The 576,716-nt window shown below is 43.2% G+C and overlaps 5 protein-coding genes across 33 annotated transcripts in view; 2 read left to right on the plus strand and 3 right to left on the minus strand.

Annotated features, from left to right (window-relative positions):
* Positions 1 to 29,405: 29,405 nt before the first annotated feature.
* On the plus strand, positions 29,406 to 362,806 carry KIAA1217 (KIAA1217 ortholog). Of its 27 annotated transcripts, none has more exons than XM_035129887.2 (21): positions 29,406 to 29,528; positions 183,822 to 184,099; positions 259,519 to 259,599; positions 272,785 to 272,977; positions 283,705 to 283,903; positions 285,793 to 285,886; positions 323,445 to 324,259; positions 329,780 to 329,884; positions 330,719 to 330,768; positions 334,494 to 334,657; positions 341,890 to 342,065; positions 347,879 to 348,009; positions 348,229 to 348,376; positions 349,493 to 349,991; positions 350,285 to 350,465; positions 351,419 to 351,570; positions 352,223 to 352,366; positions 353,803 to 353,922; positions 358,215 to 359,762; positions 360,281 to 360,406; positions 361,138 to 362,806. In XM_035129887.2, the coding sequence occupies exons 1-21, from the start codon at positions 29,447 to 29,449 to the stop codon at positions 361,657 to 361,659; spliced, it is 5,808 nt and encodes a 1,935-aa protein (XP_034985778.2). In that variant the 5' UTR covers positions 29,406 to 29,446; the 3' UTR covers positions 361,660 to 362,806. The 27 variants fall into 27 exon arrangements, with proteins under 27 accessions (XP_034985778.2, XP_060136814.1, XP_060136816.1 ...); XM_060280831.1 differs by having other exon boundaries at positions 361,444 to 362,806; XM_060280833.1 differs by having other exon boundaries at positions 349,493 to 349,631.
* ARHGAP21 (Rho GTPase activating protein 21) lies at positions 359,944 to 472,059 on the minus strand. Of its 3 annotated transcripts, XM_035129876.2 has the most exons (26): positions 471,340 to 472,059; positions 422,706 to 422,888; positions 421,139 to 421,163; positions 410,194 to 410,286; positions 409,388 to 409,466; positions 407,110 to 407,164; positions 399,856 to 399,885; positions 398,217 to 398,373; positions 396,414 to 397,328; positions 386,474 to 386,629; positions 386,268 to 386,367; positions 385,890 to 385,926; positions 384,551 to 384,676; positions 383,076 to 383,360; positions 380,767 to 380,831; positions 380,533 to 380,681; positions 376,930 to 377,063; positions 376,623 to 376,778; positions 376,457 to 376,535; positions 374,276 to 374,349; positions 374,097 to 374,186; positions 373,834 to 373,959; positions 373,601 to 373,642; positions 373,106 to 373,211; positions 371,216 to 371,247; positions 359,944 to 370,143 (listed from the first exon to the last, which is right to left on the minus strand). In XM_035129876.2, the coding sequence occupies exons 1-26, from the start codon at positions 471,418 to 471,420 to the stop codon at positions 368,410 to 368,412; spliced, it is 5,109 nt and encodes a 1,702-aa protein (XP_034985767.1). In that variant the 5' UTR covers positions 471,421 to 472,059; the 3' UTR covers positions 359,944 to 368,409. The 3 variants fall into 3 exon arrangements, with proteins under 3 accessions (XP_034985767.1, XP_034985764.1, XP_034985766.1); XM_035129873.2 differs by having other exon boundaries at positions 396,414 to 398,373; XM_035129875.2 differs by lacking the exon at positions 399,856 to 399,885 and having other exon boundaries at positions 396,414 to 398,373.
* A 30,031-nt stretch (positions 472,060 to 502,090) lies between these two features.
* On the minus strand, positions 502,091 to 553,863 carry PRTFDC1 (phosphoribosyl transferase domain containing 1). The gene is made up of 9 exons (XM_035129182.2): positions 553,767 to 553,863; positions 549,394 to 549,500; positions 544,833 to 545,016; positions 524,433 to 524,498; positions 508,560 to 508,577; positions 507,391 to 507,473; positions 506,482 to 506,528; positions 505,489 to 505,565; positions 502,091 to 505,036 (listed from the first exon to the last, which is right to left on the minus strand). The coding sequence occupies exons 1-9, from the start codon at positions 553,830 to 553,832 to the stop codon at positions 504,989 to 504,991; spliced, it is 696 nt and encodes a 231-aa protein (XP_034985073.1). The 5' UTR covers positions 553,833 to 553,863; the 3' UTR covers positions 502,091 to 504,988.
* A 9,839-nt stretch (positions 553,864 to 563,702) lies between these two features.
* On the minus strand, positions 563,703 to 572,976 carry ENKUR (enkurin, TRPC channel interacting protein). Its single transcript, XM_035129626.2, has 6 exons — positions 572,821 to 572,976; positions 571,199 to 571,350; positions 569,599 to 569,744; positions 567,142 to 567,371; positions 565,338 to 565,484; positions 563,703 to 564,219 (listed from the first exon to the last, which is right to left on the minus strand). Exons 2-6 carry the CDS (start codon positions 571,273 to 571,275, stop codon positions 564,046 to 564,048), a joined length of 774 nt encoding a protein of 257 aa, XP_034985517.1. The 5' UTR covers positions 571,276 to 571,350; positions 572,821 to 572,976; the 3' UTR covers positions 563,703 to 564,045.
* A 137-nt stretch (positions 572,977 to 573,113) lies between these two features.
* Positions 573,114 to 576,716, plus strand: part of THNSL1 (threonine synthase like 1) — a 7,561-nt gene continuing 3,958 nt past the window's right edge. The window contains exon 1 of the mRNA XM_035129482.2: positions 573,114 to 573,171. The gene's annotated coding sequence lies outside the window, so the exon portion shown is untranslated. The remainder of the gene's footprint in view (positions 573,172 to 576,716) is intronic.

The raw sequence follows: 576,716 nt of genomic DNA on the forward strand, positions 1-576,716 counted from the left end.
TCCAATCCCAACAGGAAATATTGGGAGGCAGGACAGGAAAGGGGAGAATTCACAGCTGGCTTGCATTAGGAGTCTGGACACCTTCTCCTCCCAGTCTGCTCCCTCTTCTCCCTCTGACCATGCATCGTTGTCCCACCACCAATCCCCTGGCTCTGAGCCTTCTACCCTTGGGGGTTCCTCAGCTGGTGCCTCCCACCACTCCTCTGCGTCCAACCAGTCCATGACAAGTGGTATATAAATTTAATAAATAAAGTTTAGTTGTTCTAAAAAGAAGGAACCCCTTTGGAAAAGGATGAAGAGAGATGCGGAAGCCTGCACCTTAGTGGGTAGAACACATGCTTTGCATGCAGACGGTTATGGTTCCATCTCCAGGAGTGACTGGGAGAGACTGCTGTCTGAAATCCTGGGGGGCTGCTGCCAGTCAGTGCAGAAAGTACTGAGCTAGTATAAGCCCATTACCTTGGAAGCCTACATATTTCATTTGTGTGGATGCCCTTTCATACTATGCAGAATCAAATAAAGATTTGCCACTGGGCACACAATCTCCAGGGGGCCGCAGCCATTCACAATTCCCTGATGTAGAGCCGGTTCCAGGGTGGTTTTTTTTAAGGGGGGACAGGCAAGATTCCTTGAGTGTGCCCCTAAACTGAGTGAACCCACCTCTTTCTCAGTTATATCTCTATTGTCCCTTCCCTTGCCCCTCCCTCTGTGCTTGGAGGAAGAAGGCAAGGCAGGTGAAAGGTGCTTCTCTCTCTCTCTCATTCCTGCTTCCATGCTCAGAGGGAGACAGTTGAACAGGCAGTGACAGCACAGCAAGGAGGAGGAGGAGGAGCAGAGCCTGGAGACTCTGGGGGTTGACAGTGCAGGGCTGCGGCTAGTGTCCAACAATGCTGACGCAGGCCCTGCGTATATGATAACGTGTGTTTGCAAACGTGCCGTTTCATGCCATATATTTCCTCAAGTTATAATATTGGAAAGCCCCCTTGAAAGATGCAAAGTGAAGTGTTGGGCACGAAGGATCTTCCCTTAAACAGCGGGCTAAATTAGGCAAAGACAGCGAAAGGTTCGTGGGCAGTCTGGTCTTCTGTTACTCAGCCTGCGTTGCCTTGTGCTGCCCCCCTGTGGTGGTGACTCACCTGAGAATGTGAAAACCTTTGGAGAGAGAGCGAGCCTGGTGCCTGCTAACTGTAGTGCCTTTTTTCAACATCGCCATCATCATTATAGAACTCTGTGATAACGTTTTACTGTTTGACATCTGCTTCCTTCCACTTTTAGATGTAGCGTGTGGAACAAAGGCCTCTGTGACTGCCCACATAGCTCTTCCTTGCACACACTGTTTGAAGCACCGCAGCAGAAATGACTGCAGACAGTTGCTCATTATCGGTTTAATTTTCCTCAAGCAGCATATAAGGCACTAATTTCTACATGTCGGCAATGTCTGAGTGACGAGCGAGACAGGGTATTTTCGACCATTTATACCTAAGAAGCAGCTGCCACTAACGCCAGCCAGAGTCTTGCTTGAAGAAGAGAAAGACCAAGAAGCCTTTGTATGTGATTGCAGAAAACAACTCCCCTACTTGTAACTGACAGATGTAACTGACAGCTTCTCTTTCCCCCTGATTGAAGGAAGGGCAGCCTCAGCATCTACCCCAAGTGGAGAGCAGAATGGCTTCCAGCACATAAAAAAGGCAGCAGTGGAACAAATGGAAACAGACTTTAGAGGACGGACCCTAACTTTGTCGGAGGGCAGGTGCTTGGCATACACAAGGTCCCATGCCCAATTCCTGACATCTCCAGTTAAAAAGACCAGGTGGCAGGTGATGAGGGAGACCAGTGCAGCAAAGCAAATGCCTTTTGGGGTAGACCAGGGATGGCAAAGTTCAGCCGCTGGGGCCAAATATGACTCTCCCTGGTCTGTCTGCTTAGCCCTCAGGACTCTCCCCAGACGATACCTTCCTTGAGTGTTTTCTCCCAGCTGGAACGTGTCCTTGAACTGTGAGAATGCCTCTTGCTTGCCTGGAAGGAGGATCTGGTGTGTTTGTTTGTCAGCCCCACTCACCTCACAGATTGTTTGTTGTGGGGGAGGAAGGGAAAGGAGAATGTTAGCCGCTTTGAGATTCTTTTGGGTAGTGATAAAGGGGGATATCAAATCCAAACTCCTCCTCCTCCTCCTCTTCTTCTTCTTGCATGTGGAATGGCCACTTTTGGTTTTTGCATGCTGGGTGTGAGCTCCTCCTGCACAAAACTGAAGAGTCCCACACACTGTTCTGCTCGCTTTTGCATCTGGCCCTGCCTGCTCCTTGGTATGGGGCCTCTGGAAAGCTGCCCCATGTGGGAATGTGGCCCTTGGGGTAGACAACACTGGGCTAGGTGGGCAGTCTGACCTGAGATAAAGCAGCTCTCTGTGACATGAGATTCCCCAAGTTTATAAATCCTCTTAGAATTAAATGTGCTGGAGTTCCAAACTTGGGAACTGAAGTGTGGGAGCACAGTGCAGTCAGATGCAAAGACCCTCTTCAGTTTCTGCAACAGTTTATTCCTGCAGCTTATTTGCAGCTGAACACATGGCTGTACAAGTCTTGTAACCAGTGTTATTCCCACCCACCAGATTTAGATGAACTTTTCTTCAAGTAAAACTCAAATCAGTTCACAACATGAAAACGTACTATGCAGTCAGCAATACCAATTCCCCCCCCCAAAAAAATGTGGGTTCCCTTGCCCTAGCCACCTTTGCCACACCCCAGTTTTATGACATGCTCTGAAGGAGTGCATTTGATGGCCACTGGATCTGGGCCTAAATCAAACTTCAATCTGGAGAAAACAGAGTTTTCCCCACGGGAAGCAGAGGGACAAGGGAAAGAGCGAATAAGCCCTGAGTGGCCAATGAAAGCAGCTGGATTTGGTGGACTAGTGATTGAAGGATGTCTGGCTATGATTCAACCTGGGAAACAGATCCCTGCTATGTCCAAAAAGTTTCTGCCTCTTGTAAAATATTCTAAATTATATTTGTTTACTGGGCTCAACAACCAGGAGACCTTTTCATGTTGATCACCAGCAGAAAGTCTGGTCAGTGGAACATAGGAAACTGCCTTATACTGAGTCAAGTAATTGGTACAGCCAGCTCAGTATTGCCCACACTAACTGGCAGCTGCTCTTCAGGGATTCCAAGAAGGATTGTGGACATCCAACAATGTGGGATGTTGGGAGATTCAAGACTGATAAAAGGCAGTCCTTCAGGCAGTGCATAAACTCAGGAGGAAGCAATGGCAACCAACCTAAAGGTAAAGGTATCCCTGACCATTAAGTCCAGTTGTGGATGACTCTGGGGTTGCGGCGCTCATCTTGCTCTATGGGCCAAGGGAGCCGGTGTTTGTCCACAGACAGCTTCTGGGTCATGTGGCAAGCATGACTAAGCCGCTTCTGGCGAACCAGAGCAGCACACAGAAATGCCGTTTACCTTCCCACGTTCCCGCTGGAGCGGTACCTATTTATCTGCTTGCACTTTGATGTGCTTTCGAACTGCTAGGTGGGCAGGAGCAGGGACCGAACAACGGGAGCTCACCCCGTCGTGGGGATTTGAACTGCCAACCTTCTGATCAGCAAGCCCTAGGCTCTGTGGTTTAGACCACAGCGCCACCCGTGTCCCTTATGGCAACCAACTTAGATGGCATTAAAAGAGGATGAGACAAATTCATGGAGGAGATGGGTTACTACTACTTGAAGGCTCTGCTCTGCTTCTACAGTTGGAGGGCAGCAGTGCAGTTGCTGGAAAGCACAGGACCACTCTTGTGCTCGAATCCTGCCTGCAAGTTTCCCACTGTCTGGCCACTGTGAAAACAGGCCTACATGGGCCAATTTGCCTAATCCAAGGAGCCTCTTCTTAGGTTCTTAGGTCTCTCCCAACCTTAGAACGCGCGACCTTCTTCTTGCAAAGCAGATGCTCTTCCATTGCGTGATGGTCCTGAAGCATCTCTAGGAATAAGGACAGTGGACTAGTTGGATCGCTTCCCCAACATGGTGCCTTCCAGCAGCCCTTATTGAACTACAACTCCCGACAGCCCCCTGCCAGCATAACCAGGGGCTGATGGGTGTTGTAAGTCCAGCAAGGAGGTCAGGAGGTGAAGGCTCCATCCCGCGGGCCACTCCCTCGCGCTACGAATGTCCTCCACCATTACCAGCCGGCTAAGCTCCCTTCTTCTGAACTTGAAGCCAGAAGACCCCCTTCCTCCCAGAGAGGCCGGCTCCCGGGCCACCAGGCGTCGGGATTGGGCGCCGCCCGCCTTCCCCCGGGGCCGCTCTCTCGCCCTCGGAAAGGGGTGGGGGGTTGGCGCGGGGATGGAGGTGACGCAATGCCTGCAATCCCGCGGAGAGCTGCGCAGCGGCGGCCTGAGCAGAGGGCGCGCTCCGAAGGCGAAAGGGAGGCGCCGCTGGGGCTTGTGGCGCGCGTGCGGCTCCGCCCCTGCCGGCCGGCCGAGCTGAGGCGAGGGGGCTGAGGCGCCTCCTATCAGCAGAGCTCTGCGCCGCTGCTCCAGCCCGCGCGGCTGCTTGCAGGTGAATTGAAAGTCGTTGGCGGGGAGGGAAGGACACAGCCGCCGCCGCCTCCTCCACCTCTGCTTCCTCTTGCCTCTGCTGTTGCGGTCCTGGTGGGGCAGCTGAAGCGCGTGAAACCCGCAACCCCAGCCGAGCCCGGCGGCGTTTCTCCTCCTGCCGCTGCAGGGCAGCTGCTGCGCTGTGCCGGTGCCCGCCTCAGGGGAGGCACCGGCCGGCCAGGCATGTCTGCGCCGAGGGGCTCCCCGCTCGCCAGAGACCTCGACGGAGCGGGAAGGACAGGCAGCCTCAAGCGCGCAAGTAAGTGTCCCCGAAAGTTTAGCCTTCGTAGCCGGGGGTGGGGTGGGGGTGGCCGTATGATTTGCTATGAGATAATCTGCTCACCTCATAGTTTCTGGGTTACGATGACTCGGCGGCAGTCTTCACATGTTCAGAGGCGCGCTTCTCTTTATTGCTTCACCTTTCCCGCGCATTAGAAATAGATCCCTTTCCAATACACTATAAATGGTGCCCCGGTTAGTACCAGCTGCGGAGGAACCGGGCATTCGGCGTGAGCCCGCGTCTCGCAACCTTCCTGCGGGGCTAAGAATGGCTCGAGGCTCTCTTGTCTTTCGTTTCGAAGGACTTCGCTTGCACCTATGGAGAATGAGAAGCCGTCTCATGTTTTCATGTCCCCTAAGCTTTGGGGAAGACTGGCTAGAGTGGGTGTGGGGAACATGTCACCCGTGGGTGTGTGGAAGGGGATTTCTCGGAGCAGGAGGGAGACTCTTCCAAATCCGGTTAAGGAGACTTTGAGGCTGTAGTCTTTTGTGCACTTAAAAGTGGGAGTACATCCCATGGGACACACTGGGATTTGCTTCCATTTAAACGTGATGTAGGATTGAGGTGTGTGTGGTTCAGTGGGTGATACCCACACAAATGGGGGTGGGGGGTGGGGTTAAGGGGACTGGTCACTCTTTTGTGCCACTTCCCTTGCTCTCCCCAAACCAGCCATCCCCTTGCGAGAGCATTCTTGGTTGTGGGATAACAAGAGACTTTGACATACAGTATTAACTGTGTGGGGCATGTGTGGTGAGGACTGTTTCTGTTCTGTTCAAAGACACTTTTTTTTGCATGGCAAACTTTACTAGCACTTTGGAAGGGCAGAATTCTAAGGGTTGGAGAATGCCGTATGTGTGGGTCCTGCCACCCAGGAATCAACCAGGTTTCAGATTTGGGTTTTGCACCCCTGCATTTCCATTGCTCATCCCTGTCCATCCATGATATGGTCATGGCCATCCAGCGTGATGCTGATTTTGCTGACCTTATCTTGGGATCATTCACCGTTTCTTTTTTTCTCCCTATCTTCCCTCTTCACCTCTGCACCCATCCATCATCTGCAAGGAGGCTAATTTGGGAGCCAGTGGTGACCTTGGAGCATTCTTCCTAGCCAGTAGACCCATAGAACATGCACCTTCTTTCTGCGATGCAGTCTTCGGCTTTGGGCAGGGTTCTGGCAACCTTGGACTCTGGATTCTATATGGATTATTTGTATGTGTATGTATATATAATCTTTCCCTGGGACCAAGTTCTTCGCTTCAGTGCTTATTCCGCTGTGCGCTTGGCTCGCGTTGCCCTTGAGCAAGGGATTTGGATTAAGTTGCCCAAACTTCTTTCTCCTGGGACCTGGGCAAACTTCACCGCTTGTGCTCTGTAGTTGGTGGCTGGCTCCGACTGCAGCGAGTTAAATGCTGCTGCTTCTTACCCCGTGGATATATGCTGAGCTCTGCAGAAGGAGCTGCTACAGCAGCAGTTTGCATTGGCAGATAATCTTCTGGACTTGTTCCTTGTCTGATGCAGGGGAGCAGTTGCCTGAATGATGGGAATTATAACCTTTGGTTCTAGGCAGCCTTTTGGGAAGGAGAGGTAATTTAGGTACCTTTTGAGATTAACACTGTTTTAATTAACTCCAGCAGGCTAATCTCTGGGCACAGGATTGGTTCAGGCTGTTACCTGAAAATGAGAAAAAGGGATGCTAAGAATAGTGAAATAATACTGTGTCCTTTTAATTGGGTTCCTTTTTATACTCCATTGTCTTCCTGCCTATAATTTGAGACCCCTTTTTAGCCTCTAATAAATAGTAGCTACCTTGAGAGATTGTTTGCATCTATACACCACGGTTGGAAGGCTCTGTAATCATAAATACTTTATTGTGCAAAAATACCCTTCTTATTATAAGATGCATGAGGAGTTGCTGCTGCTGCCACCTCGCCTTCAGTGTCAAAGGTACCAGCAGAATAGAGACCAGTGTTTCCTTAGGTAAATTTGGGAGGAGATCCATGTCTACATGGCTATATATACCCTTTACATGCAGTACTTTCTAGCATACCAGGTATTTTGCAATCATTGACTTGCATCCTAGGGGAAGGTAACATAAAAATAAACTCAAAAGGAAAGTTTCTCCTCCTCACTGCAATACAAAAAAATGATAACATGTGCAGAACGCAGCCATAGAAGCCGAGATTAAATCACAGGGGTGATGAGCCTTTCTTTATTTTTTCAAGGCGTCATCAGGTGCTAAAAAGATAACAAATGCAGGGTCAGGCAAACTTCCCCAAGGAGAGAGTTACAAAGCCATAATGCAGACCCTATTTCTGGCTACCACCTACCTAATGTCCATAGCTGCCAAGTTATCCCTTTTTTAAAGGGATTTTCCCTTATGCTGAATAGGCTTCCTCATGAGAAAAGGGAAAACTTGGCAGCTATGCTAATGTCTGGGGAACACAGAAAAGAGCCTCTGAGGCAGATTGCAAAGCAGGGCTTAAAAAAAAGGGAAAATGTAGAACTGCCCAGTGGTATGTGGTTACAATTTGCATGCAAAACACACACTGCTATGACACACCTGTGTGTTTTCCTAGTCTGTGCGTACGTGGATTCTTGCCACCACATTTAGAAACCTACATAGAGTAGGATAAAATCCTTGGACCTGGAATTTGACAACACTAATACAGAAGAGTGTATTAAAAAAGGTAAAGGTAAAGCACCCCTGACAGTTAAGTCCAGTCGCGAACGACTCTGGGGTTATGGTGCTCCTCTCGCTTTACTGGCCGAGGGATACCTAGACACAAATGTTTCATGTAGCTTTAACCCAGGCATCCCCAAACTTCGGCCCTCCAGATGTTTTGGACTACAATTCCCATCTTCCCCGACCACTGGTCCTGTTAGCTAGGGATCATGGGAGTTGTAGGCCAAAACATCTGGAGGGCTGCAGTTTGGGGATGCCTGCTTTAACCCCAAAAGGTCTTTCTTAGGAATGCCGTATTGGATATTATTGGAATCATTGCTCTTATAATAATAACATTGACGATTTCGCATGGCTTATCAGGAAAGGTGGTCTCTGTGTTCTAGAATTATTTCCTTGAGATAAGAAATATTGGTGAATATTCTGTCAAGCAGCCTTTCTCAGCCTTGGGTCCCTAGATGTTGTTGGACCACAACTCCTATGATTCCTAGCTAGTATGGTCAGTGGTCAGGGATGGTGGGAGTTGTAGTTCAAGAACATATGGGGGACCCAAGCTTGAGAAAGGCTGCTGTAGAGGGTAGCAATGGAGTCTGTCAGGAGTGTTTTTGGCAGGGGGAGGTGAAATGGGCATGCTTGATCAGGGGCTGGAAGTCTAAGGGAGCTTGGGCTTCTTAATTTACTTTTCAAATTGATCTCATACACCTTTTACATTGTCTAACTAACATAACACAGCTTGCATTTTAAAATACAGTGCTATCTCGGGTTGAGTACTCGATCCGTTCTGGGGTGCCGTTCGCACCCTGAAAAGTACTCAACCTGAGCGGCAATAGCACACGTGCACGAAGCACCGTTAGAGCGCTTCTGCGCATGCGCGAAGCACGCAGAACACTTCTGCGCATGTGCGTGCTGCGGAACCCGGAAGTAAACACTTTCAGGTCCGTCGAGTACGCAGCTTGAAAGTACGCAACCCACAGTGTACTTAGCCTGTGGTATGACTGTATTCTTATTCAAATGTTCTTATTCAACTGCTCATTTTGTGTATGGCTGCCCTTTAAACAAGGGCTTGGGCTTGCTTATGTGTAAGAAGGTATTTATAGATTGTATAGAGCAGGCATCCTCAAACTTTGGCCCTCCAGATGTTTTGGACTACAATTCCCATCTTCCCCGACCACTGGTCCTATTAGCTAGGGATCATGGGAGTCGTAGGCCAAAACATCTGGAGGGCCGCAGTTTGGGGATGCCTGGTATAGAGCTTTAATGTATGTGTGAACTGAAATAAAAAAAACTGAACTGCTTTCTGTCACATAAGCGGTTTACAATACTATTTTCAAAATGCAATAAAACTTTATAATAAAGTAACACAAAAGCGTACCTGTACCAGTGGCTAGATAATACCCAGGTTAACATAATCATACTAAAGTCAGAATGATCTAACACAATTGATAAAAGCCATAGTAAAAAATTGGATATTTAAACCTATATACAAACCTCAAGTAAACTGTTGCATCCCATAGCTGTGAGGCCACGAACAAAAAGGCCCTGTTACCACCCTTTCAGATTGTACCCAGAAATGAACCAAGGTCTGTTCTAAAAAACTGGCTTGATGCCTTCTATTTTTCCTGCTCCTAGTCAGTAATGCGTATGTTGTATTTTGAACTATTTCTGTTCAAAGGCTGCCCCATGCTTGATAAACTGCAGAATGAAGGAGCATTTCTGCCAAGAGGCGGGTGGTAGACCAAACAGGAAAGTGGGTGGGATTCAGACTGTGTGGAGTGTGGGCAGAGGGATTGTTATGCTCATGTTGGCTCACCTACTTCATTTATTTATCACCAGCTGTATAACAACGAAGGGCTGTAGCTCAGTGGTAGAGCAGGTTCCCAGGTTCAATTCCTGGCATTTCTAGGCAGGGCTGGGAAGGACTTCCTGTCAGAAATCTGATTGTTTGTCAATATACAACAGCTGTGTGAAGTAAGGCAGCACAACTGTTACTCCTCTGCTTTTCATAGGCCTACCAAATGTCACCAAACAGTGTGCAAGCTTTCAAGTTCTCCAGAATGCTTTATTAGGCTATATGGCATATTAATTCATGGAGCGGAGAGAGGGAATAAGTTGACTGATGGTGAAGCCGTAGGAACTTTTGTCATATTTTTATTGGCCTAGTAAAGATATTGCTCTAAAATGGATTTTTCTTCTTTTTAATGGGCTAGAATGGCTACCCTTACTTCTTGTTCCCCCATTTCAGCCATCTTCAGCTGAACTCAGTGCTCTATTTCTCTCTGTTGCTAAATTCAGCACTACTTAGCAGAACACTCCCCTGAATGACTGTGCCCCGAGCTACCTTACCCTGAATGGCAGGAATATAAGCCAACCATCCTGGAGGGTTAGCAGGAAATCGGTTTAACATAGGATAGCCACCCAGCAGCTGTGACAATAGATTTTTCTATCAGCAGAACTTTTTATTCTTTAAATATCCACTTAGTTTCAGGTCTGTTGGGCTTTGAACCTCACTTGTGATGCATTCTATTCACAGACAGCAACCATTTTGCAAGTGCCCAGTTGATGTGCGACCACTGACATGTACATTGTTTTCAGACCTGGAAGGGGGTGGAACAGGGCAGGGCGGGGGTGGAACAGGCTTGCATGTGACCACTGACACACACCATGACCCAAAAACGCAACCCCTGCACAAACAGGGAGTTGCTCTGTCTTTGTTTTATACATCCCACTGCTTCTACTTGGTCTCTGGGCGACTTACAAAAAGTCAAAATGACAATAGGTAAAGGAAAAGGTACCCCTGACCATTAGGTCCAGTTGTGGACGACTCTGGGGTTGCGGCGCTGTCCACAGACAGCTTCCGGGTCATATGGCCAGCATGGCTAAGCCGCTTCTGGTGAACCAGAGCAGTGCATGGAAACGCAGTTTACCTTCCCACCGGGGTGGTACCTATTTATCTACTTGCACTTTGATGGGCTTTCGAACTGCTAGGTGGGCAGGAGCTGGGACTGAACAAAGGGAGCTCACCCCGTCTCGGGGATTCAAACCGCCGACCTTCTGATCGGCAAGCCCTAGGCCACATTAAAAGCTAGAACATTTAAACACCACCATTAAAGGGCACATTAAAAGCTAGAACATTAAACCACATTAAAAGCTAGAACATTAAAACACCACCATTAAAGGGCAATGTAAGGAAAGGAGTCGGTGGAACTAAAACGAAAAATCCAATGCAAAGTGGCATAAAAGCAATGTAAAGAGATTTAAGAAACCTAAGATAATAAAAGCCTTTGTTTGGCTTTGAAACAGTATCTAGGTAGGCACTAGGCAAATCTCCCCAAGGAGGACATTCTTCAATCAGGGTGCCACCACTGAGCAGGTCTTTCCTTCTGCAGATACATGCCACATTTCAAATGGCAGGGACATTTGATTTAAAAATAATAATAATGAGTAATTCGGTTTTTTTAAAATGTTGGTGCAGAGAGGTGGTGTTCTTAGGTCAGGATCTTGTAGATACATCCAAATGTTCATGTATACAAATACGCCGGGTCTTCCACAACTTTGTAATCACAGCTCCTTGCAGTTCATTGGGTGCTGCTTCCGATAATCTCAACCCTGGAGTGGATCTTTTCGGGTGTAGGAAGGGGGAGACCTGACAGCCCTCTCTGATCAAGTGTTTGAGGTCTTCGCTTCAGTGCGTGTTCACTTTTCCTAATTGAAAGTACTTCTCTGTCCCAAAGGCTGCATTTCTGAACAATCCAAAGCTTCCCTCACTCATGTCTTTCTAAACAAGTCTCTCTCTCTCTTTCTCGTTTTTATAAAGGAAGTAATCTCATCGCATGTAGCCCAAAGGTTTTGCTAAAAGGGTAAACACAGTGGATGTTTATAGAAGTAAGAATGGACAAACTAATAATGTGGTGATGGCTGCTGTGTTAGACAGCTTTTGAATGGGTTGGGGGAGAAAACCATGAAGGCAGGCCTACTGTCAAAACCTTACATCCTTTGGCAGCTGCTGAAGGCCCCACAGGTGCTTAACCCCTGCTCTGAGTTGCCATGCTTAGCCTGTTTGTCTTTCCCAGACTGCTTTTTGACAGTTTAAATGGTAGGCGGCTTGCAGCCACCTGCTACAGACTGTACAGTTGCTGCCTAATATTGCCACTGGAAATCCTACCAAGTTGGATTTTGCCTGTGCCTCCTTTAGCCTGGCACCAGCCCTGAATGAAAGAGTACATATCCACTGCTATGGTCCAGAATAGCTAAAAATGGAACTTCCACCTACAAAGGCAAGTATGGGGAGCCCTTGGTTCTGCTGATGTTGTTGAACTACAACTCCCATCATCCCTGGCCACTGGCCATGCAAGCTTGGACTGATGGGAATTGTAGTCCAGCAACCTCTGGAGGGGCCAAAGGTTACCAAAACGTGACCTAAAACAAAGTGAATTGGTTTTTAGTTGCCCCAACATAGCCACTGCCTTAAAAGTATTTCCAAAAGATTGAATTACTGAATTGACAGGACTCTTTGGAGAACCTGGTGGGGAAAGAGTTGACAAGTGTGCTGAGTCACCAATCTGGCAGCTCAATGTCTATACCCACCTAACTCCCTCAAGGGAGAAGCCCAAGGCAGGAGGTAAGAGGAAGTAAGATTGGAATATGACTGTCTATGTTTAATTAAAGAAGTAGACTTATTAAGAACATGAAGGATGCAACGCTGCAAGCCATCTTGGGACTGACGGTGATGAGAAGTGTGGGATTGATTTTTTTTTAAAAAAATGAATTTCAATCACTTAAACAATTTGTACAATTTGACTAATAATAATAATAATAAATTATTATTTGTACCCCGCCCATCTGGCTGGGTTTCCCCAGCCACTCTGGGCGGCTTCCAACAGAAATTTAAAATACATTAAAATGTCACACATTAAAAACTCCCCTGAACAGGGCTGCCTTCAGATGTCTTCTAAATGTCAGGTTATTTATCTCTGACATCGGATGGGAGGGCGTTCCACAGGGTGGGTGCCACTACCGAGAAGGCCTGCTGCCTGGTTCCCTGTAGCTTTGCTTCTCGCAGTGAGGGAACTTCCAGAAGGCCCTCGGCGCTGGACCTCAGTGTCCGGGCAGAACGATGGGGGTGGAGATGCTCCTTCAGGTATACTGGGTCGAGGCTGTTTATAAACTTGTACAAGCTACTAGCATGAGCATGTAGATCATGTGCTGTAGTGGATCACTTTTTTTTTTTTGATAGCAACCATCATCACCATGCAGGCCAATGAACATAGTGGTCAGTTTAATGCAAATTGGAGGTTGTATACTGTAAATTGTAACAAACAGATGACGTTATCTAGAGGCATGCAATGGCCACAGACCTGATTTGTTCCCCAATTTGGTACCTTTGTAAAGGCTCCCCCCCTTGTTGAGTATCATATGGGCTGTGAAATTAGTTCAAGTCTTCTCCATTTCTTCCCCCATTGACTACCAGGAAGTAAAAGAATGGCTATAACTTCATTTCCTTTTAACAGAAGAAGGTGAAATGTGCAGATATACTAACTCTTCCAAAATGTATAAAGCCTGCCAAACTAAATGCAAATATGTCCAGGTGCTTTTGTGCTGAGCACCCTTAAAAAATTCTTTTCTTTTTCTTTTAAAAAAATATAGCTTTTTAATTTTGGTCAGAATTGGATGAAAATCACAACCATTGTCGCCCACCCTAAGGGAATGAACCCTGCCAAGTTTCAGAAGGATGACTACAGCATTTTTCCTGCAAAGGCAGCAATTGCAGTCTGAGGATATGTGTGTGTGTGTGTGGAATAAACTAACCTGTTCCTCGTGTTTTGTGGACAATTGTTCTGCAAATTGCAAGCATGAAAGGGGTGCCCTGGCGAGAAACCTGCCGAATTACAGGCAACTAGGTCCAGGGGCATTTGTGCTAGGAACTTTGTAAAAGTTGATTTGTAGGTGGGAAGAAATAAAAAGGGATTGTTTTCCAGGCAAAACCATTCCCTTTGATTACAAGCTTGGCCAGTTGGCCTGAAAAGCTTTTCCCTTTGCCCTCTCCCCACTATGGGGCTTGCTCTCATTTCACCTATCATCTCCCCTTGGCATTGTTAGGTTTCTTTTTATTTCAGTAGATACTTGTCAGCAGATTCCCCCCCCCCAAAAAAATGTTAGGATTGCTAAAGCATCACAAAGCACTTCAGAAGATCCAAGACACCCTACTGTGGCGGGTAACAGATTGAGGTTGAATCCTGACAAGGCAGAAGTACTGTTTGTGGGGGACAGGAGGCGGGCAGGTGTGGGGGACTCCCTGGTCCTGAATGGGGTAACTGTGCCCCTGAAGGACCAGGTGCGCAGCCTGGGAGTCATTTTGGAATCACAGCTGTCCATGGAGGCGCAGGTTAATTCTGTGTCCAGGGCAGCTGTCTATCAGCTCCATCTGGTATGCAGGCTGAGACCCTACCTGCCCGCGGACTGTCTCGCCAGAGTGGTGCATGCTCTAGTTATCTCCTGCTTGGACTACTGCAATGCGCTCTATGTGGGGCTACCTTTGAAGGTGACCCGGAAACTACAACTAATCCAGAATGCGGCAGCTAGACTGGTGACTGGGAGCGGTCGCCGAGACCACATAACACCAGTCTTGAAAGATCTACATTGGCTCCCAGTACGTTTCCAAGCACAATTCAAAGTGTTGGTGCTGACCTTTAAAGCCCTAAATGGCCTCGGTCCAGTATACCTGAAGAAGCGTCTCCACCCCCATCATTCTGCCCGGACACTGAGGTCCAGTACCGAGGGCCTTTTGGTGGTTCCCTTGTTGCGAGAAGCCAAGTTGCAGGGAACCAGGCAGAGGGCCTTCTTGGTAGTGGCGCGCACCCTGTGGAATGCCCTCCCATCAGATGTCAAAGAGAAAAACAGCTACCAGACTTTTAGAGGACATCTGAAGGCAGCCCTGTTTAGAGAGGCTTTTAATGTTTAATAGATTATTTTATTTCATTTTTCTGTTGGAAGCCGCCCAGAGTGGCTGGGGAAACCCAGCCAGATGGGCGGGATATAAATAATATATTATTATTATTATTATTATTATTACTACTACTACTACTACTACTACTACGGTACTACTTTGTCTCAGAATTCATGGGCATCTGATACATTCCTCTGCCAGGCTCTTCATAGGAACTTCACTGTGAAATGGACACAGTGGCAAGACTCACTGCAGGCTGCTAGGCAGGTGAAACAGAGGTCAATTTGTATCACTGCCTTTTCAGCAAGCAACTTCGGGGTCTGTGTTTAAACAAAGATAAAATTTATATGCATTTCCTGTGACTGATTCATGCCCAACTTCCTAATTCTTTGTGGCAACATATTAATATATTTTCTTTCTTTAGTTTCCATTTTACCATAGAATGTCGAATATGCAATTCTGTGGTTTGGTGCATTTGGTCTCAAAACACCGCCTCCCCCCACCCCCAAACCATATTTGGTAAAGCAAACATGAAGTGAAACACTTAATCCTGCTCCAAGGTCACCTCTTGACAGTTCATCACTCGTAGTCCTTGGAACAGTTATATAATTATACGCTCAATATGAGTATATTTCAATTCTTAGTGTAAAACGGAGATCAAGGCATTCTCCTAACTCCTAAAACTTCTGCTACAACAAAAATGAGGCATTAGGGTAGCTCAGTGGTTCTCAAACATTTTTTCCTGGGCCACACTTTCAGAATAAAAAATTGCTCATGCCACACTGAATTTTTTATTGATAAGAAATACATTGGCAGAAGGAAACAACTCCTAGCAGTGCTCGATTTATAACATAGAACACAACTGCTTTATAATATGATCCTGGAACATCCAGAAAGGATAAAACAATGCAGCTACATAGGAACATGAATCATTCCCCAAATATAATTATAAATGAGGCTCTTACATATGTACCTTAAGTATGTATATAAACTCATTGAGGTGTGTGAGTTTCCTTTTGCTGGGCAATCTCATTTATATCAGTTCTAGTTTGTGACCGACAAACTCTCATCTTCTCATCAACACAAAGAAGCCTTTCTCTTTTTTGATCTTTCATATTTGTCAGAGTTGATAATTGCTGTTCACAAGTATGTTATGGAAAACTGTGGGAGAATAGCCAATGCTATTCTCCAGCACCTTTTTTCAGTCAACAATTCTGGATCTCATCTAGGATTGTTCTCAGTATAACTTGATGCTCTTGCTCTCGTTTTGAATATCTATATTCTGCAAATAATTTTTTTTGATACTGTACTATACTACACTGAATTGTTTAAATGTTTCTTTGATTGGCCTTGAATATTTCTGTCACGCTTGCCATCCTCTCCTTCCGCACCAGTATGGCGTGCTACACCCTTTAAGAACCACTGAAGTAGCTGTATTTTTAAAATTATCTAATTTTCAACCGACTATTTAGAAGAAATTAGCTGTCATATTTCAGAACCAGCCTACTGTGGTATGTCTTAACATTGCAGTGCCTACAAAAGAAAATAGTCTCCTTTTATCTTTGCAGATGTGTGTACTAAATTGTTCTTCTAATTTGCTTTACTTCTAATTGACTGCCTTTTCTACAGACTGCTTTTGAAATGAGATGCAGTCATTTGAAGATGAAAAAAATTGCACTTGGCTGCTGTGTTTTAGGAGACCTGCCACACACACACACACATACAGAGTGTTAAATTGACATTTTCTCTCCGGTAGGAAGTATTTGTGACTAAAGAGTACATATGCCATTGCTGTATGTTACTTGGCTGAAAATCCCATACGTATTTTTGCTATTGTTGATGGCATTTAATTGAAATATTCGTCCTGTTAGGATCGTGGCTGTAACTTCAGGACAAAGCGGCAGGAAAAGATGTCTGCGTCAAATGTGGCATTGTGAGGTGTTAGGAGAAACTGCCAAGGCTGTTTGTGATGATGTCGGGATTTTGTGAACTCCCTCTTGACTGTCAAGTAGCATGCTTGTCATCTGCCGAGTTGCTAAGGTCACCTCTAGATGCGAGAAGGGATAGTTCAATATCACACAAGATTGCATGAAGTAGGAGGTGTAGTAATAGTAGGCTTGGGACCCCAGCATGCAAAATATGTCCACTCAAGTAAAACCGTATTCACCATCAGCAAGTCGGCAGACTCTCTGAGCCACATTGGAGCTGACAGTGGAATTCAGAACCAATAATTCTTTAGTTGTACTTTCGTTTTCTGATTCTGCTCTTGACCTCTGGTCAATCACGCTATCTCCTCATTTCAGACTCTCCATGCCTGCCTACATGAGTGAGGAACCTCAGGTCTAGGCTCAATGTGGCCCTCTACACCTTTCTATCTGGCCCTTGGGAAGGTTATCATGCCATGTTTCCCCCAGGGAACACCCATTAGTTTCCTTGTTTTATGCCCTCTTCGCATGCTTTTATTTTATGAAATGTGCTCTTGAACTGTGGTAGGCTTGAGGTGTGTATTTGTAGGAATCTCATGGCTTTCGCATGGTTGCCAATGTAGTCTACAAAGAATCACATCCTTGGCTCTGCCCACTGTTGGCTTTGTGGCCCCTGAAAGGTTGCTCAGTAAAGAATGTGGCCCCTCGGGCTGGAATATTCCCCACCCCTGCTCCATTAACTTTCTTCTGGAAGCTATATTTCCAACAAGCAGCCCTCTGGCCCTTCCAGTTTTTGTCTCTTGCTCAGGGCCTTTCTTTGGAGCTTCCCTGCCTCTCCTTCCGGCTGTAGCCTTTGCCCAGGAGGGGCTCCCGTGGGGCTTTTGTCTCTTCACAGCATGGTCCCTAAGGATTAAGTGGCTCAGAAGATGAACATAACAAGAAATGGCATTAATCAGGATGTAACAATAGAGGATCTGAGAGAGAGAGAGAGAGAGAGAGAGAGAAGTAGATTGATAAATCGAAGGAAGAAGTTATGTACTGTTAAATGAGAAAAGTGGATTTAATTGTTTTGTAGACTTGCAAGATAATTTTTACAGTGTTCTCCCTGCTGAAGAGTTAGTTTATAAGGATGCTGTGGAAATCTGAAGAAGTCTGATCCAGTGCCATGAAACAATGATTTTCTCCAAGTATTCTGTTTTATACAATACTATGAAGGTTTTGGCACATGTTGCAAAGTGTGCTAGTTAAAGGGGAGTGTTTTATATTGTAGGTTCTGCAATAGAGAATCTGCAATAGAGGTGCTTTATTTGCTCCACTGTTTGCTGCCAAATGGCTATAGAATGGAGAGAAAGAATGTTGTTGTTTTTTGGTCTATTGACATGAAATACTCTCTGGCTCAGGGAACTGAGACTAGGATGCACGCCTTCTTAAACGGAACCATTTCAAAGAGATGCAGGCAGCATTAGAAAACTGCTTGTTCCTTTACGTTGTTCTGATAACACATTGATACAAAAATTATTAACTTTCATGGATGCATGCACACTTTAAATTGACTGTGATGATGACCCAGAACGACTATGGGTCTAAACCACTGAGCCTCTTGGGCTTGCCGATCGGAAGGTTGGCGGTTCGAATCCCTGCAGCGGAGTGAGCTCCCGTTGCTCTGTCCCAGTTCCTGCCAACCTAGCAGTTCGAAATCACGCCAGTGCAAGTAGATAAATAGGTACTGCTGCGGCGGGAAGGTAAATGGCGTTTCCGCGTGCTCTGGTTTCCATCACGGTGTTCCATTGTTCCAGAAGCGGTTTAGTCATGCTGACCACATGACCCGGAAAGACAAACACAGGCTCCGTCGGCCTGGAAGCGAGATGAATGCCATAACCCCATTGTCAACTTTAACTGGACTTAACTGTCCAGAGGTCCTTTACTTTTACCTTTACCATGGGATATAGAGAGAAATTTGGGGAAAACATGTTGCAATCGAGTTGCGGGGTGGGTGGGGAGAGACAAAATGGTGTTGGGAATTATATTGAAGAGGGTGGAAACAGCAGGCAGTTTTAATACCACTCTGTATCTGTTGTGCCCGTCTCTTAAATGAGGCTGTGGATCTGTGGATAAGTAATAGAAAAGGACAGCTGAAATATCAAGGAACTGGAGCATCATCCCATTGATGACTAAACCTTCTCCAACCTGGTGCCTCCCAGAAGTTTTGGACCACAACTCCTATGAGCCCCAGCCAGCATGCCTCTGCTTGTTGGTGCTGAAGGGAATCATAGTCCAAAACATCTGGCTGTAACCATAAAGCAACTGAGGCATGCTCATTTAATCATCCAAAATACTATTAAGAACAGGGCACAAGAGATTTATAATTATAAATCACCATTATAAAACTATTAAAGGATTCAACAGATTGGGATGAGAGAAAAATGGTTTCTCTCTGTGTACGTAGAAGAAGTAAAGAGGCATTCAATGAAAATGGTTTCTGGTAGTTGCAGGACAGATGAAGTCCTGCTTCCGCATAATGATTTATTTGGGGGCGTCTTATCAACTGAATGTGTTAGTGTGTGGGGCGGGGCGGGGGCGGCTATAACCAGTAACTGAACTGGGGATAAAAATGGGTTTCTGAACCTGTTTAAAATGGCAGACTTGGATTAACATTTAGTTTCAATGTTTTCATTAATGCCATTCGAGAGAGGGTGGCAAATAGGTGGACTTTCCCCCTGAGAGGGGAACAGTTTTGCAAGTAGGGGGAAAACAGTGGCAAGCCATCCCTGGATTCTTTTACCACAGTTAAAAGGAGAGTGGTGCTGTGTCTTCAACATCCCAATGTGACGTAACTTGCCTCTTCTCTCATCTGTCTTATTGACACTAGATCTCTAGGTAGCAGAGTAATTTACCTCCATCTAATGGATGGGGGTTTAGAGCCTGAAATGTATCAAAAGCCTTGGGTAATAGTCTAATCCAGATGTTTGTTGAACTACAGTGCCCATCATCCCTGATCATTGGCCATACTGGTTGTGACTAATAAGTCCAATAACATCTGGAGGACACTGTGTTGACAACCCCAGCTAATACTGTGTTGACAACCCCAGCTAATAAGCCTCTTCTCCTTGTACCTAAATAACTCCCCTCTCTCATTCTGACAAAGCTGAAACATGTGTCACTTTTATCCTCCCTTGACATGCTCAAGTAGTTCTCATAAACCTTGGGGCTCCGTGGGAAGAAGCAGCATGTTTCTTGTTTAGAGCAAATAACCCACCTTGGGTATCTTTAGTTAATAGCTAGTTCTGGAAATAGTAGAAACTCTGTATTGAAGCAAGTTGAGTGACTACAAATAAAATTCTTTGGAGTTGTACTGTTGCATAATTGAGGACTAATGTGAAGGATGGTAAGAATGGGTCTTTATTAATACCAGGGCATTTATTAATTGCTTTAGGAAATACTGTATGGTACAGAGCATCTAGATGTAAGAAACTTCTACGTGCATTGTAAGATGTATCAGAGAGTGAATTCAGTAGCTACTTGAATGGCGTAAAAGCTTTTGACAGCATCCTGCACAAAGTAGAACACTTGCCTGAAGAAACACTTGAGTTATTGGACTGAAATAGAAGGTACAAAAAGCCATCAACCTTACTTTTCAAAGGCTCATGGATACAACAGCATAAACTACTTTGCAGTTCTTGCATTTATAAATGCAAGGACTGCAAAGTAGTTTATGCTGTTATGCTGTTGTGATGCAATCACTCTGACTTTTCCCTTGGTTTGCTTCACTTCACTTGCCAATTAGAGAAAAACTATTTAGGAGGCCCAACTACCAGAAGTTGTGATCTAGATGTCTGGAAGGTTGTGCTTTCAATGTGCAGAATGTGTTTGATCTTTCCAGACAAACTGCTTTTTACTTGGCAAATACTTAGGAGAGAAAAATGCTGTTCAACTTGGTTGTATGATTAAAGGTAAAGGTAAAGGGACCCCTGACCGTTAGGTCCAGTTGCGGATGACTGTGGGGTCACTTTACTGGCCAAGGGGGCTGGCATACAGCTTCCAGGTCATGTGGCCAGTATGACTAAGCTGCTTCTGGTGAACCAGAGCAGTGCATGGAAATGCTGTTTACCTCCCCGCTGGAGCGGTACCTATTTATCTACTTGCACTTCGTGCTTTCGAACTGCTAGGTTGGCAGGAGCAGGGACCGAGCAACGGGAGCTCACCCTGTTGCGGGGATTCAAACCACCAACCTTCTGATCGGCAAGTCCTAGGCTCTGTGGTTTAACCCACAGTGCCACCTGCGTCCCATTGTTGTATGATTACCTTTTGAGAAATAGCTATTGCATAGTACAGCAGTAGCTAATCTCAGTGAAGGCAATTAGACTGCCCTTGTACTTTATGTAATAGCTTGCTGCACATAAATTCTAACACCTAAACTTTCATTTTCTTCCTTATTGGCACACAATATTTATTAACACAGAACTGAGATGAAAGTGTGCCTAGTTCTTACACATGAGTCAGTTTGGTATAGTGGTTAGAATGTCAGAATAGGACCTGGGAAACCAGGGTTCAAATCCTCACTTAGCCATGAAGCTCACCGGGTGATCTTGGGCCAATCACTGCCTCTCAGCCTAACCTACTTCATTTGGTTAACTTAGATCCATTCATTTTAATGTGTCTACTTTGACTAGAACTTAGTTGGATACAACCCACTTTCTTGCACAATGTCACATAGAAGTTTCTTCTTGCTCTTGTGCTGCAGTTTACTGCCAGAACTTCTTCCACTAGTGCCTCTTGGCACCCAACCAACCATTAGCTGTGATTCCTGCATTGCAGGGTGTTGGAGTAGATTCCTTGCAATTCTGCAGATCTATTATTCTATAACCCTACATGTTTAAAACTGCAATCAACCTTACTGCATAGTTCCCAGCTGGGATGATTGATCAAAATGGAGTAAAATATAGACATTTGTGTGTCACGGAAAAACATTCATTTGCATCACTTTTAGGTTTATAAAAGAAGTTGAGATGAGTAATGTCCTTAAGCAGACAAAATTTAGTAGGCTTATTCTGAATGGGAAAGGTCGAAAAGGAGCTGCGTTGCATTGTAAGTCTCACATTTGCCAATTACCTGGGGATTTCTGGTGACACTTAAAAGTCAGGGTGATAAAATTAGGGAAGACATGGGTATGGTGAAGGGCCTGCAATGTTTTCACTGGCCTGCTTCACGTATCATGCTAAAAACCACTCTCCCCTGACCTTGGGTTCCGAGCATTATTGGACTACGATCCAGGGGTGATGGGATTTGTAGATAAGAACATAAGAAGAGCCCTACTGGATTGGACCAGGGTTTAATCTAGTACACCATCCTCTTCTCACAGTGACCAACCAGATGCTTATGGGAACACTGCAAGCTGGGCCTAAATGCAGCAGCACACTCTCCACTTGATTCCCAACAATTGGTACACAGAGGCATATGGCTTCCAGCAGTGGCAGAAGGACATAGCTGTCATGGCTAGTCGCCATCGATAACCCTGTGCTTAATGACACTGGACTAGTTCACAAGTCACTGTAAAGCGCAATTGAGTTTAACAACACACTGAACAGGGCTAAATTTTCAGGTGCCTTGCTGCTACCCTGCTTCTCATGCTACTGCGTTGCTGTGAGCTAAGGCATGGGTTTTGCTTAGTGTTGTGTCTGAATCCTGGCTTGTGCTTTGTTTTCCCTAAGAAGCTATTTTGATAAGCCAAGAACCACCCTTGGGTTACAGCTTGTGGTGTCTTTGGACAGAACTAAACTTGTATCATCTGAATCCGACAAACTGTTGTTAATGTGAACTATGGTTGGTTTTAATCAGGCATCCCCAAACTTCAGCCCTCCAGATGTTTTGGACTACAATTCCCATCACCCCTGACCACTGGTCCTATTAGCTAGGGATCATGGGAGTTGTAGGCCAAAACATCTGGAGGGCCGCAGTTTGGGGATGCCTGGTTTTAATCAAGTCAACTTCATACCATTGGTTATAAATCTGTCTTGTTTAAACAAATCGTAGTTAACATTAACCAAGTGTTTGGTCTAGGATGTCATGCTAAACTGTGGTCAGTTGAAAGTGGAACCTTCCACTTAGGATCACACTGGAGAAGGAGAGGGGTCGTGCAAGCCCAAGGTTTAGCATGGCTTCTGAATGTTGTCACTGTCACCCTATGTAAGGGACATTGACAAATAGCACTGTTTCAAATACTCCGTACTCAGTTGTGGTATTTTTCACTGAGCAAAGGTCACATCCATATGGCAATCTATGTATATAGTTCTGTGTTTGTTTGTTTTTTCTACAGAGGCTTAATTTTGCAAATGCATGCTTGTTTCTTAACGTCCTCTTGGCATCCTCTTCCATGGTTGGAGTCTGGCAGATTTCTTTGGAGATGCAGAAAGCAGAGAGATTCCCCCCCCAGAAGTGTGTGTTGAGGGTCACAGCACAGTGTGAGCTGCCAAGGTAAAGAGTGTGAGGCTGCTGTGAGAGGAGGTAAGAGTTGTTTGAGTCATTTTAAAAACTCTGTGGTGCTTAAGCAGGGGAATCTCTATATTAGAGCTGTGTGTTTGGAGTTTACAATGTGCTTGGTATTACTTCACATACCGGTAGTATTACTTCACGCTACAAGATGCTACAGACCTCTTGAGACTAATAACTAAGCCTAGGAGTGAGGTGGAGAAGTCCTGTCCCCAATCTTGCTATTAGGCAAAGTTTCTATAAGTATTCAGTGAGTTACTCACAGTTCTTCTGCTGGGTTTTTACCCTCGACCACCAGGGTCAGTTGCAATTTGCTTTGTTTCTGTTTAAACTGAAAATAAATAAAACTTAATAGCAAATGAAAAGTATATGGTTTTTAAAGGCAATTGTGCTAAATCTTCCCTGAGCAGCATGACATATCTGACAATAATTCATCTAATAATAGGTGGTCAGTTGCATGCCAATCCTATTTCCCCCCCTGTCTTCTGGGAGTGTTTGGCAAGAGGGCTAGGTTGAGTATGAAAGGGAAGGAATATGAAGATAGGTCTCAGTTGAACTTTTATAAAGTTTTTATATCGCCCTTCAATTCAGAATTCCTAGGGTGGCTTACAGAAAGAGCAAACATAGATTTATTTATTTTTCACATGATTCAGCTAAGCTTTATTTATAGTAATGCTTAAAAGTGGCTCTGTGATATCCTTCAGTTCTTAGGAGAACAGATTATATATCTTAATTGGGCTTTTGCAGCAAGAGAAATGGGCTAAGGTTGCAATCCTAACCTCAGTTACCTGGGAGTAAACCCCCATTTGAATACAGTAGGACTGACTTCTGAGTAGACATTGTTAGGATTGCACTGTGAGTGGTGAAGGGAAACTGCTGAGCAATTTTGCACCTTTTGCTGCAATATTGAGAATTTTGCTTTTTGGCAAAGCCCTTGCCAGGAGATGTGGGTGGGGATTGCACTTGACATATTACAAGAAAGTTCCTTCTGGTTGCCTCTTTTAAGTAGCTGCTGCAATCTGCAGCAACATGAGGAACCCAGAAAATGGGTCCCTTGGCAAATGCTTTGCCAAAAGCAGGGATGGCAACGTGATTCTTTGGCAAAAACTGATCTGAGCACTGTTTTTTAGATAACATTTTACGGAATGCTTTCTGAAATGTCACTTTTTGCTGCAAAATACAAACCCCCATACATATTGATGCTAGTATACATCTTAACAATGGGTTTGGGGCAAATCAGCCTCATGGTTATCTCTTTGCCTTTTCCAGTTGCTTTGTCTGTTGTTGCTGCCTTGTAACATCAAGCATTCTGTCACTTTTAGTTTTATTAATAGTATTATTATTACAAAAAAACACTTGTTCTTCCTGAGATGGAATAATAGAATCATAGAATTGTAAGGGACACAAACTGTCATCTAGTCCAACCCCCTGCAATGCAGGAATCCAAACTAGATCATACATGGCAGATGACCATCCAACCTCTGCTTAAAAACCTCCAAGGAAGGAGAGCCCACCACCTCTGTTCCACTGTCAAAAAGCTCTTTCTGCCAGAAGGTTCTTCCCGATATTTAGTCGGAGATGTAGAAATGCACCCTAAAGGTAGCATTCGGGATATTGCTGCTACTTCATAGTTCTTGCTCTTGTATGTGTTGGTTTCAGTGGTCACCTAGAAGTTACTTGGAGCACATGTCTATTGCAAGACCCAGGGAGTTCAAATTAGACTTACTCCCAGGTAACTATGGATGGGACTGAAGCCTTGACAATAAGGTTGGGTCTACTGTGGGGGAGGGATATGTGGCCCTCCAGATGTTGCTGAACTACAACTCCCATCATCACCTGCCAACATCCCCAATGGCCAGGGATGAAGGAAGTTCTGGTCCAGCAACCTCTGAAGGGCCACAAGTTCCCCACCCCTGCATCCAATGGAGTTGATTAAGGAATTCCCAATGACTTTTATTGCATTGTCCCAAATCCTCCTTCTATTACACCCCCAAGACACTAGTGTCAGCACTATGTTGTCTTAGCTGCTTTCTAAATAGCAATTTGTACATCACCTTTGGATATGTGTGTGGAAGATGTCCAACAAACCAACAAACTGTTCCCTTTTCCTAGCGCTCAGGCAGAGGAGAATCAGAGTACTGTAGTTGTTAAGAGTGTTAGATTACAGCCAGTGGGGCCCAGACTAAAATCTGCAGCATTAATTACTCTGGTTGACCTTGGCTAGTCTCTATCACTCCATCTACAAAGCAGAACCTTGAATGCCACCGGGGGCCCTGTACAGAGGGAAGTGTTGGATATAAATGTGGTTAATGATGATAGCTGGGTGTAACTCCTAACCCAGCCCAACCCACTCCTAGCCCAACTCCTAACCCATGATACAAACACTCCTTTGTGTGTGTGTGTATCATGACATTCTACTCAAGATGCAAAGTTTGGCTTTTAGTCCGTAAACATGTAGCCTTCCTGCTTGTGTTTATATTGCCCAATGCTGTAGAATCAGTGTTGTTTTCCATATGCAAAGCAATTTTAAAGGTTACTGGGGTGAGTTCTGCCACTGTCTACGAGCACAAATAAAGCCTATAAAAACATTGCTGGCAACATTTTTGGACCAAATCTCAATCAATCAATCAATCAATCTCTCCCCACCCCCTTTGGGTTGGTGATGGGAAGGTTTTGCGTCAATATTTTATGTGTTTGCCTGATGTACTTAATAATTCTGAGGGGATATTTGTCAAGGGCATTAAATAAGGTTAAGCTTGATTGAGTGTATATCAGATGTACAAGTGTGATGCTGTAAAATATTAAAGCAGAGCTGCATTTTATCTTTTTCTCCCTCATTGGTTTTGATAACTTCTATATTAAGTAGGAATAATCCTGAATGAAATATTTGATGCATATCTCATCAGAATGGAAAAGTAGATCATAAGGTTGTTTTAAAACTTTTGCAGCAACTTAATTTCTATAAACAAGCAGGGAAGATAAAATATTAATTACTTGATGATGAGTTGTGGCTTTTAAAACCCTCCTCCCCTTGACTATGATGATTATTGAAGGGATGCTCTGAGGAATGCAAGGGAGGTAACATTTTAAAATAATGAAAGGGAATGTCTGTTACAGAACCAATATTCAATGGAAGGGCATCTCTTTAGCTACACCTGCACCATAGATTTAAGGTACTCTTATACCATTTTGACTGTCAAGGCAAACACTCGTGGGAACTGTAGCACGCGTGCGGGGTAGAGTCATGACTGTTGAAGAGTGCCCTAAATGTGTTGTGTAGATGTGACCTTAACCAGGTGCAATCCTGCAGTCTTGCTCCTGATCTCTTAAACATGACTGAATGCAGACATAACATAATCCTGATCTAGTTCCTTCCTAGTCCATTCATAGCTGCCAAGTTTTCCCTTTTCTCGCGAGGAAGCCTATTCAGCATGCGGGAAAATCCCTTAAAAAAGGGATAACTTGGCAGCTATGAGTCCATTTAGCTGCTCCTGCGATGGGCGGAGAGAAGTGGGGCTGATAAGTTATTAAAGTGAATACAGTCATTGTAGACACTGCTCCCAATAGGTAGACCAGTGGTGTGGCTTGGAGCTCTTATCTCAAAGAGACATGCAAAATTCTGAGAACTGTTTTAGACATTGCAAAGGAGCAGCAAGAGAGGAGGCTTCAATGGCTAAGAAAATCTGAAGAGACTCTGAGATTCAGAGAATTTCCTCTGCGTTGTATATGTCTTGGTAACTGAGAATTCCTTGGAGGCTGCAAAATATTCCTTTGCCATTTCTCATCTTCTGCATTTTGAGATTAAAGGTCTTCATAAATCCCAGTGTATCCATCTTAAAAGTTGGATACACTTAATTAAATGCATAATATCCTGCTTTAAAGTTCAAACCAAGTTCATTGTTCTTGCACAAACCTTGTATCTAAAATGAGGAGCATTAGGAATAGAAATGTGTCGGGCTAGTGTTCTAGCAGAATGCCAAATGTTGTGTTTTCACTTTGTCATATTAATCAGTGATATCGGTGGGCTGCACTAGTTGCCTTTGTATGTGTGTGTGTGTGTGTGTGTGTGTGTGTGAAAACTAAGTATATTCATTCTTTGAACTTTTGACGTACTGGAAGCAGAACATCAAGGGCACATGGTTACATTTAGCATTAGGAGATTTTTGCCTTTCCAAGAGTAGTATGCAACTCAAATCATAAGCAGCTGTTTGCTAATCTGACCACAGATAACCTTTCACCTTGGGGAGGAAACTGATATAAATGCCCACCTGTAAGGAATGTGCATTTCACAAGGACTACGGATAATCTTTTCCAGTTTTAATGTGCTAACTACTGGAAAGGAATGCTGCTGACATGGGGAATGTAGTACGACTTCCTTTTTATGTTAACTTTATGTCAAGCACTTTTAAACATGGCCCTTTGCCCATTATCCATCATGTAATGCTGCTTATAGAGCCTAAGATCAATTTATCTTTTAATCTTCAGTTCCCCTTTGACTCGGGTACTTTTCTCTCCATTCCTTTCTACTTCCTGCAAGCATCTGTAAGTTTCTAAAATCACATTTGGTTAATATCACTTTATGGTTGCATTAGCAGATAATGATAAGCCAAGCACCCTTGGTTCATATAGCACACCATTCACATAGCCTGACCTGCTTTCTCCTTTATGTGAGTGAATAAACAAACCCAGGCAGCCAATAGCTTAGTGATGCATCTGGACCAGAGGTTATTGTTTGTTTGTCTGTTTGTTTGTTCCTAACAAGCCAGGATCACAAGCAGCTGTGAACCAAGGTTTATTGTTGGCATATGAATATTGGCTTGTTAAATGCCATGAGCCCAGGTTCAGACATAGCAATAAGTTGTCCCCTTCCTGTGTGGTTTACCTGCTTGTGCAAATGTGGTGGGATGAAGCATAAGCAGTTAGCATTTGGTATGGTTTATTAAGCCAAGGTTCTTGGCTTACCTTCTTATGTCCAAACGCAGCCTTCTTATTTTTCTTATCATCAGTGGCTTCACTGAATCAAAATGAGCTCTAAAAGGATATGATGATTCTGCCACAATGACGTTTCTTCCATGTTTTAAAATCATAAACAATGTTGTTTAAAAAGCGCTAGTGCTTTTATTCTTTAAACAAACATATCCAGGTGTTACCATCTAGTTTAGATATTTTTGTATATGCGATATATTTATATGTGATCTGTATTGGTCTTGTTTTCTGTTTTGTTTTGTTAAAGAAAATGGTCTGTGATTAACTAACTTTAATGGCTCCATGATATGGACAGGGCACAGTGGTAAAAACACCGAAAGTCAGTATATTAAGAGATGCCCTCTAATATTGATGGGCATCTGCCTCAAAATACTTTTAGTGTAAGGTGCTCTATAATTATAACCTATAATTTTTCAAGTGGAGAAGTACAGTTTAGGCAAGAGATGAGGAACCTATTGATCTCCAGATGTTGTTAGACAACAGTTCCCATCATCCCTGACCAGTGCTGGTGGGACCTGGAGTCCAACTTCATCTAGAGGGCCTCAGATTTCCCATTTCTGCTGTAAACAATCTCTAAAATGTTGACTTCATACTTTCATTTTTTCTCTTGAGTGAAGTTGTGAATGACCAGGAGACCAGCTTGATCATTCAGCTTTGTCAGTAGGCATATTCACAGAATGCTTATTGTCTGTGTTCAAAATTTATTGTTTGTTGTATAGAGAGATGTTGTTGAATTTTACTATCTTGGTTTGTTCTGTTCCTGAGGGTAATACTTCCATATATATTATTTTAAATGTGAATATATAACCATCACATTTACTTTGAAGCTTGTTGATGATCCTTACAAACTATGCTTTATTCATTCGTGTCTCTATAGAAGGAGTATTCTTTCAGTTTCTAGCTCTAGTCAGTAACTACATCTTGACAGTTTAATGAGACAGGTTTTTCCATGTAATCCAATGCTATAACAAGAAAGCTCGCTGAAATAGAATATCCGATTATCACCTCCATGTGTTTGCAGCACCTATTTCCTGTTGTTGAATTGAAAACTAAACTAGCTAAGAAGTGCATTAAACAGAATAGGATCTGGAAATTTGGATGGGAAATAATATCCTAATTCTGCTGATGCTCTCAGTAATCACACCATATTTTTCTCCTACAGTTTCCTAAGTGGTGGAATACTGTGATTTTAATTGATGCTTTGGCAAGAAACCCAAATAGTTTCTAACTACAGTTTCAAGTGATTTATTATTTATTTTATTTGTTTTATGTCTACTTTTTAATTTCAAGGTGATTCTGGTGGTTTAAATTGAGTGGTATTTTGATTTTACAGCCCCCCTCATGCAAGTGAGAATACATGTGCCCCTTGTTTTGTATGTAATGCGAGAACTTGGCTTTCTTATAGGTCAGTTGCATAATTTTTGAAATGGAACAATCTTACAACTGTAATTGGAATGACCTATTACAAAAGAACCATTATACACATTGACTGCAATCTCACTTCCCCCCGTTTTAGGTCTCCCAAAATCACAGCTAGCACGATGCTACTCTGTTGCGATGCCCCATCATGCATCATGCCTTGATGTCAGAGTTACCAGGCAACCTGGGTGGAGTGCAGAGTTCCCTTATGGGAAGTTAGGTAAGTGTAAACATGTGCCATGTGTATGAAAAATATAATTAACCAAATCTTTTTGAAGGCTAGTGATCTTCATTTGGGCTGCTACGGAAAAGTGGATCTTGGCTGGAATAGACACAATGAATACAAAGTGTTTCGGGCTTTCTACCTCTTTAGGCGGGACGCTGGTGGCGCTGTGGTCTAAACCACTGAGCCTCTTGGACTTGCCGATCAGAAGGTTGGCGGTTCGAATCCCCACGACAGGGTGAGCTCCCATTGCTCGGTCCCTGCTCCTGCTAACCTAGCAGTTTGAAAGCATGCCAAAAAAGTGCAAGTAGATAAATAGGTACCGCTCCGGCGGGAAGGCAAATGGTGTTTCCGTGTGCTTCTCTGGTTTTGGTGTTCATTGCGCCAGAAGCGGCTTAGTCATGCTGGCCACATGACCTGGAAAAACTGTCTGAGGACAAACGCCGGCTCCCTTGGCTAGTAAAGCGAGATGCGCGCCGCAACCCCAGAGTCGTCTGCGACTGGACTTAACTGTCGGGGTCCTTTACCTTTACTTTTTACCTCTTTAGGCAGGTAGGAGTTAGAGTTGGATTGGTATCATTTTGTCGGAGTCTTGACAGGACTATAAGGTTTCTGCTGATGTCGTGTTGCAGCTTTTGTACTTCCTGTTTGGTGATGTAGTGCTAAATCAGAAGTGCAAGATGTGTACTGAAAAGACTGAGCTTCAAAAAGGTGCAGACTGGTATTGTGACAATGCAAAACTGATGTCTTAGATTGTTTGTGAGCAGCTAGGCCTTCCCTGGCTTAAGATCAGTGCAGGCCAAAGAAACGGTGACATGTTTTCTTCACTGTCAGTGTGAGTCTCAAACTGAGTCTTTTGAGAAACTAAGAAGAAATAAGTAATTTTACTTTTTTTAAAATAAATAATTTGGTGCAACGGCAACAACAAAAAAACCATAGATACAAATTTACACACAAGGATAACAATAAATACAAAATTTTCTTACCAAACAATAAGACAACAAAACATAAATAGGTCTTAACACTATAGACCTGACCTCCTGTCTATTCCTTATTTCAATTTCATACTACTCATTGCCAATGCACACTTTTATCATAGTTTAACATTTTCTTCCTTAAAGCTTCTGACTAAAATAACCCTCCATACCAGAGAATTGGAAGGTAACCACTGTAATGCCAACTTAAAAAAATGTTGAACAATGCAGGAAATTACAGCCTTTTGGCCTGAACAGTCTTTGGTAAATTGGTAGAAAGTATTGCCTCAATTTTAGAATTGTTAAACATGAGAAGAGCAAGCCTTTTTGAGAACGAATTGACATTACTCTGCAAAGAGGAAGTCCTTTATAATAATATTTTCAGAATTTCTTGAGCCTGCCAGTAAACATGTATGTTGGTTATATACTTGGGACTCAAAAGCTTTTGACAAAAAGCTGGTGCCGTGCTATTTTTATTCTAAACATCTGTATGTTTTAAACAAATCTTTATATATATTTAAAGTGCCTTCCATATTAATGTTGTTTTTAATTCTTTCTTTCCACCCCTTTGTTTTTGACTGTTCTTTTATCTGTAAGGTGCCTTGAGTCCCTGTTAGGGGAAAAGGCAACATATAAATACATGTAATAATAATAATAATCCTTCATGTGTTGTCCGTGTGAATGGGCTTCATGCATTGGAGAGCTGGCAGGGACATGCTTCTGCCCCTCAGCCCCTGCTATTGCATAGCTTTCTGCCCCTCAGCCTCTGTGTGTTGTGCCATAGCTCAGTGGTAGAACTTACGCTTTGCATCCAGATGGTCCTAAATTCAATCCCTGGCATCTCCAGGTAAGGCTGAAAAAAAAACACCTCCTTTTTGAAACCCAAGAGGGCCACTGCCAGTTATTTCTGAGCTACATGGACCAGTGGTCTGACTTTGTAAAAGGTAGCTTCCCTAAGATGCAATGAAAAGAAAGCTTAAGCCCGTAGGTTTCACATGATCTGGAATCTGGTATCTGAAGAAGTGTGCATGCACACGAAAGCTCATACCAAAATAAAAACTTAGTTGGTCTTTAAGGTGCTACTGAAGGAATTTTTTTATTTTACTTCGATCCAGACCAACACGGCTACCTACCTGTAACTGGAATCTGAGTGTTTTAGCTGTTCTGGGATCAGCTGGTAATTTACTAAAGAACAGAAAATGAAATGTAGGCGTAGGTGGACAGTTTCTATAACAAAGAAGTGAGCAATTTTTAGATATTTGGTTAGTAAACAGATTCAAATTAGAACTGGCTCCTAACTAGTAGCCAGTTGTCGTGATTGCTGTAGCATGAAATATTCTGTATTCGTGCATGTCCTTTATCTGAAGGAAAGCGAGGAAGAGAGTTAAGCTTGCCATGACATATACTGAGCTGCATTTTGACATCTTAAGATTGCAGGTTAGGCTGAATGGTGCTGTGTGTGGGGTGCACATACTTAGCCCCCTCCTCTAGCCATCTGCAATTTTCATCATGCAACTACATGCCCAGATAAATGGATCCAGTATCTTGTGCCTAAATAATTATGGGCCTTAGAATAATGGACAAACGAGGAGGAAAAGTGTTGTCCTCTATTCTTTAACTGCTTCCAAGAGACAAGAAAGTGCTGGTGATATACCACCACTGTGCTCTTGTAACTTTCAAGGAATTTCAGGACCTCTTGTTTTGCATCATACTACGTATTTTGCTTTTTTGTCTCAGCAATTCTGTGTTCTTGACATTTGTGCTTAAGTTTGCTCTCGGAGCCATGCCGTCATGCATATCTGTACTGACCAACTCATTCAGGTTGCTGAATGATAGTTGAAGCATCTTTCTACAAGATTAAAAGAACTGTTACTTAGGCTACTTTAGTCAGACAGCAATGACCATATAATGGTAAACCATAGTTTGGTTTTACATCTGCAAAGATCAAGCTTCTCCTTCTCTGGCTCAGCCACATGGAGAAGATTGAAAGCATTTGGTGTCCCTCCCCCCCACTATTCATGGTTTCTTGATATTACTGAACCTTGACAAAGTGTGGTTTATTGAAACAGGCTGACTTCAAATCGTAGTCCAGAAACTTGACTTGTTAAAATAAACTATGGTTAACACCAGCCTTACTTCTTAATTCAAACATAGCTGAGAATGGAAGTAGCCAATTCCAGTCATCTTGGCTGCCAGGCTGGAAGGAGAGAGGGGAGTGTATGGGCCCATATACTAAACATAAACCCTTAATTCTGTTTTAGCATTATAGACAGAATCAGTGACAAGAGGAAATCTAACAAAAATGCTGAATAGTGAGTGCATCTGTGTGCAGTTTTCCTCGGAAAATGAGAAACGAAAACAGCTAGTCCATCAAAACAATGTGAACACTATGCTATTTGGGTTTCCTCCTCATTGCCCTCTACCTCCCCATTTCATTGAAACAGTAACTTCATTGAAATTGACACTTGGGTATACAAAGAATTCATAGTGAATGAAGAACAGCGGCTAAATGTTCCTTAAATAGGCTCCAGTACACAGGGGTGAAATTCTTGCTGTAGTCCATCTTGCTTCTTCTTTGATCACAAACTTGCCCAGGCAATGCTGGCTGAGTGCGCAAACAAGTCATATAGAACATTCCAGAAAAATTCTATTGCTGATGGATGTTGGGTGAGATACTGGCCATGGTGGCTAGGGCTGACAAAAGTCGTAGTCCAAAACATCTGGAGAACACCACATTGTTTTCATCAGTAATCTTTCAAAGTGAAGGTTAAATCTCTGGTTCCTTGATCTTTGATGCAGTGTTGTCTGATAAACGTATCAACCTGGTACCTCATAAGCCAACTGGTGAGTCCAATAATTTGGAATTGGTTTCTCCACATCCCTCTTGGAATGGATTGGATGTGTTTATAATAATCTCTGAGCCTATATACATTCCGGAGAAATGATGTTTCGTTTATTTGTCTATCTTTTGAGTGAAATTCCGGGTAGCCCTATATGGGTATCAACGGGGAAATTCTTGGCATCGTTTGCTTCCTTTCTAGGTTTCCTCTTTTATCTCATTTCTTATGTAAGTACTAGTCGCTACAGTTGCCTTGATCAAGTCTTCCATCTGTGCTCCATTGTTGTGCTCCACTGTCTGGTACCATTCTCTCCCCCCCCCCCCCGTTATGCTTGAGTCATAGGATCACTTCCTTCCCCCACAGCTTGTAAGATAAGATATCTTTATTGTCATTGTCCCTTTGCGAGAACAACAAAATTACTTGGTTGCTACATCCACTCAGATAAAGCATTCCACATAATCCAAAATTACAAAACCTAATTAAAAACAGTAAATATAATACAAATAACAAGTAAAATAAGATGACTTCAAAGTCCAGGCTTTCCATTTAAGGCCAAAATTGCTCTAGAGAAGAAACTGTTCCTGAGACGGCTCGTTCTTGCCTGCATAGTTCTATATCTCCGTCCCGATGGCAGGAGCTGAAAGAAATGGTGACCAGGGTGCGTTGGATCTCTTGATATGTCTAGTGCTTTTCTATGGCACCTGGTGGTATAGATTTGTTCTAAGGTGGAGAGTGAGCAGCCAATAATGCTCTCTGCTGTTTTAATAATTCTACACAGTCCTGCTCTGTCCTGAGAAGTACAGTTTCCGTACCACACACATAAACCATATGTGAGCATGCTCTCTGTATGGCACAGTGATAGAAGGCAAGCAGCAGCTTTTGTGGAAGATGGTTTTTCCTTAAAATTCTCAAAAAATACAGTCTCTGCTGTGCCTTCTTCACAAGCCCCCTTGTATTAACACTCCAGGACAGATCCTCCTGTAACTCAATGACTAGAAATCTAAACATTGTTACCCTCTCCACACAAATTCCGTCAATCAAAAGTGGCTGGACCTCGTTCTTCTGTCTCCTAAAGTCCACCACAAGCTCCTTTGTTTTCTTTGTATTTATGAGCAAGTTATTAACTCTGCACCACTGTCAGCCGCTCCACCTCATCTCTATAGTCCGTTTCACCCTCCTTATCAGAGATGAGCCCGATCACGGTTGTGTCATCTGCAAATTTGACAACCCTATTTCTAGGGTGGGCAGCGACACAATCATACGTATAAAGAGCACACATCCTTGTGGTGTTCCTGTGTTAGTCCTAAGGATGTTACACATATAAGGTCCCTCCACGTTGAATACCACAATCCCTCTCACCTTGTGAGAGGTGTTCAGGTTTTTTTTAGTTCAGCCTGTTTGTTCCAAGTATCATATTCTGGGGGATTATTTGTGGCAGTCCCAGTTCATCTGCTGTGGAGGCTTTGGGAGCAGTTTCCTGGATTCTGTGTTGCTGTCCTATTGGCACCCAGGCTCTGCCTTTTCACTTGATATACAGTACAGTGGTACCTCGGGTTACAGACGCTTCAGGTTACAGACTCTGCTAACCCAGAAATAATACCTCAGGTTAAGAACTTTGCTTCAGGATGAGAAGAGAAATTGTGCGGCGGTGGCAGCGGCAGTGGGAGACACCATTAGCTAAAGTGGTACCTCAGGTTAAGAACAGCTTCAGGTTAAGAATGGACCTCCAGAACGAATTAAGTTCTTAACCCGAGGTACCACTGTACTAATGTTTTTACAGTGGTACCTTGGTTCCCAAACTCAATCCATTCTGGAAGTCCATTCAACTTCCAAAACGTTCGCAAACCAAGGCGCAACTTCTGATTGTCTGATTGGTTCCGGAAACGATGCCGATAGCCAAAACAGATGTTCAGCTTCCCAAAAACATTTGGAAACCAGAACACTTACTTCTGGGTTTGCGGTGTTCGGGAGCCGATTTGTTTGGGAGCCAAGCCGTTCGGGAATGAAGGTACCACTGTATTTGTTTGTTTCTTTTAATTGTATAGATATGTAGATTGCCTTGGGATTTCCTTGATGAAAGGCAGGTTAAAAATTATATCTATGAATAAAAAAAGGTACTAAATTGAGATATATGTTATTTGAGAAGCCATCTTTCATCCCAAATGGAAAGGTTAATTCCACCCCTTCCCTTCTTGTTGTTCTTAGGAGAAAAAAAATCTGCTTTTATACCTGGGTGGTGCCCATTTCCCCCTGTGGTTCCCCATCAATCAGTTAGCAGCCGTCACTCTGGCAAACAGTCCTCCATCAGCTAACAAACTTCTAGACACTTTGAGACAGTCAATGATTGCTTTATTGCTTTCCATCCTCCTCTTCGCAGCCTCTGGCAGTTTAAAGAAGTTTAAATAAATCTATTTTGGGATGGGGGAAGGAGACCTCTTCCTTCATCTGTGCTAACTCAAGTTGTCATCCTGGACATAGGAGCAAAGTTCTAAGATATTAAACAAAGAAAACTGTTTTGAGACTGTCAGATTTAATTTTCCTAATCCCTAACAGTTATAGTGACAATCTCTTGTATTGCTCAGGATTTTGCCTTCCCTGGTGCCATGATGAAAGGATTGCCAAATAAAAAACAAACAAACAGTTTTGGAGAGAGATGCTGGATGGAAACAAAATAAATACATAAAAAGTAGGAAGTCTGTTGTGGGCCTCTGAAATAGTAGCATACGGTGCTGGCGTATTAAATTTCATGGAAGCGGTTGCTTGATATGCCTTTGAAATAAAATTTCATTGATTCGGAAGCTCTTAGAATATTTAATACCACCCTTTTGGTACATGCAAACAAAACCCCAACTCCTTCTTAGTATGGAATCAACAAAAGAGGTGTTCACACATGACATTCAATGAGTGTGCAACCTGTGTACACAAATAGCTAAGCTGTAAACTTGCACAGTTATTCACATGTAACACTCAGTGAGCAACCAATTTGGGTACCCAGTAGTTGTTCAAAACCAGTGTACTGTACAGTCTTTCACACAGACATATGCACATGGGTAGAGACAGTTTGTACATGGGTTCAGGGTAACAAGCCTAAGTAGTCCAATGAAACTGCTTTAGTGACCTTTGGTTCCTTCAAAGCTTATGCTGCAATTAAAAGGAGGAATCTTAACCAGAGCCATGTTCAAGCCTTTTGGGGAAAGATGGTTTAGTATTGGGGAAGGACCCCCTTTTCTCACCCCCCCTTTTGAGACATGCCTGTGCTGTGTTACGGTATATAGCACTACAGCAGGGTGGGGAATCACTGGCCCTCCAGATGTTCTTGGACTCAGATACCAATCGTCCAGCATCAAGGATGTGGGTGTTGTAGACCAGCAACATCTGGAGGTCCAACATCTGGATTCCTAGCTCTGCTAGAAGGTTCAGGTTTGGAATACTTTTATTGCTATATACGGTAGCTGGGTGGTGGTTCAGTTTTGTAGAGTGCAGAAGGAAAACATTTTTCTTCTTCTTGAAGCAGTTTTACAATTTTCTCACAATTTTCCAGAACAATTACTGTAAGCTCTTCAGGGTTTCAGCAAGTCAGTCTGTTACCACCCCCTTCTGTACATACGGCACATCTTTGCAAGGTTGTTTTGGTGGTTGCATATTTTATTTTGCACACCCATATAATCAGGGAGTCCCACAAGAATGTAGAAATAATTTGGATGATCCTTCTTTGCTTCTATATTAATAGGGTCTTGATATCAAAGTTCATTGTTGAAGGAAATGACTGTTTAGGGGCTGATACAGAAAACCATTTGGAAAGGTAGTCCATTCCTATGCTCTTGTTTCAATATGAAAAGACACTGGACTCCTCTTTCATTTTAAAAAAACTTTATTATTTGTAAACTTTTTTTTACGCCCTGTGCCTATATAGCACAGTATAAAAGTGGATGGTAACAAAAATTAATATATAAGCAGACAACAAAATCTACAGCGCAGAAAATAAAACTAGTGTGAGGCATATAAACAAAGCAAGCTATAGATTATAAAGCAAGCTATATAAATAAGGCATGGGAGTAAACTACAGCTGAAATTACAGCTACGTCAGGAGCTGCTGATCTATCAAGATCCCTCAGTTTATAGACTGCCAGTGAGTAGAAATGTCTTTTAAAAGGATACAGAAGGATATTTATTGCTGCCCTTGAAAGATTCCAGATTCAGTGCAATTAGTCTAAACAATATCAGAAATGTACATCACCTTTTTATGAAGTGCTTGCTGGACTATGTCCTATTTGGGAGGTCTGTGTTTATTGCAAGGTAATGAAAGCAGCGCCAAAATCAAGTTTTTTTTTCCTTTTCAGCATTCTGTTATTGTTACATTAAAAATAAATGCATAGGTTAATATTTTAAAAGGACATTGAATCAAGGTAATAAATCACCTTTATTTCTTCAGTGAACTCTCTCCCTGAACTGTTTGGTTCAAAAATCTGACTCCAGGAAGTACTTGAGAATGTTTGTCTGACTTCAGAACCATTGGGCATGATTTCTAGTTGCTAGATGCATTTGTAGAATGTGTTATCTTGCTGTTGCCCAGAACAATCCCAGTTTAGTTGGGCTCAATACTAGGCTAGCCCATGGAGTTGTCCTTTGCAAATGGAATGACCAAAATTGGTGCAAAGTGGAAGCTGAAGTTGATTAGCTATGCAAATCTGAAGCTTGTGTGCTTGCTTGCTTGCTGGGAGTGGTCTGCCTTACTTTTCTTGCAGCTAGTGTGGTGTACTGGTTAAAGTAATGGACTAGGACCTTGGAGGAGAGCTCAAATCACCACTTGCATGAAGCTCACTGGTTGACCTGGGGCCAGTCACTGGCTCTAAGCCTAACCTACCTCACAAGGTTGTTGTCGGGATTAAATGAGGGAGAGAACCATGTACATTACCTTCAGCTCCACAGAGAAGAAGGTGGAAAATATTGAGAGAAGCAATAGTACTGCTCTATTCTGCCTTGGTCGGACCACACCTGTGCCCAGTTCTGGGCACCACAATTTAAAAGGGATATTGACAAGCTGGAACATGTGCAGAAAAGGGTGACCAAGATGATCAGGGGTATGGAAACCAAGCCTTATGAGGAATGGTTGAGGGGCGTGGGTATGTTTAGCCTGGAAAAGAGGAGTCTGGGAAGATATATGATAGTCTTCTTCAAATATCTAAAGGGCTGTCACGTGGAAAATGGAGCAAGCTTGTTTTCTTCTTTTCCAGTGGGTAAGACCCAAACCAATGGATTTAAGTTACAAGAAAGGAGATTCCAACTAAACACCAGGATGAACTCCCCATCACATATTTAAGGCAAGGGTGGGGGAACCTCAGTCACAGAGGCCAAATGTGGACCTCCATGCCCCATGTAGCCCTTGGGGTTCCGTCCCATTCACACCCACCACCAGTGCCCACACTCATACCGTCTTTGAGTGTGTTTGCCTGGTTTTTGCCTCTGATTGGCATGTGGCCCTCAGAAGGTTGTCCAGATGGGAATGTGGCCCCTGGCCTTAAAAATGTCCCTTTCCCTTGCTTTAAAGCCTGACAATTTTATTATCCTGCAAAGTGGTGAGGAAGGTTTCCCCACACGCTAAGTACAGATGTTTGTTGAGATTATTGCCTTGCCTTTATCTCCTAATTCCAACTATAAAAGCTGTTGCTTGTCCTTGCAGAATAAGAACATTTTTCTTCATTATAATGAGATGTTATGTTCTATCCTATTCTGGACGTCGCATCTTCCACACTTAATTCTAATTCCCTCTGTCACGTCTCTGTTGTGTATGCTAACATCTATAACCATAAAATGTAATTTATCTGCAAGATATGGCTAATATTGTGAGAGCAATTCTGGAGTGAAATGATTCTTATTTAGGCCGGTGAAAGATTTGGATGGTTTCTCTTCAAATTAAAGGACAGGTCATGCTCAGAAACAAATTAAATATTAAACGGAGGAATTACATTGGAGCAGTGCCCAGATTCTAAAACCAGGCTGCCAATAAGCCTATAACCTCTCCTTCTCTTCAGCAAGTTTTAATTCAAATCATACAGTGGAGATATAAAGGAGTAATAGTAGTCACTCAGGATCAAGAGTCCGATTTTCTCCAGCTCCCCATAAGAAATATACAAGCCCTGGTGTTGCGTAGCAACAGGTTAATGTATGGCACTATTTGCACTTAACAATATTCCCTGCTTTGGGAAGAATTAGGCTGCTGATGGGACTGGTACAAGGGAAAATGATGCCCCTTTGCACGCATTTTGCTGTTTTCTATTCAGTCCACAATGATAGTAAGTGAAGGGCGTCTGTTCAACTTGTTCAGAGTCACAAAATGAATCATTGGTCTCTTTCCAGTTTCTGCTGGTTAGGTGCCCATGTTACTTTACTTTCCCAATAAAGACTGACCCTTTTTGGGGACACTCTCCATGCTTTTCATAGATGTAAATTAGGAGACTTCAGTGACTACAGTGGGCTGCGGGAGAAGCCATTCTGCCATCGCTGTATTGAATGAGTCTGTTGCCACTAAACTAGGTTGGGAAGGGAAGAATGACCATTCATTAGTCTTGCAAACCTTCAGAGCTGTCATCTAGATGTTCCTGAGTTTCATGAGTAATGGATAATATTTTATATTGGAGATGCTTATAGAGAGCATAACATGTATTTCACTCCCATACATAAAACAAAGACTGGCTACAGTCACACACATAGTGGTGAGCGCGTAAGCGCTTTGGTTGAGATTCCTGCATTGCAGGGGATTGGACTATATGACTCTCAGAATCCCTTCCAATTTTACAATTCTATTATTCTATAGAATAGTAATAGTGGCAATAATAATAATAATAATAATAATAATAATAATAATAATAATAATAATTTATTTATACCCCACCCATCTGGCTGGGTTTCCCCTGCCACTCTGGGTGGCTTACAGCAAAATATTAAAATACAATAATTCATCAAATATTAAAAGCTTCCCTAAACAGGGCTGCCTTCAGATGTCTTCTAAAAGTCCGATAGTTGTTTATTTCCTTGACATCTGATGGGAGGGCCTTCCACAGGGTGGGCGCCACTACTGAGAAGATCTTCTGTCTGGTTCCCTGTGACTTCACTTCTCGCAGTGAGGGAACCGCCAGAAGGCCCTCAGCACTGGATATCAGTGTCCAGGCTGAACAACGAGGGTGGAGACGCTCCTTCAGGTATACTGGGCTGGGGCTGTTTAGGGCTTTGGAGGTCAGCACCACCATTCTGTGACTTTAACAAATGTTAGGGAATTAAGGTATCCCATCTGTCTTGTCTTTTAGGCTCTTTTAAGGTTAGTGGAGGCCCTCTGCATGCAACTTGCTCTTTTCAGCATTGTGGATGACTTGTACATTCCTTATTTCAAGTAAGGGCAATTTTAATATTTGGTATGGTCTTACAATGTAGAAGCGAGGCCTAGTTGCATGTTTAGACCTTTAAACCTCCCCCCTTAAATAAATTCAAACAAGACTCAAATTTTGGTTTGGTTTTTGGCAGAATTTAGGCCACAACTTTATTGATTACATCAGGTGAGTTGTTGCATAGGCTCTGGTTTGACTAGCTCCCTGCACCCTTGCTGGTAGCGCTGACCCAGGGCACCAGCATAGGTCAGCCTAGGGTGAACACCTGGAATGGCAGAAAGCTGGGGGCATGCTATGTCCACCACCCAGATGTCCCCTGGACTCAGGCACGGGCACAACCCCTCTCAGGGTTGACCAAACCATTGAGTCCCTGGATTCCTTTAACGGAATACCCTTCACATAGGGATGGCGAGAGCGTTCCCCCATCCCTATCACCTGAACCAGAGACTATCCACAACCTTACAAGTTGTGATGATTTGCTACGCGGCAGGCAAAACCCAAGTGGCACCAGCCAATCAGCCAAGTGGGGGAAATTCCTGCCGTGCCCCTGTCCCAACGACAGATTACATATGATGGCATAGCAAGGTCAAGCGTGCATGCCCTAAAAATAGGGAGAGGTGGGCGGGTGTTCCGATTCACTGACCAAAAGAGGAAGCTCTGAGTCACGTGCATATATGGGTCCCTTGATCTGTTTGGCTAGCGTCCCATTGGCCTGATTCAACCCAGCATCAAGGGACCTTCCAATAGGGTGTTGTGGCTATCCAGTCGTACCCACCCAAAACACAGGGTTCGGTTGCCAGGTCGCACTGCAACACGTTGCCCTCTTTGAGGGAGGACACGATTTTAAGCCTAGTTTATGCCTAGGCCTAGTGTGAAGTATGGGCCACACAGTAGGCCTAGGGGCACAAGAACAAAACCAATACTGGATAGAAATATTATGGATTCAATTGAACACCTGCATTCATATTCTACTCTTTGAGAAATGTGGACAGCTCATATGTGTCGCAACATTCCCTCTTCCTAAAGGATAGACCCAACATTTGCACATCACGCTAACTTAGACTGAGTTTTGGCATCAATAGAAGGAAATGCCCTTCATCCTCAATGTGTGTGATTTTTAGGGCACTTGGTCAGAAAAAAAACCTGCATCCAGAAATCAGCGGTGGTGTAGGCTATGGCAGTTTGGATTTGAATCTGGGATTTGGTTTCAAATAAATGCTCGTTTATTTTATTCTTAAAAAAAAATGGTAGACAAAAAATGTAAAAAAGGACAACCATTCTTATTTCCTCAGTTCCAATGTCACTTAAAATAATAACCTAGTGTCTTATTGTCTTTGTCCATGGAGTTTTGTCTTTGTCCATGGAGTCCATGGCGCTCATTTCATACGCTAGCAAGGTTATGCTTAAAATTCTACAAGGCAGGCTTAAGCAGTATGTGGACCGAGAACTCCCAGAAGTACAAGCTGGATTTCAAAGGGGCAGAGGAACTAGAGACCAAATTGCAAACATGCGCTGGATTATGGAGAAAGCTAGAGAGTTCCAGAAAAACATCTACTTCTGCTTCATTGACTATGCAAAAGCATTTGACTGTGTCAACCACAGCAAACTATGGCAAGCTCTTAAAGAAATGGGAGTGCCTGATCACCTCATCTGTCTCCTGAGAAATCTCTATGTGGGACAAGAAGCTACAGTTTGAACTGGATATGGAACAACTGACTGGTACAAAATTGGGAAAGGAGTACGACAAGGCTGTATATTGTCTCCCTGCTTATTTAAAAGAGGAGAGCGCAAAATATGGTCTGAAGCTCAACATCAAAAAAACCAAGATCATGGCCACTGGTCCCATCATCTCCTGGCAAATAGAGGGGGAAGAAATGGAGGCAGTGAGAGATTTTACTTTCTTGGGTTCCATGATCACTGCAGATGGTGACAGCAGTCACGAAATTAAAAGAGGCCTGCTTCTTGGGAGAAAAGCAGTGACAAACCTAGACAGCATCTTAAAAAGCAGAGACATCACCTTGCCAACAAAGGTCCATTTAAGTAAAGCTATGGTTTCCCCAGTAGTGATGTATGGAAGTGAGAGCTGGACCATAAAGAAAGCTGATCGCCGAAGAATTGATGCTTTTGAATTATGGTGCCGGAGGAGACTCTGGAGAGTCCCATGGACTGCTAGAAGATCAAACCTATCCATTCTTAAGGAAATCAGCCCTGAGTGCTCCCTGGAAGGACAGATCGTGAAGCTGAGGCTCCAATACTTTGGCCACCTCATGAGAAGAGAAGAATCCTTGGAAAAGACCCTGATGTTGGGAAAGATGGAGGGCACTAGGAGAAGGGGACGACAGAGGACAAGATGGTTGGACAGTGTTCTTGAAGGTACCAACATGAGTCTGACCAAACTGCGGGAGGCAGTGGAAGACAGGAGTGCCTGGCGTGCTCTGGTCCATGGGGTCACGAAGAGTCGGACACGACTAAACAACAGTGTCTTATTATAAGTTGCTAGCAAATCATACAACTTGGTTAGTCTGAGGGACTTGAAAAAGTAAGAAGAGCCCTGCTGAACCCAGGTCAAAGGCATGTCTGATTCAGCATCCTGTCCTCACAGCGGCCAATCAGATGCCTGCGGGATGCCTACAAGCAGGACACAAGCACTGCAGCACTCTACCCGCTTTCGATTCCCAGCAGCTGGTATTCAGAGGCATCGAGCCTTGTCCTCGATGAATTTGTCTAATCTTATTTTAAAGCCATCCAATTTGCTGGCCATCACCGCCTTCTGTGGGAACAAGTTCCATAGTTTAACCATGTGCTGACTTCTCACTACATGGGCGCACATAGATAGTTGGTTGTACGACAGTGTTGCAGAAAGTTTCTTTTGCTAGATTGAGTTTACTCGTTACCCTGTCTTATCAAGTGAAGGATATCAACTCCCACCCAGAAACCTGTGTCCCCACTGTGGAAGGACATGTGGATCCAGAATTGGCCTCCTCTGTCACTTACAGACTCATTGTTAAGATTGTGTTCATGAAAGACAATCTCACTCGGGTACGAGTGGTTGCCAAAGAAGAAGATAGCATACAGTCAACTGAAGGTCTTATAGAATTCAGTAGAGTTGGCTTGTTGACTTGTGCTTTTCCTGATGGCTGAATAGTGGCTTCAGGTTTTTAAGCCAATAATAATTTTTTTTGAAGTTTACCAGATTCTGCTCACTTGACATGAATGTAAGGGTTGGTGGAGATGGGAAGAGGTAGATACTCTGGATGCTGATAATGGAATGGAAAGCTCTTTAGTTTCTTGTACAAGACTGACCGTGGATGAAAGCCATCATCCAGTTCAGCAGGCTATTTAGAATGAGATGTGGGCTTTGGCTCATGATACTAGTAGTGAACGGTTGCGTGACTAAGACTTAATGCAATTGGAAATAATTAGGATCCTTGTCAGTTGTCTTGGCAGCCAAGCCAGGGATGGAATGAGTTCAGGGAAACTGGTCTCTAAGAGGCTAGTCTATCCAAGTCAGGATTGAGGCATAATGACAGCTACTTCTAAGAATCTTCTCTGCCTTGAAATAGAATTCTTCTGTAACTAAACTGGGTTTTTGAAGAGATGTTGTCCAGGATTATTTAAAATTATTTAAGATGATGGAATTAACATATAATCCACAATGTTCATCTGGGACTAAATATTCAAACTCATAGTGGTGGTTAATATTGCTTTCAATTGTCAGGTACACTTTCTATGCACTCCAGTAAGTAGATAAATCTAGATATACACCTCTAGATTTGGTTGGCTTTATAATTTTTCAGTAATTTGTTCATACACTTGCTTGTGTGCATAGTAATTAAATCTCTTGCAATGTCTGAGGATGGGCAGATTGCTTGCTTCAGTTTTATAGGTTGTTGGGTTTTTTTTAAAAAAAGAATGTCTTGTCTTAAAGAAATAGGTCTCATTGACAGATTATAAAGTCATAGCAGTTGTGTCTAAGGGAGAATATTTTTCTGTTTGTCATCCCTAACTCCTGGCTCTGATCTAACACTGTGTATAAGCCCCAGGTCAGATGTTTTGTGATTAGTTAGTTTTCTTGGGGTGGGGGAAGAGATTGAACAAATCCCAAATTAGAAATATTTCCATAGGAAATAATGGAAATTGTGGAATCGTTGTGTGAACACTTGCCTAATGAACTATTTCCATAAGCGGGAACTGTGTGTATATGCAATCTACAAGTGACAGCACTGTCTGCACATAAGAAGGATGTATTGGTAGCCTTATGGGTACCCCATAGATTAGACAGATAAAAAGAAAGTTAAGGAAAAGTTATCGGTGGGAGAAGGAAAACCCCAAACAACATCATGGCTTGGGCAGAAAGTGGAAAACAAGAGGAGGGGATTTGGAATGGCATGTCCTGGAAGAGGGCCTGACTGCCTGGCTGAAACCCTGAATAGGAGCACTCCACACATGGGTGGTGCTGTGGTCTAAACTGCAGAGTCTAGGGCTTGCCAATCAGTAGGTCGGTGGTTCGAATCCCAGTGACGGGGTGAGGTCCCGTTGCTCGGTTCCTGCTCCTGCCAACCTAGCAATTCAAAAGCACGCCCAAAAGGTGCAAGTAGATAAATAGGTACTGCTCTGGCGGGATGGTAAACGGCATTTCCATGCGCTGCTCTGGTTCGCCAGCTCCCTCGGCCAGTAAAGCGAGATGAGCGCCACAAACCCAGAGTCGTCCACGACTGGACCTAATGGTCAGGGGTCCCTTTGCCGTTACCTTTATATTGCCTTGTTGAAGCACTTCTCCTGATGTTACTTCAACACTGGTATTCAACAATATGACACAGTCCTTCTCCCTAGTTAGTCGCTCTTTCTTTGGCAATAGCTTATCACACTTTCCTTCTCCTGACTGCAAGCCGAGTTCTACAATGTCTGCGAATGTAGAAAACACATTTTGGTGAAATGAATGTTAAATCCATAATTGCTTGACAAGATGATAAATTGAACACTAAATTTTCCTGACTATGGCTTTTTCATTATCTACCATGGACTGGCTGTTTGCTGTAGCATAACGTTTAGTGATGTGTTCATGAAAACTGATACGTTATTATTATTCCCCCCCCCCTTTTTTTAAAAAACAGAACAAATTTATTTTTCCTTTTGTTTTCATTTGTGTTTTTATAGATCAAGAAAGAAATGTAGCATCCTAAATTTGGCCAAAAATAGGACTATGCCTTGTTGCCTGCAATGTTCTGGTGGGACTGAGCTATAAAACCAGTTTTGGATGGTGTTTTCAAGACAATTAAAGCTTATTTTTCCCCCAGCTGCTCCTGAAATATACATGTACACTCTTCATGAGGCCTAAAAACAGAAGTCGGTTTCTAGCTATATGGAAGAATCTGCGTTTTAATGAATATCTTGTACGGAACACCGGTTGGCATAAGGGAAAACACAGTTGTGTGCATATATTATATGATATTTCCTATTTCCAGTTAGGAATCTGTTTCTTCTTGAACGTCAGACTTGCTTAACTACAGCCAGTTACTTAATGGACTTGCTTTGCCCATTACAGTGTTTCACCTATACTTAAGTGCAGTGCTTTTTTTCTAAAACAAAATATTTAGGGGTACACTCATTTTCCCACTCATATTAAAATACTGCTCCTAAATAAGGCCAAACTTAGATTCATAAAATGTTTAGGGGTATGCATACCCCTGCGTCCCCCCGAGAAAAAAGCACTGCTTAAGTGAGTGTGACATAATAGCTAAAATATTTGGAACAAATATTGGCATGGGAATTCTGAAACTGAGCCTCAACATAGTTCAGTGTGTGCTTGTTTTCATGACTGTGTCAACGACCACTGCAGTCGTAATACTGACTGCCTCTTGCAGAAGAGGGCTGAAGGGTTGTTTATCTGTTTGCACATACCTATTTTTCCGTGTATAAGACGCTCCCATGTATAAGACGCCCCCTATTTTTGGGGACTCCAAATTAAGGAAACACCCCTCAGCACTACCCGTGTATAAGATGAGCCCAAATTTTAAACCTTCTTTTTGTTTAAAAACCTAGTCTTATACATGGAAAAATACGGTAAATTTCCCCTGCTTGCTGCCAATGACCTCAACCAGGGTTAACCATGTCTGCATATAAATGAACCATGTCCAATGCCAATCCCAGTTTGCTCCTAGCCAGGATTTTTAACTAGCTAAGAATCCTGGAGTCAGCATGACTTGGTATTAATTATGGTTAACATTTGTGCTACCACGGTTATAAATAAGATGGGCTGGTGGTACGGTAAGTTCCATAACTATGTGAGTGATGGCATTGCTCCATTGCCATTGGTCCCCACCCCCGTCCCCCAAGAGTACTTCTGCAGCACCTTAAAGAATCATATATGGGATGATACTCTTTGAAGTATCTGACTCGGTTTGTAGGCACAATGAAATTAATGGACACAACTAACTTCAGTCCATTCATTTCAGTGGGTCTACTCTGGGTAGGGCATGATACAGGATTCCATTTGCCTCCTGAATCATATTTTATGTCCTTTTCGTAAGAAGCAAAGTTCACTGGTGTGCAGTCAAGGCTTACGTTCTTCTTAAATTGAAAGAAGCTGGATAATGTTTGACTTAAGATGTATTGTGGTGATAACACAGTCTAAACCTAATTTAAGCAAATTGAAATGTTCTGAGGCTTTTCAAGTAATGCATAGTTTGCTTCTATATCCTGTTGTTGCGCACTGACATCTAAAGGAGGACTGTGGTATTGACACACCGAGGTCAGCTCTTCCCCGTTACAGTGTAGATATTTATAAGTTTTGTAGGCTGGAACAGTGCTTCCCAAACTGAGGGTCTTGCTGGATCACTTAATGATTTTTCTATCTATTGCAGCAATTGCAATGCACTGTGCTAGATGCTGTATGGTTTTTGAATTGCGTTTTCATTACTGCTTTTATTTCTCATATAATTTTTAAATATCTGTAATCAGATGAGAAATCATCCAACAGGATTCTGCATTCATTGACAGGCATCTTCAGTTGAATATTTCAGAATGTTCTAAAATCATAATTTAATTTGGGCAGCAACCTGTGTTCCTTGTTATACTCCATAAAAGAAATCAAGCTGATTAGGAATTTGCCTTGCTGACCCTCACTTTAAATTGGGGGTGAAGGACCTGTGGCTTCCAGATGTTATGAGGCTGCAACTCCCATCAGCCTCAACTTTGCATGTGCAATAGTCAGGGATGATTGAAAGTCTTAGGCCAGTAACATCTGGAGGGCCTCAGTTTCCCCATCATTGCCTTAAATCTTACATAGTGTATTAATTTAGACAGAGAAGACACCTTTCTTACCTATTTCTAATTGTCATATTATTGGTATTGTCAGTAAACTCGATTTTCCTGTATAAAGAGTCGTTGCAGCTGCAACAGGATAAGGAACTGGATTATTGGGATTTTTTAAAAAATCATCCTATCTGAATTTGCAGGCTATCTCATACGGGCAGCCGTTTCAGCAATAAGACGGTTCCTAAGGCAGCCTTGGTCCCAGATAGGGTTGCTATGCAGATGACCCTCAGACCCATAGGCACCCCCAACCACCTTCAGAGATGTGTGAAGTCCTTTCTTCTGCTTTAATTGCTAATGCAGATATCAAAGATAATTGGTTTAAGGAGTGGGAAGATCATGGAGGAGTCTAAAAGCTCTGCTTGATGCACAGTCCCTGATCACAGGAAATGGCGTGCAATTAGTTTATGAAGAACAACAGTATCGTTTTATTGCTATAATCTCTCTCTCTCTCTCTCTCTTAACATAAGCAGCTTTTGAAAATTAGTTTGAAAAAGTTGTGTATAAATAATTAATATCCGAAGAGTTTAGAGCTCCTTCATTAGAAGAACCTTTCTGAGCAAAGGCTTTCTTAAGTCATCGGAAGAGAGTGCTTTCACTTGCCCTCTCTCTCTCTTCAGCAAGTGTAACTTAGTGAAACCCCAGCATGTCTGCAGGTGCAAAGAGCATCTATGGGGAAAAGTCAATATCAACCCGGTGAAACAAGCAGCCCTGATTCTATAGTTACCCCAATCAGCCTCATGGAACGTAAGTGTGAATAATTGACAGCCCTGGTATGTTCTGTACTGCAGAATCAGATGGGATGAATGTGTAGCATTAAGCTATCAATTATGATTTCGTAAGCAAGATTGTGAATGGAATGCACAGTATACTAGTTTACAAATTTTTATTGTACCATGGTGTCTGAACCTGTGATTGTGGTTTGTTTTGTCCTAGCAACTCTATGACTGCTGGACCAACAAGAAGTCACGGTTTAGGGTTCAGATGTCACAGTAAACTAAATCCTTTGTGGTTCTGCACCTACTCACATGAATGGAGGAGCAAAGTGGGAGCAGACAGCTCTTGCATAGTGCAGCTTATGAAACTTCGTATTTCCCTCTTCTCTTTGTTTGTCTCCTCTCTTTTTTTCTTCTTTCTTTTTTTCTTCCTTTTCCTTTTTTATTTGCTGACTTTATTTATGTCTATGACAATTACCAACATTAGTATTAATATAATTACTATTATTATTATTATTATTATTATTCCTTCTTTTTTCCTTTTTCCTTTCTCCATGGCTTCTCTCCTTTTTGACGCAACTGCCAAGTACTAGCTCTTTTGGGATTTTAACTTTAGGAAAAGGTTAATAGGAAAAATAAAGATATAGATTTGTTTGCATTATGTAAATGATGGATGTGCAGGAATGTAAGTGTATTATTATTTTTTTGACTATTTTCTGTTATTCTCTGTTATATAAATAATAATAATAATAATAATAATAATAAATAATTTTTTAAAAAAAGAAACTTCGTTTTATAGACTAGCGTTGCATGTGACATGGCCAGTGTGTCTTGCTTGCACCACAATAACATTCTTGCTGTAGGTGTGTGCTTCTGCAGATTCTCAGCCTATATTTTTGTGTGCATCTTCCTTCTGTGATAATTTTCAGTAAAACCTTCTGCTGGAAAACACACACAGGACACCTGCCAGTTAAGAAGGAAGTTCTGTTGGCTGATGGGGACTGTTTAAAAGAGTCAGAGCAGCCATTGAAGCTTTAGCATGTGAACGCAGCTGGAGATGGTGCCCCTCCTTTCAAGCTACTAAATCTTGGCAAGTCTTTAAGTCAGGGGTCAGCAAACTTTTTCAGCAGGGTTCCGGTCCACTGTCCCTCAGACCTTGTGGGGGGCCGGACTATATTTTGAAAAAAAATATGAACAAATTCCGATGCCCCACAAATAACCCAGAGATGCATTTTAAATAAAAGGACACATTCTACTCATGTAAAAACATGCTGATTCCTGGACTGTCCGGGGGCTGGATTTAGAAGGCAATTGGGGCGCATCCGGCCCCCGGGCCTTAGTTTGGGGACCCCTGCTTTAAGTAATGGAAATGCATGTATGAATTGTCCTGTTGTACCAGCATGCATGTGTTTAGGATGAGGGCTTGTCAATAAGTACAACACTGCAGAACACCAAGTTATGCAGGTTTCCTATAGTGTTCCATCAGGGTCTTGGGCAGACTTACTAATGCCAATTTCATTTTTAAAAAATGACTTTTGATAAGATGACACTTATATTAGTGTCCTGCTTGTGGATATTTCATAAGCAACTGGTTGGCTACTGCGAGGACAGGATGAGCCTTTGGCCCATCCATTAGAGCAGCTATTAATGTTCGTAAAATGCTGTGCTGGAAAGCTTCAATCTGAAATTCTTCTTGCTGCTAAATTTTTGGGGTTACAAAAATGGTCGATTATTCAACTGTTCAGCTGTGCACAACAGTGCCCCCTCAGTATGTGCTCTCATTAAAGGAGATTGCACTCTCCTTTATTCATTTGTTTTCCAAGTTGATAATTAGGTTATGAGAGAGCGCCAGCAGTTTTGTTAGCTTGGTTGACATTTAAGCAAATAATGCCCTGGATTGTTAAAATTGAATGTAGGCCAGAAAGGAAGGACAGAAGAGGAGAGGACACAGGTCATTGGCAATATTCTCTAGCACATGTTGTAGACATGGAGGGCTGGCAGGATGTGAATGGTGATATTTGGATGTGTTTTTAGTAGTAGCTAAATCTCCTAGCTGGCAATTATTGCCCAGTCTTTTTGTAAGCAACTGTCTGAATGTCACCTTTGTGTTTTGTGCCCATTCCAGAGCTTAGAAGTGGTGATAGTTTTCCTGCCATGGCAATGGAGTTTTACTGACCCACCACCCTCTTCCCAGATTTGGTACTTACTTTTCTAAGGTAAAAGCATCATTTCTCCCTCTGGCATGGCACCATGGTTAGAAGGACTTAGAGAGAGGTGTGGGAAACAAAAAAGGAGGACTCCTTTTTCTTCTCTCTCCCTTCTCTAACCATGGCACCATGCCAGAGGGAGAAATGGTACTTTACAGAGCTAAGAAGTCCATTTTGAATTACGTTTTTGCTCTCTCCTATCTACCAATGGCCCATCTAGTCCAACATCCTGGTGCCATGTTGGCTACTGAGATAACCGGTGGGAAACTCCTGAGCACAAGAGCCCTCTCCCCTCCTATGATTTCCATCAACTGGTACTCAGAAGCATTGCTGCCTCAAATGGTGGAGGCAGAGCATAGCCATTGTGGCAAGTAGCCATTAGCACCCTTATCCTCCATGAATTAACTGAACTGGCATGGGTGTTGTCAGAAGGTTGTCCTTCATTGCTTTTGTCCTGTTATTAAAAGTAACATGGTTACACTTGTGTCATCCATGTGACTTCTATCCCATGGATAGGCATCTTTGTCCCCCACCCCCTTCCTGGCATGCTTCTTGTAAAACCTAATAGATAATGATTTGCTTCACTGGGTGCAGACTGCAGAGGAGTCCCCGGAGGTTATGAGTGAGTGATGGAATGAAGTATTATCTTAATGCATTCAACAGTTGGCCATTACAAGCCAGTGGGATGTAGTGGTTAGAATGTCAGACCTGGGAGACCAAGGTTCAAATCCCCACTCAGCCATAAACCTCACTGGGTGACCTGAGCTAGTCACCACCTCTCAGCCTAACCTACCTCACAGGGTTGTTGTGGGGCTTAATTTGGGGGGGCAAAGAACCATGTATACCACCTGCAGCTTCTTGAAGAAAAAGGTGGACTATAAATACAATAAATAAATAAATACAAGTAATCATTAAAAATTCAAGTTAGTTGCACAATTAGTCCATGTGCAGCAGAAGGATTAGGACATATACAATAGAACATCTTATTCTTTGGACCCTGCATATTAAAGTTTTGTGTTTATTAAAATGTTTTTAATAAAAGATCAAAAAAACCCTCCTTGCTGAATACTGTAGAACTAAGAGTTTCTTAGCCCAATGTGCTGAAAATGTATTTTGCTAACTGTTTCAAGGATGGATAACTTTGAAAGCAATAGCATCCACTGTGGACAGTTCACTGGTGCCCAAAGTAGTTTACTGAATTGCTGGTGGCAAGAAGTAAAACATTCCATCATCAGTTCAATTGTTCCAGCTTCTGTCTTTCCATTCTGAAGCTGCTCAGTCTGAACAGGAGCACCAAGTAAGGTTAAAACATTTATTGCTTTACTAGGTAAACCTATTTATAGATACAGGAAGTGATGCTCTGAGGCCTGTTCATATTACATTCCTTGTTGGATAACTGACTCTGCAAAAGCGAATTGTTTGGAGGTCATGATGAATGAGCACAATTAACTACACATAAATATACGTTTTTGCATTGGTATTTTTTTAAATGTGAACATCTTGCTTCATACCTAGTGATTTGGTTTAAGGTCGCATTGCACTATGTGATTGATGAAGCACCTACCCCACTACTTTTTTACTTTCTCCGCGGGAGAAAAAAAGATGCAAATAGATTTCTTAAACTTGCTGCACAACAACCTTCCATAACCTGGATAACACCGTTTGCCTGATGAAATAAAATTCCCTGCTAGGAATCGGCCCTTCTTTACTTGTAACAATAAGCTTTGTTGGGGAATGGGGAATTTATTAGTCTTCAAAACTTGCACCAACAACTATTAATACTTATAGCAAGCTATGTGCGTTGCAATTGTTGTTGTTATGTTGCTAAAATTCACTGTTTTCCGTCCTGCTGCAAATATACTATGGTAAAGGTAAAGGGTAAAGGGACTCTTTAGGTCCAGTCGCGGACGACTCTAGGGTTGCGGTGCTCATCTCGCTTTACTGGCCGAGGGAGCCGGTGTACAGCTTCCGGGTCATGTGGCCAGCATGACTAAGCCGCTTCTGGCAAACCAGAGCAATGCCATTTACCTTCCCGCTGGAATATACCTACCGTATATTCCGGCGTATAAGACGACTGGGCGTATAAGACAACTGGGCGTATAAGACGACCCCCAACTTTTCCAGTTAAAATATAGAGTTTGGGATATACTCGCCATAAAAGAAATACGACCCGGCGTATAAGACGACCCCTGACTTTTAAGAAGATTTTCCTGGGTTAAAATGTAGTTTTATACGCAGGAATATACAGTATTTTTCTACTTGCACTTTGTCGTGCTTTTGAACTGCTAGGTTGGCAGGAGTAGGGACCAAACAACGGGAACTCACCCCATTGCGAGGATTCGAACCGCCGACCTTCTGATTGGCAAGCCCTAGGCTCTGTGGTTTAACCCACAGCGCCACCTGGTTGCTGTGGTAGGTGCCCATATAATATTTTATTGAAAATTTTCTCTCCACCAACTCACAAACATGGGGGACCCTCCCAATAAGACTTTTTATCATGCTTTCTCTTGACTGTCTTTGTTGCATTTTTTTAACAGATAGGTCACACCCACACCATACATCTGAAGTACATTTAAAACACATCACTTTCCCCCAAAGAATCCTGGGAGCTGTAGTTTATCCCTCACAGAGCTACAGTTCCCAAAATCTTTAACAAACAATGGTTCTCAGTATTCTTTGGGGGCTTTAAACATACTGTATGGTGTGGATGTCACATGCAGTGGCGAACGGATCCGCTTGGCCACCCAGGGCGGCAAACCCGAAGGCACCCCCAGGGGCGGGTTTGTCCGCAGCGCGCATGCGCCGTGACACACGATGTCATGACGCATGCACACTACGGACACCCCCCCAACAAAACTTTCCGTGCAGGGAGGAGGGAGGCACAGCAGCCCCATGCGTCCCTTCTCCCTGCATGGAAAGAAAGCGGCAGCTTTTGGGGCTCCCTTCTCCCTGCATGGAAATAAAGTGGCAGCTTTTGGGGCTCCCTTCTCCCTGCATGGAAAGAAAGCGGCAGCTGCTTACACGCTCTGCTTCTTCCTGCTCGGGTGGAGGAGACGAGGGGCGGGCCAGGGGCGCTGCCCCTGCCAGAGTGGAGCATGGGGCGGCCCGCCCCCTATGCCCCTCCCTTGCTACGCGCCTGGTCACATGATTTATTGTCTAGTATTTATTCTGTTAGTACCGTACTAATCAAGTTGAGAAAGTATAAGCTTCCCCCCCACCAACACTTCCCTGGTTCACTTCATTCTTAACTGTTGCTCATTCAGTTTTTCCATGTTTTCCCTTCCTTCACTAGCTTCTGTTTTTGTTATCAAATCCATTTATTTGTAGGAGATGTGCTCTGTATGCGTGTAATTTTTTTTTGCAGTGTCCACGTGACATCGTCGGCATCAAAATTCCAGTCTGTATTTCTTACTCGTCTAAACAGTTTTTTTAAAAATCTGTTTGCAATATGAAGTCCCCAGATGAAGACAACTTTAGATTTCCTTACTCTTTGGCTCCCTCTTCTCTTCGACTTCAGCTCTGCTACAGCTTTCTTTTTCCTTTGTCATCCCCCCCCTTTTTTTTTGAAAAAAAGGGTCTCCCTCCAGACCTCCATAACCTCTCTCTTGTAGTTGCTTGATAGGTTTTCAAGTTCCATTTAACCTCTGCTTCTTCCCCTTCTACCTGTCCTTATGGTGTTTTGCCTTTTACATGGTAACCTTGCTGGAAGGTTTCCTTCCCTTTCATATAATTGCTCTAGAGTTTCTACCACTGCTTGAAGTTGGGTGGGGGTTCAAATGAGAATTGCTGTGATGACAGTGCTGGCGGCTACTATTCTGGCTAGGTCAAATATTTGTTAACCCGTCAGGTGCAACTCCAGGTCTGAGCTGAATTGTGTCAAGGGAATAGAGCCAGCCTCACTGGGCATTTCTGACAGGGTGGCAGGTGGCTCCTTGAGTTGTTTATGCCCTGGAGTTGCCTTAGAGACCACGTGTAGAGAGACCAGATGCAGAACTCTGAACATTTAAATAAGTAAATGTGTGTATGCCGACCTTATAAATAAGCCCTCAAAAGTTACTAAACCTGCCTATTATTATTATTATTATTATTATTATTATTACTCTGCTTTTTACTCACGAGAGTGTTGCAGACAAAGCATTCAGTCCCTCATCTACCAGCTCTTCTAGTGAGGAAAAAGCAGGCTAGCAAAGTCAGGCACATTCGCACCATACACTTAAAGCACTATGATACTTCCCCCAGTCATGGCTTCCCGCAAAGAGTCCTAGGAGCTGTAGTTTGTTAAGGGGCTGATTCACTGTGATAGACCCCTTTCCCCCCTCACAGAATTACATATCCCAGAGTTCTCTGTGATGAGGGATTGACTTGTCAAACCACTCTTGGAACTGTAGCTCTCTGAGGGGGGCATAGGGACCTCCCAACTCTCAGCACCTTTAGCAAAACTACAGCTCCCATGATTCCTTGGGGGGGGAGCCATTACTGTTTAAAGTGGTACCACAGTGCTTTAAATGCATTCTGTGAATGTGACCTCTATGCTGAGCCCAGAGGATGTATCTTCCTCTTCTCCATGCCTAGCATAGCAATGCAGGGGGCTTCCGCAGGGGAGGGGTCAGAGTGCCACATCCCTCCTTCTTGATTTCAATGCTGGGTGTCGAGGAAGCAAAGTTTCCTCCTCCGTGTGCTGCAGGAAGACCCAGGGGATCTCCTGGAGGGAGGGACGGAGGGAGGCAGCACTCCATCCCCGAGTGCTCTATGGTAGCTGGTGGCCTATTCATTTTTCATATAATTCTATGTCACCTATGAAACTAGTTTTCAACTTTATCAGACCCGCCTTTAATGCAAACATACGTTTGGGGACCCATTTCTTTTTCTCTTTTATTTGCATGGTGGTCGTGCTGCTGTTGCAACCCATATTGGATCAGGCTGAGACCCCAAAGTGTGTCCCAGCCAATTGATGACGAGGCAGGTGATTAAATGCAAGGCTAATGTACCTGCAGCAGTTTATTTCGTGTGCATATGACTGTTGCATCATTCAAATTATTTTTAATAGGCCATGCTGGAGAATATTTAGGAAACCAAATAATTAAGAACATCTCTCTCTCTGCTTTTTTAAAAAGTGTTAGTTTAGGGGGGGGCATTTATGGGCAAGAGAAGATTTTAAAAACAATACTAATTAAACTGCAGCACAAAATGGCACAGAGCTATATTTATAGCCAATGTGTACTTCATGTTCTTGTGATTCCTTTTAATTTGCTGTGAATTTTCCTAGGAAAATGCATTAAAGTGAAAGTCCTGAGACAGTTATACTTGACCAAACATGGGCACAGCAGAAGAATTTACTTTAATTTGTCTCAAAACAGAAATCTTGGCAAAGCGTGCTTAAACCAAGCATAATTCTAGCAGAGTTGGGCTTTTAAAAAACTTATTCGAGTCTGTTACTCTTTGATAAAGTTGGATTAAATTACTGTTTCATTTACTGTGGCTGACAGCAAAAATATTACATACCAGTGTCTGGTTCCTTGCCTAATGCCGCATTCTGAAGCAGAAGTACGTCTGTTTTGAAATTAGTATGACTTCAGTAAACAGTATTTAGGCTAACTGTACAGGTAGGTGCAAATGCTCCCTCTTGCCATATTTTGATGAGTTTTGTCTTTCAGAGTAAATACCACCTCTGATACTTGGGAGTATGCTGCAGCCCTAACCCTGCTTACTTGGGAGTAAATCCTATTAAATTAAGGCTGTGTAATCACTGTACATTTAAAGCACACCTTGCCCCACAAAGAAACCTGGGAACCATTGCTGGGAACTGTAGTTATCAAATGCCTTCCTAAAAGATGTTTGGCAGGTGCCTACAATGTACAGTAATCTCATGCTCGCTTCAGCAGCACATAATACTAAATACACTGTAATCTCTTTGGTGCCAAGCAGAAGTAATTTCATTTACACAGGTATTTTACCTTGTAGATTTCAGGTGTTTTATTGGTGGTTCTGTTATTTGTATTGATGCAGAAATAGTTGTATACCACCTTGGAATCATAACAGAACCAAGGAGGGAGCATATAAATATATTCACTTGTTTATTTTTTTTAAACTTTCCCCTATGTAACAAAGCTCCCTGCAAAGAGAAAGCTGGGATAGAGAGCTTCTAACATGCTAGTGTTCTTCTTGCAGTAAGTTGCTTATGTGAAGGAGCATTCATGGTAGGATCCCTAGTCTGAAAACAGCATATACTCCATGCTGCCAACTCCTTTTGCTGTGTATGTGGAGTCCCACCAAGTGGCTATTGACGAGCCTGCAACACAGTAACATAACGTTTCCTCTTCACTGCTGCACATCTATTTATTCTTGAGACAATTATTTGGAAATTTTAACTAGGCAGATGGTTTTAGGCAAGTTTTTTTTTATATAAAAAAAGTTACTTCATCCATGAATGTCTCTGAAGCATGTTTAAAATGGAACATTTGGAAACCAGAGGAAAATCAACATTTATATTTTATTCTGGTTTTCCTGCCATTGGTTTGCTATAAAATAAACCACAGGCTCTTGTGGCTATTATTTCTTCAGTTGCAAGGAATTTCACTGCATGATTATGAAGGTTACATGGCTTTTAAAAATACAACTAAGCCATCCTTGTGCATAATTTCTTTTCCCCTTTTTCTTTTTCTTTTTAAGAAAGAGGGTTTTATTACAGACTCCTTAGAAAAACAGTATTTGGGGGCATGAAGTTTGGTTTGTATTCAGGAACCATCTTGCCCTGAGGGTAGGTGGGTTCTAGGTTTCAAAAAGCTTTTCCCCTGGTGGCCAGTCTTATTACTGTATATAGTTTTAAATTGCTGCTTATTGTTTTAATATATTCTTCTTCAGCCTCATGCCATCCAAATGTTTTGTACCAAAATTCCCAACACCCCTGAGCATTCATCTCGCTGAAGGGGGCTGATGGAATTTGGAGTTCGGTGCCCAGTTAGGGAAGAATGTTCTAATTTTTTTTTTTAATGTAAACTGCTTTGTGAGGTTTGCCTGAGAGGTTGAAGTGGCATACAAATATCTAAAGTCAGTACTAAGAGATTTCCTGGAATCCACTTTTGTATTTTGTAGAGCAGTTCTGTTTATGTGTCTTCCAGAAAACGTTCTGGACTAAACCGAGAGATAAATAAAATATGAAGATAATGGACTTTCTCTCTGTGTGTGTATTTGTGTGTAAAACATGGATGCTTTTTTGTCATCTTTTCAGAACTTTATTTATTTTTCTTTAAAAAACATACACAAAAAAGAAAAGACATGAACATAATCAACACAACTTAACAAAAAATTCAACGTAACAAAAATCTCAAACATAGATGCTTAATAGCTTTAAGGAAGGCAAGCAGTATATGATTACCTTCGGGGGAAGAAACATTTTTGTATGGTAGCTTAGCATATGGAATGAATTACCTAGGATAACAGAAGAGTTATGGTGTATATTGATTTATAGCGGAAGTTAGGAATGTATTTTATAAGCAGAAGTTATGGGATTATTAGTAGCGGGCAGAGTGCAAACATGTTAATACGTTTCCAGTGCATTAACTAAATTAAGGTATTTATTCAAAGGAAATTAATCCCTGCATTTGAATTTATACTCAAGATAATAAATTTAGTGAGTGAAAAGCTGGAAATAAGTTATTGTGCTCTGTTAATCTCTGCATAGCTTTGTAGTTTCACAGCTCACTTCAGTGTGGTCTTTACGCAGCATTAAGTGCTGCTGGATTTACATGGGGCTTGTGAGCAGGTAAGTGTGTACAGGTAGGATTGCTTCTAAATGTAGTGATGGATCTTATCTCTGGTCAGGATATCAGCATTGCATTCTCTGCGTGAAATGTTCTGATACACAAAGTACTTGTTTATGTACAAGAACATTCTTAATAAGTTTTTTTGTTTCTGCTGTATAAAATTTAACAGACTAAAATGATCCACACTCACCGATTCTCAGAAAACAAAGGCGTACAGAGAATATAATGAACTTTGATGTTGCAGTTCATTTAGAACTTGCTGTAATTCATCAAAGTGTAAAAAGTAATTTACTTAAGTGAAATACTAGTGTGCTAAATCTTCCTGCTGTTGCAGCTTTGCCTGTGAATACTCACCTCCGAATCTGTTTGCCTGTCGCATACCCTTTCATAAAGGTTAGAAACATTTTGACTACTTGTGATGTTCTCCCTTCTCACCAAGATATATGTGGAAAAGGCAAAGGGCAGGAAAGATAGCAGTTCGCAAAGGATGTGTGAATTTGCTCTCTTGCAGAATTCCATGGGGAACCTGTTTTAAAGGTGCTGTACACTGATTCTGTACTTTGTTCTGACAGTCTTCTTTGTTCTGTCTATGCTTCTCAGAAGTCTATGCTAGAATCTGCCATAGGGATGGACAGCCTGTGGTTATACAGGACTACAACTGCTATCATTCCTGACTGTTGGCCATGCTAGCTGCGTCTGATGGAAGTTATAATCCAACAACATATGGAGGGCAGCGCTTTGGCTTCTCTTGGATAGACTATGGAAGTGAGCAAGTTCCTATTTCTAGTTGGATTCACTCTTTTCGTTTCTGCTCTTTGACCATAAGTGATCTCTCATCTCTTCCTCCACAATCTTATTTTAACTTTATAGTAAGAAATAACGTGGGTCAACAAAGTGGGTGCTTGCAAAGCTGCACTTCTTGGCCTTCTTTTTGACTAGCATGGAATTGCTGTGCAAATATTTAACTTACACATAAAGTTAATCACTTTAAACAGATTTCTAAACAGTTTCTGAAGGTACTTGTTAAGGAACTGAAGAAGTGTTTTCCCCCCCAACACCCCCCCCCCCAATTCCTAGCAAGTATACATTGCTTTTAAAAAACAGACCATTCAGATGTCAATTTTCCGCTTGAACAAAAACCGAATGAAGATTAAGCATTGCTGTAGGCAATATTGTCATTACAGCGGGATATTTTTTAAAATATTTTTAACTCTAATGAAAATGTCCCTAAAACCATGCAATTTCATTATTTTGAAAAAGTAAATAAACTTGTCTATTTCTTAATAGTCTAAATTTTAAAGACACTGTAATAAAAACGGATGTGTCATGCATATGAAACGATTATTTCCTAGAGAAATGTTTTTTTTTAATAACTTGGTGGTGCTGACTAATTAACTTCAGATTAGGAAGGAAATTGGCTAGGAGTAAGCTGCCTGTAGAAAGATAACAGCAGGTTTCTAAATTCTATTTGTGTGTAACCAGCTCTTTCTCTATACTCTATAGATGAGTGATCTTCATTAAATTGTTACATTCTTGATTCTAATTTGTACTCAGTTGGGTTTTTTCCTGGTAGTTTCCTGGTAAATTTATATACAGTGGTACCTCTAGTTACGAACTGAATCCGTTCCAGAGGTCCGTTCGTAACTGGAAACGGTTCTTATCCTGGGGTGCGCTTTCGCTAATGGCGCCTCCCACCACGCGCAATTTCCGTTTGCATCCCTGGGCAAAGTTCGCAACCAGGAGCAGCTACTTCCGGGTTAGCGGAGCTCGTAACCCAAAGCGTGCGTAACCAGAAGTGTTCATAACCAGAGGTACCACTGTACCACCCTTCATCCGAAGATCCCAGGGTGGTTCACACAGTGTTCTTCAAGGTAAGTTGGCTAAGGCTGATGGGAGCTGAAGTGCAACAACTTCTGGAGACCCAATGTTGGGAAACCCTGATGTAGCTGGGTGAACCCGTCCACCCAGAGCTAGAGCGAAGCTGCCATGCCTGTTGGTAGTCACATTTGTACTGACACATTTGGGTTCAAATTGCACTTTGACTCCACATGTTTGGTTATATTACTGCTGCTGCTGCTGCTGCTGCTGCTGCTCCTCCTCCTCCTCCTCTGCCATTTATGCCATTTCTTGCTTGTGCATTTCTTTCTATCTTTTTTAAAAACTTTACTGATTTTTTTTTTTTTGCTCTCGAGATAAATGATAATGAATGTCACAAGGGGGCCGTTAAAAATGAATGGGAAAGATCAATCTTGCCCAGCACTTTGCCTACAAGGTCTCCCCACAATGTAGAAGTGTACATTTAACTTTGCAGAACTGTGGAAACATTTGATTCCTCACTTGTTTGTACCAAAATGAGATCCCTGAAATGGCATGATGAAAACAGCCATCCAGGACTGCAGTGCCAGCAATCGGCGTGTGACATTTGAAGTATTAATCCTAAGTGCATTTCCCATTATGTTACAGCTCCTTTTCATAATGTGCAGAGGTGTCTCTGTCTTTTGAAATGTCACAATGCTGGTCGGAGAAAATTAGATGGTGGTTTCCTTTTAAATGCCAGGCAGCAGATTTTATCTGTTTTGCAGCATATCCTGAAGTACCACAAACTCATTACACAATAACAGGGGCTAGTAGTTGTGAGTCACCACAAGGCAGGTTGCTTTAAAGTGTTTCATGCAGCAAAGCATTTCTGAACTGTTGCTTGCTACACAAACCTGGTGACAGAAATCAAAGCTTTGCAAAGGAGTGGTAAAGAACTTTCCCAAACTGTGAGATGAGCCACAGAACATTTTGTGGCCTACCCTATGCAACAGGGAACAAGTTGAAGTGACTAGACTATGACTTCTCTATGCACTGGACCAGGGATCACAAACTTTTGGGTCAATTCAGAATTGTGAGAGAAAGTGTTGTGGGTGTCAGTCACAAAATGGCTGCTGTGGTGGTGTGGCATTATGCAAAATGGCTGCTTTGGGGGCACGGAGGCAAGACTGAGACAACGCAGAAAGGAACTGAGCAGGAAGAACATTCTCTTATGCAGTGTGGTTTTTTTGACTGGATATTTACTGAAACCTTTTGCACATGGGGAGGTCAATTCAGTGCTGCTAACTCAACAGTCTTACTTCACCCCTGGAGGCGCACTCCATTGCTTCTCAAGACAGACGGATGCCAACAGCTACTGAGCACAGCAGCATCTGTGGGCATTGTGTTGATGATATGTGCCAGATCCTATACATTGTGCATATAGGAATAGAGTGTTTGTGTTGCGTCTATCCTGTTCGTACTAGGGCTAGTGAACTTGTAACTTCTGAACCCTTTCCTCAGCAGTGGAATTAAGTGTTTTGTTCAGAATTTTCTTGTTTGACTTGGGTCGTCATTTAGTCCTGGCATATGTGTAAGAGGAGCAGGACCATGGGTGCTGGCCTCAGCCCCTGACATAATTTTAAAAATAAAATAAATTAAAAATATTTAAACACAGTACTGCTGTGTAAATGATATTTGTGTGCATATGGCTTTTTCCTATAACTAGGGAGCCCTGACTGCCCCTGGAGTTTGTAATTGCCTTATAAAGCTTTACATGGGTAGACTGATCAAATGCCAAATGTGTCAGCATTATAGGTGTGGTCTGTTTTCTCTGAGTGTGTGCATGTGAGCATGAATGGTTTTATTGCGATGCAATAAGCAAAACTCCTCAAATTACCTTTCCTACTCAAGCCACTTGGGGTTTATTAGCTTCATTCAAAGGGTCTACAGAAACTTGTGGAAATAGTTGGGCATATCACCGTCAACCTTGAATTTGATTTATTTCCCCCGATAGTGGAGATTGAACCTATTTTGACCGGGGCCAGATGATCAAACAGGTTAAAAAGGTTATGTCTTGGGAGCCTGTGATTTTCACAATACAGTGCTGGTGTAGTCTACTAATTGCCCCCCCCCCACCATCTCCCAATTAAAGGGGCCCTTCTCAGTAGGCTGCGCCTAGGGCACGTGAACTTTCATAAGATGAAAAGCATTGGTTTCAAAGACAATCAAATGTATTAAGTGGTCTGCTGAGACCTACAGCAATGTTCAAGTGGTTTGCAACGAGAAAGTCCGAGAACTGCCATTCTGCCTTGATTAGTCACTTGTCCGTTTTTCCTGTGCATGTTCTTCAGTCCGTCACTGAGATACTAGGTGGCAGGAAGAGTCCCTAAAGCTATTTCCTAAGCGTACTATGGATTGTAGCCCTGCAGGTAGAAGTTATTTCTTTCATATAGCTGCTGTACAGCACTGCAGTAGAGGTAGGAACAAAGCCACTGTGGCTTATAGCCATTGATAGCCCTGTCCATGAATTTGTCTAATCTTCTTTTAAAGCCATCCTGCCTGAGTTAGGGCTTGTATACCTTGAATTTTATGGCTGTTTGGCCTCACTCTGCACCTGTTGTATGTGCATAAGGTTACTTGCTATGTGAGGATAACCCATCACAAAGCTTCTCTTTTATTGTTTGCTTTTTTAAAAAAATTAATCCTTAATATAAAAAAGTGAGAAAGCTAACGCCCCTGTAGCCGATTCCTGCACAAAGCAAACATCTATTTGACAGATGCTGAGTACATATCTAATGGATTTTTTCGCCATCATTAGCATGGTCTCATCCATTTTTCTAATGGTATGTTTAGTTAGAAGTCATGATTATGTTCCACATGAACCCTGATGTTGTGTTTATATTTTGCATTATTAACTATATTAGGGAGATGTGTATGGAGATGAAAATGAGTTATGGGAGATCTGAGACAGAACAAGGATTCTGATGAGCTGGTGAGGATATTATCCAGATGAGGGAATCTGGCAGGCATTAGCTGCATTTTAACCATCTGTCTAATCTTTGCAGCAAAAATGCAACCATGGGCAGCTCTCCAGAGTGCACTAGCACTGCATATCAGAATGTGCCCTGAATATATATATATATATATATATATATATATATATATATCACAAACAGGGTGAATTTTAATTTTGCTTTAGAAATCAAAGCGTTGAGATGAGATGCAAAGCTCTGCAAGCCTCCAGTGCTCATTTGTAGCTCTGCGTGAGCCACCCCACCTTCATTTCTGAGCTAGGACGTCCACTACCAGCAGAGCTTTCCTCCCCATTGAAACAAATAGTGAGAACCCTTCCTGTTTGTCCCCAGATGACCCCTCTCAGGAGCATACTGCTGCTCTTAGATGGCTTTATTGAGTACCTAAGATACATGTATTTGTTAATGTTGGAGGCAGAAGATAGTTTTAGGGAGCACCTGGGGGTAGCCAAGCTATTCCAGCAGGCTGTGTTGGAGGAAAAGAAGGGAACCAGGGCTCATTCCATCAGCTCTGCTGAACGTCCATCTCCATCTGCCACCTCCTCCTGCCTCTGAACTGCTTCCATTCCAGCTGGTCATTTACCGGTATAAAAAATATTAAAGAACCAGATCCTGGTTTCCCTGCCCCCCTCTTCTTTCCATGTTCTCCCCCCCACCTTTTGTGCCATGTCTTTTGATGGTAGGCTGTGCAGACAGTGACATTCCTGTTTCAATTGATTGGATGAAAACCACTCCGAGAGCCATTTTGGCTGAAGTGTGAGGAGCAAATATTATATATATATATAAGAAGAAGTAAAGAAAATGGCAAGATCCCCTTGACGGTGCTGGTAGCGCTTTGCACCATCTAGAGGGCCAAAGATTCCCCACGACTGCGCTAGAATTAGAAATACATGCGAAATCAGAGCTTCATAAATTTGATGCACTTTAAAAGGCATATTTGGAGAGAAAATACACTCTGGCAAGTTCACCAGCCATGGCCCATTTTGAACAAGTATGACCTTGCTGCTGTACTCCATGCTCTCGTAACTTCCAGATTGGATTATTGCAATGCACTCTATGAAGGTAGGGCTGCCCTGCGTAGATGAATGGGAAACTTTAATTGGTCCAAAATGTAGTGGCCAGGTTACTTGCTGGGTTTCTGTTTAGATTTCATATAACCTCTATTTCAGAACAGCTGCACTGGTTGCCGGTTCTTTTCTGGGCCCAATCCAAGCTGCTCACATTAGATTTTACCTGTACCTTAAAAATGGCACCTTCTGCCCCACCTCCACTGCCCTCCCAACCTGAATCTCCTGCGATATGGAATGTGGGACTCATGGTGGACAAGAAAGTCCTTCTGCACACATTATAGCAAAGGCAGGGAAGAAGGTTAAGCCATTCAGGCTTCTCCTTCCCCTGCTTCAGTGCTCACACTAATACTGCTGTGCCTTTAATCCATTTTGATTATATTGTTGCGCTTCAAATTCTTCTATTATTGAAAGAGATTTAACTACTAGCTATTTAGATCTAGCAGCATGGTTATAGTGCTAAGAAGGTTTTTAAAGTGTACTGTGGATTTAAAGGTTGGTTGTTGCTGTTTTTTAAAAAAGGATGTATAAGCCTCTAGCTGAAGTTTAAAAAAAAGTATAAAAGCCTAATTTTTTAAGCGTTTAGTTTGCTCACTAGAGTGCAGCAGAGAAAGCACAAATCAGGGTTAGGTGTGCTTTTAGTAATAATGACCAACTAGATTATGAATCAACCAAGTGCATTTGCAGACACTTTGAGCAAGCTTGAGGGCAGAATCATAGCAACAAATATATCCCTGCAGTTATTTTTATGCCAGTAGATATTAAGCATGATTTCCACTGCAACAAGCTGGAATCGAGGTGACAGTAGCACAATAATTAGTTCAATTTGGCATTTCACTTCTTTTGATCAAGTGTGCAGTTTTGGGTGCTGTTGGATCCATTCCTGTCCATGGAGACACAAGGAGCCTCTGTAGTGCTGAGTGCTTTCTACTAGCTCCAGCTGTTGGCATGGCTCTGACCCTCTTTGGATGGAGATAACTGGGCTTCAGTGATCTATGCTCCAGTTACCACTATACATTGGACTACTGCAATGCATTGTATGTTTGGCTGCCTTTGGAGATGATTCAGACATGAGGTAGTGCAGCATTGAGTGCCCAGATTATTGACAGACCTGGAGGTCCAAGCGTATGGCACGAATTCTTCGCCAGCTGCACAGGTTGCCTATTTATTTCTGAGCTCAATTCAAATTGCTGGTTTAAACTTATGAAGCAGGGGTTGGGAACCTCCAGTCTGCAAACTAATCTTGGCCCACTAGATAGTCCAGTTTGGCCAGTTTCCTCAGACAGAAGTGCATGAAGCATCTTAAAGCGCTTGGCAAAAGGGCTCTTTGAATCAGCCTCCTACATCCTTTAAACGTTGCTCAAGAGATGTTAAAAGGAGAGAGGTGCGGCTTCAATAGTGCTTTTGCAAAGGGCTTTCAGAGAACCCGCTCCTTCCATTTGAAGCTCTGGAGGCTCAGATAGGGGCTATCTGAAAGCCTTTTGCAAGCAGTAAAGGGGCTTTGAAGCCATTGTTGGTTCCCAAGCACCCGGCAGCCAAATGGCTGTCCAGCGTTTGGAAACCCCCACACAATGGATTTTGACAGGTTGGTGAGGTTAATTATGTGCCATTCACCTGCCAATTGTGTAATGTCACAATCATGTCATGTGACTGAGAGGTGAGCAACCTGTTCACTTGTCAAATTTGGCTTGCAAGGCTGATTGTGATAAGAACCTTACCTTCCAAGTTCCGGACTGCAAAATCCGGGACCGGCAGCCATTTGACACCGGAAGTTGCGTCAGGGACCCAGGTGGCGCTGTGGTTAAACCACTGAGCCTAGGGCTTGCTGATCAGAAGGTCGGCGGTTCGAATCCCTGTGACGGGGTGAGCTCCCGTTGCTTGGTCCCAGCTCCTGCCAACCTAGCAGTTCGAAAGCACGTCAAAATGCAAGTAGATAAATAGGAACCGCTACAGCGGGAAGGTAAACGGCGTTTCCATGTGCTGCTCTGGTTTGCCAGAAGCGGCTTTGTCATGCTGGCCACATGACCTGGAAGCTATACGCCGGCTCCCTCGGCCAATAATGCGAGATGAGCACGCAACCCCAGAGTCGGTCACGACTGGACCTAATGGTCAGGGGTCCCTTTACCCTTTACCTTTAAGAAAGGATTCTGTGGCCTTCATTGCTGATGAGGATCTGTGTAGCTTGTGCGGTCAAGATTCTCTAGGAAGACAGTTGACTTCCCATTTATCTCATTAGGACCTACCTGCTGGACTGTGTGAGTTTGTCTTTGGGGTAACAGTTAGTGTGCCACTGAGTGACGGCAGCAGGAGAAGGCTCCTGTGCTCATGCCCTGTGTTGGGTTTCCCATAGCCACCTAGTTGGCTTTTGTAGGAATAGAACGCAGAGAGTTTTGATCTATCCAGCAGCACTGCTCTTATGTCCTCCTGCTTTTATGGCTAGTAGGAGATGTGAGAAGAGCAACTCCATTTGCTTTTCCTCACTTGTAGGAGTGATCATGGGATGGAAGTGCCAGGCTACATACAAGTTGTTAGTTTCTTAGTCAGAACTCCACATTTCCTGATTGCCAACTCAGTTCATTCTTCTTTCTTTGGTGATCACTCGTAGACAAGTAAGATTGTCTTCCATAAACCCGGTTTTAACAATGAGCCTGTAAGTGACTGTGGAGGCCAGTTCTGGATCCACACAGCCTTCCACAGTGGGGACATTGGTTTCCGGGTGGGAGTTGATCACAGTGTGGATTTGCCAAGCGTGCCTTCCTCTTAGCACGTTTCTCCCTTGCATCCTGAGTTTGAGTGTCTTCAAAGCCCATGACACCTTTGGTAAAGGCTGTTCTCCAATTGGAGCGCTCACAGGCAAGTGTTTCCCAATTGTTGGTGTTTATACTACATTTTAAAAAATTTGCTTTGAGACAATCTTTAAACCTCTTTTGTTGACCACCAGCATTACACTTTCCATTTTAAAGTTCGGAATAGAGTAGTTGCTTTGGAAGACGATAATCAGGCATCCGCACAACATGACCACTCAACAAAGTTGAAGTTGAAGAATCATTGCTTCAACTCTGGTGATCCTTGCTTCTTCCAGTACACTGGTATTAGTTTGCCTGTCGGAGACACGGTTGATGGAATCTTTCGAGGAGCTGCAGATGGCGTTTATAAGTGGTCCATGTTTCACAAGCGTACAGTAAAGATGGTAGTACAGCAGCTTTGTAAACAAGCATTTTTGTTTCCCTATGAATGTCCCAGTCCTCAAACACTCTGCACTTCATTCGGGAGAAAGCAGAGCTCAGGCAATGCTGGATTTCGGCATCAATGTCGGCCCTTGTGGAAAGATAACTGCCCAGGTAGGAGAAGATGGCATTGCGCTGGCATGGTAGTTACTGTGCTTCATCCTTATTTGGGATCAGAGGCATATATACCCTTAGGATCAAGCTCTCTATGAAACCAAAATGCTTAACTGCAGTATTATTGACCTAAGAAGCTGCCTTTGGTTTTGCCCTAGAACCATGAAGCTAAAGCTAAGTGCACAACAATGGCTTAGAAACAGGGGCTGACATACACTTAGAACTGAAGAGACAGGACTTAGCTCAGGACTTTGTTTTTAGTACCGGAACTGAGCTTGTATTGTATTTAGTACCGGAACTGAGCTTGTATCTACTCCTGTATTCCTCCAAAGCTTTCATCATTTTGTGAGCCATTTTTGGGGGGAGAAGTCAAACATCCATGGTGATCTGCTGCATATCACCTAGAGGCCTACCAGTGTAGCTCCATCTTCCTTCTGCCCACCACTGATCCAGCCTGCTGTGACTAGCCTCTCTAGGGCAGGCATCCCCAAACTTCAGCCCTCCAGATGTTTTGGACTACAATTCCCATCTTCCCTGACCACTGGTCCTGTTAGCTAGGGATCATGGGAGTTGTAGGCCAAAACATCTGGAGGACCGCAGTTTGGGGATGCCTACTCTGTGGTTAAACCACTGAGCCTAGGGCTTGCTGATCAGAAGGTCAGCGGTTCGAATCCCTGTGACAGGGTGAGCTCCCGTTGCTTGGTCCCAGCTCCTGCCAACCTAGCAGTTCGAAAGCACGTCAAAATGCAAGTAGATAAATAGGTACCGCTACAGCGGGAAGGTAAACGGCGTTTCCATGTGCTGCTCTGGTTTGCCAGAAGCGGCTTTGTCATGCTGGCCACATGACCTGGAAGCTATACGCCGGCTCCCTCGGCCAATAATGCGAGATGAGCGCGCAACCCCAGAGTCGGTCACGACTGGACCTAATGGTCAGGGGTCCCTTTACCTTTACCTTTACTCTAGGGTCTCAGGCAGAGATTTTCCCCTATCACTTCTTCCCAGAGCCATGAATTGAACCTTGGAATAGTTGTATGTGAAACAGATGCTCTTTCTGGGACCACAAGAGTACACTTCAGAAGTCTCACGTAGTGTCTCATGTAACAAGCACGAAAGTACTAGTCCAGTCTCTGACTTTAGATTTCTGAAATAAAGAGTTATTGGTTGTCTTCTTGTATTCTGGAGGGAGAACATTATTCAGGGTGATGGAGCGTAACATGCAACAGATAGTTTATAGCTCTTCTCTCAAATAAAATAGATATATAGAAAGCAATTTTAAAATATGAAAATGAAACTCGTTCGTAATAGGCATTCCTCAAGGACTCTGTAGCAAAAGAAAAAGTAACACATATTCTGGTACAGTTTAATAGTGAGCTGTTCATGATAGAAAAAAAGCTGTGGGTTTATTGTCCACCTATGTGCTTTGGAAAGTTCAATGTAGCCTTTGGAGGATCGTATTCTTTGGAAAGGGAGAGTATGAGAACCTTTTACTATGACCTGTTTTACTTGCACACTTACAGGTTGTGATGGGGAACATACAAGTGTGCAGGGCCAAGTGTGGTTTGAGTTTCTAATTTCAAAGCCACAGCTGCCCAGCCCTCCTTCCAAATCCAACTAACGCAGGGCACGATGGAGCTGTTTCTGCCAGCATCTCCAAATAGCTGGAGGCCCTGCTATGATTCTTAGATGGTTGGGCGGAATTTCAAAATGGCTTCATTATTGACAAGGCTTCAAGGCAATACCACCGTGTTGCTTGCCAAGCCACTACAAATTTGTGTGTGCATGTGTGCGTGCTGAAGTTTATTAAAGGTATTACAATGTAATGCAGTTCTAAACTAACTATTAATACAAAGGGTGATGAGACAGACCCTCTTGGGTGATAAGATTGGCAGAGGGTCCCCTCTTGTTTGTTCCACCACCCTCAGAAGTTCAGAAGTGGTGGAACTCCCTCCCTGCAGAGGCATCTTCATTATACAGCTTTTTAGAGAGTGCTGAAGAAGCACCTGTTCACCCTGGTTTTTGACTCCTGAGAGGTATATTTTTAGGACCCACCTTATTTTTGTAATTTTCGTATTGTGTAATGCTGTGCTTATGTTGTGCTTTAATGGTTGTTACTCACCTTAGGCTAACAAACTGTAATAATAAGAATAAAGGAAGGTGCCTTATACCATTGGTTCATCTCTGGCAGTGGCTCTTCAGTGTCTTGCAGGCAGGACACTTTCCCAGCCCTGCCCGGAAACACCTGAGATTGAGCTGGAGACCCTTTTCAAGCAAATCAGTTGCTCATCCTAAGAAGAGCAGGGATCGGAAGAAGAAGAAGAAGCACATCAAGGCTCAGTCTCAATTGTTCGGAGTAACATCTGAACACAGCCCCTGTAGCAAAGGCAACAGCATTGCACATGTACATATGTAGTTCTGCCCAAACATTTCACTTACATTTCTTGTGCCTGCCTTACGACATAGATTTTTTTAAAAACATCACAGATAGGGCCCCACGAATGTTGTCTTGGTTTACTAGGCAGATTAATTGATGGCTGCCACCAGCCTCTCCCTACCCCCTGGCAACCTGTAGCATGGTCAGAGGGCTTGTGGGAAACGAGCAGGGTCTTCTCTCGCTTCTGCAACATGTGGAGGCAGCAAGAAGCAGAAGGAATGCCTTTCCACTGCTCAGAAAATAATCCTTGGATGAGACCTCTGAGGTAGGAATCGGTATGATTCTGGGTGCCTTGCTCACCAGAGGGTTGGGAACTCTTACTGCTTAATTTATGGGTGTCTGTTTATTGAGCATATTGCTTGGTATTATTTCCCTCCCTCTTTGTCTTTAAGATTATATATACCAGTACTTGTCTTATACTGTTGCTTGCTGCCAGCCCATCTGGAAATATGTCAAGGAATGCAATGGCATTCCAGATGGGCTATGCAAAGTAATGTTGTTTTTAACTTGTATGTTCCCTGTCCTGTCTCCTGGAAATAACTTTTCATGGATCTGGTAGAGCATATGGGGGAACTTTTTTGTGTGTGTGTGAAATAAATATGTTCCACTGGTATAAATACTCATGCTGAGTTATTCCCAGTAAATATTGGCAGACAGGGTGGGTGTGAATTTTAAATGTGTGTGTTTACTTACTGGCATCAATCCATTGTAAGACTGGGCGTAACACAATATTCCTATTTCAAAACCAAATACTGTAGTGTGGTTTTTTTTAAAGCAAAAAACAATCAGACAGACAGACAAACTGGTGGCTGTCAAAACTCATCTGAGGTTATAGAAAACTAGTTGGATAATGCTAGACAAGGTTTGTTCTAAAATACTGGAATGTAAGAATGCATTCTTGTTGAGATTCTTACCACATTTTTTTCCCTTCATGGTACTTCTTGCACTTCGCAAAATGAACACAAGGAATTACCTGCATTTGGAAAATGTATGCATTATTTGACATAATGTAGCAAATCTTCAGTGGCTTTATGGATGAACACACAGTAAGAGGTTTATTTATTTGTTAAGATACGTTCCCACCACCTTTTGGCCTTTGTGTGTTTCCATGACAGTGTACAATCTTCTAAAACAGCAACAGTATAGCAAGGCAATAATAAAAACAGCTAAAAAATGAGTGCTTGCTAGTAAATACTCAACAGCAGAAGTGGAGCAAAAATTCAAACACTTGGCAAATCAAAAGAATTATTGGAATAACCGGGTCAACCACCTGTTGAAACCTTTCAGTATGCAGAATGAACAACATTTAGTGAATCTTGTTTACAGAGCAGACTTTGCTTGTTGCGAACACACACACACACACACACACACACACACACACACACACACAAACAAACTCTAGTTCTAGTCTAATTCATTTAGAGAAGAACAAGGCAGCCATACTTGCTCCTAAGGTCATTTAAGATGACCTCTCATCTTGAGGTCTGAGAGAGGAGGAGGAGGAAGTTGTAAACAGGATGTAACATGGATGCTGGTGGCTGCCAGAACCTCAGTTGCCCCCAAATGGAAAAAAAAAACCTTACAGGACTTGTGAAATTATCTTTGGTAAAAAATATGTGGAGCTTGGCATTAGCTGAATGCCCCCCATCATAAATTACATGTTGTCAAAGGCTTTGAGGACACTGAAACATTCTATGCTGTTTTGGCCTCGGTCCAGTATACCTGAAGGAGCGTCTCCACCCCCATCGTTCTGCCCGGACACTGAGGTCCAGCGCCGAGGGCCTTCTGGCGGTTCCCTCGCTACGAGAAGCCAAATTATAGGGAACCAGGCAGAGGGCCTTCTCGGTAGTGGCACCCGCCCTGTGGAATGCCCTCCCACCAGAGGTCAAAGAGAATAACAATTACCAGACCTTTAGAAAGCATCTCAAGGCAGCCCTGTTTAGGGAAGCTTTTAATGTTTGATGGATTTCTGTATTTTAATATTCTGTTGGAAGCCGCCCAGAGTGGCTGGGGGAACCCGGCCAGATGGGCGGGGTATAAATAATAAATTATTATTATTTTACCTTACAGACAACAAATACAGACACACAGGACCCCCTCTCAGCAGTATGTTAACTTTGGCTTTCTTAATAGTCTTAAGTACTCTTCTTACCTGATATTAAGTGTCTCCCAGATATACTGCACTGCTTTTCAAATTTATATTTATGCTTCCATTGTTTTTAATGTATTGCTTTGTTTGATTTACTGCAGGGTGGGTTGTTTTTTTAAGATGGAGAGCATAATGAGTGGGTTAGCCTGTGGCAGGAGGGAGTATTTTTTAAATAAACGGGTCCTGAACTCCTGAGTATTGTGGTGTTTTACTGGCATTTGTATAATGATAAATTAATGCACAGCCTGCCAGTGCCAGCCTTCTGTACATTCCTCAGGGCAAGCAAGAAATGGTTGCTTATATTTTATGGCATGAGATGCTCATCAATTCCATTTCTAAGCATAGGATCAGTTGTTTTATTGTAGCTTTGAATCCCTTTGCTTGTAATTGGGATTTCAGGACCAACAAACAGCATGCTTGCCTAACTCTTCTGAAGAGCACACTTCTATTCATGTGGTATAAATCTTTGGGATGGTGTTTGAGATGTAAGGGACTGACACCCACAGAAAACAATTTGTTCCGCAGGCAAACTGTTTCACTTCTAGGTAAAGTAAGACCATATTATATTCAGCAACCTGCATAATCCTGATGTGATTTTATAGCTGTCATCACTACTTGCTAATCCCAGTTCCACATTCCATCATGCCAAGGGCAGGTTTTATTAACACTCAGATCCAGTTTCTATGTTGCCTCTCTGATTGTGCCATTTTAGCAATGAAAATATTTTAACCGCGTGATTAGGATAGATCACGTAATTATATGTCATACTAGCAGTGCCTTGCCCCATGTGCCAACATGCATGCCGTTATCTTTTTATATCACTGTTTGTTTCCCCCATGCTTTCAAAGGCTTCCTCTACTGAGAGATCTGAGAACCAGGAACTGTTGATACCATTTGCTCAGGTGAGAAACCCTGGTCCTCTTTGGAAGTGTGTTTCCCAAGGGCTTGTGCTTAGCAGCACACTTCTAAGGTGTGGGGGAGATGAGCCATTTCTTCTTGGTTGCTGTGGGGACCCATTAGGGCAACAATACCTGCAAGAGGACTGGGGGAAAGGGCTTTTAACATCACTCTTCACCCAGTGTTTCCACCACCAGGCTCGATTGGGAGGTCTGAAATTCAGGAGCTGCTCATGCTGTCTGCACAGTGAAGCCTTCCAGACCCAAGGAAAAGTAAACATGGAACTTTAGAGGGGATATTATAGAATTAAGATGTGCTAGAAATGTTTTGATTCTATATTGCTATGTAAAGCTCTTTGCCAACTTGGTGGTTGAAAAGTGGTATAGAATTATTCTAAATAAAAGAGATGGGGAAAAAATCTTGCTATTGCTGCAAGGCAAAGTGCTGACACTTGGACTTTGAGACTAGCAGGCTGGTACCTGAACTATGCCACTCCAGCTAATGCCTAAACTAGAGCTAAGAGTTTTATCCTCAGTGGAGAGACTGACCTCTTTATCATATACAGTGGTACCTCTAGTTAATTCGTCTCAGAGGTCTGTTCTTAACCTGAAACTGTTTTTAACTAGAGGCGTGCTTTCGCTAATGGGGCCTCTTGCTGCTGCTGCGCCGCCTGCACATGATTTCCGTTCTCATCCTGGGGCAAAGTTCTCAACTCGAGGTAACTCTTCCAGGTTAGCGGAGTTTGTAACCTGAAGCGTTTGTAACCTGAGACATTTGTAACTCGAGGTACCACTGTATAGAAAGCAGAAGTTGGCAGATGGTAGCATGCATATTCTTAGAAGATGTGAACCTAACGTTGAAGTGATGTTATTGGATCTTGTATTCTTGTTACCCGAATAGACATGGGGATAGAGCTAGCTGGGAATGCCATTGCACATGTGGATTGTCAATCCATGCTTAAAAGTAGTGAAGGCAGAAGCCCCAAATCAATATTTTGTGGGGAAAACTCTTACTTGGTAAAATGGTATTTATGCTCCCAGCTATGTTGCTAGCGCAGTTCTGGCATTTCTGGCAGACTTTATATCAGACAGATGGTTTCTTATAGAGTAATGTTCAGCATTTCTTGAGTTCAGCTTCTGTCTATGTCAAGAAAAGTCTTACAACTTAAGTGCTCAACAGAACAGAACGTTTTGGAAATGGCAATCTTTCCTTGTATTAATTTTCTAGATTATTTTCTTGAGTCCCTGTCAAGAAAAAAGGTGGAATGTAATAATAGGAATAGTAATATACAGCCTAGGACCCTCGTACTTATGGGACCGCCTCTCCTGGTATGCTCCGCAGAGGACCTTACGGTCCACAAATAATATCTTGGAGGTTCCGGGCCTCAAGGAGGTTAAACTAGCCTCAACCAGAGCCAGGGCCTTTTTGGCTGGCCCTGATGAGTACATGAGGTTCCCGACCCCTATGGTTGTAATTCATGGGCAGTCATTTAATTTTATCCTGATTTTATCCTAATTTTTAAGCTGTGTTTTAATCAATTGTTTGATTGTGTTTTAATGTATTTGATATTTGATAAAAAATTTACTTACTTACTAATAATAGTAATAGTAATACTGTACATTATCATGAATGTGCATACTCTGGATATGACTAACTTTGGATGCAATCTGTTGTTACGTCACACTCAGCCTTGAATGACTTGGGTCCAATAAATTTTCAGAAGTGCCTAAGCCCATGCTTGCTGAGTTCTCCAGTGGATGTTGCACTGCATCCCACGTTTTTCGTGTGATTACATTGGTAGGGCTGTGAGTTTTCTGTTGTGTTTCTCCCATTCACTCATGTCAAGTTTTTGGCAGCCCCTGAAGGCTTTTCTTTTCAAGTTGCTGTTGGAGCTGTAAGATTTCTGATTTCGCTTGTTCTTCTGCAGGTGATGTTTTTACTTGGTTTCATTCATTTGTATTGATTTTCCTGCTTCACTGTAAGCTGCAATGGGCTGATCTGCTTGTTTTATCGCCTGCTTTCTTTCTATTTATATTTGTGCTGCTCATTGGGGACTTCACTGTTCATGTGTTCCCTAATTTGCTTTATTTTTTATTTTATTTTTTTAAAAAACATCTATTATTGTGAGCTGCCATGAGAGCCAATACAGTGGGGAAATATCTGAAAAACATGAAATAAACCTGCATTCCTGTGCGCACTTACCTGAGAGTAGGCCTATTGAGTATCATGGGATTTACATAAGTTTAAAATAAACATGCATAGGAGTCTGATATAGATGAAAGCTACCTAAGACAAAGGGTTACTTGCAGGGGCAAATTATTTTATTGAATAGCAGAAGAAATGTAGGAGTCTGGAGTTATAAAATAATAATTACTTTCTGTAGGAAAACTCGAATGTACTAAATTTCAGGTTCAGTAAAAATGGCTTCCTGAAATTCCCCATCCTATATGCAAGTGGCAGAAGGGGGTGGAAATTATGAAGAAAGGCAAACCCAGTTGATACTTGTTTCATATACTGTATGCTTCCTCTTGCACTACTGCTGTAATCTACTCTGGCTGGAGATAAGATGGTTAGAAATCTTAATAATAATAAACAGGAGCAGAGAAGAATATACTCCATGCTTCAACTCTAACGTAAGCCAGCTGTGGCTGACCTCTTAAGTATCTTTGCTTTTTTCAATCAATACATAGTGAAAATGCTAAGACTTTTATGTCTAACATCTTCCCAAGTCCTTGAGTATTAACCTGTGCCTGCAGTGTGTCCAGCTTTGTGCTTGGCACCTCTTTTAATATTCTTTATTCCAAAAGGAATAAGCAGGTGTATTTTGCTCTACTGTGTATAAGACAGGTGATGACTCATTTATCACAGTCATTGCTGCATCTAACATCTAGTGGCTTTGAGTAAATGGATTACCTGTGGTTTCGATTTTCAAAGCAGCTGAATGCTTTTGAAGCCCAGGGTGATCTAATAATAATAATTAGCATTTATATTGTGCTTAGAGTGCACAGAGCTATTTGCACATATTTGTCTTGTTGCATTGCTCACAACAGCCTGGTTAGGCAAGCCAGTATTTTTTTATCTCCAGACTGCAGAAGAAGGGTTTGTGTGTAAACTGAGGCTGAGTGAAGGGATAGCGTAAAATATGTTTTAAAATTCTAAAAATATCCAGAAGACCACAGTGCTCTACAAATTGCATAACAGGGAGCATCAGACATCAGAGAGAAAAGAAGACAAGAGGATATTGATCTACATAAATGTTGCATATGCTTATTCATATGTATTTATTTATTTTATAAAATTTATACACTGCTTGATTGTGAAAAGCCCTCAAATTTCATTTATAATATTTCTTACCTGCCCTTTGCCATAAGGTCTCAGGGAGAGTTATAATAATATAAGGTACGATTATCAAAACAGATAATGTAGTTCTAGCCATAACAGAAGAGTGTAAATTCAGCAAAGGAGGTGGGTCCTACAAAACAAAATTTCATCTTCAGCATTCAGTGATAGCTATGCAAAAAAGGTGCTAGATGCTCCTCTGTAGAGAGGGAGCTCCATGATCTAGGGCAGGCATCCCCAAACTGCAGCCCTCCAGATGTTTTGGCCTACAACTCCCATGATCCCTAGCTAACAGGACCAGTGGTCGGGGAAGATGGGAATTGTAGTCCCAAACATCTGGCAGGCCGAAGTTTGGGGATGCCTGATCTAGGGGCTTCCACAGAGGACGTCCTCTCCTGGGGTGCCATTACCTTCACTTCTTGTCAGGGACTGGCAGGATCCTGACATGTGTGCACCCGAGGAAGGGGTGATGGAGTCTGACTTGGGAGATGGGGCCATTGATTTGTGGGAAACTGTACCAGTAAGCTTCAGTGCTGGAAGGTGGAGCACAGGATGGGTTGGAAGAAGAGGAAGAGGTAGATCAGGCAAGTGAAGGGCCAGGTGCTTCCCCACCCTCTCCTGTACCACTGTCTCCCAGAACTAGGAGGGGATTGAAGAGGGATGAGCAGAGGAAGCTTCCATGTAGGCATAGCTTCCAGCTGTGTGCGTGCAGCTCATTGGAGGAAGGTACCTGTCCAAGGGTCGTCGTGGCTACTCTAGAGTAACTCCACCTGAGTACAGTTTGTCTTCAAAGAAGTTTATTGTGCTATCTATTTACAGTGTAGAGAAAGCTTAAAACATGACCTCTCATCCCAAATCAGAATCCGGCACTGGCGTACGTCTGTTCCTACGCCAGCAAAGTAGTCTGGGCACCCCAAAACGCTGCTCCCTTGACCTGCGTTGCGGTGCTCTCCTCATTTCTGGTGCCAGAAGGAGCGATGCCCTTTCAGTTTCCTTCCTCAGCAGTCGGTTCCCTGGCTCTGCAGTATCCCCAAGCGTCTACCTGCATCCCTCCGAGCTTTCCCATTGTTCCTCACTCTGATTTCTCTCCCCCCTTGGAGTCTCTTCCTCCCCCTCTGGCTGCTTCAGAACCACCGGTGCTCTCTGTACTTGATGAGGTGGATGTTAGGGTGATGGGGGCTGGCTCCCTTAGGGAGTCCCCCTTACAGTACCCGATCTGGTGGAAGAAGAGTGGTCCCTTGTTGCTGCAACTGCTCAATAAAACGCAGACCTGGGAATAGTTTCTTAGATGCTAGATTTGGTGTGTGTAGCTAACCAGAGCTGTAAAAGCAACTGTGTTATCTTTGACAATAAAGAGTGTGTGCATCCCTTTGGCTGGGAAGTGCCCTTGACACTTCTTAGGGTGGCAGAGCTACCTAAAAGGATATCTAAAAAGAGGCTCAAATTAGCACTGTGTTTTGTGCAGCTTTATGTGATAGGAGAAGTGGGTGTTTCAAAAGCCGCTGAATTCTGGAAACGGCAGTGGAGGACCCCAAGGAGCCCAATCCTTTAAAAGTCTTAGGCTTTTTAGGAGCAGGCAAAGAGGGGAAAGAACAACAGCAAGCAGGTGTTATCAAGCTAGCAACGAAAAGGGTATTCCTCCTCTGGTTTGCTTCTATCAGTTTTGTAGCTATGCATATAGTATTCAACTCAGTTATACTCAGAGCAGATCCACTGAAATTAGTTGGTCATGTCCCAATAGTTTTAATTTATCTAAATGTTGGCTACCACGCAATGTGTCTGGATTTTCTTTTTAAAACTGAAAAGCGCAATATGTCAGGTTATTTGACTTCGTATTTCTGATGGAGTTTCAGTCCAGCATCCACTTCACCCCAAGATGAAAGCAAATTGAGCCTCTTCCTCCTTGCCTCTGCCCAAACCACCAATGGCCGTGTATTTGATGAAGGGAGCAGGAGTAATGGCCTAGAATCTCACCTTCTCTCCTTCCTGATCGCATAACTTGGGTATATGCACAGCAGCCGCATAAGGGAATTCGCTTAGCAGACAGTGGTGCACACACAGCCCCAGATACATATTTTAAAGAGCACCCAGCCCTGTGTTTGCTTATAAATTACTAAATTTCTACTTGGAAAAATACTAATAGGTCAATAGTTCTTTATCATAGGCAGATGGAATACTGTTTTATCTGAATTTTGTGTAGCCAAGCCAAAATAGGCAAAAGACCTTGTTGTGATGACCTGTTGCTGCAGAAACTTGCAGTAAATCTGTATCTATAATAATATTGCTTCCATTTATTTGGGTAAGCATGAACCAGAAATGCTGTGTTTTGGACTAAAAGCTACTATTCACTATTTGCTTGCTCTTTGGTCTGTGTCTTCTGTCAAATGTGATGCACTTTCAAAAGAGGCTCTGAATGAAAATGAGTTGTCTTTAGCATCCCCCCCCCTCCCCGCCTTGCAACTTTCCTGTGGTCATCAGTTATTCTGTTTTGCACTAACTGCTGTGACTCTGGCCCTTTCTTTGCAGGAGGTGTCAGCAAATAGTTTAATTTCAAAGGACAGTTGTTCTATGAATATAAATTTGGGCTTCAGCTTGAGGTGCTTACCCAAGCAAAGGCAAAATCACTTTCCAGGATCAGAGCCAGTTTCTTCCCTCAGCAATTTGTAGGATTGAGAGGGGCTGAGAGTAACATTTTGATTGCCAAATGCTGGCAGCTTCAGAGTACGGAGCATTAAAAGTATGTTTTCTCCCCACAGTGTGTAGCTTTGTTAATGTAATTGAATCCTTTAAAAAAAGATTAAAAATCAATCTTTCAGTTGCTCAGTTCACACATAACACTGCCAAACCATGGCTTGGTGTGAAGAGATCTCGCTTCCTTCCTTCCTAAGTCCTTCAGTTATAATCTTTCTGTGAGTCAAGCTATGGTTTGACTTAGTCTAAACCCTCGCTTGTGGTTTGTCTCCTCCAGACAGACTATGTGCAGTACGGTAAGTCATCAGACTTTGGCTACAGCTCATAGTCTGTCTGTAGTGAGACAAGCCCAGGTTCACACCACACAACCAAGCCATGCATTGGCTTGCAGCAGCAGGGACAAAGGATAATCAAAGCAGCCATGATATTCTGGGGAGCCTGTGCATTTGCACTAAGCTGTAGTTTGGCTTAGTTTTACATCCAAACCAGATATCCTTTCACTCACTTGGGGTGTTGCCATAGTTGATCCAGTAAAGATATAACGCTGGTTCCTTGCAAAAACACAATTTGCAAATTGAGAGCTAACCTCAGGAGCACACATTAAGTCCTTTCCCCCTCTCCAGAGTTATTTTGCTATCCTTTTTCTTATTTATCTTAATCATGGACTAGTTCAGGGATCACCAGCCATGAAGCTGTCAGGAGTCCCTCATTGTTAAGCTATGACTGTGTGGCCTGCTTGGAGCTTTGGATTTCAATTTGTTTCATTTAAAGCAGTTTTATCCTGTTGCAAGTTTCGCAGTCTAAAAGCCATGGCACAAAAGGTAAGAAGGAAGGGGGGGGGAGAGGAAAATGAACAACCCCAGGCATCAGTTCTTAAAGTCTATAATTCTATATTTTCTAATAGAAAGCTTGTATCATACCTGCACAGAAGTATAGAAATGTTGCTCAACTTCGATTTTTAAAGTTTTTTTAAAGGTACATTTGTTTTAACCGAGAATCTGTTTTCCTTAATATAAGTTCACTTTCTTTAACAAAGAAGAAGCACACTGACCAAATCCTTTGATGCGCCATTCTTTTAATGTGGGTCTCTTCTGTTGAAAGACTGTATTGTTTGGGGCATGAGTTACACATGATGAAAAGTTTGTTGGCTGACATTCTGAAGTGGTTATTTTTCTGAGTTTTACACGGTGGAAAAGTTAGCTTATTATGAGGAAAACCAGTTTGTGGAAGCAACATTGTTTATAGCCTGTGATAAGAGGTCAAAGCAGAGAAGGGCTATTATGGCAAAAAAACATTGTTGGTGCTAGAAGGTTATTTTGTGATAGTTAAACAAAGGAGACATCTAAACAGCACGTACTATCTCAACATTTAGAGTGTGAATAAAATGTAACCTCTGTTGCTTAAGAACCCATGCAAGTGATTACTCAGAGTGAAAATTAGTAGCTGGTAACTTTTCGGTTTAATGTAAAGTTGCAATAAAAGCTGTGGTGTTTCCTTCAACTTCCCAACTTTGTCTTGCAAACGTTGGTGTCTAATTCACAAGGGAGTGTTATGGTAGTGTCACCAGTGTTATAAACTGAGATATGAAAGCTAGGAGCCAAATGGCACCTTAAACCTACCATAGGTTATGGGCGCAACAACAGAATGTCTAGGCACACTTTCTTATAACAAGAATACAAAGCTGAAAATGAATGAACTGCAGCAGCTAAAATATTATATTCATTTTTCACATGGTCTAGTCCTTCCCCTGCCCACCCACCTAGTGTTCCTAAGAGGGTCTCTTCTCCAGTCTTCAGAGAGTAGCTGGAAGTGGGGAGGCAGAAAAAGGTCCCCCTTTCCTCCCACTCTGCAGTTTTAATTGGAAATCTTAGGTGCAGAGCTCAGAAACTGCTTACGTTAATGAAATTCCCTGTTGCAAAATGCACCTCGATCAATGGGAGTTTCGAACACTGAGTGTCGCACGCTTCTAAGGCTTGTACGTTCAAAGAACACTCATTCCGCCCAGAGTGGCTGGGGGAACCCAGAGTGGCTCAGAGTGGCTGGGGGAACCCGGCCAGATGGGCGGGGTATAAATAATAAATTATTATTATTATTATTATTCCAAAATGGTAGTGAAGGTGTCCATGCCATGTTTTGTGAAGTCATCGCAAATGAATGACTACCTTAAAGAATTTGAGCAATGAATCTTATTTATGGTAATACATCCGTCGGATACCTACAGTAACTTAGAGCATTTTAGACACTTAATAAAAATGCAAGTGGATGTTCTTGGTTTTCCCAACAGGTCTTTTGAGTATACATTGCGTTTTGAATTCCTACCGACTTACTTTAATGAGTAGATGGAAACACAGAAGGCTTTATTGTAACCTTAGGTCTTCTCTTCAAATTTTTTTGGATTGTTTCATTGTGTTTGGATGCATCGTATGAGTGGGTGGGGGAGTGTGTTAGCCAAGATGCTTACAGAATTGGAGATGTTCCCAATCTGATGAGAAATTGGAGCTCACTACTGAGCTGTTGGCAATCTATAAAAGACCTTGTAGGTCGGGGATGAGGAACCTGTGGCTCTCCATATGTTGGATTACAATGCTCATCATGACTGACCCAAGGCCATACTGGCTGGGGCTGATGGGAGTTGGAGTCTGACAAAAGCTACAGGTTCCTCATCCCTGCTGCAGATATTTAAGTGTTTTACTTAAGAAATTACTCCATGCCATGCAGTCTTACTTATTTATTTACGAAATGATGTGTACCTCACCTTTCGGTCCTTTAACAAAAATGTATATAAACAGAACAAGCATAAAGGAGAGAACCTTGAAACAGAACCATAAGAGCATTATCAAACAGGAGAGAACTCATATTTCAATGTCTGGCAGAATGAAAACGTTTTTGCTGCTAATCTAATGGCCATAAGAGGGGGAAGCCTCTCTACAGAGTTAGGCCCTGTATTGCACTCTTTCCGTCTGTACCTCCAGGATGCATGGTGCGGCTTCTGATGAGGAATTCAGGCAAGCTAAGGCATGAAAAGTTGATCTTTTGAACATCCTGTTTCCAAACTATTCTGCTCTCCTCCCTCTTGGCCAGGCACCCCCAAACTGTGGCCCTCTAGATGTTTTGGCCTACAACTCCCATGATCCCTAGCTAACAGGACCAGTGGTCAGGGATGATGGGAATTGTAGTCCAAAACATCTGGAGGGCCGAAGTTTGGGGGTGCCTGCTCTTGGCTCAGTTGCAAATGGAGTACTGATTCCCATGAAATTGGTGCCAAGTCTTGTGTATGGCAGTTCACTGGCCACAAGAAGGCATATCATATAAGGCAGGGCCAGCTGGTGCATCAGCTTCTCATTCATAGTGTGTGCCAGCTGCAGAGATAAACCCCACAGGCTGGAATAAACTGGCAGGGTGGCACTGCTGGAGGAGAAGCTCGACCAGACAGAGGAGAATGGCAGGGGAGGCATCAACTTTAGAAGGGGTTCCAAACAAGGAGGGAATAAGGACAGGGAAGGAGTAGCAGAAACCGAAAAGAGTAAAGAGTTGGGCTGTGGGCAAGCCTTGCCACAATGACTTGGGATACAGTGTGGGGGGGAGGACAAAAAGGCAGAGTTTCTGAGTCAAGGAGAGAAAGGGTTAACTTGCAGACCTGATGAAAGAGCAATTAATGGGGAATCAAGACAAAAGCACAAGTCTCTGAAGGGCTCTGAGGACAAGAACTTGGTTGAGTAAAGCGCTCACCCAGGCGGTTTCTGAAGGAAAGAGAATCCCTGGAGTCTGAAGACCCATGGGATACATAGTGGGAGTTCCTGCACACCTCTTTTAGATTAGAAAAGCCACCTTTGAAATTGCACTGAAAAGCTGCAATTCCTTATATGGCAGGTGGTAAAACCAGGTGCAAAACCAGCTGGCCACAATCTGGACTATACAAGATTTTACGTGAATACTGTAATGGTAATGGGGCATTCTTAACTGGCTGATGTTCCAAAGGGAGACGCAGTAAAACCTGGGTGCATTTCGTGAAAAAAGAAAGAAAGCTATTTCTTTCTCTCTGTCTGTCTGTCTCTCTGGTAACTGCAGCACATTTTGAACGTTCAGTAATCAAAATGACAAACCTGTAAAATTGACGTAGTAGAATTATCCCCATTTTGCAGGAGTGTTGAAGCCGAGAGTTGCCCAATGGGTTGGTTCAAATCCAACAAACAATTATGGTTTGTAATACTGGTTTGTACTATGGAGTTTCCTGGTTTGGACATTTGGACAAGCAGAGGGTAATGAACTCAATAAATTCTTGTATGGGGAAAACGACACACACACACACACACACACACACACACACACACACACACACACACACACTGAGTGTCTTAAACTTCATAAACCTTTATTTGGTATGAGTCTTCCCTCATTATGCTTTGCTGTTTGGGGGGTGGGTGGGTGAGCTATAGAAAGCAAATTAAATTGTTGGTGGGAATGTAATTTGCCTTCCTGCTAAAACACCCACACAGAGAGAAAACGAACAAATTAACAAACCCTCTCTGCCCTCCAGCACAAAGGAAGGGAGCTCATGAAGGTTTTTCATGTACTGCTTCCTGCCTGCAGACACCAAACTCAACATCAAAGAGAAAAAGAATGGAATATATCTACCTCCCTGTTTTGTCCAAGAGGCAGTGCTAGATTTAGTATGAAAATTTCAAAATTACTTAAATTGTGGTTAGGATTTTTTTTTATTTCTTTAAAAAACACTTTTCATGCTTATAATACATTATTTGAAATGAAAGTTTTATTATTAAAATATATGCAGTGCCCTGATTCCCTTGTTATGGCCTGATGATAATCAGCTTATAGTAGTACAAAGGTGGGCCTTTTCACCAGTGGCACCAGTGTTATGGAATGCCCTCCCAGCTGGAATCATAGAAATACAAGAGGCTCCATCTGTGACACTCCTAGCCAAGCACACTTCCTATGAGGAACAGGGGTAGGGAACCTCTACCCTGTGTGCCAAATGCACACACACACACACACACACACCCGGTCACTCTGTCTATTCCTCAGGATGCTCCTAGTGCCACGCCCCTCGTCAGCCTAGCTCTGTAGTCTCAATTGCTTTTGCCTGGTTGGAAAGCTTCCTTGAACTATGATGCTTCTTGCTCAAGTGGACTGCAAGATGGGAAGGGAGCATAGAAACCTCTGGCTTTTGCACAGCTGGAATGGAGCCCATACTACAATGCTAAGAGCCATATTTGTTGCTTCACTTGCCTGTGTCACTGACCCTTCCCAGCACTGGCATGCAGCCCCGGGCATGTTCCCTACAGGGGAATGCAGCCTTTGTGCTGGATGAATTCCGGTTTATGCACCAGTTTATGATGCCCCCATTATAAGTACTGATGAAGAGTGGGCTGTAACACACACACACACACCCCGGTAATAAACATGGTCAAACCACTGTTGAGGCACACCCACAATTGTGAGCTCTAAAGAGAAGACGATGCCTCCCCAGCTGTGAACTTGGCTTGAGAGCAAATTGGCAGCCCAGGCAGTTCCTTCATCACAGAGGTTAGGTGTGCAATGAGGTGCCCTACTTGGCAATCTAGCTGTTGTGTTTTGCACCAGCTACAACTTCTGAACCACCCCAAAGAGCAGCCCCACATAGGGGGAAGGGGTGCTGCAGTAATCCAAATTTCTAAGGTTACCAATACATGGTGGTTGTGGCTAAGCGAAAATGTCCACTCCTCTGCTCCTCCGGTGACAATGGTGGATTAAGGAGCACTCCCCAAACTGTGTTACCTTTTCCTTAAGAGGAAGTGCAACCCCACCCAGAGCAGGTAGAATCATAGAATTCTAGAGTTGGAAGGGATCTTGAGGGTCATCCAAGTCCAGCCACCTGCAATGCAGGAATTCTGCCTACATCCATCTTTGGGTAGGCTCAAAACACCAGCCTTCTGGTTAACAGACAGATGCACCGACCCATTGCGCCACAGAAGAGATAAACCCAAGTCTTGGACCCAAGAACCACCCACTCACAGTACCTTCATCTTCTTAGGATTCAGCTTATTGTCCCTCATCCAGCCCACAGTTGCATCCAGGCATCTGTCCAGGTCCTACTTGTTTTGGATGTAACAGAGCTGGGTAGCATCAGCATACTGAAAACACCATCCTTCATCTTCTCCATTGGGAAAGGAATAGGATCTGTGAGCTTACTTTGAACTTTATTGTGGGACTTGAATCTGTGTGCCTGAATCTGTGCATGCCTATTCCAAAGTAAGAGTTGAGAAGATTTACTGTGGTTCCCCCCACTTATTAATATTTTTTAAAATAATTTAACCATAACTAGAGGCAATCATGCTCTCAGAGCAAAGCTCCTGCCCTTTCTTTTTTCTTTTTGTACTTTCTCTTTTGCCTTCTTCAAGTTAGGACCATTTAGAATTTCATTTTTTAAATGTACACTTCCTAAGACATGGTTCTTAATATTTGCACACATGCACATGAGTTACTTTTGCTGAAGGCACTTCCATATGTGTCTTATTTCATTTCCGACACGTAGGTTTGGCTGCCTGACTTCTGGGTATTAAACTTCCAGAAGTCAATATTGCCTTCCTTTGCTGTTATTGTTTTTATTTGAAAGTGATATTTTATCCAGCCATGACTAATAACTGTAATCTGACTTGGTAGGGTGTGCAGTAAATAGGCTGGTTGGTGCCACTGTGTTGTCTACAGCACAGCGCAAGAGGAGAAAAGCCTGTAAACCAAACAGCTGGATCAAATCTATTACTGTAAAGTCTGCATGTCAACTTGAGGTCAACTCCAGATTAACATCTGGACCTAGCCTAGCTAGACAAGGACTAGTGTTAATATAATGTATACCATATGCTTTGTGCTTTGCATGTCATAAAAATTATTTAGTTTCGATGGGGGGTATTGCTCTAGGAGAGCTGCCTGGTTAGACAGGAAGGTTTTTCTGGGAGATGGTGGATGAGGACACAGAAGGAAGAAGGTAACTTCTAATCCCACAGATCTGAAGACCACTGTTAATCTTCTCATAAAACTGGTTGTGTATGTCACCCCAGGAAATGATCTCTCTCTCTTTCTCTCTCGCTACTTTCAGACATGTAAATAATATCTGATTTTTTATTAACCCTACCTCACAGGATAAAATTGGGTTCAGGGAGACTGGATATACTACCGCAAGCTCATTTGAAGAAGGGCAGCATACAAATACAGCTAAATGAGCAAATAAGCAAAATTGTGGGTTGGGAACATGATATTGAAAGCCTTAGTTGAACTGAAACTTGCATATTATGAGCGGCTTTGGCACACAATCATCTCATGGTGGGCAGAGAGAGTGAAAATGAGTGTGTGCTACATTTTCTCAATCAAATGACATGCTGGCACACACTAGACCTAGATCAAGCACATTTTGGCAAGGCCCAACGTTACAGCAGACACTGTGCCCAGAGACCTTGGCTGCTTACACAACCATACATTTAAAGCACATTGCTTTTCCTAAATAATCCCGGGGACTATACTTTAACCCCCACAGAGCTACAGTTTCCAGCACCCTCAACAAACTACAATTCCCATGATTCTTTGGAGGAAGCAATGTGCTTTAAATGTATGGTGTGTACACAGCATTTATCTTCACCCCTAAAGCTCGGGCATATAAGTTAACCTTTCCGATAATGCCATTTTGCTTTATGTTTTTGCCCATTTCACTCCCTCTTTACAATTGGAATGTTTCTTGTTTATATTACCTCCCCTTTCTCTTTGAATGGAATATTTGATTTTTAAAATGCCAGTAATGTAGGTCCAGATTGTCTTTGACATTACAATGATTATTTCTTTAAGATTAAGCATGGTGCTAATAAGAATGAATGAAGGAAAACCACCAAAGCAAATGAATAGCAACAGCAACATTATGCACTTGGAGCAGGCTGTTCTATTCTAAGGTGTGTGTGTGGTGTTGTGTTTCTTTTTTACAGGTTTTATTAAATGATAGGCATGTTGACAAGTGGCTGAGGGGCTAACATGGATTATGTCACAGAAATGACAAATTTCAAGAGTCAAAGCAACTTGCAAGGGCACAATATTCTCCTTTAGAGCTAAACACTCAGTATGCCTTTAGGTAAATAAGAAAAATGATGTCTGCATGCAATTTTTTTTAAAAAGAATTAGAGTAGGTATTTGCATGAAGGTAGCTAAATCTGGTCAATTAAATACAGTATAGGGAAAAATAAGTACATTTTTTTTAATTCTCTTGTGTCTATAGAAATGTATACAGTATGTAATAATTGCCTACCTATTGCGGTAGGAAAGCAGATCCATACTTGCAGTAATTCTTATGCTATTGAACTGCATACCGTAGGAGAATACTGGTATGGACACAGTGCTTTCTTGCTACACTCATGGCAATGGGACTTATATCCCCTCATCTGTGAGTAAACCCCATTGATCTCAGTGGGACCTATACGTCTGCCATGTATCGGATTGCCTTGTGAGTGTATGTAATGGGAACTCTCAAAAGTCCATTGCAAGGTGACACAGGAACCTGCTAATCAAAGGGCAGGAGTAAATATTCCCACTGGCAGGTCTAATTCTTTGGATTAGCCAAAATGAGATTTTTAAATCAGGTGTAGCTATCTTTGTGTCCCCCAAGATGTTTTGGAGTTTGACTCCCACCAGCCCCAATCAGTATGGCCAATGATTAGTTGTAGCATACATCTGAAGTGTGCAACATTGGCTACCCCTGGCTTTTGATTGCTGCTGTTAATTGCATGCTTCATGTAACCCAGAGTGTTCTCACAAACAGTGCAGAGTAGGATCTTGCGTATACATTGGTACCTCGGTTTGCGACCGCAATCCATTCCGTGGAGGCGGTCGCTTGCCGAAGGCATGCTTCTGCGCGTGTGTGCGAAGCGCCGATAGAGCGCTTCTGCGCATGCACGCGCTGCACAGATTGCTTCTGCGCATCCAAGTGCTGCAGAACCTGGATGTAAGCACTCCTGGGTCCGTGGTGGTCAGAAACTGAAGCGGTCGCTCCCCGAGGCGGTCGCAAACCGAGGTTTGACTGTACAGTCATACCTCAGGATAAATCCGCTTCATGTTGCGTCTTTTCAGGTTACGGACACGCTGAACCCGGAAGTCCCGGAACGGGTTACTTGCAGGTTTGGTGTGTCCGTGACCTGTGCACATGTGCAGAAGCACCACATTGCATCATGTGCGTGCGCAGATGCGGCACTTCATGTTGCGGCCCTTTCATGTTGCGAACGGGCCGCTGGAACAGATCCTGTTCGTAACATGAGGTGCCACTGTAATGTAAATGGAAACATAAGCAAGTTGCAATCAGATTTAATGAATCTGATTGCAACTTGCTTATGTTTCCATTTAGATTATATATATGCTTTTAAAGCTCTGTGAAGATTCTGGCAATCTGCAGAATCAGAGTCATACGTCTTAATAAAGCTAAATAAAAGGATTAATGCATTTTGCTTAGCAAGCCTATTTTTGATTGTTGAAAAACTTTTATTTTTGTTGTCCCTTTTGAATGTTCCAAGTGTGGCTACCCAGTGTGGAACACAACTCTTATTATTGGCCACGCTAGCTAGGGCATATGGGAGCTGGAAGACACTGTGTGGATAAGACCTCTGCCATAAAGCCTAATTTAAAGTATGTTAATTTTTAGATAATATGAATTTTTGAATGTACATCATCTGCAATGATATAGTTCACCTCTCATAATGTATTGCAGAAAGTGGGTGGTTTATAGTTTATTTAAATCATACTTTCCTTTTTGTTTATTGAGGTGTTTTCAATTAAGGTTCTGCAGCATGAAAATATACTTTGATTTTAAACCACATCTTCTCGAGAAATTGAGAAGTTAAGTCTAGAGATAAGGAGATAAAATTCTTGGTTTGCTGTGATTAGACACACAAAAAACCCATTTCTTTTGATGTGTTGGAAGGGAAATATGTCATTTGGCTGCACAGATATGATACTGCTCCGAATTGCAGTTATACAGTGGTACCTCTGGTTAAGAACTTAATTAGTTCCGGAACCTAAAACAGTTCTTAACCTGAGGTACCACTTTAGCATATTGGGGCCTCCTGCTACCATGTGATTTCTGTTCTCATCCTGAAGTAAAGTTCTTAACCCGAGGTATTATTTCTGGGTTAGCGGAGTCTGTAACCTGAAGTGCCTGCAACCTGAGGTACCACTGTATTTCTTTTTATTCATACGTGCAATCTATATGCTCAGCTTATTAGGTTTGGGGAATGGACCTCCAGCCCACAGGCTGAATGTGGTCCTCCAGACCTTGTTATTATTATTATTATTATTATCATCATTGTTATAATCATTATTTATTAAATTTCTATACCTCTCTTCACCCAAAGATCACAGGGCTGTTTACAATATAAAAACACAGAAATGCACATCATAATAACAAACCAAAACAATGCCCCGTTTAAAAGGTCATAGATAGGCTAATTAGCCAAATACCTATCTGGCCCTTGGGACATTCTCTAGTTCAGTGGTTCCCAACAGGTGGTCCGCGGACCCCCAGGGGTCCGCGAGCTATGCCAGAGGGGTCCGCAAGATGCTAAAATATATATTAAATATATTTCGTATGATAACAGATTTTTTGTTTTGGCCGCTTCCTGCATGAGCAGAGTCTAGCGCAAAACTAGAATTAGATAGAGGCAGTAGTTCTGCTGTATGCCATTAGGTGGCGCTTTACAAACACTACTGTTTTGCAAAGAGGCAGTGCACGCATTCTAAACGCTCACCTCCCCAAGATGCTTTGCGCACGCCGGCTTTATTTGTGCGCTACTGCGCAGGTACCCTGTCTTCTCCATTCCCCTCCCTCCTCCCTGGCGCGTGCTGCCTCTTTGCATAACAGTAGTGTTTGTAAACAAAGCGTTGTTTTTTGCGGAAGCTACAGTTCACGTAGTTAAAAATGGACCGTTGGTTAAAAAGTGGTTCATCTCATTAAGAACTGAAAATTAAAACTAACTGTATACTGATGGAGTACTCTGTTGTAACTGTAAAAAACGTATAAATATAAAATATAAAAAGACTCTTAATTTGGCTCTCACTTTTTAATTTTAGGATTAGGAATTAATGGGGGTCCTTGTCACAATAGTGGCTTGATGAGGGGTCCTCTAGAAAATTTTGTTGGGAACCCCTGCTCTAGTTCAAAGCCCTCACTGGCCCCTCTCCACAACCTGTTGCTTTGCTGGAATTTATCCTTGAACTTTTGCTTGCCTGGATAGAAAATGGAGTGGGTGTATGTGTAGAAGTCTTTGGCATTTGCAGGGCTGGAGTGTAGCCTACTCCTCTTAGATAAGAGTCTTACCCATTGCTCTGCTCCCGTTGGCTTCACATCCAACCCATCGTTGGCTCCTGGAAGGCTGCCCATGTGAGAATGGGCTCCACAGGCAGAAAAAGTTCCTCAACGCCTGTGTTAGGTGGGAGGTGATGCATTTTTGTGCCTCATTTGCCAGGTAATAAAGCTGTGGCATGATCTGTCTAGTGATTTTCTATATCACATGAAAGTGGTAGCAAGCTTGGGGATTTTATTGAGGAGCAGGGTTTCAGTCTCTGAAATTTCAAGGGGATAACTCCCACTGATTTTGACAGGACTTGTAACATCCGAAGCTGCGTTATATGAAGTCAAGATGTATCTCCACCTAACCCAATTTGGGATACAACCTATAGAAGACAATGCTAGTTCTACTCAGGGTAGACCCATTGGAATTAATGGGCATGATTAACGTATTTTCAAAAATAGTCTCCAGGGATCCCATTGGCTCTCAGTTTCTGTAACTAGTCTTTTTGGTTGACTGTTTCAGAATAGTTTCCCTTGGAACAATCCATTTTAAGAAAGTGAACTATAGGAGAATGAAAGATTCAAGACAATGTAGATGTCTTAAGGGCCTGGTCTGTAACAGATGGCAAATGCAGAACAGCACAGATTAAAATGGAATAAATAATGAACTGAAGAGAAAATGATAAAGGAGGGAAACATCTGCTAATTCAAAAGGTGATGCATCATTATGACCAGCAAAGAAGAATCTTTGCTCCTATGGAAATTTTATTACAAAAGTCTGAAGAAAAACAAGGTATGAAGGAGACAAATTCCATGCAGAATCATTTTGCCACAATAGAATAATTTTGAATTATTCACAACCCTGTGCCTAAGGGTGTGTAATTCCTAGAGAAAAAGGTGTTTAATACAGAATTAAAATACCTTTCAACATAGCTCAGAGGAAGAATACATTATTTATTTGCATGTAGGAAGTGCCAAGTTCAGTCTTTGGCATTTCTGATTAAATGTAGGAGAGGAGGAGACCTGATCTTCTTTGATGAATGGAGGTAAGTAAATATAGTAATTAAAAAAAATATCAATCTATTCCCCAAACTTTTCCCCGCCCTCAAATTAATGTTTGTGAAGCTCAGTGGTTGTGTGGAATGCTGGAAATGATCATTTGCACACAAAGTCTGGGAGCAGCCACTAGAGCCATATTGTGGCTGAGACTGCTTTGTAAAGAGAGAACAGTGCAAGTTTCTGCTTCTGTTTTTTATTTCTGGAATAGGCTGCCACTACCCAGAGCAATGGCCTTACTGATATAATGGATAGTAAACTGTGAACACGTCTACATAAGGATTAAAATTACTCAAAGTTAGAAGAAAGATGGCAAAGGTCATCTGGGTATGGGGGAAGTAAAAGCTGACTTTTGAATCTACATTTAAGTAGCTAAAATACTTTAAGTAATACATATTTAATAGTCCTGTAGTAAAACTGCAGACTGTTAGAATGTACAGGACCTAAGTGGTCCATTGGAGAATAAGGAATTTTCATAAGAGGCCAATCTTTGAAATGCCTTCAAATATGTTGAAGGGAGGGATTTTTATGGGTCACTACAGACCTCAGCAGAAACTCATAAAACTGTAATTTTTATACCGTACTAGGGTGTGTGTATGTGTGTTTAAAGCTGTATATCTTTGAGGCTTTTGGCAGCCCTAACCTAATAATTATGATATCAGAGCATTTATAGTGGTAGCCAGATGTAAATTTCAACCCTTTATGTGTGTTATGGCCATTTTCATTATGTTTTCAGCCAAAATTAGGAAGAAAAATACTTTACATTAAAAGGCTATTTTGGATTGGAATAGGTACCGTAGGGTGGATTTAAGAAAGGGAAACGAAAGTTCTAAATAATAGTATTGCATCGTATTAGCAAGTTGTTTTTTAGATCCGCATTGTACACACAATTCCATAATCTGTTTAATGCAGTCCCAAATGCTTCTAAAGTATGTGGATTTGCAATATTAAAGTATAATATGACTTTGCTGAATGCTCATCAATTTCAGTATTTAGGTGGTGCGAAGCCTACCTTCTCCAAAGATCATTTAAATATCTGGAGTGTTCACTTTCCATTCTCTTTGCTGCCATGTATCCTCTCTAGGTGTTGCTTTCCCTTCTCTTTAGGGCTACTTTCTCCTTACTATAACGATTCTAGCCAATCAGGACCCTGTAATGTACATGATGATATCAGGACACAGAGTGGACAATTGGATTTGGCTGTGTGCTGCTGAAACTAAGAGCAAGCCAAGCTAGTTTAACATGAAAGCAGTGTTTTCAGTTGATCCTAGCTGATCAGTGATCGCATAGTGAATGTGATGGAGCCACTGTGGGCTAATGAAAGCCATTTAGGGAAATGCTTCCCCGGTAGAAGAACACTTTTGTGCTCTTTCAAAGAAGTCCTTGTCCCCAGTCATTGATGAAATCGTGGGTGGCGTTCATCCCCTCTCCTTTTATTTGCTAAGCCCTAAAACATATGTAGTCATTTGTATGTGACTGCATATTCTTCACTATATCTAGAGATTCTTTTAGATCTGTACCTTTGCCTATTCATAAGGCCAAAGGATGCATTATACAGGGCTGGGGAATCTTCAGCCCTGAGATGTGTTGGACTCCAATTCCCATCAGCCCCAGTCAATGCAGCCAAAAGCTAGGGATGATAGAAGTTGTAGTCCAGCAACATCTGGAGGGCCAAAGCTTTTCCAGCATCACATTATATGCTCTTAGCTATGCAGAATGTTAACTCTAAACTCCAAAGCTTCCTTGGAAGGAGGTGATTTGTAGCAGAGATGAAATGTTTAATCCTTTGAGGAAGTTGTCGTCCTGCCAGTTCCCCCAGAATTTTACCCTTCCAACTTTTTCTAGTGACATTTTACAGCCCCATGTTTTTGATGTAGCCATGGTTCTGGAACTCCGATAGGCAAAAGTGAGTAGTGGCAGGATGTTCGGGGGGGGGGGAGTGGAATGACACGAGCCTCAAATATTTAATGGCACTGTTAATATGACCTTTACTTATCCCTGGATATTAAATTGCCACCCAAATACTAATAACAATAAAGATCTTGCGACATCTCCAGAAGATGATTGAACTGCTGAGCACATGTTTTCCATGCAAAAGGTTCTAGGTTCAACTCCTGGTATTTCCTAGGTAAGCCTAGGAAGGTTCCTTATCCAATAACTTGGATTGTCACTGTAGGATGCAATAGACAGTATTGGAGTAGATGGACCAATGGCCTGAAAGGCAGCTTCCTGTGATCAAAAGGAGAAGATTGTTTGTTGTCTGCCACATTTGAAATTGGTAGTTTTCATTTAAATGCAATAGTCTCTGGTTTGTCCCCCCCCCCCATACTGGGAAATCTCAAGAGAGAATTGCCCTTATTTTGCTAGCTGGCTTTCATTAAGAAGGGAGGAAAGTGCCAAGAACAATATAGAAGAATGATACTGCATGAATATAGTTTGATAGTTTTATAACTATATAGTGTGCGCATGCATGGTGTATTTTTAGCTTTAGAGAAGCATACAGAAAACAAAAGTTTCTTAAATCCTTATTATAGAGGCTGTAAACCAGTGGATGTGTCATTCATGACACTAAGATTACCTGGAATTACTACTGGACTCAGCTGTGTGACTTTACATTAGTGTTGTTCATAACCTCTTTTCACTACAGTTGTACCTCGGGTTACAGATGCTTCAGGTTACAGACTCCGCTAACCCAGAAATAGTACCTCAGGTTAAGAACTTTGCTTCAGGATGAGAACAGAAACCACGCGGCAGCGGGACGCCCCATTAGCTAAAGTGGTACCTCACGTTAAGAACAGTTTCAGGTTAAGAACGGACCTCCAGAACGAATTAAGTTCTTAACCCGAGGTACCACTGTAATTCTCTCTGCTATAAATCAGGCTGTCCCTGACTAGTGAATGCGACAGTTATTTGATCCCTCTGCTTCTTAAGGGAAGAGAAGAGCTTCATCCTGCCCGTTTGAACAATGAACCTGAACATTATTGCATATCGGAATATGGTGGAAACTGTGGGTGATGACAGATGTAATGTAAAAGGGTGCATCACAGCAGGCTTTCTTTGCACATTTTGTGCCTGACCTCTGCATGCTCTCACAATTTGCATCATAGGTGCATATACCAGTGTATCAGATATGATTGATCTGCTAGTCTTTTCGCTCTTTCCATGCTTCAGTCAGGCTTGCCTGTGGTTTTTGAAAAATATAAATTTCAAACTACTACCTGTAGTTTATGCATTTATTTGTTTGTCCTAATCCTGTTTAAAACAAACACACACACACACACTGCTGCAAATATTTTTGAGTGTTGCAAATCTGTTCTAGGAACTGGGGAAGGTAGGTTTGTAAACACACACGTTAGCTAATAGGCACCATCCAGTCCAACTCAAGCCTGTAGAACCAGTCAAAAAAACACACCAAAAGAACTTGCATCATAGTGGGAAAACTACATGTTTTAAAAGAGCAACAAAACTGCCTCTTCCAGTTTCAATTTAATGTGTTCCTATGCAGCCTAAGAAGTAGCACTTGGGCAGGGAGTCTTGCCACTTACTCTTCTAAAATTGTGTGCTTTTTTTGAGCGAACAGAGGGACAAGTAGTGCAACTGATGTTTGATGCTCTCTGACAGGAAATTTGATGCTCTCTGACAGGTATGATATCTTCTTGAGGTTTCTACCTGATGGAAGACAGATTAGAAAGTTCTTGCAATTTGTTAGGGCACTGTTTTCAACCAGTTTGCCATGGCACCCTTGGGGTGCCTTGAATGATGGTCAGGGTGCCGCGGGCAATAATAATAATAATAATAATAATAATAATAATAATAATAATATATTTATTTATATCCCGCCCATCTGGCTGGGTTTCCCCAGCCACTCTGGGCGGCTTCCAACAGAAAAATGAAATAAAATAATCTATTAAACATTAAAAGCCTCCCTAAACACTCTGATGCCCTCTTGCGCCTGTGCCTCCATAAGGTGTGCACAGCTGTTTGTGACAGCAGGTCTAGATAGAAGCTCCCCAGGCGAATGGTGCCTCTGGAGTTGGCCAATGGGTGCTTCCCAGTGCCCTGTGGGGCAGTTTGAGGCAGCACCTCTCTTTGGGGGGGGGGCAGCTTAGAAACCAGGGGCGGCAAGGAGAGTGGAGCAGAGAGGAGGCTGAGGGAACACTCCACAAGGGAGGGTGTTTGCAAAGGGGTGAGTTGCTGCCAGCTCTGCAGGCAAGAGATGACAAAACTGGGCTCCTGTGCCCGGCAGGGGTGCCGCAGAAAGATTGTAGTTGGTCAAGGGAGCCATGGGCTCAAAAAGATTGAAAACCTCTGTGTTAGGGGAATTAGCTTGCATTGAATTATAGTCATATGGAGACAGCTTTTTTATTTTATAAAAAGAAACCCAATTGTGTATTTTACTTAATCTTGTATTTATTTGAACTACGTATGTTTATTGTAGCCCATGCTGATGTTGTTTACAACGAATCGCAGGATTTAAATTTCATACATAAATGCTTTTTGAGATTTCATTTTAGAAATGATTTGCTGATCCCCCTTGTCTCTGCTCAATTTACCTGTGCTTTGAATAACCACAGATGTTTCCAATTGCTCCTTGTTCTTCAGGCTGCTACTGGTTAAATAAACAACCCCCCCAATAAAAACTAAATAGTAAATAGAAAGAAATTAAAATGTAAATATTAAATTTGCCCCATTAAAAATGTATTTGAATGTGCCGGGCAGCTCCATATTTTGCTAGCAGCAAGTTTTAAAATGTACAGTGGTACCTTGGGTTACAGATGCTTCGGGTTACAACCTCTGCTAACCAGGAAGAGGTTGCTCCAGGTTAAGAACTTTGCCCCAGGATAAGAACGGAAATGGCATGCCAGCAGCGCAGCGGCAGCAGGAGGCCACATTAGCGAAAGCACGCCTCAGGTTAAGAACCGTTTCAGGTTAAGAATGGACCTCCAGAACGAATTAAGTTCATAACCCGAGGTACCACTGTATATTTATATTGCTAAACTTCACATCTTAGGTCATGACTTTTTAAAAAAACAACACCCTAGCTCGCTTTACAGTGGTACCTCGTTTTACAGACGGGATCCGTTCCAGAGGCCCGCCCATAACATGAAATGCCCGCAGCTTGAAGAGCTGCATCTGATCAGGCGTATGACGCGATTTGGCGCTTCTGTGCATGTGTGACTGGCGAAACCCAGAAGTAACCCATTCCGGTACTTCTGGGTTGCTGCGGGATGTAATGTGAAAGGACGCAACATGAAGCGGACGCAACATGAGGTATGACTGTATCTCTGGTACTGTGGTCACATTGCAGATTATTTAACTTCTCCCAGGCTTCTTCAGGCTTCTGTTGGGTCCTGGTTCATACTCATCCCTCGCTGCAAGCCAGGTGCTGAGACCTGCATTGATAGAGGCTTCCTCCAGAAAGTGCTAAGGGTTAGAGGGAATGGCTTGCATAAATTCAGGCTTACAAAACATGGACCCTATTGCACTAAGGGAAAGTAATTGAAGTATTCCAATGTCCTGTCATTGCATCAGCCTTATTCATTCCTAGGCCAAAAGGGGTTCTTCCTTGCTTACAAATGAAATAAAATCAGACCAAACAGGTATGAAAGTGTCCCTTTTTCTTTGGTCCCTAAGGACTCTCAGTTTATTAGTTTTTCAACACTCCATTTTGCAGAATTTTATATAACATTTTAAAAATAATAATAGTCAGGATTGGACAAATTCAAGGAGGTTAAGGCTAGCAAAGACTGTGAGGCAAAATGAATATGTTTTGCTTCCTTGGATGGAGTAATGCTTCTGAATATCAGTTGCTGGAAGCCGTAGGAGGGGAGAATGCTGGTTGGTCACTGTGAGAACAGGATACTGGACTAAGTGGCTTAATCCTGCAGGCTCTTCTTACATTCTTAATGTGTGAGGCAGTCCTTTGTCTGGGAAATGGGAGTCGAGTCAACTAGCTCTGCCATGTTTTCTCGGAAGCTCATATTGTCATGTGTCTAGACTTGCACCCTTGATTGCTTTTGACTTCATTACATGTTTTGTCTCTCACTGCCTGGCACTAATCTTTGTGTGTTTCCCGTACAGGTTGTTTTCTCCTCCTGGGATTTGCATTGAATTTTGTGACTCACCCAGGCATCTGTTTGAATTGGTGTTGGAAAGGAAACTTTGTGGTCAACAAAGGCAAATAGTGTCTTGTCTTTTCAAGGGAGAGAAGGGTTTAAAACCACTTCAGCAATAGGGTGTTGAAGTATATGTATAAAATGTGTACTTTACCGTACTGTGATTTTAAAAATTATTTTCTGATAATATGTCTCATGGTTCAAACTTCTTGAGTCAAAAATAGGAAGCCTGTATTACTTATTGTGCTCATCTTGTATAGTTCATACCCCATTAAGATTCTGATGGACATAAAGAAATTATTCAGAACTAACCAAGACTACCAGTCCCTCAAGAAAACTACTGTATGTCTAAATGCAGGTTTTCATAATGGAGCCTAGGACAGCCCTTGGGAACCTGCTGCCATCCAGATGTTTTGGATTACAACTCCCATTCTCCAACTAGGTTGGATAAATCTGCCTTGGCGTTACATTCATTATTCTGGGATAGCTTGTATCTATCAGATCACACCCTAGGTATGTTGCTAGTAGATGGAAGGAAAATTCCATGTGGAACTGCTCTTTATAGGTACTGATTGTTTTGAAAAAGAAAAGCATGGGGTGTGGGTGAAATGTTTTCTCTCAGATCACCACAGGTGTCCAGCAATTGAGAAGTGGGCTAAGATACTTGCCTGCCCTCTTCTTCTCACAATGGCAATGATTTGGAGACCCCTGTTCATTTTTTTTTTGATTTTTAAAAAAGTTTTAAACCTCTTTCTTAACTTCATTATATAACAAGCAATCCCCACATACACCCCCCCCCCCAGAAACATTCCATGCACATACAGTGTAAATAATATTCATCATCATCACTTTTAATTTGTATACCGCCTTTCTATCATACAATACTCAAAGCGGTTTACAAGCTGAAGAAACAGAATCTAACGAAATACAAAACAACCTTATAACAATCTAATGCAATACAAAAATATGATAATAAAACATAGCTTTAAAATAAGCAATCAAATAATGTAACGTTCAACAATCATTACAATAGTATAGAATATACTATAAATATAATAATATTGTCAAACATTATGAATAGTTTAGAGTGGGTGGCTTGAATTAGGTGTCTTCTACTCTCTGCCTTAGCAGATTGTCCCAGAGTGAGCCATGGGTAGCTGGGGGATGACGACATCACGGTCCTTTTCAGTGTGCAGAGGCAGGCAACCAATATTATCAAGGGCCTGGAAACCAAGCCTTACGAGGAGCGTTTGAAGGAGAGCTGGGTATGCTTAGCCTGGAAAAGAGGAGACTGAGAGGAGATTTGATAGCCGTCTTCAAATATTTTAAGGGCTGTCACGTGGAGGAGGGAACAAGCTTGTTTTCTTGTGCTCTAGAGGGTAGGACTCAAACCAGTGGCTTCAAATTACAAGAAAGTAGATTCCAACTAAACTTTCTGACAGCAAGAGCTGCTCGACAGTGAAACAGTCTCCCTAGGGAGGTTGTGGACTCTCCTTACTTGGAGGTTTCTAAGCAGAGGTTGGATGGCCATCTGTCATGGATGCTTTAGCTGTGCATTGCAGCGGGTTGGACAAGATTACCCCTGGAGTCCCTTCCAACCCTTATGATTCTATACTGCCTGTGGTGGGACTCACTATATGACAGCATCTCATACCGTATCTTAGAGCAGGTGTGAGGAACTTGGTATCCTATAATTTCTTTTATGCTAAGACTACAACTTCCATCACCCTTGAATGTACTGGCTGTGGTTGACTGGAGTCTGACAACATTTGGAGAACCACAGGTCTTCCTACCAAGCCAAGCTGGAAAATAGGGTGATGGAATTGCTTTTTCAGCCCCCACAAACAGCAGCTCCTGTAAGAGGCTCAGAAGAAAAGGGTAATTTCATATTCATGAAAAGGGCAATGAAGAAGCGCGATCCCTGTTCTAGGAACATTCCAACATACTTGGGTTTATTATTTGTAGACGCTGCCCCCCAGCACCCTTTTCCTTTCTCTGCTTCTCATGGATCCAAACCAATATATCCTCCAGTTGAGAAAGTGTGGCACAATGGCCCTTAAATCCTTTCTTTATGAAAAGAGGGAGAAGTGGTTTTTTTCCCTTTTAATCCCAGTGCAGTCCATATTTTTTTTTCTTTGGGAAGGTAGCATGTGTTTTATGAGCAGTCTATAAATAGCAGGAACAACAGTAATAAAAAAGAAAGAAAGTAGAATGACTCCTAGAGAAGAATTGTCTTCCAGAAAATACCAATTTAAGTTCTTCTGTAGAGAGGGGGCTGATGAATGTCAGTCTCGGGGTGCTAAAACTGAACATTGGATTGCAACTTTAGGCAAGGCCAGCCCAAAACATTTTGCTGCCTGAAACATAAATATAAAAAGATGTTCCCGCATCCCACATGTATAAACTGATCATTATGGCACTTTTAAACTTATTTCAACACTAGTGACAAGGGGGACAAGGCAGTGTCCTCCTGAGGGTAGGAGGGTTAGGCCACACAGCCTACAGAGTTGTGGCTTCCCCCCGGTCTGTGCTGCCTCACTCTGCCTAACAGTAGGGCTGGCTGTGGCTTGTAGGGCCAAACTACATGTTATGAAAAACTGAAGCAACCTGAAGGCCAAATAGCCACTAGGAATGTGGTGTGGTGCCCCAGTCTGGATTGTAATCACATTCTGGATTGCAGCCCTGAAGCTGGGTGTCTCCCCACCCCCAGTTTTTCCTTCAAAATAAAAGTGGCCAGTTTAAGCATACAGTACTTTGTTTTTAAAGGTTGTTTTACTTTACACTGTAGCTTGGCTTTCAGAGCTGCTTTGCACAGTGTATTTCTTGGATGTCCAAGGAGGAATCCTGACCTCCCCCAACAATGTGCCCAGGTGGGAAAATGCAATGTGTGTTGTTGATAGATCGCAGCTGTGATCAGTGGTCAGGGACGATGGGCATTGTAGTCCCAAAACAGCTGGAGGGCCAAGTTCAACCATGCCTGCCCTAAGGTGTTGTTGAAAAAAAAGCTTAAAACAATTGACAATCACAAAAATAAGGCAGGTCCTATCTATCTATATCTATCTATCTATCTATCTATCTATCTATCTATCTATCTATCATCTATCTATCATCTAGATCTATCTATCTACAGTGGTGCCTCACAAGACGAAAGTAATTCGTTCCGCAAGTCGCTTCGTCTTGCGATAATTTCGTCTTGCGAAGCACGATCCGCCGCAGCAAAAAAAAAACCCAAAACAAGACAAAACAAAACAAAAAACCGCCGAAAAACTTCGTCCTGCGAAGCGTGGTGTCACAGATGGGGTGTTGGCTACTCCCGAGTAAGCACTCCACACATCCTCTGGATTTTCATAGTTTTATTGTGCATGCTATATACAGTGGTGAGATGTCTCAAATCATGTCTGCTCTGCATGGGGCAGAAGCCCACAATGGCGTCTCGTGGGCTCTGACCCCCCTTTTAAGACTGGGCATCCACACGCCCCTCCTCCTTGCTCTATGGGTCCTCCGTGGTCCCAAAACAGGCTCCTGAGGTGCCCTTCTACTTACTCCCTCCTTTCCAGCCCCTGCTGAAGCTAGCTCCTCCCCTGCTTCCCTGCTACCAACCTGGAGCTGAGCCACCAGGACTCTGCAGAGCCCTGGACCCGTCTTAACCCTTCCTGTTCCTGATTTAAACTCCCAGACTTGCTGCTGCTCTCCCATCTGATGGAAGTAAGCAGAGTGGGCTGCTCTCTGCAAGCCCTCTCTCTTACACGTGGCCATAGAAAACTTCGTCTTGCGAGTCACCAAAAACATCACAAAACGCGATGACCATGTCCACAAGCCAAGACTGTCGCAAGAAATGAACAAGCCCTTAAGCATGCATGCTGGTGCAATTTTATTTATTTATTTATTTTGCAAGAGGCCATTGTTTCATGTAATGGAAAATGGCAACACTGCATCTTTGGGAGGAAAAAAGTTACTGTCTTGTTCAAGGGGGAACAATCACATTTGCACTGCAGGCAGCAGCTGTACTGGTTTCCATTTATGAAAGTCAACATGCACCTTTCTCTCGGTAATGTCCCACTGTATCACACTCAGAGTAGAACAGCCAAAATCAATGGGCTTAAGTCTGCTGGTTTCAGTGGGTCTGCTCGGAGATACATTGAATATTCGTATTAGCAAGAAACAGATGTGCTCAAGAAACATGATGAATGTCTTTGCCCCAGGAGTCTTAAAGAAGAACTTGAATTGCAAATAAGCAAATGTCTCTGATTCCCACACTAGGTGTCTTCAAAAGCAGTTTGAAGATTTTATGTTCCTCACCACACTTGCAGTAGCTGAAACTCTTTAAAAGGAATTGTTAAGGTGTCTGAGGGAAAACAAACATTTGGTATGTCTTAAGGCTGTGGTCCTATAGGCATTTACCTGGGAATAAGTTTCACTTTGCTCAAGGGACCTTACCTACACATAAAAGGTTGTGCGAATCTTCCGTCTCACATGTGTATTGGCTTGCCAGACAGAACTGTCCTAGCTCACTTCGGGGGGGGGGGGGCTGTCCCTGTAATGAGCCAATTTCAGGGTGTGTGTGGGGAGAACAAGGGAGGGAAACCTCCATGGTGCTAGCAGAAATCTTTGCATTGGTGGGGTTTGTTAGGTGAATCTTTGTGTATAACACAGTCTTGAATACAGCCAACTGGATTCATCTGGGTCAGGGGCAGTACCTGCTGCTTCAGAGTAACCCTGTATAACGTCAGAAACTGTTTAATGTGAAGGCCAGATCAGTGTTCGGATTCTAGGGTGTGTTCATATCATTCTCACTGTTCTTGCTGCTTGGATCTCTGTACAGTGGTACCTCTACTTACGAATTTAATGCGTTCTGAACGCACATTTGTAAGTCGAAATTTTTTGTCGAAAATTTTTGTAAGTCGAATCCCATAGGAATGCATTGGGAGAAAAAATTCGTAAGTAGAAGCAACCCTATCTAAAAATTCGTAAGTAGAAAAAATCCTATCTAAACCGCATCCAAGATGGTGGACGGAGCTCCATTCGTAAGTAGAAACATTCGTAAGTAGAGTTATTCGTAAGTAGAGGTACCACTGTATACTCTTCCGGCTCCCTGAATTGGACTTGCAGGCACAGTGAGGCAGCCTTTGAAGTTTGCAGGAAGTGGTGGCAAACAGAGCTGGGTAAATCATGCAGCCTGCCCTTTGCCCCCTGAGGGGCAATCCTACCCCATTGCCAGTGCTAATGCACTAGTCTTGCACACAGAATGGTGGGGTGCCATCTTGTAATTTGCTCTTGTAATTTGCTCTCTCTGTGTGTCTGCGTTTTATAAAAAAAAAACACCTGGTAACACTGATGTCCATACCACTTGTGTCTGCCATCTGACATATGTTTAGAAGTTTTTGCCTTGGAATGTAACAAACAGAGATCTGGACATGTGTCAGACCATTTACCACAGCAGTTCCATATAGCACTGAAAAACTCGCATCAGTTTGTGTTCGCTCCAGGATGCTTTTAAGAAAAAGAAAGGGGGGGGAATCTGCCCCTAAAAGATATTTTAACAGTATCAACGTATAAATGTACAATACCACAAGAATTGCAGGTTGTATGCATTTTTTTTGCTACGGGGTAAATGCGATACTTCAAAATGCTGCTTAGGAGCTTGATTCTGTTGAGTGCTTGTTGATCTCCAGAAATGCTCGGTGCATTGTGAAATCAAGTTTGGTGCCTTCTGCTTTAAAAGCACCATAAAAGAATTAATTAACTTTTTAACTTGCACTGAATGCAAGGTACATATTTCCCAAAGGTTTTTCTAGGATTGAAAGCTGTGGTCTATTGTGCAGTTGGAAGAAAAGGGAGGAGGGATCAAATTCCTTTGAACTGATCCCACCCCACCTTACCTAGATGTATGAATGAACTCAGTGTTCTGCTTGGTAGCTTTGCTCAAACTGTGCATTACCTATTTATTTAACTACTCCCTGTTCATTGTGTAATGTCATGAACCAATTAATTGGCGGTCAGCTCAGGTATGTATCTTTATTTTTAAGTCTAAGGAAATGGTGGTTCATAAGATTGATGATACTGTCTGCACTTTCAGTTTTCAGTGTGATTGAAGTCAGATGTTAACAACAAGAAGTAATCACTGCAACAGATTCCTAGTGCTCAGTCCAACCTTGGACATACTTGAGACAATATAGGTCTGAAGGCACTATTAAGTTCCTGTTTATTTCTTAGGTTGCTTAGCGGTAGAGCATCTGCTTCGCATGCCAGAGTTCTCTGTTTCAATCCCCAGCATTTCCAGGTATGGCTGAGAATGCCCTCTCCCTGTCTGAAATGCTGGAGAGACCCTGCAGGTCAGACAGGCTATATTGTAACCTGAGAATTGTATTTTTGAAGTGACACCAAGAACCTTTGTTAGCAATTCTCTGCTGAATAATAATAATAATGATAATAATAATACTTTTATTATTTATACCCCGCCCATCTGGCTGGGTTTCCCCAGCCACTCTGGGCAGCTCCCAACAGAACACTAAAAACAGAATAAAACTTCAAACATTACAAGCTTCCCTAAACAGGGCTGCCTTCAGATGTCTTCTAAAAGTTGGATAGTTGTTTATTTCCTTGACATCTGATGGGAGGGTGTTCCACAGGGTGGGCACCACTACCGAGAGGCCCTCTGCCTGTTTCCCTGCAACCTCACTTCTCGCAATGAGGGAACCACCAGAAGGCCCTTGGAGCTGGACCTTAGTGATGGGGATGGAGATGCTCCTTCAGGTATACTGGGCCAAGGCCATTTAGGGCTTTAAAGGTCAGCACCAACACTTTGAATTGTGCTCAGAAACATACTGGGAATTCCCCTGAGCAGGCCTTTTATTTTAGAACACTCTGGAGCAGCAGGGAGGGATTGACAGTCACACCAGATCAGTGGCAGAGCTTCATGCTTTGGCACTCGGGGGCGGAGAGCAGGCGTGGGCGTGGCTGGCTCTCGTCCCGGGGGCGTGGCGCACTGCCCGTAGGGGTGTGGCTCGCATCCTGGGGGTGTGGCATGCTGCTTGTGGGGGCATCGCGGGGGAACAGCCACGATGGTACCCCACCGGGATCGCGCTGCCGGGGGCGGTGCGCTCCCCCCGCACTCCTCTTCCTCCGCCAGTGCACCAGATGAAGTATGTACAGGGAACCCCTGTTTTGTGAATGTTCAAAGAATCCAGAAGTGGCAGGAAAAGGGGGCGATGACCCGGAATAGATCCCCTGTGCAAATTGGGGGTTGCCTGTATTATAGACATGACTCCCTAAATGAGGAACCCTTGAATTGAGAGACTCCTTCCTAATATCAGGATCCAAATTCAGGTTATGGTTTCTGTTTCCATCTGTTTTTAGTTCCCACCCTTCCCCATCTATTAATGTACATCCCCACAGGGGGAAAGTGCAACTCTGTACTAGACTGTAATTATTTGCTTGCTGGTTCGTGAGCAGACCCTGTTGAAATCAGCAGGAGTCATTCCCCAGTAAGGATTGCCACAAGCTGTAATTATAGAATACATGAGTTCTCACCCAGAAGCTGGCTAGTAGAAAAACAACAACACAATGCTATTTTTCATTGAACAATAAAATCATCTAATAGGCCAAAATGATTTTATCAGAGACAGATCTGATAAAGTGAAACACTAGGGTCTGAAGTAGTAGTTTCCCTTTAAATTTTAAACTTTTGATGCCTAAGGCAGGCAATATATTTGTTGAAAGATTCTCCTCTCTAAAAACAAAAAACACAACTGGCCAAAATTCTTTATTGGTTTCATATCAATAGCTGGGGGTAAAGCTAACATTCCACATATTAAAATGAAAACAACCATGCATTCATTTTAGCAATTGGCTGTTGGATTTGGATTTTTGTGCTAGAAGGGGAGCGACCTGCTCCGAAGATCCAATTTATTTCACACACAATTCCTGCCATTTGCTTTGCTCTACATGGATAAGAATCTTACTTCAGTTCTGGAGACAGGGAAGCATCTACATCACATCTGGGAGCATCAAACTAGCTTAGAGCTCTCAGAGGGAATGGAGGATGTTGTTGGCCTACCCCAAAGAATCTTCCACTTGAGGCAGCTGCCTCACTCTGCCTAATGGTAGGGCTATGCAATCATGTATGGATCATGGATACACTCACCAGCCATTTCTCTGGTTGTGTGAACTGCTCATGGGGGCCAGAGATGCCAGACATTTCTTGCTGAGTGTGTTGACAATATTTTCAACCCTTTCAGGAACCCTCAAGGATTTCATGGCCAATGATTCTTTTTTAGGTCACCAACTTCCCTGTAAATTGTGTATAGCAGAGGTAGCCCTCCAGTACTTGTTGGACTACAGCTGCCATTATCCATAACCATCAGCTATTCTGGTTGGGGCTGATGGGACTTAGAGTTCAACAACATCCGGAGGGCCAAAAGTTAACGACTCCTGCTCTAGATCTTCCATACAGTTTGTTTGTTTGTTTGTGTTTGTTTGTTCTGGTAACAAATAGGTAGGACCTAGTTTAGAACTGGAATGTCTCAAATAATTTCTTCTGTTAACCCATAACACAATAGCAGAAGCTGCACCATAATAGCTTAAGAGCTATGGCACAGACAGACAAAGCACTTAGCAAAGATTCACCAATGCTCCCAGACTTTGGAACTCCCTCCCTAGAGAAGTTGGACTGGTTCCTTCCTTGTTGTCTTTCCACCAACAGGGGAAGACCTTGTTTCAACAGGCTTTTGGGAACTTACTGCTTTTAATGAGGATACTGGTGCCGTGCTGTTTTTGTTGTGATTCTCTGTATGTTTTTAATAGATTATCTATCTGTCTATATGTATTTCTATTAATGTTTAATTGATTTTTTTTAATGATTCTCCCCATCCCCATGTTTTTAGCTGTTTTTATTTCATCTGTAAGTCACCGTGAGTCCCTGTCAGAGAGGAAGGTGGGGGTATAAATAAATATATAATAATAAAACATCTCTTTTTAAATTAACTTTCTCTTAAGTGAGCCAGTTGTAATTAAGCAGCTGAAAAACTTTCTGTGTTGCCAAAATGCTGAATTGTAAATAGGAATGGGCAAATCAAAATATATTGATCTGCTATCTTAATCCTAAGGGTGATGGAGCAAAAATAGTCGAAATTGGTTTTCCTGCCAATTAATAAATGACTCTTGTACATGCCTTTAATCAACCGTAAGTGGCAATGCTCTCATAGTGGAAGCTCCTTTTAAGTTCTGAAGATGCAGTTTAAGCGACACAAATTAGTTTAACTAGCACATTCAAACAACCATTATAATTAGTAAGAAGACACATTTGCTGAGTGATTCAAATGCCATCAGTGCCACTGTCAGACTTTTTATTAAAAGTCTGAGAACGCTTAGTCATCTTCATGCAATGCAAGTTAAGTGCAAATCAAAGCACAACAGTTCTGCAAAAAATAGATTAAAAATCCAGTTCAAGCCATGAGGAACACCGAGTTCAGGAGTCCAAGACCAGTTATAGTATTGGAAAACAAAACCCAGGGTAACAGCTGAAGGGAGGATTCCCAAGTGAACAAATGGGAAGACCATAATACTGCATGCGCTTTTCTGAATAGTCACGTACTTGACTTAGGATGGGTGTGCTTTGGTGCTGGTTGGAAAGTTGCATAAAAGTGAAGGGCTCTCCCTGGTCAATTAATAATCGATAAAGCATTATCCTCCAAGAGCTCATTTGCTTGAAGCAAAGAGTACCTGAATGTTTCCTTGTCCATGTCGATAACGATTGGTGACTGATCCAACACATCATGTCCTGGATAGGCTGCTGCTGCTGGTTAACCTTTATAGGCAACATAGAATGTGGGCAGTAAATAGAGTTGACATACCAATATTATGGAAGACCAGTTGTTGTTGTTGTTTAGTCGTTTAGTTGTGTCCGACTCTTCGTGACCCCATGGACCATAGCACGCCAGGCACTCCTGTCTTCCACTGCCTCCCGCAGTTTGGTCAGACTCATGTTGGTACCTTCAAGAACACTGTCCAACCATCTCGTCCTCTGTCATCCCCTTCTCCTAGTGCCCTCAATCTTTCCCAACACCAGGGTCTTTTCCAGGGAGTCTTCTCTTCTCATGAGGTGGCCAAAGTATTGGCGCCTCAGCTTCAGGATCTGTCCTTCCAGTGAGCACTCAGGGCTGATTTCCTTCAGAATGGATAGGTTTGATCTTCTTGCAGTCCATGGGACTCTCAAGAGTCTCCTCCAGCACCATAATTCAAAAGCATCAATTCTTCGGCGATCAGCCTTCTTTATGGTCCAGCTCTCACTTCCATACATCACTACTGGGAAAACCATAGCTTTAACTATACGGACCTTTGTCAGCAAGGTGATGTCTCTGCTTTTTAAGATGCTGTCTAGGTTTGTCATTGCTTTTCTCCCAAGAAGCAGGCGTCTTTTAATTTCGTGACTGCTGTCACCATCTGCAGTGATCAAGGAACCCAAGAAAGTAAAATCTCTCACTGCCTCCATGCCTCCATGCCTCCAACTGGAAGACCAGTTGAGATACCACAACTGTAATCATGAGGCTATAAGAACATAAAAAGAGCCTGCTAGATCAGGCCAATGACTCTTGTCCAGCATTCTGTTCTCACAGTAACCATCCAGATGCTTGTGGAAAACGTTCAAGCAAGACCTGAGCATAAGAGCACTTTCTCCTCCTGTGGTTTTCAGCAACTGTTATTCAGAAGCCTCTGATTGTGGATGCAGAGCATAGCCATCTTGGCTAGTAGCCACTTATAGATTTACCCTCCATGAATTTCTCCAGGCTTCTTTTGTAAAGCTATCCAAATTGGTGTCCATCACTGCCTCCTGTGGGAGTGAGTTCCATAGATCACAGATATATCTCTAGCATGTGCTCCATGCTGGCCCCTGTGTCCATTTTGCTTAGCTGGGTGTCCTTTTGATCATTATTGTGTTCTACTACAGCGGTAGACACTTGGTCTCCTTCTGACCCTACAGTGTTCTGATTCCAAACCACACACTATTTCTTAGCTGCATAGCCTTCAGATCCACCGATGGAAAACAGAGCACTTCTTCTTCTTTTGTATTTTAATGTGGGTTTTCAGTTTGCTGAAGACAGTAAAAAGTGATGTGTAATAAAATTGCTGAAGCAGCACAAATGTGATAATAAATGTAGACAGTCAAATTGAGTAGGCAAGAGAGATGCATCCAGTCTGGAGCTGTGAAGAAATATCAGAAAACTGTAGGAGCCTTTGATTGACCACAGCGAGCCCATGTCAAATTGTTGGGGTGAATTGAGAATGTTCTTGGGGAACCTGGTCAGGCTGCTGAAGAGAATGAGGTTTGGGATCTCTGGCCAGTCCTTTCAATGGGAGTGCTGTGTTGGAGTTGAATGTGTGGCCGTGTGCTGCAAACAGTTGGAACGGGCAATTTCTTACTTTCTCTGCAGAAGCAGGTTTATCTCATAATGGAGACCATCCCTCCAGCTGAGAGCAAAGCAAAGGGCATGGGTTGGAATGCTGAGCAGTGAGTGGGAGCTCCGTTGCCTCCGGGCAGGTCTGGGTTTGAGCAGCCATGTCTCTCCACTTGGTGCTAGAAATACATGACTGTGCATGCAGAATGGAAACATGCTCTGGTGCTGTGGGGAGCAATACAAAACATGCTCTAGTGCTGATTTATTGAAATGTGGATATCCCAGTTCAAATCCTCGTTTAGCCATAAAACACCCATTCTATACCTTTTAAATTAACCTATCTCAGAGGGTTGTTGTGATGGCAAAATGGTGTTGGAATGCTGCATTGAGATCCTTGAAAGAGAGGTGAACCGTTTTGAGGGCTTTGTTTTGCTTTTTTACAATCAAGCGGTGTATAAGTTTTATGAAATTAAAATAAATTAAAAATGTAATAATAATAGTAACAATAATAGAAGCCCGTCCCTATGTGATATTGCTCTCTAACTTGCACGCTTACTGGACACTCTGCTTCTTTACTTTTTTCTTTGTTTCTTTCCAAGGCATGCTCACACTCTAAACATGCAAATTTTCCTTTAAGCTATTGTAGCGGCGACTGCCTTGCATCATGATGGTAAGCATCTGCTTATCACTCATATATTAATTGCCTTTTTACACCATTCTGCCTTGGGAGCCTCCATGTAAGGCTGAGTTTCTTTTCAGTGCTTGTGAATCATGAAAGCACCTTTGCACTCTCCTTTTGTTAAAAAACAAAACAAAACCTTTGCTAGTTGCTGCAAAGTTTTGCCAAGTCACATTATTTTTGTATGAAACTGCCTCTTAGTTCACATGACTGCCTGTCTCAGTGGTTCCATGTTAGAACTCTTGCCAAATATTTTGGGTTAAATTAAGGAACTGTCATTAACAATAAGATGGGGAAAGAACTATGGGAAGCTTCAACCACACTAAAAGTCCATCTTGGGAAGCTTAACATTTCTTTTTTCTTACATCACGTCTGTGCATCTATTTTTAGATACTTCCTTTCCCTAGCCTTCTTTGGTTCTGAACAGACGACAAAGAGCCCAGTTCACTTGTGTGCTGTGTTACGTAGTTATAAAGAAGGGCGTGTTTGTGTCTTAGCTGATCTATCCTTTTGAAATGGGGTTGAGAAGAAGGTGAGTTGGGATGTGCTTGTAGATCTCTGAGTGATCAGCTTGGATCCCTGACTCCCAATTGTTTCATAATGGCAGTAACAATATGACTCTCCTGGAAATGAGGAAAGCTGGTGGGGTGGGTCAAGGAGTGCAGAGGAAATAGCAAGGAGTGGGTTTTGTGTGTGCTCAGTTCAGTTCTGACACGCAAAACAAGTTCCTGAACTCAGAACTTCCTTTCAATTCAGTGTTTATGCCTTGATCCAGTTGGTGGACCTTGGAGTGCTAGTAAAAGAAGAAGGAAGATACCACAAGTCTAACTTACCTTGCTTTAGAATACAACAAGTCTGTGAGTGTAGGAAATGATCCAGTTCTTGCTTGAAGGAGCGGATAGGAAATAAAACAAATGTGAGCCTTTCACAGCTATTATACCTGAGTATTCTCTTTTCATTCATCTGACCAGAGTACAAAAGTGTTAGGTGATGAGGTTATCAGTGATTGAGACTATGCAATTGGTTACATAAATGACTCTAATTGGAGCTGGGACCAGGGATAGACAAATTTTCTCATTAAATTGGGTTCTACACATTTTCACATACATTTGCAACTGAAGTAAAGCTAAACTAGTCATCATGGAAATTCCTCGACATTTCAGTACAAATTTCTCTTCCGATACACATTTTTGTATGGAATTTTTCCTAATATAATGTTTTTGTATGTTGTTTTCACTAACAACATATGCACAATTTCATATGCACACTTTATTCAAGTATGGGCGTTTTTGTACATAATTATTGACTGAAATTTGTAGTGCTCTGAATTTTGCAATGGCTATGTTTAATTTTGTGTATTGTTTCTAAAAGTGTGAATTTGGAAAGTCTGCCTTTTGAATGCGAACTGAACTGATCCCCCCCCCCCCCGGACACTTTGAACCTTCTAAAACTGTAGTATTAACCATGCTTTGACAAATCTGTACTCTCTCCCTTCTTAAAATGTTATCTTTTAATATTCATGTGGCAAATCTGGAGGATCCATGTACTGTAGTGACTAGGGTAGTTGGACTGAGAGTGGGGCGACTTGGGTTCGAATGCTTACTAAGCTCTCACACTTGCGTACCTCACAAGATTGTTCTAAATCATAGATTATAGCAGTTGGGAGATTCTTGGAAGAAAAAGTAAGCATATAAATTTAAGCACATTTCCCTTGACGTCATCATTCTGCCTGCTGTATTTGAAATCAAGATTCTGCAAAGTAACCGAGCCTTGCAAAGATAATGCATTTAATTTAATTTTTTTAAAAGAAAGAAAGAAAGAAAGAGTTTTACATCCCATTAACTGGAGCAGCCCTAACTGTTCAGGCACTGCTACATTTGATTAATAAGATTTTGGCAGACCATTAACTTTTTAGACAGGCTGCTTACCAGGCAAATTCACTTAATCCCGGTTATTAGAGGAAAGGGAAACCTTCCTGCTGATTGTATCTCGGGGAATCTTTCTCTCCATCAGCTACAGCAGCAGTCTTAAGAAAGTAAGAAGAGCCCCGCTGGATCAGGCCAAAGGCCTATCTAGTCTAATACAGTGGTACCTCGGTTTACGAACTTAATCTCGGTTTATGAACGTAATCCGTTCCAGAAGTCCGTTCTTAAACCGAAACCGTTCTTAAACTGAGGCACACTTTTCCTAATGAGGCCTCCCGCCGCCGGTGCCCTTCCACTATTTGGCTTCCATTCTTAGATTGAGGTAAAGTTCGCAAACCGGGACACTACTTCTAGTTTTGCAGAGTTCGTAAACCGAAGAGTTCATAAACAGGGCTGTTCTTAAACTGTATCCTCTCTCTCACAGTGACCCATCTGGTGCCTCTAGGAAATGAACAAGCAGGACATGGGCAAATCTTCTGCTCATGATCCACTGCAACTGGAATGCAGAGGCATGCTGCCTTTAATCCCAGGGGTAGTATCTTGCTTGCTCACGCTGCAAGGAGAGGAGCAAAGCAGCTGCTCGCACTGGCAAAAGACTTGTTTATGTCTTGCCAGCATATGATCGTCTGAACATAAGGGTCAGTATTACCCTTATATTGGAATGGGGGCTTGCTTTCTACTTCCTACTGAGTTTGTAGCTGGAGTACATCTACACAAGGGACTTCATAGTTCACTCTTCAAACCACACTTTAAGAATGAAGTGGGTCAGTGATCCATTCCTGGTTTTCTGTGATACATGCATCCAGTTGGCACTAGGGCCTTGTTTTCACACCACAGTAAGCCATAGCGTGAATTAAACTATGTGAACAAGCAGTGCGCTCCTCCTTCGCTGGGCCAGGGAATAAATCACAGAGTGGCTGGCTTAGTGTTAAGTGCAAACCAATGTCCATAGTTTGTTTCTCCCAAACAAACCATGGGTGAGTCAAGAATAAACCTTGGGTAAGCCAAGAACAAACTTCATGGTTTGTTTGGAAAGAAATAAACCATGAGTGTCGGTTTGTATACAATGTAAAGGCAGTCCTTCCAAACAAAGGAGACATAATTGAGTAGCTTGCATCAGTACACTGCACATTCCTGGTAAACCATACTATGGCTTGCTTTGACTTGCAAACTTCTACTGCAGTTAGTGTTTTTACATTATTTTCATGCAAACTTTCCAGGTCTCTTGGGCCATCATACAATTTTTGGTACATGAAGGAGTCGTGCCCATGGCTTCTGCTCCCTACTCATAGTCATAGCTGCCAAGTTATCCCTTTTTTAAAGGGATTTTCCCTTATGCTGAATAGGCTTCCTCGCGAGAAAAGGGAAAACTTGGCAGCTATGCTCATAGTTCTTGTGGGTGCAGCTATCAAGAAATATCCCATTGCTCTCTTTCCCATAGCAGGTCCAAATTGAGAAGGAGGTTGTTGTAAATGTTACTTTCTCTAACACTAGATGGCAGTGTTTGGGGGGCCTGCTAGTTCTTTAATGTCTGTGCTGCTACCACCACGTTTTTCCTCCCAAGACTTCATGGTAACTGGACTTAGGTTACATCATGCCACCCATTGTATAGCATTTGAGATAGAATTTTACACTTCTGGCCACTGCTACATATGGTATGTTATTTTATTTTTTAAATGCAACAGCACAAATGCTGGGTTCAGGATGAAGTGTGCAAAAATAAATTAGTTTATTAAACATAAGCACATTTGCATGGTTTCTGAGGGCTTAGTTTATTTTGAGGACAGAACCTTTGAAGACAGAATTTTTTTTATTCATTAAATGAGTGATAAATAAAGCAAATCTTTTTTTAATGACTCTGCTCCTGTTAGGGATGTAAGGTGGCGTCTTTCCCCATCCCATCTTAATTACAGCAGCAGGTGGGTTTATTTAGTCCTCTATGGCAGTGGTCCTCAACCTTGGGCCTCCAGATGTTTTTGGCCTACAACTCCCATGATCCCTAGCTAGCAGGACCAGTGGTCAGGGATGATGGGAACTGTAGTCTCAAAACATCTGGAGGCCCAAGGTTGAGGACCACTGCTCTATGGGATGCTGCACTCAGCCCACCCACCCCCTTTTCGGTCCACTATGTATACCTACGTAACTTTCTTTAATAAGCACATACCGACTGCAAAATTTTCTGCAGTGTTTCTCAATTTGGCCACTAGGTGGTGCATATGTTTCTCATTGTTGATGTCATAGACCAAGATCATAGAGAAGTCTCTCTAACATTGTAGAGAAGACCCTTTAAGCCTCTTCTTCCTTTCCCCCATGTGTCCTCATTTCCTTTACAATCTTTTGATACAGTTTCAAAATAGGTTTACTCATGTGTTAATCCCATGGAGTACAATGGGAGGGAGATACTTCTGTGTGTAAGTGTGTATCGGTTTGGAATGTTACCTAGCAATCCTGTTGGACATAGTGGGCTTTGCTTCTAAATATACATGAGCAGAATTATGTAGGATTTCTCAGCAAGTCATGACTGGGAGATTACTTGCAGGGATTACTGATTTTTGTTTTTGTTTTAAATGTGTTCCTAGAGATTTGGCTGAAGAAGCTGTAACAATCCTATAGTATTCACTCTAAAGCAAAACTCATGGCATTCCTATACACACATATATCTACAAATAAAGTCCTATCCATGAACCTAGGGACGATTGGGCTATAAAGTTGCCACACTCCTACCAGGGCACATCTACCTGGGTGTAAAGTTCCATAACTGAATATTGGTGGGTCTGCTCAGACAATTGACCGAAAGTGGTAGCAGTACAACTCCTATGCAGAAATTTTGACCTGGGAGTAAAGGAAGGAAGAAAATCCCTATCATGGCTGAACCCAAGAAGTCTTACTGCCCAAGCAGACTGCAAGGAATCTGGGCATGTAGCTGCAGCAGTGAAAAGCCTCTACGTGCTCGTACCTGGGGGCTGGGGTGAGGAGAGATATTACAACCCCCAAGGGGACTACACTCACAGTATAGTATACTCACAACCCCTCCACGTCTGTTATGTTAAGCACAGGTTGCCATTAATTTCAACTGGGATTGCCTTCTGCTTTCTATTCCCAGTCAAGTTTGGTTCACTAGAATAGCCTCACTTTCTAGAAATGGAGGCACCTGGAAGGCTACAAAAGCATCTGGCTGTAAAGCATGCCATATAATCCATTTACCTGGGGGGAAAGGAAGAAAAGCCCTACCATGGCTTAACCCAGGAAGTTTTACACTATGTAAACCGCACAGCTGAAGCAATGGGAATGGCACAAATGGGAACTCTACTCATTTTCCTAATTGGGGGGCAAGCAGAGAGCTCTTAACAACTCCCCACCCCCCATGGGACCTGAGGTAGACTTCAGAAAAAAAATAGTTTATATATCTTTGTCTGTTAGGTTTAACTGGGAGTTTTTCACATCCTCCTTCCCTCTTTCCAACCCTTCAATTCAAAGTACGCTGACACCTAGTGGCAGACTAGGCAGGGAGTGAACTGCATACAAAATGTAGAACAACCATGAGTTCTTAAATTAACTTTGCCAAAATAAATCCTGGGCTGCAGAAAGGAATGTACAAATTCTGGTCCTACATTGATCGCAAGAATGCAGAATGGGGAAGGAAGAAAAAAAACATACACACATGTGTAAACATACACCACTCGTGTAAACCCCCCCCCCATCTCCAGCATCAGTAATAGTATTTATTTGCCCCCCCCCAGTGATTTTGAATGAAATCACCCAAATTTGTATAATATTTTTCTTGATTTTTTCTTTCTTCATCCAATGATATTGTTTTTTTCTTTGCATTACTGATTTATATGCTCCTGATTAAATAAACATATTTTTTAAAGTAAGTGATTTAGCTGGCTTAATTATATTTCCAAAGCATGATAGGTTTAACAGGACCTAGTTGCAATGAGCTACTCTGGCAAAGGCCAAGTAGCCCAGTGGGAATTGGCTCCCCACCACTTTGAAAAGCTAGAACCAGTTTCGGAAGTAGTTTGATAGGGAGCATGGCGGTTGTGCTGTTTGTAGAAAACTGACCTAAAGCCCACTTGGATCCTGCTGTTTGGATATTGGCTTATAGCTGTAAACCTGTGCTGGGTTACATGGAATAAGCCTTATTGAACTGAAAGGGAGTAAACTTGATTAGAATCGGGCTGCAAAAACAGCTCTGAGGTTTCCTAACAATAAATATTGTGAAATAAAAAAATAATTTTTTTGTATTCATTTCAAGAGTTCGTCTGCTAAAAATAGGAATGTCATCATTGTGGCAAGATGGTATAATGACTGTACTGTAGGGTGTCTTGTGGTTGGGAAGTTTATTTTCCCTCCAGGCTGTAATGCGTGGGAGTATGATAATATCTTGTATATTATTATGTATAATAGGCAGCCCATTCAACACCATACGTGTAGTCAAACGAAAGCTTCAACAGCTGCAAAATTAGTTTGTCCATAGTTTTACATGCTTCAGCTGGCAGAAAATGTACCTTCCTGGAAGAATTACCCCCGCCCCCTGCATTACACACACACACACACACACACACACACACACACTCACTCACTCACTTGTGATTTGCATCTGAAATTCATTTCTTCTTCTCTTCTGAATATATGTATAGTAAAATAATATGCCATCTGGTTGACTATTCAGTTCTGTGAAAAGATGGCATCCTTTTTCCAGGGGGGTTGGGATCATGAGAGATGATAAGCCTTTGCAGCATGCACTGATTTTCAGCAGGAACAATGCTTCTTCATTTGTGATTTCTTAATGCTTACTTTTGACATGGCTTGGAAGACTTTGAAGCCTAGTACAGTGGTACCTTGTTTCCCAAATAGCTTAGTTGCCGAACAAATTGGCTCCCAGATGCCGCAAACCCAGAAGTAAGTGTTCCGGTTTGCAAACGTTTTTTGGAAGCTGAATGTCCAACGTGGCTTCCGCAGCTTCTGGTTGAGTGTAGGAAGCTTCTGCAGCTGATCAGAAGAAGCCGCGCCTTAGTTTTTGAATGGTTCCGGGAGTCCAACGGACTCGCAGAATGGATTAAGTCCAACAACCAAGGTTGGGTGTTGTCAGGCACAACATGACAAAGTTCACATAGGACTCTTTACCAGTGAGCCATGGCTGTTCCTCAAATCTTGTGAGGTTGGAATGGGTGGAAAGAAATAACATTCATACCATCCTAAACTGTGATAAAATGCAATAAAGAAATAAAATTATCCAAAGACCTCCATTACCCTATTTGTACAACATCCATATTGTCATGTTTCGTGAGTAGCCTATTCCCTTATTCCCTTTCCTAGAAAAAGAACTCTGGAAGGAAAAGGTTGCGGTTTATGAAAAGGTATAATGTATTTTTTTTTAAAAAAAAATATTGCTTGTTTTCATGCATTTGGTTACTGGATAGAAATGGTTGCATTGCTGAGGTTCCCCTGCCGTCACCCACAATTCCAATTTTGTTCTTCAGAATAAAGCGCTGCCAGAACTTGTTCACTGACCTAAAGCAGCTGAGGCTTCCCATAATACTTCTGACAAACTGAAGTATTTTGCTGCTTCATGGGATGCTACATCAATATGATGTTTACTTCATATCAAGCACGGTTAGAACTTGGAGGTTTAGTGGAGTCTGGGGAGACATACACACACACACACACACACACACACACATCATGGCTTTAGAAATCTCAAAAGCGGATGAAAGGGGGGCGGATGCTCAGGGGGTGGCGGGGAGAGACCTGTAGTGGCAAAGAAGTCAGGAGCAGAATGTGTATGGCAGGGTCAGGGAGGAACATTAATCTCCTAAGGGAAATTAATCACAAAATGAGACAAGGCTTCAGAAGCAGTGAATGAAAAACAAAACAACACAAACCCCAGCAACTACAGGGTCCAGAAACTGACTTGTCAGCTGCCCTTGGCCTTTTTGACCCATTAATGAGAGGATGGAGCCATACAGCAGATTTTGCCAAGTTAGACAGCTTGAAATAGAGCTTTAACTATTTTAAGTTACAAAGTGTGTGTGTGAGAGAGAGTGAGAGAGAGAGAGTATACTAGGTTCATATTTCAGAAAGAAGGAAGCTGGAGGTTGCGTTTATGAAATGACCTCCTTCCACAGCCGTCTTTGCCAGTCTGGTGCCATCTCGATGTCTTGGGCTGCAACATCCCTTGGCATCAGCCTGCATGGCCAATTTGTTTATTAGCCCCAGGCAGCACAGGGGTAGTCGGCACCTCTCCTAGTGGGTGAAAAGAAGGCAAATATATTTTTAAGATTCACAAAAGGCCTGGCTGTTGCATGGTTTAGAAATATGTACTACTCAGCCCATCAGAGGCTTCTTGTTTCTGGTGGAACGGCAATTAAACTAATAGTTTGGAACATGGTCATATTGGGCCTTCTGGTTTAGCACTGCAGTGAAATCACATCTAACCTTAGAGGACAACTTGGCATTATGACTATGCAGTAAACTGCGAGTGAGAGAGAACACAGCAAATCAAGAAGAGAATAAGAATTGTGTTGCTCGGTCAGACCAAACGCCCGTCTAGTCTATCACTTGGATTCTTACAACTAGATGGCCAAAGAATCTCACAAACAAGCTGATGAAGGCAGTCCTCTAACCACAACATCTGCTAACGATGGGTACTCCATTTAGCTATTATGGCTAGTGTTTGCTCTCCGTCGTGAAGGTATCTTAATTCTTTTGAAAGCCATCTGCGCTAGTGATGATCACAGCATCTTGTGTCTAGACCAGTTCCTGGTGCTCTTCAGATGTTTGAGACCACAACTCCCTTGACCCCATAGCCAGCATGCCCAGTGATCAGGAGTTGTTGTAGGAGTTGTGGTTCAATACTTGCCTGCTTGGTTGCTGCTACTTCTGCAGCTTCCTCTTCTGGTTAGGAAACAAAGTGCCCTATAGCTGGGTGCTGGGTGCCTGAACATTTCGCTGACCTGGGCTCCTGGTTGTAGGATGCTTTGCTTCTCATAACACCAAGGCTGCTGGTTCGATCCCTGTATATCCCTGCCTTGCAGGGGGCTGGACTAGATGATCCTCAGGGCATCTTCCAACTCTGTGATTCTATGATACTCGCATCTGCCTCCTGCCCCATCTGTTTGTCTCTTAGGAGCAGCCAAGCAAAATGGGGCAGAGGACTGACATAGCAGCATTCCATTTGCTGGCTTGCTCAAGACAGGCATTAGTACAAAATGAGAGCTCATAGCAAATTCACAGTAATTTGAACTCCCTTTTAAATTATTAGGTCAGTCTTCAGCCTAATGCTTCAGATCTCAGTTCTGCAAATGTTTGTGGTGGCAACAGCGAGAGCCGCTTTCTCAGATTGGAAGAACAGGTTTATTGACTCATGAATTTTCAGAAAGTATGCAATAACTAATATTAATCTCAATAGAGTTCTGCACCTGGCTGACTTAAATATTTTTTCCCCAGTCAAAACACTGCCATTTATGCTGTCAGTCAGAACTGAGCACCCGACATAATATACCCTTTATTTGAGGGGAACAACAGAAAAGAAGCCTGTGAAAACACATCAGGAGTATTTAATAAACATTATTGGAAAGTAAACAGCTGGAACTAATAAAAGTATTCTGTTTAATTCTGTTTTTCCACATTCGGCACTTGTGACAAAAGAAGACTTTATCCTTTTAGTTCTTATGCCTTGTATCTTCCCTTTTTGAAGGAGTGCATAGTAGCATTTTACTCTTACAACAACCCTGTGATGTAGGTTGTGCTGAAAGCTGGAGGCTTTCCAAAAGCCACCTAGGATCATAGCACCTGTTTCAGTGTGTGTGTGTGTGGGGGGGGGGTGTGTGTTTCCAAACCTGAATCCTGCAATCAATGGGACTGAACGGCCTATGGATAATTGATTTTTTAATTTAATTTTCCTACATGCCTTTCTTCTGTCACGGAAATCAAACGTGTGGATATATGGCTCCTAGGTGAGACCCATACTTGCTTAGCTTCAGCAAGAGTGACTGCATTGTAGTGGATTGGACTAGATGGCCTTTGGTGTCCCATAGAACTACAGTTCTATGATTCTGTGACTAATACTGTGCCACTGTCAATGAGTCTGAATAATTCCACTGCTTTCATATTGATGTCAGTGGTGGAGTTTACAATAGGCTAAACCAGTGATTCCCAGATTTTTTCCTGCATGTACCACTTGAAAATTTGGAGGGTCTTAGCAGACCAGTTAATGGGTTCTCTTGCTTGTTGACATACTTGCAATGTGCTGTGCTAGATGCTGTAAGGTTTCTAATTGCATTTTATTGCATTGCAATTTGAATTTTGTTGTCCCTACTGTTCTTCACAAACCAATTGAGGACCACCCAAATGAAACTCCCAGACAACTGTTTGGGAAGCCCTAGCCTAAAACATTTATCCGAACCTGTGACCCGTAGTGGCGGATCAGCATCAAAGGAAGAACTTCCCGACAGTAAGAGCTGTTCGGCAGTGGAATTTGCTACCAAGGAGTGTGGTGGAGTCTCCTTCTTTGGAGGTCTTTAAGCAGAGGCTTGACAGGCATATGTCAAGAATGCTTTGGTGGTGTTTCCTGCTTGGCAGGGGGTTGGACTGGATGGCCCTTGTGGTCTCTTCCAACTCTATGATTCTATGAAAGCAGAAGCAGTTAAAAGCAAAAAGAAGCAGCAATTTTAAGCAATAGAATAATTGAAGCCATGGGATTGCACCCCTATTCCCCTCCCTTGGCTTTCGTTTCCCCTGCCAGCCTTAACCAGGGTTTCCTCTTACATTTAAGCAGGAACCTTATTTGTGGTAACTGTGGTTGCCATTTGTGAACCACAGGGGTTTGGAGATTCTCTTCTGAGAGATGGGAGGAACGGGACGGGCTGCCTCTGGTTGTCCTAGCATGTGGATCAAAACTACTGCCACTGCAGAATCTCCTCTTATGGCTTTTCCAGAGTTGCCATTCTTCTGTTCCATCACCTTTGCCATGCTGATGAACAGAGGATTTTCTCATCCGTCTCTCAGTAGACATCACAACTGAATGGAACCCCAGCATGGGTGCAGCCAGGATTCTTGTTAGGCGGAGCAGAACCTCAGCTAGCTATGTATCTTTATTGATTTAGGGGGGCAGCTGCCCCCCAGCAGCGCCCATGAACCACAGTGTTTGTAGTATACCTCTGAACAGCAGGTCCTGAGGATGACAAAAAGGGAATGCTCATTTTGGAGTTTGCAGAGACATCTGACTAGCTATTGTTGACAGGGCCGTCTTAAGCACCCCTGGCGCCATGGTGCGCCGGATCTCTCCGGCGCCCTTCCGCCCCGTTTCCCAGTACGGTGGGCGGGTGGGCGCGGCGGGCGGGCAGGCAGGCACAGCGCGATCTCTCCGGCGCCCTCCTGCCCCGTTTCCCAGCGCGGTGGGCAGGTGGGCGCCGCGCGCAGCTGCGCGGCGGACCGGCTGGCCAGCGGGCGGGCGCAGCTCACGGCGCCCTCCTGGCAGGCCGGCGCCATGGTGCCCTGCGCCACCGGGGGTCTACGTAGAGCCGGCCCTGATTGTTGAAAGCTGGCTCTTAGACTACCTTGGCCTTCCTTTGATATAGTATGGCAATTCTTCCATTAACAAGTTAGCTACAACATCAAACAATATTTTGAATCTCCATATAAAAGGATCTCAGGTAACAAGGCTGAGAGATCTCATTGCATGAAACCCAGCAAGCTATTGTCACTCAAGATACTGAGCTAAATGGATTGCTTGTCTCCTGCATATGCCAAGGTTAGCTCTTTTTATCCTTAAAATATAGGAAACAAGATCAAGTTATAAAGGTGGGGCTGTGGGCCGGGATGAAATCTATTATCAATTCCAGTGCCTGGTGGGTTTTTTTTAATGACCTCATGGCTTCATTCATTTAGAGCAAATAATGTGCTTAGCTGTAGGCTCGAGCAAATGTTACAGGCTCCAGGAAAATGCCAGGGAACAGGGCAACCAACTTTAGGGGCATGATAAGGAAATACGCTAAAGTAAGTATGCATTTGTTTGAAATGGACACCTGGAAATTCAATGTAGCAACAATGATCCCTTTGCTCAGATGTAAACTGCACACCTGGATTGTGATTTCCACTATTTTACCTTGCTAGGTGAGGCAGGCTTATTGCACTGTATGCCCAGCGGCAAGTCTTTACATGCCAGAAGATGCTCCCCCCCACTTAACTGTTGCTGATAGAGCATCTGTTTCTCGCTATTGGTTTGAAATTCCACCAGTGAAGAACAGTTGTCTGTTTTTGTATCGTAACATCCATTTACATTCTACAGGTCTGGTAAATCTTACTCTCTGCCACCCAGTGACTTTTATTTAGAGCATATTCCATCAACAGCACTGCAGTTTAAATGCAGCTGCACGGCACAGTTTCTTCACGGTGGTGAAGTCTGCTGGAAAAGGAAGAAAGATTTTGGATTGGTTTTTTGTTTTGCTGTTATTAAAGGAAAACAGCATATTTGCCCTGTGCATCGTCAGGTAGCATCCCTGCATATTCACGATGTCCAAACCTTCTCGCTTAGCCAGACCGCTGTCTACTAACGCAGCATCTAGACTGCCTTTGTCTAGGAAAGAAGACTTTAGTGGCAAAATGAGGAAAATTAGTTTAGGTGAAAAGATTTTGAGAGCTGGCAGTGAAGGGAACCTGATTAAGCAACAGCAGCAGCAGGTGCAAACCACAGAAAGACTTCTTTTGCGGAGGGCTCCAATTCTGAAAGGTAAAGCTCTGTTTTTCTCTCTTAAATGAAGAGCCCGGCAGATTAGAGTTTTTTTGGGAATGCACCTTTAATAGTGCAGCCACAATTACAGTGTAAAGAAAACCGGGGCGGTAAAAGATTGATGTTGTGTTGGCAGTGCACTAACTGTGCTTAATAAGATCTTGTAATAGCAAAGGTATTTTTTCTGTGGTTTAAACCAAGACTTGCAGGCTGAAAAAGTTAATGATCCACAAGGGTTAGTAATGCATGTATCCTTCTTCACAGCTTTATTTATTTTTTAATGAACTCTTTACTTACACATTGTACAACTTCAAGGGTTATGAATAAATGGATGCTGAAAATGGGATGTGAAATTGTGAAATAATGTGGAAAGGATGGAAGGTAATAAGTACATGGCGTTCTCTACTGGACTGTCTCATTCTGCACAGTGGAGCAAAAACTGTAGCTCCCGAATCCAGCAAAGCAGCTCTGAAAAGAAATACCACAGGCAGGAGCATTTTGAAAGGTGCAGACCTGCAGAGAATGAGCAAAGATGCTTGGCGAAGTGGAGGAGAAGTAGTGGAATAATGACTACTCTTACACATCTCCTGAACGAGATACTTGAGAAACTGTAGTGTGATAGGCAGCGTTTCCCCCCTGCAATTTATAACCAGTGGGAAGTGGAGACTTCAGTTGTATTATGAATCCTAAGGCTGGATTTGCAGGGCATTATGAAATAAGAGCATCAGTCTCCTAAATGATTTCCCCCTCATCTTTTAGTGACCTGGGGATGGGGGTGGAAAGGAACCCTTTCCTTTCATAAATGGCAGCCAACTGCGCTTTCCATTACAAGCAGTTATATCACAGACTTTGTAGTTAAATCACAGACTTTGTAACTTGAAACTGTAGATGTTCACTTTATGCACCAACACACACACACACATGGAACATCAAAGTGGGATGTTTTTCAATGGTGGTTCCCCGCCCTCCCCCCCCACTTGCCTGTTGTGTGATTTGTGTTAGTAAGAAGAAGGGAGGTGATGACACTTTATATTACCTAGTGAGATGGACAGTGTATTTGTACCAAAGGCGCTCTGGGACACATAAAAGACAGACAGAGAGGCAAATGGCAAAACACTGCTTTTTGCGGGGAACTTAAAATGTCTGATCTTGCTTGTAGCGAAATGTGCATATTTGGCAGCTGACATGGACACTTCCCTTTGAAGATGAGAAAGAGGCTAAAAATCTTTGTTTTGAGAAATAGCAAGGTAAAAATAAATTCTCATTAGTAGCAGTACCCGTCCATCTCTCCATCTGCCCACCAGGCGGACTTGTAATTTGACTGTGGGATAGAAGGTAATGTTGAAATTTACTGAGGTTTAAAACGTGGAGGGATCCCCCCCCTTCCTTATCTGTGTTGTGTTTTCTACCATTTTTCTTAAGCTACACAGATAATGCCTTAAAAAATTGCCTCCTCTTGCAGCTCCTTGAATGTTGCCTTATGATCAGAAAGTTGCAGGCCTTTCCCCAATGCTGAATTTTACAGAATATTAAGTGATGCTTTTAGGGAACATGACTTTTATGAAGCTCCTGAGGCGTGCTTCTACCTGTTGCAGCTCAAGTGTTTTTAGTGCTACATAATATTATATGATGAACAGCAATGGCTAGTACAGACTGGTGTTTTAAATTTGCTCTTAAAGCTCCTGCAGAAAGAAAAAACAACAACAACAACAACAACAACAACAACAACAACAACACACACACACACACACACACACACAGTGGCTAAAAGTCAAACAGTGTGTGTGTGTGTACGTGTGTGTGTGTGTGTGTGTACGCGTGTGCTTTTGGCATTCAGAGTACTGTGTTTGTTTTTTAGAGCATGAATTGATTCCTGTTTTGCATTGCATTTATGAATTTCAATCACATGTATGTACACATAAGGCAAAGCATTTAAGAAAATTACTTTGGGGAAGAAAGTTAGTTAGAAAATGCCTGTTGTGCTTAGTGTCAGGAGCCTTATATGAAATATAGGCCCGGGGGGGGGGTATTTCTAAATAAACATGCACAGGATTGTGATATGGTTCTTGGTTACAGTGACCTGGGAGTTGGAGAGACATGTTGATGAGGTTGGTGACATACCACTATGCACTGAGCACCAAGGTCTCATGTGACTGTAGCAGGTTTTGCATGTCCATAGTTATCAGCGGACATTCAGGTGAAATCTACACACATATTTAAAAAAAACTGTGAAAATGCCTGCATAGCTGAGTCCCCAATCTCTGATAGGGATGTCAGAGTGTCCTTCCTGGAAGGATAAGTGATCAGTGGCTGTGCTGGAGTTTCAAAGATGGTGGTTTGCATGCAAAATGGCTTGAGATGTTGGTCTCACCTGGATCTAAGTGACAGTATCATGGAGCTAAATGTAAAATGGCCTCAGATCTTAGATTTAATGCTGACCTGAAACAATTGCCTTCTACCCACCCAATGCTTTCCTGCTGAACCTGTTGCCATTAAGAGTCCCACATTCACTAGAAGCACATAGACAGATGTTTCTTGTTGGGCTGGAGGCTTCAATATGGAGAAAACTCTTAAAAGCTTAAGAGTAGTAAAACTGGCATGGTGTTTGTTTGTTTCTAGGCAACCCTGGCTAGAGCACAGAATTTCTGATCCTACCTCTGCGCAGGGCAGTCTCGAGCAGGTTGGGCACCCTGGCGCTGAGGGGTGGAGATCGCTCTGCCGCCCCCGCAGGGTGCAGCATGGTTTCCGCGCGGCTTTGCCACACAGTGCCCAGCCTACCGGCCCGACGCCCTGGCACACCGCACCACCGGGAGTCTACCTAGAGCTGGCCCTGCCTCTGCGTACACTACTGGGGAAAACCATAGCTTTAACTATACGGACCTTTGTCGGCAAGATGATGTCTCTGCTTTAACTCCACTAGCCAGTCTAATAGTTGGTGGAATCTGTAAAAGGGGAGAGTGCTCTTGTGCTGAGGCCCTGCTTGTAAGTTTCTCACGGGCAGCTGGTTGGCCACTGTGAGAACAGGATGCTGGACTAGATAGGCCATTGGCCTGATCCAGCGGTCTATTCTTATGTTCTCTCAATTTCCTTCCCCAGAAAGGATTTGTGACCAGGAAATAGTTGTTACACTCCATTGTGACTGGGGCTTGAGATAGGATTTGAGACACACACGGGATAGTGCTATAAGTTTGGCTGGAATTCTGGATCATGCTCCAATGTTTGTATAAAAGAATAAGGGACAGAATATTTTGGTTTACCCAGTGGTACTTTTGCCTCTAGGGCACTATGTAAAGATAATCCTATAATGAGCAAAACCATCATGCAACAGAATTCAAACCTAATCCACTTTTATTGTTACTACATATGTTCAATTTTATTAATATATTCTTGTCCTAAATTTTGTTACTGAAACTTTATGATACAGGATGTTGTAGTTTATTTATTTTATAAAGCCATGGACAGGTTAAAGCTTGTATATTCTAGAAGTAAACATGATTTCTGCTTTAAACATGAGATATTTTACTCTTGGGACACATTTGCAGAGTTATGCTTATGGTTTATGTCATAAAAATGGACACGAGGGACATGCTTTGATATTTTATGACTTAAAACATAGGCAGTTTAAAATATTTTGTAGCTAGCTGACCAGAGAAGGGTTTTAGTAAAATTTTGTTGGATGGCTGCAGTCAGACAGTTAAAATAATTATCAACAAATCTTTTTAAATGTTAAAGGTGCTCTCTCTCTCCCCTTAAATCTTAAGAATATCAATAATATATATCAGATTAAGCTGCAGATCCGGGTAACCTGCTGGGTCCCAAATTTACCATGCTATTATGCGTCCTTTCAAATCAAGCGATTAATTCCTGTAGTGCATAATGACAATGAAGTTGACAATCCCCAGTATAACAGAGCGCTTCCTTTTTTGAAGTTGAAAAATGAAAACAATTGGGTCATATTACTAATTCTTTGTTGTTGACCATGATGAATGTGTGGAAAACATGGCCGCATTTCTTAGCTCTATCTGAATCCCCACTAACAGCTTTCCTATGCCAACCTCTCTTTTATGAAGAATTCAATGTTCAGTCAAATGCTCATTTGGCTGCTAAGAGTGTTTATCATGTCTGGGCTCTGTTTAACAAGGGCTGAGCACAGGAACTGGACGTACCCAGGCAAAAATCGAGTTATGTTTGAACCACTTGGTTTCAATTATGAAATCCATTCATTCTGTAAAGCTTACCTTTGAAGGGTGAGGGAATTGAGATCTCTTACCTTTTTTTATCAATTGTGTGTGAAGTCTTCTGGTAATCTGAATGGGGTGGTTTCCATATTGTATAAAATACTTAGCTCCATGTCTGTGTCTGCTGAAGAAGCAGTGGGGAATGGGGGATCCTTCCACATGTGGTGGGAGTGTCCAGTTGTACAAGAGTTCTGGATGAGAGTGTTGCAGGAAATCTCTGCCATTGTGCAACGAAGTATTCCAAAAGCCCCTAATTTAGCTTTATTGTCAATGTTTCCTAATACAGTCCAAAGTATTGTGTCCCCCCACCCTTTTTGCTTATGGCTGCTCATATAGAGATTGCGGAACATGGGAGACTTCACATACACTTTACGTTCCAGGCCTGATGGAATAGAGTTTGAACTTTGGTTATGCTGGGGAAAGTGATTGAGCCTATTAGACTGGCTAGAGGAGTTAAAGCAGAGACATCATCTCACCGACAAAGGTCCGTATAGTTAAAGCTATGGTTTCCCCCAGTAGTGATATATGGAAGTGAGAGCTGGACCATCAAGAAGGCTGATTGCCGAAAAATTGATGCTTTTGATTTTTGGTGCTGGAGGAGACTCTTGAGAGTCCCATGGACTGCAAGAAGATCAAACGTATCCATTCTGAAGGAAATCAGCCCTGAGTGCTCACTGGAAGGACAGATCCTGAAGCTGAGGCTCAAATACTTTGGCCACCTCATGAGAAGAGAAGACTCCCTGGAAAAGACCCTGATGTTGGGAAAGATGGATGGCACAAGGAGAAGGGGACGACAGAGGATGAGATGGTTGGACAGTGTTCTTGAAGCCACCAACATGAGTCTGACCAAACTGCGGGAGGCGGTGGAAGACAGGAGTGCCTGGCGTGCTCTGGTCCATGGGGTCACGAAGAGTCGGACATGACTAAATGACTAAACAACAACAACAAGAGGAGTTAAATATATATATTTTTCCAGTTACCTGATACCCTTTTGTTGTATATGCAACTTGACAGCAGGATGGGGTTCTTCTTTGAGAGTCTCAGTGACCGCCGTGCTCTGACATAATTCCAAAGCATTTTTGGCCTTTTGCTTGATACTCCTGTGGATTTCCTCTGGCCTTTTTTTAAGGGGCAAGTCACAGAACTCAGTTCTGGCACCTCTCAGGTGGATGCCATTGCCATTATATGAGGAAGAGGGAGGCTTTCATTTGCCAGTTCTGGCACCTCTTTTTCTAGAAAACTAGCACTGGATTCCCTTATCTCATTTGCCTATTATTCACCTCTGTGTTTTACTGTCTATCCCATATCATTCCTGTACCATTGTTTTGTAATACTGGTTTGTGTCCTATGGTTTATTTTGTTTCCCATCACAAAAAATTCAGTAAAAAATAATTTGTAAAAAATGAAAGTACAGTATGCACAAAGAGAAACCAAGCAGCCTTGATATTAACAATGTGGGCAATTCATTTTAACTGGTGTGCTAGGTAAAAAAGTGGTCCTGTTGCGTATATACTTTGCTGATCCCTGCATTTTAGTTAAGTCCACCTTGCTGCCTCAGCTCAGCATATGGCACAGTCTAAAGGAGACTGTCCTCTGGGAATTGTCAGGTTCCTGTGTACCCATATGTCCTAGTGAGGGAGAAAAAATGCTACAACCCAAAAATATGTTGTATCAAAAGCACCTTATGAAACCAGCCCGTCTGCAGTGTGTAATGCAGAACCGGAATGCTCCCTCACCCTTGCTACCCTGTTCACAGTATACAAAATTAGGAGGTATCCTGGAGGTGGGGCATGAACAAGGCTGGATTGTGTGATGCACTGACCAGAAACTGCAACCACATTCCTATTTGTTGGTAGGTGCCATTGATTTTTTACTTACACAGCTCCAGAACCCGCAGTAGTATAATATTTCTGGACTGTCTTCAGGGGCAACTCTAAGCCAAGCAGGATGTATTGGTTGTAATAGTTTAAATTACTCTTGATGACAATGAGTCTTGTGGGTAATAAATAAATAAATAAACAAACGGCATCCATCAGAAGCCACGACTCATGGGAGTTTGATGACTGTCACCCCAATGATGAAACACAGGAAGCTGGAATAAAATACATGAAACCCTACGGGCCCCTTCTGGAACCCTCACTTTGGTATATAAAAAGTTTCTGCAAATAATGTATGGCTGAGCTGCAGCCAAACAACCCTGAGTGCTTGTTTTATCTTTTGTATTCGAAAGCATGTCAAAAATGCAAGTAGATAAATAGGAACCGCTACAGCGGGAAGGTAAACGGCGTTTACAGCGGGAAGGTAAGCTGCTTTGTCATGCTGGCCACATGACCTGGAAGCTATACGCCGGCTCCCTCAGCCAATAATGCAAGATGAGCGCACAACCCCAGAGTCGGTCACGACTGGACCTAATGGTCAGGGGTCCCTTTACCTTTACCTTTATGAAGAAGAAGAAGAAGAGTTTGGATTTGATATCCTGCTTTATCACTACCCGAAGGAGTCTCAAAGCGGCTAACAATCTCCTTTCCCCTCCTCCCCCACAACAGACACCCTGTGAGGTGGGTGGGGCTGAGAGACTTCAGAGAAGTGTGACTAGCCCAAGGTCACCCAGCAGCTGCATGTGGAGGAGCGGAGACACGAACCCGGTTCCCCATCAAAGTAGGAAAGGCATGTTAGCAGACTCAGTGTGCAAAAGAGAGAGAGAGAGAGAGAGAGAGCGCAACAGGAAGTATGGATTATAACCCACTTCTGAAAGGATGACAGAGAGGAACCCCCTCAGAGAGGAATCCTACAGGAGGGCATTCCAAAGTTCAGGGGCTACAACAGGAATGGCCCACATAAATTAGCCCCCACATAAAGAGGTGTTTTTAGCTCATCTGTTGTAGGGTCTCAGAAATGTGGAGGTCACATGGGAGGAGGCATTAACCTTCCCCAACCTAAGTTCCCCAGTTGTTGTTGGACTGCAATTCCCCTAATTTCCAGCCAGAATGGCCACTGTTCAGGGATGGTTGGACCTAGTCTTAATCAGGATATGCACCACTACTTCATGATGCAATCCTATACCCACTTACCTGGGAGTAGGCCCCATTGAACCTTTCAGGACTTGCTTATAAGTAGCTACATACAGAATTGCACTGTGTGAGATCAAAACCAGTACATTGGGTTAAGCTCGGGAGCAGACTGGTAGCAGCAAGTGTTGCAAGCAGTAGGTAGAATGTGAATATTTCAATTTGTATCTGTTAACAGCTGAGCTTCAGCATTCTGCACTAGCAGCCATTTCTGGACTGCCTTCAAGGGCAGCTCCAAATCAAGCATTTTAGAATAATATGTCCCATTTCCTAACAGCTGTCTTGAGTGCTCTGATGGGTTCCAAGAGTGAAAACCGGGCAAACATTCAATGACTGAAACCTGTCAAGTTTCTCTGTAGACTATTCTCTTTTCTCCTCCTCCTCCTCCTCCTCCTCCTCTTCTTTTTGCAAGAATAAACTTGAATTTGTTCATGCTAGTGTGCATTTGGCTACTAAAGCAGAATGTTTTAGATCAGGCATCCCCAAACTGCGGCCCTCCAGATGTTTTGGCCTACAACTCCCATGATCCCTAGCTAACAGGAACAGTGGTTGGGGAAGATGGGAATTGTAGTCCAAAACATCTGGAGGGCCGAAGTTTGGGGATGCCTGTTTTAGATTATACATAAACTCTTGGTTAAAGTGTCCCTGTGCTCTACTTGACATTCCAAAATCTATCATTGTTATTCTCCCCAGATTTCTCATTCAGTCAGAGCACTGGAGAAGTTTTTATTTCCCCTTTTGTATGCTTGTAAACTTGCTTCATTCTTGCAAGATCAACCAAGCAGACTTTCACCTCACATTTTTGGAAGTCTAGTCAAGAATGACATTTTTGGAAGTCTAGTCGAGAATGACTTATTACCTTTCAGAACCACACCTGCAAAACGTTGTGTATTCTGAGCATTGCTAAGATAAAGATAAATGCTACAATTACCCCTCACCCCACCCCAAAAAACCAATCCTTTCTTCTCTCCTTCCTATCTATCCCAGCTGGTAGGGATGAGGTAGAAATATGATTCAATTCCCATTTAAAGGCAAATCTACCTAACTTGCACTTTCTGAAACATGTGAACACTGAAGCACAGGCCTCTATGAAATTTGCGTTTCCCTGAATTTTGCAATGCAGTTTCCCGCCCAAGTAGCGTATACAAAAATGCACGTTAGGATAAAATGTACATAAAATGCAAATATTGGCCAAAAATATATACAAAAATGCATTATTTTAGGGATTGTGGTTTTGAAAACAAAAAGTGTAATTAGGCAAAATTGCATAGAAAAACGTGTCTGTTAGGAACTTTTCTTTTAATATAAAAAGTGCAAACTAATGTTGAAATGCGAACAAAGGAACTTAAGATAGAAAATAAGAGAAACCAAAAATGGCAGATTCACCAATCCCTATCTGTTGGTGAAGATAATTTGAAATGGATAATGGTTTGTAAAGCCACTTGGAAAAGCAAGCAATATTATGGGAGGAATAATTACCAAAAGTCTTCAGATGAAGATTTTGATTTCCCCCCCCTCTCTTCCAGTTGGAAGCCTTCCCCCTCACTACCAACCTGCATCTGGCATTCTGATAATTTTCACATAAAATCCGGATGCTTGCCAAATGCGACTCTACTGTACTGTATGTTTATAACAGTAATTACTTTTATGGTAGCTATCTGGAGCAAAATGTATTTTCTAGCAACTTATGGGCCACATAAACTTTACTGCTGTCCTATTAGTATAGTGAACAGAAATGTAAAGCACGAGAATAGCTTTCTGTATTTATTTCTTTTTTAATGATTCTTATGAGTAGCTGGGCTGATTATTTTTATGGCATGGTTTGAAAAACAACATCTAGATTTAGAGCTATCCTACATAATGCAAACCCCCAAACCCCCACTTTGATGGCAGCAATGCATAGCTGAAATGAGAATGAAAGGGGTCTGTTAGAAGTGACTTTTCAGTCTAGCTTGCACCCTATTTTGCATTCTCGCTTTGGTTCTGCGAGAGTGCGTGGGTGTTTGTTTCTGTGAACTATTTTTAAAATCCTACTAAGATTTTAAATAAATCACTAAATAAAATGGCTTAAATCAGGGACATTGCTGGGTCATTAAAGGGCTCAGAATGCAGGGCTATGACAAAAAAGTTGCATAAAATTTCCTTGTGTGCATGTGTGTGCGTGCCCCTGAGAAATTAAGAAATTAAGGTGATTGTTGGCTGGGATTTCACCAGCATTGTGCTCCAGTGCACTCCTAGGGGCCAACTCCTAGGGGCCAAGGTCCCTTTGCCTTCCCCAATGAAATATTTGAGGGGGCTGTCCCCCCCAAGTTAAAATGCATTGCCATTCAAATGGTGTGTGTGTGCACTGTGTCATGTGATTGATTGTACGGCACAGGGCTTACCCCCCCCCCAATACTTTATTCAAGTTGGCACCCCTGAGTGCACCCAGTTCCCCCATAATTATTTGGCTTCAGGACTCCTGTGAAAAACATTAGGTTGTTACAAGACATTAAATGAAGAGATGATTAAAACACTGTAGATAGGGGGAAGTCCTTGATGGAAGGTTCGTTACATTCACGATCTAAAGTAGCATATTCCTCTTTCGAGATGTGATTCCATTTCAACAGCAGGAACCTGGAATATCTTTACCTTCTCACAGAGTAGACCTTCACTCTTGAAACTTGAAACTTTATAGTCAAGCTTGATCCAGACCAAGTGATACATGGCGGGGGCCAGGGGAGAGCATTCTAGTCCTCTTCAGGCATTCAGAAATAATGTGGATGAAAAAGAGGTATGCCCATTCCATCCCCAGCCTTCCTGTGTTGAGCAGGAAGATCTGAAGGGGCTTCTACGTGTGTATAGCTGAACATGCAAAGTTTCTAAGAATATTCAACCGAATGTTCAGACCTTGTGAATAAATTTGTGAAGGACAGTGGTAGAGTGGATGTATCTGTTGTGCATTTTAATATTAGGCCTGTGTTGTGCCGTTTGCAGTGTTTATAATGATAGCTTTATTCTGAAGTGCCTTGAGCATCTAGCAGAGGCAGAATATGCACATTACAAAAAGTAAATCACAGAATGTGATTTATACTAAAATCCCGCTATTATTTCATCTGCAAAACTAGTCCAGGTGGCTGAAAGTTACTTTCATTCTCTAAAATGTTCCTTGGTGCCAAAGCAACTGGTATCATTAGTTTACCAAATAATAAAAATGTAGAGCCATGAAGCAGAAATGTATTGTGACACTTACCCATAATACACTTATTTCAATAAATAATTTTCCAGGTGCTGGTTTCATGCGTGTGACTGACCTGAAGTGGATTAAGAGAGAAGAGGCTAGGTCAGCTGAGACAGTAGTTGTTTTGGCATTTGTATCTTCACCTATGTATTAGTTTCTCTTGGTCTGCAGTGGTATTCCAAAAACAGCATTCCACTACTTGGTAACAGAAGGCAAAGGAGCCCTGCCTGCTCCGCTGGGTTGTTGAGTTGCTCCTATGAGCTGAGGATTATTTAGGGGAATGGGAGATGTATTAGAGGGCTATCTTGAAGAGCAGCAGCAACGAATTCATCCGTTCATTGCTCAGATGCATACTGTTGATGCAAATGAAGAGAAAGCTTTGACAAGTAGTTTCCACACACCCTTGAATTTGTGCCTCTGCTGGGAACTCTCAGCAGGAAATCCTCCACATGTTTTCCTTTAACGCACAACAACTTAAGAGAACTGTCTCATTTTGATTCAAATATCTGCATGTAGCAGTAACATAACCTAAGCAGGGTGATGATAAATGTCACTGCCGATAAAAGGAGCACGGTGATTCGACTGGAGTGAATATTCAGCCATATAATACTGAAAAGAAGAAATCTTAACAATCAACACTCAAGGGCCCTTTAAAAAGAGTAAGTGTGGCTACATTTTTGGTATGTTGAAAAAGGAAACGATTCCTCTACATCCCCAAGGAGCAGAGCAAGGCAGTTACTGGATGCTTTACATTGCTCTGCTAATTCTGGCTTATTTTAACGGGAACACAAAAAAAATCTGGCTTACTTCAACAACAAAATTGTAAGTAAGTTTTAAAAATATACAGTTTTTACTTTGGCACAAAATTATGTGGCTAGGATTTTTGCATGCAGAAAAAGTGTTTTTTGCACTCTGAACGTTTTGTGCCATTTCTGACCTTAATTAAAGTTTTGGTTTGTTACCCGTAACTATATTTGAATTCCAAATTACCATTTCCTGCTTACAAATATGTATACAAACAGTCACGTTTTAATAATTAAGATGGTTGCTTATTGCTTTGAGATTCTAAAGACTACTGGTTCAAATGTCATGAAAAAATGAAAAACCAGTTTGCGGTGTTTTGCTTAATGTATGAAATAAGTCAAAACAATTATCCTACAAATGGTTTAAAACATTAGAAAACACAGCCTTTGAACGTAATGCATTGAACATGGTACTTGTGTTACCACGTTTTGTTTTGTTTGCCTGTAGTTTCTTTCTCAGAACTGGAAAGGGTAAAGAAAAAGAAAACAGAGGATGCAAGAAAACCATTTTCATATTTTTATATACAGTTTCAAAGAAGGGGCTCACAAAAATGAGGTTTTGAAACAGTATTTGTTGCATACACACCCCAGCTCCAGCATTGATGATTTTAAAGTTCTGGCTGAAATGGGCTATGGAACCAGTTGATTCATGCCTGTATTTTTGAGACAGTAAAGTCTCCCAAAAGTGATGATGGGTAAAGTGGGTAAAATTGTGAAAAGTAACTGAAAAGTTACTGCCTCTGATGAAACACACTAAAATAAATCATACATTGATTGTTTTAATCTAATAAAGTATTCATTTCAGCACTTGGTGTGCCACTAAAATAATGAAAGGCAGTGTCAATAAGACTAGCTATTTAAAAGGGTATCCAAGAAAGGTAGGTGTGATTTGGGTGGGAGTGGGCAGCTGGGCGGATGACAACTGAAAATTAAGAAAATATGCACTCTTACATAAAGCACATGGTTTTTAGAGCTTATAATAATGGCCACCTTAAATTTATTAATTTTTTTTAATGACTTGGCAGTGAAAGGAAGTTGCCGAGTATGATTTCATATGAATGCCTTCAGGAATAGATTCCTGCCAAAGCCAGGGCATAGACCTGAAAAGGACACTAAGCTGGTACCGTAGTAAATCCTTGCCCCCTAACCCCAAGCAGAGCACTTCCTACTTCTCTAATATTAAAGAAGGCAGCCTACCCCCAAAGCAATGAAACAATCCCTCCCTCCGTATTTCTAGGGCAGTTGTCCCTTCTGTCAGGGTTCAGTCATGCATGGAAAGTATCTGTTTCCTCTTTAACAATAGCAACTGGAGGTGGGCAGCTGGACTGAAACCATGGAATACGTGGAGTTTATCCCATTACTCCCTAAACTAGGCACCCCCAAACTGCGGCCCTCCAGATGTTTTGGCCTACAACTCCCATGATCCCTAGCTAACAGGACCAGTGGTCGGGGAAGATGGGAATTGTAGTCCAAAACATCTGGAGGGATGAAGTTTGGGGGTGCCTGCCCTATACTGTCAGACATTGGACACCCCACCCCGAAAGTGCCCTTTGTGTTGGAAGGGGAAGGTTTCATTGGTCCCAGCCGATGTCACTAACCAAAGACTGTACTGATAGGAGCCAGAATTTGCTTTGCAGTACAGGGAAAATTCCTTAACACCTTAGCATGTAATTGGCTGAGTGTATGGCATGTTTAGGCTAGTGGTAGACAACATGGTATTTTCCAGATGTTGCTGGACTCATAAACTCCCATAATCCCTGTCCCTTTCACATTCTGCCTGGGGCTGGCAGGAATCTTTTGTCCAGCAACTTCTTGGGTGGTGGTGTTCCCTTGGTTTAAGCCAGGCATCCCCAAACTGTGGCCCTCCAGATGCTTTGGACTACAATTCCTATCTTCCCCGACCACTGGTCCTGTTAGCTAGGGATCATGGGAGTTGTAGGCCAAAACATCTGGAGGGCCGCAGTTTGGGGATGCCTGGCTTAAGCCTTTTCCGAGCAAAATAGCCAAAATAATCAAAAGGCCCTTTAGCTTCTTTCTCATGTGGTTTCTGCAACCTGTGACTGTTGTTAACAAAGGACAGAATGTCAAAGGGAACTGAGATGAAACACACAGCCATACCAATGTCGGCTTTACATATGCATTGAAGACCAGTAAAAGAAAAAACTGATTTGAGCCCTTTGTGCTTACCGAATAGAAGGAGTCTTCGAGTAAGAAAGCTTTGAAAAAAGTGAAAAATTGGAAAGGTGAAACGGCACATTATAAGGATGTACATTGGGCCAGACAGCCTTCTATTCTGGTGGGGGCACTGGTTTGCAGGCAGAAGCTATAGCTCCCATGATAAGGTTTAGCTGAGCCAAGGCACATAAGCCCTGTCTGTATAAAACAGCTGTGGTACACAAATATGAGGAGATGTAGCCTTTATTACTAATCCACACTGTTCAGTCAAGCTCGAAGATATTCTTCCTGCTTCTATAAAATATCTGATGCGTTTTGGGTCTTATGGCCCTTTCCCAAGGGTGAATAACGTAACTTTGGAAAGCTCTATTCAGTGCTTGCTTGAACTCGCAGGATAAACTGGAGGATTGAGAGATATTAATGAGGAATTTCTCGCCAATTGTGCCCTGCTGAAGCTAAAAGATGTGTAATCCATACTTCTGCATGGAACGCCATTTACATTAACTTGCATAGGTGGAGACATCCCAGTACTGTATTGAAGTGAACTGGGTAGCATCCACATGCAGGAGGTGCACGTAAGTTTCTGTTCTTTGGCTGCTATTTTTATTTTATGCATTCTTGCTAGAACAGCTTTCCCCACCCTGGTGTTCTCCAGTTGTTTTGGACTGCAATGCACACCATCCCCAGCCCGCATGCCCACTGATTGAAGCTGGAATTCAGAACAGCCAGCAAAAGTTAGGCAGGATTCAGGAGGGATGGGGCAAGGGAAACAGCGCTGGGAGCCACGCGCCTTGCTGCCCCTGTAAAACCAGAAGCAATACACCATGAGGGGGGGGGGAAACGACCCAGCGGTTCAAATGGAAAGTGGCTGCAGAGCAAGCCATGGATTGTGTGCCCCCTGGAGGCCTGCCCCTTTGCTCACGCGTGATTCGCTAATTCAGCAAGCGGGCAGGATCTATTTCCCAGGCAGTAAGCTCAGCACACAGGCTTTGTTTGCTGCGTAGGAAAGCATATGCAGGGCAGATTCTTCAACGTAGGGAGGAAAAAGAGGTGGCAGTAGAGCATACCGCCACGTAACGGATGAAACAAAGCCCTGTTCCCAGTCAGTGTGCCAGTGAGTGGTCAAGGGTAATTATAGTAGTAGTTCTCAGCAACTGGAAGGCGCCACAACTTTCAGCTACTCCTGGGCAAGTGTGCTAGCTGGGGCTGTGCGGTGAAGTCTCAGAGTCCTCTCTGGGTGCAGGCAGGAATGAAGTGTGCAGGCACTGTGATGTTTCTGAACTGTGGCCAGGTTGGATGCAAAGGAGGCCTTGCCTGGTCAGCAGAGCAACATTTTCCACTCCCTGCTTTTGAGGCTCCATTGTCCACTTCCTGCTTTTGAGGCTCCATTGTCCAACTCTTCCAGCCCAAATTTTCAGTTGGAACATTTTCTAAAGCCACAGAAAGAGATATAAGTTAGGATATTTATTGTACTTGTGGACAGTAAACATAGCTAAAAGCTTAGAAGCTGCCAATCTTCTCTAATATTTAATTGCAGTTGTCATCCATGTATTGCTGCTATTTATTTTATTTATTGCATTATGTCCCATCTTTTTCTCCAGCAAGCTTCAGATGGCATACATAGTTCTCCTCCTACTCATTATCCCCACAACAACTCTGTGAGGCAGGTTGGGCTGAGAGGCAGTGACTGGCTCAGCCAGGGAGCTTCCCAGCTACTAGTCTGACACTAATCACTACACCACTCTGGCTCTCAATGAACACATTTTCCAGGTCTAGATTTGGGTACAACTGCCCACAGCGATGGCCGACCCTACAGGCAGCTTAACCACCAACAATGAAATATTACGACTCAGCTTAATGTATCCATATTAGAGATGTGCAAGTTCTCTTTGGATTGGCTTGTTAATTTCCTGCAGCTCCCAGAAGAAGAAAACCCCCAGAAGAAATTCCCAAGTCAATCTGTGTATTTGGGAACATCAGCCCATCAAGAATACTTTCTTTCCTTACCTTGAAGGTATGTGTGTGAGGGAGAGAAAGAAGAGCCTCTCCCATTTTCCCTGATGACTTGGCATGCTGTTTGTTGACTAGCACAATAGGCAATGGATAGGAGGTTTGGTAGAATGGCTTGCAGGGGTGGGAGGAAGGCTGAGGGGAGAAGGATGCTGAAACAGATGTTGCTCAATTACAGCTGCCATCAGCCCTAGCAAGCAAGGCCAATGGCTAGGGATGATCAAAATCTGGTTCAGCAAAATCTGAAGGGTCAAAGGTTCCCCACACTTGCCCTAAAGTTTTCTTCCAAACCTGAGTTAAGAGAACTTGACCAGCATCTTTAAGAGTGATGTGGGCTGTTGTTGTTGTTTTTAAATTGAATTGGAAAAGTTTCAGTTTGTATTGTTAAAATTGGAGTGAGTAATTTAGCATGCTTATTTTCACCAAAGCTAAAAACTTCTAAACTGCCAACCTTGCCTAATACTAATTTGCAATTGGCATCCATTCATTGTTACCAGTTGAACTCATGAAACAGAAAATTTTCCACAGAAAAACAAAGCCCTGGAAAATTTTTCCATCCACATTTCTGATCTCTAGCCCATTAAACGTCTGCTTTCCCTTCTGTTTAAGCCCTGCAGCAACAGTTTACCCTCTTGTGCGCAATTTCTCCATGCATTCACCACAAGGCAATTTTCATGATTTGTTATTATATGTGTCACAAGTGGAATATGTTAGAGAATAATATTTCAGTAATGCAGAATATGTGCCAAAGCATTGCCATTATACTGCACTTGATTTGCAGAAATGAATATTTAAGTTGAAAGGTGGGCATTATTGCTTGCGGTTAAGTTTTGTGGCGGCACTAGCTCAATCTGGGAATTGGAAGCAGTAATGAAATCTTTTTGGAAGCAACAGGTTAACAGTTGAGAAATGCTGAAAGAATGCTAAGAGGGTCCTTGGACATAAACATGTATCTACAGTATATGTATACGTATATGAATATTCATGCTACTATAGTGTCTGGGCATTTTATCTCTAATAAGAACCCATTGCATTAAAGAAATTGCATGTCTGGGTGTTTTTGGATTGCACTGGGTGTTTTTGGATTGAGATGGAGTCAGTTGGCTTCACGATCAGAGCACAGACGCGGAATCCTATTATTTTCTTAATTAAGAATTACTGTTAGGAACACTTGACAGTGGCTTATAATGCCAATAATCCAATGCAAAATAGTTGTTGTTTTAGCTCAAAAGCAGTCTGTTGTGGCATTAACCCCAACTTCACCTTTGTCAGCTGGGGTAGTTGTTGGACAATCAGAAATGTTTGTTTCTTGGGAGGTCATTTTAAAGTTGCAGTTTGTTTGCATGTGTGAATGTACCGTATATATTATCCCTATCTCTTTTTCACTTTAAGATTACTGTTGGAGAGAAATGCAAGATCTTTTAATTGATAGCGGTCAGAATTTAAAAGAGTTGTGCTGACTGAAAAAAAATCATTCACTTCTTTTGTTGATCTTGCACACTGATGCACACGACCTCCTAATGTGATTCTTGGCGTCCCATACAAAGTCACTCATCCGTGCTGGACGTGAAAGCAGCTTCCTGGTCCGTACATGTGCTGTGTCGCATTCCTCTGGTTTTCTAACAAAGCTTTTAATTGGTATGCTGTGACTAATGAGCATGAAGTCCCAGAGGAAATGGAGCAGAATTTTCTATTATCCACCAGGATGAACTTAGCACATAGATTATCAGGGCTTCAACTCTGGGATATATCAGGGTCAAAGTCTCCAAATACAGTGCAATAATAATTGAAGGTTTCTTTCATAAAATTACACTAATCAATTTTAGCTGAACTGTGTCATGCATGGACTACCCTGAGCAGCGTCGTGTGGTGACCTTTTCAGCAAGAAAGAAATGTTTTACTATAGTTAATAGCAGTGACTTTGTGCTGAAAATATTGTCTTCTTCTTCTTCTTCTTCTTCTTCTTCTTCTTCTTCTTCTTCTTCTTCTTCTTCTTCTTCTTCTTCTCCTCCTCCTCCTTCTCCTCCTCCTCCTCCTCCTCCTCCTCCTCCTCCTCCTCCTCCTCCTCCTCCTCCTCCTCCTCCTCCTTCTCCTCCTCCTCCTTCCCATTTCTTGCCTGCCCACTGAAGTCACTCCTCAATATTACCAAAGCAGAATTGATTATCCTTTTCAGAGAAAAAGGGTTGCAGGCTTTAACCACTTGGAGTTTGATGGGAAGTAAAGCTGCAAATCACAGAATCCAGGGAAAACCCTCAGGTGAACTTGTGTCACTAATGACAGCCTTTCACCACAGGGTGCACTGTTCATTGCTGCCTTTCTGGATTATGACCAAAGTCTACTTTTCTTCTAGTCCAGAGTTTCCCAAACTTGAGTCTCTACTCCAAGTAATGTCACATGATGAAATGGGCATATTTGCACTTAATGAGCGAATCAACTTAAATACTGTGTTATACAATTATAAGCATAATTATGTTTAGTAAGTGTATATACACTATACATTAGTATAGGTGCTGCACACCATGCTTATGTGATTTGATGAGACAAAAATTGGGGTGTACTGTGTTTATCCAGCTTTTGGTGTTAGTGGTACAGTTCTCAGCACAGTTCTTGCACATTTCCCACTCCTTTTCCAATATAGACTCTTAGTCTTACAACATCCCTCCGGAAATTCAGATGGATATATTGTTGTTTGGTATATGGGGTAGACAGGAGGCAAACACCAGAGCAAATAAAGCTATGAATTGAATATTTGTGGAGCCCAGAAGGTGTGTAACTTCATTTTGTACAGTATTAAAAACTCAAAAGAGATTTGAGAATCCTTGCGGAGGTTCATGTGACTGCGCTCCTGAAACCTCAATTTGTGCCTTCAGTTTGTTTACAACAGACATTCACGCTACCAGCACAAACCAGTCAGCCCCATAAATTATGCTAACTCTTGAGTTATTTATTTATCCTAATTATTAATTCAATAGTGTCCAGTAATGTATCTCCATTAGCACCTTGTAAACTGAAGTCGATTGATCTGATAGCTTGTGGCTGTTGGAAGATTCCCAGCTTCAAAACCATTTTTGCCCGTTTTCCTTGGCAAACTCTTATGAATGGCATTCTTCCAGTGAGTTACCTAACTGGTCATAAATAGGTGTGACTAGAGGAGTGTCAGTTCAGAAAGTAAAGTGGGTGCTCACAGGAAGTTGCGTTTTCAGTGCTTTGGATCTTGCAGTGTATTTTTAAGCTTTTCAGTTAAAATCCTTGACGTAGATTTTGTTTAAAAAAGAGAGTAAATAAATGCAATTTTTTAACTGGATTCAAAGTGCTGGGGGAAAATTCTTGCATGTTAATAGGGGCAAGTACCTAAATGATCCAGGGACACGGGTGGCGTTGTGGTCTAAAATACTGAGCCTAGGGCTTGCCAATCAGAAGGTTGGCGGTTCGAGTCCCTGTGACGGGGTGAGCTCCCGTTGCTCGGTCCCTGCTCCTGCCAACCTAGCAGTTCGAAAGCACGTCAAAGTGCAAGTAGATAAATAGGTACCGCTCCAGCGGGAAGGTAAACGGTGTTTCCGTGTGCTGCTCTGGTTCGCCAGAAGCGGCTTTGTCACGCTGGCCACATGACCTGGAAGCTGTACGTCGGCTCCCTCGGCCAATAACGTGAGATGAGCGCCACAACCCCAGTGTCGGTCATGAGTGGACCTAAAGTTCAGAGGTCCCTAAATGATCAAGGTCCATTTGTTTTGTTTTTTATAAAGTGTTGAAGGTCGGGACTCGTGATCTAAATTATGATGAGAAGGCAAAAGAAAGCTAGTGGCGGTCTCGTGGCATTGGTGCCTCTATTTAGTGTGACTGATGTTCTCTGGCACAGGTTATTGCACTCCTTGGTCCAGTTTGAGACATTAATGCTCACCAGAGGTCTCATCGTGACCAGGGTTTGCAAAACCTGGTTCATAGTTAGCATGCATTATGGTTACAATAAGTACAGCTGTAACTCATAACCAAGGCTGTGGGGAAGGGCTGCAGCTCAGTACTTCAGTACATACTTTGCAAGTCCAGGTTAAAACCTCGGCATCTCCTGGTATGACTGGGAAGAGGTCTGTCGGAAATCCTGGAGAGCCTGTGCCAGTCAGGGACCAATGAACTGTCTGCTGGAGAGCAGTAGACTCGTAATCTGGTGAACCGGGTTCGCATCTCTGCTTCTCCACATGCAGCTGCTGGGTCACCTTGGGCTAGTCACACTTCTCTGAAGTCTCTCAGCCCCACTCACCTCAGAGGGTGTCTGTTGTGGGGGAGGAAGGGAAAGGAGATTGTTAGCTGTTTTGAGACTCTTTGGGTAGTGATAAAGCGGGATATCAAATCCAAACTCTTCCTCCTCCTCTTCTTCCACATAAGGCAGTTTCTTCTGTCCCTCCCCATGTTGATGTTGTCTGTGTTCAGATGTAACACTAAACTGGGGTTTAACATTTCATGAACAAGCCTTGGGCCCACAACTGTTCCCCCCCCCTACAATTCCAGTATAGCTGTGAGGAGAAGGGCAAAAATTTTGGTTTCCATTTCCAAGTAGCTGCTTTTTGTCATTACTGTATGTTCAAACCAGGACAAACTTCAGATTTTGAGTTTTGGTGTTGGCCTGTTTCCCTAAGCCATTGTTACGATTAGGGGTCAGCAACCTTTTTCAGCCATGGGCCGGTCCACTGTCCTTCAGACCATGTGGTGGGCCGGACTATTTTTTTGGGGGTGTGTGTGAACAAATTCCTATGCCCCACAAATAACCCAGAGATGCATTTTAAATACAGTGGTACCTCTACTTACAAATAACTCTACTTACGAATTTTTCTACTTACAAATGGAGCTCCGTCCGCCATCTTGGATGCGGTTTAGATAGGGTTGCTTCGACTTACGAATTTTTTCTCCCAATGCATTCCTATGGGATTCGACTTACAAATGTGTGTTCGGAACGCATTAATTCGTAAGTAGAGGTAAAAGCACACATTCTACTCAAGTAAAAACACTAGGCAGGCCCTACAATTCCTATGCCCCACAAATAACCCAGAGATGCATTTTAAATAAAAGGACACATTCTCCTCATGTAAAAACACACTGCTTCCCGGATCGCCCGCGGGCTGGATTGAGAAGGCAATTGGGCTGTATCCGGACCACAGGCCTTGGTTGCCTACCCCTGGTTAAGATCAACCACAGTTCCAGGTCCATCACATAACAACAAACTATGGTCAATTGAAAATGAAATATTTCCTCCTCACTGCACTGTCCCATGGTGAAGTGGGGCAGGAACTTCCAAACCCCATTATTGCTAAGGAGATGGTGGTGGCAATTACCACATGGGAAAGGAGGGGCTGAGAGTAGAAACAGCAGGCCCTGGTGTAAATCACTGCTATTCAGTGTGTGATGAAAATCCAACCAACACACTTCATTGTAAAGCAGAAAAGAACATGATTACCATAGGTCTTAAATGAGCACGCAGCTAATCTAATGGAGATGCAATGACCTAAAATTAGAAATAAAAACATTTTTAAGTAGGTGCAAATATTTGTAATATAAATGTGTAGCTGACGTATGCTGTTTTTAAAAAATGATTTCACAGCTGGCTTCAACATTCCCACGTGCAATGCTATTGATTCAGGGCTGCAATCTTGGCATATTCATGCAGAGAGCGGCAATTCAACATGCGAATGACCTTGCTCAGTTTTAAAAGGAACAAATGCTATGGAAGGGCTTGTAGTGTGTGGCAGGATGTTTAATCAGTTTCTTTGCTTTAAGGAACAGTAGGAAGGAAATGGTGTGTTAAAGATTGTAACTCCTTATGCTTCTTAACTGGCTACACCAGGATCTTAGGACAATGGGAGATCCATCCCCCCCCCAAGGAACTTCCTATAGCTCCCTCTATTTTTAGATACTTAATGGCACTGTCCCTTCTGTGCTAACTGTTTTTCTTCTCTGCTTCCTGCCCCCCCCCAACCTGCTTTCTGTATTCTGGTTGCCCTTTTAAGATATCGCCCATGCATTTATATCCAGGATAAATTACTTACATCACCAATTAGGTGCACATTTTCACAAGGGAAAAAAGATAAATCCACAATCTATCAGGATGTATCTTTAAAGTGCTACATTGGCTACACTTAATTATTAATAATTACGTTATTAGATGTACCATTACCCTGTTGGAAGTAGTCTACACTTTCTATATTCTTAGTGATGGAACCATCATTTGAAACTATCTAGTGGGGATACCACTAGAAAGAGATTAGGAATAGATTGTTCATTTCTGAACATAACACAGGCTGTCATGCTACATAGTATTTCAGAATCATTTCAGAATGCCATGGTTTTGATATTGTGAGTAGGCATCTCGTTTTGATAGAAACAACTTTCCAGTTAGCTTGGACAAACAGTGCATACGTAACTCCGAATCAAGTTCTACTGAGTTCAGTCGAATGCGAAAATGCAATAAAATGCATGAAATTCGCACTAAAACGCTGGTGAATTTTATGGGGACCCCTAAAAAGGAAAAAGAAAACTGATGTGGCAAACCAAAGTCAAGATTGGAAAAATGAAAAACCAAAATGGACATATTCACTCATCCCTACCCCTGAGGCATAAGAGAACAAGTCTTTGCTCTTTTCTATGTGGCAGCCCTTGAATTGTTTGTTGACTGGCTTTGCTTGTGTCAATCATTTAGTGCAGTCCTCTTCACCCTGTGAAATAGGCTTGGAAGCCCATTTCAGGAGGAACATTGGAGAGGGAAAAGTTGGGTTGAAGCATTGGGTGGGTGAGGGGAATTTTTATTGTGTCTAGATATTGGATAAAGAGCTCTGTTTGAAATAAAACTGTCCAGCTGAGTTACAATGTTTGTGCTTTTCTTTATGTTACATTCAAGTGTAATATCAGGCCAAATGGTTTTTTTAATAAAAAAGCAACAACATTTAAATAGTGTTAAAGGGAACATCAGCTTCCCAGTATAGAAATAAACTTGAGGAGTTGCTTTTGTGTGTGACATAATCATAATCATCAATAAAGGGAGCCTTTGTGAGTTGTTTTAAGTAAAACCCGGTTATAGTAAAACCCGGTCATGCTTATCAGAACTCAAGACCTCAATACGTTAATAAATGTTTATGTATTGCATGCATTTGGTGGTAGTATTTATTATTAATTATGTGGCAGGTTGCCACCTTTTATCCTGGTGGTTGCTGCTCTTTCTTTCATTTCTCCCCAAAGGCAGATCAGTTTTATATCCTTTTTAATGACTTTCTTATTTTACTTTGCCAAATATTTGGTGGGGGGGGGGGGGTCTTTTCAATATTCCTTCCTGCCCTTCCCAGTGGAGTGGAAAATATCTCTAATGTCATGCTGATTACAGAGCTGTGCTTTCTGGGGTTTCCTGTACTTCATTTGCTTCCAAGTTTCTTCTTCTTTACAACTCTCTATTTCTTCATGTGGTTTGCACTTAGCTATTCCCTGCCTTTGCTTCTCAAGTTTCTAGGGACCCCAAGAAGAGCTGTGATCCATGGACCTTATATTCCCTTGTTCTGTTCTCTCTCGTGTCTAAACTAAATCCCCTTTCCACCTTCCGTGAGGCCTCTTTGAGAAGTAATACTAAACTATGGTTGAGTGTCCTTCTCAAGCCTCCTGTCCATCCTTTCTCCACCCTGCCCAATTATGGAGATGCTAACTAGGCTCCGAGTGGTTTTTTGTTTTTTTTGCTGCCACTGCAAAATTCATAGGGAGAGCTGTTTGCATTGGTGATTCAATAGATTAGATTAGATTTATTCTATTTATGCATTGCTTCTCTCAAAAGGGAGTTCTGAAGCAATTTACAGGGACTGCATAAAATTTACAACAAAATCCATTAAAACAAAACAACTACCCTAAAAGCATTCATCCACAAAATTCACCCAGGGGCATAAAAATAACCATCCCAGCAATGTAAGGATAAACACCAAAAATAAATGAGCAAACCCCTGATCATTAGCAATGTCCAAATGTCTAGGAGAATTAAAAAATAAAATAAAATTGTTTGATGCTGGAAGCATTACAAAGTTTGTACCAGGTGAACTTTCCCAGGGAAGGGCATTCTGAAATTGTGTGGCCACCACAGAAAATTCCTGTTCTCTCATTGCCACCTTCCAAATGTCCCTTGGACATACAGAGAAAGACCTCAGATGTTGCATTGAGGAATGAAAATGCAGTGTAGTGAAATTAGGGGGATTTGTGTGATGAGCATTTACACACTAATGGCTTACAATGCAAAAGAGTTTCTTTGCAGTTGTACTTCAGGGTCACCACCCTATGCTTACTTATTGGAATAGATCAGTCTTAAGCTGCAGGGCAAGGCATTTGGATTGATTACTGATTGATGGGTGCTTGGCCCTTTATTGCACAGCCGAGACAGTGGTTTCCATGCACAGAAAGTTCTACTTGATTTTTCAGATGTACCAGCCATAAAATCGAAACTAGAATTAAAAGTTACTGATCCATTCCCGCACTGCTGTCATCGCAAATCCTGGTTTCAAGAAACAGCTGCATGGAAAATGGTTGTACCCATTCCAGGGTCCACATCTAATTCCCTAAGCTAAGGTATTGACAAATGATACGGGCATGGTGCTCCTGTAGAAAACTTTGGAATTAAAGCAGAAGGACAATGGAAAATTTCTAATACATTAGTTTTTACTTTGGAAAGAAGACCAAGTAATTCAGGACTCTCAACACCTGCTGAGGAATTCAGGTGAGGGGAGAATTTTAGAATCATCTGTAAAGTATAAAGGAGTATAAGGAGTAACATACCTTCTCTAGTCAGGAGCATGTAGCATACACAAACCAGCCAATTATGACTGTCCTTTTCTTGAATGTTCAGACATAAGCCTGGAAAGTCTTCTGCCTTATTGTGTTTTGTCACATGGGGGACACCGTTTGGATGTTCTGCCTCAGGCACCATATTTATTTAGATATTGGTGAGTTGGATGTTGTTTAGATGTGGGTGGCACTGTGGTCTAAACCACTGAGCCTCTTGGGCTTGCCAACCAGAAGATCGGCGGTTCGAATCCCTGCGACAGGGTGAGCTCCTGTTGCTCTGTCCCAGCTCCTACCAACCTAGCAGTTCGAAAGCACACCAGTGCAAGTAGAAAAATAGGTACTGCTGTGGCAGGAAGGTAAATGGCGTTTCCATGTCTTCTGGTTTCTGTCACGGTGTTCTGTTGCGCCAGAAACGGTTTAGTCATGCCAGCCACTTGGCCCGGAAAGCTGTCTGTGGACAAACGCCGGCTCCCTCGGCTTGAAAGCGAGATGAGTGCTGCAACCTCATAGTTGCCTTTGGCTGGACGTGACCATCCGGGGGTCCTTTACCTTTACCTTTAGAACTGTCTTACACAGGTGAGCAATTCCAGTGGCCTTCCTGCATCTTTGTGCTATTCTCAGAAGTCTGGCATAAATTACTGTCCCTGCCTCTACATCTACTTTCCTGCTATTCCATTTTCTTCTTCCTTCTTTTTCTTTTTGGGCCAGTTATACCTCAACTTTGTGTGTATATTTTATGTTCCAGATTTGCCAGCGTATTTTGATTGTCAGGCTTACAGCATCCTAAGTCTGTTTATGCAGAAGTAAGCCCCCTGTGTCTAATGTCGTCTATTCCCTTGTAAAGTGTTTGCAGACATAATCTCTAGTAAATGATTGTAGATCAGGGATGGGATAGGACATAGTCTAAAACTTTGTATATTGAAAAGTATCAACATACTTTTAAATAAAAATGAGGTTTTAGTATGTAGCTTTAGGCTATATTCTCTCTCTCTCTCTCTCTCTCTCTATATATATATTTATTTATTTATTTCTGGAGGAAAGGAAATGGCAAATACAGCATTCAGTGATCTGCCAGTAAGAGATTATTGTGTGTTAACCCTAGCACTGAACATCAGATATCACACCAGGCTCACTAAGCAACTGCCTCAGACAATTGGAATGTGTTTCATTATCTAGAAACCAGGATGAAAGGCAACTGGCAATTTTGCTAGTCTGAACATTGTGATAGCCACCACTGTCTCAAATTTTTTGAATTCTTTTTGGGTGCTTTGGCAAGTCAAATGGTTCTGTTCATAGGTCTGTTACTGTAGCATGAATGGCACACACTCTCAAGGTTGTGGTAACCCAGATAAAGGCCTTGTGAAGCATAGGTTTTGTTTATCTTAGCAGATCATAATTAAACTAAGTGATTCAGAGACATAATGTCAATGATCTTTACAACAAGGTTTAAAGGCAAACACTTAAACATTTCAGTGTAGTGTAGTATCAAAATACTGTTTTTTATTTGTGGAATGTGAATAGATACTTTTCAAAATGAGACCAAAAGCAGAAGACAATCCTAGTTGTCATCCAGAATCGCCAATCAAACAGAGTGCAGGAGAAGTCTCGTTTATAATTATATTTTGGGAATGATTCATGTTCCTATGTAGCTGCAGTGATTTATATTTTCTGGGTGTTCCATGATCATATGATAGAGTAGCTGTGTTCTATGTTATAAATCAAGCTCTGCTAGGAGTTTTCTCTTTTTGTTTTCCAACCTATTTCTTATCAGTAAAAAATTCAGTGTGGCATGAGCAAATTTTTATTATAAAAGCATGGCCCAGAGAAAAAAGTTTGGCTTACACTGTGCACAACACTACCATACAGTCATACCTCATGTTACGTCTGCTGTGGGTTATGTCCTTTCGGGTTGCGCTCCGTGCCGAACCCGGAAGTACCGGAACGGGTTACTTTTGTGTTCGGTGCACGCGCATGCGCAGAAGCACTAAATCACGCTTTACGCATGCGCAGAAGCATCGAATCAGAACCCGCGTGTGCGCAGATGTGCAGGCGTGGATTGCAAACGCTGTGGGTTGTGAACGTGCAACCCGAGCATCCACTGTACTTCCTTCAACTCTCTCAGAAACTACTTTCTGTCTCCCACAGAGTTGGACTGAAGCTGGGCGCTACCTTTCAAAGCCATGCAAATCCTAACAGATGGATAGCGGACATAGATGACAGCAATGCAAGGGCATTTGAGAGCATAATATGTGCTGTTTTAGGACCTAAATATATATTTTTATCCAAAGAAATCAATATATTATTTTTTTCCACTGACTGAATTTTACAAGAATGATCTTTAATCTGAAATTTAAGGAGGTAGCATTGCCTACCATCTGGATATAAATTTGGCTGCCCAGACATTCGGGTCTCGAGGGTTTTCTGTTTGTTTGTTTGTTTGTTTGTTTGTTTAAGATTACATTGTGTGCTCTAAACATGTTGTGAGCTGCCTTAAGAGTTCTAAGCAGGAAAGGACAGAACACTTTTAATTAAGAATGCACTGGAGGCTGTTCAAAAGAGCCTTTTGCATTCTGGGGAGATGTTTTTGGGAGGCAAAATGATAAGAAGCTGGGATGGATGCAGAATAATCCCTGGTACGTGTTTAGAAGCTGCATCAATAGACTTTTATGTCCTTGTTTTAATAAATAACCTTGTCCAACAAGAGCTCTTTGCTTTGTTTGAGATTATCTTGCGCCTGGAAATGTGTACAGATATTATGTATTTGGGGAACAAACATTCAGAAATAATGCAAACATAACATTTTAGCATTTCATATTGATGTAGAAATGAGGCTGAATGGACTTATGAAGAAACCATGTGAAAACTGACATGGACTTGAAATAGACTGATCATTTCATTTCTGTTCATAGCAAGCCTCTTAAATTACGAAATTAGTTTGTAAAGTAACCAGAGTTTGTTGTTAACCAGAATTCTTGGTTTGAATGTAATACTAAATTGCAGTTCGGTAAAAGGAGAACTAAACTGTTCCAATCCAAACCGTTCCTCCTAGCTGTGCAGTGCAAGGAGATTGGAGTGGGAGAACATGCTATCCAAATACTTTACCTGAGCTCAATTCAGGCTTGTCCACATAGCTCGTAAAAATGCAAATGTGGCCCTAGCCAATACTATCATGTACCATGTATCAGGACAGTCAGCTTCAAACTCTACCCTATAAGAGGCTCTGTCCTTTCAGATGAGCTGCCGCATGAGTAAGCCTGGAGATCCTTCCCAGTGGCCAATTCTAGGAGCTTGTCATTGGCCTAGTATTTAGCCCTTGGCATAATTGGTTGCATCTAACGCATTGGATTGGTTCAGAAGGAACACAAACACATGGCTTGTTTTGCTTAACTATACAGTGGTACCTCTTGGTTAATAACTTAATTCGTTCTGGAGGTCCGTTCTTAACCTGAAACTGTTATTAACCTGAGGGACCACTTTAGCTAATGGGGCCTCCTGCTGTTGCTGTGCTGCCGCTGCATGATTTCTGTTCTCATCCTGAGGTAAAGTTCTTAACCCGAGGTACTACTTCCAGGTTACTGCAGTCTAACCTGAAGTGTTTGTAACCCGAAGCATTTGTAACCCGAGGTACCACTGTAGTTGGTTTGTACATGCAAACCCAATTTGGGCAGCCAACAATAGTTTACTTGGGGGCATCAAACTAGGATCTGAAACCACAGTGTGAGTTTGTTCTCATCATTATTTCCTTCCCCTATTAACTTGGACAGCGTCATAATTCTCCTGTACCTTCAGCTTCATGATTGTGACTTTTGCTTCCTGGTTCATCTTTGGACACTCACCCTATTTTGCGGTCTGGTGCTGCTCTTATGTCTCTTAGTTTAACTACTTTCACTTTTCTTCCCTTCCAGCCTAAGCTAAATGTTTAAAAGTTAAAGAGGAAGACTGGTCCCTGCAATCACATATTTGCTGCTGTTCTTGGTCATTCCAGATGCTGTTTCTGGGGTCTTCCGGAGATCACTAACACCTTAGTACCGACACTGGTATTTAGGAATTGCTATTTGAAATTAACAAATCAATCATTTTTCATGTACAGTGGTATCTCTACTTACGAATTTAATGCATTCTGAATGCACATTCGTAAGTATAAAAAAAAATTGTAAGTCGAATCCCATAGGAATGCATTGGGAGAAAAAATTCGTAAGTCGAAGCAACCCTATCTAAAAATTCGTAAGTAGAAAAAAATCCTATCTAAACCGCATCCAAGATGGTGGGCGGAGCTCCATTCGTATGTAGAAACATTCGTAAGTAGAGTTATTCGTAAGTAGAGGTACCACTGTACCTTATGTCAGATATTTTGTCCAGCTAGATCTACCTTTGTTGGCTATAATGTGGTAGAACTTAGCTGGAGAAAATAGATGATAGCACTGGAGATATATAACAAGCCTCTTTGTTATTTGTTTTCACTGATTTTTCAACTATATAAGAATAGATTCCTGCCACTTAGTGCTCTTAGTGCTTTGATTGGTACGACACAACCAGCTCCCCTTTCTGCCTTCAGGTGCCACAACTATTTTGTGTTTTTAAAAGATTCATAGGATTTTCCCAGATGGAAAGAATTCTATTTTTGTCAGTTCCATTTATGCCTTGTAGAAATCCCAATTAAAGAGAGGATTTATAAAAGATGACCGCCGTCATGAACCATTTATTATGGAGTGATTTTGCTAAATTTGTCTGTCTCTCTCCTTTGCTCCTTGTTACTGCCTAAAATTCTGAACTGCTGATCTACTAGGCTCTATTTGATTTGTAGTTAATGAGTAGTTTATGTTAATATGCGGATGAAAAATAACTGTAATTTTATTCCCCGTCTATGGCTAAGTCTGGAAAATACTCTTATGGGGGAAAACCGCGTAAACAGAGTGGTCCGGATGGTTTGTTTTGCTAAAGTGGTACCATATGTTTGTTGATTAACAAGTTGTCAGGATATTAGAAGTTCTTGGCTGCTTCTGTGGAGAAGCATCTGTTTTCTACATTCTTTTACCCTAATTTGTATGAAGACTTTGCCAGATTGAAGGCTTTCCTGCATATCAGCCATACATTCCATGGATCTTTTTTGTCATTCCGTAGGCAGCTCCTGTTGTGTGTCACTAGGATGGATATGTAGCCACATATCTCAGAAGCAAATGAAGAAAGATTGGAAAGGAGCATGGAGCAATGAGGACAAACTCATTGCCAATCAAAATTGCTCTTGCATAATGTCATATCAGCTCTTATGTTGTATGTTTTCAATGTCAGCCAGCACAGAACCACAGTAACTAGCAAAGGAAGACACTGAATGCAAGCACTTATGTTAGCTCCTTGGCTTAGACAACAGAATAGACCAACCAGACTTTAAAATGAATGATATGTGTGCAATATCAATTAAAGGGCAAAAACACATAAAAAGGATATGTGACAATGCTTCCCTTTCCCTTAAAGTTTCTAAGGCTTGTAGCCTGAGTAGTGAGAAGGTGACTCAGTTTGGTGTAGACACCTGCCTAACCATTTATGGCCATGTCCCCTATGATTTGGCAGGGTCCAAATATGGATCAGAGGACTGGCTTCTGCCCATAATAGTCATGTTCCACTTCCACTATCAGAGGCCTCTGAATTCTAGTTGCTGGGAATCCCAAGTAGGATGAATGTTGTTATACTCAGGTCTTTCTTTCAGATGTCCCATAGGCATCTGGTTGGACACTGTGAGAACAAACAGGATCTGGGCTACAAACACTTCCCCCTCTTCATCAGCTAATATCAGGGAGAATTCTATCAAATTCATCCACAGGTGGTTTTAAAGCCCAGTCAAAATGGCACACATTCAGGAAATGGGCGATAGGCTTAGCTTGCAGAATTGTGGCCCCATTGGGACAGATGAGTATCTTTGGTGGTCCTTCCCAGTAGCTCATCCCTTGTGGTCTGTAGTAGTTTCTGAAATTAACGTTATTTTTTTTGTAAGATTGCACATGTGGACCTTGCCTTGTCTTTGTTGTCTATTTTTAAAGGGGCCAACCCTTTGTGTTGAAACCTCTGGCTATTTACTCGTGGGTGACTGCCTAACTTGAAACTTCTAAGAATTGGAACAATGTATTGAATGTCACAGTGGACAGTTAGCTTAAGAAAATATTACAAATTGTTATTCTGGAAAAGCTCACCCACCACTTGAAAATATTAAGTGGAAACTTAGAATCTGAGGATTTTGCAGCTGTTGGGTGGACTGTTATGACAAATATGAACAATTGTTCACATTTGAACCCTGTACTTGCCAGTTATTGGAACTTTTTATTACATCTACGTATGTACAAATAGCTTTTCAATCCCATTGTGTTTTTGGGTCTTATGATTGAAAACCTCTTGCCACCCATGTCCTGATGCCCCCATTTCTTCCTGCTTTTTCTTCGCCTCTTTCCACCCTTTCCTCACGTGTCAATGAAAGAGCCAGCAGTTTGCATACTTTATGCTGTTGTTCTCATGTCTCAGTGGTTTGGGCTTAGTTAGGTTTGAGTTTGGAACTGTGCCTGTAGCTGAGCTTGATGGCTACCATGAAATGATAACCAGTATAGGCTCTGCCTGAGGTTTAAGGGACCATACTCTGGGATTCTCTTGATGGCGGCTAGCTTTTTTGAAAGACCTGCATTAGGTCAAGCCTTAATCCCTGAGGGGATTGTCTCCCTCCTCTCGCCCAGTTCTCCATAGCAGCAGCTGAGCTGGATATCAGGCAATATGTGAGTCCTTACTGTTGAAACGAAACTAGAGCTTGCTGACCTTTAGAGGGAAGTTCATGGAGACTTTTTGAATATACAAGCGGGGAAAGGTCTTATTTATTAAAAAATAAAGTCAAATGAAGAAGATGCAGTTTGCTACCTTTTTGGTTTTTATTACTTTTGCAGTTATATTACTTCTACCCCCACACCCTTGGGGGGTTTTTTGGACTGCATGTTCAATATAAAATGTCAACTCACTGAGGCAAGCTAGCAGAGTCCTTTTTACAAGGATAGACACTGTTGTGCCCACGGGACACTGCCTGTCACTGCTTGCTGTGTCCCTGAACTTCCCTACTTTAAAGCTGGAGTGGTCCCTCTTCCTCGCCGCTTTTGATAGAGTACCTAGCCTTATGTGACCGAAATTCTGGGAGTGGGTCATTACACTAAGTAACCCAGTCAGGGGAAACAACAGATTGGAACGAGCGGGGACTTAACTTTTATAAAATGCTATGAGACAGCTTGGTGGCGTCTTGGTTAACAGAGAGGGTAAAGGGAATTTCTTATGTATTCTGAAAGTTGGGAAGTTGGGATCTGCTCCCAGTCCCTATCAGACATTGAAGGAGAACAGGCATCAGTCCAATAGAGGGCAGTAGCAGACAGGTTCATAAATCATTTCATTAAACATAACACTGAATTACTGTGGTATTGCAGGTTGATGCACTTCTGAGCACATTTTTCTCTGTAGCCTGCAAGGAAAATGGAGGGTAATTAAGTTGTGCAAAGCTCTACCTTTGCAGCTGGAATGTCTGTTGGCGTCTTTGAATTCTGGGAAAGTATTCCCCAAAACAAAAAAACAAAACAAAACAAAAAAGCCTTCCTGTTGAAACAAATGTGGGTTGCGTTTGTTTGTTATTACATGGGCTAAAAGAGAAGTGTCTTTGTTCAGCTGATTTTCCCCTACTTTCATTAGCAAGTTATTAGAAACACTGGAGGATGTTTCAATGCAGATAGCAGTTGACTAATAGTTTTTAAAGTTGTGATTATGCAGGCTTGGGGCGGGTTGGTCTCTTTTGTAAAAGAAGTGCATTAAAGTATCCTGCAGCTGCTTCCTCGTAAAGAGCAATATATGTAGAGTGAAATAAAGCAAGGTACTGTATGCCTGTATTACTAGCTACCCCTCCTAGTTTAATGTCATCTGCAGGTTTGATAAGCATCCCTTCTAGTCCTTCATCCAAGTTACATATTGAACATATACAATGTTGAACCAGGACAGAACCCAGTGGCACCCCACTTGTCACTTTTCTCCAGGATGAAAAGGAACAGTGAGCACACTGAGCTTGGTCAGTGAACCAGTTACGAATCCATCTAGCAGTAACATAGTCTAACCTACATTTTACCAGTTTCTCCACAAGGATATCATGGGGAACTTTGTGGAAAGCCTCACTGAAATCAAGATACATTATGCTACATCCACAGCATTCCCCTGATCCACCAAGCTTGTAACTCTTTGATGAACACATGGTAGTTAGGGATAGGGCCAGGGGTCATTATCCTATCCTACCTTCTATGCATCAGTTATTTCCAGTTCAGTTCTCTACACAGGGCACCTCTTTCTTTGTGATTTTTCTGTGGACATGACTCACACAAAGTGCAGTCCATTCGAGCTCTTTTGATTTCAGTGGGAGAGACTTTAAGTGTATGCATTGATATTAAATGGGAGATCATGTGCTTATCTTCCTCTTGCTTAAATCAGTGAGACTTAAAGTGCTGAACTTTGCTGGGATTGTGTCCTGTGTTTCCAGTGGAGTATCATCCTGATACAATATATACCTATCTGCAGTTACTTTTCCTGGCTTTCATCTCACTTCAACCTTCAAATGACCCACTGAGTGTGAAAACAAATCAAAGCCTGAACAAAGTTAAGCTGTTATCTCGAGATAACTGGCTTTATAAACAAGACCTGTGGGATGAATTAATGAAGGAACTTTTCTATAGTAGAATACCATCTATAATGGTTGGTGAGCCCATATTTCGTAAGACACTTGGGTCTCTAGCTTAAGTTTATTTCATTAAAAAAACCCCAAATGTATATTTTAGGGATGCCTGATTACATAAAGTGTTTTCCCTATTTCTGTGGGTTCTTGTCTAGAAGACAAGATTCTGACGTTCACATATCCTGTAACACTTCTTTGCGGAAAAGTTTTAAACTTTTATTTCTTTTAAATCTTCCATTGTACTAAGACAAAGGTTTTGTCAAGGCAAGCAACACACATTGTTTTATGTGCATTCTTTCCCACCTGCTGCCTTATTAAAAACCCAGTAACATGGCAACCGGTGTCTCTGATCCTTTGAAAAGGCAAGAAGATTTTGAGTAAGCCTGTTCTGATCAAGCCAATCAAAATATTCTTCCAATAAGAGGGGGTGGCGAAACCTGTTTACTTTGTGTGGGTGTCAGATGACGGGCTCGTTCTGTTACCTTGAAAACTCTCCAGATGTACACAAACAGCTTTCCGGATTATTTGGGAAAGAAGGCCAGGAGCGGGTTATTAATACTGGGCGTGGAGGAACTCTTATGTGTAGCATTAAATTTGGGAGAGATTTACCCTCCCCTTTTTTAAAGTGTTCATGCTGAAAATGATACATGTACAATACCTTTGGTGTGTATGGGTGGGTGGGGGGTTCAAAGAGAAAGTGTAAGCCGTCATGCAATGTAACACTTTTCCAGAGCATCCTTTCACTTAGTTACTTGGCTTTGTCTATAGCTTTGCAAAGACTAGAGACCCACTGCAAATATTTGATAGGTTTTTGCTACCCAGGTATCAGTTTGGGCACCTTTTCCTATTTAGATCAGTCTGGGCTCTGAGATCGGTGGGGGTGCTGACCCATTGGTGAGCATGGTTCGCTGTGCAGTGACGCAAGACATGGACTTCTATGTAGTAGCACCCTGCCTATGGAATTCAATCCCCCTGGGGATGCGAACGGCTACACCATTATTAAGCTTCTGATGCCTTATTAAAACACACTTGTTATCTCTGGCACTTGGAGAAATTTAGTTGCAGTATTTCAAACTGAGACCTTATGCCAGTCTGTCTGACTTGCTGACATTTCTGTTTCAATACTTTCACACTGGATTTTATCTTATTGGCAAGGGTTTGTTTCCTTTGTACTGTGATTTTGGATAGCATGTTGTAAGCGACCTTGGGACCTTGTAACAAAGGACAAGGTGGTCTATAAATTTGGTTACTCTGTTAATTAAACAAACAAACAAACAAACAAACCTGCATGCGTGCGTGCATGCATGTGGAACAGGTACAGTGGTACCTTAGTTCTCAAAGGGCTTGGCTCCTGAACAAATCGGCTCCTGAATGCTGCAAACCCAAAAGTGAGTGTTTTGGTTTACGAACATTTTTTGGAAGCTGAACTTCTGATGCGGCTTCTGCTTGACTGCAGGAAGCTCCTGCAGCCAATCAGAAGTCACACCTTGGTTTTCGAACAGTTCTGGGAGTTGAATGATCAAGTTCTACACGCAAGGTACCACTGTACTGTACTGAGCACAGAGCTGTTGGGGTCCCTCCCTCTCTCCCTCCCTCCCTCCCAATGTGGATTTCTCAATTGGGATTGCCTCAGGTCTCCTATCTTCCCATATAATGAAAATGGGATATTTAAGTTTGGTACACAAAATAAGGAGAGAAGTGTGTGTCTTCTATTTTTCCTTTGGTTTCCCCCATTGAGCAGCTTGTTCCAAAGAGAGGCAAAACAGCATTAAGGGTTTTGCTGCTTGCAAGCTTGATGGCCTGTTTCACACTGTGGCTCTCCTTCTGTATTATTTAGCCTTTGCTGACAATGACATTTTGGCCTAACATGCATCTGTTCACCTGCAGTGTACAAATGGCCCTTTGAGAACCGAGAGATTCTGCTTTCTGGGTTCACTAAAGGTAAAAGGATCATTGACCATTAAGTCCAGTTGCGGACGACTCTGGGGTAGTGGCGCTCATCTCGCTTTACTGGCCGAGGGAGCTGGCATTTGTCCAGACAGCTTCTGGGTCATGTGGCCAGCATGACTAAGCCGCTTCTGACGAAACCAGATTAGTGCACAGAAACGCCGTTTACCTTCCCGCCGGAGTGGTATCTATTTATCTACTTGCACTTTGACGTGCTTTTGAACTGCTAGGTTGGCAGGAGCTGGGACCGAGCAACGGGAGCTCACCCTGTCGCAGGGATTCGAACCGCCGACCTTCTGGTTGGCAAGCCCAAGAGGCTCAGTGGTTTAGACCACAGTGCCACCCACATCTAAACAACATCCAACTCACCAAGATCTAAATAAATATGGTGCCTGAGACGTCGTGGGGATTTGAACCGCCAACCTTCTGATTGGCAAGCCCTAGGCTCTGTGGTTTAGACTACAGCGCCAGTAGCCAGTATTTAAATGTCACTTTTAGCTCCTTTGGAAGTGGCGGGGGAGGAGCTGTGGCTCACAGGGCTTTTGCAGGGAAATTTGTGACTTTCTGAAAGCCGTGACTTTTTACCAGAAATTTATTGTAAGCGCTAGCTGCAATTTTCTAAAGCATTTCATTTCGTTACTCCATTTTCATTAAACATGGCTGTGTTTCAGTTCTTAATATTGCTCTATGTGTTCAATACTGTTTGCCTTAATATTGCATGTTGCCTTGAGATAGTTGCTAGAAGGCCTCCAGGAAATCAAATAAAAATGATCATGATGATAATTTGAAACAATTAATTGAAGAGGTTACGTTTGTTTTAAATACAGTGATACATAAATAAAACCTTAAAAGTGCCACTAGCTGAGCAGAAGCTGCAAGGCAGGGAATGCTTACTAGGAAGTAACTCCCACTGAAATAAGTAGAACTTTCTTCTGAGTAAATATACTTAAATTTGGATCCTAAGTTGAAGCAGCAGCATAATGCTTAGCAGGCGAAGGAGTCAGGAGAGAAGATAAGAAAATGAATGTCAAGCTCTCTAAACCTTGAATTTCAATCCCCATATACTGCATACTTTAAAGAGAATAGATTAGGAGCAAAGAATTCTTAAACTGCATAAAGGAACTTGCATTTATGACTCTGGTTTATTGAGCTGCCACCTCCCCCTAAATTAATTCATATTTTCTCATCACATCATGTGCAAAGCAGCCTGATTTTTATCGCTCCTGACAACACCTCTGAGATTAAGTGGAAATTGGTCTGAACCTAAGTAAAAATCTATGGGAAGTTTGCACTGCCGAGGCCTACAAAGGGACTAAAAATACACTCATTTGCAACAATGGAATATTTGACTCCATTCCAATGAATCTTTGGCTCGTCATAGATATTCCACTCACACATAACTGTGGAAAAGCTATTCTAAAAAGTAGTAGTGGCAAATAACGTTTCCGGTCGTATTGCCATGAGCTGGATCTCAAGTGGATGCTGCACACCTTATTACCCCAGTAAATTGTCTAGTCTGCCCTTTTAACATTTCCTTGTAATGTGCTAGTAGGATCAATCACTTCATATGACCACCATGTATCAGAATGAGCCCTTAAACTCAGGTGCAAAATACCGTATTGGCTCGAATATAAGACTCACACCTTTATCAAGCCGCACCTTTAAAATTGAAGGAGGGAAAAGAAAAAAAGGCAATACCCAGGCTGCTTCCTGGGGGGGGGGGGAGCTGCACTGCTTTGCTGGCGGCCTTCCCCTCTTCCCCCTTCTTTCCAGTGGCTCGGGGGAGGCTTGGGAGCGAGCTGTGTGCCGTTGCCCCGCCCTTCTGAGCTGTTGGGGGGGAGCCATGCTGCTTTACTGGTGGCCTTCCATTTCCCATGAAGGCTCCGGGGAGGCTTGGGAGTGGCAAGCAGGCTGCACACTGTTTCCCCCCACGTTGGGGGAAAGGGAAGGTCATGTATATGAGCCGCACTTTAACTGTTCGGTGTCAGAATTTGGAGTGAAAAGTACGGCTTATATTCGGGCCAATACGGTAGGCTCTGAGCAATCCACAGAGACTTTCTACAGAGAAGCCAGCAATTAGCTGCATTAATTTACTAAACAATTTTGCAACTCTCTAGTTGTATTGCGCCTGGGTTTCCCCTCGATGCAACGATTAAGAAGTGCTATTGATGAGTCACATCATGCCTCCATTTCCGTAGTTGTGCAGCACTCATCAAACACCTGCAAGTAGGCCACAAAAAGCTGGACTGTATTGTCCTTCTGACTTTGTGGGTTTTGAACGGGAAGTGTCTGAAAAGCATCCTCTAAGATAATTAGTATGTAATGGTCAGGGTTTGGTAACTTTATAGCTCCTTGGGTCTTCTGATGCTGCCTCCTGCTAGCATTACAGAATGGGATTTATTCAGGATTGAATTTATGAACTACAATTCATCAAGGAACAAGACATACCATTCTGTATCTTGGTTTAGCTATAATATAATTTTTCACTGGGAAATGGGCATCTTCTCTAGACAAATTGGTGTATCTGTTTTATTGCTTGCGCCTACTGTAGTGTCATGCACTTGCGGAATAGGTGCTGTTAAATAGATACATCTATATTCAGGATATCCTCACTGTTTATAGAGAGGAGTCTAAAAATACTTTCATTTCCCCTGCTCAGTGGGATGTTCTGCTTCAGGTGCTATAGAATGATGGGATTTAAATAGTTTTATGGCACTTCTCTGTGTTACACATGGGGTGAAAGGGAGAATACCATGTATAATAGATGAACACTTCTGAATGCATTTAAACCATAGCAGGATTGGGAATGATTTCAAAGTCTGATTTTTCAAAGTTCTTGTCTATTTCATTTCTACTTCCATTTAAACCTCTGTGCCCTACAGTAATGCCTGGGGGTTCAATATATCTTTTCCACTTGCTTTTTAATGGAATACGCACTTTACATCCAATGGAAACAGATGTGCATTGTAACTCCTTCCAAAGGCCATGCATAGGAGCTCAATGGCAACCCATATAGATGATTTGGGTATTACGCAGAAAGACAGACTACAAAACAACAAGTGACATATTCCTGTTTCTTTGTAACATGGAACACAGCCAGGAGGCTTTCTTTCAGCCCTTAAATATTTTTTTATGTGAGGGAACCTGCAGCTCTGCAAAGCACAAATACTATTCTTTGTTTTATTTGTATCCCACCTTCCTTCCAAGAAGCTTAAGACTCCCTGCCCCATTTTATTCCACTCAACAGTCCTATGAAGGAGGTTAGGTTGAGATATAGCGACTGACCCAAGACTGACCCATTTGGTTTCCTGGCAGAATTGGGATTTGAAGCTGTGTCTCCCCAGTCCTAGCTTGACACACTAACTAGGGCTGGGCAATATATCGATATATCGTCCAAAACCGGTTTGAAGTCTACTGTATATCAGTTGCATCGTTTTTGACCTGGCAATATATTGTGAATCATGATGTGTGTGAGAGTGTGTTATGCAAAAATCACAATGTGAAGAAAACCGCGAAGCCAGCCAGTGCCTCTACATAGCGCCACCCTTATTTAACACTTTGTGATATATCAGTATATTGTGATGTTTAGCTGATGATATATCGCCTTAACACTAACCACCACAACGTGCTTCTCATCATGTTAGCTGTCAGTGTTCCTGTGAAGGGTATAGAATAATAATAATAATAATAATAATAATAATAATAATAATAATAATAATAATTTATTATTTATACCCCGCCCATCTGGCCGGGTTCCCCCAGCCACTCTGGGCGGCTTCCAACAAAACATTAAAATACAGAAATCAAACATTAAAAGCTTCCCTAAACAGGGCTGCATTGAGATGCCTTCTAAAGGTCTGGTAATTGTTGTTCTCTTTGACCTCTGGTGGGAGGGCATTCCACAGGGTGGGTGCCACTACCGAGAAGGCCCTCTGCCTGGTTCCCTGTAACTTGGCTTCTCGTAGCGAGGGAACTGCCAGAAGACCCTCGGCGCTGGACCTCAGTGTCCGGGCAGAACGATGGGGGTGGAGACGCTCCTTCAGGTATACTGGACCGAGGCCGTTTAGGGCTTTAAAGGTCAGCACCAACACTTTGAATTGTGCTAAGAAACGTACTGGGAGCCAATGTAGGTCTTTCAGGACCGGTGTTATGTGGTCTCGGCGGCCGCTCCCATCACCAGTCTAGCTGCCGCATTCTGGGTTAGTTGTAGTTTCCGGGTCACCTTCTGCCCCACGTAGAGCGCATTGCAGTAGTCCAAGCGAGAGATAACTAGAGCATGCACCACTCTGGCGAGACAGTCCGTGGGCAGGTAGGGACTCAGCCTGCGTACCAGATGGAGCTGAAGGATTGTGACACAACCTGAACAATAAAAGCCCTGTAGAGATGACAGAGTCTGCGTGTTAATACTGGATAGGAGCAGAACAGAATGAATTCCAAGGACTAGCATTGTCCTAAAAGCCAAGACTGTTTGGTTACAACAGGTACAAGTTCGTGATTGAAAAGCAAGAGGCGATGTAAATTTGAACAGGATATGAGTACATTCATTGTAATCTGTGGTTGCTTTCTCCCTAATCAGACAGTTTAATTATGGCATCAGTACAGTGTGGGGAGGATCAAAGAGTCATTCTTTTTCCTTTTTCTTTTGGAAGTTTACCAAAAGGTATGGAGTGTGGGAGAAATCATGAAGTTTGTGTGTTTACAAGTGGGTGGAAGGTCAACAATGCCGTAGTCTTTGAGTAGGTGGAGTTCATGCAGGCTGAGGAATGAGAAACAATGCTTCCCAAACAGAAGCCAGTTTGACTTTCCAGTCAGGAATTTGACTGCTTCGCTAACTAGAAGGATGTAGTCTGAAACTGTTTTCCTCTTAAAAATTCATAGTTGTTACTTATTTCCACTACGGTGTCCTTTGGATTGCTTCACCCAAGTGATTGATGTACTCAGAGGTCTGGAACTCTTAGAAAGAAGAACTGGGACTCAGGCGATGCTTAGTAGATAACAAGGTTTATTTGGCTGTTCCCTACATGCAGACTTGTGGGCTTCCTTCCAGAATCCCCTGTCTGCCTACAACAGTTTCTCTCTAGTTTGCAGATCTGCCCATGGGCCTCTGAAGAAAGATTGACAGCCCAGTGCTTCAAAATGTGAATACCGTAGGAAAGAATTGCACCACTGGTTGGATTTTAAAATGAATTTCCATTCCTGCATGTGAGATTTCTTAGCCGATAGTTGAAGCAATGGGAAAATGCTGGCGGTCCTAGCCTGAGCATCCTCCTCCATACTTGTTTTCCACCTGGGAAGAGCTTTTTTTCATTGGCTTCAGCTTTCTGCTTTCTTTAGTTGCCAAGAGTAAAAGGATGTGCTATGCAGCAAAAGGTCACTCCCCGGCCCCACCAAATCCCTACGGTGTGCAATGATTAAGTTCATGTCTGGCAAAAGCAGAACTTAGCATAGCTTTGGCCCGTGTAATTGTAAAACATTCTCAGCCATCTGCTGGCCCATGATCGGCGCTAAATGCAAGCAGAAATGTAGCACACCAAACAGGTGAATGGAACAGAATAATGTGCTGCTTTGTTAAATGCTGGGAGTTTGAAGGGGGGGGGGGAAATGAGGGGCGTTCAAAAATAGTGTGCACACCCCACCTGCAGTCTGAATTGGGACATTCCGGTCTAACATCTCAGGAGTCTGGCATCTCATTCTGCAGCTGCCTGTGTAGGCCAGGCCACTGTCACATCCTATGATGGGGAGTTCCACGGTCACAGAAACTATCCTTCTGTTTGACGTAAACATGTCTTGTTAGTTCAGATATTCTGGCATATATTAAGGCTGCTGGGCAATCAAATTAACCTGGTACAATTTAAAGAGCATTTAATTCCAAATGTGGCAACTGCAATGTGAAAAGGGCTTAATTAATGAGAGTACGACTGTGTATACACCACACATTTAAAGCACCCCCCCCAAAAGAATCCTGGGAACTGGAGTTTGCTAAGGGAGCTTGGAATTGTAGCTCTGCGAGGGGTGAATTACAGTTCCCAGGATTCTTTTGAGGGTGAAATGTGCTTTTAAGTGTGCTTTCAATGTACAGCCGTGTACACACAGCCTAGCTCTTATAATTCCATGACTCGGTTGTCCAGAAAACTACAGTGTAAACTATGTTATTGTCTTAATATGGATGGCCTGATCATGGCACATTTATCAGCAATGTTAACAACACTGAGACAATTTAGCAGTAGTCTCCAAAATGCACGTAAGTTGCAGGTAGCTATGCTGATGTGTTAGGGGGAAAATGAAGAAGTATTAGACCAACTAAAACATCGCTGCTTTTAACATTTTACTTGGTGCTAATAAAGGTATTACCGTATTCTAGTGTTAACTGTGGTAGCTGTTTTAACATGGGTGGTAATACCAAGATGCCTTGTTTTATTTGTCTTCATTTATATCAAGTATCGACCACCATTGATCATAAAATTGCATTAATTAATTGCCACCTTTATAGTTCCTATCAAAATGCTTGCCCTACTTGATCATTAATTGTAGATACCATTAAAGGTGATTTAAAAACAACAAAACTAGCAAATGACCTAATTAGAACAGCCCATTTGGTTTTAATGTTGATAATAACAGATTTAATTACAATGACCCAAGGAATTGCTTTTTTTCTTTTGGTCTCAGAAATGAGGTGTTCTGCTCTGGAATCCCAGGCCTATTTCACTTCTTGACTGATGATCAACCACAGTGCTTGTCCATTTATTTTAAGCTATCAGACAAAGGAATACCAAGATATGTCAAAACAGGCCAAGTCTTGGCTGCAAGATCACAGTTGCTGTCGCATTGTTTTTATCAGCTGCTGTTTCTGACAAAGTGCCTGCGTATTTTCTGCTTTCATTTTCTCAAGGAATTCTGCACGCAGTGCTTTTGAGTGGAACCGAAGAAACGAAGTAATGCTATATGATGTGTGTTGAAAATTGATTAGTCAAAAGTCCAGAATTTATATCACTGGTGACATTTTTCTGCTTTGATGGCAGAGAGGGCAGAAAGTTCACATTCACCTCTCACTCTAACCTTTTGGAAAGCTTGTGCCAAATTTCAAACATAAATTAGGAGGTTTATGATTTTCAACAGAAAAAACACAAACTGAAATGTGTTTTCTGCTTGCTGTTTCAATTCAGATATCACACCAAACCATGATTTGCACATACCATCATTTTGAACCTTAGCTATTATGCAGACAACTGCTTGTTCTACATTTTTCTGTGGTGCAGCAGCACCCAGGGATGAAAACATTAACCCTAATTATGATTTCTCAGTGGAGGCATCATTCCTAACCATTGTTAGCATGAACCATAGCTTGCAAACCAAACGATGGTTTCCGATTCCGGTTTGGCAACTGGTCACCATCAAAGAGTTCTCCGTTCAAATAGTGCACCATCCAGATGTCTAAATTGAGCTGTTATTTCCATTTGAGAAGCAATGATGCCTGTTAAGATCATCACCCCATGAGTTGAGTCAAAAGAAGATCTAAATTACTGGGCATGCTCACACCAAAGTAAGCAATCCTTCAAATCTGGGATGGGGAACCTGCTCCTCCAGATGTTGCTGGACTACAACTTCCATCATCCCTGATGAGTGGCCATGCTGACTGAGGTTGATGGGAGTCCAGAAAGTTTAATATTTTATCCACCCATCCTTCCTTATAAACAGGTGGTAGCAAAACTTCCTGTTGAAAATAGCAATAAAGCAAATGCTGTGCCACACTAATGCCATGTGAGCACTTTGACCGTTGGAATTAGCATCTAATGAAGCAGCTAATGTAAGATGGAGCCCCATTGGAGAATATCAAATGCCTATCTAGTCCAACGTCCTGTTTTCCATAATGGCCAACGAAATGCCTATGGGAAGTCCTCAAACAGGACAGGCAGGCAGCAGCCCTCCACAGTGTTTTCTCTCCAGCAACTTGTATGTAGAGACCTGCTGTCTCCAATACAGTGGTACCTCGGTTTATGAACACAATTGGTTCCGGAAGTCTGTTCATAAACTGAAGCGTTCATAAACTGAAGCGAACTTTCCCATTGAAAGTAATGGAAAGTGGATTAATCCGTTCCAGACGGGTCCGCGGAGTACTTAAACTGAAGCGTTCATAAACTGAAGCATGGGTGTAATTGGTTCCGGAAGTCTGTTCATAAACTGAAGCGTTCATAAACTGAAGCGAACTTTCCCATTGAAAGTAATGGAAAATGAATTAATCCGTTCCAGATGGGTCCATTGTGTTCATAAACCGAAAATTCATAAACCGAGGTTCCACTGTACTGGACTTCGTATGTCGCCATCATGGCTATTCATCATCAATAGCATTACAGTGGTTGTTGTTGTTGTTTAGTCGTTTAGTCGTGTCCGACTCTTCGTGACCCCATGGACCATAGCACGCCAGGCACTCCTGTCTTGCACTGCCTCCCGCAGTTTGGTCAAACTCATGTTCGTAGCTTCGAGAACACTGTCCAACCATCTTGTCCTCTGACGTCCCCTTCTCCTAGTGCCCTCAATCTTTCCCAACATCAGGGTCTTTTCCAAGGATTCTTCTCTTCTCATGAGGTGGCCAAAGTATTGGAGCCTCAGCTTCACGATCTGTCCTTCCAGGGAGCACTCAGGGCTGATTTCCTTAAGAATGGATAGGTTTGATCTTCTTGCAGTCCATGGGACTCTCAAGAGTCTCCTCCAGCACCACAATTCAAAAGCATCAATTCTTCAGCGATCAGCCTTCTTTATGGCATTACAGTGGTACCTCAGTTTAAGTACACAATTGGTTCCGGAAGTCTGTACTTAACCTGAAGCGTACTTAAACTGAAGCGAACTTTCCCATTGAAAGTAATGGAAAGTGGATTAATCCGTTCCAGATGGTCCACGGAGTACTTAAACTGAAGCGTACTTAACCTGAAGCAAACTTTCCCATTGGAAGTAATGGAAAGTGGGTTAATCTGTTCCAGACGGTCCACGGAGTACTTAACCTGAAGCGTACTTAACCTGAAGCGAACTTTCCCATTGAAAGTAATGGAAAGTGGCTTCATCCGTTCCAGACGGGTCTGCGGAGTACTCAACCTGAAGTGTACTTAACCCGAAGTATGAGTGTAATTGGTTCTGGAAGTCCATACTTAACCTGAAGCGAACTTTCCCGTTGAAAGTAATGGAAAGTGGATTAATCCGTTCCAGACGGGTACGCGGAGTACTTAAACTGAAAGTACTCAAACCGAAGCGTACTTAAACCGAGGTATGACTGTACTCATCGCCATCCATTGTATTGTAAAGTATAGAATGTTGGACTCTAGGGTTTGAATGACCATTCGGCCACAAAGTTCACTGGCTTACCTTGGGCCAATGACTTACTGTACTTCACAGGGGAATGGAAAACTGTGTATATCACCTTGAGGAAAGGCAGCATATAAAATGTAATAAATTAAAATAATAATTAATTTGTCTAATTTCCCCTTTAAAGATATGCACATGGTCTTGGCCTTCACCACACCTTGTGAAAGCTGATTCCATAGTTCACTATGCACTGTGTGTGAAGAAATACAGTTGTACCTTGGTAGTTGAATGTCTTAGTTGTCAAATAAATCGGCCCCCAGACATCGCAAACCCAGAAGTGAGTGTTCCGGTTTGCGAACCTTTTTTTGAAGCCGAATGTCTGACGTGGCTTCTGCGGCTTCCGATTGGCTGCAGGAAGCTCCTGCAGCCAACTGGAAGCCGCGCCTTGGTTTTTGAACCGTTTCGAGAATCGAACGGACTCCTGGAATGGATTAAATGCGAGAACCAAGGTACGACTGTACAGTACTTCATTTCATTGGTGTTGCCTTTCCCAGCTTTCAACTTCATTGGATAACCCCAGGTTATGAGGGAAGGAGAGAAGCTTCTCTCTATTTACTTTATAAACCTCTAGCACCCCCTCTCTTATTAGCCTATTTTAAAAAAAGAAACTAAAAAGGTCCAGTTGTCACTGCTTGCAGTAATTTTGTCACCTATAATATGTGTACGAATAACAGGTTGTATATATGAGATCTTGAGACTGACTGACTGAGTGAGTAAGTAAGTAAGTGGTTAAATTAAGCAATCAGACATAACGATGGAATCCATTGCTTTGCTGGCTCGGGGCTGTCATGAGTTCATAAGTGTTAGCAGTGAGTTAGAAATGAAAACCAACCCATCAGCAGACTTGCCTGTGATGCCTAGGAATTGTTTTGTTTCACCAAAGCTCTGCGGGTAGCATTCTGCCAGTGGAAATGCAGCTGTTCCCAGTTTCAGATGCTACGCTGTGAAAATGCTTTCAGGCCGTTGCTATAAACGAGGAGCTGATTTTTATGATATCTAAAATGCACTTGATATATGCACATCCTATGCTTAGACTGTCCCATTTGCCCTACACAACTGGAGAAAGACTGGTTTCAAAACAGGAACACTGGAAGCTGTTAAAGAAAGAGGAAAACACAAGCAGATGCTCCGAGTCAGCTAAATCTCTGGCACCTTTTGAGCTTTGGCTGATTATTGTTTAGAAGATGGCTGCTACCTTCCTTCTGGTGTTAAAATGTTATTTTGAATTAGCGCAAATCTGTAAAACATGGAAGGACCCTCAGGTGATTATATTCATGCAAATTGGAGCTGGTGCAAATTCCTCCTCCTAAATATCTCGGTTTTGCTGGAGCATCTTGCCCACCGCTGGTTCCAGCTACTCAAAGTGCTTATTTGCACACACAGATGGTGCACCCAAATAAACCAAAGTAGCCAGGAGTAGCCTGGTCATCTGTGTCACCTCACCCAATGCTGATAGCAAGGCCCGGATGTGTAGCAAGGTCCCTTGTCTGGGTTCTCAGTTGCCATGATGCCCAGCAGTGGGCTGACTGGTGATGTGATGAGTCATTATTACACATTTGCATGATAAGGATTCCGGACTTGCCACGTACAAAAAAAGGATGAAGAATGGGAAATAATAGGTATTTGCATCAAGGGTTCATTAGAAGAAAACAGGTACATGACCACAACACACCTTTTGGAAGGGGAGAAAATGCATGGGAGAAATATGGGAGCACTGGAAGCGCATCTCTTTGCTCCACCCCTGGAAAAAAGCCACAGGACATTATTTTTTAAATATAGGAAATAAGTGCTACTAACTATTATATCTCAAATTCTGGGGTGTTTTTTTTAAACAATAAAATTGTGCTCTCTGCCTCTCATCATGCAACAAAGGAAGAAGGTGTTTCTTGTGAGACAACCTCTGGAAAGCTGAAGAGAAGCCAAAGATGGAGGGGGTGGAAGGGAGAGATGAGAACAGGATTATTTTACATCTCTTATGACTCAGTCAGATGACTCTTGCTGGCATCAAGGAGAACAAGAGAAGCCGGCTCAATGAAAGAGAGCAAATTATTTTGTCCTTCCAAGACCACAGGATTCAGACAATGGGAGTAGAACTCAAAGTGAAAAATTGCCAGTGCTACAGGCACAATGGTACTACAGGGCCTGCCTGTTGAGATGCCAGGTCTCCTCTCTCTCAGTTTGGCACTTACACAGAAAATCAGAAGAGCATGAAAAGCACTTTTCAGTGTACCGTCACCACAGAGGAGCCCTGCGGACTAGACTTCAGGGTGCTTTACCAAATCTGGGGAAGGGGCAGATTTTTCTCATTGCTGCCAGGGCCAACCCAAGACATGCATGAGGCAAAGGACAAGATGACACACACACACACACATGCCCCTTTAGGCTGATTCGACTGGTAGTTGAATATTGCTTCAACACTGGCAAACAGGATAATGCCCTCCCACCACACCTGCGGGAGAAAGCAGGCTGGCTCAGGTGGCTCAGGGCACCCCATAGGGCACTGCTCTCCCCATCATCCTAGCAGCTGCCACCTAAGATGGCTGCTTCACCCTGCCTAATGGTAGGGCCGGTATTTCTTTCTTGCTCTTCTTGCCGACTTGTTCCATTTACCTTTGATTTCAGAATGTGTGCTATGCCAAAAAAGGAAAAGAGGCCAAATCTTTTACTTATTCTTCAGGATTCTTTAAGTGAAGGTTAAAAAGAATCAGGAGTGTTTTGTGGCACCTTAAAAGCTAACAACATTTATTATGGCATAAGGCAAGCTGTCATGAATAACGTTTCATGCATCTGGTAAAGTAGACTCTGAAAACATATACCAAGGGTAGGGAACCTGTGGCCCTCCAGATGCTGTTGGACTCAACCCTAGTCCACCCTAGCAAGCATGGCCAATGATCAGGGATTATGGGAGTTGTAGTCCAACAGCATTTTTACCAACACTGACTTATACCATAATAAATTTGCTGGTTTTTTAAGGTGCCACAAAAGGTGCCTTTGTTTTGCTGCAACAGACTAGCCTAGCTGCTTCTCTGGAAATTAAAGTGTTATGCAGTGAAACTTATCTTGTTCCTGCACCTTGTCTTTGATATCATGGGGCTTCTCTTCATATATTAGGTATTTTAGCTGCATTAAGTGAATACCTAAAATGTGCGATGTGAATGTAACATAGGCATGGTTCGCATATACTGGTAAGCCAAAGTATGACTTACTAGGACCACGCAAACATTCTGGCTCCCTGATAGCAGCTCACACTTGCTTTGCTCCTCCTTGGTCTTTTTAGCTCATTATGGCACGACAGCAAAGCCAAGGTTTGGCTTAGCATGTCGTCCCAATTTGGGCTTAATATTTGAGCTCTCTCCTCCTTAGCCATAATCTGTACCCAAGAACAAACCTCCCTGCGTTCTCCCCAGGAGCCAGTAGGTTCGCACATTCATGCTATGCCACAATTTGGAGTAGTGCTACGTGTGAATGTGGCCAAAAACATGGAGTGTCTTCCATATGGGCATAATTTGTCTCAGGATTGGTTAAAGCACTCTGCTTGAGCGTACACTTAGTAGCAAAGAACAAAAAAATGGTTTGTTGCTATGTAATGTGTGTGGTGACCCTCCATAATTCTTCTTCCTTCAGCAGGAAAGGATGATTCCAAAGCTTTGCTTTTTGGCAACTCAAGTCAACTACCTACAATTGCAACACTTTTTGTTGTTGCTGCTTTAGCTCATCCTTTTCCAGCTTCACCAATGTTCAATTTGGACTCCTGCCAGGTGCTTTCTGCTTCTCTGCTTTCGTAGAACTATAGCATTTTGCCCCCCCCCCAAACATCCCCACTAGCTTTGAATAAGAGTTTACCAGCCCATCATGCCCAGGAGTATTCTCAGCAGAGCTCCCTGACCCTGAAATTCTTCCTATTGTTTGGAATGAAAATTGAGATTATTACAAGTTTATGTGCCAATATTGTGCCTGTGTGGTCTGAATTAATCAGCCTAGGTGCTCAGAGCCTGCAGTTACTGTTGGTGGGTGTTCAGAAGTTGATTACTTTAACCTCTTAACTCCTGATGAAACTGGGGTCGATTGATGAAATACTCCCCCCCCCATAGTAAATATGGAGCAACAGCCGATCATGGGGTGGGGCATCACCACACACAACATACCAGGAAGAATAGGGAGCATTTGATGGTGTGTGTGCCCCCCCCCACATCCACACTCCACAGTTCTCAAGCAGCAACGTGAGAAAGTGTTTTGCATCCCAGAAAGGAAGTGTGCATGTGCTAAAATGTACAAGCAAATAAAATAATTTTTTTGAAAAACCCAGTCTTTTGAATGGACATTTCTTTGATGGTACTTATCATTGTTGAGCCGCTTCTGAGCTGAGCTGAGAACTTTCCCATCACTGTCACTTCAGAACAGGTGGAAGTCAAAGACCCCTTTCAAACTTGAAAAGTAGAGGAGGGCAGCAGTACTACTGTGCCAAGTTGCTCAGATATTATTCAGTTAACATTTTTTTTTCGCTGCAATTCTGGATTGCCCCGGACTCTCCCTCCCTGCATTGCAGTTCCATGTACATTTACCTGGGAATCAGCTCCACTGGACAAGTGACTTAGCTCCTCAGTGAATTGCTCTGTTGCCAAAACTCTTCCTTTCTCCGGTTTATGATCCGGCAAGCCTGCCAAGATTGTAGCAGTAGTGCACTCATTTATCTATTTTTGTCTATTTTAGTTTCCAATTCGTATCTCAGCCTAGCTAATTTTCTCCAAGCTTATTGCTTGGCATGCTTTTTAGTGTCTTCTTTTATAGATTTCACAAAGGCTGCAATTATGAACCTTAATTTAATTCTGCTTGGGATTTGCCAGATGCTTTTCCTGCACAAGGCTCCCTTTCCTTAAGAATGCACAAACAAGGAGAGTTTCCAAGAGATAGCCTTCCTTGGTTTCGAAGTGGTGGGTGGAAGCACCTGTAAAAGGTCTTTGTGGGGCACAGCTGCAAAATGTACCTGCGTAACTTAGAAATGGGCATCCCGTGTTTTCTACTGCTTAACTGTTTGAACAGGTGATAACATTCCACAGACAAATGGGCTCTTGGAAGAGTTACATAATACGTTTGACTTTGAAAGTGTCTAGCCTTCTCCAACCCATGCCCCTCCAGATGTTTTTGGACTCCAGCTCCCATCACCGAGTCATTTATTGGGTAAGGCTTTCTTAAAATATAATGGAACATGATTCTGGGGGATGTTAGTGTTTATAAAGGTGCTATACAAAATTTATAGAGGTGCTGGAGGAGACTCTTGAGAGTCCCATGGACTGCAAGAAGATCAAACCTATCCATTCTGAAGGAAATCAGCCCCGAGTGCTCACTGGAAGGACAGATCCTGAAGAAGAGGCTCCAATACTTTGGCCACCTCATGAGAAGAGAAGACTCCCTGGAAAAGACCCTGATGTTGGGAAAGATTGAGGGCACTAAGAGAAGGGGACGACAGAGGATGAGATGGTTGGACAGTGTTCTCGAAGCTACCAACTTGAGTCTGACCAAACTGCAGGAGTGCCTGGCGTGCTCTGGTCCATGGGGTCACGAAGAGTCGGACACGACTAAACGACTAAACAACAACAATACAAAAACCAAGAACTCTCTCCTGATAGTGGTGGAGAAAGCTGCTTGGGCGCCTGGGGTGGCGCGCCCAGGGGTGGGGCGGGGTGAGCCGCCTATAGGAGCAGGGTGCACTGCGGGGCCTCCAGAGTCTGCCTGCTTCCTCCCACTCAGCTGCCCTACAGCTGGGGGGGGGGAGGCAGCAGGTGAACTGTTTGGGCAGCGCAGAGCCTGCGCACACTCAAGCCACCGCGTCTCTCCCAGGAGAGACACGTGGCTCGGGTGCCCTGCAGGCCCCGTGGTGAGTGCCTCCTGGCATTTTGTCACCCCCCTCAGTGGTGACACCCCCTTTCCTCCGCCTCTGTCTCCTGAGCAGCTTTGCAATACTTTCTGCTCAACAGGTGCCAATGTACCTTTGAGTAGATTAGTGAATGGTGGGCCTGTGCGGTTTGATGCAGGGATACCGAAGAAGGATGTCTAAAATGCCAGAATGGCCAGTTCCTTTGCTAAAGAAAGGGGCAAACGTACAACACAACCTGTAAAACCCCACTGCTGTTACAGACGCAGGTCAGACACTGCAGCAGTGAGAGGTTGTCTTAACCAGGAAAACATTCATTCATTCATACAAAAGACAGCATATGTGAGTTTGGCAAAAACCTCCTGTCAGTCCACCTGCCGATGAGGGCACAGGGGGCAGGCATCCAAGTCTCATGGCTAACTCCCCTGCCTAGGCCATGAACCAAGTTTCCCAAGCCCACAGATAAGTACAACATTAAAGCAAGCCAATTAGCATATATCAAAGCAAGTGTGAATAAACTCATTGAGCTCATCCTTGCTCATTTCCCAGCAAATCTACACATTTTATCCTGCAAGTTTGACTTACTCAACTGTAGTAGAGTTGCCAACATTTTTATCGGCACCTGTTTCTGTGTCTCTCTCTTACTGCAGTGTGATCTGATTAGTGGACAGTAATGCTTATTAGTTGTCATCATGCAATGGGCATTTTCACCAGTAGATTTTCTGTATAGCAAGCTGCTATGCATAGGGGAAGGACAGAGCGTTTCTTAACTGGTCACGTGGCAAGCAACCCTAAAAGTCAGGTGGCATTTGCACAAAACAATAAGCCAAAGTTCTTGACTTAATAAGCCATATTAGCCTCATTTTCATGTCACAGTAAACCATACTATGGATTACTGGGAGTGCACAGCACAGCAGCAAAGCCAAGATTTAGGTTAGTGTGCCATTCCAGCTGGGAACTGCAGTTAAGGTCAGTCCTCCTTAACCATGACCTGTAACCATAAGACAAACCATAAGGCAGATCACGGTGTGAAAGAAGAAGCGATCTCAACCACAATCCTGGTTTCTGACAGCATGCTAAATTTAGCTGCTCTGCTGCACTGTGCTAAAAGGCCAGGAAAGAGCAAAGCAAGTGTGAGCTTATCTCTGGGCATCAACCCGTTTGTGAGGACCCAGTAAGCCATGGCTTGTGCTTCCTCTGGCAAGAACAGATACTGTAAATAAACCAGGAAAGGGATAGGTTTTCATTACTGGTATATCTAAACCAGGCATGTCAAACAGGTAGATCGTGATCTACTGGTAGATCACTGGACATCTGCAGTAGATCACTGGTAAATCATTGGCTCCCCCCAAAGAAGCTGAACAACTGTGGCTCCCCTAAAAAAAGCTCAACATTTTACCTTCTCCCTGAAAAAAAACTCAACAACTTTGACCCGAACCCCCCAAAAACAGGCCTGCCTCCTTCCTAAAAAAAAGATCACTGCTGGTTTTTTTATTCTGTGAGTAGATCGCAGTCTCTTGGGAGTTGGCCACCCCTGATCTAAACAATGGCTCATGCTGTATTTTACCTAGCAAACCACAATTGCTAGCTAGCCTTAAACCGTGTTTTGCTGTTGGCTTGCTGAACATGGTTTGTTAGGGTGAAACAAGCAATGATCCTGAGTTCAGTTGTAATGCTAATTTATTCCCTTCCTAGTTTGTCTGGCTTTTTCTGCCAGAGAGGAGCAAAGTGGGATCAATTCAGAATGCTTTTTATGACTCAAAGCCACCAGTGATATGGGGCTCCAGGTGTTGTTGGACTCCAATTCCCATTAGCCTCAGCTAGCACAGCCAGTGGGTAGGGATTATGGGAGCTGTAGTCTAGCCTTAAGAACTGTCTGCACCCATTTCAGAGACCCTGTTAAAATGTCTACCTTTAAAAGCCATTAGATCAGTGAGCCTTTTCAGTGGTGGCCCCACAATTATGCAATCCATTTCCAAGTAAAGTCAGGTGAGCTTTTTTCCTTTGCCAGCTTTAAATGAGCCCTTAAAGACCCATCTTTTCGTTGTGACCGTTGTGGGGCTAATCCAGGTTATCAGATAGATGGGTTGTTTTGCTGGCATGCTATCTTGTATGTTCCTGGGAAGTGCTTAGCTTTATTATTATTATTATTATTATTATTATTATTATTATTATTATTAGTAGTAGTAGTAGTAGTAGTAGTATTTTACTGGTTTTACTGTTGGATTTTAAAGGCTTGTATTCGTGCATGGTTGCAAACAGCTTTGAGAGGTGATTTTGCCTTTTTTCTTTTTTTAAAAAAGGTCCAAAAGCCTTTTAATCAAATAATTAAATAAACGTGGCTGAGAAACCTGAGCTACTTATTTGCATACAGATATTGTCCGGAAAGAGCTTTGACTCAGAACTCAGGATTTCTGTAGGCTAGAATTACTGTCCTCCCAGGACTTGTAATCACTATCAGTAATGCTGCCTGGTGGAAGAGCAGCTTCATGGCATTGGATGGAAAAGAACTAGGTTTGACTCTCATCCCCAGGCAAACCCATCACCTGTTGGGGGCCTCAGAGGAGAGAGAGAGAGAGAGAGAGAGAGAGAGAGAGAGAGAGAGAGAGAGAGAGAGAGAGAGAGAGAGAGAGAAGCTTAGGGGGCTATTTCAGCAACAGCCGCTGAAGCCGACAGCCGCTTTTGAAAATACTGCCCACTAGTCTGCTGAAAACTTTCTGTCTGTTTCATGCAGACTCTCCCTGCCCTCCTGGAATGTAGTTCGCTTTTGAAAGGAACTTTGTAGTGTCAAGGAGGAGGATAGATTTTCCTTTACGGGGGGTGGGGTGGGGTGGGGTGGCGGGGAGGCTGCTGTTTTTTTTTTTCCCCTGGTAGTTTTCTAAGCTGCATGTTTTTTGGCTTTTGAATCAAAAGTTTGTGCAGTTTTGAAAGTAGGGAGGGACAATGGAGGAAGCTGAGAGCCAGAAACCTGAGCCGCTCCTGGCTTGTCCGAGAGACAGCAGACAGATGAAGGGTGAGTAACAGAATCATGCGTAGATGGAGTTGCATTCAGCCTGTCCCTCATTGCTGCTTTTTATATCTCCATGACAGATTATATGGAGCAGATACTTTATATATTATGCTGCGGCTGACTGTTTTTTCTCTGTTTCTTACATCTGACTTTCTCTTGGGAAATACTTTTCTTGCAGAAAGGAAGTGAAGGGTTCAAGAGGTTTTGTTTTTTGTTTTTTGTTTTGATGCAAACATTTTACGAAACACAAAGCAATCTATGAAAAGGGAGGGTGTTATCCCCCACAGTGAAGGGAGGCCATCCTTCTAATATTATGTTTTCCAAAAATGCAATAAAAGTAAGCTTCCTCCTCGTTTAGTTCAAGTGAGGGTTTCATTTTTGAGCTCAAGTTTTAAAACTCAGCAAACCGCTCGGAGTTTAGTGCTATTCCACGGGAAAAAAATATGAGTGTGTCTTGGAGTGCATCCAGAAATTATGGACACATAATTCATGTCAGGGCATATTTGGTGTCCTGCATACCAGTTTCACTCTGTTTTGTCTTGGATATGGTGCAAACTACATTCTTTATAAGAACAAACATTTTGGATTGGGCAGCAAGATATTCCTAATTTGAATCTGAAGTAGAAATTTTGTGTGTGTGTGTGTGTGTGTGTGTGTGTGTGTGTGTGAGAGAGAGAGAGAGAGAGAGAGAGAGAGAGAGAGAGAGTCTTGTTATTGTCAGAGCTAATCCCTGATGACTTGGCAGGGAAGACAGACCAGAAACGGTTTATTCATTCATTCATTTATTTTACAGCTTTTGTGTACCACTTTCTGTCACTGGTAGCCTAAAAGTGATGGAGCATCAATACAAATCATAAAATGCAATTAGTAAGGCAAATTTGGGCTTGGGTCCTGATGAAGTAGCAAAACTGAGCAAACTCTGGTGCATTGGTCTTCTGCTGTGGTGGGTCAGGGGACTAACTCCCAGGTCACAGGCAAATCTGTGGTGGGTTGCAACAGCTACTCTGCCAGCATGGAAATATATGGCTAAAACAAATAAGAAATGGTCCCCCCAATTCATGTTTGGGTTAAAGGGGGTGGGGGTGGAGGCTGCTCTAATAGTTGACCAGAGCTGTGGTCAAGACTAACCGTGGTGCCTTTACAATGGGTGACATTGGACTATGCTCTGGCTGTGTGATGTGATATATAAATATAATAAATTAACTTTCTCTGGCCTATTGGTGTTAAGAGCTTTCCTTGTTGTGGCTGGCCTCCTTGCATTTTCCTGCTTTGGGCAAAGCTGGGTGACAGTGACACACACTGGTGATTGCCAATTCTGCAGACCCACTACGAGCGCGAAATATGCCCCTTATATACCTGGCTCTTCTCCCTCGCGTTTCCAGTAGAGATAGCAAGTCAGATCATTTATAATGCCTCAAGTCAGCCTAGCATATTTGATTTGAACTATATGTCAGCAATTGGGAACCTCTGGCCTGTGGGCCTCATTGGGTGCCATTTGGCCCGGGAGGTTGTTTTGAACAAGCAACACCCAACTGCCCCACACCTTTGCATCATACGTGACATCAAGCATGGGGCAGGTGAAAGTGTGGCTCTTGCAGGTTGCCGGCACTTGCAAAAAGGCAGAGTGCTTTGGAAGTGCTGCTGGTGATCGTTGCCCGCAAAGCTTGGTTCCTTTTGCCACAGTGCTTTGCTATTTCATCCAAATGCTCAATGCTGGGTTACCCAGTAAAACCCAATTTTATGGAACTCCTTTCCTGCTGAGCCCAGACAGGTCCCCTCCCTACTGAATTTCCTGTGCCTACTGAATATTTTGTTGCCCCAGCAGGCATTTTAATAGAAGTTCTTTTCCTTTTTGAATTGTAAACTGCTTAGAGACTATTGTAAAGCGGTAAATAAATTGTTTAAATAAAAGTATTATGGCAGGGGAATCCCACGGGGCCAGATCTAGTTCTCTCTTTCTGCTCTATGCAGACTTATTTACAGTATCTATAGCTGACTCTTCACTGAATATCTTCAGTAACAAAGCAAGGAGTTTCGTGTATATTAATGCAACACTTTCCAGAGCTCAAATAGTGGAATATTTGGACACATAATGTGGGAAGTCCTCACATTCTCACTGCCATTCTTAGCCAAGTAGATTCAGCTTGATTGATTGCTTACTGTTGTTTTTACATTTTCTGAGAGAACAACTGTTATTTTTATGTGTGGGATGGAAAGAGTTTCCAACTGCTTAAAGCAAAATAAAGAGATCACATTGTAAGCTTCGTAAAGGCAGTTTCACAACTTCTACTCGTTTCATGGATGTGTAGTAAACAAACATATGCATAAATCTAAACATTCCTGAGCCTGGGAACGAACTAAACTTGGTGCAGTGGAATGTCAAAGAGGCTGCAGTGTAATAACAGGGAGCATCTCTGGTCTTGGAAGCTATACTGTATATGAAATTCTTACTTGATGGCGCCGAGTGCCTTCCATCAACTTCAGGTGGTGGTCCAGCTGCGCCCCGTCTGGAAAGGGATAGCCTAACTTCTGCCGCCTATGCTCTGATAACCTCTAGATTAGATAGCTGCAATGTATTATATGTGGAGCTGCTTCTGAAGATGGTTCAGAAACCTTTCAGCTGGTGCAGAATTTGGTGGCAAGGGTGCTCACCAGGGCAAGATGGTTTGAGCATATAACGCTGATCCTGGCCCGACTAAACATCAGGAATAATGTTCTGACTCCCACAAGAGGTGGTGGGCTCTCTTTCCTAGGAGGTTTTTAAGCAGAGGTTGGATGGCCATCTGTCATGCATTCAGGGCTTTTTTTTTTTACAGCGGGATACTCAGTTCCAGCACCTCTCAGGTGGGTGCCGTTGCTATTCTAAGAGAACAAGGGAGGTGTTCATGGTGAGTTCCGGCACCTCTTTTTCTAGAAAAAGAGCACTTCATGTGTATGATATCGGGTGTGGGGCTGGTGGACATGGTTTGTGGGAACAGGCCACACTGGGACCTATGTCAGCAGTCATTAGGCCCAGGGGCCCACCAGTGCATTAATATCACCAGGCATTGATCCAACACAGCTTCATCTGAGTCAGATGATTAAGGAGATGCCTAACCAGGCCAAGGGAAGGAAAATCCAAAGGGATTTCTCCCCTGTATAGAAACATTAACTGTGCAGAGAAAAGGTCAAGTCTGAAGCAGCCTTTGTAGATTTTGATTAGGTGTTTCTGAGTTGCTGTGCAGACAAAAGCCACAGAATTAGCTGTCAATGTGAGCCTTCAATGTGAGCTTTAGATCAGGAGTGGAGAACTGGATACAGCTCGTCAGCTGGATCCTTCATTTCCCCATCTTGCGTGGGCCAACATTGAGGGGCACACACCATTGTGACATCAGGCGGCAGCTTAAAAGGGGCTCACTTTTGAAGTCCATTTTAGACACTTTCATCACAAACCGCTTGCAAACGGACTTCAGAGCGGTCACAACCATGTTCTTACCTGACGTCAGGGATGGGGCAAGTGGTTTGGAGGAAATGACTTCAAGGGCAAAATTAGAGGGTGCTGCATAATTAGGCCCACAATCTGGAGGTTCCCAACCCCTGCTGTAGTTACCTGGGAGCCCCAGGAAGTGTCCATAATGAACTTGTTGGCATAACATGCCATTGGCTTTGTGATCTTTAAAACAAGGAAAGGTGAACTAGATATTTGAATGACTGCAGTGCCAGCAAGCCAACAAGCCTTTTGATTTGACACCATAAGCTCAGCTGACAAAGAAGAAAAACATTCCCACATTTAAAGTGTACCACATTAAAGCATTAACTCTAAGCTTTTTTTTTCTTTGGTGATCTACCATGGAGCTTGGCAGTCTCCAGGAGCACTGCAGCCTGGGACTCTTATCTTAGCAGCATGCTATGGTAGAATTCTCTCCCTCCCTTGACTTTTCAGGCAGGATTGTCCTCAAATTATTGAGATTGGATGTTTTTGTAATTATGCTACACATGGAAAATATTTCATCCTCCAACAGCCCCTCAGCATGTGTGGCAGCGGCTGTACTCTAAACCCCCCTAACTATATAACAATTTAATATAAAGTGCTCAGGAATGCTGACTGGCTTTTAAAGTGTTTAGCAGATCCAAATCTCTCTGCCCTTGAATCTCGTCTTTGAGCCTATTGAGAAATAAAACACCTAGGGTTGAATTCATTGGTACCCCTCTATTCCCAGAAACACTTTTGAGCCAGTGGACTCCTTTGCTAGCAGAAAAGGAGGGGAGCCCTCCATAGCCCTCTGAGGCTCCTAAAACTCTGCCCCAGTGGGTTGGTGGATTCTCCAGAGCAGTGTGGAAGGTTGATGGAGGCCTGCAGGACAAAGGGGGAGCTGGCATCTTAGTTATTTTCATGGGTCTATTTCTTTATTATATTTCTGTTGAGTCCTTCCTCCCAAAGGAGCCCCAGGTAGCAAACAACAAAGCAGCAAAACAATGCAATTTATTTAAACAAACAAGCAAGCAAACAAACAAACAAACAAACAGGAATGCATGAAAATATTTAAAAGGCACATGTCCTCATAGCTAATGATTTCCTGGTTGGCAGGACCAGTATCTTCCAGCCACTAAGTCTTTGATTGAACAGGAATGCTTTTAATTTTTTCTTGAGTGTTAATGAAGGAGACAGGCACATTTCACTGTGGTGGGCATTCTGCAGACCTGGGATCTGCCACCAAGAAGACCATGCCATAGGTCAGCATCTACCAGGCAGCCTCCAGCAGGGGCTCTTCTACTACTAAGGACTCCCTTGCTGAGTGTGGAGCCCAAGATGGTTGATATTGGCGTGGGGGGAGGGGAGGGAGGTGCCCTCAGTGAAATAATGTGCTTTGAGGTCAAAAGCAGGAGCGTTATGGGATGTGAAGGAATAACTGACACGGTTGAACTCTACAAGTTCTCTGCCGTTAGTGCAGGAAGCTGCCCTGTAGATTTGTCGATTGATGTAAATATTGGCTGGAGAAGTCAAGGAGTGTGCTAAAACTGCCAAATATGGCAAAAGCAAAGGAAAATATTTCGTAGGGGGACATTATGGAAGTGGTGTTAATTAAGAGAAAACAGTTTCTATAATAGTAGGATGTGCAGGTGAATCATTTGAAAGAAGTGCTGGTGTCACCGGTAAGAGCCTGGGAGATAAATCAGAAAGTCTCTGCTGCTAATCTCTCCTCTGCCTTGAACTCATTAGGTAGCCTTTAGGCAAGACACTCTCTCAGCTTCAGCCCCAGCACCTACAATATAGGGGATGATACGGTAGTGCCAACTTATCTTAATGGGTTGTCGTAAAGATTGCATGGCATATTGAAAGTACTATGCAAATGTTAAGAATGGTGGTGGTGGTGGATGTAGCTTTTAAGGTAGTGTGGTGTAGCCAGTGTGGTGTAGTGGTTAAGAGCGGCAGACTCGTAATCTGGGGAACCGGGTTCGCGTCTCTGCTCCTCCACATGCAGCTGCTGGGTGACCTTGGGCTAGTCACACTTCTTTGAAGTCTCACAGCCCCACCCACCTCACAGGGTGTCTGTTGTGGGGGAGGAGGGGAAAGGAGATTGTTAGCCGCTTTGAGACTCCTTCGGGTAGTGATAAAGCGGGATATCGAACCCAAACTCTTCCTCTTCTTCTTCTATTTGATGTGCATTCAGATGGGAGTGAGACTTGCTTCCAAATATGCGGAGAGTCAGGCTGCATGATTCCCATCCTAAGCATACTTATAAGAACATAAGAAGAGCCCTTCTGGATCAGACCAAAGGCTCAACTGGCCCAGCATCCTGCTCTCGCATTAGCCAACCAGCAGTGTCCAACTCTGCAACTCAGCCATGAAGCTCGCTGGGTTACCTTGAACCTGTCGCTGTCTCTCAGCCTAACTTCCCTTGCAGGCTTGTTGTGAAGATGACATGGGGGGTTGGGAGAACCATGTACACCACCTTGAGCTCCGGAGGAAAGGTGGGATATAAGTTTAAATGAATAAATGCCGAAGAGAAGCCCATGAACAGGACTTGTGTGAAAGAATATACCATTGAAGCCAATGGTACTTAATTCTGGGGTTGGGGAATCCCTGGGTAGGATAGTGTAGCAAAACAACAGTTGGATGCTCAATTATTGTTATTATTATTATTATTATTATTATTATTAATAAATTTATATCCCACCCATCTGGCTGGGTTTCCCTAGCCACTCTGGGCAGCTTCCAACAGAAGTATTAAAATACAATAATTTATTAAACATTAAAAGCTTCCCTAAACAGGGCTGCCTTCAGATGTCCTCTAAAAGTCTGGTAGTTGTTTTTCTCTTTGACATCAGGTGGGAGGGTGTTCCACAGGGCGGGTGCCACTACTGAGAAGGCCCTCTGCCTGGTTCCCTGTAACTTGGCTTCTCGAAGAGAGGGAACTGCCAGAAGGCCCTCAGCACTGGACCTCAGTGTCCGGGCAGAACGATGGAGGTGGAGACGCTCCTTCCTTAGTTTGCTTAAATCTAATTGAGCTCATTTGGATTTGCATTTTAACACCAATGCCTGCAGTCCTATGCACATTTATTCCCCATCGAAGTCTTGAGTCAGCTTGCACAAGATCAGAGTGCAAAAAATAATTGTTAATTTTGGGGAGAGCCATGACTGTCTGTTAATAGCAGGTAAGGTTACAGATAGACTTGGAAAGCATCTTAAGTGGTTATGTTTCTCATTTTGCTCTCCACGAGCCTATTTCCCTCCCCCTCTCCTATTAGGTATTAGATAACATACCTTCAACCTGCATTTTTCTTTAGGGCCCTGAGGGGGGTTTGTATTCTTCTGTTACCTGCAGATAAGTTAGCTGTAAGATCCATGCTATGCCTGTGTTCATTCCACAAAGCTACCAGTAATAGGCAGACCTCAAAGTAGATTTTAAAGTTGTAAGAGTTATCTGACTCCCCCCCCCCACGGCATCCAGTTATTCTTTCTCTCCCCCTCCCCATTGCATAGACTTGCTTTTATTTCATTTCTCAAAAGAATGGTTTATTGAAAAAGTGACACTATATTTTCCAGTCTGCTGTCTCAGAGAGGCATAAAATCCAAGTGAGATCCATGAAATTTAAAACCATGGCTATGGTCTGAAAACGGGGGTGGGGTGGGGGGACAGGGAGCAAAGAAAAGAGAAGTGCTTTTTTCTTATTATTTCACAGACGTTTCGGAACATTTTGAAAACACACTGAAAAAAGATTAAGTATTCAAACTCTACTGTATGAAAATAATTTTATCATTTGCAATCACCAAAGGAAGGCTCATTGCAATCCCATTAAAAAGTACTGGAGTGTTATGATTTTTTTTAAATAAAAAAAGTCTTAAAGATTTTAAAGTTTAAGGAAGAAAGGGATCTACCACTAATTCCCCCTCCCTATTTCAGTACAGAGAACTTCATAGCAAGGACATGGTTTGCTTATTGATCCGTTTTCCATCCAGCATTTCACATTGTTTTATATAGCTTATGCAAACTACTATTTTAGTTCTAGTTACAGGTAGGTAGCCGTGTTGGTCTGAGTCGAAGCAAAATAAAAAAATTCCTTCAGTAGCACCTTAAAGACCAACTAAGTTTTTATTTTGGTATGAGCTTTCGTGTGCATGCACACTTCTTCAGATACTTCTTCAGATACTGTGTATCTGAAGAAGTGTGCATGCACACGAAAGCTCATACCAAAATAAAAACTTAGTTGGTCTTTAAGGTGCTACTGAAGGAATTTTTTTATTTTACTATTTTAGTGGTCGTCTTAGTTAAGCCCAATCACATCACTCCTCATTAAACGGTGCAGAACCATATCCTTCTATGCTATTTTTAAAAAGCCATGTACATTCACACTGAAAAATAAACTTTCTTCTTCTTCTGGCTTGACTGCTGAGATTCTGTTTTGATCATATCTCACCTTTTTGATTTGCAGACCAGAAAAGCAATTTGCATGCAACCTCGTTAGACGATGCAGAATACCTGTGGCCTAAGGAACTTGGTGCTTCTGGAAACAGCCAGGCTTCTGCAAAGGCAGGCCGCAACATTCCTCGGAGACACACCGTAGGTGGCCCTCGAAGTTCCAGAGAAATTCTGGGAATGCAGGCATCAGATATGGACAAGAAGAGAGAAGCTTTCCTAGAGCATCTGAAGCAGAAATATCCCCACCATGCCACTGCAATCATGGGGCACCAAGAAAGACTGAGAGATCAGGTAGGGGAGACAAAGCAAATGTTTACAAATGTGGATTTGGTTCTGATGCTAAAACCCTTGTGCATATTTATTCACACATGGAATTCTCATGCAAGTGGGCTTTGCTGCTGAATGGGAACGAATTCATGGAGCTCGTGCTGATACTGAAGCCAGTCGGGGAGCCCTTACGCTTGCAAGGAATCAATATGGAGCTTACGTACATGTAAGAAGCTGCCATATCAGACTGATAAAATACAGGAATTGCTCGGTCTTAGAGAATCATACAGTGCAGCTACATTTCAGAGTGCAAGCAGGAGAGAGTTTGTCTGCAGGAAGTTTTTTTGTATGAGGGAGCATGCACGTAGAAAACTAACCTGTCTGGGAAAAGTATTCTAATCTAGCATGTTTAAATGGTTTGTTTCTTTGTTTTGTTTTGTTTTGGTAATTTTAGGGTTTATAAATACTAAGCACCCAAATATTCAGTCCTGCCGCTTCTGCGGTCTGAAATGGTATAGTCTAGCAAGAGTTGCTCCACTGCCACCACATGACCCACCTGATTGTGTGTTTTCTATTGGCTGAAATTCTTTAGGACAAAATTACAGACCACCTGACTCTCTTGAGTCAGGGGTAGCCAGTGTGGTGCTCTCTGGATGTCGTTGAAAGAAAGCTTACAAACCATGAAGGTGTGTGTGATACTTGAACTGACATATCATTGTTATAAGGCTGTTGATCCACCTCTGCTTCTCAAGGAAGGAGTGATGAACAGAAAGGTATTTCTAAGCCATGGGTAGCTAACATGGTGTCCCCCAGATAATAAACTACAACTCCCATCACCCCATGCCATTTGCTATGCTGGAATGACTGCAGTTGCAGCCCATAACATCCAAAGGTCATCATATTTGTAAGCTCAGCACAGGGTTTGGGTTCCAAATCATAGGGTCATATTCGTAACGTTTGCATAGAGTCAACCCATTGGTTCATTCATTTCAGTGGGTCTGCTCTGAGTAAAACCAGTTGGATGCAATCCATGAGTTGGTTGTGAGCTTTGAATCTGAGCCTTTATCAACCTGCTGTGACAGAAGTATTTTAACAGGCTCTGAGGCACCAGTTTTGCTCGACTAAACACAGTTATAGGACATGGGCATGAAAGCACAACCTGCTTCTTTGTCAGAGCTAAGCCATAGGCGGCTGTTGAGAGGGATGCAGGAGCCGGGGACAAGCTGGGAGCTGGAGCCCAAGGGCTGGAACCAAAGTTGGGATTATTATTCGACTCTGGGTTTTCAAGACAAATTTGTACCTTGCTGAAATGGGCATATGGGGAATATTCAGTGACTTTTAAGAAAGGGCAAAATTCTCAGAACTTTTTCAGGGGTGCCACCTTAATGAGGCATGCCAGAGGTGGGACAGGGCAGACCCCTGTTCCAAATTCCTTTCTTCTTGATCATATTACCTAGCAAAAGTTACACTGGCAAAAAGGGTGGTCCAAGTCAAATTATGTTTTAAAAGCTTGGTTTCTCTCTGCCAGGCTTTGGTTAGCTTAGCTGAAAGGAGTTTAGAATATGGGAAAGTTACACCAGTATAAATTATACTTGGCTTCCTATAGTTTTGATTGTTCTGTTAGATTGGCCCCCAGAAATTGATCAATGAAAGCTTAAGATGACTGGTGTGATAATTAAAACTAGCAGCCCTACTATCAATTTGGGCGGGCTTTTACTGGCTGTGGCTAAGCAGCCTGAGGTGGTGACCGGAATGTGGAAATTAAATTTAGTACTGAGATCCTTGGTCAGCCCGCATTATGTCATTACAAAGTCTTCAAAATGATTTTAAGATTGAGGGCGGATTCCATTTTCCTACCCCACCTTTTCAAAAGCATGCAAAGTCAAATAAAACATCCACAGCTGACTCTGACAATTCCTCTGTGTCTGGAATGTGTCACTTGTTAGTGACGTTACTGAGGGAGAGGAAGCGGAAGACAGATTGTGAAAATAGCTACTATCTAATCAAAGAGCCATTTTCTGAATGACACAACTTAAATTATAGACTGAGAAAATGCAAAACCCAGATGCTCTGTTTCTGGTGAAAATGGTCATAAAGAAGCTGTTTCTGTTCACATTCACAACTAAATGCACCTAATATAGTTTATACAAAGAGACATTACAATCAACATTTAAAGCAAAGCTATAATAATAATAATAATTTATTATTTATACCCCGCCCATCTGGCTGGGTTTCCCCAGCCACTCTGGGCAGCTTCCAACAGAAATATTAAAATACACTAATTTCTTAAAGATTTAAAGCTTCCCTAAACAGGGCTGCCTTCAGATGTCCTCTAAAAGTCTGGTAGTTTCTTTTTGACATCTGATGGGAGGGCGTTCCACAGGGTGGGTGCCACTACCGAGAAGGCCCTCTGCCTGGTTCCCTGTAACTTGGCTTCTCGCAGCGAGGGAACCGCCAGAAGGCCCTCGGCACTGGACCTCAGTGTCCGGGCAGAGCGATGGAGGTGGAGACGCTCCTTCAGATATACTGGACCGAGGCCGTTTAGGGCTTTAAAGGTCAGCACCAACACTTTGAATTGTGCTCGGAAACGTACTGGGAGCCAATGCAGGCTTTCAAGACCGGTGTTATAACACAAAGCTATAACACAAATGGGCAGAACAGGAGCAACTTAATAAAGGGTGGGTGAGAAGAGGTGTTGGGGTCATAGCAAAAGCTATTTGCATTTAAGCCAGCTTGGGAGGGGTTAATATGCCAGTTTCTGTCTGTGTTTCTTTTGCACCAGCCAAAAACATTTCTTTTCCGCCAGGCTTTTGGCTTTTATCTGTGGCCTCCTTCAGTGGGTGGGAAGTTTTAGTCCTGCCTTTACAAAAATATGAATTGGGTTTTAGATTTTTCTCTGCCTTGTTTTTATGGTGGTTTTAATGTGATTTACTTTTGCAAAAGAAGCGACTAATAAATTTTAATCACCATCAACTTCATAATAGCACACTTTGTACGCTCGCATGTTCTCATGTAGCGCTTTCTTGTTCTGCATTCCCCAGAGACACATACCTTGGTGCTTTAAAGTTATCTCTATTCTCTAGTGTGATGTACGCATGTACGTGTTGTGCTTGCAGGGAACTCTGGTACAACACTGGTGTTTCCTGCAGCAGCTCATAAGATGTTGGAGCTTCTCTCAGAGCTCTGATTTCCTGCCAAGTGCTATAAATCTCTGAGTACTGCTTGTGCCTCCCCTCTTTCCCCCTCTGACTTTGAAATCTTGAAGCTCTTCCCTGACTGATTCATTGATTGTGCTTGTTATCTTTGTAATGAACTATAGTATCTGTGTGGAGAATGCACTGTGGTAGTTAAAGATAATGCACAAATTGGCTTTTTTTCTTTTTCTTTTTTCTTTTTAAAAAAGAGATGTGAGATTAGATCTTTCCTGAGTCATGTAAATATTTTGTTCCACTGGCGAAGATACTTGCAAGCCAAGTTTGAACAGACTATTGCAGAGACAACCCTACGCATTTTGCAACTTGATCTCCCTCCGAAGCCAATAAATTACAGAACGAATAATGCAGTAACTGCATTTGCTGCTTGTTTAAAATGTGCCATACTTGCTAATTTATATTAAGACTGCAATCCTAAGGGAGTGACGTTTTCTCAGGAGTAAGCAAGGTTGAATTCAGTAGGACCTACTTCTGAGTAGCTATGGTTAAGATTGTGCTGCTCTGTTGAATTCAGTGGGACTTACTTCTGAGTAAAACATGCATGCGTCAAAGGAATATCTCCTGTTTATACATTTTATAAATGTATCAGGTATGATAATAAGTGCATAACCTTTAAAGCAACATCATTCCTCAGAGGGTGAGAACATGTTGCCTTTGTCTAGAATCATTCCCTCGCCAGGTTCATGATCAAAGTAGAGATGCGTTTAAAGATAGCATACACAACAAGCTGTTCATCTTAAAACTATTTCATGGAAACCTGTCATACAATTAGCGAAGCCTGCTTCTTCATCGGCCGTAAAGACCTGTGACAGACAATCCCTGGCTAATTGGTAATGTGTGTATGTGTGGTCTGCCCTTCTTCAAAGGTTAAAGTGCCACAGGATTGCAGGAAAGGCTGGCTGCCCCATAAGCTTCTGCATGGGTGGAGGCTAAAAAACAAAGAGGACCTAATAAGAAAATTGGCTCCAAGTCTGTGAAGGCCCGTCTGAGACTTCTCCTCCTCTCTATTGCCTATTGGTAGGCCCTTGGGTGGTTTACATGGTAGTGGTGATAGCTAGTAACAGGTAACAGCACTCCGAAAATTGCCAGGTCGTTGAGGGCTGCCATTTTAATTTCCCACAGTGCCCCAGAGTAGTGAGTTAGTTCAGTTCGCATTTTAATGTGAAATGCCCCAATTCCTATGTCCTGAAATCAAATTGAAATGCAGCTACCCTTCAAAATACTCTCTTTTTCCAAAGGTGCCCAACCAGATGAAGTGTACAGAAATGTCTACATTGTGGCAATGTGGGAATTAATTAAAGAAATAAAAGTAAAATTATTGCCAAATAATGAAAATGAGGAGAATCTGAGTTTGCAGACAGCCACAGCCAAACATCAGCTTTACCATTGTTCCCAATGACTCAGTTGGGTGCTTTATCCATGCCATCTGTGTACTTTGCTGTCTTTGTGTGGGTGCCCCCCCCAAGGAGCTCAGCATTCGGGAAGCCACCCCTTTTTCCTTCTATTGGGACACAATCACATCTATTGTTTTACTGCTGGGAAGCAGCCAGGTAGAATGACAGAAATGATCTGTTGATGTGTTTCAACTTCTCTTCCACCTTATGAACCCTTTGCTGCCTAATGGGTTTTGGACAGCATCCAAAGAACCCATAAGCACACAAATGACCTTCTCTGTGGTCACTGGGACTTCCTCCACTGTCAGGTCATCAGTTTGCATCAGAGGCTGTTCCCAGAGATCCTCTACGTTTTTGTGAGTAGTCAGGTGGAGGGATCCCCGTAAACCTTGCTGCGTCCAGGGAAGCTCCATCTAGATATCAACCTAGCATGAAGAAGAAAAGTGCTTCTAATAGGCATGTCGGCACCCAGTGGAAGAAACTTTATCTAAACATCAACCCCCAGGCACTGTTATGATACAGACAATGCACTCTGACAGGTGTGGCTCTTATTGCAAAACAATTCCCCCGGAAACTAAGGCAGAACTTCTCAGAAGTTCTTTCTGAAAGGAATAGTAGGAAGGTTGTCACAAATCCAGAAGCTGGTGCCGGACTGGATTGGAGGAAGGTGTTGTGTGTCTCTCCACTCCACCCCCCACCCCCGCGCCGCTGGTGAGATGGAAAATGAAACTTTCAGCATGCTTTGATCAGGGAAGCCCGGAGTTTACTGAAAAGAAGGAAGAGAGAGATAAAGAAAAGGTGGTGTGTGTGTGTGTAATTCCTGAAGGTCTCGGAAGTTCTGGAGGGGCAGCTTCTGAACGTGGTGTGCCAAGTTCCCTGCATTGCAGGTAGGTCCACAGAACTGCACCGCTCTTTCTCCTTGTTCTCTGTCCTTCGAGAGCCATGGCGGTTAGCAAGGGGGCAGTGCAGGAGGAAAAGCAGCCGAGGCGGAGGAGGAGGTTCTGCTGTGAGATTCAAATAATGCACGCAGCAGCGGTGGAAGGCTGTTAAAAAATAGCTGAATTCCTGCCAAATAAAATGGGGGGTGGGGAGAGAGAGAGAAAGTCTCCAGGAGAAACCAGTTTTACAGGTTGTGCTGCCCAAAGGGCATTATGGGTTCTTTTAAAAAAGAAAAGAGAATTGTTGCAAAGGGAAACAATGAACCTGCAGAAGCTGTTTTAGCAAAACCTTAGGAGGCCTGGGTCTTCAGCACAACAGTTTTTCGGGTGTGTGCACCCTTGCAGGTTGTTGTTGTTGTTGTTGTTGTTGTTGTTGTTGTTGTTGTTGTTTTGCACTGTTGGGCAGGTCACATTTTTCGCTCCACAGTTATTAGAAAAGACCTGTCATATACTCCCACAGTTTGTTCGCCTCCAAAAGCCAAATAAACATGTGTTCTATATTTTTATAAACCTGCTTTGTAGTAGATCAGCACCATGCCAAGGAGTAGACTGTTAAACATTTACTCGGAAGGAAACAGTTCAGTTGCATTGTGCGGCCTCAATCTGACAGGTTAACTCTACTGTGTAGGCAGGTGGGGTTTAAGTAACCATGGAGATCTGTGATGTCATGCTTGGAAAAGCATGTTAAGGCAGCTAAGGGTACATGTAGCCGTTCAAAGTCCCATAGGCTGGAAGTTGCTTTTATGCAAATGAGAAAGTTTCACTTGGAGGGTGTGTGTGAAAGGGGGCTAAATAAATTGCAGTGGAGACACGTGGGAGGCGTTTTACCTGCCTGGGATTGTAAGAGAGTTTGTTCGGAACTAAAGATTTGGGTGACTACTCAAATCTTGGGAACTGTTCTCGAGTGTATTTCCTGGCTTGCCTCCAGAATCCTGCAATTAGGTAAACAAAAATGTCCTCCTTCGCTTTGCGACGACTATAATAGGGTTGTTTGAAATCTACTTGGCTGTGTTATTTTCTTGAGAGTAGAACTGAATCAATAAACGGAGTTTTCTGGTATGATGTACTCTCTCTCTCTCTCCCTCTCCCTCCCCCTCTCCCTCCCCACCCCAGCTCTTGATTTGAATGATCAGCAGATTTTTGAATGCTGTGAAATAAGGAGGAAGTTAGGTGACTCATGCTTAATACGAGTGTGGTATTAGAGACGAGAAACCAGAAAATGAAAATGGATTTATTCTATTGGTAGAACCTTTCTTACTAACAGTTTCTGCTTTCACTGTTAAGAATCAAATGTAATGTCACAAGTTGTTGGTTTTTGTGTGTGGATAAAACAGCCTTTTCAAAATGCAAACTGCAGAGGTCCTTATTATTTATTATTATAACATTATTTGTGGAAGGGCAACTTTGGAATGGGTGCTACATTCTTATAACAAGTTACATTATATGATTGAAAATGTTTGGAGGGGAAGAGCACAATCAATTCTTTCCCATCGACCAAAAAGCTACATGGATAGAAGTAGATTTCTTTTTTTCTTTTTTGTTGCTGCAATAAAATGAGCGGCTTCTTACAGTTTGACAGTCAAAGGGACTGGTTTGGGTAGCCAGGGTTAAAGTATGAGTAACTGGTGTCCTGGCAAATAGTTGTTTGTAACATGAAAGGCCACAGATTCAATTTAAAGACACCTGTGAAATGTAAATGAAGGATAGAGGCATAGCAGAATACCTGGGGAAGGTTCAAAACAAGTTTCTATGCTTCTAGCCCAAACCATATAAAATCCTGAGTTGTATAAAGAGCTCTCATCATTTGCTGTTCATATACAGAAGTAAATTTAGCAGTTGAAAACACTAACAAAATAATTGAAAACAAATGAAAATTCATTTTAAGCTCTTTTTAAACCCCATTTGTTTTTGTCTAGTGCATTGCAGATCTATTTGACTTGACAGTCATGGATAAATTGCCACTATTAGTTATTAATGGGAATTTATAGACTTAATTCCAAGCCTGCTTTGTGTGTGTGTGTGTGTGTGATGTGTGTTGGGAAAGGATCTGAATCGTTATATGTTTAATATTGAAATATGTCATATTGAACAATGTGTCAAATAAACCAGCATATTTGCATTAATTATGCTGATTGTGGTTGATGAAGTGGAAGACTAGAAGGGGGGATATGAAGAAAAACGAGTCAATGTTAATATTATGTGAATAAATTTGTGGCTGGTAACCATATGTAGGAAAATGGCATTTGATTGCAGCAAGAATATCTTATGTGTTCTGAATTGATACATATTTAACTAGTGAGTACCTATCATTATGATTGTGGATAGTGGCATTGTAGGGAACCTCTAGGGATGGAGCACATTTCTATGCACAGAAAAATGCATTTCATGTTCCACTGGAATGGCTGGAAGTGCAGTTCAGGTCTTGCAGTGGTATATTTGTCCCCAGACGAAGCACTTCCCAAGTGCACCTTCTAGCTGAGTCAGTTGCCTCACTTTGCCTAATGCAAGGGCCGGCTCCCTAAGCAACCTGCAGGTCAGGGCCTATTTGTTCAGCACCATCAAAATCAAGGGGGTGGGACCACTAAGAACCGGGCCTCCTCCTATCTTCCTAGTCCTACTCTAGTTTTCATGCTGTTTTCTTGCTGGACTGCCCTAAAGAGATGAAACGGAACTAGAATTAGGTTTGCGGTTGTTAACGGTTTCCTATTTTTTAAAGTATATTTAAACAATTTATATACCCCTTATCTATAATAGTCTCTAAGCTGTTTACAAAAATACAATGCAAAGAACAACAATAAATTAAAATGATAAAGGTAGGTAGCCGTGTTGGTCTGACGTAGTCGAAACAAAAAATAAAAATAAAAATTCCTTCCAGTAGCACCTTAGAGACCAACTAAGTTTGTCATTGGTATGAGCTTTCGTGTGCATGCAGACTCATACCAATGACAAACTTATTTGGTCCCGTAAGGTGCTACTGGAAGGAATTTATTTATTTATTTTAAATGATAAAATCAGACTTCAGCTGAAATGCCTGCTGGAATAATAATAAAAATGTCTTCAGTAGGTGCTGGAAGTTCAGTAGGGAAGTGACCTATCTGGCCTCAGCTGGAAAGGAGTTCCATAAAACACATTACTAAACAGTTCCTGGTGGATAGGAGAGCCATGCATCTGAGCCATGGAGGACCACTAACAGTCACTCCCCCCAAGGCATCAGTGATCAGGCAGGGATATACAGTAAAGGATTGGTTCAGTTTGCCAAGCTCAGGTCCTTATCAAGGTGAAGGCAGTTCACTGCTTTGATTTTTTAGTGCTGTCTGTTCTTTCTCTCTGAATGGTTGCTTTGCAATTTTAGAACCATGAGCAATCAGGCCAAAGAGCCTCTTTAGACATACACAGTCACTTCTGCATGCCAGGCATGGCCTCTTGCTTGAACTGTTCCTGATCACAGACCCTTGCCCTGCCCCAGAGTCTGTTTCCAAAGTTCTCCTTTCTGAAGGGGAGGCATCCGAAATGAGCTGTTTCAGAGCAGCCTCTTGGCATTCACTCATATCTGTGTGTAAGACTTTACCTGGCCATGTTGCAATCCTTGACTGGGCTTTGTTCAGTTGCCTCTGATAGCAGCAGCAGCTACTCCTCTGTATTTGTTTTCTTGCAGCATTGTCTGAGGCAAGTCATCTACAAGTCCTGGACTGAGAAACCATGGAGTCACTGCCAAGAGCTTATCTAAGCATGTTTTAATATCAAGGAGAAAGGTGCAAGAAAAGTGCAAAGGAAAATGGATGTGGCTCATTTGTTCTGCTTTTGCACCAGCAGGTTGGGTGTGTTTTCATTGGGGTCACGATGCTTCAAAAACACTGCAGTTGTCATGGGACATTGTCCACCACATTCTAGTCTGCTTCTTGGTCTCACCAAACCCAGTACTGAATTTGTTCTCAATCTGTGTTTTGTCCTCTTCTGCCTGATCAGAGATGCAAGTCTCCTTTTTTATGATTCTTGGTGTTCAGTTGGGGGGGGGGGACTACTGCCAAAACAAAGCTGACACTTGCTGTGGAGTGTTTTCAGAGAGCCATACTGATGTGATGGTCACTATAAGCCTCATTCGTTTTTTACGCCGAAAACATAGGTGGGGAACCTGTGGCTCTCCATATCAGGCTTTACCAGCTTTGGGTCTCCAGATGTTGCTGGACTACAGCTTCCACTATCCTTGACCGTTGGCCATGCTGTCTGGGGGAGATGGGAATTGGCATCCAAGATTGGGAAAGGCTGCTTTAGATGTTGTTGGGCTACAATCCCCATCATTCCTGATCGTGAGCCACACTGGCTGAGGTTGATGGGAATTGTAGTCCAACGGCATCTGGAGGACCACAGATTCCTTTAACCCTGCCTTCATGCTACGGTGGTTTTCCTTCGGGGGGGGGAGGGTGCCATATCTGTGTGGTAGAACAGCGTTTCTCAACCACTGTTCCGCGGCACACTAGTGTGCCGTGAGACGCTGGCTGGTGTGCCGCGACATGCAGTGACGGGAAGGGCGATTTGCATTGTCACGTGCCTGGCGGCCGCCAATAACCAAGACTGACCCACCCGGAAAGCAATATTTCTCCTCCTCTTTCCCAAAGCTCAGTGCAAACGAGCCTGGTGGCCGCCAATACACAGCGCTAACCCACCGGAAAGCAATATTTGGCAAGTGTTTCTTACAGTCATAATTATAATATAGGGCGGCACAGAGTTAAATTTTTTAACTTTTTTAATGGTGGTGTGCCTCGTGATTTTTTTCACAGAACAAGTGTGTCGTGGCCCAAAAAAGGTTGAGAAACACTGTGGTAGAACACATGCTTCAAATGTAGAAGGTCCCAGGTTCATTGGTTTGGAGGAGGTACCCTGGGTTGAGCACATGCTTTTCATACAGAACGTTCAAGGCCTGGTATCTCTCAGGTTAAAAGACCTCTTCCAGAGACTATGTAGAGCAGGCACCCCCAAACTTCGGCCCTCCAGATGTTTTGGACTACAATCCCCATCATCCCTGACCACTGGTCCTGTTAGCTAGGGATCATGGGAGTTGTAGGCCAAAACATCTGGAGGGCCGAAGTTTGGGGATGCCTGATGTAGAGCCACTGGTAGTGCAGGACTAGATGGAGTAATAGTCTGAACTGGTGTAGAGCAACTTCCTGTGTTTTCAGAACATTCAGTAGTTTCCTCAGAAGCTTATCAAGGTTTGTTTGTTTTACAAGAAGACATTTGGAAATGAGCTTTTCAGAAGGTAAGCTTGCCCACTATTATTAGTCTCCCCCTACAGTGTGTAGGCATCACAGGAGCATGTTCTAGGCATCATTGGTATTGTTTGTGAACTGATGGTAGAATGAGCCACAGAAATCCCTGTGAGGTACATGGACAAGGTTCCTTGGGGCAGGGCGGGTTAAACACTGACTTCTAAGAGTACCTGGCAAGGACAACAGAAAGTGACCTCGGAACATGCCCATCTGAAAAACAGATATTGAAGCAAGCTTTGATCTCAAATACAGGGTGGGCAGGCCTGTAATCTTTGTTAATAGGAACCTTTAAAAGGAGAGAAGCCCATAAATAAGATTTTGTTCCTTGAAGCAGGCTGCCCCTCCTAAGTGATCGCTTCTGCACCTGCAAAGATACTGTGGCGGCAGAAAATCATTTGCCCTCCCTGAACCTCACACGCAGCATGTTTGTTTAAGAGTTGGTGCAGGCAGGACTTCCCCTGGGCTTAGAATGGGGAATTTCAGTAATGGATGATGTCTTTACATTGATAATGCCCAATGCAAACAGAGTTGTGTGTAATTCTCTGACCAGTGAGTGTATTGGGGCATTTTTAATGCATGTGCCTTTCTGAACAAAAGCTGGCTGAGCCGGACACACCTGGTCAGTTAGTTCCATCTAATTTTAATCCTTGAGGTTTAAACCTCCTTTGCAGAGATCTGTTTAGGGGATCAAAAGTAAATAACACAGGCAAATCTCTAGCTGAAAGCGTTTTCTGTTTCTTTTGTCTTTGGTGAATGCATTTGCTGAAACAGCACAACAGATTAGGGAAGAAGACCCTGCCGTCATTGCCTGTGAGCGCAGCACTGTTTTGTAGTGTAGATCCTCTTGGCTCCTATATCCTCAGCCTACACTTCCTCGTGAAATTGCACCAATTTAGCAAAATCCATGATGACTAGGGCATTTTGCGTCTCGGTGCATCAAACAACAAGGGGCTGTTTTCTTTGATGTGACTCCATTTATTTGCATCTGGGAGAGAGGTGCTGTTTACAATTTGTGTGTGGTCTTTCTTTGGTTCATTCCTCTTCATTGGCAATCCAACTCACCAGTAATTTGTAAAAAACAACAACCCCAAAACCACCCCACTTTAGCCCTGCTTCCTCCTACCTAGAAACCTACTGTCACATTGGGTTTTAGTAGCTACCGCTGTGTTATCAAAGCAAGGCATACGTCAGCTTTTGAGCAAACCATTTTGCCTACAAAGGGGATGTGTGCTTTTGTCACCATGCATAGCTAATACACAAGCAGGCCCATTTAATTCTTTGTAACTCTAGCTGTTGATTGGGTGTGTTCTGAATATCATATCTTGGCTTTATGTGATTGCGCTTCACCCCCCTGAATGCAACCTCATTGTGTAAGCTGGCAAATGAACCCGGAAGTCCTCAGTTAACTTCGTGTCCCATTACAACTGAACTGGAAACTGCGACGAATGGCTTCAGAACAAGCCCTGCTTTAAAATTGGCTTCATATCCTGCCTTGATTTGAAGTCATTCACCATAGCTTCCCAGTGTGGACAAAATGGGAGACCGTAGTTAACAGAAGAATTCCTGGTTTGCTTGCTCAAAGGGGAGAAGAAAGTGTGCAAAGGGGAGAAGAAAGTGGCTCTGTGTGGCAGAATGAGGTTTGAACATACTTTGGCTTATCTTATTATACGGATACTATTTTAAAATATGGGACGCGGGTGGCGCTGTGGGTCAAACCACAGAGCCTAGGAATTGCTGATCAGAAGGTCGGCGGTTCGAATCCCTGCGATGGGGTGCGCTCCCATTGCTCAGGCCCAGCTCCTGCCAACCTAGCAGTTTGAAAGCACGTAAAAACGCAAGTAGCTACAGCGGGAAGGTAAACAGCTTTTCCGTGCACTGCTCTGGTTCACCAGAAGCGGCTTTGTCATGCTGGCCACATGACCTGGAAGCTGTACGCCGGCTCCCTCGGCCAATAACACGAGATGAGTGCGCAACCCCAGAGTCGGTCACGACTGGACCTAATGGTCAGGGATCCCTTTACCTTTACTATTTTAAAAGACAGCTGTACTAGTAAGCTAAACAGGTTTTTTTTTTTTATCCCACCCATTCTCTAAGAAGCGCAGGATGGCATGCAAGGCTCCCCTTTTCAACAGCCCTGGGAGGTAGGTCAGGCAGGGAGATAATAATGACTGGGTCAAGATCACCCATCATAGCTGCCAAGTTATCCCCTTTTTAAAGGGATTTTCCCTTATGCTGAATAGGCTTCCTCGTGAGAAAAGGGAAAACTTGGCAGCTATGTCACCCATTGAACTTTGTGGTCGAGAGGGGATTTGAACTTTGGTCCCAGTCCAACACTCTGACCTTCATACCAGAGGTGGGCAACCTGTGGGCCTCCACCCTTATGTTCTGTGGCCCTCCGGACACTGTGGGCCCACTCTTGCCCTCCAGACCACCCCTTGGGATTTGCTTTCTTTTCCATTGGAAGGGAAATGGAAGCTGCTACATGGTGAGTTCAGGGTTTTAAAAACCCTGCAATGAGCAGGGCCGGTCCTATTATTAGGCAAAGTGAGTTGACAGCTCGGATGTAGTGGCAGCACCTCACTGTGGGCAAGATTCAACTGTTCTTCTTCTTAGGTGATCACTCTTAGCCGAGTAAGATTGTCTTCCATAAACACGATTCTGTGCATGGAAGTCACCCTTTCATATTTTGCCTCAGGTGGCAGAAGGTCTTGGACCGGCCCTCACAGTGAACTACTAGATGTGGGGAGGCTGTCAGGTCAGCAGCCAGATTCCACCTCAGGGCTATATGCTGGATCTAGCAACTTGTAAGCTCACGTTAAATTCTCACAGAGGTTTGCAAACATTATCCTTCAACTTTATTTATTTTAGAGCAGTGCTATTTTTATCGCCTGCTAATGTCATCTACCCATCTGTTGTAATTAGTAATAAATTACTCACAGAAGGAACAAATATTTGACTCTGATTACAATGAGTTAGAATAAGCATTGCTTTTTTAAAAAGGGGTTACATAAATAGCTATGTTAATGTCATTAACTGACTTATTTCAGCAGCGCTGAGCTGGTAATGCAATAAGAAAAGGAAAGATGTGCCTTAGCTTCTGCGTCGATAAAAGCTGTATTTTTAACATAAAAAAAACCCTTAAACATCTGATTGTGATATAGTGGGGTATAAATGCAGTTATTTGACAATTGCAGCTCACTGTACAGCTTTAAAATACATGTTAGAAACATCTCTGCATATTTGAGCAAATACCCCCATTACTGCTCTTTTGAAAGAATCTTTAAATAACACACAGCTGCTTGATGTGAGTCTGTCCTTTATGCTTTTGCTGTGCATTCTTTTCTGACAGGGGGTTTCTGTCACACTAAATAATTTTTAAAGAGCTTCCCTAGTTGTTGCAACCCTATCTCAGTGTTGCTTGCCATGGTCTTTTTTTCAAAAGAAACAAATAAAAAGGCAACATGTGTTAACAGCTGTTGATTGGGGTTGAGATGCCTGTCTGCTAGGGCCAGGAAGCATCCGCATCTGCCCTCTAATATAGAAACGGCTGTCAACAAAACTGCATTTAGTGGTGTGACTGTGGTTGTTTTATTGGACTTCAAGTTGTGCCTGCAATTCAACATTGTTTAATACATCATGGGGTGTGGGGAACTTTTCAGATGAAGCAAATGACATTATTGCAACCATCCTGGTGGGTTATATGAATATTTAACAAGATTTATATAGTGCATAATAATCAACAACAAAAGCCCATTAAAAACAAATGTTAAAAAGAAGTTGACATAAAATTGATCAAAATAGAAATAAAGCCAGCAGCTTTAAAGCAAATATACACAATGCACACATTGTGCACAATGCACAATACACAAATATACACATATTAACGTGACACGTCTGGGTAAAAAAGGTAAAGGACCCCTGACAGTTAAGTCCAGTCACGAATGTCTCTCGGGTTGCGGCGCTCATCTCGCTTTACTGGCCGAGGGAGCTGACGTTTCTCTGCAGGCCATTTTCCCGGATCATGTGGCCAGCATGACTAAGCTGCTTCTGGCGAAACCAGAACAGTGCACGGAAATGCCATTTACCTTCCCGCCGGAGTGGTACCTATTTATCTACTTGCACTTTGACGTGCTTTCGAACTGCTAGGTTGGCAGGAGCAGGGACCAAGCAACGGGAGCTCACCCCATCGCAGGGATTTGAACGGCCGACTTCCCAATCGGCAAACCCTAGGCTCAGTGGTTTAGACCACAGAAGGTTCCTGTATAATATTAATGGGCCGGGAGTTCCAGAGAGTAGGTTCAGTTCCTTGCAAATGTGGAATTAAAATTATGTGGCCCTTACAAAGATACATCTCCTGCTATCTGGAATCCCAGCTCTGAGCATTGGAGAGATTTAAGCTGCACTCAGATATGGAGTTTATTGCAATAGTTCTAGCACTGCTGATCCAATTTCTAACTTAAAAAAAACAAAAACTGTGTAGGACCCACATGCTGCAGGCTAGCCATTCCTGCAGTAGGAAATCTTTGTCCAACTTGCAAGGCTCCTGTTTGATCCTTGCATCACCTGCCACCTGCTGATTCATTTCATCACATTATTTTGCCTTAGGGATCTGGTGTATTTGCAAAGGGACCTATTCACAACCCTTCTGAGTTGTGTAGCACTGTGGGGTGCTGCACTAGTGCCCCTAGCAAACCCTGTGCCATACCTCCAGTTAAGTGACTGTTTGTCTAAACAATCATGCATCGATCAGTGACTTCTCTATGTATGGTGGGGAGAGGATTCCCAGAAGCTTTTGTTGAGCAGCAATGAGCCTGCAGTTCCTTGTCCTCAAGTTGAGAGCTGTTGCAACTCCCTTACAATATGCTGTATGCTAGCAGGTGTGTCTCTAATTTACCTGTCTATTTGTCCACACTTGCAGAGCCAGGGGGAGGTTGTTGTGCCAGTGCTATGGTCCTGAGTTGAATTGCCAGGCTCCCCAATGTTTGGATCTTTAATCATAACTAGTAGACAAATCAGAATTAAAGGATTTTGAGGCCGCTTCAATATGACACTGTTGATTTCTTTAGCCTTGCAGGGGAATATAAGCCCAGGGTTGCCTTTTAGCAGTCTGTTGGGTTCCAGGAAAAAGCACAGCTTTCACTTCTTTGAAAGTGAGTTTCTAGCCCTCAGGATTCTGATGAGAAGACTGACAGCACCACCAGAATGCATACACCTGACAAAGTGAACTATAGCTCACTGCAGGGGATGTCACAATAAATCTCTTAGTGTTTTGCAGTGCCACAAGATGCTTTGTTATTCGTGCTGCCACAGACTAACCTATCCCTCTGGGAGGCTTTTGAAAGGTTCAGCTACCAGAAAGCAAATTGATATCATGGGACTGGTTCTTCATTTTTTGCAGCTGTTGAGATGGGACTTCAAGGCCAACTTGTTCATGTAAATTATGTTAATGATCTGCAAACAGAATATGCAAATCAGCTGCCAATCTTTGACTCCTATTATGTTTGTATCATGCTGTACAAATTGCCTGCTTCTGCAGCAGAGCGTAAGAGGAAAAAACTCACTGAGCACAGTTTGATAATATGGGTCCAATGGTTAAAGCCCCTTTGGTAAAATTGAAAAACAGGGCATGTGTAGTGAACAAACCAATATGCTTTACTGCAGTGTGATAGCACAAGTGCTTGCAACTAGGTATTTTTAGAACCTGGACTTAATTGTCATATGGTTGGGGGCGTGCTAGAACACCATTTCATTACTTCACATCTCTCTTCTTCCACCACCATTGTTGGGTGCTTTACAGCTTCTTCTGCATTCCTGATATGTTAGAGCAGGGGTCAGCAAGGTTTATCTTGCCTGGCCCAGATCGGTCCTGCAGAGATCCCTCCGTGAGCCGGATTGCACACGTGCCTGTGATTTTCTGCATCTGCGCATGCACAGACATGATTTTTGGTGCCGCAGAAGCAAGTCCCCACACCACGTTGCACCAGTTTAGCACTGTGCACAAGCAGTCAACTTGGTTTGTGGGTGGCTCGTGGGCCAGTCAAATGACCTCCATGGGCCACTTCCGGCCCATGGGCCTTAGGTTGCTGACCCCTGTGTTAGAGCAAAGAACGGTTTGGCAGACCCTCCTCCTGGTAAGGGAAGGGGGAATACCCCAGCACAGGTTGACTGGCTGATGAGAGTTGTGGTCTAAAACAAGGGTCAGCAAACTTTTTCCTCAGGGAGCCGATCCACTTTCCCTCAGACCTTTTTTTGGGGGGGGCAGACCCCACCTCCAACCGACTCTCCCCTTCCTTCTCCACAGCACCGGATGAGCCCCAGTGGCTGCTTACCTGTGCCTTGCAGTGGCTGGCAGTGGCAGTGGAGGAACGATGAGTGGCGCAAAAGGTCTGGCTTTGGAGAGGGGCTGCTTAAAATGGCACTCAGCCAACCGCAGCTCAATAAAGCCCAGAACACTTCCTCCTCTAGGCAGGGCGGGGAGAAGCCAGGAGGAGGGAGGGAGGAGGTGTTGCCGTGGTGCGTGTGGGGGAGGGGGAATGGCGCAGCCTGAACAATTGGATCCATGCGGCGATTTCTGGACCGTCCACGGTACTGCCTCAGCCTCTTTTTAAAGCTGCCTTTATATATTATATTTGAATTGGTCGCTTTAATGTGATTTGTTGTTTTCTATTATATTCTAGGAATGCAGCTTTTTTTATTTTGTTGTAAATTTCTGACTTTGTCTGCAGAAGACTGAGATAGAAATAATAAATGGCTTCCTCTCCCCAGCAAAGGACTGGACAGCAACCTAGTTAATCTTACACTAACCCTATATTCTTCTTCATAGGCTTTCCTTTCAGTGAGGATTTTAAAGAAGCTAGTGCATTTGACTGAGATGAAAGCGTTTTAATGGATATAAAAATCATTGTTTTGCCCCTAAGGGACAATTTCACAAACTGTTGACACTGATATAGTCCCGCTGAAGTCAATTAGAGGCTGAAGAGCAGTTATCAGCTCCTTACATTATCAGCTATTGCTCTGTTGGCACCTCTTAGAGACACTGCACCTGATCCCTGCTTCAGACATTTTGTGATGTTAATTGCATGACTAGATCTGTGGGAAACTGAAGGTTAATTGGCACTACTATGGGGCAGAAACATGGTACTGGCCACAATGGCTGGTAGGGAGGCATGATGCCCCTGAAGCTCAGCTGCTGGGAATCACAAGTTGGGAGAATACTGTTGTGCTCAGATCCTGCTTTCATGTCTTCTGTGCCCATCTAGTCATCCATTGTGAGATGAGCCATTGGCCAGATCCAGCAGGGCTCTTGCTGTGCTTTGATAGAGTAGATGATCTTTGGAGTATCTTCCAAATCAGAGTTGAAAGCGGCCTTGAAAACAATCTAGTCCAATTTCAGGCTTGATGCGAGGAATCCAGAACAAGGCAACAGATGGCTGTTGCCCATTTCACAACTGAATGGTGCACAAATTGCTTGCATGGTTCATCTCTGTCATATAAGAAATTTGTGTGCATGGATCTGATCACACTCATTTACTCTAAGTAGGACTAGCATCGGATACAACCCAAAGCATTAATGGCTGGAATCATAGCTGCCAAGTTATCCCTTTTTTTAAGGGATTTTCCCTTATGCTGAACAGGCTTCCTCACGAGAAAAGGGAAAACTTGGCAGCTATGCTGGAATCCAATTGGTGCTCTTGCTCTGACAGTGGCGTCCACTAATGGAAGAGGAGGGGAGACAATCTTTGCTGATTTCCCCCTCCCTCCTCCCCCCGCAGACTCCAGCAGCCCCTGAAAAATTATTCTTCATGAGCATTGAAAATCTCCTCCTCTTCTGCTAGCCTTTCTCTAGATGAAAAGCCCTTGTGAGTGTGGAAGGGCAGTTACTAGATACAACCCCAGAAGTCTCTTGTTTCTCTATAGGAACATAGGAAGCGACCTTATCCTGAGTCAGATAGGACAGCAGTGCAGCTAGCTCAGTTTTTTCTCCACGGTCTGGCAGCAACACTTCATGGTTTCAGAAAAGGGAGTCTTTCCCAGCCCAAACCTGGAGATGTTGGGGGTTGAATATAGTACCTCCTGCATGGTCCTTTTCTCATCCAAAGGAAGCCAGGACATCATCACACCTTCTATGTGATAAGTGTTCAGTTCATTGGGAATGCCCCTGAGTAGTGCTCTCCTTCCCACCCTGTGTGCCAACTTTAACAGTTATTCCAATTCAATCTTTCATAATCTGTGTCTGGGCCATGTCCTATCAAAAAAGAGAAGCGGGTAGAAATGGACATATCTTCCTTGTGAGATGCATCTCTTTTTGTCCCTATCGGCCAGCACAAAAGCCTTTCTTATTAACTTCCCATTTTTCAGAGGTGCCCAACCACACAAGAAGGGTTTGCTTGTTTTGGAGGATTTTTTATTTGTTTCTTGACCGAGGTGAGGAAGGAGTCCTCCTTGTGATTAGAGGCAGCTTGTCTTTCACAGAGTTCAATGCGTACACCTGCGTTCATTTCACTTCAGCCACACCCAAAGACTGCTATGCAAGCCAAGCCATGAAAAACCGGTATTTTCTATTTGTGAATCATATCTACACCCCAATGTGCAAGAACGTTTGCTCACAGCTCCGTCTCAATGCGCATTCCCTATGTACCTGGTGCAAGGGATATCTTTGGAGATCTAGGATGCCGCGCTGAGGTGGTTTCCTCAAAGGTTTGAGAAATTGCCGACACCAAGAATATGGAATCAGATGTTGGTCACTCCTCTAGTTCTCTGCCAAAAGGTCCACAAAGAAAAAGGAGCTTCTCATCTCTCTGCTGTTCCTGTGGTGTGTACAAAATTAACCAGGTACAAGAGAAGTTAAAACTGTGGCTTTGTTTTGTAGGTTCCAGGTGTTGTACACTGATTATGCAGGAAAAGTTAAATTCTTCAAACATATGTGACTGGAAAGGGGAATGTTCTTACTAATGTTTGAGATCGCGCTTGAGATCTGTGGATGTTTTATCAAATCTTCTTTCAAAGATTAAGCATCGAAATACTACCTAGCTTTTACGTAAGGCGTGTGAGAGTTCTGATTTAATATACTCTCTCAACACTGAACATCAAATCGCTTTGTGTTCCAAAACCAAATGCATTTCTTAAAAAGTTATATTAAATGCCCTCATTAAAAGTGTAATTAAGTTACTGTATATTTTTAATGAGCTGTAATGTAACTAGTAGACTGTAGGCTTCTTTTGAACGTGGTCCATCGTGGAATCGACCGTATAGTATAGAGCATGTACTTTTAAGTTATGGAGATTACTGAGATGTTTCCCGTTTGTTGCTTCTGTTGTGTTGATTCTAACAGTCGTCTGTTGTTCTGCAAGCATGTTTTGCATTCTCTTTCCCCCTTTCCCCCCCCCCCCCCAAAAGCAGGTGGAGTGTGATGGTAGGATTTGGTATGAATGCAAGCTTAGCCTTACAGCTGGTTTTCAGTAACAAGTCCCAGGTCTTAAGTATATAAAATAACAAGAAAGAAGAGAGTTTGAGCATTGCTGGAGTCCTCCCTCCCTTATTGCTGTAGGGTCCACAAATAGGTTAGAGAAGCAGCGGTTCAGATCAGATGGAAGTGCTTTCATTTTAAAATTCAGCGTGTTCAGTCTTGATTCTACATAAGCCTGCTACAATGGAGTGGATAGGGTTCCCATAAACAATAGTGAATAATATATATAGTTTGTTTACTGGGGCACAATGCTTTACAAGATTCTGTTCATCCAGCCAGCCATTCATCAGGGTGTATTATTATTATTATGCCTACTGTATAGATGGGTCTGAAGCAGAGTTTGTATGAGTTACCCAGGACACGTCTTTCAAGCCCCCAAACTGTGTTCTGGCCATTGGTACATATTGTATGTGAGCATAAAAGAATTGCCTGGTTGGCACCTAACAACATCCGTCTCAATCATTCTGTCCTCAGTAGCAGCTCATAAGCTGGGTCAGACAGCAGTAGCCACCCTCTGCCCTTTGTCAGCACAGAAACAAAAGAATACTGATTCCGAACACTGGTCCACCTATTATTGTTGACGCTGACTGCCAGTGGCTGCCTAAGGTTTTAGACTGGAGTTATTTTGCAGCTCTGCATGGAGTTGTCAGAAATTGTCATTAGCATGCAAAGCAGCGGGGAGATGCTGCAGCTCAGACATAGAGGACAGCCTTGACATTGCAAAGGGTTCTGGGTTCAATCCCTGCCATTTCTTGGTAGAGCTGGGACAGGGCCCCTGCCTGTCTGAGAGCTGTTGCCAGTACTAAGCCAGATGAACCAATGGTGGTATGGACACCTGTGATAATGGTTTCTGAATACTGCTGCATCTGAACACAGAGGTTGCATTCGTAGCTGCTATTGTAATAGTAGTTGCCGATAGGCCTACCATTTATTCAATTGCTGGATAGCCCATCTAATCTTCATAAAAGGGTATTTCTTCTTTTTCACTGTAGCTCTTGGCTCAGTTCGAAATCTACATAGCACCTAGTGGGGGCTAATCTAATTATTTCTGCACAAGTCCTCCTTTATTCCATCTTAAGACTGGTACGTATTTGGGGGCTTTTAGACCATATCTGCCTTTTTCTACCCACCACTTTCTTTTGTTTTAATTTCCAGCCTGAAGTAGAATTGTGCAGAGCTAAAAAAAAAAAAAGAACTTGCTCATGACCTTGTGGCCTCTTTGTTATCCCTAATAAAGGTGGACCAGTAATTACCCCACTGTGGCTTTTAGATTAATCCAGCCCAGTAGATAGGCTTTACTGGAAATGTGATTGCAGTGCTTTTAGCACCCAGAATAAAATTCAGGAAAAGCCTCGTAGCTAACCAATTAAGATGAAAAGTCTTCAGCTATGCTGAAGAACAACTACTAATGAAGGAAACAAATGTTGAATTCCTTATATAATTTATTGTAATGATGAAATATTGCAGGGGACAGTGCGTCTTTTGAAATCCCTTTTTAATTGGCGTAATGAGGAATGGTCTTTTGAAAGGAAAGAGGGATGTCTGCTGTGATTCATGTAAAAGGAAAATGTGTTGAAGACACTGGATATCAGATTCATTAGGTGGCTGTGGACAAGTTACTTTCCCTAGTTCTCTGTTGATACTGTAGTTATATTAACTTTATACTTCAATGAGTTACTGAGGATTAAAGAAACATGGGAGGTGTTTGAGTGCTAAGCAACATGTCATTACTTTTTAGTGTTTTTATCAGAAGATGGAAGTTTAGGCTTTGCTTTCAGGTCTGTCAGAGGTGATGCTACTTTTAGGAAATGCAAACCCCTCACCTGCATTATAGATTATCTTTCTCTTTTCGCAGAAAGCTTCACACTCTGTCCACATAATAGAGTGAGTAAATGCACACACCCTTTTCTTCCTTTGCTTCCAGGTATGACCTGCCAGGTTTTCTTATGAATAATAAAGGGTCCCCCCCCCCAAAAAAAGTTTGCATTTTGGTGTCAGACTCAGGCAAGAGAAGTTCAATGAGTTCTGTTTAAGGCAACAACCACTGCTTCTTTAAAACTCATTGCAACATGGGAATTCAAATTGTATCTTAGTATCCAAGCCACAGTCCAGACTAGGATTTCCATAACAACTTCATTTTTAAAAATAATAACAATCTGATAGCATGTGACAATTTATTCTTTTCTTGCCTTACAACCTGTCCTACAAATATGTATCAGATCTGCAGCATTTTATCCTAGGTTAGTGGAGAGAGGAGAGGAATTTCAAATTTCAACAGTTTCATGATAAATCTTAATTTGAGAGGTGATAAACAATGTGAATTATTGAGGCTCCCCCCTCCCCCCCCCCTACACACACAGGAATGTTTGGGAAGAAGATGGCAAGAGAAAAGGGAAACATTCTAGTTCAGTCTAGGAATTGAGAAGTGAGCTTCTGCTGGGATGGGCTGTCCTTGTGTACTAACTCATCAATTAGGAACAATAAGCAGCAAGAGGAACAATATTATTCAGATTCACCTTTTCTAAATACTAATGGGTGCCTGTGCAAATTAGATGTGTAATATATGTGCATGTGACAAGTTTGAATCCTCATTTAATATTGTGACCTAATTTTCTTTTAAACAGAGGTGTGTGTATATTGAATAGATGCAACTTTAATGTGTGGCAATAGGGTATTGTGGGGTTCACAATTTCCTGGTTCAGTCAAGGCATATTTACAAATAGGAAGCAGGCAAGGAATAACATCAACTGATCGCACCTTGGATTTTGAGAATGGAAGAAATAGTTCAAAGAAGATCCCCTGTTAACTTGCTCCTGACGTGAACTCTGCTTCTCATACTGGTGATTAGAAGAAGTCACACCACTCTGAAGTAATTTTAAGTGTGACAGTCACACTGAGTCACCTGGAGCAATTTCTGGACCTGGAATATGCCATGATTAGTTTGGTGGCATGTTGGGAGGTTTGTGAGATGTATGGACATAGGGGGCTGGATCAAAAGGTTCCCTTTCTCCAACCTAAGAAGTCCTTACGTGTCTTTGTGTCTCTCTGTGTTTTTAAGAGTGGTCAACCTGCATACTATCTGCATCTAGATATGTTTGTTTCCACTACTATATGAGGTTCTTAGAAAGGAAGCTGCATGACAGTCTGTTCGCCTGACATTAAACGAACACATGTCTGCATTCATTGATTGGAAAGGGACTAACATGCTTGGCTTCCTTCATCCAAACTTCCTTTTATACTGCACTTTCCAGGTACAGGTCTGTGCTCTAAAGCTCCATGTCAGAACATGTGTTTTACCACTGAATCAGAGCAAATTGCAACCAATGGAAAACCTGGTTGCAGTTTGCTCCAGTTCCACAGTGAAATGCAGGTTTCCTGGGAAAAGTGCCAGGACACACACACACACACACACACCAAAAAAACCCCTACTCAAGCGCAGAGCTTTACAGCCCGGACCTGTGCCTATAAATGCAGCCCAAAAGGAAGTCTGAATGAGCCCTTCATCTGACAAATTATTATGGCTTTCGACCCTCATTCCTTTGTTTTCAGTTTGTAGTTGGAGTTTGTAATTTTTTCCCAGGGTGAAGGAATACTTTAAAAAGAAAACACCACAGTTGTAACTATAAACACTCTTCTTAAGTGATGACTATTTGCTTTCTCGATCTGATTAACCTAGAAGGGAAACCCCCTAGGCCAGAGGTTTTCAACCTTTTTGAATCCACAGTTCCCTTGACCAACTAGATTCTTTCTGCGGCACCCTAGTGGGGCTCAGGAGCCCATGTTCACCTGTAGCTGGTATTCAGAGGCATTCTACTTCTAATACTGGCACATTCCTCTAATACAGGCATCCCCAAACTTCGGCCCTCCTGATGTTTTGGACTACAACTCTCATCATCCCTAGCTAACAGGACCAGTGGGCCAGGGATGATGGGAATTGTAGTCCCAAAACAGTTGGAGGGCCAAGTTTGGTCACCACTGATCTAACTGGTAGAAGATAATGACAAATCCTTTCTTTAACTGCAGCAAAGTTTGTGTAAAATGTCAGAAACACCAATAGGGTTGCCAGACTCAATAGAGGACAGGACTTCTGTGCCTTTAATTGCCCTGCTCTCTTTTGAGTCGGGAAACCTTAAAGAGAAACCAGCAGACCCTTTGCTTGGAAATTAAACAAAGGGTCTGCTGGTTTCTCTTTAAGGTTTCCAGACTCAAAAGAGAGCAGGGCAATTAAAGGCACAGAAGTCCTGTCCTCTATTGAGTCTGGCAACCCTAAACACCAATATAGTTCTTTCTTCGGCAACATCTATTTTCTGCTTCCCTGAGTGATGCTCATGTTCAATGTTCCATATGATAACTTCTGGACCCTGAATCCCAAGCAGAGATGCGAGTGTCGGTGTTACATTTTTATATACTGTACAGGAATACTTTTTCTTTCTTTTTTTTTAAGGATAGACAAATACACAACTGAAGTAGATTTCAAAAGGTAAGGCAAGCAGCGAAACTAGCACAACCAGTTTTGAAAAACAAAATAAAACAAACGAACCCATATAAAGTGGATAACCAGGAGCATGCCAAAAATCATTTCACTGTTCAAAATTATAGGTTTCTCCTTTTGAAACTACCCATCATTTTTTCATCATCTCTGCCCTTAATGCATTATTTATTATTTTATCCGAAAATAGCTTGAAATTACAGGTTCGGTTCCCTGCAAGGATGGTTTGACAGTACATGGGCCCCATATGAGTCCACCCACAGTCTTAAGCTTCATTTCAGTGACTTTTCAATTACTTTGTGCTCATAATGGCACCCATAGTTCAAAGCCTTGTCTAGCAGCTCCTGGTTACAGGTAAGCTGTTATACCTGGCTTGATTGTCCTAGTCAAACAGGGCTAATTGCCTGGTCCATTTGCCTCTCTGCAGTTCTGTGCCATCCTGCCCTGAGCCTGGGATGATTAAGGTTCCCTAGGAAGTGCCTTCATTCAGAACCATTAATCAGTAGCTGATTCTTTCTGTAACAATTGAATCATACCCAAGGGTTGCTTAATTCACTGAAAAATTACGATAACTGTAACGCAGCAACCACAGAATTAATGCTACTGTTACAGTCAACAAGAGACAAGTCTCTTCTTTTTTTGCTTCTAATGTCAGAAGAACCCTGTATGGAGGAATCTAAATTTGCAAGGAAAGTTTATATTAGCAATCAAGGCATTTCATGGAGGGAATGCTTGAAGACCGAATACGTTTTAGATCGATGGTCTGCTGATTAGGCATTCTGGGATGAGAATGGCTATAGCAGCTCACTGGCCATGCTTGCTAGGAATGGTGGGGGTTGTAGTGCCACATCATCTAGGGGCCCAAGGTTGAAAAAGGCTGGGCTAGAGGAAAGGGGTGGGAAATAGCAGAGGGACTCTACTCATACGGTCTGAGGAGAAGTGACTTAGCATGTAGCACTGAAAAAGTAGTGAGTAACCTGAAAGGTCTGTCTATCTTGTAAATGAGGAGGCGATCTCACTGAGGGGCACCTCACTTTGCAAACAAGGGTGTTTAAAAATAATTGCATGGCTGTACTTTAAGATCCAGGGGATGGGGTACCATGAGTGGCAATAAACCAAAAGTAGACTCTTTGAAATGAATGAACATGACCATTAAAGGAGGCCTGCTCTGATTGAAACGTAGTTGAGTACCGCCCATTAATTTCGGAATAGAGCACCCTACTATATCGGAGAATTGCACTGTTCTGACGAGAGCAGAGCCAAGCATTGCTGCCAGTCATTGAAGGGAGAGATCTTCCTTCCTTCACAAAACTGTTTCACAAATGCTCCGCAAGCTGTAGCCATTCAATGAGTTGCTAACTGTTACGTTTAGGGCTAGTATGCTGAGTTGCTAACCTTTGAGAGGTCACAGGTATAGAGCTACTATTGAAGCCAATGTGGTCCATGAACGCAGCATTGTGAGCAGGACAGCATCTCAAAATTGTGACATCCCCATGGGATGCAGGAGGTACACAGAGAGCTGCCTTGAACCAGCTCATGTTATTTGTCCAAGCCTGAAGCTTTCTAGTATGCTAGGCATGTGCTCTGCCACCTAGGTGTGATCATTCTTCCTTTGGCGGGACCATACTTCTTTCTCCTCCTCCGGTTAAATTTTTACCCACTAATAGAGCTGAGAATTGGTGACATTTGGGAAAGCAGAGGCCTCTAGCTGTGCATGTACTACCTCCCCTTCCCTTGGCACAAAACTCTGCACTGCGGAACAATAATTTATCATAGAGTACAATGCACAGTTAATAAAACGTGATACATCCACACCATGGGTGTGTGAGATTTTAAAATAATGAAGACATTGCTCCCTTTCAGGTGCTATTCTTGGTGGAGTAAAGGCAGCAGGGACAATCATGATAGCTGTGCACCTTCCATCATTGTTCCCTTTGCTCTCCCCACATCGGAGCGCGAACCACTGAAGTAGGGAGCCTTGTGTACACGTGGAGTCTCTGTTTTGGAGTGCTTGGAAAAGCAGGGTTCTAAAATGCCTGAGGAGGCTCTGCAAGTTCATGAGGCTCCCCACCTCCAGAGCTTGCCCTCCACATTGGAGGCCCATGGGAGCGGCATTGTGGGGTGGAGAATAATGCACCTCCACATGTTTCCTTTATGTGTAAGTATTATGCCTAAAGGTGGCTATTCTAACATTAAAAAGAAAATTCTATAACATTATTCGAATGCATACTGATTTTCATTATATTTCATTTGTTAGCATGTCACAGTTTTTATTGTGCAAGGAAGGCAAGTAAAGCGATAGCACTCGTCACCCTTGTCTGTCAAACGGTAATATGATTCAAGGTCATGCCAGGACTGCAGCGAGTGGCTGGTGCATTCCTAAGCCATGCTGTTTCTGATGACCTGTTGGATAAATTATCATACTTACGAACAGGTAAACTAACAAACAAATGGAGAGCCTTCACAAATCTGATTGTAAGCAGAAGTGATAAAACACTGTGTCATGACTTGTCTGTTTTTATATTGCGAGAGGGCTGCGACAGTAGTTTGAAAACAAGTTGAACAAGGAAACAAAATATGGTTTGGGTAACTCAAACAGGAGGGTACATAAAACTTGACACAGGACATAAAATTAAATAGGAGCTGGGAACGGTGCCAGGAAAACCTCAGGTTTCAGTTCCACAAAGCCTTTAGTTACCCTTTTCTTTCCTCCTGGTGGTTAAATGTCATTTCTCCCTTGCAGCCTTCTCTTCAGGGACTGCTTATGTGGCTGTTTATTAGTAAACAGCTGTTTGCAATCAGAAGGCAAGCTCTTTATAGTTAAGAGTGGTTTCCGTTTGCCTTGATTGGTGTTGATGGGAGTCTAACCATGCTTCTGTATTTTAACAGGGCCCAGAGAGAGGCTTGTGAACCTGCTTTATGAAAACTGTGAATAATTACTTTTATAAAAAATACTGAACACAACAATATTCACACACACACACACACCACACACACATATTGCAGCTGCGATCCTAAGTGTCCTTAATTAGGAACAGTCTCATTTAACACTGCAGGAATTACCTCAGAAAGAGAGAGAGGGGGGAACACAGGATCAGTTCTGGAACGATAGGCCTTTAATGAATGCAACCCCATGGAGTTTCTTTGCACATAAACTGCTTTCTGTAGTTGAGAACCATGTCCAAGATAGATGATGCCCTTGTTGCTTCTTCCATCTTGTGGGAAATGAAATTGCCAGCGAGGCAATTGAGGAATTTGTTGGACCTTACATTTATGTTCTAATGAATACGTTCCCATATGAAAAACTCCTATCGCAAAGGTGGCATGCCAGGGAGAAGCTTACTCTTCTGCCTGTGATGCATTTGAAAGTAGAATTTAATGCAGAATCTTATTTACACATACAGTCCTCAACATGCATCCCGGGGCAATACAGTCCACTATACAACTGCGCTTCCTAAGCAACCAAAGTCTTGTTCTCACTGAGATCGTATCTTTATACAGGGTGTCCCACTCTAGATTGTAGCTGGGAATTTGTATGATTGAAATTTTCCCCAGACAACAACAACAACACCCTGTACATAGAAAACCCTGAATAACTAGTAAAAAATTCCTCACCTAGCTTTCTCCCTTGACATGCTACTGTTCTGCATGTGGGGGTTCTATTAATTTTTTTCTGGAGAAGCATTCAGACCTGAGAGCTGCCACCGCATTATAAAGTAATGAATGGACATTAAACAGGTTTACTGTCTCAATGAGAGCTAGGCCTAAATCTCTGTCTGTTGCTCAAAAGAAGGAATTTGCCATTGTTAAATAAAATCCGGCAGTTGAAGGTTATGACTGCACTGAATGAATATAGACATAGAATATAGACTATAGACATAGGATAGATCCTATGGAGTGTTTGAATAAGTAACTTAAATCTAAATTTGAAATAGTGCTGTTAAATAATGACACCAATATTATCACAAGGATGTACCGACTCCTCCTTGACAGGGAAGTCAAGGAGGAGGAGGTGAAGATGGTCTTGATTAGATGGGCGCAGGATATCGGACGTCCCATTATGATGAGAGAATGGGAATAACTCTGGAAAATTAACATGAACTTTACTGCATGTTACATCATATTTTCTTTGATGGTGTAACATTCTAAGTTAAACTACCCTGTTTCTCCTATTTTAAGAGGTAGCCATAAAATAAGCCATAGCAGGATTTTTAAGCATTCAAGGAATATAAGACATCCCCTGAAAATAAGCCATAGTGGGTGTTTTTTTGAGGAAAAATAAATATAAGACGGTGTCTTATAATATGAGAAACATGGTAATTTAAGAATATATATATATATATATATATATATATACACACACACACACACACACACACACACACACACACACACACATATATATATACACACACATATATATATATATATTGTATGTGTATGTGTGAAGTGAAATCTGTAATGGTATTAATGAATTTCAATAAAGAACGTTTTTCATTCATTCATTCATTCAATAAATAAATAAATAAATAACTTACTGTAAATCCATGCCTGAGTACTACAGGCAATTAGGTCCCTAACACCCCCAAAGGGCAAGCACATATGATCCAATCACTCCTTGGCTCAAGTCTCAGTTTGTTGCCCTCAGTGGTACTTACTTCTGAGTACAGATGCATAGGCTTGATCTGTAAGTTACCAATCTGTAAAATGGGTATTGAGAGGATACATCTTGCAAGATAAGGGCAGATGAGATGAAATGTGTATATGAGTTGCAAATCAAATCAATGTGAATAGTAGCAAATCAAATTAATGGAGTGCTAAACCAGCAAGTTATAATAATAATAATAAAACAACAGTTGTTTATGAGTAGAACTAATGAATCTGTGCACAAATTATATTTGTGAGTCCTTGTGTGACTGCAGAGGATGAATTTGTACGTGTAGAATGCATGGATGTAAAAAGGAAAGTTAAAGAGATGTAGATGAGATGAGCAAACATTTCTAAAGGGTGATGCACACATTTCTGTGGTTACGCTGATGCCAGTGTTTTATTGCATTTCCTGCAACCGGGCTCTAAAATACATATTACAGAATTGGAATAAAAAACGATGCAAAGCACAACACAGAGGCAAGTCAGGGCTCTGCCCAAGAGGGATGACGAGTGCAGGTATCACACATAATCAGACAGATTTATCAGAGCAGAGGTCAGGTCTGTTCCAGCTAATAAGTAGAGTATATCTCTTAATCTTTGATGGGAGGTAGTGGGGCAGCCTGCGTGCCTCTATGAATGACTGTGAAGGCTTTGATTTCTGCTTGAGGATGTGCCAAGCTTACAGATTCTTAAAAAATAGGAAGCAGAATGGCATGTGGAGGGAGGCTGCCTTACTTTCTTCCCTACCACCTTTCACTTGCCATTCAGTGACAGCAGCTAGGGAGGGAGGCCAGCCTTCACCATCAGCCACTATTCCTGATGGACAAGCATAGGGTGAGGTGGAGGGAAGATTAAGCTGGGCTAGCCTTCCTCATATGTGCAGAACTAGGGAGAGACAAGCACAGACATGCCTAAGAATAACAATTTTATTGTTTATACCCTCACTCATCTGGCTGGGTTTCCCCAGCCACTCTGGGCAGCTTCCTGAAAAATAGAAGAATAATAATAAAATGTCAGACATGGAAAAACTTCCCTGAACAGGGCTGCCTTCAGATGTTTTCTAAAAGTTGTGCAATTCTTTATCTCCCTGACATCTGCTGGGAGGGCGTTCCACAGGGAGGGTGCCACTGCCAAGAAGGCCCTCTGCCTGGTTCCCTGTAACTTTACTTCTCGCAGTGAAGGAACCGCCAGCAGACCCTCGGAAGTGGACCTTAGTGTCCGGGCTGAATGATGGAGGTGGAGACACTCCTTCATGTATACTGGGCCAAGGTTGTTTAGGGCTTTAAAGGTCAGAACCAACACTTTGAATTGTGCTCGGAAAAATGCTGGGAGCCAGTGAAGATCCTTTAGGACTGGTGTTATGTGGTCTCGGCGACAACTCCCAGTCACCAGTCTAGCTGCTGCATTTTGGATTAGTTGTAGTTTCCTAGTCGCCTTCAAAGGTAGCCCCATGTAATTCAAGTAATTCAAGTGGGAGATAACCAGAGCACATGGCACTCTGGCGAGGCAGTCTGCAGGCAGGTAGGGACCACCCGAATCCGTCTCACCTCCTTGTGGAGGGGCAGGGTTGCAGAGAAGTCTAGTTGCACCAGAAAGTGATCTGACCATGGCACATCTATTGATGCTACATTTCTCAATGCAGTATGGAACCCTTTCCAAGCATAGAACCTCCACATAAAGGAGGGATGGGGAGCTTGTAGCCCTCCAGATGTTGATGGACTATGGTTCCCATCAGCCCTGACCATTTCTAGAAACAACATGTGGAGGATCATTGTTTTTCCTCCCTGCTATAAAGCAGGTTTAGACATGTGAAAAGCAGTGGTAACAATTACTCCAAGAGGAGCCAGTGAACTCCTTGGCTGAGTAGGGATTTATACACTGATCTCCTTGGTCCTAGGCAGATGCTTTGTCTAACCACTATCCCAGGATATGCTCCTTCAATCTTAGGTATGGGAGAAGAAAGATCCATAGCCTACTCATTTATCTTTTCATTCTGTGCTTGTTTTTTTCCAAGATCTCCGTTACTGGAGTCTATGAAAGTCTTCCTGGATCTGCCTTCTCGGGGTTGAAAATAGGTGTTGTCACAAATGCAACAACCTTTGTTGCGCGTAGGTTTTTTTTGGTAAAGATTTATTAAAGCAGGAAAAGCCATTTATGTAGTCATTTAAAAAAATCACGTCAAACAGCAGAGTAAGGGCTATACTCATCACTAATCCTGTACATCACCGGCTTGTTTCTAACATGACATAAATAACAAGCTTTCAAACGGAAGCCCCTTGAGACTTATGGCAGCACTTGCAAACTAACATGATCCCTTTATGGCCACTTCATCTTGATGGCCTGCACTTTGTAAACCATAAGCACCAAGATGCATTACCTGGTTCTGTACCAAAGACTTGGGATGATTTACGTGCAGCACCACAGTGGAGAATTGATCCTGTGGTGGAATCTACACACATATAAAAACCGTTCTGAAAATGCTTTTGTTTTTTTGAAATGCATTGAATTTTCCATAAGGCTCACCATCACCATCTAGTGTCACATTGTATATTGCACTTAAAACACACTTGAAACATTTTATTTATAGCTGAGTCCTGCAATTTGATTGTTGAAAACCACAAGCACCTAGCTAGTCTTCTGGACTCTCTAGATTCCCACCACCACCACGTTACAAAGGGAAAGGTTTTTTTTTGTACAGGCAAACACACACACACCCCATTTGCAGGGGGGTTATGTTCTCAGTGAACTCGCATAGATTTGAAACACCATTGAAAAATCCTGCAAACACCCCATTCCACCCCTTTTGTGATGTTTCTGGGTCAGTTCAGGGTTTGGCACAATGCACATGTGCATGGTTGTGTGCATATTCAGTTCCACCTTAAGCATTATACCTTAAGGGTTAGACATGTTGCTGAGATAGTGTGTCACATGTCTAGGCTTTTCCAATATATGCTGAGTTTGCTGTATGAGTTAGTTGTTATCTGATCTGTATCTATCGCTGTGCTGTGTAATGGTTGCTGTACTCAGTCTGTTGCTGTTGCTGTAGGAGTATAGGAGAGGAGCACTGCTCACTCTCTCTTCTAAGAGTTCTAAGATGCTGTAAATAAACTGCTTATGAAAATACAAGATGCCTCTCATCTGCCTTGTCCTCTCTGCTAACACTGCTGATCCTGCGTGGATAAGCTCTGCTAATTGCGTGCCCAGGCTACTGCGGTCCCTGGGTCGTGTTCCGTTTGAGACACCAGCTCCTGGAGGGAGAGAAGAAGGGGGCTGTTGGCTTCCCAGTTTCGGTGAATGTCTCAACACATAAATGAGGGGGGGGGGGTTGCTTGTATAGGAAGCCATGGCCTTGTCTCCATTCTCCTGCCCAGCCCTTATTCCAGCTGTCCTGTGTTGGCTGCTATAGGAAAGGCTATTCTTCTTGGGAGCTGTAGTCAGGAGCCCTTTAGAGTCAGATAAGGGCTATTCCCAGGACCCAGTGTGGGGAAAGATCTAGTCAGCCTACCAAATGGCAGCTAATGCCATATGATTCATTTTAAAGCAGCTTCCTTATGGTGGCCATAAAATGCAGATCAACCTCAGTAAAGAAGGTATTCCTTCCTTTAGTGGCCCCAATTTGCACTGGCTCAGTCCTCTAGTGCAGCAATGTATTCAAAATAATCACTCTATCTATATGCTTGCTGTTCTGGGGAAGCTACATGCAGCATGTTCCTTTTGGCAGATCAGGGGGTATATGTAGTAGCCTGGAATCTTGTTCAAGCCCAGAATTCATCTTCCCTACCTCCAAACTGCTTTCAAAAAATATTGGAGGCTGCGCATTCCCCTTGGTCAAAAGCCAAGCTCAAGGATGTCCTCCATCAGCAAATTACTAATGTGTTTGTTTGTTTGTTTGTTTAACTATATATTAATAGTTAATATAGACACAGGTGGCGCTGTGGGTTAAACCACTGAGCCTAGGGCTTGCTGATCAGAAGGTCGGCGGTTCGAATCCCTGTGATGGGGTGAGCTCCCGTTGCTTGGTCCCAGCTCCTGCCAACCTAGCAGTTCGAAAGCACATCAAAATGCAAGTAGATAAATAGGAACCGCTACAGCGGGAAGGTAAACGGCGTTTCCATGTGCTGCTCTGGTTTGCCAGAAGCGGCTTTGTCATGCTGGCCACATGACCTGGAAGCTATATGCCGGCTCCCTCGGCCTATAATGCGAGATGAGCGTGCAACCCCAGAGTCGGTCACGACTGGACCTAATGGTCAGGGGTCCCTTTACCTTTACCTTTAATGTTTGTAGGCTTTTTTAAGGGCCTGCAGAGGACCTCGAAGCAGCATGCGGCAAAACCAATAAATGCAATAAATGCCAGTTTAATGTCTGATGTGCCATTGGTAGGGCTGGAGTGTTTCATTGATTTAATCAAACTGAACTCAGCTGACTCCTGGAGCAAAGTGAGCCAGGTTGGGGGGATCTGGGTGTTGCTCAAGTTGGGTTGAGACAACCCTGGTTCAGTTCTCCGTATTGTGTCAGAAGGTACACATTAGGCTTGCGAGTCTACAGATTTCTTTGGGTGTGCGCCCTTCAAAAAATAATTAGGGCCTTCCAGGCAACCTGATACATAAATCATTTCCCCCCTTTTTATTCATTTGTTCAGAATCATGTCTATTAAGATTTATACAAATTGGGATTCGTGAATTGATCTAATCAACCAAAGCTCATGCATTTCGCCAAGATTAACTGGTTTGTTGCAGCTTGGTTTTGATTTAGCAGTAGTGCTTGGCTGTATCTGATGTTTTTCACTACTTATTGTACATTGCTCAGATGTGTAGGCATATGGTGGCTAACAAATTTAATTAATAATAACATATAATCAGATTTGGTTTGGCAATAGCTCTAGCCCTTGGAAGCAAATGTCTTCAGGAGCCAGATGGGTAAGAACAGTAACAGCTCCTAGATAATGCTAACTATGTCATCATATATGCCTTACGGTTCTGGTGGGTGAGAGTGCAAGTCAAGGAAAGGAGCACACTATTTGGGGGCTGTTCAGGGTTCCTCCTGAAGAAGCAACAATGATTCAGCCATTGCATGTCAATGGGCTGGATATGCTGATCTAGTTTATCTTGCATTCTTCATCCTCCCAAAGCTCACACACGATTGAAGAAGAGCATTGTTAAAACTTGCCCAGTGCTAAAACCTTCACTTCTGAAAGAAAGGCTTTTTGGCCTGGTGGCAGACGTCTCCCCCATGCCCTGTGCGAGATCGCGCCTATTCTTCCTCCTCTGAAGTAGCTGCCAGAATCGTGGGACCATCCCGGAATGCTCCATTCCCAGAATAGCCTCATACCCTTGAGAGTTAAGACTGCATGTTGCAAATAGGAATTATCTGATGAAGACAGAAAGGTAGGTGGGTGGGAAAGCAGTGTGTTGGAGCTGGAATAGTGCTCCTGGGTGTCCTTGGTCTCACGACACTGAATGCCTGCTGTGAAAAACTCCCATGTGGGTGTTGTTTTGAAATACTGCGTGCATTCATGCCTAGGCATTTGTGTTACTCTTATCCTTGGTATCAGAATGCTTGTGGGATGGCTGCAAGCCTGGCAGAGCAGCCCACCCCCTTGCGTTTCATACCGCAGGGCCAAGAAAAAAACGTTTATGGTTTGACTTTACAAAATATGTAATGCTCTCTACAGGATTATATTCTGTTTGTGAGTTCCCACGGTAGAGATCTTGGCATCTGCCCAGAAGTATGCTATAAGACAAGTTCCCTCTGTAGCGAACTTGAAGCCTCTGGTGATATGCACATCACAAATTCATTGCGACTTACTTCTGCCTACCCCAGGCACTGAAGGATTCCATGGACAAAGAGCTTTGTTGATCCTCTCTGGGCTGAGATGGTCCATGGAAGACGGGCATGGAATCAAAGATTGTGCAAACAGATACAGTACCAGCATTTCACCTTCCTCTCCTCACCCCTTACAGCCCCCTGCATCGTCCAGAAACCTTCTCTGAAGTGTCTTCCAAATCTCAGGAGCAGGTTTTGTGGGTGCATGCATATAATGCTAGATACAACCCCAGATTCATATGAATGTATATGAATGCATATTCACTGTAAAGAGAGGTGCATTTCTAACGTTCATTTTCTTATACTGAGACTCACTGTGTACAGCCTCCTGCCTGCTGTATGCTATACCAGTTTTATTCTGCTGTGGACAGTCTGGGGAAGGCCACCATTGTGCCAGTGGATTTTACCCATGAGGCCATTTGAAGCAAATTATATTCCCACCTTTCCTATATCTGGCAATATATGCTAGCAGCTGCAGGAAAGTTAGAGCTGCGGTTGCAAATGAATAATCAGGCATGCCCTCAGGCATTCACACTATACATTTTATAATGGCCCTTTTAAACAGTCATGGCTTCCCCCAAAGAATTCTGCGAGCTGTAGTGGCGAGAACTGTTAGGAAGCTCCCTATTTCCCCACACAGAGCTATGATTCCCAGACTGTGAAGAGGGATTGATTGCAAAGCCACCCTGTGGGTGGGAATAAGGGTCAGCCACTTTCCATTCTGAAGGAAATCAGCCCCGAGTGCTCACTGGAAGGACAGATCGTGAAGCTGAGGCTCCAATACTTTGGCCACCTCATGAGAAGAGAAGACTCCCTGGAAAAGACCCTAATGTTGGGAAAGATGGAGGGCACAAGGAGAAGGGGACGACAGAGGACGAGATGGTTGGACAGTGTTCTCGAAGCTACGAACATGAGTTTGACCAAACTGCGGGAGGCAGTGGAAGACAGGAGTGCCTGGCGTGCTATGGTCCATGGGGTCACGAAGAGTCGGACACGACTAAACGACTAAACAACAACAACAGGACAGCTCAGTTGGTTAGAGTGTGATGTTGATATAACAATTGCAGGTTTGATCCCCATATGGGACGGTTGCATATTCCTGCATTGCAAGGGGTTGGACTAGATGGTTCTTAGGGACCTTTCCAGCTCTCAGTGCCCTTAACAAACTACTGCTCCTGAGATTCTTTGGGGGAAGCCATGACTGTCTAAAGTGGCATTATGCCATGTATGGTCTAAGTGTGCTTCTGGTTCTTCTTTGCAGCTTTTGCTTGGGAAGCACCAGGCATGATATGATGCCCCTGGTGTTGGGTGATCTCAGGTGACTGACAGAGAGGAGGGCCCTAAGTGCCAATGTAAGTACGTAATTGCAGAGCAATGCGGAAATGAGATTGAGCTAACTAATGAATAAATCACATGTGAAATTCAAATGTGCTGGAAATATATTCATCTGTCCATCCCTAGTGAGTATGCTTCCCCCTTGCCTTTCACAACTGGCCTCTGGGTGTTTAACAAGCTTCTGGCAGGCCCAGAAGGTAATTTACATTGGGTGTGATTTTTTTCCATTATTCCAGAAGGGGACACAAATTTGCATAAAATTTACATGCACTGATTTATATGCATGGATGCAACTTTAGAGATAATTGCTATAATTTAAACAAATGCATATCCTCATAGTCGAAAAGTTAATGTGACTTGTCCTCGCTCCATCGCCTGTCTGGGCACTAAGTTCTTTAACGTTTAAACTGGACTCAGACAGCCTTTCAAATTGAATATGCCTTCAAACAGGACTGTCCTGTAACAGGCTTTCAAACAGAGGACTGCAAAAAAAGGACAGATGGTGGCCCTCTCATACCTTCCAATGTGTTGAGTCTCAAAACTGGTATGCAAATCTTCCCGGCCATGCTTTCACAAGATCACAGAGTCCAAAAGACATGGTTGGGGTTTTTTTTGGAAAGGGGGCTGTACTCTCACAGCACCCAAAAATGTATGTTTCTGGGTGCCACACTATTTTCAGTGCAAGATCATGGTGAACAATCATGTGAGATCACAGTGCCCAAAACGACCATTGTGCTCTCAAAGGAAAAATTGGGATGTCTTGGTTTTTCTAGGACACACCTAAGCATTGTCTAAATTTGAAAAGTATAATAAAAAAAAATTCCTTCAGTAGCACCTTAAAGACCAACTAAATTTTTATTTTGGTATGAGCTTTCGTGTGCATGCACACTTCTTCAGATATTGCATGCACACGAAAGCTCATACCAAAATAAAAACTTAGTTGGTCTTTAAGGTGCTACTGAAGGAATTTTTTTTATTTTACTTCGATCCAGACCAACACGGCTACCTACCTGTAATTTGAAAAGTATGTTCATAGCTGCAGTGCTATTTTTCTAGAAAAAGAGGTGCCAGAACTCACCATGAATGCCTCTCCTGTTCTCTTACAATGGCAATGGCGCTTATCTGAGAGGTGCCCGAACTGAGTTCCGGTGAGTTCCAGCTAAAAAATGTATGGTTGAACATTTTAATGTATGAAATATTCAGTTTTACTGACTTGCCCAGGATTCTGAGTTGGGAGTTGACCTCGGTTAATGCAGTCTGCCCCTTGACCAAGGTTTACGCCCCGCCATTGTGGCTCAAATTACAAACTTACAGTGCACACATTTTGAAACATTTTCATTTGTTCATTTGTTTCGCTTTCTGATGCTAACAATAAGAATATTACCGGTATGTTCCCCCATGTATCCACTGTGACTGAGGCTTGCATTTAAATTAATTTAAAAGCGACTTGCTAACCTTTTTTGGCTGTGTCTAATGAGGCTCATGAGGCTACTTTTGCCATTATCTAGGTAATTGATTAATAGGTCACTTCTGTACGTTTGTTTAGTGCTAATGATTGTGTACATTTTCAGCATCCCACGGTCTACATTTCTTTACAAATGGAAAATCAAACTGGTATCTTAAACCTTGGTATTTAAGTCCTGCTGTCTCTATCAATGGAACACAGGGGAAGAAGGGCAGAAGTCTGGATAGGCTGTGCATATTGGCCAGAATGCTGTAGAGCAGGCACCCCCAAATGTTGGCCCTCCAGATGTTTTGGACTACAATTCCCATCATCCCTGACCACTGGTCCTGTTAGCTAGGGATCATGGGAGTTGTAGGCCAAAACATCTGGAGGGCTACAGTTTGGGGGTGCCTGCTGTAGAGCAAGTGCACCTGTGTACTTGGTAGGGGGGCTCACATCTTGTCACTTCACACACGTATCATGATTTACGGCAGATATGACAGTCGTTCTTCTCTTTAGCCATTATTCATGTTTGACAATTAGATTTGAAAATCCATTTAAATGCTGACCAAGGCAGAACTTTTTAAAAGTGTGTTCCTTATGCTTTGCTTTTTTATATATATAAGAAAACTGAAAAGTCTCCAGTTCTACAACATGTTTCCTTTATCTCTGTCTCCTTATAGACCCAGAAGTTATATCTAGGCTGCAATCCTATGCCCATTTATGAATGTTCCATTGAACTTGAGTTAGGCCTACTTCTGAGCAGACCTAGGATTGTATGGTTAGTCTTTCTTTCTCTCGTAGCACTTGAGTCACAGATAATGGCAGCTGAAAACATCCAACATAATAAGAATCAAACATGTGTGCGCATGTGTATGTTCTTGAATGGCAGCCTGGCTATTACCCACTTTCCTTTGCGCGTGCATATGTATAAAGTGGAGAGAAACACTTTATGTTGCAGAACTTCCTGTTGCACAACCTTTGATGCCTTGGGGGGGGGAACCCTCATTTGACTATCCCCAGTCTCCCTTTTCATTAATGCAGGCGTTAATTGCACGAATGCAATTTAATGTGCATGTTTTGTGTTCTGTAAATAGCTAGCTGAAGCTTGGGCAGGCTCTCTCATTATCTCTTCCAGTAGTTCTGGTTTGCTGTTCAAGGGATGCTGCCATTAGTGTCACTAGAGGCAGGACGAGGGAAGGGCCCATTGCTGATATCTCCCCTGGCTCACCCTGCCTTTATTTCCTGGCCACTCTGGCTCATCCCTAATTGAGACTTCCCTTGACATGCAAAAAGTGGATTCCAAGGGTCTTATTTTTGTTGGAACTATGGTGGAGAAGAGAGAGAGAGAGAGTTAAACTGGAGGGTCCCAGGGCTGCCCAGGCTTCCCCAAAGCTGCTAATTGCATTCATGTAACTTAATGTTAATTGTATGATACCTGCATTCACATAACGAACCTTATGTCTGCTTCGGTCTCAAGCCTTGGAATGAATCAGTGTCCAATTCTGAACCTGTGTATGTTTATGATGGTCTTATTAGCATGACTGTATTGAGTCACTGAAAACAGATGCCTGCAAGTCAATAAAAATTACTTGCTAATAAATTCAGGCTTCCCGTGCAATCAAATAGTCTTTGAAAGCCACAGGTGCCAACTGAGCTACTTGCAGGAGTGTTATTTGTTTAAAATGTACAATATAGATCATTTGTAAAACTGTGGGATCATTGCCTGTTTGTTCTGGAGAGTTTTGGGGGTTGTGAAACTGCCTGTGCTGGCTTGCATATAAACCCTAAACACGCACAATGTGGGCCATGGGAGCAAAGCCCTGAGTTGATGTGCTCTCATTCCACAGTGTACGGAATCTTTAATATGAACTGGAATTTAGGCATGTGCATCAGAAGTGCCAGTTAAAGCCATCCAGGGCCAGCATTCCTCTCGGATCCAACTGGCTTTCTATTCACCAGCTTGTAGCATACCTGCCAAGTCTCCCGCTGAAAAATGCGGGATCAGCAGCGGTGCGGCACCGGAAGTCACTTCTACGCAACTTCCGGACATGCATAGAAGCGGCTTCTGGTGCCGCTCAGCCCATGGCTGGGCACCGAAAATCGGGCAGAGCGGCACCGGAAGTCGCTTCAACGCATGTCTGGGAGTTGCATAGAAGCAACTTCCGGTGCCGCTCTACCCGATTTCCGGTGCCCAGGCATGGGCGGAGCGGCACCGGAAGTCGCTTCTACGCATTTCCGGTCATGCGTAGAAGCGACTTCCGGTGCTGCGCTACCCATGTCTGGGCACTGGAAATCAGGCGGCGTCAGCACCCAAAATGGAGCCTCCCTGGCAGGTAGAAAATCCATGGGATTTCCGGGATTTTTTTCAATTCAGGAGACCAGCGGGAAACGGATTAAAATCCGGGGGTTTCCCACGAAAAATGGGAGACTTGGCAGCTATGGCTTGCAGTGGCTGCCACCCACTATTTTAATTCTCACACTCCTGGGAAATTGGTCTGCAGTGATGCTATGCCCAGGGGCATTGTGGGTAAATTAAAATGGCAGGTGCAAACAGCAGTGCTTTCTAGCCAGACTGTTATTTTTGCTACTGCTGTGCCTGCAAATTGCCATCAACAGAAAACACACAGGGTGTTACATACCTCAGATGCAATGAAGATAACCAGGGCAGCATGACCCACCTGTGGGACTCACCAAGGGCCCTGGAAAATCTGGTGCAAGCCCTGAATTAATAGTCCCCCCCCCCTTGTTTCCATGCCTTTTAATGCATCTAGTATTTTCTCTTTGCCTGTTTACACACAGACCTTCAGCAAACCATCTTAATGATGGGTCCATAATGCTGACTGGTGAAGCAGTCCTGCTTCTCAATTTCCTATCTAAGTGCATTAAAGAGATTAAGACACTTTGCAAATTAAAAGCATTTTATAAATGATCAGTGGTGGCATGTTACTCGGCTTCTGTGTCAATCTCTGCTTACGTGCAGTCGTAAAATACCACACTTCCATGCAAAACTGTCTTGTAAAAATAATATTTACTAGGGTTTTTATGTAGAATTTTCCCTTAAAAAGATTGATGGTGATGAGAATAATTGATCTTCTGCACTTAATATGCATTGAGGTCATAGTTTACTCCATGGATCCATTTCTGTTAATGACAGCCAAAAGAGGAGCTATTTTCAGAATCCAAAAATAGACACCTTAATGTTTGGGACTTGAAATAACAAACAGCTGCTAATTATTTCATGGAAGCATGTGGGTTTTAAAATAGGAGCTAATGGCCTAAGCAATATACCTGAATACGAAGCTTCTGTATTTATTTTTGTTTGTCTGCTTAGAACATTTGTTGATCAGCCAATCAACAAAGTCTCTTGGGCAGTTCAGCACAAAATTCAAATGACATATAGTTAAAATGTTAAAACACCAAACATTAATTAAAACATTGAAAACATTTTTTTAAAAGTCAGCCAAAATCCTGCTGTAGGGTGAAGTATGCCCAGTAATTTGGAATTCAGCTGGCTGTATATTTCATCTATCTCACTGTGATACCCCCTCCCCAAATGCTATTCAAAAGGGCACTTTCTTTATGCCATTTAAACCACTGATCCTTAACCCCTAAGGCACACTCTTCCATTAACTCCCAAGTTAATGGAGAAGAGAAGGTTAAGGGGTGATATGATAACCATGTTCAAATATATAAAAGGATGTCATATAAAGGAGGGAGAAAGGTTGTTTTCTGCTGCTCCAGAGAAGCGGACACGGAGCAATGGATTCAAACTACAAGAAAGAAGATTCCACCTAAACATTAGGAAGAACTTCCTGACAGTAAGAGCTGTTTGGCAGTGGAATTTGCTGCCAAGGAGTGTGGTGGAGTCTCCTTCTTTGGAGGTCTTTAAGCAGAGGCTTGACAGCCATCTGTCAGGAATGCTTTGATGGTGTTTCCTGCTTGGCAGGGGGTTGGACTGGGTGGCCCTTGTGGTCTCTTCCAACTCTATGATTCTATGATTCTATGATTCTATGACAGATGGATGCCAACCAACCAATGACTTTATTGGGTGAAAGAAATTATCCGGCCCCAAATGTTTCCTGACCCCAACCGTAACCAGTATATACAACAGTTTTTGCTTGACTAGGACCCAAAGTGTTGGTTAATATTAGTACAAATCCAGCTATTCCTACTCTGATTCTCTTGAGTAGGGGTTGGCAAAGTCAACAGAGAAGGAGAATCTTCCCCCACCCCCCAGGGATTTTGGGATCTGTAGTTCCATTCCCAAAATAATATGTGCCTGGGATCTACTAAGAGCGCCTGCTACTACCTCTGCCACCTCTCCCTGCCCCAAGATACATTTTCAAGCCTTTTCACATGCTTAGTTGGAACACTTGAAGGCTCTTCTTGGGTACAAACCGGAGAGCAATAGCTCATCCCTACTTACAATCACAGAAGAGGATTGCAATGACAAGACAGTACAACTGAGTTCTTTAAACATCTTAGGTGTAATCCCATGAACTTAAGTGATTCTTGCAGTAAAAAGTGGAGACAAGAGGCAGTGGCTTATAGGGCAGCACTTCTGAGTGTTTGTTTGTTTGTTTGTTGCAGATGTTATTACAACTGCTTCTTTTCAGTAGCAGCAGCAATTGACTTTTTAGTTATTCCAGAGCAGGGCAAATGAGGATCTATTTGTGCAGCTTTTGGTGTTCTTAAGTAGCAAATGCTGTGTAGTTGCAACAGGTTGGCACAAACTGAAACTGTTATAGCTGTAGAATTTTAGTGCTTTGTGTAATAAAAACAGTCAAGAAGTCTTGAACTGACATAGCACATGTCTCTAATGGAAGTGAGTCACTGCCACATGGCAGGGATCAATGGGGTTTTTAATAATGGGTTTGGCATGCACATGTTGGAAGAGGAAAGTTGGGTGATTTTTTTCTCTTGGGAGAAGAACCTTTCAAGTTTGCTCTTGTCTGATTTAACCCCCTAAGGGTGAAAGGCAAATAATAAATGGAAAGATGCCATGAAGCCAGACCTGATCAAGCCAGTTTTCTCCAGCATTCTCTCGCTGTTGCTTTCTAAATGCTTCCTTGGAAATTTTCAGAGATCCACCAAGATTCCTTTACATCATGGAATTGAAAATTCTGCTGACTCCCCCTTGTTTCTGGTTTGTCTTATATTTGGAGATGATGGTTGAGGGTTTATTGACATTTGAACTGATCCTTTTTAATGTGAGCCACCCTGCGCTTCCATTGGCAGGATACAAGAGCAAAGGCTGCATGAGAACAGCTATTGTGTCAAGTAGGCTGCTTTCACACAAAACTGGAAGTACAGGAAATGCTTCCTCGAAAGGGAGGTAGAGAACTTTGCATTGCATAGTCCATCCTTTCTGAATGGAACAAGCTGCCTGTTTTTTATATGATAGGTTCTCTGGCCTTCTGTATAGAATTCCAGGGGGTAATGCACCTTGTGGGAACTGGGTGTACACATCTGTATCCCAGCAAAGAATTGGTGCAGATTGTCTGCTGCTGTTTCAATTCAGTACAGTCGTACCTTGGTTCATGAACGCCTTGCAAGTCAAATGTTTTGGCTCCCAAATGCCGCAAACCCAGAAGTAAGTGTTCCGGTTTGCGGGCGTTCTTTGGAACCCAAACGTCCGACATGGCTTCCAATTGGCTGCAGGAGCTTCCTGCAGCCAATCGGAAGCCGTGCCTTGGTTTCCGAATGTTTTGGAAGTTGAATGGACTTCCGGAACAGATACCGTTTGACTTCCGAGATACCACTGTATTCCATTGTTTTCGTTGCTAAGGCAAGGATGGGAAACCCGTGGTCCTCCGGTGTTGGACTACAATTCCTAACATTCCCAGCCATTGGCTATATTAATTGAGGCTAATGGGAGTCTCAACAACATTTGGGGGGGGGGCTCTTGTTCCCCATCCCCATGATATGGGTTTTTCCAATGGGTCCACTGCAGTGTCTCCATAAACTAGTTGCTTCATTTTCCATGCTCAAATACAGCAGGAAGGGTTGTGATGAGTGCGTGTATGTATTTCAAATAACTGCTTTCATTTAAAGCAATCCAATGGGATGTCTTGTACTATTAATAGTTGGGAGGAAAGTTTAGATGTAAACAGTTTTTCTTCTGAAATTTGTTCCCTTTGGGATCCGTTTTGTCGTTGCAGACGTATATTTGGAAATCTTAAGAAAAGCTCTGTCATGTAAATGTTGCTGTTGGCCCTCTCATTCAAAGCATTTCATATAAGCAAGATTATCTGGCAGGCATCAAGGCAGATTTTCTTTGCAGCTTTCTTAATGTATCTGACAGCAAAGCTGGCTTTTGACTTCATATATTCAGTGGCGTTGCTACTTTGTAGTGAATGTGCCAGGCAAATCCCTTTGGTGTTTCGCAAGACGATTCAGGAAGACATGTGTGATGCTTTATTATGGACTCTTAGCAAAAGAATGGGACTAAAATTAACAACACCCGCAATAACGCCATTCTATTCTGTGATATTATGATTGCTAATTAAGAACTTCAACCTACCGGTATGTTGGCCGCATTCGAAGACTGTATATATTAAAATACTGCCCTGCCAGATCAACATACAATACCTGATATCAGGAGATCAATCATGCAGAGTAATGCTGGCCAGCTGCCAAGGCTGGGCACCAGAGGCTTTGCACAAAGTAGTCAGGAGGATTGGAGGGTAAGTCGGAACGAAATGACAGACAACACTAGAGGCAGGAGCAAGGAGCAAGCCAGGAGTTAGAAAGAAAGAGAAGCATATTAGGAGCACACCAGAGCCCAGGAAGAACTCACTGAAAATTTCCAACATGCAATCTAATAAAAAGCAAACTAATCTAATCTAAAATATAGATAAAAGACCAAAGGAAAAAGAGGTGGCCTATTAAGGAAGTATTATGTGGAATTCAGCATCACACTCTTCCAATTGCTCTATCTGTGCAAGCATTCCAGCTTGCCAGATGCAATGATACTTTCTCCCCTCACCTCCTGTGCCATTTTGGGGGTTCTCCTGACCCTCCCAAGCCAATTTCAGGGGGACAGGAGAAGTGCAGGGGAAGGAAAGGGGGGTGGGGAAGCCTTGTTGCACAATCAGAAGTCCTTCCACAAGGCTTCCACTGATGGGGCTGGTTATGTGAATTCCACCCGCTGACCTTACTCTGAATGGACTTGGCTTGCTCATTTCTGCACCAGCATATAGCCTCCTCTGATTGGTTTTTAGAGTGTTGGCAAGGATCATCCACTCACTATGCAATACCTGATTGGCCAGGATCACCCATGTGACTGCTGTAGACATACACTCCCCTGCTATCTCCCAAAGACATGGCTTTCAGATTGTGTCTGAACACTTTGCCAGTCACTTGAATTTTCTGAACTGAATTCCCAGGAGTGGTCCCCTCCCCTTTCCCCTTTCCCCTTAAAAACAAAAACAAAAACCTGGATGCAGGTTCTGAAAGGAAGCTAGCTCAGGAGGGATTCCCACCTACTCAAAGGCATCCCTTTTGTAATTACACTTCCGGGGGAAACATTCATTGTGACAGGTTCCTGCTCACAAGCCGCTAAACCTAACCTCTAGGAAAAACCGACGGCCGTTTCAGTGGGCCACTGCCATTCCCAGAGAAAATCTGGAGTGTGACACAGCGTTTACCCTGAACAGAATGGCATTAAAAGTGCTGTTTAAGGTTTGCTACGTTATTATCCTCTATTGCTTCACTCGGGATTTCAAGCAGGCAGGCTATTAACACTGGGATTTTGCAGATTTTGCTTCGCAGAACAGACAAATTAACTTCAGGGTGTCTCGTGCGGCTGGATTATTGGCTGTCTGTTATGTAGATGGTGACAGCACCCTTGGCTGCCGGGGACGATAAAAAATGAATACAATATTTGTGTTTCTTTATAAATGTTGATGCATTTGGCTTAAAACAATTCTGTGCTTGGCAGCGTAATAAAGTGTGGGAGGCTTTGAGACTGAATGCTCTCATTATGGCAGTCGCAGGGTAAACTGTGCTCAGAAGGACTCATTAAACTGAAAACAAAGGACACCAACTGGCCAATTAAACAGGGTATGTATGGGTACACTAAGCTCTTTAAACTGAATGTTGAGCTGCTGCCAGGATGGGCCCTTCACTTGTAACCTGAGCAGCCAAAGTTTATTAGTTTTAAGATAGAGATATTCTGCAGCAGTCCTATGACTAGTAGATCTAAATATATCTTCAGATATGTCACTGGAGGCAGTAATAAGCTCAGGGTGCTTCCAAACTGTCTCTCTTTGGGGTGAGGGATTCTGTCACATACCTGCACATTCGGGTTGTGCAATCAAAGTTGATTTGGCGCTCTTGCGCGACAAATGCTCTTCCCCCAAAAGATCTGGCTTCGTGTGATAAAGGAAGTGACCGGGAATTGCCTTGGAAAGTGTAGGACAGGCATCCCCAAACTTCGGCCCTCCAGATGTTTTGGACTACAATTCCCATCATCCCTGACCACTGGTCCTCTTAGCTAGGGATCATGGGAGTTGTAGGCCAAAACATCTGGAGGGCCGCAGTTTGGGGATGCCTGGTGTAGGATAATCTAACAAATCCCCGCAAGCAAATCCAAATGATTGCTCAGTAAATTACCAATGTCATCTAATGGGGAAAACACAGAGACATATACACATGTTTCCAAATCCATTCATGCTTTTCACTTTTGCCCCTTCTTAGAACCCGCCTCCCCTCTGATTTGCACATTTGTTATAATTTGGTTTCTTGTCGAAGGAATGTGTTCTCTCGTTTTGGCTCACATTTCCTCACTGCAGTAACTTAATGCAACATGATTCATGGTTCATGTGGGTGTTTGTGGCTTGGGAATGGGTGACTCAAAGATATGCCTTGTAAGGAGAAGGCCCCAGGTTTAATCTTTGGCATTACCAATTAAAAGGATCAAGGAAGAGGGGATGCAGGGGAGGGAAACCTGACAGATAACCTGGAGGACCATGGAGAGTTAGAAAAAAACAATATCATGGAACTAGATGGTGGACAGATAGGTTGACCTAGTATAAGGCAGCTTCCTAGATTCCTCCTGCTAATGGGATTGCATATAGATCTGCCTTATTTTTCGCCCCATAAGACGCACCTGACCATAAGACGTACTTAGTTTTCAGAGGAGGAAAGTGGGAAAGCCCTGGGTTTTGGGGGGGGATCAGCTCACAGTTGTGCAGCTTCTTTTGCAAAGAGAAAAAGCCCCATTTTTTTTAATGATCAGCTCAAAGTTGTTGAGTTTACTTTGCAAAGGGAAAAAATCCTGTTCAACTCACAGTTCTGCAGCTTCTGATAATCTAATCATCCAGATAATCCAATCAGCCAGTCACATGTTGCTGGGGAAACAAACAGCCTCCCTCTGCAGAACATTCAATAATGGAGACCTGGGCAAGGGGGTGGGCCAGGAAGGGAGCTAACTTCCCTTATCTCCCTCCCCGATCTCTTGCAATCAGCTGCTGAGCAGCTTCTTTTAAACAAACCCCTTCCCCTCTTGTTAGGCTTTAGCTCTTTCAAAAAAAGAGAGCATGATATGCTTTTTGCCCCTGGGCAATTTGGCTCCAGGGACCACACATTCGCTCCATAAGACGCACAGACATCTCCCCTTACTTTTTAGGAAGAAAAAAGTGTGTCTTACGGAGTGATAAATACGGTACGCCCTGTAAGCCAATTCGTCTCCAGCTGTTGTTGCACTACAACTCCTGTCATCCTTAGCTTAGGACCAGTGGTCAGGGATGATGGGAGTTGTAGTCCGACAACAGCAGGACACCTGAGTTTGAGAAACACTGACTTAAGGTGTGGGTTACGTGAGGCCCACAGGGGGCATGTGGAAGAAGCCCTCAACACCCCACCCCACAAAAAAGAGTTATTTTTGTGTGGAACACAAGGCAATCAAGATAGTGCATGGAAGAATAGGTGTTGTGCAAACTCTGCAGTTCTGGCATTCTGGTTCCCCCTCTCATATTTACCTCTCCTAGGCTCACTTTGCATTTCGACTGCTTATTAATAGAGTAGCTATTATGGCACCTTCTGTGCTTGGTCTTACAGAGTAGAACCACTTACTGTGTGGCCTTTTTTATTTTTAGTAACTATCATAGTAAAGTATCCTCTGAATGTGTTTACTTTACATGTCTGAAGCCAGAATTTGCCAAGTATGTTAGTCCACAAGCACTGTGTAGTCTAGAAATGGCTAGAACTATAAGTTATTATAAACAGAGTGCCTTGGAAGGCATTCCTATAATATAGCTATTTATGGAGATTTACCCATTGCAAATTTGGTTCAGTGCCCAGTAATGTATATGTGGTTATTTTATTTCTTTAAAAAAAGCTAAACATGCCTGTGGATTCACTGAAAGACAAAATATATATTCAGTCTTTCCCACTGAATGTATGTTTGTTAATTAGAACTTCAGCTTATCCAAATAATTCCACCTCGCTTAATCTGCTCTCCATATGTAGCCCTTTCAGCTAAGAACACATTGAGGTTTAATTGAATCAGTGCCATAGAATAAATACATAATGCATGGATCTGTGCAGTTTTGTATCCTAATGACTTTGAACAGATTTATTAGGAACTATTACAATAATTTAATGAGGGAAATATTTTAAGCGTCTCCTGGAAACACTGTTTCTCTATAATGCAAAATGTAATATATGGGCATTAATTTTTCATGAGGACCTGGCATTTTGTAGTTGCCAGGTAACTTGGTTGTGTTCGTGTCCGATTGTGAGTTGTGATCAGGTGTGCGTGTGCCTTCATTCAGTGCTTGTACCTCCTTAAGACCTTGAGCGTAGGAAGCTGCCTTATTGTCAAGGACAGACAGGGCTTTGAAGAGTGTGGGGCAGAGGCAGGGGAGTAGGGGGAATGACTCAGGAGAGGGGACCAGTGATGTATGGGGTTTGGCGCCGCCCACAAGGCAAGACCAAGGGCAGGAGGAGGAGGAAGAGCCAAGGCAGTCCCATAAGGAGGAAGGTGTGCAGGATGAGGTGGAAGAAAAGAGGCTATCCTGGTGACTGACAGGTTAGTAGACCTTCCTGTGCCCTGTTGACTCCTAGAACTAGGAGGGGCTTGAAATGGGAAGAGCAGCAGTGGTGACTTCCGTGCAGGAAAAGTCTCAGGTTGCAGGCACACGCCAACTATTGTCCTATGTAGCTTAGCAATGCTAATCAAGGGATGGGCAAATAGTAGCTCCCCAGATCTTCTTGGATACCTAATCACATCATCCTTGCCCATTGGCCATGTTGGCTGGAAGGGTCACAGATTCCCCTGGAAAGCCACAAGTTCCCCATCCCCAGCTATCAGCAGCTCTGCAGGCCTTCAGACAAGAGTTTTACCTGTCCCTACCCGCAACTTCTAGGGGATGAATCTAGGACCTTCTGCATGTACATCTATGGGTCTGAACCGAAGGCACTTGAAGACATATCCCATACAATTTGATTTTTATGTTTTGTGAAAAATCAATGAAATAAGTTTGAAGGGCGGGAGAAAGACGTCCTGTACTTTGATTGTCAGTATGAAGCAGTGCTTACTTTCGGATTTTCGGGGCCCTTGACCAAGGCACTCTCAGTGGATCCTTCTTCTCTTAACCTGGAGGTATAAACTGAGAATTCTCTTTTGCTGCATATGCTCATGTCAGAAAGTGAGTGTGCAGCATCTTGGATGCAACAGGATGGCTGTAACAAGGGAATAAGGCAAATTCATGGAGAACAGCCTTGCGGTTTGAGGACCCCCCCCCCCGCGAGGAATAAAAGACACAGTGACACATGAATTAAGGTTAATGGACAAAATAAGGCCACAACTTTATTGGTTAGAGCAAGTGAGAGGTATTGGCTTAGGCGCTGGACACACGAGCAAGTATGACTCCACCCCGCTCAGCAGGGAGTCATATAAGGTTAACAGCCAGTGGGAGGAGCCTGTTGATGCAAATACAACTGGAAGCTTCCCCTGATGTCACCGGGGGTCGTGCCATGGCCCTAGCCACCCGCAGGCCATCGGACGGGATCCACGACCGCCGGATCCCTTTAACAGGATACCCCTAAAAGAGGAGGGTTGGGTGATGGCCACAACCAGTCCTCAAACACGCATATTCCAATGCCTAACCGCCAATACCAAAAAGCTGTGACGAATTGCTAGGAGGTAGGTGAAAAAAACAAGAGGCCGGTGCCAATTAGCCAAATGGATAAAAAAAACTCCTACCAGGCCCCTTGGGCAACCAAGGCAACCAACCGAAGTCCATAGCAAGATCCAATAGCAAACAACATAAAGGGTAGACCTAAAGGGAGGGTGGGTGGGAGATCCGATGAGGTGCAGCAGCAGAAAGAGGATTTGAACGCTGCCGTGCTTGTTTAAATGCAGACAAGCCCCGCCCCTCAGCCGGCCCTATTGGCCAGCTGAGAGGCTCGGCGCGGCAGCAGGGATGGGTTGGAGCAGGGGGCCGAAAGCACGCCCCCCCCCCTGCTTAGCGTGGGAAGCGGCTCCCGATCGCAAAGTCTCCCCTCTTCAATGAGGAGAGATCTTATTGATAGCTGGTAGCACTGATGGTTAAGTGGAACCTCCACATTCAGAGATAGTGATTGTATGCATTTGATTTGGGTGGGGTTTTTTTTTAGCTGAGAGTTACGTATATTGCAAAAGGAGGGGGGGGATGTGAAATATAAAGGATAAGTACATTCTTTTTCCCCAAATAATTTTTATTGATTTTCTTTTCTCGTAACAATATGATAACATAGTATTATATACAAACAGCAGAATGTATCATTTGATGTAATAAACCAGAAATGGCAGCTGAGGGAGGTCAACAGGGAGGAGGGAAATTGGAAAATGAATGTTTTGTAATGATAAAGGGTAAGTACATTCTAATCTATACATTAGCCTAGGCAGTGAGGACCTGGGCAGGTTACGCTGGAATTCATAGGAATCTAATTCTTCAAGCACCGAAACAAGCCAGCTTCTCACCATCAGTTATGGAGATAGCTCGTTTCAAAAAACTGTAGTTAAGATTAACCACAATTTAGGCTTGGAAGCGATCAACTGAAATCAGAAACAAAGGCATCTAGTCTCTGCTCCACAGCCATGCCAAAGGACAGCACAAGAGCCTGAGGCTCTTTATGTGGCTTAGTCTCATTGCACTAAACTATGATTTGGCCATGTTTTGACATCAAACTAATACCTTCCTCTGCTCTAAAATATACAGTAGCACAGCATCTCCTCATATAAGGGCATCTTCAGTGCTGGCTAAAAAATTTTTTGCCAAGAAATATAAAGTAAAATCGAGAGGGTGAAGTGCAGTATTTTCCAACCACAATCGCGAGGAATAAGATGGGTTAAAATCTTGTGTCTGAAATTCCAAGACCAGAAGCAAGAATGGTTTTTCTTTGTTGAGGTTTTAAGGCTTCTTTGTGAGCTCTGGTAGAGAAGAGTGCCTCATTTATACATTTTACAGGCAGTTTGGCTTGGTTGCGTCTGATGCCATTCAACGTTTTAAAAACCAGAATTCCAAATGGGTGAGTTATATATGTGTTTTCACTTACTTTACATTTTCTCTTTTAGCAGATTCCAGGTCCTGCCCATATTGTAATTTCTTCTGCATTGCAAAAGGGCAGAGTGTAGTGTGTTAAGCAACTGCTTGACGTGGATTTGAGATAGAGCTTTGCTTTGCACTGTTGATGTACTTATATACTTTCTGAGGCTATGAAGTGGTTTCCTTTAATGTGGCAAGTGCACGACAACACAAATACATCAAACATACCCAGATACAAAGGACCATGGGCAAAGGGCCCAATAATGGCTGATCATATTCAACCTCTACTCCCAAGTTCTGATATATATCCTGTATATAAAACATCTCCAATAGATGTCTGGTAGACTATTGTTATTATAAACCAACCCAGGCTCTGCGTTTGGCAACTGAAGCTCTTTTTCTTGTGTCCCCTCTTAAGGAAGTGCAGAGGGTGCTGATAAAATAACGGGCCTTTTTAGTGGTGGCTCCTTGCTCATAGAATGCTCTCCCCAGAAACACCAGGCACCATCACTATCAGCTTTTAGTTGCCTGACAGAAATATTTACTTTAACCCAGGCTTTTGACCCTTAATTTGGAGGGGTTGAGATATTTGTGGCCTCCTTCAGTGGGTGAGATGTGTTAGAACTTCCTTTTATATGCTCTTAGGTTTTCTTTCCGCTTTGGTTTCATATTGATTTTAACCTTTGTACTATTTTGTAACTTACTTAGAGTCACCTTTTGTTAAAACAACAACTAATGGGTGTAAATATTACTACTACTAGGAATCTCAAATGGAGAGAATCCTGTTGCGCCCGGGTCCTGCTTGTGGGATCCCGTTGCCCACTGTGGGAACAGGATTCTGGACTGGATGGGTTATTTCTTATGTTCTTAGGAGGTTTTGCTGAACTGAACCCCATCTGAAGTTTTGTCCTGCTTAGACCCTTAGCTGAATGGCTTATATGCCTCCTAGTGACCAGTCCCCAATCTCTGGCATAGTTCAGTTTGTCATTCTCGTATATGGGTTTTTTGAAATGCTTATTTCATTCATTTTGATTTAAAAGTTGTTTCCCAAGAGTCCAAGCAGATACAGTGGTACCTCGGGTTAAGAACTTAATTCGTTCCAGAGGTCCGTTCTTAACCTGAAACTGTTCTTATCCTGAGGTACCACTTTAGCTAATGGGGCCTCCCACTGCTGCCGTGCCGCCCCACGATTTCTGTTCTCATCCTGAAACAAAGTTCTTAACCTGAGGTACTATTTCTGGGTTAGTGGAATCTGTAACCTGAAGCGTCTGTAACCTGAAGTGTCTGTAACCCAAGGTACCACTGTACTTAAAACAAATAAAATAAAACATTTTAAAACAACAGCAATTGTAATAAAATCTGAAGGCCATCGGATACTGCTAAGTTCTTGGGTTTGCAAAACACTGTGCATGTCACACCTTTTTTTAAAAAAAAATTATAAATGTGCTTACTCTGTTTTGTTGGCTTACTGGTAACTCTGCTGATGGGCAGGGTGTATTTACCAGTAAACAAACAAAAGTTAATGGAGAAGGAGCAAATGCTTTGGAAAGGTGCTCTAGAACAGCGTTTCTCAACCGCTGTTCCGCGGCACACTAGTGTGCCGCGAGACGCTGGCTGGTGTGCCGCGACGTGCGGCGACGAGAAGGGCGATTTGCATTGTCATGTGCCTGGCGGCCGCCAATAAACAACACTGACCCACCGGAAAGCAATATTTCTCCTCCTCTTTCCCAAAGCTCAGTGCAAACGAGCCTGGCGGCCGCCAATACACAACACTGACCCGCCGGAGAGCAATATTTGGCAAGTGTTTCTTACAATCATAATTATAATATAGGGCGGCACAGAGTTAATTTTTTAAACTTTTTTAATGGTGGTGTGCCTCGTGATTTTTTTCACGGAACAAGTGTGCCGTGGCCCAAAAAAGGTTGAGAAACACTGCTCTAGAAACATGGCACCATGGTCAAGGCCTGGCTGCTTGGCACCTACCTTGCTTCTGAAGGACCTCAGTAGACAACAACCAGGCAGGTCCACCTGGGAGTGACATCCTTGTCAGTATAATTCTTCAGTTGTGATGTCTGCAGGTGAACACATATATCAGAATAGGCTCTTACCTGTTCTTCATAAAGCTGAACTCTGACAATAAAAACCTTGGAGTTGGTTTTTTGTTTTGTTTCTTTGCTGGTTTTTTTTTTACTGCAATCTATTTTAAACTGCCTTGAGGATCATTCGATCAAAAGGCAGGATATCAGTCTTTTAAAACAGAACAGAGTTTGCCTGTGCTAAATCTGCAATAGCTCATTCACAAACAAATGTCCATTACTCATTGACTGCAGCAGAGGAGTGAATCAGTCTGTTTTTGCTCCATGTCAATTTCTCATGTGTGTGTGTACTGTGAGATTATATATATATATATATATGGATGAGATTTCAAATTTAAATAAGCATTTAATCACAGTGCATGTTTACATATCCATATATGCACTTCTAAGTGTGGTTTATACTGAAATACACATTTTAAACACAGAATTCGCAAACGTGTGAAATGCAAAAGATAATGGCATTCTGATCCACACATTTGTCCGGGAGGTGTGCCTCGGGTCTGTTGACATAAGAATTTACAGAAATAAAGCTCCTCTAACATCCCTATCGGAGCATCAAGCTGCAACTTTCAGGTGTGAATGAGCTTTCACAGATTTGTCACAGAATTTCCACTGTTCTAATACAGAAATTAAAAAAAGACTTACATTTTTAAGCAGTTCAGTTCTGTCTGCACTTTGGTACTTCTCGCTTCCTCTTAATGTCTATATTTACACCCCAAACTGCACAAGAACATGATGCACAATGAAATGACAAGGGAGAGGAGAGGAGCCACAGGATGTACCCTTAATTTCCACACCCTTCCTACTTCTGAAACTCTCTGTTGACCTGTATTACTGCTAACATGGGTTGAGCTTCCAAATGTATGGGACCAATAATGTGTTCTTGGCTTGCAAACTCTCTTAAATTGCCACCACACTTCTCTGGTTCCTCTCCATTTTCAAAGAGGAAAAATAACTCACCTGAAGCATATAAATCCAACAGACAAAGAATTCCTTTTGCAGTATCAAAGTGTGATGGAACCAGTGTTTCGCATAGACAACAGTACAGGAAGAATAAATTTGCTCTACAGTTTTCAAAAGGAAAAAAAGTTGGCTGAAAACCATAAATCAAGTGCAGAATATATAATCATAGATGTTACAGTGTAGCTGCAACTGCTGATTGCTATAATTAAGGATTGAAATCTAACAGCTGGAATTGATTTTAATTGCATCGATCAAAGGTGGAAAGTGCCACTGGCTATCTTATTCATTCACAATTCCTAAAGCAGCCTTCCCCAACCTGGTGCCCTACATACATTTTGGAGTACAGCTGATCAGGCTGATTGGAGTTGTAGTCCAAAACATCTGGAGGGTACAGGAGGGTGGTTTAGAAAAACAAGACAGGGTCTTGAGTTACAATTTGAACTTGGTTTTACTTCCCCAGTTAAACATAGATAAAACCATATCAGGATACGATTGCATCAAAAGTTTCAAGAGTTTTTGTCAATATTGTTGTTTTGTTCTTCCTTTTTAATCTTTTTTTAAAAAAAACAAATTGTGCTGCTGGCTACGCGGACCAGGTAGAATAGTTTGCTAGTTCTTCAACAGGGAGAGTCTCTGCCTGCGGTCATCTGGGATACTGCAATAGTCAATAAACCCGGGAAGCATGAAATTGGTTTCTTGTTAACAGACAACAATATGCCTTAAAAAAACAGTAGTGCAGATCTGCTGAAATCGGGACTTGCTTTCACAAATCTCCAAAGAGCAGTTCTAAGGCGGCATTAGGGATGGAAACTGGTGACAAAAACAAAACATGAGAACATTGCTTGCCATAGGTCTGTGGCCTGGCTCCCAAGGGCTGCGTGTGGTATACTTTGCCTACAGACCCTTCCAGCAACAGGTCAGGTGCTCTCTGGAGTGCTCTCCCAAGGATCATAGGTAAGAAGGGAAAGTTTGGCCACTCCTTTGCAAATCCATGCAGGTATCTCTGGGTTTCGGCCTTTATGTTCTTATGTATATAGTGGTGGGGGGAATGGAGGCAGAAGGAAGACGTGTGATTACCTGCATTGCACATATATTAGCTTAGTTTGACTAAGGACTGGAGCAGGAGTGGGAAACCTTTCTCTGCCGGAGGGCCAACTTTCCTTCTGGACAACCTTTTGAAGCCACATGCTAGCAGTGGGTGGGGCAGAGGCAAAAGTGAGCTGGGCAATTAATGTATCCCACCCCCCTTTGTACAGCTGGGTATATTCTACACACCTCTCTTTCTCTTTTATCCAGGCTGCCAAGAGGCATTATCAGAGTGACACTGCAGTCAGAACTACTTGGGGTGTGAATAATAATAATAATAATTTATTATTTATACCCTGCCCATCTGTCTGGGTTTTCCCAGCCACTCTGGGCGGCTTCCAACAGAAGTATTAAAATACAATAATCTATTAAACATTTAAAGCTTCCCTAAACAGGGCTGCCTTCAGATGTCTTCTAAAAATCTGGTAGTTTTTCTTTTTGATATCTGGTGGGAGGGTGTGCCACAGGGCAGGAGCCACCACCAAGAAGGCCCTCTGCCTGGTTCCCTGTAACTTGGCTTCTCGCAGCGAGGGAACCGCTAGAAGGCCCTCGGCACTGGACCTCAGTGTCCGGGCAGAACGATGGGGGTGGAGACGCTCCTTCAGGTATACTGGACCGAGGCCGTATATACACTGAATCAGGTCAAGTGAAGGTTGTGGTTGGGGGAGAGTTTCAAGTGTCGAACAAAACAGTCTGGAGCAGAACTGTGACAGGGGCATTCCCTTGTTATGGGCAGGAAAGCATGCATACAGTATGTGTGTATGTTCAAACAGAAGTCCTGCCAGAGGACCGAGATATACAACAAAGAAAATCCCCTGTGTTGCAAAATAGAAAGCTCTGAACAGCAACAAGCAACACTTCGGCTAATAATATACTGACAAGATACTTATAACATTATATTGTTTCAAAATTCATAAACTGAAGACATATAATCATGGAGTCACAAATAATAGGAATTAAATAAATGTTCCAAGAACAGGAATGTAGGGGTAGTGAGTCACTATCAAAGATCACTGAGATGGAGGTAAAATGCCTTTCCACAGTCAATATCCTACAAATGCGATGATAGGTGCTCCGAACGTAGCAAAGGGGTACTCCGAGCACAGCAGCAGACAGGCAGCAGACAAAACAGTTCTTCCAGGATAACGAGCTGACTGTTTCAATGATAATTCTTTGTAGTAAGCTTTTAAGTGATTGCTGATCCATGGTCATTTGATGTACCTTAAGGGACAGTTTATTTGCTGATGAAGAATTATCATGATCTTTGATAGAGGACCAAGACAGGCAGGTGTGAACAGGTGTAGTATAACACCTGAAGGCTGTGACCTTCCAACCCCAAGTGGGACATGTGTTTGAAAAAATCTTTCCTCCTTAGGAGGCAAGGAGTTCTATCTCTTTAAAAAAAATAACTTTATTGAAATTCAAATAAAAAACATACAAATAAAATAGATACAAGTAATAAAAACAAAACAAACGCGATATACAGAATATACAAATCAAAAACATACTAATAAATACATAAATCATAACCTAAAAAAGTAAAAGAAATCAAATATATCAAATAAAGCAATTCATATATACTCTCCTATAAACAGACTTCCACTTGTCATCATCCTGGGCTAAAAAAATCTCATACTTCCATACTGCTTCCCTTTTTTCCTTTTTTAAGGAGTTCTATCTCAATGGGGTCTCTACCCCCGTACCAATCCTGTAATGCCTTCTCCTGAGTCTTCTTTTTTAACATGAAAAAGAATTTTCTTATCCAGCGCTAATGCTCTCATCTCATTTACTATAATCAGAATACAAGATCAGGTTGTATCCAGGCTACTATATCTGCCAGTGTTCCCACTGAAATCAGTGTGACAAGTCATTCATGAATTCTGAAGTCCAAACATTTTCAGTGGGGACTTATTGCAACTGGCTTACAACTGGTTTACAACCCAATCCTATATGGTACAGTACTCAGTTCAGTGGGACTTTCTTCTAGGTTAAGAGTCTACAGGATTGCTGATCCAACCCAATATTATTCCTGTTTTACAAATATTGAATAACTTCATCTAGGGGCTTTTTTGGACTTTGAAGCCACACTTTCTAAGTTCAAATCCTACTCAACAGGGATGTTTTGGAGTTTGTTTGTTTGTTTGCTTGCACTGTTTCAAAGTATGAAATTGCAGCTTGAGTGTTATATCAGAATAACAGCAGAGAATTAATTTGTACTTGCTTCCCCCCCTTTTTCCCCTTTAAAGAAAATGCTTACTTTGTAGAGTGCATTCCTATGGCTTTATTTTTAATAATGCAATAAATGAATACAAGCAAAGCAAAGAAGAAACTGTTCAGGTTTCAAAAGCTTTTGTTCTGGCAGTAGGCTTTTCCAGCACTTGCAAATGGAAAGGCCTTTGCTTTTGTTCCAAAGCCACTTGGAACAGTGTTGCCTCTTTAATGCTTGCTATGAATACCATAAAGAGTCTTGTGTGCCTTTTTTAGTAACCAGAAAATGGCATGTTGAAATGATATCAGATGCACCATGTTGCATAATGTTACATGCTGTTGTATTGTGAGGGGAATAGTGTTTGTATGAGGTACGTTTTTCTTACATTGAAATGTAGTCGAAGCAAAATTCCAAGTATGGTTGATACTTGGCCAATAAATTATTCTATTCTATTCTATTCTATTCTATTCTATTCTATTCTATTCTATTCTATTCTGGTTTTGATGCTTGTATAATGGCCAATTTGGACCTGGAGAGGTGACAGAAATGGCCTTATCCTGTTTTGAGCATTTCCAGTGAATCTTCTAGGCTTCCTCACCCAAGAATGAAGTAGGTCCACTGTTTTCCTGCAATAAATGTGGTCCTAAATGCTGCACGTAAAAATAGGCAGATGTGGGCTACATGGGTGCTGCATTGATAATGTGGGAGCAGTACCACTTAAGAATGCTAAGGAGCTTGTAAACATTCTCATTTTGACACGGGGAGAAGACAAACTCTGCTTGCATTTTTGCAGCATGCCATTCTTCATCATTTTCTTCTTATTGCTCTTCCCGTTGTCCGTTTCACCAGCCAAATATAGGATGACTTTCCCCCCCTTGTGCAAAAGAAATAGCTGCTTTGAGTTATCTGGCTTTATGGGTGAGTTGCATACACTTACATATTTGCATTGCCTATTATTCCAGAGGAGACGGTGAAATCATTCCATCCATAGACCGTGCCTGTCCCCCTGGTGACTTCCCAAACACTCTCAGCTCCTACTTGCTGCAAAAGAGACCACAAATATAACGGGGCGAGGCTGCATACACACAAACACACACAGCATAGGCATAATTCTTTGTGATTTTGTGTGCAAAATCTCGCAGCAGGATTGGGGGACCTTTGACCCTCCCAACTTTCGTTGGGCTCCAGCTGCCATCATCCCCAACCAGCATGGCCAGTGGTAGTAGTAGGTGGCAGGAACTGCAATCCAACAGTGTCTGGCTTGTGACTTTTGGACAGAACAGAATTTGGCCCTCAGGCTGAATAAAAGCTTCTCCACCCCTACTGTAATGACAGGCTCTGAGCTGTGGGCTTTCCTCAGCCTGAGTAACTTATCTCGTTAGGGTATCCTGCTGGGCTGTGTTTCAGATACTTTGCCCAAACTGCTGTTGATGGGACTTGACATTTTGCCAGTCTTGAGTAACTCTATATTTACCTCTCGCTCCCTGATCGTTGGTGGCTGCTTATGGAACTTCGCACCTTGCACATCTTGGCCTATCTATCCAACTCACTCTTGACCCCAGCGCCTGTTAGACCCTGACATTGCTACCATTTAGTAGGCATTACTTTACGTGAGCGACACCAAAGGCTGTGGTTTAAAATGGAGAGTATCTGCAGCTTTGTCTTTGTAAAAAAATCCCAGCTGAAAAGGAGATTAATTGTACACACATATGACTCCCAGCATGCCCTATAGCAGAACTGCCACAATGCAATTACGTATAGTTAGTGTTTCACAGCACAAAACCTAGCCATCCTGAATGGGTATAATTTAGGTAAAAGCTTTCAGAAATTCAATGCAGCCTCTAATTTGTAGGCAAATATGATCCATCCGTTTTAAACTTCACTTTATTTATTTATCAGGTATCTCAAAAGGCACAAAGAGAGATGTCAGTTTTCTGCACTGCTTTTGTTCCGCTGAACCCTTAACTGCTCTGTGCAAACACACACACACACACAAACACAAAAACAGGCTTGATTAACTAGATGGAATGACTTCGTAATGTTAGCAAGCCTCCTTTCAAATTAGCAGCCCATGTGAAATACCCTTTCAACAATCTGTGACAAGCCATGTTCTGGTAGCACAAAGATGTCTTCTGGCCCACTTGAAAGCAAAATGTGCTTTGAGCCTTGCTTACCTGAAGGCAGAATTCCTCAGTGATTAGAAAAGCAAACTAAAAATAACTTCAGACTCATCTTCAGCAATGTGTTTGGGGAGAGTGAGTGAGTGTGTGTGAGAGAGAGAGCCATCTGAAATCGTGTCATTGTGCCCAGTGCTGGAACTAATACAAATTAAATTAAGAGTGTGTTCCTCAGAAGCGAATTTTTTAGTGTTATTCATGGCTGAGGTTGTGATTCAGAAACCACTTTAGCCCATCCAAGTTCAGCTGAATACGGTAATCCTGGATCACAAGAAATGTAATGCACTTTAAAAGTAATAAATACACGTTGTTGTTGTTTTGTTGTTTTGTTGTTTTGTTGTTGTTGTAGCAGCAGGCAGCAGCGGTCTCCAAATGGGATCCATACCAAGCCAGCCCCCACCACACCACACCTAAAAAACGCTAAGATCCCTGTCAGGAATTTATATGGGATGCATTCACACATCACAGGGACCCAAGCCATGGTTTAATGTGAAAACATTGGGCTCCCAAGGAGGAGATCACAGCCTTTTCGTTCCTCTCCAGACTATTTAGGTGAGCATAGTGTGGCAGCTATGCCAAAGCTTCACTTAGCATGCCATCCAAACTCAGGATTGTGGCTGAGGTCTTTCTGATTCACCACCAGAATCTGTAACAGCAGGACAAGCCACAGCTACAGATTGAAATTAAGGAGAGGCGTTCACGATTTTTGGTTCGGACGACACCTAAACACAAACCTTGGCTTATCTGCTGCCCTGCACTGACTTTTAAATACTCAGGGAGGGGCAAAGCAAATGTGAGCTTCTCTGCAGCACCCAGCAGGGTCACTTAGCCATAGTAAGCTATACCGTGGTTTATTGTGACATGTGAACCAGGCAACTCTGTGCATTATTTATATTTACATCTCAAGAGAGGCCTCGGAAGGCTTCCCCTGTCTAGAAGAAAATCCTTTCTTTTTCCTCAGTGTAAGGCCCTTGGGGGGGGGCAAGCTGGGGTGTGGAAGCAACAAGCAGGGAAAGAGAGGGATCAATTTTATCAAAGAAATAAGGAAATTAATAAATGCATGGCTGCAGCAGACTCATAGAGTGCACACTTTTCATTCAAGATCCCTGGCATCTTGAAATAGGCCTAGGCACTGCTTTTTTCTAAAAAAATAATGTTTAGGGGTACTCTCATTTTTCCTACTCATATTGAAATACTGCTCCTCAATGAGGCAAAACTTAATTCACAAAATGGTTAGGGGTATGTGTACCCCTGCGTCCCCCCAGAAAAAAAAGAAACTACTCTTGTCTAAAACCCAGTATAATGGTCTCTATATAATCTTCGGCTGGAGCTTTTGTTGAGGGGGGTGGGGTGTTGATGTTATTTTTTTGTATCTTTATTTTGGATCTTACAGTTTATGTGGAAATTGTTCTATTTGGTTGTGTACTTTTTGATGTTTTCTTTATTGTCTGTGACTACTTTTCTTTGTAGTTAAGTATTCTTAAAAATATGTTGTAAGCCACTGTGAGCATGGTTTTAACTTTGGAAAGGCATACTTTCCAACATTTTTACAACGGCAATACAGTAGGGATGTCCTATGTGGGTTGAACCACTGAGCCTAGGGCTTGCCGATCAGAAGGTCGGCGGTTTGAATCCCTGTGACGGGGTGAGCTCCCGTTGCTCGGTCCCAGCTCCTGCCAACCTAGCAGTTCGAAAGCACGTCAAAGTACAAGTAGATAAATAGGTACCGCTACAGCGGGAAGGTAAACGGTGTTTCCGTGCGCTGCTCAGGTTCGCTAGAAGCGGCTTTGTCATGCTGGCCACATGACCTGGAAGCTATATGCCGGCTCCCTCAGCCAATAACGTGAGATGAGTGCCGCAACTCCAGAGTCGGTCACGACTGGACCTAATGGTCAGGGGTCCCTTTAGCTTTATTTTATATTTATATTTATGTTTATACTTTGCCCATCTTACTGAGTTGTCCTAGCCACTCTGGGCGGCTTCCAACATATATAAAGGCAAACATTAAACATTTTAAAAATACCTTCCCTGTACTGGGCTGCTTTCTCATGTCTTCTAAAGGTTGTATAGTTACTTATCCCCTCGGCTTGAGGGTTGCATAACTTCATACCCTCCAACGTCTCTCTGATGAAAATAGGGACATCCTAAGGAAAAACTGGACATTCCAGGCTCAAATCAGAAACCGAAATGGCTTCTGTAAATCCAGGCCTGACCATGGAAATAGGGACACTTGGAGGGTCTGGAAAGGCAACATATGAATAAAATAAAATAAAATAAAATAAAATGATTGAAAAACTTTATTTCCCCAATATGTTCCTCCCCAATATGTTCCTATGTTTAAGAGCCTTGAAAACCCTTGAGGCATTCTTAACCAGAACACTTGAAAAGCCCAATTAAATTTCAGAGCAAACTGGAAAGGTCTCTTATATCTCTAGATTTCCTGCTTTTTAGAATGCCATGAAAGGGGGAAGCCGAAGGAATGTCTGCAGTGCTGGAAGGGAGTTGCAAAGCTCCTAGGTGCTAACCAGAAAACGAAACACACAACCTTGTTTCCATGGAGACCTATCTGGGCTCTATGTGAGATAGAACTTTAAGGGTTTCGATGGCAGGCCTTACTTTGTGGGGTGGGTGGGCTTAGAAGGGAAGAGTGTTCCTTGAGATTTCTTGGTTCCAGACTGCTGGGCTTTCAAAATGCTCAAGTCTGCAGATGAACACGTTCACGCCAGATTTATTTCTTTGTAGCTCTTGTACTTCCCATTCCACTCACATCATACCCAAACGTCCCAGAGCAGAGAATACAGTACATACGTTTTAAAACAAAATAATACACTGGGAAGAATATTACACTGACAATATAATTCACAATGGGAATCACAAAACAGTAAAACCACCCAGTAAAAAGGTAAAGGGACCCCTGACCATTAGGTCCAGTCGTGACTGACTCTGGGGTTGCGGCGCTCATCTCGCGTTATTGGCCGAGGGAGCCGGCGTACAGCTTCCAGGTCATGTGGCCAGCATGACAAAGCCGCTTCTGGCGAACCAGAGCAGCACACGGAAACGCCGTTTACCTTCCCGCTGTAGCGGTACCTATTTTTCTACTTGCACTTTAACGTGCTTTCAAACTACTAGGTTGGCAGGAGCTGGGACCGAGCAATGGGAGCTCACCCTGTCACGGGGATTCGAACCACCAGCCTTCTGATCGGCAAGCCCTAGGCTCTGTGGTTTAACACACAGCGCCACCCGCATCCCTTGAATCACCCAGTAGTAGCATTAAAAAATGTGCACTCAGCTTGTGCTTCAGAAAATGAGATTTAACTTATTTATTCTGGAAAAAATAGCTAGGATTTACCCCACCTGCTCATAGTCTTTTAAATAAAATCATCCTTTTAACCTATTGATAGAGAGCCCCTTCCAGCCCAACGATCACATTCCCTGTTTGGAAACCTTCCAAGGATCACCTCTGTCTTCATCTTTCCTTCCTTGGTGTCTTAGAAGGGAGAAGAAGTGACAAGCATGTGAATGGTCTCTGCTAGTGGCAAATGCTGTTCTCTGCTTCTTCTGACTTTGGCCACAGTCCCATCATACCATTAAAGCATTATAACAGCTATCACTTTAAACAGCCATGCCTTCCCCCAAAGAATTCTGGGAGCTGTAGTTTGTGAAGGGTGCCAAGAGTTGTTAAGGATACCCTTATTCTCCAGGCATTGATTGTGAAGCACCCTGAGTATTGGCAGCTCTGTGATAACAGGAGCCTCCTAACAACTCTCTGCACCCTTAACAGACAACAGTGCCCAGAGTTCTTTGGCTGAAGCCATGCCTTCTTAAAGTGGTAGCCTAGTGCTTAAAATGTCTCGTGTGAATGTGGCCTTTCAGAGCTTTCTCCAGCCACAGTTGGTTGGGTTCCATGCCATCTGCCCAATTTCTAATGGAGAGAAGGGTAAACTGCCTCTGCTCTGATCCAGGCTCTGATCCTTGGTAGAACCAGCCTATAGGTCAAAATTTCCCTGCCCTTGAACCAAGGAAACTGGTATAACTGGATCTGTGCCTTTCATTGTTGATAAACAAAACACAGTCCTTCGATTGCTCAAACAATTAAAGGCCTTCCTTGTTAGCTGTTTGTTTTTCTAAATCTTATATTGAGTGCCTCCCACATACCCCTTTTTTGTTTTTGCTGCTTCTCTGACAGCACCCAAACCAGCCAGAGTTACAGGATGTCTGGGGTCTGTGTTCTGGGTTTTCTTTTTATAAAGTGAGCACTTGCAGTGTGTATACTTGCAGAACAAATTCCAGTTTGTCTGCAAGAGAGAATGAAAACAAAGATTAGGAGCCAAAGCTGTGTATGATGGGTGTACGTGCCCACACAGGAGCGTGTGGGATTTGGGTTGTGGATTGAATTTGAGTTCAAATTCTGTTTCTTGGTCTTTGGGGAATCCTGCTTTAGTTCTAGCCTTAAAAAGTGAATTTTAAGTGCAACATGCCTGTCCGCACAGTGTTTTGTTTTTTACGCCAAAATAAAACAGTTGCTGTGTTGGATTGCTGGCAAAGACAAACAGGATCACGGCCCCGGCTCCCTGGGGAAACAACAAAGGCAGTGGGAGGCCCCCTCCTTTGGCATGAAAACTGCTTTATGAAATCTGGTGGATATGGTTGTGGGAAAGGTCTGTGCAACCATGTGATGAGGAACTCAAGTGAATTAAAAACAGGAAGGTCTAGCAGCACCCTAAAGTCTACCGTAACATATTTATTGTTGCTTTTGTGGGCCTGGTGCTCTCCAGATGTTGTTGGACTCCAACTCCCATTGTTCCTGGCCAGCATGCCCAGTGGTTAGTGCTTATGGGAGTTGTAATCCAGCAACATTTTGAGAGGCCACTTGTTTCTCATCCCTACTCTGTGGACTTGTTTTAACATAGCACTAAACCATGGTTTAGCGCGGGGATGGCTAACCTGGGGTTATCTGGATGTTGTACTCCAGTTCCCATTCGACTCAGCTAGCATGGGCAATGGTCAGCGGTGATGGGAACTGGAGTCCAGCATCAGTTGGAGAAGGCCCCATCCCTCGTCTTGAGCCTCGTTCATCAGACAAATGAAGGGTATTCTCAGTTAACACCAGCAGAGGTGACCATACCGTCATCTTCAGTCCTAGTATCTTATATTCAGTCACTTTGTGCTGTTTAGTGGCTAATGATAGTCATTGATAGCCCTGCCCTCCATTAACTTGACTTTAAAATGCAATCAATCATCGTTCCCACTCTGCTCAGGACACCACTTCCCAGGGAGATCAAAATGCAGAAAGGTTGTGTTGGAACGGCATATTTAGACTGTCCCAGGGCCTGTTTCAATTGCCCAGTCTTGTGATGCCTTGATGGAGAGTGAGTGGGAAGGTATTATTCACTTTTTATGACTGCCAAGAAGGATTCATGGCTATAGACATAGTGATAATCACTTTATATTTATATAGTGTCAGACATCCAGTGGGAATCCCAAGTCCCTATACAAACATCATACAAGGCTTGGATCATTAGGCCTCTGCTTTACAAACACCACGGGGTTTTCGATGCTTTAACCTCTCATAATGATTGCTCCCAGGTAGAAGATTCCTAAGCTGCAGCAACTTATTATAAATGGGAAACTCCCCTGTAATAATCCTAGCAAACCTCAGCATTTTGCTCTCTACGAGGGACCCTGGGGAGCATTCCAGAGTGCAGATGCTCCAGTTCTGAACTTCAGTGAGTGTTGTTTTAACACAAAGAGAGATTATTTATTGCCTAAGACTACTGTGAAAGAATTTCCCTGGAGGCTGAACCTGGTGTGCTCTTGGAATTTCTTTCTTTCTCTCTCTTTCTGTCTCTCGAGCTCCTATTTCTAAATAAAATAAATATTACAACTGCTTGGAGAGAGGGAAAAAACAACAACCCAGTTTCCTCTAAAGAATAAATAAATGTATCTTAAAAGTGCACATAATTTTTTTCCAGTGGCTGAGCCAAGAAAATACATTTTGCTCCAGTATGGTTCTGTGTATCCCTTCCTGAGCATTGCTCCAGTTGGATGTCTGGAGGAAGAACCTGCACCAAGTGCTATGTAGTCTTCCCACCCTCGTTGCCCACGGTGTGGTGAGGGTACTAGGACATACTGTATACCCATTGTCATGAATTCATTGGCTCCCTCCATGACTGAAGATGTGTGTGATATGGTGACTGCTGTACTGGCCTAGCAGTAGTACCACAGTTGTTGGCAGCAATGCCTCTGAGTACCAGTTGAGTAACAGGGTGGGAGAGGGCTCTTGTGCTCGGGTCCTGCTTGTAGATTGCCAAAACAGGACACTGGACTCAATGGACCATTGGCCTGATCCAGCAGGCTCTTCTTAAGTTCTCCACATATCTCTCTACTCTAGGCATAACTAGCGTAGGAATGCTCAGCCCGGATATCCTGGGGAAACCATCTGTCTTGATGAGAGCTGACAACATCAGTTTCTTTCCTTTTACTTAAGTAACAAGAGACATGCATTCCAGGACACAAGGGTGCAGAGAGGGAAGCTTCATATTTATACATTTTGTAGCAGCTTCTGTTAAGGTATAGAATTTCCACCCGAGGCAAGTGGAACAGACCGAGACAAAAGCTAAGCAGTTGTTGTGAAACATGAAGGAATGGGTATAATGCATTTGCGCTGTTATGCAACAAAAGTTCCTCAGAAATGTGGGTCAGGGAAGCAGGACTGCAGGAATGCTAGCCGTTCTGCATTATGAACCAAAGGGACAATTGCTTCCGTTCTTGCCCCACTGTTTTCTCATGGATTCAATAGTTTTGCTGCCTAGTCAGCATTTGCACAATAAATGTGTGTTTGTTTCCCACTGTTGCCCCTGCAGTCTGCACATCTTCCCCGAAGCAATCCTCTTGTTGCTCAGATGTCACAAATCTTGGCACACTATTTGGTACTTGCAGGAGGAATGTGGTGCCTTTTGCAAAGTAGCTATTGTAATCTGTGTGACTTTGGACTCGGGTAGCTGAAGGAATGCCTACTGCCATGGGAGCCTGCCCAGCAATTGTATTCATCACCAGAGACCCTTCCCGGGGCACCTCTGCCACAAGAGGCTTGGCCAATAACAACTTGGGAGAGGGCCTTTTTGGTGGTGGTGCCCCAGTTTTGGAACAATCTCTCCCCAATGATGCTTGCCTAGAAGCTGGGAGGTAAGCAGAAAATCACTCAGACCCATGCTTTCTAGGCATGGGCCAAGCAGAAGTGTGGACGAGCCCTAAATCGGTACCATAATGAGAGCAAAGGGTTAAGACTACCCCCTCCCTCCCTCCCTCCCTCCCTCCCTCCCTTACACACACACATCCTGGCTACCCTCTTCCTTTTGGCAGATTGTGTTTTTTATAAAGCCTGCACTTAATGGTACAGATACAGAGTGTGGACACATCATCTGGTTTGACGCTGGGGGTGCAGTTCTAGAGTCTTACCTGGCAGTAAACACTACTGAAAACTATTTATTCCAGATCAGGAATGAGGAACCTGGTGCTGGACTCCTGTCAGCCCCAGGCAGTTGGGGACTATGGGGTTTGTAGTCCAGCAATACCTAGAGAGCTGCAGGTGTCCCACCTCTGTTCCAGAATGATGCCATGAGTGTATATGGCAGTAACCAGGAATAGGTGATTTCAGAAATGTGGTCTCTTATGCTAACAAACACTTGGATTCGGGCTTATTTCCATTCTGAAGGTGAAAGGGAGATAAAATAAGAGACAACAAAGAAGTGGAAAAATTGGGTATCCTTAGAAGTAATATTTTCAAGTGTAAGAACTTGTGGATTCTTTGGTACCCCATATTTAAAACAAAGCAAATTATTATCAACTGGCACAGGACTTGGAAGCTTTGTAAGTTGAAAATGATTTCATATGCTGCAGATTCTTTTAGGTTTTAAAACGCAGACTTGGCTGCTGAAGAATTATGTCATCAGCTCCTCGAATCCAAGTCTACTCCTAGATCTCGGTTTTCTAAGCCCAGTAGAGCCAGAAGCAAGCAAGTATTTCGGCTAAATGAGATGCACGTGAACAGATATTTCTTGTAAACTAACTGGGGCTTGATTCAATTAGCATTTTGTTTGCTGTTCAGAACTTTCCTAATCTGTGCCCCTAACGTATCTGCCCCAAATACATTTCAGTGGGTTGGATCCAGAATGTGCATGTTTACTCAGTAGTTTCCTCTCCAAGTTAAGCCTTGCTTGAGCAACAAAGGCCTTACCCTGTGGTCCTGTTTCCTTTGGTTGTCCTTTGGTCCTTCTGACCCTTAGGCTTTGTCGACAGCTCCTGATTCCAACTGCAGCACAGACTGCTGCCAGCAGCCCAGCCTTGGCAAATTGATGTAAAATTGAATATACCATATTCCGGCGTATAAGACGACTGGGCGTATAAGATGACCCCCAACTTTTCCAGTTAAAATATAGAGTTTGGGATATACTCGCCGTCTAAGAAATACGACCCGGCGTATAAGACGACCCCTGACTTTGGAGAAGATTTTCCTGGGTTAAAAAGTAGTCTTATACGCAGGAATATACAGTATTTGTGGATGGCAAGATAGGACAGCCTTCAGACTTGGCCTTTGTCTCTTCTCTATCAGAAGCCAGTGGCAATTGCTGAACCAGTGTGGCAAACTGGACTTGGACCAAGGAGATCTGGGTTCATTTCCAGTATACCATGTAGCCTCCTTGACTAATCAGGATCTTGTGTGATGAAGCATTTTCTGCAGCTAAAAAGATTGACTAATTTCTCAGAGATAGCTAGCCAGGGTGTATGAGCAAATTCCTGTCTGACTCTTATATAGTCTAGGCAAGTATATACTGGTGCGTGCTGAACGAAGCCATTTGTTAACTCGCGTGTCACTGTTGGAACTGATGAGCGGATGACAGGTACTTATTGGAAGAAGAGAGGAATGCCATGAAAGCCTTTTTAATAATAAGGTAGATATATAAACCTTGTCATTTGGATGATTTGGTACTGAATAGCTGGGCTCCCCCACCCCCACGGGCTACAGGAGAGGTTTTGCTATGCTATCAAGCTTGCAATGTGCTGTCAACTTTGATTCTTAAATAGTGCCAGAGAAAGCTCAGGCTTAAGAATGTATCTCTCTCACTGTGTGTATTTAGCATGTCCTTTCCCTCTCCCTTGCAAAGTCTTTTTGTGTGCCTTGTGTTAAGTTAGCATCTTCAACTCCATTTTACAAACTGAGAACCAGACACAGAAGTCATGATTTCCCTAGGAAAAATGGGTTGGAAGGAACTGGCATGCCGTCATAAGAGCATGTTAATAGATGAGGCTTAAATTGTCTTTTCCTCAATTTGGTGTGTAACTTTTAGATTGGCAAGAATGTGTGCTTGATTGCTCTTCCATGTGCAATCCTGCAGTAACAACTTTCACATGTGGGATAAGTGGCATTGAAGACACTTTTAGCATCTCACGAGGAAGCAGTGTTTAATGCACACTCCATCGTTCACTAGCCCCCAGCCTGATAAGTCTATTCCCATGGCGCTTCCACACCCATGTGCATTTATACTCCCTTTGGAAATCTGTTAGGGGGCTAGAATAATGAATGGATTTTTTTCAACCACCAGAGTTTCCAGGTGAAGCTCTGCAATAGTCAGATGTATATCTTTACATTGTGTAACTGCCCTAAGGGAAACAGCAGCTGAACATTAACGTACACAATTATACAAACTTGCACAAATCCAGCATATGCACATGGGAAGAAGTAGCCGGATTTGTGCAAGTTGGTATAATTGCGTGCATCTGAAGCATTACACCTATGCAGTCTAAACTTCAATTCCTTATCTGGCCAAGGTTTCCAATACATTAAATAATAATAAATAATAAAATAAAATAGTAAATAATAAAAATGATGATGACGATGACACCATGTATTTGCCCCTTAATGCTCCCCTTTATCTTTGTGTATTCTGGGAAATTGTGGAATCTAAGTGCATGTTGCTCAACACAATGCTAGATATAAAATGAAGTTATCAGACTCCGGGGCGGAGGAAGGGGGCCGCTGGGGGCGGTCCGCCACGGGTATCATCACTGAGGGGGGTGATATTCGGCGCACCACCCGCCTGCGACTCCCAAGCATACCCAGGGCCATGGGGGAAGGGGCAGAGCTCTGCTGCCATGCTGGCAGCCTTCCCCCTTCGTTTTGACAGTTCGGGGGAGGCTTGGGAGTCATGGGCGGGCAGTATGCCATTGCCCCCAGCTCCCAGGCTGCTTCTGGGGGGCGCTCCCCTGAGCTGTCAAAAGGAAGAGGGAAGGGAGGAAGGCTACTGGCAAAGTGGTGTGGCTCCCTGCCTCCTCCTCTGCCCAGGAAGCAGCCCGCCATTGGTGGCTCACTCCACCCCCCCATGGGCCGTTCACTCCACGCCCATGGGCGGCTCGCCCCCTGGGATGCTCACCCCGCCCCCATGACCCCCGCCCCTGGGTGCATGGCATGTGTGCCACTCCGGGTGCCGGAGCAGCTTGCTCCACCTCTGGTTGGACTAGATGATCCTCAGAGTCCCTTCCAACTCTGTGATTATATAAGATAGATCAAAACTTTCTTCCCTGTCTAGGTCAAATTGGTGAATAACTATCACTCAGCAGGCTCCATGATTTCAAAACTGGAAGCAGGGGCTAGACTGAAACTATCTGATAATTTGCTATGTTACTGGTTTGTTTGTTTTTACAAGGGTATTCTAGAAGAAGGTTGACTGAGCTTATCATTGTTTTTAAACTTTATTTATTTAAATTTAACATTTATTTTTTAAAAATCAACTCAGGAATATTACATCTTGATTTGTAAGTCATTTGAGTTGCTATCTGAAGCATTTTCCTTGGGTTTAATTGGATGTTCTGATTTTGAACTTGGGGAAAAAACCTTTCATTTTCATTTAGCTGGCACATGGGAAGGTTGCAGTGAGGTCTAACAGCAGAGCAACATTTTTTCGGGAGAACTTAGATGTGATAGTAGTGTCTCTCCCCCCCCCCAAATTTCAGCTAACACTCAAAATTGCAGTGCGCTGTGGGTTAAACCACAGAGCCTAGGGCTTGCCGATCAGAAGCTCGGCGGTTTGAATCCCCGCGACGGGGTGAGCTCCCGTTGCTTGGTCCCAGCTCCTCCCAATCTAGCAGTTCAAAAGCATGTCAAAATGCAAGTAGATAAATAAGTACCACTACAGCGGGAAGGTAAACAGCGTTTCTGGTTTGCCAGAAGTGGCTTTGTCATGCTGGCCACATGACCTGGAAGCTTTATGCCGGCTCCCTCGGCTAATAACGCGAGATGAGCGCTGCAACCCCAGAGTCGGTCACGACTGGACCTAATGGTCAGGGGTCCCTTTACCTTTACTTTAGAGTGCTACTTACAGAACTGGTGTATCTTTTGATTAACCAGGTCAGTTTAAGAAAGTAAAGCTAGGAGGAAAATAAGAGATCCAAATACAAGGGACAATGCTGAATTTTGAAAACAACTTTCATTCTTTCCCACCCCATACCTCATTTTCAAAATATTATCCCTATTAAATAGTGATCTTCATTTCTTTACAGCTTATCTCTGTGTGTTTCTTATTTCCAGTAAGTCATAATCGGCTTATGAGCAATGGAATAATTCCCCCAGCAATATCAGGAAGGAGAAGGACAATGATTTTGGGGAGAGAATCAACAAAAAGTACCGATGGTGGGTGGGAAAAAGCAAGAAGCCATTGTTTTTGCATGACTGTCTTCTGAATAATGAAGGGGTGGGGACAGAAAATGATGGGCAAATCTTTGGAGCTGCAAGAGTAATTTTCCAAACATGTCCTTCAAACAGTTTGATGCAAGATCCAAAAAAACCCATATGTAGGTGGTAAAAAGGGGCCTCCCTGCCCCCCAGCATTGCTGTTGCTTACCAACATTTTATGCCTGTTGTCTTTGTCCATGGAGTTTTCTTGGCAGGGATACTGGAGTGGCTTGCCAGTTCCTTCTCCAGGTGGATCACGTTTAGTCAAAACTCTCCACTATGACCTGTCCATCTTGGGTGGCCCTGCATGGCATAGCTCATAGCTTCTCTGAGTTATTCAAGCCCCTTCGCCACGACAAGGCATTGATCCATGAAGGGGCTCAGATATGCAGATGACACAACCTTGATGGCAGAAAGCGAGGAGGAATTAAAGAACCTTTTAATGAGGGTGAAAGAGGAGAGCGCAAAATATGGTCTGAAGCTCAACATCAAAAAAACCAAGATCATGGCCACTGGTCCCATCACCTCCTGGCAAATAGAAGGGGAAGAAATGGAGGCAGTGAGAGATTTTACTTTCTTGGGCTCCTTGATCACTGCAGATGGTGACAGCAGTCACGAAATTAAAAGACGCCTGCTTCTTGGGAGAAAAGCAATGACAAACCTAGACAGCATCTTAAAAAGCAGAGACATCACCTTGCCGACAAAGGTCCGTATAGTTAAAGCTATGGTTTTCCCAGTAGTGATGTATGGAAGTGAGAGTTGGACCATAAAGAAGGCTGATCGCCGAAGAATTGATGCTTTTGAATTATGGTGCTGGAGGAGACTCTTGAGAGTCCCATGGACTGCAAGAAGATCAAACCTATCCATTCTTAAGGAAATCAGCCCTGAGTGCTCCCTGGAAGGACAGATCGTGAAGCTGAGGCTCCAATACTTTGGCCACCTCATGAGAAGAGAAGAATCCTTGGAAAAGACCCTGATGTTGGGAAAGATTGAGGGCACTAGGAGAAGGGGACGACAGAGGACAAGATGGTTGGACAGTGTTCTCGAAGCTACCAACATGAGTTTGACCAAACTGCGGGAGGCAGTGCAAGACAGGAGTGCCTGGCGTGCTCTGGTCCATGGGGTCACGAAGAGTCGGACACGACTAAACGACTAAACAACAACAACCAACATTTTATATTAGCAAGCTGGAACTCAAGCATGTGTGTACTTTAAGAGATGCAGAAGCCAGGTCATGAATAGCTTTTTGGAAGTATGTAGCCTTAGGAGTGTGAATTTAAATGTTTCCCCAAATTTCCTTCCGCTTTGTTCTTACTATTGGCATGCCAGGCCTATGAGACTTGGCTGCTACCTCTGTGCTTATTTGCAAATATTCTTCTTTGCTTCTTTCCAGTGGATTGCAACTGCCAAATGCTTGTCTCATTCGATGCCTGCTCTTCATCTAGGCTTCCAGCCTCAATGTGATGCGATGGTTGAAATGGTTGTGTGGCTTTTAATATGCAGCTGCTGAATTTAGCTCTGACCTCCATGTTTCAGCAGAATTGCCATTCCTCAAAGTTTCCACACCCAAAGCAAGCTCTATCAGGAAATCTCTCTTCCCTGCCCCCCCCCCCCCGGTAACATAGCCCAATAAAATCATCATCTGCAGGAAATATGCATTTGATCCAATTTCCTTCCTAAGCCCTTTCAGAGTCCACGTCCTTCCTAGTTAAATACCGGTATCTGCATATTTAGATCCAGCCATTGTTTTCATTAGGTCTCGCTTCAATCTCTTAATTCTTGGATGGCAATAAACATTGTGATTTTCTCTGTAATGCATCTGGGAATTAGGTGCTTAATATTGTTATTATTAGGACTGCAAGCTTGAACTGGTTTAATAACTGGATTAGTCAATGAAAGCTTTATTCTGTGGGTCAGAGTTATACTAGAGGGGCTGTTTTGATTCTGTTGGGTTACTGAACTTATTAGTATAAAATCGAATACAGTAGTATCTTACACTTCAGAAATGCACCTATTTTGAGTTTTAGGTAATATGCAGATTTATTTAAATATAATTTATTGGTTTGCTGGTAAATTTGGGGAAATCAATTTGCCTAACCAAGTAAAAACTGGTTAATAGCCTTAGGCTGCATTCCTAAACACACTTGCCAGGAATTAAGTTCCATTGAACAGAATGGAATTTTACTTCTGAGTACGTATGCATGGGATTACTCTATGATGTTGAGTGCTAGACTCTTAATACTATGCAATAAACCGTCTCTAAAAAGACCCCTGCTAATGGTTGGATCAGAGCAAAGGTCCAGCTGAGTCCAGCATCCTGTTCACAAGGTGGCCAGTCAGTTGCCTGTGCAATAGTCCTTTCCCTACCATTTGGTGGAGTGAAGTGACCACGTCAGGCAGCACATACTGAAGGGCAGAGATCAGCTGCAAGGCATTGCACTGAGCTCTGTGTCCCATGCAACCTGCCTTGCATGCCCTATGTGAGCCTGCCCGCTCCCCCTGCACAGGCCCTTTGCCAGGACTGAATTGATCTCTGACCCACTCAGCTTCCGTACCTGGAATGTGATGTGGGGCACATGTTCCTGTAGTGGGTCGAGGCACTTCGGTGAAGCTGTTTTGGAGGGGTGAGACCAGGGAGCTGCTCTTTTGAAATGCCTCACTTTTGCTTCCTGTGTGTGTTTACACATTGTGACTATCCAAAGCTGATAGAATAGGCATATAATGCTGAACTGTTTCTGTATCAACAGAAGCTGGATTACTGCTTATTAAGCAACAAGCCTTTGTTGTGCTTCCCCCCCCCCCTTTAATGGGTCCAGTTCCTGCTATTATTAACTCCTTACTGAATCCCCCTCGCCAAATTTAATGATCTAATTGGGGAGGTAGGGGAAAAGGAAGCTGGATGATAGGGGGTAAAATGTTGAGAAGTTTCGGTACGAAGCCTGGCAGGAATGCTGGAGAGAAAAGGTGAAGGATATTCAGATGTATGTTCTGGAAGATATCTTATTATATATCACGTAGATGTATAATGTAGGGGACTTTCTCCTGCAAGTCCCTAAGATCTCAAAAGCCAACTCTACGTGAAGCAGGGCTTTCAGTGTGCTGCCCCTATTCTGTGGAATAGCAGTGCTGTTGAGATGCAGCAGGTGCCCATAGCCTGCACTTTCTGGAAACAACTGAAGAAGTCTTTTCTTTTCTATTTCCTGACAGGCTTTCCCAGATTGATAAATGGGTCTTTAACATGAGTGTCGTCTTGTTAGGATTTTAGTCTTGTTTTCAACGTATTTGTTGCATTTGTGTTTTTAAATTGTGTTTTGATTATCCTACACATAAATCGTCTTGAGACAGTGGATTAAAAAATTGTTGTAATAATAATGATAATAATAAGGATAAGTGTGCAAGCGGCTACAATTCCAAACTTGAAACCTTCCAGTACTGCCTGCTATTTAATTCTTTTCTTCATACTCTTTATGCTTTGTTCCAGTCCTATTCTTTTCCAGTCCGCTGGTGTTTTATTGCTGTACATTTCCATTTTATGTTTGTACTCCATCTTTTTGTTTTGTTTATTTTAATTTTCTCTCTCTTCTCCCTCCCCCTTCTTTTTCCTCTCTCTCTCTTTTCTGATTCACAGGCTTTGCAGTGCATGTTGGTCTCCCTCCATTCAGAACTTGACATTCAAAGGTACTTGATGAAAATTGAATCCTCTCAGAGAGTTAGTACTGCACTTTTCTTTTTTCTGCATTCTGCCTTGGATTGAACTTGCTGTTCTTTGTTTTGTCTTCCACTCGCTGCGTGAAGCTTGCCATCCCAAAGAGTGAAATTGTCCCTGGTTAAATCTGGACCTGCATGTCTTGTTTTCCTGCCCAGGTGTGGACTGGGTAGCAAAATGCATGGACGCCCATTTCTAACATTACTTCTGAAGTGATGAATTTCTGTATGACAAAGTCTCCGCATATCATAGCTGTCAAGTTCTCCCCCTTTTTAAAGGGAAATTCCCTTATGCTGAATAGGCTTCCTCGTGAGAAAAGGGAAAACTTGACAGCTATCAAAAGCATATCGGAAGAGGCATAGAGAAGACAGATCAGCTTCTGCAGCCTTTTGAGAACCACATAATTTCTAGTAACATGATCATATTGCACTGGGACTATATTTTTATTGTATTTCCTGTTTCAAATGTAGCAATCTCATATACTCTCTTGTGTCATGTGTATCGGCCTGCGCTTGTTTGTTGCTATGCAGGAAAGTTGCCTAAAGCAGTTGCATTTATATAGTAAGGTCTTTACAGCTTTTTTCAAACATAAGTTTCCTCTGTGCCTAAAAGGCATTTTCGTCTCCCTGTGTTTTTCAAATTCTATAACAGCACTTCAATTAGAAAAATCTTATATGTCACAGTAAGCAATTATAATTTTTCAAGGAAAGGTCTGTACTTGAGTAGCTCTACTACACCCATTAGCTTTTGTAAAGAAATGTCACAAACACATTCTTCTTTCCCGTTGCATTCATTTCAGATGCCCATTGGATATTTGTGTTCAAGAGACAATGGGAATGTAATTTGCTCCTCGGATCAGAACAAATTGTCTCAAGGCTCACTTAATAATGTCTTTTAGCATTTATTTATTTATTCTGTTTTTCTTGTTGCTGTGACTTCAGGAAGTTATTGGCAATATTTTGGGCTTGAACCAGTATATTAAGTTTTATTTTATTTTCATTTCAGCATTACAAAATGCCTGTGGCTGGCAGAATCCTCCTGCCCCTAGATGAAATGCAGACAGCTCTAATAATAAGGACTGTGCCAATGATAATAGGCGACATGACTTCCACCTTAAAGCTGTTGCAAGATGCAACAATAGTTTGGAGAGTGGGGAACACACAGTATTCCTGATGGACCTGACAAGCTTTGAAAAACTAAAAAGGTTTCTGTCAGGTACAAGAATGTGAGGGCCCTGGGATGCCTTACAGTGAAATTGTTTTGTTAAGAGCTATCCTCTGGAAGATAAAGCTCATGTTTATGTACCTTTCTGGAACTGACAGGCACTTGCCCACCAAAACTGTTTTGTCTCTCAGTAGTTCAGTCTGTAGTGAAACATTTGAGGTTCCACTTCTTCAGTTATTGAGCTATTCCTCCTCATATTGTGCTTCGGGAAAGGCTGCTGCATCTGGGACCCCCTCATCTTTTTAAAGGCCCAGTTTCCATGTCATGGCCAGATCATAAAATGGGCTTAGGGGACATACTGCAGGCTTATATGCCTCCCCCTTTCTACTTCCCTCACACATTTCAGTTATCTCCTCCACTGCCTTGTTCTCAGAAACCATAATTTGCAGCGACTTCTGAATCAGGCAATGTGTGCTGATCGCCAACTGCAGTCTGCCTTGGAATCAGAAGCCCACTTCCAACCATAGTCTCTTATTCCGATTGTGGGGGGTAAACTATAGTTTGCAATAACAACAGTATGCCCAGTGTGGACGTTGAGGCAAATTATGGTCACCAAGAATAGTTACCAATAACCAACATTTGCCTAATTAAGACCCCACAGTAACCTTGAAAAGGGGAGGAATTAGGGTGTGGTGATGCACACAATCTTATAGCAGGCACCTTGCAGCCCAACTCATGACCTGATTGTGACATCTCAACAAGTCAGTGCATTTGGTTGGGGGCAAAAAATAAACCCAAACTAGATCTATCAGATTGGTACAAACATCCTTTTCCTTTTAGTCTCTGCAAAAGAATGGAGTTAATTTTTACTAGCAGCTGAAAATGTGAACCATTTTAGGAAGCTTCTACACAATTAAAAATGGGAGCAGGATCAACTGGCCTACATATTTCATGTTAATTTCTTTACAGTCCTTGGAAGAGAGCATATTTTTGGCTGATCATATCAGCAGGAAGCAATGCGGCTGATCAACATTGGAGGGAAGTAGTCAAGGTTGCTTGGAAATTCTGCAGATTTCATATATATATATATATATATATATATATATATATATATATATATATATATATTCCTCTCCTAAGAATGCATACCACATAGTCACTGATCCAGCTAAAATCACTCAGGCTGCAATCTGCTGAATACTAACTTGAGAGTGAACCCCAAAAATAAGGATGGGGCTTCCCCCTGAATACCGTGTTTCCCCCTTTTTAAGACACCGTCTTATAACTTTTCCCCCCTCAAAAAACACAGGGTGGCTTACTTTTGGTGGGATGTCTTATTTTTTTTATTACCGGTACGGTTTTTACGGTTCAGGGCGCTGGCTCAGGGCGCTGCTGGGCTGTCTTGAGTGCTCGGCGCTGCAGCAGCCCCCAGTTCCGGGTGGCGGGGTGGCAGGCGTCTTTGGCCGGGCCAGGCAGAGGACGCTGGCTCATGCGCTCCGCCCGCCGCTGCAGGGCGCTCCAAGCTCCTTGGCCGGGCCAGGCAAGGAAGAAGCAGTGAGCCCAGCAGTGGCGGCAAGCACGGAAGTGGCAGGGATGGCGGTGAACGAGAAGGCAGAGCGCGGGGATGCAGCCAGCAAGGCGGGAGCGCGATCAGCTGTTAAGCGGAGCTCTTGGAGCGCCTCATCATAGCTGATCGCGCTCCTGCAGTGCTGGCTGCATGGAGTGACTCTGTGAGTGGAGGTGCCTGTGGAGGTTGGTTTCCGCGGCGCGGAAGTATGGCTTATTTTCGGGGTATGTCTTATATTTCTCAAATACTTAAAAACCCTGCCATGGCTTACTTTATGACTACGTATTAAAAAAGGGGAAACAGGGTATACATTCATAGGATCACACTGCATGGCCCATTAAAACCAGCAGGGCAAGTTATGTTATTACCGTACTAATTTAAGCCCCATGGATTTTAATGGGATTTTGGCTGCAATTCTATTTAGGGAGAAATTCTGTTGGAATATCAGTTGGAGAAACTCACCAACTCTTGAAAATCCAAAAAGATGGAGACTCCTCCACTGTAACCTCAAAGCTCCCATGCTGTAGCTGATTGCTTCTATGTCCACAATAAAAGCTACAATAGAAGAATTGTGGGAACTGTTTGCAGCCTAATTATATTTTCTGCATGCAGAGCAGATTATGAAGCATATTGTTGCACACTGCCTCTATCTTTGAGCAGCGCAAGATTCTGGGGGTTCGAGGTGCTTACCCAGGGCTCACGTTTCCTTTTGGGAATGAGGCACAGCAGAGACTGTGGTCTCTTTATGATATAAGGTTTATTTACACATATATGCAACCTGAGCCTTCGATGGAGGGGCTCGCAGCATAAGCTACATGTGACTGAATTGTTTACTTTATAAGACTGCTGTACTTTCCCACACAGAAGCCCGGTTGTAACCTGACTCCTGTCATGTGATGTTCTTTGTTCTTTTTTCTACTTTCACTTCTGACTGAATGAGAGTGACTTAACCATCGTTCTCTAATAAACGTAGTTAAAAGCTACGATTGTTTGCTGTCTTCTTTACCGAAGCCAGTGGCAAGAGAAAGAATATAGGGCTTTACACCCCGATATTCTAACAAGCTTCTCCCATAGACACAGCCTTGGATTCTAGCAGAAATCAGGCCTGGCACCCTCTCTGCCTTTCTATCCTGCCTCTGCTACATCCAGATTCTAGCTCACATCACTCAACTCTCCCTTTTGTCTTTCTAACAGACAGTTGTAGGAGGGAGGCCCATCCTCTTGCCCTCTGGCGCAGAGACACTCCCTTTATTCTCTTGACAAACCATGCTTAGAGGGCATTACTAGGGTCGCCTGGGTATTCCAGCAACTGAATCCATGCTGGATCCAGGAATTAGGAGGGTCTCAACTCTCAACACTATGTTAACTGGAAAAAACAGTTGGGGTGCTTTGCATTGCCAGACCTAAATACGCCTGGGCATGTTCATAGTGGAGCGTTTTCAGACTTGCCATGAAATGTAGCTCCTGTGTGAGGACTAGAGGCTTGTGATAACAGTTGAGGAAGCCATGGCAACTAACCGGGGATAAGACATCCTGCAATTGTAATGTAGGTAGGGCTTGGGTAGAAACATCCATCTGTTTTGTGTGTTCTGAGTTGGGATCTCCTCCACAGCTTGCACTGCTTTGTGTGTTTTGATTTAGGGACCCTCCTTGCATGGGGAATATTTTCATTCAATCTGTGGATAGAGGCAAACAGATAAAAAACCTCACCTCCCCATGCACTGGCTTCACTGTCAGAATCCATGTAGTTTTATCTTTGCTTTACACATAAATTTCAATACTGCTACATTTAAAAAAAAACAACGTCTCCTCAAAGTGGAGCACATAACAAAATCAACTTAACATAACAAAACCAAATTAATTTGAATTTATTTTCACTCTGAAGGGCCATAGCTCGATGGCAGAGAATGTGATCTGCATGCAGAAGGTTCCAAGTTCAATCGCCAGCATCTCCAGGTACCGCTGGCAAAAAAAACTTGGAGGGATACAGTTCAGTTAAAGTTTATTAATAGTCCACAAACCTTCAAATTCCTGAAAAAGCAAATATTTGATTTCAGGCAAAGAGGTGGATAGGAGAGGAACACAAAAATGCAGACATGCCCTTTATCAATACTTTTTTATTGTTTAAAAATTTAAAGAATATGAAAGCAAACCAGTACTTATTAACCATTCTGTAAAAGATATCTGGATACCTTGGAACACTCAGAAGCAAGCAAAGTCCTGTTGCATACAGTGGGGCTTTCTTTAAGGAAAGTATGCTGTCTTGGAGTAAGGATTGCAGCCTTGGTCCTGTTTCCAAAAGAAGCAGATTTCTCCCTCTCTCTTTCTGGCTACATTCACACACCATACATTTAAATCACTATGATGATAGGGATTGCTTCTACATCAGCCAAATGAGGAAACTGGAGGTAGCAAACTTTACTGATCTATGGAAAGGGCTGCAGCAATTTTTTAAATTCATTTTTTGCTTTTTTGCATACAAAAAAAAAGAAAAAGAAAGAAAGGTCCCAGGCTCAGTCTCTGGCATCTTGAGGTAGTCCTTACCAACTCTGGAGAGCCACTGCCTGTCTAGTGTGGATGATACTGAGCTAGATACGGTATGCCTGTGGTCTAAGTCAGCAGCTTGCAATGTAACAGCAGAACGATTCCTGCGGTGTTTCGCGTTCCATTGCACAATCCCCTCTCCCCTCTGTGCCTTTCTTCAGCCTTCATTAGCACAATCGACTAAATATTTTCTGTGGAATGATCTCTCCTCACCCCACACGCCCTCTAAAACCAATGTCCATTGAATACTGCACAATATTGGCTTCTCCCTCCCCCCCAAAAAAATCTCTCAATAATGAAATAATAATACACAAGAAAAATGAGTTATAATACACCCAGCTGTTGAGTGTTTGGATTTTCTTCCTGCAGCCTTGAATCCATTTCTGTTTTCACAGGTGAAAATGCTCAAGATTGTTGTGAGGGTAGTGAGTGTATGTGTATGTATAGAGAGAGAATTTTTTTTTCACAGAAAGAAGTTAGTCTCATATGCATGTGGTATTGACTTTCTTTCTGAAACTAAGGAAAACATTTAAACTATTATAGATAGTGGAATGTGGAAGAAGGAGTTCTACATTACAAAGACCCCTGTGGGTTTCAGTGTGTCCCTCTATGCATGTTGTTTATTGTTATAATAATTATTATATTTGTTAGTCACTTTTCTCACAAAGTGACCCAAAGCAACTAACATTAACAACAATGAAGAAGAAGAACAGATGTTCCCAGTTTGCCCGTTCTTCTGAAATTGCGGTGCCCAAAGCAGACTTCATACTCTCAGTGAGATCTGGCCAAAGTAGAAGAACGGAGCAGTTCCGTTACTTCTTGTGATCTGGATGATATACATATTGGCAATAAAAAAGTATATTTCCACTGGCATAGAACTGTATTTACACTTTCCAAAATGCAGTCTGTGCCACCAGGAATAGCGTAATATATAATATAATATAAATGAGCAATACATCAGACAGAAGTTATGAGAGTGACAAAATGGAAGGAAGGGAATGAAAGAAGATGAATGGCCAACATTATTAAAAATCATACCATAATTTAGTCAACGTCCTAGAGACTTCGTCTTAAATATCTCATTATACCGTATATTATAAGTAACCCTTGAGTTGCTTATCCTCTCTTTCCACCCCCCTCTTGCAAAATTTGCAAAATAAATCAATGTATTACTCAGTATCAGGAAACAGGTTCCGCCCATGGGTGTGTCTGTATGTATTGATATAGTATTTTATACAACACTTGTATTAAGGAGGCATGAATGCCCTCATGCTCACCCTTACAGAACTGAGATTTTGCTTGTGTAAAGACACATTCTAGGTCAGTGTTCCCCTGACCACTGGTCCTGCTAGTTATGGATGATAGGAGTTGTGGTCCAACAACAGCTGGAGACCCAAGTTTGGGAAAGCCTGTTTGAAGTGATGGCACTCAAGAAGCATCACTTCATGGCAGCCTTCTCTGCCTCTCCACCTCATCCTTGCCATAAGGTGTAGAAACTTGCCTTTGGGCTAGCAAACGATGACACTAGAGGGGTGGCTGTGGGTGCTTACAACTCCTAGAAAAGTGTTTTTCGCCACTGCAGATCAGCATCCTTGACGGGAAAAGTATGGTGCACATATTCTTCCTGCCAAGGAGAAGGTCCCACGACCAGAGGTATAATAGTCTAGGGTTGTGGCGGGCCATCACAGTCCCCGTCTCTAGTGTCCTAGAGCTGCCTTGTCAATATGAAAGAGGAGCTTTTTAGTCACTGATAAGCCTTCCCATCCTTTGTGCTTCTTGGAGCCAATCAGAGTGAAAGGAGGAGAGCTGGGCACTGAGGTTTGGCTCCTATGGTCACTCTGGAGAAGGCACACAGGAACAACATACAGCCAGTTGTGTGTCGAGGCTTACCAGAAATTACCTTAAAATAACTCACAACTGACAACATAATGATGGTTGGGTTTTTGGCAAATAATTTAATGTGCCTAGAAAATGGAGGGCTAGACCTTAAAAGGGGGCCCTTCTGCCAATCATAACACAGGGATTTACATAGCCACGCCCCCATTACTCAGCATGACCTGTGGCCTAGGCCATAACCCAAACCCTAAAGTAAATTTCCTCACAGCCCTACCACAATCCGCTTTATATTGGATGATATAAAGCGCTTTCTAAGCCAGAATGTAACATGTAATTTGGCCTAAGGTTCCATGTCTGCAAAGCAGATATAAATTCATGAGTGGCGTCTTTCTCAATTAATGCAGGGTAAGCTGCTTAGCAGTTGAATGAACAATGCTACCCAGTGTGGTTTGTTAGCCGTTATGAAGCTGACAGGAATCCAGAAGGGAATCTGATACAATTTTGCTCAAAAGGTAGAATCTAATTGTACCCAATGGATGCTAGCAAAATGGCCAAATACTACCTAACGCCCAGCTTGTTGTAAGAGCAGCTAAACCGTGAGGGGGGGGAATACATTGCCAAATAATTAATTCTAAAACATCAAATACTTACAGATGTGTTTGCCTGAAAATTCTGGAGGAATTCTATTTCACCTAATGAATTTCAACTGACTGAGAGACAATTATGAAATTTGGCAGAATAATAATAATAATAATAATAATAATAATAATAATAATAATAATATATTTATACCCCGCCCATCTGGCCGGGTTCCCCCAGCCACTCGGGGCGGCTTCCAACAAAACATTAAAATACAGAAATCAAACATTAAAAGCTTCCCTAAACAGGGCTGCCTTGAGATGCCTTCTAAGGTCTGGTAATTGTTGTTCTCTTTGACCTCTGGTGGGAGGGCGTTCCACAGGGTGGGTGCCACTACCGAGAAGTCCCTCTGCCTGGTTCCTTGTAACTTGGCTTCTCGCAGTGAGGGAACCGCCAGAAGACCCTCAGCGCTGGATCTCAGTGTCCGGGCAGAACGATGGGGGTGGAGATGCTCCTTCAGGTATACTGGACCGAGGCCGTTTAGGGCTTTAAAGGTCAACACCAACACTTTGAATTCTGCTCAGAAACGTACTGGGAGCCAATGTAGGTAAGACTGACTATAGAGATCCTCACACTAGTTTTGTTCTTAGGCATTTCCAAGTGTCTAACATTCCAGGGGATTCATTATCTAGTCTCTTATTTTTAGTTGTAGTTTTAAAAACAACCATGTGAGGAATATAATTCAGACAGGAGTAGATGCACTAAGGAATATGATTTTTATTTTACGTCTCCCCCTCTCCCCCCGAGCTATCTTCCTTATCTAAATTGCTTGCTCTCATGCTGGTATTCATTCAGCCCTGCAGCAGAAAAAAAACACAGGTATCCATATCATGCTTATAGATAGATTTTACTGGGCTATTCTATGTCTACGCAGAATACTACTATTGAATTCCATGGCTAAGTGAGCTGGCATTGCATGCAAAGATATATTTCCCAACCCAGGGCTAATCATAGCTTCACTAATGAGCTCACTGAAAGTTAAGGAGAGACTTAGATTGGAAAATGGTGCAGGGGGTGGGGTTAGCCCTTTTCTTGTTCCCTGATCACAACATTATTCATTCAACACCAGAACTGCTTCAAAAGTGGGGAATGGGGGGCGGGGAGCTGGATATCAGATCAGAGGTCTCCCACATCTGACGACTGACTTTAAAAATAATATGATACACCAGTCCTGGGTGCTGTTGCAGTCGGTAGAAGCTGGGACAGAGCAGTGGGAGCTCACCACCGTCACACAGTTTTGAACCGCCGACCTTCTGGTCGACAAGCTCTAGAACAGGCATCCCCAAACTGCGGCCCTCCAGATGTTTTGGCCTACAACTCCCATGATCCCTAGCTAACAGGACCAGTGGTCAGGGGTGATGGGAATTGTAGTCCAAAACATCTGGAGGGCCAAAGTTTGGGGGTGCCTGCTCTAGAGGCTCAGGGGTTTAGACCACAGCACCACCTACATCTAGTTCGAAAGCACGCCAGTGCAAGTAGATAAATAGGTATCACTGCGGCGGGAAGATAAAGCAGTGTTTTTGTGCGTTCAGTGTGGTGTAGTGGTTAAGAGCGGTAGACTCCTAATCTGGGGAACCGGGTTCGTGTCTCCGCTCCTCCACATGCGGCTGCTGAGTGACCTTGGGCTAGTCACACTTCTTTGAAGTCTCACAGCCCCACCCACCTCACAGGGTGTCTGTTGTGGGGGAGGAGGGGAAAGGAGATTGTTAGCCGCTTTGAGACTCCTTCGGGTAGTGATAAAGCGGGATATCAAATCCAAACTCTTCTTCTTCTTCTTCTTCTTCTTCTTCCACCCGTCACAGTGTTCCGTTGCACCAGTAGCAGTTTAGTCCTGCCGGCCACATGACCCGGAAAACTCTGTGGACAAATGCTGGCTCCCTTGGCCTGAAGCAAGATGAACGCCGCACCCTATAGTTGCCTTTGACTGGACTTAACTGTCCAGGCCAGGGGTCCTTTACCTTTTTTTTTTTTAACCTGCTGTTTCAGTCATGGCCTACAACCACCAGCCACATTTCAGGTGACTGAATGAAAGAATTATTGCCTTCTTAAATCCTTCTTTGTTTTTTTTAGCTCCCTCACTTGTCAGTTCTTGGGTATTAACGTTCATGTGCCCACATGGGGTGTTTACAACCTTGTAGCTTAGATGCGAAAGACGTCACGGAGGCACTTCAAAGCATGCCTCCATTCTCTTAAGATGAAAAATGTTAGCTGTAATTCCGAGAGAGAGAGAGAGAGAGAGAGAGAGAGAGAGAGAGAGAGAGAGAGAGAGAGAGAGAGAGAGAGAGAAGGGTGGTGGTGGTGGGGAATACTGCTTCATAATCATGTCACTACAGGACGCTGGGTAATACCCTAATATATTAATGCAAACCTTTTGTAAGCACAAAGCTCCCGAGGCTTTGGATTTCTTGTTAGGTATTTCAGAGTTATTATATTTTGTGTGTGACTGGACAAGTTTGAAACGGAGGGAGTGGAGAGAGGTTGAAGTTCCGCAGCAACCTATTGAAAACCTAATAAAAAAAGAGAAGAAGCTACAGTTGCTCCTTCAGCCAAGGTCGCCAAGGGAGTATACCGTGATCTGTGTCATTTCTGCATCAAGCTCACCTCTCCCTACTCAAAAAATAAATATCCACCAAAAAAAAAGGCCAGATGTCAGCAATATGGTTCTTTGTTTTCGAATCCAGCCTTGATCTGAACAGCATTTTCCAACCTTCTAAATATAGAATATCGCCATTGTCGGGGTTTTCAATTAAAATAAGAACTGGGATTGAATCCAGTGTTTTGGGCAGTGTGCACGAGAATATGGGAATCAGGAACCAAGAACAAGGGCATGTCAGTATAAGAACTGTCAATGGGCAGCTCAATACTAAACTAGAAATGGGGCGAAGCCCCCAAGAAAAAGTAAGAACCACAAGACACAAGGTTCTCGGTGTCTGAAGTGGCTTGGACTGTGCTGCTTACGTTTTCTCAGTGCTTGAGTTCCTAATGTGACAGCTGTAGGCAACATAGTAACTTAAGACACTGCATTTCTAGGTTTTATTTCAAATTGAGCAAGGTGTTTTGGGGGAGTTGGTTGGGAAGGGGTTGCCTGGTTGGGGGGTGTCTCCTGCCTTTTTTTGTCTGTATTTGTCTTTGTTTTGGGAGGAAGGTGTAGATGTTTTGCTTGTTGTTGTTGTTGTGATGGTGGTGGTGTCTCAGAATCACCAGTGTTTCTTCTGTGAGTTGGGCATTGTGCGGTGCCCACAACAGTTCCTTAGAGTTCCTACTGTGCTCCCTGGGCCGTCAAAACTTGGGGGTTTCTGGCCCATCTGCAAGACAAATGGTTGGAAGAACGGCAGAGGCTCATAAGTGATGCAGGGTAGCCTGGATGGGCTCAGTACAAATAGCCAACACAGATGCAGCTTTGGGCATGTTGTTCAGGCTTTCAGCCCATAATTCTGCAGTTGTTTGCAGCTCTAAAAGCTCTTACACTACAGCGCCTCCTTTCCTCCTTTCACAACAGATTTCTAAGAGTGCCACATAGGGAAGCCCACCCCCTTTTATATTTCAACTCGCGAGCAGTTATTTCTCAGGAACTTCTAGATCTGTAGTTATTCTGAGGTAGGAAAACATTAAGGGCAACAAATCCTCTTAAACGCTGCATGGTTGGAATTTAGCTATGACTATAGCCAAGAACAGGCCTTTGAATCTTGCTGTGAACCTCCACTGAAGCCTTTTGCCCAGCCCTAAAATTCTTGCACGGCTGCGGAGTTCCTGACAGCTCTCCACATTGCCAAAGCCCCTTCTGCCAGCTCTCAACATGCCCCGGCCCAGCACACAATATGCTTTCCCCAGGTCTACAAAGAAAATTCTTCTAAAGACTGATAGGAGATTAGAGATGGGTAAACTTTCCCCAATCAACCTTGGATTAATTTAGTAATGCATGGAAATCATCATCATCCCCCTAGCTAATCTGAACTAGGAAAACAGACTCCTCCTCCTGACTGGTCTTCTCTGATTCCTAAAGTATCTTCTCCAGGTAGAACCTGTGGAACATTAACTCCATCTCCCATCAGTCTCAGCCAGAATAGACAGTGGTGAGGGATGATGGGAGTTGTAGCCACTGGTTCCCAACCTCTGCTCTCTGGGCTGGGTTTGACTGTAACACCCAAACAGGAATGGCTAAGCTGTGCTCATCCAGATGTTGTTCCATCATCTCCAGCCACATGGCCAATGGTTGGGGATGATTTGAGTCAGAGTCCAACAACATCTGGAGAGCTACAAATTTTCTACACCTGCCTTAAAGCAAGTGGAAGGGTGGTAGCAGCAACATGCACTGATTCCCTTCAACCTGATGTGATGATAATACAGCATGCTGGGTAAATGGGGAAAAAGACAGAGCTTTGTCTTTCTCTTATGACTGCTAAGATAAACCATTGAGAGGAAGAGAATGTGGGGGGTTTAAGAGAGTGGGTAGAGAACCTGGGAATTCTTTTCTGGATCAGATTTTAATCTGAACATTTTTCTTATTTTGAGGGAATAAGCGGTGCTGGACCAAAGCTTCTCTGTGCCAGCCTTTCTGTATGTGTATTCATGGTTTGAAGTGGTGGAACCTTTGTGTACTTTCACATGGGAAAATGTAGGTGGGTGGGAGGCATAGCACTATCATATCAAGTGACCAAATATTTTTGCAAGGGGTGTTTCTTTCGCTTAACACATCAAAAAAGAAAAAGAGGAAGAGGAAAAGGAGGAAGAAGAAAAAGGTGCCACCAATTGGAGATGTAATGAACAGCCCGTCTGCTTTCTATCCTCAGCAGAGGCCAAATGGTTGAAAGAAATACGACTTCTGTCATTAGCATGAACTCTTTGAGTGAAGGGCAGGTTTTTTTTAAAAAAAACGTCGTAATACAGAAGACTTAGGAGTGAAAGGTCAAGGTAGAGAGAGTATAAATTTGTCCCCAGTCCTCTTAGCTGAGTAATGCCTCTTCACACAACTAGCACAGCAATACTGAAAGAGACTTAAGGAAGCTTGGTGGCATAAAGCCTTTCATTCATTGCCTGTGCATTGTTGTGTGTATATCTGCATGCTTACATGCTGTTACTGTTACAGATAATGCTAGCAATTGTCAGAACAGCAGGGAATGAAATTGCCATCCATCTAACCCATACTGTCTTAGCCTCGGGTACTTGTTAGATATGAATTTTGTGCAGTTGGATGTACCGCAGTAAAAATCTTAATGGAATACCCTGGGACAATCTTTTGTAAATAACATACATGGAAGTCACCTTGAGCAAACAAGGCCTTGTATCATTCTGCATTCAGCAGCTCAAGTGATATTTTATCTTCTTGTAAGAGGTTGGGGTGGGGAGAAATCTCTGCTCTCCTTTACGCAGGGATCTTGAAGTTATAAGAAAAGTCTTTGCTTTCTCTTAATGATTTATTTGTTTATTTTATTTCACAGACAAGGAGCCCAAAGCTATCTCAAAGCCCACAGCCCAATTTGGGAGATCAGGCTGAATTATCAGAGGCATCTGCTGACTCCCTGGAAATCATGTCTGAAGGAGAATCTCTTTCTCCTTTCTCAAGAGGAAGTCGCACACGAGCAAGTCTTCCAGTGGTGAGGTCAACAAACCAGACAAAGGAAAGATCACTGGGTAAGGCGTTGCCCACATTCTACTGCTGAGCTAATGCCAGGTTTTGTTATGCATCTAATGCTGTATGTTCTCCCTGTTTATTTCACTCCCCAAATGTCTTTCAGAGTGGGAAAAAACATGGTGAAAAGCACAAATGAGAGGAGAGGAAAAACTTCACTTTTACTTAGCGGGCTGAGACCATGGCCCCCCATTGTGTAATATGAGCCCAGAGAACTGTGGCTTGTTGTAACTCCAAGTAGTCATAGCAAACCTGGATCAAACTGCACTTTGATATATTTGTTATCTTACTCTGATTTGAATAAGCTACAGTTCCTTGAGTTTGTAAATGACTGGGAACCGGGCTGTGTTGTAAAGTGAACAAATGAAGGAAAGGGAGAGTATGCAATCTCAAGATTTGTACAGGCTCCCGTGAAACAATCTAAGACAGCCTTCTTAATCTAGTACACTCCAGATGTTGTTGGGCTCCACTTCATATCAGCTGCCGTCAGCATGGTCAATGGTCAGGAATGATGAAATTTGTCGTACAGCAGCATCTGGATGACATAACCTCTACTACTACTCATTTAGATGATTGGCTGAATTTGGTTTTACTGAGTGATCTCGATCCAGTGTTTGTTTCTCAGCCTCGGATGGGAATTATTATGGTCAGCCTCACAGATGAATAAGTAAAGGTTGCAAAGCCATTGTGGGTCACAAATAACTCTCCCAGGCTGTATCCAGCCCAGGTGGCACAATGGGTCAGTGTGTGTGTGACTGTTAACCAGAAGGTTAGTGGTTCGAGCCCACCCAGGGTAGAGCTGCGGGCAGGATTCGTGCATTGCAGGGGGTTGGACCAGGCAATCCTTTGGGTCCCTTCCAACTTACAATTCTGTTATCAAGGCTTCTCCCCTAGAAAGGCTGCTCTATCTTTCTTCTCCTGGAACTGACATGCGGATGAGTCGCCACATGGTGGCAGTGTGGAGCTGCACAGGTGGGGGCAAAATGCCAGGTGTCCTCTTTGGGCTTGTTACCAGTCCTCTGTTGTCTATGCCTTGCATTCCTTTATACCACACTGCTTTTTATTGGGGTCAATCCATAACTGGTCCACCTACCCCAGTATTGTCTGCTTTGACTGGTCAGGTCCTGAGGCAACACACTCAACCTTACCCAGCTATGCAACTTGAGATCTGAGGAATTAAACTGGGGATCATCTGCATACAAAGCATATCTCCACCATTGGCTTATAGACCAAAAGTGTATTTGTATATTTCTACCTGTTCAAGCCTGTGTGACTGTAGAGTTCTTCCTAGCCCCAGTTCCTCATTGGGGACCAGATCTCACTTGGAGGGATACTTGACTGCTACCCGCTAATATTTCCACACACACTGCTTCTCACAGTAGCCGTTCTTGCCACACGTTGAATGGGCCTGGAGCGGATTAGTAAATTTCTGTTACCGATTAGCTGCACATAGGAATAGGTAAATCTCTCAGTTTTGGTTTATCATTTTGCTGAACTTAAGTCCAGATCTACACATTTCTACATCAGCTAGGCATTAAAAATAAAAATAAAAATCATCAGCATTTTAGTGCAAATTTATCCCAACACACTTTGGTGTGCAATTTTGCCTAATATGTGCATTTCTGCAAAGTAATTTCCCAATGCTGGGTTGTATGTTTTTTTTTTACTAACACATGCACTTTTAGGCACACTTTGCCCTAGTATATACATTTTTGCACACATTACTTGGCTGGAAAGTTGCATCGCAAAATTCAGAGAGGAAGGATGGCTGTGTTTCAGTTGGTGTATTCCACCACCCCGGAAAGTGTAGATTAGATAGATTTGCCTTTAAATGTGAACCAAACCAACATTTCTCCCCCACCCCTAGCTACACAAGTGGAAGGCAATTTTTTTCAGGAAATACTGCCATAGGACAGTCAAGCTGTTGCTATATAAGGCAATGAATGCAGGTGGTCGAGGAAGGCAAAGGGTTATTGCCATAAAGCAGCTTCTCTTCTGCAGGATCCCATCTCCCAGACTGCAGAGCAGCAGAAAGCAGAAAGGCAGTGGGGTCATAAATCATGGGGGCTGTTCATAAACTGAACGTAGTGGTTTATTTATTCTGTTAACAATCCCAGGCCGTTTTTATCAAGAGTGCTTTGATATCTGATACATAATCAGCTAAAAAAAAAAGTACAAAGAAGTATAAACGAAAGGCGGTTTTAACTGGTTTCTCTACACCAACAGAGACTCAGAATGATTAAAAGGTGGTCTTGCCATATATATTATGGGAGGTGGGAGCTGATTGTGTTAATCTGCAGGAACTGTAGCCTGCCTTAGTTAATGCAGCCGGTACTTTTTGGAAATTCTCCACATAGAAGGGTACCTCAAAAATCTGTAATGAGAGAACCAACTTTATTCTATTTTTGCAATGAAAAATGTAGAACAGGCACCCCCAAACTTGGCCCCTCCAGCTGTTTTGGGACTACAACTCCCATCATCCCTAGCTAACAGGTCCAATGGTCAGGGATGATGGGAATTGTAGTCCCAAAACAGCTGGAGGGCTGAATTTAGGGATGCCTGATGTAGAACATGCCAATATGACCGTGACGACTAGGGATAGGAATGGAAGTTGCTGTAGGTGGCACTTCTTGTTTATATTCTGGTGCCCGTACCAGTATTCCCTCTCTTCTGAGTCCTCATTTAGGATATATTTCCTCCCTAAGTAGGGGGGGGGAACCCCCAGACAAACCACTCTCTGTGAGCTCAAATGCTATGATGTAAAGGCCTACATTATGATATTCTGTTGGGGTTATTGTTGTTTGTCATATCGTATGTGATATGTGGGATCCCTAAGGAATTCACAAATCCCACCAACATCTGCTTCCCTCCTTTTCCATTCTGCATGTTTTTAATCGACTTCACTCATAAATCTTGGCGGAGAAGAGAATTGCCATGTGCATGTCTCTCTCTCCCACCGAAGACAACAGCAGGAGACTCATACCTTAAAGAAAATGCCTCACTGCCCTTGCAGAACTTGGACAGAGGCAAGGATGGAAAGCCTGGTATGTGTAGTGGGGGGGGGGGGAGTTACGACTACTTTGGCTTGGACCTTAAGATAAGTTAGTTATGATTAAGTTCATGTGAGGGAAGTTTCCTTGACTTGATTCTTTATTTCTCCCAGCATTGCCTGTCGTCATTTGTTCTCCCTCAACTCCCCCCCCCCAAAAGCTACTCCAGAAGGTTGGAGAGGTATCCTGGACAGTGTGGGGCAAGGGAAGTTGTCTGAACATCTACCTACTTTGTGTTTATTCCCTATCTCATTATTCCCCCACCCATTTCCAGGAGTGGCTTTTCAGTGGGGCACAACTGACAGGCAACTCTATATTATTCAGGCTCCACCAAAGCACTTATTCATGACCAAGTGAAATCAAAAGTTCTTTTTGTTCGTCGGAAAAGTTTTTATCATTTATACCTGATTTTTTAGGTTTCATGGAGGGCAGAAGAGGTGCTTTTCTGAAGGAGTAAATGCACGTGTGCTCACTTTTGTGGAATGTTTGTCAGCACATAGGATGTAGAAGCCCACATTTCATTTGCAGCAGCTTGTGAAAGGCAAAGAGACAAGCTTTTCTCTCTCTACGTAATTCTAGAACCTGGCTCATCCAACGATGATTCTGAGTAGGAGAAGGTGAAGGACAGGCCCAGGAACCTGCTTCTTGCACATAGTTAAACTCTGCTATCAGCTAAGACAAAATGTGATTGTGACAAATTCATGGAAGATAATATTGCCAATGGCTAAGGATGGCTCTATCCTGTCTCCAGGATCAGAATGAATGTGCCCTTACTATCAATCACCGGGGAACAGCAGAAGAGAGCTATTGTGCTCATGTCCTGCTTGTGGCTTCTCTCAGGTATCTGATTGGCCGCTAACAGAAACAGGATAATGGCAATCCATGGGGAGTCTGCCATCCTCCAGGTGTTACTGTGCTGCACTCGTATCGGCTATAGTGGCTGAGCTGATGGGAGCTGGAGCCCAGCAACATATTGAGGGCCACAAGATCCCCACCCCTGAGATAGCTCTGATCTTACTTTCCCGCTGTTTCGTTTCTTCATTCCATCATAATTATTTTGTAATGCACGTTAGGATCAGTCAAATTTCCTTCCCAAGCTGCAGGAGGGTCCATCTACTGTAGGAAAGAGAAGCAGATATCCCCCAGAGAGTGAGATCCAAGTATATAAATGTGCAGTTTGTGTTCAGGGTTATATGACCATTCACCAAACCTCAAAGGTTTATAGGACATTTGCACTATAGTGTTGGGCAACTGAAGTTCAGGGTTAAGTAAGTCAGAAGCTACTAATCTAGCCATAGTGTTTCCCTCTCCCTCCCTGCCATTCCCCATAGGCCCCCAACTTGTTCCAGTCTAATCGCTGTCTCACAGTAGCTGTTAAAGGGTGTCATCCACTTCTCTTTGGGAGGGTATGTCTTAACTCCCATTGATTGTATGCGAACAGGTTTGCACTCAAAAGTGACTAGTGAGACATGCCTTCTGTTGTAAGATTTCTGAAATTTCGTATCTCTATTCTGTGGCTCTTAGCATATTAGAATAAAATTCTTTGTGCCAAGTTTAAGGAGGTAAGTATATTTGATTAGTCGAGAGGGATTCCTCACTCTGAATGGCATTGTCTATATTGTGTAAACAACCAGTTGATAATTTGGAGATAAAGAGTTCCTTCGTGTAGCATTTGATAAAGCACCAGTGTAGCTACACAGTGTATAGTATACATTTGATCGGTGGCCCCACTTCTTCCAGGTGATATGGAGTCAGAAGTTGTAATTAAGGGGTGTTTAAATAACAGACAGTGATTTATTAGCTGCATGCGGGTTCAAAGACTGTAGGTTTCACACCATTTCACAGCCACAAACAACATGCCATCAGACTCTTAAATTGCCTCGTTAAACATTAATGCTTCTTGAGTGATGCTTTTCTGCAGCATTTCCAACTTTTCATCGAGCTGCAATACTGTGTGTCAAAATCAACTTTAGAACAAATAATTTTTAAAGTTCAGAATATGGCAGCCCCATTAATGATTGACTGGTACTTCCTGTCTGGAAAACACCCGTTGGTTGATGTTTTTCTGTATACAACTAAGGCCTTTGCTTTTGACTGTAAAACTTGGAATTCTGGATAGCCAAAGTCTCACCAGCTTAGGTATGAATCTACTTATTTTATAGAATCTGTATTGGATGCCCTGCTCCAGGTACTTCTTTCTTCAGAGGCTGGTGAATGGTAATAAACGCTTGCATCCAATGTAGTACAGTCGTACCTTGGATCACGAACACCTTGGTACTCGGATGTTTTGGCTCCCAAACAACACAAACCTGGAAGTGAGTGTTCTGGTTTGTGAACATTCTTTGGAACCCGAATGTCCAATGGCTTCTGACTGGCTGCAGGAACTTCCTGCAGGTGATCAGAAGCTGTGTTTGGGTCTCCGAACATTTTAGAGTCGAACGGAATTCTAGAATAGATTCCATTCAACTTCCAAGGTATGACTGTACGAAGCAACTTGTTCTGTTAGTGCAAGGATTCTAGGGATTTCTCCAATTCTCCAGAGCAGATTTGGGGAGGGAGTTGGTGGGGTGTGTGTGAGAGGGTGTTCCATCACATAAGCATAAATCTTTACAGTAAAAGAACAAGCATGTTGGATACCGCCCAAAGCCTTTTTGGTGGTTGCAAGTTAGTTGGGGACCCCGCTCCCCAAATGAAGAACATTTGTCTCTGCTGGCTTCATTTCATTCTTCCCAGCCTAGTTTTACATTCCATTTCCCCCCCTGTCTTATGAGAAATCATATGCAAACTTGCTAACCCAAGTCACCGATAAAAATGTTAGCTTGCCAGGGTCAGGATAGGGCCCTGTGGCACCTGACTTGAAACTTCCTTCAAGTTTGATGAGGAACAGTCAATGCACACTCTTGAAATATGGCTTTCCAGCACCGTGCCCATTACCCAGGATTCCTCGAAGAAGATAGACAGAGGTTCTGACTTAGAGTACATCAGCAAGCTACTTTAGTGCATCCCCTCGTTGATTTGGTGGTCTGTAGTAGACTCCAATCAACGTTAGGTTTCCCAATCGCTTCCCAGCCTGCGTCACTTTTGACCTTGAAATCCTCCTGAGACCATCCATGCTCTTACACAGCTCCCATTCACTTGGACCGTTGTCAGGTGTACCGGTAATTTCCTGCAGATTGAACAAGTCTTCATGAAGCTTGCCATGCCCATATCTCTGTTTTATCCTTGTGCTTTCCCTTGCTTTCTTGATGCATGTAGAAAATGAGTGCAAATATTTGCTGTTCTGGTTAAATACTATACATTAAAACCTGACTGGCAAAACTTCAAGAAAGAAAATAAAACAGCCCCAAACAACTCACTTCAGTTCCAGATTTGAAACAAAAGGCTCCCAGGAAACTAAATAGCCCAAAGGTGGCCACATTTCCCTTGTTTTCCTCCTTGTGCTGCTGAATAGGATTTTAAAAGGAGTATTCATTATCTTTGCATAAACATTTAGCAAGACAAGAATACTCCCTCTTCGAACTTAATCAGCAAGTATGTTTCTGCCTGCTGGGGTTTTCCCCCCTCTTTTTTTTCTTTTTAAGGTTTATGCTTCATTGATTGTGCTTGTGTCTTTTTTCTGGAATGTGTAACCAGGGGAAGCTGAAACACACACCGTCCCAAATAAATCTGTGTAATCACATTTGTCCCTTCCTTTAATCTGCTCTTCCTTTGTGTGTAAGCAGATATCTTGAGAATACACCTGAAAGAAGGCAACAGAGGGAGCCAAAATGCTGTTTAGCATGGCTACCTCAGCAAACATACACCACACAAGCCATGCTAATCTCCAAAGACATTATTCAATAGCCTCACTGGCTTCTTATATTTTAGAGGCCAGTATAAAAAAAAAGTAATGTTATTTCATGCAACTCTTTCATCTGTCATTTGCAGCAGGTACTCATGTTATGTCTCTTTTTGGGAGGGAATTCGCTGTTTTCTACAAAATTGAAATATAGCAGTGTGGGGAAAAGAGCTTGAATTCCAAAATATCTGGCCCGTAATAACTTCAGCCTTTTCTTTATCCAGCCCATCCAACCCTTTCCTGTAAAACTGTGGTGTGTCTCTGCTTTCCCACAGGTGCAACTTCAGGATGAAACGACTTCACCTGGCACAGTGAACTAAATAGGTGAAAGGAGTGGAGTGAAAAAGAATGGGCAGAGGGGAAGAGAAAAAAGAAGGGAAATGTGTTCTGGGTTATCCATTAGCTTTCCTCCAAATAGGAAGCTGCCTTATACTGAGTGAGATCCTTGGACCATCTAGCTCAGTATGGTCAACACTGACCGGCAGCAGCTCTACAGGTTTTTTCTGGCAAAGGTCCTTCCAAACTTTATCTTTAGATGTGAAGGATTGAACCTGGGGCCTTTTGCATGCAGAGCATGTGCTCTGCCACTGAGTTATAGCCCTTCCGCAGGTAATCAGAGGTCCTCCACCCTCAGTCAGTCCCCAAAGAGATTGAGGAAGCCCCAGCAGGTATCTCCAAACTCATCCTATAATCATAGAATTGTAGACTTGGAAGGGACTTGGAGGGTTATGTAGTCCAACAATGCAGGACTCTCACTCAACACACAGCCCCCCATCCAATTTGAAACCATATCGAACCCTGCTTTGCAAATGTGCTAACATATTTTTTTTGCTGGTTACAGGTAGGTAGCCGTGTTGATCTGCCGTAGTCGAAACAAAATAAAAAAATTCCTTCCAGCAGCACCTTAGAAACCAACTAAGTTTGTTATTGGTATGAGCTTTCGTGTGTATCTGAAGAAGTGTGCATGCACATGAAAGCTCATACCAATGACAAACTTAGTTGGTCTCTAAGGTGCTACTGGAAGGAATTTTTTTAAGTTTTCGTGCTGCTCATAGATCAAGTAGTCACGAGATCCTATTTGATCCCATTTGGTGCAATTTCCCATGTAGACCAGCTTCATGAGTCTCTTAGCATTCTCCAGACCAGTTGTGACCCTGGCTGCTGGCTTGTAAGATTGGGAAAAGCATTGACTAGATGCTGAATCATCATAATCCCTATTGGGTTGGTTTTGTGCCACTGCTCAGCTGCACTGAGCTCTGCTCCAGCTGCTTATTTCTTTTACTGGCAGCTAGAGTGCTGCCACATTGTGTCTTGTGCTCCATGGAGCCTGGGTAATGTAGTTCTCTTGGATAACTAAGTCTATACTGTAGATACCAGGTGCCCTGGAAACAAAACGTCCCAGGTCTCCTTGCCATAAGTACCGTACTCAGCACTGAATACCAAGAGCCCGAGAGCCATGCCAAAAAAGTTTGCATTGCAGTCTTTGCACCTATTCTGAAGAATAAGCTCCATTGCTTATTCATTGCACACAGTGGAGCTTGCTTTTGAGTAATTATGCATAGGATTTAGTTGTTTCACTCTTCTCCTTGTTTGCTTTCCCAGTCTAAGTCCTAGTCACCTTTATAGGCTGATTACTTGGCTTTAAGCCTGGCACTTAATTTCATCATCCAGGTGAGCAAAACCATACTGTACACTTTTTTTTTAATCGGAAGCAAAAAAAAAGGAAAAATAAAAGGTATACCAGAAACTTTGTGTTAGCTATTGTCTGTGTTTTTTTTTTTTTTATGCAGCAGATCTCGCTGAAAGATTATGTGCAGGCAGAAATATTGCAGCCCTCTTTATTTTAAAAAGTGTGAAGTGTATGTATAACTAGGTGAGAATAACTAATGGAAAATAATGCTTAAGGCCTCAGGCTAGAAATACCACAAAGATCATGAAGGTGACCTTAAGACAAGCTCTGAAAGGATGTCTTGAAAAGCTGGAAAAGCTAGTGCTGAGGATAGCAATAATAACTGTGACGGTATGCCAAGGAACTTATCTCACATTACAAGAAGTGTTAATTGTTATCGAAAGTCTCTGCTTGTCTCTGAAGAATTCATTCCTGGATAAAGGGTGCTGTGTTATCTTTGTCTATCCAGATATACAAAATTTATTTGCTGCTTCATTGCAGATTGTAGAAAAGCCTCTAAGTGGTTTATAAGAAAATTAAAATTATCAATAAAATCAGTTAAAAATACATAAAACATTTAATGAAATATTTTTTAAAAAAAGAAAGAAACCAACGGTAAAAAGGATTTAAACCTGTCTGGATAGGGGTGCCTAAACAAAATTGTTTTAAGCAGGCGCCAGAAAGAGTTCCTTGTTTGATACTAATATTTGTCTGCAGCAGGGGTGGTGTATTGCTCTGTCTTTGATGGGACTTGTGGAAAGAACCTCTTGGATAATGTATGATTGAAAAGAATGTGGTGTGATAGTTAGTGCTTCACCATCCTAATCCCATGTTCATTGGCTTGTAGGGGGTGAGAGGGGATTCAGGTGCAATATTGTCAAGTTACACACACACACACACAAAATCAGTTACAAGTCATTGGGGAAATGTGGAGAGGGATAAGTATGTGGATTGATGCAGATCCCATCATTAGATAATAACTTTAGTGGTGGCATGCATGATTTGAATGCAGAAGGTCCCAGATTCCATCATGGGTAAGATCTCTGCCTGAGACTGTGGCAAATGTCTGCCAATCAGAGTAGACAGAGGTAACCTCCATTGACCAATGTTCTGACTCAAATCTAAGGCAGCTTCCTATATTACAGGAATGGGAACCTTTTTCTGCATTCCCTTCTGTAAACCTTCTGAGGGCCACAAGCCAGTAGTGGGTGAGGCCAGATGCAAAATTAGGAGAAGCAGCAAATGTACATTTTATAGCTAAGTATAGTAGGCTAGTTTCTACACAAACACACACAAACACAGTATATTGTTCAAACACAATCTATTGTTCATCAAGGCAAGCAAGTTCATCTATTGCTTTATCAAGTTACATATGCGACAGAAATGTTGAAATATGTATCCTATCCTGAGATCAAAGTAGGAAGACTTTAATAAATTAAAGACACTCAGTTGGGAGAATAAGGCTTGGCCAACCGGAACCTTTGTGGCCTTGCAAAATGATGAGGACGTTTTAAAAGCAATCTGGAAAGCTCAAAAATCATTTTCCCATTTCTCTTGCTGATGCAAATACCCTGGTTATTGTTTTTTAAGTGAGGAGAGGGACACTTTCCACCGGAGCCCACCCTAGTTTCCAGCAGAGCCTTCCCCCGGATTACTATTTAAAAGCACATATAGAATATGTATCTTCTGAGTTGCCCAAGGCATATGCAAACAGGCATCACCGAAGAACCCAGACATCATGCTAGTCACACAGCATGAGAGGGACAGAATGACAAAACTAAGATATTTATGTTGAACCAGCGAGGTGAAACATTCTGCAGGTTTCTAACTCTCTTTGCCAGACCTCAAGGTTTGCAGCAGATATTGAGCCACTGGAAAAAATATCCTTTCAGTTGCAAGACTGAAATGGCCCTGGCTGAAGAACAAAATAATAATAATAGTAATAATAATAAAAAAAAACCTTCCTTACAGCTTCTGTACGTCTTGAGAGCATATAATCAATAGCCACAGAGAATTATACTCCTTTTCCAATACTGAATCAGAGAGTTGATATATATATATCATGAGCCCTTTGTGCAAACAGACCTCTTTAACCCGTATCCAGCATGAAGCTTGATATTCCTACTTCATTCATGTCAACCAAGATGTTCTTGTTGTTTTTTGTCCTCATAGGTGTTTTGTACCTTCAATACGGAGATGAAACTAAACAGCTAAGGATGCCCAATGAGATCACGAGCACAGACACGATCCGTGCCCTTTTTGTAAGTGCCTTCCCCCAGCAGCTGACAATGAAAATGCTGGAGTCCCCCAGTGTGGCAATATACATCAAGGATGAGAGCAGGAATATCTATTATGAATTAAGTGATGTAAGGTAAGTAAATAATAACAAGAATAATAATGTTGCTTTGGTTAGGTTGGGTTGTTAAGACGTGGTACAGTGTAAAAGTGATACAGATAAGAAAGGAGGACTTCACTTTTTTTCTTTTTTTGGGGGGTCTCTCTAAATCCTCCTGTTATCCAAGCACAACTTTTCACATCTTTCCCGCAAGAGGAATGGGAAAAACCCCAAGGTAGAAAGCAGCTTTAGCTTTCTATATCAGTGGCCATGCTGACATGAAATGGCTGGAGTGTAGTCTAAAAGCAGTCAGAATGCCACAGGTTCCTTGTCTCTGTTTTAAATTATAGGAAGAGGAATATGTAAATGAGTGGCTCGCTTTTCCTGTTGTGTCTGAATCAGTATTTTGTCTTAAGAAGCTCCAAGTGTAGATCCAAAGTGCAAAATGGCTAATAGTGTTGTGAATGTGTGGACTATCCTTTGTGCCCGAGGCTGTTGTACAAACGACACCTTTGAAGCACATTCAAAGCACATTTCCCCCCTCAAATAATTCTGGGCACTGTAGTTTGCTAGCATTGCTGGGAATTGTAACTCTGTGAGGGGTAAACTACAGTGCCCAGAATTCTTTGAGGGAAAGGAAGTGTTTTGAATGTGCTTTAAGGGGGATGGTGTGTGTGCAGCCTGAGCTACAGCACGTTGAGGGATGTCTGTGGGATTTTTGCTGTGGTTACCCTTCAGCGCTAACTCTCAATTGTGCTTAATGTCTAATTAACCCTATGCTTCTTAACTGCTGGGGCAGACCTGTCTCTTCAGCTCTCTGCTTTTCCTGACAGGCTGCTTGAAGTCAACAGCAGCAATGCTGCAAGTTCTGACTAGTTACAGATTCAAGGCAATTACCAACTGCAGTGTGACTTTAAAAGAAATGAGACCTGTCCAAAAATCCTTCACCATGTGTTCTTCCCCACCCCACCCCACCCCCACCCCTGATAATCCCAGTGATTAAGATCAGCCCACTAAACTTGTAGCTGCACCTGGAGCAAAGGAATTCAGTCTTATGTGCAAATTCTCCTGAGATCACGGGTGTTTAATGAAAGGCAGCTTCGTTTTAAGAGGGCATAAGTGTGTTTAGATTGCAGTCTTTGTGGCCGATTATTCCTGAAGGAGAAAAAGGCAGGGATTGTTTCAGGTCTTTGATCCATAAACTGTTCATACGGTAGGTTTTGAAGCCGACTGGAATACAACTGGCTTTTTAAATTGTTGCATCAATGTTACAGCTTTGTTAACTGTAAACCTGTCTTTAAACTTCTTTAAACTAATTTTGAAATGGAAGCTCTTTCCTCCCTATTGCCTTTTCCCCATTTTGGGTCAAAATTGACAGAGCTGATATTGGTTAATATGTTTAGAAATGATTTGCAGCTGGATTCCAGATATGTATACTCAGAAGTAAGCCCTCCTGAATTCATAGGACTTACGTTATCAAGGATAGGATTTGGGTCATGGGGGATTGAATATGTGCAAGTATTCTTCTGCTTTCTTTCTTTTTTCAAAAAAATGATGTTTTATTTTGGTTTATGTTTATTACAAAAAGGAGGGAAAATCTGAGTTCATTGTTGGTGAAGAACAACTGAACTTAATTGAAATGTAAAATGGGCTTTGCTTTCATAAGCCCCTGCGCCCAGGAGCTTTAATTAAACTGAAAAATATCTTAATTTGATTGGGTGTGTATTTCTTCTGAAAGAATTACAGTATGCCTCCCAAGGGATAAGTAAGAGCTGAGATGTCTGTCTGTCGTAGAGAGTTTTTCATTGGTTGGTTCCTACCATGGTGATATCTGAATTGTTGGGGCTAGGAACAACAAACTGGGTAAACTACCATAATGTTATCATTGCTGATTCTTAGTTACTTTGTTTTGTTCTCAATTCTAGAAACATTCAAGACAGATCTTTCCTTAAAGTTTACAACAAAGATCCTGTACATGCTTTCAGTCACATGCCCAGAGCTGTAAATGGAGATGTAAGGGTAAGTCGTGGTTTTTTCCTTGTTGTTCTCCAATTGTCTCTTTATGTATGATAAAAACCTGCATGGGGTGGCACACATGCCTGCACTTATCTCTTAATTCCACACACCCCAAAAAATGTCTAGAATAGAATAGAATAATTTATTGGTCAAGTATCAACCATACTTGGAATTTTGCTTCGACTACATTGCAATGTAAGAAAAGAAAAACGTACCTCATGCAAACACTATTCCCCTCACAATACAACAGCACAGCAAAAAAAACCACATACCTCCCTTTTGCTCACAACTACAGATTCAACAATTTGACGGCACAAGGAAAAAAGCTATTCCTGTGCCTAGACGTTTTTGTATATACAGTAGAGTCCTGTACCGACATCCGGATGGGAGTAAATCAAACAGGTGATCACCAGGATGCGAAGGGTCTACAGCAATTCTCTCTGCTCTCTTCCTGACTCGAGCGGCATAAAGTGTCTCTATTGGAGGCAAACTAGCACCAATTACCCTCTCTGCAGTTCCTACTGCTCGTTGGAACCTCTTCTTATCCAGCTTAGAGGCTGTACCATACCAGACAGTAATGGAATTACAGAGAACAGTTTCAATAGTACCTCTATAAAATTGGACCAGCGATTGTTGGGGCAGATTAAATTTCCTTAGTTGTCGCAAGAAATACAATCTCTGGTGTACCTTTTAAATAATAATATTGATGTTATCTGACCAATTCAATTTTTGAGAGATCATACAGCCCAAGAACTTAAAGGACTCTATCAATACAACCATGTTACCAAGAATGGAGATTGGCAACAAGATGGGAGGGTGCCTCCTACTGTTAAATAATGCTTGAAAATCTGCCACAATGGCTCCTTTCAAAGGCTGATCGATATTCCTAGTGCAGATATCAATTCTGTTGTTTGCTTACTGGTTAGTAAATGATGGGGAGTCCTCAACCCTCTCCCTCGGTAGTAACTGCTATTGGTGCTCACCAAGGTTCTTGCTTAATTCAGGATCTCGTAATACAATCTAACACAACAGAGGTTAGGAGAAATCTCTGTGAACTGTTAATGAGGGTTCCCACCAGTGTCTACTCCAGGAGATAACTGTTTTGCCCTGGTCGTGAGAAATCATACTTTGAAAGGGACCTGCCTTCAGCTGCTTAACCAAACCAAGAGAGTTTATTTGAATCTTAAGATACTTTCATACTGTCTCCTAGGAGGCAAAGTGTTGCTGACTACACCTACACTCCTAACTCAGAAACAAGCCTTATCGAACAAGTAATAAGCTTTATAGAATTCAGTGGGACTTACTTCTGCATAGATATGCTTTGGATTGTACCCTCCGGCTGTGTTCTCTTCTGATGGGTTGAATCGTGTCCCAAAATCCTTACATCCTTGCTCTCACATTGGTTTAAGTTGGGAGAGTTAGGGACATGTGCAACTTATACCAAAATGAAAACCTCACAGTCTTATGTAGTCGCTTCAGGAGCAAGCCCTGTTGAGCTCAGTGAGGTTTTCATTATAGGTCTAACTCTTCAGCTTGCATTGGTGTTTGGGTAATTTAAATTGACATAGCTAACGGCAGCTCTCCCTCGCCAGCTGTAAAATATTAAAGCAGAGGTGTTGAACTTCAGGATCCGGGGACAAATTCTTGGTTAGCCCTTGAGTTTTGCCCAGGCTACAACCCCTCTCCCTAGGCCATGATCCTCCTTGTTCCTTCACCTCGAGTGGTTTTGCCAGGTTGGAATGAGACCTTGGACTGTGGTAATGCCTCTTGTCTTCCTGGATATAGACCGCTTTCCCTCTGTGTGTTTATAAACTCCTGGGTTCTGGATTCGTAGAATGTGGCCTACTGTGCAAAGATAAGAGTCACATCTGTGGCTTTGCCTATATTTTCCTCTGGCTACGCCAGTGTTTACCTTTGGTCCTTTGCACCGATGCCATGCAGTCCCAAGGAGGTCTCCTGTGAGTGAATGCAGCCCACAGCCTGGAAAAGCTTCCCCATCCCTGTGCTGAAGAGGATTGATTTGCCCCTGAAACCATTTCAGATCTCTTCAGCACGTGGGAAAGGATTCAGTTGCAACTAGTTTGTTTTTGTTTGGGATCTATTTAAGGCCACACCTTCATAGCTATTACATTCCAAAAGAAGTAATAATTGGCCGCTGGTACAAAATAGCCGTTTTAAAATGGCAGCAAGCTTTTGCTGCCCGTGAGAAACCCTGTTAAGTGTCTTTTTTGTTGTTGTTGTTCAGGTGAAATCTTTCCTTAAGGAAAATATTCTTGGATGTATGTTCCTCTGGATAAAATGCATTAAGTGTATCGAGCCAAGGAATGTGTTATTACCAAGTGGGCCGCTTGGTTTTTTAGTAAGTCATAGAGGACTTTGAAGCGGATGTCAAACATTGTGAAAACCACCTGTAAAAATACGGCCTTTATAACCGTGCATCTGTTTCAGAGTTTTCTTGCACGCCTACTTCAGTGCTTTGCATTTGGAGTCTGAGTGCATTAAAGCCTTGCTGGAGTTATTAACGTAGCAGGGGCTGGTAATTTCTAAATATATACGCTGGGCAGCGAGGTGTTGCTTTCTGTGAAACGGTTTCTCTCTCTGCTTCTGCCCGGCTCTCCAGTGACTCTGTGGAGGTATGTCACACGGCAGGTGGCATGTTAAAATGTGCACCTCTGCCAAGAAAATTCATTTCCTGATCTGCAGCCAGCTCTCTTGGAGCTGTGATGTTATTAGCTTTCACGAGCTAAGCAGAGTCAGAACTTGGGCAGCCATTGGGGAGATGGACAGAATGGCGTTCACATTCAAGGAACGGTTCTTTCAGGTAAGTGCCTCTAAAAACCTAGCAGGATGGGACAGAGACCTCACGGAAGAAGTGCCCAGTTACCTGCTTTTGTTGCATTTTAGCTCATTAAAAAATGGGGAGGGAGGAGGAGGAGGAGGAGGAGGAGGAGGAGGAGGAGAGGCACGGGTGAAGCAGCATGGAGAAAGCATTAGCAGGCTAGTGAAAGGCAAGCTGGGTGAGGCATCATTCCCTGGCTCCCCTTCCTTTGACTGTACTTGTAATGGAACAAGCGGGCGTTTTACGTGCACAAAGCAAAGACTTCTTCGTAGGTCCAACATCTATTAACAGGTGAGACTGTCCTTCAGTCCTCAGAAGCTGGAACTCTTAATGATTCTCCAGTTGTAATAAGATTTCTCATTCATGTATATATATAGTTAGCTTGACCCAGTGTGGCAGAAGGACCGGCTGCATTTTTATGCCATTGATAATATGCTGTTGAATAAAGTTGAGTGCATTGTTAGGGGTGGCCGTTGGGCGTGGATGATTTGCTCTCCACCATCAAGTTCAGCTTCCTTTTCCCTTCAAATGGCAGACCAGCCCTGGGTGCTGTTGGTTTAGAACTGCTCCAGCAGAACAGATTGCCAGGAAAGAATGTTTGCTGCCTTGGAGGGCAGCTGCTTTAATTACTTTTTAACCCAAGCAAAACTTGTATCCGGGAGGATCGCCCATCCCTTCCAGGCGTCGGGTATTGATCGTAGAGGGTAAAACTACTTCAGAGGCAAGAAAAAACAAACACACGATCGAAGCCTTTCTATGGAGGTCCGTCCTTGTCCACCTTCTCCTTTTCATCTTCCCATTTTCCAATTTACTCTTTTTCAGAAGGGGCAGCTAGATTTAAGGGTTATCTCTTATATGGCTTCTATTCCTCAGACATACATATCCCTGGCTTAAATCTAAGGAAACATTTCTTTTCCTGCTGGGAAATGTTATTACCCTTGCTGTTGGGGGGCGGGGGCAGGGATAGTCAAGCTATTAATTCATTCCACTTCCTCGCTGCATACACAGCTTCTTTCAGGAAGAATAAAGTAATTAAAAGTGCCACTGTGTCTAAAGTTCAGGTGCAGACTGTTAAAGAGCTACACTGAACCCTTTCTTTCATTGGAAATGGGATTGTATCTATTTGCTGATGAAAAACTGTTACCTGCCACACGTATTACATTGATGCCTTACCTCCCAGTTTTGCGCAGCTTAAATTCTCTAGTCACTCATATATTTGCAAAAACAATGATTCCTAGCCAAGGCGGCTGCTGTTATTAGGCCAACTTAGGTAGCTGTCTAGGGCACAGACCTCAAAAGAGAGACAGTTCTATTCAGATTAGGTTTTTTGTCATATCTTACACACACACACACACACACACACACACACACACACACACACACTTATCTGTATTCGTGTTGCAAGTAGTTAGCCTTGCCTACAGCACAAAATAACCTGGTCATAGCTGTCAAGTTCTCCCTTTTTTTTAAAGGGAAATTTCCTTATGCTGAATAGGCTTCCTTGCGAGAAAAGGGAAGACTTGACAGCTATGAACCTGGCACCACCACTGCTTCTAGGATTAGGTAAAGTTCCAGTTCCATCACCAGAATTGTAAGAATTGCTCATGCAGTTGTTTACAGTGGTACCTCTGGTTACGAACTTAATTCGTTCCGGAGGTCCATTCTTAACCTGAAACCGTTCTTAACCTGAGGTACCACTTTAGCTAATGGGGCCTCTCACTGCTGCCGTGCAATTTCTGTTCTCATCCTGAGGTAAAGTTCTTAACCCGAGGTACTATTTCTGGGTTAGCGTAGTCTGTAACCCGAAGTGTTTGTAACCCGAGGTACCACTGTGCAGGTAAAACCCACCACTTGGTAACTTTTACATATTACTCCCCCCCCCATGGTTAAACTTTCTGGTGAAGGTTGCCCCCTAGTGGCCAGAATTTCCAATATTTCACAAAAAAGAGGGGGGGAATACAGTATATTTATTTATTTTAAGCAATTTTCACATTTTAGAAAGCCATCTTTCCAATAAATAATGTTCTCCTCAAACCCAATTTTATGCAATCCGTAATTTCATCTAATAGCCGTTACATACCCTGAACAACCTGGGTTACATTTCTGAGGAATCACTGTTTGTAGAAGGATTGTTCAAGTCTATGGGTCCCAGTGACTGTTTTTGTGGCCTTGGGCAAGTCCTGGTAGCCATCCATGAACAGGAATAATAGTGGCCTATCTCACTGGGTTGTTGCACTTTAAAATGAGTATGCTATAGAAATGATAAATTGGGGAGAAACATTGGCGTGAGTGGCTCTGGAGCATCGGTGAACTGAACTGCAAATTTGATGAGTCATGAAACTGTGTTGTATGATTGTATCAAATTTAAACTAGATGTGCAGAATCCACAGGGCCGCCAAAGACATTCAAGAGCATAAACTGCGCCCCTCCTGCCCCTTTTAATTTTTCTGGAGCTTATTGTAGCCAGTGCTTGTCGTGGCCAGAACTTTATTAAGCACGTATTTTCATTTAACTTTTATTAAATGTTAGAAAGTCATAACTAAATAAAGACTTTCAAGAAGCTCCCGGAATGCTGCAGATCCTTCCCCTCCATGTTTCTGATGACAGTTGTAGGACTGAATGAAATGAGAGCATGAGACCAGCTCCACTGAATTGAGAGATGGAGAGAGGGGGAGAAATAAAATTAGGTCAAAACCAGATTTATTGCTTGAAACTTTGTGAGCATATTTGTTCTGCATGGTTGTGTGTTTTTTTGGAAGGGTTTATCTTATATCACTGATAAGCAACATTTCGGTATATATTGCCCTGTCCATTTTTCTTCTTGTCTAGTTTTGTGCCTGTCCACTATGAAGCTTCATGGCTAGTAAGAATATATTAACAGCCTATTTAAAGCAGTTGGGTATGTTTCCTGCATTTGCAAAGTGGAATGCCTGCGTTTGGACACCCTTGGGGCCCAAACAGAATAATGACTTAAGTTTCTTCTAATGGCAAATGACAAAAAATTCTGTTAATGGCAAAAGACGGTTGAACATTCAGAAACAAATCCCTCTGGCCCCCAAAATGATGGGGTGCAAATATGCTGCTGTCTTGGGTTGTGTATGCCATTATCATTTGCTCAGGCTACAATGGGCTCCCAACTACAATACTGGTGTTTGAAGCCAGGTACACGTAGAAGTTAGCTACAATCCATAACTATCTTGTTGTTTCTTGTGAGATGCCTTTCCATTCCAACTAGCTTCCATCAGATCTGAAGATGCAAGGCACACATTCACTTCTCAGTTAAGCTGAGGTGTGTACATTCACGTTAGCCATTGCACATGCTCAGAAAGCAGCTCGTTGAATAGGAGGGGGGCTGGGGGGGCGGTTGTAGACATGAGGAAACCAAACATATAATGTGTGTTGGGTGAAGACATCCCCACCCCCTTTCAGGTGTGTACAACAATGGGCAAATGTGACTTGAAATGCAGAATTGGGGTGGGGTGGGGGGTGGGGACGGATGTCTGCCCTGTGCTTTAAGCTGCTGGTGTTTCTGTAGCCTTGGCACTGGAGAGCATCCCTGAGAAAATGGGGCAGCGTGTCAATTCTACACACACACACACACACACACACACACACACACACACACCAATGGCCAGGCCAGGCAAGGGTAGTGGCTGTCTTACTTCTTTCGTCTCTTCAGCCTGGGGCTCAAAGGATCAAAAGAGAATTGGGCTCAGAGGATGTGCTCCAAGGGCTCTTTTTTGCAGTACGTAAGCAGGGCTGCCCTGTCTCTCATGCTCATTTCAGTCAGTATCTCATCTATATAGATCAGTTGTAATATTTGGAGGCTTTGGGGGGGGGGGTTGGAGGGAAGGCCAGCAGCTGAGGATATGATAGAAGGGAATGAGTTTCCTCCTACTCTCATAATGCTAGAACTCTGAGAGATCCAATAAAGCAGAGTAATGGAGGTCTCGGGATGCACAAAAGAGAGAACTTCGCACAAAGCATAGTTAACCTGTGGAATCCGCTCCCCTAAGATAGAGCGGTGGCCACCCTTTTGAATGGCTTTAAAGAGGCTTAGACAAATTCATGGAGGATAAGACTGTCAGTGGCGGCTAGCCACATTGGCTGTGTTCTCCCTCCACTGCTGGGGGAAGCAATGCTTCTGAATTCCACTTGCTGGAAACTGCAGAAGGGGCAGAGGGTGTCCTTCCTACAGGCATCCGGTTGGCCAATGTGAGAACAGGATACTGGGGTAGATGGACCTTTGGCCACATCCAGCAGGGTTCATATGTTCTTATATTCAATAAATCAAGACGGAAAAGCAAGATGAAAAAGTGCTTCCTTCTCACCCGCCCCACCTCCCTTTCCTTTTCCTTTGATGGAGAAAAGAGAAGAAGTCAGGCAAATGTCCTGGATTAAGATTGCAGAACAGCCGGCAATCCCTCAAAACAAGTTGTTTGTTTTAGAGTTGCAACACTGGACCCATTATCTGGCGCAGAAAGCAGATATTTAAGCAATTAGTATTTTTTAAAGTCTGGTATGGCTGAGGCTCCTTGGAATTCGTTTAAAAGGTCCCATCTGGTGCTTCTCTGCTCCTGCTACTTGGCGTGGGACTCTGTTTACTTTAGGGGAGAGATGCGACTGCACATCGGCTCAGTATCGACTGTCCGCAGGATACCAAAACTCATCCTTCCCGCAGCATTGCTGTCTGCTTCTTTCTAGTGCTTTGTCATTGAGAGGTTATGACAACACAAGCCATATTGTATTTATAAACATCACGTGTTTCCTTGCCATGGCTCGTGGTGTCTGCCAAGCAGAACACATGGAAGAAGCATTTCTCGTTAGCTCAGCATTGGTTTTGGTTATCCTGATTTCCGGAACAGGGCAGGAAAACGCCAGTCTATGCTCAGATTTAACTTTTGTGCAGTGAAAGCAAAAGCCTCCAAATGGCCGTGAAATCGTTTGAATGAGGAGGCAGCTCCTCCTTCAGACCTCCTCATTTTTTTCCACTGAAATTTCTCTCAGTAAACGGGAGCATGTCAGTTCAGTTTTTTTGGGAGACCTGAAGGGCAGCGTTAGACACAAGTGCTTTGTGTTGCACTACCTCAAAGACTCCTGCTAGAAAAGTGAGCTTTGCTGGACCATGTAAGGTAAGACACGGCTGTGGAGAGATGCAAAATTTGTGTGGGGCTAAATGATTTATAGTTTTGTTTTGTTTTTGTTTTTTAAAAGGAGGTTATAGGCTGGCATAATCTTGAGAAAGCAAAACTATAATTTTGTGTGACGCATAACGGGAGGAATGAAATATGCTCGCTTGGCTTTTGTCAAGTTCCAAAATATATTACTCTGTTTCCACTGTGCTCTGAATTTGTTCAGACCCAGGTGCCTCCTTGAGCTTTTAAATGTTGTCTCCGATGTATTGGGTCTGATTCTGCGAGGAGAGTGGGCTAATAAGTAACAAAGGAGCTGTTTATTTGCTGCTAGCTCTCCAGTCAAAAGGAAGCCTCACTGAAGTTGCTACATCCCAGATGAAATCGTTTCTAAAATGTGAAAGACAGTGAAATGTATGTGGTGGTGGTGGCTGAGACATGCCTGGGGGCGGGGAGGAATGGGAAGTGCAAATGCTACCTAAAAAGTGGAAAGCCATTCTGCATGTCCCCCTTTCTACCTCAGGATCCAGTGGTCTAGTGTTGGGTTGGGGTGTTCAGTTCCAGGACTTTTTTGAAGCAGGAGTAACAGCATCATCTACAAGAGCACCTCGTAACTCTTGGACCATCTTCAGTCCAAGTGAATGAGAATGAGGTTTTCAGTTTTGTTTGTGACAGGTTAGCACTGGGGAAAGGGGGTAGCATAAGCTGGACATTTCCTTCCTTCCTTCCTTCCTTCCTTCCTTCCTTCCTTCCTTCCTTCCTTCCTTCCTTCCTTCCTTCCTTCCTTCCTTCCTTTTTTCTTCAATGGGGTTCCTACTTCATGTTTTAATGGTTTAAATGGAAAACCTTCTTTTCAAGACTGTTTGGCGTTTCTAATTAAAAGCTGACGGCTGCGTTCAGCTGGCTGAAGAGCTTTTTTTTGTGAAAGACCAACGTGCCTTCCAAGCTGAAGCTGAGAGCATGCAGTCAGAAGTAAGCACCACTGAGAGCAGCAAAGCTTACACTCATGAATCTATGCAGAGGGTTACACTCAGCTTGATGCTCACAAACTGGGTGGTATTATGTACTTCTGCTCTTTGGAGGGTGTTTGTATCTGTGCATATGTAAAAATGGGTCAACACAACCAACTGCATTTTTGGACGCTCCTTGGTGCGTGGCTGTGGGGCCTGCCATCATGAACACCTCCAGTTCAACGTCTGGCACTACACCATTGATGAGGTGTAAACTACAAACAGCTCCTCCAAATTGTGGGTGCTGTACGACCATGGCTGAAGTAGCTGGAAGGACATAGCATGTGGGGTCCTTTCACTGTAGAATACCCATGCCAGTTCTTGTAGCAATGTGGAAGATATGTCCCCCATGTGCAGTAAATAAGCCAGAAGTCAGCCACCTTTTTGGAGTTTTGAGCAAGTGTCATGAGTGCCATCCTCTGGTGACTTATCTTTCTCCCTCCACCCCTGCCTCAGATCAGCTCCCCCTGCCCACCACCACAGATATGCAAAAGAGAAAGTGTGCAGGCACACACTTCACTTTCTCAATTGATCTGGGTTAAAAGTTGGGTTCCGATGAATTAATCAGAACCTTGAAAAGCACCTGGAACTGAGAGAGGATGTGGGAAAGACTTCTTTCATCAGCACTATGTGCTTCTCAAGGGTGACCCACGGGTGACCCCTGCAGCAACTCACCTTGGCAATTAGAGCTATAGGCATAGATTGTTTTGTTGCACACAGACTCCACTCCTCATCTCAATTGGGCTCTCTAGAATTGGGCTTTATTCCCCCTTTCTTTCAAAGAGTGATTTGGGGCGCTTCCCCCTTCACACACACACTGTAAAAAGGCCCCAATTTAGACATATTTTCCTCAGGTTTGTAGGCTAACGTTTCCATTGTGGTTGCTGCTATAGAACGTTCTGTGTATTTCATTACATTTTGGCATAATGAAGCTTAAGGCAGCATTTCACCATGTCCCAGAAAGTAAAAACAACAGCGGTTCTCAAACTTCTAATTAAAGGGACAATACTGTTCTTGGTTCAAGAAAAAAAAAGTTGGATTCATACCCTTCCCAGATTGGTTTCCCCCTTGGCTCTATATTTCATATTGCTTACAGGCAAGGCAACCACTCCAACGACCTGTTTGTTGTTCAGGCCTCTGTGGCCTTGGCAGTTGCTACTTACTCCTCCTCTTTGACAACCAGCATTTCCTTTCTCAAAACTCATGTCTTTATTCAGACCTTTTCTGTAGCGCTCGATAACCTGCTATCGGATAACTCTGCGCTCATTATTCCTGTCAAGGCATTTTGCTGTCTGACACGAAGGCCAAGATGGCATCCTCTCCCACTCCATGCATAGTGAAGCTGACTGGACAGGACAGCATTCTTCATTGCACCCGAGGACAGCGTGCTGGCTTGGGGGGGGTATGGGGCAGACTGTGTGGCACACAATCCTCTCTTCAACACCTCACCGCCACAGCCTGCCCCACACCCCAACATCTGCCGCCTGAAGCAGCCACCTCATGCTGCCTTGTGGTGAGCCCTGGGTGAGGATTTGTCGGGACATTTCCTAGAACTGTCACCTTTTGTTTGGTAGCACAATACTGCTCAGGTTCATGTTTTAACACATGCACGTACCCTGCCATGCTGCATTGAAGGGTTTGAGGCTGCAGCACACTCTGCTGCACAGCCAGACTTGAAGCAGTGTGTCACAGCACAATAGACACTGGGGGAGATGTTTCAGGCCCTGATGAAGAGGAGCTATCCTGCATCTCTGCACTCTGTGGGGAAGTTTGAGGGAAACTGCAGTTGGGTGCTAAGGCTATGAAAGGGTCCAAGGCAGACACCTCACAGTTTGCGTTCCTCAGCCTTGTTTTTCCCCTCTCCAGGGAAGCTATCTGGTCAAGTCACGAGACTCAGTCCAACCATGACTTGGCCTATGCGTATTTACCACCCTAGCTTTAAAATTGTCGCACGCTAGTAGCCTATATTACTGTAGAAGTAGGAAGCTGCCCTATATCCTGTCAGAGTAACCCTTTACTGTGTATTTGGACTGGCAATGGCTCTCCTGCCTCAGGCAGAGGTGTCCTGTCACTCAGTATGCATCGTTTTTTAAAAACAAAAACCCTAGAGATTGAACATGGAAATTTTGTCATACAGTGATATGCGTTATCCCTTAGCTGGGTGTGTACACACCATTTAAACCACATTTAAAGCACATGACTTTACCCCCAAAGAATTATGGGCACTATAGCTTAAGAGTGCCATGCATTGCCGTACTGTGGGGCTAAACTGCAGTTCCCAGGATTCTTTGGGAAAAGTCAAGTGCTCTAAAAGTATTGTGTGTATGCAAGCATGGTCCCAACTTATAGTATGCCACTAATCAAAGGAACTAGATAAAATATAACAGCTTTTTCCAGCCTAGGTAGGAACACCAGAGCCTGTAGCAGCCTAGCAATTCTGCAGTGTATGAATATTTGTCAGTGCTTAAGAACCCAATGTCATAAGATTTGCAAATATATTTGTATCTTGCTATATGTGGATCGAGTCAGGGTGGGGAAAGGAGATAAACCACAATATGTTTATTTTCCTTTAGTGAGCTGGAGAGCAAGCAATGGGGGGAAATGGGTATGCAATATATGTATTCCCCCTGAAATCCAGTGTTCTTATTATTAATACAACATCTGCTTACAGGTGTAATCTTGTACAAATGGCAAAGGATGATTTGTGCATTCTTTTGCTTTGCTTTTGTATTAGTTTTATGCTAACCTGTTCCATAGTCTTATAATAGAAAACATATTTTTTAAAATCAGGTTGCTTGACAATGCCATTTGATACTGAAAAGGTTATGTTTCTCGTTGTTCTTGTTTTAATCTGAAGCTGTTTTATAGTTTTATTTGGCTTTGGCAGAGGACAAAGAATTGCAAATATGGAAGCACAACAAACTCCAAAGATGCTGAATTAGTATATAGGAGAGCCAGACAGGCCTGAATTTGTTTTGATTTGCAAGATCAGTTACTAATGCATTTACTTTCGTTCTTCTTTCTAAAAAAAAGAAAGAAAGAAAAATAAATTGGAAAATGGATATTGCAGCCTCTATTGTGCTGAAGAAAAATTGTTGATCTTGTACATAACTACATATTTTGGAAACTCTTCCTATGAGATTTGGGGGTAGTGGTAGCATTTCATAAAATCATAGAGCCCAAAACTCGTTACAATGACATATGGAAATTATTGAATACAGATACATTTCTCTAGAATCTTTTATGAAGATAGAGAAATGCTGAAGGCTAATGAGCTTGAACTCGCTCTTGAAGGTCTGAAGAGCTGTAAAACACTTTGCAGAGTTGGCTTCCCTGCAAAGTCTTAAAATTCATCTCTGAATGTTTTATAACACCTCTTCCTGCTGTCTTTAATCAAACCCTTAAGGATGGAAACATCTGGATTCATAGAAAGATAGCAAGGTTATTTTCCCTCAAACTCAAAGTTAGAAAAGGTAAGAAATATTTTCCAACATCCTTAACCTTGTTTGTACAACATGTCAATATTATGTTCACAAACAATGGAGGCAGCTCAAAAGCAGTAAAATGTTCAAAAACCAATAATAATTACAGAATAAAAACAACAAATTCCAACATGTGAATATGCACATTTTTAGGACAGGCTTTTCCTGGCCCATAAGACCCCTGTTATTTATGAATTTCTGTTTTTATGGTAAGTTTTTTAATTGTTCCAGTCTGGCTTCAGACATGGTCATGGACATAGGCGTAGCCAGGGGGGCAGAAGGGGGCAGCTGCCCCCCCCCCAGAAGCAAAAAATTAAATGGTTAAGGTGCGCTGGTGAAGGGAAGAGAAGCAGCTCAAAACTCCCGTCCCAAGTCCGCGCCTCGCTCTCCCCAGTGCGCGCTGGGCTGGGGGCAGAGAGGACGAGCGGCAGCGGCATTGCTTGGAGGGCGACGCTGCACTCCCCCTCTCCCACCCAGCTGCTGGCTGGCGCGGAGCAGATTTATTATTATTTTTGGCGCCTCATTCCACCCCCGCAACGCCTTTTTTTTTTTTAACTGACACCTGAAAGAAGGAACGCGCAGCTCGTTACGGGACAGGGGCCCACGAGCCGACCGACACTGATAACTTAAAACTGCACAGTTCAGTAATACACCACATACTTGTGTACTTGGCCACGTCATTGCCAGCCAATGGGGGGTGGGGGCATGGCTGGCATGCCCCCCCAGTTTTGATCCTGGGTACGCCCATGGTCATGGAGCTGAAACTGCCTTTGGTCGCCTTTGCTGATGACATTTATCAGGAGAAGGAGGGGGGGTAATGCAACCCTGATTTCTCTCCTTGATCTCCCAGCAGCTCTCGATACTGTTGACCATGGCATCCTTCAGAGACATCTCAGGGTGGGTTTGAGGAGGACTGTACTTCAGTGGTTTTGCATCTACCTCCAGGGCCATTTCCAGAAAGCACTCATGGGAGGCTACTGTTCTGTGGTGTCCCACAGGGTTCCATCCTGCCCCCCTTGCTATTTGCCATCTGTATGAAGCCTCTGGGAGCTGCCATCGGGAGATTAGGAGTAAGCTGTCTTCCATATTCAGCTCTGTCTCTCTGTTCCATCTGAATCAGGAGAGGCAGTTGAGGTGTTAAGAACAGTGCTTGGAGGCAGTGATGGGTTGGAATAGGGCCAAAAAACCGAATCCTGAAGAGACATGGGTGTTATGTGTCTTGGGTTCTCATGTCCTGGAAGTGGGGAGGTGGCCTGCCTTGGACAGGTGGTTGTGATCCCCTGAAAGGAGCAGGTTCGCTGTTTAGGGGTTCTCCTGGATTTGACACTGTCATGGGAAGCAGTGGTAAGGAGTACCCTTTTTCAGCTACTTTACCAGCTGTGACCTTTTCTGGACAGAGCTGAGTTGGCCCCTATACTCTCATAACTTTTATATTGGATTATTGCAATGCACTCTGTGTAGTGCTGCCCTTGAATATGACTTCCAAATCTCAGTTTGTCCGAAATGCAGAGGCCAGATTACCATATTTTGCTCCATAAGACGCACCTGACTATGAGACGCACCTAGTTTTTAGAGCAGGAAAACAACAAGAAGAAAAAATTCTGAATCACACCCTCCTCAAATACAAGCGCAAATTCTTACTTGAATAATTGTATCCCAAGGGAATATATTTTTTTGCATACCTTCAACAGTGCATAGATATACATGTCATTTTCAATGCTATACATGTCCTGTTCAATGCTATATAAGTCACTTAAATTTATAATCGTATTGTACTACTTTGGCTATGTGTTTAATAAAATATTGAATTCTTGCATTGCGAAAAACGAAGATTATGGTGAAAAGTGAAAAACATGAATTGCAAAAACAAAACAAAAAACTAGAGATTACAGAACAAAAAGGACTTCAGATATGAAATCAGCATTGAAATAACATATAAGAACAGTTGAAAAATCTCACGCAACAGAAAAATGGAAAAAAATCGCTCCATAAGACGCATTCGCTTCATAAGATGCACAGACATTTCCCTTACTTTTTAGGAGGGAAAAAGTGTGTCTTATGGAGCGAAAAATACGGTGCTGACTGTTTGTTTCTAGGCCGAATTCAAGGAGCTCATGTTGGTGTTTGAAGCCCTGACTTAGGCCCTGAATATCTGAAACAACCTTCCTCCTTCCCTACTAACCCCCTCAAGTGCAGAGATCAGCAGAGAGGGCCTACCTGGCAGTCCTCAGGTACCACTGTACTGTGTTTTAATGTTCTAACTCGCCCTGGGACCTTAGGGTGAGGGGCAGGCAATAAATAATACTTTTTATTTCTGTCAGTATTTGTAGGCTGCCTTCTAGGGCCCTCCCTAGGCACCTTACATGAAACTATAAAACATAATTTTGAATAAAGGCCATAGATGAAAACAGTAGTTAACGAAATCTCATAAAAAAGGCCCAGCCAAGCAATCCTTAAAATTAATTAAAGCATTAAGAACACAATTTAAAATCCAGCAGAAAAATAACTGTAGCTATCCAGTAAGCAAAGGCAAGGCCTCAGAACAAATGAAAGCACCTCTGCTGAAAGCCACTTGAAACAAATGGTTCTTCAAAGGTCCTTTTGGAAACCAGAGCTGATGAGGGCAGCTGTAAAGCCTCTTGGGATGAAATTCCACTTTTCAACCCTGAAGAGTTTCTTCTTCTTTTTTCAAGCCTAAAGGGTTCCCAGAACAAATCTGGGGGGAATTTTTTTTTTAAAAAAAAGTGTAACAAAACTAGCAATACCATAAATAATTATAAAATAAATAAATAAATGCAAGAACCAAGCAGCTGTAAAAAGCCTGGGCATATAAGTAGGTACCTGGTGGGCGAACAGTTAACAAATTCAGTAGCATGCAAAGCTACTTTGGTAGAGCATTTCAAAAACAGGGTGTCACCACTGAAAAGTCTCCATTTCCTTTTGCACCACTAACAGAGGATTTTTAAAGAAATACCTCCAAGGAAGATCTTCATGTGGGAACAAACAATGCTTGAGATACGTTCACGAAAGGGGCATAGCTCAGTGGTAGAGAACATGATTAGTGTGCAAAAGGCCCCAGGTTCAGTCTCCTCCAGGTAGGGCTGCAATAGAGTCGTGGCCCTTCGGTGTAGATAAAGCTGAGCTAGACAGGCCACTGGTATGACTCTGTATATAAGGCAGATTCCTGTATTCCTTCCTATGGTCCTCTGCAAAGGGCTGTAAGGGTAAAAGCCTGAATTGTGCTCGTCTGAAGACCAGAAGCCAGTGCAGTTGTTTTAAGACTGGCAAAACATCTAGTCCATCTGGTTCAGTGTTGTCTGCACTGATTGGCAAGCAGCTCTCCAGGATTTAAGGCAGGGAAGCCCTACCTGGAGAGACCAGGGATTGGACCTGTGAGCCTTGTGCTTGCTCTTCCACCAAGCTGTGGTCCTTCCCTGAATCTGAGTTGTTCATATCTTGAAGAAGCCATGGTAGTTAATGTTGCTGGACCGTAAGATAAATTTGTTTTGGCAAAGAGGACAAAGCAGGCTTGCCATCTCTCCACTTTCATTTCCTATTTCTGTTAAACCTTTTGTCAATACCATTTGTGGGATCATTGTAAAACTGTTGCATTGGGCCCCAAATAGAGATAATATATACATTTGTACATGACTGGAATTATATGTATATATAATGACCATAGTTTAAACAAGAACTTTTAAGGTATCATGCCATTTAATACCCCTTCAAAGACCTCTGATATGTGAAAAAACTGCAGCTGAATTATTTGCCAGTGTTTTGTGCAGTGAGGACATAAAGTCATGGGAAGAAGCTAAATCTTGCATATTGCCACCATTAAAATAAATGTATTACCTAGATGACTAGACTTTTTATTATTATTCCAGGCCATTCCATTAATATTATGAGATATAAAACAAAGTATATCAAAAGTTTTTATCAAGGGCTTTATCTGGCATAATAATAATAAAGTTTACTGCTGAGGGCAATGATAATGTATAAACCTATTAAGAAAGGAATCTGACTGTTCCATGCATACTTTTATAGGTAAAAAAGTAAAGGTAGAGGACCCCTGGATGGTTAAGTCCAGTCAAAGATGACAATGGGGTTGTGGTGCTCATCTCACTTTCAGGCAGCCTTCTGGGTCATGTGACTTAACTGCTTCTGGCGCAACGGAACAGCATGACGGAAATCAGAGTGGAAACGCTGCTTACCTTCCTGCCACAGCGGTACCTATTTATCTACCTGCACTGGCAGGCTTTCGAACTGCTAGGTTGGCAGGAGCTGGGACAGAGCAACGGGAGCTCACTCCATTGCAGGGATTCAAACTGCTGACCTTCTGATCAGCAATCCCAAGAGGCTCAGTGGTTTATATTACACCATGGCACAATTAAGAAAGTGGTATTAAAGGATCAAAAATGTCTAGGCAGTAAATAGTAGTAGTAGTAGTAGTAGTTACAGGTAGGTAGCCGTGTTGGTCTGCTGTAGTCAAGACAAAATAAAAAAATTCTTTCCAGTAGCACCTTAGAGACCAACTAAGTTTGTTATTGGTATGAGCTTTCATGTGCATGCACACTTCTTCAGATACCTGACATGCACATGAAAGCTCATACTAATAACAAACTTAGTTGGTCACTAAGGTGCTACTGGAAGGATTTTTTTTATTTTGTCATAATAATAATAATAATAATAATAATAATAATTTTAACAATCTGAAGAGAGGAGACAAAATACATAGGGGAAGAAAGCAAGGGTGTTGCCAGACACCAAAGAACTTGGAGTACCACCCCATGGTACAAATTTACATAAATTGTGCATACTGCAAGGATGTAAGAAAGAGCCTGCTGGATGACCCATCTAGGCAAGCATCCTGTTCTCACTGTGGCCGACCAGATGCCTATAAGAAACCCGCAAGCAGGACCTGAGAGCACCAGGGCATACTTGAGACTATGGGGTCATACACTGACCATCCAAATATTGTGCTTATTCAGTATTTTTTATTGTTTAGGAGCATCACTTATTGGCCCTGCTCAAGAGGGTAGTGGTTACCCACCAAGGATGTTCTCATACTGATGCTGGCTGTTGCTGTTTGGATTGGTGGTAGTGACAGAGGAATAAATGCACCAAGGAGGGACAAAGCAAATGGAATGAGGATCATAGAAAACAAATGAGATGTGGGGTTCAGGCATTGTGCTAGCCTAACCAACCTCACGGGGTTGCCAGAAGGTTAAATGTGCTGCCCTGAGCTGCTTATGGTCAGAGTTGTCCATGCATGTTTCAGATTAAATGTTAAATCCTACATGGTCACTATACTTTGGCCACCTCATGAGAAGAGAAGAATCCTTGGAAAAGACCCTGATGTTGGGAAAGATTGAGGGCACTAGGAGAAGGGGACGACAGAGATGGTTGAACAGTGTTCTCGAAGCTACGAACATGAGTTTGACCAAATTGCGGGAGGCAGTGCAAGACAGGAGTGCCTGGCGTGCTATGGTTCCATGGGGTCACGAAGAGTCGGACACGAATAAACGACTAAACAACAACAACAACATGGTCACAATTGAAGAGTATTGTAGAATGCAGCTGTAGCAACGTAGCGAGTTGGTTCTCTGTAGGCTTCAGCAATGTTACGAGACAAGGCTTACTCTGCTGCCACAGCCACCAACAGGCAACCAGCTCCCCACATAGAGGTGTCTCCAACGGGGAGACTTCCATGCAGCAGCCACACATGGAAAGTGGCCATCTGTTTTTGTCCTGTGACTAAAAGCAGCTGCGCAAGGCAAACAAATAAATAAATAAATAAATGGGTGCCTGAGTGCAGCGGTAATTGTTAGCTCTCTCCAAGGGGTCTCCACCTTTCAGGCATTAAAAAACCAAGTAACAGCTTTGAAATGCTTATTCCAAAGTGACTAATGGCTTGTAGGCAGAATGGGCTTACATTATGCAGATGAGATGAACGTGGATATTGGCAATCCAGAAATGTAATTACACAACTGTGGGGGGGTTTTTAAGAAGAAAATTGAGACGCACTATTTTCCTCAGTGCGTGTATGTATCTGTGGATTCCGCCTAATGGCCTGTTGGTTGGGCGTTCATCCTGATTTGCTTGCACAAAACTCCTCTGGAGGTTAAACTGTGTCTGTGTTTGTGCAACAATGAGCATTTGTCCTGATTTGGTTGTGTGGCGTTTATACAACTTCCTGTCAATAATAATCTGCTCATCCCACACTATTCAGTATGTTTACCGGTCACTATCCTAAAATTCTGTGTGTTGCTGAAGTGGGTTTGTTGTGCTAGGGTGGCAGAATGCTTTGCTCCACTTAAATTGTGCAAATCTAAGTTTCTGGCATGTGCTTTAATCCTTCCCACAAAATACTGACAGTCGGGAGGTGACCTTATGTGTGTGTGCAATAGACATTCCCACCAATGCTCTGATTCACTGTGGTTGAGCAAGCAGCTGTTTCGTTACTCCTCCACTGCTTTCTGAACTATTTTGGGAAACTTAAAGGAAAGTTTAATTAACTTTCTTATGTTTATGTTGTGCAAGCATAGATGGAGGAGTGTTGTTTTTAACCTTCTCCCCATCTTGTCCCTTCACATTATGCTAGCGGAGGGACTAAAAGCACTCCATGAAAATAATAATCGATGCAAAACGAATGTGTGTAAGGGTGGCCCAACCCTAATGCTTGCTTGGCCAGCGAGGGGTGGAATTATGCAGGCTGGCACCAGTGAGATAGCTTGCAAGCTTGTATTAAATTTGACAAGAAGGAACAACAACAGTTACATACTCTCTTATGTCAATTGCTCTCATCTATGGATAATTACCATGGTGTGTGTGGCTTTTTTAAAAAAATGCAAAATGCCCTGTATCTCATTCATGGGTCATGTTTAAAAACAACAACCCCAAAACAGTGTTCTTTTTGCTTTTGGTATAGCTGAAACTGAAGGCAGCTGAGGTTTCTTGCACCACAAACAGAGGCTCCCTTTAGCATGCCAAAGAATCTGTTTTCACTGAAAGCAAATCTTCAGCAAGTGATAGTGAAAGAATGGAAAAATAAAGGAAGGGACGGGATGTGGGTGGGGATGAGCAGCGACGGACAAAAATGCAAACTTTTAAACACTCCTCAAATTCATAATACAAGCAGGGCTTTTTTGTTTGGGGGGGGAGTTTTATGGGTTGGCTATATAAATGTAACAAAAACAAATTATGAGAATCAGATGGGGGCAAAACATGGTATATTTATGTTCTGATTCATTGTGCCTGGAAATGAGAGAAAGGAGCAGAAAGACCTGTGATGGTTCAGCACTGCAGTTTATGGCACTGTGTCCCAACTCCAGGGCCCAGTGTTCAGAGGAGCATCCCTTCTGCTGCCTTAGCTGGTGCTTGGAGTCTTTGTGCAATGCAATAAAATTAAATACAAGGGAGTGAAGTATTGTGCAGGGGTTGGGGTCAGGGCTGGAGTCATCATCTGGCACCCCCAGACCCCTGCCATGGCCCATTTCTATCAGTTGCCCTAGGACTAGGGCTGGGCAAGTCTGCCCGTTTTGGTCTCTGTCCTTCCAGTCCCGGGTTCAGTTTGCCACCATTCCGCATCAGTTTGCAATGATAGTGTGAATTTCTCGAGATGTGCCCATACTTGCAAGCATATATCCCTCATATAATGCGATATTGTGTGTAATTTTCACTAACTAATATATGCAGTTTTATCCATGCTTCCCCGCAATGCACACATTTTTATGCAAATTATTTGGTTTGGAGAACTGCGTCACAAAACTGAGAGAAAGTGAGAATTTTGAATGATGGCTATGCTTCGGCTGACGTATGGTTTCATGAAGTGTACAGATGAAGAAACCTCACAATAAAATGCAAACCGAACCAAATTTATCCCATTTACTGGTCCACCATTCAGAGCAGCACCCATTTAAACCTCCTGCATTTAAATTTCCCATGATGCCCCTGACCTAGTATAGTTCTGGGGCACTGAGTGAAATCCTTGGCTGGAGGGGAGCTAGACACTGGTGGTGGATAGGATGCTGCCACTGCAGTGCCCTGATCTTGAAGGGGGCCGATGGGGGTTCGTTTTGGCCCCTCAGACCTGGAGATAGATAGTCTTGCGCTAGGATGGGTGAGTCCTGGGTTTCAGTTCCCCACTCAGCTAGGGCTCTGTAAGGCTAATCTATCTCACAGGGTTGTTGTGAGAATGAAATGGGGGTAAAACGCTGCCTTGAACTCTTTGGGGAAATGTGTGATATATGGTAAATGATGCTATGAAAGACCAATGAAACAGATTTGTTTAGGAGAAGAAATATTTGTTAAAGAATGGTTTTGTATTGAGTTTCTTGTACTTCACTTAGAGACAATTGTGATTAAGCGACATATGCATTGTTAAAATAATACTGGTGGTGGTGATTATGGGCTAAAATGGAAGTTGGAATGGTTAATTAGAAGGACAGCTTTTGAGGCAAAGTATAAGGCGCAAAGACAACACGAATCCTATTCAATGGGGCAAGAAATGAGTTAACTGTAACTCATAAAGCTGTGAATCATAATCCCAGATATATGAAGCAGGGAATCTTTTAGCTTGGGGTGATTTGTTTTGACCAGAGAGAGTGGCAAAACATTCAGCTCTTGTGGTGTAGAAAGAAGCTCCAAACTTTCAATAACTGAGGCACAAATTTAAGTACAGCTTTTGCCCAAAGGAATATCAATCTGGTTACTTAACAGCTGTACATGCGGAAGGGGACGAGAGAGCCTTGTTTACAGTCACATCCTGAACCAATGATCATTGTGCACTGATTGGTTCAGCATGGATGTAATAGAGGAGTTTCAGAAGTGGTTGACTCTGTCTCAGAAGTAGATGGCATAGGGAGGTGCCTCCTCTGTGAGTTGAAAGGGCTTAGGATGGTGCGGTTTCATCTCAGAAGGGGTCATGCTCCGGGCAGAGTGTGCTTCTGAACATAAACGCCAATTGAGGAGGATGAATCACAGCAGCAGCCTCTAGGAGTGAAGTGAGCTGCTTTTGCATTCCTGCATCACAGAGCTGTAGAGTTGAAAGGCACCTTGGATATCTCCCTGCTCAATGCAGGTTGCCTCTACAGCTGCCTCCCCCACCCCAACCTGGTGCCCTCCAGATGCTTTGGATTCCAGCTCCCATGATCCTTGACTAGTGGCCATGCTGGCTAGGACTGGTGGAAGTTGGAGACCAGCAACATCTGGAAGGCTCTGACTTGGCAAAGTCTCATCTACAGCATCCCACTTACAGACCTTCAACTCCTGAGGCAGCCTCTTCCAACGCAGAGCACTTCTTAGCATTTGCAAATCTCCCTTGTTTTCTGAGTGACAACCCTACAGATATTTGCAGGTGGTTATCATGTCTCATCTTCTCTGAACCAGACTAAACATATCCAGCTCTTTAAGGTCCTTGCTCTTAGGACTTCCAGACCGCTCAGCCATCTTGCCATCTCTTCCAGTTTGGTAATGTCCACCTTTAAACAGGGGGCCTGGAACTGGACAAGGTGGGGTTTTGCAGTTAAGACACTGAATCTGAGAGGCTTGGGCTCTTGGTGGATAGTAAGCCATACACCAACAACACATGCTGGCAGCATCATGGTAGACTATTTATATATTATTGCATTTATATCCCACTTTTCCTCAATGTTTTATTCTCCATTTTATTCTCACAAGCAACCCTGAGAGACAGTGGCCCAAGGTTACCTGGCAAGATTCATGGCCAAGTGGGGATTTGAACCTTGGTCTCTCATGGTCCCAGTCTAGCACTCTTAACTACTGCACCACGCTGAATCTCAATCACTCTGGGCATAGGGTTTGCCAGACTCAATAGAGGACAGGACTTCTGTGCCTTTAATTGCCCTGCTCTCTTTTGAGTCTGGAAACCTTAAAGAGAAACCAGCAGACCCTTTGTTTAATTTCCAAGCAAAGGGTCTGCTGGTTTCTCTTTAAGGTTTCCAGACTCAAAAGAGAGCAGGGCAGTCAAAGGCACAGAAGTCCTGTCCTTTATTGAGTCTGGCAACCCTACCTGGGCATTGTCTGGGTATAGCTTTTTTTGAATGTAGTCCAGGCCTACATGATTCAAGCCCTTGAAACATTTCACTGGCTGTGCTGCTGTGTTGCTCAATGAAACCCATGTGCTGCACAGAAATTTGGGGGCTGGGAGAAGCTTGGGAGGGCTGGCATCATGGCTGCAGGATGACACGTTTGCCTACCGTCCTTTTGGCCACCACAAGGCCATCTACTTTGGCTCAGGCTTACATTCCTGGTGTTTGGGGTAAGTAGTCATTATGGGATTGCAGCTGGCAGGCAGCTGAGCCAGATGGATTTGTCTTGCGTAAGATGCCGCTTCAGCCATGCCAGTGGACTGTTTCAGCTGTAGCCGAGCTGCAGAATCAGTGGGCTATAAAAGTTCACATCCATTTACAAATTATGTGCTTATCAACCATTGCAAAGGCTTCAGATGCCCTTTCTCTGTCTCATTCTGAAATATCTCTTGGAAGCTCTACCTTGAACATACTGTTCCCAAATAGAAAGGTAGGCTTGGTTTAAGGACATAAACGCCAGTGGTTTAAGGACATGAATGTTCTCTGGAGTATGAAATAAATGACATGTTCCATCCATCTTTTTGTTTAAATGGGGGGGGATTTAATAGGATTTTTAGTTAATGCATGGTTATAATTGCTTTAATAATTTTGTTGGCTTAATCAGTGGAAAGATGAGTTTATAAGTATTTCTAATAAACATTTCTAATAAACGAAATTAAAAGACGCCTGCTTCTAGGGAGAAAAGCAATGACAAACCTAGACAGCATCTTAAAAAGCAGAGACATCACCTTGCCGACAAAGGTCCGTATAGTTAAAGCTATGGTTTTCCCAGTCGTGATGTATGGAAGTGAGAGGTGGACCATAAAGAAGGCTGATCGCCGAATAATTGATGCTTTTGAATTATGGTGCTGGAGGAGACTCTTGAGAGTCCCATGGACTGCAAGAAGATCAAACCTATCCATTCTTAAGGAAATCAGCCCCAAGTGCTCACTGGAAGGACTGATCCTGAAGCTGAGGCTCCAATACTTTGGCCACCTCATGACAAGAGAAGACTCCCTGGAAAAGACCCTGATGTTGGGAAAGATTGAGGGCACAAGGAGAAGGGGACGACAGAGGACGAGATGGTTGGACAGTGTTCTCGAAGCTACAAACATGAGTCTGACCAAACTGCGGGAGGCAGTGGAAGACAGGCGTGCCTGGCATGCTCTGGTCCATGGGGTCACGAAGAGTCAGACACGACTAAACGACTAAACAACAAATAAACATAGTTGAGGTTAGTAGAAATTGAGTGCTGGAGTGGTCCACAGTAAGAATTAGAATTGTCAGACCTCCAGGTCTCCAGGTTTGCCTGGCCCCTTCCGAGCAGCAAGTGGAAGGCTTGAATCACTAGGTGGATGAGAGTGCCTTTAATTTTTGTTAATATTATGAAGAATGCTGTGCATGAAGCTTGCAAGCTTCAGCCCAGGAGGATCTGGCTGCAAATGATAGCATAGACATTTGGTTGGCCAGGGTGGTGGCGGCGGCTCTGCCTTTCTCTACTCCCTTCTCCCAAACCATCTCCAGCGCCTACCCCCATGACACCACCAGTGGCCACCCTTAAGTCTCAGGTTTGGACCCTGAAATCTCAGGGTCTGAGAGATGCTCCTGACCTGGCAACCCTAGTTAAGAGTGTAATCTTATATATGCTTACTAGAGAGGAAACCCCACTGAACATGGTGAGACTTGCCTCTGAGCAAACATGCAGAATATTGGGCTATAAAGGCCAGTGTATTAATTCCTACTGCAGGCTGAGATCTGCTTCAGCTTTGATTCATACTTCCCATCCTGCAATGCACAGAGGACGGAAGTACATAGGTGGGAAGCAACATCTGAGGAACTCAATTTTCAAGAATTCAAGTGTGAACTGGCCTTATTTGATCTTCCTATACAAAGCAAGGGGTAGAATTTAGGCTTTAGAATTTAGAATTTACCTAGCAGGGTGCTTTCTCTTTGTGGCAGTACTTTGTGGCCTCTTCTTTTTTTCACTGGCCATTTTGTGCTGGCACCCATTTCACTTTTATCAAGATAATGAGCACCAGCGCCTCGTTTATAACCCGAAAGCAGTGCCCTAGGACTGACTTCTGAGTAGACATGGTTACGATTTGTGCTGTGTTGGGTTATCCAGTAGTGTTCACACTTTTTAGAAGGTTCCACCAGAATTCTTGACTCCAGGTATAAAAAAATAAAATGCATTTATATTTAAATGCAACTTCTTGTGCAGTTTTAAAGCCACCACAAATTGATGTGGAAATGGGTCGTAAGAGATGTTCAAGTGAGCACGTGTGGAGGTGGCATAGACTGTAAAATACACTGATTTCTCTATCCCTTATCTTGATAAGGAGCGACATCCCCCCCCACCCGTCACACATGTGGTTCAGTTACCTTCAAATTGCATGATGAGAAGCACTAGGGAAGCAGGTCCTATGGTGCTGTAGAAGCATCCGGATTGCTCCTAAGACATAAAAAGATGAGCAAACAGTAGGAGCTTATTGTTCCCTCTGTGCCTCGATGCACACAGGCAGATGAACATCAGAGAGGCTGAATCTAAGTACTTTAGAACCGCCGAGTTTTTCCAGTCAATAATCAGAGCTGGATTAGCAGTTGCACATTTACTTAGCCACAAGTGCATGTAGAACATCTGTTTCTACATTTCCAGTCGGGAGAGGTTCCTGTTGCACACACATGTGCTGACCAGGTGGGCTTCTCCTCCCGCTGTGCTGAGAGTCAACGTTTAAGAAAACCATTGTTCTGTCTTAAAGGCTTCCTTACAGGAGCACAAACATCTCCACAACAACATCCCTTCATCTCCCCACAGGCACTCCCAGTAGGAATTGTCAAGTTTTGTTATGTATGATTATTCAAGCCATTGGTAAATTTAAACATTTATACTCCCAGTTTCGGTTGTTCCTCAAGAAGCGGAGTTCAGGTGCCAATTGGCACCCCAGGTGGTTGCAAGTGCAACTGTTCTTTCTTATCTCTCTTTTTTTTTTAAAAAAAAAAAACCCAATGCAAAATGTTCTCTCACTAATGCCAGGTTTGTTTTTGCGTTTTTAAAACCATTTAGCAAAAATTGCATGCTTGTATAAACAGTTTTAGAAAGCAATCTCGTTCCCTTGCTGCTGCCATACGGCATAGCCCAGCCACAGACAAAGGAAGCAGTGAAAGGTGGGAAGATCAGGCTCAATGCGGGTTGGTGCTGGCTGTGAGAGCAGCCTGGGATCCAGTGGATTCTGAGCCGATCCAACCCTGCCTGTGCCTGCCCCTTTTAAATGCTCTCTTTTGTTGCTTTCCACCAGGCTCTGCCAGCAGGGATAATGTGTAATATGTTGCTCTGCCCTGCGTTTTTTTTCTATGGAAATGGGGGTTCCACCTCAAGGAATAACATACTTGCTGCTGTAAGGAGACTCCCTTGTCTGGAGATGAATAACAAGGTGACTCAGAATTCATCTCCTGGCTTTCAACTCAGTCATGTTGGCCTCTGGGTCATGTAAACAAAGCTGAGAATGAAGTGAGTTTAGGATCTATTATCTCAAAATGTTCTCATGTAAACAAGCTAATGCACCCTCTGTACTCCCAAAGACCACACAATCCCTGATCGTGACTGGTTGGGCCTTCAAATGTTTTCTCTCTCTCTCCACATTTAGGCACATAAATTTTGTGTCTCAGCATATTTGCCATGTTCTTTGTTCTGGATAAGTTTGTCATAGTGACAGAACACTTGGACACTATGACACAAGTTGCTTAGCTAAAACAATGCCATAGTTTTCTTTTCTTTTTTTAAAAAAAGTGTTTGAATTTGGTATTATATTTGCTGATAATTTATTTACCTGGCTCATTAAAAGTTAAAAAAAAAAGTTCTGGATTGTCTGGCACCCCTGTACTTGCAGAATTGTTTTTCCCCCTCCTGGTGGTTCTTTGTTTTTTGTATCTGTGGACCAAATAAAATATAGTAAATGACACACATGATTGGATGAAGGCACTGATCTTGGTTGGCATAGCCACACTATCTAAAATATCTACGTTTCCATCCACCTGAGTTGTTGATAGTCCTGTAGCAGAAAGGAAGATACAGAGAAATACAGGTCTGTTATGTATTGAAGTCACTGTATATAGTTTTCCCTCAGGTCCGAGGCAGTTGTTTTAGGAGGGAACTTTAGGAGGGAATTTTGAATGATGTTTTGTTACATTGTTTGAGCCAGCCTCTATAAAAGCAGGCTGGCTCAGCACTTCACTTCAGTTCTGTTCTGGCTTCCGAATAAGTAGCTTCTCGAAGAATTGCCGTGTCGTCTACCCACTATTTAACACTGGCAACGTCTCTGCATGTTCTTCCCACTTTGAGGCTAATAGCAGCTTTTGGAGCAGGGTTAGACCAGGAAGATGTCCAGAGGGGAAATGTTAAGGGCTTCCCTAGCACTGCAGCTCCAACCAAAGTTAGAGGCCCTCCTGCAAGCTGATCTAATATGTTGTGTGCATATGCTTCTGTTCTTCTGCTTAGTGTATGTGTGGGGTTTTGTGTCAGCGTTACTTGTATGGGTTCTCTTACTATTTGCTTGAGTTGGGGGTGGCTGGTTGTCTTTGGTTGGCTGTAGTGAGTGAGATTAGGTTTTTTGTGGGGGGGGGTATTTTTTGATCAGGTTAGCCAGATTGGTTTGTATGCTGTCGGCAGATTCTTGTTGCTGTCTTGTTGGGCTGTGTAAAGGGGAACCATACTGGGGTGAAGGCGTCCTCTTCTATTTGTCCCTGTGTCAGTTTCAGTTTGTTGGTTAGTTTTTCTAGTAAGGCTGTTTCCCATACTGTTCGGTACCATTGTCCATGCTTACTCCTGACAGTTCTCTCCAGTGTCTGGTTATGATTCTTCTCGCTGCTGAGAGTAGGTGGGCTATGAGCTCTTTATGATGTGAGTGGGCATTATTATCTTGGAAGGTGTTTGGTAGGGCCAGTTCTGGGGTGACTTCTAATGCTTGCTTAGTTAGAAGCATAACCACCCCACTCACCCCTCCCCCTCTTTCCCCCTTTTTTCTTCCTAACCTAACACTGTATGTAACACTAATGTCTCACAACAAATGAAACTGATCTGTAGAAAACAGGGACTTGAAAAAGAGACAATGTGCATGTATTTTTGGAAACTAAGAAATCACACACGCACACACATATGTGAAAAGGTAAAGGTACCCCTGACAGTTAGGTCCAGTCGCAGATGACTCTGGGGTTGCGGCGCTCATCTCGCTTTATTGGCCGAGGGAGCTGGTGTACAGCTTCCGGGTCATGTGGCCAGCATGAGTAAGCTGCTTCTGGTGAACCAGAGTAGCGCATGGAAACACCGTTTACCTTCCCGCTGGAGCGATACCTATTTATCTACTTGAACTTTGATGTGCTTTCGAACTGCTAGGTTGGCAGGAGCTGGGACCAAGCAACGGGAGCTCACCCCGTCGTGGGGATTCTAACCGCCAACCTTCTGATCGGCAAGCCCTAGGCTCAGTGGTTTAACCCACAGCGCCACCCTGGTGGCTCTAAAAGTAGCCGATGCCATAACCATGGTGCCAGTTGCCCATGACATATTTCTGTTTGTTTTTCCCCCCTGACACAGTCCTTGGGACTTTTAACACTTTAAAATACCCAAGCTCTGCGATAGGGCATGGTTGGCCAAAGTTGTTGAGACCGTGAACAGCTTATCAGCCTCTTCATGTGACCAAGAAGCAGAAGATTAAAGCCTCCACCTCTGTGATTTCTCCTTCCTCAACAACCATCCATTACTTCCCTTGTGCTTCAAACCCTTCTCCCTCCCCCTCTTCACAGGCTAGTGGAAGCGGAAACAAGTGAGTTTGAAGTCTGCGGTGCATCCAGGAAATTAATGGAGATACTTGCAGAGAAGGGAGAATTAGAACAAGCCAGCAAATATGAATCGCTCAGGGTTGAATCTCATTTCTGCGGACTTAATGTTATTCCCCGGCTGGCCTATTCCTCACAGGCCCTGAGGCCTTGACAGCCATCCAGAATGGTGCCCCGTCCTCCCACTTTGGACTATGTGTGTCAAGCCGGAAGGCAAAGAGGGAGAAGACCCCGTTTCAGTATTAGAGCATTCAAAACTAGTTAATAGGAATTAATTAAATTCAGGATATTGCAGGGCAAGATAGACAGAGCTTGAGGGCTCCTGATAAAGTAATTAAAATGGTGGGTGACGCTTGAGTGGTTTGTGTGTATTATCAGAACCATGAGATTGAATTACAGCCAGTCATCAGCTCATGCATTATTTATACTGCTGTATCAAAATATTTTTAGAAAAAAAATTAAAAAGAAGAAAAACAATAAAGCAAGTTTAATTCTATAAATGATACGAAACATTTTTGGGTGCCGGCCTTGAAGCTAGCTCTCTCTCTCTCTCTCTCTCTTGGCCTCAATGCATTGGGAGCTGTAGCCTGCCTTGTACAGGCTGCGTGCAAACGTCCAGTCAAATTCCCTACCCATTTATAGGTGAATAAATAGTGGGGAGGAGGGAGGATTCCACTGAATTTCTCTAGGGGTGGCAGAAAAAGTATTCCAACAGATTCGCAGGGATGTGGCTCACCGTTAGCAGTGGCAATAGTTCAGCTTCCTTCTCCCATGTTCCCCACTGCCCACATTTTTTAAAAATCCTTTCCCCCCCCCCTTGTGTTGGCAATCTGGTCACCATTTTGCAACCTCTACACTGCCTCAGACAAAGTGGGTGCCATTCCGGGGCATGATGGCCAGTGTGGAAATGGTGGCCACCCCACACACAAAAAAGAAGAGGAGTATTTGGAGCAAATTATGCTCCAAATTGTACTGCCATTGTCTTTGTATCTTGTCTCCTACTAACAATGATAAGTTTTGAGAAGGATGGAGACCAGCAGGGTTTTTTTCTGGTCTTGGCACCCTTTCTGAGCTTTTTATTCTGGAAAGTCCCCTAACTTTGCCAAGAGTTCTCTGTACAAGCTTGGAACAATGCAAACAATTACAAGGTGAGTCATGGTTAGCTTGCTTAATCTGTACATGTAGCCCTGGTTCGTATTTAAGGCTCCATGCATGCAATTGGAGTATTTGCATTCATCCCTGAGGCCTACTCTTTCACCCTATTGCATATACAACGTACATGATTTAGCATCAGGATTCTTGCTTTCCCTTCTCGTTTTTCATGTTAAAATCTGTGTACTGGTGCTCTAAAGCTTGACCTGCATATGTTTGCACTAAGAATCTGATCTGGCCTGGCCTGGCCTCTCTGTTATGCTAGGGCAAAAGCACAGTGAAGGAGGCTAGTGACATCCACAGTCCAGTTTCCATGGAGACAGCACCACACATGCTGATATTTTGGGACTGGGCTCTTGACCCTTCAGCCATTCTCCTCCTGGAACACGAGGTTACTCCTCAGAATACTTGCAGACTGTGTGTGTTTGAGTGTACACCAATTGTGCATTTGGGCATAGGGGAGGGGAGGGGAGGGAGGGAAGCAACACATGTGTCTCTGCTGCTTAAACAATGACCAAGGCTTATTCAGTGCAGAATACAGATACATGCCACCCCCAATCTCCACAGCAGGGCAAGGTGCCAGGGAGTTCCAATCGCTTACCCAGGGTCTGCGTTTCCTTTGCAAATGAGCCACAGCGGAGACTGTGGTGTCTTTATGATGTACGGCTTATTTACACACATAAGTGGGTTGTAACCTGTTGTAACCTGAGCCTTGGAGAAGGAACTGGCAACCCACTCCAGTATTTTGCCATGAAAACTCCATGGACATAAAAAAGGAGAAGCTTTGAGAAGGAATTGAGAGTTTCCAAGGCATGCTCTGGTTCATGGGGTCACGGAGAGCCAAACACGACTAAGACGACTAAACAACAACAACCTGAGCCTACCATGGAGGGGTTCAAAACATTACACTCCAGGAGGGTTCTGTTTCTCTCATTCCTGCAGCCTTGGATTCAAACTGTCTGCCTACATTGTACCCTGATCACCCACTTCTCAACTTGCTGCTACTTAACAGACGGAGTCCTTTTTCCCTCAGCCACATCACTAACTGATAATCCTAAAACTTCCTCCTAACAAAAACTCTGGCATTGTTTTCTGACTAGTGATCTCAGAGCTTGGGGAGGGGTGCTCTCTCCCCCCACCCCAATTTGCTGGCTGGCACAGAGTCTTTGCTCTCTGCTTTGCTTCCTTTGTCCTCTTTTAATGATCCATCTCCCCAGGTGATTACTAGACATGGGAAGCTGGTTTGACCTGTATTTTCACATGCAAAGTCCAGCATCTAGCAGCCCATATTAATACTCCAAGCACTGGTTGAATTCTAACACTTACTTATATCCAGGAATTAGGGGTGTCTTGCACCCACGAACTCATAACAATACTATTCAGAAGCTTAGGAGCAGCACTGGAAGCTGCCTTGAACCAAACCATTGGTTCATCTTTCTCAGCACTGCAGCTTTGCAGGATTAGTCAGGAGACATTCTCAGCCCTACCTGGAGGTGCCAGAGGTTGAAACTGAGACCTCTTGCATGCAAAGCGGGTGCTTTAGCACAGACCATAGCTGCCAAGTTTTCCCTTTTCTCGCGAGGAAGCCTATTCAGCATAATGGAATTTCCCTTAAAAAAAGGGATAACTTGGCAGCTATGCCACAGACTCATCAGCTGTAGGTCTGACGGTGAAGACTGCCTATGCCCAGCGCCAAAGGGGTCTGAGAAAATCATCTCATTGCTCAAGCCAATGAGCAAGCAATGGCCTATTAGTCTATTTATGGGTCAGGCTCTGAGAGTTCCATCTGATCTGTTGGTGTACAAGGGCTTGCTTGCTGGTCTTATAGGTCTCCCTGGTCTTCTTGCTTCCTCAAGAGCTGGGTGACGGTACACAAGCTGTCTTCTCTACAGTTCCTGCAGGTCACAAGCTTGTAGACCTGGAGTGGTCTTGATGCTCAGTGTGTGAAGGAGGAAAAGAAGTGGGATTATTTCATTCTAAATCAGACCAGACTCAATTTACACCCATGGAAAAGAAGCGGCTTGGCTGGGCAGCCCACCCCACCCCATCTATTGGCCGTGGCATGCTGCCCACCACCACCACTTCACCAGTGTGCATCTAACTTAGCACAAATACTGGTCCCTGATGAGCTGCAAGGGCATTATGGTTATTCACCTTGGCTGAGCCACTTAACTCTCACTCCCATACAGTGCTTATGCAGCTGTAAAATTTGAACAGCAGCTTCTCTCCTGCAGTGAACCTTGGCTCATCTTCAGATACGTTATTCAGGATCATCCTGGTGAAAAGCAATGAAGAAACGGGTCCGTTGTTGTGACATAGCCCCGTGTGTGTGTTTGTGTAAACAGCTCTGTGTGTGCAAACTTAAGCTGCATGTGTTATTGGTAACAAGGTTATAAAACAGACAGGGCCAGTGTTTTCCAACTTGGTTTGGGTTTCAGCTTTGCTGGGATCGCTGCTATTTGGCTCCTGTGGGCCCAGGGACCTCAGACTGGAACTGAAGTGGCAGAAAGGGAGCATGCACGAGTCAAGCAGGTGGAAATCGTTGAGTGGTGAATTGTTAGAAACCTAGCCAGAAGGATAATATAGCTCAAGAGATGGAGAGGAATGCTTATAGTACCCACTTTAAACAGTCATTGTTTCCCCCAAAGGAACCTGGGAACTATAGTTTCTAAAAGGTGCTGAGAGTTGTTAGGAGACACCCCTATTCTCCTCACAGAGCTATAATTCCCAGAATCCATTGGGAAAAGGAATGATTGATAAACCAGCTCCATGATGGAAATAGGAGAATAACATCCCATTCTAAAATAGCAGGCAGGAACATTTTTAATGAACAACACATGGAGAATCAAACTGGTGTAATATGTTATCACTGCAAACTTGCTGCCTCTAATGAAATTGCCAATAATGCTTCAACGAGCCAATGAAGATGTAATAATTACAATGAACCACCAGTTCATTGAAGTCAGCATTTTGGCTCTTAACACTGACCGGCCAGCTGCCTCTGGGAGGTTCAGAAGCAGGGCACAGTTGTGATAGCCCTCCTGTTGCTAATTCCCAACATCTGGCAATCTGCATATGGGGTCCTTGAAAACAGAGGTTTTGCTTTTTGTCTCTCATTGACTATTTACCAGAGATAAGTCCATCCACCCTAGTGCTGCTCTCTGTTCAGGAGTGGCAAATTCACCTCATCATCTAACATTCAGTGCATTTACACTAACTGTGCAGTTCTTGCGGTGATAAGTTCTGCAGGTGGGTTATGATTGTTTCTCTGTGTGTGTATACCTAGTGCAAGCACTTTCACCTGTAAGAAGCAGCTAACCCAGCTTTTGTTCTAAACAAATGCTTTACGCCTGCATTTTTATTTTACTTCCCCTCCAGCCCAACTTAATTGCATGTGTAATGTTCTGCAGATAGCAACGGAATTGATTTATGACGGCTGCCCAAAGTCCAACTTGGCAAAGTAGCAAAGGTAACTAGTTAATCAGTAGACATGCTCCTGGGTTGCCCAGGTGCAGCTAAAGACAGCCTCCCATTTCATCCATTTAATGGTTGCCAGTGAACCAGGCTCTGCATAATGTGTGTGGTTTTTAAGTTGCTCTGATAAACAGGCTGTGGGCTTTTGGTTCACGCTTCCAGCATCTTGTCCTTGTTAAATCATAAGCAGTTTAAGATCTTGTCCTTCTTCTGCAGTCAATTGTAGGGATATTTCCCATTGGTTTTTCTCTCCACCCACCGCTCACTTTCTTCTCTTTTCTTTCCAAAACAAAGTCTTGTGGTTGTTCCCTGCTTCCTCTCCTTGGAAAGAATAGACTCTTCCAAGTTGGTATCATCTGTGCATTTTAATACGTGTGCTTAATTCACTGGCTCATGCGCAATCTGGTATGTTGCACAGTTTGTGACTGGATGACATGACAAGGGAGGGGTACTTAGTGACTAATTTCTAGAGGGAGGAGAAACTGAAGGTTTGTCATGTGGAAAAGTACTTTAGCCTATTGAAGCAATGTTGTTTAGAGAATCAAGTAGAGCAAGAACGGCCCACGCTGTATGTGAGCTGTGAGACTGAAGAGCTTTCTTAACACACAAGAACCTTTTCCAAGAAGGATATATTATATACATATTTTAAAAATCTAATTCTAGACTGAATCTTTAAAATTTGGAAAGCAAAAAAAGAGCGGTAGCATGTGGAATGCAGACTAACCATCTCATTGCTCTACCAGTAGAGCTAATTAAATTAATGTAAGTGGCTTTTATTATTTGGAAAGGAAGAAACTTTGGAGTGGCAAGCATCAATATTTGGCTTGAAATGTTGCCTGCATGCTTTTTTTCCTTTAATATTGGTTTATCAGCATCTAATAATGGAAGTATTTGTGAGATAATAACTAAGTGTGGTTTAAAAGATTTGTGTCTGAGGGGAATATTTGGAGGCAAGAGTTCCTTTTGTGGACTTGGGAGATAATAAAAAAAACAATGTGCTGCTGCCTTTTTAAGGCAATAGAGAGGTGGGGTGCTCTTCTGTGGCTTGCAATTTACAGATTACTTGAATTTTGGTATGAAATGAACTTGTTTTAATATGATGATAAATAGGGGTGTTTTGCTTTCCTGGTGGGATATTCAGTGCAGCAGGGGCACTCAATTTATTTGTGTTAAGGAATGTATGTAAGAGCAGTACCTGACCCAAATATGCAGATGTAAGAGTTTGTTAGGGATGCAGGCATACACTGTTTTTAAAAAAGCAATGGAATAATAATAAAATTAAAATGTAAACCTCTGTAAACTAAATGCCATGTGTGTGTGTGTGTGTGTGTGTGTGTGTGTGTGTGTAGAGGTATCATATAGAATATAAATAGGGAGGCCACTTGTACTAAATGCTCAAAGAGGTTCAACAGGAAGAACTATGTGACATATGCAGTTAGAAGTGCATAAAAGGAAGCACCCTCTGAATGTGATTGGGCTGCAGATTTGCTGGTCATCCGGCTAGCGCCATTTCACACAAGATGAATTTCTTAGGAGAGAAACACTTCTTCATGGGAAGCCGTCGGAAACACCTACATACTCCTCTGCTTGTTTCTTAGACTGGGAAGCCAGGATCAGCCATAACTTCATAGCAGGTGCACTGCTTGCTGGTATCTTCCCATAAGTCCCTTCACCCATGTTGTCTTGGGTGAATCAGGAGAGCATCCATGTTCTGTTGTAGCTCAGTGGTAGAGCATCTATTGGTATCATCCAGTCAAACCACTAGAGCCTGCCTTCGCATGCAGGGGAAGTTCCCAACTCACCAAGGGTTTGAGACCGATATGTTAGCCTCACCTGGTTTAGCCAGCCAGTTGAAGCATTTCCCAGGATGTGGCTGGCCGCTGTTGCATGCTGACAGCTAGAAGCTGCCGGTGAGAACTGAATGCAGAGTGGGAACCAAAGGTGGATAAACTACCCCAAAGGAGCATGGTGTGTACCCCACCAGAGGTACTCCTCCTCCTCCTCTAATACCCCATACACTACCCCATGCACTCATGAAGCAGCACATAGAGTAGCCAGGTTCAGACCTCACTCTAAACCATAGTTTATCATGGCAGAAATGAGCCAGTGAGCCATGCCCCTTCTTCCTGTGGCATGGCAGTGAGGAGGAGTTCAGAAGCCTTTCCTTCTAGTTTAGAAGGAATAAATAAGCTGCAGCTGATTGTGTCATCTGTACATGACAAACTCTTAACTACGGTTTGCTTGAAGCAATGCAACTTCAAACCATTGTGCTATTAAGTTAGATTGTTTAAACTATGCTTAACATTAACAATGTTAGGGTTTGGAAGACACTAAACCAGAGGTCGGCAACCTAATGCCCATGGGCTGGTTCTAGCCCATGAGCTTCCTGGAACCAGCACATGGCCATTCCGTAGATTGGCGTGGGGATTCCATGTTTTTCCCCCCCGCGGCACCATATTTTTTTTCTTGCTGACTTCCGGGTCAGAGGAGTGTTGGAAATAGTGTGCGCGCATGCGCACGGGTGCTCCTCCGCCCCAGACGTGTGCCAGAAATAGCATGTGCACCTGGAGGAGCGCCCGTATGCATGTGTACACACTAAATTTCCAGCGCTCTTCCTACCTGGAAGAGCACCGGAAATGGCTTGAGCGCACGCATGGGCGCGCTCGCTCCCGCCCACCGAGAGGTCTGCTGGGGAGTGGACCGGAGCAGACCGGCCTCAGAAAATGTTGCCGGTCCCTACACTAAACTGTGGTTAATTGAAAATAGAAATGAAAGCTTCTGTTCTCCTTATGGTTGTGCGAGAAGAGAGCTGGGGAGGGGAAAGCACATAAGGCAATTTGTACTTTCAGTGGGAAACCAAAGGCTTACATTACATAATGTTTGAAAAGACGCTAAGTTATAGACTTGGTAGACTGATTTGTTTTGTTTTTCTACATTTCTTTTTTTTTTATCTCCTGCACCTCCTGCCACGCCTTATTTTCCTACTTACTTTTTGAAGTTGCTTGGCTACTTGCCTTCCCCTTCTTCTGGTGCCTAAGGATACAAACCCTCTCTTTGACCTCTGGCCAGAAAAAAAAGAGGCCTCTGCAAACTCCCAGCTGTGGAGATGGGTGTAATAGGAGCCGGTGTTGTGTATATCCTGGCTTGGGAATTGACAAAACAATGAAAAATAAGCTCGTAGGTGGGGAAGGGAGAGAACTGAGCCCTTTGTTTTGGTAGCAATGCAGAGCACCTTGTGACAGCTACTTCATGGGTAACATCCTCTGCCTGTGCCTAAATTGTGGAAAGATGGCTTTTCCAAGTTAAGGTCACCATCCAACATGTGGCACCTCCTAAGTTCCATGGCTGTCAGAGTCATTTGAGCTCAATGTAATTGTGCAGATGCTTTGAAGCTCATAGTGGATATATTCAGTGGAGCACCATGTTTGCAGTATGTGCAAGATGCACGCGCACACACGAAACATCTTGTTTTGGTGGTGGCTGTTGCACCAGAGGAACAGCTGTAGGGCAGTCAGTGTCCACTTTTACACCCCATAAAGAAGTGCTATTCTACCCATATAACTTTCAGCGTAACCACATGGGGTGTATCTGGCTGGGAAGGTTCAATGGGCAAAGATTTTGAACACATGTCTAGATGCAGGTCACCCCCAACTTAATTGGCCTTTTCATACAAAGCCTTGTTCCATACGTGGATCATTTTATGATGTCATATATGGGATTCATCTTTAGATTCACCATTTGCTTCGTTTTTCTACATTGCAAAGGAGGAGCACAAATTCCTCCCCCTCCTTCTACCCCCACTTGTTCATTCGTCTTGTCTCTTACAACTGTAACAGATTGTGCCAAAAGTTGCTTTGTGTGTGCATTACCAGTAGTCAGGGATGATGGGAATTGTAGTCCCAAAACAGCTGGAGGGCCAAGTTTGGCCATGCCTGACCTAGGTAGAATGCACCAAAATGGTTATCTGAAATCAGAATAATGTTGATATAATCAGTGCTTCCCCCCCCCCCCCCAAGAATAATAAGTTCTGGAACTCACCATGAAGTTGTTACAGTAAGTCGCTGGCCCACAATGGTATCCAACTGAGAACCATGCTCTGGCTGAAAAAAGGCACTGAAAATAATTATGAATTAGTATGTGTATATACAAATAATGATCTCTCATCTGGGGAAGGTTCTTTAGTATTGTTGAATATTGTATTTACAGGTAGGTAGCCATGTTGGTCTGCTGCAGTCGAAACAAAATAAAAAAATTCCTTCCAGTAGCACCTTAGAGACCTTAGAGTTTGTCATTGGTATGAGCTTTCATGTGCATGCACACTTCTTTCACACAAAAGCTCATACCAATGATAAACTTAGTAGGTCTCTAAGGTGCTACTGGAAGGATTAATTTTTTTTTTAATATTGTATGTTATTCAACCTATACCTCTAGAATTAGATAAAGTATAGGTAATGATTTTCACTTTCAAAATTTTGATTTTTAATTTTGTGTCACTGCATCCTTGCCTAGGATAATCCAGAAGTGTGCCTCTTAAGTGGATTTCTTTGTGTTACAGATGCAGAGAGAAATATTCCCGAATTCTTCTCGGCCAGGATCCACTGCACATCCCCCCCATGCACTGCCAATCTCTCCACCGGCTACGCCAGTGCCCCACTCCATGCCTCCTTCCCCATCCAGGATCCCCTATGGCATTGCCAGGCCAGTTGGCGGCCCTGGCAATGCCACCATTCCCAGGGACAGGCTCTCAAACATGCCAGCCTCGAGATCCATCTCGCCGAGCCCCAGTGCCATTTTGGAAAGAAGGGATGTGAAGCCCGACGAGGACATGGGTAGCAAAACTCTTACTCCTTTTCGGAACGAGGGGCTGTATGCCGACCCTTACTTGTACCACGAGGGCAGGATGAGCATCGCGGGTTCACATGCGGGGCACCCTCTTGACGTTCCCGACCACATCATTGCTTACCATCGTAGCACCATGAGGTCTTCAAGCACTTACTGCAACCCTCCTATGCAGCCTGAGATCATGGAGCAGTCGCTGTACCGGCAAAAATCAAGGAAATACCCCGACAGCCACTTGCCGACCCTGGGCTCCAAAACTCCTCCTGCCTCCCCTCACAGAGTAGCTGATGTTCGGATGGTAGACTTTCACGCCCATCACAACTCCCAAGTGTCTCCTCACACCATTCACCTTGAGAGGTCGTCTCCAGGTCGCCAGTCCCTTAAGAAAGACCCAGGGACGCCTGTGTTCGTAGAAGCAAAACCACGAAATGTCATGGGCTTACCCGGCATGGCTGAGGTAGTCCCGTCGGTACCTGACAAGAAAGCTTTTGGCTATGGATCAGCAGTGATACCCAAAGAGAATGAGACCAGGTAAGGCAGAGCAAGATGATATGGCTTTTGTCTGGATGAGTGTGTGTCATGTGACAGCTGAAGGACAGGTAAGATTTGAGTCTCTCCTGTGTCCTTCGTCACTGTGGCCTCTTAGTCTTGTGTGGCAGCCTCAAAAGACCCAAATGAGAAACGGGAGCCCTTCCCCTGTGGCTCATCCTGCCTATTGACAAGCTATTCTATTGAATACATTCTATTGATGCATCTTGTCCACTTCTAGGCTTTGTAGAGGACCCTTGGCAGTTTTTCAACTTTATGTGTCCTTTGTTCTTGACATGCTTACATATGGATTCTGACTTAGAATTGATCCACTGAAGTCAGTGGGACTGAAGTTATTGATGATTAACTTAAGTCCCATAGATTTTGATGGGATAATAATAATAATAATAATAATAATAATAATAATAATAATAATAATAATTTATTTATAGACCGCCCATCTTCCCCAGCCACTCTGGGCGGCTCCCAACAAAATATTAAACAGAATAAAATTCCCTAAACATGTGAGCTAAGTATGGCTAAGTCTGGATCCATCCTATTATCTTGTTGAGTAAATAATATGCACTAAAAGCAAATAAATAAAAGGAAGCAGAGAGAGAGAACAAGCTGTACTTATAGAAATTTATTTTATCTTAATGTTGTGATCCATGGTGTTTCTCACTCGATTCTCATGAATCAAGTGAGTTATGCTAATAGGGTGAAAACGATAAAACCAGTAGGTCCTGCCCTCTGACCAGTAGCACTGGTGGCAGGCAGCAGGGATCTGCATTGCTCCCAGTTTGACCATCAGGGTGACTGCCACTTTCCTTGCCTAGTAGCTAATTCCAGATTTCTTACATCATGAATTAGAATTTATTGTGTCGGTAATGATTATATGAGGTAGCGATAATTGCTTTTGAGCTGTAAACACATCATGCATTTAATCTAGAAACAGCCATCATAACAGCTTGTGTCTCCAGCACCAGTCACTTGTCCAGCCGTACCTCATTCCTAACCACAGATTCCTCCCCCCCCAACAGGTCCCAGAAGTCGAATATGCTATTACTTTGTAAGCTGCTGCAGAGCCTCCTAAATGCTCCCTTTAGGGCCAAGAGTGGCTTATTCTTGTGAAATTGACAATGATAAATAGACCATTTTCATAATGGTGCTTCTGAATATATATACATGTGTGTGTGTGTGTGTGTGTGTGTGTGTGTAACCTGTGGTTCAGGTGCAATATTGAGTGCATTAGTAAAATTATGCAGCCACCTTCCTGCTTTCTTTTTCTTTTTAGAAAAAGAACTTTCTGTGGCTATGAGGCCATTTAAGAAGCTTCTTCAGAAAGCGAAAAACCATTTCCACAGATTAGTCTGTTGTCTAACCTCGGAAATGCTTACAATGCCTCTGAAGTCTTAACTTTAAAACCGTAAAAGCAATTTGGTTTGTAGCAGTTTAAAATAGCAAATGCAAAGCGGTCCCAAATAGTGAGCCAATTCTGACTTAGCCGCAGATTGCCAGTCCTTTCCAGGCTAGTTGTTCAATCCGGCAGGCAGATGCCTTCCTTGCATGATGTATCCCTTGGTGGTGGTCTTTACCCAGTTCTAGAAGACAATAGTTATTTCAAGTGAAGCTAAGAGGAGGTCTGTACTCAGGGCTGGGGTTAGTTAACTAGCTATAGTTAGAACAAACCACAGCTCCCTGAGTTTGGATGTCATGGGGAACTGTGGTTCTAAAGAGAGAAGGTGGGAGCTATTTATTTGACCCTTTCCCAAGTGTGAAGGAGTAGGGAAATGGAGAAGATGTGAACCCAAAGATTTAATTACAAATTGAACTGAGGTTCAGCGGAGAGTTTGGCTCTGCTTGTAATAGCTTCAGCTTTTCTGAACTGGAGGAATTCATTTAGGACTGCCCTCCCCAGTTCCAAAATTCTGCTCCATCTTTAGCATGATCTTCAATTTGCAAAACATGGTCCCCTACCCCTGAGCTATGTGTCTGTTCTCTCTTTCTCTCTCTTTCTCTGAGAGAGCTTCAATTTAGTTTTTCATTATAGTATAAAATAATTGGAACTCTTCCTTAATAATATATGTGAGAGAGTGCTACTCTTCCAAGTTGCTCACCCTAAGATACATCATCTGTCTATATTTAATGCACATGTAGACTAATGAAGCAGATGAACTTGAATGAAAGTTTTTTATGACTGGCATTCTGGTTTATGCCTGCACCAGGCATGATGATGTGTCACCTCTTCAATGTGAAAGTAAAAAAGGTGCCTCTGGGAGAGGGAAAAAACGTGTAAGTAGTGCTCAGATAATTTCAGAGTGAGAGGTAGAGATCAATTTAGCAACGTGTACTAATGCCCTGTTCTGAATGACCTCAGGCTAGTTGTAAGACAGGACAAGGCTTGTTTCACACAGAGCTTCAATTGAATAATAAGAAGAGAGATCTGCCTGTACAAAAGGAAGTATCACAGAACTCTGTTATTGGACTCCAGAGGGACACAGGCTTGTATCCATTGTGCTTCTTTTAGACTTTATTTTGGACAGTCAGAGAAGGAAGATAGTCTTGGAACAGAATAACAACTCTGCCCAGAAAATCTGGAAAGTGTGCGAGACTCCTTCTGCTAGGTCACTGTGCAGCTTGATGAGTGTGTGAAATTCACAGCTGGGAGAAGAAACCTCCTTGGGGAAGGGGGCAGACTTGCTATTTTGGCTGTTCTGTACTACCCTTGCCAACCACAGGCTTCCTTGCAAGGCAGTCGTGCTAAAGGTGTGACTTTGCACTGTTCTTTAAAATGATTCCTGCTGATTTGGCCTGAGCAGAAGCAAGGCAGTAAGATTCACACCCCTTTCCTGAAAATGTGGATTAAGGTGGTCCTGTTTTGCAAAGGCATTCCAGAGAAGACTCTGCTCCTAGCCCTCAGAAAACCTCACTTCTCAGCTAGATAGATCTTGCATACTGACCTGAAAGGCATCTTCAAAGGGAACCCCAGCTAAGGTGGGTCTTGTAGGTCATGACCATTAGATTGACTTGGCTCATAGGTAAAGGTAAAGGACCCCTGACAGTTAAGGCCAGTCACGAACGACTCTGGGGTTGCAGTGCTCATCTTCCTTTACTGACCGAGGGAGCCAACATTTGTCCGCAGACAGTTTTTCTAGGTCATGTGGCCAGCACGACTAAGCGACTTCTGACGAAACCAGAGCAGCGCATGGAAATGCTTCCTTCCCGCCGCAGCGGTACCTATTTATCTACTTGCACTTGACGTGCTTTCAAACTGCTAGGTTGGCAGGAGCTGGGGCCGAGCAACGGGAGCTCACCCCGTCGCGGGGATTCAAACCGCTGACCTTCCCATCAGCAAGCCCCAGGCTCAGTGGGACTTTTTAAATTGTATTCTTTCTCCTATAATATGCATTTTGTACACATTTCAGATGTAAACAGACACATTTTAGTTTGCAGTTTTGAGCCACAAAATTCAGGGAAGTGTGCAATCCAAAGGTTAACTGTTTTCTAATGCACATTTAAGTCTGTGATTAGGTTATTTCCGTGCTCTCCCAGAAGCAAATAAATGAGTCCTGTTCACTTTGTATATTAAGTGCCCACTGTAGCTTCTGCTTCAACCGTTCCTTCCTGCTTTCATTCCTATTTTCAAAAGCAGCATAATTTCAATGTTTGGTTCGACCAAGTTTATGTATTTATGTATGTTTTTAAAACACATGCCCAGCCCTTGAGATGACTACACACCACCCAAGGCAGCTGAAAACTATTAGAAACCAAAAATAAAATACAATTTAAAAATTAAAAAACAATCTAATAAAACAGACAAGTGCAAGAGATAAAAACAAAAGGGTTGGATAGAAAGCTGCCTTATCCTGAGTCAGGCCAGTGGTCCATGCAGCTCAGTGTGGTCCATATGGGCTAGCAACAGCTCTCCAGGTTTTTCAGGCAGGTGTCTCCTCCAGCTCTACCTGAAGATGATGGGTATTGAACCTGGGATCTTCTGCATGCAAAACAGATGCTCTGCCACTGAGCTATGGCCCTTGCCCACCTGGGGGGGGGTGCCTACATAAAATGCCTAATATGATGCTTGGTTTTGAAATAACCAATTCTGCTGCACAGTAAACCCTTGTACTTGAAGCCATAGAATAAGCACACGCTATAAATAGATCCACAATTGTATAAGTTGCCCATCTACTTGGAAGGATCACTTTTCCTCGTAGGATTTGTTCAAAAGCAGCTGTCAAAGGGGATTAATGTTAAAAAACAAACCTTGATCCATTTGGTGACAGAGCAGATAATGTCTTCGACTTTAAACGGAACTAAAAGAATGACCAAAGAGGGGAGAGTTCAGAGAATGATAGCAAATGTGCCATAAGAAATAGTCAGGTGGCAAATGAGGTGAAGACAAGAGGAGGCCTGGGTCATTCAGTAAGTGGTTTTCATGGGAAACCTGCAGAAGGAACAAGAATTGGCTGCTATTAAGTTGAAAAGAAAGTCAGGCAATACTAAGGCGGTTTCGAGGTGGGGGCGTGGGATGCTTCTAATTTGGACCTGCAAACAGAGCTGACCCAGATGTCATTATAGGGGTTAGGAAATGGCCTGATCTGCTATGGATCTTTGGTGTTAAGTTGTTTAGTGCACGGGTGGAGAACCCTTGGTCCATGAAGCAGGGCTGGCCCCTCAAGCATGCTGAAGGACTGAATCCTGCTGAAGGACAATCCTGACACAGTGCCAAGGATAGAGGGTGCCATTGCATGTTGAAAGGATAGGACAGGCATGTCAAACCTGCGGCCCTCCAGATGTTTTGGCCTACAACTCCCATGATCCCTAGCTAGCAGGACCAGTGGTTGGGGAAGATGGGAATTGTAGTCCAAAACATCTGGAGGGCCGCAGGTTTGACTTGCCTGGGATAGGAAGGGACTGAGGACAAAGGGACTGAGGAAGCCCAAACCAGAGTAGTTTACTTATGGAGTGGAGGTTGAGAGTTACAGGAGTTTGAGAGAAGAAGTACAGCCCACAAGTAAAAAGACGAGGAACTTTCTAAAAGAGGCGAAGTTTGCAGTTGGTGGTGGAGAAACTCAGGCAGGCAGTACAGACGCTTGCAAAGAACAGCTAAGGAAGAAGATTCCGATTCTTCCAGAGAGAGGAGGCAGAGAGACTCTGCAGGAGGGAGAAAAGACCTGTTAAGAAAAAGGCTACAGTAGCCTGGAGAAAGGATGATCAGAATGTAGTGGGGAATTGAGAAGTTAGCTCAGATCATAAAAGGCAGAGAGAGAGAGATCATAAGGGGCAGCTGTGACTGTTGTAATGAATGTTGGTTTTAGTCCATACAAGCACTTTGAAAAAGGATGTGGTGGTTTGGTCTTCCTCTCACAAGGTACATGAAAATTAATGCCCAGGAGGCACTGAGCAAAATTCCAAGGCGTCTTCCTTTCTAATCTTGTGGTCCTTGTTCAGCTAGAAAAGAAATCAAGTCTTGAAAGTTAAATACTACATTTGGCTTTAACAAACGATTCTCTTGTCTTACAGAGAGAGGATGCAAGCAATGGAGAAACAGATTGCCAGTTTAACTGGTCTTGTTCAGTCTGCGCTTTTAAAAGGGCCAAATACAAGTAATAGCAAAGAGGCTTCTAGGTAAAACAAAAGAATTCATTAAATCTGTTTCCCTGTAATTATTTCATTGATCACACAGGGGGCAAAAAAACCCAGGCACTCTTAGGGGAGAATCTTGCACCCCATGGAGGATGCCGTGGGAAATGCTTCCATTGACATCTTTTGGGTCAGAATTTTTGCTCAGTTATTTTTATTTTTCAGCGTTATTTTTTTTAAAATAAAAATGGCTTGAAAGTTGAGTTTAAGCAAGGAGAATAAAATGCACAACACATTTAGAGACATTCTTCTTCTTGGCATTATAATTAGTCAAGTGAATAAATGTATTTCTGTTGTTTTGGAGATCTATCCCTGTTTTGTTTTCAATCATTGATCGAAGTATTTATAAACCGCCTACTCGCATAAAATATCAAGGTGGTGTGTGATGTAAAATACCACGAAACAACACAAAATTGTAAAAAATGGCTCATATAAAAAAGTAAAAAGTAAAAAACTGAGTAGGTCTGTCAGCTTAAAAGTCTTCAAGACACATCTGATGGTTAACAGTGAGGATGCCTGCAGAATCTCTGTGGCAGAGGTCAGGGGTTCCATGCTTGGGATTGGTGTCACTAAGTGCCCAAATTAGTATTTGGAGGCTTGGGGGACAACTCACAGTGCTCCTCTGGGTGTTTAAAGCTGTATATTAAATGAGCAGTCCTAGACCCTACCAGTTTTTTAACAATAAAAGTCCATTCTGTATTCCAGAAAATTCAGGTTGTCATTAGAATCAAAATTCTTGCTAGTTTGTTTTATTGATAGTTGGTTTGCTGTCAATAACCGAGCTTGCGTAATTCTTTCCCCATTTTTTGTTTCATTTAGTGAGAAGATGTTGAAAACTGTGACTAGTAAAAGCAGTGCTGAGAAGCCAGGTAAGACACTTTGTGTTATGAAAGTGCATTTTGCTTGAAGGGAGAGCTGGCAATTAACAAAAGGGCTTGAATGTTACTTCTTTGCTCCAGTCTTTAAGATGATCGCGCAGCGGGCCGGAGGGCGGGGAAGTGCGCGTCCGTGCCGGCGGGCGGTGGAGTGTGCGCCCGTGCGCATGCGCACGGGCGCTTACTGGCGCGGTGGCGCGCTTCCAGGTCGGAAAAAGCGCCGGAAACCGTTTGTGCGCATGCGTATGGGCCTCCCCCGACCCGGAAGTGCACCAGAAATTACCTCTTCTGGGTCGGGAGAGGCCCATACGCATGCGCACAAAGGATTTTCGGCGCTTTTTTTCTACCTGGAAGAGCGCCGCCGCGCTGCGTGCCGTAAGAGCGGGTGGCGGCGGCGAGCGGCGGGGGTCGTCGCGGGCCGGATTGGGAGCCCAATTGGGCCACATCCGGCCCCCGGGCCGTAGTTTGGGGACCCCTGCTTTAAGATGCAGTATCCATGCGAGTCCAAGCAAAGGGACCAGAGGGGCAGCTACCATAGAATGCACTTTTGCTAACAAGGATGGTGAATTGAAGGCTGTATTCAGTCTGGAGTTCTATGCTGGAAAGTGTTTTTGCAGTTTGGATTTGGAGAGAGAAGGGAATTATTATTTTTTGCCAGAGCTCTTCAGAATTTGAAGCATGATTTGCCATCCTGTTGGCTGTTTTTAAGGAGTCTGCTTGCTTCCAATAGACCCTGCTTGTATGTTTCTGAATCAGGATGCAGAACTGGTGAGGTTAATAATAATAATAATATATTACAATAATTTATTATTTATACCCCGCCCATCTGGCTGGGCCTCCCCAGCCACTCTTTGCGGCTTCCAACAGAAAAATGAAATAAAATAATCTATTAAACATTAAAAGCCTCCCTAAACAGGGCTGCCTTCAGATGTCTTCTAAAAATCTGGTAGCTGTTTTTCTCTTTGACATCTGATGGGAGGGCATTCCACAGGGCAGGCGCCACCACCGAGAAGGCCCTCTGCCTGGTTCCCTGCAGCTTGGCTTCTCGCAACGAGGGAACCGCCAGAAGGCCCTCGGTACTGGACCTCAGTGTCCGGGCAGAACGATGGGGGTGGAGACTCTCCTTCAGGTATACTGGACCGAGGCCATTTAGGGCTTTAAAGGTCAGCACCAACACTTTGAACTGTGCTCGGAAATGTACTGGGAGCCAATGTAGATGTGGTCTCGGCAGTGTTATGTGGTCTCCACACAGTTCTCAGTTTAGCCTGTGAGGCCGTTCCCCCCCCCCCCCAACCACACCCACCTGTTGTATATGAGATCCGGTACTAGGGAGGTAGAAATGCAGCTCCATTGGCCGCACAACTGAGTTTCCCATGGGAGCTCCATCACAGCAGCCAATCCCTACAGGAAGCCACCACCTGCCAGCTGATGGGCAGTGACTCCAGACTGCAGATCAGCAGCACTTTCAAAGCTCCACATGAAAAATTAGCAGTGTCTGTGGAGGATGGATGAAAGGGTGTACAATACTTGTGCAAATTGAGCCTTCAGCTTCAAACAAAAATATATATATGCATATTTCCATTAACAAAGGCTCAAGAACTGTGGCCTGGAAGAAGGACATCAACATCACACAACATTTGTCCATATGAATCATGGGAAGATCTGTACCTTTTTTTAAAAAAGTGAGGTGCTAACTTTATCCGTTTAGTGCTCCCCTTTTCCTGATTTTGTTCACAGTAGTCGATGATAGAGCTTGGGATGAGGTGCAAAACCACCACGCCAGCTCTTCTCTGTGCTGTTTCCAGGACGGATCTTGTAGAAAACCAGTTGGTGCAGTCATACCCTTGTAGGGGAAAGGGTGTATGAACCTGTCTAACAATAAACAGGAAGCCCGCAGCCTTCCAGGACTCCTGTTTCATTGTTTTGTTATGGTTCAGGGGACTGCTTTTCCAGAACTCTGCAGAAGGCCGGAATTCCTTGGAGTACTTCCGAAAACGTGTTGCTCCTTTTTTTTTTTGTGGTGTCCTGTTCTTTGTCCTGAGGTGAGGCCCTCTCCAGAAAGGCAGTTGCAGAAGTTTAAATGTGCAAAGAAGAGACATGAGCTCAGTAGCTGTAGACTTGGAATTGGATTGTGTTTCCTGGAGAAATCCACCCCCAATCGCCCCCAGCTACTGCCTTGAGCACAAGAAGAATGGGCTTAACTTTGGGGGTTATGTGAAAGTGTCGTGTTCTACAGTGCATGTTCTACACTTTGCTGCTGTGATTGATATGTATTCAGCCCTGTGCTCATGCAGTACTTTCCCCCCCTTCTCCAAATTCAGTGCTGCCTGGGCTGAAATGTTTTTGGAGGAAGGCACAGATGGGTAGATGGGTGTGGTAGGCAGTGAAGGAATGTGCATCTGCCATTTTTATTTCTCTCCTGGGAAGATGATGCTAATTCTTTTTATACCCTTGGAAAAAACCACAGTCTAGATCAAATGCCAGCTGGCAACATGTGACTAGCCACAGGCGAGGATGTCTTTCCCTGCCCTCCTTTCCCCTTTCTGAACGGGAAACTCCTCCAGAAGCTCATCAGCTGAGCGACAGGCAGGCAACACGAGGATTTTTGTGCATTGGTATCAAGCCCATATGTGATCTCATTGATGTTAAAATTTCAAGGCAACTGCAGCATGAGGCAGTAAAAAATAAATCTGTTTATCACCATTCCATGCTATGTTTAGGGTTTTTATTATTATTATTGAAGGGCATAGCTATGCCTCACGCCTGGATTGCAAAATGGAGGCATGACTTAACCAGTCAAAAGGGGAATCTGTTGCAACCAAGTTAAAGGTTATCCCATTGTAGCTGCCCACATGCAGCAGGCAATTCTAGATCATATCTGATGATGGGGGAGGAACGGGAGGAAATGGGACTTTGAAGATGAGGAGCTGTTGATACTACTTGTGTCACTTTTCAGTTCAGCAGATTTAATATTAGCCCTGTTTCTTCTTTTCCCTCCTTGCTTGCATTGAATTCATGTATTTGGGAAGTGTGAAGATGTTTGCAGGCTCCACTCCATATTCCTTGCCTTAACAATACTCCATATTCCTTGCCTTAACAATAAAACCATGGTTTATGTTGGAGGAAGAGGCCAGGTTTGCACATAACACTAAGCCAAACCATGATGCTGTGGCATAAATGAGCAATTATGTGGGCTCCCAAAAAGGATATCACTGGTTGTTTTGCTGCTGCTCTACATTAAGCTAAGCTGTGATTTGGCTTAGCCTGTCATCTGAACCTGGGCCCGTGGTGTAACTCTTTCTAGCTGTAACCAAGGTCTGTCTACCCGCTTGTGGAAATTCCGAACAAAATTATATGGATACATGGGTGAGTTTGAGCGCTGTGGATAGATTCGGTCAGATATATGAGGATAAGGGAAAACACGTGTCTTGTTTAGCAACTCGTTTTGAACACAGTAAACAGCAGTTATCACTTGATGATTCCTCTTATTTCTTTAGTTATTAACACTACCTATGCTTTACCATCCTATCAGTCGACTATTGAGTCAAAGGGGATGCAGCCTAGGACATGATAGGAACAATCTGTGATCTTGCATTTGCATTGTCAAGTGAACTAAGTGATCCATAGGAGCCTTAACATTTTATGATAGGAAGAGGAGAGAAAAGGTGACTGAAGCTTCACTCTTAATTAAACAATTTGCTGCTGTTTATTATGTTCAGGATCTGCTCATGTCTCCAGTGGGAAGAACTCGTTACTAGCTATCGAAGCTGCCCCTGCCAGCGTCATGCCAGTCGGCTCCACAGCCATGCAAGTCAGCCTCTTTGACATGAAACGCAACGTGTCAGATCTCCGTCTCCAGCTGCACCAGATGCGGCAACTACAGGTATTACTGAGCCTTTTTTGCTTGGAAGAGGAGAGGTTCCTGCGATGGACACTTTGCCCCTTTTATAGCAACAGAGTGTCTTCTTGTGACACTTTAAGGACTATCAGATTTATTGTGGCATTAGTCTCTATGAAATTTATGGTGGTACAATAAATTTGCTAGTTTCCAAGGTGCTGCAAGACCTGATGTAGTTTTTTTGCCGCAACGCACTAACCTGGATGCCCCCTGGAAGCTGGTTTCCTGATAAGATTGTGCACTCGTTAATATCTTCTACACAGTATGTGTCAACTTAGAGACTTTGGTTCCATAGGAAAGGAAGTAGCAGAATAACAAAGGCCATGGAATTGAGTGTTTATGTGCCAAATCAGCTTTTTGTCCAGTTTGTCTGAAATGTTTTGTTGATATATTAAATGTATGAAACATGTGCCCCTCCAGATGTTGTTGGACCCTGACTCCCATGACCCTGACCTTTGACTCTTGCTGGCTGGGGCTGATGGGAAGCAAAGTCTAGCAACAACTGGAGGGCCAAAGGTCACCCAACACTGATATGGATATGTATCTGATAGGTAGGTTGATTTAAAACCTACCCCCACCCATCCCCCAAATAATAATAATAATAATAATAATAATAATAATAATAATAATAATAATAAATTTATAATAATTTATACCCTTCCCATCTGGCTGGGTTTCCCCAGCCACTCTAGGCACCAAACCAAGTGGCAGATGTTGGTATTTGGAAGGTTTTAATAAGTATAGAGGGTTAATAAAAAGTTACTCTCTTTTTCAAACAACATTCAGACAGGGGTCCTAGGATGCTCAAAAGTAGGGCATAAATATTTGGATGGAGGAGAGTCATCTGTTATACATGGAAGCTGCATTTAGCTATTATGGATTATAGTTGATTTATCATTCCTTCCTGGATTAATCCTCTTTAGAACAAAACCTGTTAATCAAATGAAGGAAAATATATTTCCCCATGTGTATCTTTTGTTTAAGCTTTGATTCGGCACGGTGTTGGACATATGGAAGGGTACCTGTAGGTAAAGGTAAAGGGACCCCTGACCATTAGGTCCAGTCGTGACCCACTCTGGGGTTGTGGCGCTCATCTTGCATTATTGGCCGAGGGAGCTGGCGTACAGCTTCCAGGTCATGTGGCCAGCATGACAAAGCCGCTTCTGGCGAACCAGAGCAGCACACGGAAACGGTGTTTACCTTCCTGCTGTATTTATCGACTTGCACTTTGACGTGCTTTCAAACTGCTAGGTTGGCAGGAGCTGGGACCGAGCAACGGGAGCTCACCCCATCGCAGGGATTCGAACCGCCGTCCTTCTGATCGGCAAGCCCTAGGCTCTGTGGTTTAACCCACAGCGCCACCCGCCTCCCTTATGGAAGGGTACTTCTGCCTATATCAGTCAACCGTCCCTTTTCTCTCTTCCCTCCATCCCCCCACCATCCAGTTGTCATAGTGCTCTGCAGAGGTAGGGGCTTTTCTTAACCCCACTGCCACTATACATTTTACTCATCTGAGGCATGAGGAATTGGGGCGCTCCATACATGTGCGGTTACTTTTCTCCATACAGGACCTTTGTGTGGAGATGGAAGGATTAAGCTTGGAAGGATGACCCAGCTTAATTCTGCCTCTCTGCCATCTGCTCATGAGGAAACTATTTATTGCCTAATGGTTGCCAGGGTGCTGCCACATCATGCATGCAGATGAGCCATCAGTTGGATCCTGTTCATTGTTTTCTAGCTATTTTCAAAGAAGTGTGTCTGTATACTGTTGAGCCTAGATAGCTGCTGAGATAATCTGGAGCTGTGTCTCTAATTGTTTTGTTATCAGAATGGCATCATTTGGACCCTGCAGGGCCAAGAATAGAACTTTGGGTTTCCAGCCCATGCATCTGATGGGGAATTCTGTAGGAAGAAGCTTTAGATAGCAATACTGGATCCCTCTACTCTAGTGGCTATAATTTTCCCCTCTGAAATGGCAGGTGTATGTCCAGCAAGTCACACTTGGCTTCAAATCCCCCACATTTACTAATTTCAGAAACTATGGGGAGAAGCAGGCGCCCAGGCATTTTACGGGATCCTTGCCCCCTATAAACCCATGACAATATGAAGGTGCAGGAACAGAATCACTGCCTTTCCCCAACCAATTTGTTATTGACTGATCAGTGGTATATGCAATTCCCCCAAGAAGTATTATGAACTGGATTAGCAATGCACTCACTTTGGATTGTTATATAAAAGGCAAAAAAAGGGAGCATGAAATCATGCGCCTGGCCACGAAAGCAGAGTAATTAGATAATTCAATCATATGAAAAATTCAAGGCTTAGGACAGCAAATCCTATTTGGGAAATCACTTTTAATTTATAAACTGATGTTCAGCAATGTGGCCATGCCTTTGACTGTGTGCAGAAGAGAAATAGGAGCATCCAGATAAATCCAGCCTCTAGTAATCCTAAAATAAATAAAAAACTGAATCATTTTGTGTGAGCGTAAGAGATGTGGATAGGTGTGCAGCCGAAATTTCATACAGATTTAAAAACCTGCTCTTTGTTTTTAAATTGGTGCTAAAGAGTGGGTGGCGCTGTGGTCTAAACCACAGAGCCTAGGGCTTGCCGATCAGAAGGTTGGAGGTTCGAATCCCCGTGACGGGGTGAGCTCAGTCCCAGCTCCTGCCAACCTAGCAGTTCGAAAGCACGTCAAAGTGCAAGTAGATAAATAGGTACTGCTCTGGCGGGAAGGTGAATGGCGTTTCCATGCACTACTCTGGTTCCCCAGAAGTGGCTTAGTCATCCTGGCCACATGACCAGGAAGCTGTACGCCGGTTCCCTCAGCCAATAAAGCGAGATGAGCACCACAACCCCAGAGTCGGTCACGACTGGACCTAATGGTCAGGGGTCCCTTTACCTTTAAAGAGTGGGTGGGTGCCTTACCACCACTGAAGGTGCTCACTTTGCCAGCTTAGTTTTCAGATTTATAACATCCAAAGCTCCCTTATCCTGAGTTGGACTGGATATGCTCCTTGGCTAGAGTTGCCAGAGGTGGAACGCAAGACCTGTAGCATACAGAGCTCATTCGTTTGGCACTAAGCTGTGATCGCCCTTGCAAGTCACATCTTAAGTTCTGTAAACCGAAAAGTAAAATAAAAACCACACTTGATTTCCAGTGAGACCTCCCCCACCCCACCCCAAAAAGCAATAAGCACTTTACGTGGGTTGTAATGAAAAATGAAAGCAAGTCATTCAGGCATGTGGAATCTCATGCAAGTCAGGCTTGCACTCTTGATCTTAAAGCTCTTTCAGAGCTCATTTAGAATGGCAGCAACATTCTAGCAGCAGCTGTGATGCAACGCAGGCCGGGTGTGCATTTCTCCTGTAAAATGTGCGTTGTATTTTGGTACACTTCTTTGAGCTAAGGAACGTATTGCAAATGATGGAAAAGTGCAAAAAACCAAATGGGAACTGCATTCCAATTCACGTGGTAGTCCAGAAAATGTGAATCAGTGCAGTTGACTTTAAAATTCAGACTGACTGAAACCCTCTAGTAGCAATACTTCAGCCACACTCTCTGACCTGCTACCTGCAGGTCGAACTTTCTGATATGCAGACTGGAGTCCTCTGGCAAATGGCCTGTTTCTGTTAACACTCAGAAGAAGGGGTTTTTTTGAAGGCTCCTTTCGGCACCTCCTAAACTGGTTCTTACCAGTTTTTTGGTCAGGCCGTACGCTTGCGTAGTAACACTGGCCTTACTGATAATGGGTTTTGCAGAAGCTCTACCTCATTGTCCTGGCAGATTTGATAAGAAGGGTTCAGCAAATGTTTTATGCAAGTCAGGATAAAAGGAGCAACGTCGGAGGTCATGGGTCAGCAACTTGGCCTCTCCAGAGTCGCAGGAGCACTTGCGCTCCTGGTAGGGGGGGCGTTTATGCCTCTTTCCTCCAGGACTGCTGAAGGGAGAGCTTTTAAGTGCACCGGTGTGAAGGCTCTACAGTGCTTTTCAAGCAAGAGTGCTAGATAGCTGGTTTGCCCTTGAACTGTAATACAGACATCCCCATATGCGTGTTCTATTCACACACATGGCGGGAAATAAATAGAATCATACCAGGAAATGGTGGGAAAGAGCTGGAGAGTCCTTGTGGTTCACGGGGAGAGGCCTGAAGAGGGTGTCAGTGAGGGCAGAGGAAGCCCCCAAGAGACCTGAAGCGCAGGGGGGCTTTGTTTAGGCTGCTCAGTCTCCCTGCCTAACAGCTGACACACGGAGTAGCGCAGCAGCAGCAGCCAGTTTTCCAGCATCCTCCAGCCGGCCCCAGAGCTTCAACTCTAGTTGAAAAGAGAGTTGTATGGGGAGAGAGGGTGGGAGAGAGAGCTGGAGAGTAGGGGGAAATAGACATTTAGAGGGTTTTTAGAGGGTGCTCCCCACTTATGCGTGCAGGGGTCCAGAATTTAACCCCCACGTCATTGTGGGGACACCTGTGCTTGCCTGGATGTGGAGGAGTGTGATTTTCCACATGGCTAGAATATGTCCTGTTGTGACTCTTGCTTTTGTACATCAGTTGCCTTTGGCTCCACTCATCATGGGCATATTGCTGCCCCCGACAGATTGCCCTTTGGCTGGAAAGAGTCCCCAAGTCCCATGTGTCTGGCCTAGGCTTGACTTATTTAACCGTCCAGGAAATCCACAGTGGCAGCCTGCCCCCTTTAATTTGGCCACTGGGCCAGTTGACATCATGTCTGTGTGTACAATCCAGAAGTATGTCCTGCTTGCTACGGTAGAATGTTTTGGATAAAAAGCAGCGGCACCTGTGTCATTTAGCATGTAGTGTGCCAGCTTCAGCTGGGCCACCCACCCACATGCACACAAAGGCACCAGGTTTTGGAGCTCAGTCCCAGTGCCCAACTTCACTTAAGCAGTGTCGATGAGGCTGCAGGATGCCTGCATGTAGCCACCCTCCGAAAACTTTGCTGAAAGCAGGTAGAAGGTGCTTTCCCCTGCCCCCTCCCTCTTGTAATGCTAGACCTCAAGGTCACCCTGTGCAATTGATTGGCAGTAGATTCAGGACAGGCGAAAGGAAGTGTTTCTTCGCACACAAAGGCTAATTGAAATTTTCTGCAGATCAGCAAAAGGGCTCCTTTCTGTGGGTTGACAGAATCAGCCAGCCCTTGAGTCTTATGAGTCTACTATCAGCCAGCCCTTGAGTCTTATGAGTCTCTATGACATCAACTTCTAGAGACCAGAAAGAGTGTGCTGCAAAGGCCTCCACAGACCCCCTTGCACCACTGTTTGGGTTTCCATCTGTAAATTATACGTCCCTTTGTGAACAAATCTTGTTGGTTAATTGGCTATGGAGCTTGCTGCAACAGAATACAGAGAGGGCCACTAGTTTAGAGAGCCTTGAAAGTAAATGAGGCAAATTATATTTCAAGGAGCCCTCAAAAAAGAGACAGTGGTTTCTGCTGAACTCCTAGTGAGAGGGGGGGTCCAGGGGGAACACTGGGAAATGGAAAAAAAGAAATGGTTTCGTGGTGTAGTGCAAAAGAAGAGGGGAGGGATTGGGTAATAGGTGCAGCAAGAAAGGGATGGCAGAAGCTGTGGAAAGAATATTGGAGGTGGGTGTGGGAAAGGGTGGGAATGGGATGATTATATAAAGATTATTTTTAATGGACGGATATGTATGGTTTGAATTGGGTACAATAAATGGAATTCAGTGAATTGTCCTGGGGATTCGGCTTCAGAAGTAGGGGGGATGAGTTTAAATAAAATAATTAAAAAGAAGGAGGATAGATCATTTAAGATTCAAAATATATTGCATTCCTGGTAAAAAAATAATAAGTTAAGAGAAGAAATATTAGATATAAGAATCATAAGTTAGAATTGAATTAAGGTGGGGATTTGGAAGAGTAGAAATTGAATAAATAAATATATAATTATATGTGTAAGGTAGTAAATTTAAATGGGTGCATGATGTATGAAAATAATGTGAAAATTGCTTTAAGGATAATAATTAGGGAACCCGGGGGGGGGGAATTGGGGAAGTCCAAATTTCTATGATAATGGTTAGAATTAAGAGATTTTTCTATTTGTGTATGTTTTTCTTTTTTCTTTTCATTTTTTTCTTTATTGGATGTAAATGAGTAAAATTTGGTTATGATGTTTTTTCTTTTTTGTTATTAATGGGACGTGATTTTTTTTTTTTAGGAAATGAGGCAAATTAATGGAGGGCCAATCTATCAAAGGGTAGCAAGCAAGTTTGGGTGGCTAGATGGAACCCCATGTTCGGATGCACCATTTTCTAGGGAACAGCAGTGTGGGCAGTCTTGTGCTCCTGGACTTCCTGGAGGAGTGTGGTTTAGGCCTTGTGGGAATCAGGATAACTGGACACAGTGGTGTGGTTGGGTTGTTTTAGGCCAGGAGTGGGGAACTTTGGGCCCAGCCTTTACTGCTTACTTTACCATGGGTTAAACCAGTGCTGTTGTGTTCGGAGCTCCCCCTCCACATTCTGCTGAGAGGGCCTTAGAAATCAGTCCTAAATTCCTACCCCTAAATTCCAGCACCATTTGCTGGACTAGGTGGGTCTTCCAGCAACCTGGCTTGATGCTGCTGCAGCGGTGCGCAGAGATGACATTGCTCCTGCCAGCTTCTCTGTGTTTTCTTCCCAACCTGCCCCGACCTCCAACCTTTCTCCCTATCTAGGGTGTTTTGAATTGAAAGACAACAGCCGGATTTTGTCATGCACTTTTCCGTGTTGTGATGAAACCATTTGAGAAGAGGAGTCACTAGAACAGAACGATCTGTTTATGTCGTCTTCTGGAAGAGCAGCTGCTCAGTGTTGCTGGATTGCAAAAGGCAGTGGAATCGTTGCTGGTGGTTTTTAGTTGTGCCAGACAATGCCACATTAAAGAGCCCACATTAAAAGCTCCAGGCCCATGTGAAATCGTGCTGAAGTTCTGATGGAACTGAACACGCTCGAAGTCAGGTGCATGGTGCATAAGCCAACTTTCCCCCACCCCTTCAGCTTCTACCTTCTCCTTGAAATAACATTTATTTGTGTGTGAAATTGGAGAGAGAAGATTTTATTGTTTTCTTTTTAAAAACGGAGGGGGGAAAGTGCATTCAGCTGCAGGATTGTTTATCCGAACCCAACTTCTGAGCAATATGATGCATTCAGATCCTAGGGACGTTAGTCAGGCAGGGAAAATTGAAGTTGATTTCTTTTGTGTAACAGCTGCACAACCAGGAGGCGCTACGGGCCATGGTGAAGAAAGCGGAGCTGGAAATCAACGGCAAGGTGATGGAAAGAGCGAAGAGGCTGGAAGATCCTGTGCAGCGACAGCGCCACCTGGTGGAGCAAGAAAGGCAGAAATACCTACACGAAGAGGAGAAAATTGTGAAGAGCTTGTGGTAGGTGAAAGGGACTTGTCCCTTGTCTTTTGAAGTGGGGTTGTTCAGAGAAGATGAATGCATAAGAGCTACCCCCTTATGAGGAAAGGTTGCAGCACTTGGGACTTTTTAGTTTAGAGAAAAGCCGAGTAGGAGGTGAGACGATGGAATTTTATAAGCCTATGCACAGCACTGAGGAAGTGGATAGAGGAAAGTTTTTCTCCCTCGCAGCCCATGAATTCTTGGACATCCAGTGAAGTAGGATGTTGGAAGGATACAGGACATATAAAAGAGATGCAGCACCTTGTTAATGATGGCCACCAACTTAGATGTCTTTAAAAAGAGATTGGACAAATTCATGGAGGAGAAGACGATCAGTGGTTACTAATTCCAATAGCTATTTTCTGCCTCCGTATAAGAACAATATAAAAATAAGGTAAAATACAAAATAAATAAATAAATAAATACTTTTTTTTAAAAAAAGCCTAATAAAACCCATTCTTATACATGTGCAATTAACATTTGATAAATGGCTTGAGGAAAGCCTTCCTAAACAAAATGTATTGGACAGAGAGATGCATGGAGTTATTCTAGGTACACAAAAGACATAGATAAGAATCAAACAGGCTGGAGTCTTACCCACAGGAGCCAGTGTGGTGTAGCGGTTAAGAGCGGTAGACTCGAAATCTGGTGAACCGGGTTTGTGTCTCCACTCCTCCACATGCAGCTGCTGGGTGACCTTGGCCTAGTCACGCTTCTTTGAAGTCTCTCAGCCCCACTCACCTGACAGGGTGTCTGTTGTGGGGGAGGAAGGGAAAGGAGAATGTTAGCCACTTTGAGACTCCTTGTGGTTGTTGTTTAGTCGTTTAGTCGTGTCCGACTCTTTGTGACCCCATGGACCAGAGCACGCCAAACACTCCTGTCTTCCACTGCCTCCCGCAGTTTGGTCAAACTCATGTTTGTAGCTTCAAGAACACTGTCCAACCATCTTGTCCTCTGTCGTCCCCTTCTCCTTGTGCCCTCCATCTTTCCCAACATCAGGGTCTTTTCCAAGGATTCTTCTCTTCTCATGAGGTGGCCAAAGTATTGGAGCCTCAGCTTCACGATCTGTCCTTCCAGTGAGCACTCAGGGCTGATTTCCTTAAGAATGGATAGGTTTGATCTTCTTGCAGTCCATGGGACTCTCAAGAGTCTCCTCCAGCACCATAATTCAAAAGCATCAATTCTTCAGCAATCAGCCTTCTTTATGGTCCAGCTCTCACTTCCATACATCACTACTGGGAAAACCATTGCTTTAACTATATGGACCTTTATTGGCAAGGTGATGTCTCTGCTCTTTAAGATGCTGTCTAGGTTTGTCATTGCTTTTCTCCCAAGAAGCAGGCGTCTTTTATTTTCGTGACTGCTGTCACCATCTGCAGTGATCAAAGAGCCCAAGAAAGTAAAATCTCTCACTGCCTCCATTTCTTCCCCTTCTATTTGCCAGGAGGTGATGGGACCAGACTCCTTAGGGTAGTGATAAAGCGGGATATCAAATCCAAACTCCTCCTCTTCTTCTTCTTCTTCTTCTTCTTCTTCTTCTTCTTCTTCTTCTTCTTCTTCTTCTTCTTCTTCTTCTTCTTCTTCTTCTTCTCAGTTCCTTGGGACTGAATACCACACATTACCATAGGCTACATCCATACTGATTTCCCAAGCGCAGGATCAGGGTTTATATTTAATGCCCAAGTGGGGGAGAAAATATTTTCACGTGCGTGGGCTCTTGCACAACATGTATAGCTCTCAAGCGATTTCCCAGTTGATTTTGGCTTGACTGATTTAGACACGTGGATGCACGCAGAACATGAGGCTGCATGATTTGCAGCCTTTTAATAGGAGATGATGGATCGGGGGTGGAGGGTGAGATGTGTAGTGGCTAGAGCACAGGTTCGGATGTGGGGGAAACCCAATGCAAAGATACATTCTCATCTCTGAAGTCCAGTGAACATGAAGCACAATTGCGATAGCACTTTTAAAAGAAGGAAGGAAGGAAGAAAACAAGAAGAGCCTGTTGGGTGAAGCCAGTTCCCATCTTTGTCCTGCGTTCTGTTCTCAGAGCCATCAGCCTGATGCTGGTGGGAAACCCTCAGCCCTCTTCCATCCTGCAGTTGTCCAGCCACTGGTATTGAGAACCATTGCTGCCTCCAGCTTGTGGAGGTAGAGCGTAGTCATCAAGGCCTAGTAGCTATTGAAATCCCTCTCCTCCACAAATTTGTCTAATCCTCTTTTGGAGCCATCCAAATTGAGAGCCATCATCCTTCAAACCTAAGCAACATAACAAAACCCCCAAATTCATTCTGTATTTGTTTGTGTGTGTGTGTTTATAAAATAAAAACAAAACAAAATCTCAACAAAACTAAACAGGTTTTGTTTTCAATGGGACTAACTTCCTGATTAAGTGAGCTTTCGACAGCAGCCCAAGAGTTTACAACAAGACATTTCTTGATATATTTTAATTGATTTCTTGCTATTGACTTGACCATCAGCTTAAACTACCTTTCTGTGAAGGTGACGGATACCTTTGCTGATTAAACTGCAGCAAAATCAATCCCCTGTCCAAATAATTCTTCAGTGTACATTTTGTTAAGTTACTCATTAGCAAATTAATTGTTTTATTACTCCTCACAATTTACAGAATGCTGCGTCTGCAGAATGGCTTCTATTTTCAAGGGTGATTTTATTATCAGCTTCTATGTGACATTTTCAATCCTAGTGCTTTAGAAATTGTGTCATTTTTTGCCATTTCCAGGGATAGCACAGGATCCTAACCCCCTTCTTTGAAGGCTTGTGATTCTGGAGTCTTGCCATTATCTGAATCAGTTAATGACAGTTCAAGCTATTTCGAATGATTTTTAAAACCTTGCTAAGCTATACAGTGTTCTTCAACCTTGGGTCCCCAGATGTTGATGGACTACAACCCCCATCATCCTTGACCAGTGGCTAAGCTGACTGTGGATGATGGAAGTTGTAGTCTATCAACATCTGGGAACCCTGAGCTACAACTACCCCACACAAAAGAATCATCAACACTTGCAATTATATTGATTAAAAGGTGAAGTATTCTTGCGCTGCCTTAGTTTCACCTCTTCTGAGCCTTAACCTTCCTCTACACATCTTTTCTCTTTCTCCCACTCTCAACTCTGACCTCACCCTTCTTTTTTGTGCAAGAACATCTGTATCTGTGTTCTATAGAGACCCTAATATGCCATGGGCACTAAATATATGTTAAGCAATAGTAATATAGCTGGCAATTACCACAGTGAGACAACATAGTAGTTGGGCAGGAACAGTGCAAATGGAAAAGTGTTAAGTGACTGCATCCTTGCTTCTTGTATTTGACTGGCTACTCCAACTATCACATACCCCTCTGCCTCCATATATTTTTGCTCCGAGAGGTGTTCATAGGATCTGTCATCTGTGCTGTGTGTGCCTGTGTTAAAACATTTTCTATAGTTGTCAGCTCTTGGATGTTCTAGTTTTACAGTATTTTACTGCCGCAGCGTGTAAAATTCTTGCAGATCTTTTCTTTAAAATAATATAAAGCATTTTTAATTTGTTTTGGAGGACACCCCCCCCCTTGTGGACCAAAGGCTTGCTTGCAGCAATTGTATTTGTGCGTATCTCAAATGAATCACTGAAATTAAACCGAAATGCTTGTATTTAAGCTGATTATGCTCCTTTGACTTCTGATAGGATTAAATCAGCTTAGGCTGCAATACAAGCACACATTATTTGAGTGGCAAAGCATCACTCATCATTTTCTTGGCCAACATGCCTATTCCTCTCAGAGAGTCCTCAAAGTCCTGTGAATTTGCCACAACAGCTGGCTGTGCAGGGTGCTCATGAGTTGGTAGATGGGATGGCATAACCTCGCCTTCTCTCCCAGTCCCACCCCAAAGTAGTTTTGCAGCTTGATCAACTTACAGTTGCAACACAGACAGATAGATTTGTGCAGAGTTGGAAAGATGTATTCCTTCTCTCTCTCTCTCTCTCTCTCTCTCTCTCTCTCTCTCTCTCTCTCACACACACACACACACACACACACCAAAAACACCTAAGGTGAGATACCAGTGATTCCCATCCAGGCACTGGCAAGCCTCAGACCTGCTTTATCTTCAGGAAGGTGGTGGCTTTGGGTGCCTTCAGATCATTTGCAACCCTTTGAAGGAAAATGCAGTGGAGAGAAGCTGAAGCAGGAGAAAGACTGGCGCTGCCGCTTCTCTGCTCCAAATTCCTTTCCCAAAGCTGCTTTTCTCTCAGATAAACAGCTGTTGGGCTTTAATTGAGCTGACGTGTGTACAGTGGTACCTCGCTAGACGAATGCCTCACAAGACGAAAAACTCGCAAAACGAAAGCGTTTTGAGATTTCAGTGGAGACTCGCAAGATGAAGTTTCCTATGGTGCGCTTTGCAAGACGATTTTTTTTTGTCCCATAGGGTGCCTCGCAAGACGAATTTTTTCTCCCCGTCTTGCGAGGCACCCTATGGGAAACCGCACTTCAATGCGTTCCTATGGAAGCCGCTTCGCAAAACGAATTTTTCACTATACGAAGCGACTCGCGGAACGAATTAAATTCGCCTAGCGAGGCACCACTGTAATGTGTAGTTCTGCCCTGCAAAGGAAGTGTATACATTGCACTGAATTTCTTTCCCTGGGACATTGGCAAGTACTGCTCACTTGCTGACCCCTAGTGACTGTTTTTGAGACATTTTCAAGTTTCTCGTTTCCTTTTCGTGGTTGGTTGTGTTTTTCTTACCCGCATTCTAGTGACCAGGCAGATCGGCTGCTAGGTTCCTGTGGATGTTGGAATACACACACACACACACCCCTCTTCATTTCAACTGAGAAAAAGGCAACAAATCACACACAGCTGAAGAATCTTGAGGAAAATAATCTTAGGCTGCAATCCTGCCTTGGAGTCAATCCCATTGAGCATAGTGTGGCTTAGTTCTGAGCAAATATGTATGTTTACGACTGCACTGGATATATTCATTATCGGATTTGTTTATTCTGTCAAAGGCTTAATCAGAACACAAAGCAAAAAATAGCACAAAGCAGGAAGAATAGCCCATATATATTTTGGGGGCTTTGGGCTGTCTCATTTGGTATGTTTCACATATGTTAATAAAAGAAATGTGATTTATTATTTTTAGAAAATGTACTTTAGCAGAGATTTGCAATTGTATATTCACATCAGCCCTATGAGTTCCATCATTATTAATGTAAAGAGCTTCGCTGCTGCCACATACCGTATTGGCCTGAATATAAGCCACACTTTCCCCCCATATTCCGACCGTGAAAAGTTAAAGTGCGGCTTAAATTCACGACCTTACAAAAGTTGGCTTTTAGGATATCGCGGCTAAAACAGACATACGGTAAAACACACACAAAAAAATGTTTTCTTGCCGATTTGCAAGCTTGAGATGGTTCATTTGCCATTTATGGGTGTGAGTGCCTGCGGAATTGTAGCAACTGAATAACGATTTGCGATTTTAGTGATTGTACGGTAACTTTTGTGGGCTTGCAAGATCAAAGGCTTAAATTGGCTCGGAGTTACAATTCTACCAACCATAGCAATTTTCAGCCTGTAACCCAATTTTAAGGGGGCGGCTTATATTTGGGTATTGTCTCCCCCGCAATTTTTTTTAAAAGGTGCTGTTTATTTGCAGGTGTGGCTTATATTCAGGCCAATACGGTATACAAAAATTATGACAGTATCCCAAGTGCTGAGAATGGATTTTGTCCCTAGTGTTGCCACAAACAAAGCCAGGGTTCAACTCTTGTTCTCGCTTTTTCAGTGAGCTGGAAAGTTTTGTTGAAGATCTGAAGAAGGAATCTCTTACAGCCAATAGGATTGTTACACTGAAAGACGTTGAAGATGGGGCTTTTCTTCTACGGCAGGTTGGAGAGGCTGTCGCCACCCTCAAAGGTGACTTCCTTGCTTTATTCTTTTATTTCTTAAATTTGTAAAACCACCCTTCATCCGTAGATCTCAGAGCCGCTCATATAGTCCATTTGGAGATTTTCTCCACCTCCACCTCCGCCTCCCCCAATTTTTATTTTGGGGAGTGTGTGGGGGGGTGTTAATTAGGCCCATGTTGGTCTTCCTCTCTGTCTTAAAAATGCTTTATGACTCTTGTTTTTGCAGGTGAATTTCCAACACTGCAGAATAAAATGCGGGCCATTCTCCGCATCGAGGTGGAAGCTGTGAGATTTTTAAAGGAGGAACCTCATAAACTCGACATCCTACTGAAGAGAGTTCGCAGCATGACCGATATCCTCACCACCCTCCGGAGGTGATACATTTTTTCCTTCTGTTTCTTTCTTTTTTTTTTTTTACATTATTCCGGACACATCATTGGCCTGGTGCCATTACAAATTAGATAAATGTTTTATATATGTTTCTATTGTTGATGTTTTTCATGTTTCACAGGAAGTGATTCATGAATAGAATGGAATGGTGTGAGTGAGTGAGTGAATCAGAAAGAGGGTGTGGTTTTCTCTTATCCTCCTCCTTCCTTTTGTTCTACAGCCCAAAGAGTTCAGATGAATATTCTTGGAGGATTCTAAGCCTCCCAGTCCTCTTTACCCTAGGAGTAGTTCCCATTCGAATTCAATAGGACTCACTTCTGAGTAGATATGGTTAGGCTTCTTGCACTGTAGGTGTGTGAGATGGGCCTGATGTCATGGTTTGGCACCAACCTACACAACAGGTGTCTGTGGACCGATAAGAGTGCTCAGTGGTGGAGATGCCAGGACTGGACTTTGTAGCAGAAGTCTAGGGCCTCACTCCCGGGGCCCAACAAATATAGCAGTGTTGCATTGTCACATTTGAAGAATTACCCCTGTAAGACAGTTAAGTCCAGGGTCTAAAAGTTATCTGCCTGCACCACAGCTCAAGTGGCCCTGCTGGTTTTCACACAGCTGGATCCCATGTGTGAGACGGGATATATTATGCTTAGCTATAATGCCCCGTCAACACAACAATGAGAAACCCTTTTCAGTCCGGTGGCTGCATTGTTTACTGGACAACTTCTGAGGGCTTCTTGCCAGTGCTGAGCAGTGCTGGAGACATAAACGAGCATGGCGCCAAATGTGAATTTTACCTTTGTACAGTAGGTGTGATTCTGCACACACTTAACATGCCGCTCTCTAGGCAGAAAAGCGAGACATCATCAGAGTTCAAGGCCACTTCTCAGGCAGGCAAAAATGTGTGCAAGGCTGGACTAGTGAGGGGTGTGGACTGGGGAAGAGTTCTGAAGGCCAGACAGAAGCATGAGATTCTCCACCCCTATTATACAAGCAGTATCACTTCCATACAGAAAATCACTAGAGGGAGCCCTTTACTAGAGAAACAAGAACGTGCTAGCTATATATATATACTTGACAGTGTGACTGTCTTCCTCTTGTAGGCATGTTACCGATGGTCTGCTGAAAGGTGTGGATCCCTCACAGGCCGCCCAGTACAATGCCATGGAGAAAGCGACGGCGGCAGAAGTTCTGAAAAAACAGGACGAGGCTGCCAAGAGCCCTGCTTCCCCAAAGCAAAAGGTTGGCGAACCCTCAGCGGAACTGTCTGTCAGGTCAGAGGTGATCCCTGTCTCGAGCATGACCGTCCACCATGCACAAAGCTCCCCGGTGGTCATGCATCAGTCTCAGCATTCAACAACACTGGTCAGCAATGCCCCAAATTCTCCCGTGGCAAAGAGCCCCTCGGCAGGTTCATCTGCATCATGCCACCTGGTGCCTGCCATGCCAGAGTCTGCTGCAGCAGCAGCAGCCGCAGTGACAGCGACCACCCAGCAAACGCAGGCACCTCAGTCGCCCCAGGTTAATGGCTCCACCATGCAAAGCCTTTTTATCGAGGAACTTCACAGCGTCAGTACCAGGAACAGAGCTCTGTCAATTGAGGTACACATGGTGCATGTTATGGCAGGGAGGGCTTCGGGTGCTGTTGGCCATCTGAGAACGAGGCAGGAGATCTCTGGGCTGTCTTGTTGGATGCTATAGGAGTCCTCTTTCTCGAGTGCCAGACTTGGCATGACATTAATCAATGTCATTTTGCAAAGATGGCTGGCAGAACTCGGAGCACCTCTGCGTATTTGATTCGTCTAAAAGTTTATAAATAAAAGTTTTAAATACAGTGTGAAGCCCGAACTGATTTGAAAACATTCCCCTCTCTCTGTGTGTGTGTTTCTTCTTAGAAAGCAGAGAAGAAATGGGAAGAGAAAAGGCAGAACCTCGATCACTACAACGGAAAAGAATTTGAAAAACTCCTCGAAGAAGCACAAGCCAATATCATGAAATCAATCCCAAACCTTGAGATGCCTCCACAAGCCACAGGCTCGCCAAAAGCTGACGCAGCAGAAAAAATAGAAGTCTCTGGTAAGGATTAGTGCGTTACAATAAGATAGATAGATGGAGCTTTGATGTTGGACTCTCTTTTAAACGTGAAAGAAAATGATAACCATTGACTTCCAAGCTCCAAGTCTTAGAGAAAACATATTGGTGGGAATGTAAGCCCTACTTGCTGATAGGTGGGAGGTGTATAACTCAGTGGTTAAGGCACCTGCATGCAGAAAAGCTCCTGGCATCTTCAGGTAGGGCTGGGAAAGATGATCTGCATGGAACTCTGGAGTGTCTTTGCCAGCCAGTGTAGCTGATAAGGAGCTAGATGGACCAATGGTCCAACTCATTCCTTCCTGTGTCCCTATAAACAGCCTCTACCCTACAATGCGGGTGGTGCTGTGGGTTAAACCGCAGAGCCTAGGGCTTGCCAATCATAAGGTTGGTGGTTCGAAGCCCCGTGACGGGGTGAGCTCCCGTTGCTCAGTCCCAGCTCCTGCTAACCTAGCAGTTCAAAAGCACATCAAAGTGCAAGTAGATAAATAGGTACCGGTGGGAAGGTAAGCAGCGTTTCCGTGCACTGCTCTGGTTCGCCAGAAGTGGCTTAGTCATGCTGGCCACATGACCCGGTAGCTGTACGCCGGCTCCCTCGGCCAATAAAGCGAGATGAGCGCCGCAACCCCAGAGTCGTCCGTGACTGGACCTAATGGTCAGGGGTCCCTTTCCCTTTCCCCTATAAAGCAATACCTTACGAAGCAATTTTGGCCACAGTGCAACCAAGGATCTGGCACTTTCAGGCCCCATTGATCCATGTTCTGTTCAACAGGGTTTCTACACTGAGCATCAAACACATGCTTAATTGGAAATTTGAGCAGCATGTTAAATCTCTCCCATCAAACATAAGTGGAATACCATGTTGGTTAACTTTAGGGTGGTAGGCCATGTTTTTAAAACCACTGCATCTACCACATTGTCGCATCTTGAATTTTCAGAAGAGGCTCCTAACCCAGAGCAGGAGACCGAAAAGCCAGTGAAGTCTCCACCTCCTCCGCCTCCACGTCGCAGTTATCTGATAGGATCTGGACTAAGCACAAGACTGGGAGAAGTCAGTTACGTGGCCAGGAAAGACAGCACTTTGGTCAAGGTTTGGTGATTGAAACAATTGAAGCAAAATTAGATACCCAGAATAGGAGGCGCTTCTGGGCAAGACAATGTCTTTCTTACTTAAGTTGCCAACGGGGATGGGTTGGTGTGGAGGTTTGTGACCCAAACGGGTATCTAAGGAAGTCTGTCAGGAAATGCATTTCATACAGTAGGCTCTGCCCATCCCTGCCTTCATGGGAATTATCCTCCCTGTATTCTTATTTATAATAACGTGAGGCAGATTAGAAGCTGCATTCATTCTACGCATGTATTTGAAATTTGAAAATAATCTTCAAGAAGCCAAATATTTAACACAGATTGACAAAAATCGATGAGAACAGTTCCATAGAAACCTTTCTAGTGAGCTCTTCTCTGCTTGCTTTCTCCATCTGTCTGTTTCCTTATCTCCCCCAGCCGCCCAAGGAGATACATTAAAATATTTCCGTCACATAGCGTGGCATGGTCTTAGGCTGCCAAATCTAAGTGTGATAATTGGCGTTGAATTTCTTCCGGAGGATGGGATGGGATGGTGCTTTCCCTTCAGAAAACTAAAGAAAATGCAATAGAAGGGAGCATTTCATTTGTTGGTGTCACGCTAATAGTCGAATTGCTTAAATATTAGGTTTTTAAAAATTGTTTGTTATACTACTTAGGAAAGCAGTGAAGATGCTGCTCAAGGAGCACAGCCAAAAATCCCCAAGGAAGACCACGCCTCTCCTCAACCCCTGGGCACAATTCCACCTGCAAAGGAGGAGGAGGAGGAGGAGGAGGGAGACAGAATAATGGCAGAATTACAGGTATGATGAGGCTGGACCTGCAGAGATATGTACCTTGGATAGCATTCACTCCTGGTCTGTGGACCCAGAGCACAATTCCAAGGGAATTAAGTCCCACTTAAGTGAATGGGGAGTGTTATAGAGTGCAAGTGAGCTCCTTCAGAAAATGCACATTGATGCTCATTGTTGCAGCCTATATCAAGATATGGTCTCAGGTGTAAGTAAATGGGAAAAGAGGGGGGAAGTTTATTTCTATGCCTTTCTGGTGCACACATCCATTTCATATACAGGTACAACTTGGTTCAGGTCAGGAAAAACTGGATCTGAAGGAGGATTTGAATATCCGTGGCCATAAACAGGCCAAAGATCAGAGTTCGATTCCAGTGGCTTGAACTCTGGATCCTGTTTTCAGCAAGAAAGTATTCGGAACTTGCCTAAGGATTATCTAGCTTGCTTGTTCATTGTAACATAGGAATGGTTTTTCTGTGACATTGCTGAAGTCTAGGGGCGCAATCTAACAACAGTCAGTCACAATCAAGTCCTGTTCTGTTGCTCTTGAGAGCTGCGACTGACTTGGGCTAGATTGTGTTGCTTACTATGCAATTGGTACAGTATTTCCTGCATATCTGTCGTGCACTTTGGGGGCACTCTTTGTGCCAGAATCTGTGGAAGACAAAACTATTCCTTACATTAAAATAATATCTCCACTGGCTCGCACATCTGCCAGTGATTCTAATAAGGAGGTAAACACATAGATGGTTATCAAGCTTCAGCAAATCTTCTCCTGGGGCTAACTATGATGGCAGGCCCACCTTGCTCTTTGCTGTGGCAAACTAATGAGGTAATGATGTTCTGGGAGGCTTTTATTTTTAATGTTTTTAACAACTCGCTCTTATTCAAAAGGTGTAGAATTCTTGTTATAAAGAACTAGCAGCTATAGATTCCATCTCTAAAACAAGGCCGGGTGAGTGAAGGGTGGAGCTTGATTCTCTTTCAGTCACTTTTTTGCAGCCTGTAACATTTCAAACAATTAGCGTGAACTGGAAGAGAGAGAAACCATTATTGCATTTATAACTTTGTATGCCCCATAAAGTTCTCCGGGTAACAATAGCTGTGGCATGATTGTCAGGTTAAAGGTTTGTTTTAAATAAACCCGCATGACATGAGGCATGTAGTTTCAGCAGCCAATTCATATACGTAGTATTGCTGTGCTATACATTTTGAGGCAGGGCTTCACAGCTGGCCAGTAGGAACTAACCCTTAGCTTTTCAGCCTAGACATAATTTCTGGGCCCCTGTTGTTGATACAGCCTTGTTTGATCAGAGTTGGTCCTGAAGAAGCCCAAAGGGAAAAAGTAAGCAAGCAAACTCTTGGCTGGAATGGCTCAAGGAAGTGGCTTGGCTCTTGCTTGGAAAAGGTCTTCCGATAACATAACATGCCATATTTTAACTCTCTAGGCTTTCCAGAAGTGCTCTTACATGGATGTAAACTCAAACAGCCATGTTGAACAGTCCAGAAATGACACTCACACAAAAGATGCAAGGCCTGTGGCCTTAATACACCCCAAGGAGAAGAAGGTAACAGTGGCATTTGAGTTCTGCCACATCCTCTTGGCCTCACCTTCTTCCCTTGCTTCCAAACTAACCCTGTGCCTTGTGCATTGTTTAATCTTACTCTTTCTCTCTCTCTTTGTGCTGTGTTGGCTGTGTTTTCATGTATCTAGATTTGTGACCCGTCTTAGCACCAAAGTTCTCAAGATGCTACTAGCCTTTAGGAAAACAGAATTAATATGTGGTGAATGACGAAATGTTTAAGCAACTCAACACAAATCTTAGGATTACCTCTGTTAGTGGGGTTCAAATGCTCTTAAGATCTGAAGCGTAGGCATTTTTATTTTTAAATTTTCTATCACACCTAATCTTCCATGGAAACTCAAGGTGGCTAACAAATCTGTAGCAGAATAGAAAACAGATATCAATCCCCAAGACCAACCAAATGTGCCATCAAAATTCTAATGTAAATCTGAAATAAATTTTAACAATTCCAACACAGACACCACCTAAGTTCTCTTCTTGAGACCAAAGAAAGGATACAGTGTTTAAACATACAGTCATACCTCATGTTGTGTTTGCTTCAGGTTACGTCTTTTCAAGTTGCATCCCGTGGCAAACTGGAAGTACCGGAATGGTTACTTCTGGGTTTCCCTGCTCGTGCATGCGCAGAAGCGCTAAATCGTGCCACGTGTGTGCAGACACGGCGCTTCTGGATGCGAATGCTTCGAGTTGTGGACATGCCTCCGGGATGGATTACGTCCGCAACTCAAAATTCCACTGTAGTGATATGAGTGTCTGTAAGAGGCAGTGTTTGAATTTGGCTCTGAGAATACTAAGCAAAGAAAATTGAAAGAAAAAAAGCGTGCATTTTGCTACAGACCAGTGGAAAACTGCAATCCTACGACCCAGGTGGCGCTGTGGGTTAAACCACAGAGTCTAGGGCTTGCTGATCAGAAGGTCGGCAGTTCGAATCCCTGCAACGGGGTGAGCTCCCATTGCTCGGTTCCAGCTCCTGCCCACCTAGCAGTTCGAAAGCACATCAAAGTGCAAGTAGATAAAACAGCGACCGCTCCGGCAGGAAGGTAAAACGGCGTTTCCGTGCGCTGCTCTGGTTCGCCAGAAGTTTAGTCATGCTGGCCACATGACCCGTAAGCTGTCTGCGGACAAACGCCGGCTCCCTCGGCCTATAGAGCGAGATGAGTGCCGCAACCCCAGAGTCAGACACGACTGGACCTGATGGTCAGGGGCCCCTTTACGTTTACGTACACTTACTGGAGAATAAGCTGCATTGACCACAGTGGGACAGCTCCTGAGTAAACACAGGATTGTTTTGAAAGTTTGCTTTATAATAAGAGGAGCAATAGCTAGAATGCATATGATAACACCAGCTGGGGAAAGCAATTGCAAGTTTCAATATTGCTTTCAACGCAATAGCTCTAAAGCTCCAGGCGAACTGTTACACACAGCAGATTCCTTTCTAATTTTTGCATTCATGGTTAGGGGACTTTTGGGGTGCTATTAATACATGCTTAGGAATTCTGAGATGGACTATAACTGAAGTAGAATCAGGTGGAATTATGATGCTGCACCTGAAGAAATATGTAACTCCATCTGTTCAACTCCCTGTTCCAGGGAACAAGGCCATCTTCTCCTTCCCTAGCAAAGATAAACACAATCCAGACCATAGAATTCCTCAGGCAGGGAGGAGGTGCCGAACTGGGGGGAAAACACCATAATAGTATGACTACACTATAGACCAGACTATAGATAAAGAGGTACTCATACAAACATAGACTTGTGGAGCTGGGAAGGACGAAGAGGGTCAAGCCCCTGCAATAGCAGGAATATTTTGCCCATAGTGTAGTTTGAACCTGCAACCCTGAGATTAAGAGTCTCGTGCTCTACTGACTGAGCTTATGCTGGAAGGCAGCTTTGTATATGTATATTCAACACCTCTAACGTGGCATACTCAAGGCAGCATTCGATGTTGGCTTCCCAATTTCCTGCAACTGGTGAGATGAAACACGCAGTGAGCCCTCTCTCTCATGTGCCCTGAACAGCATGTAGCACTTTGCTAACTTTAAATAATAATACTGAATAGCCTTTTGACCCTAGAAACCAGAATATTTCCGACAACACATGAAACACTCCGTGCCAATTGTCCATGTAATGCCACCTACATCTTTGGCTCTTTTTGACTTCTGCTTGGTTTGCATGAAACCTTTTTCACCTTTTCTCCTGGATCCTTAGGAGGGGTTATGGTTTCCTTGACATGCTAACAAACTACATATGCATGGGGTCTGAGCAAGTTTTAAGTTGCCTCTTGTACAATGATAGTTGTCTTCCAGACTCTTGTACTGTGCTATGTTTTTTAAAATCAAGACACCTGTGTTGAAAAACAAGTAGTTAACTTGCACTTGTGATGGCTTTAGTGTGACAGGATAGTAATTCTGATTCTGGAGATTGATGCAGTTGGTGTATCAATGGACAGGGCTGGGACATGGAGGCTCAGCAAGGTTGGGCATTTGCTGGGGGCCTCCTGAAGAGAGCCTCATGGATCTGGTACACTTACTTATTGGGGGACAGAACCTGGAGGCTGCCTTGCCCAAGAGCACTCAAAAACCTGCAGCAGATCCTGCCAACAGACTATGTTTGTTATCTAATGTGGATGGACAATCCTATATTCTCAAATTATGTGACTACTGTATACCTTTTTTGTTGTGGTCCAGCAACAATTTTGCTTCAAGTTGTTTCTGTTACAAACAGACTAAAACTGTAGTCTACCAATGGAAGCAGCTGTTTCTAGGCTTACTCTTTTGAATCTGTATCTCATCGTTGCACATCCTTTCTGGTCACAGTAACAAGTTGGGAGCACCTTTTTACTGAACTAGCAAGAATGCATTTGAAATGCAAAGGCAAATGTCCTGTTCTCCCCTGCAGCCAGTCACTTTTGGAGCTGTTTTTGCAAATCAGGAGTCATAAATGCACTAGCCAGGGTGTGGGTATGTGCAGGGGAAAAGGGCTCTTGCAGCAGCTCCTGCTGCCAAAATGGGTAGGCTGTGCCAGCAGACCTACTTAATCCATTTTCGGCAGAAACAGACACCGTTGTACCTCGCAGTGGGAGGTGCTGCTTCTTTCCCCAGGGTGCTGCCTCTTCAACCACACCCAGCATTTTGACCTCTTGCTTTTCTCCTTCCTATAAAATAAGGTATTGACTGTGCGCGTAAACATCCACTTTTTTTATCAGTTGTGACATTCAATACTAAGGTCAACATCAGGAGAGACTGAGGACGAGGGGTAGGAAACGCCACCAGCAATATTCTTGCCACCATCTAATCTAATACCAGACTTCTTTGCAAGCCACTCTTGAGAGCCTCTTGGTTTAAAAAGAAAAATGTAGCTCTTCTAAATAAACAAGCTCTGGAAGCTATTTACCGTAGGCATTCCTGTACTATTTGGGTAGCACCATCAAGTGCCAAGGGATGCCTTGCTGGGCCCCTCTGCCTTGCCCTTGGGACTCTCCCTAGGCCACGCCCCTCTTTGCCCCTGCTCCACAGCCTCCTCCAGTTTTTCTGCCTGGCCTGATATGTGTCCTTGAACTCTAACCATGCCCCTTGCTTGCCGGGATGGATGAGTTTACACATAAAAACCTCTGGCTTTTGTGTGGCTGGACCATAACCTACTGTACCAAGATAAAAGTCATTTCCGTTGCCCCACCTTCCAGTTAGATGTGACCCCTGAAAGGTTGCTCACTGGAGAATGCAGCCCTCCATCTGGAGAAAAACAAAACCCTCACCCGCTAATCAAATGTAATGGTTATACCAGAGGAAGAGGCTTTTCTGAGCTAGCCAGCTTGGAGAACTGGCTTAAATGTTAGCAGTCAGCATTCTAGTCCAAATGGTGTGGTCATTGTTTCCTAACAAAGTTTAGTCCAACAGCCTAAATGAAAGGTTTCTGTTTCATACAAATCAATCGTTGAAAGGGAGGAATGTTATGAAGATGGCACAAATGTTGTACAGGATGTAAAGTCTATGGAGGGGTTGCTTAAAGGACTCATTCTAGAACCTGTGTTGTCTGCCTGCATAGTTTTGTGTGTGATACAAAGTTCTACCAGATTTGGAGTAAACCCCTGGAAGAGGTGCAAAAATCCGCTGAAGACCATGGAAATGGCTCTGCATTGATGCAGAAAGAGGCCCATTCACATTATCTGTACTTTATCTGATGATGTGCTAAATAATTGGGGGGAAATAGTCCCAGCCTTTTAAAAAAATAAGTTGTATCCCTCAGTAACTAAGTAATGCAACTCTTCCCCCTAGGTGTATGGGGAGGCAACAAAAGATAGTGACCATCCCAAGCACCAGACAGAAGAGATGGTCTCGGATGCTCCCAGCATTGCTGAAAACTCTACCTTCAGCAAAGATTTGCTTTTGGAGAATAAGGAGTATGCACAAACAAATTCTCTTAAGCTGAAAACAAACTGCTCCATTGTGTTAGACAATGAAAGGAAGACGGGGCCTGAAGAAGCACAATGTCCCGCAGTTGAAACTGGAAGACAAAGGTCAACCAATGCTGCACTTAGAGAGACTGGTCATAGTTCGCAGCAGAATGAGCCTCTCAGTGGTGCAGGGGCACCTCCTGTCAGTCAAACAGACTCATACACCCAGGAGGCTTCTCCTAAGTCTCTAGAGGAACAAGAAATGTCTGCTGGGGCCTATAATCAAGTTGTGCTGAGGCATAAGGCACCTAGAAATGTTGCCTTAAATAGTATGGATGAGGTAGAGTCGCCAACTAGCTCTCCAAGTGATGAAAGCCCACCATCGGAGAACATTGCTTTCATGATTACCAAAACAGCAGTCCAATTTCTGTCCAGTGGAGAGGTCCACGATATAGTCAACAGGCAGGGAGAAGATGTGCAGACTGTGAACATTGATTCCAGAAGGGAAGCAACATCCCAACAAGGGACGCTAGAGAACCGTGAAAGTGAAGAGCCTGTGATGTGCTTGGACAAAAAACCGGTAATCATTATTTTTGATGAGCCAATGGACATCCGATCAGCTTATAAAAGACTTTCAACGATATTTGAGGAATGTGATGAAGAGCTGGAAAAAATGATGACAGAAGAGAAGATAGATGAAGAGGAGGAGGAGGAGGAAGACCAAGAGCCTGAGACACCTGGTGCCCGTAACATAGGAGTTACCAGTGCAGACAGTAATAGGAGTCATGGGGCTGATGACACAAGCAGCAGTAGATTTGAGCAGGACTTCAGAAAACGCTATCTGTCTAATTCAGCGACACAAGTCAAACTCCTTGAAGGGCAGGAAACAGGCGAGATGGATCTCAGGAAATCTCCTTACATTTATGTGCCACATCCAGAATCAAAGCTGGACACTCCTGATACAAAGAAGAAATTCAAGTTTAAATTCCCTAAAAAGCAGCTGGTGGCTCTTACACAGGCAATCCGCACGGGGACTAAAACCGGCAAGAAAACTTTGCAGGTGGTTGTGTATGAAGAGGAGGAGGAAGACGGCACTGTGAAACAGCACAAAGAGGCAAAAAGGTTTGAAATCCCGAGCAGTCGGCCTGATGACGCTTCAGGGAAGGAGGAGCCAAACCTAACTGTACAGACTTCTAGGACTGAAGAAATTAGAAAAAATACATACAGGACTCTGGACAGTCTGGAGCAGACTATTAAGCAACTGGAGAGCACTATTAGTGAGATGAGCCCAAAATCAGTTTCTGAAGCTCCAGCCCGATCGGAGGGAACTTCTGTCCCGGGCTTTTTCTCACCTAAAGAATCCCTAGCGCTGGAAGAGACTATTGCTGATGTTGAACCCCCTTCCTCAATACCGTCAACTTCACGTAAGGTACTTTAGTATGAGAAATCACAACTCCAGCTGCTTTCTAAAACAAAATCTGCCATAATAATCACCATTAAGCAAGAGGTGTCTTCTGATTGGTTTGCTTCCTTTCGGGTGGCTTGTTTGATGCATCCATTAGGTGTCTAACAGCTAATAGATTTGTGTGTGGTTTTATTTTTTAAAAAATAAAATAAAATCTCTCCTGCTGATTGGTGATGGGCAATCAAAGGAAGCTTGGTCAGCTGTGGGCGAATCAAAATACCTGGGACTGCCAGTTAAACGTAGGTTGATCTGTAGTTGAGCCTTTTACCTCCATTTTTGATTCCTGGAATTAACACCAGTGGTGTGCCTTGTGGTGTGGATCCTTTTGGTGCTTCCCATGCATGTATTGGGGGCTTTGCCTTTTCACTCAAAGCAGCTTTGGCCATGGTGTGCGAGCCTCCACGTTGCCCATGCACTGATGCTTACCCCACATTTCCCTTATCTCTCCCCCCTTCCCCTTGGCACCCCAACCTTCCCCACAGGGTTCAACCAGCACTTCACAGACCAGCAGGATGCCAATCCCTGCAGCCGCAAAAAGTAGACAGCAAGGCAGTGCAGACAAAACAAGCAAACCGCATAAGCTACAGGATCAACGCCAGTACAGACAGGTAGTTTTACCTTAAACCCAAAGCTTGGGATGGACTTGAAAGCGGATTGTGTGTGTTTGGTAAATGTGTAAGTCAAGTGACCGACTTGGATGATACCAAATAATGGACTTTTGTTTTCCCGCTGGAATTTGGAACTGGAAATCCAGGGACTGGGGGGGGGGCATGAAAATATTTAATGGTAGCATTGTCTCTCCCCCCCACTCCCTCCCTCATACTTGCGCATGTCTGCAGTAAAACATCACCTGCTTTTTTGAGTTTTGTTCCTGTACTCTGCTGCAGTTTCCTAAATGCCAGCGATGGGAATAGATGCCGTTTGAAGCATTTCAGATGACACTGTCGATACTAACTCCCTGTTTAACAGACCGCAGTGAGAAGCCTATTAACCACCCACCAAAACGTTTCCACCCTCACCTAACAACCCTACAAGCATGGCCAATGTAGTGAACAGCCCAGTTTTTGTGGCACCCTCCTTTCCCCACACTCTCTCCTGTCAACTTCTCCCCCACTCTGTCCACCTTCTCTCCTGTAGCTGAGGGAGGGGTGGCGGGCAGGAAGGAAGGAGGGAGGGCCTCCCAGGTCCAGCCCATAGGTGCAAGATTTAGTGCCAGCTTCAGAGACTCTATATCCATTCTTCCTTTCTGCAAGCCTATTTTTCCATACAGCTCCTTTTATTTTTTGTTTATTGTGTATGTTGACTTAAATTGTCTCCCACCATCTTTATTTATTTACAGGCTAATGGAAGTGCTAAGAGAGCTGGTGGGGACTGTAAGGCCACTTCCCCTAACCTGTCTGCTTCAAAAATCCCAGCCTTTTCTTCCACCTCTGGGAAAAGTAGCTCTGTTTCTAGCGGTGATAGCACTAACCTTCCGAGCCCCCCTACTAAAGCCTCTGGCCCTTCTTCTAACCCTCTCAGTCCTCCAACAGGTCGCCCTCCTCATTCCGCTTCCCTAATCCCCTCTGTCTCTAATGGCTCCTTGAAGTTCCAGAATCCCGCTCACACAGGTAAAGGTCACCAACCTCTTTCATTCTCAATACAGACTCAAAACGGCCGGCCACCCCCTCTTCCTCCAGCTCCCTTTTCCTCATCCTCCTTCTCCTCTCCCTCCTCCTCCTCCTCCTCTCCCCCATCACTGAGTCAAGGTTCGAAGAGCATCCGCTCGATCCACACACCCAGCTTCACCAGCTACAAGTCCCAGAACGGAAGTGTCAGCAAACCTGCCCAATCTTCCTCCGTCACCAAGGAATCAACTTAAAAGCTCTATACTGGCCAGTACAAGTTGCGGACAAAATCTTCTCTGTTGCTGATGTCGGTATTGCAGCTGAGAAGTGCGTACCAAACTTGCTGTGGAGTTTCAGGCTGAAATGTGAAACTTGTGCTAAATACTGGGTTATTACAAGCGAGAGACAAAAAGTAGTTTTGTAGGCATTCGCTGCTGTCAAAATGCCGAGGGGGAGGGGGAGGGCAGGGGGTGGGGGCTCCGTTCAGCCAGAAACTTGTTACAAAAAGTACAATGGGAGTATGAATGAAACTAGAAGTATGAGTGCACAGAAATGGTTCAAGCATGAAAATAAAGTGTATTAAAGCGAGTTATTTTGTATAAAGCTATTTTTAAGTACGAGAACTAAGCATCGTGTGATAATGCAAAATTATAGAACTGAAACTAAGATATTTTTCTTTTATTTTAGTGTTATCCAAATTTGTTACAGATTTCTATTTTTGTCAAAAAACAAAACAAAAAAACCCTTCATGGTTACTTTCAGAAATCTTTTTTGCCAAAACATTTGATACTACTATAACGTACATTTTGATAGTTATGCCGAACACCTTCCTCTGCACAAGCAACAAGAATTAAGACTGAGACTGATGTGGTAGGAGGCAACTTTACCTATTGCACTGCCATTCAGATTATATTTAATAATAATTTGCGATGCCAAGGAAAAACTTTTTTTTTTTAACATTTAGGCATTTGCTGATTCCCTTTTGCTTCCTTCATTTTTCCATTTTACTGAGACCTGGGTAAATCATGTAGTACTACCATGTGGATTATTTTTTAAAAAGTGTATACTTCTGTACTGTTCTGTATAATGGAAAAACCTCTGTACATATTATAATATAAATATATAAATATAAATATATAAATATAAAATATAAGTACAGTATGCGGCTGGGCACAGACAAGAGTAGTTTTCGACACCAAAGGTCAATTTTATGCATGGTTCTCAAGTACACTTTGGGAAAAGGTCAGTGGGGGTGGGCAGGGATGGGTTTCAGAAAGCAACCTGTGTGGCAAGGCGAGTGGTTCTTTTTGTAAATATCTTATTTGTACAACTCTATAGTATAATACAGAAGGAAAGAAACACCTTTGCAGAAATAAAGGGCTGCATGCTTATGTTGTGGTATGATTTTGTCACTAATCAGTTATTTCGTAGTTTTCATACTAGCCCCCCAATGCACTTGGGTGGAGCCATTGCACATTTTAGTCCCATTGATTTCGGTGGGATAAGTACGCATGTTCTTCAATCTGTCCTATTGGGGGAAAAGGGCATAGGCACTTTTAAAGTCATGGTGGGTTGTGTGGAATAGGATGCTGGTGGGCCAATCGCCTGATCCAGCAGCGCGGCTTGTCTTGTCTACAAGTAGCCATTTTGCTGCAGGAAATCATGATGGGAAGCTGAGATCCAATGCAGCTTCCTGTCTCAAATTTTTTGTGTTACGCACACACCACAGTATGTTCCCTTATTAGCTTAAGTTTTTTACATCATGTGCAGCTTGACCACAACCTAGAATCCCCAACTGGTGGCTGCCACTAACGGCAACATCCTGCTTGTCTTGCTTGTTTTATAATAATGCGTGACAGCTTATCGTGCCGGCCCAATACTGCAATCTGCAAAAATATAAGTGAACAGAAGCCTCATATGTGACCTTGTTCAGGAATTTTAAGGAGCCAGTAGTTTTAAGAATTAGTGCAGTTTTCAAAGGGACGGTCTCCCATCTGAATCCAAAATGGCAGCCAGCTGACTTGGGAGACATAAAAGACAACCTGCTCCTTGATCTCAGGAACCATCACGCAAAATCTTGTTACAATATCTTAAGATGTGTCCAAATATATAGTGAAAAAACAAACTTTTCCAAATTATATAGTTGATACGTCTAGCACACACCTCTAACAACTGCATACCTTTGGAAGCAAGTAAAACAACACTAAGAGCAAGTCACAAACATAAAGTTCTTGCATATTAGTCCACCCAGTGGATAGGCCACATTTGCCTCTGCATAAACAAACAAACAAACACTCATATCCATATCTATATATCTATATTGGAATAAAGTAAGATTGAAAAACTTCTTCAGTTTACAGGAAAAGTTTCTGCTCACTTGGAAGGTGGATTCTTAGGTGCTGATGCAGCATGTGAAAGTTCCTTATTTTTTTTAAGGTTCCGAGAGCCCCATTTCCAACTAGCTGATATTATTCCTTGTAGACAAAGGCTACTAGAAAAGTGGAAAGGTGGGTGGTAGGCGGTTCATATACCATTTGGGGGAAGAAGTTTAGGAAACTTCCACCATTACCAATTATTCAGTATTACAACCCTTCATTGCTCCAGAGTGTTACTAACTTTATTTATATCCACCCTCTTCAAATGCTTGAGGCAGTTCTCAACATCATTTTAAAAGTCCATACACAAAGCTACAAAACAAAATTATGTTTCTGCCAGCAGAGCCAGCACAATCAACCCACAAATCAAGCAGCCCCTTGGGCAAAATTCTTCCTTGAACATGCACATTTTACACATTTGCTGAAGGCCTAGAGCAGGGATAACTCAGAGAACTCTGATTTAAGAGAGGGGCAGAGCTCCCCCCCAAAAAAAGCAATGGTGGTGACATTCAAGTTAACTCTTGATTTTTAAGAATGCCAGTGCCTCACTGACTGCTGGTGTCCATCTTTTGACCAATCTTGCTGAACCCGGAAATGCTGGGGTCTGGGTAAAGCAGGCATAAATCCAAATGCCATGGCAAATATCAAGACAAACTTCTGATAAGCACCTGAATTTTCAGGTTTCAGGGTATATTATTAACACAGTTGCCATCAGGATGCGTGACACTTTACAATCTAAGAGGGCTCATCCCTTAAGGACCTGATAATCTGAAATTAGGCACATGAGAGGCACAAAGAGGCAAACAATGTGTTTCCGTCACATCTCAGTTACAGCAGGGCATGAGATCTGGGGCAGGGGGTGTTCCAAAGGCTTACACAGAGACAGCAGACGTTGAGGAGTGGTTTGAAATAAAATATATATGCTGCCATATCATAAAATATCAGGGTGTCACAGAACAACATGTACACAGCAAAACATAAGACATTAAAATGGCTGAGCAATCAGGACCACCTTAGACAACTGCATAGGCCTATTGACATAAAATGCTCTTCAAGAGAAGCCTGGAGGTAATGCTGCCTGCCGAATCCTCAAGAGTGTGTTCTGCAGCATGAGACCAGTGACACAAAATGCCTGCCATCTACCAGAAACCAGTGAGGCCTCTAACACAGGAGAAAACTAGCATCATGCAGTAAAGGCCGAAAGGGTAGAGGAAGCAAGATATTTTCAGATAGTGGAGGGAGGTGAGTGGTAAGAGTGAAGGCTTTACAGGTAGGGGTACTTGTGACTATGGTGGACCATAGTCCTTTATGGCAAATGGAGAAAGGGGTAGGGGAAGGGAACTGACCATGGAAGACATCAAATGGAAGGATTAAGTGCTTGAATTGGCTCTAGGAGCAGACAGCAAGCCAGTCTAAGGATTTAATTAGGGGCATCATATGATCAAAGGAAAAGGGGTGCAATTCGTTTTGGAAGCAGTGGTTTGGATAAGAGAGACAAGGGCCGATCCAAGGTGGAAAAGGTTGCAAGAGACAACAGACTCAAACCAGGGTTTCCACCAAAGGAGCAGAGAATAGAGGCTGTATTTTTGCAATGTTGAAATGGTGGAAGCAAGAGGACTTGACAAAAGATGGAACACAGGGAACAAAGGGAGAAAAGAATCAAAGACAAAAAGAAGCCTTTCTATCTGCTCAACAGTATGATAAAGTGGGACTTTGATATATTGAGTTTGAGATGACACTGGAAATCTTGTGACACTCAAAATCTTCTGCCTAACGTTAGGGCTGGCCCCAGATGTGACAGTGAAAGGCATCTGATTATAAAACACCAAAGAGAAAGTCTAACAAGGAGGGTGTGCATATATAGAATCATAAATAATTACGAACATACATGGTGTATAAAGCATCACAGATAAAAGTCTGAAGCTATATCACTTCATAACTAAATTAAAATGAGGGTTCATTAACAAACCTCTTAGGAGTACAACAGACCGTTTCTCTCCACATCTCACCCTCACTCCAATCTGGACTGAATACAAGCAAGTTTGTGCAAAGAAGCTTATTTATATACTGCTTTTCACTTATAAATTTATGAATCCCAACGCAACTCACAACATACATAAAATCATTAAAACCAGCATCTCAAATATCTAGATAATTCCAACAACTATAGCTTCAAGAACCAAAAGGGAACTGCATACAGTCAGGAAACACCAAGGTAAGCAGAAAGGTCTTTTAATTGTCTATGAAAGCACCTCATAATCAGTACCTGACTGGTCTCCATAGGGAACTCAATCCACAAAATGGGAATGAACGCACTTTTAAACCCTGGCCTAGCACATTTCAATAGGTCATGGTACAGTCAGAAGAACGCAGCCCGTAGAATAGATCAAAGTTGTACGGGCGTACATTGCAAACAGCTCTAAAATGTGTTGAACTGCAGGCTACTGAAACTACTTCTATTAGCTCTTTTCCACAAGTTCCATCAGCTTACATAGAAACAAAGCACCCTGCTACCATTGTGTGAATTTGCCCCAATATGCAATTTTCACATCTTCCCTCAAACGTTGTTGGTCTGCAGCTACCAAAAACATTTGTGGCACTTGTCCATGTATGTCTGCATCTTCTGTCAACCAGCTGCTCTGAAGGTATAAATTTCTACATACACAAATAAATAACCACCTCATCCACTCCACAGCTCTTGAATGAATCAGGATCCTGTCCCTGAAAACTAATAGCACAGTGTTTGTGATGGATGCTTGAAAATACAGCCTTATAGAGGCAGTGGCATGGGGCAACGTATTTTTGTTAAGTTGCTACTCATGCAAGTTGGCATTTTTTAACACCACAGCAACCTCATGGTGAAAACCGAATGCATACGTGAACCAATCCTGAACCAATCCTTATTTTCTTACTCTAAGTCCTACCCCTAGTAACTGGGAAGAGGAGGTGGGATGGAGGGAAGAAAAATGCCCTTGCAATGGCTTCCTTCCTATGAATGCAGCTGGAATTTCCCTGGAGGTTTGAACAGTGAGGTGACCAAGGAGTTTGCTTTCACGTCTTATAGCCTTTGTGCTGTGTTAATTAATCCAGAATGTCCACCATGCCATACTCCTAATTTGTGACTTAGGGGGGTCTGAGATACCTCAAAGTTTGAGAATAATACCTCGGCTCAGAGCTACAAGAGAATCTACTGTAAGGCCTTTAAGACTCAAGACCCCAGACCATAAGACTGCAAGAAACACCATCTTGCAAACATGTTTATCATTTCAACATGGGAATCTGCCCTGATTCCACCTGCCCAGTGTGGCACTTTTGACATTATCTCCTCCAAACACCATCCACCTTCACAGTAGGGCATACCTCACCCAAAAGAGCTGGGAAGTCCTTACAATCCAAACAAAACAAAACAGATGCCCATTAAACCTGCACAAGGCCTTTGATATATCCAAAGCTATTCTCAGTACTGAGGCTTCTGTTCGCAAGAACAATATGACAATAAGAGTGGGCTGCAAAACAATTAATCCATGTTAAACCATCAGCCCCATCCCTAAATAAAATTCACAAACAAGCCCTGTTGAAAGCGTTCACCTGTCATTTTAATAACCATTTCCTACATCATGGACCTTTTGGGCAACCACTTTTCCTTTTCTCATACTGGGTGGGTATAGTCAGTGAACTTTGATGATATGAACTTGACATTTTTCATTCTTCCCCCTTAAAGGAAAGTCAGTCCATGCAAAGAACCATCAAAACAATTTTATTTCCAGTGTTTTAAGCGGGTATGCACACAGGCATGATACAGATTTGGATTCATTAAAGTCTTCATGCAGAATTATATTCTCAATAAAAGAAACCAGTTCCATCCAGGATCCACTATCTACACGCCTATGTTACAACATTTATATCAAATCTGGTATCTGAGGAAAAGATACACATGTAGTATATACATTTAAGTTATTTATTTTACAGAAAGATTAAAAATTCAAGTCACATAAAACTCAAAAACTGTATTAAAACTGGAATATAAAACTCAGAAATCCAACTGGAATGCCTAAGGAATGGAAGCTCTGTACCCACCTGTGTTAAAATTTGTAAAATGTCATGAAACGTCTTACCGGTAAAATGTATTCATTTGTTGTTTATATTAACATCCTCTAATTTAACAATTATTATGGCACCCTAACAAACCAAATGAACTTTTTTTTTTTATGAGGCACTTGTTAGTGACTAAAGCCAAAAGAACATTTTTTCCTGCATACTAATGCCAGTTGTCAGTCATAAAAAAACATGTACACATTACATAACATGTTGCATTAGATGCTTTGTTCCACATGTGTATGCAGCAATCAAATATACTTTTATTTAAAATAAATTTATTTTTATATATTTATATATATTTATTTATATATATATATTTTAGACTCTACCCTCCCACCCAATATTCTGGCTGTATTAATGCACCATAAAGAATTTTCCCACAGCGCATATAGATGAAACAAACCTCCTTTGATAGCTGCAAAGTAACATCATACAGGGGGAAATAAACACATACAGAAAAACTGGGAAAGTGTTAAAAGAGAAGCTGCTAATTGAATTGCTGTAGTGGACATCTGAATTTCTCTCTCCATTTCAAAGATACTGGTAGAATCGAGATCTAACCACCTGGGTCCCAGATAATTTATGAGGATGGGCATCAACTGCTGGGCTGAAGTTGCTTTTGTTCATATTCTGGTAGCTTTCTCCATTAACATGGTCTAGTGGCTGTAGCGATCCCGACACTGGTGTTCGAGGAACCAGAGTCAAACTACTACTAGAAGAAGAGCCACCTTCCTCTGCCCACATCTCTGCAGACGAAGAGAGGTCTGTCTTTGACGAATCTCCTACTCTGCTAGTGTTCTCCTGCTTGGGCTCTCCACTTTCCCCCACGCTAAGGTCGGTTGTGCTAGTGCGTAGACGCTCTCGTGCAAGCCAGTCTGAAATGGAGAGGTCCTGTGCTGGGCATTTGGGCTTCAGCCGGTTCACAGCTGAAGCATCTTTCTCCCTATCGGGATTTTTCTCTTGGACTTTCCAAGAATTTAGAACACTTATTTCAGCAAAATCTCTCTGGCCTCCCAAAGTGTGCCTTCGCCTGATGTTCTTTCTCTTGGCGGTCTCTGCAGAGTTAGATTTCTGACTGCCTACTCCAAACATATCATCTGCGGATGACTTGAGCCGCAGTTTTAACCTGTCTGTAATCTTGAGTCTCCATGTGGGCTCCTGCTTTTCAGGCTCACTTCTAGCCGATGCAGCTAAGCTGCTAGTTGACTTTCCTTTCTTCATGATGTCAAACATTTTGGTCACTGCTGGCAACTCCTTCTCACACTTGGCATCTCCGGAGCCTTCACTGTCCGTCTTGTGCCGGGCTGATTTCTTCCGGGATAGTGTATCACATTCAATAAGTTTGTGTGAGCTAAACAGTCTGCGGTTGTCCAACTTAGGCGTTGAACTTCCCTCTGTGCAACTTACTTCGCTTTCTTCAGAGTTCCTCCGGCTTCCCTTTGCCACGTCTTGCACTTTCCCCCTGAACAGCCTTTCCACTGCAGAGCTCGTGGAAAAAACAGGGAAGTCGCTCTCGCTGTCTGATTCCACAGGGCGACCTTCACTGATCAGTTCACTTCTCTCATCATCAGCCTCTTCTCCTTTACTCTCCGCAACTGACTGCACCTCAGGGCTTAGCATGGTGGAATCTAATCCGGCTAGGTACGTGGTAGATGAAGTTGTGGAGTAATCAGAAGTGATGGAGCTGACATCAGCTGCTAAAAACTCACTGTATTTACTCTCAGGGTTGGCCAACTTTTTACAGGAGAATCTGTGCAGAGAAGCCTGTGAAGAAGTGCTAAGCATTGTGCCTGAGTCAGAGACTGTTTCTTCCAGTTGAGAAGAGGCTTGAAAAACAGGTGGTCTTGCACAATCTCTCTGGGTACTTAGTCGGAAGCTGAGATTTGGCGATCTCATATATTTTTGGTGGTAAGGTGTTGAAGGGTCTTCCGGGGGCCCGCACTCTTTCCTTGGCAATACAGCCTCCCCCATGGCTGCCACAGAAGGCTTCTTAACACTGTTCTCTTTTTCCTTTGGAGCTACTGTTCTCGCATTTCTCCCTGCCATTTCCTTCTCCGGTTCTTCTTTAGGTGGGTTATCTTTTGCCGAACTGCCGCAAAAGTGCTCCCCTTGCTCCCTCTTGAAAAACACATTATCTAACTCATCTTCGGAGCTGCTGGGCTGTGGTTTCTCTTTTGTTTTTTTCCGCTTGCGACTGGCTGCTGCAAAGATGGAGGACTTAAGCAGTTCTCTGCTATACTGATCCTTTCCAGATCCCCAAGAACCCTGTATGGGACGGACAAGTAAACAAAACGAAATACCATCATAATTGTCCTCAGAGGTTAGAAAACAAAAATCCATGTTTTGTTTTGACACAATAAAAGCTTACATTTAAAATGTGTGTCATCTAAAGAAGCATTACTTTAAATGGGCAGGGTGAGAAAGCTCTACCATTGTCACTGAACGGAAATGGGCCTGTTGATTTCTTTAGTAAATTCACCAATTACTTAATAAGCACAGATCTACAGTCACCTGGTTGAAGTGGCTCCCTTTGTCTTAGGAATAAACTACCCAGAGTGAACATAAGAATATCAGAAGGAAGGTAGTGTGGGCCAAAGACCCCTTTCCTACTAAGTTCTACTAGGATCTGCTTAGTTGAAGATATTTCCCTCCCCAAAAGTTGTCAGAATAGATAAAGATGATCATTAAAAAGTATTTTGAAAGTCAAGATATTATGTATGCAATATCCAAACAGTGATGCTATCTTCTAATGCTAATTCATGACTGCAATTTCCTAATATTTTATTATTACTGTTATTATTATCCTTCCATATATAGCTCAGGGTGATGTACAAAATATACTAAAAACACGTGAAAAACAAAACAAAACAACAACAATATTGTAGTAGTGGTAATAATAATAATAACAATAAAAATAAAAATAAAAATAAAAACAGAAAATGGAAAACCCATGGCAGAGACCTTATCATTAACTATATTATATATAGTTTTCTGAATGTACTCAACATCCTTTAATTACAGTACAGTCTAGTGCTCTGTTTATTATACTATTCTTCTTGCACCAGTGGTGCTGCCGGTGCCTTTTGCAATATAATCTATATTTACAATAAAAGACTTTCAATCCTTTTGTGGATTTGACCTTTAGAAGACTATAGCTGCAAATCTTAACCCCACTCACCTGGGAGAAAGACCCTCTGAATAGACACTATTAGGATTGCACTGAAATGCACTAAAATACCAGGAGCGTGGAATTTGTCTACTTCCCCCACATCTGTATGCAAGCAACACAGCCGATAAATATTTAGCTGGAAGAAAATTTAAAAGTGCAATGATTTACCTTAGATTTTGCAGAGTCACTAGTAGCTGAATCTGTTGAGAGAAAGTCAAAATAGAGCACTTTAGTCATCACTGCAGAGCTTGATCTCACTCTATAGACAATGCCGGACGTATGAAAGAAGACAAGCACAGAACAAAATGTGAGAGCAAACAAGTAACAAAAAAATCAAATAATCAGAACAAAGTGGATAATAAGAGCTCACAAAGATGCAAGCTGCACCACAGAAAGCCACCGCCATGAAAGGATGCCGTGAGTTGTAGGCAGAATCAGCTCAAATGACAGAAATGGCAAAGGAGCCAAGTTCTTCTAAATAAAGCAGAACAGAAATACTAATATTTATTCAATGTCCTAATACACAGCCCTGCAAAACCGCAGCTGAGAGACCTTTTCAGGATTGTACTCTGTACGCTCCTGTAAATAACATGCACAATTTTATTTTTTTTATTTTTTTAAGAGCCTTTGGCTACCTTCTGAAACAATTCTTAGATGTTCTTTTTGGCAAGTCATGTTTGTATGCTGCCAAACTGTTTGCCCTGGGGTTCGCATGTGAAGGTGCCCCAGTTTCATTTTCAGGTGCTCCTCCGAGCTACACATTAAGGAAATTTCAATTTGTTGCTAGCTAGATTTCCACAGCTATCAGTTTTGTACTCGTATCAAAAAAGAAGCGCTATTATGAAATGGAAAAATGGACACCATAATTTTACTGTCTGGCAGAAAACGACGACAGAGGTTAAACAGCTATAAAGGGGATAAGGAGGGGCTAGCACAGTGACCAAACAACGTTTGACTTTGCCATTCTCCAAACTCTCAGGGGGTCCCCATCCCAACCTCAGAATTAATGAGCTGAGCCCCATGCCATGCCCCTTCTGACACATGGCTAATGACTAGAAAGACTGGTGGACCATACCATGCTATTTCTCCTCAGGGTCTGCTTCAGAAATAACAAGAAACAGCAGAAACACTTTTAAAAAGTAGCACTGATCTGTTCAAATACTCTTTAAAAGAAAAAAAAATACTGTACAGATCAACTAATTCTTTGTGCATTTACAAGAAACGGGGGTTTCTGCAGACAAGGCAGCTACAATGTGGGCAACAGTCCTCCTTCTTCCTACAGTTCCAGCTGTCCATAAGTGACATCACAGAGTCCACTAGTGACATCACCGTGTGATAGACTCCTCCCACTTCTCCTGTTTCAACATCAGGATAGAGGGACTGTTTCAATACAATGCGGAAAAAAGTCTTCTACGGACTAAAACACAAACTAGAAACAAAGGGATAACATTTGTGATCAACAACATGCTTGGTTAGTGAAACAGTTATGGTGGCAGTGTGGGAAAACGTCACCAAGAGAGTAAGAGTTTTGCAACAGTAGTAGTACTTAGCAGAATAATAAGGTGGCAGTCGTTAAATAGAAGCAACTTGTTTAGCAAAATATGAAACATACCCTATTACAAAATACTTAGGGAAAAATCGTGGTTAGTTTTCAAACAAAGTGAACTTTAAGCCTTCCTGACTTTGCAAATCAGTGCAATTTGAACAGAACATGGAAGCTAAAGCTTTCTGCCATACCACTGACCACTTACACACTAGCAGGAATCCTGTTCACCTCGTGGTAAGAATTACATGAAAACCATGGTTAATGACACAATAGTGGCATGCATAGTTCTCATGGTCTAAGAATTACAATTCAGTTGTCCAAGAATGCACCCCGAACATAGAACATGCATGCAACATGCCTAACCATTGTTCTCCTTTAAACAAAACACTTTCAATCATTTAGATTGGGGGAAAATCAAGTTATTAGCAAATAAAAGGAAATAGGAGATTATTACAAATCATTAGAAGAGAATTTTCTAGCCTACAGACTAACACTGTCCAGGCAAGAGTTACCTGATACGTCTCCAGGAGATACTCCCGTCCTTCCAATGTTGGTGAGTAAATGATCTATGTTTGGCACTGGCTGAGATTCTACTGTGTTTTCCTCCTGAACTGCTGTCTACAGTTAATAAACAAAGATCTCTTCATCATTGTGTCAGAGTTAGAGGCTTCATCACGATTCAACAGTGTTTAGTAAACTGCAATAATTCACCTAAGAACCAATTCCTCAATAAAACAATACATTTCCGTAAAACTTTGGGGGGGGGCACACGCCCAAAACAGAGGGGAATGGAGAGGGGGAACTATTCTATTTGAGACAACTTAACAGCAAGTGGCACATTATCTGCTATTTTCATTTCTGCACAGTAGTAGAGGGGTAGAAAGTTGCTTGTGGTGAGCAAGTTTCACACATATGGAGAATATGTGCTCGTTGTAGAGATACTTTACTTTACTGTTAGGCCTAAATTAAGAGAGGCAGAATCCAAATAGTTAAGGGTCAGTACTTACAAGGGGCTCTTCAGCATCATCTTCTGCGAAAAACCAGTCATGCTACAATTTAAAATAAAAGAAGTGAAAAATCCCACAAAAGTGAAATCATGAAAATGTGGACGACGCCGAAATATAAGGAAAGGAGGATTGAACAGATCAAAAAAGAAGAATCAGAATCAAACCCAGTCTAGCTAAAGTGAGAAGCTCTGCCTGCATAATTTTTCCTGGGACAGCGAAATAAACTCACTTACTTTTTGGATAAGTGTTTCTACAATTTTGTATTGATCTGGCATATGGGTAACCATGTGTGTCATGTTGTCTTCAGATGATCTCACAAGAGTTGGACCAAATACTATCGCCAGGTTTCTTGGTTCCATCTGACAATAAGAAAACAAATGTGATTTACTTGTTTGCAGAAGGGAATGCAATTCCATACTTTCACATCCTCTATAAAACCAAAAAATAAACCCCAATAATCCTGAATATAAACCCTCTGAACACATAATCCAGCTACCTTGTTCTTCTCCGAGTTTTCTGCCACCGTTTTTAAATGTGCCGAGAGAAATTTGAGTGTTTCATAATGGTGGTCAGGTAAATCGCGGATCTGAAACACATGATTATATCACACAGCTTTAAAAGAATCATACATAACCACAAATAATTTGCCTAAGTGGGTATATAAAATCAGCATACCAGCCTTTTTAGTGTTTTTAGTCGTTCCACAGGATCTACTTTTCTATTGGCATCTATGAAATCTGCATATTTGTCTGAAGAGAGAAAATTGTATTTTATTGCAGAACATCATATACAATCTAACATATTTTTTAGTAGGAAAAGAAAAGAAATGCAGTATGACATAAGCAAAGGAGTGGAATACACATTATAAATTCATCATAAAAGCAAGCAGATGATTCAGCCTGCCTGAGTCCCTGTATCCTGTCTACTAGAAATTCAACAAAAACATATTATATAGGCTAAAAATTAAATCCATAAGAGGTTCTAATAACATGGTGTGAATTTTAATTATAAAAAAAAAATCACACCTCATTTCTATCAAACAGTGATTAAATGAGGCTTAAAATTATACCCTGCCATTCATTTGTACTTTATCTGAAACTATTATCCCATTTGGACAAAACCATAATGGATGTATAGAGTTTGCCTGAATAAAACTACCTACATCTGACAATGTTAGGATAAATTTCAGATCATCTAGATCAGGCATCCCTAAACTTTGGCTCTCCAGATGTTTTGGACTACAATTCCCATCATCCCTGACCACTGGTCCTCTTAGCTAGGGATCATGGGAGTTGTAGGCCAAAACATCTGGAGGGCCGCAGCTTGGGAATGCCTGGTCTAGATACTACTGGTTAATTGTATTGTAACTATTCACTTTCAAATAAGGAAAGATCTGTCTAGGGGTGTTGTTCTTAAACAACCAAGTCCAAACTTATTCCAGCATTTGTTGATATCAATCTCCCATCTTTCTTTTTGGAAAAAATTACAAGAGTTTCCCAAACAGAAATCAAAGTATAGATTTTACTTAAGTGATTCATTGACCAAGGTTAAGTGACTAACAACTCAAATTTAGTTTTTTCTCAGACATGCACATATTTTTTTTGCAAAAGACTATATATTAATATAAACCATAGCCTCCAAGAGCTATATAACTCCACCTTTAACAGCTACTTTAACCACCTTTTTCATGGAACCTGGCACACATAAACTGCAGGTGGTGAAGCCTTGGCTCAATTTCTGTCTCAAGCTGCTCTCAAAAGACACAGGAGCAGGGCTTCTAAAAGGCAACAACTGCAGAAACAGCAACAAGTTCTGAGCACGTTATTTGTGAGCAACAACTAGTGACCTGCCTACAAGTAGGCCTGCATGACTTGTGACCTGCCCACCCAAATACAACTCAACAACCATGAATGGCAGCTCACGGGGGCTCACGAAAGCCTATACACCTGACACCCTAGAACAAGGTGTTATAAAGCCTAACACCTGACACCCTAGAACATGACTGATGGAGTTGGGCCACAATTTGTGCAAGCCAGTCCAAAGACAACTACGTTATACCAAAGTTCTATCTAATTCAGCACTGTCTACTCTGACTGGCAGCAGCTCTTCAGGATTCTCAGGCAGAGGTCAGACTTTCCCATAGCCTTCTACCTGCTCCTTTTTGCTGCAGGTGTCAGGATTGACCCTGGGACCTTCTGTATCCAAAGTTGAGTTATTGGTCCCATTCCCTGTCTTAAATCCCTTTTAGAAACTGGTAAAAGAAGGTGGTTGGGGTTAAGGAACACTGAAATGAATGAGAGCAATGTTTAACGACTGAATTCATGCCTTTTGATAAGTGGAAAAGGAAGGAAGAAAATAGTTCATCAAGCAACTAGACCAGGGGTGGCCACCTCCCAAGAGACTCTGATCTACTCACAGAGTTTAGAACTGGGAGTGATCTACCCCCTTTTGGGGGGTTCAGGTCAAAGCTGTTGAGTTTTTTTTAAGGAAGGGAAGCCCTGTTTTGGGGGGGTTAGGTCAAACTTGTTGAGCTTCTTTTAGGAGGGAGGCCCATTTTTGTTTAGGGCTTCAGGTCATAGTTCAGCTTTTTTTAGGGAGGAGGAAAATTTTGGGTGAGCTTTTTTTAGGGGTGCCAGTGATCTAGCAGTGATCTACCACAGACATCCAGTGATCTACTGGTAGATCACAACCTACCTGTTGGACGTGCCTGAACTAGACTATATATTCAGTAGTGTAACAGGCAGAAGTAACTGGGAGTAAATTATCACAACAGTTTTTTGGTTTAATCTACCATAAGGAATTTACAACACGGCTTTTATTTTTAAAAGGCCATTTTGATTTGAAGAGAAAACTCACCATTAGTGAAGAGAGGTTCTGGAAGCTTTCTGAAGAAAGATTTCAGTAAACTACTTATGACATTCAAGTCTCTCCATTTCTAAGAATTTAGAAACAAGAGCATTCTCGTTAGCCTATAGTTAACTGAAAACTTTATAGAAGCAGAAATACACATGGCATCACTCACATCATCTTGAACGTCGATGTCAGTCATCCCTTTGTTGAGCTCTTCTTGCATGCTTGAGATAGCCGCATTATTTCCAGGAACCCTATAAATACCGGTATACTCAAGGCCTCTCTCTTCAACAAGTTTGCAGCATATATCAACTATTAGTGGAATATACTGAAAAATCAAAGAGAGAGAGAGAGAGAGAGAGAGAGAGAGAGAGAGAGAGAGAGAGAGAGAGAGAGAGAGAGTTACTTCTTCCCCATGTTTTGTGAACACAAGACATATTTTCAAAGCAAAATGTAAATGTGTGATCTTTAACTCAGACCTTGTTGCTCTGAGCAGGGGGACAGTCATCTAGCCTGACCCCAAAAGTCCCAGCAGCAGATGGCTTCTTCTCAAAGGTTTTTCTCATGATACTGGGAATGTTTCGCCATGTACCTTTTGGTGGGCTCGTCTCACCTTTTTTGTAATGGAACAAAAGCAACACAGAAAACAGTTTTTTTAAAAAAGAACGTACCATGATCTAATTGAGGATGACTCCAAATAAGTTCTTAAAAAAATAGTAACAACTTTCTTGGTAGAACTATCAGAATAAGCAGTAAGACCATATACACAGGAAACCTACACAGATCCAGCAACCACCGCAAACATTATCGTTCTGTGTTACCTGTATTTTCTCCATTATTATTATTATTATTATTATTAACATATAAAACACACTACCTTATATTCATAGCATAAAACATACCTACATTACTCTATATAATACCTACCTATACTATACATATCAACATACCTACACACCCACCCCACACAGACACCCACCAAGTGCCTTGACTTCCAGTCGTTCTTGTTACGCTACTTTATTTTTCCAACTAGCTTAAATGCATTTCATTATTTCTTTAACCTCTTCTTCTATCTTGACTTTACTCTCCTTTCACTCTAATCATTTTACGGACTCACTCAATATCTGTCAGAAATTCTACTTTTTCCACATAAATTTTGATGTATTTGTTAAAGATAGCCCACTCCTTATTCACTTTTTGTACCATATCTCCTCTTATCCTCCCTGTTAGTTCGGCAATATGGAAGTATTTCATCATTTTAGATAGACATTTTAGATTAGTTGGGATGCTGCTGCTTTTCTAGTTTTTGGTGATCAATAACCTTGCCGCCATAGTCGCATACATAAATATTGGTCTGACCGTTCTTTTTATTTCCTCGACATGATACCTAGGAGAAAGGATTCTGGGTTTTTTTCAAATGTAAATCTAAACATCTTTTTCAATTCGTTATAGATATTTTCCCCAAATCCCACTATCTCTTTCAACTCCCCCACATGTGTAGAAAAGTTCCTGCCCCATTGTTGCATCTCCAACAGACATCACTACAGTTTTTATACATTTTTGCCAGTCTGACCCGGGTCAGGTACCACCTGTATTGCATTTTCATTACATTCTCTCTTAAATTATTTGTTGATGTTTAGTCATTTAGTTGTGTCCGACTCTTCGTGACCCCATGGGCCATAGCACGCCAGGCACTTCTGCCTTCTCTTAAATTATAGCATGCCGTAAATTTGATATCTATTTTCAACAGCCGTTCCCATTTGGCTCATCATAATATTTTCCCCTAAACCCTGGGCCCACTTTACCATCACTGTCTTCACTTGCTCCTCCTTTACCTCCCATTCTAGGAGCAAATTGTATAATTTGGAAATATGTCTACTTTTAGATTAGATTAAGTACTCATCTAGTCTTGAAATTTCTTTCTCAAATCCTTTTTGTTTATCTTTTGCCAATCTCTGATTAATTTGAAAATATTGCAGCCAATCGTTCAAATATTTTTTTAACTTCCTTATATTTTTTCATTTTAAGTTTGTTATTTTCCACTTCCATTAATACCTTATATGTTGCCCAATTGTTATTCATATTCTTTTTCTTTACGGTCATGATTTCTAAGGGTGAGGTACACCAAGGTGTTTTGGGTTCTAGGATCCCTTTATATTTCATCCATATTTTATACAGTGATTTCCTTATAATATGGTCCATAAAACCCTTCTGGACTCTCAACTTTTCATCTATTAGGTATGCATGCCATTCAAATCGATTGCCTACTCCCTCCAGATGTAACACATCAGTATCCTTTAACTTAATCCACTCCCTTAACCAGGTCAGACCTGCTGCAGCATGATATAATTCCAGCTCAGGTAGGTCAAATTCTCCTCTCTTTCTCCAATCAATAAGTAATTAATATTTTATTCTAGGTTTTTCCCCATTCCATACTGGTATGGAACTGGTATTTATCTCTTTTTCTTATCAAATGAAGATGGAATCTCTCTCAGAATTATGATCTCCTTCCGATTCACTACTAGCTTTTTCTTTCCCTTTGTTTGTAGTATTTTATCTTTTATCCAATTTGATGTGAATGTGATTAGGCAATCCCCCAGCCATTCATTCTCTCTCGCTTTCCTGGAGTTTACTCTAAATATTCTTTCCATATGATTTAATAGTTCTTCTTCTTGTATCTCTAGCAACAGCGCTAATTCTCCTATTAATTTTCTTTGGATATTTTCCCCCTCCTCCTCAGGTAGGCCCCTGAATCTGAGTGTTTTTTCCTTACTGTGCATTTGTAATATTGACAGGGCATCCCATGTGGCTTCTTGATTAATTTTATACTCCTCCAATTCTTTTTTTCCCCCTCCTTCTTAAATTCTTTCCCAGTTTCTTTCTGCTCTGTATTTTCTTACAGTACTGACAACCCACTTCTGGCTTCCAAACCACCTCCTAACATTTCCCAATTAATAACAAGAAGCAAGATTCCAACACAGCAAGAAATTCATTTGGAAGTAGCCCTGCCTAAAAAATGTTAAGAAACAGCTTCCATTACTTCACCAACCAGTTAAATACATTATGCCATCAAATACAATTACTTGAGAAAATCTTTGTGATCTCAAATGAATTTGCATAGGGGAAAAAATGACCTTGTAGTAAAGTAAATGAATACTTCTGACCACCTTCTGTGATGTCATGGTCTTTGTGTAAAAGCATACCTACACTTTGGTCTAGTATTGTTGAATACATTTCAATGGTTACTATCTAAAGTTGCATGATGCATACATAGAAAAACAGCTTTGATCCATGCGGGTTACATATGCTCATCAATTTTAAAAACTTTACCTGCTGATTTGAGGCAAAGCAGAAAACCTTCGATAGTAATTAAGGGTAATTGATCTTATTATTGTAAAATTAATTCAGTACTTTTACTGCCTGAACTCACATACATACTCTGCACTTGATCACTGACATATTACATTTTATGTAAATGAGGAAAGGGAGTGATTAATTTTAAGAATCATAATGCCAGCAAAGTCTTCTATTAACAAGGTCTGCAACAATACTTGACTGCAATGAATAACAAAACTATTTTTTTCAACAACAAGAGTGCTAAGCTTCTTCATTATTCTATAGCAAAACCCAAATCCCCCAACAAAGAAAGTGACTGAGAAAAATAAAATATAACAACGCTATTGAGGATGAAGGGGATACACAGTAAAGTATATTTTTAAGAAGACTGAAACCAACAATTCTAAACAGTTTGTGAACTAAAGATTCCTGAAATTAAACATGCATGGTTTTTGGTTTTTGTACTGTGCTATCCAGCACATCAAGTTGTGCACCTAACCAAGATGCAGCACTTCAGGTCTCAAGTCTCCCTATTACTGGTGAGCAAGAAAAGTTTGCAGCACAGGACGGGCTTCCTTATTATTGGCTATATGGAGGGAGTGCCTTGGACACTCGTGTTTTAAGAGTCCATGAAACTCCTACAAGCGCCCAATGACTAAAAGTCATTTCCTATGTGTTACCATCCTCTTTCTTCTGGTGTAAATCTGGAAGAGCTGAAACTAGTAATGATATTGATATGCATTAACCTTTAGCAAGGAATTTCCTTTCCGATTCTTCCTTGGGAGAATGAGGACTCTGAGTTCTTTGCTCAGTTTTAGAACCAAGAAGTGTCTGCCTTATACTCAGGGTCTGACGAGGTGTTTTGGGAGATGGCTCAGTTTTGCCGCTTGAAGCACTGAAAAAATAAATTATATTATTCATAAGCAGAGGACCAATGTTTCAGATCAAATGAGCTCTTAGACTGCAACATGACTGCTTACCTCATCATTGTGTTGTATTCTTTAAGTCTCCCCCTAATTAGGTCCCTGCTTGTGACCCCTGCATTCTGTAAAATGAATTGAGAAATATTGTTCAGACCCTGCTTTAAATAACTGAGTTTATCTAGCCACATTCAGGAGACAGTAAGCCATAAGAAAGACAAAGTAGGATAACTATAAGCTCAGAGATGTGCAAGCTTCTTGTACCCATACACATCCCCTTCCTGCAAGCAGGGAAACACACCAGGAACGTTAGCTGACCATTGCTACATCCAAACTCAGAAACCACAGCTAATGGCGTCCCAAGAAACTATGATAGATAACCATGGTTTAAACCTTACTTCTGAATTCTGGCTTGTTTCGTTCATTAAGCCACACAGGCATTGCAACAGCTGTGGAAAACGGCAACACCTTCTCGTCATGCTCTTATGACAAATCCTCTCCGGGAACAATCATAGTATTCCAAGAAACAGAACAGCTTGAAACTGTGACTAATACCTGTGTAAAAGATCTCCAACTATTCATATTCACATCTGCCCACCAGTGTGTGTGTGTGTGTGTGTGTGTGTGTGTGTGTGTGTTTAAGCGCACCATTCTTATAAATCTATTCCACATAAAACACATTATCTGCAGATTCACATTCAATGCAGTCCACTTTTACCAGACTCTCTTCCTGGCTGCTATTAACAACTGATAGTGTCAGAAGTCGCCTCAATGTCCATGAGTAATGGATGCACAACAGTGCAATCCTATGCATGTCTACTCAGAAGTAAAGCCTGCTTAAGTTTAATGGGAGTTACTTCCAGGTAAATGTACTAAGATTGCTAGTCTGAGAGGAGTTATGTTAGGACTCTGCACCCTGATTTCTGTTACAATTTTAAAATATTTAAACCTCAGTATTGGGTGGCATTTTCAGATGTGCAAAAGGTATGGGTGATAGCCAATTAAATTTAAGTTTTATAGCAACAGGGGACTTCATATGGAACATTAGATCATTAAATAGAAATTCATACCGTCTATGATTAATCATTCACCATTAGAAGTTACATACACCAAAAATGATTTATAAGAACAGGAAGGAAAAGCACTAATTAGCACAAATTCATTAAAAAAAAACCTGCAATCTATACATACATATCTTGGAGTCCCACTTAATTCAGTGGGACTTACTTCTGAGTAGATATTCATAGACTTGCACTGTAAATGTAGTTTAGGTACAACCGAAAAAGCAGTTTTAATTAACAGTTAGATAAGCTTCAGTAAAAGTAACTGGGCCTACTTTTTAACCAGTCTAAAGAAGTTAAATAATTTCAATTTTCTTAAAACCACTTCCCTTGGCAAATGATGTTGTTGTTAAAGAGGTCAAACAAAACAGTTTACTAGAGCTTATTTATTTATATCCCACCTCTCCTCAAAAGATTTCAAGGTGGAGGAATACATCATACACTATCCATGTTATCCTCACAACAACTTTGTGAGGCAAGGTAGGCTGAGAGGTGTTGATTGACCCAAAGTCACCCAGAGCTTCTTAGCCGAACTTAGGAACCACACAGCACAACTCTATGCAATTTTACTCAAAAGTAAGTCTCAGTGTGTTTACTTCCTGGTAAATGTGCACAGAACATCTTCCTTAAGACAGTTATCTTACTTGAATAATATGTGCAAATTTTCATTAGTAGTTAAAAAAGGAAGTTCAACTGTTTTCTCTACTTTCTAGTTCAAAATATTCTAATTAAGACTCTGACCCTGGCACTCATCTGTAAGTCAAGGTCAAGGAACATGTGGCACTCCGTATGTCGATGGATTCCATCAGCCCTAGACAGTAAATTAAATAAAATAAAAGGGCACACTCTACTCATGTAAAAACACGCTGATTCCTGGACCATCCACGGGCCAGATTTAGGCGGCGATTGGGCCGGATCCTGCCCTCAGTTTGCCTACCCATGGTCTACCTACTAACCACTAATAAAACTAGTTAAGCTGCTTTTCATGATGCAGTTGTAATTGTCAACCACCCTGGGATCTTCAGATGAAAGGTGGTATACAAATCTAATAAGTAATAAATAATAATAAATTCAATTCAGCTACATGCAAAACAGTTGGGCTACTGCCCATCATTGAAAGAGAAAGTGCATAGCATTAAGATTAAAAAACCTATGCATGCCGTCAAACTTTAATTATAATTCAGTAAACACCAGCTTCTTTCAGTTCAGTAGAATGTCACCATATTCATTGGGACTAGTTGTGTGTCCTTTGACAAAGTATAGAACAGACAACAGAGGGGAGAAATAAAGACTTAACAAGCACACCACCTCATCGTTTAAGTTGCCATTTTCTTGTATAGCCTTAATCCATGCTAGCATGTCATCTCTGTCTTCAGCCTGAAACAGGTATTCGCAGTCTGATGTGGTGAGCCGAAATACATGCTTCCTTTTTGTATCACTGTACGAAATGTCTATCAAACAAGCATTGATGCTGATGGGCTGCAACTCCTCAGAGGACAGAGTTTGATCTTTTTTATCCTTGTACAAGTATAAAGAGCAACCTTTCAGGGCCACGTGCATCTGCTTCCATGGTCGGATGCTCCCACTAACTCTCTGGAAAACATGAACCAGCAGTATTATTGAATAAAGTAAAATGGACAGGCAAGATGCTTTACAGAAAACAAAGAACTTAAGTCCAAATTCAACAGCAGAAGAGAAAAGAGAGGAAGAAGCAACCTCTCACAAGCCTCTTAGGCATTAACATTTGAAAAGCTATTCTAAACAAATGACTCATACAGAAGAATCATACAGCATAAAGAATCATACAGCAGAATCATACAGCAGTGATTCTCAAACTTCCTACTCCTGACCACTTGAAAACTGCTGAGGGTCCTGGCGAACCACTTAATGATTTTTCTGCCCCTTTAGAAATTGTAATGTGCTGCGCTAGATGCTGTATGATTTTAATCGTATTTTTAATGGTTCTTTTATTTCTCATACTGTATTTTATTGGATTACAATTCATATGTGATAGAACTTTAATGGTAATACAATCAAATATACTATAAGAATTTAAAAACCATTAAAATGTGAATAAAAATCAATATGAATATTTAATGTTGACATGTGGTGGGCCACCTGAATGAAACTCACAGACCACTGGTGGTCCACAGACCGAATTTGGGTACCCCTGTTGTACAGAATACTGTAACATGTGCAAAAATAAATAAGTAGACATTTATGCAACCACACTATTTTCTGACAGATTCACTGACAGGCTGCTGCTTAAATACTTCCCTAGCCAACATGACCGTTTCCTTGCAGATGTATGAAGGAGTGCAAAATATACAAGCATTACTTTTACTGACATCACTTTTGGACATTTTATTTCCGGACTTAAAACTCTGGCTAATTCAGTACTGCTGGCAGCCTGGAGAATCAGCAATGTGTTCTCACTATGGAGCATAGAGAACCTGACATGCAAAAGGATTCCCCTAATTTCATTAATGTGCCCTAGGTTCACTCTAATTGCCAGAGGAACAGAACACTGCTGCAAGTGTATCATCAAGTCTGCATGCTTCAATCATATTTGGAAATACAGTCTCAAATACATCCTGATAGCTGCTGGGAACGTTTGAAGAGCTGTTGAAAGAAAAGCAAACAAGTATCTAGCCTTCTCGGCTTGCAATGAAAAACCTGCAAACACATGAGTAGTTTCAACAACATACGGACAAGAAGGCATCTAAATAATTAGCTACACAATTTGTATTTACTATTAGCTGTATGTTAGGGGGAAGCAGTACCTTTCCCTTCTCTGTGCCTAGCTGTCGAAAATGAAGGCATCCTTCCTTGGAGACATCACCGATGACCTCTGAAGAAGAAGCTTTTCTGGACCCTGAGTTTTCTGAAGATGTTTGGCTGTCTGGGGCCTAAAGAAAACACCATACTGCATCAACTTTGTAAAGAAACATAGTATGATCAACCACCTCTGTACTCACTGGAGCAATACCTCTTCTTTCTTTTTTGGGCAGGAAGGTGGATGCAAGGAGAAAGCAGGGACAGGCAGCTAACATCAGCTGCACAGTACAATTATTCAGCAGCTTGTTGCTGCTAGTCTCTGCATGCCCCCATTTTGCCTACTATCTTCAAGAGGGACAGATGGGGACAAAGCATAACCAATCACTGGCAAGCCCCACTGTGTCCCTAGACCGGGATCAGCAAACTTTTTCAGCAGGGGGCCAATCTACTGTCCCTCAGACCTCGTAGGGGGCCGGACTATTTACTGGAGGAAGAAAAAAAATGATGCAAGAGCACTACGAGCCCCAGTGGCTGCTTACCTGTGTCTTGCGAGTGGCAGGGGCTGGTGGTGGCGGGGGGATGATGAGCAGCACGCAAAAGGGCTCCAGAGAGGGGCTGCTTAAAATGGCGGCCGCTCAAGCGCTGCTGCTGCTGGCACCAACAAAGCCCAGCTCCCTTCCTCCTCTAGGCATAGCAGGGAGAAGCCAGGAGGAGGGAGGGAGGAGGTGCCGCCGCTGTGTGAGGGAGAGGGAAAGAACGTGTGCGCTGGAGATCCAGGTGACAATTCCCGGACCATCCACAGGTCAGATCCAGAAGGCAATTGGGCCTGATCCGGCCCGCAGGCCTTAGTTTGCCTACCCATGCCCTAGCCTAGACCAATCCTAGCTCACTTGTATCATACATATAGGTGGCTGCAGTGCTTAAGCTGGCTGCACACATGATTTGGATACTGTGTCATTGCACCATATATCATCCAGATATATAGGAACGTAGGAAATTGCTTTAAACTTAGGTCAGAATATTTATTCATCTGGTACAGTTTTGTCTACAGCACTCCAGAGTTACAGGAAGACAAAAGAGCTTTCCATCAACTACCACCTGGTCCTTATAACTTGCAATAACAGTGATGAAACCTGGATACTTTATGCATGCAATGCATTGGCTCTGCCCCCAATAGAAGGTCTCTGCAAGGTATCAGTATCCAAAAATTCAATGTAGTAAAGCAATTCCCTTAATAAAGCCTATATCATCACAAACTTTTGTTCACCATAATGTTTAAACATGCACCACCATCACTGGGCACTCTTATTTTCTAACAATGTTCTTGAATAAAGAGCTACTGACCTTAATTCCCTTTAAGCTAGATACATGCTTTATGGACCTGTAGATGGAGAGTAGATATTAGTGTCAACATATCTGAATGCACACTTGGATATAGCATTCACAGACGCACTTAAGTACAGTGGTACCTCGACTTACTAAGGCGATCCGTTCCGCGACGCTCTTCGTAATTCGAAGTCTTCGGTTGTCAAAGCGCCCATTTTGCGCATGCGTGAAGCACGATTTTGCGCTTCTGCGCATGCGCCGGCCGCGCGCGTTGCTTCTGCACAGGCGCAGAACGTGTGCGCAGCAAAAAGACTTCTGGGTTTGCCGACTTCGGAAGTCGAAACCTTCGGAAGTCAAGCCATTCGAGGTACCACTGTATTTTTATTCAGAACTTACATTTTTCCTTCTCGATAGTCATCCAGTCCTTCATCATAAGATTTGGACCTTTCACTTTTTGCAGGGAACTGACCATCCAGAACACTAGTCCTGATAGATTCTGTAGTCAAAACAAATGCATTTCAATTTATTTAAAAAGCAAACAAACACCACCACCACATTTCATCAATGGATTAGCTAAAGAAGTCTTGACAGCTGTGACTTACCATGGTCATGGGATAGTTGGCGCCGAAAAGGGACAAGAGAGGTAGGGCTAGGAGGAACTGTAGCAATGGTGGGAGCTCGTGAGGCAGATGCTGAAATAACAGCAGAAGCCGGAATGTGGGCGATATCATGGTCAGTACTGGGACTAGCTGGCTCATCTACAAGGCAATACACAACAAATTACTAAACCTTAAAAAGTGTCAATTAATTGGCCCAACTTGGTATAATTAGGTGTGGTATGGTGCCCCTGTGCCCTTACCAGAGATACCAGCACGACACCTCTGTGGCACATACATTCTAATGCCGTTCCAGGAGAGAAATGATTAAAAATAGTTTGCTGCACTTTTGAAGGGGGGGGGACATTCGTGTGGGGAAAAAACAAATTAATTAAAGAATTTGTTGTTGTTGTTTAGTCGTTTAGTCGTGTCCGACTCTTCGTAACCCCATGGACCAGAGCACACCATACATACAATCTAATTCACATTATTAATGAGATAACTGAATGAAAGGCAAATATAAGATTGTTACATTTACAACACAGCTGGAAAAAAGAAATGTTAAACTGAACAAAAAATGTACTATTGCAGTATTTAGTTTCTTCATGAAATACATTTTTCACAAGACCGTATATAAATCTAACTACAAGCTTGTCAATACAACAAATCTTTTTTAAAAAATCTATCAAGTGTCTGACTGCTGTCATTTAAATGAGACTTCAATTAAAATAAACTGGAAATAAGCAAAACAAACTACTTGAAAGTTACGCATAAATAATCAAAACACACATTATAATTCATCTCCAGGCAAAGAAGGGAAATTTTGTTATTTTCACAGAAAGCCTATGCCACTAGCACATATGCGCTAACACAAGCACACCCAATGATTTTGTTAAAATAATCAGTTCAGATTCTAGTATGTCAAAAGTTGCTACTGCTACATACCAATTATCACTTCCAGTAATTGCTGATATAAGTTATCACAGTCTGTACATATCCAGCACCTTGTAGTTTCTAGTGCCACAAGAGTCATCCTGCAGCAGTCAAAAAAGCCTAAAGATCTTGAGATTCTCAGATTTGCAAAGATGCAGACCAGGCACGTATTCTAGAAGATAATATTAAGCCTGATCTATGAAATTCTAGAAATAAAAGGATAAGCCGTTTTCCTAAACTTTCAATATACAGGACAAAACTGTACAGCAATCCAGAGCATGAGCATGTTGCACTCTGATCATTAATATGTATTGATTCTAGGTGCTATGCATTTTAATACGCTGTGCTTCTGAAAGGCCCATTGAAATAGGCAAGCCTTCGCAAACAGAGGTTTATTCTTTTATTTGAATGAACACATCAGCACGTACTGCATTGTGTTTTCAAAGCGTAATTGATGGCTCTGCTGTAAGGAGGCAGTGCCTGTAGCATCCAAGTTTGGTAGTACATGCACATACAAGCACACATACTTATTCAAAATAATAGTAACAACATTTTCAAGAATAGAAAGACTTAACTAATTCTCTGACAACCCCCCTTTAAAACACTGAGACCATTGCGGCAAGAGCTTATAGATGGGAGCATGGCGTGACAATCCAGACTAAACACACACAAACACTTCACAACTAAATATGTCACAACTAAATATGAATATTCTTCCTAATGATTAGAAAACTAGACACTTTAAAAGAAGCTGAATACTTAGCTTGCATTCATACAACTCTCACTTATTAACAATGATTTTATTTCTGAATAATTATTAAAAGCAGGTCTTGAAAACAAGATGCATTGTAGCATACATCCATACTACTACTACTACTACTACTACTACTACTACTACTAATAATAATAATAATAATAATATGTTGCCTATCTCGTTGTCCCAGCTACTCTGGGTGGCTCCCAACAAAGTATTAAAAACACAAGTAAATATAAATTTCCCTATATAAGGTTGCCTTCACATGTCTTCAAATGTCAAATAGTTGTTTATTTCCTTGACATCTGATAATAATAAGAATAATTTTATTATTATCCAAGTAAACACATTCTCCTCATTAGCTGCTGTTTTAAAAAAAAGCTTTTTGAAGAGCTGTATTTGCAGCTGTTTGGGTGCCCCAGACTCCAACCAGAGTAAAAACCATTTCCTCTCGTACCCAAGAATTAAGGTAATGTGTGTCTAAGAAACAACATGATTTCCCAGAGTACATGACATTTATCCTACAAAAAAGAGCTTGTGAATCCCTGAAGAATTTGGAGCGGTTATGTCAAGCTTGAATAAATGTCATGCTATTAAAATATCAAGCATTCATTTTACACTGAGCCAACTTCCTATAAACAATTTCAATGCATTTTTTCACATGCTGTTACTAGTCAGACAACTGTAAAATCACACACATGCAACCTCTCCCCTCTACTTTTTAATAGGAAGGAAAAGATTCACAGTGTAGATTCATGATTCACAAAATCATGAATTTGCACTGTCAGGCAGGACAATATATGGTGCAGTCAGCTGATATGCACAATCTTGACAGAAAACACTGCCCATTTGTTCAGGGTGTATCACAGCACGACTCCTGCAAAGGGCTTCACTGTGGCCAGTCTGTAAGGTAGTGTGAAGGATGTGAAGTCACAATAGAGGAATTGAAATTAGAATACAGTACAGTTTAGAAAGGTAAGTATGCTTCTGTTATTTTAATGGAATCCTCAAAACTTCCTAATAGTAAAAATGACAAATTTGCCTAGGCATAGCCTTCTAATTGACTCACACTAAATTTTGCTTGATGTATCTGAATGCAGTAAAATAGGATGCCAGAATCAATTTTGTTTTGGTACTTGAGTAATATTCCAATAAGCTACATAATACACAGCAGCAAACAGCTATTTCAGACTGTCTGCAGCAATATCAACAGTGCAAAGACACAAACATAAAAAACAAACTTTCATATATTGTGGAGTAATAATCTTTCATACTACTGTCTTCAGTTTAACACCCATTCATAGCTAAGCCTCAACTCTGCAGAGCACCAATGTGAACTTCCTGCCAGATATGTGTTTTAGAGTTCAACATTATGGCCAGGATCCAAAGAACTGTGCAACTAGTTCTGAACATCCAAAGGCCTTTGATCTCCAGGTTCATGAATAGCAGCCATTCATACTGTATTGACAAACCATTCATGACACTTTAAGGAGTTTTCAAAGCAGTTTGCAATATGGCACAGAATGCTGCTATTTGGAAGGGGAGGGGGTGTCAGAATTTTTGAGCCCTATGAGCGTAGACTATAAAATTTTGAACATGAAGGCATTGCTACAACTCTTGAATACAGAATCATGGAATTGTAGAGTTTGAAGGGATCCCAAGGGTCATCTAGTCCAACCCCCCGCAATGCAGGAATCTCAACTAAATCATACTTGACAGATGACCATCCTCTGCTTAAAACCCCCCCAAGGTGCAAGTATCAGTCAGAAGTAATGTAAGAAATTACCTTAAGGTGATTGTTCCTGTTATCATTATTGTTGTATCTCCTTTCATGTGAGCCTCAAGACAATTTAAATGCATGCAAAAAAAGGCTTAAAAACAACACAAGTAAACATGCTGGAAAAACTTAACAAAACAGAAATGCCTTCAACTGTTTCTGCAAAGTACAAATAATGGGTGCCTGATGTATATCAGAGGGATTAAGTGTTCCATAAAACGGGGGCAGCCACACTGAAAGTCCTGCTCCAAGTTGCTGTGTAGTGGATTTCTGGTATTTTGGGTACTTCAAGGAGATATTCTGCTGCAGACTACAGTAACCTACTGTAAGTGGTATGGCAGTCTCTCAAGTAACTTGGTCTCAAGCTGTATAGGGCCTTCTATGTTAGTAGCAAAACCTTGAACTTCCCAATAGCAGGCAGGCAGATAACGCAAAGCCGGCAAACCATGTGTTATATGCTGGTGGCTGTCTGCTACCATAGGCAGTCTGTTCATCATATTCAGTATTAGATGCAGCCTCAATGATAGCCCCTGCATTAATCCAACCTTGAGGTTACCAACACATGGACGACTGTGATTCAGTGTTACAATCAAGCACAAAGTCTCATAATACCATTGGCATCTTAACAGTTCATTCAGGAGGAATTTAATATAGATAAATGAATGAAACCTGGTTCAGCAATAGGAGATATTTTTTATCTCACCCCAGAGGGACACTCCGTTGTCACCCGAGACAGATGGATGCTAACAGCCAACAATAACAACAGCAGGCCCAATCATTACCTGTTTACTTGGAAGTCAGTTCAACTGAACTGAACGGGAGTTACTCCAAAGTAAGTATGTTCAGAAATGCAACCTTATATTAATTATTAAACATCACAGAAATGTGAATGATTCATGGGAATTACGGTAGTTTACACTCAAACTTCGAACATTTGTTTTATTATTATTGAACAACCCTTTTTTAATATAGCAGGATCATATTGTATTTGAAAATATTCTTGCTGAAAATGCAAGAAGCAAAGTCGGTATCAAAAAGTTGTTATTGATATTATAAATAATTGCTTTAAAATTAGCAGGAACTTTTAGGGGTTATAAACAGCTGAAAACTCTAGAAATGGTAGCCAACTAAAACTGATTCAAGTACTATTTTCATCATATTAAAAAGGAGGAGGAGGAGGAGAGAAGAATCTTGGGCACCAGCCAATTCCATTAAAAATCAACATTCCAGGCATTTGACAGATTATGGCAAGCTGGTTGATGGCCTATTGGATGGGATGTTCTTGCGGCTGAAGCTTTTGTTACTTTTCTACTGGGTTTGTTTATGGGTTATTGGAATGGTTTTATTGAAATGTATTGTTTTATAAACTGTGTCTATTAGCACCTGGCATCAATACTCCTCAGTACTTCTTCACTTGCAATGGGTGCGTGGCAAGTTTGCATCTTCAGACCCTTCAGCCCTGATGACATCATGGAGACATGTCTTGGACTACAGTAGGTAGATGGCAATGGCATGCTGTGTTTACCACCTGGTTCTAAGGCACTCCAGAGCTCCAGTTTGATTTAGGCTAAAGGGGGGGGGATGAGCAACCTCTGCTGATCTCTCACCCCAAAGCCACTTTGGGGTTTCTTCTGGGCTAAAAACTTCAGCCACCCAAATTTCAAAACCTTGCTTCCCAAAGATGGTATTTGATATCAGGAATTTTTCTTGCAGCTGTTCTTGGAATATTTTAAAAATCCATGGGAACTATATTCTTGGAATATTTTAAAAATCCACGGGAACTACTTCTCCCCATGAACCCTTTCACCAAGGATGATGTGAGGATCTGATGGAGTGCCTACAACCAGCCAATAGATTTTTTTGGGGGGGGGGAGTGGTGCTGCTAGCAGAACTCTCTAACATTTGTTTAATCCATTACAAGCCAAACCCAAACTCTAAATGAAGTTTGTGGTTTGCCTCATAAAGGAGTCAAGTTGTTTCCCCAATTTGGATCTGCAGTGATATCACTAATTGGAAGTAAAAGAGATTCACATTCGTACGATGAAACCACAATGCCAAGCTGCTGCCACCTTTCCAAAGGGCATACTACTGGTCCTCTTGAAGAGAACATTAAATCTTTCAATCCTTATTTCTTTTTACCTCTCAGCTACAGGGATTGCATTTCCCCCCTTAGAGGCCACAACTTCGTGGCAAAACTATGGTTTGTTTTTTGGCTTACTAGCCATTTAAATATGTTGTTGACATCTTTTCAGAAAGCCCTAGTGACACACACACACACACACACACACACACACACATTAACAGCAGCACAGTGGCTAAGAGGCTGAGCTGAGATGCAATGACAGAATGCCTGGATCAAATCAGGGCTGCTCTAAGGCAAGGCTGGATGGCGCAATGCGGCAGGGGGGCGCCGCAGTGCGCCCGCCAGACAGCCGCGCTCGGAAGGGGGGGCGCCGGAGGGATAGTTCGCACCACGGCGCCAGGGCACCAGATATTCTAAGACGGGCCTGAATCAAATTATCACATCTGCCATGAATTTGGGGTAGGCTTAGAGACCTTCTCTCACCTTCAGCACAGAATCTGTAATACTGGAAATTTTTTACCTTTTTAAATTAAATGTGCTGAGAAATTAATCAGTACTACCTTTGTAACTTTTTAGTCAATCAAAATTTGTTTGTTGCAATGTAAACACTACTGAGTTCATTTTTACAAATCGTTTTGTGCACTCAAAAGCTGCTATTCATATTCTTATTAGTTTGGCTGCAACATTTAGTCAATCCATTGGCCAAATGAATCAATTAAAATATTTGGGTCAGCAGATGTTTTAAAGGAGATTCTTTAATGGTGCTTATCTTATGAAAACTGCAGATGGCAAGCACCATCTTCTACACTTTCTCCTCTATCTGAGAGAATGGGAAGTGACCATTCATGCATCAGCTGACAACAAAGAAAATAAACTTTTTTTCTCTTTAGAACTATTGCTTTTTCTCATGCACATAAATATGTAGATGGGGCATCATTGTTTTGTTTGTTATTATGCTATGTATTCTTGGGTATAGAACCCTGTCATATTCGGATTATATATATATATATATATATATATATATATATATATATATATATATATATAATATTTTTATTAGTATTTTCTCAAAAGTAACAAGAATATATAAGAAAAAGAAAAAGAAAAAAGACACATAGAATAAAAAGAAAAAAGAAAATATATACAGTAACAATTCTCATATCATCTCACATGGTATGATGGGACTTCCTCGGGCTTCCCTCCCTGTGGTTCTTTAACACATTTATAGTTAGCAAGTTCTAAATCATTTTCATCACCTTACCTAGCCATATTCGGATTAAAGGTGGTATATAAATTTAATAAACATAAAAATAATAATCAATTAAAACAACTATGGTGTATTTAATTAGGTGATAGTCTCAATTATATACTGTGATTCAATGAACCTTATTCATTATTCTATGCACTCCTGAGTCTTTGGGCTTCTCTTTCTTAAATTTATATGCCTGCCCACCTCTATCCCCAGTGCCACAAAACAAATCACTACTAAAGCTCAGGGAACTTATCAAAAACAGTTTATGGCATGGGAACTACTTTCCAAAGGAAAACTTTTTTAAAAAAAATCCCATTGAGGATGTCTAAGGGCTTAGCACATCTAAGTAGCTCCCTGGATCCAAACCAAACTAAATAGGACAAGTTAAACTAGCACTTACAGAAAGCTATTAAAATTCCTTTTTTTTAAATCATTAAGGCCTCCTAGAAATAAAATACATCACAGCAACGGGGTTTGGGTTGGTAGTAGAAATCAGGTCAGCAGTGACATGTTGTGTTGTGTCTTTACTGTATATTTAATTCTTCGCATACCCAAGACTTTGCAGAAGTTAATAGTGCTGACATAAAATGCACCTGGGGGGGGGATAGAGGTTAGAAAGAGGTTACTGCCTCTGAGGGGAAAACATGTACTGGGTGGAATTGGCCATCTAGCAGCTGAATGCCTGTACTCTGCTGTTCTAGCCATCTACTGTTTTCAGTATAAACTCTCCTACAATCTTAAGCAAGGATGGCTAACATGTCACCCTCATATACTGCTGGACCACAACTCCCATCGTCCCTGACCATTGGGCCTTGCTGGTTGGGCCAATACAATTTGGAGTCCAAAAATATCTAGAAGGCTCATGGGGCAAGCCTTCCCAGTAAAAACAAATAAATTGTATCTGATCTCAAAATGTCCACTTACCTATTCACCTAACACAAGTAAGAATGACCTCCATGTAATGCAGGCAAGGAAGCTCTTAGCATTTTGATAGGTTGTTCCCTCTTTCGTGCCATTCATATACCACAAGTAGGTCCAAAACATTATATAGGCTTTCTAAGTCTATTTGGGAAATTGCACAATTTCCCTCACTGCTGCTTGCTGGACATGGGTGCTGTGCGACGACTAAAACCTGACAATGAAACTTGAGTACAGTATTTTAGACAAAATTGCTCCCATGAACTTCAGTGGAAGAACAGCATATGTATTATGTCTGTCAACCAATTAAAGAACTGTTAGTCAACTAGCAATGTGAGTTTAAGTGAATTTATTCATTGATTAATTGATTAAATTGAAAACCCATCAATTTTCACCAGGCCTTTGTGGGTGGGGTAGTTGGTTGAATTTTGGTTTTTATTGTTATGGTTGCTTCTGCTGTAGTTCCATCTTCTCCTATTACCTGTTTCACTTTACGACTGGTTTTAATTTATACTATTATATCTTGCCCTGGTATTTCACTGTGATTAAAGTTAAAAATACTTTACTATTAATTTATAAAATGGGTGATAGCCAGTGTTAAATCATAGGCAGACCTACTGAGATCAACTGACTTAGGTCTTAGTCTGTTATCACCCCCCAAAAATCTTCATAAATATGTACCGTATGTGAGGAAAACTAATAGTTCTGAAGCCATAAGTATACTTACTGCATTATTAGACAATGCATGGATATCATATAAGACATTATCTTAGAAGAGGCATTCCCTGCTATGTATGTGAAATAAGGGGGGGATGCCTCTTAAGACTAATTACCATCTGCTGTTTTACAAACACCTGCATTAAATAGAGTAAGAATGTTAATTAGGGCAGCTATTTAAACAATTGAAAGGTTAACCAATTGATAGATTAAATACTGCGGTTCTAATATAAATTATTGCCATCTACTTTACTCTTCTTAATCTCTCCAGCAATGTCATGACTTAACTGACCTTCACATGTATCAGCAGCTACTGTCAGCTCTCTGTGCAACTATGCTGCAGCACACCTGTGCATTGAGATATTCTTAGGAAACCAACTTACAACTTGAGTTGAAGTATAACTGTCACTGCCACAGCCTCAAAAACCACATATGTAAGCATCTGAAAGCCTGATTAATGTTAATGGTGCACAATAATACTAACAACAACAACAACTTGTACTTCACCCCCACCCCTACCAATCCCACTTTCAAATTTATTCAGCATATTGCTATGACCTTCATTTGCCAGTTCCTCCATGGGGGCCTCTTTTATTACATAACAAGCACAATCTTCTTTTCCTTGCTTCCTAGGCTGCAAACTGACAAGCACACTACTCCCAGACCACAATTCTTCAATATCTTCTTGACCTCTATGTTCTTAATATACTGTCTGGTTTTCCCATTTCTGCTTTTTCGCCTTACAAATTACCTTATATATTTACTCTAGGGTTTTGAAGATATGTGCATATATACAAATTCAATTGTCTGCAAAAGATTGACAGCAATGACTGAGCTAAATAAGCAAGAGCCACACATGGCAATACAGGTTCATTCAAATTATTGCAGAATAAACCTTTAAAATCACTTGTAGCAGTGAGGGTGTATAGCAAAACTTTTAAAATTAAATATTAACTTCTTAAGCATTTATCATGTCACAAAAATGCCTACTACTGCTTTTATAGGTAAATACATATTATTGTAAATGCAACACAGAAAATTAAGCATGCTTATGTTCTGTTAACATCAGTGGGATTAAGGCCTCATCACTTACACCAAGTTGCATGGGAGCAACTTCCCCATGGCATTTCTGCACACAACTGTGATGTGTCTGTGGATATCGGAACCAGGAAAGTTCTAATGCCACAGGTTGCTCACATCCCTAGGAGAGGCAATGCCAATCAGGAGAAAATCTTTCCCCAGTCAAGTAGTTGCAATAACCACACATACACTGTAGTCACACTGGAAAACATTGCAGCAAAACAGCTCCGACACATGTAGCTGTGAAAGGGGCCTAGAAATACTGGAGCTGAACATTGTATTTTCTAGAGATTATACCCACAGAAATTATAAAACTCAAAAAAACCAACCAGAATGATGCATAATAATTAAATATATAAAATGATAAAACCAAGTGGCAGATCCAAAGCCATGTATTAGAAGTCAAGAGATGAAAACCAATGGTTAACTCACCTATGAATGGAATGCATGCCAAGGAATCACCAGGTGTGCTGGCGCTGGAAGCTTTCCTTTCCTCTATTATTTTTATATGGACCTCTCGACGTGCATCGTTGGGCAACCAACAAGTAGTCTCTGGGGCTGGCTCCTGATCATTTACTGCTAAGATGTAGGACTGATGCCGTAAAGGCTGTGGTGTCTGATGGCCAGAAGGAGACTTTTCTCGCAAGACAACTGCTTCTGTATCCTCATCTACAACATCCCTTGGCTGGCTCTCGGATTCTTTTATATTTTCCTTTTCAAACTCTTGAACCTTCTGTCTAATAGAGACATCCAAGTTAACAGAGGTAGTTAAATGCTCACTCATCTGTGGGACAAATTTGGCAGAAGCTAAACAGGTAGTAGGGGATAGAGTACTTGTGTCTATTTCCGTTTTGTGGCCTGGCACACTTTTTGCTTGTATCCTTGATTGTTGATTCAACAAACCACTGTTGTACACATGATTTAGTTCTCTTTGGTCTGCAGTAGTAACACTATCCAGGCTCTGATTAAGGGAAAGCGACGGTTTTGCTGCATAGGGTACAGAAGTCTTCAATGAGTTGCTTCTTGTGCTTCTAGCTATTGAATGAGATGATCTTTCCTGAAAAACGGTTGTAGGCTTTGACGTTCCACCAGAGGTTGGCAAATCTCTGGCAGGCTGCAGTGATTTTACATCAGGTGGAGCCTTCTGGAGCTGTGGGGTTGACCCTAAGGCTCTGCTGTTTATTCGTCTGCCATCTGAGCCATAAGCACCCGGAGCCACAGAAAAATTTGAACCTCGAAGAGACAAGTGAAATGCATGCTGCCGGGGTCTCTCATAAATACCTCGCCGATCATCTTGCTCAGTAAAGCCAGTCCACTTGTTAGTCTTTTTTCTATCTCTGTTTGAATCTGCAACAAGATTCTCAGTGTGAAAATTTTCTAATGTTTCACCCTGCTTTTCTAAATAGTCCCAAGACTGAGTCCTGTGATTCCGGGGGCTGACAGATGGTGAGGTTAGAGCATCTTGAGAGGCACTCCTTGGCCACTCCTTCAACAATATAGGATCTTCAAGTCTTTCCTGGGACACACTCCTTTGCCGTATCTGAAAGGACTGTGGGACCCTATCATGAGAAGTGCTTCTGCGTCGTACCTGTGAAACACTGCGGTTTGGTACCACTTGATTATAATCTGTTGTGTTCTGAGATGCTGCTCTTAAACTATCTAACCTTTCCTGTATGGTTCTGCAGCCATACATGTGCAAACGTCTGTTATCAATGTACTCTTTGTAGGTTTTGTAATTTTTCCAGTCTATGGTTTGGTGGGCATTTGGAGAAGTGTAGTGATTGGTAGTGACAGAGGGAGAACCTGCACTTTGAGTAGGAGATCTAGTATTTGGGATCACTTCTGGATGCCCTCCATAGCTTCCAGACTTGCTAGCTATTCCATTGGGGTCTATTGGCCTTGTGAGTGGCGTCTGAGGAAGTACAATGGCAGTGGGCATTGGAGAAGGTGGTGATGTGGTTCGTGCTTTTGTTTTTATAGTGGTTTGTTCCTTAAGACCATATCTTACTTCCTCTATCCGATGTGATGAACCAGTATGATTTATTCTACAGGATGACAAGTCTACAGCCTTCTCGGAAGGCACAACAACAGTTCTTACAGTCTCGTTGTTGCAAACACAGACAGCTGTGTTAGATTTTGCAATATCTGTTGGGGATGGAGGCACTTGTATTTCCATTCTGTAGGCCTTTTCTGGTTGTGCTGATGTCCGTACAGGTCTACTAGCTGGCTGCTTACCAAGTGAAGAGTCAGGAGGTGCTTTCTCAATATCTTGTGCCTCGACAGAAGGTGGAGATGCTAACCGAGGATAACATATTGGTGGTGGTTCAGGTATGTTGCGGGCATTACCACTGTAAGCTTCATTGCCTTTCAGGTAGGCATCTTGGGAATATGCCTATACAAAGAGGATTCAAAAAGAAATGAAATTACTAAAAATGTGAATGTGAAATCATCACCATGTTACAGGGAGATGAATCCAGTAGACAGCTAAATCCCTTGAAGGACAAGGGCTTCTCATATGAAACAGCTCTTTGCTAGAGGTAACTGTTCAAAGAACAAGAAGTGTCAAATGCCTTCATTATTACTCCCTGAGTATGAAAATATACAAAGTCTCCACAAAGTATTAAGCATGTTTTATGTAAGTCAAACAGCAAATCCCAGCAACTAAAGGCAGCTGATTAAGAGAACACAGAGATTTGTAAGCATAAACCCAAACCAAGTATTTCTGTTCATACACATCCTCAAACCCAGCTTCACAAATTCCTCCTTTTCATCTTTTTTTTATGCTGGAAGCTAAAATTATGCAGCAATCGACAGGTTAACTGAGGAATTCTTTTAGCCTCAGAAAATGTACAGCTCTTTGCCACATAGAGAAAACATGTAGCCTATGTAAATACTATTGCATTCAATACAGATTGCTTTTATAAAAGGTACAATTACTATATCTAATGGAAGTAGACAGTGGCAATGTCTTTGTTGGCAGCCAACGCCCACCCTCCTTCCAAATAATCTTACATGTTACTTATTCCATGAATTCCATACTACTCACAGCAGTGCCATTTTTTAACCCAAATACACCACCAACATACATGCTCGGGCAGCTATTTATAAGCACTTCCTTAGAGTGGAATGCAGGCTATCACAAGCCATATATTCTTTAGGTGCTTCACAATTTCCATCTTACCTTGCATTTTAAGAACCTGACTCCTAAGGAAAACATTTGCTTTACATATTACATGTTTCCCTTGCATCAAGACATTTCTGAAACCATCGTACAACTAACAGCACATTTGCAAGATCTGCCCGGAACATACAAATGCTATTATTTTAGACTTTGCCATCACTTCCTATAGTGGTAATATGAAATTAAAAGAGCTGACAGCACACAGCTTGCCAATGCACAAATCTTTCCCAGACATTTTTTTTTAACACAGCTTAGGTGTGGTATCATATTTCACTGTTTCCTGCTTAAATCATAACATGCTCCATTCAGCCAAATCAACATGCCCTGCCTTAGCATTAGACAGGTTGTGAAAGCCCAAATGCAGCCATAAACATTAGACTAAGAGCAAAGTGCTGAGGATGAGAAGGGCGAGGTGCTTAAAACACACGGCTGCAATAAATATCACTGACAGCATTAGTTAAGTGCAAACAAAATATTAAAAGCAAACTGGCAAGAAATAAACCAAGTAACTAACAAAAACACAGGCACACATTAAAAGGTAACAGAATCAATATTACAACTGAGATTCAGCTAACCAGCAGATCTAGCTTGCTTTCAGCAACTTGCAGGCTTTAACAGACCAGCATCTTGCAGATCTACCAAGAAACACATGCCTTACAAAAATCAGAGAAATGGCTACAGTACATTTCTTACCAGTGCTGTGACATCCTTTGAAAACTGCAGCTGGCAGAAAACAGGAAAACATAGTAAAAGCTGCTTATGGGTGTAAAGACAGAATTATGTGGTCATGTTGAAGCGGGATACACAGCAAGCTAAAAATACATCTACACCGATTTCTCTGGAAGATACCAAGAGAGGTAAAGGGCAGTGAAGCATAAACAATAACTTCAGCCTCCTTGTGAGCATGTCTGTCTCAGGCTTTTACCTGCTTCTTGCATTTATTCCCTAGCCTTCCAGAAAAAGAAAATACAGTTGTGCTGTGTTGCTTCAGTGCATCTTTTCTGCTGCAAACGGAGCCCTCTGGTTGTGCTACAAGGCGTCCCTTCTACTAGAGCAACATAACGGTCTTTCATCTCCCCTGAGCTGCTACCATCCCTGCTTCCAGATGACGAAACAAGGGTTTCATTATGCATTTAAAATCCATGCACCCCTTCCCCACATGCATCGGAACAGAACCACAAGCTGTCAGCTGACTGCAGCTGCTTTCATACTCTACGTCTGACATTAGAAGGATGATTTCAGAATAATCCTCAGAGAAAAACAGCCTCCCCATGTGATCGTTTTCATTTTGTATATCTTTGGCGTTTCTTCAATGAAAAACCAGAGACAGGCTGTGCTTCCAACTGCAAGGTGCATGCTAATACAGCTGTCTGATTTTTGCATGCTCTCTCATGACGGAAAATGAGGACTCTGCATTCGTGTACTTTTCAGATTAGGAGGGGGAAATAGGAAAGCAGACATAGATGCATGAAAAAGCAAACTGTGGTACAGTCTAAGGAAACAACACATCCGCTCACACTCTAAAATATGCCAATACTGCCTCCCTAGTCCAATTTAGGCATATATACTCAGCCCAAATCTGCAGGTTTGCAAGATACCCTACTTAAAAACCACAAAAAATACACCACATTAGCTCTGGCTGAATCTGGGAATGACTAAAATTAGAAATTATAGGAAATGAACCAGTTTTGTAATTAATGAAGGGAAAGCAAATTCAAAAGTATATCAGAATATATCATAGTTCTTCTAGATAATTCTTTTAGTATATATTTTCATTATTTTTAAAGTCAATGAAGAGCATTTTTTAAAAAAGAAATATTCAATTTACAACTTCAAGTTCAAAACTGTTTAATATAAAATAAATCTGCAAGGATACCATATACAGCAGGGGGGGGAGCCTGTGGACTACAATTCCCATCAGCCTCAGACAGCATGGACTGTAGTCCAGCAATTTATGGAGAGCCATAGGTTTCCCACCTCTGTGGTGCTCGGGATAAAGTCTTCCGAAGGCTGGTGCAAGGCATAGTACCTCCTGGGAAAGCCGCTTCCTGCCTTCCTCTCTCTCCCTCACTTCTGGTATGTTTTGCTGTTAATGTGGCAGCATGCCTAGGCTTCCTCACTGTGGAAGGGATTCACTCCTCAGAATGAGACATTCTAAGTGAGGTGGCTCAGGAAAGGACCTGCCCTGCCGCTGCTTTCCTGATGCTTCTAATTATTTTTTAAAACAGGAATTTCTAGCCAACATGAAAAAATGAGAGGCAGCAGCATGGGCAGGCTCACTCAGAATACATCACTGTGGAAGGAACCCCCTTTATCAGAGCAAGGCATGAAGAGGGTGGGCACTCCAGTGACCCCAGAAAAAGCCAAACAGGGGGCAGCATCTGAGGCAAGTGTGCAGGGGCGTGGGAGGCACCAATTTGCCGCCCCCAGTCCCTGAAGTAATTAGCTCAGTTTGTCCAATGGTAGGGCCACCCATAAGCCTTTCCAACGAGAAAGGCAAACCCAGATTAAAATCAGCTGAATTTGGGTCCCACTAAAATCAATTGGACAAATTAATAATGACTTTGGTCTTATTGATTTTGATGCAAATTTACGGCATAATCCCGGATGAGGAGCAAAGTGGCCGAGTGACTACCACTTCCCAAACCCTGCTGGCTTCATGCTGGTCAGGCTGGAGGTGGGCTTGCCTTCTTTCTTCCCACACGTGTAAGGTAATTTAAAACAAATGAAGGGGAGAATTAAATATGTCCCTTTACTTATTCTACACATCTCCATTCCACTGGTACTGCCTCTCTCCAATGTCACTAGTGCCTATGGGCTAACCTGTGATTTATTTATTTTCATATCCGGAGCACAGAGGAAACACATCATGCCACAGAGGCTATAAGAAGATACGGTCCTTATGCACCTCTAAATCAACCAGCTACGTCGTAACTTCTGGACCTGCCAGATGATATGTAGAATTGTAGAGCTGGAAGAGACCCCAGGGGTCATCTAGTCCAACCCCCTGCAATGCAGGAATCCTGCCCACAGCCACCTCTGGGTGGACTCGAACCACCAACCTTCTGGATAACAGCCAGACACACTGCCCCACTACGCCATGAGGTTTCCGCGGACACTAATACGCTACTGAAGTTATGCAGTATGACTTCAAGATTCAAAGTACAAAAAACGTAGAAGGTCCCGTAATACTGTAAACCAAATGTATCCTCACAGACCGAAGGCCACAAGCCCGACGCACAGCCATTCACTGTCACAACTGCTTCGGTTTATTGAAATGGACGCTAGCAAATTCTGAGCATGCCTGATGGAAGAAAACCTGGAGATTTCTAAGAGCAGCTGTGGTAGCATGTCCCCATAGCAACAAGCTGCGGAAATTAAGCTTCTAGCCAAGATCCAATTAAAACACACACAACTGAGGAGGCCGCACCCTCAGAGGGGAAAGGCCTCAAAGTAACTAGGGAATAAATAAATAAAAACCGAAGTAAATGGTGTGGGGAACCCGTCTAGGGTGTGTCCCTTGCAAGGCACCCAGCCTCAAAACACTGCTAACGGAAAGAAATACTGTACATGGGTTATACGCCTAGTAGGCCTTTCCATTTGTGCAATCTGCAGGTCTGAGGCCTACTGCTTGCTCTCAGGATCCTTGCCCTTCTTGATTGCCAGTAATGGACTTGCCACCCTGAACCTCATAAGTAGTGAATGCTTTACCGATGGGACGGGCAAGTTCATACTGTCTCGGAAAAAAGGCAGTTCTAAGGCCTTTACTGAAGAAATCAAATTTGCACTTCCAACCGTCCTTGATAGTTATCACGTGGTATCCAATGCACCATTTTAATTTAATTTATTTATTTTAGTAGGATGATAGAGTAGTAAATGGCCTTAAGGAGCGCCGGAGGAAACAGATGATTTAGGTCTGTTTCCAATCTGGCTTTTATTTATTTATAAAAGCATAGATATACCCCCACCTCATGTAAAATACCAAGGTGGTATGCAACAATGTATACAAATGAAACACAAAACATAAAAGTACCACGAAAAATATACAAAACAATCATTCAAATGACTGCCTAATCCGCAGAAAACTTAAACTGAATAGGACAGCTAGTATAAAGGGTCTTCAAAAGATGCCTGGCAGTTAATCTGAATCTCTTCTCGAGAAGTATTCTGTCTCCACACAAGATCACCCTGGTGGATTATTTACACTGGGGAATGGATAAGGAGAGTGAGACCCTATTGATTCTCATGGACCTCTCAGTGGCTTACAGTACCATCAACCATGGTTTTCTTCTGGGATGTCTTGCTAGATTGGGTCTGGAGAGACTCGGGTTTTTTCCTGGCTTTTGAGCTTTGGTTTCACAGTTGCCCCAGGGTTCTATTCTACCCCCATTTGAAAAACAACAACAACAGGAAACTGCTGGCGGATGAGGAATCATCCAGAGATTTGGGTTACTGACATCTGCAGGCAGATGACACACAACTCTATCTGACATTTCCATCTGCTTATTTCAAGGAAGCGGTGGAAATCTTGCACAAGTGTCTGGAGGCAGTTCGGTATACAAATGAAGGTGAACAGACTAAAATGAAATCCAGACAAGATGGAGGTGAGAAGACCACCTAATCTGGATGAAGAGATTCAACAGGTTATTATTGCAGGGTCTGGTTTGGCTCATTTTGGAGGCAGTCCTTGAGGTACTGTGATCCTGTGCTAAGACTTTATAAATGAAACCCTCTTGATTAACACATGCCATCCACTTTAAATGATCCAAAGCTTGCATAGAGCGCTTCGGAAGGGCAAAAGAGCTAGGGAGGTCGTCTTCTAGGGAATTATTTCTCACTACAGTCTTGTTTGCACATAATACTAATTAAACCATGAGTGTTTAGATGACAAGTCTCTGGCTCATGTGCTTTCCCCTCTCCCTCTGTGGAGCTTTGGACTAACTATAGGGTTGCCATACATCCGGGAAATTCCAGACATGTCCTCTTTGGGCGGGGGGGGGGGGGCAACATGCCCATCTGGGGGGATTTTTAAATTTTAAAGGAAATATCTGAGGTTTTTCGGGAGTGAGGAAAGAGGCCTGGGCTGTCCTTTCTTTTTTTGTTCTTCAAGATATGGCAACCCTAAATAACTGTAGCTTGCCTGTTGTAATGTCTGAACTCAGACAAACTTCGGTTAGTGCAAACTACAGTTTACTAAAACAAGGCAACTTCAAATTATAACTGTAAAAAAAGCTAAGACTAACCACAGGTTATAGTTAAAACACAACACTGAACTGTGGTTCAGTAAAAATAGAAGTTTTTGGTGTCTCTTGGTCACACAAGAGAAGAGGAAGTGGGGTCTGGAAGATGAGCTTGAGATTTGCTGCAGCTTCTCTTTGATTTAAACCATGATTTAGCATTACATGTGAATACAGCATGAATTCATGGAATGATGGAGTATTCCTCCTCAAAGCAATCAGCAAATTGGCAGAAACGCCACCCCTTTAACATATGAATTGGACTCTCAACCCAGAACGCCTATTATCTGCCAAAGGTACAATTCTCTTCCAGCACAGTCTGCAATACATATTTTAAAGGTATAGGAATGTAGCATAGATGTTCCTCTGCAATCTAGGAAAACCAACTAACCTAATTGAGAAATGAGCATCCTTTCATTTAATAATGGGCACAACCATAGTGGGTCTAGCAAAGCGGAAATTCTTTCCTTCCAATTCATATTCTTTAAAGTCAATAAAATAGTGGCGGCAGTGACATAGAAGAATGCATTCAACAAACAGTTTCCCCTTTCTTCATTTTGCTGCAGCAGTTTATTTCGGCAAAAGATAATACACAGTTTTCCTACTGTTTTCAGAATCATGACTTTAGTGTTGGTAAGACACATAAAAGCTGGGCAGAAAGTAAAGTAATTTCCATTGGTTTTGAAAATCCCCACAAAAATTGAGTACCTATGTTACTCAAAGAGGCCAGACTGGTGCCATTGTATATTGGAAATGGCCCTTAGGGTCATGTTTTCAGCATTTTCAAATGCTAAGGTGTGCCTTTAATATGCAGAAATGAAACCTTAAATCAAAACAATATTACTTTCAGCAAGGTGATGTGAAAGCATCTATCAGTTTTGCAGGCAACAAGTGTTCTTCAACAAACCTGAATGGTTTTTAACTTTTCAAAACAGTTTAAAACGTATAATTTCTTTCCTGTCTATTAAATATTTTTGAGCCTGTTTGGAGGTTCTAGCAGGTGAGCGCAGCTATTGTATAACCTTGACTGAAGAACGGTACACTCCTTCTATCTGGGATGGTCATCCTCTTCCACCGAGCGCGCAGCTTCGGGAGGGAAGCACATGGAGTGGTGAGGGAGGGAGGGGACACCTGCCTAGCCAGCCAGATCAGCCGAATCAACCCTGGCAATCAATGGGGTAACTGATGTCGCAGCCAAATCGCCCTCACCACCATGTCTTAAAATATACCCAGAGTTCTTCACATTTTTTTACAGTGGGCTGTAGGACACCTTGAGCCCTCGTTTAGAAGAGGCATCTAACAAAGTTACTAAACAAAATGTAATAGTTCTATAAATACATAAACCATCCCCTTTATTACAGATAAAATAAAGATTCACTTTGAGGATTGATTCACACCGGGTAGCAAGCCTAAGTGTAGAGCTATTAAAGCGTATAAAGGGAAATGCATGTTACCAAATGTACACAAGACACACAATAAGAGCCTCAACTAAATCATATTAACATCCATTTTCGCTAGCATTTAATAAAGAGGGGGGATTGCTTCTGAGTAATGGATGCCTTAACAAGGAAAAGAACTAATGTGGGTTTTCCTGGCAGCTGTATAACTGTATGGCTTGGCCCTATACAGGCCATTTACTTGCAGTATGATAATTAAGGGGAAGCATTATTAGCCCCTCTCCTCCCTTTTAAGTGCTGAATTTGGGTTTACTGTAAATGTTTCATGTGTTCTGTTAAAATAGACTTTCTACAAGATTTCATGCTTGAAATGCTATCCTATGAAAAAAGTCTACTTAAAATATCCCAGCATCTATACTACATTTGGATAAGAGTCCTCTTGCATTATGAGGTAAGCTTTCTTTCCTTAGTTGTTGTATTGCTTTTGTTTTAATTTTAAAGCACCATATTTTTCCGTGTATAAGGCTAGGTTTTTTAAAAAATAGGTTTAAAATTGGGGCTCGTCTTACCCTGTTTCTCCGAAAATAAGACATAGCCATAAAATAAGCCATAGCAGGATTTTTAAGCATTCAACTAATATAAGCCATACCCCGAAAATAAGACATAGCGATAGGCGCAGCAGCAATGCCAGCCGCGGCAGGAGGAGGAGGGAAAAAATAAGACATCCCCTGAAAATAAGCCATAGTGTGGTTTTTTTTTAAAAAAACTGCATTTCAGTGGTTTGTACTGCATTTCAGTGGTTTGTGGTATATGTTCCTTTAAGCATTCAAAGGGTAGGAAGGTTCCCCATCCCCACATTTTCATTTCATATACAGTTGTACCTTGGTTGTCGAACGCCTTGATACTTGTACATTTTGGCTCCCGAATGCCGGAAACCTGATAGTGAGTGTTCCGGTTTGCTAATGTTCTATGGAACCTGAACATCCGACGCTGCTTTCGCGGCTTCCGATTGAGTCAATCGGAAGCCGCTCCCTGCAGCCAATCGGAAGCCATGCCTTGGTTTTCGAACGTTTTCGGATATTGAACGGACTTCCGAAACAGATTCCGTTCGAGAACCTATGTACGACTGTATGCTTATTCTTTACCCTGTGTGTTTCTAGAACTAATGAAACAACAAATTAAGAAAAGAAGAAATGGACATTACAACTATAGTAGTAGCATTATTCAGCAATTCAGCTTACTCAAGAGCCAAAAGTTTTCTGTGGTGCTTACGGCCATCTTACTTTAGTTTCTATTTCAGAAGTATAACTTACCAGCTGAAGGATGTCTTCATCTTTTGGCATCACACTAAGTTCTAGCATGCTGTCACTGTGAGAGAGGAGGAAACATATCGGTATATTAATAAAAAATAAAATACTGCACTAACCAATTGATAGGGGATTTAATTGCTGGCTAACATATAAAGAGTTGCATTGATTATCTCAGTAGTCACTCTTTCTCAACAACCAGCACTGAATATAATGCTTGTTTTCCTCTTTACTCCCGTGGATTGTTATTCTCCTTCAAATCATGCCTCAAATTCGCGACTGCTTCCCTTTAAGAAAATCAAAATTTTCTATGCAGAAAAAAATACGTTGGTTGCCACTTGTAATGTGCGGTACAAGTGTTTTAAGAATTCAAAGCACACAGATATGCACAGAGCCTGTCTTATCCATGTACTCACTATGAGAAAATACACTTGTACCCTTAACAATATGGACACTTTTATCCTACCTGGAGATTGATTATCCATGTAGATTATTTTTTTAAATATGGGGCAAGGAGCTAACATTGGTCCTTCAGATGTTCCTGGTATGGCTGCAAGGAGGAAACTGGGAACTTTTGCTTCCAATTTTGGTTAACCGCAGTTTAGTATGCCATTTGAATCCAAAATATGGTTAATGTCAACTAAGGTTCCAGTTAAACAAGCTATTTTCACGATCCATGGTTTGACGTTGGCATGTTTTGTAATCCATAGTTTGTCCAGATTCAGATACAGTGGTACCTCGACTTACGAAGGCGATTCGCTCCGCGGCGCACTTCGTAAGTCAAAACCTTTGGTTGTCGAAGCATCCGTTTTGCGCATGCATGAAGCGCGATTTTGCGCTTCTGTGCAGGCGCAGAACACACACACGGCGAAAAGACTTCCGGGTTTGCCAACTTCGTAAGTCAAAACCTTCGGAAGTCGAGGCATTCGTATGTCCAGGTACCACTGTATCATGATAAACTGTGGTTAACAGAAAATGGAAGCAAAAACTTCCAAACTGCTCTTCATCAGTGGTTGTGGGGAAGCATACAAGCCCAAGGGCTTGCTGCAGCTTGTTCTCATCCCACTGGCTTAGTGTGATGTTCAGACACAGCCCCCGGGTATGCCAGGTACAGATACAGGTGAAACTCGGAAAATTAGAATATCGTCGAAAAGTGCATTTATTTCAGTAATGCAACTTATTATTTTTTATTTTTATTTTTCTTTTTACAAATGCTTTCTTTTGGAAATTCCACAGTAATAAAACAAATAGTTACAATAATACAAAAATAAACATTGCTATTACATTTCATTAATTACATTCCATTTATAATTGACCTGCCTAACGACAAATAATTACAATTACAACAAATAAAGGCTTGACACATCTTGCTTTGCATGTCATGCATTGATCTCATATATTGGTTTCACCTTTTAAGTTGCATTACTGAAAGAAATGCACTTTTTGTCGATATTCTAATTTCCCGAGTTTCACCTGTATTTATCAGCAAAACATTCTCAGAAACAAACACAGTATTAGATTCAATTTCCCATCATCACCAAAAAGCTGCTAATAAAATAACTTTTCCTAAATAATTGTTAAGTATTCTAAACTGCTCATGGAATGATACCAACAAATGTCAAGCCTTTATGGAAATTTTATAAGCCATTTTCTTAACATTTTCTTAGCAGTATGGTCGTATGAAATGTCACCCACAGAATGGACATGAAAGATTGAACATAATATGAGGTGTAGTCCTATGAATTAATTGCTATGTAGAGCACTGATCAAACACATAACTTGCTTTTACTTTTACATCTGCTGCTCAGTCAAAATTGGCTTAGTATCAAAAGAATAAAGAACTTCACAATGAACAGCACATCCCTACACTTTCAATGGGTTGTATCCAATTGGTGTCCCTCTGCTGATGGAAGGTGTTTGATCCCAGGAAGGTTTGGTCAGTAGAACACGGATTGTGGTGAACTTCTGAGAGTCCCCCTCTTCCATGCAGCTTCTGTGCCACCTCCCACACTGTGCCACTTAAGTTTTGGGGGTGCAGGAGCTACAAGGGGATGGAAAATCATCAGAGATCACCTCAGTCCTTGTGCAGCTGATGGAAGGCCCTGCTGGATCTGTCAAGGGCTGGCCAATCCTACACTGGGGAATGAGTTGAACTGGATTTCTTTTACTCATTCTATGATTCTTATTATCTTGGTAAAAACAGACAAACCACATACCAATCACCTTTCTCAAAACAAACTACATGGAATTTAAAATTATGCAGATTACAGACACCCATACTTACGTGTTTTGAATTAAAGCAATTACTTGAGAATATGTCTTCCCTATAACACTTTCCCCATTCACTTTTATAATTCTGTCACCTGCAGAAAAAAATACACAGAAAAAAGGAGATATAGCCAGACCACTGTTTTCTTCATTAACAGAAGCTGAGAACCCATTCAAGTATTACAAAGAAAAACAAAGCAGAAATATTTCAGAAGTGTGACTTACAAATAATCCCCAAGAATGAAATCCACAAGTTTAATTAGGAACTTCATGCATTCATAAGCCCTACTTCACATGTTATAAGAGGAGCAGGGAAAGCACAAACAAATGACATTCTTTCCATCTTTTTCTAATAATATGTAAACCATTTGAGACTTTCTAAACCCTACAGGTTGGAGCCAAACTTATCTTTGGAAGGGACTGAGATTCAGCAGAGGTTCCCACTGGAGGAGTGATTCTTACTGATTTCCTATTCCCCCTGCAGACCACAATGCCACTTCTCACACTGGTCCCTGGTGCTCTGGAGCATTTTTAAAGGGGACTGCAGAGAGGATCAGCAAAAATCACATCATCCTACTGCCTTCAGCAGAATCCCACCCACAGGTAATCAGGTCTGGATCCAGCACATAACATCTTCCTTCTATAATGACAACCGAACCCCAAACCTTTCAGTAAGTGCTGGGTGGGTTCAAACTCCCAACTAATTTAAAATTTTGTTTCCTTACATAAACACACACTCTGACAACTTCCTTGGAAGTTGGAACACTCATGACATCACACCAGCCCAGCCAATCACATATGTATAGGTAAGGTAAAGGTTACCTGTGCATAATCCCGCTTCAAAAGCAGGCCCTCCTTCTTTAACCTGCTTAACAAATATGGTATCCATTGGCTCCAATCTGTTTCGTGGCTTCCCTAAAAGAAAATTGCAAATACAGTCATTACTAGAGATTGGAAAGATTAATTATACCTCATTCTTTATATTAAATAATAGGATCCAAATAATTTTAATTCATCTGACAATCAGAGAATTAGCATCTGCTCTGCTTAAAGCAAGAGAACATGACATGTTTTACAGATACATGGAAAATATTTGAGCCATCTTTGTAAAAACCATTAATAGAGCTAGGGCTTTTTTTCCAGCAGGAACTCAGGAGGATGCCACTGCCATTATAAGAGAGTGAGGGAGGTGGGTTTGGGCACCTCTTTTTCTAGAAAAATAGCTCTAGGTATAGCTGTAGCACAAGAAACTTTATTTTTCACAACCGTATTGTATGTACTATCTTTCATCGCCATTCATATTTCATCTATTCTAATGGGATCTCGTGACTATACATAGTGAAATCATAATTACAAACATAATACCAATATTCCGAAAACTGCCAAAACTCTGCAGACTCTTAATGGAACTGCAATGGAATCAAGAGCCAATTATATTATGGTGTTTATATGTAATATTTTTGGCAAAACTAATTTGAAGAGGTTCAAAATCTTTGTACATTAAAGCCCACAGGGCCAATGTGGAAAAAGTATCCATAAGACCGTAAGAAGAGGCCTGCTGGATCAGGCCAAAGGTCCATCTGTTCCAGCATCTTGTTGCCACAGTGGCCACCCAAAAAAAGTTTTGAAAAATACCTTGAATTTGGCATAGCTCACTGTCGTCATCTAATGCCACATTTGTATATTGCACTTTACAACACATTTAAAACATTTTCTTTGCAGCTGTATAGCTGAGTCCTCTGTCTCAAACTCAGTATGCTGCCTTTCCGCACAACTCCTCATCTTTCAGTGCTGTTGTAAATTTTCATGACATATGATAAATGCTTTGAACACTATGGAAGTGCTATAGAAATGGTAAGTATTATTTAATATTACTGAAGTACACCAGGCTGAGTTTATTGATTCATATTTTCCATGAAAATGTTAACATTTTCTGATGGAACCTGCTGAACAGCAAGATAAATTCCAAAATTATATCAAATCCTACTGTTTATCTTCCTTGCACTTAAAAAAAAAAACACCAACCAAAACCACTAAGAAAGAACAATGCACAATAGAACGGAATGGCAAGGTAGATCTTTTGAGATGTTCTATGGGAGAAATACGAGTAAATAAAAAGCTACAGTATCCATGCAGTCTGGGGAAGCTGACCCAAGTGAATATGATTTAAGAAAGTAAGAGTACAGGTAGATCAGACTATCCTGCTCTCTACAATAGTCCACCAGTTGCTTCTGGGAAGCTTAAAAGCAGGATGAAGACCCCCTCCCAGGGTTGTTCACCAGCAACTGGCATTCAGTGGCAAATGGTCTCTGAGCCTGATATCATGGCTAATCATCATTGTGACTGAGCTATCCTCATGCATTTGTCTAGTCACTTCAAAAGCCACCTAAGCTAGTCAACACCCTTCATAACATGGGCAGTCAATCAAATAACTTAATTATGTCTTGCATGAAGCACTTTCTCCTCCCAGTTCTAACTACGTCAATCAATTTCATAAGATGACTCCAAGTTGAAGAATTACGAGCTGGGTTATAAAACTTATTTGTATCCACTTTCTCCACACCCTCTTCTAAGTAGCGATGTACCAGTGGGAAACTATGAAGATCATCTCAGGTGGTGAAGTGCGCAACAAGCAAAGAAAAGAGTTTAACAACTGCTTGTTAGAAGGGATTTTTTTTGTTTTGAACATCAGTGTTTCGTTTCTGGATGTTGTTTTTGAGCACAGGATATGAAGAGCAGAACAAGGAACAACAACGCAACTAGAGGAATTAACCCATGAGAAGGATCTGGAGAAGTTTAAATATTGGCAACTCAGACTTGTTTATTTATAACCAAGCTTATGCAAGATACGTAGCATCTACAAAGGTTCGAAACAAGACCTCTTTTCCTAAAGAGCCATACAATAACGCTCAGTTAATAAGACTGTGTTGGCTTAAGATTCTCAAAATTTCCTTTTTCAGTGGACTTCATTAAAGAAAAAGAAAAAAAGATCCACTTTCATTTATAAAGCAAACACATAATTCAAGCAATGGGTAGGGTCATCCACTACACTTGAGGACAGTAGGGTGGTTATGGAGAGGGCAAGCAAGCAAGCAAGCATGGCAAATAATAATAATAATAATAATAATAATAATAATAATAATAATAATAATAATAATAATAATTTATTTATACCCCGCCCATCTGGCTGAGTTTCCCCAGCCACTCTGTGCGGCTTCCAAGACTAATTTCTTAAAGATTAAAAGCTTCCCTAAACAGGGCTGCCTTCAGATGTCCTCTAAAAGTCTGGTAGTTGTTTTTCTTTTTGACATCTGGTGGGAGGGCATTCCACAGGGCGGGTGCCACTACCGAGAAGGCCCTCTGCCTGGTTCCCTGCAAACTGGCTTCTCGCAGTGAGGGAACCGCCAGAAGGCCCTCGGCATTGGACCTCAGTGTCCGGGCAGAGCGATGGAGGTGGAGACGCTCCTTCAGGTATACTGGACCAAGGCAGTTTAGGGCTTTAAAGGTCAGCAGCAACACTTTGAATTGTGCTCGGAAACGTACTGGGAGCCAATGCAGGTCTTTCAAGACCAGTGTTATGTGGTCTCGGCGGCTGCTCCCAATCACCAGTCTAGTTGCCGCATTCTGGATTAATTGTAGTTTCCGGGTCACCTTCAAAGGTAGCCCCACATAGAGCGCATTGCAGTAGTCCAAGCGAGAGATAAATAGAGCATGCACCACTCTGGCGAGACAGTCTGCGGGCAGGTAGGGTTTCAGCCTGCGTACCAGATGGAGCTGATAAACAGCTGCCCTGAACACAGAATTGACCTGCGCCTCCTTGGACAGCTGTGAGTCCAGAATGACTCCCAGGCTGTGCACCGGTCCTTCAGGGGCACAGTTACCCCATTCAGGACCAGGGAGTCCCCACCTGCCCGCCTCCTGTCTCCCACAAACAGTACTTCTGTCTTGTCAGGATTCAACCTCAATCTGTTAGCCGCCATCCAACCTCCAACTGCCTCCAGACACTCGCACAGGACCTTCACCGCCTTCACATGCAGCTTTGCAACAGAAGGGTATGGCCAGGGGGCTCCAGAGGAATAGCTGAGGAGCTGCCACCACTGTCCCCCATGTCTGCTGCCTGAGACAAGAAGCTTCACTCTGCACAGGTAGCGCCAGCACTGAAAGGAAGTCATTAATGCAACTGACACAGCAGAAATCTCTCTGATTAGTCACCATCACTGAAAGAGAGAAGTGTCAACAAGAATAACGTTTCTGCCAAATGTTTGATGAAGAAGTATCTGCCCTACTGGGTCAACTGACTGTTTATGCTTGGATATCCTTCAATCTAGAAAGCCAGCATTTCACAAAGCTTACATCTAACAGCTTAACTGTTATTTATGAAAAAAGAAATAGGGAGAGAAAACAGGAGCACATCCCTGGTCCCAGTCCTTGAATGACACTGATTTGGCACTTTATTCAACAGATCTCCCTCCCTCCCTCTGTGTGTTTGTTTGTGTGTGTTTGTGTGTTTGCGTGTGTAATTATAGCTATGAAGTAATACAGTGGAAAGCATGCAGAAAATGAAAATGATTCCAGGCTGTTTAGAAAGACCTCAACATGAAAGACTTTTACTGCAAAGGAAGGGAGGGAGTGATGACATTTCTGAAACTCCACATTATATTTGTTTTCAACTAATTGCACACCACCCTGGAATCTATTTTGATGCAGGGTGGTTTAGACATTCCATAAAGAAATAAACCAACGTTTGCAGGGTCTGGTGTATAAACAAGTCAAAAAGCCTCACATGCATCAAGTTAAGAGCTATAGCAACCTGTGTCAGTTCCAGATTTGGGGCACTGGAAAACATGTTTTCGGTTGGACCTCTTCCTTGACGTTACTGTTGCCTGTTTGCTTGTCTTCCCCTCTCTGGAAAAAAGCCACATAGCTACCTAGAGGGCAGTTACCACAGCTGCTAGGTCATATTGTGCCATGCACTAATTTGTTGCAAATGCAGAACCATCAAGAGGGCTAGAAAAGTGGAAACTGATGCGGCTTCTCACTTTGCTCTTGATGGAAGGGGTTGCCTGGGGGTCCCTGGAAGATCTACACTGGGCCCCTCGGGTGTATGTGCCTTCCAATGTGTTCAACCATTCCTAACATTGGGACTCCTTCCCCAGTAGTATCTTCATAGTCAAGGTAAAGGGGACCCCTGACCATTAGGTCCAGTCATGACCGACTCTGGGGTTGCGACGCTCATCTCGCGTTATTGGCCGAGGGAGCTGGCGTACAGCTTCCAGGTCATGTGGCCAGCATGACAAAGCCGCTTCTGGTGAACCAGAGCAGCACACAGAAACGCTGTTTACCCTCCCGCTGTAGCGGTACCTATTTATCTACTTGCACTTTGACGTGCTTTCGAACTGCTAGGTTGGCAGGAGCAGGGACCGAGCAACAGGAGCTCACCCCGTTGCAGGGATTCGAACCACCGACCTTCTGATCAGCAACCTCTAGGCTCAGTGGTTTAACCAACAGCGCCATCCGCGTCCCGCGGTATCTTCACAGATACCCCCAAATTTGTCAGGCGAGAAGGCCCCATATGTGATGCCGGGAGCACCCCTTTGTTAAATACGTTTATATTGTAGTTTTATAGTGTTAATTTTTGAAATGGTAATGCATATCAGTGATATGTTTCTCTCTCTCCCCCCCCCCCCAAGTATTTATGGAACAACGACTTTAGGGGGGATTCTAAAGGAAGAAAAGGAGAAGAATGTGTCAGAGGGGAGCAGCTTCTGCCTTTCATATGACATGATACTAGCCCAAGCTCTTCCCGTCTGGTATATCTGAAATAAATAGGCATTCAGCCTATGGATTTACTGGAAATATGCACTGTTACACCAGCTAAAGATTAGTAAATGGACATAAAAGAAACTTAATCTTAGTCTGGATAGAATTAAAAAAAAATAGTATGTACAAGCCTTTCATACAAACTCTAGGGCATCTACAATATTGTATACCCAGGTGCTTCATTGTGTGGGGGGGAGGAATGCAATTAGACAGTTAATTTAATGGTTTGGTCTTCAAGAAAATGGAGCAGCCCCAATGCATTCTCTACAAAAACCACAGATTGACTAGAGCAGCAGCAAAGATGAGACTTAGCAGCTCACATGGCATGAGTAGCGTTCACCAATAGAGGGGAAAAGAGGAAATTGAAATGATGGTAGTTGCTATGGATACCGCCACACAAAAATCAGAAGGCAAATTGGAAGGAACAAGAGTATCAGAACACTGAGCGATAAGTGCCAAAAATATCTTGCAAGGATTATCTACAGTTAACACACTACTAGGTAAGATGAATCTCTTCTACTTAAGTGGAAAAACTATGTATTTCTTAGGTTCTCAAAATGATTAAGCCACAGTAACTTGTACACGAACCATTTATCTGTTAACACTAGAGCAAAAGTACAACTCAGTTCAGCATAAATATATGAGATGGATCCATCTCTGAGGATTTGAACAGAAGTTTATTTTAACACATTATTATTAGCCTTCATTATTATTAAAATGTGTGATCTTCTTAAATTTTAGACAAAAAACCCACAATTGATTCACTCCTTACTGTCATAAAAGAGGATGCTTAATACCTAGCTACAAAGTTTTCAACAATCCCACAAAAGCATTTTTAAATAATGTACTAAAAATTAATGTTGGGTAATAATTTGAATGAAACCATTATCATATACCTTGTACATTTTTGTGATATGTTAAATCTTTGAGGAAGGTTTTATTCAGTCATTTTTCTTTTTTAAAATATATATATACACATAAATATTTGCTTCCCCACTGACTTAAATGTCATTCAGGGTAAGCGCAGCCCTCAGTTATTCCAGGCACAGCTTGAATTCAGGAGAGCTGCAATTGTACATTACTGCAACAACTAAAATGAAATAGATCATCAAAGCCTCTAGCTGTGTTTCCTTACCACATGTGTGCTTTCCCACCAGTCATATTAAATTGTTACTATAGTTGTTCTGACATACATACAATTCAGAAAAGAAAAGAAAAACTGACCCTTAAGCAGCGACTGCTTCTTTGCAGACAGACAGGAAATTAAATATCAGAACTAATGCCTTCAAAATACCGATTCCACATTATTAAATTTCTTTCAATAAAACAACTGCTAAGACAGTGACATCAGGACCATCAGATAAAATCTTCAGACTGACGTTAACTGTAAGAGGTTTCAGATCAACACAGCAGTGAAATTATTACAGGAAAGCAGGTAAAGATTAAAATTATTACAGGAAAGCAATGCTATGTGGACAAAGCCGGTTTTACAAAAATGCCCTGAAATGGCGGCACTAGAGCCAAGGATCTCTTTGTTCAGCATTGTGCCCTCCAGCCACAGAGCAGCATAGGTCAACTTAATAATCTCTTTTACCTCTGATTCAGGAAAGGTGAGAGAATGTCTAGAATCGATAACTGAATGGATGAGGACCAATAAAAAGTGGAGCCCAACACAAATAAGTCTGTATTGGGAACGGTGCTTTTAAGCTCAGCTGGTTAGAGTGTGGTGCTGATGATCACGCCAGGGTTCTAGGTTCAATCCTTGTGTGGGAAAGCTGCCAGGGTTGGACTAGATGCTCTTCGTGGTCCCTTCCAACTCTGCGATTCTAATAAAAATAACTTGTCCGTGAATGACGCGGCCTGGTTTGCTGGTGGCATCAATTATTCGGGACATGGTAAAGAAAAGGATTGCAAAGAGTTTCGAAAGGGTATCTCCAAATTGGGGAAATGGGCAGCAAAATGGCTGATGCAGTCCCCCCTGTAAAAATTATGCATGGAGAACAGTGAACAGAAGAGGATTCCTGTTCAACCTTAAGAAGCAGCTGAAGTCTAGACACAATGGGGAGAGCCCCCCTCACCCAATTTTGGTTCCCACAAATCAGCGCCCACCTGCTTCCTCCTCCTGGATCAGGAGCTGCCAACCCAAGCCTGATCCTGATACAGTGGTACCTCGGTTTGTGACCGCAATCCGTTCTGCGGAGGAGTTCACTCGCCGAAGGCACATTTCTGTGCACACGCGCACTGCGCAGATTGCTTCTGCGCATGCACGACCTGCACCAATCGCTTCTGCGCATCCAACGCCACGGAACCCAGATGTAAACACTTCCGGGTCCGCAGCATTCGCTCGCCGAAGCGTTCGTAAACGGAGGTAGTCATAAACCGAGGCTCCACTGTAGTGCTGTGAGGCTCATGGCACAGTGGCTGTATGCTACTTCCACAATCAATGAGCAGCACGCCTCTAAAATACCAGCCACTGGGGAGCAACAGCAGGTAAGGGCTGTTGTGCTTGTATCCCGCTTATGGACTTTCCCTAGTCTATCATAGGCCGTTGCGAGAAACACAACATTGGATTAGAACGGCTCTTGGACTGACACATGTCATGCTCATGTTAAGGCTGATGGTGGACACATACTTGGGAGCCAATTGGTACATCTCCAGACAAGCTAAATTTTCTATGTCAACAGCTTCATCAATTGAAACATTACATTGAAGAGTATGTATTCAGACCGTTTTCACAATATATTCATATCCCACCCCACTCCCAGGAAAGTCAAGACCTACACATGGGAGGGGGAGCTCAGATTTAAGGAACCCATTTAACTGAAGTCCCAGAGTTCAATGGGAACGAAAAGCAGCTAGCTTGCTCTGGATCCAACCCAGTATAGCTCCAGTCATTGTCAAAAGTGCTGTACAGCCTCAACTTTTATTAAAGAATTTAATATTTCAGCTGCATTAAAGAGGTTGGCACTAGATGGCTCCTTTGCATATACTGTATATTCCTGCGTATAAGACTACTTTTTAACCCAGGAAAATCTTCTCAAAAGTCGGGGGTCGTCTTATACACTGGGTCATATTTCTTATACAGCGAGTATATCCCAAACTCTATATTTTAACTGGAAAAGTTGAGGGTCGTCTTATACACCCAGTCGTCTTGTACGCCGGAATATACGGTAATTTAAACAGAACCATAGCAGCAGTTTCACAGATAAGAAAGCTCTGGGATCCTATCCACTATGGCTCATATATTATTCACACTAACTCTATCCCACACCTATAATGTATGAAAGCCACTGCAGGAATAAATGCAAATTAGTTTGATACTGAATTGCTTGCCCTCTTAGCTAAGCTATTTAAGAATGACACACACTGATCGTTAGCACCCAGCTAGCTACTTCCGCATCACAAAATAGCTATTTATGGTGCTCAAAGAAAAGGCCTTTTCTACTTTTTGAACTATGCCAATCTGTTCTTCCACCTTAAAAGGGTTTCTTGAGATGTCCATGCTTCTATAATTGACAACTCCGAAACAAAGGATAGCATTTATTTTGTGTTAATATAGAAATAATAAATACTATCCCTCGTTTCAGAGTTGTAAATTGTGTTAATATAGAAATAGGTGATCTACATATACGGGATATAAAGTATTCTATATGACAGTATTTATATACTGTGGTATCATAGACTTTAAAGACAGTGAACACTGGTAAAACATAAAACATCGTTCAAAAATGAATAAACTTTTTTTTAAAAAAAAGAATAGAGAGCTGTAAAGGCCAGACAGCACAAAAAAGTAGGACATGAGTCATGACCCCAAAAGTTATCACTGCCATGTATTCAGGGGAAACTGTATATGGCTGGGCATTTGTCCCCTGTTTCTCCCACAGCATTTCCTGCTGCTCTAAAGACAAGCTACTCTCCGGTTTAAACTGTTTGGCACTGGAAATGGCTGCAACAGAAATATTAATCAAAGTATACGGCTGTCTCCTGGGAATTCATATTGCTTCTTTGGAAAAAGCTGTTTTTTAAAAAATAATAATAATAATTGGATTGAGACTTAGTCATGCTTAGACTAGACCAGGGGTGTCCAACCGGTCGACCACTATCGACAGGTAGATCCCCTGTTCATCCCTGTCGATCGTGGGATCCTTATCGATCGCGGGATTTAAAAAATTCTGCAATGAATGTTTCCTCCCCACGCCCTCCTCACTCTGTCCCTCCCCTTGTGTCTAGCGGGCGGAGTTTTGCTGTTTATATTTGTGATGGGGAATACGATGAATGGGTTTAGCGTTGTGTGCATTTGTCAGTTGCGGAGATTGATGTGAGCTATTGATGTTAAAGCTCAACACCTCTCCCCCCAAAAAGCTCAACAATCCTCAATGACAGTGGGTAGATCACTGCCAGTGTTTTTTTATACTGGGAGTAGATTGCAGTCTCTTGGGAGTTGGACAAGCCTGGACTAGACCATAAAAATCATGGCAAACTTTTATTCCAATGGGTCTACTGTAGGCGTGACTAAATCTGGATCCAACCCAATGTAATCAAACAAACACTACTTTTATTGACCGTCGCTTAATTCCCCAAGTCTACACATCCCAAACTACAAGATTCTTTGGCCTATTCAATGTTCATCCACCTAACTCCCATAAGAGTTCATGTCATCTTTGTGGCTGGGCATGGATTTCCACTTTATACTTCTAATTCTCGAGTTCCGTTGTTCTGCTTTCTTATTTTAAAGGTAATTCCACCAATAGTTGAAATGTGACTCACCCTAACATTTATCTCCTCCACTCTTGCCTGGCTGAATTGTTCTTAATCCTCTGAGTACACAGGCTTCCTTCACATTCACCTGCCAATATTTCCATGCTCTTATGCACCTCACAGTCCACTACTATGGTATTACCAGCATGTGAAAGTTAAATATTCCCAACTCCTACAAATGTATGGACAAAGCTAAAATGTTGCTATTATTTTTTCCAAACTCCTAACATCCAGGGTCTTTATAGGACAATGGCATTTCCGTCAGGTAACAAGAGCACAGTATGCATTTCACAAAGGTCCCCCCCCCAACTCTCTATCTCCCACATCACCTCCTATTTTTCTTACCCCAGGCCATCCAATCCTGCCTGTTTCTAAAGGTTGTTATTTTATGGTTTTAAATACAAATCTCCACAACTCATAATTCTTGCAAGCAGCCCGAGGCTAGCAGTATGACAACATGGTTTTTTTTCTCTCAGCTCTGACTGTAAACCAATGCAAAGAACTCTTCTCTCTCTCTCCAAGGAATGCTGCCATAGTGCTAGGGAACCTAGGCAATTACATTTTCCCTGAAGATCCATGTAGGAATCTCAGGCATTATTGGGAGAATAGTTATGCCAAATCCTACTTTCACACGCCATTTTATGGTTGGTATATAAATAAATAAATTATCGTTATTATCCAGAAAGGTATTTGAAAGCAACCTCATTTACCTTTTTTCAACAGGAACGTAATTATCCCCAAGATTATATGACCTTTGAGGAGAAATAGTTTGTTCATTCATGGAGCGCCCCCCCCCCTTTATTTTATTTTTTAAGTTTAAGGGGTTTGGGGTATATTACATACCAGGGTGTAGATAGAAAGCCATACCTTGTCTGTGCTACGATTTTTGTACTTTGCTGATAGGTAAAAAAACCCTACTAAATTCAGTATTAGATGTACCGGTAGTTATATTTTACAATATACTTGTTTACGTATTCATATCCTTCTGCCTTCCTGTGTAACTGGCATTGAAAAATTTCTACAAATTTCATATAAAAAGCATCACTAAATTAATATGCCCAATATTTAAGACACATTTGTGAAAAGATTCATAAAAAAAGAACAGACTTGTTTCATTGGTTACATCAGGAATTATGGATTTTAGACTATTTAAAAACTGCAACATACAATAATCAAAGAGAAAACATACCCGTTTTATTTCCATTCTCTTCATCCTGCAAAAGGAAATTATAAAAAATTCAAAGTTATTTTATTAAAGCAGAAGTAGCTCTTCAAAAGATTCACATCCAGACTTCTCAAAACTATTTGCTTCAGAACTGTTCTACAGCTGCTAAGAGAGCACCTAATTGGCCGAATTTTGAAAAATCAGACAAGCCTTCCAAATGAGTAGCCATCAAATTAATGTTTAATAATGAGACAACTAGCAGATTAAAGTACTGTAAGTTAAGAGAAAGCTATTCTAAATATAGCTTTTTATTGCAGTCCTTCATGCTGAAGTTCACTATTTGTAGAAATGCAAGGAGGAGCAAAGGAAGCTGCTTTACAGTCATTAGTCAGAACCTCATTAGTCAGAACCTTGGTCCATTTAGTTCTAAAGACCTTGCCAGCCTCATGTTGAGATACTAGAAATTAAACCTGTGACCTTTGGCATGTGAAGTTTACGCTCCACAACAGGTTTTCCTCCATTCACATTTTCTACCATTGCTATCAGTTTACTTAGTACTTTCAAATGGGTGCTTAACTGTATGATGTTCTGCATAATAGTTGCATGAATCTGCTTGTCATTTGGGAGGTTTGGTATACTATTTTAAAGTATGTGAACTACTATTCAGAAAACCATAAACTACCAAAGCGACTCATAGAAGGCTCAAGCTGCCTCAGTAGCTAGGAGAGTCTTTTCCCAGCTCTGACTGGTTCGCCAGTTGCAGCCCCTTTTGGACAGAGATGATCTGGCCTCTATAATCCATGCTCTGGTAATTTCCATCTTGGATTACTGCAATGTGCTCGATGTGGGGCTATCCTTGAAGATGTAGTTACAAGATTACTGGCTGAGGTTCCCATAATAAACCTTATACACCCCCTGGTTGCCAGTTCACTTCTGAGCCTAATCTGAGGTGCTCATGCTAGTGCTTAAAGCCCTAAAGGGTTTATGTCCCAAATGTCTAAAAGATCACCTCCTTACCTACAGACCCTCTTGGGTATTAAGAATCAAGAGGTTTGAGGGGAGATATATTCTCTGTGGCAGTCCCTATGTTGTGGAATTCCTTCTCCACAGAGATGTGCCAGGCACCTTCATTGTACAGCTTTTGTGATATGCTGAAGACACACTTTTTACCTTGGCCTTACTTAACATAAATATTTTTAGGGCCCATCATGACTGTAATTTGTTTTAATGCTGTATTTTTGCTATAACCCACCCCTAGAACCTTCTAACAGCACCACAAATTAGTCCAATGGAAAGGGGACTTAAAACTCTAGTTGGCAAGAGAATTCAACTCTTCACAAAACAATAACCCAACTGCTCTAACCTATGCATGTTTACTCAGACCCAAGACCCACAACATTAAACAGAGATTAGGCTGCAACAAGCAAAAAAAGAAAAGGAGATTTAGTGTGAATCCACTGCTAAACTGAAATAGATTGCTAGATATCTATAAGGCTACTATTATGTGGTACGAGGGGAAAATGTTTTTCATTACAGTTCACATGTATCACTAGAACCAATGAGTTACTTGTTCAATATTCATTTCACTCACCTTAAACGTAAACTGAACAGCAGACTCTGGGGGGTAAACAATGAAATGTCTTAAGGTGAAGCCAAACCCCTGTGATGTTCTTTGCAAAACTACCGTTTTGGGACCAGGCCAGGAAAACGTTTCTTCATCCTCTGACAGGGATACAGCTTCACTTTGTTCTTTTCCATCTTTATTTTTGGACACCTAATAATAATGAAAAAAGAATTGGAAGTTCAACCTCTGACTTTAAGTTACATGCTTTTTTCTCCATGTTATCGGAAGTAATTTCATTCGCGAAGACTGGTTTCTGCAAAAGAAGCTTGCTTTTCACCTCTCTGGCCCAGTTTGCACAAAACGTTAAAATCACAGTCGCTGTTGTTTGAAAGTATGGTTCAATGTGCACTCATTGTGTGCTGGGACACACCACTGAAGAGTTCTCTCTCTGGGTCCTCCTGCTGCTGCCCCACCATCAGAAACAAGCCAGAGTTTGACTTGCTGCAGATGTCCTCCGAATAAACTACAAGCAGCAAGTCAAGAACAAACCTTTTTGGAAAGAAAAAAGCCACAAGCAAGGCTCTGCCTTGCTTCCTGGAGGCATAGAAGCTAGATGGCAGTATAACCCATCTGATAGACCATCATCCTCCAGGGAGAAAGCTCTTTACACTACTTTTGGAATTTCTTGACAAGAATTCATATCACCAAATGTATATTTATATATTGCACAGAAGACCATTCTGTCCCCACACTTAAGATTCATATGCTCTGCTCTGCAAGCAACTGACATTGGGGGGGGGGGGCAGCTGCCCCACCAGATTTTTATTTTTACTTTTTACCTTGTAAACTCTCTGCTTTTTCCTCTCCTGCCAACTCCCTTCCCTTCAGGAATCTGGCAAAGATGCAATGAAAGGCCTATTCACCAAGTGATTCGCAAACAACACATTCTGTCACTGGAAACGACACACGGTACAAAAAATACAAATAGAAAGCAGAACCCTAAATCAGAATACATACATACATACATACATACATACATACATACGTACGTACGTACGTACGTGTGTGTGTGTGTGTGTGTGTGTGTGTGCAGCAAAACAGAATTAAGGTGGTGGGGGAAGTAATTTCATCTGGATTTGTGAGATTAATCATTTGATACTTATTGAAAATGACACTGAGCTGGTTGGTCTCTGTACTGAGTTTATTCCTAGGGAAATTTCCCACTTCAAATTTCGGCTCATCAATGTAACTTTTTGTCAGAATTTATCATGCATTTCAGTACTTCCATAAAAAATATAAGAACAGGCCAAAGTGCAGTCCTATAAGATCAGGGCCAGTTTCAAGATAACTTATTGTTTCCAACAGTGGCTAATCCAGTATCTTCAGGAAGTGCACAAACAGGCCATTTCTCTACTGTTTTTCAGTAGCATATGGCAGGCATGTCCAACAGGTAGATCGTGATCTACCGGTAGATCACTACACGTCTGCGGTAGATCACTGGTGGATCACTGGCTCCCCACAAAGGTGAATAACTGTGGCTCCCCTTTAAAAAAGCTCAACATTTTACCTCCTCCCTGAAAAAACTCAACAACTTTGACCCGAACCCCCCCAAAAATGGGCCTTCCTCCAAAAAAGGGTAGATCACTGCCAGTTTTTAACTCTGTGAGTAGATCACAGTCTCTTGGGAGTTGGCCACCCCTGGCATATGGAATTCAGAGGCATAACAACATAGGAATTCCATCCTGCTCTCACAGTGGCCAACCAGATGCCTATGAGAAGCCCACCAGCAAAGCCTGAATACAACAGTGCTCTGATCTCCTCACATGAGATGCCCAGCTACTAGTACAGTATTCAGAGAACATAGGCATTGTGCCCAATAACCATTGATTGCATTATCATCTGTATGATTGGTTGCATTCATCTGTCTGAACTTTTAAAGACACCCAAGTTGATGGTAGTCATTACACCTGGTGGGAGGGAATTAACATTCCCTTGCAGTCATGGCTAATAACTGCCTCAACCTTCTTCAAAGCTACCTAATCCATTTTTTTAGTACTATCAGAGTGATATCACCACCTCTTACAGCACCATTTAGTTAAAACAAAATAAAAAATTCCTTCCAGTAGCACCTTAGAGACCAACTAAGTTTGCCATTGGTATGAACTTTCGTGTACACGCACACTTCTTCAAATACACTGAAAGAGAAGTCACCAGACCCTTATATATAATGACAGGGTGGGGAGGGGTATTACTCAGAAGGGTGGTGGGAATGGGTGATTGGCTGATAGGTGTGGTAAACCTGTTGGTGACTGTTAATGACTGCAATTGGTCTTACAGGAAAAAGCAAGGGGTGAGATGGCTAAAAATAGCTTTACCATGTATAATGAGATAAGAATCCAATGTCTCTATTCAGACCAGGACTCTCCAGGGGTTTTAAGTTTGGTAATAAGTTGCAATTCAGCAACTTCTCTTTCCAGTCTATTTCTGAAATTATTTTGTAATAAGACAGTTACTTTGAGATCTTGTATAGAATGTCCTGGGAGATTGAAGTGTTCTCCTACTGGTTTCTCTGTCTTGTGATTCCTGATGTCAGATTTAAGTCCATTTATCCTTTGGCGTAGGGTTTGGCCTGTTTGTCCATTTAGTTAGTTATGCTAGGGACAGGCAACAGATAATAGATCTAAGTATTACTGATAGTGATTTGAAGCAAGGAGCTATTTGATAACAGTCACAAAAGGGCTCCTAAATTCTGAATTAGATTAAAGATGAAGAAATCTTGGAAGGGGGCAAAACAGGACCATGATCTCAGCTCTGGTACTGAAAACAAATATGAGGACTGAGCATGAGTTCAGAGGCATTTTGTTCATTAATTCTAAAAGTACATTCCTTCCCCTACCCCTCCCTAGCTACTATTTTGCACCTGCTTCCGATTGATGGACCTCAGCAGTCCAGTATACCTTGGAAGTCAAATGGAATCCGTTCCGGAAGTCCGTTCAACTTCGAAAACATTTGGAAACCAAAGTGCGGCTTTGTGAAGAAGCAAAGCGCGGCTAGTGTGAAGAATTTTATTTCCTAATCCACATTCTATAAAATGCTGCCAACCTAGCATATAGAATTTAGAAGGCAGCTATTGCTCAGTGCTTTCCCCTTGATTTTGTATCTTCATCATAATCAGTAACAAACTCAGCATAATCATTAACAAAATGAACATCAACCAGCAATTTCCCAAACCACTGTCATGTCTTTTTTTACAGCAATACTAAGAACATACACCCATTAAAAAACCTCCTATGATATGCAAATTCAGGAGCAAGTACTGTGCACTATCAGCCTTTAAGGCAGCCAACCCGCTAATAGGATCAGGTTATCTCAAGAATCTGAGTGTATTCCATCAGCTCTTACTCAAAACCCTTCATCAGCTTCTGAAACCTTCATGCTAACACTTCTGAAAAGTTCACTTGACCTAGGAAGGCGGGATTCAAAATATACTATGAATGAATACAGTGTGTGCCATATGGAGCAAGTATTTATTTTGCCATGGATACAGTTGATTAGAAGCCACTGCGTGCATCACCTGAACATCATATACTTCACACATTATACTGCAACATTTCTTCTTTCCTTACACAAATACAGTATTATTGTATAGGAAAAAAGCCGTGTGTGAAGAAGCCCTCAGATGCTATAACAAACAGAGCTGCAGTTAGATGAAGTTTAGATGGCAGAATCTCACTATAAAATTTAATTTTGGATTATCCAGGGTCAACCCCCAATACACGATAGAGTTCAGAAACTATTTAAATCAGCAAGCAAAAAGGAAACCGCCCACTTAGAATAAAGATTTCCACATGGACAACTTTGCTCAAGTGGCATGAATGATCACACTCACTTTACAATTAACCTGAGGCTGAATCTGAGAGCAGCTGAATGCAAAAACTCTGCAGACTGTGGACCCAATCCAACAACTACTAAAATCACCTGGAATTTTACCAAGTCCAAATGGGCACTCCCTTTAAAATAGCAGATTAGGGCTTGAATACCCTGAACACTCTGCAAATACAGCAAAACTGAAGTTCTCAAGCACTCATATTTCTAAACCCTAGTTATTCTGAAAATGTTCTACTACAGGCATCCCCAAACTTTGGCCCTCCAGATGTTTTGGACTACAATTCCCATCATCCCTGACCACTGGTCCTGTTAGCTAGGGATCATGGGAGTTGTAGGCCAAAACATCTGGAGGGCCGCAGTTTGGGGATGCCTGTTCTACTACTTCTGTCAGGGTACAATTACTGGCTATACTCACAGCTCCAAGGACCAGAAGCACATAGGTTTCCCACACCTGGCCATGAGAAGGCCACACCTGACCTCCTTTCTTTTGGAGAAGAGGGTATTTCAACCAATGTACCAGACAATTATCAAATTGTTTCGTTCAACACTGTACACACAGGTTCCGCTTACCAAACAAGTGCTCCCTGCAAATCATTCATTATGCAATGAATGTTTGCATAAAGAGTCTGCAATTTCCATTGATTCCTATGGGAACATTTCTAATCTAGGATTTTCCCAATCTATCTCCCCACTTTTTCAATGGTTTCTTCCAGAAATTGGTGCAGCCAAACAGCAAAAGAAAAGCAAAAGAAAAACTGATTTGTCCAATCTTGTTCCCTATGTACCGTACCTCCATGCATAGTTTCTGCCCCAAAATATCTGCTGCCAACCAGTAGAGCACAAACAAGCAAGGAATTAAGAAAGTGTGCAAACTCCAGATATCTGGCTACCTGAATCTACAGAGCGTATAGCAATGTGTGGGCATAATTGTTTACTTTTATATAAGTGAATATTGTGTGGGTGGATAGCAGGACCCAAGTGTATTTATAATCTGATACAGTATGTTCTTAAAGAAATCGGGACAATCATTTCAGATTTGTTTGTTGCAAAAGAACATTTCTTGCAGGTATTTCAACAGATGACCTTGTTCATTGTTTATTATTATTTCATATGTAACAAGATGAAAAATATAAACTGGGCTCAGTGCAAAACTGCAGCTAGTAAGTCACAACCAAAGCTCTTGTAATAAACACACACACACACACAAACATTTTACACATGCCCCTTTAAAATGCACATAAGTAGGTTCCAATTGACATCTGCCTATGTGTATTTTAATTAAAGGGATAGACACTGAAAAGAAAAACACACAAGCAGACTTCTCATTTAAACACAGATCATAGGAATTTGGCTTATCGGTAATTTTAACTTATTTTTATTTTCTACATTTGTAATAACACCATTCAGCCAGAAGGTTCCCCATTAGATAAAATCACAGTTATGGAAACCTGAGTACAAGAAGTAAAATGAGAACTGGCCCTTTATTTTCATCAAAACCTGTGGGCTAATCAACATCGAAGTGTAAAATTCCAGTTTTGAAAGCTAAACAATTGCATGGCTCGCATGGTTGATTTTACCGACTTCTTTTTAGGTTTGTAAAAACCTTTGCAGCGACCCATTTAATTTACACCTCTTTTAAACTGAAGACGATCAGCTAGAAGATATAGGATGCAGTACCTCTGATCATTAAAAGCTCAACTCCCGACGCTGAAATCTGATATAAAAATGTACATGCATTACTTTCAATGCATTCCCTTACAGAACTGAAAACTGTGGTTTTACAAATCAGTAATTTAACTGACTGGCAAAGCTTTAGACCAAGTGTATTATATTTCTATGTGAACTGCTGCTGCTACTCACAGTAAGTGTCAAACTGACACTTAAGCTTATCATGCTGCCTCCTACGCAAGTACACAACATATAATGGTTAAACAATTGCTCCATACCCATTGGGATTCATCCCACACTGTCTGAGCTTGAACTGCCATCAGTGGGGTGGAACAGACCAGTCGTAAGGACAACAGGATGGCCATTGCAAAAAACAACCACCACCGAACCAAAAACAAACCAAAATGAGTTTATCCTCTGGACAACATCCAAAGAGGAATCTTCACCCAGTCCTGTGATCAGAATAAGATCCGGTGCTATAGAACATCAGGCCAGCAAAGTTGTTTTCACAGCGGTTTATCTGCTCCATGATCTCTTCCACCAGAACTTCTTGGGGAAAAGGAAAGTAGCCCAGTTCATACCATAATGCTGTAAAATGCAATGGGGGAGGAGGGAGGGAGGGAGGGAGGGAGAGTACACACAAGACGACTCTGATTTGTACAGACAAGAATGACTTGCTGGGAACAGAGTTTCTGCACGCTCTTGCTTGTGAACTGAAGAAGAACGATAACCATGTCAAAGCTATTCATGAATCAATGTGTCATTTCAGAAAGGTGTTCTCCCATCAGAGTGAAGCTTCATTTGCCTTACTCCTGGGACAAGCAATGCAGCTGCACAATAAAACAACTCTGGAAAAAATAATTATTTTATAAAGCATGCCTCGCATTGATTTAATTTTAAAACCAAAGGAATTCTCTGTCAAAGCTAATGTGTGTGTTATACAGAAGCAAGGGGGGAGTGCAAGCAATTCATGCTTCTGCTACTTATGCCCTCATAAGCAATTATTTTGCAATCTGCAATAACCTGATTCAGGAAATGGATTTGCTTGGGTGTATTTTGAATTAAGTGGTTTTTTCTTCTTCTCTGGCTCAGAATGTTAAATGATATTCTAAACATGCAGAGTTGGCATTTGGCTGGCCAGGCACTCAAAGCAAACTTACTCGGGTTAAATTCTAGTTGATTGCTGTGAACATACTTTTTTTTTTTTACATTGACACCCACTCAAAGTAATAGTCACTAGATGTAGGACAGGCATCCCTAAACTTCGGCCCTCCAGATGTTTTGGACTACAATTCCCATCTTCTCTGACCACTGGTCCTGTTAGCTAGGGATCATGGGAGTTGTAGGCCAAAACATCTGGAGGGCCGCAGTTTGGGGATGCCTGATGTAGGACAAACAAAAATTACTCGTTTGCACAACTCATTCACTTAACATATACGGTAGATATGTTGATGGCCAGCAGCTTCATTTGAACACATTGTGGTTATGATTTTCTGCCATAGTGTTAACCACAGAGATGACACCTGCCACTTTTCTTGGTGTCAGAAGTGGCAGGACTACTAGTTCTGTAGCTACCTTTTCCAGCCAAGTCGACAGTGTTTCCAGGCCAGGGAACACCAACATGGTGCCCTCCAGATGTTGTCAGACCACAAAACTCCCGTCAACCCCAGCCTGCAAGACCACAGCAGATGGGATTTGTAATCTGACAGCATATGATTATTGTATTTTAATATTCTGTTGGAAGACGCCCAGAGTGGCTGGGGAAACCCAGCCAGATGGGTGGGGTATAAATAATAAATTATCATTATCTGGAAGGTAAATAAAAAGGTAAAGGTAAATTATCCTTGGATGGTTGAGTCCAGTCAAAGGCAACTATGTACAGTAGTTGCAGCGCTCATCTCGTTTTCAGGCGAGGGAGCCGGCGTTTGTCCGCAAACAGCTTTCTGGATCATGTGGCCAGCATGACTAAACCGCTTCTGGCGCAACAGAACACTGTGATGGAAACCAGAGCACATGGAAATGCCGTTTACCTTCCCACCACAGTGGTACCTATTTATCTACCTGCACTGGCATGCTTTTGAACTGCTAGGTTGGCAGGAGCTGGGACAGAGCAACAGGAGCTCACTCCGTCGTGGGGATTCGAACCGCCGACCTTCCGATCAGCAAGCCCAAGAGGTCAGTGGTTTAGACCACAGCGCCACCCGCATCCCTATCTGGAAGGTACAACATTGGCTACTCCTAGACTCAACCCAGGGTGTGATCAGCTCCAGACCCAGGTCTAATAAGGAAATATATCTTTTGGATGTTCACTCCACCAGCTTCCAAACAATATAGGCCAGGAGCAGAGAGGTCAATCCCACAGACGTAATGTGGCTTTACGGAGAAGCCATGCCTCTCATCAGCCCTGCTCCATGCTCTCCTCTAGTACTTCCGCCTGCCTGGAATGTATTATTGAACTGAAATAATGCCTGTTGCATACCTGGATGGAAATATGGGGAAAGTGTGTTGCAGAAATTCTGACTGTTAACGTGTCTGGAATGCAATCTGGAGTACAAAGGTAAGAGTCCAAAAATCCCTGGAAAGGATGCATGCACTATATTTCCCTGCCGTTTCCTTTAGTCACCAGAATTTGCTGACCACTCTGGCTTCCTCAGTTGCCTGCAAAACTATTTACTCTATGCACTGCACTCCGTGTGAAAAATAGTTCCACACAGCTGCAGGGCTCCATCAAGGCTGCAGTGAAATTCCTGGGAACTCCATCTGCAGCTCAGGGGGGGAGAAGAGAGTAGTTCTAATAAAGTAGTCCAAGGCTGGCTGTGAAACCTGGGAACACGGAGTGACCTAACTAAGGCAACTTGGTTGCATGCTGAAGCTAAGAATCAGAGTGAAAAACAGGCCCTGGCATTTTGATAACAAAACCTGGGGATCTACCCAGACATAGATGCAGTCTGGATGCTTCTGTCTGGCTGGGAACATACAGGGCTGGAGGAGGAAGTAGAAGAGAAATTAGAATGGAATATGGCAAGTTTCCAAACCTCTCAGGTATTTGCACTTGGCAGGATGCACCTTGAACTGCAATGGAAAATATGCCAAAGTGTACAGAACTGCTATTCACATCTTTCCCTCCCATTTAAAGACACAGGGACTCAAAATGTTTCCTAACAAGGCTAGGTAACCCCTTAGTGGTCACTGTCCTGGCAATTAAACTTTCAATGGCAAAGATTTTGTATTAAGAATGCTCCCCACCTCCTACAAAAATTGAAGGGCATGAGAATACCTCCATAGAGGCTGTCAACAAACAGGCATTACTGCTGCTCAATGGTTTTAAAAAGAACACCTGCAAGAAATGTGCAAAACTATTCAAACATATTGCACAACAGGTAGGTAGCCGTGTTGGTCTGAGTCGAAGCAAAATAAAAAAATTCCTTCAGTAGCACCTTAAAGACCAACTAAGTTTATATTTTGGTATGAGCTTTCGTGTGCATGCACACTTGTGTATCTGAAGAAGTGTGCATGCACACGAAAGCTCATACCAAAATATAAACTTAGTTGGTCTTTAAGGTGCTACTGAAGGAATTTTTTTATATTGCACAACAGTATGAGGGATGCTTTCGAAAAGCCAAACCAACATGATTTTAAGAAGTAGTACATGCCACATCATACCCGTTCTACATTTGTAAGAACTCAGTCATTTAGTGTGGCACTTTGGAACTCCCTGCCTATTGAAATCAAGCATGTGCCTTAGCTAAAAGCATTCTTGTTTAGACAAACCCACCCAGTTGCTTGGAAAGTTTAGGCAATTTTAACCTGATTTGTATTTTAATTTTTGAATGTTTCAGAACTATGGTTGTGAACTTTTCTTGATTTTACTGTTTTATCCTTCGTAAGCCACTTTGAGGTTTCTGACAATCAAGCAGTGTACAGTATAAATAAAGTATTGAGCACACATATTTAAACATGCATTTGTAGCTTTGGAATATTACTTGACAGGTGAATAAACCTCTGAGTTAATGGGTTGTATACAGACTCCAGTGGTGACCATTATAGACATATACTGTCAATAACAATTGTTGAGATCTTAAGAGTTATTTACAACCACAGGGTACTCCCACTATAAATAAATTCTGCTTGACATGCATGCAACCTCTGAACACAACCTCTGCATGCAACCTCTGAATGGCATTACTGTGGCATACTTTGTGAATACATTCATAAACATAAGCTGATAGGCACTGTTAAAAATAATCCTGACATATTCCGCGTGGTAAATACTGTACACGGAGCCAGATACCACCAGAGACATTTGACTGCATCCGAGCACGTACATAATAATGCAAAAAAATAATAATTAAATTCATAATTCTGATTTGGTGTGATATTAGCAATATTAACCCCTTTCACGTGATGCACACATACCTGTCCATCAATCCATTAGTGCCACAGCCCCAGAAGTGGTCTGTGATACTAGCCCCAACCCTCAACATTTGCTTGGGAGTGCAAGTCTGAAGGAAAATCTACGCATGTAGAACTCTAAGGGATATTGGAACCGTATGCAACCAGGCTTCCAGATTGCATGGAAGTCCACACATGTACAGTAGCACCTCGGCTTACATTACTCTTGGGCAACGTAAACTTCGGGTTGCAATAGCAGCAAACCCGGAAGTGTTCCCCCCCCCCCCGTGCGCATGCGCAGAAGCGTTGTTCCGCAGCGTGCACATGCGCAAAAGCAGTCCCTCGTTGCGGAAACCTCGGGATCCGACCGGAGCTCTGGAACACATCCCATCCACAAACAGAGGTACCACTGTATTGCTTTAGACAACCATCCACAATGCACAGCTGTCGGGGCAGCATTGGAAAGCTGCACAAAGGGGGGGGGACACAGTCATTCTGCCCGTTACCTTAGCCCTTGCACATGGTTAACACATGGAATGGAGGCTTACATCATGAAGTGCTCTGCTACTGTAAGTTATGTCCTGTTATAACAAAGGAAATGACAGTTTCCCGCCTTTCCAGGGACCTCATTCTGAAAAACGTGAAGCAGCAATGTGTTGATCTTCTCCAGGCACCCCCAAACTTCAGCCCTCCAGATGTTTTGGACTACAGTTCCCATCTTCCCCGACCACTGGTCCTGTTAGCTAGGGATCATGGGAGTTGTAGGCCAAAACATCTGGAGGGCCACAGTTTGAGGATGCCTGATCTTGTCCCTGCTCCCTTTGTGATATTCATAGAAGCATTCCCCCCCCCTCATTCCCTCCTTTTCCCCATAAGTTCAACTATCTATTCTATTATTTTACATCAGGATGTAGGACAGGCACCCCCAAACTTCGGCCCTCCAGATGTTTTGGACTACAATTCCCATCATTCCTGACCACTGGTTCTCTTAGCTAGGGATAATGGGAGTTGTAGGCCAAAACATCTGGATGGCCACAGTTTGGGGGATGCTTGTTTTACATCCTCATTATTTGGAACATGAAGTTATGCATCTGTAATATTGTTATGGACCCCAAATCCTAGGGAAAAAATGTTTTAAAGCAGAAATTGCCGTTGTTTCTGCTTGAAGATATTACCAAAGATACATTGCACTAGAAAGAACAATCATTTTTATAGGGCACCGCTATCCCTTAAATACCATATTGGCCCAAATATAAGCCGCACCTGAATAGAAGCCACACCTTTAAAATGGATGGGGGGGAATAAAAAAAGAAAAATATGTACCCAAATATAAGCCACTCCATTCCTCGCTGCTCCTGGCTGCATAGTGGGCGGGGGGAGCCTTCCTCGCTCTCTCCTTTCCTGGCCTTGGGGGAGAGGACGAGGGACTATGCACGGGGCGGGTGGCGCTTTGCCACACTCCTGGTGCTGTTTGCCCCATGCTCCTGGCTACATACCATAAGGTCGCAAATATAAGCTGCACATTTCATGGTCGGAATTTGGGGGGAAAGTGAGACTTATATTCAGGCCAATACGGTACCTTCCTGGAAATAGTATTTGGGTTTTTTTAATATCTGGAGGCCCACTTTTTTTTTTTGCAGGCAATTCAGTTCAGCTACATGCCACTTTAGCAAGCAGCCATAAGCCCTCCTGACCGCCATTCATTGCAACCTCAAAAGTGCCAAGTCCAGTGGAAGACCCTTTAGATCTGAGCATCTGTCACTCTGCTGGCAGACCCTTTAATGCTGTCAAAGATTGGAGGGGGGAGTCTAGCACATTCAAAGGAAAAGCTCTCTTAAGAAATCCTTATTAGAAAGTGAAATAAAGGCCTTTAGGTTGAAGCAATGGAGTACGACGCCTGTTCACCAGAGACAATAAAATGCAATTAAAGCCAATTCCAATGTGCTATATAGCAATATTAAAGAGTAAAATAGTTCCTGTATTGGCAACGATAAAAAATTATCCTTTCTCAGTTCATCTTTTCTTTTAATAAGGTGCAAGGTGTATATTTGCAGGTTAAAACAAAAAATACAGAGTGAAAACTAACTGAAATGGAAGACTAATTTAAATACTGTATGTAAAAGAATCCCTGCTACTAGAAATGAAATACTGTACAGTACAACAATGGACACAATACTGCTCTTTGTATACAGAGCAGGGTATACGTGTACAAACACAAACTGGGAACCGATGCAGATGATTTAGTATCAGTTATGTGCTCCGCTCTACCAGATCCAATAAGCATTCTGGCAGTCACATTCTGGACCAATTGAAGAAGTTTCTGAACTGGTGACTTCAAAGGGGAGTCCCATGTAAGACTGCACTGCAATCATTCAATGTTATCTGTTTTAAATGAGATGAGCACTCAGAATCAGGGCATAAGTCACCCACAATCTGGACATTCAAAGGCGCCTAACACATCTGGCGTGTAATGTTGAGCTACTTTCATCTCAGATGTTGAGCCACCGACATCTCAAAACAGTTATGAAGCTCTCAAGTTCTGTAACAGGAAACGCCTGTGCTTCCCACCTTTGACAATTGGAGCGAAGTGAGGAGCTGCCCCCCAGAGGGACTTATCCCCACCCCACCCCAATTTAATAGCAGGTGACAGCTCTAAAGGAGGCACAGGGCCTCTGCCTCCTTGCCTAACACTAAAATGTTAGCTGGAAATGAAACTCTCTTTGCCTATCTAGCCCCATAATAAACCACCCTGAAATGAAAAAGGTAGCAGGTCTGTTGCTGACAACAAACAACAACAACAACAACAACAACAACAACAACAACATCTCACTTAGTCCACTTTTGCCCACTCACAATTTCTTTCAAATTTGTACAGTCCCAAATTGGCAGACTCTGGCCTGTTTCTGACATACAGTAATGTTCTGTGTTCACACAGAAACTTGTAAAATCACACAGTGACAGTGCTAACTCATGGAAGCATCATATGAAGACTGACATAGTTCCAAAGCAGGCTTATGTGTAGAATCCTACATTCAGGTCCTGAGCATGGACCTGGGTGAATGTCAACACCTAATAACACCTCCATGTGGAGGCTTGTGAGTGGCTGTTTAAAAAAACAAACAAACTTCTTTTAAGACACAGTGGTGCCCTTCATGACACCAAACTTGGCCATCTGTCCAAATAATGTTAACCTACAGGTACACACTAGAAAAGGAAATACTCAAATTGCAGATACAAGTTCAGAATTACTCCACAAAATTACTTTATCCAGCGTAATGCACGCTTACCTTATTTCACTGCGCAATGGTCGCATTTTTCATGCCGATTTTTCCTTTCCGAAAAGGGAGGTGCGACCACTACGCGGTGAATTACGGGACAGAGGTGGAGGAAAGGGTTGCAGACGGGGTGGTCGCTTGCCCACCGATTCTCCTTCTAGGCTCCTAAGGGAGCCTCAGGTGAGTGGCGGCAGCAGCAACAGCAGCAGCAACCTGGGTCTGGTTTTGCCTCATGGCGAAGGCAAACTGCGCCGCAGCCAAGCTGCTTCCTTGTTTCTTGACTCTGTGCAACCCAAGGCAGCAGCAATAGCAGCAATGGCCTGGGCCTGGCTTCGTTTCGCCTTGCCTCGCCAGCTACCTCGGCTCAGGACTAAGCCAACGAGGGGCCAGACTCTGGCCCCTGCCGCCTCAGGAGCCCCCCCCCCTGCCGACCCCCAGCTCACCTCAGAATTACCCCTGCGACTATTATGCAGGGAATGCTCTGGTACCAATGCTTTGGGGTCCAAAAAAGGGGGTGCAGCCATTTTGCAGTGGTGAAATACTGTATGGGTAAACTGGGAGGCTTAGCGACTGTAAACATAGCTCGGTGGGGGGTACCTCTGACTATACATGGTATCGAGTTCATGATGTGATGGCTGTTTAAACAAGTAAAACTATTGCGCTGGTGTGGTAAAGCTGGGCATTAAAAACTTGAGTCAGCTTATTAAAAGGGTCATGGAAATATCTAGAAAGTGGTCGATTTGGCCATGGAAAGGATAAGCAGCCAGAGGAGACCTGGCCTGGAAAAAACTTCAGAATGAAAACTATCTGGACATCCAAGATGGAAAATAATACATAAGGTTGAGTGTTAAGAGTAATGACAAAGAAGCGTTTTTGACTGGAGGCTAGTTTGTTTTCATGGTTACCACATGCACAGTGCAAAAAAAAAAAGTGAACTAGGTTTACAAACTGAGGAGCAACAATGAAAAAGCACTTCTAAAGAAGTACAGAAGGAAAAAGTGACAGAGGACAACAGAAGATCTATACTGGTGGTATGAAACTTGCATCTTCAGGTTTTAAAGGCAGCTGCAATGTCCTCCAGCATATCGTTTGAATATGCTAATCTGCATAATTATGCATATTGAAGACTCTCCACTAGTGGAAAGAAGCCTTAAAAACAAAGAGGGGGAGAGGGGTCAGTTTAATACCTGTCTAATGGAAATCCTAATAAATATATTGATTGTTAAAAGAAGATGACAATACTTGCCAGATGGATGAGATCAATAATTTACTCTAGAATGTGAGCACTTTTGGCCACATTCCAACCACCCTACTGTTTGTGCTTGTCAGCAGCGTAAGACAAACAGATTATAAAGCAAGTGGCATTGTCTTCCCCCCCCCCAAAAAAACCTTAAAAACAATATCAGCTACCAGCTTCTTAAGCTAGCAATAGTGCTTGCTCTTAACAGGATGACTCCCACCTAATTCTCTAACAGTGAATTTTTGGGCTGCAGGCCTTGCTGAATTGCCAACCAGAACCAGAAAATATGTAGATATGATAGAATCATAGCTGCCAAGTTATCCCTTATTTTAAGGGATTTTCCATTATGCTGAATAGGCTTCCTCGCGAGAAAAGGGAAAACTTGGCAGCTATGGATAGAATGTTTCAGAAAAAACCCACTAAATAATAAAAAAAGAAATATTTATCATGCACATTTTACATTTTTGAAGACAGTGCAGTGGTACCTTGGGTTATGTGATGGCCTGGGATTCAGGCTCGGACTCGGAACTGGAGGAGGCTCAGTCCGTACCGGATCCTCTGCCTGGGACATCGGCTGAACCTAGTCTGGGGCCTGTTCCTGAAGAGCCTCAGTCTGCTAAGGTTCCCTGCAACAAGCACCAGCTGGGCCGAATCAGGGGCCTGAGCCTGTCCTGGCTCCAGGTGCTGAGAATACCTCATTGCTGACAGCTGACCCACTACCGGCTGGCTCAGGAGAGGCTGAGGAGGCTCCTGGGTCCAGTAACCCTCCGGCATCTCCCAAGCTGCAGAGACTCAGGTCTGAGAGGAGGAGAGACCTGAGTACTCGCAGGAGGAGTGCTCACCTTCAGGTGAGTCATTGGGGGATCGGGACCGGCCATTACCTTGTCAGAGATAAAAGGCGGTCAGACCTTGCCCCAGGTTGCGGGAGTAACATTGCTGCTTGCCAGATCCCACCTGTGTTCCTGCTCCTGACCTCGCCTAGTTTCCTGCCCTGCACCCTGCCTTGGCTTCATCGGACTGACCCCTTATTGATTCCTTAGACTTCAGACAGGCCCTGGACCTCACCTCTCGGATTACCCTTGGACCAGCACAGGTTACAGACGCTTCAGGTTACAGACTCCACTAACCCAGAAATAGTACCTCGGGTTAAGAACTTTGCTTCAGGATAAGAACAGAAATTGTGCGGTAGCGGCGCGGCTGCAGTGGGAGGCCCCATTAGCTAAAGTGGTAATGCAGGTTAAGAACAGTTTCGGGTTAAGAACGGACCTCCAGAACGAATTAAGTTCTTAACCCGAGGTACCACTGTATATACAACAATGTTGCAGTGATATTGTAGCTGAGCTGTTCTTAAATCGTAACTGAGTTGTTCGTAACACATAAAACAATCAATAAAACTTAAGAACAATTTCAGTGCGTGAATTATGTTGCACATAATTTATGTTCCATATTCCCACATTTGCAAAGTACAATATGGATTTATTTATTTTTACACAGATATGGAAATGTGGCTCAGAGAATGGAAGTTGCTAAAAGTCATTCAGAGATTTCATGAAAATTATCAGGCTTTGGAAGAAAAGTCCAAATACTGTCCACGGGGCCACACTGTCGCATCTCCACATACCACAAGTAAAATCTAGTATCTTAAAAGCCTTTTAAATTATGTTTGTGTGTGTGCTCACACAAACACAGAAACAAACAGACACTGAGCAATGTCGGTTTACTGCAATTCTAGGGAACTAGGTGATCTAGAAGCCCAACACACTTATTTCTAAGTAACGACATAGGACAGTTCAAAGCAAACTAACAATGCTTCACAATCACCGGGACTTTAAAGTGCTTAACTTTGGTTGTATTTTTGCTCATTAGAAATGTGAAGGCCCAGGGAAAAAATTGAGGGGGAACTGGCTGGTCACTGTGAGAACTGGATGCTGGAATAAGTGGGTCATTGGCCTGATCCTGCATGCTCACCTTCTTTTCTCATGTGGGTCCAACACCCTGCCACCACTATCCCCGCGCAAACATTCCCCCTTAAAAAAAGCTCAAGGTGTTTAACTTGAGCTAGAAATTCATAAGCATTGGCACCAATTGTATCTGAGGGCAGGAAGTTCCAAAGCTAGGGTGCCACCACTAAGAAAGCCCTTGCTGCCAGTCCACCACAGTGAAAGTCACCACCACCAAGACAGCCTCCCTGGCTGATCTTAACACACAGGCTGGCCCACAGTGGACCAGGTATTCTATCAGGTGGAGCCACCTGGGACCACTCAGCTTCCATCCCAACAGTGTTGGTGCCACCAGACATCCGTGTTGGGGGGTGGGTGTTTGCCTGGCAGCTGAAGTGCTACAGGAAGCAGAAGTGGCAGGCAACCAGGCAGGATAGGCAGCAGTGTGTTGGCCTCAGCAGCAATCAAGCGCTTACCCCAGACCTTTAGCCAGCATCAAGCAAATATGAATGACTTACAGAATGCATGTAGAATCGTGGAAGGATACCACCCAAAACACACACACAACCCAACGATTCTTTGAAGATCTGGTTTCTAGCTCTTACTGCTGCTAAAGTTTCAAAGTCTGAGACAAGTGCCTACTAAGGCCAAGAAATAAGATGGTATTGGAGCACAGATGTATTTCACATTCCAAGGTCCTAAGTCCTGTTCCTCTGTCACTATGACTACTACAAAATATACAGGGACCATGAGCCAGATGTTCATTACTATAAATAAAACACTGGTGATTTAAAATGCAGCACTAAAAATCTGAGTAAACCATGTATACAAAACGGCACACCCTGAAACAGAGGGTTAAAAAGTACAGAAATCATAGTATTTCAACTTTGAAATTTCCTTCCAATAAAAACTGGAGTTTGGTGGAGGAACAGCAATGGCCTTCAACATAAATATGCCCTTGACCTTCCATTTCTACATGAAGGTTTAAAAACATCCTCACTCCACAACTTATTTATTATCAACTTCTAACGCCAGTAGGCTGGTCATAGGATTCAGTTCATGTGATTCTTTTCTGTCAAAATTAGGGGCAGTTAGATTGAATGGATTACCTGGTTTACAAAAGATGTTATCTGAATGGTGGAAGGGAGGAGGGGCTAGCTCACTTCATCAGGTAAGGAGGGTGCCAGCCCCAGTTAATGTATGAACTGGGTCCAAGTCAAAAGAGAAAGCTCTCCTGCCGTAATTCAGCTGGCCACAGAGAGACCCGAGTTCAGCAATGTGTTTTATCTAGAGTGTAAGAATGGGACTGAGGGGGCCCAGATTCAAATTTCCCACTAGGCCATGAAGCTCTCGATGGATGATATTGGACACTACGTTAGTACGTCTCACACTTACCAACCTTGCAGGGTTGTAGTGAAGGTGAAACGATGGAAAGAGAACCGTGAACTTCACTTTCAATTAATATTAAATTAAAATCAATCATTATCACCACTGACGATCGCTAGGTGACTCTGGGCCACTAATGATCTCTAAGCCTACTTCTGAGTTAGGCCTCTTCAAAGTTAATTGCAGGAATAATCCCTAGTTACACCATCCTGAACTTCTTTAGAGGAAGGGCGCGGGATATAAAATGTAAGGAACAAAACCACGGATAGAACAAAAACAGTGAAGCAGCAACCCAAAAGACACACGGAATAAAAACCAGGAACACCTATATTACAGTGCTCTTTAACTTCATGAAGGATTTATCACCTCCAGATTATTGTGCAGAAATCTCTTTAGAAAATATGCTGTATGATGACTTGGACTGCAAGGTAATCTCGATTTGAGTCTTTTATGAAGTCACACCTATATGACTGGATTTTTTTGTGTTTACCTCTGTCACTTGCCCAGTCATATTATAAACCACAGCCCCAGAGTTTATACATGCCAAGATCCACCCATATGACCCAGTTCCGCCCTTCCCTCTTGGGCGTGTGGATTGCTGGCCTCTCCCACTCCTGGTGGGGCATTTATTATGCAGGTGAATGCTTTCCATAAGTGACCCAAAGGACTGAGAATTGAAGGAAGACTCAAGTAAACAGAGAGACCCAGAAGACTGTCACACCTGAAATTCCTAGAGGCCCTATTTTCCATGGCTGATTTGAACTAGGATTAAACATTTCATACATACAAAGATCAGCACTGGACCTTTCAGCACTCACATTCCATTTCTGCTTGAACATACACTACTTTGTGGCGGGCTCAACGACATGAACTGTAGATGAAGTTCCCCTTCATTCATCACAGGAAGTCTGTTGTCTAAGAAAACTCAAGTGTCTAAAAGCTTAGCTGAACTGTCCTCTTTAAAACACAGAAAGAAAGAAAAATCAGCGCTTTGTTCTAAATTTTAAAAGGCAGTTTCCTTTTTTACACTCAGCTATTGGACCTCTCCCCACCAACACTTCATTATCAGCCAGATAATTATTTGATGTGAATATTTGCAAGTCTCAAAGTGACCTAATTTATACCACCTTAGAAAAACATTAGTAATGGCCTACCGTAGTAAACATGTTGTGGATCCCGACAGGCAGTAAAATCCTCTACCCGAAAGTTATTCCCAGGAATGTAGGTACAGTCATACCTCGGGTTACGTTTGCTTTGGGTTACGTATTTTCGGGTTGTGTACCACGCAAACCTGGAAGTATTTTTTGCCGTGTGCGCGGTCTGCGCATGCGCAGAAGCGTTCTGCACAGTTCGCGCGTGTGTAGAAGTGCGCTTTCACGGTTGTTCGGGTTATGTACTTTTTGGGTTATGAACCACACCCCGGAACGAATCAGGTACGTAACCCGAGGTACCACTGTATACCCAAGGCTGTTTTTCACCTGGAACTCAGTTCCAACACCTCTCAAGTGGGCGCCATTGCCATTATAAGAGAACAAGGGAGGTGTTCATGGTGAGTTCCGGCACCTCTATTTCTAGAAAAATAGCACTGGGTAGACTTGATATAGAATTGTAGCCTCTATGTTAATTGAGCTTAGGACCCGTGGAATCAATGGTACATGTCAAGTCCTAATTTCAATGGAAACCAAGTTCAACTAACTACCATAAGTCTGGATCCAGTCCAATATATTAGTTAGGTAAAGGGGACCCCTGACCATTAGGTCCAGTCGTGACCGACTCTGGGGTTGCGTGCTCATCTCGCATTATTGGCCGAGGGAGCCGGCGTATAGCTTCCAGGTCATGGGGCCAGCATGACAAAGCCGCTTCTGACAAACCAGAGCAGCACATGGAAACGCCGTTTACCTTCCCGCTGTAGCGGTTCCTATTTATCTACTTGCATTTTGGCGTGCTTTCGAACTGCTAGGTTGGCAGGAGCTGGGACCAAGCAACGGGAGCTCACCCCGTCACAGGGATTCGAACCGCCGACCTTCTGATCAGCAAGCCCTAGGCTCAGTGGTTTAACCACAGCGCCACCTGGGTCCCAATATATTAGTTACCCCCCCCCCAAAAAAATGCTTAGTTTTAAAAACGAGAAGTGCAGCACTCGGCTCGTGCTTGGATGCCATCATGAAAGCTAAAATGGGACCTCTGTGTTCAAAGGCAGTGTATCTTCTGCATAACATTTGATGCAAAGAAAACAAGCAGAGAAAAGTTGTTTCCTTCATGGCTTCATGGTTTCCTTCAGGCTTCCTGGAAGCTTCTGGCTGGCCACAGTGGGAAACAGTATATAGTGGTACCTCTACTTACGAATTTAATTTGTTCCAAACACACATTTGTAAGTCGAAAAAAATTGTAAGTCGAATCCCATAGGAATGCATTGGGAGAAAAAATTCGTAAGTCGAAGCAACCCTATCTAAAAATTCGTAAGTAGAAAAAACTCCTATCTGAACAGCATCCAAGATGGCAGACGGAGCTCCATTCGTAAGTAGACTTATTCGTAAGTAGAGGTACCACTGTACTGGTCCAGGCAGACTTTTGGTCTGATTCAGCATAGCTCTTCTAAAGTCCTTCTGATGACTCTGATTACTTGCCATGGGCAAAGAGGAATAGTTCCTTGCACAAACAAGTCAAGCTACTGAAGCTCTTGTCACTGAAGCTTGTCAAAGCAGCTGGGGCTGAGATGACTTGGTTGGGCCTGCCTTGAGTAGCTTCTGTCCCCCACCCACTCCAACTTCAAGGGACTCTCACAGCCAATGAAAATGATGCTTAAGTTGTGGTGGCCGCACTGAAGTAAGAACGCCCGCTTGCTTAGCACCCCATCAACATGAGCAAGAAGAGTCCTTTCCATTATTTCTAAAGCGGCAGCTGGGGTTGCCAACCTCTTTGAGCCCATAAGTACATCTGGAATTTTGAGAGTCACCCCAGGGTCACTCCCCTTCCACCCCACAGACAGAAAGGAAGTACACCCACACATACTTAGGTCCTGTGTAAAAGTCAGATCCAGCTGAACTAAATTTGATCCTTTCGAATTTGCATGCTTCTACATAGCCCCGCCCCACCGTCATATTAAAGTATACATTGGTAGACTGCATAGTAAGAAGATCCCATGATTGCCAAAGAAATATTGATCCATGATACAGATCCTTGTGCCAGCAAAGCCAGCTACAAATCACAAAATTCGAGTTCTGCATGAGATGACCTATGATTTGATGGTCCTTTTGCAAGGATCCCTGTTAAAAATTATGAGGCTCCATAAATATCCATGTCTCAGATTCGTGTTCTTGAACCAGATCAATGGAGTCAACATGGATATATGATCCAATAGCTGATGGTAGATGGGGTAGAAGGATCCTGTTCTATAGGTTTTTTAAGCGTTCTATAGGAAGGATCCTGTAAAAAGATTGTGCCATTTCAGGAGGATCTGCTTTACTGGATCCAACTAATGCACATGCGTACACAAACCTGTACACCTTCTCCCTGGGCTCCATTCTCTTTCTCTCTCCTGTCTCTTGCACCCCACTTTGTCCTCTATCACAGTTTTCCCTCCTTCCTTCCCCTTCTTTCCCTTCTGCCCCCTCTCTCACTCCAGGTTCTGTTCAGATGCTCAAATGCCAATCTGAGCCTTGAAAACACATAAAAACTGAAACAGGAAGTGGGAGAGAGCAGCCCCTCCCACTTCATTTCCATTTTTCAAGAGCAGGAAAAAGAAAAGCCACCTTCTCTACTTCATGATAGCAGGAGTAGTCGGGAGGGGACCTCAGATGCTTTGTGGACACCACAGGAAGCCCTGAAGGCTGACACTGTGCCCATGGGTACGACATTGCTAACCCAAGATGTATAAAACCAAGGGCAGAGTGGTTATCCTGGAAGTTGAGTCAAGGGGGAAATGGGGTTGGCGGCTAAAGAATCAGTCCTGCCTACTCGCCACTGCTGAACAATTGGAAAGGGTTTGGAGAGGGAGGGGCAGATGATGATGATAATTTTTAAGAAACAAACAGAAAACAATACATGCTTCAAGGACTTTTCTTTTGGCATAAGGAAGTAAATCTTCACTAAAGTTGGTAATACCGTACTCCAGTCCCCAGAAGCACATAATTCAGTTCCTGGCTTGGATAAAGGAAGCCACTCTTCAGGGCACACTGCCAACCTTGCCAGGATCACACTGGAATACCTGATTCCACCTACTCTCATACTACTTCACATGGGACAGATAACTGCAGTTCCCACCCATCATCTCTCTCTCTCTCACACACACACGCACACGCACACACCATTCCCCAGCACATAACACTCCCTCCTCCTTTCATGACATTCAGCCCTTCCATGCCCTTTCTCAGGGTCCTGTTCCCCACTTTATGATGCAGAGTTCTTCCTTCCAGTAATTTGTCCTTTATTCTGAGGCAGAAGCAAAGTCAAGTTTCCCAATACTGAATTTCAGAGCCTAAAAATAGGGGGGAAAACTGCAGTTTTCTTGAAACCAAAATTGTGCTAGTTCCAGCTACTAACTGAAACTCACATAAACAAGTTTACCTTGCTTATGTTTAGGTTATTTACGTTCTAAGCAATGTCAAACTCCTATACCCAAACATCTGTATGATCAAAGCTTTTCCCTGTACAAAAAGGAATACAGTATATAATAATGTTGATATATATCCCTGAATAATGTTAATATATATCCCTGAAAGACGCCTATGTAACAACTATAGTTCTAATGCAAATGCTTGCTTTTAAATCAGTCTATTCCTTCAGCATCTCTAATCCTGTCTTGAACTGAACTGCCTCTTACTTTGCTGCATCCTTTACTGCAATCTGTCCTGTCAAGCATTTGCAAAAAGCAGTTCCCAGTAACCAATTCAGTAGCTAAACTAAAGTTAAATACAGCAGTAAAGCAATCATTTTACATAGGACACAGCTGATTGTCCTTCACTAAATATTATGGCATATTATACAGCATAGGAGATGGAAGGGGGAGGGGGGAGGGGGAACAAGGGACAAGGGTTTTGTTTGTGCCTATTGCACAGTATTTCCCCCCTCTTCATAAACAACTAAATATAATGGACAAACCTGACCACTCCAAGCGCAATACAGGTTACATATCAAACTCCAGTTGTGGTTGATCATGCAGTCTAAAAGCCTGAACTGGGCCATGAAAGCCTATAGCATAGGCTGCATCTCTTCTCTGACTCAGCTTTTGCCCGTGTAGTACTAGATCTGTGAGCTATGCAGTCAAGAGATTCAGGGAAGAGGACCTTTCTCTCCCTCCCGCATCTGCCTAGTCAGCAAGACAGCTGACTGCAGAGTGCACTTAAAAATGCAGGTAGGTGGTGCCAAAGTAGGAAAGGGAGAATGGGAAATCCCTGAATATTTTAGGATCATTTGCAACAGCATGTATTCTATGCAGCCTGCTACTCCCTGTGTTCTTTGCTGCAAATTAAGGATATTACAGGAGAACTCAATGCAATGTTAAAGCTGCAATTTCGTGCAAACTTAACTTGGATATAAAATTCCAGTCAACTCAAGTGTGGCGATTTCAAACAAACACCACCTAAGATCATGATGTATATTTTAAATTAAATCAACTGTAGACTGCTTTCATAAATTCTGAATTCTCAAACTATTAGGACTCAAAACACTCCAGTCGAAAGCACTATGTAAATGCTAAGTATTATTATTATTATTAATAATAATATTATTATCCCCAGTAGTTCTGCAAATATCCATGCAAAAACCTCCAGTTAAACGACATGTACAGATGGAGAGATGAACCTTTTGAAGGGTAATAAAAAATGTTACTCTTCCCAGTCAACAACAGTATAAAAGTGAAAACTGCAAGAGAGAAAATGTGAGAAGGGAAAGATATTGTGAATGAGGCAAGAGAAAGACTAAATAAAGGGAAGGGAGTAGTTCAACTGGGATCGTGTTTCAGTGCAATTCCTCCCCCCCCCCTTCAAAACTACATAAACTGAAAACATGTGATTTTCCTCAAGGATCTTATAGGAAAGACAGTTCTGGTTATCTAGTAATGAATAATGCCCGAGAACCGTAAAGCTAACACTGGACTTGTTGCCTGCCTATTCTGGTTTCCCTTCACGACCACAAAGTTAGGAATAAATATGATCATCTGACCTGGGAAATACAACTCATGGCATTTTGGCTCAATAATGAGTTCCAGCAACGATAGTATTGGTTCTGTGTATGGTTAAACCATCATAAGCCACAGAAAGAAATATGCCAAAGCACAAATGGGGACCCTATCTTAGTGCCAAGGACCATTTCCACAATTAGGATAGAAGCAATATGGACCTGACAGCCGTATGTACAATGAAATTCCTCCTCCACTTTCCATGAAGTTTTAAAAACAATTTTAACATGGTACGCAGAACAAATCCAATTCGACAAAAAATAACCAATTAAAAAGAGAATATGTCCTGTTTAATTCCTTTAAAATAATAGACACTTTTGTTAAAGCCAGTATACAATTATTGGCCGTTGCGGGGGGGGGGAGGGGGACAGAGAACTCCTAAGAGATATTTTTAAAGCACCTTTTTGCTGACTCACAGCCTTGGTGGAGGGCAACAAGCTCTAGCCAAGGTTTCTGCACACTACAGGTAAATACTACCCAATATTAATTTGGAATGGCTTTAGCTCAATTTCCCGGCAGACAAATTGGGGTGGGGTGGGCCTACCTACAAACATTGTAATCATATTTGTTATTGACCACAAAGAACAGAGAATTGCCTTTTCCTTTAGGAACAAGAAACCCATGCTCACACAGAAACAGCACACCAGTCATTTCATACCAAGGTCACTGTCACACTGCAGAAACTAGAGGGGAGGGGAAAAGAGAGCAAATGCTCTTATATGCCTGCCAAACTCTTTCTAGGTAATTTTCTTCTACAGAAACGCAGAGTAAACAGTTTTTACATTACTGCCTGCCAATGAATAGAGAGGGAAACAGGCAAATGTCTTCCAATGCCACTACCACTTGTGAACTTCGTAGTACCGTAAGCAACAATCTGTGTGACCAGATACAAGTGCCATTATGGGCCACTTACACAGTAGCTCAGAGCTTTCCCAACTGCTCATGTTGGTGACATACTTTTTAGACATGCATCACTCTCTCATGCTAATTGTGAAAATCCAGTTGCAGAGTCTGCCAGGGATGTGGCACATGCTAGATCGCTGTGTGACTCCAGCTGCTAGGGAAGAGACCACCGCTGGATCCATATTCAGAAGAGTACTATATGCAGTTGGACACACACAAACACACCCCATCATAACGATTCTGGAGAATTCTTGGCACTAAGGGCCAAACTGCAAGGGGAGCCACCAACCCCACAATTTGCACTGTCAATAAAGGTTCCACTGAAACAAAGAGGACCATTTTGAAGATGCAAATTGAAGCCCACTCCCCAGGCTATCACCAAAGCTCTGCAGTGTAAGATCTTGCTGTTTTGTTGCACTTATTGGCACCGCTGTACCAATGATCTTCACACATTACTAAATCACACGTTACCTCCTCTCATGCAAGCCTGACCAGGCATTTAAGGTCATTCCTCAGGTACCCCTGCCCTCTTGAGGTGAGGAAGGCGACAGATTAAGCAAGGGCCTCCTTTTGGAAAGCTCTCTTTGATGAGGTTCACCTGGTACAGTATCTAAGTCTTTTGTCTTTTCAGCACTACAGGCATTCTAGAATGGTTGAGTTGACTTTTTTATTGGGCTGGTGTGATTTTTACTGCTATGCTGCTCTTATTGTTTGTTAAGGTTTTTTTATTGTTTTCAACTGCGTCACAATATTTAAGTAAAATAACAACAACATTGGCATGTACTGTAGTATAAAATTTTAAGATAGGCATACATGAGTTGGAGCTCAAAGGATGCAGACTGAAAATCACTTTGCAAAGCAAATTTGGTAAACTGGACAGTGTAAAACTACTATTTGTGGTCTTCGTGTCACACTTTCACATGATGACGAGACTGCGTTCCAAAATTTAAAAACCCAGTGAAAGCCAAGCTGCTTAGACCTTCCTAAGTAAAGGGTACGCTACTTCCAGGATTGTTTCTGAATTGTCTGATTGTTGCTTGTCATGCTATTATCTTGGACGCGGACTTTGTAGAGACAGTTGGTGGGAAATCAGAACTGCCTTGTTGTCTCATTGACTGAGACATTTACGCCTCTGCACTTCTGGCAAATGTCTTCCTGCTGAGTACTTTTGCAATGTTTACTGTGCTAACTACGCCAGCCTCCAACAAAATGCAAATGTTACCACAAGCTACCGGTATCTCTACCAGTTATCTATAGCACAGGCTGCAACACTATCCTCAGTGTAACAGATCAACTCCGTTTAAACTTAAGACGTCTGGATGCTGTAATGAAGTCAGGGATTGCTAGAAGAGTGTACTGGTTTCATCTTATCTTCACCCACCCAGAAACAAAACACATTGAATAACTGAAACTCACAAAGCAACTGGAGAAATGAACCATATCATCCAAAAGGAAAAACAGAAAGAAGTGTTTGTGAATGACCAGTGAACAACAGTGTTGTTTTTTTAAAATCTCAGGACATTGAATATTTGGTTATGTTAACAAATAAATTGAGTTCTGAAATGAGGCATGTCTGTCACATTCCCAACTCACTTAGAACCCTAAGCCATTTTGGAGTAAAGGCAGAATACATGTGTAAGAAATGAATGAACAAGTGTGGCAATCTGAATATTCACCTTATGGTGTAGGTTTCATTGACAGATGCTGGCAACGGTGCTTCTTTTGCCTTGGCAATTGTGCTGAGATTAGTAAACCATATTTGGCGCAGCTTTCACACAAGAGTGTTGGCTTTGACACCCACAAGTGCCCCAACTGTCAGCACCAAGGGACACTATGGGATAAGGGTCCGCACAACAGACTGCTTTTCTCTGCTTAAAGCTGTCATCATGGGCCAGTTCCAACCTAGACGATCCCCCAGGGGGTGCTTTTGAAACTATTCCGTTTTGCAAAGACTTGCAAAAAATAAATAAATGCATACATATTCAAAGGGCATGTGTTTACACAGCGGCAGGTGGACAGAAAGTAGTTAGAATTAAATTAATTATTATAATAATCATCTGAATTATGCAAGAAATATTTTTGAATAGATACCAGAAGGTGACTGGAGTGCCTTATTTGGGGGGGGGGGGAGACATCTTAATTTTGAATACTGGTTTAACATTTGCCACATTATGTTCCTACATAGGGGTCCTTCTGTTCCTTGTGTTCTTCTGTTTTCACAGCACATAAGAACAATATACCTTTCTGAGAAGGACAACGATGAGGAGAGAGCATTAAGAAGTTCTCAATGGTCTTGAAAACCAAAAAGTATATATTCAACCCTTTTCCAGTGATATCCTTGAAAAAGACGCGAGACCTGCATTTATTGTATAAAATGCCAGATACTGCCATCAAACCAAAAATGTGGATGTGGCAACTGTGGCTACAAACTATTAATTCAAAGTATGCATAATCTGTAAAAGGAAAATACCAGATACCACTGATGCACACAGCTCTCAAAAGCAGTAGATTTGAGCTCTCACTACTAATTGAATTTCACAGGCACACAAGACTCCCAGGAATGCGGGACACATCCTCCTCGAGCCATTCTACCACCAGGGAGAGATCAAAAAGGCACTGCCTTGTTAAAAAACACTGGGGTTGTGTTTTATATTCTCTATTTGGATTGTTCTGCACTGGAGCCTGATAAGGACTTCATGATTTTGGTGTTTACCTTCTGAACAAAGAGAAGCTGGGCTTGAACATTACTGGCATTTCATTACACATTACATTTGCTACGGGGAAACTTTCAAGTCTTTTCCAACTTTAGCAACAAGCCACAGACACTAGAAATGGTGGCACTAGGATTATCCTTCACAGGAGTCACAGTGGATCAGTTTAAAATGAAGTTTCCCATTTTGAAATGCAGGCATTGTATTCAATGTTAGTCAACTCATGGAAATTAATAGATGTGACTAGGTTAGGTCTATAATTTCAACTTGTCTTTTCTAAATAGAACTTAGTTGAATACAATCCTATTCAAAGTAATAATTAAAGTATATCAAAGGGTAAAGGGACCCCTGACCATTAGGTCCAGTCGTGACCGACTCTGGGATTGCGGCGCTCATCTCGCGTTATTGGCCGAGGGAGCCGGCGTACAGCTTCCAGGTCATGTGGCCAGCATGACAAAGCTGCTCCTGGCGAACCAGAGCAGCACACGAAAACGCCGTTTACCTTCCTGCTGTAGTGGTACCTATTTATCTACTTGCACTTTGACGTGCTTTCGAACTGCTAGGTTTCCAGGATTGTTAACAGTAGCCTACGTCAAACTCGTGACCTCCACATGTTTGAACTATAACATCCATCAGTCACATCCAGTTTAGAGACAAGAAACAGATTTCTTTGGTAATGTACACATTCAAGAATCTTAATTTAACATGATCAGTTACTTGAATGATGCTGAAATTCCTATGCTTGCCCACAACTTATGAGCATCTAATTTGTGTGCATTCAGCTTTAAACATGTGGCAAAAAATTTTTAAAGGAGCAGAAAGCGGGTAGGGATCTGGGGGAAATGACTTTGGAAATACCACCCACCATTTAATCCCGTAGGTTTTGACTATACACTGTTTTGGCTTTAGACACGATCCCCAGAACGTAACACCCACTTAAGTTGCTGGCTTAAAGTGAAGATACCTAGGATCAGGCTTTAAGTGTCCAGAACTTTCCACAAACAAGAGCTGGAATTCACTGGACAAATCTCAATCATATAGAAAGTAGGTATCCATGTTGTTTGGTCAGCAGCCACAAAAAATCATAATATAAGAACTAAGCATGTTATAATGTTCAGATACAACTTTACCCATACAGACCTCCACTGATGATCCTGACCATATACAGAACAAATAGCATAGACTCTGGTGCCTGAGATAACTAACTAGTCCCTGGACCCAGTAGTCTAAGGTTTGGGACATTTTGCATGAGTTGAACACACCTGACAAACCCTAAGGTTCATGTGCTCCTCCCACAACTCTCTTCATGCACAGCTAGGTAGACAAGTAGCAATCTTTATTCTCAGTTTGTTGTTGCATTGAAATTAATGACCATGGGTTGTTGTTGTTTTTTACTAATTCTGGTCAGTTTCAAAATAAAAACATTATTTATGAAGGTGACTGGCTTAAATTAAGCATAGTTAGTGTAAACCACAATCCCCAGTTCAACTGATTTTAAGGTTTATATTTTTATATATATTTTATATATTGTTCTAAAGCTAGAGAGTTACAGAAAAACATCTACTTCTGCTTCATTGACTATGCAAAAGCATTTGACTGTGTTGACCAGAGCAAACTATGGCAAGTTCTTAAAGAAATGGGAGTGCCTGATCACCTCATCTGTCTCCTGAGAAATTTCTTATGTGGGACAAGAAGCTACAGTTAGAACTGGATATGGAACAACAGATTGGTTCAAAATTGGGAAAGGAGTATGACAAGGTTGTATATTGTCTCCCTGCTTATTTAACTTATATGCAGAATTCATCATGCGAAAGGCTGGACTAGATGAATCCCAAACCGGAATTAAGATTGCCGGAAGAAGTAACAACAACCTCAGATATGCAGATGACACAACCTTGATGGCAGAAAGTGAGGAGGAATTAAAGAACCTTTTAATGAGGGTGAAAGAGGAGAGCGCAAAATATGGTCTGAAGCTCAACATCAAAAAAACCAAGATCATGGCCACTGGTCCCATCACTTCCTGGCAAACAGAAGGGGAAGAAATGGAGGCAGTGACAGATTTTACCTTCTAGGGCTCCATGATCACTGCAGATGGTGACAGCAGTCACGAAATTAAAAGACGCCTGCTTCTTGGGAGAAAAGTGATAACAAACCTAGACAGCATCTTAAAAAGCAGAGAAATCACCTTGCCAACAAAAATCCCTATAGTTAAAGCTATGGTTTTCCCAGTACTGTAGTGATGTATGGAAGTGAGAGCTGGACCATAAAGAAGGCTGATCGCAGAAGAATTGATGCATTTGAATTATAATGCTGAAGGAGACTCTTGAGAGCAAGAAGATCAAACCTATCCATTCTGAAGGAAATCAGCCCTGAGTGCTCACTGGAAGGACAGATCCTGAAGCTGAGGCTCCAATACTTTGGCCACCTCATGAGAAGAGAAGACTCCTTGGAAAAGACCCTGATGTTGGGAAAGATGGAGGGCACTAGGAGGAAGGGGACAACAGAGGACAAGATATTTGGACAGTGTTCTCGAAGCTACGAACATGAGTTTGACCAAATTACGGGAGGCAGTGGAAGACAGGAGTGCCTGGCGTGCTCTGGTCCATGGGGTCACGAAGAGTCAGACACTACTAAATGACTAAACAACAACAACAACAAACCCCCTCTGGGAATTTATGGTGAAGGGTAGGTAAAAGAAAACCTGTAAGATAGAGAGATCGAGATAGATAGAGAGATAGATAGCATAAACAAGAGGCCATGTAGAAAACACGAGTTTTTAAGGAAGAGTCTCAAATGAAGGGAAGGAAGCAATGGACAAATGCTTTCTTAATGGCATACTACAAAACGTTCAAAAGTCAATGTGTTTAATATCCCGGAGCTCGTAATAAATCTTGAACACAGGTCTAAAGCAAAGCATCGCATAAACTACTAGGTTAAAGAATGATAAGACTGAACTGGATTCCTTCTCCTAATATTATAAAAACTACTTTTCCAGTACATCTTTGGTTCAGTTTCCAGTCCTTAGCAAGCTTGGAATTAAGCAACTAAGCTCCGAAGCAAACATAAGCTCCCTGGTGTGTGTGCATGTGCTACCTAGGGAATGCGAACATTGCAGTCCAATCTACAAAAACATGGCAAGAAATCCAGCAGATAATAAGCACGGAGTGGGGGGGGGGGTAGACGGACCCAAACAATAAACTGTGATACATAATCTACAAAGCATGAGAGAGAAAGATCTAAAGAGAGCCTGCAGGAGCCTTTTATTGAAAGAGACATCGGTTGACTTGTCCGCAAATTGATGGCAATCATGTCAATTAACTTACCCAATTGCTTTGCCACTGTTTGAGCAGGAACCTTTCCTCTCTTCTTCTCCCTGCCCTCCCATGTTCAGAATGCCCCAACATCAAAGCCGGCTAGCTTTGTTTCAGAGACCTTTAAAAACTATGTGCATTCCATATGTGAAATGATTCACCTATTCCCAGCTGTGGCACTTGCGGGGGGGGGGGGGGAGAGAGAGAGAGAGCTGGTTGCGGCAGGAAGTAGGCTGGAAGCAGTAAGGGATCAGCTGAAGTCTACAGGAACAAAACATTAGAGAAGCCCGAAGAGGATAGGTAACATTGACAAAGCCTGGAATTCAAAGGTAAGTAAATCTCAGCTGCTTTATTTTTTTTTACTTGACAATTAGAACTGTGGTCTATATGGCTTTAACTGGTTCCAAATGCAAACACTCCATTCAGGAGTGTATTTCTGGTATTGAGAATTGTGTTTTTTTTAAGAGTACAGTTGTACCTTGGACCCCGAGCACCCTGGAACTCGGACATTTTCAGCTCCCAAACACCGTAAACCTGGAACTGATTGTTTCAGTTTGCAAACATTCTTTTGGAACCCAAACATCAGACGTTTACCTTCCCGCTGTAGCGGTACCTATTTATCTACTTGCACTTTGACGTGCTTTTGAACTGCTAGGTTGGCAGGAGCTGGGGCCAAACAACGGGAGCTCACCCCATTGTAGGGATTCAAACCACCGAACTTCTGATCGGTAAGCCCTAGGCTCTGTGGTTTAACCCACAGTGCCACCCATGATTGGTGCTCATCAAATATCCTTACCTGCCTGGATCACACATCACAGTATGCCAAACAATGGCTTACCATGAATGAGCAAACATGCTGGTCTCTGCTGCTAAAATCACGCCTGATCAGCTTCTCCCTTTCCCAAGCGAAAAGAAAACAAACCAGAGCTCTAGTTTAGGGTTACGTTTTACATGAATGGTCTAGTGATTGGAGAAGCCATGCCTTGATAAACTCTGCTTTTATACAAACCTTAACAGTGTGGGTGGGTCTAGACTTGACACCCCAAAAGTGTTTAGGAATCTCTTTTTTCCAAAGACCTTTTCATGAATAAAGGCTACACGCTTACTAGGAGGTAAGCCCCAGTGAAGTCCAGGGGCCTTACCACCGAGTAAGCTGCAAGTCTATGCCTATCAGACAAGGCAACCAGAGCTTGAGGGAAAGAGGTGACGTCTGCTACAGTTTTTAGACAACCAGTTTTTAAATTCTTTGTATGTGTATGTTCTACTGTTCACACTGGAATTCAAACCACTAATCATATATCAGAAGTGAACTTTTGAAACTCTTTACAACCCTTTCTCCTCTAATCACCTGCCCAATGTTTTTTGACTTCAAATGCGGCTAGAGTAATTTAAGATATGTGTTTTGTGACAAACATTTCAGTTCAACGAGTAGCAAATATAGCTTGCATTTTGAAAGCAAATTTAAGACCTTGGCTGTCATTGGAATTTATCCCCCTGCCCTACAGGAAGCAGTTTAAAAGTGTATGTAGGGGAAATTCCCACAATCCAGCATTATGTCTCATCATGATCCGTGCCCAAGAGCCAAGTTTTATAGAATCAAAAATGTGTTCTTCAGACTTCTCTAATCATGGCATTTGGGGATATCTTGTTTTTTGTACACCCAAGCTTCCCTCCCTCCGTATACTCACATACACACACACACACACACACACACACACACACACACACACACACACACACTGCACTATGGAGAAACACAAAATACACACATAAAAGGTAAAGGTAAAGGGACCCCTGACCATTAGGTCCAGTCGTGACCGACTCTGGGGTTGCGCGCTCATCTCGCATTATTGGCCGAGGGAGCCGGCGTATAGCTTCCAGGTCATGTGGCCAGCATGACAAAGCCGCTTCTGGTAAACCAGAGCAGCACATGGAAACGCCGTTTACCTTCCCGCTGTAGCGGTTCCTATTTATCTACTTGCATTTTGACATGCTTTCGAACTGCTAGGTTGGCAGGAGCTGGGACCAAGCAACGGGAGCTCACCCCGTCACAGGGATTCGAACCGCCGACCTTCTGATCAGCAAGCCCTAGGCTCAGTGGTTTAACCACAGCGCCACCTGGGCCCCTATGGAGAAACACAAAATACACACATACTTTCCCTTAATTTCTGTTAAAGCAAGGGCAAAACTAGGCTTTCTTTCACCCAGGTCAGAGACCTAGTTTGGTACCCTACATGTGCATTTGTGTACACACAGACACACACAGGCTGGGAGCCTCAATGGCACCCCTCTGGAGGCTTTGCCCGGGGCAAAAAACCTGGCTAGCTCCCCCGTAGCCACGGCACTGATTAAAAGGTGCTTGGAAGTCTGCACCTGTAGAAAGTTTGAGACTCAGTGACATGAACCAGGTAAATTTCTTCCCTCTGAGCCCGAAACTTAATGAATTTTTTACATGACTCATCTCCCTATAGCTCACATGTAGCAAGTGCATGTACGGAGAACACTGCTTTCTCAATTGCAATGATTATATCATTCAGTTTGCACATAGTGCTAAGCCAAACCTTGGCTTGGTGCAAACACATGAGTGTGCAGGTTCTTAGAGAGATCAGGGCCACTCCACGCCTCCCCCAATCCTCCTGCTGTACTATCCAGGGCTAAGCCATGGTTTGGCTTTCTCGTATTATCCAAACCTTGGCTCATGCTATGTCTTGCTGCAGAGTCAAACCACAAGCTGTAGGCAAGATTTATTCTTGGCTTGCAGCTCCTGTAGGTTTGCCTCCAGGAGACAAACCACAAGCACAGGTTTGGTTAACATGCTAAAGCCAAACCATGGCTTAGCCCTGGATAGCACAGTGGCAGCAGGACTAGGGGAAGTGAATAGTCAACAGGCATCCCCAAACTTCGGCCCTCCAGATGTTTTGGACTACAGTTCCCATCATCCTTGACCACTGGTCCTGTTAGCTAGGGATCATGGGAGTTGTAGGCCAAAACATCTGGAGGGCTGCAGTTTGGGGATGCCTGGAATAGTAGATTTACCTGCTCACACTAAACCATAGCTTGCCTTAGCATGTGATCCACGAAACCGTCAACTATACCAGGCCTGTAAACAGCCACAGCTAGTCACCAGGAATAAGTAAAAGAACAAAACAAAAACAAAAAAACCCTACCTCTAGTTCAGTGTTTCTCAACCAGTGTGCCTCCAGATGTTTTGGGACTACAACTCCCATCATCCCTAGCTAGCAAGACCAGTGGTCAGGAATGATGGGAGTTGTAGTCCCAAAACATCTGGAGGCGCACTGGTTGAGAAATACTGCTCTAGTTAACTCAACTTGTGGAAATTAGAAAAGGATTTTTTTTTTACAGCTGTTCACATTTCACAAACATTTCATGGGTTAGAAACATTTCTGGGCTTATTTGCAAGGATGGGGTGGGTAAAACGTTGTATGCTTTATTTAGTTCAAGGCAACGGCTTTCATTTTAGGAATCTTGTAACATAAAACTGCCCCCAAATTTGCATCCAATTATGTATAAATTATGGCTGCTGCCATGCAAATTTTAGTATGCAAATAGCTGAAAGTGGGGAAAGTTTCTCTCTGCTAGTGGAGAAAAAACTTAGGGGTTTTATTCCTTACAGAGGAGTTTATAACCTGCAACAGCTATAGCTGAGCAATGTGCTTTTCTAGATCCTGTTTTTATACAGTCATACCTCATGATACGTCCGCTGTGGGTTGCGTCTTTTCAGGTTATGGAAGCGCCGAACCTGGAAGTCCCGGATGGGTTACTTCCGGGTTTGGTGCGTCCGTAACCTGCGTGCATGCGCAGAAATGCTAAATCACGCTTTGCGCAGAAGCACCACATTGTGTCACGCGCATGCACAGATGCGGCGCTTCACGTTGCAAATGGGCTGCCAGAACAGATCCCGTTCGCAACATGAGGTACCACTGTATTCCCATTTGGCATTGCTGCTTCTTTAAATGCGAGTAGAAGCTTTCAGCAAACATCAAAATCATATTCCTCAGGCAGTGCATCTGGGGACAGGCCTAGCTATGCAAGCTTAGCTAGAGCTGCCCACCTTGATTTCCATCATAGCCTCACTGAACCCAAAGGTACATGCTAGCCAAAACTCTGCATTTATTCACCCTAGTCCTTGCTTGGCATCTTTTTCTACTGACTTGTTTACACTTCGTAGGAATCTTGCTTCATTCCGCCAAAGAGGCTCTTTGTTTAGATTTTGGAGGAGAAACAGCTTTAGTTTTGAAAGAACGCATAATGGGAATTGTATTTGGTCTTCCGTAAGCCCCAAAGACCCTCCTATTAAAAAAAAAAAAACTTGATCTAACGAAGAACCTCTCACCTATGGGGATTAATTTCTCCTCAGAAGTTTGTACCTTCTATAATTAACCCCTGCTGCTGCCTGCTACCCTAGGTTATGAAGGCTGCTAAAAACCCACTTGAGGTCCTGAAATTAAAGAAGGGGAGGGGTTGCTATTACCACAGCAACTAAGGAAGCCTATTTACAAATGCCAATGAAGATTTGAGAACCAAGGAAGTAGCCACTGTCATCCCAGTGAAGGTGACTGCACTAATTGTGGGACCTTCCTCAACATTTCTTCTGTAAAGCAAATGGAGTTTTTCAATGAGACCCTGCAAAGTGGGGAGGTAAATAAGAGGAAGAGATCCATTATCAAATTGGCATGCAAACAAGTGTTGAATCTTCAAAGTAATGCAATAGCTGAAGGTAAAAGGGTAAAGGACCCCTCAACGGTTAAGTCGAGTCAAAGGCGACTATGGGGTTGTGGTGCTCATCTCGCTTTCAGGCGAAGGAGCTGAGCCGGCATTTGTCCACAGACAGCTTTCTGGACCAGCATGACTAAACTGCTTCTGGCGCAATGGAACACCATGACGGAAAGCAGAGTGCACGGAAACACTGTTTATCTTCCTGTCGCAGTGGTACCTACCGGTATTTATCTACTTGCACTGGCATGGTTTTGAACTGCTAGGTTGGCAGGAGCTGGGATAAAGCAACGGGAGCTCACCCCGCCGTAGGGATTCAAACCACCGACCTTCTGATCGGCAAGCCCAAGAGGCTCAATGGTTTAGACCAGGCATCCCCAAACTTCGGCCCTCCAGATGTTTTGGACTACAATTCCCATCATCCCTGACCACTGGTCCTGTTAGCTAGGGATCATGGGAGTTGTAGGCCGAAACATCTGGAGGGCTGCAGTTTGGGGGTGCCTGGTTTAGACCACAGCGCCATCTGCATCCCATACAATATAGCTCAGTTGGTAGAACATGAGACTCTCAGTGTCTCTTCCAACTCTATGATTTTATTATTGAATACTTGTAGACCTTTTACTCATTATTTTTCTATTCTTTAGGTAAAGATGAAGAATGCCAAAGTTAATGGTTCGCCTTTGTTTTGCCTTTTACCAAATAATGCAAGCAACATCAAGGTAGCAACATTTCAGTATACCTTTCCTGAGCAGTGGGGTTTTAGACTCCTATTAATGAGTGTACACAATCTAATAAACTCCCCCACAGTTTATTTATGCAATTTGCCACCAGTATTAGAAACAGGTTACACATATATGAAGATTAGTAGGTTTCTTAAAAACACGTGTATTTCACAGCATTTGCTTAAAGTCTTGGACAAAGAAGGGTAAGAGGCTAATTATGCAGATCAGCATCACTTACGTTAGGAGTGCCTTTCATCAGCTTTATACCAAATGCAACCTCTCCTGGGCAGAGATAGCCTAGCCATGGTTACCCATGCAATGATTACATCCCATTTGGATTACTGCAATGTATTGTACATAGATCTGCCTTTGAAAATGGTTTAGAAACTTCTGTGCAGAATGCTAGTATCTGGAGTTTTGACTGGCACTGTGCCTAGGAATCATTTCCCGCCAGAAATTCACAAGCTGTCTCTTTTCACTTCTGGACCCAATTCAAAGCGCTTCTGCTCGCCTTTAAAACCCTAAATGGCTTGGAGCCCAAATATTTGAAGAAGCACTGCCTTCCATACCAGCCAGGCCACACATTGAGGTCAGCAATCAATACCCTTCTCCTGAATTATATATTATTTAAAACAGGGGTGAAGAACCTGTGTCCCTCCAGCTGTTGGACTCTAATCCCCATCACCACTGAGCAGAGATTTCTCATCCCTAGTTTACTAGAACTGGGAACATGCCCTTGATCAGAAGAAAAACAACATTTGATAATATATTTTCCTCACCTTTCTACTTGCATAGGAGCTTATGATGTCTGCCTTTGAAAACACCACATTTTAATGGGGTAAAAGTTATCTATTTATTACATTTATCTTCCACCTTTTTTCCAAGGAGATCAAGGTGACATATATGGTTCTCTTTCTCCCCATGTTATCCTCACAGCAACCCTGTGAGGAAGGTTAAGCTGAGAGACAGTGACTGGTCTTAGGTCACCCACTCATCTTCATGGTCTCCCAGGTCTTATAGTCCAAGACTCTAACCACTACACCAAAGGGACACAAAATATAGGGTCTGTATGTACTTTTGCTGGAATTCAGGATATTCTACCGCCACAATATGCTTTCCTAATTCCTTAGTTGTTTCTTTATAGGAGATGCTGCACTCAAACTGCCACAAAGGTACCTAGTACAGTAGAAACAGAAGTACAGTACATACATTACCTTTCCGCAAAGAGTAATGGAAATCTATACAGTGTCATCACTCTGCCAATATGCAGCTTCAAGGCCTGTCCACACTTCAACAAGCTGTTCTGAACTCCAAAATATTTACATTCCAAACAGCAATACTGGTACAATTTCCACATAATAGTGGCTAGCACTTGTTTTCTTCAGAATTGCAGCCGGCAAAACCTGAGTCCAACCCTACCATAAAAACACAAGTTTCCAGACAAGGACGGCGCTGCTCCACTACCTGACAATACTGGTTTGGATCCAGATTAAGCTGAATTCCATTGAACTCAGTGGAACTTCCCATAACGATGACTGTCTTTTCACATTCATTTCAATGGGAAAGTAATGGGCAACTAAGTAAAGCTGGATCCAAACCACTACTTTTGCTTGCTGGGATTTATTTAAAACTTAGGCTGCAAACAACAGGCTACATGTTATGGAGCAACGGGATCTTCCTCTCATCTGCCCTCTCCTGAATCTGCTGCTCATTTTTAACCATACATTCTGATGGCAGAAATTACTTGCTTGAAACATGTTTCATCCCACTACCACCTACTCACACCTGCTTTTGTAGGACTTACAAAAAAAAACCCAGGCAGTCCTTTGGAGTGCAATCCTTTAATGCAAATGTGGAATTGGGAGTCAATTGTTTTGCATACAGAAGTGTGCTGGCAGAATCTTGGCTTCCAATTCTATCAACCAATTTTTCTTACGTCTCTGCTCATAAATTCAGGTTACAGTACACCATGTGACTTTCTACAGTTCACCTATTAACTCCCAACCAGGTACAGGACCTCTTTTGGAGCTGCCCCCAAATTAATAAGACTCCCCAGGGAAATCTGAACAGTTTCATCTCTACTTTCTGCAAACAAGTAAAAACGCTGCTGTTTCAGTTGTGTCCTTTAAGAATTAACCACTGCTATATATATATATATATATATATATATATATATATATATATATCCCTGCGGAATACAATCAATCCCCAACAGTCTAAACTATCCGTCAGTGAAGGTCCGCTGGAGTACATGCCAACAGAACTACTCAAGAGGCAGGGCCATCGGTTCTTAGATCAGGCATAGGCAAACTTTGCCCTCCAGATGTTTTGAGACTACAATGCCCATCATCCCTGACCACTGGGCCTGTTAGCTAGGGATGATGGGCGTTGTAGTCCCAAAACATCTGGAGGGCCAAGTTTGCCTATGCCTGTCTTATATGTTCAAGGTGGGGGTTGAATCAATTTGCATAATAAAAAAATCCAAATTATCAAGATGAAGAATTTTCTCCATCAGCTTCCAGATGCAGATCTACCAGGGCCTGACTGAAACGGGTTCTAGAAAAGTGTTATCCAGAAGTGGAGTTACTCCGCAGTTACTCGGCCACCATATGTTCAACTTCAACAGTGGAAGATTCAAAAGCAGCCCTAAACCTGGCTAGCTCATCCCTGTCTAAAGATGATTTTATCAGTGGGTGCATCACTACGTCTCTTTAAAACATAGGAAGGATGATATATTACGTCAACCAGAAGGCCAACATCCCACAAATCAGGCTCCAGAAGAGCTTGATATATACATTAGGCAATTTTACATTAGGCAATACTTAACTAATTATGCTAGCGAAGTGTCCTTCAATATCAAAATGTGTACAGACTTATAGTACCGTATAACCCCTTGACCAAAACAATGCAAAAATTATCAAGGAGTAAATGCACCACTCAAAGACTCCATTTGATTGGAGACCCTTTGCCATTCTCTTGCATATCAACTACCTTTCATAAGGTCTTAAATAAATGAGTGTGCACTAGGGATGCACTCCTATGTACATTTCCTTGAGAATACGGTATGTCCCACTAAACCCAGTAGGACTTACTTCTGAGTAAACATGCGCAGACTTCAGCTGCAACCTTTGATCTGCCAAGATCTACTTGAAACTTGCAATCCAGAAATATAATCAGCACCACAGGGGTACAGCCCTCTTTCAGCAAATCCAAGTAAGGAATGTACAATGCAATGCTAGTTAAGAAATAGAGCCAAGACTTTTACTTGGTTTTTGGAAGACATTATTACTGAAACTATTTAAAGTCATTACACAATTCTTCCCTTTCAAACTAACAGTAAGATCACACAGGTAATGTTTTAACTACAAAAGAAAATATTATTTGGAGTACTTGCAGTTAGAACGGGTGTATCATTTACTGTCACAAGCAACAGTGGCTGGGAAAACAGAATAAAGAAATAAGAAGCAATACTATTACAGTCATACCTCTAGTCACGTATGCTTCAGGTTGCGTACGACACAGGATACGTACGCGCCGAACCCGGAAGTACCAGAACGGGTTACTTCCCGGTTCGCGCATGCGTAGATGCGACGAATGACATCACGCACGTGCACAGAAGCGCCGAATCACGCCGCGCACATGCACAGACGCGGCATTTCATGTTGAGTACTTCTCATGCTGGGCACAGGGCTCCGGAACGGATCCTATATGCAACATGAGGTACCACTGTATAGTAAAGGATGTAAACTTGGGACAGCTAGCAAGATTCAGATACTATGCAGGACTTATTGTCAAAAGTGGTTTACTCACCACAGTACTGGATTTGCCTCTTGGACCTACTGCAAATTGAATGTTCCCCAGCAGGGAGAAAAGAATGAATATAATAACAGAATGATTCCTCCGCACAACTGAAGTCAAAGGTATGAGCAAGACTGCCTACATTGTCAAGGAAAAGGGATACAGTCACTCTGGAAAGTTTAAATCTGCTACCGGTATCTATCCAATAGCTGCTGGAGCTAATTCTGCCATTTCATTCACAGGCTACTTGTGAAAAACCAGCAATTTAAGACATGGCATTTAACAAGATGAGTCTGTGCAATACTTCTGACACCGTCTGGCCTCTAGATAGAAGATGATAGTCTATTCTGTACTGGATATTTATTGGGGTTTTTAATTGCAAAATTGTTCAGCATTGCCCCTACATAATTCATTGGGTGGGAAGTTATTAGACAAAGTCCACATCTTGAGTAAGCCTCTTGCTGACTCGTGGGTACTATATTTTATCTACTCTAGTGCAAATACATTTGAGTCATCACATTACTCTTTATGTTGAAGGTGAAAGGGCCTCTTCACAGCCTGATATGATACGGGTGTGGCCCTGATAACCTCCGGGTGTTCCAACACTAACAATAGCTAGATTCAGAATAGCCATTCATCCATTGAAATATGTAAGAGAATCTCCTTAGCAGACTGTAGATTGTTTTTAAGCAGAGAAACATTTCTGCAAGAGTTGGGATATGGTTCTATCCCTGAAGTGCTCAAGACGTAATTGCGCTTAGAACAGAAGTATACAAAGCTTTTGTTGAATGTACAAAATTGCTTGCAATTTTCATGATAAATGAAGGTCATTGGTCAATACAAAAAATAATAATTATGTTGCACTGTTTCACAGAGTCTAAAACGGCTTGTAGTTTTATTTAGTATCAAGTGTTTCCCAGCGTGACCAAGACACAGTGCACAGAGTAACGTAAGGGGTGGGGAAGAGAATACAGTATTAAACCATTTCATATCACTAAAATGTCCTGATAACATTGCTGCTTTACCTCAAATCCTGCTAGGATTTCAGCCTATTTAGTTCTACTGGCTTTGTTGGGGTTAAAGGTAAAGGTAAAGGGACCCCTGACCATTAGGTCCAGTTGTGACCGACTCTGGGGTTGCGGTGTTCATCTCGCTCTATTGGCCGAGGGAGCCGGTGTACAACTTCCAGGTCATGTGGCCAGCATCACAAAGCCACTTCTGGTGAACCAGAGCAGCACATGGAAACGCTGTTTACCTTCCCACTATAGCGGTACCTATTTATCTACTTGCACTTTGACGTGCTTTCAAACTGCTAGGTGGGCAGGAGCTGGGGCCGAGCAACAGGAGCTCACCCCGTCGCGGGGATTCAAACCGCCGACCTTCTGATCGGCAAGCCCTGGGCTTTGTGGTTTAACCCACAGCGCCACCCGCGCCCTTCATTGGGATTGGATCAGCTCAAAAGAAAATATTCCATCTGAAATTAATGGTTTGATATGAAGTCCCAGAGGTATTTGCTCAGTGTACTTAGCAATTCAAGACCTTTGCTGACATTAGGAAAGAAGAAGTCAATTTTGTATACAGCATTCTAAGTCAAGGATGTGGTCCTACAAATGTTGCTGGACTACATTTCCCATTATCCTCAATCATGGACCTTGAAGGGCTGAGGCTGATGCATGCTGGAGAGTGATAACATCCGAGGGCCAAAGGTTCCCTGTCCCCATGATATATACAGCATAAATCCTTTGGAATGTTATGCATATGCTCTCCTATTTCTAGCTTATACTTTCAGTAACTACTTAGGAAAATGTCCAAGTAAGCAAACTTCTCGCAGCAACAAACATTTAAAACTGTTATTTTAGAGTAGCTGCATTTGTGTACATAATTTGCTACAGCTTCTTCCAAGTGCAAAATATCACTATTAAAAGGGTAAACACAGAATAAATTGTCAGCTTTGGAGAAGAGCATGAGAAAAGTATGGCACACAAAGTTTATGAATAATCCAAACTGCATGCAAACATATTCCGGAGGGGAATTCTAGTCAAGTGATAACCTCCAATTATTTATTTATTTTATATAGGAAAGGACAAAGTAAACATGAAAAAAAATCAAAGTTTTAACACTGGTTTAGTTACTTAAGTATTTTGTTTACTCTTGGGTTTTTTTATAGGAAGGGGCAATTTATCCTTGCATTTTTCTATATTATTCTTTGTAAAAAAATGATATTTATTTTAAAAAAGAAAATGATAAAGATGGCAATTGTCACATTTTTTTTTGAGAAAGTAATGCTAGCAGTTTTTTAAAACGGGCATCTTTTGCCAGAGCACCATTTAATTTCCACATACCGTAGTTGCTATACAGAAATATACGAATAAATGCACACTGAAACTCACTAATATTACAGCAGTACAGTATTTAAATGCAAATGAAGACTTAACTGGCAACACAGATTTTCCATTCTCAAAGGAAATCCTTGTCAGTGTCCAAAATGAACACTAAGGGTCCCCCCCCCCCCCATGCAGCAGGCTGACCTGAAGTGACATAGCAATTCCATTTACTAGATTAGTGTCGAGTCTGAGGGGAGCCAACAAGAAGATTGACGAGAGGTAAACACATAGAAAGCTCAGTGGTCCATCCCCCATTGGCAAGGTGCTATTTCAGTGTCACATAAGTGTTATGAAGCCCTTTCACGCCAAGCTACTTTTCTCCTGATAGTCATTGTGACAGTCCTTGGACACACCTGTCTACATAAACAGCTCGCATGCATAAAAACTTGTATCTAATTTTAGATATTGTATTAGTATTATATATTTTAATGTAAGATCCTACAGTAATAGCATATTGCTGAATATGTACAAAGTACACAGTTAGTCTAATTTTGCAACTAGGAAAATGAAACCAAGAAAGAGCCATTTATCACAACACTAGGCCTTTTTGAATCTAACACTGAACTAATATTTAGCATTGCATATCCAAGGCTCAAGCTTTCATGGTCCTACCACCTCCTTTCCCTCTCCCTCCTCTGTGGTGGCCTCAAGGAGTCTGAAAACTTTTGCTTCCACTTCTAAACTAACTAGAAGGTAAAAAGGTAAAGGACCCCTGGACGGTTAAGTCTGGGCAAAGGCGAATATGGGGTTGCGGCACTCATCTCGCTTTCAGGACAAGGGAGCCAGCGTTTGTCCACAAAGTGTTTTCCGGGTCATGTGGCCAGCAGGACTTAACTGCTTCTGGTGCAACGGAACACCGTGACAGAAACCAGAGTGCACAGAAATGCCATTTACCTTCCCGCCACATTTACCTATATATCAACTTGCACTGGCGTGCTTTCAAACTACTAGGTTGGGCAGGAGATGGAACAGAGCAACGAGAGCTCACTCCGTTGTGCGGATTCAAACTGCCGACCTTCTGATCGGCAAGCCCAAATGGCTCTGTGGTTTAGATCACAGCACCCTGTGGAACGAGCACCCTGTTCCATATGAACCCAGAGAAACGGATTAGTTTAGAAGTGGGTGCTTCTGATCTACTCTTCGCAGCCAAAGGAGAAGAGGAATGGGGAGGAGGAAGCACACAAGTGATCCAACACAATTGTCCAAGTTGGACCACAATGTCTGAAATGCAACTGAACTCACAGCCACACAATCTACCATTATAGATGATCGCCCCCAGGAGCAACTAATTACCAACATGTTACAGGAAGTTTCAGACAATGACTGGAAACTTCTCTTGTTGAGTTCCAACCTGTGTTCATCCCATTCTTCATACAATGCATTATTTCATTTATGCAGGCAGCTAAACAGAAAACAAGACTTGCCTGTCATTATTTTTCTGAAAAATGTTACAGAGGGTGCATTCAAACAAAAACACTAGCCCTGTATGAAAGTCTGCAGTCCTACATGCATTAATTTGTGAATACATCCCACTGAAGTCAATGGGACTTGTTTCTGAATAAACCTGCAAAGTGTCAGTTTGCATTTGCAAGCTCCTAGTTTTCGAGGGTGTGCATTTAAAAACCAACAACGTGCATTCCTAAGGTCCAGACAACTTGTGATTTTTATCACATGACGTGTTAGCACCACGCCACCACCACAAAAGTAGCCATGTGAATCAGTCAACCTTTGCAAAAAGCATTCTACATTATCCAACAGCAGTTCCTAAGGGAGTCCTCCCTCCCCCCCACAAAAAGCCCAGCAGTAAGAGAACTAATCAATTCCACCAGCCAAGGTGCAGGTATATGGCTAGAATTTTATCTCAACTGTATTGTGGAGGAAGAGATATGGATTAACTCTCCATCACTCAGTGGTGTTTGGGATGGGAGGGGATGGAAAACCAAGACCAATTAGGTCTGCATGAATAGTGAGCCGCACAGAAATGAAATGGTGCTGAAGTTGGTACATGAATAGTTTCAGTACTAATTAGTCCTCCTGTAATTAAGAATTTAATGTAAACACCTCCTGAGTTTGAATGAGTCACAGCATCCATTTTTAAAGACTATTAACATCTCATGTCATCACAACACCAGCAATAAAGCCATGAAACTGAGTTTAAAGACAAGTATAACACATACATTAAAGTAGTTATCCATATACTTTCGACTGCATGGCTAATTATATTCATAAATGAAACTCCATCTGTTGCTCCATAGTATGTTAGAGATTACCACATTGTGAATGGAATTGCATTATATAACGCCAAAACATTGCACAGTATGTGGGATTGTTCTGAAGTTGTTCTAGATTGTTTTCACATCTGATTCATACACATACAAATGTAACATTCAACGATAAAATGTGAGGATATCCCAGAATTCTCCTCAGCTTTCCAGAAAAAGCACCCACACCATACCAGACAAAGCCATGTTCCTATCTGTGAAGTAGCTCAAGAGGAACATGTGAAAGGCACCCATAAGGAGAGAGTGAGCTGGTTTGCACTACACACTAAACCAAACCTTGCCTTAGTGAGACCACACAGTGCATGGCCCTCTCAGAGGAGCTTGTAGCCACTCTGCTCCTTCTTGGCCCTTGTGGCCACCGTGCATGCAAAACTAAGTCCTTAACTACAGCTCATGCTTAGTGAGGGGTGAGTTTAATCATGTGTCCCAGTTTGGACAACACACACTCAAGCAAATTGTGGCTTGCACAGCACAACAGCTAAAAAGAATGGGGATGGTCAAAGTGGCTGCACGCTCCTCTCTAGGAGTCTGTGCATGTGCATGGTCTTGCTTAAATTGGTTTGGCTTAGCATGCCCTGCAAACCAGGACAGTGTATTCAGACTCCCACTTTTAAGTCTGTCAAGCCCTGGTCTAGTTCACTATTTCTGGGAAATATGTTAGAAGAGATTTCAGAAGGCCTCAGACTTGGTCCCTTTTCCTTTCTCCCACTCACTGTGGCATGAAACAAGATGAAGAGGAGATCCCTTCCCCTGCACAGAGAGGAATATGGACAAGTGCATATAAACTCAAGAGTGGCATAGAGTGAAAAGCAGATGTACATAATATTCTTCTGTTCTCATATTTAACAAGAAACTCTAAAATGCAACAGCAGCAAACTGTAGTATTTGCCAAAATGTATTATTGTCAGCACTGGACTAGTTCACACATCATGATGCCTAATCACCAAACCATGGCGTGGCAATCAAGAGCGCGTGCGCACACACACCCCTTTGGCTCACAGGCATTCTCCCCAGAAATTTTCCACTCTTCCTATTTCGGTTAGTATTACCAATGGTTCAGTTATTATATGACAGAACCAGCAAAAGCAGTTGACCTCTAAATTAAGAGACTGAAACAAGGATTAGAAGCTAGTTTCAAACTATGGTTAACAGTAACCAGGTTTATGGAGGTTCAGACACAATGCTTAACCATAGTTAGCATTAAACCCCCAAAGAGAAGGGGGAAGGGAAGAAGGAGTGTACAAGCCTATGTCTGGCCACCAGAAAGCATCATGAAATTTTACTTAAATAAGAAAATATTCAAATAGAGTTGCCATTCGATAGAAGTATATTGCATGCCTACTCTGTAAATGTCACCACTATTCCGTGTACAAAGGTGCTAAGGTTCATTCATCCAAATTGTGTTCCAAAACCTGTGCTGTCATTTATGCCATAAAATATAACCTCAAAGATCAATTCAAACACCATGTTAAACTTGACCATAAAAACACTGAAATAAGTCTCCATAACTGTTGACAATTATACACCATTCCCGGTGTTCTCTGGTTAAACCTACCCTACAGTAAGCGATTCCAGTTTTAAACTGAGATACTGCTAAAGAAAGCTGCATTAAAATTGATATTCCGCCCGAAATGAAAATTAAAAAGTCCAGTAAGTCCACCTTGGAATTGCTCGTTTTGAAGAACCAACTAAACAGCCGGCTCCACTGTGAGGGTCCAGCTCTAACGGAGTTTGGTAGAAAGATGTACTGCTCTATTGGTGCCATAGAATGAGGTACACAGAACAGGAAATGCTGTTTTTGTTAATGAAATGCAATCTTTATTTAGGATATAAAAACTCTGCCAGGGTGGAAAGACAGCCATACTGCTCCCCACAACCTAAAGTGTCTCTATGAACTGTACTGCTTGTATGCACTCATAAACAGGAGCTGGTTCAATGAAAAGGTATCATCTTACCTATTTTATATGCCTCAACTCGAAGGGATTCATTATGGTTTACCATGCTAATGATAGGCAGATTATAGGAATGGTCTCAGAGAGCCCAGGATCCCACATCTTCTATACAGTGCACAAACTACTGAGAAATAATTATCAATCGTAGCTGTTTTTCTTCATTCACTGCTCTGCTTTAATGTTTCACACACACACACACACACACACACACACACACACACAATATTAGGGGAGGGGTAGAATCTATCTGTTGCTATCATTTGCAAAGATCATTGAATGCTAAGCCACAAACAATAACCTGTTACAGTTCTCCACCACGTTTTTCTACTCAGAACTTATCCCACTGGAATATTAGAAGGCACACTTAACAGAGGATTGATCTTACAATACCACGTGGCACTGTTATATCAAAGCACTCGGGTAAGCCAAGGACAGAACAGTAGATTAAAGGCTCCCCTCTTAAACAAACAATATTTTTTAAAAAGTGTCACATTCCATTTCTCAAAAAGGGTATTGACAGCAATGCAGCTACAATTCACTTATATATTAAGCAAGGGTATATATAGCATAATAAAATGACACAGAGGACACTTCCACCTCACAAGGACTTACACGCAAGGGGCATGAAACTTTCACATACCATATGCTCCGTATAAACACAGACACAGCACGATACTCCAGCATGCCTCAGTCCATCGGAAACCCTCATAAAAATTTGAATAAGAGGAGTCACCTTTGATGTGTAGTGCAGAACAAACACACAGCGCTGGCGGAGATTTAATGCTATTAGTACTATTAATATGGAGCCTGGGATGAAGAGTTGAAACAGGGGCCTTTCTAAGGACAAGCTATTAGTCTCAAATGTGCAGTGCCACCGTTGAGGCATTAAAAATATACAACTTTCCATATTAAAGATGCACATAGGAATATCCCAGCAACAACTCTGGACAGGGGAGCAGAGAGAAGAGGAACACTGTCTAAAACACACTGGAATCTGCTGGAGCTGGCCTGTAAAAGCAAAATATGTACACATACACCAGGCGGAGGGGGAAATGGAAGAGTGTCATTCAGAGTCTTAAAATACACACATACATACAGTATATGCATACACACGAAGGCTGCGCCACCCTCTCCCCCCACCCCACCAGATCAATGGGACAAAGGGAAGGGGGGGGGAGAAGTAGGGAAAGATTAAGGGCTGTTGTTTCCAAAGGGATTTTTCAAAAGACATCAAAGATCTCGAGCAATTGGCTCTCTATGGAAAACAAGTCTTTTCAGTGAGGAGGTGCGGAGAGGGAGACTCCCCAAAGTCTTAAATGGGGACGGGCTGGGCGGAGGGGGGGGGGGAGAGGAGAGGAAGAGAAAGGAAGAAAAGAGGGCTTCTTTCTCTTCACACCACGGTAAGGCTGGGGGCGATGGAAGACGCGGGAACAAATCCCACCCTAAACATTGTGCGGACTGGGGGGGGGGGGGGGAGAAGGCGGCAGATCCAAACTTTCTCTTTTTCCCGCCCCCTCCCCTGCTCTCTCTCCCCCCCCCCTTCCCTTCGCTCCCTTCCTTCGCTCGAGGGTCGGGGGCGGCCGCCAACTCCTAGCGCCCAACTCCGGCAACTCCGGGACGGGCGGGCAGGAAGGGAAGAGGCAGGCAGGCAGGCAGGCAACAGGGATGGGGCGGCCATTAAAGCCGCTCCAATCCCAAGGCATTCCCCGCGCGCGGCAGCTACCGCCCCTGGCTGGCTACTCCAGCTCATAAACACAGGAGCAGCGCTCGCTCGCTCGCCCGACCCCTCTCGCCTCTCCCTCCGCCGCCCCCCGACCCAGCCAACGCCGCTCGGGCCGGACTCGGGACCCGCCCTTGCTTCCCCCCCCCGGCTTCTCCTTCTTCGTCCCCTACCTACCTGGCTGCAGCTCCTGGCGACTTCGGGCGGCTGGGTGTCTCCATCTCCCCCGGGTGGCCCCGCTGCCCGACGGGTCGCCATTATTTCATTTCCCAATTACAAAGGAAGCACAGATCCGCCGGAGTCCACATTGGAGGGGGGACGACGCATCAAAATAAAATTTAAAAAATATATATCTGGGGAGCGCGGAGAAAAGAAGAGCGGGGAACAGTTTCCACATGCACCGAAGACAGCAAAGCCTCTCCCTTTTAAGACGAGCAAAAAAAAACACACCCCACCAACCATATAGAAGTATAGATATATCCGCCTCTTGGTGGGGGGAACGGCAACAAAAAAAGAGGAATGTGTACACAGATCCCAGCCAAGCCCCGTCTCCACGGTGGGGTCTTTGGGGAGGGAGGGGAAGGGATTCCTCCCACTTTTCAAGGAGCTGCGCGGGAGGCGGGGGGAGAAGATCCTGCCGGACTTTTCCAGCTTAACTCCGAAAAGTCCCCCTTCATCGCCCCGGCGAGGAGAAGAGGAGGATGTGTCAGTGGCCCGGGAAAAAGCCGCCACCGCCGCGCCTCCTGCTGCCGCCGCCGCCACCCGCCCCTTGTTAGGCTAATTGCACTGGCTCGTCATCTTCCTCTTCCTCCTATCCAAAGCCCCAGACACAAGGGAGGAGAGGGCGGAGGGGAAGGGAAGCGCTGGCCGCCTCCGCCTCCTCCGTATAGACACACACACACAGGAAAAGTGAAGAGAGGGAGAAAGTTGGCCGGGGAAACGAAGCGGGGCGGGAGGGCGAAAGATCCCTGTCCCTACAGCGGCGGTTTTTACTTCCAGCCACCGAAAGAGGAAACAGGATCCAGTGGATGCTGTCAAGGGGACCGGATGATCGCTTATACTGTAAACAAGCCTCAGGAATTGCAAAACTTTTTCTGCTCGATCCTACGGTGCATGTGACACGGAAGTCTGCTTTGTGTGCAAACGATTTGCAGGCATTTGAGTCGATCGAACCCAGCCAGCAACCTGAGGCGCCAAGGAGGAAAAGAGCCCAAGCATTTGGGTTTTCCCGGTCAAATCGAGGTGCGAAGAAGAAAACCTGTCTTTCCTCCCGTGCAAACTGCTCTCTCCCTTCCCAGGCTTGCTTCACACATGCCGCGCGTGCTTTTACTTTCTAGAACTGTTCCTTTTGGGGCTACTTTTCGGCGGAGGGCGCGCCTGGAGTTGCAGGGTCGAAACAGGGACCATTTATTTTGAATGCAGACATCTTCCCTAGGAAATCGTATCCTGGAATAAGCTCTCGCTCTGAAGAACCAGCTCTGGCTGCATCGCAGCGCCTAGTATTATCCCCCTTTTTTTTCAAACGGAAGCAAAGCGCGCGTTTCTGGAGGTTGTCCACACAACTATACAATCGTTGGAAAAGCTGGCGCTGGCCGTTCTGAGACATCTACTACGCTAGCAAATTGGTTTACATTACAGTGTCTATTTTCAGGGAGGAAAAATGAAGAACACCCCGCTCCCCTCGCTCCAATGCCCTTTTTTTTTTAAAAGGACTAGTCTATTACAGTGTCCCGCCGCCTCAGGCAATCGCGGTGGTGCCAGCTGCACCCATGTCTGGCTGCCAGCTGGGCGCTGTGTTCCCTTGATGCTGCTTTTAGGTGCGGGGGGGAGAGCAGAGAAGACGGTTTTGCTGCCTTCTGCCAGCACAATGCCTGAGTTTCCCAAGCCGCTGATCTTCCTGGGAAGCGGGAGGGGGGAGTGCTGGAAGTTTTATTAAATAATAATAGTAGTAGTAATAAAGCAAAGCCGCAAGCACACACCCTCCCATTGTTTGCTGCGCACCACGCATGGTCTCTAGTCAATCTGTTTCCAGGCCGAAACAGCCCAGGCGCGGCTTGTGCAAACTCCCCGGAATTAAACTAACCAATAGGACTCTCTCCCCTCCCAACCCGAGCTTGGCTAGGCACCACCACACAGCGGAGGAAGAACGAAGTTCCTGCTCTCTTCTCTCCACTTGGCTGCTCTGCACGCAGTTCCTGCGCCTCCGCGCTTGGAAAACAGCAGGGATGGTCCACTGGGACGCGGTTGCCGCCCAAAGTCCCCGCAGGCAAACGGCTGGCAGAGGACATTATTGGCACAGCAGGCCTCGCCGCTAGGTTCCCTCCTCACTCCCGGCTACAAAAACAAATATCTCCAAAGGCTGTATAAGGCCATACCCTTGTCGGGTCTTGACACTCGGAAAATCTTCACAATTCCCCCGAGGCCAAGTGTATAGAGAGGCGGTTTTTGTTTTTATTTTGGATTAATGACTCCAGAGTATGTGCACACCAGCTTCACTTAAACAAGCTCCTGAGGTGCTTTCATATACAGTGCTCTCAAGGTGGAGAGGGTTTGTGTCTTTATTTGACAGAGGGCAGCCCTTTGTTTGGGCTGCCCACCCAGGCCAAGTCTGGCTTGAAGACCAGGTTTAAAGAAAAAGATCCCTAAAGAAGGAAAAGAGAGGATGGGGCCTTCAAGTCCAACATCACCTGGGAACAAACCTGAGCAGGCACACACAGGTCTCCTACTATGGGGAAATGCATTTCTATTTTAATTTTAATTAGAAAAAAATCATTTCTAAATGTGCATATATAAGTACATACATGTGTACCTAAGTCTGCATGCTGTGTTGTTTTTAAACACTCGATTGGGAGCTGCCCAGAGTGGCTGGGGGAACTCAGCCAGATGGGCGGGGTATAAATAATAAATTATTATTATTTTTAAAATAAAATGAAAATCAATGTCCCCCTTTGGAGGGGGGGGGGAAATGTGTAAGTAGCCACCCTGTCTCAAGGCCAGTCCATGCGATTTCAATTATGGAAGTCATGGGGTAAAGTGGACCAGAGGGAAGACTTCCACCATTTCATATGATGAAAGTTGGGTGGGTATATGTGTCACAGGAGGCCAGAACACTTCACACACCGCTGTGCATAGTTGATACACGTGTGGACTTCCACAATCTTTCCAACCCCTTTTCAGATGCAGAAGGACTGCAGAGATCAGCAAAAGGAGCCTTTCAGCACCTTAAAAGAAATGATGGCATAAGCTTTTGTGGTCCACTTCATCAGATGTATGGAGTGTTATCCTCCTCCTCCGCACACATGTGTACAAGAAAATAAATTGTACAAGGCGAGGTTAGATGTAAGGACAAAAACCTGTTAGGTTAGGGAGCTGATATCAGAAAGGGTGTCAGCATCCAGAAACCAGTAGAGGAACATTTCAGTCTACATACTCTGCTGCTGACCTGGAAATTGCTATTCAGAGGAAATTCAAAATAGATTCCAGCATGAAATAGTTGTAATGGAACTAGTAACTAAATAGGCTATTATTTTGGGCCCGAGTACAGACAATGGTTTCCTGTCCTACTACAAGTGTTTACATTTACTCAGCTATTATAAGATATTGTGGTCACCAATTACGGGTACTGTATTATGAATGGTCACTGCTTATTTTGCTTATGTTCCACCTCCAATGGAATTGTTAGACTATCTTGCCTGCTGACAAGCCTGGGGTGGGGGTGGGGGAGCAGGGATGATTTACTTTGAATATTGATATCCTTCCAAGGAAGTGAGGTCTGGTGGAGGGCATGTGGGCCTGGTTTGGGGAAAGCAGCCTGGCAGGCCATACTTGGCCTGGCAGGCCAGAGATTCCCCACCCTTGTTCAAGGCTCATGCATAGAGGATAACGCTTCATACATATGATGGACTAGCCCACAAAAGTTTGCAACACAATACAACATTTAGCATGCCTTTTTGCTGCAATAGATTAATTGTTGGCATCTGTCTGCCTCAAGAGACAATGGAGTACACTTCTGAAGGTGAAGTCAAACCACTGTTTTAGCAGCACTGAAGTGCCTCTCTGGGTAGCAAGCCCGGGCAGTGTGTATGGAGGTCCTGGGCTGCCAAGATGTCAAGACCCCTGCCCCTCAGCCTCGCTGATATGTCCCAAAGGAAAACGGGGCAATATGTTTGGCACCAGCTAAGCTACAGGGGTTGCCAGAAAGAGGCTTACAAGGCGCCATCCAACCATCTTAGGGATTCCGCTCCAGATTTGTGTAGCTTTTTCTTCTCCTGAAGATATCCCACAAAGCAGCGGAGGTTTAGGATCAGTTTTCCTTCTCCTAGAAGAGCTACCTTCCCAGGTTGATGAGCCCCATTTACCCCATCATTTTCCTCTACAGCACATGCAGAAACTGCCTTCTTAGCTTTTGGACCTACTATGGGTCTTGCTCACTCACTCTGCTGGAGCCTGTCTTTGCATGCAAGGGAAGTCTCTAACTCAGAGGGTTTCGGATCCATCAGCTACCCTCGCCTGGTTTAGCCATCTAGTCAAAGCTGTTCCCGGGGCACTTATCCCCCTAGTAAATGTGCTCAGGATCACATGCTTCTTCTACAGTAGTAAATTTAAGCTTCACCTCTTCCTCCCTGGCCTTGAATTCCTGATCCTGTCAGAGTTTGGCTACACAAAGCAACATAAGGCCTACACATTCTCTGTCTGTAGTCCCAAAAGGTCTTTCCCTTCTCTCTGTTGCCCAATTATCAATCCAGAATCCTCCAAGAACTTCCAAATCCTCAGGCAAAAGGAAGGGATTAAATTAAACCTCCACTTTTTCACACACGCCCCAGCCAATTCACCTCAAAAGTATATTGGAAGAACGCAGGTGTCACATTCCTCAAGAGATTTTTCCCTTCTCGCCTCAGGCACTGCAATTTTCAGGTAAATCTGATATCCCTCTCACAATGTAGCTTTAATGAGGCTTGGAGGTCTCTGTTCCTTGGTTTCTTGCAAACAGAAAACAAGCCTAGCTTTTGCAGCTCTACCTCCCCAGCATCTTTGCCAGAAAGAAGCAGCCCACAATTCCTCTAGACCAGAGATGGCTAACCCATGTCCCTCCAGGTGTTGTCAGATTCCAACCCTGACCCAGAGGTCATGCTACCTGATGGGAACTGCAGTCCAGCATTATCTGGGAGAGGCACCAGACAAACAGGAACAGGTAATTCCTCGACATTTTGCTGCAGGGATTCGCCACCAGAACTGCCCCCCCCCGGGATACCGCAAACCACTTCTGATTAAGGCAACAACAGAAGCAAAGCAAAGCAACCCTCTCCAGCCATCTAGCATTCATATTTGTGTTCTGGACTCATGAGACATTCTTAGAAATGCTACCACCTGCCAAACAGCTCTATAGTCTTTTTGAAGCTAGGGCCCATTTCAGTTCAGACTTGCGATGTCAACCCGCTTGATTTTGCCCTGCCACTTTCCATCTTTCTTCTTCCAAGGTGAACTGATGCAAAAGGAAACCAGTTATGGAAATACTTTGGAAAGCAGAGCTTGTACATATGTAATTGAATAATCCTGGGTCCTGTCACTAACCCTGGCAATAATTATTTCCATTTTTCTTGTTTAAAAAATCCCTTAAAAAACAACGACAACAAACAACTTAGCCATGGCACTCACCTAAGGGTAGAGTATGGCTGGTTTGTGGGTCACAATCCACCAGTTGAAGACCAGTGCTAGAGTTAAGCAAAAAACCTGTATTATATGTATTTGTCTGTAGGGACCCTTGGCTCAACATGCATACATTCACACATACAGAAGTAGTGCTTTGTCAACATCCCTGTTTCTGATTCTGAAGTTTTCGTAGGGACATTAATATATGTTATATTTGATCACGCCTGCTTTGAGGAGCCAAATCTCTCTAGAGGTAGGAGGGGCTAGTCACTAACAGCAAATTTCACACACTCCATATCTACTTCAAACAGAGTGGCCAGGTAAAAAGCCTTAGAAAATGTCCCTTCTAAAAATCACATTAAGATGAAAATACAGTATATTCTATTGAAAATGAACCTGTTGCTAACACTTTCCTCTGGCATCCTGCTTATTTATAGCTTTCAGCTATGATTTGATTTCATCTGGATCCTGAGCCTATTAAAACATACACCAAATTACACTGACTACTGATTGCCCCTTTCGAGTTTGTAGGAAGTCTCCAGCATAAGCAACCTATTAAGCCCAATTTACGTTTCTCCCCAAGTTCCTGTGGCAGAAGTTCTGCTGTGTGACAGACAGAAATTCAGCAGGGGCAACCTTTGCCTGGTGCATGGAAAACCTGCAGTTCTGCTTGCTACAACAGGTGGAAAGAGCAGGTAGGAGAAGTTACTGCAGCAGCATCTACTGATGATGTATTTTTTTTTTTTAAAGGATGGTGTAAACTTGCTGGCTCCAATCTGACCGTTCTTTCTGCTCTCACCTCCTGATCAAGTTTACACTGTTAACAGAAATGTCCTTAACTCTGTAAGTTTTTGCTCAACTTCTAAGTTGAGTCATACACACCATATATTTAAAACACTTGTTTCCCCCCACAAAGAATCCCGGGAATCGTAGTTTACCCATCACAGGGCTGCAATTTCCAGCACCCTTAACTGGCAGAGGGCCTTCTCGGTAGTGGCGCCCGCCCCGTGGAACGCCCTTCCATCAGATGTCAAGAGAATAAACAACTATCCGACTTTTAGAAGACACCTGAAGGCAGCCCTGTTTAGGGAAGTTCTTAATGTTTGAAGTTTTATTCTGTTTTTAATGTTCTGTTGAAAGCCGCCCAGAGTGGCTGGGGAAACCCAGCGAGATGGGCAGGGTAGAAATAATAAATTATTATTATTATTATTATTATTAACAAACTATTCTTGGGCAGGGTAGGGAGTCACAGGTTTTAAATCTTTGGTATGTGTGCAACTTATGGGGAACAGAGATAGGGAACCTGTTTTCCAGTTGTTGGACTCTGGAAGTTACAGCCCAACCACATCCAGAGGGTGAGAGGTTCCCCACCCTGATGCAGATTTTGCAGGTTGAGAGTGAGGCAGCAGCATACATTGTTCAGCATGCCTGAGTGACTCATCTGTCTGTCGAAGAATAAAGTGCCCAGCTGCGTGGATTAGTGTATTTAATGAACAGAAATGGGCCTTCATGTTGGGCTCGCCATCCTTGCACCAGCATTGTTTGGCTATGCAGATTGCAATGTACAAAGATTAAATGTGTGTTTTTAACTGGCACAGATTAAAGAACCAGGCATAATGTGTGGTATTCATACAAGGAATATATTAATGATTAATTGCCACTCTGCACCAGTTCTATGTCAATATGCTACAGGCTTTGAATTAAAAAGCCGCAAGCTGCGCACCAGAAGTGCAATCAGCAATCACACAATGACTAGGCCTCTCAAGTGACACCAGTGAACTAAAAGGCAAGTTAATATAATGTTTTCAGCACAACTCCCTGCCTGCTGAAACAAGGCACATTCAGATGTTTGCAGCGCTGATGAATTATTGACACCTAATAGTGCTCAGCATTCTTTAAAGCAGCTTAAGGCTGCAGTTCTGAACATGCTTACAAGGGAATAAACCCCACCGGAAAGAGCAGCACTTAGGGACCCACTTCAAAATAACAACAACAACATAAGGATGCTGCTGTTCTGACCCAGCATAGGTCAGCTGTAAATGCAATAGTGGTCCTTGAACTGCAGTAACGTCTCCTGCTCGTCAGATGGAAGGTGAAGGTCATAGCTGCCAAGTTATCCCTTTTTTTAAGGGAAATTCCCTTATGTTGAATAGGCTTCCTCGTAAGAAAAGGGAAAACTTGGCAGCTATGGTGCAGGTAGATGTGTGCATGGCTTTGGCATGGCTGGAAGGCAGCCTACTTTTGCCTCTAGCTATAGCCACTTTTGCCTTTGGCCCGGCCCTCCAGAAGTTTGTCCGCAAGATAATGTGGCCCCTAACAGATTATCTCCGTAGACAACTGGACCGAGGCGGGTCGGGACCGCTGATTCTCTTATATCTGTCAGCAGCCTTTGACATGGTCAATCATTATCTTCTGGACCACCGCCTTGCAGATGTGGGGATACAGGGCATAGCCTGACAATGGCTGTGCTCTTTTATCTTTGGTTTATTTCAGAAACAGACTGGAAAAAGAAGTTGCTGAATTGCAACTCATTACCAAGCTTAAAACCATGGAGAGACCTGGTCTGAATAAGGACATTGGATTCTTATCTCATTATACATGATAAAGCTTTCTTACCGTAGGTCATCTCACCCTTGCTTTTTCCTGGAAGACCAATTGCAGTCGTTAATAGTCGTTAACAGTCGTCAACAGGTTTACCACTCCTATAAGCCAATCACCCATTCCCACCACCCTTCTGAGTAATACCCCTCCCCACCCTCTGATTATACATAAGGGTCTGGTGACTTCTGTTTCAGTGTATCTGAAGAAGTGTGCATGTACACGAAATCTCATACCTATGACAAACTTAGTTGTTCTCTAAGGATTTTTTTTTATTTTTTGTTTCGATACTGGTATATACATATCTATATATTAAGATGAAAATAATACTGAAATACAGATAAAATATGAAATGGGAAAGGAAGTGTTGTGAGAGTGATGGAAGTCTATTACTATTATTAATTTGTAAAATAGTGTTTATTGTATTGAAATATACTTTTCTTTATTCTCTTACTGTCTACTTTTCTTTTTTCTTTTTTCCCCTTTTTTTCTTCTTTTGTTTCTTTTTTCTTCTTTTGTTTCTTTTTTCTTTATATTATAGTTTATGTATGGCTTGGTATTGCTGTATTTACTTTGCAATAAAAATTCTTTACAAAAAGAAAAAAGAAAGAAAGAAAAAGAAAGCAAGCGATCTTATGTGCTTGTTCATCAGATGCTTTCCCAGTTGTGAACACCTCTGTGCTGTCCCTTCCTCTCCCTTCTCTGTATCAGCAGGAAAGATACCTGGAAGTCTCTTATTTATATTGTGCTCAGTTAGTTAGCTGCTTTAAACTCACAATGCATAGTTTTGTTATTGTGGATTTTTATATTGTTTTCGCATGATGTACACAAGGCTAAACAAAAAAGCAAAAAAAATGCATGCACTTTAAACATTGTGGCTAATGACTTGGTTATATTTCAAGTTATATTTCACCATGAGGGCTAGAAACTTCACTTTTATTGAAAATGAAATTAGGAAATTCTCTCATTAATGTTTTATAATTGATTGGGGTTATTATAACCTCTACTTTGTTCACCTCTGCATTCCTTTTTTTGTTTGCTAACACAGAAAGTTAACTTCATATTGTACTCTGCCATCTGCAGGACCAGAAGGGATTAATTTTGATTTCCTTTGAATTTTTTTTGGCAGTCACCACTTCCTCTCTGGAGTCAGATCATAAACAGCACAGAAATAATTTGATAAATAATTAGCAAATAAGTAAATATTAGTGTTGCTAGCTATCATTTGTGATCCATTTCATTCAGCATGCCAGTTTTTTTCTTTATTTTCTTTTTTAGAAAAAGGAGGGGGGGCAGGGAAGATACGTATATAAAAAGTGTGCTAATGCACTGTTACAAAAAAGTTTATACAAGCCGTATTTATTTTCGACAGTATGTCCCTGACTATTTGGTGAAGGTAGAATATAAATATCCAAATAAATAACAATGACATAAATAAAATTATCTAGAAGTAAATAGAAGAAAACTATAGCATCTTTGCATTTGGAAAAGCCTTTAAAAACAACAACACGCAACCAAATCTTTGGCTAGTTAAATTCAACCCATAAGAGTGCAGTTCTTTGCATGGCTACTCAGAAGCCCCATTAAATTCAATGGTACATGCTCCCATGTAAGTGAGCAGAGGATTTTAGCCTTCCTCCCTGCCATTGCTTGTTTAGCTTTGTTGAAACTTGTCTCTTCTCAAACACAATATCCAGCCCTCCGAGCTTCTCCAGCCCACTTGATCCCTGCCCCGGCTGCTCTGCAGAGGCTTTCCCATCAGCCCCTCCTAGTAGGCCTCTTGTTTTCTTAGTTCTGTATTTCCTTCACGCGCCCTCTCAGGTTCCTCCTTTGGCTCTCTGCCTGCCTGGGACCTTTCACTGCTCAGCTTCTTAGCATCCAGCTGCTTGGCCAATTTCCCTTTCCCAATCAGAGCGATGGCACGGAGCCTCACGATGGAAAGGACACAGCTCCATGAGACAACATCAGAGGTCCCAGGTTCAATCCCCAGCATCTTCAGTCAGGAGTGGAAATGTCCTCTGTTTGAAACCCTGGGGAGCTGCTGCCAGTCTGTGCAGGCAATCCAAAGCTAGATGGCTTGGCTCAATATAAGTAGCTCCCTACCTTGTTCCTATTTTAAGGTAAAGGGACCCCCGACCGTTAAGTCCAGTTGCGGACGACTCTGGGGTTGCGGCGCTCATCTCGCTTTACTGGCCGAGGAAGCCGGCATTTGTCCGCAGACAGCTTCCGGGTCATCTGGCGAACCAGAGCAACGCACAGAAACGCCGTTTACCTTCCCGCCTATTTATCTACTTGCACTTTGACATCCTTTCAAACTGCTAGGTGGGCAGGAGCAGGGACCGAGCAACGGGAGCTCACCCTGTTGCGGGGATTCGAACCACCAACCTTCTGATCAGCAAGCCCTAGGTTTTGCAGTTTAGACCATAGCACCACCTGCATCCCTCTTCTTCCTATCTTAATGCTAAAGGGACCCCTGACCATTAGGTCCAGTTGTGACCTACTCTGGGGTTGCGCGCTCATCTCGCATTATTGGCCAAGGGAGCCGGCGTATAGCTTCCAGGTCATGTGGCCAGCATGACAAAGCCGCTTCTGGCGAACCAGAGCAGCACATGGAAACGCTGTTTACCTTCCCGCTGTAGTGGTACCTATTTATCTCCTTGCACTTTGATGTGCTTTCGAAATGCTAGGTTGGCAGGATCTTCCTATCTTACATACATGTTATTTGTATGTCGCCTTTCCATAGTTCAAACGATGCTCAATGCAGCTTACAGCATGAAAAGAAATTGCAGAATTGCAACGTAACAAAAGTAGTTATAAACAATAAATAAAACATCAAAAAGACACAACCAAATTAAACAATGTCCACATAAATCACAATTAGATCTAAAATAAAGATATCTGTCTTATCTATCTATCTATCTATCTATCTATCTATCTATCTATCTATCTATCTATCATCTATCTATCTATCACAGCAACCCTGCAACACAATCCCCTAAACAAAACTCCAGCCCAAAGGGTAGAGCAGCCTCAGTTTTTGTAGACCTGTCCTCCCAAGTCAGATGAGGAAAGGCCTACAAGGCAGGGAGCAAATTTTCCAGGGCTCACAGATAGGGTTGCCAGACTCAATAGAGGACAGGACTTCTGTGCCTTTAATTGCCCTGCTCTCTTTTGAGTCTGGAAAGCTTAAAGAGAAACCAGCAGACCCTTTGCTTGGAAATTAAACAAAGGGTCTGCTGGTTTCTCTTTAAGCTTTCCAGACTCAAAAGAGAGCAGGGCAATTAAAGGCACAGAAGTCCTGTCCTCTATTGAGTCTGGCAACCCTACTCACAGAGCTCCTAATTGTTGGGCTCTGAGTAAACATATTCTCAAGATCCCTTTGCTCTTAATTCCTCCTTCCTTCAGGTGTCAGCCTTATTCAAAAAACAAAATACAACTTAATCTTCACAGGAGGCAAAGGAAGGGTAAAGCCACAATCCTATGCATGCTTACTTGAGAGGAAGCTAACTTCCATGCATAGGATATGACTGCTAGATTCTGGGCAAGCATTTATTCAACAGGACTAGTGTCAATGAGGCTGTGGCTGAAAGTTACTGATATTTATAATGCTCTATGAGTAGAATCTCGGGCCAATCGATTACAAATCTCCCAGTGACTTAAATGCAGCCAGGATTTCACCCAGCAGTTATCTAATTACATCTTACATTTGGAACAGACAATACGCTGAAAATCAATATAAGTGCATCAGGAGCCTTTGGATGTGCTCATCTGACAGCTGCTTCCGATATACTATATTCCACAATAAGGCAATTTAGCACCATGATTAATGATGTTGTGCTGACAATCAATGTTCTCTTTTTTTTCTGAAGCATCAGAGGCCTGTTTGTTCCTGCAGCCTGGGTAGCTGTAAGTAATACTTTCCCTTTCTCTGGCCTCCGCTGCAGTCAACTACTTGCTGTTTAAAGCCAGTTGATTTGTAGTAACTGTCTTACGGTGGAATCCACTTTTATATTTTATTTTAAGGATGTTATTAAACAGACTCGCTTCATCTATCTGAGGGATAGGGAATATTTCCCCGCTCTGGGGCTGCATTCTCTTGGGGGTGATCTGTAGATGCACATGCCTGCATATCATTGATCACTCATGTGCACACACGCACACACACACATTTTGCCTCCTCCATTTCTTTCTCGTTCCCCCTTTTCTTTCATTCTGCCCCTAGCCGCATTGGCACAGCTCAAAAGCAGGAAAGCACATTACGTCCACAAGCAACCAGCTCATTTGTCATAGGAAGTTTGCTTCATTTTCTTACCTGTTTCAGTCAGTCACTTGTAAATAAACTGGTGAAATTATGATAGACAATACCTTTAACTAGTGATATACCCAGCCAGTTGCAGAGCTACAATTCTCAGAGTTGCCTGGGAAGTGGAATTGACTGCTAAATCACCCTAATAATGGTTGCTTTTTGGAAGGAAACAGGTGTCTCCCAAGAAATTTTCAACACACTTAACAAACGACAGTTTCCAGAATTCTTTGGAGGAAGACGTCACTATTTAAAGTGCTATTATAGTGCTTTCAGTGTAGGGCTGCCATACATCCAGGTTTCCCCGGGAATTGGCAAAATGCCCAGGAAAACCCGGACATATAGCAACTAGGGCAATTTTTATGGTGCAAACATGGCCTTTGCATCAGGTCCTACTTGTAGATTTTCTACTTTGTACCATCCCTGAACCAGGGGCAGTTTTGATCGCTGGCTGTTTTGATTCCTTTCTGCTGTCTCCCCACACACACACATGGGTGAGAAAGACCTTTACCCCAAATTGAAGGAAGAGGGCCTCTTTTTCATAAAAGTGGCTCAGCTTATCTTTGTGAACAGCTTCTTCCAGGCAAGTGAAAGGATAAGGAAAATGGAGACCCAGGCTGGGCTGAAGGGTAGCAAGCATTCCTCCTCACTCCTTACCGTACCCTCTAATTCATCTTAGCCGCCCAACTTCTCCTGCCACCCAGTCCGCCATCCAGGATGCCGCCAAGACGATGCAACCAGGGCCACCATATTCTTCCCTGTTTCTGGGTCATAGTGGTCTGTGATCAAGGACAGCAATGCTTTTAATTATGCAATGGAGATAATTGCAGCCGCCACACTAATTCTCTTGGGATTCTATGCCTGTCTAATACCATCGGATGCAGGAGGTTTGAAAAGGCAAAATGGGGATGAGCAAGATGGAGAACCAAAGGATCTTTCCATCTTTGCGGAAGTCCCTTGGCCCAGGGGGTGAAGAAACGCATTATCATCTCCTATTGACCAAATATGATTCGGTATTCCAGGAAGCCAAATGGCCTCCTACTCGCTCTTGCTTGCCAAAGTCTACAACTGCCTACACTTTTCTTATTAAAGGCGCTTGTTTCCTATGGCAATGCCTCGCAATTACTTCTTGTGAATATGAAACCACACTTGCAAGGCAGGGTGCTGGCATTTGAGGTCAGTGTTAGGTTGAGCATTTGCTTCTACCAGGAAAGAGTGCACTACCAATGCATGGACCCTACCCCTTATCCCAGCTCAATGACCAGGGCCAGCATCGGGTCAGCATCACTGGGCACCCGCCAAGGCCCATGTCCCTGTAAGGAGCCCAGGGCCAATACCTGGAGCTCCTCCTCTTCCTCACTGTCATTTCCTGTTCACTTCTTCAGCCTAAACAAGTGAGCAGTGGCAAGAGTGGAGAGGGGGCCATTTTCCTCCAATTGGTTTGTCCTTTCCCTCTGGGACAGAACGCGGATGGCACAGTGGTCTAAACCACTGAGCCTAGAGCTTGCTGATCGGAAGGTTAGTGGTTCGAACAGTGTTTCCGTGTGCTGCTCTGGTTCGCCAGAAGCGGCTTTGTCATGCTGGCCACATGACCTGGAAGCTGTACGTCGGCTCCCTCGGCCAATAACGCGAGATGAGCGCACAACCCCAGAGTAGGTCACAACTGGACCTAATGGTCAGGGGTCCCTTTACCATTAAGATAGGAAGAAGAGGGACGCAGGTGGTGCTATGGTCTAAACTGCAGAACCTAGGGCTTGCTGATCAGAAGGTCGGTGGTTCGAATCCCCGCAACAGGGTGAGCGCCCGTTGCTCAGTCCCAGCTCCTGCCAACCTAGCAGTTTGAAAGCATGTCAAAGTGCAAGTAGATAAATAGGTACCGCTCTGACGGGAAGGTAAACAGCGTTTCCGTGCGCTGCTCTGGTTTCGCCAGAAGTGGCTTAGTCATGCTGGCCACATGACCTGGAAAAACTGTCTGTGAACAAATGTCGGCTCCCTTGGCCTGTAAAGCGAGATGAGCGCCGCAACCCCAGAGTTGTTCACAACTGGACTTAACTGTCAAGGGTCCTTTACCTTTTTACCTTCCCTCTGGGCAGCTGTGAGAAATGTTCTCCGGAAGAAGGCAAGTGAGTTGGCTGTGGTGACAACAGCAAGAAAAGGCAGAGTTCACTAAGGACAGTTTGCCCCAGAGCCCTGCAGAACCAAGAACCAACATTGTCACATTATGTGCATTTCACTCGTATCTCCTTCTACTGCTTCTGCTTCTTCCAGGGCTCCGTGATTCTTCTAAAAGTGTCACAAGGACACTCTCACATTGCTATCACAGTATCTGCCACTTCCATTTTGTCTTCTTAGGGTGCTTTTTGTTTAAAGGGACACTACAGAGGTGTGCAGTGGCCCCTTGGTTCTCAAAATTAATCCATTCCAGAAGTCCGTTCCAAAACCAAAGCGTTCCAAAACCAAGGCACACTTTCCCCTAGAAAGTAATGCAAAATGGATTAATCTTTCCCAGACTTTTAAAAACAACCCCTAAAACAGCAATTTAACACGAACTTTAACAAGGCCATTGATCCATAAAATGAAAGTAATAAACAATGTACTGCAGTCACACAATCAGAAGCTGAACTGGGTTCCACACAGTCATAAACAAAAAAACAAAAAAGGGCTGCAAAAACAAAAACGCAAAATAAACAGCAAAAACAGATAGTCCTCAGCATAGCACTCAAATCGGAAGTGTAACATTCAAAACGGATCATGTTTAGCTTCTGAAAAAAGCTGGCATTTCCTGTTCACTTCTTCAGCCTAAACAAGTGAGCAGTGGCAAGAGTGGAGAGGGGGCACTTACTTCCGGGTTTGCAGTGTTTGGGTTCCAAGTTGTTTGAGTACCAAGGCATTTGCAAATCAAGGTATCACTGTACATGTACCTGCTGCATGATGCAAGAAACATATACGTAATGCTTGAAGCTGGGGTAACTCAGTGAAGCTGAATGGTGGACGATTCAGACAAAAGGAAGGACTGAGCCTTGCATGTCTACATGTGTTGTAATGAACATTATATGATAAGCTGACATAAATGCTGAGTCATTCCTTTGTTGAGGTTAATTAGCAACATAGACATTGTGCCAATTAATGCATGCTTGATATTCCTACTCAGTTTCACCTTGATTAACAAGTGGCAAGAAACGCTTTGTACATTCACCATTGCTCCACATTGAGATGGAGGTTGATGTAAACCTCCCCCCCCCCCAAAAAATAGTATGTATGGTATTTCTCTCCCACCCTTAATAATATCTATCCCAGTGTAGGGATTATACACATATGTACACGGTTCGGTTTCTCATTACTCAGTGACATAATCATCAGGCTTGGCTCACAAGTGCGTATTCACACTTTCTTCTTCTTCTTAACTGATTATCCTACACTTGATGATTCATAATTGAATGTGTGAGCCGACGTCCTTGAAAAGCACCGTCTGAGGTGTTATGAAAGTCGATTATTTATTCAGTGCTCAGTTCATGCCACCCCGCACAAATACATATATTACTTGATTGTTTGCAGAACCATCTTATGGCTGGCGGTGTGCAGGCACAGAGCTCCGCCTCTGGTCTGCTGGCAATCGCTCTGCAGCACTAAGCCACCTAAAGTTCAGGAAGGGAAGGGGACCAAAAGTGGAGCTGGAGGAGCTATCTCCTTCCTTATTCTCTCCTATGAGAGCCAATGGGAGAAGACTACAAACACCAGGTCTCATCCTGACATAGCTCTTTCATTTATTTATAAAAGTACTTCTGTACCACTATAATGGCAGTGAACAATGTGCAAAGCTAAAGTACATGAACTCAGCTGTGTGTGTATGTGAGCCTATGGAAATGTTCTGCCTGTGTTGTGTTTGCTCTGTGTATGATTCTTACATGCAAATGTTGCCACTCAGTAACACGGTAGTGTGTTGCGACTTGAGAATCACATGTGTGCATGAACCAGTCCATTTAATCAGCTGGGGAAGCACATCAGATTCACTTCAGAATCAAAGCAGCACGTTTTCCACACACCCCTGCTGCGGAGCAACACAGAAAGTTGTTTCTAAAAATGCTTCTGAGATGTCACTTGGAAACAGGTTGCAGTTGGGGAACATTTGCTGTCCCGGCCAACTCTTTGCATTTAAGCAGGATCACTGATGAGATACAGCTGCAGGGTGGAGGCCTTTTTAGAAGCTCCAGATTCGATTGCCAAATATAATGAAAGAAGGATGACTTCCAGCTGATTGTTGATTTTAATGCGACAGAGGTTTTGCAATGTGAATATTTCAGAGGCCTTGAAACTGGACTGCGGGAGCACCAAAAGCAGAACAGAGGCCGCTAGGAAGGAACAACTTGACGCAAAAATTCAGGAGGAGGGTTAGGGGTGTTACAAACCATAGTCTGCAAAATGCTGACATGAAGATGAACGGCACAGGTATGGGCATGTGAGTAGCAGAAGGATAAGGTGGGAGACGAAGAGAAGGAAGATCAAGTATACAGTACTTGAAATCTGGCTTCTAAAATGGCACATTCTGAATCGGCTTCACTGGGTCAGGCAGCTTTCGTATATCACAAATAGGAAAAGCCAAATCTGTCAACTTTGGTTTCTCTTAGTTTCTCATTTTTTTCCAGTTTTAATTTCACTTCTTATATTCCCACTTGTTTGATATTTGTCTTTTTAAAAGTTCTTCTGAGAATTCATTACCATCTGAGTGAGAATTTCTCTCTCTCCCTCTCTCTCTCTCTCTCTGTATATGTCTACAATTTATCCTAATATACACATTTTTGCAAAGCAATTTCCCCCAATAAAATTCATTTTTGTATGTTATTCTGCAAATAAGTGCATTTTTATGCACACCTGAATATATGCGTTTTTGTACCTTTTTTCGCTGGAGAACTGGATTGTAAAGTTCGGGGAAGGGCAAATTCTGAAGGATGGCTTTGTTTTGGTTTGGATATTGCTTCAGAAAGTGCATATTAGCTACATTTGTCTTAAAATGAGAATTGAACCAATTTTTCAAAGTAAAAGCTAAGGTTTTCAGGAAGCTGAATTTCATGGTCAAACCATGTTGCATCCAACATAACATTCATACATAGGAAAATGCTATATACTAAGTCAGACCACTGGTCCATGTAGCTCAGCACTTGTCTACATTGGCTTGCCGAGCTCTTCAAGGTTTCAGGCAAGGTTCTCTCCTGGTCTCACCTGGAGATGCTGGGGATTGACCCTAGGACCTTCTGCATTCAAATTCAAGTGTTACTTGAATTTACATTGTGCCCTTCCTCCCAAAGGAGATCAGAGCAACAACCAACCAAGTAGTAAAAGTAATGCTTGTTGTTGTTGTTGTTGTTTAGTCGTTTAGTTGTGTCCAACTCTTCATGACCCCATGGGCACACCAAGCACTCCTGTCTTCCACTGCCTCCCACAGTTTCGTCAAATTCATGTTGGTAGTTTTGAGAACATTGTCCAACCATCTCATCCTTTGTCGTCCCCTTCTCCTTGTGCCCTCCATCTTTCCCAACATCAGGGTCTTTTCCAGGGGGTCTTCTCATGAGGTAGCCCAAGTATTGGAGCCTCAGCTTCAGGATCTGTCCTTCCAGTGAGCACTCAGGGCTGATTTCCTTCAGAATGGATAGGTTTGACCTTCTTGCAGTCCATGGGACTCTCAAGATTCTCCTCCAGCACCATAATTCAAAAGCATCAATTCTTCAGCGATCAGCCTTCTTTATGGTCCAGCTCTCACTTCCATACATCACTACAGTACTGGGAAAACCATAGCTTTAACTATAGGGATTTTTGTTGGCAAGATGATTTCTCTGCTTTTTAAGATGCTGTCTAGGTTTGTTATCACTTTTCTCCCAAGAAGCAGGCGTCTTTTAATTTTGTGACTGCTGTCACCATCTGCAGTGATCATGGAGCCCTAGAAGGTAAAATCTGTCACTGCCTCCATTTCTTCCCCTTTTATTTGCCAGGAGGTGATGGGACCAGTGGCCATGATCTTAGTTTTTTGATATTGAGCTTCAGACCATATTTTGCACTCTTCTCTAACACTGAAACACAAGAACATCTAAAAACTAGAAGAGCAGATCTGATGAACGATTCAAAAACAATTTTTTGCTTTAGGGTGGACACTACTTTGACAGTGTCCAAAGCGGTTTCTCCCTTTAAAAAAAGAAGCTCTTTCTGCAAGGAAGGCAACATTCAGGCCAGAGTGCCAAGATAAGGTAAACCAATACCACACAAGGAACAGAAGGCAGTTGCTACTGACTGCCAGCTTGAGTCTTGCTGAAGGAAACAGACAAAACATAAAGGGCTCCTATTATTCATTTTCATTCCTTCGCTTCTTCCACGATCTGATCCTAGCTTGGTAAATGAGGCCCTGCGCACCTGGCACAGTGGTCAGATAACGGCTTCCTTTTCCACATATTAAATCTAGGTTGGCGAAACATGCACACCCAAACAACTCAAGACCAGCTTTAATCCATAGTTTCAGATCCGGGTTTGGTGCCTGATTGCAAACCATGGTTTATCAATCTGGACATCATAACAAACTGTGGTTGGCCTTTGCAGATAATGATTAGGCATTATGCCGGAACTGGCCCTATGTCAGAGACAACAAACAGCACCTAATGTTGCACTGTGTAGCCTGACATTTTATTATGGGGCAGTGTGCACATACATGTTCATCACTTGACTGTGGAAAACACTGTTGACTTGTCTATGCCACTGACCGAAGTGCTGCTGGGATCTGCAGTTTAATCTTACTTCAGTACTGCTTGCTCTTACCTGTTCCAGCGTTTGCCCCATGAGGCAGTCACCTCACTCTGCCTAACAGTAGGGCTATTCTTGGGGATGACAATCTCTTATCCCATTGCTACCTCCTTTACCACAATTCCCTTTGTAGTCTGTCACTCAAGGCAATTTCTCCTCAGCCAGGCTCTAATACTATATTAATGGGTCATGGTAGAGTAATGATAATAATTTAATAATAATTTGTTATTTATACCCCACCCATCTGGCTGGGTTTCCCCAGCCACTCTGGGTGGCAGAGTTAAACATTGTCTCCAGTTATTATCAGTTAGAGCAGGCATCCCCAAACTGTGGCCCTCCAGATGTTTTGGCCTACAACTCCCATGATCCCTAACTAACAGGACCAGTGGTTGGGGAAGATGGGAATTGTAGTCCAAAACATCTGGAGGGCCGAAGTTTGGGGATGCCTGAGTTAGAGTGAGGACTCCACGCTTTAGCTTGTTATTCTGGCTACATTCACTTTCCAATACAGTTGTGGGTTAACCTCTGAGCCTACAAAAGTGAGTAACCCTGCCTTATATTAAAGAAGAACTTAACAGATACCAAAAATGAGCAGAGCTGGAAGAAAAACATCTGGGAGTGGGTGGTTGAGGACAAATGCACAGGGTAAAGTGGCAGGCAGAGGGAGGATTCAACTTCCCACATGCCTTGTAGTTGCTGCTGCTTATTTTACATTATCCACCAACTATTTTTTCAGGCGATTCAAACTTTCTCACATTTAGAAGCCCGGCCCTGCAATTCTCCAATGTTGTTGGGCCCTAAGATGACATTTTCACTTGATGCTGTATACTGTGCCATGAATGTTCCAGAAGCTTTTTATCATAGAGCAGCAGCTTCATTAAAATCCTAGACTTGCTGGTTTCTTTCTTCTCAATGCTAGGGAGCCAAATCTTTTATAATATATCATACAAACTTTCACTATGGCATGACTGCCTCATAGCTGTCCTAGACTAAGCAAGAGGGGTGATTTCCTAATTCATTTATTTTCTGGCACTTGATGAGCGCAATTTGGGGGGAGGTGTCGTGGGTGTCTAGGAAGGTCCCAGCTCCTTCCTTCTCCTAATTCCAGACTCACCTGCTGGGCTCCACAGCGTGCTTTGAAAACACGGGACAATCTCCTGATTTCTGGAGCAGGTTTGCATTTATTTCCACTGAGGCTGCTATCAATCAGCGTGAAGCAGAAGGCCCTATTGCAGAACACACAATACTGGGATCAGTAAGCATCATATTAGCATTTCAACCTGTCCCTGGAGGGATGAGCACTTTTGCAGCTGCAGGTTCAGCAGCCCGTTCTGAACTGGCCCTTGAATGAGGCATATTATTTCATTTCAGAATAAAGGAAATTGCGAATGAAAGGAGCTTTCACATCATCAAGCAGTTGAGCTCGCTTGCTCCCTGCTCGCTCCCCCGCCATGACCTCCCCAGGTCCAATCACTTCAAAACTGCCCTCCACTTTCTTAATTCTCCCGTTCTTTGTCTCGTCCAGTTGAAATGACTCAGGCTATGGATCCATCACCATTTCCCTTGGGAAATTAGTTCACAGTCTAGTAGTCCTTACTGTCAGGATTTTTTCTTTCTTTCTTCCAGATATTTGGCCTCCCAACACATTTTTCCTTTGTCCATATTCAGCTCATTATTTCTGCTGAATCCCTCCTGGTACTGTATCCTCGACCATTCCTGTCTCTCTTCTTTGTAGCTCCTCAATTCACTTGCTCTTCATAAAAACCTGCCAGCTTTGGTGTTTATTTATCATTCTTACAATTTACATGAAGAAGTGACATGGGGGGGGGGACAGACATATAGGATAGCTGGGTCCTTTGTCTGGAAAGATTTCCTAGTCTGAACCATTGATGGGAAAGGGGAAATATTACGATTGTTCAGTCATTAAATCCAGGCCCATTTAAATGGGCAAATGTCATCCCTTGCCACCTCCAGAGTGATTATAGAGGATTTCTGGGCAGCTGTCCCACTATTTGAGCCCTCCCCTGTAGTTGTTTCCTGAGTACTCCCGCAAATGGGTTCTGTTTCCGGTACCTTTCACCTAGGCCCCATCTGCACTATAAATCTAAAGCATCACCATACCACTTTTAAACAGTCACGGCTTTCCCTAAATAATCCTGGGAGTTTCTTAAGGGTGCTGAGAGTGGCTAAGAGCCTCCCCCCCCAAAAAAACAATCCCTCCCAGAACCACAATTCCCAGAGTTCCCTAGAAAGAGGTATTAATTGTTGCACCACTCTGGAAATTGTAACTCCGTGGGGGGGGGGGTATGGGGACCTCTAACAACACTGAACAGACTACAGTTCCCAGTATTCTTTGCAGGGAAGCCATGGCTGTTTCAAGTGGTGTGATGCTGATTTAAACATATAAAAGTGTGCAGACGGGGCCGCGGGTGAAGAAATATTTCGTTTGAGTGAGTTTTAATCAATTTATAAATATCAATCAAATTACAAATGCCAAGATCGGAGGAAGATAAAAGTTGCTGCAGAGCCCTGTCAGCTTTCACATGCACTTGGCCCTTGCCGACAGAAAGCGATGGCTTGTTTGTGTGAATTGAACAGGTCAGAATCTTAGCATCTGAGGCGGAGCTTTCATTATCCTCTCAGGCACAGGGCTCCGTAACAGAGGCTCTTTGCTGGTCATCAGCTGTAGACTGATCAGAGGTGCAAATGCCAAGGTTTATTCTATTCGGGAAGAGATGGCAGTAGAATGGATCTGAAGCACGGGAGTGCACAGAAGACAGAAGGAGGCTCAGCCAGGGATTGTGAAAGCACCATGGGTTATTTCCCTCGCCTTCCATTCCCCTGTCACTGTGCCACTATGTGTCATGTACATAATCTTCTATAAATTGCCCCCAGATGCCTTCATAATCCCCCAGCCAATCTCTGGGTTTAAAGACTATCCTTTCACTATTGGAAACTCTTTCATTTCTTCAATCCACATTTGGTTTATTTCCCCTTCTAGATAAAAGCATCCTAGCAGTTCTCAGTTTACACTTTCCACAATTTTTCACACGTAGAGCACCCATAAAATATGAAAGGGGGAGGGGAAGAGTGCATTTTCTGGGGAAACTTTTTAACTTCCTGTCTCTTTCCTGAAAATCAGAGAAAGCGGTCAAAAAGGATTAGACCAGGGATGAGGAACCAGTGACCACTGGTCAGGATGATGGGGGTTGGAGACCAATAATACCAGGTTGCCCTTCCCTGCATTAGCAGGTTTTCTGTCAACCTGGTGGACTCTTAGATGGTAGATTATGGGAAGCCGTGGCCATGAACTCCCCCCCCCCTTCCTGAAGTGGGGGGAGAATGGCTTCACAGCCTTGGCTGTGCCTTGGACCAGGTGCCTTATCAGTGTTTCCTCGATATTTTGCAGGGGCATGGGTTTTTCCAATCTAACCTGGAATGCTACATTCATAAAATAGTTAATTTCTACGTGCAGAAGGGAAAATGTTTATATGTGATCATGACACATAAAGTGGGGGATAGTTGTATGAAGACCCAAGAGTCCCTGCATTTCTCAAAGGTTGATTATAGAGTCATCATGTTACTAGGGAACCTGAGATACAAAATACAGTGGTACCTCGGTTTAAGTACACAATTGGTTCCGGAAGTCTGTACTTAACCTGAAGCGTACTTAACCTGAAGAGAACTTTCCCATTGAAAGTGATGGAAAGTGGATTAATCTGTTCCAGATAGGTCCGCGGAGTACTCAACCTGAAGAGTACTTAACCATACTTAACCCAAAGTATGAGTGTAATTGGTTCTGGAAGTCCGTACTTAACCTGAAGCGTACTTAACCTGAAGCGAACTTTCCCATTGAAAGTAATGGAAAGTGGATTAATCCGTTGCAGACGGGTCCGCAGAGTACTTAAACTGAAAGTACTCAAACCGAAGCATACTTAAACTGAGGTATGGCTGTAGTTAGAGAGCTTCCCAAGGGCTGTGCAGGAGCCGCCTTATGTATTTAGAATTCACTATAGGAGGTGTGGGATCCCAGACACTTCAGGTGCTGCTGCGAAGCTACATCAGACTATAGGGGTTCATAATTGGTGAGTACATTCAGGTCCTGATATCTACCTGCTTGTTATGTGAAAATTCACTTATCCAAACATAAAGAATTATGCCCAAACCTCACTATACATTCCACAGATATCTGAACAGCCTGCGTTTCACTCACCTCCTTAATTCTTGTTTGTGCTTCGCTGGTTGGTGGCAGCTATTTGGGGGCAGAAACCAGGCAAGGAGGGAGGAAGCAAGATCAGAAGAATCAGAGAGCAGAAGAGATTTTCAATCCAGGATTTTTCTGATCTATCACCCTGCTTTTTTAACGGTTTCTTCCTGAAATAGCAACAGCCAACTAGCCAAGGAGAGACAAATCAGGTTTTTCCTTTGTCTCTCCTTGGCTAGTTGGCTGTTGCTATTTCAGGAAGAAACCATTGAAAAAGCAGGGTGATAGATCAGAAAAATCCCAGATTGAAAATTTCCCCATAGGAGTCAATGAAAATCCTAGACTGTTTATGTGAACGCTTGCCTGACGAACAATTTCCAGGGAACACATTGTGTTCGGTAAGCGGGACCCCTAGTGTGTTCTATTTTTACTTTGTGCTTGTTCTTTGATCTTGCTGTAAACCACCATGAAATCAATTTGGATGAAAGATGGCATATAAATACCAAGCGGACTAATATTGTTGTTTGTGCTCGAAGAGAGGCCTTAATTAGAGCTGCCTTTACCCTCTTGCCTACTCATGTGGCACACCGGCCTCGTTGGCTGCCAATTTCTCTGGTAACAGCTTGCAAGGTTTAGAGAGGGTACCTTGCAGATGGCACTGGACAAGGATCCTAGAGTGGTTCATTTTCCAGGGCACCTTTCATTTGCCCAATATGGCAATTGTCACAAAGAAAAAGCTGCTCCATACCAACACTGGATGTTTTGGAGACATATTTGCAATCAGTGCCTTTTTAGTGATAGATTAGCATATGCTCTTGCGGCTTTAAATCAACAAAGAAACAGAATCATAGAATCATAGAGTTGGAAGAGACCACAAGGGCCATCCAGTCCAACCCCCTGCCAAGCAGGAAACACCATCAAAGCATTCTTGACATATGCCTGTCAAGCCTCTGCTTAAAGACCTCCAAAGAAGGAGACTCCACCACACTCCTTGGCAGCAAATTCCACTGCCAAACAGCTCTTACTGTCAGGAAGTTCTTCCTAATGTTTAGGTGGAATCTTCTTTCTTGAAGTTTGAATCCATTGCTCCGTGTCCGCTTCTCTGGAGCAGCAGAAATCAATCTTTCTCCCTCCTCCATATGACATCCTTTCATATACAGTGGTACCTCGGTTTATGAACACAATTGGTTCCAGAAGTCTGTTCATAAACTGAAGCATTCATAAACTGAAGCGAACTTTCCCATTGAAAGTAATAGAAAGTGAATTAATCCGTTCCAGACGGTCCGCGGAGTAAGCGTTCATAAACTGAAGCAAACTTTCCCATTGAAAGTAATGGAAAATGGATTAATCCGTTCCAGATGGGTCCGCGGAGTACTTAAACTGAAGCGTTCATAAACTGAAGCATGGGTGTAATTGGTTCCGGAAGTCTGTTCATAAACTGAAGCGTTCATAAACTGAAGCAAACTTTCCCATTGAAAGTAATGGAAAATGAATTAATCCGTTCCAGATGGGTCCACGGCGTTCATAAACCGAAAATTCATAAACCGAGGTGTTCATAAACCGAGGTTCCACTGTATTTGAACATGGCTATCATATCACCCCTTAACCTTCTCTTCTCCAGGCTAAACATACCCAGCTCCCTAAGCCGTTCCTCATAAGGCATCGTTTCCAGGCCTTTGACCATTTTGGTTGCCCTCTTCTGGACACGTTCCAGCTTGTCAGTATCCTTCTTGAACTGTGGTGCCCAGAACGGGACACAGTACTCCAGGTGAGGTCTGACCAGAGCAGAATACAGTGGTACTATCACTTCCCTAGATCTAGATGCTATACTCCTATTGATGCAGCCCATCATACTCTATACCCATCATGCTATACTCCTATTGATGAATCCTTGCAGTAGTGGCCCTGAAGTTGAAAGTGCATCTGCGATCATCCCACTCTATAGTCCTCCTAGGTCTGCTTGTTCTCCTATCTGGAAAGAATGCATTTGCTAGGGAACTTTTCTCTCTGACACGGCTGCCACCCCCACCACTGGGGACAGGTCCATAGGCAGCTGCCTTATTCTGAGTCAGACCATTGTCCCAGATATCTCAGTACAGTTTTCACTGACTGCCAGCAGCTTTCCAGGGTTTCAGGTAGGGGACAGTCCTGGCCCTACCTGGAGATATCAAGTTCTGAACCTGGGACACCCTGCGTAACACTGAGCTATGGTTACAAGGCAACATCTTTGGGACAAACTTCGCCCAGAGTTTTCTGGCCATAAAACTCCCTGCCAGAAAGAGTGACTTCACCTTGCCTCAGGACAAGGTTGGAGAGCCGCCATGGGAGTCTAGGCAGTGCCAGAGAGTGAACTCATTGAATATTTCTGCATCTCTCTGGAGAGCGACAGCTTGGGCTGTTTTGCGGCGGCAGCTCCACGAATGTACCCAAAAACTTCCTTCTCCCTTTCTGTGCAGGAAACACGTTCTTACTTCTGGTTCCGTTTACATAAATAGAAGTAAACACCCACCAGTTTGAGACTTTGGCTCGTCTCCTTTTTGGATGTGGAGCCAGGTGTCTGCTATATTAGGGTTGGGCTAATATTCTGTGCTTGGGTGTCCCAAGTGGGCTCTGCTTAGGTCAAGCAGCCACTCCCTCTCATATCAAGAACGCACTGGGCTACTGGATCAAGACATGTGGTAGCATGGCTCATCTGCGTGTCCAATAGCCAGGGAAGGCTTCCCAACCAAAGGCTCTATTTCATAGCAGATCTGTTGTCTCAGCTTTGGGAACAAAGCGTTTGGGCACGCTGGTGGGTACAAAGAGTCCCTTGCTGTGCGCTCAGCATGCCAGCAAGCCTTTCCACTCTGATCAAGCTGGAAACAAACCAGAAGCCTCTTTTAAAATAATGAAAATTAAATTTCCATCTGCTTTCTCTGCTTCTTTCAGTCTGTAAAGTAGGTAAGAGAGCTGATAACTGTGTTAGGGTGCATCCACACCACACATTTGAAAGCACACCCAATGCACATTTAAAACTCATGGTGACTACCTGGGAATGTCCCGTCCCTGTCCCCCCCGCTCACAAAGCTAAAACTACCAGTACACTTAACAAAGGACAGTTCCCACAGAGTCCAGGAAAGGCTGTAGCTCAGTGGCAAAGCATCTGTTTGGCGTGCAGAAGGTTCCAATGTTCAATCTTGGCATCTCCAAGGAGGGCTGGGAGAGAACCCCGTCTGGAATCCTGGACATCCTTGGCCTATCAGTGTAGACAGTACTGAGCTGGATGAACCAATCACCTGACTCAATATTAAGGGAGCTTCCTACGTTCACTGGATTCTTTGGGGAAAGTTGTGTGCTTTTAAGTGTGTGGTGCAGGTGTCAGGGAAGACAACTTGGCAGGGAGGAACTAACAGCCACCAGCCCTGCTCCAGTTTATCCCCCTCCTATGCTGCCATTACCAGTAAGGGCCGTCCGCTCATCAGACTCCAAGGCATCCTCCTCTTAGACCAATTTCCTCCTCTTAAATGATTGCCCCCTTTTTATTCTCATAACAACTCTGGTTTAGATAGTTAGATACTGACGGGCCCAAGGTCACTGAGGTTGCTTTTATGCTAGAGCCCTTTGGGGAACATAAGAACATAGGAAGCCCTGATGAATCAGAGCAAAGGCCTATCAAGCATCCTGCTCTGACAGTAGCCAACTAGATGCCTATCAGAAGCTCACAGGCAGGGTATGAGTGCAACAGCACTCTCCCACTTGTGAGCCCCACAACCGGCATTCAAAGGGATCCTTGCTCTGACACTGGATGCAACGGCCTCGGTCCAGTATACCTGAAGGAGCATCTCCACCCCACCGTTCTGCCCGGACACTGAGGTCCAGCGCCGAGGGTCTTCTGGCGGTTCCCTCGCTACGAGAAGCCAAGTTACAGGGAACCAGGCAGAGGGCCTTCTCGGTAGTGGCACCCACCCTGCGGAATGCCCTCCCACCAGAGGTCAAAGAGAACAACAATTACCAGTCCTTTAGAAGGCCTCTCAAGGCAGCCCTGTTTAGGGAAGCGTTTAATGTTTGATTTCTGTATTTTAATGTTTTGTTGGAAGCTGCCCAGAGTGGCTGGGGGAACCCGGCCAGATGGGCAGGGTATAAATAATATATTATTATTATTATTATTATTATTATTATTATTATTATTATTACAACATATAGCCATCATGACTCGCAGCCATTGGTAGTCATCTCCATGGATTTGTCTAATCCCATTTTAAAGCCTAACAATAACAATAACTTAATAACTACTATTAATAATAACTACTATTATTAATGATGGCTATAGTAATTCCTGCTACTATTAATGTTCTTGTTGATAATAACGATGGAAATAATAATAATTAATTAATTGCATGTTACTGTTTGCACACCAAAGAAAAAAAGATGCAATTTCCCCAGAATTACCTTGCAGTGCTCTAATAATAACAGCGGCTTGAATTCAGAGTTTGATCTTCTTCTTCACACATGCCGTATGTGCTCTTCTGCCCTGTTATTCGCACAGTGGGAACTGGCACATGAGCCATTTTTGCGTCGGGGTGTGGAGGCTCCTTCCAAAACTCCAATTGGCGTTATTTTCCTTTGGCTGCAAACACCCCCGCACTAGGATGCAACAGCCGAGGAGGAGGAGGAATCAGGAAAGGAAACAGCCTAGGCAAAGGGAAGTGCTTCCATCTGCCAAGTTACATTCATGTTCTTCCTTCCGTGGGCCCCTGCCATCATGGAGTTCCCTACTCTGCCTTTAGAGCTGTGGCAGACCCATGAATAAGGTTCACTAGCAGAGCAATCCTGTGGTTGAGTTACAGTTCCTGGCTGTGATGGAGGTGCAGGCAAAAGGCCTGTGTGGTGCGGGAACAGAAACTTCACACTGTGCCAATGTAGTGATAACAGTGGCACAGACAGCAGGCTGTGCTGGCCAAATGCCTATGTTAGGCAGCGTGGATGGCATGGAGAGGAGCAGAACTTAATTGCATTTGCCGTGCATGTTTTCATCATACATACTGTCTGGGTTGGCAACATGCATGTACACGCTGCGTTGTGCATCTCTCAGCATTGTGGACACGAGTCACCAGTGTGTATTTATGCAAGACTTGTGGTGCCTATATGTTCTCATTGCGAAAGCTGCATGTTTCATATGTGTTTGCAGTTATTTATTTACTATTTCTCTTTTTAGAGCACCCTTCACCCCAGAAGATTCCACCATGTGCATGGCTTGATGTTGCATGCATGCCCTATATGTTGAGGAGCATGTTATCATCGTTTATGAAAGACACCAATCAAATTAGGTGGCTTTTAAAATCAGAATGGCAAGGCAGAATCATGGGGAAAGGGTACTTGGGACACAACATACTTCCTCAAGCAGAAACGATAGATCTGGACTGCTTTGTAGATTGAAGCTTCCCATTAAAAGTATAGCCCTTAAACTGGTTATAGATATAGCTGTTTTGGATGGTGTTTGTTTTGTCATCATCAGTCATTTTCTCCCAGATAGCTTTGGGATCCAGCCAACTGAAGGATGAATGAGTTGAATTAATTGTCGAAAGGGAGCACTCCAAACTGCTGATGTCACTTTGGAAGATGCAACAATTCTGCTTTTATCTTTGGGGGCGGGGTGTGGAAGGATGTCAGCTATTAGAGAGCAAGAGAGGGGAATCAGAGAAAACGGGATGGCTGCAAAAACAGAGAAACATGTTGTCCATGACGGTTTATAAAGAACATCCCCTCGCCTTATATAATCTGCCAGATGTTGTTAAATTGATTGGGAGAATAAACACCCTCCGACTAGTTCATGAGTCAAGAGATGCAACCATGATTGAAAAAGATCAGTTGGTTCTACTGATGATAGCATTTGGAAGGTCACTGGATACGAGCGACTCAAAGATTTCACAGGGACTAGGAATAAAATGTATAAACAGTTGTGATCTCCCCTACTTTACTTTATTTATTCCCCCCCTATTTTCTAAAACAACCATTAAAATAATTGTATGCAGTACATCAGACTAAAATGCAAAGATGTAAATAAAAATATATATACAAAGCAAAGATAGATTCCTCAATCAGTATTATCTGTACCATTAATCCAGTTGCTTGGCCCAGAGTCTGTGTCAGAGCTGGGTCATCAGCCCTAAAACCCCACATGGTTTAGGACCCAAATACCTGCTAGGTCACCTTCTCCTGCATCAATTTGGCTAGTCCACTGAGATCACCACCCTGAGGTCTTCCTCAGGATGCCTGGTGTCGGGTGACAACAAGAGGAACTTTTCAGCGTTAGCTCCTTGCTTTTGAAAAGCCCTCCCTAAGGAGGCTTGCCTGATACCCTCATTGCTATCATTTAGCTGCCAAGCAAAAACATCACTTTTCTCAGGCTTTTAAGAACCAATAATGCTAATGTTTTTAATTTTGTGTTAAAATAAATGTGAATTATGGTATTTTTAAAGCCTGAGAGTTTCTGCATGGTGGAGAATCTGCCACCCTGTGAGGCGAGTAGCATTTCTTCTTTTCCCTGCTGCAGTCAGGTTTTCAAAAAATATCTCCCTCCCATTAACTTCAACAGGGGAAAAATTAACTATGCCAGCTCCAGGGCTGGTGCAGCTCTTGCTGTTGGTCAGGGGAACAAGGATGCTTAGATTTCTGTGAGTCATCGCCTTCCCCAACGTGCCCTTGGGACACACCATTTCAGGTTCCATCATGGGCAGTGTTTATACCTGCAGAACAGCAGTGGAGCTTGCTGCCACCACACTAGGGCATTCCTAACATTCCTCCTTTGCACAGAGATCTCCCTCTGCTCATTCATGGAGGAGGTAGCTATCGATGCTTACTAGCTATGATGGTTATCCTCTGCTTCCACAGTTGGAGGCAGGAATGCTTCTTGAATACCAGTTGCAGGAAGCACAAGAGGGGAGAGGGCTCTTGTGCTCGTGTCCTGCTTGCAGGTTTCCCATAGGCATCTGGGTATCTGTGAGAACAGGAAGCTGGACTCGCTGGACCATTGGCCTGAACTTGCATGCTCCTCCTATCTGGGGGAGATCTGTAGGGTCCAATGAACCCAATGCCACCCTTCCAGGGAGTTTAGGATTGCTCTCTGAGACCAGGCATCCCCAAACTCGGCCCTCCAGTTGTTTTGGGACAACAATTCTCACCATCCCTGACCACTGGTCCTGTTAGCTAGGGATGATGGGAGTTGTAGTCCCAAAACAGATGGAGCGCCGAGTTTGGGGATGCCTGTCTTAGACAGATAGCTGAGTGGGAATTGTTTTCTCTCACAATGGAAACTTGCAGAAAAATCTATCCTCAACCCCCCCCCCCAATCTGTATATGTATAAATATGGGGCAGTGAGAGCAATTAATTACACAATGGTGGAAATACCATAGTTACTTCAGTTCATTTTATTCAGCTAGGGAAAATGTACAGGCCACAGCAGAGGTACACAGGAAATGTTTACATTGGTTTCCCCCAAAGCACTTGTGTGCATTGTAAAGGCTTCTGTGGGGTGTGCAAATCTGTGCTGAAGAAGAGGCGATGGGAAATCGAAAGCAATCTCTAATATAGCAAAGCGCCCTTACTGTTTATTAGTGTAAAGGAAACTGCAGTCTAACAACAATAGGCCCCATGCTGTTCTGAACAAAGCTGCTTGTATTTGATTTTTATATTTTTGCACTGGCTTCCTTTAGGAAGTTATTGAGAGCAGTTTGTATATAGCACATAATGACCTTCTTCCAATGAGTGCAACAGGTAAATTAGAAAAAATATATATTTTGCAGATGATGGCAAAGGAAACGGGAAACCTCAAAAGCCCGGAAAGCTGAAGATGCTTTTAATAGGGATTTGAGTTTTGCTACATTGAAATATTTCCTATCTTCAGAAAAGACTGTTTCCGTACCTCTGTATCAACACACCCATATTCATATTCATAGATAGGTTAATTGCTTGTGAAAAAAACAGGATCATTAAGAGAGAGAGAAAACATTTGAGAAAGAATATATGCCATCTAAGCAACCCTTTGTACATGATTAGTTTCGGTTATGGAAATGTGCACTCATAGAGGGTCTTGGTTTTTTTGTCTAATCTATGACTTTCCTATGTTGTACACAAAGGATGCCGTTTGGGAACCCAAGCTTGGCTGCCATTGTTTGGTTCCAATTAAAATTCAGTGCATTAAACACAGTTGAGTACATCCATGCATTCATGACACACCATCATCTCCCCTTGAAAGGTCAGATCAAAAGTGTCTCGCAAAGATTCATTAAGATTCAACGTTGTTATATTGGAGCTCCATATGATTTTGGATGAATGGGTAACAAAGGCTCATCAGAAACACACCCATTTATAGATTCACATACCTTGGTGACTCTGCAGTGTGGGACTAGATATGAATTAAAACCAGTTACCTTCCTAGGAAACACATTCCCTGGAAATACAAATGGCTTAAAGCATGCTTACTAAAAAAAAATACCGTAAGTGCTTCCATGCTCAATGAAATTTACTCCCTAGCAAGTTGTGCTTAGGACTGTAGCCCTAGAACAATGAATCACATATGAGTGACTCTACACAACTCGATCCTCATTTCAAGCATTGTGATATATCGGTATATTGCGATGTTTTGCTGGCAATATATCATAATGTTGAACCGGTATTGCCCTAGTCCTAGTCACTGGGTGACTTAGGGGCAGTCTATATTGTTCAGCCTAGTCTACCTCACAGGGTCACTGTGGGGATTAATGGGAGTAGAGGAGAGCCATTTACACTAGTTCCTGCTCCACTCGCAGCACCAGCTTTTGGGATGTCAACTGATCAGGGATCGATCAATGTGTACTCCTGGGAGAACCGGCACACCGTTAACATAATGTATATTTGATGTTTCTTGAATGTGATTCTCACAGCATGATTCAAGAATCTTGTTATCCTGCAAAACAGAACCTTATTGACAACAAAATTCAAGAGCCAAGCTACCTTTTATAGGTTTGCCCAGGGCAACTGCGTGTGGCCATGATGAACAGACGGATTAATTTAGAGCACAATTATTATATCGTCTGCACTTTTGCATGCCACTGTAAGCCTCCTAAAAGCCAGTGTGGCATAGTGGTTAGAGTATTGTCCTAGGACCTAGGAGACCAAGGTTCAAATCCCCACTCAGCCTCTAAGTTCCCTGGGTGAGTCTGAGGACAGTACATTCTCCCTCAGCCTAAGCTACTTCACAAGGTTCTTGTGACGATAATGGGGAACATTTTTCAGCCTACTAGGGGCCTTATTCCCTTTTTGGGGAACCTTCCAAGGGCCACATGCTTGTGATGGGTGGAGCCAGAAGCCAAACTGAATGGAGCAACAAACGTGCATTTTACTCCTGTAGAGCAGACTAGTTTTTTATGCATACTCACACTTCCCCTTATTTTCCACCCAGGCAAACTTGAGGCATTATCAGAGTTCAAGGGCACATTCCAGGCAGGCGAAAACACTTGGGTGCAAAGAACTGCTAGCACATTTGCAAAGCTAAGCAGGGTCAGGCATGGCTCCAAACTGGATGGGAGACTGCGTGTTGAGATTCCTGTGTTGCATGGTGTTGGACTAGATAACCCTCAGGGCACCTTCCAACTCTATAATTCTATGATTCTAAGAGCTAGTGAGGGGAGGGGTGAACTGCAGAAAGAGGGTGTGGCTTGCAGAAAGTCCCAAGGAGCTGACGAAGGTGTCTGGGGCTACATTTGGTCCCAGGGCCTGCAGTTCGTCACCTCTGATGTACACCGAGCTTCTTCAAGAAAACTTTAAAAGAAGGTGCTCAGAAAAAGGCACAGATAGGTTACTGGAGAGAACTGGAAGCAGCAAGTTGCACCATTGGGAGGCACAAAGCCACGGATCCTCGCAGAATGGCTTTGTGAATAGCGCAGCTGCCCTCAGTATGTTCACAAAGAAGATTGGAGCAAGGTAAGGGATAAGCAAGCCAACAAATAAATGCCATCTCACTTACTATCTCATAGTAACTAATTATAGTTATAACTAATTATAATGAATTAACTAATTATTTGCTAGCTTATAACACTAAATTATATATATATAAAGATAATGACTTCTCGGTCTTTGCCTTGTCCAAGTTCTGCTACAAAGGCTCAAGGAGTTGAGGGTGGCTGACTTCAGCAAATTCCTCCCCCCCCCCTTAGAAAGAAGGGGGCACTTTTTAGTCCAGGCTGAATGAGACGGATGTCAGTTCAATTGTTCTTCAGGAGATGCTTCAAGAGGACTGCCAGTTTTCCAGTTCAGGCTAGCCGGTTATTTCTTAGACTCTGTATTTGTCTTTCCCATGGTTATTGATAACACATATGTGCTGAAACGAAAAGTTTTAACATCACAATCCACAAAGTCAACCAACAGCATTTAGGCAAGAGCTGCATTCTGCACTCTGATCGCTAGTGTGCTGTGTCAAGTGACATAAATAAATCACATTCTCCCACTGACGGAAATAATGCTGCAAGTATGAGTGCTGAAAAAGGTGTTTTTATCTTATGTAATGGATATTTCCATTCTTCTCAGAGCTGTGTGGAGAGGACAGCATGAGCCCAAGGCTTCCCGCAGCTAAACTATGGTTTAGCATTATTCGTGAAGCAAACTATTGTACATGAAGGCAGGCAGGACAAGGATTAAAAAGCACCATGCGCTGCAGAAGTAGGATACAATTTTTTATTGTTACCCACAGAAGAGGAAACCCAGTTCTAGATTGGCTTGGTTTGAAAGTCAGTTTATAAAAAAAAAATTCTTTCAGGAATGGGAAACACTTACATTTAGATCTCTGAAGTACTCGTTGTAGTCTAAAGCATAGCCCACCACAAATAAATTTGGAATTTCAAATCCATAATCTGGAAGAGAGGGGGAAAAGGGCAAAATGTCTGTATTGTTAAAAATACAAACCCTGACACTTCCTTTATGTAATAGTTCACTGACCTGGAAAATGTATACAAGAGCCAAATCCCAGTGACTGCGAGTTTGGGGCTCTGAGATGGGAACACTTTACTGTAACTGAAGCAGAGCTGTCTAGATGTACCCAATTAGGCTATATAAAGGACCACAAGTCTGTCTAAAAGGAATCCTGTTAGCTAATATTGAGGGGGGAAAGAAATCTAACTACAGCTCTTAACCAAGCAGAGATGTGTCCCCAGGGAAGTTAACTCCCAAATGATTTTTCTGACAGCTTCAAGGAACAATCCGCAGTTGTCTGCAGCTGGGGATACAGTTGGACAACGTAGGACTTTAAAGCCACAGTGTGTTGTATCCTGGCCAACGGCCATGCTAAGGGCTTAAAAAAACAACAACTAGATTTATATACTCTCCTTCATTATAAGATCTCAGAATAAAATGCAGCTACTGGGCAAGTTTTAAACTTATCTGAAGCTGGTGTTAAACTGCCACCATTTAACCCCAAACACTCTTGGAAACAGAAGCGTTGTGAATGTTTCTTTCTCAGCCCATATTGCAATGTCAAGCTTGTGATTCTTGACAGTGGCACGACTTTGAAATCAGTTTTAAAATGTGGTCATTCCCCACGCCGTCTCTTATACATGTCTGTAATGAAATAAGGACAGTGGAGGGGAATTGATAGTTCTTCTGATCAAGGTGGCACTTCCATTGTTTAGACGCTATTCCTAGCATCACTTTTGAACAACACTCCAAGGACCGGGTGTGTTACGCCTTGCCTATTTAATGAAAACAGGACAATGGAACATGTTAGCTCCTTCACAATCAGGAAGCAAAGAAAATCCACAGGAGAGCACTTACAGTCCGGTCTGTATCCATTAGGCTGAGATGTTCTTTTCACCAGCAAACTATCATTAAATAAATAAGAATTTTTTTTAATGTAAACATTTTTAAAAGCAGGATTTGTTCACATAACTCCTGAACATTTTGGCTTGGTTAAATATATTCTTCTGTCCCCGTCTCTCATTTCCTTAAAGCCTGTACAACTTGCAACCCACTAAGCCTGGTGCCCCTCAAAATGTTGTTGGACACCAACTCCCAACAGCCTTAGTAAGCTTGGCCAATGGATAAGGATGATGGGAGTTGCAGTCTAACAACATCTGGAGGGCACCATGTCCTAATGTTAAGCTGAACCACAGCCCAACAGCCATATATTATGGCCTCCTAGGTCAGATAATTGTCCATCAAGCTCAGTATTATCCACTATTTTGATTATGGTCCTTGCTCAAGAACCAACCCCATTCCCTGTTTTGACACTCCAAAGACAGGTAGCAGAAACAAACATTGAGACTCTGATGAGCAACCATGCATGGCTGGTGAGCTCTGTTTAGCTTGGCAAACTCCCCACCTCACCCCAATTTCAGCAGAAGGGTAAATGAGTGTACTTCCCCTCCATCAGAGATGTCTGAAGACTCATCAAGGGCAAACCCAAAAGGACTTCCTTTCTCATTCCCTTAGCAGCTGAGTCAGCTGCCTCTGACATCCATCCTCCCACAGAGAAAGAGACAAGCCTCTGAGCAGTAGCCTGCACAGCAGAGGCAGTCAATGCAGTGTCCTCTACATGGACTACCATTCCCATCATTCCCAACCATTGGCTGTGCTGGCTGTGGCTGATGGGACTAGTAGTCCAAAACATCTGGTGGAGGGCATCACGCTACCGAAGGCAGCTCCACCCACTGAGATGTGGTCCCTCCCAAATACCACACTTACCTTGCCACCTTGACCATCTTGGGCTTGCATTTTTCAATTTTGTTGAGGAGAGCTCTCATCGTTCTTCCGGTTCCAATGATATCCTTTGCAAAGCATAGAAGCATAGAGCTGTAGAGTTGGAAGGGACCCCCGAGAGTCATCTAGTCCAACCCTCTGCAAATGAAGGAATCCTGCCCACAGCCCCTGGTTACAGCCAGACGCGAAGACCCACTGCACCACAGGAGCACGAAAGGTAAAAGGAGGCTGGTGTGTGTGTGTGTGGAGTTGGGGCATTTATTTATTTATAAAAATTATTTATATGCTGTCTACTCATATGAAATATCAAGGTGGTACACAACAATATGTGCAAGTATAATAAAACCCCATTAAAGACAATGCAAAAATAATTTTCACAGGAGGTTGAAAGTGCAGTAAGATGGAAGAAGGTTTAAATCAGCTGATCCTTTGTAACATGGGGGACAACTTATAGTGCTTCTCCGAATGATCTCAGTGATCAAGCTGGGATATTAGGGCTTGTGCGATGCTTAAGGCATCCTGGACCAAAGTTGTTCAGGGCTTTGTATATTAACACAAGAGTCTTGAAACTGACCTGGTTAGCTAATAGCTGGAAAGTTCTGCAACATCAACACCATTTTATTATTTTGAATTGGGATTGGGGGGGGGGGATAGCCTCTTTTGGACCTTTTTCATCGTCCAAAAAAAAGGTGTCACAGCTACCAGAGGAGAGGTGACCTTCTTTGAAGACACCAACAGCACTTCCCTCACCTCAAGTAAACGAGGACTGAAGCAACAAGGTTTGCTTGCCAATAGCGGAATGGCTTTTGAAAAGTGCTAGCAAGGTTTTTGTTGACTTTGCGGGATTCTTTGTATATCTGCACCTACATACATTAAGTGGTACAAGACGTACTGTACCCAAAAGGACCACCACCCATTTTAGAGAATTCAAATAGATGAACTTAAAAAAGGTAAAGGGCCCCCTGACCATTGGTACAGTCACAGACGACTCGGGTTGTGGCACTCATCTCGTTTTATTGGCCGAAGGAGCCAGTGTACAGCTTCCGCGTCATGTGGCCAGCATGACTAAGCCGCTTCTGGCGAACCAGAGCAGCGCACGGAAACACCGTTTACCTTCCCGCCGGAGCTGTAGAGTACCTATTTATCGAACTTACCTCCACAATTAATACGTTCTGAAACACAAACAAACAAAGGGGAGAAAAAGAAATTTGGTTAGGCAGGAGAACAAAGTGAATCTACAGCAAGCCACTAGCGGAACTGGAGTCTATGTTCTCTGGGTCTTCTCCAGGATGAGGAGGAAAAGGGAGATCTGATGATGCAGAGCTGCAAGGGTGGCCCTGGCTAAGCCAACCAACCAAGTACAGGGAGCAAGGAGAGTCCCTGTCCCCGGCAGACAGCAAGGGGACGCTCTATACCCAATAACAGCTCTGACCCAGTTCTTTCTTTCTTGCAGTGAGAGGTGACACAGTCTCCTACCAGGGAAGGGGAGAGGGAAGAAAATGGGAATAGTTTCATTCCCAGAACCACAGCACACACACTCTGTATGCAGAATGTCAAAGGCCCAACCCCTGGCCTCTCCAGCTAAGAAACAACATGGCTGGGAAAGCTCCACTGCTGGAAACCTTAGAGCTGTGTCATGAAAGAGCAGCCAACACATAGGGCTAGGTAGACCAATAGCTCAGTCCGTATAACTGTTTCATACATAGGTCTGCCAACTGGCAAGCATTAAAAACAATGGTCTGACAACTCGTGTGTGTGTGTGTGTGTGTGTGTGTGTGTGTGTGTGTGTGTGTGTGTGATATTTAAAGGGATTGGCAGAGGGTGAGAAACCTGTGGCTAACCAGATATTGCTGGACTCCAACTCCCATCCTTCCTGGCCATTGACCATGCTGCCTGGGGCTGATGGGAACTGGAGTTCAACAGCATCAGGAGGGCCACAGGTCCATCATCACTGCCAGCAGGAATATACGCAGCTTTTAGACAGGGCTCTGCTCCCTGAACCGCCAAATTCTTCTAGGCTCTGTCTACGTTCCTGCTCCAATGTAAGCTACCAGGTTCTTGCACATTGTATTTTTTTGGACTGACAGGCCTTTCCCAACGAGGTCCACCTGAGATCTTTCACTTCCCTCGGAAAGTTCTCCATAATTTTCAGGATGCCAGAATGCAAGTATTGCTGAACCTGCTGTTATGTTGAGTCTCCATACACCTCTTCATCTTCTCAGCCCCTCTCTCATGCAATCTTGGCGGTGAGTCCTGGAAGACCTGCTCCCGGCCTTGCAGGCTTTTCCCATCTGGCTTAGGAGGGTGGGGCCCTGTCTGACTCCAGCTGCAGAAGCTGAGACTACTGAACAGACTCAATACCTTTATTTTAATCTTATTATGATTTATGTGGAAATTGTTCAATTCGGTTGTGAACTTTTTGAGGTTTTATTTATTGCTTATTACTACTTTTGTTATGCTTGTAATGATGTACGTTTTTTCATGTTGTAAGCAAGCTTGAACTATGGAAAGGTTGCATACAAATAAAATTAGGTATATATATATATATATATATATATATATATATATATATATATATATATGCCTGGACTTCTGATCTATCTTAGCACACCTAGCCTTTCTTAAAGGAAATGCCTCATCTACAACAGGTCAGTTTTATTTCAGTATTTGCCAAAGGCCATAGCAGGAATGCAAAAATGCAATACATTAAACAATTAATAATGGAACTTGTTATCTTGCAAGTGTTTTACAATGGTCAAGAGGCAAGCCAGCTCAAATTAGCATTACGAGATTTAGATAATGCTAAGGCAAAAGTTGCTGAGCAGAGTAATATTCTTGACATCTGTTTGCTAACCCCCCCCCCCCCAAAAAATCTATCTTTTGAAGGTCTGGCCAATATTTCCTTACTTGACAGCAGCTGGGGTAGAATTTTGTTTCTTACTTGATATGAGAACTGAGCAATTGAAAAGAGAATATACAAAATCCTCAAGATCCTGATGTACTCTGATTGACAATAGGCTTGTATTAGTCTTGCTAGTATGTCTCCAAGCAACTAGCTTCAGAACGTTACTGTGTACTTGAGATCTCCCAAATCCCACTTAAACAATATTGAATAAATATTTAAATGCATTACTTTTATTGAGTGGGCGAAGTTAAGTCTTTGCTATTGCAAATTCTTAGGTGAACCATCATCCCAATGTTTGCAGTTTTCCTGTTTTATTTCTGTGGCTTTCCAGATGTTGGGATGACAACCTCAATTGCCCTTGACCACTGGCTCTGCTGGCTGATGGGAGTTGGTGCCCAACATCTGGAGGCTCCAGGTTACCCACCCCTGCTTGACCCACTCTATATCTCAAATTCAACAGCCCTATAACGTAAGCCAGCAATACCATCTCTAGATTACTGGTGGTGGTTTAAGAATGGGACGTCAATGCGTTCTTCAAATGGTGCAGGCCCCTAAGCTTCTCAAGGCCAGGTAGTATGAGACATCCCTGGAAAGGAGGACCTCACATCGTGAACAGTCCCAATGAAACCAGCACACAATTGCAGAGTATAGCATCAGTCAAAGTAATTTGTGACTTTGCACAGTCCAACTTTCCATCTCTAACAGCCAGGAACCATCAGCACAAGGGTTATTTTGGTGGATCATCATATTATCTATCATGCAATATGGAAGTCTTCAATTAACTACAGCTTCATCTCAAGCAAGAAACTATGGTTTCCAGCTCCACAACAAACCAGATGTTCATTCTGATGTTTATTTAGATACGGTACTAGCTTGTTTTAAACCTGATAATCCTGTCTTGGATAAAATGGGAAACTATGGCTAACAACTCCCTGGTTTAACTGCAGCATGCCAGGAAAGGCAGAAGGGTCTGTGATCATACATACAAGTTTATTCAATTCAGTGTCTTGGCTCGTTAAACTGAGATAGGATCATTTGAATTAGGTCATTACCTTCCAAACCTGTTTACATGCTACTGATGTGCCTTACACGGTGAAATGTGACCTGTAATTAGTTGCAAATACTCAAGCCATGAGATAATAATACTGCAATATTAGCAAATGGGGGAGGATTAGCTAATGAACTATTTTTAAAGAGAAACATAAAATTGTAGAGTTGGAAGGGACCACAAGGGTAGAGGCATTAATACATAGCAGTGAATACTTCAGAAGTGGTTTTCTGTCTTCCAGATGGCCAGACATATATTTTCTATTTACTTCCAGCTTCTTTCCACAGGAAATCAACCTGCAGCCAATGATAGGCTCATGTGCAGCTGGTGATAATTCTTCTGCAATGTTGATAAACTAGAACTCTATTTTGGTAGTCCTGTAATAAATTTAATAACATGGCGCGTCCACGCTGTAAAGTTACACAATCTTGACTCGCCTGCCTCAGCAGGTTTTACTGCAGATCGTTGTTGTTGACTTTGGTGAAAGAATTATACCCAAAGTCCTCTTCTCAACTCCACCCTGATGCCAGGGCTAGGCACCACTTGTTGGGACTCCTTGGGCTCCAAATGCCAGAAATCCTTGCAAAAGGAGGCTGGAAGGTCTTGCTCTTGGCCAAGCTTACAAGCAGTTCCTTGCTGGAGCACAGGAAGATGGTCTGATTCAGACATAACAACAAACCATGGTTTGTTACGGCAAGAACAAGAAGTGCAAGGGAAGGAAAAGTAAAGCCTCTGGCTGCAAGGTGTAACATGAAGGACTGCCTTCTTCCATACAAGCAGCAGCTTGTGGGGAGTGGGCAGTTGTAATGCTGGTTCTCCAAAAGTGCATCACCGATGCTTACCAGGAGGAAGAGAGAGAAGGGCGAGGCACCAGAGAGGTCAGGGCAGTGCAAATCGAGTTATTCTGCAGAGGCCCTTTTCTCTGTCCCGACAACTTCTGATGCATGTTTGGTGGGAACTCAAGAAAGGGCCTTCTTAGTAGCTGCAAACCAACACTTGAGGAGACCAGGCAGGCTTTGTAATCATGAAGAGTGAACACCAACCATCTCTGTGTTAATCATTATATGGTATTAATTGTGCCAGCATCTGAATCTCACAATCTGGTTTTGCATTTACCTAGAGGGGTGTTACTCTAATACTGCTTCATGAACAGCAAATCTGCTTGTGCTAGATTTGTGCCTGTTAAATGTAACTGGTTGCAACTCCCCCCCCCCAAGCATTCAATATTTGCACAATAGACATAAATCTTTTTTCTATTGTGGCATCTCTACCCTCAGAAAAGATGCACCCATTGAATTTCTATCTACCATTAAATTGTTAAATGTACAGGGTGCTGGTGGGCAGAAAGTGAGAAGGCTATGCCGTTGAGGCTATAAGATATACCCAAGAAGACTGTGCTGTTGAAGCTGGGGGCTAGCAAAATGAGAATATTTCCCTTTCTATAAGGACACTGAAGGAACAGAAATGACTTATTCATAATACAATATCAAGGAAATGGAACTGGAGTTGTTGCAGTTCCTGACATCCTAACTGTGGCCAGATATCAGGCAGTTCAGTCACAACCATTTAATGGAGGATATACTTTTAATAATAATAATAATAATGTGTGTGTGTGTGTGTTTAAGTAATCAAGAGTGGTACATGGCACCATGGAAAATATATTGGCTTGGTTCCAGTCGAAGTTAGTTGCGCTTTCCCCAATGAAATCAATCTGCAAACTTCAGTAGGACCCAAGTGTGGCTAACTTAAGTCCGGATTGATCGTAACGTACAACTGTAAACATGTACAACCATAGGCTCTCAAAGCCAATTTTATATACATAAATTAATCTGTGATGTGACAGCAGTTTGTTTTGGGGAAATGGTTGTGGAGGTTATCAATATAATATTTAAGCTGCAACGCACACCTAAATCCTTATATTGACTTTAATTACACTGAAAGCATATCACCAATAAGGTTTCATGCAGTAGCACCTTATCAGTGAACATCAGCAAAATAGTCTGAAACTGTACACAGATAAAAGGGCAGTGAATAGCTGGATAACATTTGAGATTTGATAGCTTTTGTGTAATCAGCTGTGTACCAAAAACCAGGCTCAAAATAAAGCTTTGGAACTATAAGCAATATAACCATCTTACTAAATGCAACCAAAATTGTTTTTGCCAAATGGATTTCATTTACAACCGTGTGGGGTGTCTTTACTGTTTCTTGGCTTGCCTCTGCATTTTATTTTTGCTGTTCATGTTCAAGACATGCATTTTGTTTTTAAAAACGAATCATTCCAGAGCCATTCAGATAATTCCATGTTCATTTTTACAAAAATCTGTGCACCATGTTGTGTTTGGAGGTGGCTGGGTTTGGTGTTTTTTTTTTTTTAAAAAAACAGAATCAAGACACCAGGCGCAAGCCATGCCACCTCCTCATTCACAGCTCATCTTAGCACTGCAGTTCTACTAATAAATGAAAATGAGTCAGCAGATGAATCAACAGAGTGGGATGATACAGTCAAACACACACCAAAACTCACATCAGATATGGCTAGTTATATAAATCAGAAGATTTCACTTGATCGTATCTTCATAAATTGCTGTTCTGAAAAAGTTTTAGTGGGCTGGGAAGGTCCTAATACAATGGTGCCTCACAAGGCGAATTTAATTCGTTCTGCGAGTCAATTCGTTTTGCAAAAAATTCGTCTTGCGAATCGCGGTTTCCCATAGGAATGCATTGAAATTTCTTTTTTTTTTTTTGCCCACAGGAACGCATTAAATTTCAACGCATTCCTATGGGAAACCGCGATTCGCAAGATGAATTTTTCGCAAAACGAATTCGTCTTGTGAGTCACCATCAGATCGCAAGACGCATTCGTCTTGCGAAAAATTCAACTTGCAGGGCATTCGTCTTGCGAGGAACCACTGCAGTAGGTGAAGTTCAGCACTGGAAGAAAGGGCAACTCTGCATCACCTGCAGGTCCTACAGATGTTGCTGGACCCCAATTCCTGTCGTCCCTGACAATTGGCCATGCTGGCAGGGCTGCTGGGAGTTGCAGTCCCATAACACCTGGATGGTTCCCTACCTCATCCTACCCTTAGGCAGAATGGGGCAATTGCCTCAGGTGGCAGATCCCGAGAGCTGCCCTGACCTCTCCCCGCAAGCTAGCAGACGCCGTATTGGATCTGTCCCATCACCAATATTGAAGTAAAATTCAACTGCCTGTTTCTTTGGCTTCTCTATATGTGGGGATGGTCACCTTGCCCTTGGCCTCGGGTGGCAGAATGTCTTGGGCTGCACCTGAGTGGCAAGTGAACATCTTTTGGGACCGGGATATCTGAAGGCCTGACTTCATCTCCCATACAATTCCATCCGCTTTCTGAGATCATCTTCAGAAGCCCTCTTTTGTATCCCAGCACCCCCTGAAATACACTTCATTGGGACCAGTGACAAGTCCTTTTCTGTGGACGCTCCTAGGCTGCTGACCTCTCTGCCCAAGTAGGTGTGCTTTGCCCTCTCCTTAAATGGCTTCCAGAAGCTAGTAAAAGCTTCTTTTTGGTTTGCAAAGTATATTAGTTTTTATGTGCATCTCCTTTTTTTCTTTTTAAACAATCTTTGCTGCTAGTGTATTGCTCTCTCTCTCTCTCTTTTTTACTGTTGTCTTAGCGTTTTGATGTTTTCAGTTTGTTAATTTATGGTGTGAGCTGTGAGCTGCCTTGAGCGAGCACAGATGGGAGGTAACTGTTTCAAATAAATATAAAAGAACAGAAGATTTGCTGCACAGTACTATACACCCATTTGCTTGGGGTAAGCCCCATTGGACTCAATGGGAGTTACTTCAGAGTAAACATGGTTAAAGTTGCACGGTGAGGCTGCAATCCTGCACACGCATATCAAGGAGTAAGCATATCAAGGAGTGAATATAGGTGACTTCTAAGCATAGCTGCCAAGTTATCCCTTTTTTTAAGGGAAATTCCCTTATGCTGAATAGGCTTCCTCGTGAGAAAAGGGAAAACTTGGCAGCTATGCTTCTAAGTAAACAAAGGAATATTGGAAGATGCCTTATACAGAGTCAGACCGTTGGGTCCATGCAGATCAGTACTGGCAACGGCTCTCAATAATTTCACACTGGGTACTCTTGCAGTTCTACCCGGTGATGCCAGGATTGAATCTGAGACCTTGGCCATCCTCTGCTGCTTCACACAAAGAACAGCACTCACATATTCTGTATGTTCTACAACTGTGAGCTAAGGGTCCTGCTAGCGTTGCTTTAATGGTGTGTAGTAAATATCAGATCAAGGTGTCCCCCCCCCCCTCATGCCACACTCTTAGGTATAAAGCTAAAGCTAAAGGGACCCTTGACCATTAGGTCCAGGTTGCGGGGGGTTGCGGCGCTCATCTCGCGTTATTGGCCGAGGGAGCCGGCGTACAGCTTCCAGGTCATGTGGCCAGCATGACAAAGCCGCTTCTGGCAAACCTTCCCGCTGTAGCTGTACCTATTTATCTACTTGCACTTTGACGTGATTTCGAACTGCTAGGTTGGCAGGAGCTGGGACCGAGCAACGGGAGCCAACCCCGTCACGGGGATTCGAACCGCCGAACTTCTGATCGGCAAGCCCTAGACTCTGTGGTTTAACCCACAGCGCCACCCGTGTCCCCTCTTAGGTATGGCAGAGTTCAATTTGCAAGAACCCCCCCCCACCATCCCTAGATTTATCTCCTAATTCAAGAACATATGTCTATGCAGCCTAGATCGGTAAGAAGGATTAAAAAAGAGATAGAGAAAGAAATTTGAATCAGAACATCCAGCTCCAATGTGACAGCTCCAATAAGATCAGTAACCTTCATGCTGCTAATGATGAACAGAAGGCAGATGCTTCATGATGAAAGATGATACATGTGGGTCCTGCTGGCTATAACTCAAATTGATTCTCCCTTTTCCCAGCAGCATCCTTTTTTTTGGTTCTGCTTCGGAAGGTGTTGAGTCATCTCATCTGCTGCAGAAAATGTAACAATGCTAATTATATCTGCTGAGGGTAGGCCGGTAGTTGTCAGCTGCATTACAATAACAGAGCGGGGCAAGGTGGGCTTTCGAGACCTGCAAAGAATTCCGTCAGGAAACAGATTCCCTGCAATCAGAGCAGCCAGATGAAGCTGCCAACTTTCTCTCTCCTGGGCAATTGCACAGGGAAGTGAGGGTAATTAATTTTTTTTACAGGCCCTTCCTAAAATCTGACATGCCTAATGGTGTCCTTCTCGTGCTCTTTGTTTGGGCACAGACTGGGCTCTTTCCTCCCCAAGTAAGAACCATGTTTGCAGGCACTATTGTCATGGACTGGTTGGACACAGAGGAATGGTGGGACCACCAAGGGAAGAAGGCTCAGATCCTGGGGAGTAGTGGTGGGAGAACAATGAGTGGTCAGAGGGAGAAGACTGGGAAGAGGATGTGTCAGAAGCTGAGGAGGTAACAGGGCTCAGTGAGCTGGCAGAGTCTGCGGCAGAGAGAAGTCCAGAATCAGCGGCTGAAGCTGAAGCAGGAGGAGAGAGGCCAAGAGGCAGAGATGAGTCAGGTTGGCTCCCTCTCCTACTGCAACAAGCTCCCCTCCCCGCTTGTCTCCCAGAATCAGAAGAGGCATGAAAAGGGCAGAGGAGAGGTTGGTGAAATGCAGACGCAGTCTCTGGTTGCTTGGAAAAATGCAATCGATTGCTGGAGAGGAGCAGCACTTAGGCAGCTGCAGGGAGATGAAGACCTTCAGTCTCAGCAACTGCTTCATGCGAGCAAGACCTACCAGAGATGAGTTGCTGGGTTCATTAGGCCTGACACTCCTGTTTCTGCTAATGAAGAGTTAACTCCAGCTTTCACAGTGCGATTTACTGCCGGCTCACTCCAGACAACTAAACTGTATACTGTAGTTTAAAGGTCCACACTCCCTAAGTTGCATTCTCCAAAGGAGTCTGAATCCCTGGGTTCATATCAAATATTGGGAAAACAGACAACTGGCTATCTGGTCAGGAACTGGCTGGGAGGAACTAGGATCCAGTATAGCTTGAGTCACTGACTAACCTTTGGAGGGGGGTATTGTATATAAATGATGGCTGCAGATCTGGCACAGGAGGCCAGGGAGCTCAAGCTAAAAGCTTTGCAAGTTGCAGTTCTAAGGCAGGGGTGGGGAGCCTGTGGCCCTCCAGATCTTGTTGGGCTACACATCTAATCCCTAACCAATCCCTGGCTAGGGTTGTGAATTAAGAGTCCAACTATTTCTGGAGGGCTATAAATTCCCTGCGGCTGCCCTAAGGTTCACAGGGTGTTGGACTCCCAATTCCCATCAGTCCCAGCCAGCATGGCCAGCAGTCATGGATGATGGGAGTTGTAGTCTAGCAACATCTGGAAGGCCACAGCTTTCCCACCACCACTCTGAGGAATCCTCTTGCTGGGACTGTTTCTTGCTGAGACTTTAGTAATACTAAATTTACATGTCAAGTAGTTTTACGCACATAGAAAGTGTGTTTTCGATGACTGTACTTTACACAGGACACGTTTCTCCTTCATCAAATATAGCCACAAAGGGGCTGGGAGGCTGACTCAGCAAATAACACCTTCAGGGACAAATAACAGCGTTGGGGAGACAATTTAATGCGAGTAAATGGCATGGGAGGAAAGAACTAAAGCAGATCCTAGGGGATGCTTTTGTTTTTTTAAAAAAGTGCTATCTCCTAATATGTGTTTTGTGTCAAGAATGCTTTGATGGTGTTTCCTGCTTGGCAGGGGCTTGGACTGGATGGCCCTTGTGGTCTCTTCCAACTCTATGATTCTAAGTGTGGTAGCTGAAACACACTACTAACCTAACTGTAGTTTGACCCTCAGCTTGGGCAAGTAGTTACAGGTGAGGGGAACCTGTGGCTTTTTGGATGTTGTCGGACTCCAACTTCAACCAACACCACCCAGCATGGTCAGTGGTCAGGGATCATGGGACCTGTAGCCCATCCCTATATTTCGTATTTGTATATCCACTGTTTTTTGAGGGCATTTGGCTGGCACACTAGGAATGCCCCAGGGGGTCTCTTTCTCCACACTCTGGCAGTATACTTTTGAAGTCTTGCTGACACTGAAGCTGTAGAAAGCTTCGCTAACTGCTGACAACAAAACCCAGCAGGGTTCTTTTTTTGTACGAAGTAGGTCTTCAAAATTAACCTTCCAGGCACAAAACACGATACAAGTAGTTAATATTTAGCTCCATGCAGCTTTTGATTCCTAAATATATATCAAAAGTTGGCTTAAAGCCTCTTTTTAGAAAATGGGGGGAAAAGGAAAGGTTTTCTGAAAAAGGATATTAAGCTTTATCTAATCCTGTCAGCTGGCATTATTCAAGTCATCTGTAAGCAAGGATGAAAATAAACACGTACAGTTTATGAGCCGGGTTCTGTTTGTGGCAGATTTTCAAAGGTTGCTCAATGTTGAACAACGAGGATATTTATAATAAACCTGGTACATTTACATAATCTTTGAAAGGAACACACGTAACGTCCTTAGTAAGACTGGTAGGCAGATGTGATGGGGGACTGGTGAGAACCTGCTAATTCAGCCTTGCAAGAAATTGCAACCTATGCTCTGTTTACCAGCACTGCTAATGAACATATGAAGCAGGCTTATAAAATTGGGGGGGGGGGAGTGGTTAACCTGTGGCCCTCCCAATGTCAATCCTTGACTATTGGCTACACTGGCTGAGGATGATGGGAATCCATCAACATCTGGAGACCACAAGTTAGCCACCCCTGGGCCAAATGGAGAGAACTGCTGCGGGTGTAGATTACATAACAAGCTACAGCTACTGAAATTCCCTCTTTTAGATCCAGGAAGCCTTGCCTCTTTTAACACTCAACACTGCAAAAATCTAAACACTGGTTCTGGTACTAACTTACTAATCATGTAGCAACTGACATAATACTGATGCGCAATAATTCTCACAAACCATTTCTTATACCACCCGGCGATGAAACAATTGTTGAGACGGCTAGAGCGCCAGTGGCGGAAAACGCATTCTGAATCAGACCGGACACAGACTAGAGCTCAACATCGAGCCTACCAAGTGGCAATGGCAATGGCGAAGAGGACCTTCTTCACCGCCTCTATTGCATCTGCAGAAAACAGCAGCAGAAGACTCTTTCAGGTGGTTCGCAATCTATCGGAACCACCTTCGTCACCGGGGCCTGGTAGGGACCCCAAGATCTCCTGCAATGCTTTTGCAAAGTTTTTTTTGCAGATAAAGTCGCTCAGATTTGGAAGGAGGTAGACTCCACTGTGGGAGCAGGGCTGGGGCGGGAGAGTGCTAGAGCCCTGTCTAGTCATGTTACATGGGATCAATTCCAATCTGTTACCTCTGAGGATGTGGACAGGCTGCTTGGACGAGTGAAACCGACCACCTGTCTCCTTGATTCTTGCCCATCCTGGCTAATAAAATTGAGCTGGGAAGGGCTGGGCGATGGGCTCTGTGGGGTGGTGAATGCTTCCCTCCGTGAGGGAGCCTTCCCAGACCCGCTGAAAGAGGTGGTCATTAAACAGTTTCTTCAAAAAACATCTTTAGACCCGGCCAATATGGCCAACTATTGCCCAGTCTCAAATCTACCATTCTTGGACAAGGTGATTAAGCGGGTGGTTGCTGAACAACTCCAAGCACACCTGGAGGATGCAGACCATTTGGGTCCCTTCCAATTGGGATTCAGGCCTCACCATGGGAATGAAACTGCCTTGGTCACGCTGGTTGATGTCTCCGGCAGTCTAGGGACAAAGGTGAGAGCTGTTTCCTAGTCCTGCTGGATCTCTCAGCGGCTTTTGACACCATCAGCCATAACATCCTTCTGGACCGTCTAGAGCAGGCATCCCCAAATTGCGGCCCTCCAGATGTTTTGGCCTACAACTCCCATGATCCCTAGCTAACAGGACCAGTGGTTGGGGAAGATGGGAATTGTAGTCCAAAACATCTGGAGGGCCGAAGTCTGGGGATGCCTGGTCTAGAGGGGCTGGGAGCTGGGGGCACTGTAATACAGTGGTTCCGCTCCTTCCTCCTGGGCCATGCCCAGAAAGTGGTGTTGGGGGATGAGTGTTCAGACCCCTGGGCTCTCACTTGTGGGGTGCCTCAGGGTTCTGTCCTCTCCTTTTAATATCTACATGAAGCCACTAGGAGAGATAATCAGGGGGTTTGGGCTGGCTGTTCATCAGTATGCAGATGACACCCAGCTCTACCTCTCTCTTAAATCAGAACCAGTGAAGGCGGTGAATGTCCCGTGTGAGTGCCTGGAGGTGGTTGGAGGATGGATGGCATCTAACAGATTGAGGTTGAATCCTGACAAGACAGAAGTACTGTTTGGGGGGGACAGGGGGTGGGCGGGGGTGGGGGGACTTCCTGGTCCTGAATGGGGTAACTGTGCCCCTGAAGGACCAGGTGCACAGCCTGGGAGTCATTTTGGACTCACAGCTGTCCATGGATGCACAGGTTAATTCTATGTCCAGGGCGGCTGTCTACCAGCTCAATCTGGTACACAGGCTGAGACCCTACCTGCCCGCAGACTGTCTCGCCAGAGTGGTGCATGCTCTAGTTATAGAGTTGGACTACTGCAATGCACTCTACGTGGGGCTACCTTTGAAGGTGACCCGGAAACTGCAATCAATCCAGAATGCGGCAGCTAGACTGGTGACTGGGAGTGGTTGCCGGGAACACATAACATCGGTCCTGAGAGATCTACATTGGCTCCCAGTACGTTTCTGAGCACAATTCAAAGTGTTGGTGCTGACCTTTAAAGCCCTAAACGGCCTCGGTCCTGTATACCTGAAGGAGCGTCTCCACCCCCATCGTTCAGCCTGGACACTGAGATCCAGCGCTGAGGGCATTCTGGCGGTTCCCTCATTGCGAGAAGTGATGTTACAGGGAACCAGGCAGAGGGCCTTCTCGGTAGTGGCGCCCACCCTGTGGAACGCCCTCCCATCAGATGTCAAGGAAATAAGCAGCTATCCTATTTTTAAAAGACATCTGAAGGCAGCCCTGTTTAGGGAAGTTTTTAATATTTAATACTGCATTGTTTTTAACACTTGATTGGGAGCTGCCCAGAGTGGCTGGGGAAACTCAGCCAGATGGGCGGGGTATAAATAATATATTATTATTATTATTATTATTATTATTATTATTATTATTGGTATATAAAAGAAGATTACTGATGACAATGGGTGGTAGATAGCTTTTGTTAAATAAATCATGAAGTTATCATACACTTCCTTCAATAAGAGAAAAAGACACTGAGATTTTGGTAATAGGACAATTTATTAAAATGTTATTGATTAATCTGTTAAAAGCCAGATGATTAATTAACTAAAAGTCTTCAATCAGTTACTAGTCCTACTATTAACACAAGAGTAATTTCACTTGCAGTGTAAATTAATTTTAGTGGTTTCCTGACCAAATTCATCCCAAGGCTTGCCGTTTTTGATCACTTTCCCACACAGACCATCTGCCTAATGAAATAAAGTCATCCTTCCTCCTCAAGTGATTCAGCGTATAACTAGGCCTGGATTAAAATAGTCTTGTCCCTGAACAAAAATACCGTGTTTCTCATATTTTAAGTCATCCCTACAAAATAAGCCATGGCAGGATTTTCCTGAGTTGAAGAAATATAAGACATACCCCAAAAATAAGCCGTAGTGGTGGGAGCAGGTCTGGATGGCGCCATGGAAGAGGAAGATGCCTGTAAGCGCCCGGAATCGGCTGCTGCTGCCCCTCCAAAATGTCCAGCAGCATGCACCGTGCCAAGCGCTGACCCGGCAAGAGCCGCAGCGCGCGCTGCTCCGAGCCCCGACCCGGCGGCGAGACCCGGCAAGAGCCTCAGCGCGCGCCGCGTGGAGCCCCGACCCGGCGGGACCCAGCAGCGTGCCCTGCTGAAGCGCCGACAACGCGCGCAGCAGCCGCCAGTTCCGGGCGCCGAGCCGCGACAGGAAGAGGAGGGACGCAGCGGGACGCAGCTACAACGACAAAAAACACCCGGCCGAGCCTTCATTGGCCGCCGCGGCTGCCACTCGCTGGTCCCTCCTCTTCCTGTCGCGCGCGCTGCAGGTCCCCGCCGGTCTCACTGCTGGGTTGGCGCTTGGCGCTGGCGCTGCGGGACGCAGCAAGAGCCGCAGCGCGCGCTGCTCCGAGCCGGGATCCGGCAAGAGCCTCAGCGCGCGCCGCGTGAAGCCCCGACCCGGCGGGACCCAGCAGCGTGCCCTGCTGAAGCGCCGACAACACGCCCAGCAGCGCAGCAGCAGCCAGTTCCGGGCGCCGGACAGGGGAGGTACCATACTGTATTTTTTTTAAAAAATAATAAGACACCCCCCGAAAATAAGCCATAGGCTTATTTTCTTGAGAAAAAAAGATTATAAGACATGACTTATAATATGAGAAACACGGTATTTTATTTCCCCCTTTTTTAAACATCAGTATGTGCATGCAGAATGGGGAGAAATAAAAATAAATTGCTTATCAGCTTTCCAGCACATAAAAAGATTCAAACCATTGACAAGTCCCTTGATTTACCATTGTCAAAACCAAGATGCTATTAAAATGTTGTTCAGGGCCAAAACAAGACAATTGCATTCAATTTGCCTTCACCTTTGAAAACAGAAGCTGTGGGAGAGCAGGAGCAGGATATGGACGGTGGTGTATTTTTGGGGGGAGGGTGTTTAACCCTTCCCTCCTATGCTGCAGTTTCATCCAAAATGACCCACCCCATGTTGCTATTTGTGCTGGGTGAAAAGCTGTAATTGATGGTAGATTTACTCATGGGGAGAATAGCATGACTGCAGGATGTTTGGAAAGGGTTAACCTCCCTTCCTGAAGTCTGAATCCTGCTCAGGCCACTCTGCGGCTATTATAGTTAACAGAAGGGGGGTATTAAATGCAATCATGCATTCCACATATTGCCTTTTTTTGGCCCTCTGAAACACAGAGTTATATCTAGGCAAAACAATATTTCTAGCTGCTCCTTGGCTAGAAGCAGCTATTTTGCCAGCTCGAGAAAAGCAAAATAATAATAATGGGCTGTTGTTTAAATTAAATTGAGTGGACATAAGTACTTGAATGAACTGGCTGAAATGGCCTTTATGCAGATTGACTGCATACGTTAAATTTACTTATCAAAAGCAGCTTCTCAGTTATCTAGTTACAGTTTATGACAATGTTCATGCTGGCTTATGTTGAAGCAAGGCACATAATTGTTTAACATGTGCAGGAAGGTATCTTGGGATGGCAGGGAACAATGCTCCAACTTACCTGGGACTACAGAATGCAATGGCACTTAGACATGCACCGGACCAAGCTGTCACTCTGTGGCAGGTGAAGAACCTGTAGTCCTCCAGATTTTCAACTCCCATCATCACCAACCTGCTGTCATGGATCATGGGAGGTGCAGTCCAACAGTATCTGGAGGGCCACATACTAGCCAACCAGGGGTTAGCACTTCTGTTTTGCTTCTGCAGAATCCTGGCTTGCTGTGATAAACCAACAGGAGATTGCGGTTTATCACAAACCCCTTAACCCATGGCTTGGAACTGGCTTGTGTAGAAGCTCACCAGAGCTTGCGGTAAACTGTTATCTCTGCTTAGTATGCCATGGCGAGCCAGGATTCTCTTGAAAGCGAAACTAAACACTACCAAATTTCTCCACCTGGCTGTGCAAGTCCACTTCAGGCATGTAGCGCTAATGACAATTTACTATTATGTGTAGACAATGTCTTTTCCTCCAGGATGCGGGGCTAGAATCCTTTTGGGGATGTTTATCAGTAGCTCACATGTTCACTGTCAATAATAGTCACTAAAGAGTATGTATTTAGCTCTGAAAGTAGTTGTGGACCCAGCTGCGATTCTGCACCCTTGGTCATGCTGAAACCAAGGTGACTGTTTCTCTTTTCCCTGCCTTTCTCAGAGCAGGTAATTATTACAATCTTGCTCCTCTTGCTTTTCTTTAGGTTTTTTTACTGCGCTAATCAATCTATCTTTGAACCTCAGTGTTAGTTCAATCCTGATGTCATAATGGCCTCGTTTTATTTAAAAATCTTACAAACCTTTCCAGCCAGCTTTGAGAAGTCATCTCCCCCTATGATCTGTGTATCTTGCATAGATTGGTCATTCTGAAAAATAAAAGTAGATCACATTTTACTTGCACTCTTAACTTTGACAAATATCTTCATCCCTAATGAGTTGACCCGAAAAGGGCCCACAGACCAATCTCAGTGAAACCTATTTCTATAGAATTGATTCATTTATTGTCTGTTATTATACTTCGCTCAGGGCAGCTACCAACTATCCTTCAGACCAGATACCTCGGTTTAAGAACAGCCCTGTTTACAAACTATTCGGTTTCAGTTTAAGAATAGACTTCTGGAACCAATTAAGTTCGTAAACCGAGGTACCACTGTACAAAACCATGAAATAGAAACAAAGGTTACAATAAATTCATACCAGCAATATACTCTCAGTAGCAGTGTGCAATTAATCACCAAACACCTTGCAAAATACTTTTTTTTAAGGAGGCACCTAAATACCGATACTATGACTGTAGTTGATGGTCTAATCTCAGGGAAACTTTTTTTGGGGGGGGGGGGAGTTTTCAGGTTACTATTGGAATATTGATCACTGTATTATGTGAACTACCCTAGAAGTTTTTTGAAGAGATCTATAACTGAAATTAATAAGGGTGAGGAAAACAGAACATCCTACTGCTGCAGAAAAAGATGTGTGTTTTCTCTAACGTTTCCAAACTAGAAAAAGTGTGTGTGTCCCGTCCCCCAGGTAAAACCACCTATAAGACATCTGTTTTGGGAACAAGACTCTTCTAGACCTACAGAGTAATTAATAGTTGTAATAAACAAACAAGCAAAGGGTTTTTTTTTTACTTAAAAAAATAAAATGATAAAATCCCTTTCAAAGACTTTGAAGTGTACTTCCTTTGAATTTTAACACTCTTGGCTGCGGCAAGAACTCTGCTGCTGGCAAAGAACTGCAAAAGTGAATCCAAGAGTCTTTCACAGCACAGGATAATACTATCCAGTAAGAGAAGTTAAAGATTGTATAGCTGTGAACTGGCAGCTACTGGGGAAACTGCTATGTAATTCTTGTGACCATATTTGCAATTCCTGCCAAAGCAGAATAATATTTCGCCACAATGGAAGGAACAGATGTGCAAATGAAGTCAAAGCAAATGCCTGTGTATTGCATTAGCTGCCTTTCATAAGTGACATTATATGAGTAGCTTTAATATGTTGTTGCATATCATCCTAAAGTCCATCAGATATTCTCTTTTCTTGTGTGATTTCAATGGGTGAAATCCAACGTTGCTGTTCTGCTTGTCTTATGATCCAGTGGAGGCGTATGAATAAGAGATAGAGGTAATTTTCTGTAATTCCCTCTCTCCCCTGAAGCCCCCACCCTACCTTCCATGCTATTCTGGAACATCCCCCAATCTTCTGGAACAGATTTTCATGGAGCTGAGAGGGCTGCAGCAAGAATGGTGTGTGCGTGGGCACCTCCACTGGATCGAAAGTGGCAACACTGAATTCCACTCTCTATATTAATATTTTTTTCCCCTCTTGAAGGGCCTTTTCAGTGGTGACCCGCTGGTTAAAGAATTCCCTCCCCAGTGAACTGAGCCACACCTCTTCTATGCGAAGCTTTAAGCATACCTTAAAGTGTTCCAAATTGGTTTTTCCTTAAATGTTTTAAATTTGAAACTGCTAATCCCGTTTACAGTTGTCTTATGCTTTGTTTTTGAACTATTTCTGGTTGTGCTTTAACTTGGTTTCTTTTTTTTTCTTTTGCTGAGCCTCCCCCATTTTTATTGTTACTGATGCAACAAATACAAACAAAATTTATTAAATATATAAACAAAAATAAAAACTATCTCAGTGGAAACTAAAAAGTCCTTGGATAGATTACACGGATACAAAAAAAGTTAGCCATCTTAACATCAGCGATAGTTAAATGAACCACATTTTCATCTTCCAGGCACTGTATGGATGTTGTTTGGTGATTTCAAATGCATTTTATATTGTGTTATGTAAACTGCCTTGGAGGGCTAAAAATACAATAAATAAAAAGTTTAGCAACCTAAAATTGGGATTTTACTCCATCATATTTAAAGGTCAACTTGGACTCACAACTGTCTTCTAATGGTATCAGCGAGGGAGATTCAATTTACTGCCTCCCTGATGTTCTTGGACTCTAGCTCCCATCAGGATGAACACTGATTGGGAGAGCACCACACTGACTTCCCTCTGAGCTAGAGGGTTCATTCCCATGCTTTTTCGGAACTTTAAAGACGATATTGGGGGGGGGGGAAGCAGTTCTTATCACTGATTCTGTATTCCAGTTAAATTCAACATATTGCCATGAATCATTATGTGCTGCTTACTCTCTTCTAGTCAACTTTCAAGCCACTTCACAGTATTTTGCTCCACAATTAATCACAGCTCCCCGTGACAAATTGAAGAAATTGCCATCAGGAAACATCTTTTAAATCTGTTCTGAAAACTTTATAGAGGGCAGACATCTAACAATGGCTGACCTATGAAGATGATGGAACCCAGGCGAAGAAGAGGCGGGAAGGGCATCAACAACACCTTAATCTTTATCTGAGCAAACCTTCATTTATGCTCTCCGACGTTGCCAGAACTCAGGAATATCTGAAGGCGCTGTGGATGACTTCAGGCTTCCCTCCGAAGACGGTGGATGCATTCGCACCATCAAATCCTGGCTTACAAACTGTGATATGGACAACCTACATGCTCCCTTTGCACAAGCAACTACAGTGGTGCCTCGCAAGACAAATTTAATTCGTTCCGCGAGTCAATTCGTTTTGCGAATCACAGTTTCCCATAGGAATGCATTGAAACTTCTTTTTTTGCCCATAGGAACGCATTAATTACATTTCCTATGGGAAACTGCGATTCACAAGACGGATTTTTCGCAAAACGAATTCGTCTTGCGAGGTACCACTGTACTGTAAATGAGCCAGGAAGCTTAAGCTACTTCAGATTCCTGTTATGTCTGAACTGGCAACTAGGGTAAATAGCATCCAAAGAAGCCAGGATCTGGAAGCCATATTTTATCTGTTAACCCTGGTTTCCTGATTCAGACATCCTAGGAAGCTATGGTTACCTGTAGCTTCCTGGCTTACACGAACAAAGTGGCTGTGAAGCTCATGCATGTCTTGGCTTACTCAACTGACATTTCATCATGCAAATGTAGCCACCACAGCAAGCTGGCTGGGAATATTTAGTGGGCTTGAATCCAAGTTTCCAGCAGCCAGTCTCCTGTGCCTTATCATCTATACCATCAACACTCTGGTTCATCAGCAAATTGAATTCTGTGGCTCAGTTAAATCCTCTAGATTTCAGTAGCCGCATGGATACTGTCTGTTGACCCTTCAAACCAATCAAGACCCTACAAGACTTAATAAAACAGTAATATTCCAAGTAATGTGCTCAGTTGGTCCTTGGCAGATGCTCCTAAGTGGACTTGCTCCATCCCTCTCATTTTCCACGCATGCCTACTCTATAGCCTGATCCATCATAGACCACACCCTCTGCCTCTGAATCTTAAGCCTGCCTGCCTGGGATCCCCAACTGCAGCCTGTCTGTGAACTTAGCTGAGCCATCACACATACAGTCGTACTTTGGAAGTCGAACGACTTGCTAACAGAACCTTTTGGCTCCCGAACATCGCAAACCCAGAAGTGACTGTTCCAGTTTGTGAATTACTTTTGGAAGCCGAACGTCCGACAGGGCTTCCATGGCTTCCGATTGGTTGCAGAAGCTTCCTACAGCCAATCAGAAGCTGCACATTGGTTTCTGAAGGTTTTGGAAGTCGTACGGACTTCTGGAACGGATTCCATTTGACTTCCAAGGTACGACTGCAAGAATGCATCCATGGCAGAAACCTGTGGCAGGGATAAATGCACTGCCTCTCCAGCTGCAATTATGAGAAATATCACCAGAAGCTGGATTGCAGCCTTATCCCCTTATCCTGTACTCTATAAACTTCCCAGATAAATTCTGGGAAATTAAAGAACAAACCCCAAAAGCAATGTTTAAAGCTTTCTGTATATGCTCCTTTAAGTGTACTGTAGAGAGAAATTCCCGGCATAATACGCTTCTTGAGCCACCTTCTCAAAGCTTCCATAACAGCAGCGACTTTTAGGTTGCCAATTCTTCCAGTATTAGATCATGTCTTTTGAACAGGGTTGGGTTAGTCTATTATTACAGTCTTCCTTTTCTTTTCTGGAGGCCAGAGGGATCTTGAATCCATCTGAAGCTACATGTGCAATGAATTGGGTGGTCTCAGGAAAGAGAGAAGTCCCACAAACAGGGCTGCCGATGTGAAAGTTGCACAAAGCAGCACACATCTGCCGGCTTGCAGTAGCTGAGCAGAAAATGGAATCTTTTAAAAACTGTTCTGGCAGAACAAAGGCTAACTTAATAATGGCACAAATGCGGCTGCAATAAATTTCCAGCACTCCGCCTCATTAAAACTATGGACAGGCCTTTTACTACATCCCTAGTTGCCTATCATCCGAGCTGTTATATTCACCCCCTTCCTCCATCAGAAGAAACCTGTTGATATGGTGCTCCTAGAAAGTGCAAAAGGTTTTTTTTCTTTTAAAGTACATCAGGTTTGGGATGCGCCAACAATATAGATTTTTATAGACCAGGTTTTATTCATCTTCACTGCATCACAATCAGTCCAAAGCACAGAAGCTGTCAGATACTCTTGGACAAGGCCTAAATTAGAAGGGCATCTTCCTCATTCCTTGCGAACCTGCCCATCCATCGTATTCAGCACTGCCCTCTTGCCTTCAGAGTTGTGGCTGGATGGCACATGGGGCAGGGCCTTCTCAGCTGCTGCACCCATGTCATGGAACTCTCTCCCTAAAGAGATTTGGTTGGCCCCCTCCCTTTAAAAGGCAAGCTGAAAAGCCTTTTAACATTTTCACCATTGAAAATTGGTTTGGGCTAAGTTACTGTTCTCCTTCTATTGCTATTTTTTTTGTTGTGATCCTATTTTGCTCTTTTCTTTAATTATATTTTTTTAACCTAGGGTTATTGTTTTTTGGTTGTTTTAAACGCTTGTTTGCACAATCCAAATGATAACTGTGTCCACTCCACATACAGTTGTACCTTGGATCCCAAATGACTTGGTACTTGGATGTTTTGGTTCCCAAACGCCACAAACCCGGAAGTGACTGTTCCAGCTTGTGAACGTTCTTTGGAACCCAAACATCGGACGGTGCTTCTGCGGCTTCCGATTGGCTGCAGCCAATCAGAAGCTGCGCTTTGGTTTCCAAACATTTTGGAAGTCGAACAGACTTCCGGAACGGATTCTGTTTGACTTCCAAGGTACGACTGTATTCTGCTAGAGAGCACGCGTTAGGTTAAGTGTGCTTAAAAACATGGACCAAATTAATTTCCCCAGCACCACTAGGTGTGACTCACATATTAGCCTCCAGTCAATGCTGGAAGAATGACAACCATGTGCCCAGACTTCTGGTTGCTCCTTGCAGAAAAGTCTTAAGTGTCCCTAAGAGTGTACACACCTTCATTTATTTTTAGCATGTTGGGAAGCATTTACAGCATATTCCGGATGAAACATTTCATGAAAATGGAATTTGAATACTCATCATGCTAGAAACAGGAAATCTCTTTCCCTTGAACCAGACCCTAAGAAAAGATCTGGTGTAATGGACAATGTGCCATGATTAATAGGTGTTTGTAAAGGATGCAGCCGCCTTCTTCTTTTTTTGGAATTTTTTTTGTTGGACGACTGAGAACACAACAACGAAAGTGCAGCTCCCGGAATGCCCTGGTGGCATCCTAATTCTAACAAAACTGCAGAGCTGTTTTGTCTGAGCGGTGACATTTTGATGGCCTTATCCGTTCCTAGACACTTGAAATAAATAAAGGAATCAAGCAGCAGGGTGCATTTCAATTTGGTCTGTGTTGCTGATTTCATGATAGCCTCCAAAGGTAAGTTATCAATAGCTAAGTAAGTCGGTTTTTTTAATTGTTCGGGTTAAGTGCGGAAGATTGTCTAAGGGGGGAGGGACGGGAAAGTGCAAGCGTGGGTCTTTAAACTGTACATTTCAAAGTGCATAATGCACTCAAAGAAAGCATGGAGGTGAAATACAAGCTGTGATAACAGCAAGATGTTTCTTTTCAGTAAACAGCCCCCCCCCCCCGCTACAGATGTGAAGCTTCTCCTTTATATTGGCAAGTATTACAAGCAACTGTCATAAGGGCTAGTACAATGTTTATCAAACAGGGAGTGGACCCCAGACCAGAGCACATATAACTATGCACACTTGGTTCTGCTCGGCCTTGAAATAGCCAAATTATAGGTTAGGATGGCCCTGTTATTGTTTCCTGTCCCTATATCTGATTTTTATTTTATTTTTGCGGTGTAAGTCACCCTGAGAGCAAAAAAAATGTGATTTATTAAATCTAATAATAATAATAATAATAATAATAATAATAATAATAGCAGTAATAGTACCGCTGGTGCCTACTCTATTAGCCAATATTGCACTCTTATCAAAATGCTCATCCCAGTGGCGATCCTACTTACTGCCCATCTATGCATAGATGGAAAGAGAGTTAATAGCAGATTTGCAGAATGAAGGCCTGGCTGATCTTGTGCGGCTTTTCAATCGCAAGCAGAAATTATTTCCATCCTTGATTCTGGGTGACTACAGCTGAATGGTGCTTGCAGATGGCCGGCCGTAACACTGCATAAGGCGACTAGGCCAGTGCAACTGCAACAAAGTGAGATGTTTTCTAATGATGAGTTCTTTCAGAGCACAGAAACAATGTGATATATTGTGTTTCTCCACTCTGCTGTAGATTAACCTTCCACCCAATGGCGTCACTGCGTGAGCAGTTTCAGCTGGGGTGGGGAAGGAGACAGAAGAAAGACAGTTTTTTTTAATGCTGTTCAACCACTAGCAGGGAAGATTTAACCTCCAAATTTAATTACATGAATGAAAAGGAGGATGAGCAGGATTATCTGCCAGCTAGAGCAGCTCAGTAACCCTGTGCTGTGAACCATGCATATCTGATAAATCCAAACTCCCTGAAAAGTACAGTTTTCTCAGATGTCTACCAATAAAAACATCTGTCTCGACTGGGGGGGGGGGAATTGAGAGAGGGAGCCCCCGCTTCTTAATTTGCAGCTGAACATGCCTTTCCACTCGATGACAGCTCTGTTTTTGCAGGATAATGTGCTCCTATTTATATGGGTTGGCCAGATCAGTTGTTTTTTCTCCTGTTAGGTCAGGGAGGTTTCTGCAAAATGATGTTCGCGGCGGCATAAGGGGTTGGACAGTAGCAATATTTAGCACAAGGTGTGCCTAAGGCAGGAGTAGGAAACCAGTGGCCCTTTAGAAGTTGTTGGACTCCGACTCCCATCAGCCCTACCCACATGGCCAGTGGTCAGAGGCGATGACAACTCAGCAATAGCTGGAGTGCCACAGGGTTGGAGAAACTTCTTCAGCCCTTGTGATCTTTTTTGGGCTGCACTGCAGAAGTGGGGGTGTCGCCAGACTCATGTCACTGTCTGGCCTAGCAAGCAAGAGGTACGATCGCAGTTCAAGGACACATTCCATGCAATTGGAAGAAGGTGCAGAGCAAGGCTGGTGAAGGGTGTGGCCTTGGGAGTATGACCTGGGAAGAGTTCTGAGGGCCATACAGAGAGGCTCGGAGGGCCACATTTACTCCCTGCGCCCAACGTTCCTCAACCCCAACCTACAGGATAGGGCAAAATATTCATATACAGACCATTTGCCTCCTAGGGCAAATGGATAGCAGGTTCATAGCTGCCAAGTTTTCCCTTTTCTCACGAGGAAGCCTATTCAGCATAAGGGAATTTCCCTTAAAAAAAGGGATAACTTGGCAGCTATGAGCAGGTTTCCCTCCAGGATAAACATCCATTAACAAACATGCAAATCTGGGTGATTGTCAAGGCAGCACTTTTTTTTTCAAGAGCAGGGAATACTTTTTTCACAGCAGAAAGCAGAAGGTAGTTCCTGTTGTGAATGTGCTCCCCCCCCCCTCTGCATAGGAACAGAAGCCTGTGCAGAGAATAGTAGGAGAATTGTGTACTAATGAAAATGAATATATATTGTTTAAAATTCACACTCTGTGAACATTAGCATACTTGAAATAATTTTGCCAGAAGACTAAAATCATTAAGTTCATGGCTTCCGCTTTCCGGAAATTCATATACTGCAGACAACAGATGGGGGTTATTTTAATCCCACAAATAACTTCTTGAGGCAAAAAAAAAAAAGCTAGTGGAAAAACAAAGTAAGCACACAGTTATATTCTGCCACAATCAACAGTATCACCACTTTCAGCTTGACCTCAAAGCCCCTTTGCAGAGACACAAACCTACAGTTTACAGTGCCATTCTATGCATATTTACTCAAAAATACAGTAAGTCCCAATGAGACCAGTGAAGCTTAATCCCAGGTAAGCATGTAAACGATTGCAGCTTCTGCGTAGAAATGTAGAGAACTGTATTGCTAATGTCACATAAGATGCATGGCAAAAGATTTTTTTTGTTACTGAAAATGCTAACTCTGAGGTTGCTTATGAATAGAGTAATTCTTTTAGAAATCTTAAGAAGACCTCTGCTGGATCAAGCTTCTGACAGCAGCCAAGCAGGTGTCTCTGGGAAGTCTGCAGGCAAAAGCTTTCTAACACAGAAACTGGTATTCAGTGGCCTGCTGCCCCTGAATAAGGCATTATCAACACTTAGGAATATACAGATATGGATGACCCTTGGGTGAGTTTGGAAATAAACAAACATCCTCCTTGGGGAATTCAGGAACTGGAACCATTCGAGGACTGAAGTGGGGTCAGGTACTGAATCTAATCCCGGGGTAAACCCGGGAATGACAAATGGTGGTGGACAGCAATTAAGATACCTGAGCAGAAAGACCTTCCAGTTTATCACAGGTCAGCTGGACAGGTGGAGGAGGTGCATCATCATATAGGCCATTGGTACCTCGGGTTAAGAACTTAATTCGTTCTGGAGGTCCATTCTTAACCTGAAACTGTTCTTAACCTGAGGTACCACTTTAGCTAATGAGGCCTCCTGCTGCCGCTGCGCCGCCAGAGCCTGATTTCTGTTCTCATCCTGAAGCAAAGCTCTTAACCCGAGGTACTATTTCTGGGTTAGCGGAGTCTGTAACCCGAAGCACCTGTAACCTGAAGCGCCTGTAACCCAGGGTACCACTGTACGTCATTCACATACCCACTGAATCGATAAATATGTAATTGCATATTTTCAATAAATAGTTTAAAATGTCGGTACTAAGGACAAGCTGATACTGCAAGTTAGCAATTCTACATTTATATCCTGCCCTACATCCTTTTGTCACACAACGCAAAGCAGGGTTTATGTGGTTCCCAGATGATTCCATCAAGATGCTGGCCAGACCCAGATCTGCTTAGCTTCGGACCACACCCTGGGTCAGTTGCAAAAGCCGGGGTTCAAGGAGCAAGTAATGCTTGAGATCTAGGTTTGTGAAGAATGGGCCATGGACTGGAAAGGAGACCCAAACTCCAAAAGAATGGAACCAGAACCACGGGGATCGTCAGCAGATGGAGACATGAATACTACAAAGTGCATTTGTTCTCTGAAAGCATGAGGCCCTCTGCCTTCTGACCACACTGTTCAAGGTCTCTTTCAGTTCCTGGACATCTGAAGGCTCTGCTATCCCAACTCAAACTAGCCCAGTGTTTAATTACAAGAACCACTTATGGATGAGGCACATGAAAGAACATGGAATTGGATGTGTCGTGCTGAAATATGCCTCCTTGCTACTGCCACATTCTTGAACTAGATTGAATAGGCTCTTTCTGGCTTATGCCTTGCAAGGCGGGGTCCCCATCTGATCTATTTTAAATAACAAGGCCTGAGAGATGCCAGCAGAGGATGTCATAAAATTCCTTGGGAGAAATTATAATGCTTCTGGGCTTGCTCCAATTAACAATGTTCCTTTTCCAGAGCTAAATGAAAGGAAATGCTCTCTAAGCATTGTCATTCATATAGAAACAAAACCAAACAAACAAACAAACCACTATATACTTCGGAAAACTGTTCCTTTTCTTAGTCTGTTCTCTAAGCATTTGGATCCTTAAGATATACCAGTTGCTGGAAATGACAGGAGGGGAGAATATCCTTGTGTAGAGGTCCTGCTTGCAGGTTTCCCAAAGGCCTCTAGTTGGCCACTCTGAGAGCAGAATGCTGGACTAGATGGGCCCGTTGTCCTGATTCATTTGCATGGTGGATGCTGAGATCAAGAAGCAGGTATCTGACTATATTTGGATACAAGTGGATGCCATTTTGAATCAAGATGGCAGGCTGAACCTTCTAAAACTGCAGTGATTTTAACCACTGGTTTCAGAACTACCTTGATTTTTTTCCTCCTCCTTCTTAGAATTCCCAAGCAACACTTCCACTAGTTAATATTTACGGCTGCATGAACATATTGGGATCCTCTGAAATGTCCTCTGGGTCTTGCATTCCCAAAGGGATTGCTGCTATTCCTTCAGTGAGATAGCTATAGGCCAAAGGCAGGGTTGCGAGTGTTAAAACTAGAGCATCTACACCAAGGGGACTTTATTCTTATTGTTTGAATGTATATCCTGCTCGTCCTCCCACAGGGTGGCAAAAGGAACTTGTACCATGGGAACAAACTATCAAGAAAAGCTGGATCCTATGGCCCATGAGTCAACTACCCCATTTGAAAGGGTACTAGAATGAAGGCCTGGTCTACATATACACTGAAAGGTATTAAGCATAAGATGGGGGAGGGACACTATGCAGAACACTGAATTCTCACTCTCCAATTAAACCTGTAGGAACACTCCCACAAACATTCAAGCACACTTTTGCAGTCACACAGCTTAGTGGGGGGTTAAGCAAACATTAGTGCACACCAGATGTTGTTGGGACTCCAACTTCCATCAGCCCTAGCCAACACGGGCAATGGTCAGGGATGATGGGACTTGTATTCCAGCAACTTCAGAAGAGCATCATGTTGGGTTACCCCAGACTTAGCAACTTCATGTTTTTAAATTGAAAACTAAGAATCTCAGGATGCTGAATGCTCTTTGCCTAATACGTAATACACAGCCAGAAATACAGAGTCATGGCCTTAGAATGGCTCATACCTTTCTCCTGCCATATTGCAGCACTTGTGGAAATTGATAAACTGAGAGTCTAATTAGAAAACCATGCCCATCACATCTTTTGCCACATTCAGCTGTAGCTGAAATCCAACATAGCAGTAACAACTTGGTCAAGAACCACTAGGCGTTTCTTCCTGATCCACCTGTGAATGTAAATTCACTGGTTGAAGACCTAAGTGAGCTTGACTGCTTTTCTCTTCCTCCCAATGGAGATGGCCTCCAAAAGCATCTGTGCCAATAGTCTGGTTTAAACATCACATTCCCAGGCCAACAAACCATGATCAGGAATGAACAATTGCTTGTGTTTATCCCAAGGACCTGACTTCACTGATGACTTCCTGATTTGTTAAACCACAGTTTGCCATAGCACCCAAAATAGGAAACTGTGGTTTAAGCACACCCAACAAACCAGGGTTGCAAGCAGTGCTTAAAAAGAAGAAGAAAAACCCACACAACTGAATAACAAGTGCAGTTTGGTCCCCATCCTCCCCTCCATTAAAAAAAAATCAAATCCATGCCTTTCCCTCAAACCGCAGGGCACCCCTCAGTTCTTCCCCATCACTAACAGTAACCTTGCCCAATTCAAAAATTCCCAATATGTTATAATAATAGCCTTGTTTGGCTCTTCTTACTAATGCTGAAGCAGCTCCTACCAAAACTGAGAAAAGGAAAGTTTCCTTGCCAAGAACCCCTTGCCAAGGCTTGTACTGCAGGGCCAAATTCTGCGCTAACTGGCTCCTTATATTTGGCCCTCCCACCCATTTTTTTTTTAAAAAAACTCATCTTAAATTAGTGCAAACATTGGCTTCAGGGGTGATGGGAATTCACTCCACCAGGCAGGCGCCAATATGTAATTAATCCACGACCGCATACTGTGAATGAAGACAATACAAATCACCACTTTGACCGCAGATATGAAAGCACAGGGAACAGAATGCTTGACCTTGGCTTCTTCCAAGGAAAAGCCTTTAACCAACTGAAATAGTGGAGATTCTCCTGTAACCCACAGAGCAGGGTGAAAAAACACACCCATGTGTGCGTTTTCCTACAAGGAGAGTCATGAGTTCGATTTTCCAGGCCAATTGCGTATAGATAACTGGCCAAACGCACTGAGCATACTGACAGAATGCCACTAAAGGTTAGCAAGCTTTTTATGGTTTTTTCTTTTCTTTTCTTTTTCCTGTTGGCCACAAATTAAGTGAAGTTTCCATAGGCTGCATTTTAGAAAAATTGCCGCCGATCTGCTTTTAGTGCGGTTATTTCGCTTGGGAAACGTCCTTCAGCCTGAAAAGAGCACACACTTACCCCCATTATAAATGAAACACTGAAACTCGTCTAAATTAGCAGTGGAACATCTAGCAGTAATCAAGTGTCCCTTTGGATTGTGCTTCCGTGCCAGGAAACCACAATGGATGGTCTCCCGGTAGGAAGTCATTACTTCATTCATAGCTGCAGCATCTGATTCCTTGCAATGCCAAAAGTACAAAAACAACAACAACCAACAACCAAAACCAAGCACAGCAACACATCCCAGCAGCCCGAGCCTATAAATATTTATTCCAAAGTAGGTGGGAATGCTGGGTGGACCAGGACCCTGGAGGCAGAGTGGCCAAAATAAGGGCCAAAAGGTAGGAAGCAGGGTGAGAAGCAAATAACAAAAAGGGAATTCCAAACAGAACAGAGAAGCGTGTTAAAGAAATAGTTGGAGATGGGGAAAGTGGAGCATGGGGACTGGGGGAGGCCCTCCAGATGTTTTGGACTTCAATTCCCATCTTCCCCGACCACTGGTCCTGTTATCTAGGGATCATGGGAGTTGTTGGCGAAAACATCTGGAGGGCCGCAGTTTGGGGATGCCTGGGGTAGACACAATGCAGGCAAGACCAAGGGACAGGAGGACTGTGTACCATTGGCAAGAAGTGTGAAGACAAAGGACCTTTGTAGGTTTGGTGACAGAGAGCCAGAGAGGGAGCTCAGAGGAAGGGCAGGATTACATATATTGTCTTGAGCTCATCACTTTTGAAAAAGAAAACTTGATCTGCAGAGTTCTAGTGTAGCCCACAAATTTATTAGAACTTTAAAAATGGCAGCATGTCTTATAAGTCTACAGCAGGGAGAGCCAACATGGTGCCCTCCAGATGTTGTCAAACTGCAACTCCCATCAGCCAATGGTCATGGATGAAGGGTGTTGCAGTCCAGCCACATCTGGAAGCCACGACCTTGGATACCCCGATCTCAGTTTACCAAAACCTGAACTATTAGCCGAATGTAAACAGATTCCCTAAAAGGTTCAAGCACAAAGCCCGCATTGTTGTATGTTTTTCTCAAGTGTTTTCAGGCATGGATCCTTCTGTCTGAGAAAACACACCGCCGAGAATGAAAAACTGTAAAATAAATTGCAAATAATGGAATGTGGGGGGAAAACAAACGTATAATATCAATGTATTTGCTTGTGTGCACGTATCAATGCACCCATTGTGTATCTTGGTTGTTATTCGGTAGGGAGGTCACATTTTTAAAATTAGTTATGTTCTGGATACCATAAATAATTGTGATGAGTTTCAAAGGATTAAGCAAGCTAGCTCAAACCACATATCTTCTACACTTTCTACCACGTGATTTAGACATCGGCAAAACAACTTTCTTTTGAAGATTTCCTATAAACACAGGAATGAACAAAGAGTTGCTTTATTGATAACAGAAGCTGAAAATGCCATTTTCAAAGCTGAAACACATACTCATCAGTCACTACTAAAAATATTCTCCTAGGAGACCATATAACACTTTTTTTTTCAAATTGCCTGCATCCCTTCTGTAGAAATACAGTGAAAATTTATTTAAAATACCAGTCACATTTAGCAACTTTTAGACTAGGGCTTCTCTCTAATATTTTTGAAAATATGTAACAATGAGGGACCTGTAGCCCTCCAGATCTTCTTAAACTCCAACTCCCATCAGCCCCAGCCAGGATAGCAAATGGTCAGGCATGATAGGAGCTGTAGTCCAACAACACCTGGGCAGCCACAGGTTCTTCAACTCTGCCTTAGCTGGTGAGAGACAATGGCTGCATTCAGTCATGTGTGCCAGAATGAAATGCAGAAGTCATAGGGCAGGCATCCCCAAACTGTGGCCCTCCAGATGTCTTGGCCTACAACTCCCATGATCCCTAGCTAACAGGACCAGTGGTCGGGGAAGATGGGAATTGTAGTCCAAAACATCTGGAGGGCCGAAGTTTGGGGGTGCCTGTCATATGGGTTACCAGGTTTTTGAAACAAGCCCGATCTTCACCTAACTTCAAACCATGGTTTAAAAGCCTGAATTGTTCTGAAGCCTAAATCACAGTGGCCTGTTTGATCCAAACAGGAAAACTATGGTTAACTGAAAACTCTCGCAATTTGTTCAGGGATGCTGAAAAGAGGGCGAGGGCGAGGGCGAAAGGGCTGCATGACTTAGGAAAAGGCAAATCCTTCCCAAGCCCCTCTGAAAGAAGTAAGAATGCAAGTGTTTTCTGGATCAAGGCAGAGTCCATCTCGCCCAGTAGCCTGTTCTTACGGTGGCCAGTCAGATGGCTATGAGAGGCCTGCAAAGGAGACCCGAGTGCAACAACACTCTTCCTCTGCTGTGGTTTCCAGCAACTACTATCAGAAGCATAGTGCCCCTTACAGTTTTAATGTAATTTTAATCTTTTGTTGGAAGCCGCCCAGAGTGGCTGGGGAAACCCAGCCAGATGGGCAGGGTATGTATGTATGTATGTATGTATGTATGTATGTATGTATGTATGTATGTATGATGTATGTTGTTGTTGTTGTTATGTACTGAGCTGAATCCTAGAACAATAGGATCCAGAATGCAGCAGTCTGATTGCTCTGCAGGAGCCTCCAGGTGGAAGTGAATCAGCAACCTGATTGGCCTGCAGGAGCAGCCAATCAGGCTGCTGGCAGAAGTCAATCCACAACCTGATTGGCCCACAGGAGCAGCCCTGAAGTAGCCAATCATGCAAGGCCCATTGTGTAAATAATGTATATAAGCAGACGTTTTGGGGAAAGAGCCAATATTCTCTTCTTCTTCTATTGCTACTACAAGCCGAATAAAGAGCATGAAATTTACTTTCGGCTCCGAGTATATTTCTTCTTCTTCTTCTATTACTACTACTACTACTACTACTACTACTACTACTATTACAGTGGAGGCAGAACATAGCCAAACAGGAGCTGTACAAGAGCCGTGGTGAGTTCTTGTGCAAACTCCCATTCAATTCAATGGAGCTTGTGCGGACATTGCAGCTGAATGGAGGCTGCAAAAAAAGCCCTGCTTTCATCAAGTTCCAGGCCGAGTGCCTGAGTATAAATGAGCAAGAAATCCACGTTGATGCTTAAGGATGGAACTGCAATGAGTATTTCCCAGTTAGTTTTCATCTTGCTGTACTAGTTGTGCAGACATTTTCTCTCAAAACCTTTATATCATATGCAAATATTTTGTGGTTCTTCCTCCTTCCCGGGCAATTCTAGCCCATCAGGGATCACATGGTGAATGAGAAAAATGTCACAATCTACCTAACCAATCAGATTTAGTGATATAAAGATGTCGCTGAGGGCAAGTGAAGGCACTTGAGATTAAGCACAATACAAGCCTGGCACTGGAGCCACAGCATCACAATACAGAGCTAGGTCAAATAGATACACATAATAATCACCCCCTTCCCTCGTATTCTCGCTGTGGGCCACATTGAAAGGTGGGGGTGAAGAAAGGCAGAATATATGGTTCGTCGGTTCATATTTTCAAAAATCAATTTAAAAAATAGGCAAAGAAAGTGGAGAGTTTCACAAATGAACATAAAAAAGGAGTGCTGAAAAACCTTTTCAAGGGTTATGGGTTTTTTAGGGGTGTCTTTCAACTGAAATTCTTTGCAAAAACAACCACCATCCACAAGCAGTTTTGCCTCTAGCTGGAATTTTTATATACTTGTGAAGGCAGATGGAACCTCCTTTGGCTCAGGCGGTACCTGCCATCCAAAAAGACTCCATTTGCATGTGCACAAAGAAATTATATTCACACTGCCTGCCCCCCTGCACGGCTTTTGAAACTGTCCAGCGCTTGCCTTTGTGTCCGGTATTGAGAAAGCGGGAGAAAGCCTGGCCGAGTTGCGTTGTTCTGATGTGTTTGCTTGCTGTGGGTTGCAGCCAAGGCTTTCTGTCAGGCTGTGTTGGTAAGGTAGCAAGTGTTGGCAGTTGCCAAATGCCTCTCCTTGCACACAGGAAGAAAAAAGAAGGCCGGGGGGGGGGGGGGAGAAGCTGCACTAAAACTTTGTAGTGTATTTCCTAAGTGGTTAAATCCAGATTATCTCTCCCACCCCGCTTCCATTTAACATTGTCTACGATGAACTAACCTGTTAGCCATGAATGCTGAACGCGGAGCAAGAAAAGACATCAGAATCCCACCAGTGTTTACAAGACTTGGACATGGCTCTCGGAGACAAACAGTTGGAGACAGAAGAGAGCACAGCTGCATGGAAAGTGAACAGAAAGCAGCAGGACTCCCTTAAGAAAGAGAGAGAGATAAAGAGAGAGAAACAGGAAATGGTTAGAAGCTGGAAGAGAATGGCGGGGTTGGGGAGTAAATGTGTTCAAGGAAAACCACTATCTGGCCACAGAAAGTGAATCAGTTAAAAATAAAACCGAGATGTTAAAATGCAATGGAAAAACAGAGCAAGGAAAGCGAGAAGGTTTGATCCCACACAGAAAAATAATGAAAAGCATACCAGCATTGATTCTGGTTGATATAAATGTGTCTACAAATATAGGTGCAGAAACTGAATGCAGCCCCCCCCCCCGGGGTTGGCAGCAGAATGGGATGTATTCCTGGGGTGTGCAAGACTGCTATCTTCATCTCCTGCCCAGTGTTGGGGTGCAGGGCTGGATTTATGAAGTGACCTCTGAGGAGACAAGGGGAAGAATCGGTCTCCAGCTATCTAGTTAACTAGTTGTCTTGTTAACCATACAAACCATGAGCCTGGATTTTGAATGCAACACTAAGCCAAACCGTGATATAGCACTCTGCAGAGCAGCAGCACCAGGGGAGGAACGGCCATGATTCTGACAGCAAGTTCCTCCTTCACACTTAGCCACAGTTTGGCTTGGCGTTAGATGTGAACTGAAAGACCTACATTGGCTCCCAGTACGTTTCCGAGCACAATTCAAAGTGTTGGTGCTGACCTTTAAAGCCCTAAACGGCTTCGGCTCAGTATACCTGAAGGAGGGTCTCCACCCCCATTGTTCAACCCAGACACTAACGTCCAGCTCCGAGGGCCTTCTGGCAGTTCCCTCCCTGCGAGAAGCCAAGTTACAGGGAACCAGGCAGACGGCCTTCTCGGTGGTGGCACCCGCCCTGTGGAACGACCTTCCATCAGATGTCAAGGAAATAAACAACTATCTGACTTTTAGAAGATATCTGAAGGCAGCCCTATTTAGGGAAGTTTTTAATGTTTGATGTTAACCCAGCCAGATGGATGGGGTATGTATGCATGTATGTATGTATAAATAAATATTAATATTAATATTTACTGGGACAGTGAATGTGGGTGTGTGTAAGCAACTGGAATCAGATTCATATGTGCAACATTCTAACCTTATTATGACAGGGATAAACATAAGAAGAGGCTGCTGGATGAGGTCAATGCCCCATCTAGCCCAGAATGCTGTTCTCACAGTGGCCAACCAGATGCTTGTGGGAAGCCTGAAACCAAGACCTGAGCACAAGAGTATTCTCCCCTACTGCAGTTTCCAGCAACTGGTATTTAGAAGCATCCTGGCTAGAAGTCTTTATCACCACAAATTTGTCTAATCCTCTTTTAAAGCCATGCATTTTGCTAGCCATCACTGTCTCCTGTGGGAGCGAACCCCATAGTTTAAGTATGCACTGGGTGAAGAAGTACAGTACTCTTTTCTTTTGCCTGTTCTTAATCTCTCGACATTCAGCTTTCATTGGTTGTCCACGCGTTCCAATGTTATGAGAGGGAGGACAAATTTTCTCCAGCCGCTTTCTCTCCATCGTGCATAATTTTATGCTCTTCTATCATGTCACCCCTTATTTGCCCTTTCCCCTAAACTAAAAAAGGCCAAAATGCTGCAACCTTTCCTCTTAAGAGACTTGCTCCATCCAGTTGATCATTTGGGTCAACTTTCCCAACTCTACAGTTTCTCTTTTTATGAGGTGAGGCAGCCACAATGGTACACAGCATTCCAAATGTGGCTGCACCCCCATAACAGCATTAATGATGTCGGGAATTTTATTCTCAATTCCTTTCAATATGATCCCTCAGCGTGGAATCTGCCTTTTTTTTTCACAGCTACTGCGTGGTGTGCTGAAATCTCCATTGACCTATTTGCTACGGCTCCAAAGTCTTGCTCCTAGTCAATCGCTGCCAGTTCACCCCCCATGAATGTATATGTGAATTTAATATTTTTTGACATGCAGCACTTTACACTTGTTTACAATGAATTGTGTTTGCTATTTTACAGCCCATTCACCCTTTGGAGAGGTCCTTTCAGAGTTCTTCAGAATCCTTTTTTCTTGAGCAAAGAGAGGGGGCTGGTGGAGATGTTCCCTGCATTTGGTCTGGGGCCAGCCCTGTGGGTGGGATGCTTCTACCGGTACCTTCCTGTTCCCTTAATTATAAGGATTCATGACAAAAACAAATAGTTCGCTGTAAAAAATGGCAAAGATCCAAAAGTGCTGCTCTGGTTTGACCAAGGGGCTTGTGCTAGAATTGCTCACATAGTTTCTTCAAACATCTGTGGAACCACATGTCGTATCACAAACTGCTTTAGAAACTCCTCCCTGTTCCTTAGCCATTTGCTACTGGGTGTGTGGATGGTGCTGTGTAAGAGAAACAAGTGTCAGATCTCAGTCCCACCTCCACCACCTGGGCTCATGGGCCCAGTTTCACTCTTTCTTTGGATTTCGGCTTGAGTCTTGCGTCAAACCTAAGGCACATCTATGCTGTGGACTTAAATAGGCTTAAACATAACATTATACAGTGGTACCTCGCTAGACGAATGCCTCACAAGACGATTTTTTCGCAAGACGAATGCATTTTGCGATTTCAATGGAGACTCGCAAGACGAAGTTTCCTATGGCGCGCTTCACAAGACGAATTTTTCGTCCCATAGGGTGCCTCGCAAGACGAATTTTTTAAATTCGCAAGACGAATTTTTTAAATTCGTCTTGCGAGGCACCCTATGGAAAACCGCACTTCAATGCGTTCCTATGGGAGCCGCTTCGCAAAACAAATTTTTCGCTATATGAAGCGACTTGCGGGATGAATTAAATTTGTCTTGCGAGGCACCACTGTATACCATACGAGTATTATTTGTATTATAACCTGTTACTCTGATTTAAGAACGTTTATTATATATCGTGCATTTATGTATAACCTCATGAATATCACTACCCTTCTTTATCTTACATTCAGACATTACCTGAAATATTTCTCTTCAATACGGAAGTGTATTTTATACCCGGTTCTTTATTGATCTGGCTTTTCACGTGAGAATCACCAACCCCTGTATGTAAGGCCCCTCTCCCTAGTTTTACGTCCATAACGTGAGGTTGCACCACTTTCTCACTCTTTCCAAGGCCACTGGTTAATGGGTTAGTTACCCTCGTACCCTTGCTCATAGCATAACTGGTTTTCCTGGCGGCTGGTATTTTTTATTTCTCTTTCCCTTCAGACCTCATCTCAAGTGCGCCTACCGATCCGGTTTCTAGCCCGGAGTTACAGTGCAATGGACTTTGCACAAGCTTCCTATATGGTTCCTATATTGACCCAATGAACTCTGGGGGTAGTCTCTCTCTATAAAGTTCTCTCTCTATAAAGCCAACATTAAAAAAATGGAACTTTGTGTTGGCTGGTTCAATTTCACTGAGAGAGAAGGAATAACAGATGCGCGGAGTAAATCATTTAGGATCCTTAAAAAAATCAACCAGATCTTGAGTTGAGTGTGTCATCTCCCAAATTCCCGTTCTATTCACGAAAGGAGAAAAGTTAATTCATTACATTACATCGGTTTATTCATTGACACCTGCAACAGCAAAAACTGGGAAGGTTGGACTTTGGTGCGTGCCTTTTTAAAAAATAAAAATCCATGTATACAAACTGTAATCAGATCACATGCAACTCATGAGCCCCCCCCCCTTTAAGTAAGCAAAATCATTACTTACCAGGTAACTTTTCAGTCTGACAAAGTCAACTTTCATGGAGATGAACCTTTCTGAATTTCTACTGAGGTTCTTAATATGCTCCACTAGGTCAGCACAGAATTTGTAGCCACCTTTAAGTACACAGAGAACTACAATGTCATTGTATCCAATGTCTTGCATGATATCTTTGGCCAAACATTCTGTCCTAAAGCAGAAATTAGGGATAAATATATGGTAAGACTTGTGATTTTTTCAATGCAAGTATATTCTATGGTGCAATAAAAAAAAATAGTAAAGTTCACAGTCTCATTTTAAAAAACATGCTAACCCTGATTCAACTTCAGTATCAGTTGCGCCAGAATATGGATGGAGATGGGCGTCTGAATGTGCATGCCATTTAAAAAAATTCGGTGCAGATAGACTACATCTGTATTCAAATGATCATCGCCACCCAAATTCTGGTGCAACTGGTCACACATAACTCTCATTTTTATGCACAAATATTAGCAGCATATCAAGGCACATGTAAGAAAAAAAATCAAGTTCCATGTGTGCAGGACAAGCAAAATAGCCAGAAAGCCTAGCCGCAAAGTTCCTGGGATCCTCTGTACTTATTTTATTTATTGCTGAATTTATATGACTTTCCTTCGACATAAGCAACACAACACACACATACACACACATACAAAATTAATTAAAATATACTGGAAACCACAGAATGTAGCATAACACCTTCCTTCCGGCCGAGGAAAACAAAACAAAACCCAGCAGTTCAGAGTAGAAAACAGAACACAACTCAACCACTGGAAGAATAGGCTTACAACACTCTCTCTTTAAACACAAGTTGCTTCGAAAAGACCTAGGACTAGGTGAATGTACTTGGGCACCAAAAAGAGGCCATAAGGATGGGATCATGTGAGCCTCTCTTGGGAAACTACTTCACAATATGGGTGGCACCACAGAAACGTCCTTCTCTCTAGTTGCAAACCCCACTCAGCATATAGAGGAGGGTCTCTAAAGAGGATCTGAAGGTCCAGGTTAGGGGTAGGCAACCTAAGGCCCGGGGGCCGGATGCAGCCCAATTGCCTTCTCAAGGGTGGAGGGTCCAGGAATCAGCATGTTTTTACATGAGTAGAATGTGTCCTTTTATTTAAAATGCATCTCTGGGTTATTTGTGGGGCACAGGAATTTATTCACCCCCCTCCAAAAAAAAATTATAGTCCAGCCCACCACATGGTCTGAGGGGCAGTGGACCGGCCCACACCTGAAAAAGGTTGCTGACCCCTGGTGCAGGTAGACATACACAGGTGAAGGCTATCTTTCCGGTGTCTTGGTCCAAAAGAATCAGAACTCAGTAGAATGCTCACACATATTTCACACACAGAAAATCATTTCATATTTACAAAGGAGGGTGTGTGGCGATTTCTTGGCAGCTTGTTAATTTTTTTTTGCTGAGGAAATTACAATTGCTCACTCACAGTTGAAGTTCTTTTTCCACACCTGCTAATTCAGGCATTTAAAATATGTTGATTACCCAGTAAGGGGATTAGTGACCTCTGGTTGCTGTTATTTTTATGCAGAAGGAGGTGCTGAATTGTCTTTTAAGATCTCCTCATTTTCCTAACCCTTTTGCTACTCTGAGGACTACAAAGTGCACCTTGAGTGATTTCCAGTGACTTTCTGGCCCTGAAGCTATTTCAGCTTTAGCATTCAAAACATCTCGGAAATTAAGTATTTAAACTTTATTCTAGATGACAGCTTAGCAGTTAACAATCCCCAGCTACGAATAACAAAGATATAATTTGCCAGAGCTTTCTAAAATTAATTTTGAATAATAATAATAATAATAATGTTATTCTCTAAAAGGTATAAACTAGACAAGTTCTCATTAAAGCCCGTATTTATATTTAAAGGTAGGTGATACAGTACAGTACAGTACCCAGAGTGTTGGGTATGGATGTGGAAAATGCAGGTACAAATCCACATTTGACTATAAAACTCAGCTATATGCCTTTGGAATATCACGGTGTCTTTGAACAGCCTACTTTGCATGATTATAATTGCTGCTCTTCCTTGGACAAAGAAGAAAATACAGATACTTTTTTTCTTCTATTCCACATTTCCTCCAAGGAGCTCAAGGCAGCATATATGCCCCCACCCCACCCCACCATTTTAGCCTCACAACAATCGAGCTTAGAGACAGTACCCTAATCCTACATTCTGTCCCGTATAGCAACTTTGCAGACGTCTCAAGTTAAGAACTTAAGAACTTATCAAGGTGAGTGCTGAAAGGGTGAAAAATGAAAGTGGGCAAGCCACTCTAAACCATGGTTGGCCTGTTGTACATCTGGAAGCTCCAACCATGGTTAGCGCAGGCCACATTATAGCCATAACATCTGAATAAAGCCACACACAATGTTAGCTTGATACAGAATAGTAACTGTCTCATTAAGAAGAAGGGTTACATGTTTTCCCCCCAGGGGGTACTCAAGAGTACACAGTACTGCTACCTTTCTCTCTTTTGGTTAAAAAATGTGACACTTACTGTGACAACGTCATGATGAGTACCGGCACCTATTTTTCTAGAAAAAAAGCACTGGTTACATGTATCTAGTTTAAACAAGTCACAACTTGTACTTATTGAGCACAGGAAATGAGAAAAGATTGGAAGCCTACTTTTGGCATTTAGTAGTATATAAATAAAACAAGATATAGATGAATAAATGAAATAATTAAAGAACCGAGACTTAAAAATCTGTACCCATCCATGCAATACCATGAAAGGACCCTGTCTTTACCAGAGCTGCATTAATGTATCATTGAGTCCGCCTTCTTGAATGGGCATTCAGTATCTCCACCCGAGTTAGTTATTCTGGAAACACACCTCCCCAATTTCAACTGAGCTTACATACCAGTAACTGCGGTAACCATGGTGCAGTTGTGGCCTACTCCCAGCCTGTCTCTTTAAACACTTCCAGGTCACTCAGTTTGCATTTCCTAGCAGTTGGCAGACCAGGTCATCTCACAGGCAAAATCTGGCAATAATTATTCCTTTGAATGTTGGCCTTAGTCCGTTGTCTCTCACTGTCCTCCTGACCAGCCATGATACTACTCATGAGGAGACCAGAAGCTTGTTTGTAAAGAGTTGCATTGGGTTGCACAAACATGGAACATTTCTTCTGCGTATTGCTTTCTCCTTTTGGCTCCCTTAAGCCTGGTTTTTAATAAATCCTCTTAAAATTAGCTGCCAGAGGGTGATATTTGTTGACTGCACCATGCTTAGGCCCTGCTCCCCTAGGGCAGGGGTGGCCAACTCCAGAGACACTGCGATCTAATTTCAAATTAAAGATCTGGTGGTGATCTACCCCCGTTTTTGGGAGGTTCAGCTCAAAGTTGTTGAGCTTTTTTTTTTTTTAGGGAGGGGGAACCACACTATTGGGGGAAGGAACAGAGGCAGCCACTAACCTTCCAATTGCTGACAACATGAAAGCCTCCGTTTCAAAACTCAGCCTTCCCCTCAGGCTTTCCTTCTGCAACAATGGAGGCCAGCAGAGGGAGAGGGGGTCCTCACAGGGATCGACCAGTAGATTGCGATCGACATGTTGGACATCCCTGCCCTAGGAGCAGGTGTGGGGCTGGATGCTCCCTCATCTTCATACTCGTAACAACATAAAGAGCCGGCTGGATCAGGCCAAAGGCCCATCTAGTCTAGCACTCTGTTCTCACTGTGGCCAATCAGATGTCCTCTTCCCACCTGTGGTTTCCAGCAACTGGTATTTAGAAGTGTGCTTCCTTGACGGGTGGCACCGTGGGTTAAACCACAGAGCCTATGGCTTGCCGATCAGAAGGTCGGTGGTTCGAATCCCCGTGACGGGGTGAGCTCCCGTTGCTCGGCCCCTGCTCCTGCCAACCTAGCAGTTCAAAAGCACGTCAAAGTGCAAGTAGATAAATAGGTACTGCTCCGGCGGGAAGGTAAACGGCGTTTCCATGCCCTGCTCTGGTTCGCCAGAAGCAGCTTAGTCATGCCGGCCACATAACCTGGAAACTGTACGCCGGCTCCCTCGGCCAATAACGCGAAATGAGTGGCACACCACACCTCGAGAGTCATCCGCGACTGGACCTAATGGTCAGGGGTCCCTTTACCCTTTTCCTTGACTGTGGAACACAGCAGTTGTGGCTAGCAGCCATGGATGGCCCCATCCGCTGTGAATTCGTCCAATCCTCTTTTAAAGCCATCCAAGATGCCATCACTACCTCTTGTGCAAGAGAATTCCATAATTTAACTACATCCCATGTGAAAAGCTATTTCTGTTTGTTCGTCCTGAATCTTGCAGGCCTTGCCTCAAGGTCAGAGGAAAAAGCAGAGCTGGTAACAGCACAGTCCAGCTGACAGAGAGACAGGAACTTATTTCTGGTCCCAGGCTAAGAAGAGAGCGAGCTTTTAGGCTTGCTGTTACAGTAAGCATTGCAGCTTAAATTGGGGTGTCAATATTTTAACAAGCAAGAGATTAAATGGGCTGTTCCTACCTTGGGAGGAACTGAACATGTGGCTTTCATAAATGTCATACTCTCAGATCCTCACCTGTCCACAATGATCCCATGTGGTATGAGCACATAGTCAAGATCTCCATAGTAGTGCTGTGGATATGTAAACAGTTCCAAACTATACCCAGGCCAATCATCTGAAATCTGTAAAAGAGATAAAATGTTCATTAGAAACTTAATTTTGTATGCACTACAAATTGATTGCATCTTCTGTGTTTAAGCACCATTTGGCAATTGGTTTAGCAGAAGCAGTGTCATGGAAAGCTGAGCATGGCTTGATCCTTCAACACAGAGGTGGGGAACTTGCAGCCCTCACCCTAATTTCATGTGGGAGGGAAGCCCAGAAAGGGGGGGGTGAAAGAGGAAAAATGCTGAAACTAATGGACCACTTGGGTGGCGGTGTGGTCTAAACCACTGAGCCTCGTGGGCTTGCCAATCAGAAGGTCGGCGGCTCGAATCCCTGCAACAGGGTGAGCTCCCGTTGCTTGGTCCCTGCCCCTGCCCACCTAGCAGTTCGAAAGCACGCCAAAGTGCAAATAGATAAATAGGTATCACTCTGGCAGGAAGGTAAACGGCGTTTCTGTGCACTGCTCTGGTTTTGGTGTTCTGTTGCACCAGAAGCAGCTTAGTCATGCTGGCCACACGACCCGGAAAAACTGTCTGCGGACAAACACCGGCTCCCTCAGCCTGTAAAGCGAGATGAGCGCCGCAACCCCAGAGTCGTCTGCGACTGAACTTAACTGTCAGGGCTCCCTTTACCTTTTTTTATGCAAGCGATTGATTCACATTTCTGGCAAGACTGATTTGCTGCTCTCCTGGTAGTTTGCTGGGCAAGGAGAACAATGAAGAATTGAAGTGGGGGGTGGGCAAGAAGTGAAAGAGGAGAAAGGGGCGGCCTTGCTCATCCCTGTCCCTCCTCCAACCCACTGCCAGCATATTCCCAGGGTGGGGGTGGGGGTGGGGGAGGTTCCTCAGCCTTGTTTTAATAGGAAGCCTTTATTCTAAGAAATGATCCAAGTGGGTTAACCTAGAACAAAAGAGACAACAATAAATACAGTGGAACCTCAGTTTATGAACACCTCGGTTTATGAATTTTCGGTTTACGAACGCCGCGGACCCATCTGGAACGGATTAATTCACTTTCCATTACTTTCAATGGGAAAGTTTGTTTCAGTTTATGAACGCTTCAGTTTATGAACAGACTTCCGGAACCAATTGTGTTCATAAACCGAGGTACCACTGTAGTGGCGTTTTGTGGCATTCTCAGGGCTAAACACATTTCTTACGCCTTAAGCTTTCGTGGACTACAGCCCTCTCCCATCAGATGCAACCTGATTCACCTCTTGAAGTGGGCTGTAGCCCACAAAAGAATTATGCCACAGCAAACGTGTTTGGTCTTGATGGAGCCATAAAACTCTTTGTTGTTTCTGCTACCCCTCTTCTAAAAAGAGAGAGAGAGAAACGTTCTCTCTGGCTTCAAGTCCTAGCAAATTAGTCTTTGGGCATGCAGAGACAATCTATCTCTCTGCAGGAATCTACTTGGGTTGTGCTTGGAAGAGGGCCTTTGGCTCGCTCAAACATTCTTCTTCACCTCAGACAGAAGGTAGCGAGTGAAGCAGAAGATCACATGGGGATCACATGGTGCTTCTTGGGCCTTTTTAGTATTCTAGCAAGAACAGGGAAGACTACTTCTGGCCTCCAAGCACCAGTATGTGCTCTGTTCTAAATGCACTCTGAACTAGTGCTGGAACATCCAGCCCTGGCTGAGTTTCCCTTGGACAGCTTTCACAAGATGATACTGGAAAGGATCATTTCACGGTTCATCTGGGCAAAGGTTCAAAGTTAAAATGTCGCTTTGTCCGTAACTACATGACTGTGGAAAACAACCCTGCAAAAGTCTATGGGTTAGTCCTTTATTGCTTGTCCTCATTTTAGAGTGAGCAAGTCAAAAATCTAGGCTAGTAACCTTCTGCAAGAGATTATTAGCACACAAGCGGCACAGCAACAAACTCAATTCATGTAGAAGTTTGCATGGGAGTTCTGCATTCCTCTTCTCTGTATCGTTCCAATTTTAGAATATATGTGCTGCCGAAGAGAGCGCAGGAGTTCTGCATTAAAAGTACGTGAGGCTACACCCGTAGAACAAGAACTTAGTAAGAAATGCTGCGACTTCATTAAGACTCTTTCGCTGTAGGATAGCTTCTCCTTTCCACAGGTTCAAAAGATCTCAGAAGCCCAGTCTCCAGTAACTCACAGGATAGCTTTTAGTGTAGCTGCTCATGTTCTGTGCAGCAGCATTTGTGCCAAAATGTGACAGGCGTCCCATATTCTGCCCTTTCCAGAAACAAGTGAATACATTTTTGTTCTGACAAGCCTTCCCAGCAGGATGAAAGGATCTTTGCCGCAGGTGTCTATTTGGTTTTTTTTTTCTTTGCTGCTATTTTCTATATTGTTTAAAACTGGTTTTTATTGCATTTTGTACACTGCCTTGAGATGAGCATGGAAGGCAATGCATAAATAAAATATTGACATTTGTCTGGTAAATCAAATGCAGTAAAAACAAACAAACACATTATTCTTTTTTTGGAATGGTAACATATTCACCTTAACAGAGTTTTCCACAATGTGCCAAGACATGTGGAAAGGAGCAACATATCATTGCACTCTAGGCAGCTCTTGTGGGGAAATATATCTCATTCTCCTAACACAAATCTTCCATTCTGTATCAAGTACCATAAGATCTTTGCTATATGTGCCCAAACCCCAGGACTCTCGGATAGTTTAAAGCAAGGGTAGCCAACATGGTGCCCTCCAGATGTTGCCAGGCTTTCCAAATCATGTCAGCTCCAGCCACCACAGCCTATGATGAGGTCTGGTGGGAGCTACAGTCTAACAACATCTGGAAGGAGCAACACTGGCTAGTCCTGGTTTAAGGAAATGAACATAAGCGTCATAAAATGCTGTGGACACGTATATAATACTGCCAAAGCAGATGTTTGCTTCCTCCTTCCGTGATCCAAACACTTCTGACAATCTAAGACAAGGCAAACACAGGAGACGGGTTCAATGGAAGTCCTTCAGAGAAAGGCAGATAAAGCGTGTTAGAGCAGGCTTGCTGGAATGGAACAAAGGCCTATTTCGCCCAGCATCATTTTCCTATAGTAAGTGGTATCTATACCAAGTGCAGAAGAAGGGCACAGCCCCTCACATGCAACTCCTTTTTGTCTAGGTCTGCCAGGTGGGTGCTTAGGGTCAAGACTGTCTTAGCCCATTAACAGTCAGTAGACTGGAGACATGAGTAACAGTAAAATGCTATGCATATGTGCCAGGGAGTAAGCAACATTGTCCAAAATAACACTTTTACTTCAGAGTAAACATGCCTAGGACTGGGCTTTATGATTTATTTTATTCAGAAGGCAGCTGTACTTATTACCTGCACCGTTAAGAGTACATAGGAATAGAAAACAGTTAATGTTTGATAAGAATGCACACCTTATGATCGCTGTATCTTAACATTCTTTTAAGCACACCTGTTGTGAACCTGTTAATCCGGGAGGCTAAGCAATACCAAAACCTCCCCCCCCCATGCTGTAATTATGGCTGCAAGTGGGGTAATACATTCTGGCGGCTGCAGATGCAGAATTAGGGATTGCTACGCACAAACACTCACATTTTCATATACAGCACCTAGTGAGGAAAATTAAGAGTCTTCTTGTTCTTTTCTCCCACAGAAGCATTACTTGTTGTGCTAGAATGACACATTGCTGTTTTTTGGGTGGTGGTGGCTGCACTGAATGGATTTCTACCCCCAGTACAAAGCCAAGACTATTTTAGATGAAATTACGAAGTTGCAGCTGCAGCATTTCACACTCTTAAGGTGACAGAGGGAACAAGCCTCCTCTAACCAAAACACGTATCAGAACCCCTGAGGAAATTGCATCCGAAATATTTGTGTGTGTGCTAGCAATAAGGCTGCATTCCTACACATACTTACCGGGGGGGGGGGGTGAATCCCAATGGAAAGCAGTGGCAAACAACATGCATCATATTTCAATGTACCAGAATGCATACACGCGCAACCCAGTTCCTATCTATGCACGTTGACTCGGACACTAACTGGGTTCAGTGTGGGTGGGGGGAGGTATTCTCACAGATAAGCGGGCTCATCAGTTTACAATTAAAATAATCTCTTGGGGGCGGGGGGGGAGCGTTTCATAACGGGGGAGGGGGGAGCCGCCATAAAGGGCAGGGATTGGATAGATGAAAGGGAGGGAAAGGGGTTAGCTGACGGAAGCGGATGCTTTAGCTGCAAGAAAGGGCAAGGGAGGCAGCAAAGTTTAGGATGCGGGAGCAGGGAAAGGGGGGGGGGGGGGAGAAGGGATTTTTATTATTTTTATTTTTCGCATTTACCACGACCCCTCGGCCGCTGCTTCTCGGCGCCTCCGCTGCGTGGGTCTTGCTGTTTAGCCCGGCCATCTTCCGAAGGGAGGTTGGCGAGAGCCTTGAGACAGAGGAGGAGGAGGGGAAAGAGGCGGCGCCTCGCTCGGGAAAGAAAAGGGGCCCCCAGCCGCTGCCGCGAGAGGTTGAGACTCGGCAGCCTCTGCTCGACGTGGCCCGCGCCGTCGTGGCTTCTGCAGAACTGCTCCCAAACATACACAGCCGCCCTTAGGGTGGTTTCTTTCAGCTGGCGCAGAGACGGGGTAATGCCTCTCAAACCACCTTGCTTTTACCTCGGCGGACCAAAAGAGCTGTCTGTCCCCGGTTTCAGCCCCGGAACCTTTTTTTTCCCTTCTAATGCCCGCGCCTGGCATTAGAAGGAAAAGTTCCTCCAAGGAGCCTCTCTCAAGGAGCTCAGCTCAAAGCAGCGGCTCCCTCTCAGCTTGAAATCTGATACACAGCACACACACACACCCCTGCGGGGCTTCTTTGGGGAGCGCGGGATTTGAACCTAGGTCTTAGGAAGCCTAAAGCCTGGGAGACCGCTGCCTTGTGAAGGGGAGCGGGCCTGGTTCCAGGTTGAAAGGAAGAAAAGTGGGATATAAATGTAAGAAAAGGAATACATATGATATGCTTACATGCTAACCTAGATATTAGGGAATATTATGCCCATGTGGCCCTCCAAACCCCTGTGTCTGGGCATCGGGACTTTCAGCAGGCTATACCTCAGCCACACCTTGCACCAGCCCTGCCCAGAGTGTTTGTGCCTGGCTGGAATTTGTCCTTGAACTGACTTTCACGGTTCCTCTTAAAGGTGAAGAGACCCCTGACCATTAGGTCCAGAGTTGTGACCGACTCTGGGGTTGCGGCGCTCATCTCTCGTTATTGGCCGAGGGAGCCAGTGTACAGCTCCCAGGTCATGTGGCCGGCATGACAAAGCCGCTCCTGGTGAACCAGAGCAGCACACCTATTTATCTACTTGCACGTTGACGTGCTTTCAAACTGCTAGGTTGGCAGGAGCTGGGACCGAGAAATGGGAGCTCACCCCGTCGTGAGGATTCGAACCGCCGACCTTCTGATCGGCAACCCCTAGGCTCTGTGGTTTAACCCACAGCGCCACCCGCGTCCCTACATTGGGCATTGATTTCACTGGGACTTAAAGGTGTCTCTGAGTCTGCAATCTTACACATATGAGGTTGGATCCAGGCTGATTTAACTGGGGAATCAGTTTTATTGTACTTAATGGGGCTTCTGAGCGGACGCAGGATTGCATGTGTAGACATGTGACATTGGTGGGACTTAAGTCATGACTAATTTGTCACAATAAGTATATTGGGACCTTAGTTCAAGTAACAGTAAAATACTATTAATGTCTACTCAGAACTCATTGGGTTTAACAGCACTTTCTCCCAGATTGCAGCCTTTGTCTGCATCCAGCCCATAGATTTGAGATGGGTGAGTGTTGTACAACATAAACCAGGGAGGGAGTGGGAGAGACTCCGTGGTATCCTAAAGGCTAGCATATATTGTAGGATAAACATCCGTGGACCAAAGACCACTTCATCACCTACATAATGCACTGATGGCAACAGAAGACAGCCTTCCATGCACTTGATGAAATAATCTCTTGTCCGCAGAAGCTTATGCCAAATCAAATGTGGTAGTATTTATTTATTTATTTGAAGCATTTATACTCTACTCTTCAGCCAGAAAGTCTTCTGGAGTGGCTTACTGATAAATGAAAACAGCACATTTGCTGCCCTCAGGTTTACAATCTGAAAAGACATGACACAAAGGGGGGGGGTTGGGGAAGAAAAGACGAAAACAAACAAATTCTTAATGTTACAACTTTTTGATACATAACAGCTGGGATGGAAACTAGCTGCTTCCTAAAAGCCTAGTGACCAGATCTTCCTGAGAGGCAGTGACTTGCCCTAGATCAGCTTCCTCAACCTCGGCCCTCCAGATGTTTTGAGACTACAATTCCTACCATCCCCAACCACTGGTCCTGCTAGCTATGGATCATAGGAGTTGTAGGCCAAAAACATCTGGAGGGCTGAGGTTGAGGAAGCCTGCCCTAGATCACCCACAGATTTTATTGGCTGGGTGGGCATTTAAACCTGGGCTTCCCAGATCCTAGCCCAATGCCCTAACCACTGCACACACTGGTTTTAATTTTAGCATTACACCACTTTCTGCTTATCAGTTTAAAGCAAACAGTGTTTTGGGGTGGAAGAACTAAAGCCCAAGGGAAAGGAATTAAGCCTTTCCCTGTGTGCTGCCTATGGCAATTTTAAAACAAACAATAGTTGTGCATTGAGTGTGACATGTGGCTTGGCCCTTGGCCCCAGGTTTACCCTTTCAGGGCAAATAAGGTCTGCCATTGGCTCAGTTAACACATCATGCCAAGACAAAATTAGTGGTTTACTGTGAACGAACCAATAAGGCTGCTTTAGCTCCTCCCTGCTAGCACATGGAGGAATCAAATCATGATGCCTGGGTAAGTATTCTGTCTGGGGCCACAGTTTATTTCACACATACTGAAATATACTCGGAGTCGAGAGTGAATTTCATGCTCTTTATTCAGCTCATATTCATCAAGGAGAAGAAGAGAAGACGAATGGCTCTTTTCCCAAAACCATCTGCTTATATACATTATTTACACAATGGGCCTTGCGTGATTGGCTACTTCAGGGCTACACCTGTGGGCCAATTATATTGTGGATTGACTTCTGCCTGCAGCCTGATTGGCTGCTCCTACAGGCCAATCAGGTAGCAGATTCACTTCTGCCAGCCGCCTGATTGGCTGCTCCAGCAGGCCAATCAGGTTGCGGATTCACTTCCACCTGGAGTTGGATTGGGTAGCTCCCGCTGATTCTGAATCCTATTGTTCTAGGATTCAGCTCAGTACATAACACCCCTCCCCTCTAAGTTCCAGTCCTGCCCGGGAAGTTGCATTCGTAGTCCCCAAGGTCTGCTGGCCGCCTCCGTGTGCGTTGTGGCCTGGGGTGTTCCTTGGTCAGGGGTTCTGGTTCTGGCTCGTGTTCCGAGGCTGCTGGCTGTGCCGGGGCTGTCTGGTCTGGCGCCACTGAACCACTAGGTTGTGACTCTGGTTCCGGTGTCCTTCCAGCCTCGGGGCGCCCCTCTGTGCCTACTGCTTCTGCTTCCCCTGCCCACCCCTCTCGCTCTACAGGCCTCACTGCCCTGCTGTCCCCTTGGGACCCCTCTGTCCCGCTCTCCTCCCGGGTTCCTCCTGGGAATCGTCGCCGTAGCTGGTCGCAGTGGCGGCGCCAACATTGCCCCCCTTCCGTTAGTACCTCGTATGACACAGGACCGGTCACCTTGGTGACTGTGGCGGGTACCCATGCTGGGCCTGCCCCAAAATTCTTTGCATACACTGGGTCCTGGGCCACAAATGTCCGGGGGTTCCTGCCTTTCCCCACCACTACCTCATCCTGAGCTCTGTCGGGGTGAAGTCGGTCCAGTCTAGTTGCAAGGCGCCGGCCCATGAGTAGTTCAGCTGGGCTCCGGCCCGTCGTTGTGCTTGGGGTGCTGTGCTGTGCTAGAAGAAATGCGGCAAGGCGGTATTCCCAGTCCCCTTGTGTTATGCGGCGGAGGCTGTCCTTGGTGGTCCGCACCATGCGCTCCGCTTGGCCATTGGTGGCAGGGTGGAATGGTGCTGAGCGGATGTGGCGGATGGCGTTCTGCGCTGTGAAGGTCTGGAACTCCTCTGACGTGAATGCGGTTCCATTGTCCGAGACGAGGGTGTCAGGGAGCCCGTGGGTTGCAAACAGCTTACGTAGTACCCGGATGGCTGCCGCCGTAGAAGTGGACGGTACCAGTGCGACCTCCAGCCATTTGGTGTAGGAATCCACCACTATGAAGAATGTTTTTCCCTGGAAGGGGCCAGCGAAGTCCACGTGCAAGCGTGACCATGGATGTCGGGCGGACTCCCAGGGCTGGACTGGGGCCCTTGGGGGATCCGGGCGGGATTCTTGGCAGGTCTGGCAGTGTTGGACCCAGGCCTCTATCTCTCTGTCAATCCCCGGCCACCACACATAACTCCTGGCAAGGGCCTTCATCCTCACTACCCCTGGGTGTGTCTCGTGTAGGGCTGTGAGGACCCTTTTGCGGAGGGGCTGGGGAACAACAACCCTGCTTCCCCATAACAGGCACCCCTTGTGGGCCGACAGTTCATGTTTGCGGTTTGTGTAGCCAGCGAATTCTGGCCCGGGGCTGCTGCTGGGCCATCCTCGCCACACCCAGTCCAGGACCCGGGAGATGACCCTATCTTTTGTGGAATGGTGCGCAACTTCTTGTGCCTGAATGGGTCGGTCGGGAAGCAGCTCCAGGGTCATAACCTCTTGCGCAGGCGCTGGGTCGGGGCCTGTTTCTGGTAGTGGTAGCCTGCTGAGTGCGTCTGCGTGGCCCATCACCTTCCCAGGGCGGTGGATTAGTGCATACTGGTAGCCGGCAAGGAAAATTGACCACCTGAGGACACGTGGAGACAACACTTGGGGGGTCTGCTTCTCGGGGGCAAACAGGCCAAGCAACGGCTTGTGGTCAGTCACTATGGTAAAGGGCCGCCCGTACAAGAAATCATGGAATTTTTTTACGCCCTTCACGATTGCCAGACCCTCCTTGTCAATCTGTGAGTAGTTTCGTTCGGCTGCAGCAAGCGTCTGGGAGAAGTATGCCACCGGCACCTCTCTTCCATCCGGGAGTTGGTGTCCCAGGACAGCGCCGATGCCATAGGGAGAGGCGTCGCATGCCAGCACCACTGGCAGCCTCTCGTCGAAGTGTGCCAAGACCGAGTTTGAGACGAGCAAGTCCTTGACTGCCTGGAATGCGGCCCTTTGTCGCTGGCCCCACACCCAAGGGGCCCTTTTATCTAGGAGTCTGTGTAGGGGCTCCGCTACCGCTGCCTTATGGGGAAGGAAGGCATGGTAAAAGTTCAATAGTCCCAAGAATGACTGAAGTTCGGGCTTGCTCTTGGGCGCTGGGGCCTCACAAATGGCCCGTACCTTGTCACCGGTTGGATGGACCCCTTCTGCGTCCACCTTAAATCCCAGAAAGTCCACCTGCGGCACTCCCAGTAAACACTTTTCCCGCTTCACCTTGAGGCCCGCCGTCTGGAAACGGTGCAGGACGGAGCGGAGGCGGTCCTCAAATTCCTCTGGTGTGGGCCCGGCGATCAGTACATCATCGAAGAAGGGGGTGACGCCAGGAATCCCTTTAAGGAGAGAGTCCATTAGATTCTGGAATATGCCTGGTGCCACGCTAACGCCAAATTGCAGCCGCTTTACTCTGAATGCCCCTCTGTGCGTCACAATCGTCTGAGCCTCTGCTGTGGCTTCGTCCACAGGCAACTGTTGATACGCTTGGGCCAAGTCCAGTTTGCCAAAGATTTTTGACCCAGCCAGGGTGGCGAGGACATGGCTGACCACTGGCACTGGGTATGCATGGGCCGTGAGAGCCTTGTTTATGGTGCATTTGTAGTCTGCACAGATGCGGACCAAACCGTTAGGCTTGACGGGTGTGACAATTGGAGTTTCCCAGGGGGCGTTGGGCACCGGCTCCAGCACTCCTTGCTCCACGAGCCGGTCCAATTCCTCGTCTATGCGGGGTTTCAGGGCGAACGGGACCCGGCGGGCCTTGTGCCTGATGGGTCGTACAGCGGGGTCTAGCTGTAGGGCAATGGGGGGTCCTGTATATTGTCCCAATGCCCCATCGAAAACCCCTGGAAACTCTTTGCATATGGCGTCCACGTCCACTTGTAAGCTAGTGCGGTTCACCCCGGTAACGGCTAGCCCCAGAGGTCCAAACCATGCCAGTCCCAGTAAGCTAACGTAGGGGCCCTTAACTACCAGCAAGTCCAATTGTTGCTTTCGCCCTCGATATTGCACCCTGAAGGTCCCCACCCCCATTGTAGGGACCTTACGTTTCTGGAAGTCCCGGAGGGTGAATGGGGCCGGCCTTAGTTTGGGACCCCCATTAGGGCACAGTTCCCTTAATGTTCGGGCCGAGATTATGGATAGAGTTGAACCCGTGTCCAGCTCCATGCGGCATGGGGCTCCCTCTATCTGTACCTCTATATAAATTTTCTCTGTGCTGGGATGGGGCAACTGGAATACCTGGTAGTCCGTGATCTCCGTCGAGTTGCCTTGGTGCATGGTGCCGTGTGACCTGGGGCTCCTGGGTCGGTCATCTGATGCTTGTCGACGGGTGAGTCGAGCCCGACACACCCGGGCGATGTGTCCCAATTTTCTGCACTGCCTGCACTCTGCGTTGCGGAAACGACAGGTCCTCCTCTCGTGGTTCTCCCCGCAGCTTGCACAGTTCCCTCCTTCTCGTCGAGGCTGCTGTGGTGTGTGTGCTGCTTGAGTGCGCCGCTGTACTCGGTGTACTTCCTCCCTGTCAGATTCGGATTCGTCGGTGAGGTCTTCGTGGTAGACCCTCGGTTGGGATGGCGGGGCCGGTCGTGCCTCTTGCGTTGACCTCTCGGCGGCTTCGGTTGCCAGGGCTTCCTCCAGAGCAATCTGGAACGTGAGGTCTTTTTTGGCGTAGAGGCGTCGTTGCAACATCTCGTCCCTCAGGCCACCGACGAGGCGGTCACGAAGCATGTTCTCCAACTCTGAGAAGTTGCATAACCGGGCGGCTTGGCGGAGGGAGGTCACAAACCCAGTTATGGTTTCCCCCGGGGCTTGCCGCTTTGCGTAGAAGGCATTTCGGCAAGCTACCACCGAGGGCTGTGGTGAAAAGTGCTCCTTCAGCCGTTCCATTATTGTTTTGTAAGAGACGGTAGCGACATCTCTAGGTGCAAGGAGAGCCCGGGCGATTTCAAACGTCTCCTCTCCACAGACGCTGAAGAATGTCGCCCTCTTCATGGCATCGTTGGTGACTTCTTTCGCTTGCAGGAGGAAGTTGAAACGGGCGGCGTACCCTTCCCAGTCTCCTGATGCTGGTTTGAATGGCAAGAAGCTGCTGTCGGTTGCCATTCTGGGTTCCTTGGGTCCTGGAGCTGAAACCTGGATGCACGGTGCGATGCAGCGGTGCAGCAGGTGGCGGTGCTGCGGTGCAGTGCGTGGTGGCGGTCAGCTCAGCAGGATCCCACCTTCGTCGCCAGTGAAATATACTCGGAGTCGAGAGTGAATTTCATGCTCTTTATTCAGCTCATATTCATCAAGGAGAAGAAGAGAAGACGAATGGCTCTTTTCCCAAAACCATCTGCTTATATACATTATTTACACAATGGGCCTTGCGTGATTGGCTACTTCAGGGCTACACCTGTGGGCCAATTATATTGTGGATTGACTTCTGCCTGCAGCCTGATTGGCTACTCCTACAGGCCAATCAGGTAGCAGATTCACTTCTGCCAGCCGCCTGATTGGCTGCTCCAGCAGGCCAATCAGGTTGCGGATTCACTTCCACCTGGAGTTGGATTGGGTAGCTCCCGCTGATTCTGAATCCTATTGTTCTAGGATTCAGCTCAGTACATAACACATACAAACCAGAATCAGTAAGCCAAGATCAAACCTTCACAACAGAATGTGGTTTGTTGGGAGTGAAATACCTCCTCTGCTCCTGCCCAGCACACCATAACACGGAGATTGTGGTTAATGTCCTTTGCACTACTAAACTATGGTTTACTGTGACATGCAGACTGGGCCATAGATTATATGTAGAAGGTCCCAGGTTCTAAAGATCTTAGATAGCTTTGGGCCTGAAATACTGGGAGACTGACACAGGCTAGAGAGAACAAGGATCTCAGGCAGCTTCATATGTTCACAATTGGAGCAAGTCAAGATATACCGAACAGCAATGAGAACAGATTGTCCTATAAAAACAACTTGACAATTCTTCTTAGTATTCTAATGAAAGAAAGAATTCTAATGAAATCTCAATTGTGTTTATTCACCTTTGTTCCTTTTGCTATACTGGCAAGGGCACACAAGCCAATTGAAAAACACTGCCAATCCAATCGCTGGCAGTTCTTTTACATATACATAAAGATAGAACAACATTCCTAGGATTCTCTAAATGTATTTTGTCAAACTTCCTGGAGAGAATGAATTGAATAAGAATGTTTTCCATGTGTCTGTAGCTTGAATGTTTTTCGTTACAGAAATTCCCCCCACCCCCGGTAATCAGCCATACTGATGACCTTTATGAAAAGTACACATCTGTTTTCAATGGAAAGATATGTCCGTTCCATATGTTGACTTGATAGATGCTTCCATGTGCATCAAGTAGCGAAGAGCATCCTGTTCCATTGTGGTGTTCAAAGACTGGCAGAGCACAACACTGGCAGCGTAAGAAGAGGGAAAGAGGAGCACCATTAACACTTGGGTGCAGAATGAAGGGGAAACAAACCATAGAGCAGCTGTCCTAGCATTGTTTCTGAACCAGCAGCTTGTGGTTTCTCACAAACTATGGCAGTGAAGTCTAGGACAAGCTCGCCAATCACAATTTGCTTAGGAGAAACAAATGAGCATGGCTTTGGATGTAACACTAAGCCAGCCTTTTCACTGTTTGCTTCCTCACCGAGAGAAAGGTGGGAGTGTGTGGGCTAAATACAATGGCACATAGCTCATGCACAAATTAATTTGCCTAGCCTTGGTTATTGGTCAGTGTTGTAGCTGAATGTATCCTATACATCTTTCAGCAGCAGCGCTGCAATACATTTTTATTCAGGTTGAATTTGGGTGAAGTATAAGAGTACAAACAGCCTGTGCTATGAGATGACTTACTGTATATCTAATTACTTTTTTTAAAAAAGCCATTACAGTATTCTGACAAATGAGGGAATTATTTAATAAGGCATTGACTCTTATTCACTGCCCAATTCCCACCATGAAGTGAAAGTAAGAACAAGCTGCCTTGTCCCAAGCTGCTGAGACACATTCAGCACTAAACTATGGCATAACTATGGTTTGTTGAACCATGGCTTAGCACTATGCCTGAGCCCTGCCCAGCAGCCTACCTATGGTTTTACTGCCAACACCATGATCTGAAGCTATGATTACAAATCTTACAAATCTTCACTTGTTTTAACTATAGCTTGATATTATGTGGTATTGCTTCTTTAACCATGGTTTGTTTGACCACCCCACACCAGCAACTCACTAAAAGACAGGCATGAGACAAGAACAGCTGGAAAACAAAACAAAAAACCTTTGGAGAAATAAACCATGGTTTGCTTGATCATTCGCGGTACAAGTTGTGTGATTTGTTAAACAAACCGTACCATGCTGGTGTATATGAACCAGGCAATTAACAGGAATATTTGCAATTCCAGGGACTTTCTGTGAAGTTTGGTGAGGAGGATGTCCTGTATGTCATTTAGGACACATTTCATACACGTCAGAAGCCACTGGGAGGCTGGTTCAGAAGGCAGAGCTGAGTGGAAGGATACCGTAATTCAATCCAACCCTGGCAGAAGGGAAATTTAGAATGCTCTGCAAGTCCGGAAAATGCACAGCCTAGTAAAATGCCATCCGTGTTGCCTACAGTGCAGGTAATGTGTGAAGCAGAGTTCATGTCTCAGTTCTAACCCACAAAAAATCTTAAGTGTGTTGGACTTGTGATGACAAAGCTTGTTCACATTCCCATAACCTTAAATGCAAATGTGGTTTGGAAGTGCTGTAAAGCTAGACAATTTGGAAAGATGTAGGAGCTGCAATAAGTCTAACTTTGTCTTGTTCACTAAATCTTGTAATACTTTAATCCTGGAATATACCTGTTCTTTGTGCATGCCTTAAACATCAAGAGCTTTGGATTTATAGAACTGCTTTGGTGAGCATCACATTCCATTTACTGCCCCTATTTTCACCTTTAAAGGAAGATTACACTGTTTCCTGGATGTTGGGTAATGTAGAATCCAAACCATAAATAGAAGGAACTTGGAGCTCTGGTTAGCAACGCTTTATTACTCATATATTTCCCATACTCTATGTATCATCTTATTTGAATTATTGCTGTACATCATGTTACATGAACAATGAAACTTTCAGGGTATTTTTTTTTAAATAGAGGTCACTGAACAATCAGGAAATAAATAAATAGATATATTTATTTGAAAAAAATAGATATTTTAAAACTTTCAAAAATAATATAGAGCTAAAGTTCTACCTAACTTGTCAAAACCTAAGTATTAATCTACAGGTGAATATATGGGTACTTTGTGCTTCTATAGTGAAAGTAAAATTTGTTTTCATCTCAGAGGATTCCCGCCCTCCTAAGGATGCCCTGATCATTTGTTTGCAATATAAATAATTCTGTGTTTCTCAATTGTCTGAATGTCATGTTCCAGCTGTTTCATCTCTGCTTCCAGCCTTTCTTTGTGATGTTTCTTTGGTAGTGTATCTATTTCAACGGAAAGGCTTTGAAATTCATGATGCACATCTTCCCAATTCTTCTTGAGACCCTATTTGGAGTATACAAAGAGAAGAATTAGTATACGGCAGCATTATACAGTAACACAACAAGGCTGCAATCTTATACAAGCCCTCTGGGAAGCCACCCTATATTCATACCCTATATTCACACCATATATACATTGCATACATACATCAGAGCACACATGCAAATGCAAGTATACATAAATACATGACTAGAAGACACATACTAGGGACCTCTCTGCCCAGTTTAGCATCACAGAGGGGTGAGGGAATTGTACCCCCTCCGCCTCTTCAGACTATTGATCTGAAGAGTGGGGAAGATGGTGCTTCCCTTCCCATTAAGAGGCTGGGCTTATCTCTCTGCCCAGCCCAATGCTGTGTTGTTACTTGATGCAGTTCACCACCCTGCAATGCATACTTACAGTGGAATAAGCCCCATTGATCTCCATGCAATTTTCTTCTGAGTAGAGAGAGAGATATAGGACTGCAATCCTATGCTCCAACTTGGAGACCTCCAGATGTTTTTGGACATCTCGTATTATTTTTATCCACTGGCCATGATTGTTGAGACTCCAGAAACAGCTGGAAGTCACAGGTTTGAGAAAGGCTGCTATACTCAGCTGAGTGTAAGCTACGCTCCACTGAACTCAGTAAGGCTTTCCTCGGAGTAAACATTTATAGGCCCACACTCCAACAGTGTAGTCCTATATACATTTTCCTGGGAGAGGTGCACTGAACTCCATGGGATTTACTTCATATTAAACATGCAAAGATTGCCTTGCACAACACTATTTTCCGCACACTGTAACATAAGAAAAAAACCTGAAGATGTTGGCTACCGATTATTCTTTAAAGTGGGACAAAACCTTTTTGCATGCCTTTAACTGCAGTTGGGTTCCACAATGGGCCACTACTGCTGATGCAATGAAGTGTGTGATGATATGGAATCTAGCTTCCAGAATAGACATTGTAAACATTTCTGTCACATCCAACTTGCTCAATCCTGCAGAGCTATTCTAGAGCTCCATCTAGTGAAAATCTACCCTTCTTAGTTGCAATGCTATTCATAAAGCCTTTCCCATTCGTGCCTGTACAAATGTATCTTTTATGCCTCAGTCTGTCTAATTCAAGTCAACCCACATACCTCAAGAAGATTGTCCCTGTCTTCATCAGAGAGCCGTTTCATGGCTCTTTGTCTGAGAGTTTCCTTGACATAGGCATCGTATTCTTCCTGAGCTCTCTTTACTTCCTCATTTCGCTTAGTTACATATTTCGGAGTAATGCCGTAATCCTACAAGAAAAATGCACCTTCCAGATATTCATTCATTCATTTATTATTATTATTATTATTATTATTATTATTATTATTATTATTATTATTAACAACGACCCTTATGTTATATAACTTTTTTGCTTTTCTTTTTTTTTAAGAAAAAGCCTACTTTGAACTTTTTCTAATTAATCCTAGTATATACTAATAGTGAACTCATTCATTTGGGTATGAATCCTTATGTAGCCAACAGCAGCATCTACATGCAAGTGGGACATATCAACAGGCATGAGGGTTTGCAAAAGTACAACAAAACCTTTAGAAAAGAAATACATCAATAATGGACACACACACACAAAGCCTCTAACTAAAATTTATAGAAATGTTGGCTAGGGACCTTTAGACTTCAGAATTGTAGATTCACAGTGAAATCCTCCTATACATAGCAACTCAGACATAAGCCCCACAGAACTCAATGCTGCTAATTCCCAGGTAAGCAGATACAGGATTGGAGCCTTAGCAGAAAAATTATTCCATTTCCTATGAATAATGAAGCATGCAGAAGGGGGATGTGGCTGGTACCCTTGTGGGCAAAGGGACTGATCTGGAGATGGATGGGATTATCTTGTTGATCTGTTGTTGCTTTCAAATACATGTGATTTCAGTTATGATATTAAACATCTAACACCTTTTATAAAATACTCAAAAATATTCCTACTTCTCATTAATGTCCACTACTTCACTTTGGCTAAAAATATTAAGATTCCTGACAAAGATATTCAGGGTCAGGCACTTCTGGTTTCTAAAAATTTTGCTCATGCCCTAAGAACAGAAGAGGAGCCTGCTGGATCACACCAATGGCTCATCTGGCTCACTCAGTATTGCAAATAAGTGAGCCTTATGCTGCAGTCCTATGCCTGGGAGTTGATATTGGCATCTGTCTGTCTCGGAAGACAGAGGAGTGCGCCTTTGGGGGCGAGGTCAAGCTGTTGAAAGGATGCCACGCCTGCTGTGGCTGTAGAGAACAATATGGAAGAGACAGGTCTTGTTGCAGATGAAGGCATCCAATTGTGCTGCTGCAGATATACCATGGCGTTTCTTTCTGCGCTTCTCCAAGCAGTCTTTTCTCGTTTTGGTCATTGCTATGGATACATATATGGGGCGAGGGTAGCGCTGTGGGTTAAATCACTGAGCCTAGAAGGTCAGCGGTTCGAATCCCCGCGACGGGGTGAGCTCCCATTGCTCGGTCCCAGCTCCTGCCAACCTAGCAGTTTGAAAGCACGTCAAAGTGCAAGTAGATAAATAGGTACCGCTACAAGCGGGAAAGTAAACAGCATTTCCATGTGCTGCTCTGGTTCGCCAGAAGCGGCTTTGTCATCCTGGCCATATGACCTGGAAACTGTACGCCGGCTCCCTCGGCCAACGCGAGATGAGCGCTGCAACTCCAGAGTCGGACATGACTGGACCTAATGGTCAGGGGTCCCTTTACCTTTATGGATATACAACTTGACTGCTTGTCTCCGGGCACTGCAGTCGTCCACAAGGGATTCCCACAAGGCAAATGGGTTGATGTTGCCTGGGAGTAAGCCCCATATAACTCAACAGGACTTATTTCTAAGGAGGCATGTAGAGGATTTCACCGTTAGTAAATACACCACATCATTTTGATAAAGCATACCTTTTTCTTGAGATATTTTGGAATGAGTCCTGAAGTTTCAAGGACATATTTGTCGCCTTGTCTTCGGTCAACACAAGCTCGAAGAGGTTTCTTAGGCACTCCCATGATGACATTAGCTGCATTTGTGCTTATGAAATTCTTTGAACTCTGAATTCCCATGAGTGGGTGATCTGACAATTTAGGCACAAATTGTTTTACTCTCTTAACTCCTTGATGTTTTTTCCCTGGTTCTTAAAAAAAAAAAAGCAACAAAATGAATTACATTTTTTTAAATGTTCTTCTACGTGGCACAGGATTCTGCTAAGTCTATGCCTTTAATTCAACCTTCACCTTTGCCTCCAGTTTTCTGGATTCTGATCTTCCAGCCCTAGACAGCTCGTTTCCTTATGACACTTTGCATCATAAGGAGGATTATTTTGGGGAGCAGCAAGTATAAGAAGTGATGTGTAAGAAGGGAGAGGTGACAGCTCACGAAGGACTGGGTAGAGAGGGACTTGTCATGTCCTGGATGATAAATGAGTAAAATAACTGCTGTAAACTATCAAGATCAACAATATTTAAGCCATTGCCCAAGACATCCCAGTGAAGGGCAAAAGATACATTTCAAAATAGTTGTGGAAAGAAACAAAACAACTTGATGACATATTGCCATAAAGGCTTAAAAAGCTAACTAAATGTACATTAAAAAAAACACCAAACTATATTGTGATACAGGAAAATACCCCCGTTCATTATTTTGAAGTTTCAAACCTTTTTTTAAAATTTGCGATTGTGTGTATGTAGTTGGAGGGAGGTGGCGTTCTTGTCTGCTGCTTTTATAATTAGTCTATGAACATTTTAAGTGTTTCTTGTTGTTCTTGTTAATTTTTTGTATCTTTTTTGTTTTCCCTAACCCTATTTTTCATATTGCATGTCACACTGAAACTTTTTTTGTAGTAGGTATCTAACAAATAATAATATTAGAAAAACATTTGGAGTCAGCAACACGGAGGCTCCTGATTACTTGGGGTCCAACTGTAATGCTCCTGGACTTGTCACAATTCCCAAAATTCATTTGTGAAAACAAAATGCCACATTCTATAACCACTCTTTCTGACAATATATACATTTATAAGCAAACTCTTCCATTTTAAGCACTATAAGGGGACCTCAGTAGATATCTCTAATAGCAGCTGAGCTTTCCCAAGCATGGTGTGGATTGGCCAACTTAAGTCTTGCTTAAAATATGAAGACTTGGCACGATTAACAAAAGCCTTGATGTCTACCCTTGCACATCCAGAGCAGAGGCAAAAACAACTAGCCAACTAACATATGGTCCTTAAAATCACTAGAATAGAATTGCCCGTGTGTCCAAGAGAATGCAGAAGATGTTATTGGATGTTAACGTGGATAAAATTGTAGTGAAGTTTTACGTGGCCTGGGATACTCATCAATGTGGTATAGTCAGAATATTACATTAGGCTTAGGGAGACTGGGATACAAATAACTACAGTACTTAGCAATGGTACTGACTTTGGGCAAGTCATTATATCTTCCGGGGTAGCCAATAGAATAAAATGGTGGTGGTGGGGAGAACAACGCTGAGCACTCCTCAGATAAAGGATGAGATAAAAATGAAATAAATATCTAGGCTTAGGTTTGGTAGGCTTTCGTTATATCAGCTCCCTGCTCCCTGTGTTCAGCAGTTACCATCTCTGCAGGCAATCCTTATATCTGCTGCTAGAAGTAGGGCTTTTACAGCAGTGGCCCCAAGTCTGTGGGATGATCTCACTCTAGAACTGAATACTTTTTCCTCCTGGTGGAAACTTCCTGGTGAGAAAGGAAGTTAACATCACACATCCTTTCTCACCAGGCTTTGGAGATTTCTTCCGAGAATGAATTGGAATGGCTGATTTATGTTCTTGGCTGCTTTGTTTAGCTGCTCAGTTTTCATCTTGCATTTACAGATATTTTTACATATCTTCCGGGGGAGATTTGTTCTTTTGCTTTGCACCAAGCCTTATGAGGAGTGGCTGAAGGTACTGGGCATGTTTAGCCTGGGAAAAGAAGAGACTGAGAGGAGATATGATAGCCACCTTCAAATATCTTAAGGGCTGTCACGTGGAAGATGAAACAAGCTTGTTTTCTCCTGGTCTGGAGGGTAGAACTTGAACCAATAGCTTCAAGTTACAAGAAAGGAGATTACAGCTAAACATAAGGAAGAACTTTCTGACAGTAAGAGCTGTTCATCAGTGGAGCGGCCTCCTTTGGGAGGTTGTAGACTCTCCTTCATTGGAGGTTTTTAAGCAGGCATTGGATGGCCATCTGTCATGGATGCTTTTGTTTAGATTCCTGCACTGCAGGGAGTTGGGACTATATGGCCCTTCCAGCTCCACAATTCTATGATTCTATGCACTGGAAAAAGAGACATACAAATGGTATACATTTAATAAACATATACAAATTAATGAAACATACTCTGCGGTAACTTTGGTTCCTTGGAATGTTTCTGAAGGAAGTCTTTTGGATTTGGCACCTGGACTTTGGGTGGTCCTATGGTTTTCCATGGTGATTTACTTTGCTGTATTGTATCTTTTACATATGTTTTCAATGCCGAAACATATCTTTAGTGAAGAGAAAATATACACACAATAATTAGAACTGAAAGAGAAGCTACAGGCTATTTCCCCCCCCCCCCACAGACCACTATGTTCTTGAGCACTGTCCCTTAATGACTGTAGTCTAACTATCAAAGTAAAAAATGAAATATCTGAAAAGAAATAAAGTAATATTGTTCTGATCTCATTTGTGCCTGAAATCAGCAACACTCATTGACCTGGTTCACATGACACAGTAAGCCAAACTATGGCTCATCAGGACCATGCAAATGGGCAGCCTCGAGAGGAGGTTGTAGTCACATTGCTCTGCCCCCGTCTTCCCAACTCCTGTGCAAAGTTTGTTATTGGCTGTAGCAAGGAATCATAGAATTGTACAACTGGAAGGAACCCCAAGCGTCACCTGGTCCAACTCCCCACAATGCAGGAATCACAGCTAAGGAGAGTTTATAGCCCAGGTTCAGGTGACATGCGAAGTCAAAACTGGGCTTAGTTGAGCACAGTATGGGAGTAATAAAGACTGGGGAGGAAATAAGTTACTGTGACACCTTCACACGGTCCCATTAAGCCATAGCTTGGTATTATACACCTATCCAGGCTTAAATCAACAGTGGAATAAAAGTGAGCAAAAATAGGGAATTGCTGTTCCAAAGTGCTTCACTTTACTGGGTTTGAAAACACTGTTTTCATTTTATCACTTTATAGTAATTATATTGAATTTCTCTCTTGGTCTGCCATGACTTCAAGTGGTTTGGGCCACATGAATGAGAAAGGCATAACATTTGCCTGAGCTGGTGAAATTAAATTTCGGTTATTGATTGCCGTATATTCAAAAAGACGCGTCCATTGTATAATTCTGCCATTAGTGGTTCACCCAATAAAAATCCTAACCACATAAGACAGAGCTGGGGAGTGTTCTCTTTGACTGCAATTTGCAGCAATTCCCTTATATATCAGCCACACTAGTATGCTGTGAGAGGATACGAAGCATATCTTGAAAAATTAAAAAGATGGAAACGAAAGGAGAACAGCATTAAATACTAGGAAGCAAAAAAAGGAAAAGGCAAAATCTCAAAAATTATATTTGAGCTTTCACACAATGTAAAAGTCACTTCCAGAACTATGGTGGTTTACAGTGAAACTGTAATGGAATATAATGCAAGTTTAGCACTCATTTCCATATTATTTGCTAACAGATTTTTTTGAAGTAAATAACATAGAAATGAGTAATAAACTTGCACTATATCCCACTATAATTCCAGAAGTGCTATTTACTTCATGTTAAAGTTCAGATATAATGCAGACATTAAGAGTTAGGGGAAAGTTGTGAAAACAGAATAAACTGCCATGTGAATGCACCCAAAGGTCCCTTCTTAGAATTCATTTTATTTTACAGGTATATCACTGATTGACAAGTATAAAAGGTTTGTCAGAATGAGTCCCAAGTGTCCTTACCCACATACCTAGGTGCCTTGCAAGACTTATCCAGATTGTAAGGTAGAAGGTTGTAAATGCTCTCCTCCATGCACATTGCTGCCATCTTCACAGTGACACAGTCTGCAGATAATTTAAATTGCCCAGACTTCTAAAGTGAACTGTCTTAAAATATCTGTGTCTGTGGAGGGGATAAATTGATTGAAAATGTATTGTAACTTGTGAATAATTAATTTTTTTAAAAAAAAAATCTTTTAAAAAGTAAACTGCCTGTCACATTTTGTCTCATAAACACCATTCCACCTCTCCTTTCGGTTATTCTCCCCCCATCCTGTCCCGCAGGCACATACCACTTCTTTCCCTTCCCTTCCTTCTTTTACACTCTACAGTCATACCTCAGTTTAAGTATGCCTCGGTTTGAGTATTTTCAGTTTAAGTACTCCGCGGACCCGTCTGGAACGGATTAATCCACTTTCCATTACTTTCAATTGGAAAGTTCGCTTCAGGTTAAGTACAGACTTCCGGAACCAATTGTGTACTTAAGCCGAGGTACCACTGTATATTAGTATTCTCGTTTGCACATTCCTCCTTGGCTGGTCACTATTACCCTTTGACCTCAACATTTCAACCACGGTTTGCCCTAATATTGCTCACATTATCACTCCCAGCCTCCTCTCTAGGTCTGCACAGAGTTGACTCTGGGCCAGAAGTTGTTGGGACAGCCCCCACCAGCATGACCAGTAATCAGGGCTGCAGAGAATCGTCCAACCACATCTGCAGCACCATGATTCCTCACCCATTTTCCCAAGTAACATCACTGTCTACAACTTAACACCTGAATTGTCCTGCCGAGTGGGTGAGGAAGGTCTTATTGTACTTCTGCAGTTGGCTGAGGAAACCAGTGTATGACTTCCCCAGAGTTATGTTAAACCTCACCTTGCGGTAGCTTGGATAGTTTTAACACCACCCTGCCAAGTGATCGGGCGATGTGCTTTGCCTCACGTCAGCTGTCATATGTGCAAGATGTATGCTGCGCAAGTTAAAAGCGGATATCGGAATAGGCTCCAGAAATGCTATAATGCAATGTCAAAGCGCGTACAATTGTTTTTTATTACTGGTCATGGTTCCCAAAAATACACAACTGCTTTTCGTTCAGGATCTGAGCTTAAAACAAACAAACCTCCAGTTAAAAGGCTGTCAAAGTGACAGAGTTGGGAAAGGGAGGCTTTGGAGAGCTGCTGCTGCTGCTGATCTGAACAGGCAGGGGAATAGTGCAGAGATGAGATGATGATGATGATATCTTAGCCTTTGAGATGTTGTTGGACTACAAAATCCCACTTCGCCAAGAAGCTCACTGGGTGACTTCGGGCCAGCCACTCTCTCAAGTAGACCTACCTCGCAGGGCTGTTGTGAAGTTAAAAATGTGTGAGATTTGGACCAAATAATAATAATAGTGTGCGAGAGAAGCACGAGCAGCGCTCTGAGCTCCTTATGAGAGAAGGCGGTGTATCAATCTAACAACACACAAAGAGTCCAGGGGCGAACGACCTGCCTGCCCCGCATTCCCACGCGCGCCGTCTGCACCCTCTTGCTTTCCCCGCTACCTGCCCGCCCTTCCCATCCTTTCCCCGCCTTCCCCTCTTTGCCTTACCCCGCTCTCCTTTCTCTCCTCCGAGCCCTTTTCCGCTCCCGTTCGAAGCCTCCTCGGCTGCCGCGGATTAGAACGAGAACGAGCGGTACTGTTTGGTCGCCCTTGGAAACGGCCGCTTAGCAACGCGCCTGTGTGCGGGTGTGTGGAACGGGAGAGTGGCTTTGTGACGCCATTTCCGGGACTGTGCCGCGAACAATGAGCGAAGTCGGGGAGGGGGCGGGTCCGGAGAGGAAAGGAATAGCGCGCAGGCGCAGCGTGGGTGGGTGGGGGAGGACGCCGCCGTAGAGATACAGCACAGAGATAGGAAGGAGGACGCCGCCGGCGTGGGAGTTCGCGCACGCGTAGTAGCAGGTAGGTCTGCTTGCATGTGGTTACGCGCTTTACGGGAGGGCAGGACTTTTATTTTTATTTTTTTGCGTGCCTTGAAACGGATTCTTCCTAGGTGGTCCCTCCTTCCTTTTCGGATCCATGCTACGTGCATGGATCCTTTCCCTGCTCACGAGGAGCAGCCTCCCCTCTGCTCTTGGCAGCGTTGGCAGGGAATGGGGGAACGGGCGGGTCGCCCTCTGGTTGCCCTGAAGTGAGAGACTCGGTCTCCATCCTGCGCGAGGCGCTGCATTGGAGCAGGAGCCTCCCTCCCCACCCACTGACGAGACCGGCTGGGCGCCCCATATCTTGAAGAAGAAGGGGTCCTCTTCGTTGCTTTACAGTATTTCTGCTGCAGCAAAGATAAAAGTCATGGGCCGCTGAATAAAGTTTAAAGGGTGTTAAAATTGTGGCATGCATGCATGAGGTCTGGTGGGCCCGCCGGCATCAGATGCACCGCGCGAGTAGGCTGACACTTTCACACATGGGGATAATGGAGGGGGAAAGCTAAGCAGCAGAAACCAAAAGCAGTAAAGTGCAAGAGGCGCAACCCGTGGCTTTCTTACGCAGAGCTTAGATGTACAGTTTTACATGAATATGTTCACAACTGCAGCCCAGTAAATTGGCAATACAATAAATTTGCTCAGCAGAGCTAGGCAGATCCCAGTGCTTAAAAAAAAAAAGAATAAAAAAAGGTGCTGGTAGTCAGTTCTTGAAGTAAGTGCCACACTTTTAACATTTGGTGCTGGGGATGTTGGAGGCAATAGGCTTCTGAATACCATTTGTACTCAAATTAGGCTTGTAGGGTTCCCCTAGGTATCTGGTTAACCAGTATGAGAACAGAGTATTGGACTAGGTCGTTGGTCTGATCCAGCAGACGCTTCTTATGCTCCTTGATGTCCTTTGCAGAAGTGTGGGATGTAAATGTAATAATAACTAAAACGACATTTGAGAAGATTCACACATATTGCCTATAGAAGAAAGCTGGCTGCTGCTGGGTGAGAAGCAGTGATAACTAAGGCAATTCATATTGGTTATGATCACATTTGAAATGAATACATTGACCCTTCACTTGCCATACTCCTGTTCTTGCTATACTCCTGTTCTTCCAGCCTTCTTAGAAGTCAGATTCTGCTTTGAATTGGGGTCATTGCTACCGGTAGTGGCATTGCAATGATAATGTAATGGAAAAAACCCTTTGGGGTTTCCAAGGGGACATCACTCAGATCTATGCTATTTTAAGGGCAAATCATTGGGATAGATTTGAATGTTTTGGAATCAGAGCTGTAGAAATATTCAATTCATTGCTTTCTGGTTAAAGTAGGTCAGCACACATTACTGGAGGTGGGGTAGCAATGCCTTTATGGGAGCTTTATGTGTACCTACATTAGTATTCATGGGCATAGCCAGGGGGGCAGGGAGGGGCAGCTTCCCCCCATCAATAATAATAAGAATACATAGCAATCTGGGGTTCTCCCCCCCAACAAAAGGCTTGCCTCCCCTCCCAATCCTGGCTACGCCCATGTTAGCATTCATAAAATTTCAGCCTGGAAATTTCAGCGGGGCCACATTTGGGTGTGTGACAAGAACTGTATAAAATATAATACTTATAGTGTAGTTCAGAAAATCAGCCATGTCCCAGGTGGCCAGTGTTCTACATAGATTGTGAATTGCAGCCACATTTTTTAGCCAGGGAAGAGCAAAGTGCTGTGACTTAAATATTTGCACTGGCACAATCACAGTCATGGCCCCACAACGCAGAAGGACTTTGCTGATTTCTGGCCCAGTCACCACCTTTTGTCTGTTTGTCGCATGTAAATCTAGGTTTCCCAAAGTAATCAGCACATGTTCCTGTAGAGAGACAAGCTGCCACTGGAGAGGTATAAGCTCTCTGGCCTGCATTCATTTGTATACATCAGGTAAATTTTCTAAATAAAAGACACTAAGCAACTTAAAAAGAATAAAGTTATACTTAAAGTACATTGGAGGTATTCTAGTAATGCAGTAGAACAAACAAAATCACTACAAATATTAAATGTCTATGTAAAGGTCACCACAGAAATGTAATTAAAAAAATATGTTTTTATGCCTTTATACCCCACCTTTCTTTCATTCAAGTAGTGACCAGCCTCAGCCCTGCCTAGCTTCAGCAAACTGTTTCATCTGCCTTCAAACCATAACCTGGGATTCATTGCAATTAGTTATCCAGCAGGAAATGCACCTGAATTTTTTTATTTTTTATTTTTAAAAAAGTTTTAGCTGGATAATGGAATAGAGTTGGGGAGAAGGTTCCTGCTCCAAGCCCCAGAAGACTTGAATAGCACAGAAAAAGTGGGAGCATGACGTATGGAAAACAATTGCTGTGTGAATGTCGTACTTCTCTGTTTGTCATGCTAGTTGACTATAACACTTTGACAGAGCAGACCTCCACCCCTGGAGATGCTGTTGGCCTACAACTCCTTAACCATTGGCTGTGCTGGCTGCAAGTGATAGTTGTAGTCCAACGACCTCTGGAGGACCACAGATATCCCTGCCCCTGTGCTATGACTAGAATGGGGGAGTCCCTTCAGGACATTTATGCCCTCTGTCTTATGAACTGCATACAGTGGTACAGTGGTACCTCTACTTACGAATTTAATGCATTCTGAATGCACATTCGTAAGTTAAAAAAAAAATTGTAAGTCGAATCCCATAGGAATGCATTGGGAGAAAAAATTCGTAAGTCGAAGCAACCCTATCTAAAAATTCGTAAGTAGAGAAAATCCTATCTAAACCGCATCCAAGATGGCGGACGGAGCTCTGTTCGTAAGTAGAAACATTCGTAAGTAGAGTTATTCGTAAGTAGAGGTACCACTGTACCTCAGTTTGAGAACAGTCCAGTTTAAGAACGATTTGGTTTACAAACTCCACAAAACCGGAGGTTAGAGAACTTTACCTCGGTCTAAGAACGGAAGCTGAACAGTGGAAGGGCACTGGCGGTGGGAGGCCTCATTAGGGAAAGCGTGCCTCAGTTTAAGAACGGTTTTGGTTTAAGAATAGACTTCCGGAACAGATTAAGTTCGTAAACCGAGGTACCACTGTACTTCTTATTATGGAATAAACATGTCCGAGGATGCCAAGGGGGGGAAATGAGCAGTATAAGATGGTGAATGAGAATGGTTCACCTGACACTATTAAAGTAGCTCAGCAAGTGAAGGAAGCTTTGTCTAGAACAGGTAGGGAACTCACCCCCCTCCAGATGTTGAGCCGCCAGTAATGCCAATGATTAGGGATGATGGGAGTTTCCCAAAGCATCTGGAGGGTACCAGATTAGCAAAGGCTGCATTAAACTCTGCTTTCACCAAAAATATTTTACTTGCAAGAGCTAAGCATCTAGCATGACCAGAATGCAGGGTTATATTGTTTTCAGGGCCAAATTATTTTAATTTTGAAAATGCAAAGATACAAGGTTTTCCTAGTCTCCTGACTTGAAGTGTGTGCACTGTTTGTTTTGCGGTACATGTTGACGTCGCTGTTGATCTCCCTGAGCA

The sequence above is a fragment of the Zootoca vivipara genome, chromosome 12, assembly GCF_963506605.1.
Source record: "Zootoca vivipara chromosome 12, rZooViv1.1, whole genome shotgun sequence".
NCBI classification, from domain to species: domain Eukaryota; kingdom Metazoa; phylum Chordata; class Lepidosauria; order Squamata; family Lacertidae; genus Zootoca; species Zootoca vivipara.

Excerpts from the sequence above, each read along its gene's own strand:
- ENKUR (XM_035129626.2), bottom strand. The coding sequence starts at position 571,275 with ATGGCAGCAATGTGCATGGAGGAGAGCATTTACAACCTTCTACCTTAC. Across the intron at positions 569,745-571,198 it reads AAGTCTTGCAAGGCACCTAG|ATATGTTTCGGCATTGAAAA; the intron begins GTATGTGGGTAA and ends TCTTCACTAAAG. Across the intron at positions 565,485-567,141 it reads CAAAATATCTCAAGAAAAAG|GATTACGGCATTACTCCGAA; the intron begins GTATGCTTTATC and ends TTTTTCTTGTAG.
- KIAA1217 (XM_035129887.2), top strand. The coding sequence starts at position 29,447 with ATGCCCCATCATGCATCATGCCTTGATGTCAGAGTTACCAGGCAACCT. Across the intron at positions 272,978-283,704 it reads GACAAAGGAAAGATCACTGG|GTGTTTTGTACCTTCAATAC; the intron begins GTAAGGCGTTGC and ends TTGTCCTCATAG. Across the intron at positions 324,260-329,779 it reads CCCAAAGAGAATGAGACCAG|AGAGAGGATGCAAGCAATGG; the intron begins GTAAGGCAGAGC and ends CTTGTCTTACAG.
- ARHGAP21 (XM_035129873.2), bottom strand. The coding sequence starts at position 471,420 with ATGGCGACCCGTCGGGCAGCGGGGCCACCCGGGGGAGATGGAGACACC. Across the intron at positions 399,886-407,109 it reads ATGAAGACATCCTTCAGCTG|CTGCAGTTTTCAAAGGATGT; the intron begins GTAAGTTATACT and ends GTTTTCTGCCAG. Across the intron at positions 377,064-380,532 it reads AAGGAAATTCCTTGCTAAAG|GTGAGACGAGCCCACCAAAA; the intron begins GTTAATGCATAT and ends ATTACAAAAAAG.
- PRTFDC1 (XM_035129182.2), bottom strand. The coding sequence starts at position 553,832 with ATGGCCGGGCTAAACAGCAAGACCCACGCAGCGGAGGCGCCGAGAAGC. Across the intron at positions 545,017-549,393 it reads CATGGGATCATTGTGGACAG|GACAGAATGTTTGGCCAAAG; the intron begins GTGAGGATCTGA and ends TTTCTGCTTTAG. Across the intron at positions 506,529-507,390 it reads AAGATGGTCAAGGTGGCAAG|TTTGCTGGTGAAAAGAACAT; the intron begins GTAAGTGTGGTA and ends ATTTAATGATAG.